General features: G+C 41.9%; 3 protein-coding genes, 2 long non-coding RNA genes and 1 pseudogene across 9 annotated transcripts in view; 5 read left to right on the forward strand and 1 right to left on the reverse strand.

The window, feature by feature from the left end:
- Nucleotides 1-6,528: 6,528 nt before the first annotated feature.
- rbms3 (RNA binding motif, single stranded interacting protein) lies at nt 6,529-480,287 on the forward strand. Of its 3 annotated transcripts, XM_054745076.2 has the most exons (16): nt 6,529-6,670; nt 11,826-12,011; nt 118,927-119,130; nt 225,680-225,837; nt 259,285-259,343; nt 289,509-289,600; nt 364,810-364,967; nt 379,481-379,560; nt 418,533-418,639; nt 434,146-434,189; nt 436,617-436,713; nt 441,346-441,396; nt 464,191-464,301; nt 478,027-478,116; nt 479,258-479,370; nt 480,005-480,287. In XM_054745076.2, the coding sequence occupies exons 2-16, from the start codon at nt 11,841-11,843 to the stop codon at nt 480,006-480,008; spliced, it is 1,539 nt and encodes a 512-aa protein (XP_054601051.2). In that variant the 5' UTR covers nt 6,529-6,670; nt 11,826-11,840; the 3' UTR covers nt 480,009-480,287. The 3 variants fall into 3 exon arrangements, with proteins under 3 accessions (XP_054601051.2, XP_015829012.3, XP_015829013.3); XM_015973526.3 differs by lacking the exons at nt 6,529-6,670; nt 11,826-12,011; nt 118,927-119,130 and adding an exon at nt 179,886-180,183; XM_015973527.3 differs by lacking the exons at nt 6,529-6,670; nt 11,826-12,011; nt 118,927-119,130 and adding an exon at nt 179,886-180,183 and having other exon boundaries at nt 225,683-225,837.
- On the forward strand, nt 111,837-114,291 carry LOC129164578 (uncharacterized). Its single transcript, XR_011517317.1, has 4 exons — nt 111,837-111,996; nt 112,738-112,838; nt 112,954-113,048; nt 113,134-114,291. It is a non-coding gene; the product is annotated as an uncharacterized lncRNA (long non-coding RNA).
- Nucleotides 144,028-149,350, forward strand: LOC139064288 (uncharacterized; annotated as a pseudogene).
- A 41,067-nt stretch (nt 480,288-521,354) lies between the features above and the next one.
- LOC107394548 (TGF-beta receptor type-2) lies at nt 521,355-548,031 on the forward strand. 2 transcript variants are annotated; one of them, XM_015973525.3, is made up of 8 exons: nt 521,355-521,485; nt 522,078-522,155; nt 527,235-527,376; nt 528,084-528,274; nt 532,470-533,236; nt 533,901-534,042; nt 544,050-544,174; nt 547,057-548,031. In XM_015973525.3, the coding sequence occupies exons 3-8, from the start codon at nt 527,246-527,248 to the stop codon at nt 547,234-547,236; spliced, it is 1,536 nt and encodes a 511-aa protein (XP_015829011.3). In that variant the 5' UTR covers nt 521,355-521,485; nt 522,078-522,155; nt 527,235-527,245; the 3' UTR covers nt 547,237-548,031. The 2 variants fall into 2 exon arrangements, with proteins under 2 accessions (XP_015829011.3, XP_015829010.3); XM_015973524.3 differs by lacking the exon at nt 521,355-521,485 and adding an exon at nt 521,504-521,719.
- A 25,056-nt stretch (nt 548,032-573,087) lies between these two features.
- Nucleotides 573,088-576,716, forward strand: part of LOC107394545 (dolichyl-diphosphooligosaccharide--protein glycosyltransferase subunit STT3B) — a 143,542-nt gene continuing 139,913 nt past the window's right edge. For both annotated transcript variants that reach the window (XM_070547595.1, XM_070547594.1), the window contains exon 1: nt 573,088-573,566. In XM_070547595.1, coding sequence (XP_070403696.1) covers nt 573,307-573,566 — 260 coding nt within the window. In that variant the 5' untranslated portion in view covers nt 573,088-573,306. The remainder of the gene's footprint in view (nt 573,567-576,716) is intronic.
- LOC139064289 (uncharacterized) lies at nt 574,756-575,911 on the reverse strand. The gene is made up of 2 exons (XR_011517366.1): nt 575,733-575,911; nt 574,756-575,002 (listed from the first exon to the last, which is right to left on the reverse strand). It is a non-coding gene; the product is annotated as an uncharacterized lncRNA (long non-coding RNA).

Below are 576,716 nucleotides of genomic sequence, written 5' to 3' on the forward strand. Positions count from 1 at the left end.
CCCTTTCAAATGTAATGATTACTCCCCTTCATTAAAACTGCTAGTAACCCTGTTAGGCTGGAATAGACTCACTACGGGTAATCGTGAAAACACTTTTAATCAACGCACAGCAACAGTAGAGACCTTGCTAGAATGCATTCACTCCAAATAAAGCAGCCTCTTTATAAACAGGCGCAGCAAAACAGCTAAGACCCTGATAAGACTCCTCACACTCTCCATGGCGAAACCTGCCTGTGAATGTCTCCTGACAGCTCCTTAGCCCTTGTTAGAGAGAATCACTTCCTAATGATTCAACCCAGCCTGGAAACATCAACAATCGCAAAGTAACACTTGGGCATGTAGTTTTACATGAAGTAACACACAGACGCTGTGATTAACTGGAGTCACTGATGTGCAGCAGCTAGGAAGATTTTCTCAGAAGCTGCAAGGAAAGACTCAAAACAAAGGTCAGTTTGATTCAGGAATTATTGTCCCGTTTGCAGATGATGGGATTCTGTATAAGCTAGATAGGCATGTGATAAAAACAATAGGAAGCTAGAAAATAGAATGATTTTAACACATTTTCTCTTTTGTTTATTATTTTTAAACTTCAAACAGTTAAAGTTTTTTTTCTATTTTTGATGCTTCTATTATGAAACGGACTTTCTTTTGCAGTTCACACCCGAGAGAAGGCAGAAATGCCACCTCTGTGCACGGCGCGGATGACACAAAAGCATGTGCGCGCAGGCTCACAGGCACCCACATGCATGCACAAACTTGTGCGCGCACACACACACACACACACACACACACACACACACACACACACACACACACACACACACACACACACACACACACACACACGCACACACAAGGCAGATGACACATGGTAAATCAGCAGGCGCAGTTCTTTTGTCCTCTTGTTAGTTTTAGTGAAAATGACTACTCTTGGAACACGTTTTGCTTTTGTCTAAGAAATGATATGATGCATTCATAAAAGTCAGTGTAGATGTGCTGTAATTTCATGCATTATTTGATATTATCACAATAATTCACATGGAAATATTTTTCAATGTGAATTGAAGTGTTTTGGTAGCTTTTTTCTGTTTGTGTTTTGCACCTATTTATTCATATTTTTAAATTACTGTTAATTCACAGCAGGTTTATTTACCAAAAAAATTACAAAAAAAAATGACAGTTGGATTAAGGATTCTGACGTCTCAATCCATGACTCAGACGCGTCTAATTTATTTTTTCCTTTTATACAGCAGCAACTGTATTTTGTTGAAGATCTGCTGGTTTTGAACTTTCTCTGAGCTTTCAATCATTTTGTCTGTGGGAGGGGTCTGAGTCATGGAATAATCATTTTAACAGGTATGATTCAGCGACGAAGAGCGAGCGTGAGCGCGCACCAGCAAGCAAACAAACCGTTAGAACGTGGATGCAAATAATAAAAGAAAACAAAAATGTGTTTTTGCATAATTACACTGTAAAAAATGTAGTTCTAGATAGAAAAAAAAACAAATCAAGTCAATTACTTCCTGTATGGATTTTAACCAACAATATAACTTCCTACAAATGCCGTGGCTTCTTTGTGAGAAGAATGCGGTCCAAAGGTGCTAATGTGTAGCAGATTAGACTGTTGTGCATCTTTCTGCTGCATGCTGGCAACTTTCACAACTTTATAAGTCTGACACCAAACCCATTAGCCTTATAATTTAATCACTAATAAGAAAAGGTGCAATTAAGCAGTCACAGAAATTATAAACAAGTTAAAATTTACATAGGAGGGAACTTCCTGCACAGTGCGTCAACTTTTTTATTTAGTTTTGTTTTTTCCTAAAATTGTACATATCTACAAATATATATATACGTTAAGAAAAATAAAGCTTGCTCTAAATTGCTTACATCTTACGTCAGTCTGAAAAACACTCTCGACATCAGCTTTCAGCGATGATTCAAGCTTCCCCTGAGTACGGCATGCGCTCAAAACGGGAAAATCTCTTAACATTTCTCACTTTGTGCTCCTTTTTTAAAGAAAACACACTAACATGCTTTTGTGTAAATCTAAAAATCAGATTTTAGATGAGTCAAAGCAAAATCTCAAAGATCAGATGAGAAACGCGTCTATGAACGTTTGGAACACCGAGGGTTTAAATGATTATCATTCAGAGTGAAAAAATGGTGGTGAAATGTGAATCTGTCATAAAAATGCATATAAAATATAACATGAATTAATTTCAAACTATTAAGCAGGCAGTAAAAGAGGCTTTTGCTTTATGTTACCTTTGGGAAGTCTCAAAGTGCCCCCTAGTGGAAGGTTTCTGCATCTGCTCTAAGTGGATTCTACACGACCTCATGAAAAGGTCAGAAAAAATACAATAATTAAGAATCAACCAAATAAATTGCAGCTCAAGTGAAGGTAAAGGACTGAAATGCTGAATGGGCCATTTTTTATTTGTGGTGCAATGATGCAAGCCACATGGAGCAGACAGAAAGAGCTGGACAGCCTGCGCGAAGCAGCCTCCGAAGCACTGTTGACTGACAAAACACTCTGTCGCTCCATCTCTTCATAACTCCTTCCCACAACACAACCTGGCACCTTGTCCCACTGGCCGGCCCTGAAGGAAAACAATTACCAGGGAGGCGGAGCAACAATGCCCAGAAAACATCTGCTGGTGCCGGCGCGGGCCATCAGTGTTCCTGACTGTGTCCCTGCTGGCGTCCGCCGAAGACACATGCCTGTCTGGATGCGTCTGAGGGGCCCGAGTGCGCAGGGCCCAGACTCGGCGAGTCTTACCCTCCGCCTGTTCCACCTGCCTCTCTCTGGCAGTGGCAGCTCTGCTTGAACAGACGAGGGTCCGCCTGTCAGAGCAGTTGTTGGTTTGGGTAAAACCCCTTCTGCTTGGACGAGATGGTGCAGCAGAACGATTCCTACTGTAAGGAAGACGGATACGAAGGCAGCAAAGAGAGCACATGAAGTAGGGTTAGGATTCTGGGGTGAACAAAAACTTGTCAGATTCTGAAAGATTATACACAGTAAAAAAATGTACTAAATGACAACATAAAAGTATTGGATAGCATCATTAGAATTATTCTTTTTCAGTATTTCCACATAGCTGTTAAACAGAAATCATCTTACTTTGTTCTGCCCTGTTTTCTAAGTTTGTATTGCCACCTTGTGGCCAACATGGCGTACTACTAATGAATGCCTTCCAGGAAATAACAGGAAGTAGGAGCCCATGACAAAAATACAGTTTAAATGTGTTTCATTAGCAGAAATTAGTTTGTTTTGTCAAGTGAGCCAAATGTAAATGTATACAATGTAAATATAAATTAAACCTATTTCTCTGTGAAACGACAAACCCAATATAAATCTTATAATAAAGGGGGATGAGTAGAGAAATGAATCACTGATTGCATGGTGGATTTGCAAATGTTTAATGTAAATACTGTTATATTTTATAGAATTTTGTTTGAGTTGATGCTCTGGTACTTACATTTCTTTTCAAAATAAATATTTAGTTCAGCTTTATGAAAGAAATGTTTTCTTCCTGCTATACTATACTATACTATACTATACTATACTATACTATACTAAACTAAACTATACAGTACTAAACTAAACTAAACTATACTATACTATACTATACTATACTGTACTGTACTATGCAATACTATACTATACTAATACAGTACTATATTATACTATACTGTACTAAACTAAACTAAACTGTACTATACTGTACTGTACTGCACGGCACTATACTATGCTATACTATACTATACTGTACTGTACTTTACTATACTGAACTTAACTATACTATACTATACAGTACTATACTATACTATACTATACTATACTATACTGTACTGTACTGTACTATGATAAACTACACTGTACTATACTATACTGTGCTAAACTAAACTATACTATACTATACTATACTAATACAGTACTATATTATACTATACTGTACTAAACTAAACTAAACTGTACTATACTGTACTGTACTGCACGGCACTATACTATGCTATACTATACTATACTGTACTGTACTTTACTATACTGAACTTAACTATACTATACTATACAGTACTATACTTTACTATACTACACTGTACTATACTATACTATACTATACTATACTATACAATGGACACTCTCAATCTATTGCACAGCTTTAGTCTTCGTTAAGGCAGCTAATTTCACTACTTAGAGGTATTTTGATGAGGGACTAAATTTAATTTAATAAAGAGGCATGCATACACACACACACACACACACACACACACACACACACACACACACACACACACACACACACACACACACCATGGGTACACAACTTATATTGTGATTATATTATGGTCCTTGATAATTTTCTGATCAACTCTGTTGGTTTTTATATTTTTCTCAGTAGAGTCACCGTTTAAACATCGTGGTAGAAAATTATTGGAATGCTGGTTCTCTTTTCAATTTAGTCCAGCAGGTTATTGCCACAACAAAAGCATTTATGAGATGTAAATGTCAGAGGTCAGTACCAGGGGTGAATCCAAGATCAGAGGTTCAGAGGTGCTGGACACCCAGAAAGCTGCCCAGCCAGGTAAGATACATCAAGCCGTTTGTATTTTTAAAACACAATTTAATTCCCATATCTGTGAAAGAAAAACCCAAATTTTTCACAAATCAAATTAAGGTTTCATAAATCAGAAATTATGTTCAACAGATGCTGCTATCAGAGTAATCTGGTCCAGGTTTGAAGAGTCCACGTCAGTGGACTTTTCCACAAAGACCCCCCCCTTGCCTGTGTTTAAGACAAGGTGTGTTTTATAAGTGTCATTTTTACAAATATAATCTTAGCAACTGCTCAACCTCAGCATTGAAGCTGAAATAAAAATCCTAAAGTTTGATACGGTCTTTTGAGAATATTAGCATTAAGGATGAGAAGCAGGAGAAGAAGCAAATTAGTGCTACACACTCCACTCTTAATGCTCTAAATGAGGGGGTTGATGATTGCCCTCTGCTGGGAAAAACAGCATTTATGACTCATTTTGTCTATGAAGCTGAAATAAAAATCCCGTATTATGTTTATGGTATTTTAAGATTATTATTATTAAGGAGAAGAAGATAGAGCTACAGTTACAAAGCTAGCTTTTATTGCCTTAACTTGAAAGAGAATGGCACTAGTTGCCCTCTGCTGGTGAAAAATTGTAACTACATACTTGATCAATTAACCAGTTAAACGAGAACATTTAGCCTAATTTTTTCAATGAAGCTGAAATTCCCAAACTTTGTCTATAATAAATTGGGAAATTTAATATTAAGGATGAGAAGTAGGAGAAGTATGAGGAGAAGCAAAAGAAGGAGATACACTAGCACTTCAAACTCACCCTTTAATTACTTTACAGGAACGAGGAGGCAAATGACTGCCCTCTGCTGGCAAAATTATGGAACTGCATCTGTGTAACCAGTTAGCTGAGTACATTTAAGCCTCATTTTGTCAATTAAACGCAAATAAAAATCCTGAACTTTGCTTTTATCCCATTGGGAAGGGAAACAGCAGGAGGAGGAGAAGCGGAAAATAGAGCTACATCAGCGTAAAAACATTTTATTGCATGAAGGAGGAGGACAATGGTCGCCCTCCAGTGGCCACATGCTGGAACTACGTACTTGATCTGTTTTAGAAGAGAACATTTTAGCTTCATTTAGTCAAATTAACAGTTGTCAAGTTGACAAAATGAGGCAAAAATGTTCTTGGGTACTGAGTCAGCACAGTACTCACTTTTAAACAGAAATATCTGTAGAATACTAAGACATTGTACATGGTTAAAAAAAGTCCTGCCTGATTACCAGTTTGGCAGACGTAGCTCAAAAACTTTTGCAAACACTGCCATTAATGTCCTTATAACCTAATTTCATAGTTCTGCAGTATATAATATAAAACAAAGTAACTTTCATCACTATTAGACCAGCGAGTTATTTAAAAAAAAACAATTTAAAAAATGTACAAATTCTAATTTATGATAAATATTAAACATGTTTCCACGTGTGTAACCCTGCCATGGTTTCCAACTCTGGTTTCACCTTTCACCGTTTACCTTACAGCTCTAACGGTAGGCCCCGCCCACCATGAAAAAAAAGCTGTCACTTTCATAACCGTGGGAAATCTTCCCTAAACTACAGTTTTTCACGGGTGCTTGTTTTGTTGAAGACAGATTTTAGGTTTTCAACTCTTTGTTGATAAGAAATAAGTGGGTCTGAGAACAAAAATGTTTAATTTATAGAAATAAATGTTCAACTTTCCATTCGATGGCATACTGTTTTTCTCAGAGCACATAAACGCACCACCGGCTCGGCGGAACCAGGGCAGCAGGAGGGGTTGTTTGGTGACAGCTAGCAAGGACACACCCGCCGCGAGAGCGGCAGCATCAACAACAGCAGCGGCTTGTGAGGTTTTCTACCTTCCTCCTCCTCTAAAGTACATTAAAGCCTCTCGGCTAGCAGCTTTCTGACGGAATAACTTCTCATACAACTTCTTGAGGCACCTGCCTGTTGTTCAGCCCCAGACTGCTGCCGCGGCTTTCCGCGTCAGAGCAACAACAACGAAGATGTAAAGCAAGTCGCACTGCCGCATCTTCCTCTTCATATGCCTCTGATATAACGAGGAGCCGAGAAGTGATAGAGGTATTTTGGCATTTTTGCACATGGTTGTCGCTTTTACAGCGTTAGCAACGCTGAAACACACACACACGCTGCGTTAGAAGCGACGAGTTCTGCAAAAAGTCGCATTTGAGTTGATTAAGTGGCGCGAAGCTGCATTTGTCTAAAATAATAAATAAAAATGATCAAAAGTTTGAATCCAATGTAGCAAATTTGTGTTTATAAATTGATGTTGTCGCTATCATGCTGCATTAATTAGCAAGTGCATCACTTTCAGCTACGTCACCTGGGCTAATTAACGGCCAACAGGTGCGCTCACCTGCCGCGAGGATTTCCCCAAGATGCAATGGTGAAACACTGAGTAAGAGGTCCTAAAGGACATGTATGCATGAGGCAGCCCATCTCAGCTGAGGGATACACTAACTCACCTTATTATTTATTAATGACCCCAGAATGCAGAATGAAGTGGTTTCAGTGTTAAACCTCAGATTTCAGGGTATGCCACCTCTTGTAGTTTGTTCCGTTTTTCGTCATTTAGTTTCATTACAGCTCCATAAAGTAGTTAAATTATCGCATTTATAGCAATTTTATTATTATGTTAAATATCCATACCGTTTTGAATGACCAGGGCTTAGAATTTAATCAAATTCCATCCCAGAGCAATTTATTAATCACTGTAATAAACGTAAAAATTACAAATTACATGTTCCAATATTATGCCATCCATGTGATGCTAACCTGTAGGCTAAACTCATGCATTTTTTGTTTTGAGAAGAAAAAAGAAAGCAGCCAACAAAGATGAAAGAACAGGGGCTGAACACAGTAAAAGAAGAAATACACCTGTTCCACCCCAGCCCCCCACCCCATGTGACTCATCCGTCATGAAGAAAAATTTGTTGGTCTTAACCAACATCTCGCCTCGTCTCGTCTCGTCTTCCTCCGCTTATCCGGGTCCGGGTCGCGGGGGCAGCATCCCAACTAGGGAGCTCCAGGCCGTCCTCTCCCCGGCCTTGTCCACCAGCTCCTCCGGCAGGACCCCAAGGCGTTCCCGGACCAGATTGGAGATGTAACCTCTCCAACGTGTCCTGGGTCGACCCGGGGGCCTTCTGCCGGCAGGACATGCCCGAAACACCTCCCCGGGGAGGCGTCCAGGAGGCATCCTGACCAGATGCCCAAACCACCTCAACTGGCTCCTTTCGATCCGGAGGAGCAGCGGTTCTACTCCGAGTCCCTCCCGAATGTCCGAGCTCCTCACCCTATCGCTAAGGCTGAGCCCGGCCACCCTACGGAGGAAACTCATTTCGGCCGCTTGTATCCGCGATCTCGTTCTTTCGGTCATTACCCAAAGCTCATGACCATAGGTGAGGATTGGGACGTAGATCGACCGGTAAATCGAGAGCCTGGCTTTCTGGCTCAGCTCCCTCTTCCCCACGACAGATCGGCTCAGCGTCCGCATCACTGCAGACGCCGAACCAATCCGCCTGTCGATCTCCAGATCCCTCCTACCCTCACTCGTGAACAAGACCCCGAGATACTTAAACTCCTCCACTTGCGGTAGGACCTCTCCCCCGACCCGGAGGTGGCAAGCCACCCTTTTCCGGTCGAGAACCATGGTCTCAGATTTGGAGGTGCTGATCCTCATCCCAGCCGCTTCACATTCGGCCGCGAACCTACCCAGCAAGAGCTGAAGGTCAGAGCTGGATGAAGCTAGGAGGACCACATCATCCGCAAAAAGCAGAGACGAGATTCTCCTGCCACCAAACTCGACACACTCCACACCACGGCTGCGTCTAGAAATTCTGTCCATAAAAGTGATGAACAGAACCGGTGACAAAGGGCAGCCCTGGCGGAGTCCAACCCTCACTGGGAACAGGTCCGACTTACTACCGGCTATGCGGACCAAACTCACGCTCCTCTGGTAAAGGGACTGAATGGCCCTTAACAGAAAGCCACCCACCCCATACTCCTGGAGTGTCCCCCACAGGGTGCCCCTGGGGACACGGTCATAAGCCTTCTCCAAATCCACAAAACACATGTGGATTGGTTGGGCAAACTCCCATGCCCCCTCCATCACCCTTGCAAGGGTATAGAGCTGGTCCACAGTTCCACGGCCAGGACGAAAACCACATTGCTCCTCCTCTATCTGAGATTCAACTATCGATCGGACCCTCCTCTCCAGTACCTTGGAGTAGACCTTTCCAGGGAGGCTGAGGAGTGTGATCCCCCTATAGTTGGAACACACCCTCAGGTCACCCTTCTTAAAGATGGGGACCACCACCCCGGTCTTCCACTCCCTAGGAACTGCCCCCGATGACCACGCAATGTTGTAGAGACGTGTCAACCATGACAGCCCTACAACATCCATAGCCTTGAGATACCCAGGACGAACCTCATCCAGGCCTCCCAGCTCTGGTTCCTCCTCGGAATGCGCATTGGTGGGATTGAGGAGCTCCTCAAAGTATTCCTTCCACCGTCCGACTATAGCCTCAGTTGACGTCAGCAGCTCCCCATCCCCACTGTAAACAGTGTGAGCGAGTTGCTGCCTTCCTCTCCTGAGGCGCCGGACAGTTTGCCAGAACCTCTTTGGAGCCGATCGATAGTCTTTCTCCATGGCCTCACCAAACTCCTCCCACGCCCGAGATTTTGCCTCGGCAACTGCCACTGCTGCACCCCGCTTGGCTATCCGGTACCTGTCTGCTGCCTCCGGAGACCCACAGACCAGCCACGCCCTGTAGGCCTCCTTCTTCAGCCTGACGGCTCCCCGAACCTCTGGTGTCCACCAGCGGGTACGGGGGTTGCCACCACGACTGGCACCGGCCACCTTACGGCCACAGCTAGCAACAGCCGCCTCGACAATCGCAGAGTGGAACAAGGCCCACTCGGACTCAATGTCCCCCACTGCTCTCGGGACGTGGTCAAAGCTCTGCCGGAGGTGGGAGTTGAAGACCGTCTTGACAGGTTCTTCTGCCAGGCGTTCCCAGCAGACCCTCACTATGCGTTTGGGTCTGCCAGGTCTACGCGGCATGTTCCCTTGCCATCTGATCCAACTCACCACCAGGTGGTGATCAGTTGACAGGTCCGCCCCTCTCTTCACTCGGGTGTCCAAAACATACGGCCGCAGGTCAGATGATACGACTACAAAAACTATCATCGACCTGTGACCTAGGCTGCCCTGGTACCAAGTGTACCGGTGGGCATCCTTATGTTCGAACATGGTGTTCGTTATGGCCAAACTGCGGCTTGCACAGAAGTCCAATAACAAAACACCGCTCGAGTTCAGATTAGGTGGGCCGTTCCTCCCAATCACACCCCTCCAGGTCAAGCTGTCATTGCCCACGTGAGCATTGAAGTCCCCCAGCAGGACAATGGAGTCCCCTGATGGAGCACTATCTAGCACTCGTCCCAGGGACTCCAAAAAGGGTGGGTACTCTGAACTGATATTTGGCCCATAAGCACAAACAACAGTCAGGACCCGTTCCCCGACCCGAAGGCGCAAGGAAGCTACCCTCTTGTCCCCCGGGGTAAACCCCAACACACAGGCAGAGAGTCTCGGAGCTAACAAAAAGCCAACCCCAGCCCTCCACCTCTCACCCGGAGCAACTCCAGCAAAGTAGAGTGTCCAACCCCTCTCCAGGTCTCGGGTTCCAGAGCCAATGCAATGTGTCGAGGTGAGTCCGACTATATCTAGCCGGTACCGCTCAACCTCTGCCACAAGCTCCGGCTCCTTCCCCGCCAGCGAGGTGACGTTCCATGTCCCAAAAACTAGTTTTCTTGTCCGGGGATTGGACCGCCAAGGCTCCCGCCTTGGTCTGCCACCCGATTCGCATTGCACCGGACCCTTCATGTTCCTCCTGCGGGTGGTGGGTCCACAGTTGGACGAGCCCATGTATCCGGTTCGGGCTGGGCCCGGCCGGGCCCCATGGGCGAAAGCCCGGCCACCAGGCGCTCGCTCACGGGCCCCAACCCCAGGCCTGGCTCCAGGGTGGGACCCCGGTAACCCTCCGGGCCGGGTACTCCGACTCTTCATTTTAACCGCCATGAAAGATCCTTCGAACCGTTCTTTGTCTCACCCTTCACCTAAGACCAATTTGTCATGGGAGACCCTACCAGGGGCACTAAGTGCCCCAGACAACATAGCTCCTAGGATCATTAGGGCACTCAAACTCCTCCACCACGATAAGGTGACGGTTCAAGGAGGAGCTTAACCAACATGTGGTTTTAAACTAGGGAAACGAGGTAGTTTTGGCTTGCTTTTAGAACCCCTTAGAGTAATGGCGCCCCCAAGGGGTGGCCAGGCGTGGCTATGGCCACAAAGATGACAGAACGAGGGCAAAACACATGTCCACCCATAGAAAAATTGCTGGCCCGCCCAGCAAAAGCCAGTGTTAATAAATCATATTAATTAATAATACATAAATCATATTAATGTTAACTCAAATCATAAATGTATCTTATTTATTCAAGACATAATTGCAAAACCAAATAAAAAGAATACAATTAATGAGAAAAGAACGAATCAGAATAAAAAATACATATATTTCTGCTGCTCACCGTTTTAAAGAAAAGTTTTTATCTCCATATGTGTTGGTGAACACAACAACAGGTGAATTTAACAAAAAAAAATCAAAATAAAATATGAAATATTTTATGAATAACTAAAATGTATTTTTCTGAAATGCTTGTGTTTGTAAAATTTAAGTAAAATGTTTTGGATACGTACTGTTTATATATAAAAAAAGAATAAAGGAGAAATGCAATACTTTGCTACAGGCTAAACTCTCCCAGAGTTACCACAAGGACCAATTTGGTGTGCCACCCCAAACCCATTACATTTTCAAGGTAACAGCATCGCAAAGATTTCTTACGGATCATTTTGAAGCCAAGACGTGTTTCTATTACTGAATTGAAATTAGAACTCGATACAGAGCAAACACTATTCACATAATTAATCTTTGCAGCAAATATTAGGTCTGCAGAGATTAGTACTATTTTGTAAACATGAAATGGAAATTATTTGCAGTTCCTTGGGTGACAACTTGGGGGCAGATTTGCAAAAATAAGTCAATCCCAGAAAAAAATCAAAATTTCTGCTACTTTGAGCTGAAGGAACATTTTGTTACCAGAACCTTTTCTGCTTTCTTTTTTCGACAATATTTTAATCTTCTTATTCATCGTTTAGGCTTCGCAGAGGAAGATGGAGATCCAAAGTGGTGTTCAGCAGCCTGAGCCCTGCCCTCTGGACCCTCCTGGGTCAGAGGTCGGTCAGCAGAACGAAATGAACGACAGACATATGGATGCCAGAGTCAGGCCCTCCACTGGCAACCACAGCAAAGACCCACACCCAACCCGGAAAGACAATAAGAAAGTAAGTAGCAGACTCCCCGTCGTGCACATCTGCAGGCATTGCTCTGTGTGTTTGGGTGTGTCCACATGTGTACGCTGAGGGATGAAATCCTGTCTTAGCTATTTTGGGAGATGCATCCTCCACATTCCAGCTCACTCGTTGCATTGATACTTGAAAGTTTTTGTTGCTGCCGTTAAAAGAGAAAGTGAAACCATTTGTCCCGTACCTCCGCGGTTTCAGAGGAAGTAAGCAATGTGTTTTTCTGTTGCTATAGGAACCAATCAGAGCAAAGTCTGAACCACAGCCCCTATGCACATTTAGAATTGGCTTACTTGTGAATGTAAGTGGCGTCTGCAGTCTTCGCGTGTGAGCGCCGTCTTGTTCTCAAACACATCAAGCCTCTGCCATCTCGGAGCCCTTGGCACATCCAAGAGTGACAGTAAAAAATCCTCACTGGCTGTGCTGCATCTCAAGGGCATCAATCATGCTCTTCTGGCAAGAGCCAGAACCGCTTTCCGTCAATCAGCCCGAGAGGTTCTGACTGCCTCTGAACAGAGAGGAGACCGAGGCAGAATAAACTCAACAGATATATGAAAACATTCACTAGATGGTCGGACTGAATGCTGCTGGCAGCTCCAAACGGAAGGCTTGTCATGGCTCGCTCTATCGATTCTTCAGTGATCAACATCATTTTTGTGCAGTAAAGGGGCCCCCCACTCAAAAACATTTGAAAATGTTATTTCATTTAGGTTGTTAGGCGTGGTGTCAGTTTTTGCTGCCAAAAATCAACATTTATGCAAAGTGTACGTTCCAGCTGAAGCTCATTTTCTTTGGATATCCTGCTGTGGAACATTAGCAAAAACTAATTCATGTTTAGACATGCCGTTGCATTTTAAAACAAAATTTTGCTTCGGCAAATTAACATTTAGTGCAGTGATGGGAGAAAATCTGTTATTTATTATTTTTTGCATAATTATTCTATAGCAAATTTGTAATTCTGGTCAAGCGGATACAAATTATCAGCCAAAAACTCTAGACAAACCCTAGCTGTAGCAACAGATTCTGCACTGAAGATCAGTGTAGCCATGTGCCATTGTAGCCTCAGCAGGTCTACTACTGGCTTGTCACAACATTTTATATTTGTTCTTTTGAAACAGCTTTGGCATCAACTTTGGACGATATCTCCTTTACATCGGATGTGTAAGTGGAGTGTAACATGATAGAGGCGATTTACCCTTGCGCTTCCTTCCAACTAGGAGCATTTCAGATGTGAAACACCACGTGTGATTTTGGAAGTTCACACACTAACAAGCAAGGGGAAAGATGGCTGCATGCATCGAAAATAACCTGTTATTTATTTTCTGTTCTGTGACCTCGGCTACAGAGGTTTCACAGAAAATGACATTCAAGTTTTACTAGCTAAGCAACTGGAAATCTGCACATGACTTTTATTTTGAAAGTTTCTGGATGTTTTACACTGCTTTCATCTTTGACTTCCTGTTTGGTAATATCTGAACTATGGAGTTTGAGGTGTTTTGGAAGCGTAGCCTGTAAACAAACGTGACGCTTATACGTCATTATGCCTCTGAGACGTGGCCAAAACGGGATGCTTTGCAGCACTACAAGGGCAACTAATTGCCACGAAGTAAGTTTTGCAACGTTTACACATCCGGTGGAAAGGTGTGGTCAAGCTTTTCTTCGAGACATGAGCTGATAGAGGTACTTCTTCAGAAGTGTATGGCAGACTGCCCTGTTCACTGACCTTTGTAGCTATGAATAAGCAACATTAGGGATGTAAGAAAATATTGATATGGCAATATATGACAAGATTTTTTCCTGCAATATTGCATCGATATTCAAAAGCAGCCGTGTATCGAAATTTTGGAAGAATTTACATGCAAACATTTGTGTATTTTCTTTTCTTTGGGTACAATTCAAATGCTGACCACTAGTTGGCAGCAGAGTGCAATGGTTTTTTTCCCCACCACTGAAATGTAAATCGCTCTATTATGGTTCAAAACTCAAGTTAAACATGTTATGTATCCACTTGGACTGTTTATTGAACTTTCCTACAATTATTTGAATTATAAAAAACGCAAATATCGTCTGTCTGAACGTATCGCAATATGTCATGATATATCGTATTGTATCGTATCGTCTCCCCTGTATGTATATGTATCGTATCGCCAGAATTTCACCAATACACATCCCTACGTCACATTATGCATTGCTCAGATTTCGGGTGAATGATTCTGGAAAGTTATCTTTTTATTTTTTATAGTTTATTTTTTCCTTGTGTCCTGTCTGCTATGAAGCAAACAGAATTCTGGAAAGTAATGTCATTGCGATTTATTTTTCTTTAATATTGCAATTGCGATTTAATTCACGATTATTTTCTCAAGGGGCTTTTCTCATATTTTTCAACTAACTGAAGCAAAAAAAATCTTTGTAACTTTTACTGAATATAAACAAATTTATATATCTACATATTTATCTACATATCATATCAGCAAGTTTATTTGTACATATACATAAACACTCACAACAAAATTTTGTATTTGAAGGTGCAATGCTTTGCAGCCAGGAGCACATCCCTTGAAGGAGCATAGGTGTTAGCATCAGCTGTGAAAATGTATTTGCAGGAAAGAAGTGTCTCCTGTTTATTGAAGTCTTGAGTTTAGAGTTTTTGACGTCTTGTCCATGCAGAGCTTCCGTAGTTAAGCTACATTCATAGCTGCTTGCCAAAACTGAGTGTAGTTAAAGTTTCTTACAGTTTTCTAGCTTCTGTACTTATTTGATTGATGGCAGTTTTTACATTATATTAGATTCCAAATGTAATCATTTGGCACGTTCCTAATTTGTAAGAATATAATCGCTGATATTAGCATTAGCATCCCTATGGGTTTTTCCATGTGTATTAGCATTGTGCTAACCACTCGCTGCCAGTCAAATTGCAGCCGTTGCGATTAGACAATCTCCTTTTGTCACATCACAATTTAACTGCATATGCAATTAATCATTCAGCCCTATTCTGATTGGTCCTAGCACAGTCCAATCATGTGCAAACAGTTTGAAAGACATCTTCCATTTGTACTGATCTCTGTCTATAGATCATGGCCAGACTATATATTTACATATAAAGGATGGCTTACCAGGCTAGCAAATTTTTTCACGCAAACTGGCCTGCCTGACAAAACTTAAAGAATAATAGACAAAGTCCTTTATTCTGAAAAGTTAAAGCAACAATTCAATATTCCTCCACATATTTAGTCTCTTTTATTTGATGAATTAAAAGCTACTTTTACAGAAATGTTATTAACAGATTTTAATGTATCATTTGAATTTAAAGGGACTTTATGGAGTTTTGAATTTTTATGCTCGCGATTGCCCCCTCAGGCCAAAAGCGTAACGGCAGCTTCAATAGTAGGCTCGTGCACGAGGCGCGCATGCTGTACGTGCACACTCCTTAACGAAAATAACAGCTGAGACAGTCCCTTGTGTGTGTGTGTGTGTGTGTTTGTGTGTGGCCCAGAGGACAGGAGAACGTGCAGCTAATTAATTAAATAATTAGGTTCTGTACCTTTCTCTTCAGCACAGCCGACAAAGGATTAAGATGGGCCAGTCCTCCTGCATGCTCAGATCATTCCCTTCCCTTGCTCGAAAAATTGTTCCAAAATGAAAGTTGAACCCACATCTTTTTTATCTGTGAATTCAATGCCGTTCGGCGAGTCTCAAATAAAAATTTAGGCATTTTACTGTAAAAAAACAATCATTAATGTAAAAAATAAACTCTAAACAAACTATGTTCACATCAAGAATCAAACCCAGGTCTCCCTGCACGAGAGTACATTGTCTTATTAGATGAGCTAAAGCACCAGTGATGTCTTTTGTATCTGTAATGTTTTTATCCTTGATGACAGCTCAAACAACGTTCGGAGAACGGTTCGGAGCAAAAATGGCTATTTTGTTGCTAATTTGCAGGAAATATCTAGAAGAAAGTAGCTAAGGGTCCTCAGAAATGTAGCTAGGTTCATCACTAGGCGTTAGGAACAGCGACAAAGTCGCTGAGTTGGCACTACCTCTCTCTCTGCTTCTAAAGCTATGGATAGCAAATGCTACGGGCTATGCCTGAGCGTGAACACGCATGAAGCAGCCAGCTCGACCCGAGCAGCTCTCTTTTTCTGTGATTTTACAGAAAAACTGGCAATCACAGTAAAAATGCCAGGGCTCATTCTACAGGACCAGGGCATTGCAGGAGAATGTATAAAGAAGACATTTATTATTTCTACACATGTTTTGGCTGTCAAACTTCCATAATGCCCCTTTAAAAACACTAAAGGTGACTCTAGGTTGCACTTTTTAAAGCACTCATTGTTCTCCTTTTGCACTGTGCACTAATGTATCAGAGGAAATCAGTGAGCAATCAAAGCTGCAGCACTGAAGGTTGCCTCTGCAAGAGGTAGAGCATACATTGTTTATGTTCAACTCTGCTATTTATCTGTCTTTTGCAGCGGGGACCATATTGTGAATTAATGAGGCACGATGGTGTTAGCTTCTTGAATTGAAGAGTTTCTAACAAGCACGCAGCGTCACTGCCCCGCCATTAAACCTATTTCTTTCTGTGTGTTGGGGAGGGAGGGGGTATTTTTATCCTTTATTTACTCCTTTCAGTTCTTTCTTCGATCTGTGTTGTTAATTAGCAGTGCAGCGTTTCCTCTAAAGGTTGCCCAGGGAGGGTGGGTCCCTCTGTCACTGCCTGGCCAACTGGTTGGCAAGCTGGCTGCATCTTAATTCATTGATTTCTCTGGAGTGTTAATTAATCAAGGCGTCATCAGTAGAGCTGGATCACTGCTCTTGTTCTACTGAGAGAATGCTACCATCTTGCCTGCTTTGTTGTTTCGTTGTCGTAGAAAAGGCAGGAGCACGCTCTGACCTGTGGCTCAGACTCAGAGCTGCGGTGGCATGTTAGGTCACAAGCGCTCACTCAGCTGTTGCGTAAAGGTTAAAGGAAATCAGCTGGTGAAAGTTAATTTGACAGTTGGAATCCCCAGACTGGCTCCAGTATCTGTTTAGCCTGGGGCAAAAAGAAGTTGAGGTTTAAAATTATTTTTACTCTGAGAAATGTGCTGATGAATTACTGTTCAGTGTGAGGTAATCACCTTAGCTTCTTGATGACATTATCTGCTTACTAAAGAAAGCTTTGAATCTTTAAAGGAAGCCAGTGGTGAGAGACGTATGGATAAGTAGTCTCTTAGCTGTTGATCTTATTCTAATGGGGAAGTTGAATTTCTGTCTAGACCCTGATCTCTGTTAGATGAAGAGACCCGTAGTTTGATTTGCAGCCATATTGTAGCATTTAACAGCAAATGAAAGCACATTAAACCTAGATCATATTTCTCGTCAGCGGGGGTGTGGAGACATTTTTCTTTCTTTCTTTTGCCTGAGGAGCCGGGAATCCCCCAACAGGTCAGTAGGGAGCATGGCGCTTTTCTGGGAGGGGCTTTGCCGCCATTACAGTCAAGCTAAGCCTGACATATACCTTTCATCTGCGTGGGTACGGAGACATGCAACGCCATTATTGGCAATACAAGGGCTCTCCGATGGGCTTGCAGAGGCTGACGGAGTCGTGCCCAATTGTTTAACTATTCGTTGAAATTGACAGAGACTGCACTGGTCAGGATGCCGCTTCTTTTTTTTAAATAATTTATTTATTAATTTTTTTCCCTGTGTCCTGTCTGGCTGTGAAGCAAACATAATTAATGTCTGAATGCTGGTGACAAACCTTACAGATTTACTCTCAGGTGGAGCATCAAAGCATCTGCTTTTAATGTCATGCCTGATACTCTAAAACCTTATTGTTATAGTTTTTTGAATGCTTTGTAATTTCGACCGGACACAGAGACAGAGGTGAAAGAGAAAGGAAGAGACAAAAGGTGGGGTGGGGGGGTTCCATAAAAATAAACAATAAATGATGAACAAGAGTCTGCTTCTAGACCTGCAGAAAAGGGACACACAACACTACAACAGGAGCAAACTATCACTGCGTCATCTTGATGAAGAAATGTAAAATCAACATTGTTTTACTGAACAATCGCACGATAATAAATCACAGTGCATTAAGTGCCAACCACAGCCTTACGACATGTGTTGAACGTGCCCAAGTCCATACTTATGAGAACACCATGTGAGCACCTGTGTGTGTACACGCGCTTGTATATGTGAGTTCAGCCAGGAGCAGATGCAGTAGCTCACTGCTGAGAACGCGTCTCTGCGGGAGTCCGTTTCTTCCCAGGACGCCACTTCCTTTAACTTCGTCAACATCAACACCATTGCTCCCCAAAAATAGAACGATATTTAGCGACTGACATAGAACAGATTGAACAAAGCCTTATGGAAAAAGTCAGAAAATATGAATGTTTATTCTCTTGTGACTGAAAGAGTATAAACAGCATGTGTTGTATTTTTGGATGTAAATGACAGTAAACCTGGGTTTAGAAGAGGTGGAGGAGAATGAAGGACAAATTCATCCATTTTAAAAAGTCTCTGAAATACATGAACAAAATTGTAATGTAGAGTTAGCATATGTGTGTATTTTGGGTGCTTTTTAAGCTCAATATACTACACTACATTTGACCAATAAGATGTGAATTCCTATATAAATATGGAAATTTAACCTGATTGATCTTTGAATGTTTAACCAGAAGAATTAGAATTCTTTGTTTATTCAGGGATCGTGACACACTTCGTATTAATTCAGACAGAGTCAAGTTTATAAAAAGTAGGGATGTAAGAAAATATCGATATGGCAATGTATCGTGATATTTTTCCCAGCAATATTATATCGATATGCAAAAGCCGTGTATCGGAAATATCGATATGGCAATATATCGTGATAATTTTTCCTGCGATTATTACATCAATATTCAAAAGCCGTGTATCTAATTCCTGAAATAATTTACATGCAAACTTTTGTGTATTTAATTTTTGGTTTGCGCAATTCAATCGCCACCCGCTAGTTGGCAGCAGTGTGCAGCGGGTTTTGTTTCCACCATTGAAATGTAAATCCCTCCATCATGGTTCAGATACCTCATGTTAAACATGTTACGTATCAGTTTGGACAGTTTATTGAACATTCTTACAATAAATTCAGTAAAAAAAATTGCTTGTAACGTCTGAATGAATGTATCGCAATATATCGTGATATATCGTATCATTTCCCCTGTATCGTGATATTTATCGTATCGCCAGAATTTCTAAAATACACATCCCTAATAAAAAGTAAGACATTTATTTTCTAAACAATTAAAAACATCGCAACTAGGAAACACTTTATGTAATGAATGAATCTTAGTGGATGGAATGTGAGGTGTGATGATGTGTGAATATGTTATCAGAACCCTCATATCTGAAGAAACTGAGTTCTGAGTAGGAGTGAATTTGGTCTGCTATAAACTATAAGTGATGGTTTATAAAACCACATCAGACACAATCTGTCATGTCTACGTACCCTCTCAAAGACCCTCGTGGTAGATCCGGAATGTGTAGAAGTCCGTGGACCCCAAAGGTATCGAAGTCTGTAGAAGAAACCGCAATGCAGGTCACAACAGATAGTTATTTGCGTCTATGGAAGGACTCTTAAGGAGTCGGAGCTGGTTAACTTTATTCTGAAGAAACCGTTTTCGGTCAGCTGTAGCGTGCAACAGGTTTTGACAGCTTGTCAAAAGATGCGATGGGAGAAGAGTTTTCCCCCGGTGACCAGTCCAGAGTTAGGCTCAACTGACTCACCAGGAAGTGAATTCTGTTAGTAATTGCCATGTTTTGACTTACTGACAAATCAGAATCTTACAAGTAAAGGGGTTTTGCCAACAAACCTCAGAAACCACACCTTGCATCAGATACAGGAGCTCTGATTAGTGGAACAGAAAGCAATGTGTCATGAGATTAGTTTAACCTTGTCATTGTCTTGTGTCTGAGTGCGTGTGCTGTCAGTAGATGGTGATTCACTTGTTAAATCAAACTTTAATGATCACAATATAATAATATTCATTTCAACTTCAGTAATTAAAGCACAGATGAATCAAAACATTGTTATTGTACTTCAGCCATTATTATTCATTCAACCATGTGATTATTTACGTATTCCATTGCATTATCCAGTATTCGTTTATTATAACGGTTCATTCTTATAAAAGTTCATTCTTCTTGTTCTGTGAAGCAAAGCAGATAAAGATAAGAGGAAACTTGAGAGGGACCTTGGTCATGCAACAGTATCTTTCTTGCAGATTAAAGGCTCCAGTTAAGACATATGTCTCCATACGACCGGATACTGAAGAGGTCAACTGTAGATGAAAAACTGACAATATCTGGACGCTACAGTAAATACACTATAGTTGACCAGATACATGACTGTAATGGTGGCGGAATACCCAGAAAACCGTCACGCTTGAGCTGACGTAGAAGTATAAATCTGCCTTCACTGCTTGACGATAGTGTATTTACTGTTGTGTATACAGTGATCCCTCGTTTATCGCGGTAGATGCGTTCCAGACCTGGCTGCGATAGGTGAAAATCCGCGAAGTAGGGACACCATATTTACAGTACAGTACTGTGTTGAATCATCGTATGATCACATTCTCTTTTTGTGGGTAAAACTCAAGAAAAAAACATTTTTACTTGTTTTTTTTATAGTTTTATTACAAAAATTGCACTTTATGATGAAATTGATGGAAAAAAAAACAGGAATTTCTTGATATTTCACATAGAAAAATGCCGCAAATCGGTGAAAAATACCGCAAATCGGCAAATTTCCCTTGAATAAGGCTCCAAAGAAAAAAATCCGCAAAGTCGTGAATCCGCGATAAACGAACCGCAAAGTAGCGAGGGATCACTGTACATATTACTGAGGCTTTGTAATCATGGACAAATTTGTTCCTCATTCTCCTAAATCTATATATAGTTTCATGCATGCATAGTTCTAGCTATTTGGTAGAATTTGGGAGGTTTTGACGTAGTTTTAGTACATCTCTGCAGAGGAACTCCTGGCCTGTTCGATCAAAGCTCTTAAATCTATGATGTCAGTTTCCAAGTCTCAACTCAGAAATTCACAGAAAGCTTTAGATTCAACAAGAACAAGTAGTGCAGGTGAAATGGTGCGTTGTTGGGATGCTAGGATGCAGTCGGTGTAGAGAAAAGGTGATTTTCTTAGAGGTGTGCTTCGAAGTCTGGATATTTAAAAGTTAAACAGAAAATCTGATTTTAGTTGCACACAAGCCAGTGTTTTGTGAAAAAACCACTTTAGAAAAATCAAGTGAAAATCTCCTTTTAAGGGTCGAGCATAATCACGTTGACCCTAACTCCAAAAACACTCTGAAATGCAACTCATGACCTCTAAACAACCCAGGGGATTGTTTCATATGCAGGTCTTAGAGTCAATGAAGGGGTTTTGTGCTTATTACATTGTAATTAGCTTTGTTAAAATCGCCAAACATCAGCCGACCAGCAATACTGATGAGCTGCAGAGCTGATCTGAAATATTGCAGTAATTGGTGTCATAGAAACCCACTGACCTTTAACTCATTAACTTCACTGGAAGCAGAAATAAGCAGCAAGCAAAAAATAAAAATAAAAAAACCCACACACAAAAGCCTGTGGTGGATCTCGGAGTTATCTTGCTGATCTTGCAGTTTTTATAATTGTTCTGTGAAAAAATGAGTGTGTTAACGTCTGTGCTTCTTTGCACTCTATTTCTACGGTTTATTTTAGCTCTCATATATATGTAAAAAGGAGCGATCTATCTCTTCCTGTTGTAAATTGTGTTTTCTTTCCATTAGAAATGAACCATTGGGGACTGAGCTTTTATGCAAGGAGTGAAGTAGTGCTACCAGTGATTATTGCTGCTGTATTTGATTACTCAAATGAAAAGCATTCATGAACAGAGGAAGCAAATTATATTAAATTGCTCTGAGTGAATCTATGTGGACGTTGAAAGTGATCAGCATATTAAAATCTGTAGACTTATTAGTCAGATTGTGGGTTAAATAGATTTTTTTCTGCAGTCGAGTCAACCTATATGAGCTTTCCTGACTTTGTGATGACTTGTAGTCCAGATGGTCTCGTTGCGTTTGCTTAATAGCTTCGTGCTCATCATGATTTTTAAGGTAAGTGTTAAAGCAGATGGCTTCTCACCTTGCTTGGTAATTTTGTGGCAGCTGCACTGTCAGGTTTGATTCAAGATCTGCTTTTTTTTTTCTTTTTTCAAGTAGAATATAAACCCTAAAACTTGTCTTGAACCTGACCTTTGCAATAGTTTTGTTCAAATTTATAGAAAAATGCAAAGCAAGTAAAGAAATGATGTAAATCAGCTCAAGGCTGGTTGGTTCACGAACGTTTTCTGGAGTGCAGTGAGTAGAAGAAAATAAGTGCAGACATTCTAAGAATCACTTCTGTACTCCCTCCTTTGTCCTCCACTCTACAGATTACCTCGGTGGTGGCTAGCGGGGCCCAGATAATTACCTTTTGTTATTTCTCCTCCCACACTTTGCTTTTGAAATTGTAGCTGTCGAGCTGCATCACCTCTAAGAGCACCCAGGCAGGCCATTGATCCCTCACGTCTCCTCCGGATATGAATGTCTGACTACAAGTTGGGAAGGGAAAAGTTCCAATTTGCATAGCAAGTTTTCTATAGGTGACTAAGCAGTGTCCCTGTTAGCTCAATGTTAAAAAACCACCTACTGTGGGGGAATTTTTATTTTCTCCAGTGATTACTGAACTCCACAAATAAGACAGTCAGGATGGTCATAGGGCTGGCCTAAAATCAATATCACAATATATTGAAGATTTCACCTTGATAACGATAAATGGATGACAACTACAGGTATGTGCGGAAACAAAAGTTGTCCACTAGATGGGGCTGTCACATGTATTACGTTGACTCACATTTTTACGTGACCCAAAGGTGGTACAGCTTCTTAAAGGGACATGAACGTTGCCAACCTACAGACCTTTACATTTTTGTATTATCAAATGTATTGACGTGGGAAAAATTATCTCGATAAGAGTCAGAAATTTTGATAACAATAAATTTTCCATTTATTGCCCAGCCCTAGATGGTCTTATAAAGACACCAGGACTGCAACTTCAAAGAGGATTAGACTGTAATTCCAGACATTTATATGCACCAAATGTATTTCTGTAGGACAATACTGATTTCAGGTTTCCATACAGACATGACCTGATTATGTCAGCATCAACTGACTGAGTTGTTTCAAAATCTATAACCGATAAAAACTGACCAAGCAACCAACCAATCATCATCAGCAGCTGTACTTGCATAGCTCTTTTAACAATCCAAGGATACCCAAAGTTCTGAACTCTACAAACATAGAAACAGTCGCAAAAAAGTGATAAAAAAAAATGCCAAGCAACCAACCAAGGAAGCAACAATGGCAGTCACGCTGCAGTATAGTTACGGAGGTTCAGTTTGGGTGGATTAGACATTAGGTAACTATTTTAGAAAACCATGCCGAACTTCTTGGGGTCAGAAACATTAGATTTTACCTTTAAAATGTGTCCTGATCATCACAAAAGTTGGTATTTAGTGAAGCAGCCAGTTTGGACTTTTAAACATTTATTATAATCCTTTAAATGTTGAATGTTCTCTGGATAAACCCAAATTCTTTCTTTCAGCCTCAGTGCTTCTTCCAAGAGAATTAAGTATTCATTTTTAATTGATTTCTGGTTATATTTGGTATGTATTGATAATAAAATGTTCAAAAGTCTCTATTTTCTAAGTTGCTGAACTTTCGCTCACAATTACAGGAAATTTACAATGTCCTCAAGGATTTAAGATAGTTATCTGTACAAATAAAACCAAACAAAGCTAGGTATATAAGAGAATTATCTATGGTGTGGTATGGTTTACTGATTAGGAAAAGAATAATCCTATTTTTAAGCGTTAGACTGGTTAGTCACTGGTCAAGCTGAAAACAAAGCTACTTCCTGTCACCAGCTGATGGATCGATGCATCCCTATTGTCTGACAGGAGATACTCTTTATTTCAATTTATTCCAATCATCTATCAGATGGAGTAAATGAAACCTCTCTGGGGTATCTAAAGGAGGATCTAATTGGGTTAGTTCCTTGTTTGGTGACTAAGGTCAAGTCTTAGTCTGTGATCTGATGTATTAGGGACAGATCATCATTAGTGGAGACTTCGAACAGTGTTTAACTTTCCCTTTCTAAAAATTGTTGCTCCATTTATTATCCCATGGGAATCGTGGAACTAAAAGGATGCTGACAAACATTTAAATTCAATCTGACATGCTGCTCACTAAGTAACAGTGACCCATTTGTTGCATAGGTCTTTGCAGAAAACCTTACTTATTCTGTGATAACCCCACATGCCTAATAGAGACCATAGCAAATGCATATTAGCATTTGTGAAGACTTCATTCGTATCCTTGCTTACTATTTTTGTCCATTTCCTCTTTAATCTGTGGTTCTAAAGCAGAAATGAAGATCAGGCTTGTCAAATTTGTATGATAGGCTTGTATAAAGACACAGCCTGTTAAGCTGCTCAATTCATCTCTCATCGGCTCATTTTACTCCTCTGTTCAAAGCCTAGTTTTAGTCTAAATACAGATGACACATGGACACACTCAGGTACACACTCTCTCTCACACACACACACACACTAACTCACACACACATGGTGTCACACTACCAGCAGATCACAGGCACCTTATTAGCTGCTGTCACAGGACATTTATCCCTCATCTTTTACTGGGAGCTGTCGAGAGCCAAAGGTTGCCCTCTTTTTCAAAGTGGCAAAGTGGGCTCCTCGCTGTGTTTTTTATTCTCACTAATGGACAGTGATGGCATGAGCTCTGGTCATTTCTATCTGTGGCTCTGTACAAAGCAGGGTGATTTCTGTCTTAAAATAGCCCCACTGTCAGCTCGCCTTAGTTGCCGTGACCGCTGAGAGTCAGTTAAGTGGATCAGAGCTCACTGGAGTGTCTGACTATGTGGGACGACAGTGTTGGTAACATGTATCTAAGATGGGATCACTGGCTGCCCCTAATACACGCCCCCACCTATTGAGGCGACACAGACAGTCCCGAAGTCATCATCACACACTGGTGAAATTACATCTCTGCATTTGACCCATCCCCGTGTGGAGCGGTGAGCTGCAGCAGTGGCTGCGCTCAGGAACTATTTGGTGGTTTACCCCCAATCCAGCCCATAAAGCTGAGTGTCAAGCAAGGAGGCATTGGGTCCCAAATTTCAAACCCTTTGGTAAGACCTGACCGGCATTTGAACCCCGATATCCCAGTCCCAGGACGAATGTTCTAACACTAGGCTACTGAGAAGGTTACTAGATGGTCCTGGTGTCACCAGTTTAGGGATTCTGGAATCACTTCACTTTCAGTCTTTAAACAAATGTCTTTTGTATGTTACATTATAATTCAGTAAGGAACTCAATAAATGGGAGCTAGGAGATTTTAACTGAGCATTCATAACTTCGGTCTGCATGATTCAATGTAGATATACTGGCTGGCTGATATTTACCAATTTTTTATATAAGTAGGTGATATACTTCTTTGATAGAGACAGTATAAAGTCAGGCCTATTCATAGGAAGTCCAGTGCTATACCAAGATGGATAAAAGAGGCGACTGAGATAAGGAGGCATGGACCCTGGACCATAAATAGGGATGAAGGTATTTACACACATGGGACATGGTGATCGACAAGGAAGGTGCGGGCAGCAGTGGGCAACATCGTCCTCTACTTCCCGCAGATAAACAGCAACTGAAATGACACCCCCGAAGCTCTGGAGAAGGTGACTAGAAGTAGCCGAAACTGTTAGCAAAACTTTGATACTCGGTGTGTTAGATAAGAACAGAAAACCAATGGAACTAGAAAACAAACACAGCATCGTTGAAAGTTTCTAAACTCTCAACGCTGAAAAATGGGGTAGGAGTTCCCCCACATCGCCGTAATGTACGCTGTTGTTGTGTTCTCCTACAGAGCAAAATATGGATTTTATTGTCTTTGAAAGCTGCATTTTACATCACACAACCGCTCCCCGTCCCCTGAATTTTGACAGAAAACATTTTTTTAATGTTATTTATGTCTGTGGATGCCTTTTGGTGCTGGCTTTTATTTTTTGACGTCAGCTTGTTTTACCTTCACCATATAGTTATTATTTACACTGAGCTTGACATTGGTTCAAATGGGGAGGCACAAATGTTTTAGTGAGAAATACTAAAAATAATTAAATGTTACACTACGTTTGTTTCTTGAGAATTGGCTGGAACAGTGACTAACAGGGCTGAAAGGCATAACTAATTCCCACATCCCCATGAGGCATTTTGTCTCAGGGTCCACAAAAAAGTGACCTTTAAAATCTTTGTGTGAAGACTGTCCTGTGGTGACAGAGAATAACTTATTTCTATATAGTGTTCAGGATTTAAATGGGATGACTTTGGGCATTTCTAAAAGCAAAATACTGCATAAATAACAATATTTAGAATTAATTTGGCTCATGATGAAATACTTGTTGGATGTGCATCTTGATTTGTAGGCCAGGATTTCAGCTTGGAAACATAAGCAAAAGAGTACCCCATTAGGGGGGCCATCTGGAAAATCCTTTGCTGTGATAAAAAAAAAAAGTCCCCTTCTTGCATTTTTTAATGAATTGTTCACCCCATGAATGTTTGCTGTGTGTCAGCTACACTGTAGCTGTGTGTTAGCGGTTGTCTGACTCTGTGTCAAGGCTGGAAAGTGCCCACTCTGCGTTTCTGATGACTTGGCAGCAAAGGAAAGGTTAAGGAAGACTTGTGCAGAATTGCCAAATGTGCTAGATTAGCAGTTGTCAGGCTTGGTTTTCATCGTGTGAAACTCTCAGGAGTTTTGTCTGTTGCTGGAAAAGGCTTTTAATGATGTTATTTCTGGATATGAGCCAGATTATCATGTGGCTCCAAGAGTCAGGAAATTGCTTTATGCAACTTATTAACCAGAAGTTTTTTAATGGTGGAGATATAGAACTTCTTTTACTACCCTATGTGGAATGCTGGTGAATTATTTCAACAAAATTATAAAATTTAATATATTTTACTGCAATGTTTTTTAAAGCTGGCTTTAATAGAAAATTACCAGCAATGCATATGAATTCTACAGTGAAGTAATCACAAAACAGTCCAAGGTCTCAATCATGGAAGAATGGCTAGGGGGCTGTCAGTGAGGGATGTGGTTTTTGTTTACAATCTGTGAGCCTGCAGGGTTGCAGAGTCTGTGCCAAGCTAATGCTGCAGCACCGGTATTTGTAATTAAACTTTGGTAGGCAAAAAACTGCAAGAGTTGTTTAAAACCGAAGCCAGTAAACAGGAGTTACCCAGAAGTCATGTCTTGTACCCCTAACCATTAAGCCACATTTGTAGTAAAGTGGGGACAGTTGTTGCATGTTCCAAAAGGTTTCAGTTTGCATACATACCAAATGTTGTAAAACATTTTAGTCCAAGTTTCTGCTGCACTGAAAATATAGTTAAATGTACTTTCATATATCAACATATTTCCTTTCTATGAACTACTCTGCAAGAAAGAGCATAGATTTAGCAGTAAAACACCGACAGATGAGGTTGCCAAAATTCTACCATAAAATGTTGTCTTAAACATTTTCTTCGTTTACGGTATACATAGTTAAAATTTAAAACATGGGCAGCAAAGGTTGCCGAACTACCAGCGTAGAATTAAGGGAACTACATTTTCTTCTTTCACAGTCTGTATGAAAAAACTCTGGCAACCGTAATTCAACTGTAAAATTACGAGTAATACATTTTCTTCTTTCACAGTGTATTGCATCGTTGGTCTGAAGGTAACCCAGGCTTTCCGTTGGACGCATAAGTGGCACGTAAAGTAACAGACACGTTTTCACAGCCACTTCATTTCTACTTCAAGTCCCGTGAGATTAAAAAATCAATGGAGAATTCTGAGATCACGTGATTTTGCCAGTTCCCTAAATCCACACGGGAGGCATCAGTGGTGCGGAACGGCAGCAAAACGTTGCTGGTTCAAATAAAATCCATTATAGTCTATTGGGTTAATCCAAACTGGCTGTGGCTCAGAACTTTTCAGGCATGTCCCAGAAGCAGCTCACCGCACCGTGCGGCACAAAATAGTATTGGGTTCTATTTTTTGCCACGAGCCTCTTATGTAATGCGTAAATTTATGCAATTAACATAGAGTAGAAGGGAAATCACACACGCTATCCGTTCAAAACATCTGGTAATTGTCAAAATAACAGTCTTTTGCAGAGGTGTGATTTCTTTTCTATGTAGATTACGCTTATATGTGTGACTTTACGGCATATTTATTACCATTATCTTTCTTTTTGGTTTAATGGCGGATGGCATAAACAAACCATGACCTTTGACGTCTTGAGAGATTTTGTGTACTTGCGAGTCCAGCGAGAAGGACGGCGGAGATGCTTTGCAGCCGAGACTCCCTCGATGTGGATTGACGCGCCACAAAGCACTCGAGTAAACTGTCCTGCCGCCGTCCCTCGCTGCGGATGCCTCCAGTGTGGAGCAGACGTAACAGGCAAGGACAAAGACAGCAGGTTGTATCAAAAAGGTCTGCAGTTAATTTTATGTTATTTTTACCCCTGCCTTGGAGATGGGGTAGGTAATGACCTTGTTTTCAGTTAAGCAATAAGAAATCTGAAAGTGTATTTTATTTTGAAATTTACCATCAAGATAATGCCAAGAGTGCGCAAAGCAGTAATCAGAGCAGAGGGTGGCTTTTTTGAATAAAATAGAATATAAAACATGTTTTCAGTTATTTCAACCTTTTTTGTTAAAGGGACTTTACGGAGTTTTGAATTTTTATGCTCGCGATTGCCCCCTCCGGCCAAAAGCGTAACGGCAGCTTCAATAGTAGGCTCATGCACGAGGCACGCATGCTGTACGTGCACACTCCTTAACGAAAATAACAGCTGAGACAGTCCCTTGTGTGTGTGTGTGTGTGTGTGTGTGTGTGTGTGTGTGTGTGTGTGTGTGTGTGTGTGTGTGTGTGTGTGTGTGTGTGTGTGTGTGTGTGTGTGTGTGTGTGGCCCGGAGGAAGAGGACAGGAGAACGTGTAGCTAATTAATTAAATCATTTGGTTCTGTACCTTTTTCTTCAGCACAGCCGACAAAGGTTTATGATGGGTCAGTCCTCCTGCATGCTCAGATCATTCCCTTCCCTTGCTCGAAAAATTGCTCCAAAATGAAAGTTGAACCCACATCTTTTCTATCTGTGAATTCAGTGCCGTTCGTCGAGTGTCAATTAAAAATGTGGGCATCTTACTGTAAAAAAATATACCATTAATGTAAAAAAGAAACTCTAAATAAATTATGTTCACATCAAGAATCAAACCCAGGACTTCTGCACGGGAGTCCGACATCTTACTAGGTGAGCTAAAGCGCCAGTGACATCCTTTGTATCTGTAATATTTATATCCTTGATGACAGCTGACACAATGGTCAAAGAACGGTTCAGAGCAAAAATGGCTATTTTGTTGCTAAGTTGCAGGAAATATCTAGAAGAAAGTAGCTAAGGGTCCTCAGAAATGTAGCTAGGTTCATCACTAGGCGTTAGGAACAGCGACAAAGTCGCTGAGTTGGCACACTCTCTCTCTGCTGCTAAAGCTACTGATAGCAAATGCTACGGGCGATGCCTGAGCTTGAACGCGCATGAAGCAGCCAGCTCGACCCGAGCAGCTCTCTTTTTCTGTGATCTTACAGAAAAAAAGGCAATCACAGTAAAAATGCCAGGGCTCATTCTACAGGACCAGGGCATTGCAGGAGAATGTATGAAGAAGAAATTTATTATTTCTATACATGTTTTGGCTGTCAAACTTCCATAATGCCCCTATAAGTACATAACACCACATGTGTTCATTCATAGTTTTGATGCCTTCAGTGAGACTCTACCGATGTAAATGATCATGAAAATAAAGATAACACATTGAATGAGAAGGTGTGTATGTTCCTGTGTAATTTGGTCCAGCAACTGGATCTAACCACGTTGCATACCTTTTACTGAGGTTTAACACAAAGACCTGCATATGATAAATACTGTTTATGTGTGGGATATCTGTATTTACATGGTTTTAAACCTTGACAAACACTGTTATCAGCTCCATTAGTTGCAGCAATTACTCTGCATTTGCCCACTCATTAAGACTACAGATTGAGATTTGAGACAATTAAAAGAGAGAATCAAATCATGACTGATTGTGGAGATGAAGAGGCTAATGCATCACGCTGTGCTGCAACTGTGTCATAAAGATAATCTTGCTTTTAAAGCAAGGCTTGGATCTGTTTGGGCACACGGGTCAGCGGACGGCTCTGTGATGGTGTGTAAATGAAATGGTAATAGAGGGTTTCATCACCACTACTAATTACTGAATGACAGTTTTCACACCAGCGATCTTTGAATGTGTGTGTGTGATCAGCCTAATTAGGTAAACTCCCATTACACTTAAAAGTGCGTTACTGCTGCTCTTTTGTAAAGGCCATAATTAGAGTGCTTTGGAGAGTGAGCAGTAATTAAGTTATTTCTCAAGTATTATTAGTCTGCTCGTTATTTGAGCCAGTTGTATTGATAAAGTGAAAATACATGTTTGGCCTTGTGAACTTCATTGATATTAAAGAAAAGCACTATTACACAATTAATAATTGAAGCATTTGGTAATATCGTGCTGCCTTCTCAAGGGATTTCTTGATTAATAAAATTAAAGGAACACACTGAACAACTTCCTCTTGTAATATTGCAGAAATGATGATGGGTTCATGAGAACTGGGAGCTCACGCACTTGTCCCTTTGCTCTGCGCGTGACGAGGCATTTTTCCTCTCATGTCATTGGAAGCTTGCGGTTGGATGATCGTGAGCCTCAGATCCTTTAGGTAATCCTGACTGTCTTTAATCCCAAACACACTGCCCTCTCCCAGTCTCTGCCTCCAGCTTTCCACAGCAAGTTTATTCATCTTAAAGTCCCCACAAGCACAATCACGTACAACCACCATGACTAGTTATTTAAATAGAATTTTGCACATAAATATGGGATTATGCTTATTTCCTTCATCCTGGTTTTGGTTTTGATGTTTGATCACATCCATGTTTTGTAATGCATGTTTATTTTCCTTTATTTCCAGCAGCAGATATAAGTAACACTGGTTAAAGTGTTAATCGCCGTCTTAGCAGACAGGTGTTAGGGGAGAAAGCTGGGAGACTTGGTCAGTTACACAATCATAAAGAGTGAGTTAAATCCCTTTGGAGGAGGCAGCAGAGTGAATTTGGAGCAAGGGCTCTTTTTCAAGAGAGCTGTAGCAGATCCTTTTTTCTGCGCCGTTCTGAATGGACTTATTTTTAGAGTAGAGTGCTTTAATTGGACTCAAAGATACCTCTTTGTTGCACAGTTGGGCTTCACACACTTGCACGCATGGCCTGTGTCCATTGTGTGCTGCAGTGGTCTAAATCTGATCAGCCAGGAGCTGAAATAAGAGAAATGTCTAATTATAACAGGGTGTCTGCCGGGTTTTAAAAAGTATTAAAAAGTGATAAATAAAAATTGTCAAATTTAAGGCCATTTAAAGTGTTAAAATTGGTCTCAGAGGTTTTTCCAAATTAGGTATTATTTTTTCAGACTATCAGGTGTCGTATTCTGAATGAAATTCTATTATATGCTTATGTTCGCGGGGCTTTCGCATATCCGGTCACATAATGATGACATCATATTCAGTGGTCGTTCGGCATCATTTCAGACTGCGCGGTCAACTGTCTGAACCGCTGAACAGAAGTGACTGGCTTACGTTTAATTTTAGACTTGCCTCAAGGCATATCTTCTACGAGTGGACAACCATCGTCGTCTTCATGGGCAAATGCAAGTTTTCTGCTAGCTGGGTGAACGGCCCAGCGTTTAAGGACTGGCTCAGAGCTGTAGTAGGTAATAACAGGCAGGCTTATTGTTCGGTGTGTAAAAAAAGCATGTCAACTGGATGGGAGCTAATGCACTTCGCTCACATATGCAGTCCACTAAACATAAAAATGGAATACGTGCTCGGAGAGACCAATTAATTCTACCACTCTCAGCTGTCTGTGCGGCTGCACCTCCACCACAAAGTAGTGCCACGGTAAGCCTACCGGCCAGCTCTACGGCTTCCGCAACGTCTGACCTTTGGGTGGTCATGGGCGCCACACCAACACTGCGCGCGGAGGCTCTGTGGTGTCTGAACACTGCTGTTAAACACCAGCCATTGAACTCCAATGAAGGGATTTCGGAGCCGTTTAAAGAAATGTTTCCCGACTCTGACATTGCAAAGTCATTCACGTGTGGTAAAGACAAAACCGGATACATCATCAGATTTGCATTAGCATCGTTCTTCAAAAAACAGCTTGTTGATGGCATCATCAAGGCTGGGCCATTCTGGGCCTTTCGTGTTGATGTTCGATGAGAGCCTCAATCAAGCATCAAAGAAGAAACAGCTTGACATCCGTGTTCGATATTGGGAGGACGGCTGTGTCCAATCCAGATACTTTGGATCTCGTTTTTGGGACATGGAAAGGCCAAAGATTTGTTGCATCATAAAAAGGTAAGTTATTTTATGTATAGCCCTACTTACGCAGTATTCAGTGATCACTAATTTGAAGAGCTATTTATTCATAAAGACTTTGTATATTATATATGAGGATGTTGGCTAATTTACTGTTGGTTACACAAAATAATGAAATTTGCCAAAGTCTAGCAGTTACTTGAATGAAATCTGTAGGCCCACCAGCATTTATTTACCTGTGGTGTATAGCTCCAAGGTACAAGACAATGATGTTTTAGTATTTAGTTGATTTCTAACAACCCATCACAGTCATAGAAATGTAATATTTGGCTCAAGATTTGTTTTTTTTTTTTGGGGGGGGGGGGGGGGGGGGGACTAAATAATTGAATTGCTGAATTGCCAATTATCAATTGAAATCAAATGTGTTTGCAGTATATCAGGGTTATAATAGCATTAAAAATCTAAATAAATAAAATAAAATAGGACTCTCACTCTCTTTTAGAAAATATTGCCCCCAAAACAACAGGATAGACCCTGTCTCTCCAAAACGATAAATACAATGGCCTATCCAGTGTCAACAACCAAAACTGCACTTCAATAATGATAATAAATATTAATAATATTAGAGTTGTACATTTCTTAATCTCTACATATTGGAGCAGAAAAAAATTTTGAGTTCATTTTCATCTATCGTACAATTAATTGATTTATTGCTTATCCTCCCAGCCCTAGTTTTAGTCTTTTCACTAAACAAGATGTACTGGGACAAGACTAAAAAAAGAAGAAATGTATAACAAAATCTTAGCAAATGATGCTTTTTAAAAAATGTATTGACATGGGCCAGATTAACAACCATACAAATCAGGCAAGTATAAAAGATATATGGCAGATTAATTATTATTAAAAAGCCCAACTATTAATACAGGTGCTACAGTTCTGTAAAAATACCAACACTGACACTGACTGGCAACATTGAGCCATGAGCCAAGTCGCCATGAGTATTATGCTTTTGATCATGTCGAACATATTCTAGTAGTAAGTAATCCCAAATTGGACTCTGTCACTTTCTCTCAACCTTTGCTTATGTGACGCACAAGATAATGCAGTGAATGTTGAGATCTATTTTACTGTGTCGGATAATTTCCTCCTGGTGTCGATTCACAGGAATGTGTCACACAGTTAAATATGAGGCAACTGCTATCAGTTGGAATGGATGGCCCCAATGTGAATTTCAAGTTGGTGGATCTACTCCAAAAAGAACATGCAGAGCTCTATGGAGTTGCCCAGGTTGTTACTGTTGGAAGCTGTGGACTTCACACCGTCCACAACGCTTTAAAGGCAGGCTTTACTATGTGGCAACTGGAAAAACTTCTGCGAGCCATGCACTTCCTCTTTCATAACGTTCTTGCCAGGAGAGAAGATTACACCAGCCTGACAGGGTCCTCCTGCTTTCCCTTACCATTTTGTGGCCATAGGTGGGTGGAAAACGTTCCAGTGGCGGACAGGGAAGTTGAAGTTTGGCCACTGCTGAAGACATTTGTGGATGCTGCAGAGAAAAAGAAGGTTCCAGTCCCCTACACAGCTTCAAATGACACCATAGTAGCTGCACAAAAGGATCCTTTCATTATTGCAAAACTCCAGTTCTTTCTGGCAATTTCAAGAACTTTCAACCCCTTCTTGACAAAATTCCAAACTGACGAGCCAGTGTTGCCCTTCTTGGCCGGAGATTTGACTGAGCTGCTGTTGGTAATGATCATTATTAAACATTTTATAAAATTGACTGCATTTGGTGAATTTGTGTAAATTGCTGGATTATTAACTGCTTGTTTTGTCATTTTAAGAGTTTACTGAGGCGGTTCGTTCAACGAGAACTCACGCAGGACCTCACACCCCTGCAGCTGATCAAAATTGAGCTAACAAATGAAAGGAACTTGGCCTCCCCAAAGAGTGTAGACATAGGCCTGGGAGCAGAATCTATCAAGGGAATTTTCTTTATTCCCCTGAGGTGCACGTGTTTTGGGATGCCCGCACAAAGAACCAGGATGTATGTTGTAAAATGAATTCCTGTCATTTAGTAGTACTACTACTGCTACTACTATGTTTAGGCTGCTACTACAACTACTATTCAAATTAATAATAATAATAGGAAGATGAAAAAAATAGGGATAAAGAAATATTATTTTGCAAAGCATTTGCTGTGAACATTCACTAATGTTCCTCTTTTCTTAGGAACTTCAGAGCAAACCAGGATTCAAGGTTGGTGAGCTTTCTGTGCTCGCCTTCAGACGAGAATGTTTGCTGGGCCTGGTTAAGGTTGTTGTGAAGCTACAGGAGAAAAGCCCCCGGAAGTTCCACGTGGTCAGGCAGAACGCATGTTTGGACCCTTCAAGAATGCACAGAGATCCTGATTGGTGCATCAGACAGATGATGGGAATAGTGCAAACATTTCTCCAGGGCAAACATTTGGCAGGTGGCAGGCATCCCAGCTGGTAAGAATATGTTGTATAGGGACAGTGAAAGTGCATAGGTTATTCAGATTGATTAGAGCGTTATAGGAGAAGTGTGCATTCTTTCTGCATTCTCCTCTCAACAGTCAGGAAGTGTCAATGCTTTATCAAATGAAAAAGTTCAGAAGAAGCCTTACACATCCCTAGCTCTTCTTAGATGTTATAACATGATGTTGTGATGTATGTATTGCCAAATGGTCTGATGGGCAACTGGGACTACTACATTTAAATGACCTATTAAGTAACTTAATTTCTTTATCTATGTTGTAGGTGATGTAGTCATTCAGCAGTTTACATCATTGTTGTCTCTTGAGGGCAGAGGTGAACAGTTCCGCTCTTTCCAGCCTTTCAAGCAACATGTGGATGTGTTTCTACTAGGGTTGTCACGATACTAAAATTTCAAACTCGATACTCGATTTTGATACTATTTAAAAACACCAATTTATTGAACAAGTTTATTCCAAAAATAACATTCCTCAATTTGTATTGCAAAAATTAAATGTTAAGAATTAAGTGTGTAAAGTGCTTAAACCTTTCAAGTATCAGCATTTTTTTAAAACGTGCATACAAAAACTGGCGAAAGTTAACTTTAAATCATGAATTGTCTCACTATATATACACTATTTGCAGAGTGATGTTTTGCTGCTTAAACTCTGTTTAAGGTGCATTTTTGTCATAAGATGTAATGCCATATGTTTTGTTCTGTACTTTTGAACAACTCTGTTGGTCAATAAAGGGAGAAAACGAATTTCTCCACAGTAGGACAAAGGTACATCTACCGGTAATCTTAATAAAAACAGATTGGCGCACGACAGTGACGTCATTAAAAGCGCCGGTTAGATTAGCCGCAGCTAGTCTTTTCACGCCTAGAAATCCCAGACCCACTCCAAACGAACAGGGGAATCACGTTAATAATTCCTAACAAAACCTTTCGACATGAAGATGTTTTGGTGCAGATAATGTCTTATTTCGAGGCTGCACCATGGGTGCCCGTCCGCACCCGTTATATGGATATACACTGACGGCGATTCGCTGATGGATCTACGGTAAATACCCCGGGGAATCCAAGTAGCACCAAAGTTGTCAGCGTGAGTAAACAAACGTACTGCATGCTAGAAATTAAGTCCGGGTTGCAATAAACAGGAGTTTCCTTTAAGCACATAAGCGTGAATATACAACTACGTGTCGGACTTGGTATGCTAATTAAGTTGGGCTGTGAAGCGCCTCCCAAATTCGCTGTTTATGTTTTTGTTTATTTATTTGGCAGACAAAACTTGGATCGGAGACAACTTGTGTGGGAAATTGCAATGTAGCCATGCGGCGTCTTCTTCTTCTGTTTGTCTGGGAGGCGGAGGCTGCTTTACGGCATCTGGCTGTCGTGCGTGTCGGTGTACTTGAAGAAGGCTGTGTATAATAGTCCATAATATCGATACCACAGGGATGGAATATCTAATTTAGATACCACTTTTAGCATCGATTTATATCTAGGTATCAATTTTTTTGACAACACTAGTTTCTACACTTGACCCTCAGCCCATCCTACATGGACCTATTGAGAGTCTGCCAGAGCGTTTATTTCTTTCACATGGACAGGCCACCGTGGAGAGAGGCTTCTCCATTAACAAGGAGGTGGAAAACTGTAACCTTCTAGGTGAATCCTTGGAGGCACTGAGGTTAATCTGTGGCAATGTTAGTAGCTGTGGTGGTGTCCTCAAGGTGCCTTTAACCAAGGACTTGCTGGCTTCTGTGCCCTCAGCAAGGTCCCAGTACAGCTCTACCTGAAGCAAGAGCATAAAAAGAGGGAGAGTGATGCTCAAACACAGAAAAGGAAGGCCGCAGAGGACGAACTACAGGAGCTCAAGCAGCAACGCAAAGTCCTGGACGAAGTCTGTGCCATCCTTGAAAATGATGCCAGCAAATTAGCTGAGGAGGCAGAGGGGAAAGCTGGGTCAAAAATGGCCCAGCTAATCACCAAATCAAACACACTTCGAAGGAGACACAAGGAGAAAAAAAGAGGAACTGGTCAAACTGGACAAAACTATTCAGGAAAAAGCCATAGAATTAAGGCACTTGCCATAGGATATTTGGCCCAAAAGTTCATATTAGGCCTAAAGCACAATTGCAAACAATAGTTCACCAGTTCATGTAGTGGTTGCCAGCTTGTGAAAATAAAACAGTTCATAGAAGATATCAGTTTGTAATGCATCAACTTGCAGTGAATACCAGTACAGTAAAAATTCTAAACAGAGTCGAGTTAAAATAATAAAAGTCGAAATACCTAAATGACAGTGAATAAAGACGTAAAAGTTTGCATAAATTCTTAAAGGGACTTTACGGACTTTTGAATTTTTATGCTCGCGATTGCCCCCTCCGGCAAAAAGCGTAACGGCAGCTTCAATAGTAGGCTCGTGCACGAGGCGCGCATGCTGTACGTGCACACTCCTTAACGAAAAGAACAGCTGAGACAGTCCCGTGTGTGTGTGTGTGTGTGTGTGTGTGTGTGTGTGTATGTGTATGTGTATGTGTGTGTGTGTGTGTGTGTGTGTGTGTGTGTGTGTGTGTGTGTGTGTGTGTGTGTGTGTGTGTGTGTGTGTGTGTGTGGCCCGGAGGACAGAGGACATGAGAACACGCAGCTAATCAATTGAATAATTTGGTTCTGTACCTTTTTCTTCAGCACAGCCGACAAACGTTTAAGATGGGTCAGTCCTCCTGCATGCTCAGATCATTCCCTTCCCTTGTTTGAAAAATTGTTCCAAAATGAAAGTTGAACCCACATCTTTTTTATCTGTGAATTCAATGCTGTTCGGCGAGTCTCAAAAATTTAGGCATCTTACTGTAAATAAATATACCATTAATGTAAAAAAGAAACTCCAAATAAACTATATTCACATCAAGAATCGAACCCAGGTCTTCTGCATGAGAGTCAGGCACCTTACAAGGTGAGCTACACTCTAGTAACATTCATAGCATCTGTAACTTTTATATCCTTGATGACAGCTGAAACAACGTCAAACCACAGAACAGTTCGGAGCGAAAATGGCTATTTTGTTGCTAATTTGCAGGAAATATCTAGAAGAAAGTAGCTAAGGGTCCTCAGAAATGTAGCTAGGTTCATCACTAGGCGTTAGGAACAGCGACAAAGTCGCTGAGTTGGCACTACCTCTCTCTCTGCTGCTAAAGCTACGGATAGCAAATGCTACGGGCTATGCCTGAGATTGAACGCGCATGAAGCAGCCTGCTGGACCCGAGCAGCTCTCTTTTTCTGTGATTTTACAGAAAAACAGGCAATCACAGTAAAAATGCCAGGGCTCATTCTACAGGACCAGGGCATTGCAGGAGAATGTATGAAGAAGAAATTTATCATTTCTACACATGTTTTGGCTGTCAAACTTCCTTATAGTCCCTTTAAATGTTTGAATTACAGGAAAAGAGTAGTAACTTTTAAAAGTAAAAACACAAATATAGGCATGTGAGAGAAAGGTTAAGATATAATAATGCAATTTTTTGTATTGCAATGACATAAATGACAAGAGATTCAAATCCTATTGAACACATTTCCCTACATTTATTTCCTTTGTTACTAGATCTGCAGGTGTGCAGCGTGGAACGCCTGCAGCTGTGCTGCAGGTTATTTTGTATGATGATAAATCAGGTTGTGTTTAAAATTAAATTAGAATTTTACTAACAGGGTGCATTTCAGCCTCTAGGTTTTTAGATTAAATGGGAAGAAAAAGATCCATCCATCCATTTTCTGAACCTTCTTGCTACAAGGCAACAGCTGTAACCACTGCGTCACTGCGCAGCCGGGAAGAAAAAGAGTCAAGAAAAACTCTAAGGCAACACCTATTAAGGCATTATAAATGGTAAATCACCTGTAGGTCCTAGAAGAGTGACAGGGCACCACGGAGACCACACCTCATTATCCACCTTATTTAAAGTGTAGATATCAGAATTATGGTGAAGGATAGAAACGTTTTTTTTTCCCAGAGAGATTTGTTCAGGAATGAATGTCATGCCTGAGGTTGGCAAATCTCATTTACAAATTTCTCTTAGGGAGATATTCCTCTTCTTCACGAGGATGCTTCCTATTTAGCAGAATTAATACCCAGAGACACTTTATTCAGTGGCAAAACCCTCAGAGGCTTTTCTTCCAATATCTGACTAAATCTCTGCAGATGAATCCAGTGACATTTGGCTTTCTCTGTAAATAAATATTTACTGTAAGGAATATTACCTAGTAAAAAATAAAGCTGAGGAAAAAAAATACCCTATTATTGCAAAGCTCAATTTTTTTTAAGCAGTGCATAAATTCAGAGGATGCAAAGATCACCCACTATGTTGATTCATGGTATTACTTTTTTATTACCAACACTAACACGAGTCAACTAATACTAAATGAGTCACAAAGTAAAAAGATCCACACTGTTTTACAAAAAGCACTTAATTACAAGTCCAGTAACAACAAATCCAGGTCATCATCATGATTTCATAGCAGGGGCGTGGCTAACTGTGTGCAAGTGCCCACCCACCCAAATGGCTTCCTTAAAACAACAATTTTTAAATGTATTTTCTTTTTGATGGGTGTCCTTTCAGGATATTATACAATGTTAAAAAATTAACAGTGTTTGTAATTATTTAACTTTCAATACCATCACTTTTCATTGTGCCCCAGCAACATATAAACAATGCTTAAAGTAGGAACATTTAAATATGTGGCCAGAGCTTACTGTCTCACCTTCTGTCTGCTCTGGCATAAACCTGAACTGGTCACCTGCTTGTACACAATCAAAGGTCTCTAGGGCGGACCCTAGCCTGGCCGAAAATGAGTTTCTGGCTACGCTACTGTTTCATAGCCTAGCCTCGCCGAACGAGTGTAGGCTGCACCAATGTTCACTCGGGTTGTAGCTCTTTGCTTTGCCTCCAAGAACAATACTCTCATACTTTTATTTCCATGCTCTGCCACGATACCAACAAATGAAATCCTTCAAACTCACCTGTTCAAGCTAGCTTTTGTGTAACCTTCATCACCACCCTTTCCTTATTCTGCTCTTATTCCGTCTTTCCCGGGATCCACTGGACTTTTCCTCTTTCCTATTTATTTCCTCTCCCTTTACATTTTTAATCACCATTTGAATATTTTTCTCCTTGTAAAAATTTGTAATCATTTAAATAATTTTTTTGGTTTATTTTTTGTGAAGCGCCTCATGATTTTTATCTTGAGAGGCACTATATAAAAGGTAGTTTTATTTATTTTTAAAGCAAATATCTTCATCTTCTTGCGCTTAGTTTGAAGGTTGGTGAACTGAAGTTTTGGAGCTACCAGCTCAGTAAACAGCTGTTGCCAAAAAGCAGGTCTAAAGACCCCCACACTGGTCCTGATCTGAGCCACAAAAGTTGTTAAGAGCAGTTTTTGGTCAGCAGAGGGCCACAAAGTGCTGTCCCATGGGAAATTGCTCAAGAACTACTGACACCAGTTCGAAAGTGTTAAAAACAATTAAGTGTTGCTTTAACAAATACACATTTGATTTATGTCAATGTCTACTTTCAACATCTGCTGGCAAAATGCATTAATATGTTTCCCAAAACCACTTAAAATCTTCTAATCAGTTTCCACATATTTGAAGTTAAGTCAACTTACTCCGGTTTACAGTGTGTGTCACAAAATTCTATCAAATGCATTAAGTTGGCATTTTAAAGTAATCTGAGCAAGGCTGAACAGAAGCATCCCGTGTGTATGTGTACATCGTTGCATAAACTGTTTATCTGCAGTTTATTGCTGCTGCGGCTTATTGTGGGATGTGTCAGTAACAAAATAAAGAGAAGTTTCTTTGAGAGATGATCACAGACCTTCTCCCCCGAGGAATCTTAGGGAGGAGAACAAGCCTATTTTCAGCACTGTAGCGGTGGCGAGTCGGACTCATTAGGGCTCACTCAAATCTGAAACGCTCTGGATGATGTCTGCGTCAGACGAAAGGGCCAGTGTCCGCTGCCATGGTGATGCACGGTCAAACCTCGCTGAAGTTGGTGCGTAGTTGAGATTGAAATGGAATGAGGGAAGCTCAAGAGGGCCCAAGGCTGCTTCACTATTGTAATAGCAAGATTTCCTGACTAGGATATATTTGCCTGGTATGTATTTAATTGTTTCAAGATCCAAGCTAAGCCAACTGATTCAAAAGGGATTCTTCTCACATCGCTCTACAAATTTTTAGTAATTCTACTTAGCAAACTATGAGAAATAAAAAGGACAATGTGTTTTCCATCCTGTCTACAGTTGCTTTTTTAACTTGTTTATTAGGAAACAACCTTTAAAACCAAGAATAAGGGATATTTTGTCTCTTTTTCCCCTAAATCTATGACTTTTTCCACTTGATTAAATATAATAAAATTGAAAAAGCACAGTAAGACGATGTAAATTTCCACTTAGAAAAAAATCCTACTTTATTAAAGTTAAGCATAACATCCTGAATAGTCTCCATCACTTCATTGTCTCATGGCTGAACTCCAGCATGTAGAGGAATAGAAATGTTCATTTGCCATACTTGTAATGAAAGTGTATTGGAAAGTAGCTCAATAACTTAAAAATGAGGATGATTCATGGAGAATTCATTCACTGATGAAAACCAGTGGGGACTGGATCATTAGACTGATCTATTGAGTTAATAAATGTAAAGGAAAAAGAGCAAAGAACTGAAACTTACCTTATTTATGTTTAGTCTTCTGTAGGATTTAACTGTGCAGCAGCAGAGGGCTTTGATGTGATGACAGTCATGTAAAAGGAGTCAGAAATAAAACCAATTTGACCATTTTGGTCGGGCAGATTAGTCTTAAGCAAAGGAAGTGCAGAAGGAGCTCAAATGAGTGTATCGCCGTGTTTCCACTATTGAAGTTTTGGGAAATTACTGGGCGGAAGGAACGTGACGAGTGACGGAGTCGTTGTGTCTCCATACAGAATTGGCCTTTTCAGAACTTTGCTCAGTGAGTGACACGACGTCCACGGACATTAATAACGTTAAAAGTTAAAAGTACACCGTCATTTCATGTATTCAGGGGAGGGGTAGGGGGCTGTGTCAAGTAAAAAGAGGCATTCAATGACCTCAAGGAATACTGTTTTTTATGATGCTTTGTAGGCGGATGAAAAAGTGGCTATATTTACAAAGTTGTGGGAGGAATTCTGCCGTATTTTTCAGAGTTGGACGTTTAGAAACATTCATTTTAAAATAGCGTAAATGCTGCAAATTGTTTCCCTCATATGAATGTGTGAATAAGAATTACATGCGAATTACGTTATAAACAATTTGTTACTAAATGCTAGCCTGGCTTACCAGACTCATCCTCTGTTTACTTCCACACAGAGAACTTGTCTGGTTACTCGCATGCAGAGAGACACATGAGGGGCGGGGCTAGCCAGCTCAAACATAACCAATCAGAAAAAAGGTGGAAATGCCCACTGTACCGAGCAACGCTGTAGCTTTTTTAGCTGTAACCAAAAATGGCATCTAGCGACGGCACAAACCTCTTTCTTTAGAAGAAATGCTTGTAGCACTTGTACTTGTGGTTTTGAAGACATGTCCAAGTCATTTAGAACTGAGGAAAGTGGGTTTGAATTGTCAAGGGGTGGCGCTATTTGAATTGGAGAGTTTCCAGACCAATTGCTTCCCATAATACTACTACTACTAATAATAATAATAATAATAATACATTTTATTTAAAAGTGCCTTTCAAGGGACACAAGGACACTTTACAGCAATAAAATAACAACAAAGAAACCAAGTTAAAAACAGCAAAAATCACACACTGAAGCCTAAAAATACAAACTAGATAATAAAATCAATGAAGATGGAAAAGGTGACACTAGCAGTATGCGGTCTGAAACAGGTGGGTTTTGAGTCTAGATTTAAAGGAGGAGAGGGAGTCAGAGTAACGGATGGCTTGAGGGAGAGAATTCCAGAGACGGGGAGCAGACCTGCTGAAAACTCTGCTCCCCATAGTGCTGAGACGGAAAGGTGGGACAGAGAGAGTGATAGAGGATGATGATCTGAGGGAACGGAAGGGAGAGATAATGTGAATGAGGTATGGGGAAGAAAGGTTATGGATAGTTTTAAATGTGAGAAGGAGAATTTTGAAATCTATGCGTTGTCTAACAGGAAGCCAGTGAAGCTGTTGCAGGACGGGGCTGATATGGTGACTCACAGGGGTTTTAGAAATGATGCGTGCAGCAGAGTTCTGGACCAGTTGGAGCTTATGGATGGACTTTTGTGGTAAACCAAAAAGGAGTGAATTGCAGTAGTCTATCCTTGAGGTGACAAGGCTGAATCAGCGTCAGCCTGAAGAAGCCGGCAGCCGTCGGCGAAACTGTAGCTACAAAACAGGTAAACAAAACAGTTTCTGTGTTTAAAAAGAACGAAAGCATGTAATTTTACTTACCGAAAAAAATGAAATGAAGACTCCTTGGACGCTGTAGTAGTGCAATTAATGCCACAGCAAGTCATTTTGTCCAACAATTGCACAAAAATATCCAAAAAAGAACGCACAAACACAGAGACCGGACACTGAGACAGAGGTGAAAGAGAAAGGAAGAGACAGAAGGTGGGGTGGGGGTTCCATAAAAATAAACAATCAATGATGAACAAGAGTCTGCTTCTAGACCTGCAGAAAAGGGACACACAACAATAAAACAGGAGCAAGCTATCACTGAGTAAACCTGATGAGGAAATATAAAATAAACATTGTTTTACTGAACAATCACGATAATAAATCACAGTGCATTTAGTGCCAACCACAGCCTTAAGACGTGTGTTGAAAAGGCCCAAGTCCCTACTTATTAGAGCACCATGTGAACACCTGTGTGTGTACACGTGCTTGTATAAGCAAGGTTTCTCTATAGGAGCGTCCAATAGAGAGTGTGAGGGGCCACAGATCTGCCCCCCAAAGATGCGTAGGAGATGGAAGGAGCTCCAAGTCCCAGAGATCCAGGAGCTGCCCCAGATCACAGAGACCCCAGGAAGACTGCAATCAGCAAAGCCCCTGCCCCCTTGAGAGGCACAGAGGATTGCCCCGAGGGGTCACAACCAGCAGCTGGCAGTGTCGCTGGGGATATCAGTGGCAAGCCCACAGGCCCGCCCTCAGCCTCCCACCCCCAAGCCGGCCGAGCCCGGAACCCAGCGATCCGGGACCCAGGGGCGACCAGCCCTGCCGGGGACCCAACAGAGCCCAGGGACTCAGACCTCAGCAGGCAGCCACCGGGATTAATCAGGCAGACGCCAAAAATCTTAAACCCCCTGACCCAAGAGCCGAGAACACTCAGGCAGACCATGGCACCACACTCCACACCACGTGAACCAAAATCTGGCCTTCTTAACATGAACAGGAGAAAACTGAAGCTAACATAGAAGGAAGTTCGACCCTACAATAGAACATTTATAAAAATGTGTCTTTATGATTCGTCATTATATTATGCAAGGAATAATTTAAGAGTGTAAAAGCCACAGTTTAAAATGAGGGAACCTTTCTCATCTTCTTGTTGCACAAAAGTATATTTTTCTCCCGCTGCACTGCATGCCAGAAACAGATTGTAAAACAGGCAATTTGAAAAGAAATGGCTTGTATCTCACCTCCCTTTGATGTGGTTTTCATCTCTGCTGGTGACATTGATATCATTATCTTGTTGGACAAGTGAAGCATCTCTCCTAAACAGAATTTTCACTCTGTGAGTTAAGCTGTTCATTCTGCATTTCATCCTGCAGGGTTTCACTCGTCACATTTCAAAATTAGCAGATCCCTCTTCCAAGATTAATTTTATTTTGAGTAAATCACGTGAGCCCACAGTGGTGTGTATGTATGTGTGTGTGTGTGTGTGTGTGTGTGTGTGTGTGTGTGTGTGTGTGTGTGTGTGTGTGTGTATCAACAAGCTTTGGTGGCCTGTTGAACCACTTAAAGAATTCTATTTAACGGGTCAGTCGAGCAATTAATCAAGGGTTTAATTGGAATCTCGAGTGGAATGACATGATTTATGCAAATGAGGTCATTAATATGCGGGCCTGCATTCGATGCCTAAATTAAAACGGCTCAGCCACCGGTGCTGGCTAGCACTTTCATTACGGTAAATTAGAGAGCGATAATAACTCCAAATGCACATATTTATTTTCTACAGACATTGTGAAGAGAAAATGCCCACAGCTTGAAAAATGTGAAAAGGCAAAAAGAAGAAAGTTGTCCTATGGAAGACAGCATGAGGCAATGCTAATGCTGTTAATTTTACCTCATTATAAACACACAGCTATCTGCAGGGCTTCAGTTTTAATTGGATCACCAAGCAATTTAAACCACATTTGGTTCCTAATTGCTTTTTTGTTTTTTACAAAAAAGAAAAAAAACTGTATTATAAATGGTATTGCAGTGGTAGATTTATTTTACCAAGTTCTTTACCTGATGAGCACAGAGATGACATACCAGTGTTGCCCTTGGTAACTGTACCCACAGGTACAGTTTGTGATGTCTGCTCTGAAGTATCCAGTTCACTCATTATCTGCTGATGCCAGGGCATTAGGACCAAGTCAGCAAATACTCAAACCTCAGCAGGAACTTGCTGTACAGACATGTGGACTCATTTAGAGTTTTCACAAAGTGTCACGGTTACTTTGAAGGGAGTTTATTTCTGCAGCAGATATTTTATAAGGTATAAGACCAATGACATGGTAACAAAATAAACTTCAATAAAATCTAATCAACCAAAGTTAAAACAAGTAAATTAATACAAGCCAAGATATTGTGCAGAAAATAGAAACCTAAACCAGTAAAATAAAGTTACAGACCCATTAGTTGTCTCACACACTGGTGTGTGCAAAATTTGTTCTCCACATTTGACCCAGTGCCTGGAGGAGCAGTGGCTGCGCTCGGTGACAGTATGGTGGTGTAGCCTCCCAATCCAACCCCTTAATGCTGAGTGTCAAGCTGCAAGGCATTGGGTCCATTTTTTAAATGGTCCCAACTGCAGGGGTGCATCCAGAAAATTTTGAGAGGGGTGGCCAGACGAGGCCAAAGAAATTTTTGGGGTGGCACACCAAATTATTCCTTGTGGTAACTCTGGGAGAATTTTGTCTGTGGCAATGTACTGCATTGCTCCTTCATTCGCTTTTATTAACTCCTTCGCTGTCAGCCATTTTCGGATCGGTAAAGCCCTTCGCTGCCAGCGTTTCTCACCGTTTTTACTTTTTTTTTTTTAAGAGTCACAGAACTTTGTGTGCCAAAACAACCAAAACAAAGGGGAGACTCATGTCTTACATCAGGAAGAATCCGCCCGTTTCGGTCTTTATCCATTCTTTCATAATCCGTTGTTGAATTGTGATCGGCAGCTTTTCAGGTTCGCGCCTCACTTTTTTTACAGCAGCGGCCCAAAACGATCTCCTAACACATGGATTTTCTGCTTCCTGATCACGTGACGTGTGACTTATGTGGATGAAGATCGGCTTTAGAGCTGAGATGTTTGTTCTCACGGTGTGGGGCTCGTTCCGATGCCCACACAGTAAAAAAAAATGCAAATGGCGACTTAAGTCGTCATTGGCAGTGAACGGTTGGATTTAAAATGACGACTTTAGTCATCAATGGCAGTTAATGAGTAAAAAGTAAAAAAAAAAAACAGTATGTATTCAAAACATTTAACTTAAATTTACAAACACAGACTTTTCAGACAAAAGCATTTCAGTTGTTTAAAATATTTCAAATTTAAATCTCAGGTATAAGCGGTCCACTAAGGTTCACATTTTTTAAATCAATTGGTTAAAAAAATTGCCTTTTGTCATACTTATTGTTATTGGCTCTTGTTCTCCGATTGAGTAGTATCACTTGATCAAGCCTTTCATCAGAGAATCAGAGAGAGCTTTATTGCCAGCGCTCCAGCGAACCAGAGCATAGGAACTTGACTTCACAGAACAGCCTGACCAAGGTTACACACACACATATAGACAGAACAGATACAGGCAGACCACGAGAGCAGCCACACTAAAAATTGGTTAAAGTATGTATGATTTGTGCTGATTTCGTATCAGATTGATATTGTATCGGTCAATACTGAAGGGTGCAATATCAGTATCGTATCAGAAGTGAAAAAGTTGTCGAGACATCCCTATTTGAAAGCAAATCTTATTTTTCATTTTCATCTTTCTATTCTAAGAGTAATAGCTTTTAAGTTTTTGGTTTTAATGTCATTTCCTGTCCTGTTTATAAATGTTACTGTACAGAGGTGTGGACTCGAGTCACATGACTTGGACTCCAGTCAGACTCGAGTCATTATTTTAACGACTTCTGACTTGACTTGATAAAATCTATAAAGACTTACGACTTGACTCGGACTTGAATGCCAATGACTTGCGACTTGAATCGACTTGCATCTGTTGACTTGATGATGACTTGAGCATATTTGATATTTTAGCACAAAAGTGGAACGACATGGACAAAAATCATAAATCGTTCTTCGTTCTGGGTTTGATCTTTTATTGCTAAATGCTGCAACACTTTGTAATCAGTTTCAGCAGCACGTTCTGCTTGTTTAAGCAAAAAAAAAAAAACCAAAGTTTTAAGAAGCTTTATTTCTGGAATATTTATTATTATTGTCATTTAATTGAAGTTGGACAGATGGCTTGATTATGACTTGAATATTCAAAGTGAAGGACTTTGACTTGACTTGACCTCCCAGATCATTAACTTTGGACTCGACTTGGACTTGTACATTGTGAATACTGTGCTGAAGATTGATTTGAAGTAAATCGTGAAATGAATTGAAATAACAATTTTCTGCATGTAAATGGTAACTCAGTCTTTTTCTAAAATTGTTCAGTCCTAGCAGAGGCTGCTATAAAATCAGAGAAGAGCTGCAAAGGGAACCTGGATGTCCAGCACAAGTCAGTGCCCATAAAAATATGCACTTTGAGTGAGACTGTCTGCACTACAGAGCAAGTGGGGTCATAATAAATAAACTAACTTTTACACTGCTGGTGTGTTCTGCCATCTTTACTGCCACTAAGTGTTTTACATACCAAAAGTGACGTGTGAGTTTAGCCTTCAGAAGGGTTGGAAATGTGCATCATGGGGAAGTGAAATATGAAATCAAATTCAAATACACTTTATTAATCCCAGAGGGAAATTAGAGTTTCAGTACACACAATTCAGAGATCAGACATACATGGGCAAGACACATGACAAGAATTGGTGACTGTGGTCATTCACAACCCTGAGTCGCGCTACCTTAATAGAGATCAGAGAGTTACATGAGGATTGGTTTGGGTGGAGGAAAAAAAAGGCACTTCAGAGTTACCCTCCACAGGGAGGGCAGCTTTGCTATGCAAAACAACACCTCAGACAGAGATGCAACAGACTTCAGACAACACACAACTTAAGTGTCCACTAGGTGGAGTGGTGGGTTTGAGACTTTCCACACGTCAGTGCCTGCAGCCACGATAAGCAGCGCACGTCACCTCAGTCTGGACAGGGGAAGGAGGTCATTGAGTTTTGGAAGGGACAGTTACTCCTGGAATGATTCGGCGGCCTTCACAGCCCGCAGTCCCACCCAGGCTGGGATAGGAGACAGAGTTGCCATAGCGACGGCAGCATTCCACATTTCTTCTGAGGGGGGAGTATTTGTTGCAGCCTCACAGGCTCAAGGGCACCAGATTCAGATTAGAAATTGTTTTGGGGCCAGACAGAGATAATTTCATCTCTGTCTTAAAGCTCCGTTGGTCCTCAACCTCTCAAAATCCCAATAATGGCGTAAATTAATGTATCCCAATCAGTGCTGATTCGTCCACATGCCCCTTGATGGCATCCATCTTTTGTGCCAATGCATGAATCTCAGCCAAAGTTCCAAGCTTACAATTCATCTCAACAATTATGTGAGTCTGTGAATTCACAGCGCGGTGTAATCCATCCCTGATCTTGGGGAGAGCTCCAAAATTCCTCGACAGCTCATTAATTTTCCGTTAAGCCAGGAAGCCTCCTAGGCCAAAGAGCAGGAAACCTGACACCAACACCACGAATATCGAGATGTCCAGAATCCTCTACAGACAGCTGAGAAAGGCAAATCAGGTTCCACTGTTTCCAGGAGTCCATGATATGACAAGCTGGGTCTGTCCCAGAGGGGCATCTGGGAGCCCCTTCTCCCATTCTCGTCGTTCAAAAAATTGTATCAATCGCATTGAGTGACCAGCTGACCAGGTCCATTTTTAATAATTTTCAGTTTCCAGAAAAAATGCAGAAGCAGCCATGCACCCGAAGACAGACAAAGAGCCTTGGGGTTAAGATAGGAAGGAGAGGAGGAAAATAGCTTCTGCACTCTCCAAGAGCCGGAAGAAGAAGTTCTAGTTATCTTTTTGTCATTGTCTGGTGACTAAACCTAAACGGATATAAAAAACTTGGAAACTTGTCTGATTACTTGGAATTGTAGACAAAGATCAGAGAATCAATCCTAGATCTACTGTTGTTTGCTGTGTTAGTTCTCTTTGAGATGAAGACATGAATAAAATCAAACTCTGCCCATGCACAGTGACCAATCAGGTGCTTGTTTGGATAAGAGCAGTGCATCATTATGTCATGGAAACACAAAGCCCCCTGTTTGCGAGCTTGGAAAAATGGAGGCAAGCTGCTTCCTTGGCGATCGCCGTGTGATCATCATGTTGCAGATGCAAGTTTGAACACAGACAGCCAATGAGTCATAAAACAGGACGAGGGGAAATCAAATATTGTAGAGATATTTGGATTTTATTGTCATTAAACAAATGGTTCCCTGCCAAATGTTTTTTTATATTCCTACAGCTGTCATCCCAAGGACACATCTACAATTTAAACCAACAATATTACATATATTGGTTTACAGTTTACTGATCCATCCTTATGTTCCCGCAAGGAACCTTCGGTCGGCACAACAAGGACTGTTGGTCGTTCCTAAACACAGACTACAATCTCGAGGGGGTCGTGCTTTCTCGGTGCTGGGGCCGAGGCTCTGGAATGAGCTACCTGCAGGTGTTAAACAGGGCACCACGCTCGGCAAGTTTGAGCCAGCTGAAAACTCACTTTTATTCTTTAGCTTTTATTCAGGAAGAGTCCCGTTAACTGATGGCTTTGCACTTTTTGCTGCCCCACCTAGATTTTATCTGCATGTTTTTGTTGGTTTTTAAATGGTTTTATACGTTTTTATGATTTTTTTTAATGTTTATTTCTGCTGTGCAGCGCTTTGTTTGGTCCTTGGGCCATGTGAAGGCGCTATATAAATAAAGTTTTAATTAGTTAGTTAGTTAGAGTCCGCACACTTCCTTGGGTCCTCCACTCATTACACGCTCACAGAACACTACTGGTGTGAGAGGTTCTTTGCTCAATAATATCAGAGAAGGAGAAACTTCCGGCTGCTACCACTTCAACTTTAGGACAAACTACCAGAGCCCCAAAAAGAAAAACACCATTTGAAGTCACGGACAACAAACAAAGTTTGGACCTAGAGAATGGCGACTAGTGTTTAGCGCTCTCTCGTTTCCTCTGGCAACGTAAGTAAGTAAGTAAGTAAGTAAGTACATTTTATTTATATAGCACTTATCACAGACAGAATCACAAAGTGCTTCACATAGATCAAAATAAAATAAAACAAAGTCATAAAATCCCAGAGTTGGGGTGCAACAGTTTGGAAGGAGCGATCACCTCGACTTTTGAATCTGGCCTTTGGAACTTCTATAAGGTTCTGGTGGGTGGACCTAAGGGCTTGGGTTGGAGCATAACGCCTGGGACACACCGTTTGGCAAAGCGCCGGGAGGCGAAGCGCTCACGAAATTCGGCCGCTGCTCCTCAGTTCAGACCAGACACTTGTTTCTCCGCTCCGGTCGAGGCGCGCCTCGGCTCAGCTGTAGTTTTTCTTTTAACCACTTGGTGTCCTCCATTTCCTCTCTGCCTTTTCTCTGCTCTTTTCCTCTCTCCCCCTTACTGTTTGTGTGTGTTTGTCCGCATGTGTGTGAACCTATGGTGTGAACCAGTTGTTAATAGCTGGCCTACGACTTTCTGCCTCTCTGTCCTGTTTGCTCCGGTTGAAAGACACCCCAAACCACACACCCCTTCACGTGGATACACACACACAAGTTCGCTGTGTGTGTGTGTGTGTGTGTGTGTGTGTATGTGTTTGTGTGTGCGTGTGGTTTTTATGCAGTGTCTGTTTACGAACACATTTGACTATCACGGAATTTTATTTTGAAATGCTTAATTTTGTTAAATTTACCAACCTGACTCTTATGTCTAGGTTTGACTTCCTGCCAGAATTGACGTGGTTCACCTGCGGCTCGTGAAAAAAATGGAGCAGACGCCGAAACGATCGCTGCACGGCGCGGGCTGGAGCGCCGTCGTGCAGCGCTTCGGCTGCCCATGTGGCCTACAGAATAGGATAACAAGGGCGGCGAATGAAGGCGGTCCCCGTTTTGCGGCGCTTCGGCGGCCGGTGTGTCCCAGGCATAAGGCTTTAACAGTTCAGTAATATAGGGAGGAGCCTGACCATGTAGAGCACTGAAAGTTATAGTCAGAATTCTAAAATGAACTCTAAAGTTAACGGGTAACCAGTGCAGAGACATCAGGATAGAAGTGATGTGTGCTCTTCTGCTTGCTCCAGTAAGAAGCCTCGCTGCAGAGTTCTGGACCAACTGAAGGCGGTCAAGGGCTTATTTGTCAAAACATGTGAAAGTGTGTTACAGTAATCTAGACGGGAGGAGATAAAGGCATGGATAACCATGGATAAAGTGGGTTTCTGGTTCTGGAAGAAGCATCTCAGGGAAGATACCCGAGGGGAGGAGTGAGTGTTCTGTGACCGTATTTGCGTTCAAAACCTAGCTTGTTCTGCAGATTTGCAAAAACAGCTGTAGGTCCTTTTTTATGGCGGACATGAACCATGACACCAATCAGCTGCCTTTTGCCTCCAGATAGAACCGATTACGGCAGACGTTGTGTTTTATTATCTTTCGTTCTAACTAAAGGAGGCATTATTGTTCTACACATTAAACAGTCTTCTCCTGTGTATCAACCATCGACATATAAATATTGGGCAATGGGTTTCCATAGGCTCCAATAATAAGTTTTTGGGCTAAAATGGGAGGTGGCCACCACCGCCATTTTGACCGTGTCACAGGTTTCGTCAAGCCCAGACAATTCCACAAAAAGGAAGAGAGGTGGAGCTGAGGGTGGGGCTGTAAGGCTGAGATCAACTGACGACACCCGGTCGAACTAGCTACAAGCTAACCTGAAGCTAACCCAAAGCTAACACGGAGGTGGGAGCTAAGCTAACGGAGGTAGCAAACTAGCTACAATCGGAGATAACTGTGCACAACACCAGAGCTTCTGAGTCAGAGATACGCCGGGCTGACCGCTGGGTAAAACCGGTTGGAACACAGCGGTCTCCCGAAAGCCGCTGAAAGCCGGCAGCCGCACAGCAGACAGAAGCCGCGATCAGACAGAGATGCGCCGAGCTGCGGGGAGAGGAGAAATGGGTGGAAAACATCGGTCTCCCGAGAGCTCCACAAGCCGATAGTCAGAACCCAGCTCCACCAACATGTTATATTTCAACCCATTTTCTAAAGTGCAGCATTATGTTAAATGCCCTGGATTTTACCCTATTACATTTAAATTTCATGGTTAAACAGTACATGTTAAAATCTAAGCTCAGCTCGGCAGTGACCTAAAATACATAAATATAATTTTACTTACCGAAAAAAATGAAGTGGAGACTCCTTGGACGCTCTATTAGTGCAATTAATGCCACAGCAAGTCATTTTGTTCAACAATTGCACAAGAAACATCCAAAAAAGAATACACAAACACAGAGACTCCAAATCCCGAACAGTTTCCAAGCCAGACCGAGGCTCTACTGAGGCCTTTCCACGGAGCTAGCTCTGTGGTCACGTGGATCTGAGGCTCATTAATTATACAGAATTTTAGGCTTTTAATACACTTAAACAGAAGAGTGAGAAAAAAAATTCACCCCCCTCAGAGTTGTCATGAGTGTAAACTAGATCATTTAAACAAAAAACATGTTTTGGAACCAGGCTGTAAACATGTTTATTTCTGCTGTGAAATTGTTATTTTTAACATGGGAGTCAATGAGGATTTGCTCGCTTCTGACACCAGCCCCCAGTGGATGAGGGTGGAACTGCAATTGTTGGTACTTCCGGGTTGGGCTCAGTTTTCGAGCCGCATTGTGGGGGCTTGGTAGCAGCGTTTGGTTGGCCTTGCCCCTGCACACTGGAATATCGCACAGAAGCTGCAGATTAGGAGATGTAATCATCTCATCACCCTCCTTCATTTCATGGTTGCTGGAATTCTTACTCTTTAGTGTTTAAATGTGGGCAAAATACTCAGTTTCTGTCAATTTGAACAGAGAAATAAATGCTCTAGTTCTGTGTTGGATGATGGGAAGCTTTTATTAATTGATCAATCACAGTAAAAAAAAGGGTCAATTGTGATGTTCTGCAACATTTCTTTTATATAGTCAGGAAACCTCGAGTCACATATCTTGATATTTTAACATGAAGGAGAAATAAATGATTTTGCGTGAATGAGTTGACCTCTGAGACATTGTTTTTATTATCCAGAAGTTGAATAATGCCAAAGTCAATTTCTGTTTAAAACATTTTTAAAGCTCAGGAGCTGCACTGATGTGCTGCATGACAAAAACAGCAAACCAAGCACTAAGAAGAAAACTAGAAATCCTAGAAATAAGAAAAGTTGAAAAAAGTAATAAAATCACACAATAAGATAAGAGAATAATGACAATCGATTAGAGTTACTAAGTTTCATATTAATTCCTGATCTTTTAGGTCAGATTCACACACAAAACCTCTGGTTTATCTTGTTTATACCTGCTACATCTAGCTGTTTATAAATTAGTTTGTGTCCTTCATCGTCTCTTCGCTCAGTTGTAGCTTCACTGGAGGCTAATGGGGGGTTAGCATCTGGTTTATTAGGAGCTCAGTAGGTAAACAACCAAGGAATGACTTTGGAACATGCTCCACATATAAAAGGCATGTAGCATGATCTAATATGAAGCCATTGTAAGTGATTTATCTTCTCTGCAGGACTTTTAAAGATAAATGTCATCATTATTTTTATGTTGTTAACACAGCTAATAGCTCTGTTTGTTAAATTTAAGCTTTTATTTAAACACACATGCACGTACACACACGCATGTACACACACACACACACACACACACACACACACACACACACACACACACACACACACACACACACACACACACACACACACACACACACACACACACACACACACACTGGCTGCTTAGGGTTTTCTGTAATTACAGCACTGAGTGGGGAGCTGTCTTATGCATGGCAGATGGTCCAGCACCATGCTGCATCAGGTATCCGTGACAACCGCCTCCCTCATCACAGTTAACAGCACCATCATGGCTCTTTACAGTGACCAAATGTCATTATAGTCTCAGCAGAGACAGACAGAGTGGGAGCAGAGGCTCGAGGAGGGAAAAGAGAAGTTGTAGCAGAGGTGGCAGCATGGATTAGTGAGTGTGATGGAGAGACTTTCTGTTATCAGGCAGAAACGCAGACGACTGATACCTTTGTAATCATCACTTTCAGCTAAATCTAAAAACTTATCTGCTTTGTAAATTAGATTTCCTTTCTCGTCACATCAACAAAATGTCTGCAGATGTCAGTGTGACTTTAACCCTTGTAGCGATTGTATTTGAATAACTTCCATCCCGTTGCAGATCCGATATTTAATTGACGTCATGCTTAGGTCATGTGATGTGTTTTGGATGAAGGACTGAGAAGGCAGGCCTCACAGATACAATCTTGAAATTTAAGCCAACCAACTCGAGTTTTTAACTCATCCTGAAGTCTGTGTGAGTCTGAGGGTTTAGCTGCTGCTTCAGCACCATCTTCATTCTCTGACCTCTGAGTTAGTGGAGCTGAATCTAAATAACGCTGTTAAAGTAATTAATATGTGCAGGTAAGTTGATGAAAGTGTATTAAGATGCAGGAAGGCGCCACTGGGCTTGTGACTGAGCTGTGTGCTTCTCTGCAGCACCAGAGGGAGGCAGTGACACACCTCTCTGAGGCAGGAGGAGTGGGAGGCATGTTTTCCTCAACTTTGATTTGTTCCTTCAATTAATCACATATTCACCTGTTCACCTGGTTAATGAACCAAACAAGTCAATCTTGTTCTATGCAAAATATCACTTGGTGTTTCTCATGTTGGAGCTTCAGCTGCTTGTGAGAATAAATTATTCGACTCGCAGTCATCATGGAAGCCCTTCATCATTATTGGCATATCCTAAAGGCTGCTGCAGCCCGGGTGTGATTAAATATTAAACGCATAATGAAACGACATTTTCAGGGTAAGTATTTATTATAGGTTTTATTCAGGATAAAGAATGTTGGAATGAGACGTAACATTAAAGAAAACAGTATAAAGTCAGATTTATCTGATCATAAAGGTTTTGTTCATTTACAACCTCAGAAAAACGGTTTCATGCATTTTTTTAATGTCAAACAAGATGTAGTGATTAATAAAACTGTTGAGTTTTAATAAGTAATGATGGTTGAGAGATATAATAGAATTACATCAGCAATGATAAATAATATCTTCCATGTATTAGTAGCCATTTTTAATTTTTTCTCATTGGATTTATCCTACTTTTCTTTTTAATTTGATACATTTGAGGTTTTTACTTTGCCACCAAATCCACAAAAGCAACCAGCACTTAGAAATAGGGCTGGACGATGTAGAAAAAAAAGCTCATCTTTTGTACGTTCTTGCTGTTTTTGGTTCTTTTTTAAACACAGATAAGATATTTCTTTACCTTGCTGACGTTTCGTTTGCGACTGCAAATATTTTCAGAGCTGACGCTGATGATGGCGTTACCTCCTACTCCGTTTATCTGCGTGCAGCAGAGGACGTTGCCGCCCTCTGCTGCATGCTCTCCCCTCTCCGATGATGCGTCCCCATGCACGATCCAATGAGTAAACTCCATCATCTCTGTTCATGGTCCCACATCCACGTCTCCTTTTCTCTATAGCTTCTTTTATCCATCTTTTGTATTTCTGTTGTTCGGTGTTCATGATCCTTGTGTTGTCCCAGTCCATTACATGGTTTTCTCTTGTGCAGTCATCTGTTACGGCTGACTTCTTCATTGTGCTCTCTGCTTCTTGTTTTGCTGCTGTTGTGTGTCTTCGACTTGTTTCTCCCTCATGGGACGGCATCATCGGAGAGGGGAGAGCGGGCAGCAGAGGGCGACAACGTCCTCTGCTGCCCGCGGATAAACGGAGTAGGAAGTGACGCCACCATCAGCGTCAGCTCTGAAGATATTTGCAGCCGCAAACGAAACTATCAGCAAGGTAAAGAGAAACCTTATCTGTGTTTTAAAAAAGAACCAAAAATGGAATTAAAAAAGCTTATCGGTAAAAAATAATCATATTGATCGATATCAATAATTATTGAAAACTATATGAAAATGTCAAATTTTAAGAGCAACCCTGGCCGTCTTAGGCCATTACTTTATGATGAAACAAGTTGGTTGCATGGCAAGACTCGTTTTTTAATGATTCTCTGTTGCGAAACACTGTTTGTTTTTAGTCACACTTGTACAAATTAAAACATAACCACAGTAGTGAACTACTGTAACTATTTTTCAGGACAATTTCTTCCACCTCTCCTTGCTACAACATCTTGCTGTGGGTTTAGGTTTGAGACGGGAGGGCTTGGTGACGGAGCGTGCTTGGGTCTGTTTTTGATTGGTTGGGTGTAAGTAATGACTCTAGTATGAAGCTACCCAATAGGCTGTAATGGAAAAAAAAACTTTTATTGAAGTTTTTATTGATCCATTTTTTTCTATTGAACCACAAGTCTGTTGATTGATATACATCGTTACTGAATTATTGTCCTGCTCTACTAATACAGCATTTGCACAAATAACATAAACAGTAGTTGAATTCTAGCAAAGATTTGAATAAAAAAAATGGTGGATAGTGATGCAATACCATTTTTTTGTTAACCCTTTAGCTTCCACCAGAAGAAAATGCAATGGAACATTTTTCTTTCTAATATTTATTAATTGTGGGCTAAAAATGGTAAATGTCCTGTATTTGTACAGCACCTGTTAGGGTTCTACAACCCCCCAAGGTGCTTGACAACACAATCAGTCATTCACACATTCACACGCTGGTGATTATGAGTTACGATGTAGCCACAGCTACCCTGGGGTGCACTGACAGAGGCGAGGCTGCCGAGTACAGGCGCCACCGATCCCTCCGACCACCACCAGCAGGCAAGGGGGGTTAAGTGTCTTGCCAAAGGACACAGCAGCAGCATTCTCAGTCCGGAGCCGCGAAAAACCTGCAACCTTCTGATTACTGGACAACCCGCTCAACCTCCTGAGCTACTGCTGTCCCCATATAAGAGATGAAAAAGAATGTGAGGTAATAAGTAAGTATTGTAGCATCGTTATTAGCGTTTTTTCCACTACTTTTCCACTATATAAATAAACCCTTTTAGTACTTTGTAACCACAAAAGCAAGTTGCATCTGCTTCGGTCGGTCAGTGCCAAATGTCATCCACATTAAAAACTTTTATTCTGTTAAAGCCATAGTTTAATCTGTTTTTTACAATGCTCTGTAGATGATCACAAAGTGGTGTGACTTTTTGCATTGTGAGGGGATTTTCACCACATTTTTTGGTGTTGGAAGTTTAGAAAAGTCAGTTGTTTGGTTGTTACAACCAATCAGCATGAGTTAACCACAAGTCCCACCCAGCGACTCTACTAGGCCATCCTGAGACCCCACTTCAGATACTCCGTTGGTTCCTGAAATGTCCTTGAACGTGGTCCAGTTTCAGGTTCGGGAAATTAAAATTTAAAGTGTGCACAAATGGTCCAATATGTTAACTATAATGTAATAATAATGTAACCCTAATGTTGGATATTAATGTTAAACGTCTTATTTAAACATCCCCATATTTTCGGGATTTTTTTTTGTTCTGTTCCTGCTTCAATGAGATGTAAACATTTAAATGTGTTTCTACCGAGCGATGAACCTGCAAGTAAAAAGGGTTCGTTTGGAAAATGTTAAAATTGTACCACAAAGACACGTTAGTAATTTTCCTTTGGAAATAAAAATAAAAGACAGTTTTTAGGATGTTCTGTGAATTTTTATTGTTTTTTCTACCTAATCAGTATACTACATATAGATGCTAATTCACTCAGTGAAGCAAGCAAGGATGGAGGTCTTCGGAATAAAATAAAAAATAAATAATAAAACAGTGTAGAAGAAGAATTAATACAATTTAGTGTGCATGCTTTTTAAAAAACACCCTAAAGCGGTTTTACCTTTCACCTTGTTTCCTGCTGCGTGTCCTTCCGTCTGTCTGTGTCTCTGTGATGTCCTAGTTAGCATGTTTAGCGCTGCATGCAGATGTGGTGTCAGTCTTTCAGCAGGACTTTAATGATGCCCTCAGGATTTTACCGAACTCTGCAGATTTTGTTATGCAAATGATGACCAGAAATTATTATGACAAAAAAGTAACAAGACATGTCAAGCTGGAAATGTAAAGACTCGGGAATAATTAGCTTTTAGTCTTTTTAATACAAAGTTTTCATCTTTCATCTAACCAACATAGCCAAACTGTGCTTAGCTTTTTTAAGTGTTCACACTGTGCTTTTCAATCAATTGCCGGTTTGTGCTTTGGTATAATTTCGCGCCCCCTGTCTGATCATAAATGTACCTCTTGATCTGTCACCGCTGAGCAAAATCAATAGTTGTCCAGATGGCCAGCTGTTAGGATTTTATTATTACTTAAATCAGTCAAGTTTGCAGCTGAAAGTCGCCATAGTGGAGGCTGAAGCAATAGTGTAGCATTTAGTTCATAAAACGAGTGTGTCTCTGAAACCTGTATGTGTTGATATTGATCCTGTGCTTTGAAAGCAAAAGGGTTTTTCACCCCGAGTTCCTCTGTCCACAGCAGTGGAGCTTTTGAGTAAAATGGTTAGCACAGTGTGACGGCCTGGTTTATACACCGGAGTGCAGGAGCAGGAGGTGCTGCTGGGTTATTTTTGATGTTCCCTTTAAAAGTTCAGAAATGTTATAAAATCAGCTAAAAAAATGTATTACTGAAATGTTATGAAGAACAAATAAAATAAGGCTGCACTTGTTAAAATTGTGACTATAGTTTACCGAGCATCCGTACGTGCTCTGAGGTGGATGAGTGGTCTTGGCTTGTGCCCTCCTCTCAAGGCCTCGTCTCCCGAGTTTTAGTCTCAGAAAGAGGTCTCTCAGTCTCCTGCGAGATCCCATATAATCCACCAGTCATCCGAGTCCAGACCCTCATCTCACCAAGGTCGGGATGAAAGAGCGTCTCACCGGAGCTGGGGTCCGTCCGTGCGTGGTAGCAGAAAAGGGAGAAGGCCTTAGCGCAAAATGTCAGTGCTTTTCTTGTGAAGCTTGACTCATCAAAGGAGGATTAGTGTCGTTCTGGTGGCCTCACTGGTCAGGCGGCCTGTGAGGGGGTAATCTGATGCATCAGAACAGATATGAGACTTGGATGATGATGTTCACGGACACCTAAAGACGTGCAAGAACACACACATATTCATGTTGTTCCTATGCAGCTGGAGCAACTCGTGTCGTTTCTTACGGGTATATTTGCTAACTGTACCAACTGTGCACTGCATTGGTTACCTGTATTCTTACTTGTTAACACAGATAGCTAATCAGTCAAACACATGGCAGCCACTCAAGACAATTAGGTATCTCTATGTGGTTAAGAGGTCAAACGGTGCATTGGGATAGAGAAGGAAGAGGGTTTTGGTGACTTTGGATGTTTATGTCTGACAGGTTGGTCTGAGGCTTTCAGAAGGTGCTGATCTACTGGGATTTTTACCCACAACCGTCTCTAAAACCCTTTTTAGAAGACATGCCATGTCGGCAAATTCAATTCAATTCGAAAATACTTTCAAAAATCAGTGTAATACTGCCACCATAGTGTGTCTTATGAATGTGCCGTGGCTGCATGACGACGCGGGATTTTTACACGCTTGGTAGTAATATTACCGCAACGCCATATTGGCGTCATGATCATGTGGGGAGTCACTGCCGAGCTCCGGCAGGAAACCGTGGAAAAAAGAAAGTAAGAACTGGCAATGAGTTACACTTTTTAAACAGACTCAGCTGAGATGATAAATAGGAGCGGAGCAGAGCTCTGGGAGCTTCTCTCCGTTGGAGCTAGAGTTCAGGTCACCTGACTGTTCACAGGAACTGTGGAGGACAGACACTTTTAGGAGCACTTTGTCAAAAAACTTCATGTCTGCGGCTTCGGTTGTAATAAAAGGCAAGTTATGTCCTATTCAAACGGAAGTCTGCTGCAGCCAGAGACTGCACCCATACCCCCTTTATACCGCCATTGCGTAATTTTTTGACGACTGCGCCCTAATGCCGCCACGGTGACACTTATAAAGGACCTAAGGCTCCCAGATGCCGGCTCAGCACTGCGGCAAAATTGACAGCAATGTTTTGTAAAAGAGGCTTAAGAGTTCTGCCCATTCAACACAAGCACCACAGCCTACCTGAGTATTGTTGCTGACCGTGTCCATCCATTTATGACCACAGTGGACCCATCTTCTGATGGCTACTTCCAACAGGATAATGCACCATGTCACATAGCTCAGATAATCTAAAACTGGTTTCTTTAGCATGGTCAATAATTTTGCAGGTCTCCAATAGCCTCAGTCTGCAGAGATCAAGCTGGTCCAGAACCTTTGGGATATGATGGAAGGGGAGATTGACATCATGGATGTAAATGTGGATTATACTCTCAGAAGAAGCTTTCCAACACCTTGTTGAATCAGTGTAACAAATTATTTAGGCAGTTCTTGTGGAACAAGTGGGTCCCAGTAACCCAGTACAAAGGTGTGTGTATGAATCATAAATGTATAACAGCTATACGTTTTGAATGTTGGAATGATCTAAAATGGGGAAAATATTCCCAGACTGTAGATTTTAAAGTTGTGAAAATATAGGTGCCCAAGTATACAGAATTCTTAATTTGTATGCGATTGAAGTGATTCACCAAGAAGAGATGGCTTTGCTTCTCCAGTTGTCATTCCATCCAGCGCTGTAGGGTCCTGGAAGGACTGGAATACCAAAATATGATCTTTGTTCTCATTATGATGCCATGTGTTCAGTCTGGAGAGGATCAGAGCTACTTTGTAGGAGACGGCTTCGAGTTTCATCATCGTTCCAGGAACACTAAAAACAGTTTATACAGTTCAGTTTCACATTCTCTATTGGCCAGCCAAAATAGTTTGTCTGGAGGATGACATAGGTTACACAATCATTTAGCACAAAGGGCGACTCGTAATCCAAAACCAACGCAGAAGATAATTTACACATTCCTCATTCTGAGCATTGGGCGTTCTGTCTGTTTAGTTCTTTAAAACATCTATTTCTGGGTTCTTTGTTAGAGTATGTGTCACACTTAGAAATACATATCAAGTGTTTTTCTTTTCCATCCACCTTCATTTTTCCTTTTTGTTTCAAAAGCAGCTCTCATTGTTGCCTTGGGAGTAGTGAGAGACGCTGCTGTGTTAGTTTGAGCCAAATCAACCATTTTGCAACAAATAAACTGCAAGACAAATAGGAACATCATTCTTAATTTGGAAAAGCGACAGGGCAAGAAATGAGAAGAATATGAAGGCCCAGTATCGCACTCTTCATTAAAGTGTCTGTCCTCTACACATGACAAAGTAGATTGTGATTGTGGCACTGATGGGCTGTGGACGATTACAAGTGATGTTTTTATGGATTTACAGCGTGATCCTGTGTGAAATATAGCTGCCGTCAGTGCTAACAATACCAGAGAGAAGAACTTAGAACTTAGTTCGTATTCTGATATGGAAACCACAATCAAAGCTCAGTATTAAACCTAAGAATTTGTTTATAGAGGAATGATTTATTTTTATTAGCCCTTCCTGGTTGGGTGTTCTGTTATTGTTCCTCCTGTAGATTTATTGACATAATCTCATGTTGTAATTGACATAAGATCATTGTAAAAAATAAAAATAAAAAAAATAAGGACAACGGTGGGCTCATTGGTTCAGAGACGGATATGAGACTGTTGGGTTTGAAAATGTGGTTTCTTTGATGATCATTGCCTTTTACTTGGTTATGAAAAAACAAAGAAACAAACTCCTAGGGCCCCTTCACACTAGCTTAGAATTGTTCTGTATACTCCTTCCCTTCACTTTATATATAGAGCAACTTCCGCAACCTCAACGGATGGCCAAGGTGGTGTACACAACAATTAAACAAACAATAAAACAGACCATACAAATAAGTAATAGAGAACAGTCTTAAAAACAGGACAAAATTCAAAATCCTCAATCTGATGGGGCAACAAAAGTCAGAACAATGGCGCCAAACTTTGTTATATAGAATTTAGTTCCGGAACGCCATATTGAACAGATGAGTTGTTCAGTTGGGTTGCAGGGATTAACCGGTTTGACTATTAACCAAGGTTAACCCACCGTAAAGATGCCTCCAACGCCACCTATAAAAAACAGAAAGAAAATAGCGCAATCGGCACGGACAAAGACGAAGTGAATCTGAATGTGCACATGCAGCAGAACAGAGCTAGTCACAACAACCACCGGGACTGCTTCATTTCCACCTAGGAAGTGGTTAAAGTCTCATGTGTGGAAATATTTTAGACATATTACATATATTCCCACACAGAAGACTTCAGCCCCATCCCATCCATCCCATCTATCCCTTCCATCCATCCATCCATCCATCCATCCATCCGGTCACGGGAACAACTGCCTGAGTCAAGAGGCCCAGTCTTCCATCTACCCAGCCACTTGGACCAGCTCCTCCAGCGGAATCCCAAGGCTTTCCCTGGCCAACCAAGAGCCATAGTCCCTCCAGCGTGTTCTGGATCTTCTTTTAGGTCGTCTCTCAGTTGGACGTGCCCTAAAACCTCACCAGGGAGGCGTCCAGAGGCATCCTAATCAGATGCCCGAGCCACTTCAACTGGCTCCTCTCGATGTGGAGGAGCAACAGCTCTATTCCGAGCCCATTCCAGATGGCCAAGCTTCTCACCCTATCTCCAAGGGAGAGCCCAGACACCCTGCGGAGAAAACTCATTTCGGCTGCTTGTATACGCGATCTTGTTATTTTGGTCACTACCCAAAGCTCGTGACCATAGGTGAGGGGAAGAACATAGATCGACCGATAAATCTAGAGTTTTGCCTTCCGGCTCGACTCTCTATTCACCACGACAGACCGATATAACACCTGAATCACTGCAGACGCAGCACCAATTGGCCTATTGATCTTGCGCTCCAGCTTTCTTTCACTCATGAACAAGACCCTTTGATACTTAAACTTCTCCACTTGGGGCAGGACCTTGTCCCTGACCTGGAGAAGGCATTCTGCCCTTTTCTGACTCAAGAACTGCTTCCTAGGTGGAAATGGAGCAGTCCCGATGGTTGTTGTCACTGGTTCTGCTTCTGCTGCATGTTCAGTTTCACTTTTGTCTTTGTCCGTGTGGGTCGCGCTATTGTCTTTTTGTTTTTTATTGGTGGTGTTGAAGATGTCTTTACAGTAGGTTAACATTTAACAGTCAAACCAGTTCATCCCTGCAACCCTAGTTGTCAGAAGCAATTTAAAAACCAACAGTGAAGGAGATTGGTGTACTCCCAAAGGCAGTATGTTCCAGAGTGTTGGAAACAGAACCAAAGATATACGGTTCCCCCTAGACTTACAACTCTATGACCTGTTAGAACATCAGCATTCAGTACTGGATCTTGCAAACTTGATCCAAAGATTGAATACCCCATGAGCATGTCCTGCAAGCTGTGGATCTATCTGGCATGCATTCCAAGTTTGGATATTCCCAGTGCTCCAACATTCTTCTTTGTGGTCTTCCTCTTGTCTAACAAAGTCATTAGCAGTAGCATCAGCTAGCATTAGCAGTAACTTGGACTACTTTAGCCATAGCTCGGGCCAGACCTGGACTGGGATGAAAATTCAGCACTTGCATTTCTCCATCACGCCGGGCCTCAGAGCGGTGGGGGATAGGGATATTTTTTGACTCTCCATGTTGCCGGCTGTCCAGGGGTGGGGAGAACCGGACCACCCTACTTTGGGCAACGGCCTACCAGGAAGTGCTCGGTACACCAGATGACCAATCCCCTGGCTCGGGCTAGCATTGTTCTGCAGTTAGCCTTACCCCAACCATCATTTACACATAGCCAAAATGTAAGTACTTGTGTGTGATTCAGGGTGTAAAGTAGGGCTGGGTTAGGGTTAATCGTTATCGAAAATTTTACCTCTTATCGAGTTTATTTTTCCCATGTCAATAAATTTGATTAAAAAAGAAAAGATGTGTGTAGGTTGGCAACGTTAATGTGTCTTTAAGAAGCTGTACCACCTTGAGTCATGTAAAAATGTGACTCAACGTAATACATGTGACAGCCCCATCTTTTATTTCTGCACATACCTGTAGTTATCATCTATTTATCATTATTGAGGTGAAATCCACAATTTATCCTGATATTGATTTTAGGCCATATCGCCCAGTCCTAGCGTAAGGCAAAGTGGAAGGGAAAATATCTTCTTTAGCCCTGTTCACTAGCATACATTTTTTTATCGGTTAGGGAACCCATCAGCCGACCAGAAGAGGAGGTGGCTTAGGTTCCCATAGAAAAGGCAGGTAGGAGACTTTATGGTATGCTCTATTAAACACCCTAAGCTGTCTCTGTTCAACAACAATGAGTACTGCAGTTTTAAATTCTAGTACACCTTTCAATATCCAGATAGTTGTATTTCACTTCACCAGTTTAACTGTTTCTGTTATCCATCTACATTAGAATAAATAGAGGGTTTTCCAAAATCTAAATGTTGGAGTTCTTCCTCAGTGGCAGCTCAAACCTTCTTTATGGTGGTATGGAGATATTTTCATTTCCAATCAGTTTCCAAGAGCTTTAACTTGAAATCTGAAAGAAATGTTCTCTAGTTTAATAGATGGTCCAATTTTTTTCCACCGAAGAGCTTTTATACTCCTGACTGAAAGCAGCATGTGCACAGTTTATAGTCAAACGTATATATTCCACTTCAAACACATGAAGTCTTTTCTGAAATGAGTGCACTCTCAGATGGTCTTGTAGAAGGTGCGGGCATGCTCAGAATCAGAAATGTTTACGGAGATCACTGAGGAAATGAGGTAAGTCTGGGGTGCTACTGATGGCAGAGTCTTGACAGAGGATATGTTTCATTTATCCCATCTGCATCAAGGTCGACCTAGAAATTACCATAGCGGGGCAAAGCTACAAAAGAAAATCCACTGGCCCAGTGGTGAATATACAACAAATCACCTGAGCTGCGGAGGGCAGAGCATTTCTAAAAAGGGTGATATAAATTGTATCTCAAAGGCAGACGATTTTAAAACTGGGGGAGAGGGTGACCGTTTTATTGGACAGCCCAACAGACGAGTTCTTTAATGTGGTTTACATTTACAGGGCTGGTTCAGGGACACGAAACCCATTTCATTCTTTTTCTTGAGGGACATGTCCAACAGTGGCAGTTTAGTCTTAGATTACACGGTTAACAAGCAACATGACGACACCCTTGTGCATTATTTTAAAATCACACTTACCACTCATTAGATGCTAGGTTTGGAATAAATAAATAGTAACTAGCAAGAATCCTTTTTTGTTTATTAATACGAAAACCACAGCAGGAATTGTTCCAGTTGTCCAGCAGGCACTTGTCACCCTGAGCCTCCTACTCCCCTTCTCTATACTCTCACCTGAATGGCTGCTCAATGTCTCAGCATTACCCCTCTTGATCTCTTCGCCACAGCTTTCCCACTTGCCATCATTCTTTCCTCATCCTCCATCCTCTCCTCCAGGCCTGTTATAGACTGTCAGGCTAGCAGCACACTTGCCGTGTTCATGCCACTCGGCCAGCACAGATTGGCATGCACATTGCGTCTCCAGGACTGACCCGCCTGCCTGCGCTGCTCTCCTATTAAAATTCCTGTGCCAGACCCCCGATGAGGGGAGTGTAGCAGGGTCAGCCGGGCTCGCCGGCCTCTCTCCTCCTGCCTGCCTAATGAAGAGGACGCCTGTAGGGTTCATTATTAAAGAACTGCAAATAGCAGATGGAGAAAAAAACGAAGTGATAGACTGGTCGAGGGTGGGTGAGTTAGCAAATAAGAGATGATGGAGGAGGATCCACAAGAAAATTAAATATTTTTCTCACAATTTAGTGTGTAGTTGATGTTCTGCTTCACGTCTTGCAGACTTATTGAATTATATAACTTTCAGGGTGAAGTTAAGAAATTACAGAAGGATATAGTTGTAAGTGCGAGGAAAACAATTAGGAGCAGTATCTTGTAAAAAGAAGTTTCTGGAAATAACGTTTAAAGTGACAGTGTGTATTTTCTCTGGTGGTAGGGGGCAGAACATACCTAAATCATTGCAAGCAAGCTGTATTTTTTTAGAGTAAGACCTTACCAACGGGTGGCCATTAGGGTCAAAAATCCCTGGAAGCGCAAGCTCCAGCCAAATGAAAATCACACCAGACTGCCTTTCATCACTGGCAACAAGTGAAGAGGTAAATGTGTAAAACATCTAGTGGTGGGCATAGATTTTTTTTTTTAATCTAGATTAATCTCACTGTAATCTTGGAATTAATCTAGATTAATCTAGATTAAAATGGCTCATTCAAATTCTGTCAAAGGCATATGTGTGTGCTACCTAGATAATGAATAAAAGCAAGTCTTTGAGAATGGAGGCGTATTTCTTGTTTCAATAATGCACCACAGACTGATAAAGCAGTTTTACTACGATAACTGATGATGAAAATAAATAATGATCAATAAGTATTTGTGTTTAATAGCTGTTTATTCAGTTCAACAAATTCTGCACTGTAGGTCTACAGAATAGGTCATGATTAACTATTTACAGTCAGTAGCATTTGGTCAATCAGTCCAAGCTCTATTTCTCCTTCTTCCACCAGTCACTCAAGCAGACCAGCTTGTTCACATTGTCTGGTGACAAACTAGATCTTCTCTTCTGCACAATATGGCCTGCTAAAGAAAAAAGTATATATATATATACACACACACACATACATACATACATACATACATACATACAGACATACATACATATACACACACACACAAACTATCTGGCCTGGGGAGGGGGTTAAATTTCTGGGGTGCCCTTCCAATGCCCCCCTTTAGTTTGCATGTAGGATCGCCTCTGATGAATAGGAGCGAGAGCTGGAAATGATGCCACAGCTCACCTGTATGAGCAGAAGCCAACTGTTGCTGTTGTTGTCTCTGAAAACGGCAAGGGGAGTTATCCTAGCTCAACTTTTCTAAACAAATATAAACATTTATGAGTAAAACGTTTATTATTACAGGTGAATTTGAGTCGAAGCCACACGAACAACGACCTGTAGAAACAATGTATCACTTTATCACAATAAACAGCTGCTAAAAGAGCTAAACTTAGTTGGAAACCGCACCTGTCTGAGAAAGTCTTGTCTCGGTTTTCTCACATCCGAGCGCTGCTTTGGCCGCGGACGGTGAAGTGTGGCCCGGGGAAAGCCCGGCTGGAAATGTCGGAGGCAAACAAAACAAAATAAAAAGAATGAAAGTCGGATTTATGGATTAAACTCTGGTGAAAGTACATAAATTATTTTCTTGTCCCGCTCGATGAGAAGGGAGAAGCGCTGCTGGTGGCGAATGTGTGACTGTTCGGCTGCATGGGGAACATTAAACTCCGCGAGCCTGGCGTCCATCCATACGTACGATGATCCATGCCGAGTATACATCCGCGCCAACCAGGTATCCATCTGCGCAATGTGAAAGTCATCATAGCTTACTTAGTATAGACCCAGATCCCAACCCAACTTTGAGAATAGATTAACGGCATCATTTTTTTTTATCGCGCGATAAGAGTCTGGCTTTGCTGCAGCGCGTTAACGCCGATGGCGGCCCACCCCTAAAAACAACGTTTATGAATGGAGAAAGTTTTGTAACTGTTTGTTATAAATCAGTAAATGCATTTTGTCTTTACAGGCTCCTATTTAAGGAAACATGGCGTCTAATATGGCGTTGCCCAGAGATTAGACCCGTTCCCATTTATTTTAGACCCGATTTTTATGGTTGTTACAAAACCGCCAATATTTTTCCAACCACTGGATATCATTTAATTCATTTTCAACAACAATATAATAGTAAGACACATCGTAAAGGTAAAATTGTGATTTTATTATAATTTAAAGAAGCAGTTATTACAATTCTGAATGTTTAACTTTTAGGAAGTACAGCAACAGTGGCAGACCAACAACGGTGCTTAAATCAACAAATTACACTCGTTAGCTCTCTTTTCTGCCGGCTCCGCCACGCACACGCCGTTGCCAAAGCAACAAACTGAGAGGTTCTGTTTAAGTGTAACCGGCACATAACACCAATAACACCCACAGATTTCCCATCCAAAGAGAAAATGTCTTATGTACTATCAGGACATACTTTAATGTAAAACAGTTTCAAAGTTTTTAAATGTGAAACTGCAAGAACAATAAGTCAACTTTTATTTTGAAAGCTGCACCTCAACTAGAAAAGGAAGTTCCCCAAATTTGTGTGGACAAGAAATTCAAGTGAGGGCGGATTTCTCTGTTTTTGCAGTTGTTTTCAAAGTGGAGGGCATCTTGACCAAAGCGTGGAGGAAAATGTTTCTCGGATTAAGTACTGCTTCTTTAAAAGACATAGGAAATCTCTCTATCTTCTCCTTTTACAAGATATTAAACACGCTATTTTCAGAAACGTTCTTGCTAAAAAAACTTTGATATACCGTTATTATGAAAAAGTTTCTCATCAAAATGAATTTTATATCTCATTATTTGTAGTTATTACAAAATGATGCTTCTATATTTTTCCACACACTGACATTAATAGGTTGCCATAGATGAGCTTTCAGTACCTAACTAGATAAAAGTTTGTGCCCCTTCCACTCTGTTTTGCTTTAGTTCAGCCTTCTTAGTTCCTCCTTGATAGTTATCTTTGCAGATGTAGCATGCATGTGCTTGACATTTAATTACTTTTTTGCAGTTTGATTATAAGATTTATGGTTAATTTCATTTTTGCCGGAAGATACGAGATTGTTCTAAACACCAGTCATGTTTTCTAGGTTCAAATGTCTTTTGTTTTTCATGACTTCAAGTGGTGTTTTTATTTATGGGACTCTGGTAGTTTGTCTTTAAGTTGAAGTGGTAGCAGCCGGCTGTTTCTCCTTCTCTGATATTATTGAGCGGAGGACGTTTCACACCATGAGAGACGTGAATGAGACGGTGAAAACTTCCAGGGCCACTTATTTTGCTCAGCTGACTGCTGTAAACAAAAATAACTCTAAAGTCCTGTTTGACACCATAAACCAGATTGTTTCTCCTCACGCCCCTCTAATGCCAGTTTACTCAAGGTCTGACTGTAACAACTTTCTAGCATTCTTTGGGAATAAAATCAGAAATATCAGGGCAAGTTTTCCACCCCATCTACTTCCTACCCCCCTCACCCAACCCCTCCCTCTCAATCATGGTCTATCTTTACTCCTGTAGATTTCCAGGACATTTGCCTCTTTCAGAAACACATGAAACCAACCTTATGCCTTGCTGATTTTATTCCTACTACCTTGTTAATCAGGATGTTTGACCAAATTGGCCCATGCATTGGCCCATGCATTGTAGATTTAATTAATTTATCCGTACAATCTGGCTCTGCACCATCTGTTTTCAAACATGCAGTTATTTAACCTATCTTTAAAAAAACAAGTTTGGACTCATCTCAGCCTAAAAATTACAGACCCATTTCTAAATTACCCTTTATCTCTAAAATATTGGAAAAGGTTGTGGCAGATCAACTGATTACTTTTCTGGAGCTACACAACAGTTTTGATTAATTCCAGTCTGGTATTTGTAAAAAGCATTTAACAGAAACAGCTTTGCTTAAAGTTTCCAGTGACATCATGATGGCTGCAGACAAGGGGGAATTCACAGTGTTAGTATTATTAGATCTCTCTGCAGCTTTTGACACTGTTGATCACAGCACCTTAATGAACAGACTTGGTGACTCGGTGGGGATTTCTAGAACTTTTCTAGACTGGTTTAGATCATGCCTTTCTAACAGAAATCACAGTGTCTGTATAAACCAAATCATGTCCGATTCTACTGATCTGTTCTGTAGGGTACCCCAAGGCTCTGTTTTGGGTCCACTGTTGTTTCTGCTATACATACACCCTCTTGGACAGATACTTGATTCTTTTCATAATGTCTCTTATCACCTATATGCAGATGATATTCAGCTGTACTGCTCCTTTAAGGATTCTGAGTTCTATAAACTGTCTGAATTACTAGAGTGTCTATCAGCTAGAAGATAACTTCCCTCAGTTAAACTCTGAAAAGACTGAATGTCTGATCATTGCCCCTGAGACCATGGTTCCCCTGATTAGTCTAAAACTTGGTCATTTGTCCTCTGCCGTCAAGACAAACTTAAGAAATTTGGGTGTTATTTTTGACCAATCAATGTCTCTTGAAGGTCACTCAAAAACGTTGGTCCGAAACAGTTTTTGTCATGAACTTCTTGCTTGGCTGCCTTTAAAAGCCAGACGTCAATTTCACTGGTTGATATTTATATTTAAATATATTTATTTTGAATTTCCATCTTATCTGAAAATTTTATTGGTTCCCATTGTCTCCTTGTATTCCACCCGTTTAACTGCTTTTCCATCATTTGTTGTTCCTCATTTTAAAAAGGAGGTTGGTAGACTTGCCTTTTGTGTTAAAGCTCCTTAGGACTGAAATAAGTTACCCACTGAATTAAGATCTATCTCAACATTTCGCCAGTTTTCTTTCACTGCTTATGCATATGTAAAGCCGATCTGTGGTTGCTTTGTTTCATCTATGCTTTAATGAATCTGTGCATATATTTGCTGCAATGCAGTTTTCTGTTGCCAGTTATTGTAATTCAACTTGGATGTGAGTTCACTTCAAGTTTAAATATGATGTAACGTAATGCCCTCTTTGAGTGACTCACAGCAGTTTTATTTTATTTTATTTTGTAAATGGGTATGTATGTACTTGTAGGTGTACATGTTTGTATAAACACTCAACAAAAATATAAATGCAACACCTTTGTTTCTGCACCGATTTTTCATGAGATGCACTTAAAGATCTAAAATTCATTCCAGATACACAATATTACCATTTCTCTCAAACATTTTTCACAAATCAGTCTAATGGGCCATTCCCATCTGTACCTGGTCGGCCCTGCCCTGATAGCTCCAGTCGGCCCCAGCCTGGCCCGGCTGATTCCACACATCCTTGCTTAGGTATGCAAGTAATCAGTAGTCAGAGACATTTGCAGCTTCTAGGTAATCAGCATTATAATGATTGATAATAAATTGAGCATGCCTTAAGCCCATGTGGGCTGATTCTACCCACCAATCAGAGGCTTACTCTAATGGAAGGTGTGAATTTGTTGACCGATAAGCTGGCATATCAGTCAGCAGTGGGTGTGTTGGCCCTGGTCAGCCTGAAGCAGACCACCTCAGAAAGAGGGCTGAAAAACAGTCTTGTTGCACCCTGAATAAAGGCAGACCACCAAGATATGTAAGCAAGCTATGCTGTCTGGGCTGGGCCGACCAGGTACAGATGGGAATGGCCCATAAATGTGTGATAGTGAGCACCTGTGCTCTGCTGAGATAATCTATCCCACCTCACAGGTGTGCCACATCAAGATGCTGATCTGACATCATGAGTAGTGCACAGGTGTACCTTATACTGCCCACTATAAAAGGCCACCCTGGAATGTGCAGTTTTTTTTTTTGCTTTATTGGGGGTCTGGGGACTCAGAACCGGTCAGTATCTGTTGTGACCACCATTTGCCTCATGCAGTGCAACACATCTTCTTCGCATGGAGTTTATCAGATTGTCAATTGTGGCCTTTGGAATTTTGGTCCACTCCTGTTCAATGGTTGTGCGAAGTTGTTGGATATTAGTGTGAACTGGTACACGCTGTCGTATATGCCGGTCAAGCATATCCCAAACATGCACAACGGGTAACATGTCCGGTGAGTATGCTGGCCATGCAAGAACTGGGACATTTTCAGCTTCCAAGAATTTATAACAGATCCTTGCAACATGGGGCCGCGCATTATCTTGCTGAAACATGAGGTGATTTTCATGGATGTATGGCACAACAATGGGCCTCAGGATCTTATCACGGTATCTCTGTGCATTCAAAATGTCATCAATAAAATGCACCTGTGTTCTTTGTCCATAACAGATGCCTGCCCATACCATAACCCCACCGCCACCATGGGCCACTCGATCCACAACATTGACATCAGCAAAGCACTCACCCACACGACGCCACACACTCTGTCTGCCATCTGCCCTAAACAATGTAAACCGAGATTCATCCGTGAAGAGAATACCTCTCCAACGTGCCAGACGCCATCGAATGTGAGCATTTGCCCACTCAAGTCTGTTACGGCGACGAGCTGGAGTCAGGTCAAGACCCCGATGAGGACGATGAGCATGCAGTTGAGCTTCCCTGAGACGGCTTTGACAGTTTGTGCAGAAATTGTTTGGTTATGCAAACCAATTGTTTCAGCAGCTGTCTGAGTGGCTGGTCTCAGATGATCTTGGAGGTGAACCTGCTGGATGTGGAGGACCTAGGCTGGTGTGGTTACACCCGTCGTCTGCGGTTGTGAGGCCGGTTGGATGTACAGCCATATTCTCTGAAACGCCTTTGGAGACAGCTTATGGTGGAGAAATGAACATTCAATGCACGAGCAACAGATCTGGTTGACATTCCTGCTGTCAGCATGCCAATTGCATGCTCCCTCAATGCTTGTGGCATCTGTGGCATTTTGCTGAGACAAAACTGCACATTCCAGGGTGGCCTTTTATTGTGGGCAGTATAAGGTACACCTGTGCACTACTCATGATGTTGGATCAGCATCTTGATGTGGCACACCTGTGAGGTGGGATGGATTATCTTAGCAAAGCAGAAGTGCTCACTATCACACATTTAGACTGATTTGTGAACAATGTTCGAGAGAAATGGCAATATTGTGTATCTGGAATGAATTTTAGATCTTTAAGTCCATCTAATGAAAAATCGGAGCAGAAACAAAGGTGTTGCGTTTATATTTTTGTTGAGTGTATATGCAGTCTGTTATAACTAACTAACTCTGCCAACTTATTCTATATTGGTTATGTTGTAGGAGGACCTGCTTGAAAACGAGATGTTACATCTCAAGCAGTTTATCCTCCTGAAAAACATAAGGTAAATAAATAAATCAATAATTTAAGACATATCTCCAAACTGCGAAGGTTGGTGTTAAAACATGAACTTGAAATGGTTATCCATACCTTTATCTCCTCCCGACTAGATTACTGTAACACACTTTTCACATGTTTTAACAAAAAAGCCCTTGACCGCCTTTAGTTGGCCCAGAACTCTGCAGCGAGGCTCCTAACTGCAGCAAATAGAAGAGCACACATCACTCCTATTCTAATGTCTCTGCATTAACTTTAGAGTTCATTTTAGAATCCTGATTATAACTTTCAATGCTCTACATGGTCAAGCTCCTCCCTGTATTACTGAACTGTTAAAGCCTTATGCTCCAACCCGTACCCTCAGGTCCACACACCAGAACCTTCTAGAAGTTCCAAAGACCAGATACAAAAGTCGAGGTGATCGCTCCTTACAGACTGTTGCACCCCGACTCTGGAATGATCTTCCTTTATCCTTACGCAGCATTGACAGTCCGGACACTTTTAAAAAACAGCTAAAGACCCTTTTATTCAAAGCTGCTTTTACCTAAACATTTTATTTTCTTATGTTTATGATTTTATGACTGTTTTATTTTGTTTTGATCTATGTGAAGCACTTTGTGATTCTATGTCTGTGATAAGTGATATATAAATAAAATGTACTTACTTACTTACACCAGTTGTGTTCTGTTGCTAAACACGTGAGTGTGTAGGAAATGGAACCATGGTTTGGTTAGATGGAGAACCAGATGGTCCAGTAGTCGCTTTTGGACTGAAACGTGTTATTGGCGGAGATTTTTGTACAAATGTGAAAGAACCACGTTATTAATAGAACCACTTTATTAATATTTTTCTTTTTATAACATCTCAATATATGTATAGCTAAACTATTTTACAACGTTGTTTGGAGGCTTAAAAATATTTTAAGCAAAGTTATTTTCCGTATTTTGCATTGCAGCTTTAAATCTACATCAAACAAATTCTTTTTTGAATGAATATTTCACTCTTTTGGATAATTTAAAAACTTTAAATTGGGTTCAATGAACTTTGTTTTTTGACATGATGGAATTGCTTTTGTTCTCAGTGGTTGCTGTGTAGACTTACTAATGTGGCAGGCAACACTTTTCAATTATTATTGTTGTATTAATTTTCATTTGGAAGATTCTACTTTTCACTCCAGGAAGACCCCATTTTCACTTGTGACCTTCCATCGTATGGTTGTGCTGTAGAAGGAGGATTGTTTATACTGTTTGCTACTTTTGTTGGTATTTGCCATGTGTTTATTCATGTAATATATGCTGTCATTTTTACTTTGCTTACTTTTATATTCTAAATAAAAAAACAACATTCCATTTAGAAAAATAAAAGCCTGAAAGCAGGGCAGTAATTGAGTGTACCTGCAGGATTCCTATCTCGCTCTAAAGGCTTTTAGAAGACAAAATAATTTATATTTACATTTTCTTAAATGTCCCTTGAAGACCAGATACGTTTACCCAGATGTCCGTTAGGTTAGCTCCAATTATTCATATGTGCTTAATGCATGCTTCTGCATTAATCTTCCCAATTCAAGTGACGCCATTAATTTTGTTGGAATTATCATGTAGCTATTCAGCAGACCCATGCATTAGGCAGAGAATCATTTCCATATAGATACTTGTTTTTTTTTCCCAGAGCAATATTAGAATTGCTTATAGCTGCCTGAAGCACATCCATTGTAAATGAGTCTGTCTGCTGCAAATGCACTCGGTAAATGATGGGGGGTATTATGCAGGGTAAAGAGTCTTCAGAGGCCTAACCCTGGTTCTAGATATTCTCTGTGCTGTTTTTCATTGATGTTCTGCTTTTTCTTTTCAATGATAATAAAGCCCAGCTATACGTCTTTCAGGTGTTCTGCTTCTCAACAGAAAACAGGCTTAGGTTTCATGCAAGATGCTAAACATAAACAGCCGAGTGTGGTAGCATAAATATGTATCACTGTCTCAGCTGTGCTGTCTTTGCTTTTGAAGGACAGAGAACCTCTTGTGCTTAGAGAAAGTTTATGGATATGAAGATAAAGTGAAGGAATGCAAATATATATATTTCATATAAACAGTGGGGCAAAAAAGTATTTAGTCAGCCACTGGTTGTGCAAGTTCTCCCACTTAAAATGATGACAGAGGTCAGTAATTTACATCATAGGTACACTTCAACTGTGAGAGACAGAATGTGAAAAAAATCCATGAATTCACATGGCAGGATTTTTAAAGAATTTATTTGTAAATCAGGGTGGAAAATAAGTATTTGGTCACTTCAAACAAGGAAAATCTCTGGCTCTCACAGACCTGTAACGTCTTCTTTAAGAAGCTTTTCTGTCCTCCACTCGTCACCTGTATTAATGGCACCTGTTTGAACACATTATCTGTATAAAAGACACCTGTCCACAGCCTCAAACAGTCAGACTCCAAACTCCACTATGGCCAAGACCAAAGAGCTTTCGAAGGACACCAGGAAAAGAATTGTAGACCTGCACCAGACTGGGAAGAGTGAATCTACAATAGGCAAGCAGCTTGGTATGAAAAAATCAACTGTGAGAGCAATTATCAGAAAATAGAAGACATACAAGACCACTGATAATCTCAAGATCTCATCCCGTGGGGTCAAAATGATCATGAGAATGGTGGCAAACCTGTTAAAGACCTATAGTAATCGTTTGACCTCTGTTATTGCCAACAAAGGTTATGTTACAAAGTATTGAGTTGAATTTTTGTTATTGACCAAATACTTATTTTCCACCCTGATTTACAAATAAATTGTTTAAAAATCCTGCCATGTGAATTCATGATTTTTTTTTTCACATTCTGTCTCTCACAGTTGAAGTGTACCTATGATGTAAATTACTGACCTCTGTCATAATTTTAAGTGGGAGGACTTGCACAATCGGTGGCTGACTAAATACTTTTTTGCCCCACTGTGTGTGTGTGTGTATGTATATATATATATATATATATATATATATATATATATATATATATATATATACACATATAACGGTATGCTAAAATCGGGTTCGGTTCAGTGTTTTGAAGAGCTTGATTCGATGATTTTTTGGTATATTATTATTATATTTGTTTATTTAATATCTGAAGCTGCTCCTATAGTGAGCAGAACCAGGTGTCATCACAGGCTGCTGATCTAGCATGATGTCTTTAATTATTTCACAGGTTATTTGTGCAGCTATGAGTGTCACGCTCATACAATAAACTTCAGCTTGTCCAGAATTCCGCCGCCCTTATAATCGCCAAGACCTCCATGTACGATCACATTTCTCCTGCTTTGCACCATCTTCACTGGCTCCCTGTTAAATACCGAATTGACTTTAAAATTCTTCTGTACACTTTCAAAGCCATCCACAATCTCGCTCCTCCATATATTTCTAATCTCATCCATGTCGTCACTCCCACTCACTCGCTTCGTTCATCACCCTCCGTTTCCTTATCCATTCCCCGTAATCGCCTCAGTAACACTGGAGCCAGAGCCTTCGGTTACTCAGCTCCTAAATCCTGGAACACTCTCCCGTCTGTCATTCGCAATATCAACTCATTCTCAACCTTTAAGTCCCAACTCAAAACTCATATGTTCCGCTTGGCTTATCCACCATAACTATACTCCTATCCTTCTTTAGCCTAGCAACCGAAATCCTCCATTCCTACATTTTTATCTAGTCTTAGCTCCTTTTTTAATCTTGATTATTTTATGTATTTATTTGTATTGGTTTTTTTTTTCTTGTATGTACCTGCACTTGTAAAGTGACCTTGAGAGTCTTGAAAGGTGCTTGTAACTAAAATATATTATTGTTATTATTATTATTATTATTACTATTATTATTATACAGACAAGTGTTGTGTTTGACTGTTGATGCTCCTGTTTTTATTTCTGCAGCGAGCCTTAAAAACTCACCTCACACCACCTAGAGTTTCCTTTTTAAAACTCGTATTAAATAACGAGCTTCCCCGCGCCACATTTTTTGTTGAACGATGAAAACTTTGCATCTATTGTCCAAGGTGAAACGTTCAGCAGACGTGTTTGTTTACACTTACCAAACTGAAAAGGCCGAACCGAAACGGTTCAACACTCGCTGTGAACCATTACACCCCTAATATATATATATTATTTTTCAGCGAAGAAGGTTAAAGGTCAACCTTACTCAAATTTTAGTACATTTGCCCTGTAAGTTGTTCTCTGAGGGAATAAATTGCTGGTGCGCCTGTTTGAGGATGTAGAAGTCAACTAGAGGAGAAAGTAGCTTCGACCTATACAATTTGGACTCTTACTTCCTGATATTTGGACATCTCTCCTCGGATTGGCTAACAGCAACGCAACTCTACCACTGACTCTGTTTGCGCTGCAATGTTGATGTTTAATCTCCACAAATAAAACAAACCTGGAGGAGTTCTGCTGTGTGGTAGAGTTGCTATTGCTAATAGTTAGCTTCTACCAGCACAGATGTTCTCTGCTGTTTCATGGACGCTAATCCAACAACAGCCTTGCCCGTCATGAGCCAAGATGGGTGAGTCTGTGAATTCAAAATGACAGTGTGACGTAGATGCATCCGTATTTTTAAATCCTAGCGTTTCACCATCTATTCTCTATTTGAAACTAATGCAGGAAATGTTCAGCCTGCATGTTAAACTCAGAGTGACCGATTATAATCAGAAATAATAATCAAAAACTGTTTTTTTTTTCAGTGAAGTTGACCTTTAAGGATGTTTATATGATTTTTATGGTGTGTGACCGCGGCTATTAACGTAAGGTGTTTTCTAAAAAGCCAACCATTAAAAGGAAGTTTGCTAATTAGTTAAAGATGATTAAATTATTCAACTTGTTTCAATGAGTAAAAGAGACTGCTTAGGTTTCCATGATTAAGATTCTGTTCATATTCTTTATCCCTCTAATGTGCACAGCCAGTCCATGCTGGAACAGCAAGCAGCAAGAACACCAGCATGCTGCTAAATTCGTCTTCACGACTATAAAATTACTGACATTTTAAATCAAATCTCCTCCGTTACAAGTGAAAATACCAGAAGTTTGTTCAGATAAATCTTCTGTAATCATTAGAGAGAGAGAGGACTTGTTTTCCCACTCTGCGCTTCTAATCTAGGTCACAATTGGATGGTTCATCCCAGCAAAGAAAGTAAATCCACTCAACGATCGTAGAAAGCCTTATCCTGCTGTTTACAACAGGGCCAGGTCGATATCCATGGGAGGCGTTCAAATAAACAAACCATAAATGCCTGCGCTCTTACTGGCCTCAAGATTATAGCTGTAAGAATGATTAATTTTAACAACCTGAGCTAATTGTCTTCGAAACTTTAGTTAACAGCAAAATGATTTAGCCCTGGGTGCTTTTCTCTCTTGCAATGAAGAATAATGAGCAATGGAATTCCATCTGGCTTCCTATTTTTTTTTCTTTCTTATTGGAGATTTGTGGAAAGCACAGGGGCCAGCAGGATGTAAGTCCAGGAATCAAGAGATAGACTATGTTTGCTTCTGTCTGCCTTGAAGAAAACGAGCGAGGAAGGAAGGAAGAAAGACTTATGTTTGGCTGCGAATCAAACCTGAACCTCTTGATAGATGTGAGGGAGTTAAGTCTTCAGTCTGTTTCCTATCAGCCTTGTATCCTTTTTTTTACAGTGCCCTGCTCTTTACATTTGCCTCGTCTTATCCCCTTAGGAGGCTTAAACACCAAGCACCATAATTTTGTCTTTGTTATGATGGATAAACACATTGTCCTCACATCCCTCTTTCTCCTTAAACTCCTACTCCTAGGCTCATCTGAGCCTACTACCTCTCATGTGCCAGTGCACACCAAAGTTCAGAACACCAACGCCGTTGCAGAAAGCAGCTCGGCCTCCAGCGATTTCCAAGATTCGCCTTCAATTTTAGCAACGCTGCATTTTAACTACCTGAGGCTGGAGATGATCCTCTCCACGAGTGGCTACGCTTTAACGTCCTCTGTTCTCTAAACTATCTCTTCCAGTGAAGTGAAGAGGACCAGGCAGAGAGGAAGGACTGTTCTCATCCCTGTAGATAAATATTCACATCAAGTGTGAGGTGTTTATGTGGAGGAGGAGACCTTCAACACATCCAGACAGCGTGCGGTATCCTCTGCTGTCATTTCGATTGCACACACTATGAAGAGAAATCCAATCAATCCGAAATGCCTTTGCGTCTTTTTCAGCCGTCTGTGTAACAAGCTTTATTCCTCCCACTCCATTTCTGCACTTTCTGCTCCTTTCCCATCACTTGTAGGAGTAATGCACACAATCGGTATGGCCAGTGGACTTGTAAGGCATTTGTATTGTTATCACATTCCTCCTTCACCAAGGTGCGGAAAGAACCTGACCTTAAATACAATCACGCTAACCCTCAGAGTTTCTGACACAGCACAAGGTTATGCGTTTCCTCTGCAGGCAGTATGTAGGCACCTTGGGAGAGGATGTCCTTAACTAGTTGGAGTCTTTGGGTTAAATATGCACGTTAAATATGAGATTCTGCTCAGGCAAATTCATCCCTAGAAGTTAAAGAGCCGGTTCATCGACCATTTTTTACGTTTGGCATGCAGGCAACGTGAAACTAGTCTTCTACCTCTATTTCCTGCATTAGCTTCTGATAGAAAACAGATGCTCAGTTCCGATACGCCTGACTATCGGCATTTAGCATTCCTAGAGTCACCCATCTTGGCTCGTGGTGAGTTTAGCGTCCAGGAAACCGCTTAGAATGTCTCGGCTAGTAGAAGCTAACCATTAGCATTAGCAACTCCATAACATGGCAGAACTCCTTCGGTCACGTTGCTGTTATCCAATGTTGAGGGTATGCCCTCGTGAGAAATTGCTCCAGTAATTTTCTCCAAAGACTGTGCTAAATTGCTTTCAAAAGCAGATATTAAACATCAGCGCCAAAAGACACTTCATTTCCCATGATGCTTTGCACACGGAAGCAATGTGAAGACGTCACCGCCTAATACCAGAAACACGTTCTGCACATGTGCAGGAGTTCATGGAGCTTTCCCGCGACTTCAAAGGCTATAAATCACAACGGAACAAAGAAACTTTGTTCTTTTGCCCAGTTCACTGGCTGTAAAGGACACGCTCGTCGTACGCTCCGACTCACTTGAGCACGCGGAAGCTCTAAGTGCTCAAGTGGAGCCCATGGAACCGCTGGAAAGCTAAGCTACAAGCCCATCAGGTCTGTCCAACCGCTCGCTGCCCTAGCTGCTGAAGGGAAGAACACAGAACCGGGCTGAAAAATCAGCAACTCCATCAAACTCACGGAGAACGCGGAAAACAGCGGGGAAAGCATCAAACTGACGGACGACGCCGAAAACTGCAGAGAAACACGGAGAACCGTCAAATCAAACAGTGGGGGACGCCTTGCTGTTCTGGTGATCAGAAACTCATCTTCTCTCCCCTTCTTCCTTCTCCCGTTTCCTCTATAGTCCAGAATAAGCAATTAAACCGCGCTATTGCTTAAAAGTAGCTTCGTGTTTTCCTCTTTCGTTCCCAAATACGTCCGTCGGGTCATTTTGAAAGAATAAACTGCTTATTGATCATTGTTTGGTATCTTAAAATGGTTTCTGCTATGGCCAAGCAGTTAAACTAAAAAGATATTAATTCTTGATTAATCTTTGGTGAAGCTTCATGATCCTTTGAAACGTTTTGAGTGATTTTAAGGTTAAGTTACTTCTGATTCTAAGTGCTTTGGAAGTTAAAGTGCAAGTTGCCACCCTCACTTTAGCCAGACAAAGGGGTCAGCCATCTTGTATTCAAGACTCCATTTTGAATCCATACACACGCACACACACACCACTCCTTTGTGAGAACAAAGGACCCCATTCATACATCCTCCATCACACGCAAACACATCCATCTTCAATTATATCACATGGTTATTATTCATTTATTCCACTGTTTATTCATTTGACAAATTGTTAATTAAATGTTATAAAATTCAGATTTTTGCCTCCAGTAGATTTGTTGTGTCGAAGCGAAGTCTCTGCTCCAAGGATTCTATGAACTTCAAGAAAGACTGATAAGAGTTTTGGATTCAATTTTTCCCCGGTTAAAGGGGATGGTGCCTCGGGATACCTAAAGAGTATCTTAATTAATTAATACATTGGTAAATATTCCCATATTTACAGAATTTATTGAAGAATCCAAAAGTAAGTTAAAGCTTACTAATTGTTCGCTACTTAATAACCCCAACACCAATCAGAGGAGAGATGTCCAAATATAAGGAAGTAATACTTTAAATCTTGTTTTCCGAAATAATTTTCTCCTCCGGCTGATTTCTACATCTTCAAACAAGGAATTTGAGCTTTTATTCACCAGAGAACGACGTACAAGGCATTCATTCCCACTAGAGACTGCTGCATATGTATAAACACATGAGTGAACTTGATCTTTAAAACCAATTCTCTGGCTTTAGCCAACATGGCAACTCCACTTCTGGAAGAGTTTACATCAAGGGAGGAAACAAGCTGCTTTATTTCCTCCCTCTGCTCACTCAAGTGTTGTCAGGTGGACCAGTTCAAATGCCAATTTGAATGGTAAACTTCAAATGAAACCAATATTTATGGAGACGAGGCCTTGAACAGGTTCAAGGATTCTGGGGTCACTTGAGAGCAGAGGAAACTTTTAAATCTATGCTCTTCTACAAGATTCACGACTGATCTGTAGAAGGAAGCGTTAATAGTCCTTAATGTAATTTCCATATGTCAGAAAGAGTGAAGAATGTAGGACAATGTTGGAAGAAGTTGGTGACCAAATTAATTAGGGCACTTTTTGACTTGCATGACAGACTCGTAAATGTTGCAGTTTAGTTGTAATTACCCCATCAATCTCATAGATTAACCTTCTCACAAAATTAGCATCCATATTTTACCAGTTCAGAGTACTTCTAAGATAAAATGAGCACATTCACAAAGGAATGTGTGTCTTCAGCCCACACTAGTTATACTGGAGTTACTGTTTAGGGATGGGTACCGAATTCGGTACTTTTTAAGGTACCGACCGAATTCCATAGTACCGACCTAGCACCGATTCACGTCATTTCAAACGGTGCCTCGTTTCGGTACAAGTCCTTCATAACGAGAACTTGCCAAGACAGCTGCACATACGCAACAGCGTTATGTCGTCGGTCGCTGCGAGCCAGTTGTAAACAGAGCAGCATGGTAGAAAGAACGCACGCTAACGCTTGGGTCCACTTCACTAAATGTGATGGGTAACTGGGTGATGATGAAACCAGCGACAACGATCTAAGTGAGACATCCTCATCTTAATCTGCTCCGGTAGGTAAATAAAATGTTTAAGATAACGTTACCTTGATATGTTAGCTTCCGTTTCGCTAATGGTGCATTCACTTTCTCCTCGGAACTCCGAATTTCCGACTAGAAAAACATGAACGCGCTCTAAAGTTTGGCTTCACTTTACTAAATGTGACGGGTGATTGGATGAAGATGAAACCAGCGACAAAGTTCTAAGTGTGAGGCATCATCGTTTAAATCTTCTCCAGCTGTTAAATAAACTGTTAAAGATAACGTAGCTTGATATGTTAGCTTCCATTGTCACCGTTGTTATCAGCTAATGGTGCGTTCGCTTTCTCCTCGGAAATTCTAACTTCCCAGTAGGAAAAATCAAATGAAAAAGGACGGTAAAAGGAATGAAGATACACAGTAAATTTAGTTCACAGTAAAGATGTTTGCTTCAGTTTAATTATCAGCTTATAAAACTACAAGGACGATGTTAAAATACAAACAGTTGAATGCTATTTATTGTGATATTTATCAAATATTGTTATATATTGAGAAAAATATATATTTAATTATAAAAGAGAATTAAGATAATAAACACTCAAAAGTATCGAAAATTGGTACCGTTAAGTACCGGTATCGATTCCCAGGTACCGGGAATTAGTACCGAATCGATTCAAATGTCAAAGGTACCCATCCCTGGTCATGGCACTTCCTTTTTAGTGCTTCCTGTGCATCAATATCCTTTATTTCCATCAAAATATGTGGATTTCTTTAAATTAGCAAGTATATTTAAATCAGTAAAATACCAGCAAAAGCAAAAAAATAAATAAAAAATAGATTTTTAAATTAATTCCCGTAATATAATTTTTTGTCACAGTTCATAAGGATGATTTCTCTTGACAAACTGGTTTATCTTTAGCTGGCATTGTCATCAACATGACATGTTGTCACATTGTGTTACCTAAAGAAAAAAAAAGTGACAACCTCAGTAACCCCAGTTTGTCTCTGGGGGCTGCAAACATGCAGGATAGAGAGAGTGGGCCGTTGGATTGTGCCAGCAGTCCTGTAGAGACCAATGGGAGGAAACAGGAGCACATTAAAAGTGCTGATGAATCCAATCAGGCTGCTCGCAGGCGTCCAACACAGATATGCCGGTGCACTAAGCAGTGCTACTCAAGGGCTTAATTAGAGGGATGCTTGCGTATTGTTTGTTTTCAGGCATTAGTAAAGCCTGTGTGTCCTGATAATGGAATTGGCTGGGAAATGGAATCGTTTGGGCCTGCTTTCATGCTGCTAGGCCTGATACTGCTTGTCAACACCATTGTTTCTTTACCCTCCTGTGAAGTCCCTATCGATGTCGGTGATGGAAGACCACTCTGGAGCAGCCAACCAACCCTTCAGCTGGAGCACTCAAGTTTGACTGTTAGCTAATAAGATCCTCCATGTTTGAGAGTCTTCTATGTTCTTGTCTCATTTTTTCCTCTAATTAGTAGTTGGAGCCAATCTGCTTTCTACTTGTAACAGTTTTAAAAGACTGTGTGCAGTGGTTGACCAGAACCAGAAACAATATGCGCATAGCTCTGATTTTAATTTGAGAGGGACAAACGTAAATATTCAAAGCTTATTTGATGTAAAGTTTCTGTATTTCACATGCTTTGGTGTAATCAGATGCTTTATTACCCACTTTTGGCCTTTACTTTGTTTTTCGGTGAAAGGTCTGCAAGGACGGTCCAACTTTTAAACCCACTTTTGTCATTCACACATAAACGAGTCAAACGTAAACCAGCTCACATTCACAATGCACCACCAAATCCTGGGCGGTGTAGTGTTTAACTCAAAGCTACTGATGCACAGACGTCGCCCTCATAACATTGTCTTCAAAACAATAATAATGAATAGACACCATTGTCTAAATCTTCCTCCCATCTTTCCTGATGCATTCGATGATTAAAGTACAAGCCAAGTTGACGCTACTGCTGTATGTTTACCTTTATAAATTTCATGGCTGGCTAGTTTTACACACCTTGACCATTTATTTGTGCAGTGCAGACGCATCCGGACCGAGTCAACGTCAACCCTTTATGTCAGACCTCGATCCTGAGTATAATTAATTTTTCTAGTGTTTTATTTTCACCTCTGTCTTTAGTCATTCAACTCTCACCTGCTTAAATGCCAGTTTCGTAGCTTTTATTAAGTTTCTGTCAGCCAATTAGACCTAGCTTTTCTTCAGAATATCTTAAATATCTTTATTTGAAATAATTTCCATCCATCTTAGATTTCCTGCACCATTTACCCATCCAATGGAGACACTCCTGTACAGATTAGTTAGACCCTCAACCTGCTAAACCTGCCCTCTTCATACCAGAATAAGTGATGCCTAGGAATTCTTTCTGTGGGCAAGGCAGGAATTCAATCAGTCAGACTATGGGACTAGGAAACTGGGCTTCCGACACAGATATGCTTCAGCACCTTTCAATTTGTGCTTGGCCTGCCTGAGCTCCTAGCCTGTAGCTCATCGTTAATGAAAGTCACATTAGGCACCCCTGTCATCTTTAGTCATCCTGCTCAACCAGTAGGAGGTTTCATAACTGAACAGAAGGCTAATGTTTCTAGCTGGATTCACTATAGTTGTCCCCACTCTGCTTCTGTCAGGTGTAATGTCCCCTAGCTTAAGTGAAAGTCCTGTGAATTTTTAGGTGACATAGGAATATTTGATCATATTGTATTTTTCTTGAAACATCCCACATTTCCACATTAGTTCTAGATTTGTTAATTTCACATACTTGAAGCTTCTAGAAAGAGCTTTGTATCTCTACCATCGTCTTATTGCATGAAAATACAAAAATACTTTGAAGATCATGTTTAATTTATGGTTCCTTATTAGTGCACCTTATTATTGCCATACAGGTTAAAGTTCCACCCATTTCTTTTTACCATGCCAACACTGTTGACCTGTTAAAGGGAGAATATTAAAATGGCCTCTGCTAGTTTTCACTGTGTGAAGGAATTTCTCTGGATTTCCATTGGATGTGTAACCCCCAAATTCCACTACCTCCGCTCCTGTCTGCCCCCGCCTTCCGCAGCCGCTCGCTTCCGAACTCAATTTTTACCGGTACCCGCTCTACAACGGCTCAGCTCCGGTGCGGAGACCTGAGGGGGGCAAACAAGCATGCACGGGATTTTCGAGATCTTGCGATACAGTCCGAGCAGTAAACGCGGAAGTTAGATCCAAACACCCGTTGTGTGGGAGAAGCATCGGCATGAACTGTTTAATCTGCCCATCATTTGTGTTGAGAGATCAGCAATGTTTGGATCAACAAAGTGTGTCTACTTTGATAGTAGAAACTGTATTTATGGCTTACTTTTGTGCATTTAAACTTCAGCCGCCATTGATAGTTGTTAAAAGTTGTTAAACCTGTGCATATGAAAAAAAAAACGCCTTTTGTTTATCGATTTATTGTGAAATAACGGAAGTTGTGCTTGCTCCTTTTCCTGTTGGGCCGTTGTGATTTCTGTCCATTTACTGCGGAGGTGCTCCGGCGTCCGGCAAAAATAGGATCGATTCTATTTTTGCCGGACGCTGGAACAGAGGGCGGCACACGGCGCCGCACTGCCGGAGCACGGCCGCAGTAGTGGAATTGCTCTGACTGACTACAACGGGACCGATTTTGCTCCGGCGTTCGTGTCGGAGCGGAGCGGAGCGGAGGTAGTGGAATTTGGGGGGTAAAGGGCACGTAACCTAACACCTAGGGCTGGGCGATATATCAATATCGATATTTTAAAAATATCGATATATCGCCCAGCCGTAGGTGTTAGGTTACGCGCCCCTTACTTTTAAAATGTCTTTTTAAAACCTCTGTGGCACATCCCTTCCTATTGGGAGAATGTTAGAAGCTTGGTGCATTCGAAAGCGTTGCACAAAGCTTGTTGTGAGATCACAAAATCTCAGGAGAATTGCAAGGGTTAAACGTTACCTTGAACGAGGTAATGTTACTTCCAAAAGTTGTATGTTCAGCCAGTGATCTGATGTGACATTTTTGCCAGGTGCAGGACCGCAAGCTGAAATATTAATAATGATTATAAATTATGTAATATAGGTGGAAACTGGATCTTTTTTTGGGCTCACTCTGGGTGTGTAAATTGAGGGCTTCTAGAGGAGCCCGTCATCCTGTTAGGAGAACTGGATTCCCCTTGGCTCTCTTGTTATTTGACCTCAGTATCCGAGTCCGGATCGGGAAGTAACGCCCATTCCCAATCGAGTCTGAAATAGGGGTCGACTGATTAATCGGGCTGATATTTAGCATTTTTTCATCATTGACATTTTATTTCATTTATTTATTTTGTGACATGAGCATCCTCCCTCTTAACAGCAAACAACATTTTAACACTTTTATATTCGTCAGTCCGGTCACTTCATACAGATATTATACATCAGCTGATAAGCCTCTTAGTAGAGCCAATTTTAAGTCAGGCACCTCCGCGGGCAGCCCGCTCCTGCTGGAAGACGGTGTCGGTACAAGATCTGCTCGGGTGCAAGATAGGCTCGGGGTCCGTCGACTGCCGATGACGTCAAAGTACGGCAAACCCACTCGGACAAAATACATTACACATCTATACTGTTGGAAATAATTTAGCTGTTTCGTTATTAAAATAATGTTTTTTAAGATGTAAGTTTGTGTTTATAATGGTATTTGTAAAATAAAACACTATACCGTATTCATAATGTTGAACTCCTCTTTGAGCACATCCCTTGAAGGATCATAGGTATTAGCAACACCTGTGAAACTGTATTTGCAGGAAAGTGTGTTCCGTTTATTGAAGTATTTTGTGTTTAGTTTTTGACGTCTTGTCCATGCGTAGTTCAGGTACGCTCATAGCTGCTAGCCAAAACTCTGGAGTTAAAAGTGTTCTGGCTTTACTAAAATACCTGTCTGTAGGGCTGCAACAAACGATTATTTGGATAATCGATTAATCGGATGGGGTCTCGACACGATTAATCGATTAATCGGATTACATGGGGACATTTTTAAAAACTGCTAGGGAAACGTTATTTCTCTCCTTCCTTCACTTTATTTAACACAACATTATTAGAAAACAGTTCAATAGCAGAAAAACAACATGCCATCACCTAAATTGTCTTATAAGGTATATAGACAGAGACCCTAAGCTACATCTATCTGTGACCTAAAATGCTTGGTCCAAGCTAAACAGCTTAAGGGCAATTCTCATGTGTTTTGTTTGATCTCATCTGTTGACATTTATTTTAAATGTAATTAAACATAGGCTGTGAATTAATCAAAATTGATCACTATTTCCAAAAATGACTGAAAAAATACCAAATAAAGCAAAAGTAAATGAATGCCATCCTCCTTGCGATGGTGCCCTGGGCAACTGCCATAAAGTCACATCAAGAAATGCTGCTGATCATTCCAATGATCCCAAATAGACTCACATTAGGCCACATGAAAGCAACTGAACCCAAAAATATATTAACCAGTATATAACTGCACTCTCACACAACATGCCTACAGCAACAGTTAGGACTCCTCCCTCCCTTTTAAAAGCGTTTTTGCTTCTGAGGACATTGTGGTTGTAAAACCACATGCTAGTAGTCTGGCCCCGGTGTGATCAACCAGTTTCTGCGGGAATGTGACGGCGGAACCAGGGCCAGATTAACACTTTGTTGTACCCTGGGCAACAATATTCAAGGGCTCCATCATCACGACCCAAGGATCACCATAATGTGGTCACATACAGAATATTTTACTGTAATATGCAGTAAATATACTCAATACTTGAATGCCTGACAACACGTAACCTGCCCAGAGTAACCTTTGACCCACCTCGTGTGGACTGACCAATGAGGAGAGGGTCTTAACTTGAGGCCCTCTCTTCATTGGTCAGTCTGCATGAGACTGACTCTCAACTGACGTTCAGTCGTAGGCAGCGAAGCGTCTCTGTGCAGCGCAAAAGCCCGGGTGGACAGTTTGTTTAATGTAGGGTGATCATATTTCCATTTCCAAACAAGAGGACAGGGGATCTGTGCCTATGACGTCACACTATGGCAACGCCACACAAACCATGTTGGGACCCATTTTTTGTAAGAACTAAATTAATATCAGATTCTGCCAATTAAAGGGCTCTAAAACAATTCATATGTAAATATTTTGCATATTTAATGCAAAATCTAATTTTTCTGCTTTAGTGCTGCAACAAGGTTTTATTAATAATAAATTATTATACCTTTTGCTTTGGCCCCCAAAATGTCTTGAAACGGCCCTGGGTGTGTGACTGAGTTTTGAAGGTGATCTGAATTGTATCAGATGTATAAATATGACATGTGTATAACTTATTGCTTTTTACTGGTAAAAACGTGTAGTGGAGATAAATCTACCTACATTTTACTTTGTTTTCTTGTTTTTATTTAACTATTTTCCTGTCCTGTCTGTCTCTCATCTTCCTGCATCTCCTCATAATTCTCCAGAAAATCTGTTGCCTGGATTCTTACCTTTTCACCTCATCAGTTACTTTTGAGCAGATCAAAGAGATCTCCTGACCACACAGCGGAGAGCGCGTTTTCGATGCTGCGTGAGGTGACATCACCACAGCACAGGTGATGAGCTCCGCAGTAGCGCGCTTCAGGCACAAATAAGACAAAATAGAGAACATGTGCGGACATGAACGATCGTGTGCTAATTATAGTTTTTTGGTTGAACCACTTTGAGAATGGACCGTGCGCTGGAAGCAGCTGCCTGGATCGCTGCACAACAATGCGGAACCGGTTCGCAGCAGCGCAAGTCTGCCGGCTCTCCCTCGCGCTGATCTGCCGGCTCTCCCTCGCGCTGATCTGCCGGCTCTCCCTCGCGCTGATCTGTGGGCTCTCCCTCGCCTGATCTGCGGCTCTCCCTCGCGTTGATCGGCTCTCCCTCGCGCTGATCTGCCGGCTCTCCCTCGCGCTGATCTGTGGGCTCTCCCTCGCCTGATCTGCGGCTCTCCCTCGCGTTGATCGGCTCTCCCTCGCGCTGATCTGACTTGCTCTGGTCTGCGCGCAATGGCGGGCGGGAAGGGGGGGCGCTTTTGGAAGAGTTGTGCGACACAACGAATCGATGACGCAATTCGTTGCCAACGCTTTTAGTAATCGATTTTCATCGAATTTATCGATTCGTTGTTGCAGCCCTACCTGTCTGTACTTATTTGATTGATGGTAGTTTTACTTTCTATTAGACTCCAAATGTAATCATTTGGCTCGTTTCTAATTCATAATTTGTAATAATGTAATCAGTGATATTAGCATTAGCATTCCTATGGGTTTTTCCACGTATATTAGCATTGCGCTAACCACTCGCTGCCAAATTGCAGCCTTTGTGATTAGAAAATCTCCTTTTGTCACATCGCAATTTAATTGCACATGCAGTTAATCGTTCAGCCCTAATATACATGCAGCTCTATGCTAAAAGTGTATTTTCAAAGAGGTAATGATGGATTTCTTTGTAAAAGTTGTCCATCTTTCCAACAGAAAGATTTGCTTGGACCAACATAACCTGATAACAACGTAACGTGATTACGTAATTCCGTAAGGTTCATGTTCAGCCGATCAACTACTTAGACGTCATCGGCATTCGACGGACCCCGAGCCGATCTTGCACCCGAGCAGATCTTGTACCAACACCGGTGAATGACCCCTATCAAAACACTGGGAGTATTTACCTCTGAGTAAAAGGTAAGGCTTCTTTGTGGTGTTTCAAATCCCTACAGCTGTGTATTTAGTGTGAATTAAACATAAAATATGAAATAAAACTTGGCTGAGTGAAAGAAAAAACGAGCCGTAAGAACCGCCGGTAACCGGCAGTATGATGCTAATGCTAGGCAAGCTTGTTGTCAACTTTAGAGACAGTCTTAAGCTCTCAGCTGATTTTTTGCTCAACGTGTTAGCTCCAGTTTTATAAATTAATTATTTTCTTTTTTGGGAGTCTAAGAATTTCAGTTGTGCGTTGGAGAGGAGAGTCCTGCAGCGTCTGCACCATCCCTCCAGTTCTCCAGTTTTTGTTTGGATGACACAGTGAACAGAAAACACAGAAAAAGATCGCTATATAATAGCAAGTTCTTGTTTTTTTTGTTTAGCGTGTAATCTGTGATCAGAAACAGCAGAGGCGTGTTCTGAATAAAGACTACTTTTAATTTGTACGCTTCGTTTCCACGTAAAATCTAACATCAAAAGTCAGGAACACTATTGAATAGTTAGGGTGCACTTTTATAGAAGAGTGTTGTTGTTTAAACGTTTCTCTAATATTTATCATATAGACTGCAATGTGCTGCTTTTTCTGCTACAAACTGAACTGACGATGGATGCTCTACACAAACACTAACAACTGTTCTCCTGTTTAGTTTCTGTCTGATGGCTCAACAGAGGTCAGATCAGCATGGCAGCAAGTCATGGAGCCAAACCAAAGAAAGCAAGGTGTGATATTAGTAGGAGGCTGCTGAGCTGGGAGCTGACAAAGGTAAAAACAAAACCTGAAGGTTCCCCATCTCCAGGCTAACACAGAAGCTGCTGCTGAGTCAAGAGCACCAAAGGGTTAGTTAGTACTGAAGGGTATTTTACATGAAGATGTTATGAAATAGTGAGTTAAAAAAAGACTGAATAACCTTTAGATGTTGCTGGTGTGTTTTAGCAGGTTTCTATTGTTTTTTTTTACATATATTATAATATCACTGTTATACCTTTTTCTGTAGAATTCATCTTTCCATTCAATAGGTGAATTTATTTTTACTTATATGTAAATGTGTACATTCCTATAAAACATCTGCTTAATAAATACTCTGAAACATTATCAACTGATGTCTTATTTTTTTGCCTGTTTGTAAATGTAATACTTGGTCAGTTTATTGGTATTTTTCATTAATCTTGTTTATAATGTTGGATTTTACTAATGAGCAGTGCACACAATGAAGATTCAACAGTTGGTTAAATTCAGTGTTAAAACCCTGATTAGTACCAAACATCGAGATATCGGCCATGAAATCGGCCCAAAAAATCGGCAGTACTTATCGACCATTGACTGACCACGACCACCTCATATTGGTATCGGTATCAGCAATGGAAAAATCAATATTGGTTGACCTCTAGTCTGAAACGTTGTGATTGGGACCGATTTCTGGGTCTGGGCCTCTCGACTTAGGCCACTGAGTCTCGACTCCAGATAAGCGAATGAAAATGGATGGATGGATATTTATTGCCTTGCTCCATCATTTTCAGATATGACTATTTTGTAACACATTTAGCAATAATTAATTATTTGATGCTCAAAAAACACCTTGATTGTGTGGAGTTTGAGTTTATGGGTGTTTCAGTGCCAGCATGGTGGTGCTCGTGACTGGGACATGCTAACTTTACTTTTAGACAAAGTAGATGAATTTACTTAGTCAGTCATTAAGATTAACACATAAATCCACATGTACTCCTGTAGTATCCATGTCAGATGTCATTATTAGTGTTTGTTTGATGTATTTTGATGCCTTGCTGTCATTTCAGTTTGATTTCATTCTGAAAGCTTATTGACGGACAGTCTTGTTTTTGGATCTTGCTTCAGGGCTGTCTTCTTCTTAGCATCATCTCATTGTATTCACTGCCCATAACTTGTCACCTCTCAAGCCTGCGCCTCTATATCCATAATCAAAGTGTCAGAAGAAATCACAATCATTTACTTGTCTTAGAGACGAGATGTGCCTCAGAAAAAAGTCCAAGCGTGTTCTAGTTTTAACCCGAGTAGTGTGTGTAGGATGAGGCAATAATTTGTGTCAAACTGAAGCCACAGTTTAACAGCTATATTAAACAGGGTGTGGAGCATGTGGAAACTGTGATCTCCTCCTGCAGCGTGGCCACTCTCCGTCCCAGAGGACACACGCTGCAGTAGGAGGATTTGTGTTGTGCAATGCAGTGAAATGCATCTCGCCACTGAAAAACCTTTCACCACCAAACATAAACCAAAACCTTAAATGATAGTTTCCTTACGTTCTCTGATCTGAAGGAAGATTTGTGGCATGGATTCTGAAGCTATTACTGTTTTTTTTTTCTCCCCTTTTTGACAGAACCACAAAGATTGATCTCCCAGACTGGCATAAATCATGAAGTTTCTTAAGCTGACTCAGTGGTCCTGAGCACAACCTCCCTGCTGTTTCCTGATTTATTGTTTGTTTGACAATTTGTTGAATGTTTGCGAACACTTTGGCATGCACCAAATCGTTTGGCTCATGAGAAATATGATGATAAAAACAGAAAGTGATATTTATTAGAGGACATATCCTTTCTCACACTCGGCGTGACATGATTTCTTCTTAAAAACATTACAGCTGGCTTAGATGGTAGCACACGGTGTACTTAGGTAGTTAGCATTTTACTTTAATGTTGAAATAGTGTTTGAATAAATTGCCAGGAATGTGGGTATGCAATATATCACAATACAGGGGAGGCGGTAGGGCTGGGTAATAAATTGAAAATTTATTTTTATCGAAATTTCTGACTCTTATTGAGAGTATTTCCCATGTCAATAAATTTGATGAAAAGTGAAAAAAAAATGTGTAAGTTGGCAGCGTTCATGTCCCTTTAAGAAGCTGTACCTTCTTGAGTCATGTAAAAATGGGACTCAACGTAATACATGTGACAACTCCATCTAGTGGAAAACATTTGTTTCTGCGCATACCTGTAGTTATCTTTCATTTATCGTTGCCGAGGTGAAATCCTCAATATATCATGATATTGATTTTAGGCCACATCGCCCAGCCATAAGAGATGGTATAATATACATCACAATGCAGGGTGGATGATACAGGTGAGACAGTACAATATATACCACAATACAGGTGAGACAGTACAATATATACCACAATACAGGTGAGACAGTACAATATATACCACAATACCGGTTAGACAGTACAATATGTATCACAATACAAGTGAGACAGTACAATATATACCACAATACAGGTGAGACAGTACAATATATATCACAATACGAGTGAGACAGTACAATATATATCACAATACAAGGGAGACAGTACAGCTGAGACGGAACAATATATACCACAATACAGGTGAGACAGTACAATATATATCACAATAAGAGTGAGACAGTACAATATATACCACAATACAAGTGAGACAGTACGATATATATCACAATAAGAGTGAGACAGTACAATATATACCACAATACAAGTGAGACAGTACAATATATATCACAAAACAGGTGAGACAGTACAATATATATCACAATACAAGGGAGACAATACAGCTGAGACGGAACAATATATAACACAATACAGGTGAGACAGTACAATATATACCACAATACAGGTGAGACAGTACAATATATACCACAATACAGGTGAGACAGTACGATATATATCACAATAAGAGTGAGACAGTACAATATATACCACAATACAAGGGAGACGATACAGAGGAGACGATGAAATATATAACACAATACAGATGAGACTGAACGATATATAACACAATACAGGTGAGACAGTACAATATATACCACAATACAGGAGAGACAGTACGATATATATCACAATAAAAGTGAGACAGTACAATATATACCACAATACAAGTGAGACAGTACAATATATACCACAATACAAGTGAGACAGTACAATATATATCACAAAACAGGTGAGACAGTACAATATGTATCACAATACAAGGGAGACGATACAGCTGAGACGATACAATATACATCACAATACAGATGAGACAGTATAATATATATCACAATACAAGGGGGACGATACAGCTGAGACGATACAATATATATCACAATACAGGTGAGACAGTATAATATATACCACAATACAGGTGAGACAGTACAATATATATCACAATAAAAGTGAGACAGTACAATATATACCACAATACAAGTGAGACAGTACAATATATATCACAAAACAGGTGAGACAGTACAATATATATCACAATACAAGGGAGACAATACAGCTGAGACGGAACAATGTATAACACAATACAGGTGAGACAGTACAATATATACCACAATACAGGTGAGACAGTACAATATATACCACAATACAGGTGAGACAGTACGATGTATATCACAATAAGAGTGAGACAGTACAATATACACCACAATACAAGGGAGACGATACAGCGGAGACGATAAAATATATAACACAATACAGATGAGACTGAACGATATATAACACAATACAGGTGAGACAGTACAATATATACCACCATACAGGAGAGACAGTACGATATATATCACAATAAAAGTGAGATAGTACAATATATACCACAATACAAGTGAGAAAGTACAATATATATCACAAAACAGGTGAGACAGTACAATATGTATCACAATACAAGGGAGACGATACAGCTGAGACGATACAATATACATTACAATACAGGTGAGACAGTACGATATATATCACAATACAGATGAGACAGTATAATATATATCACAATACAAGGGGGACGATACAGCTGAGACGATACAATATATATCACAATACAGGTGAGACCGTATAATATATACCACAATACAGGTGAGACAGTACAATATATATCACAATACAGGTGAGACAGTACAATATATACCACAATACAGGTGAGACAGTACAACATATATCACAATACAGATGAGACAGTACAATATATACCACAATACAGATGAGACAGTACAATATATACCACAATACAGGTGAGACAGTACAATATATATCACAATACGGATGAGACAGTACAATATGTATCACAATACAAGGGAGACGATACAGTTGAGACAAATACAATATATAACATAATACAGGTGAGACAGTACAATATATACCACAATACAGGTGAGACAGCACAACATATATCACGATACAGGTGAGACAGTACAATACATACCACAATACAGGGGAGACAGTATGATATATATCACAATACAGATGAGACGGTATGATAAATATAGCAATACAAGGGAGACGGCACGTTGTATAGCAATACTAATATCCAGACCATATTTGCTATTTTCAAAACTGAATTGGAAAACTCCAGGCAATTCCAGGCCAATTCCAAAACACATCCAGTGTTATTGGGAAAGTTCATTGTTTCATCAGACTTAAGGCAGTAAAAACTGCTGCCACCTAGCAGTTGGAGTGTGAATTGCACAACACAAACGAAATACATTAATGTTTGCATGTAAGTTCTCAATGTAAAAATAGATACACAGATTTGAAATATTGATTTAGGATCATAATACAAAATGTTGCGATATTTCACTGTATAAGTATTTTCTGCATACCTGGAATGAAACACAGAAAGTTGAAGCATTTTCTGAACAGAAATACACTTCAAAAGCTTGTCTTAACAACAAAAATATACATTTTTTTTCTTTGTAAAGTGATCTTTGCTTAACTGTGTACATGTTCTTTTAGTGAATTAACCTAATTAATTACAGAAAGTACCCAAGTTTTAGGGCCTCAGCTACATCCACACATTTTGTGTTTATTAGTGCCTTTAGCAGCACCTTTTGTATCTGAAATGATGGACCTTGGTATTATGAAGATAAAAGGTTATCAGGAAATGAATATCTGGAGTTAACCAACACATCAGTCAATTAGTTTGAATTGTCTTTGTTTAGAAATCAGCCAAAGAAAACTAAATAGTTTTAGTGACCACAAGTTGAGCTTTTCTTTTTGTTGTTGCAAAACACACCCAAAGAACAGGCAGCAGAAGAAAAGGACGCTTTCGCTGACAGGTGACAGGGGACTGATGTCACAGTGCAGCCCTTTTAAAACAGTGGCAGTTTAGCTGTCGTGTTCTCTCAAGAGCTGAGAACAAGAGTTCTGACATGTCCCTGTGTCAGCGATCTGGAGAGGAACTGGAATGTGGTCATGACTCGACATGTGTACTGTGTTATGCTCCACTAGGGTGCAGAGCGGCAGGATCAGTGTTTTTATTTTACTGCAGCCCCTTTTCCCAGTTATTTTCAATGTTAGATGAGGAGGACGGAGAGATAACAGAGGCAGAGATGGAGCACGAGGTGTGACATGTTGTGGAATCCTTCATTCATGGTCTTGCTTTCAATACGCAGATTTTTCATTTAACTAAAATTGCCCCTAAAGGACAAAACCTCTCAAATAAAGTGGTTTGCTCTTCAAATTGATAAGAAATAACATATATTACTGCATTATATTTAGGTTTAATGGTGTTTTGTAAACTTTGCCAAACATCATATAAAAAAACTGACCTTTTCATGTTCTCCACAAAGCCTCAGAGGTCGTCACCCAAGGCTGCAGAGATAAAACATTGGTGCATAATGGGACCCATCAATAGATGATTGGAAAAGCTCTTAAGAACATACATGTTCTCCTTTATTCAGCACATAATTCTATATCATGCTTCAATAAAAATGAAAACCAGGTCCAAGCTTTAATAATAATCTGTGTTCATAACATCTTCTCACATCAGCACATCCTCTGCATTTCAGCAATAGCATATTGCAGAGGACAGCCTAATATGGGAAAACTGCGCTCATCTCAAAAGTATACAGTCTTCTTCCAAGCAGAGAGGGAGAGAGACAGAGGGAGTGAGGGGACTTTATTGAATTTTAAGAAAAATGATAACATCTTGTGGAGACAGTGTGCTGAGAAAATAGACTTTTATCGAGACGTGTTGTTATTGGAGGACTGCAGTGTTCGCCGACTTGGTCGCAACTTGGTTTGTTTTCTTGTGTGTTCTTGTCTTTATTCTTCATTTCCAGACGCCACAGGGACCTGACAAAGACAACTACACAGAAAAATTAATTTCATTCATGTGAGGAAGAAAAAAGTAACTGCAGAGTGGACATTTTGACCATGAGCTTTTGAACATGTCTGCATTATTTAGATTAGGAGTTTATTTGTACACTTACCTAAAGGATTATTAGGAACTCCGTACTAATATGGTGTTTGACCCCTTTTTGCCTTCAGAACTGCCTTAATTCTACGTGGCATTGATTCAACAAGGTGCTGAAAGCATTCTTTAGAAATGTTGGCCCATATTGATAGGATAGCATCTTGCAGTTGATGCACATCCAGGGCACGAAGCTCCCGTTCCACCACATCCCAAAGATGCTCTATAGGGGTGAGATCTGGTGACTGTGGGGGTCATTGTAGTACAGTGAACTCATTGTCATGTTCAAGAAACCAATTTGAAATAATTGGAGCTTTATGACATGGTGCATTATCCTGCTGGAAGTAGTCATCAGAGGATGGGTACATGGTGGTCATGAAGGGATGGACATGGTCAGAAACAATGCTCAGGTAGCCCGTGGCATTTAAACGATGCCCAATTGGCACTACGGGGCCTAAAGTGTGCCAAGAAAACATCCCCCACACCTTTACACCTCCACCACTAGCCTACACAGTGGTAACGAGGCATGATGGATCCATGTTCTCATTCTGTTTACACCAATGTCTGACTCTACTATTTGAATGTCTCAACAGAAATCGAAACTCATCAGACCAGGCAACAATTTTCCAGTCTTCAACTGTCCAATTTTGGTGAGCTCGTGCAAATTGTAGCCTCTTTTTCCTATTTGTAGTGGAGATGGGTGGTACCCGGTGGGGTCTTCTGCTGTTGTAGCCCATCTGCCTCAAGGCTGTGCGTGTTGTGGCTTCACAAATGCTTTGCTGCATTCCTCAGGTGTACCGAGTGGTTATTCCAGTCAAAGTTGCACTTCTATCAGCTTGAATCAGTTGGCCCATTCTCCTCTGACCTCTAGCATCAACAAGGCATTGTCGCCCACAGGACTGCCATATATTGGATGTTTTTCTTGTAAACCCTAGAAATGGTCGTGTGTGAAAATCCCAGTAACTGAGCAGATTGTGAAATACTCAGACCGGCCCATCTGGCACCAACAACCATGCCACGCTCTAAATAGCTTAAATCACCTTTCTTCCCCATTCTGACATTCAGTTTGGAGTTCAGGAGATTGTCTTGACCAGGACCACATCCCTAGATGCATTGAAGCAACTGCCAGGTGATTGGTTGATTAGATAATTGTATTAAGAAGAAGTTGAACAGGTGTTCCTAATAATCCTTCAGGTGAGTGTATGTAAGGTTTGTGTGCTCAGAAGTCTCCCCTGTGTTGTAAAAGAATATCATAGTTGCCCTTCACATTATTTCCCTCAAAAAATATTACTTTCAAGAGCTGTTATGCAGCTTTTCATGTTTAATCCACATCGTAAACCAGATTTTCCTTTGTACTCGTGCTTTAAATTAACAGTATGGCTCGTGGTGTTTGATGGATGTGCGTGTTTGAAAGGTACAATCGGGTTTCTTCAGGGTGAAAGATGGAACAGGCCTTGAACTTGCAGCAACAACAGTAGACAGCTGAAGGCCATGTCATCTTGAGAAGTGTAACAGCATCTTGAAGCCCATAACAGACAAAATACAGAGCCAAGGATGCTGGTAAATATGGTGTTCACTCACCCTCATTGTCCTTTCTTTATAAGCCATTTAGCGATTTAAAGATTAGAGGAATCACTAGCAAAATGAAACCCAAGTGCCAGAAGTGGCCCTTGGACCAGCTCTTTATCTAACCAGCTTGAAATTTTCTTTTAAATGAAAACATCTTGTTAATTATAATGAAGCTGAAAACAAAGTCTGTATTGCCTTTTTAGTCGTTTACAACTGAGTGCACTATTTATGTTTTCACCAAAATACGACCTAGAAATGTCATTGCCAGATTTTCAAGGTTAAATATGGGAATGGATGTCTAAAATAGATAACAACTTTAGAAGTTGCATTTTAAATCTAGAATCAATGCTTAATACAGCTGCCAGACAACTGTTTCAGCTGTACCTTGTTTGAAACGCTGATGGAGTTTTACTTTTTAAAACTGTAAGACAATTTTCTAACAGTCAGCAGTCTCAACAGTATGCAACATAGTCACTTGTTATGGTGAAGAGTGTTTATTTGCAGATGATACGGTATTTTATATTGTACATGTGGCTATTTCTAATGGGTAGCTTCTACTAGCCGAGACGTGCCCTGATCTGTTCTGGCTGCAAGATCAACACAGCTTTCCGTCATTGCAAGCCAAACTGAGTCCATGAATAAAAATTTTCTTTGTGACGTAGAAGACACTGACTTTTCTGACCCAATCATTTGTGTTTACTTCCTTTCTGCTGCTTTTATCATCATATTATTGTAAAAAAAATTCTTCAGTATGAAAACCTTTAACAACAACTGTTTCTAAATGACACAAAAACAAACCGAGCTCCATGTACTCCTGTCCCTTTTCCACGCCCTCTGGAAAAGCTATGATGAGACAATGTATTATTAACTACAAATGAAAATAAAGCAAACTTCAATACCGTACAACAGTTTGTATTTTATGTTTATGTTTATGTATTTAGCAGACTCTTTTGTCCAAGCGACTTACAAGTGATAATCGGCATGTTGCCCTTGAGGCTAACAACAACAATAACAACAACATCTTGACATCAGTCATGGAGAGGAGAGAACAAGGAGTGGACGGTAGAGGGGGAACAGGTGCAGGGAAGGTGCTAGTTAAGAAGATGCTCTCTGAAAAGCAGGGTCTTCAGGAGTTTCTTGAAAATTGAAAAGGAAGCCCCTGTTCTGGTAGTGCTTGGAAGATCATTCCACATTTGTGGAATGGTGCATGAGAAGAGTCTGGATTGTCCTGAGCGTGGTGTAGGCACTGCTAGCCGACCATCCTGTGATGACCGGAGCGGCCGGGCCGAGCCTTTGCATGACAATTCAGGTAGATGGGAGCCCTACTATCTCAGACTTTGTATGCTAGTTTGAGCAATTTGAATTTGATGCGTGCTGCTAGCGGTAGCCAGCGGAGCTCAATGAACAGAGGGGTGACGTGTGCTCTTTTTGGCTGATTGAAGACCAGACGCGCCGCTGCATTCTGGACCATTTGAAGAGGCCTCACAGTACAGCCTGGAAGACCAGTTAGAAGGGCATTGCAGTAATCGAGGCGGGAGATGACAGTAGATTGCACCAGGAGCTGGGTGGCATGTTGTGTTAGGTATGATCTGATCTTTCGTATGTTATACAGCGCAAAGCGGCATGAACGAGCAACAGAGGCAACATGATATTTAAAGATCAGTTGTTCATCAACCACAACACCCAGATTTTGAACATCCTTTGAAGGAGCCAGAGATAGGAATTATTTTGGACTGAGATATTGTGCTGTATGGATGGTTTTGCTGGGATGACAAGTAGTTCAGTTTTAGAGAGGTTGTGTTGGAGATGGTGGGATTTCATCCATTTTGATATGTCAGAGAGACAGTTTGATATTCGTGCAGAGACAGTGTGGTCGTCCGGTGGAAATGACAGATAGAGCTGGGTTTCGTCTGCATAGCAGTGGTAGGAGAAGCCATGTGATCGAATGATCTCACCCAGTGAGGTGGTGTATATGGCAAAGAGAAGAAGTCCTTTTACAGAGCCCTGGGGGACTTCTGTGGCAAGATGGTGCACGATAGAGGATTGTCCAAGCCAAGATACACTGAACGATCGTCGTGTGAGGTACGATTCCAACCAGGCGTGTGCTTTCTCTGTGATGCCCATGCTAGAGAGTGTGGACAAAAGGAAGCCATGGTTGACAGTGTCAAATGCAGCCTGTAAGTCGAGCAGGATAGGCACTGAGGATTTGGCAGTCGCTCTAGCTTCTTTTAAAGATTCAGTCACTGCTAACAGAGCAGTTTCAGTGGAGTGGCCCTTTTTGAACCCAGATTGGTAAGGGTCAAGCAGACAGTTTTGTGAAAGGTATTCTGTGATCTGTTTGAAATTTTAACATTGTGGAGTTTCACAAACTAAACCCAGCTCCATGCACTTGTTGTCTCCTTTCCTCTCTGGACAACTGTGTGATGGTGGGTCCTTGTAGTTTAATAATCTGCAAATTACACTGAAGCAAACATCTTTGCTGTGAGCTAAATTTACTGTGCATCTTCATTCCTTTAGCTGTTCATTTTTAAACCATTTATTTTTCCTACTCGGAAGTTGGAATTTCCAAGAAAGCGAACACACTATTAGCTATGCAAACAAAAACTAAGCTATCAAGCTAACGTTATCTTAAACAGTTTATTTTGCTGCTGGAGCAGATTAAGATGCCTCATACTCAGATCGTTGCCACTGGTTTCATCATCACCCAACTGCCCATCGCATATACTGAAGTGAAGCCAAACGTTAACGCGCGTTTGCTTCATTCTAGTCGTAATTTCAGACTTCTGAGGAGAAAGCGAACACACCATTAGCTGAACGGAAGCTAAAATATCAAGCTAACATTATCTTAAATATTTTATTTGTTTATCGGAGCAGATTAAGATGACAATGCCTCACTCAGATCGTTGTCGCTGGTTTCATTATCACCCAGTTATCCATCCTACGTAGTAAACTGAGCCAAAACTTCAGAACGCTCTGCCATGCTGCTTTGTTTACAGCTCACCCACAGTGACTGACGACATTATGCTCTTGTGCCTGCACATGGCATGAGTATTGAAACAAGTCACCGTTTCATATGACGAGAATCGGTACTCAGTCAGTACTATGGAATTCAGTCGGTGCCTTAAAAAGTACCAAATTCGGCTCCCATCCCTACAAGTATTATGCAGTTTTATAATAATGTTTGGATGTTTTAGTCTATGAACTAATTGAAATTAGCCCTCTGAGAAAGATAAATAATCTACCTGGGCCAGGTACAGGCCGAAATGGTTTCATTAAGGGTAGACAGTCATCCACAAACTCACGTAGATTACTTAATTTGATAGATTTCTCTTACAGTAGAAACATAGAAACTAGTAAATTATCTCTAGATGCAGAAAAGGCTTTTGATAGAGTTAACTGGAAGTTCTTATTTGCAACTTTACATAAATTTGGCTTTGGGAACTTCTTCATAAACTGGCTACAAACATTATACAGTTCGCCAACTGCACGTGTCAGGACGAACGACCAAATATCAGCTCTCCCCCTCACTGTTCGCTATCTTTATCAAACCACTAGCGGCAGCAATTAGGCAAACAACATGTATTAAAGGGATAAAGTGTGAGAAAATAGAACATAAGATAAGTCTTTATGCAGATGATGTTTTATTCTTTCTCCGGAATTCTCAATAATCTCTCTCTCATTCAATAGAACTGATAAACTCTTTTTCACAAGTTTCTGATTACTCTATAAACTGGTTAAAATCCACAGTTCTACCAATTAATTTCTCTTTTGTCAATTTACTTAATACACAATTGGAGTCAGGGAATATCACATACCTGGGAATTAATGTCGCTCCCAAGTTAGCAGATCCAACCAAACTAAACTACATCCCACTTTTAAAGAAAGTGGAAGATGATCTTGCAAGATGGAAATCCTTACCGATATCACTCATGGGGAGAGTTGCTACAATTAAAATGATGGTCTTACCCAGAATAAACTACTTATTTTCAATGATCCCAAACAAACCACCAGCTGACTGGTTTAGATCTCTGGACTCCTCAATTACCAAATTCCTTTGGCAGGATAAACCTCCACGAATTAGCTTAAAAACGCTTCAGAAGACCAAAGACAGAGGAGGACTGGATTTACCCAACTTTTATTATTATTTCTTAGCCAACAGGCTGCAACATATACCAAGATGGTTGCAAGATAACCCACTAGATGAGTCCTGGTTAGATATAGAACAGACACTTTGCAATACGATTGAGCTTTCAGACTTACCATTTATTAGCTCAAGCATAAGAAAACATGAAGGCTTCAAAAGTATTAGTATCAGCACCTCTCTGACAGCATGGTGGGAGTATCTTAAAACGACAGAGTCTTCACTAGTACCATGCAGACGCACACCTATCTGGAATAATCCTGATATTTTACAAAATGAATAAAATGATGAACCTTCCGGACTGGAAAAACAAAGGAATCCTATACCTGGAACACATATATGAAGGATTGGACTTCATCCCATTTAATAGAATAGTCTCCCAATTTGGAATGGATAAGAATAGCTTTTTAGAATATCACCAAATTAAATCTGTAGTCAAACCAAAATTTAAGCTCAATAAAATAGAATTACAAACACCACCAAGGGTATTAGACTTCTATAATCTCAAACCCCTAAACTACTGTCTAAAGTACATAAGACACTGTCCAAAATAGACGATAGAATAGTAAGCTCTATTGAAAAATGGGAGGTGGATCTATCAATCAGCTTTGACCAGGACTTCTGGTCCCAAACTTGTTTAAAAACTTTTAAAATGATCAGACGCTCCAATTTACAATTAATTCAGTACAAAATTCTACACAGAGTACACTATACAGGTCATTGGATGTTCAAGATGGGGTTTGTGTCATCTGACACCTGTACACACTGCACAAACAACGTTCCTGACAATTACATTCATGCACTGTGGTCCTGTCCACCTGTCCAGGAATTTTGGGGTAGAGTGTGTGAAGACCTGTCAAAGTCTCTGAAATGTCATATCCCAACCACCCCCTCTCTTTGTTTACTGGGAAACCTGGACGATGTCCCGATTGAAACATCTGTGGTTCACGTGGTTCTGACTGCCATATGCATCGCTAAGAAAACTATCCTCTTGAATTGGAAAAATAGAGAAACTCTCTCCATTAACCAGTATAGAAATGTTTTATTAGATCATATTACACTTGATATAGCCTCTGCTTCCACTTCAGATCAATCTCTCTGGGCTCCTTTGATCGGTTCCATCACATAGCGAGGGTGGGGGGCCGTTGATGTTGTCCTGCGGGATGGTGTGGGTGGGGGTGTGTGTGGGCACGTTCAACACAGGTCTTAAGACTATGGTGGGCACTTAATGCACTGTGATTTATTATCGTGATTCTTCAGTTAAGCAATGTTGATTATATATTTCCTCATCAAGTTGACGCAGTGATAGCTTGATCTTGTTGTATTGTTGTTGTGTCCCTTTTTTTGCCCTTTTGCTTTTTTTCTTGTCTTTTTCTGCAGGTCTAGAAGCAGACTCTTATTCATTATTGTTTATTTATGTGGGAACACCCCCCCCCCCCCCACACACACACACACACACACACACCTTTTCTTTTCCTTTCTCTTTCACCTCTGTCTCCGTGTCTGGTCGGAATTACAAAGCATTCAAAAACAATAACAATAAAGTTTTAAGTATCAGGCGTGACATTAAAAGCAGACGCTTTAATGCTCCACCTGAGAGTAAATCTGTAAGGCTTGTTACCAGCATTCAGACATCCATTCTGCTTGCTTCACAGCCAGACAGGACCCTGTAAAAAAATAATAATAAAAAAAAGATTTGTTTTGTTAATGTAATTAAATCTGCCTAATAATTGTAACAGGACTGTAATTTTTCATCTGTTCATAGTTTGGTATTACTGAAACATTGATAAATGGCAATTTATCATTGTACATTTATGCATTTCAGATATTTGTGAACGTAGGCTACTATACAATCTGGGCAGACATGTACCTAAACTGACACGTTTTCTTATTTTTTATTCTTCATATGTATTGGTTTTCAGGTTGACCACATCTTCGGTAAACAAATTAACTGGGTAAATAATGGAATACATCAGAGACTTTTATACATAGTCTGCAACCTGACCTAGGCTTGCTTTCAGCATTGTGTAGGAGGTGTTGTAATGGCACAGAGCTCCATACAGCACTCAGGATTTAGTGTGCTAGACACAGAGGCCTCCGGCAATCAGAGGCATCCATCATAGCCATGGTTTATAGAGTCATGGAAGATAGTTGGGGACAGTCGTACAGAGACAAAAAGACAAACAGACAAAAGAAGACATTGACAGAGCGAGGCAACTAGACAAAGTGACAAATATAGAGAGTTGGGTGTGTAAAATGCATGCATATGAAGAAGACTAAAATGTTGGTGTAATAGCATTAGTCGAGGTGGGATTTACTCAGAAGAAGCTTGGCTGTCCCATTGGATGAATAGGTGTAATCATAGTTCAGCAGCAGTCATTAACAGCCCGCCTCTGCAATGCTGTTAACATGATGAAATTACGGTGCATTAAATCTTGAAGGAGTGTAATTTCTCCCTGGGCTGCCACCTTACCGTGGTGTAGGGGTATGAGTGTCTAGGAGCTAAGTTGTCTGAGGCTTTCTGCCTCTGGTAGGGTCACCCATGGCAAACAAGTCCTAGGTAAGGGATCAGACAAAGAGCAGCCCGAAGACCTCTTATGATGAATTATATAAATAGAAACGGTGTTCCCTCTCTCGGACTTGGGTCACCGTGGCCCCCCTCTGGAGCCAGGCCTGGAGGTGGGGCACGTTGGCGAGCGCCTGGTGGCCGGGCTTTCACCCATTGAGCCTGGCTGGGCACAGCCCGAATAGGAAACGTGGGTCCCCCTTCCCATAGGCTCACCACTCTTGAGAGGGGCCAAAGGGGTCGGGTGCAGTGTGTGACGGGTGCTAGTCGAGGGCGGGCCCTTGGCGGTCTGATCCTTGGCTACAGAAGCTGACTCTTGGCACATGGAATGTCACCTCTCTGGTGGAGAAGGAGCCTTAGTTGGTGTGTGAGGTTGAGAGGTTCCGACTAGATATAGTCAGACTCACCTCAACGCATGGCTCTGGCTTTGGAACCAGTTTCCTTGAGAGGGGTTGGACTTTCTACTACTCTGGAGTTGCTCCCACTGAGAGGCGCCGAGCAGGGGTGGGCATACTAGTTGCCCCCCATCTTGGTGCCTGCATGTTGGGGTTTACCCCAGTGAATGAGAGGGTAGCCTCCCTCTGCCTACGTGTGGGGGGGATGGGTTCCGACTGTGGTCTGAGCTTATGCACGAAAATACATTTCAGACCACCCACCGTTTTTGGAGACCTTGGAGGGGGTGCTGGAAAGCGCTCCTTCCGGTGACTCCCTCGTTCTGCTGAGGGACTTTTAACGCTCACATGGGCAATGACAGTGAGACCTGGAGAGGTGTGGTTGGGAGGAACGACCCCCCCCCGATCTGAATTTGAGTGGTGTTTTGTTATTGGACTTCTGTGCCAGCCATGGAATGTCCATAATGAACACCATGTTCAGACATAAAGGTGTCCATATGTGCTCTTGGCACCAGGATACCTCAGGCCGCAGCTCGATGATTGACTTTGTTGTTGTTTTGTCTGACCTGCGGCTGCATGTCTTGGACACTCGGGTGAAGAGAGGGGCGTAGCTGTCAACTGACCACTACCTGATGGTGAGTTGGCTCAGATGGTGGGGGAGGATGCCGGTCAGACCAGGCAGGCCCAAACGTATCACGAGAGTCTGCTGGGAACGTCTGGCAGAGTCTCCTGTCAGAAGGAGCTTCAATTCCCACCTCCAACAGAACTTCCAAAAGGCTCCGGTGGAGGCAGGGCACACTGAGTCTGAATGGACCCTGTTCTGTGCCTCCATTGTTGAGGCGCTCGACCGGAGCTGTGGTCGCAAGATCGTCGGTGCCTGTCGTGGTAGCAACCCCTGAACCCGCTGGTGGACACCAGCGGTTAGGGATGCTGTCAAGCTGAAGAAAGAGTCCTATCAGGTCTTTTTGGCCTGTGGGACTCCAGAGGCAGCTGACAGGTACCGGCAGTCCAAGCGGAACGCGGCTCGGGTGGTTGCCAAGGCATAAACCCAGGCAGTGGAGGAGTTCGGTGAGACCATGGAGCAAGACTTCCGAATTCGGTACTTTTTAAGGTACCGACCAAATTCCATATTACCGACCGAGCACCGACTCATGTCATTTCAAATGTTTCCTCGTTTCGGTACCCGTCCTTCATAACGAGAACTTGCCAAGACAGCTGCGCATGCGCAAGAGCGTTATGTCGTCGCTCGCTGCGAGCCAGTTGTAAACAGAGCAGCATAGTAGAAAGAACGCACGCTAAAGCTTGGGTCCACTTCACAAAATGTGATGGGTAACTGGGTGATAATGAAACCAGCAACAACGATCTAAGTGAGACATCCTCATCTGCTCCAGTAGGTAAATAAATTGTTTAAGATAACGTTAGCTTGATATGTTAGCTTCCGTTTCGCTAATGGTGCATTCGCTTTCTCCTCGGAACTCCGAATTTCCGACTAGAAGAACATAAAATTTGGCTTCACTTTACTAAATGCGACGGGTGATTGGGTGAAGATGAAACCAGTGACAACGATCTAAGTGTGAGGCATCATCGTTTTAATCTGCTCCAGCAGTTAAGTAAACTGTTTAAGATAACGTTAGCTTGATATGTTAGCTTCCATTGCCACCGTTGTTATCAGCTAATGGTGTGTTCGCTTTCTCCTCGGAAATTCTAACTTCCCAGTAGGAAAAATCTAATGAAAAAAGACGGCAAAAGGAATGAAGAAGTAAATTATTTCACAGTAAAGATGTCAGTTTAATTATCAGCTTATAAAACTACAAGGGCGATGTTAAAATACAAACAGTTGAATGTTATTTATCGTGATATTTATCAAATATTGTTATATATTGAGAAAAATATACATTTAATTATAAAAGAGAATTCAAATAATAAACACTCAAAAGTATCGTAAATTGGTACCGTTAAGTATCGGTATCGATTCCTAGGTACCGGGAATTAGTACCGAATCGATTCAAATGTCAAAGGTACCCATCCCTAGCCGTGAGCGGTTCTGGTGCTGTTTGGGCCGCAGCCGCTAGCAGCGCTACTTAAACAGTTATCCTCCTAGTTTTTGTCTGGCTTGCCAGGCTAGTTGATTCTCACACGAGGTGAAAATCGGCTCAGGTTGTATACTTATTTTTTGCACAGGCATTTGTTTACTGTGATGTAAAGTTGAAGTGCTGCAGTTTTGAAAACTAATTTTGAATAAAACTTGAGGAATAACTGGCAATTGTGTGCTCATTTTAAGAGGTATTTCATATTTTATAACATGCTATTTGATATAATGGTTTACAAACACAAAAGGGTAATTTATTAGAGTACTCGATTAATCGATAAAAGATTCGATAGAGTACTCGATTACAAAAATGTTCAATAGCTGCAGCCCTAATCATCAGACCCCAGAGTAGATAGACTTCCCAGAAATAAAAGCTGAATTTGCTGCTCTTTGTTCCGTATGTATTGATCCACAGAAGAGACGGACAAACCAGTTTAAAGCTATCACTGATTCTTGCTTCCTATCACTTTTTATTTATGAGGTTGCAACATCTATCACTTCTAAATATCATTTGTAAGGAGCATACATTTTGCCTCATGCATCTTGAACGATTTCAAGCCTTTATTGTTTTGTTTGTGCTGCAGAGGTTTATAAGAGTACTCGATTAATCGATAGAAGAATTGATATTACTCGATTACAACAATATTCAATAGCTGCAGCCCTAAAATAATGGGTTTAATAGTAAATGACCTGCATTTGTATAGCATCCTCTAGAGTTCTGCAACCCCGCAAGGCGCTTTTAGATACAAAAAGACAAAAGACTGGAATTCACCGATGAGCCTGAATGTTTCAAACTGTATTTTGACTTGTACATTTCCTTTGACCTCCATTCATCTCTTACGTGTCCTAGGTAAAGGATTATTTTTCACTTCTAATGCTTGATGCTTCAAGTTTGCCTGAGTATGTTATTAATCGATTTTTTTTGGTATAAACAAGGCACCTAAGTAAACACTAACAATAAGCTCTGTTAGTACCGTCACCCCGAAGTCTTTTTCATTTGCATCCTATGGGATATCGAGATGGACTTCCACAGCACTGGATCAGCTTTAGAGCACAGGGCAGCTCAAAGATGTTCAAAGCATAAAGATGTGTCAATCCACAGAAAATTATTTGCTGAGATGATTAACAGACAAGGAATATTGCGAGGTTTACTCAAAGCTTCATGAAGGGTTGTGCTATTACTCATTGAGGATTCTCAGAGGTCAAAGATGCATACAGTAAATAGCTTCAGTGCTTTTTATCCCTCTACCTCCTTCCATTCTGGTCTGCATTACCACTATTTGTCTCTTTCTGTCACCTAGCAGTCTGAATGGGGAATGAAAACGGTTTCCCAAAGAAGTACATACTTTAAGCTTTCAAATGTAAACACTACATTTTGTCTTTTTTATAATAGGCATTGTTATATGTCTTTTATTTGGTGATTTATCATGGGTCCTGGGAAAATGTAAGCTCTAACAAAGTTTCATATGCTTGACTGAGGCTCAAATATCAGTTTCCATTTGCATAGTGACTTACTATCCCGTAATATCCTAACAGTAGTATACAGTATTTTTCCTGCATATGTGCCATTGTGCACATACTGTCACCTCCTGACCCAGTTGCCTTGGTTACCACCTACTCATCGTCCCTTTAGACTGTCATGTTAGATCGCAGAAGTGTTTTCTCTGAACACCATTGAAAGAGACAGGGAGGAAGAGTGAGACAGGGTATCAAAGGTAATATGAGAAGGAATGTGGCCCAGTGCAAGTGGTCATAGAGGCCCAAGGGAAAATTTTACTCTTAGGTTTCTTCTTCTCTTTCTCAAATGGTTACCAGCCTTACATTCCTCTTTCCAAAATCCACACATGCCTTGTTCGTTGGGTACTGAGGATAGAATAAGTTCTACTACTAGTGGTAGTTATGTCCAGCATGTTTGGGAATATGAAGCTTACTTGGAAGGCGGGGTGAGGAGAGAGCCTCTAACAGAAGAGGTCATATTAAGCAACTCAGATTCCAGGAAGTTAGACATCTGACATGCTAAAGGATCGCAGTATCTCTTTGTTACAAGCCAAACAGAGCAAGATGATGTGAAACCAATACCCTCAAACATCTGTTGTGACTTTAATTCTCTCCGATTCTCTCATTCTGAAATCATAAATTTTACCAACAAGTCCAAAAGTGATTAAGTCAATTTATTCACAGGAGTGTCAGTTAAGCGCCAATGGTCATTCAATAATATTCCTTGGTGATGTGTAGAAAATAGAAAGTATCCAAGGAAGATGGGCCATTTTGGCAGCACTCCATTTATTGAAAATAAGCACAGAGCCAAGATAAAGCACAGTCATGCCAACGAGAAAGCAGGAGACTTTGATTTAGATCTGTGTTACTCGGAAATCACCATTTCTGTCTCACTGTATAGCTGGAGGGCACAGTGCCTGCTGGGTGATCAAATTATCACAGAGCTATGTTATTTAATGCTTGGGGAAAGAAGAAGAAGAGGCAAACTCAGAACATTATTTGTTATAATGTAGTTTTCTGATGGGAAGCGTACAAAACAAGAAAATTAACCAGAGTTTTTTAAAGTACATTAATATTTATCACAGCAATGAAATATGTGCTTGAATAAAGTTTTCTTAGGTAAATATTCACATCTTTGCAGAGTGTATTTGTGTATTTACACAAAGAGGCAACTCAAAAGCAATTCTGTTTAGACATATAGGATGCTTGCAAAATGCATACATTGTTGATATAATACAGTTTTAATGTTTACATGGTTATTTTAGCAACAATAATTATGTATTCCACAACTAGTTTAGCTGCATGAGGTCACAACTATGATGCATTCATTTACCACCAATATCTCAATGGTTAGTTGTCTCATTGACAATCCAGAGGCTGCTGATTTGCTGGAAGTGTGATGCATTGGAAAGGAACCCACTTTTTATGGAGCTAGGATTGGGACAATATTCAGCGTAACTTGTACCAAGTTTTGTAACTTCGAACATGTTTCATCGCATGTAACTTTGGATTTGTAACTTGTAACTTTAGTTTTCTAACTTGTAATTTTCAATTTGTACTTGTATTACTTGTTTTGTAACAGGACATTTTCATTTTGTACAAGTATTTTTTTATTTTGTAAAATCAAACTTTTATTTTGTACATTTACTACTCTTTTTGTAACATCAAACATTCATTCAGAAACATGAAACTTTCGTTTTGTAACTAGCAGACTTCCAAATTGAAAAAATCAAGGTACAAGTTTGAAATCGAAACTCTTAAAACACACATTTCATTCTACAGGTACAAACCTCTAATCTACAGTGTTACAGATCTTTTTGTCTCGATTCAAGCGTCAGTGGGAGGAACTTGGGTTGAACCAATTCGAGCACGAGTCTTAGCTACCAATCACGTTTCTCGAATTCCTGTCCAATCATTGGGAGAGGAGGTTAGGGTTCTGTCAGAGCTGTAGAGAGAGTTAGGACACGGAATGCGGGAGTCATGTGGTGCATGTAGCTTTGAATAGTTCCAAACAGCCCCCGCTGCTTCATTGACTGCAGTTCATTTTCGGTGTTTCGGAAGGATTCTCTCCGGTAAGTTAATGAAATGTCATCATTTTGTTGCATTGTGAAGCGTTAGCTAACCGCTTTGTACCAAAATAAGCCAACGATGATATTTTATGTTGCCAGTTTTAGCTAGATAACCTTTAAAGAGCTAACTGTGTGCAGCTTGTTGGTTGTGAGCAGGAGGAAGAGCTGTAGACAGGTTTCTTTCAGCTTGTTTGATTCTACGTTTTAAAAACATTCCCCACAGTTTGAAATAGGTCATTAATTTTTTACATTATTAGTTTTATTTGGGATTTTTTGTACAATACGTTGCTGGTTGCTGTATCAACACGAACATGCATCAGAAATGGAAGCACAAATGAGAGACCAATAATAAAGAAAATGTGATTGTGAAGACAAGTAATTAATATTTTTCAGTTAATAACACTGACTACAACAAACTGCTGAAGCATGAGACAAACAGGATTACGATCGTAAGATATGTTGTTTTGTTTTGTGAACTCAAGTAATAAGAATAAAATTACGATATTTCAAGAATATTAGTCGAACAATAACTTTTAAAAATTAGACATTTTCCATAAAACTGCTCATTTCCACTTGCTTTATAATATTAGCATTTGCAATTTTGTTATTAAGGAATGACAAGAAATAAGAATTAACAATAACACAATTATCAATACATAAATGTCAAAGAGTTAATAAAACAAAAATCTTATGTAACCATTAAAGGTTAAACTGTGTTGTGTGTCCATCTTCATGTTTTCATAGTGGCTGAGCGGAGAGCTGACCAGGAACAATGGTGGTGGCAAATCCCAGTTGGGTCTGTGATGGAGTGATGCACGCCTGGAGTGATTACCATCTTATCCACAGTAAACACACACTCTATTTCCATCTCTGTCAGATTTTTAACCTTCAACCTGAGCATGTCACACACCTCTCCTAACACACCTGGTTCCAGTTAATGGGCTGCATTTGTCTGTGCAGGGTTCTAACATCAGGCAGAGGGATACTCATGTCCTGAAGAAACCTGCAGCCTGTTGAACCCACTGAAAAACAGAGTTGTACTGAAAAACGGAGTTGTACGGCCTTTTTGATTGTCTGTTTACTCCATTTAATGCCTCTTTTGTTTTTCATGCCTTTTTGACTTTCTATTTCCTCCCTTAGGTTTTCCAGCTGGGTTCCCTGGTTGTATAGCCTGTTCCTTTCTCCTCCTGGCCCTGACGCCGGCTCCTCATGGCTTCCTGGGATGTCCCTCTCTCCTGATACCATCTCATGTCCCCCCTCACTTTCCCTCATTTGCCTCACTGCTGCTGCTGCTTTCCTCATTCTCTGAAATTAAAATGGCACTGTTAGAATAAAGAATAATTTTAAAATAAAATAAATAAAAATGTCTTAATATTTCTAAAGATTTGTACCACAGTTTACTTGAGTACAACATGTGTGGTCACTGCTCAGTGGATCAACATGCAGAGGTTCTGCTGTACTTCTCACTGCGGGGTCCTTCCTCCTCCTTGGTTCAGGGCGATGAACAAACACAGCATCAGCCCTGAGTCTCACCTTGCCTTGCCTAAGCTTAGTAAACTGTCCCTCCTCAAAATGTGCCTGTAGAGTGGTGTATTACTGTAGTTTATTTCCTGCCACATTTGACAGTTTAATTGCAGCCTTGTGCAGTTGAGAGCAGAACATGTAGAGCCTTGATAGAAAACATTTGAGAGTGCACATTAAACTCACTGCACACAGCTTTTTGTTATTGTGATCTCTGGTCATGGTGAGGTTGCTCCTGCTGACTTGAGCCAACCATTTTCTTCTTCTCTCTGCATCTTTGGGTAAGCCATAATTCTGATTCCTCCCTCAGACCGTTTGCTATATGCAGGGCAGCCAACCATGTAAGATATTCAACCTATAAAGGGATTATTAAAATACTATTTTTGTACACATAGAAATATTGAACTAAACCAAAAATATAGAGATGTAAAATTACATTTAAAATTTTTATCCAACCCTGAAATTAGTCATTTCAAATTTTAACCCACAGACACATTTTATTTTAATAATAAGCAAAATAAAGTTATTCAAAAGAGTTTCATTAGGTCTTTAGTACACCGCTCATAATTAATGATTCAGCTTATTTGTGCATATGTAATGACTAAACATAATGTTGGTAAAATGCTTTATTAAAAATGCTATTATACATGTTGTACAAGTTTGGTGTTCATTTTTTCACAAATAACACTTTTTTATCTACTGTGATGAACCACACAGTTTTATTGAAAATTTCTTTTTAATTAGTTGCTATAGAAGCCAGATAAACTGGGTTATAGATGCATGTACTGTCTTCACATAAAAATATAAAGTAATGATTGTAAAATGTATTCTACTGAACATAATAGGTCATCATTCAAAGCATAAACAGCTACATATTTTCTTCAAGGTAAGCTGGAGCAGAATTCTAGCTTTCAATAAACACTTTAAAATGGATATTACAACTCGAGTTTAGGGCTTCTTGTAGGACTTAAAGTTATTAAATATGCTTATATTAGAGCAGTGTGTTGCATTACTACATCAAATTTATTGCTATAGTATATTATAGTAATGTATGTGGTCTAAATGTGTTCTACAGTGTGTTAGGTCTGTCGTATTCCTGTAATGTAGAACAGTCATGGGTGTTTGTCTTCCTACAAATGCTCGGAAATAAATAAATAGGCTACTTTTTGAAGGAGTTAGGACATAAAATATATATAATATATAATATTATTCAATAATTACCACAAATCGCCAGGGGAAATGTGATTATATTAAATTTTTGTGATTTGTCCCACCATACGCCGTTCAAACTGACTTACGGCGCTGTGGGATGTTTGGAACTGAGAGCTCCATGAACCACGTGACCGCGAGTCGGCGAGTTCAAAGAGTGTCGAAACGCTCTCTTTCTACAGCTCTGACAGAACCCTGCCCTCCTCTCCCAATGATTGGACAGGAATTCGAGAAATGTGATTGGTAGCTAAGACTTGTGCTCTCATTGGTTCCACCCAAGTTCCTCCCACTGACGCTAGAATCGAGACAAAAAGATCCGTAACACTGTAGATTTGAGGTTTGTACCTGTAGAATGAAATGTGTGTTTTAAGAGTTTTGATTTCAAACTTGTACCTTGATTTTTTCAATTTGGAAGTCTGCTAGTTACAAAACGAAAGTTTCATGTTTCTGAATGAATGTTTGATGTTACAAAATGAGTAGTAAATGTACAAAATAAAAGTTTGATTCGACAAAATAAAAAATACATGTACAAAATACAATGTTCCTGTTACAAAACAAGAAATACAAGTACGAATTGAGAATTACAAGTTAGAAAACTAAAGTTACAAGTTACGAATCCAAAGTTACAAGTTACGAATCCAAAGTTACATGTGATGAAACATGTTCGAAGTTACAAAACTTGGTACAAGTTTCGCTGAAAATTGTCCCAATCCTAGCTCCATAACTTTCACATAAGTTCACGTTCAAACACATACACATCTGTTTCCCAAGTATCTGAGTCATTCCCCTTGAAGCAGGAATAGCAAATGTAACCAAATTGTTTAATAATACAGAGAAATATGAGCAGACTGCCGCTCTCTGATGAGCTGCTGAAAGTCTGTGACATGGATCTCAGTCTGGGGACCAATTGTGTATTCTGGTAAAAGAAGGCTCATAGACTTATGTTAAAGCACAGCCCTGCCCCATGATATAAAGGCTGAATGTCACCCATGCAGCCCTAAAACCTTTTCATCACTGACCATTTTTCTCTCCGTCCTGAGCATACGAAATGTGTTTTAAGATTTACTTCTCTCTTGGGAATATTCTTCAACAAAACGCCTCTGCATACAGTGTGTGTGTTAGAGTGAAATGCCTCTTCTTTGGCTGAACGATCCTCATTTATAAGGCCACTGGAGGTTGTCGTGTGACTCGAGGCAGCACTTAAACTCTATGAACTGGTGAATACGTGTGTTAAAATAGCGTCTGTGGCCGTGCTGCTAAATGTGCCGTACTTGAGGCAATCCTTCCCCTCTGGCTTTTACTCTGGCAATGTTATTGTGTGCAAATGTCTCTTATCGCTCTCAATAACTTGCATCAGTGAGAAACATCTTTAAATGATGATGTGTTCTTCCTTCCCACACAGATCTCAAATTTGACCCTGTGACTGAGCCTTAAAAGCATGAAAAATGTAAAAAGCAGGGTTTTTTTTTGTGTTTGAGCAATACTTTTCTGTTTTTTATATGCTGATTTATGATATGTACATCTTTTTTTGTTGTTTTTATTACTTCCGTGGGTCGCTTTGGTAACCATGTGGTCTATGAGCTATTGTAATATTTAGCTTTATAGGGTGTGGGCCCCTCCTGTTTCATTCCAACATCAACTTTGAACCTGCTATTATAAGTTTCATGCATTAGAGTATTTTTGTTTGTTTGTTGTCCTCCCTCTGGGTTTTAAGTGATGAAGAAATCCAGCCTGGCAAGCTTTCTGATCACAGCTGAGAGGCTGTATTGCTGCCCTCCCTTTCCCTCTGTAACTCCTGTGTGGGATGACCTTTGACATCCGTAAAAATTCAACAGAGGCTTAAGGCAACTGTTAATTCTCATTAGTGATCAGTGTTGGGAGTAACGCGGTACAAAAGTAATTAACTACTGTAATGCATTGCTTTTTGCTGTAATGTGGTAATGTAAGGCATTACAGGGAAAGAAAATGGTAATATTTACTCGGTACAATTGTCAGTAACGCGGTAATTACAACGCATTTTTAAACCCAGAATCAAGATGCGGGTTTCCTAAAAATTCAAATTGCGGGAAGCCTGAAAAAAGATCCAGTATCCACATATATGACGTCATTTATGGACTCAGCTTTGCAGGCATTCTATGAGCAGAAAGGACGCAGCGGTAATGGCTCAAATACTCCAGCTGGGTCCTGCACGTGGCCGCTGTTATATTCACAAAATCGCTCCACCAAAACAAAGTCATTCGTTTGCGATCGTTTATATCCGCCCATATTTTCTGGTACTTCATGTAATTTTCAGCTGAGTTCATAATCTGTGCGCCAGTGATTTCAACTCATTGCTGCTGGAGCGCAGCGCGAAGCTTTTTTATTTATTTATTTTTTTTTTTTGCGTTCGGTAGATCCCTTTGGCTGATTAGTTAGAAAGTAGGAAATCTAGTTTACAGTTTTTCTGGAAGACGGAGAAAGCATGCAGCATGCAGGAAGGTTAGAGAGAGAAAAGGGCAAGAAGTTATTCAAAATCAAGAAAACAAAACAAAGTGCTTGAAAAGAAAAAAGTAGGTAGATTTATCCCCAATACACGTTTTTTTACCAGTGAAAAGCAATAATATACATAAGCATTTAATATTTTTACATGTGATAGAGTCAGATCACCCCAGAAGTCAGTGCCACATGCAGGGCCGTATCAAGGCATTTGGGGACCAAGGCAAATAGGCTTGGAGCCCCCACCACCTCACTCCCTCAGTTAATCTAAGATGGCAGCGTGCTGAGAGTACAAAAGTAGTGTAATGCCTTACATTTTAAAATCAGTAATATTGTAATGTAATTAATTACTTTAAAATGAGGGTAACAAGTAATAAATAATGCATTACAGTTTTGAAGTAACTTGCCCAACACTGTTAGTGATGTACAGCTGGGCGTCATTCAAAGTTATTTGTTTTGCTGTAGACAAAATGTACAACTTTATGTGACCAGGGTGGTTTTGGAATTAGATGGAGTTTTTTAATTGGCTGCTGTTTGCAGATTGAGCCACTATGTGTCTCCAAATGTTTCACATCCAACTTTTATTGATCAGTTATTATAAGGTTGTGTTTTGTGTGTGCTTGCCCTCAGTACTAGAATGCAACAAAGTGAGAACAGAGCCTAAAAGGCTTTAAATAGGGGCTGCTATTACTTGGTCAGTTTTACAGATAATAAACTAAAATTCGATGCAATGATAGTTGAGAGTTATTCTCAACCCATACTGTAAGTGTTAAAATATTGCATTAGATTTTACAACATTATGTGAAATTATTAATTCATTCACTGCCAGCCGTTTCCTGATCAGAGAAGGCCTTCACTGCTATTGTTTTTCAGAGTTTTCACAGTATTTTTTTAAGAGTCACAGAAAGTTGCACACTAGGATGATGTCACGCCAAAACTACGAAAACAAGGAGTAGACTTACCTCTTACATCAGGCAGAAACCGCGCGTTTCGAGCATTATCCGTTCTTTCATAATCCGTTATTTGGTCTAAAACATGCTGGAAGCAGACTGCAGCACCAGGTATGTCAGCTCAATTGGTGGCACCACTCTGTAGCAAGTGTGGAGTCTGAGTATCTTTTCACTAACCCTATAAAGTATAATTTTAGCACATATTGGCTCAAGAAAATTATTCAAAAAATATGAAAAAGTTGCATAGTGTGGCTTTAAAATTCGACAGAGTTATGTTTGTGTACCTTGTGTGCCTCATATTCTTTGTATTTGCTCCAATGACCATAAGAGCCAAGGTGGCCTATCAGAAAACACCCAGAACATCAGCAGGTCCATCTCTGCATCTCTTGGACCTTGTTGATACTCCGTGCATAGTGGTACACTGGGAATTCTGTTGCCAGCCTGTAATCTGAGCATCTTATCAAATCAATCAGCGCCTTCCCAGTTAGAGCATGTCTCGACCGCGACAAAAGGGGGTTTCACAGCATCTGATGCTCCCAGAGAGAACGGAAAAGGGAGGGAGGAGGGGAGTTAGCGTGAAAAGATAGTGGGAGAACTGTCTTGTTGGTCTGGCATGGAGATTTCTGTTCAATTCAGTGCAACATCCTGCTTTCTTCTCTGATACAGGTCACCAAGAGGGCAGGTAACTGTCAGTGCTTGCCCACTGCAGAGCAGAACATTCATGCATCTATGATGGTAACTTTCTTTAATGCCTAGGTTGTTCCCTCCTTTCTTGCAGCCCAGTGCTTCAGTCCGAGGTTACCACAGCAGTAAGACAGCAGCCATAAGTCCAAGTCTTGTCTCCAACTGGGCCAGCGGTGGTCAGGGCACCTGGAGCAATCCCTCTTTCACTTGTTCAGGTCATCAGCATTATACATCTCTGCAACAGCACCACCCATTATCTGCTCACACAAGCTACACCTACTGCTCAGCCCATACAGCCGTGAGTAATGCTTTTAGCTCGTCTGACAACATCTGTCTTTCTCACTTTCTGATATTTGTTAGTGACTGTCTGTTAAGCTAGTATGCACTCATTAGATGTTCCCCCATCACCTCCTCCAATACCTGCACTTTTCATCTTTCATCAAAAGCCAAAGTGGAAATGGGCCTTTAGACAGGTACTTCCAAGGCTCTGCAGCATCGTGTCAACCCTTTTCTTTCAAATGTATCAGTAGCACATTTTGAAGACAGCTTTCAACACCTTTATTTAAATGTTTCCGCAATTTTCACATCCACACATCTTCCCACACTGTTTTGTTTAAGCTGTGCCTATTTTCAATTAGAAAAATTTAATCTCACCAATTCACCACTCAACTCCCATCTGCCTGTCTGCCAGCATGTTGAGACTTCCCTTAAGCACCTGTCTGCATGGAGTGACAAAATTGGATTGGATTTGATAATAATCTCTGAGCACTGGCTTCAGGTTGAACAACACGTTCATTTTTTTCCCCCTATATATTATTCCACTATACCAGAACACATTCATTCTTTCTAGCGAGCTGGAGGAAATTATCTTTGAGTGCTCGAGCTGTGTTGTGTGTTTTATTCCAGCCGTTCCAGACCTAATCACTGCTTACCCCGACTTTACACAGTTGCCACCAAGATGAGCAAGCACAGCCATTCCTACTGTCACCGTTTTAACCACCACAAAATGAAAAAAGAAGAGCTCTTGCTGTTTTTGATCTGCTTTGTGCACAAACAGGAAGCAAAAACAAAAATAATGAAAACCCAGAAAATTCCACATGACAGGCATAAATGGTGTGTCTGTGGTCGTAGTTGTTGTGGTTTTCTGTCACATGTCACAGTCTTATTTGATTTTATTTTGGGGGGGAATGTCACAATCTTTGCTGTTCTCACTGCCACTCCCTCCCCTGAGGGAGGCAGGCCATTGTCATCACATCACACAAACTGCTGCCTCAGTTTCATTTCCTTTCAAAACTGAATCTTACAGTTCTACAACTCAGTGGCATAAATGTGTTTTAAGTTATATATATATGAGTAGGGCTGCTCAATTAATCGAATTTTAATCTGAGTTTTGAACGATTATAAAAACAAAACAAGCCGATTATTTGCTCCTCCCACTTGCGCTGCCCCGAGTTGCAAATGAAGCGCTCCTCCCACAGTGTTGCCAACTTGGCGACTTTGACGCTATTTCTAACAGCTTTTCAGACCCCGTTCTTGACTTTTTAAATCTTAAAAGTACCTAGCGAACACCTCAGAAACATCTCTGGTAACCCTTAGCTACTTTCTGGATAACTGTCGTTGACATTTCCTGCAGGTTAGCTAAACACTCCGAACCGTTCTTCACAACATTAGGAAAGGGAATGATGCAGTGATGTGTCGGTCGCGAAAGAAACAGCTCTCGGAGCCGGCTCCCTGTTGGAGTAACCAGAGTGAGTGACACACTCACCGCATCTGCGGACTCCTGGGCCACTAAAAACGGCTAAATGTGCGCGTGCGGCGCGCTAAACACACGTGCAGCTTGCCCCAATTGCTGAGACCGGGTTGGGGGGTGGGGGGTTTAGCTGTGGTTGGGACAATTATTACATTAACTGATGGACTTGTAAATAAATAGTTTATAAATAAGGTAGAAATAAGTTCCTCATGCTGATAAATAATAGCTAATCTCTCTGAGGACACGGTGCTAGTGCACTGTCCTACAGCACCTTGACACGACTCAATAAATGTTATACAACATTTTGTGAACATCAATTTATTTGCATTTATTTGTTATAAATGCCACTGTATAATTCTTGCTGTCAGTATTTGCAAGATATTGGTATTTGGGTCTGTACTGGTTAGACTTAAATGAGTTAAACCAAGGTCTATAGCCCTTGGGTCATAAACTAGGAGCTGTAAGTATATTGGTCTTTTTATACTGGGAATCAGGAGTTCTTTTAGTGATCATCTTGTTTCTTATTTCTTTTTGTCCTGATTGTGCCCTGAGCAATTTTATGACTGAATAAAAACAAATAAAATCAACATAAATTGAAAAATCTTCCTAAATAATCGAGATCTCAATTTCAGTCACAATAATCGTGATTATTATTTTTGCCATAATCGAGCAGCCCTATATATGAGAAACCATCATTTTTAGAGCTTTCTCTGTGTTGGAGTTTGGTAAATTTTCTAAAAATGAGACACAAACCTTGACAAATTCACTTTAATTCCAGGCAAATATGGATCCACAAAAGAGCTTTGATGCTGAAAATTCTGAATGTGAAAGTGCAGAAAAATCTGTCTTGTAATTATAAGCCTCGTAAGGAGGGAATTTAATGAGTAGTTTTGGTCAGGGAGAGTGGGAGAACAGAGGCTGTTTGCTGGTGGGTTCCAAATTTAACTAACTGCTAACATTGTTTACACAGTGGTGATAGCTTCACTGCTAACATTCTGCCTGCAGCTGTTCTGGCGAGATCAGGGAATAAAGGTATCCAGGAACAACAGGTTGTCTAAATGTCTTGACAAATAAAATCTTTTGATTTTGTTTCTTTTTTAAATCTGATAGAAAATAAATTGAAATGTAGAAATACCGACCAGCCGATGTTCTGCCGGGTTATAGAAAATGTTCTAGTTGTTTGCTTTCCCTCCTGTAACTTTACCTAAACAGGAAATATTGACAGTATATTTTATGCTGCCTGAAGTCCTTAACTCGCTTCCACTTTCTTATGGAGACTTCAGGTTTAAAAATATCTGATTGTTGGAAAATAGACATAGAGGCTGTTCCTCGAACCAGACTAAAAACCAAAGGGGACAGGGCCTTTCAGTCTATTGCCCCCAGACTTTGGAACAGTCTGCCTTCAAATCTCCGTCTCTTGAAATCTGTAGAGGTCTTCAAAAAACATCTTAAAACTCACGTTTTCATCCAGGCTTTCCCCCGCTAAATATTCTAAAAGATGGCTTTGTTCTTGTTCACACCTTGACTTTGATTTTACCCCTGATTTTGGTTACTATTGTTGTCACTGCTATTGTTTTTATGATGTTTTTATTGGTTTCAGGTATTTGCCCAGATTTTACTCATGTTGTACAGCGCTTTGTGATTTATATCTGTGAAAGGCGCTCTATAAATAAACTTTACTTACTTACTTACTTACTATATTGTTTCTTCAATTCAGAGTGAAACTGAAAAGCCCTGCCTCTAGTTGTTTACCTTTAACTCCTGATGCACTCACTGTACGAGAACACCGTTGTTCCTTTAGAGCTACATTGTCATTGAGTTGGAGCCTTCACAGGAACTCTCAGCTGTAGGTAGTTTGGTGACCGTGGCAGAGGAGTTAAGTGCTCACCTTGTAACCGAAGCGTTGCAGGTTTGAGCCCCCGCTCAGTCGGTGGCAGGTGTTGTGTCCTTGAGCAAGGCACTTCACCCACATTACCTGCTGGTGAAGGTGAGAGGAACTGGTGGTGCCTGTGTACGGCAGCCTCGCCTTTGTCAGTGCGCCCCTGGGCAGCTGTGGTTACAATGTAACTCATCACCACCAGAGTGTGAATGTGTGTGTGTGAATGGCTTATTGTGTTGTAAAGTGCCTTGGGGGGTTGTAGAACATTAGAAGACACCAGAATGGACCTTTAAAAGGATACAAATGGTAAATGGCTTGTATTAGGGATGAGCGAGTACACCACTATCTGTATCTGTACTGTATCTGTTCAACCAACTAAATTATCTGTATCTGTACTCGGAATGGGCGTGGCATAACCCGGAAGTGGGCGTTGTTTAACCGGAAGTGGGTGTGGTTTACATCAATACATTATTTTAAGTCTGAAATTGATATGGACTGATCAGAAGTTGCTATGTGTATTGTTTATTTGAAAACTGTTTACAGAGCAGCCTCAGAATAGAGATTAAATATTTTTGATCACAACAGTAAAGGAACTATTACAGAACAAGTTTTTAAATAAAATCAGAACATTAATATTTAAGTGCATGGATTAATACATCTGAACTCATGCAGTAGGAACTAGGAAACATGAAATGCTAGAACCAGACACAACTTTATATATATTTTTTATTTTAATTTGATTAAACTGATTTTTTTTCTTAACGTTCTTGGCATTTTGCCACACAAAGTTAAACAAAGCAATGTTGATTAAGGTGTGTGTGTCTGAGAGAGATAGAGAGGGAGAGAGATGAGTTAAAAATATAAAAAAAACCCGACCGGAGCGGAGGTAGTGAGTTAATGCAGCACGTCAGCTCTGTCTTGTCAAATGCACCATGTATGTTACGAAAAAAGTTACTTTAAATATTCAACTGAAAAAGAGGCGAGCTGAAGAAAACCTAGGGAAAACTGAGGAAACGTGAGCAACAGTGAAGCAAGCACAGCAAGATCCGTTACTGTGTGTGTGCGTGGATGAACAGGACGGACTGCGCTCCCGGCCGACTAGAGAGTTTTGTGTGTAGGGAGGGGCGGGCGCTCTATGTGACTGGCCAATCACAGAGCGTGAAGACAGTCAGTTACCCAATGAGGATTTTCCTTCAGCACGATTACAGATATTTACGATGTTTACTCGTTTCATGCTCGTATTCGTCAAAAATGCTTTATCCGTACCGGATACTCGTCTGAAACGAGTATTCGGCTCATCCCTAGCTTGTATTTGTAGCGCCTTCTAGCGTGTGATACAAGTTATAGACTTGTAAGTTAAATAGAAGATGTTACTGCTTTGCCAACCAAACCATGCACATAGTTCCAGGCACTGCAGGGATGAGCGTCCCCCTTGAGCTTACTTTTTGTTGTGGAATGATGGTAAGCCACACATCTGACACAAAATCCTAACCGTTACGGATCACCGTGGGGTCATCAGACTCCTACCCCCATCATGACCTTCTGCTCCTGAACCAGCATAACGAGCGCTGGCTTCAACGGCCCCACGTTTTATGGTTTGGTTGTTTTCTTTTTGGACATTTCTTTCTCATCCCAGCAGACATCTATTTCTTTCCCACTGTTCTGCCTTTCTTCCAACTGGTTCCAATATTTGTGTCTGTACATTGGGTTTCAAATGTAATGTTTGGGTTTTTGTGGATTTTTAAGAGGAATCCTTCAGTTACAAACACACTCATGTAGATTTTCTCTCGTTTTACAAATCCTTTCTGCACAACTCCCTGTTTTTGTTGCCTTCTAAGTGATATTGTGATTTCAGGCATACTAAATGCAAAACGAAGTCATTCAGAAAGAGAATAAAAACAAAACCGATAGCTCAGCATGTGTCTGTCCTCTTGGCTGAGAGAGGTGAGTAAATACGTATAAAAAAAGGAAAACAAGTGAGGATCCAGCAGAGATCAAGAAGCCTGGCCTCCGGTGGGTTTGTAATTACAAAGAAAGCGGATACGTTTTCACTTTAATATGGTGGGGTGAAGATCAGGGTGACACTCCCTCGGGGGGTGGGGGGGTTGACGGGACGAGGACTGACAAAACAGAAGTAGAGAAAGTCGTGTAGAAGTCAGAAGATGTGATCAGAAAGAGTTGAGGTTATTGGTTCTGGTAAAAAAATAATTCATTTTTGTGAAGTATCCTTTCTGAATGAATTTTAATAGAAATATAATTGGTGCCGGTTCTGTTTACTGATTAAACAGAAACAATCTAACTCTCACAACAGAGTTATGATTAATGCCTGTTGACTGCAAAATGTTTTAAATAAAAACCCTGAAATTTAACAATGGGTCTATTTATCTCTTTGTTGTTTTCTTGGCTTGGATCCATATTGGATGCATTAACTTCTCAACACAGACACAGAGCTTGCATCAAAACTCAATTAGTAGGATAATTGTGTTCAACAAAGTGTCCCAGAAAACAAAGGTTCTAGTCCAATTTTTTATTTTAATGTTGTGTTGATGTTAGTTTCCTTTCTGTGTGTCAAATTTTCATATTTATTAGGAACGTCTTGTGTTTATTTAGTGATTAATGCCAGAAACGACTCATTTTGGCTTCGGGAAGATAATGATTTAGGTTAAATTAGACCATTTGACGCTACAAACGTAGGTTTTGTTCTACGTTAACGCAATTAAAATGGAAAATTTTCACAACATTATTACTTTACTCAATTGAACTTAATTACTGTCAGAGGTTCTTATGTAAAAATTAAAGCTTTATGCTATAAAAGCATCAAAAAGTCTTTGAATTGGTTAATATTAACATTTGAATAGTAGAAAAAACATCTAATAAAGAGATCCTTCTCTGAATAAAGTATTTTTTACGTATTTTTTGAAAATGATTGATTACTATGTGTTTTTCATGCAAGCTGAACATGAAAATGGTCTCCTACACCTATCTGCTGCATTAACTTCTGATAGAAAATAGACGGTGAATGTCACGTTGAGTGTAGGTGCAGAAATCCCCAGAACGACTCAAGGCAGGAGAGATTTAAAGAAAATAAATCCTTTATTGAAGGAGGATGTGCCAAAATCCAAAGCACAAAGAATAAGAATAACTCTCAAAACTCACTGAAAACTCAAAAAACAAACAAAAGCTCACACATGAACACAGACTTGGGAAAACTCGAGAGGGGAACGAGCAACGCAGACACATACGGCAATGACCTAACAAACACTGAAGGACAAGACAGGCTTTTAACACAGAGGGAAGCAATCAGGGGAACAGGTGACCGGTGTATTCAATTAACTAAATGGGAAGGGAAAACCAAGCAGAGGGGAAGATAACAACCTATAAAACACTAAATGACTAAACCTAGAAACTAAGGGTAAAGATAAACAACTAATGACAAGAAGAGTAAGGGAGACTAATTAACAAGTGGGGAAGGACACAAACACTAAAGAGAACTGATAAAATGAAAAGCTGAACCTATAGAAAATAAAACTACAGAGGGGTGACTAGGGGGACCTGAGAGGCTGGGAAACACCAGGAGACACATGAGAACGCAGAGGACAAACAGGAGGGGGCTGGGGACCAAGGGGACACAGAACATTACAGTCAAACTCTGCGATTTGAAAATCCTGACAGATCTACGTCACACTGTCACTTAAAGGGACTGTAAGGAAGTTTGAAGTGTTTATGCTCACCATAGCCACTCAGGCCTAACGCGTTACTACAGCTTCAAACGTAAGCTCGTGCATGAGGTGTGCACGCTGTACGTGCACATTCCTTAACGAAAATAACAGCTGAGACAGTCCCGTGTGTGTGTGTGTGTGTGTGTGTGTGTGTGTGTGTGTGGCCTGGAGGACAGAAGAACACAGCAAGTTAATAAAAATAATGTGCCTCTGTCTCTGCAGCTGCACTTTCTTGTCGGTCGGCCGAACGTGCAGTGTGTGTGTGTGTGTGTGTGTGTGTGTGTGTGTGTGTGTGTGTGTGTGTGTGTGTGTGACAGAGGACAGGAGAACACGCAGATAATTAATTAAATAATTTGGTTCTGTACCTTTCTCTTCAGCACAGCCGACAAAGGTTTAAGATGGGTCAGTCCTCCTGCATGCTCAGATCATTCCCTTCCCTTGCTTGAAAAATTGTTCCAAAATGAAAGTTGAACCCACATCTTTTTTATCTGTGAATTCAATGCTGTTCGGCGAGTCTCAAATAAAAATTTGGGCGTCTTACTGTAAAGAAATATATCATTAATGGAAAAAAGAAACTCAAAATGACAAATTATGTTCACAACTGGAGTCAAACCCAGGTCTTCTGCATGAGAGTCAGACATCTTACTAGGTGAGCTAAAACGCCAATGATGTTCAATCTATCTGTAACATTTATATCCTTGATGACAGCTGAAACAACATCAATCCAAAGAACGGTTCGGAGCGAATTTTGTTGCTAATTTGTAGGAAATATCTAGAAGAAAGTAGCTAAGGGTCCTCAGAAATGTAGCTAGGTTCATCACTAGGCGTTAGGAACAGCGACAAAGTCGCTGAGTTGGCACTGCCTCTCTCTCTGCTGCTAAAGCTACTGATAGCAAATGATACGGGCGATGCCTGAGCGTGAACGCGCATGCAGCAGCCTGCTCGACCCAAGCAGCTCTCTTTTTCTGTGATTTTACAGAAAAACAGGCGATCACAGTAAAAATGCCAGGGCTCATTCTACAGGACCAGGGCATTGCAGGAGAATGTATGAAGAAGAAATTTATTATTTCTATACATGTTTTGGCTGTCAAACTTCCATGATGCCCCTTTAACAGTCATGGACTCACCCATCTTGACACAACGGGGAAGGTTGTTGTTGTTTTAACCTCCAAGAAACCGCAGAGAACGTTTCAACTAGCAGAAACTAACAGTTAGCAACTCCACCACATGGCAGAACTCCTCCAGGAGTGTTGTTTGTGGAGACAAAACATCAGTGTTACAGAGCAAATGGAGTCAGTGGTACAGTCACGCTGCTGTTACCCAGTCTGAGGTGAGGTGTCCAAATATCAGAAAATAAGACTCCAAACCCTGTCATGTTCTGCTACTCAGTCCACCGGCTGACTTATCCATCCTCAAACAGGTGCACCGGAGCTTTTTTTCCTCAAGCTACAATTTTCAAGACATTCATTCCTACTAGAGAACACTGCAAATGTATTATAAATGTGAGTAAAGTTCACCTTTTAAATGTATAAAATAGAAAAACATGTGTTTTGTCATTCCTAATTCTTGGGTTGATAAAACATTTTTGATTAAATATTTTCATAAGTAGTTTTTAACAATAAATCATTTTTTGCAGCTACCTGAGGATAAAATGTTGCTTCTTCTTTTTAAATTCCTCCTCTGCCACGATAAGGTTAATAAAGTTTAGTTAAATGTTTTGACAACTTTTTTTTAAGTTTCTGGGAATCAAAATGTTGCAATAATTTCATAGTTTCCCCACATTGTCACATTTCAATTAAATGTATTCATAGCTACCTGCGATAGGTACGGCAATCATTATTTCAATTAGACTTGCTACACGTCGATCATTATGAATAAACAATCCTTTAAAAAACTTCACTTATTTCAATTTGCATTTTGCAGTCTTATAAAATGGACCCTGATGCCAGTCAAGCTAATTTATAGAAACCTAGCTAAAGGCATGAGCAGAGTGAGGATTAGGAAGGAGCGGGAGTTAAAATAAAACCGTTTAAATGTGGTCGGAGGAGTGGGAAGACACTTTCACCTTGCATCCAACCGTACTTCTGAACATGAACTATTAAGCAGAAAGCTTTACGGGTTAGGTGACGTTCACAGCGAGCGTTACAGCCCTCAGCTGCTTTAGTGTAATAAAACCTGACAAGCCACTGATTGCACATGGTGTTATTGGATTCTTTACTTAAAGCCACATGTGCTGCACAGACTCTGTAGCCTTGACTAAGCACCCGGTTATAGATTTTCTGGCCTATTGAGAATTGATCACAAGCACAAAAAGGGGAAAGGGAAACATTTTGTAGAAGTACTTTCCTCTAATTGGTATGACAGAGTCCATTAACTGGTGGTACTGGGAATGGTGGGCATGCTGCATGTTGTTAGTGTCACTCTTGTGACCAAACTGTGTCTACACTGTGCATCATTTACCTTTTAAATATTGTGTAAATCTATTTCTTACCACATTTATTCGCATGTATCTTATTATTTCTGCTACTGTAGTTTATTTTTCACACAATCAATATATTTTTTTCCAAAGTTTACTTTTAATGAGCTCACTCTTGTAAGGCTTTGAAGATACTTGCAGTTCAACTTTGCGTTGACGCAGGCTACGTCTTTGTTCGCACACTTGGCCATCAGTAACCTCTAAACCAGACAGTAACTATGGCGAGTGTGTTTTGTTTATTTAGTCAACTCTGCCTACTGGTTACTTGTAAAATGTAGCGTGTGAAAGCGTGTATGCATCATTAAAAAGCAAGTATATTCCAGGCCTAATAAATACAGAAGAGCAGACACTGATAAATATTATAAACTTGAAGGTATAACCCCCAATTTCAATGTTGGCGATGCCTTCAATACTATCCGGCCAGCCGCTGAAAGGGGCGTTTTGGTTTGTAAACGGGAACGCCCCCTCCACAATGGGATCGCCCCCTTTGTCTTACTCGCTCCTGAAATGTTACTTCACCTCCGATATTTCAAAATAAGATATTTTCTCCACTCATCTATCTTTTCTCCGTCCTTTTTATACAGTTATTGATCTGTGCTCACCCTGCCCTTTCATTTTGTGTTGCTGGATCGACGTGAGCGCGGTCCACGCTCTTTGAACCCGAACCTGCGTTTAAGTCTTGCTTCCTGCTTTATCTAGCCTAGTGAACTAGACCAAATTCTTGCTTTGCAAAAATTGGTCTAGGCATGCTCCATTGGAACCTCCGCAGCTCCTACCAGGACTCTGGCTAGCCAATCACAGCTCTCTAGAGGGGTTTCAAACACATAAAGAGCTGTGATTGGTCCATAATGGTGGGCCAATCATAGTGCTCTATCTGCTTAGTGAACAAATCACAGAGCTTTATCCGCTTTGTGGGCCAATCAGGGCACTCTATATGCCTGGTGGGTGGGATGATGCAACAGAGTGAAACAAGAGTATGTCACATTCTTTGTCCAGTGGAATGCGGAGATCATTTGAAAGACAACGGTAGAACCCGCCCCACAACCGAGAGCCGTCAATGGAGCGTTGCCAGACTAAATAATACATTTATTTAGTCTGGCTTGCCAGGCTATGCTTTATCCAAAGTTTATACAAATATCAAACTCAAAAAAGGGGACTGTTAATAAGGCGGGACACAGCTTTTTCTCCTCTACTTTGGACTGTCTCTCATGTTAAGCGCACCTGAAGCACCACCACTAGACAGGAAGGAGCCAGTGGTTTTTCAAAATACAGTAAAATGTAAACATTTTATGATATTTAAAATTATTTCAAACTACAATCATGTTTAATACGCAAATATAGGCTATATATTGCATGCTTTACATTGTTTTACAATAGTGTAACAGTTTACGATTTGTTGTGGTTGGACTTTCATGTTAAAGGGGGTGTTCTTGGCCGGTTGTTTGGAGAGTTCTGATTCGGTTATTTAGAAAAATAAAACAAGATAGTTTGAATGTAGATCATTAACATTGTTTTTTCTGGAGTTAAGGCGTGGGCTGCAGCCAACAGGAACCCGGAATAAAGATCAGAAACAAAAAGAAAAAGTTGGATTCAATACAAAATCAAAATATCAATAAAAAAATCTAAGTTATTTTGCTGTGGCGGTGCGACACAATCAATTAGTGTACTTTTATTTTGACAAATGTAGTAGAGAAGTATCACGTATTTTAATGCCCATTTTTATTGGTTAGTGAGAAGCTACAGTAACCCCCATTAAAGGCCTTTCTGTAGCCCAAGCAGAAACGCCCGGGCTGGCTGGACCTGGTCCTAGAGAGCCACAGTCCTGCATGTTTTAAAGCCATGCATGAACTTGCAGCTTCTACTTGGCTGAACACACCTGATCCAGGTAATCAACAGCAGGAACAACAAAGATAGTTGGAAAGCAAACAGGACTGTGGCTCTCTAGGACCAGGGTTGCCTACCCCTGCCTTAGGGAGCGGCGCGTCACGGAGTGGCATTTTAGGGGCGGTGCGTTGCGGAACAGCGCGTCGGGGGTGGCGTGTTACGGAGCGGCGCGTTAGGGGTTCTTATACCCTACTAGTGTACTAGCCTGGGAAGCCCTCCTATATATGTAAAATGTAGTCTGGCCACGATCCTTAGACGGCGCTCAGTCGTAGATTATGGTTGTACAGTTGTCTTTCAAACTGTCTCCACACACAATTAGACATTGCTAGGACCAATCAGAGCAACAAACAACGTGATGTATTCATAGTGACTGAACTCAGTCAACAAGGCATTCTGCTGTACATTCTTAAAGAACTAGAAGAAGAAGAAGAACTACTACTACTGGCTCACGTCTCAAAGAAAATTGCCCGAAGTTGATGCCAAAGCTGCTTTTAACATACACTGTTCTAGAGTTGCCACCATTTTAGTAGTTTTACTCTATCGCGGCTTTGGTACTAGCCGAGCCAATGGTAGACCTGTTGAGGCTACAGTGGAGCATGGCCAGACATACCTGCAGAGGTGAGTATTTTTTTACTGCTACGGTGTGTCTAGTGTTCTAGGCTAACATTGTACCGCACAATCACCTGTTGTAAACTAGGAGTGAGAGGAGATTTTCAAAATCAGACAGAAGACTATTAAGCCCTTTTCAGACTGACATTCTGGAACATTTGTGGACAATTCAATCCGGTTTTTAACCGGAACTGTGTTTTCAGACACACCACTTTTGTACTTGTCCTTTCGGCTGCGTTCACACAGCAGGGAAAAGTTCCAGATGTGTGACGGCGGCAGCGCGGGGGGGGGGGGATCGGACCTATGTTGAGAAGAAGAAAATATCATTTCCATAGCGCCTCTCAAGATAAAATTCACGAGGCGCTTAAGCATAATTCTGCTCACACGAAGGCGCATAAGAAACATGGATGATGAAGCTCAATGGTTAAAGGAATCACTGAAGCGGTGTGAAGCGCTCCGTCGCGCGTCTAGGTGATACCGTAAGAGGCGAGCTGCCGTGGTTCGCCGCATGCTACAGGAGCGAGCTATCTAGGTGCGCACTGCGTCCCCCGGTCCCCTTCTCCTCCTCCTCCCCCCCCTCCCCCTTGTCCGGAACTCTACCTCACCAGTCTGAAGCAGCCACCCTGTCCGTAACAAGTCCGGACCTGTTACTTGGGGCTTCGTCCGGTTAAATTCCGGAACATGTTATCCGGATGTTTGTATTCAGACACAAAGGTCTTACAGACAGAGTCGGAAACATTTCCGTTTTTCATGGCCTGTCTCAAGGGGGCTTTAGGGTCTGCTACTACCTGCTTGTATTATGTCCTTTCTTATCAAGCAGTGTTGTTATAGTGTCTTGCTATTTTACACGTTTACTATAATCCTGAATCTGACTTCGTTTTTTTCTGTAGCGGCACAGCTGTGTCAGTTTAAACTTTTTACCGTCCACCTTTTTCCATCCAAGTTCTCGGATAACCATGTTAGTATAAGGTCATGCAGATTAGAGTTTGCATGTGTTCCAGAGAAAACGGGAAACTCCTGTTTCTCGGTCCTCTGCTGTTGCTGTGACATGATAAATGTGGAACTGCTGGGGATGGATTCTGAAGGGCCAACCCGCATTGCGTCTATGCGCTGCTGCAGAGTTCATCTCTCCATGAGGTAGAGACACACACCTACACGTGCTGCACAGGACAAAGTAACACTCCTCTTCTTTGGAATAAAAGCAACTTTACTGACATTGTAGCAGTCATCGACAAACGTCTGCATATCAAATTTTACAGGAATTTTTTCCTTTTGTCCATTTAAAAACTCATCCTAAGGAAAATTCTTGTATAGAATAATTATGTTGTTTAGATGTCGGCTCCTGTATCCTTTTGAAGCCATGCCTAGTATTGTGATAGTTAAATAATCCATCAAATTTTATGATCGTTTTAGTTCACCTCAAATGAAGCCACCAGCAGAGTGAACTGGAAAATACTTCACACTACAGACTGACGGTGACCCAGAACACATTGTGAGAGCAAGCCAGGAATTTCTGTAGGCAGAGAAGCAGAATATTCTGCAAATGGCTGATTTATTCATCTCATCTCGACATGATGGAGCTGCATTTCGCTCACTAATGGCAGAACTGAAGTCAACTGCAGTTCATCCTTTGCAAAGTTTCACAAAAAAAAATAAAAAATCCCATTCGTCAGTGGTGACTATTGGTCCCAGCCTTCAGGCGGCCATAGCCTGCCCGAGATTCCTGAGTTCTAAAAATGAAAACTGCATTTATACTATTTGCATTTCACCCCATGAAAAAGAGGGTTATTTAAAAGAAAGAGCCTCACTTCTTCCCCACTTAAGCTTCACCTTATAAATATCATGTTGATGTAAACCTAGTAAATGGGTTGTGTACAAATGCAAATGAATGTATACATAAAATAACACTAACAGACTGCACAGTATTTGTACAAACTGTCCGTCCCTTTTATGTCAGTGTTTGGTTTTAGAAAATATTTACCTAAAATGAGCAGTCTCAAAAAGTACCTTATTGTGACATCACTACAAGGGAAACTAGAAAAATTGCATTTGTTGCACAAATGCTGTTTGAATGCTGGACAGCTGAAACTGTAAGCTGAAGTCGCCGAACAGCTGAGCTGAAGCTGAAACAAAGCAGAACTGTCAAAATGAGCTGAATGTATTTAAAGATTTAGAAGCAAAAATCACCAACAAGCGTAATGAAGCTCAGAATATAGGCGGAGAATGGAGAAAAATGCTAAACAGCAGACAATTTTAATCTTTGAACATTTATTAAAAACTCGAAATTTGAAACGTTAAACAGCTGGCATTTGAATGAGAATAGTTTAACGGGTACATTTTTATAATTGGCTGGACTGTGGATTTAGAAATATTTGCTGATATCTGAAACTGATAGATGAACATATGTTCAGATTTGATATGGGATGGATGAAGAGTAGGACGAATGAAATAACGGATGGATTTTTGGATGGATGTTAGATGGTTTATTGGATGGATGGATGGATGGATAGATAGAAGCATGTATGAATTTATATGTAGATGGATGGATTCCTTAGGCCAAGCCGATCAATTTGATGTCTCACATGCGTGGGTGTGTAGTTCCATCTAGCCAGAAGATGATTGACCTCTCTCAACCAATCAGGGAGCTGGGAGGGAGCGGGGCACTTTCCCACCTTCTGACGGTCAATCAAATTGAACTTATTTCTAGTTTTAAGTACAAACAGTTCAAAAACAGGAGTCTGTTAATGGCTCAATATTCTGCTTTTTATATTCATTCCTATGAGACTTGGTTAAAGTAATTTGTAGTTCCTATAATTTCTCAACAATTAAAAACACATTGTTTTGTATTTGCAGACTAACTTTTACGTTGTGGTTTTAGAAGACAATACAGGTTTACTGATAGCATTTATACATTTACAATAACTTTTGTGGGGGGGACAACTTTGTGTGAGGGGGGGGGGGGGACGCTTCCCCCCCGTCCCCCCTGGGATCTCCGCCTATGCTCCTGTTAATGAGAGAATCCTTGAAATCTGTCCTTCAGAAGTGAAATTGGACCTGTCAAACTTCTCATCACCATTCGAAAAGTATTGCACCGATTTGAAAATTTCAAAAAGCGTGAGTGGCAGAAGACCTTGATGATCATCTGTGCCGATTTGTATGTGCCTACCATGAATTATCTAGAAGCTATGATGATAAACTTTTAGCTGTCTGAAGCCGTTTTGAGGAGAAAATCTCTGATCCTTTAACATGGGTTTCAATGAGAGAAAAGCTGGGTCTCTCCTCCTTCTGAGGCTGGTAGCGAAAGAACGGTAATACTTACAGATAAAATGAAACCCATTCTGAAAAGCTGACAAAAGTTCCTACTTTTTGAGGTATAATTTGTTATGGTAGTCCAAACGGTCTGGGCGTAGTGAAGAGTTGTTCACAGAAGATGTGGAGTTCAAAACAGCACAGTGCGGAATTCTTAAGTGAGAGTGAGCAGAGACCTTTTTTTAAATTTGAATTTTCTCAAACAAATGAACCGTACGGCCATAATGTTTGGAGTACAGTCATGAATTATAGCTCAAAACGAAGCTATATTCGTTAGCTGCAAGCCAGTGTGTGTCTCATTTCAATCGGACCTACGGTTCTCAAGGGACAACGCCGGAAATGGAGCAAGGGAGGGTCACTGCTCCTATCTTTCTCCATTATAACTTTGGTGAATTTTTCTGAAAATTTCAAGTCGTACCTCAACGTCTACCTGCGATTTTAGAAAAAACGTAAAAGATATCAAAAAGCCTCTTTAATATGTTAAACAGGAAAGTCTTGTGAGTTTGTTAAACTTTGAATGAAGTCTCTAAGTTAAAAGGAACCCTAGAGAGTTCGAGATAAAAAAAAGTGATAGGAATTTGCTGAAAATTGACCAATCCCATTCATTTCAATGGGACATTTTTCGCAGAAAAAGCTTAATAACTCAAAGAATTTGAAAGATATCAATGCCAAAAGTAATAGCCGGAAAGAGCTTAACGAGCTGAACGTTTTGATATAAAATTGTTGAAATAGCTCAAAATTTGAAGGAGAAGAAGAGGTTCAAAAAGTGTACGGAAGCAGAATAAGAAGAAGCAGAAGAATAAAGAAAAACAGGAAAACAATAGTTTGAATGCTTTTCAGCTTAATAACTCGAAGAATTTGAAAGATATCAATGCCAAAAGTAATAGCCGGAAAGAGCTTAACAAGCTGAACGTTTTGATATAAAATTGTTGAAATAGCTCAAAATTTGAAGGAGAAGAAGAGGTTCAAAAAGTGTACGGAAGCAGAATAAGAAGAAGCAGAAGAATAAAGAAAAACAGGAAAACAATAGTTTGAATGCTTTTCAGCATTCAAACAAAAACAGGAAAACAATAGTTTGAATGCTTTTCAGCATTCAAACAATTAGCATAGAGCCACACCTCACCCACCCACTAAACTCATCCTGAATCTGACATTTTTGTTTTCTGAGATGTGGAGAAGAGCTATGGCTAGAAGCAACAAGTGTTGGATTGTTTACGGCATAGAACAAAAACCACTACACTTCTTTCGGTCGAAGTAAACCACTCGAGAACTGTCTGGCTCTACTTCATGTTCGATGGCCATGTCACAGCTACTTTGTCAGCAAGAGCCTTTTGGCTTGTGTGAACCTCTGGAGGCATTTTACTTTGATGACCTCGGACAATACACAGACGTATTAGCCAGCCAACTTCTACAGGCAAGGAAGCTGTATCTACTCTGTAAAGTCAGCAGATGTACCGTTAAATAAGGATTTGCTGTGTTGTTATCATTAGCAAGAGCATGCTTTGCTCAGGAGATAATAGTTTGACCTGTAACCAGTGTGTTAGAGATTTACCTGTTCTTAACTTATAGGATAACACCTACAGGGTGTAAAGAAAAATTGGTTGGTTTAACCATATTGTAAGGAGAAACTGTCTTTACTCAGTTTTATTGTTAAGAAGACTCAAAGGTTGTTTTCATCGATAAACTGACGATAATATCTGAGTGTCTATGTTTCAGTTCAATGAGAAAACCAGTTTGACAATTAAAAGTTTTAATTCTTCAAATTAAACTAATGATTTTGAAATTGACAAACAGGAAATAACAATCAACATTGGCAACTTTGTGGGACAATCTTTAACAATTGATATGCTGTTCTTGCTCAAATAGACCTTCTGGTGAATTTATGAAGGTTGAGAATGTTGTGATATGAATGCGTGTGTGAGTCTGATTTTGCTTCAGGAAGAAACAGGTGTCTGAGTGAAGTGATGGTTTGGATAAACTTAGGTCTTATCAGAGAACTGCATCAAACGCTAAAAACCGTGCTCTGTCTCACCGAACTCTTGTGGACCCTTTTTCGGATCCGGGCCGTGGAGGATGTTGTGGTTCATCCAGATGACACCGTGGCTGACAGGAGACGTAGGTGTCGAACGGAACCAGTCCAGAGTTGCCCTCGGTACACGTGGATGGTAGAGCGTTTTGTCGATGCGCTTTCTTAAGTTAATTCACTCAGAAATCAAAGACTCTGTATTGAGTCTGCGTTAGAAGTTGCGATTCAGCTATTCTGCCTGGCTTGGCAGGAACAGCGTGAGAAAGGGGGGGGGGGGGGGGGGGGAGAAACGAGCCAACAGGCTCTGTCCCCCCTTCAGGTCCTCTCTCTTTCGTTGTCAAGCACGAACCGGAATCATAAGACTGAAACTTACCAAAAACCTTTCTCTTCTCAAAGCAAACGTGTGCGTCATCAAATGTGTTTTGGACTTTACTGTGGGAAGATGTGTGTGGGTGTGTGTGAATGTTTGTGTGTGAAGGTCAGCAACAAACATCCTCAACACTATCTAATTATGGATTCATTAAGCCATTATAATTACCCCAAAGCATTAGAACCATTCATTTGATTAAACACATTTATAATGAGCAAAATGATAATGGTTACTTTAACATTAAAATCAAGAAACTGAAGTTTAAACTTTATGTTTTGACTTGGTCTGGGTACAACTCATGGAAACACATCTTCTGGTAGACTGCAGGTGGCTGATGTTATGGTTTCCTCCCAGACTTGCTGGCGTTCAGGTCTTAATCTGTGGGTGAAAGTTCTCAATGACCCAGCTTTGACCCAGCTGCGTCCAGCACCACCTTTGTGACAGAAAACCCATATTTCCTCACGTTACAAGGGTTTCCCCCAGAAAATGAGTTAAGCCTGGCAAATTCAGTCGTCGGGAGGGTGGGGTGTGTGTGTGTGTGTGTGTGTGTGTGTGTGTGTGTGTGTGTGTGTGTGTGTGTGTGTGTGTGTGTGTGTGTGTGTGTGTGTGTGTGTGTGTGTGTGTGTGTGGGTGGGTGGGTGGGTGGGTGGGCACCGTCCTGCAGCGCTCCTCAGTGAGAACGAGGGTGGTGGGTTTGCACACGTTCCGCTGCTCTTTCTCACCAGTATCAGTTGCTGGAGGGCTCTAGTTTCGTTGCACTGTTCATGTCAGCGGACACGGTGGTGCCGGGGAGGGGGGCGGGGCATGAAGCATAGCCTGGCGGGTGGCCAAGCAAAGCCTGGTGGGCCGCCAGGCTTATAAAGCGCCGGGGGAAATCCTGACCTATATGCTCTGCCATTTTCATGAGTGGTAAACACCCAGCCTATCAAGCGATTGCACAGTTTTGTGTTCCTTTAAGTGACAGAACCCTGAAACTGCTCATTATGAAAGGTACAGAAGTGGTCAATAAGACCCTATACAAATGTAGCTGAGTATCCTACAAAACAAAGATACATTTCAATGGTTTGGCCTGTCAACCACACGAAGGTGAAAAAGTACTGCACCAAAAACTATTCTTTAAAAAAATCCAACAAAAGCGGAGATTTGTAATTCTCTTTTATCAGTATTTGAGTTTTTGGTTTCGCAACATCGCTTCCCACAACAACAATGCTCTGACACGTGTTACCTGTTTTTACACGTGCATGTGTAACGTGATGAAGGTTCTCTAATTTGTGGCAAAGGTCACATTTACCCAGTCAAGCTGGGTCAAACAGTACTTTTAAATCCACAGATTAACCCAAGTAGCCGCGATGTCTGCAAGATCATATCCATATCTGCTCAAGATCATATGTCCTATCTGCTGCTGTTCCATCCCAGGAAGAGGACACTTCAAGTCACGATGATAATAATTAGATAATAATTAATAAAACTCAGTGATTTTATTACTGTTTAACACAATCTCATAAGTGATGACTTGGTTCTACAAAGGTATTTTAATTACATGAAATGAATTTATGCTTTGGGTATAATAATGATTATGATGACAGTACAAGATGTGTTCAGCATATCAGAAGGTCAAGTTCACCTTATCCAGCTAACACAGAGTCCAGATAAACATAACTTCACGCATGTTTATGACGCATGACCAAAGCTTTCTTCCCGAGAGAGTGGGAGTGTCCTGGAGCTTGGTAAAACTATCCATCCCCAGCTTCAGAATGAGTTCTTGAACCAATACCAAGGAGGGAAAGGCCACGGCCGACGTGAAACCTCCACCCTCTGTTCTAGTCACGCCGACTAGAATAGCCCAAGAATAAACGAACTGTAACCAGCTAACGAAGACTCTCCCAGAGTCATTGGTTTCTGAAGTTAAGTTAAGACGAGAACGTCCATCTGCCAAACGCTTGCCAAACCGTGTACCCGGGACAACTCTGGACCAGACGATCGGACACTTGGGTCTTCGTTACCAGACTGAGTGTCATCTTGGATGAACAACATCCTGCCGGTCTCCGGATCCACAAGAGGGTCCTGTTTGGGTAAGGTAGCACACGAGAATGCGTTTGATGTGGTTTTCTCTCTTAAATAACTCAGGTAGCCTCAAAACATCATTTCATCCAGACGGCTTCCACCTCTCTGGGAAAGAAACCTTCTCATAACTTCATCCACGCATCCAAACTCGTATTTTCCATTTAGCTTCCATTCAGGCACAGGTTTGCTTTTAAAACAAGTTTAATATCAAAGCTGTTGAAAATTGTCATTTAAATTGTCGTCCATGAATTGTCATTTTATGATTGTCGTTTCAAATCTTTAAGTTTAAAATTGTTAGTAATAAATTTCTTCATTTTTAAACTTGCCTCATTGTTGAAACGAAACACAGAAAAGGAATAAGGTTTCTGGTTATTTGAAAGCAAAGATCCCAACTTCTGATTCAAAATAACTTTTGCTATTAAATTTAATTATCTAAATTAAACATTCATCTTTGGATTTAAAATTAGATCAAACAGGTTGATGTATGAACTTAGAGCCATTTATATGTATCCGGGATATTTATATATGATCTAAATCTCATAAATTAATCTGATTGGTCATTTTCTGAATCTCCACTGAATAGCAACAGAGGTGATTTCAGTATGTAGATATAACTCTACACATGCTCGTTTTTGCAAGCTCAGTTACCACTCGACCTAGAAGACGACAGGTGAAGGCCGACTTATAGGACGTTGTTGTGCGCCACCTAGTGATTCCACGCCTAAGGAACGATTTTTGGCAGAGACGCTGACAATTTGGCAAACTACTGCCACCTACAGATTTGGCATGTCTATGAATGTGCTACACAATGCACAAGGCAGTGTGGACCCATGTTTTTTTTCTTCCATGTTTTACAAAACCCAGCTACATATGTATGTGGCACAAAACTGCGTAAATTACTTAATGCCGGGAATTTGTTTTAAAAGAACTTCATTAACATGTTTTATTATAGCTAAAAAAATCATAGTTTATCCCCTTTAAAACCCTGACATTCCAGTATTGACCTAAATGATAAAAATTTCTACTCAGTAATCGAACAGTCCTACGAAATACCAGTTAAGACTGAATACATTTTTTCTAGAGTTAGCTGTGTAACATTTTTGGGCATAACTAGCTGTAACAGCCCACCCCTACATCTGTCTCTTTGTGAGGTCTGATCTCTGGAGCAGCTCTCTGTGTTGTGATTAGTTTAATTAGCCATAACTCACAAACAGCCTTTTATACAGAATGACAGATGATACTGTCATGTAGCTGAATGGATGGTCTGATTGCTGGCAGTGAGTGAGGGTACATCTGCTGGCTGATGGCCTGCACAACACAACTGAGCTGAGATCAGTTAACTTCAGATCCCTGGGCTGAAGCTCAATATTCAGACCACTGAGTGGGAGAAAAAAAGATGAAAAATGAAAGTAATAAGTAACATGAGAGCAAGGATTGTATGGACAAAACTGATTAAGGTCTTCTTTTCTAAAATAAATCCCGGTTTTTATTTTCTCGACATGTTTTTCCGAACAGCGTTCCATCATAGGGAATCGTCAGGATTTCCGGATAGTGGAGATGGCAGATGCCAGTGTGTACTGTAGATGTGTGATGTGGCTCAGGGAGCTTCATGGAGGCTTTGTGATGGAGCACATTAGCTTATATTTTACAGTCTCTTTCATCAACCCTTGAGTGAAGAGCATTGCTCATTTCCCAAATACTGCAATGATTCATCTTTGCCATGGGCTAGAATGGGCTTTGTCTCAGTAATTAATTTAGCTCTCGGGACAGCAGTTGGAATGAGTCGAGTCTTCCAGGCCTAATTAAAAGAAGATCGTCAAACATATTCTAGGTCACACAGCTCAGAATCTCAAACAATTTAGGAGAGAGATTTTGAGGCACCGGCACCATGTCCTTGGTGGACCATTACAGCAACCGAATGAGTGGAGGTGGCAGAGTGAAAAAGAAAAAAAAACGTCACAAAATAAATGGTTTTATTTGCTTGGCTTATTTCTTCAGGCTACTTTTTTTTTAAATTAAGACACTAGATGCTTTATTATCAGCTGCTTGAGTCAATATCTCAATTCACTCATGGCTGTCTGTGCCCTGCATTCCTCTGTCTCCGGGTTTATTTGAAGGATATTTCAGGATTCGTTTGGAGGAAAATATCTGCACGGATTTGCTCCCCGTGCTCATATGACTGGGAATTTAACCGTGCATAAATATTACAGGGTTTAGGATCACGTTCCCAGCAATAACAGTCAAACAGTGGTTTGAAAAATTGGTGCCAGATTCGTGGCTGGACTTACTGTATTGAACCAGTCGGACCGACCAGCAGGATCTTATCTGTCGTCATAGGGAGAGTCATTGACTTTAGGTGTAGGCGCACATTAGCACTAACAGCGCACGCGCACACACACACACACACACACACACACACACACATGCACGTGAAGGTTCTAAACAATTAAGCGCGAGCTGTCGGGCTTAGTGCCTGGGCCCATTGTAAGCTCTCTAAACCTGTTAGACTGTGACAGACCATTAAAAGGCTGCCAAGGCTTCCTTAATTTGCTTCAACAGAACACACCGAGGCAGAGTGACTGAGTGCTACCCGTGTGTCTCGCTCTGTGTGCACATTCCCAACCCATCACAGCTACATCTAATTTCTCAACGTCATCAAATCTTTCCCCCTGTCTAAACTGTATTTCAGAATCTCTACATAATAATCACGTTCTGTTTATTTAGCCCTCCAACGATTACAACGGCTGCCAACAAGAATGTATTCCGAGTCTGCAAATTGTTACCGGCATAATGTAAACAACATTAATTATTTTTTACATTGGACTCATTACTATTATAAACCGCCGCTTGTGCTCATAATGCTTGTCAGTTTATGTAATAATTTAGATGCTTGTGTACCTGCTGTGCACATTGCACCAAATATAGTCTCGTTTGTCATGTTGATTTTCATTAGTTTTTTTTTTCTTCTGTGCTACACTTGACCCAGTCGGCGGCTAAATTGAATAAAAGCCATCAGAAAACTGAGGATTACAAATCTTACATCTTGTTTGTGTCCCTTTGTTTAAATTTAGCAGCACATTCAAAGTAAATAACATTTTCTCTAATTGGTTTATTGCTCAACATAAAGGGAACTTCAGCTTCTGCCTTGGAAATGAAGCAGAAGTAAATGAATCCTTCCTCTCAGGCTATTTCTGATGACTGTATTCTGATCACATGAACACGACCACGATGACAAAGCACTCTGTTTACCATTCTGTCAGTCCAAGTCCGAGGAAAACCCATGTGTATTTGACACTTCTAAATGAATGATTTTAGGGCGGATGCTTCACCTAGAAGGTATTTCCTGTCGTGACCAGAGCTTGGCTCTCTCCCTCATTAAGAATTAAAGGCCTGGCCCACAGGATCCTGAGCTCCAGACCACAGGAATATCCAGAATATGACAGCACATCCAGGCCTCTCAGCCTTTCATTTCTTATTTCACAACAGCAGGCGGTCGATGCAAATTCCTTCCTGTGGTACGCCACCAGTCTTCATTTAGCAACAGCTCATGTTTGATATTGGATGTTGGGCACAAAGGGGGATGTTGGTGAGTGGATTAGAGGCAGATCTTACAGGGACTTAAATGGGTGTCTCCTCTTGTTCAGATCACGTGCCTTGTCATATTTACATGTCATCTCAGGCTTTGTGCTTCTCCTCGCTTGTGTCAAATGGTAAATCTGGAGCGTCTCATGTGTGAAATCACTCTTCAGCAAACCAGTTTGCACCTGTTCCTTTATTTTTAGGTGATTAGTCAATGACAGGGCAGGGTGAGGGACCATAAATCACACATCCGGAGCTGTGATATTAATTTAAAATGTTTCACTCAGTTCTTGAATAGTTTTCACATAGACTCTCACGTGCACAGATGGGGTTTCATGCAGGGCCGCCGGAGGCGGGAGTGTTGGCTTTAAAAACCCATAGCATCTGTAAAGCATTATGGTTGATTATACTGGTCCTTCATTGCAATCATGCGATATGGGCATGAGTGATGGCTGAACATGAACCGCATGGGGTAGAAAGGAAACGACGAGGCCTCTTTAATTCTGCAGAAACTCTGAGGCTCTTGGTTCCACACAGATGGGAATAAACCCAAACACACATACCACCGTTCTGTATGATGCTTCTCATTCTTGAAACGGCATCACTGGGTGTATGCTATCAGTTCTTATGCAACAAGATGGTCAAAGGTTAATAAAACAAATTTAATAAGGTTCTACAATGTCAGAGCTCCCAGGTTTTGTAGGAGTGGTTGGCTGGTAAACGTACCCTATAAAAATGTAATTGAAGCTTTCATAGCATAACCACGCAACTGATTAACCTTTGGAGTCAGCCACATTCAAGATGGTTGTCAAAGCTAATCACCATTGGAAAACAAACATGGCTGAAACTTTGGTTTTTACAGATTTTGAGCTAGAATTGAATCTGTGTGTAGCTAAGAGGAATCTCTAATACACACAGGGAAAAAGTGCACACTTTCTGGGGGAAAAACTGGTTGATCGCAACCTAAAAGTTGGTGTAGATACACCACAATAAATATGCATGTCCCAGCCTGCTTCAAGCAATATAAAATGTTTGTCATTGTAATGCTAGCCACAGAACAACTCTAGTCCGAGCTACTTTTGACGCTAACCTGAGCTATTGAGATTGAAAATGTGTCATCATTTCCGGCTTCAAAACGCAAAGTAGGTATGAGGGACAGCCCTCCCCCAAACCACTCTGAGTGTGCTCATTCCATTCTGTTTTTTCCGGACAGTTGTCCCCAAACATAGTCAGAGCTTGTTGTCTTGTTGATAGCCATACTCGGTCGCATGACCACCAGGGAAGGCTAATAGCCAAAGGTACATGTTTTTTTTCGGATTCCTGCGTGAAAGAGAGGTTGTTCCAGCGATGTGTCTGAAGCTACAAAGAGGCATCGGATAGCGTGGATTCCTGCTATCAGAAGACCTAACTTAACGTCCGAGGACACCCCAGGTCACATGTTGGTCTGCTATAGACATTTCCATAAAGGTAAGTTTATGTATTGCAGTTAAGTGATTTATCATAGCGAATTTTTAGATACGGTCACAAATAAGGCCTCTGTTGGCCCATTTGTTTCGCTGGAATGCTTTGTTTACATTAGCTTTGCGGGCTGCTATTTGTGTCGTATGCAGGCAAACCGGACTACAGCATGCTGGAATGCGATCCGGACTGGGCTCCGTCCCTCCACATGGCTCATACCGAGGTGAAAGCGACAACCACCACCAGATTTGACCAGTTTAGACGGAGAGCCAGGTCAAAACAACAGCCCGTTGTTCCACATTCGCTGGAGCCAGTGATGGATGATCCAAGTGAAAACCATGGCGAAACCCTTGCAGGTAAGCACAATACATTATGCTGTACAGGGGGATTATGTGTTTTATGATTTGATTAATTTGTGCCATTGTAGGATGCAGTTCTATGTGCACTGCCTTCTGGACCGTATGGCACAGCACCCCGCCTGCGCGTATAATTCTTGGCCTGCTGTCTGCCAAATTTCACAAGTCAGGAAACATGTCTCCATTAAAATTTATCGGAGTTTGGCCCTTCGACTTGAAGGAATGTTTTCTGAATTATTAAACAGAAAGCCCTTATGTTGCATATGCCAGTTGTACTTTTCTTTAGAAATTTGTAAAGTAAATCTAAATAATCCCCAGTCCTTGATTTATGCTGTATCATATTTTCCATGCTTACATTATATCTGCATCTCTAGGCGATCAATGCCCCTCAAAGTGCTTCATAACATAAAAGAACAGAATAAATAGTATTATATATATATATATATATATATATATATATATATATATATATATATATATATATATATATATATATATATAGATAGATAGATAGATAGATGGATAGATGGATAGATGGATAGATAGATGGATAGATAGATATAATATTACAGTATGTGTGTTTTTATGTGTGTGTGTGTGTATATATATATATATATATATATATATATATATATATATATATATATATAATGCATTGTATTTACATATATAGTGTGTATATTATATATTATATGTAATGTATATATATTTATATGTAATATATATTTATTTATATATAATATATAAAAATATAAATATAGTACATTGTATTTACTTATATAGTATGTATATTATATATTATATGTAATATATATACATGTTATGTATGTGTGTTTGTGTGTGTGTGTGTGTGTGTGTATAAATATATATATATATATAACACATTGTATTTACATATATAGTGTGTATATTACATATTATATGTAATATATATATACGTTATATATATATATATATATATATATATATATATATATATATATATATATACATATATATATATATATATATATATATATATATATATATATATATATATATATATATATATATATAATACATTGTATTTACATATATATTATGTATATTACAGTAGGGCAAAAAAGTATTTAGTCAGCCACCGATTGTGCAAGTTCTCCCACTTAAAATGATGACAGAGGTCAGTAATTTTCATCATAGGTACACTTCAACTGTGAGAGACAGAATGTGAAAAAAATCCATGAATTCACATGGCAGGATTTTTAAAGAATTTATTTGTAAATCAGGGTGGAAAATAAGTATATGGTCAATAACAAAAATTCAACTCAATACTTTGTAACATAACCTTTGTTGGCAATAACAGAGATCAAATGATTACTATAGGTCTTTACCAGGTTTGCACACACAGTAGCTGGTATTTTGGCCCATTCCTCCATGCAGATCTTCTCCAGAGCAGTGATGTTTTGGAGCTGTCGCCGAGCAACACAGACTTTCAACTCCCTGCACAGATTTTCTATGGGGTTGAGGTCTGGAGGCCGCTCCAGGACTTTCAAATGCTTCTTACGGAGCCACTCCTTTGTTGCCCGGGCGGTGTGTTTGGGATCATTGTCGTGTTGGAAGACCCAGCCACGTTTCATCTTGAAAGCTCTCACTGATGGAAGGAGGTTTTGGCTCAAAATCTCACGATACATGGCCCCTTTCATTCTGTCCTTAACACGGATCTGTCGTCCTGTCCCCTTAGCAGAAAAACAGCCCCAAAGCATGATGTTCCCACCCCCATGCTTCACAGTAGGTATGGTGTTCTTGGGATGCAACTCAGTAGTCTTCTTCCTCCAAACACGACAAGTTGAGTTTATACCAAAAAGTTCTACTTTGGTTTCATCTGACCACATGACATTCTCCCAATCCTCTGCTGTATCATCCATGTGCTCTCTGGCAAACTTCAGACGGGCCTGGACATGCACTGGCTTCAGCAGCGGAACACATCTGGCACTGCAGGATTTGATTCCCTGCCGTTGTAGTGTGTTACTGATGGTGACCTTTGTTACTGTGGTCCCAGCTCTCTGCAGGTCATTTACCAGGTCCCCCCATGTAGTTCTGGGATTCTTGCTCACCGTTCTCATGATCATTTTGACCCCACGGGATGATATCTTGCTTGAAGCCCCATATCGAGGGAGATTATCAGTGGTCTTGTATGTCTTCCATTTTCTGATAATTGCTCCCACAGTTGATTTTTTCACACCAAGCTGCTTGCCTATTGTAGATTCACTCTTCCCAGTCTGGTGCAGGTCTACAATTCTTTTCCTGGTGTCCTTCGAAAGCTCTTTGGTCTTGGCCATAGTGGAGTTTGGAGTCTGATTGTTTGAGGCTGTGGACAGGTGTCTTTTATACAGATAATGAGTTCAAACAGGTGCCATTAATACATGTAACGAATGGAGGACAGAAAAGCTTCTTAAAGAAGACGTTACAGGTCTGTGAGAGCCAGAGATTTTTCTTGTTTGAAGTGACCAAATACTTATTTTCCACCCTGATTTACAAATGAATTCTTTAAAAATCCTGCCATGTGAATTCATGGATTTTTTTTTCACATTCTGTCTCTCACAGTTGAAGTGTACCTATGATGAAAATTACTGACCTCTGTCATCATTTTAAGTGGGAGAACTTGCACAATCGGTGGCTGACTAAATACTTTTTTGCCCCACTGTATATATAATATGTAATTTATACATTTATATGTAATATACATTTATTTATATATAATGTATATAAATATAGTACATTGTATTTACTTATATTGGATGTATATTATATGTAATATATATATATATATATATATATATATATTTACGTCGTTGTCATCGTCTTCCTCCGCTTTTCCGGGTCGCGGGGGCAGCATCCCAACTAGGGAGCTCCAGACCGTCCTCTCCCCGGCCTACTCCACCAGCTCCTCCGGCAGGACCCCAAGGCGTTCCCGGACCAGATTGGAGATGTAACCTCTCCAACGTGTCCTGGGTCGACCTGGGGGCCTCCTGTCAGCAGGACATGCCCGAAACACCTCCCCGGGGAGGCGTCCAGGAGGCATCCTGACCAGATGCCCAAACCACCTCAACTGGCTCCTTTCGATCCGGAGAAGCAGCGGTTCTACTCCGAGTCCCTCCCGAATGTCCAAGCTCCTAACCCTATCTCTAAGGCTGAGCCCGGCCACCCTACGGAGGAAACTCATTTTGGCCGCTTGTATCCGCGATCTCGTTCTTTTGGTCATTACCCAAAGCTCATGACCATAGGTGAGGATTGGGACATAGATCGACCGGTAAATCAAGAGCCTGGCTTTCTGGCTCAGCTCCCTACCAGGGGCACAAAGTGCCCCAGACAACATAGCTCCTAGGATCATTAGGGCACTCAAACTCCTTCACCACGATAAAGTGACGGTTCAAGGAGGAGATATATATTTACATGTTATATATGTATATATATATATATATATATATATATATATATATATATATATATATATATATATGTGTGTGTGTGTGTGTATATATATATATATATATATATATATATATATATATATATATATATACACACATATATATATATCAAAACACTCCAGTGTACAACTTATACACATTGCTTTACATTAATACTTCTACTGTCAAGAACGGCTAATAGCTTTATTTTTCACTATGTGTTGTTAACTCTGGGATACTACAGAGTTTTGTCTTATGTCAATTCACTTCTAATAGCCCTTTCCTGGCTTACTTTCTATGTATTTTCCAGAACTAGTCGTTGCCACCACTGCTGCAGAGCTCCAACCACACCAAACAACTCTTCAACATGAGGACACAGTGCCGCCTGTGTGTGATATGTGTGCCCTAAATTTAAAAGAAATAGGATGCCTACTGGAAGAAAACCTAAAGCTGAAAGAAGAGCTGGCCAAAAAAAAAATATATAGACCAGGACTTCCTGAAAGACAACAACCCTAAAGTGAAGTTCTACACAGGGCTACCGTCTTTCGCACTGCTACTGGGGGTGCTAGAGCCTCTTGGTCCCAGCTTGCCCCACACTGACAGAAAGATGTCACATTTTCAGATGCATCTGTTGACTCTCATGCATTTCAGACTCAACCTACCACATGGACATCTTGCACACCTCTTTGAGATTAGCCGGAAAAGCGCGCCAGCAGTTTTTACTATCACAATTAATGTCCTCTACGCCCACCTCAGCCCTTTGGTGTACCGGGCACCAAGGCACTGTATCCAGGCCAATATGCTGCACCAGTATGTCGAGATGTTTGGTGACGTGTCAGAGTTATTATAGACTGTTTTGAAGTTTTCATAGAGAAATCACAAAATTTATGTGCTAAAGCTGAAACATATTCAAACTACAAAAGTAGGCACACAATGAAATATCTCATTGGCATCACACCACAGGGGACCATCTCATTCATCTCCAAAGGATGGGGAGGGCGTACCAGTGACAAACGCGTAGCTGAGTCATCAGGCTTTCTTTAAATGTTGTCTCCGGGCGATATAGTGCTAGCTGACCGGGGATTTGATATTAAGGAAAGCGTTGCCCTGATGGGGGCCACATTGAAAATCCCAGCATTCACCAGAGGCTGTAGTCAGCTACAAGCACAAGATGTGGAGGAGACTCACAAAATTGCTCACGTCAGGATCCATGTAGAGCATGTAATCGGCTGTCTGCGCTCCAAGTACACCATACTGAATGACACTACGTCTAGGTTTAGTGGTGCCGTGTGAGGGAGAAGACATTACATTGCTTGACAAGATAGTCACTGTCGCATGTGCGCTTACAAATATGTGCCCAAGTGTGGTGTTGAAGCTACCAAGTGATGAGTAACTGTTCGCTATGCTGTTTAAAGAATGGAACGTGTACATTTTTAACGCCTTGTAATGCATCTAATAAAGGAAGTTCAAATACAACAATTGCCTCATTCCTACAAGGCTTAACTACTACACCATGAATAATTTCACTTGAAAAAGAAAAACATAAGTTGTATGAATTATAGGAGTTTTATTTGTAGGTTTTTCTAATGCTTTAACACTTTTGCCAGTAACACCTGAGCATATTACGTAAACAACATTTTTTGCAATAAAATGTGCAATAAACATAACTTTGTGCAATGACAAAACTTTGGGGAACAAAATGACATCAAAGTATTCAAAATGTACGCTGAAACAAAGTCATCCAAAGTTTCAGTTTGTGCAAAGGAAATAACACTACAGAAAAAAGTAGCCACAAAGAATAACACCTGTCAAAGTAATTAAACTATCTTAATGCAAAGAAATCAAAAGTAAATAAAGTACTCTACAGAGCTAATTTTAAAATATGCACTATCACAACTTACAGTCATACAATAAAAACGGTGTTTTAGTTGAAAAAAATTAAAGTAACAAAAACCTTCCTCAAACAAATAGCCTGTAACACTTGTAACTTGTACACCAAGTTTTGTGCAAAGAACATAAAATCACAGCAATAAAGAAAATGAATAACCGAGGATGTACGCAATAGTGCCTCAGTGTAATTTGTAAACAAAGGCTTGTGCAAAGGACACTCAGTAAAACTAATAAAGAAAAACAGTACTCAACACTTCAGAAAATAATGCACATTACGTATCCAAAGCTTACAGCTACATAATATATGTAGTGAATGACTTGCTTTTTTAGCGCTTTTTGGCTTTTCTCTTATTTTCCCTGATTGCTACTCTATCATTAATGGCAGGCTGTCCTTGGGACATGTTGGGTACAGGGTCAGTGTAGTGATGGGCCACAAGCTCAGGCATTACTACCTTGTAGAAGAATTCCTGAGCCTCTTGTAGTAGCTGACCCTACATGCGTGCGTCTGGCCTCACACGCATTATCACACAGGCTTTGGTCGTCCACACAACAAAGTCACAGAACTCAGACTTTGTGACAAATATCTGTGTTTGAACTTATATGTAGTACTTGTGGGTCTGTTTTAACTCCACTATCCCGTCTGTTAAGGTGAGACAGAAAGTGTCATCCTCACAGGCCTGCAGAAGTTTGTGTGTGATGGGCACTTGATTTCCACGCAGCCCTTTCCACAGCACTCACAGTAGACGAAGGCATCTGGGGTGGCACCTAGTTCAGGGAAGGAGGGGTTAATGATGAAACCACACTTCTCCACTTTCAGGCCTCTGTGCAGCATTGTCGTCTGTGAGGTGTAGTAGAGTCTTGCAGTTTGCTCATTCACTTTTCCCCATTTGATTGGCTCCGGCTCATTGTCTGACAGCGGACGTGACAATTTGTTTGGGTAGCACACCTTCTTCACTGTGGATAATGCAGGCGTGGCAGTGGAGGTGGGCATAACAGCATGAATGTTTGACACTGTGATTCTTCCCGCTTTTGCTGTGTGCCAAACAAAGTCAAAGGTTTTCTAGAAATTTCAACGCTTCAGACATTATATTACTCATTTATCTTACCTTACTTAACTTATTGTATTGAGGTTTGGGGCAATACGTATAAAACAAATACTAATCCTTTGTTTCTGTTACAGAAGAAAGTTTTGTGAATTCTATATAAAGCAAATCCAAGAGAACATACTAACAAATATTTTGTTCTATCTAAAATTATGAAATTCAAAGACTTAGTTAACTTGAAAATTTTACTAATTGTGTTTAAGGCTAGAAATAATTTGCTGCCAACTAATCTACAAAGGTTCTTTGTTTTAATCCCAAAAAATGATAAGAGTAGAAAGAAACCAGAGTTTAAAAGGATATTTGTTCGTACTACATTAAAGCAAATGTGTATTTCAATATATGGTGTGAAATTATGGAATAACCTGGATGATGAATTAAAAAAATGTACAACTACTGATCAATTAAAAAAAATGTATAAAGATAAAATGCTAAAATCATATGATTTGGTGAGTTGAGGATGGAGGATTAATGTTTTAGTAGTGATATTATTTGTGGAAGTAAGAGAGCGGTTAATTTTTTGTGTATAAGGCTATTTTGTACTTTTTGTTATTTATCTTGTCTTAGTTAAAGGGGGTAGGTCATATAAGATTTTTTCTTCTTCCTCCCCCTATTTCACTCGAATGCTTATATTCTGATTTGAAATTTGTATATTTAAACTTTGAGTGAGAAAAATTATTGAATTGAAAAAAAAATTTGAGTAGCATTAGCAGCATTAGCAACATAGGAGGCTACACACAAATACACGTGGGCCACAAATTCTTTAACATTTGGTTCAGAGTCTAATAGGTGTTAACGCTAGTGCTATTTTCTCTTTTCTCTTTTCATTGTTGATGTCTTCTATCTTTCGCCTTTAATGACTAGTATGCTCATAATGTTAGCGTGTCCTGCTAGTGCGAGATGTCCTAAAGTTTGACTCACTGTAAATTTTGGCCGTACAGTGTGCCACCTCTCAGTGTGACATAAAGTAGTGCACAGCGGAAAACGCACCATGTGGCTCGGGCTTTATACAGGTGCTGGCCAGTAAATTAGAATATCATCAAAAGGTTGAAAATATTTCAGTAATTCCATTCAAAACGTGAAACTTGTACATTATATTCATGCAATGCACACAGACCAATGTATTTCCAATGTTCATTACATTTAAATTTGATATTCATAAGTGACAACTAATGAAAACTCCAAATTTGGTATCTCAAAAAATTAGAATATTCTGAAAAGGCTGAATATAGAAGACACCTGCTGCCACTCTAATCAGCTGATTTACTCAAAACACCTGCAAAGGCCTTTAAAAGGTCCCTCAGTCTTGTTTTGAAGGCACCACAATCATGGGGAAGACTTCTGACTTAACAGCTGTCCAAAAGACAATCATTGACACCTTGCACAAGGAGGGCAAGACACAAAAGGTGATTGCTAAAGAAGCTGGCTGTTCGCAGAGCTCTGTGTCCAAGCACATTAACAGACAGGCGAAGGGACGGAAAAAATGTGGTAGAAAAAAGTGTACAAGCTCTAGGGATAACCGCACCCTGCAGAGAATTGTGACGACAAACCCATTCAAAAATGTGGGGGAGATCCACAAAGAGTGGACTGCAGCTGGAGTCAGCGCTTCAAGAACCACCACGAGGAGACTCATGAAAGACATGGGATTCAGGTGTCGCATTCCGTGTGTCAAGCCACTCTTGAACAAGAAACAGCGCAAGAAGCGTCTCGCCTGGGCCAAGGACAAAAAGGACTGGACTGATGCTGAGTGGTCCAAAGTTATGTTTTCTGATGAAAGCAAGTTCTGCATTTCCTTTGGAAATCAAGGACCCAGAGTCTGGAGGAAGAGCGGAGAAGCACAGAATCCACGTTGCATGACGTCCAGTGTAAAGTTTCCACCGTCAGTGATGGTGTGGGGTGCCATGTCATCTGCCGGTGTTGGCCCACTCTGTTTCCTGAGGTCCAGGGTCAATGCAGCCGTCTACCAGGAAGTTTTAGAGCACTTCATGCTTCCTGCTGCTGACCAACTTTATGGGGATGCAGACTTCACCTTTCAACAGGACTTGGCACCTGCACACAGTGCCAAAACCACCAGCACCTGGTTCAAGGACCATGGTATCCCTGTCCTTGATTGGCCAGCAAACTCGCCTGACCTTAACCCCATAGAAAATCTATGGGGTATTGTGAAGCGGAGGATGCAATACGCTAGACCCAACAATGCAGAGGAGCTGAAGACGACTATCAGAGCAACCTGGGCTCTCATAACACCTGAGCAGTGCCACAGACTGATCGAGTCCATGCCACGCCGCATTACTGCAGTTATTGAGGCAAAAGGAGCCCCAACTAAGTATTGAGTGCTATACATGCACATTCTTTTCATGTTCATTCTTTTCAGTTGGCCAACATTAGAGAAACAAACATTTTTTCATTGGCCTTTAGAATATTCTAATTTTCTGAGATACCAGATTTGATGTTTTCATTGGTTGTCACCTATAAATATCAAAATTAAACGTAATAAACATCGGAAATACATTGGTCTGTGTGCATTGCATGAATATAATGTACAAGTTTCACGTTTTGAATGGAATTACTGAAATATTTTCAACCTTTTGATGATATTCTAATTTACTGGCCAGCACCTGTACAAGATGAAACCAACAAAGGGGAATGTTGCAGCGCAGATGTAATTTTCCAGGCTGTACTGGGAACATCCATTCTTTGAGTTAATGCCAAAAAGATCCACAACTTGTGGTCCGGCCCGATGGACCATCATGACTGTTTTCCCATATTTCATGAAAATGTTTTTTCTTTTTCATTCACAGTGACCCAAAATAATTTTCTAATAACATTAAAGTTTTTTAAGATGCTGGATTTATAGCTACTATTTTCCCATATACTGATCACGTTTGTGACAGTTTCCATTAGATGTTCTTTTTATTTGCCTTTTGTTTGTTTGATTCAAACCAAGAAATGTAGATCAAAAAAGAGCCTTCTCACTGCATCATGAAGGGTTAAATAACCTGGTTCCAGGTGAAATTTGAATTATTAAGTGCTTTCGAAAAGCTTGTATTAATTATTCAGTTATTTCCAGGTGGCGACTCTTTTGGTCACCACTTTAAAAGATCAGTAGGGAATAATACTAGAGGTTTTTGTTGGTGAAATATTTATTTTCAGTCTTTTTGATGCAAACGTCAGGGAGAGTTCGATTTTTTGTGTGTGGATCTACTCTATTGATGTGAAAGCTAAAAGTGAGCCAATATAGCAAATACACTATTTATCTCTTTACCTGGCAGAAAATTTTCACAACCTTTTTCAAAGAGCTTTTTTTTTAGGTTGGACTTTCAAAAATGTCTGTGAAACAAACCATCTGCAATGACATGCTGTTGGATCAGCAGAGTGACTATAGAGTCAGACACACTGGGGGGAGAGGGCTTGTATAGACTAAAATTTGAATAATAACAAACCAGAATATTAAAAGGAAAAAGTGGCTGAATCCCTGTTTCCTTTGCTGTGTCAGGCTTTTACGCTGAGGTAGGCTGCTGGGCTAGTTTTGATTTATTTAACAGCAGTGTCGTTTCTGAAACTTCTTTTGTGTGTGTTGTTTTGGCAGCTGAACTGCAGCTCTTTAACGAGTCTTTTTGCCAGAAAGAGTTTGATGGTTCACTTCTCTGCTGGCTCTCTGAAACCACATTTAGAAACAAAAACAGGAAAATAAGTTGATCCCACACAGTGTTATCGCTACAGTTGGCGCAAGCCAACAAAAGTATAACGATTAAACCTGTGCAAGTTGTTTTTCCTTTCATTTCTTATCTTGTGATCACATTTATCAAAACATTGTTATGTGAAAGAGAGAACTCCTCTGACACCAGAGTGTGAAAAATGAAAGCTGGAGGCAAGCCCCTTTACACAGTTTAGTTGGTACAAGTTTATCACTTGATTTTAATGGTAATTATAGAGACGTTGCATGGATATAAATTAAACCAGAAGTCACACACTCAGTGTTATTTAAACATTCTCCATAAAACAGTGGTTATCATATACAAGCAGACACAAGGACAAAAGTTGTAAAACTAAACTATTATCAACCAAACTAACTAAGAAGAACCTGCTATCGTTAAATCCTCCTGGTTAGCTTGGACTAGTGTGCCATGAATTAGAGCCTCTGTGATGCATATGAAACTTTGTTGGGGCTCAAACTGTCCCCGGAGCCCAGATAAATGGCCAAGCACAACCCCTTAATAAAGCCCTACAATGAAAGAATGAAGCATGAGCTCAGATGAGCATTCGCAATAGCTCAAACTAGAATTAGCTGTAGCTCGGGAGAGCATTTGAAGTAGTTTAGGCTAGTGTTAGCAGTAGCTCAGGTTAGTGTTGGTAGTGGCTTGGGCTAGCATTAGCAGTAGCTCAAGCTAGCATTAGCAGTACCTCGGGTGAGCATTAGCAGTAGCTTGAGGTAGTGTTGAGAGAAGCTTGGGGCGCTTACACATTAGTGTTGGGTCGGTCCATTACCCTTCAGGACAGGAATTTGGTTTCACACACCGGTCAGATTAGCGTTTTTGGTTCCAAGGTAACTTATTTTTTCTTAGACCTTCTCCCCAGTGGTCAGACTGGGACCGAAGCGACACTGCGGACTGATTGGCTGGCTGAAACTACCCCTACCGCGGCCGATCTGCGAGAACGGGGGGGGACTGTTGAGTAAACCTTTGTCTTTGGCCGATCAGTGTGGGAATGGGAGAAGGGAAGTGAGCTGTGTGTGTGTGTGTGCACGCGCACGCACCGGTTCTTCCCATCAGAGCTCTTGCCCAGGTGAGCAGACAACTGCTGAGGGGAGAAATCAGTGTGTGACACAATATTGTGAGGACACGCACAGCAGATTAATAAAACAATGTGGTTCAGAGTCTCCAAAAACAACACAGCTCATGCCCGCCTTTGTTTACCTTATAGTGGAGGGCACCGCGGACTTTCCCACGCGTGTTAACTCATTCACTGCCCATGACGACTAAAGTCATAATTTTAGATCCAACCGTTCACTGCCAATGACGACTAAAGTCGTCATTAGCATTTTTTTTTACTGTTTGAGCATCGTAACGAGCCCCCGCGCTGAGAGAACAAACATCTCAGCCCTGAAGCTGATCTTCATCCGCATACGTCACACATCACATGATCAGGAAGCAACACATGATATAAATGATAATTGACCCGCACTTGTATAGCGCCTCTTAGAGGAAGGACTCCGAAGCGCTTTACACTACAGTGTATCATTCATCCATTCACACACACATTCACACACTGATGGTGATGAGCTACAATGTAGCCACAGCTGCCCTGGGGCACACCTACAGAGGCGACATCCATGTGTTAGGAGATCGTTTTGGGCCGTTCCTGTAAAACAAAAAAGTGAGGAGCGAACCGGAAAAGCATCTGCCGATCACAATTCGACAACGGATTATGAGTGAACGGTTAACACTCAAAACACGCAGATTCTTCCTGATGTAAGAGGTGAGTCTCCTCTTTGTTTTGGTTGTTTTGGCATCGACATCATGCTAGCGCGCAACGTTCTGTGACTCTTAAAAAAACAGTTAAAACGGTGAAAAACGCTGGCAGCGAAGGCCGTTAGTGATCAGGAAACGGCTGGCAGTGAATGAGTTAAATGCCGCCCACAAGCTTGGGGATTTCCGCATTCCTGAGAAGTCCCTCGGATTTTTGTTAACACTACACTGTCCGTTCGAGACCAAACTCACGCCATCCAGCCCGACCAAACCCCGACCGTGACCACGCTAATGTGTAAAAAGGTAAATGGCCTGTATTTGTATAGTGCCTTCTTAGGGTTCTACAACCCCCCAAGGTGCTTCACAACACAATCAGTCATTCACCCATTCACACACACATTCACACGCTGGTGGGGATGATTTACGATCTAGCTACAGCTGCCCTGGGGCACACTGACAGAGGCGAGGTGTCAATGTAGACGTAGATTGTGAGCAGTAGCTTGGGCTATCATTAGCAGTAGCTCAAGCTCACAGTAGCATGGGCTAACATTAGTCGTAGCTCATGCTAACATTGTGCGGTTAGCATTACCATGACAGGTGTTTATGTTTTGCTGATGTTGAAGTGGGTTAGGACGTTCAAATTTAGGGTGGTGTACTTGTGACGTGTAGCTTTTCTTACATGGCCATTACAACATTACTAGTTTACAAAGGAAATGGTATGGGACAACAAATACCCCAAGTTGACTTGATTGAATAGCAACAAGGTAAATGTGGTTTAGAATTGTAGGATCTCTATAAATAGAGTCAACTCTTTCTGGCTGTTTTGTTGTTTGTTCTGAAAGCTGAACCCCTGCCTTGCTGCCCCGCTGAAGAGTGCAATCACCAGCGCTACTTGACCCGCTGTTTTTGAAGCCAAAGAAAACAAACCTCCCAGACTCAGCAAGACTTAAAAAATAAATAACATTTACAAACACATGCATCACTGTGAAAAAATCCTGTGGCCAACAGTGGTCAAAGATGTGCTAGAAGATCTCCAGTTAGTTGTTCTTCAAAGTGCTGTCAAAACCTGGATGATGAAATGTAAGGATGCATAATCCATGTCAGCACTGAGGTGTGATGCAGCAGAAATTAAAAGTGCTCAATCCAGTCAAGATGAAATCAAACTTATTAGTATAAATACCTCAACACCAATTGGACACGAGGTTTAGAGTCAAAAAATATACTATCGATGTGTTCTAATCTGTCAGAGTTTTACATCAACAACAAAATAAATTAGATTTTCATAACATTTGGTGTTCAGCATAGAGTGATGCATGATTTCATGAAGTCAATAGATTTGACTTGGTTCATTTATCAGTAGTTATATTTATTCTAGTGATTGACCAGATTTGCTCTTTGCTATGCTGTCTTTATAAGGTCAGTGCTAGCTTTTGTCTTTTTTGTTAGGCAAAAGGTGAACTTCATCATAGTTTCAGTCTAGAAAAGAGCCGGCAGCAGTGAGGAGTGGTGAGAGTGAAGTGTCAGAGTAAAGTCAAGAACTAGAAAACTCAAAAGATGTCTGGAAATATGCTGCCAAGGTCTGCACAGGAAAAGCTAATTATAATCATATTACATTGGGAAGCAAGTTAGTTATTTTTATTATAAAACGTGCAAACTGATTCGTACACTAGCACAAGACTTAAATGATCTATCGTCTTGTGCCTATCTAAGGTTGGGTTACAGGGATTACAGGTCCTGCAGGGAGACCTGGACTTTCCTTTCTCCACGGCTCTGCCCAGCTCCTCCTGAGGGACCCTAATTGTGCCAGAGAGGAGATATAATCCCTCCAGTGAGTTCTGGGTCTGCCCTGGGGTCTCCTCCCAGCGAGCCAGGCCCAGAATCCCTCAGAGAAAGGTGACCAGGAGACATTCTTTTCTAGGCCTGAAATGATTTATTCGAATAATTTGATTAAAAAAAATTCTTGAGGGAAAATTAATGGAATTGAGACCATGTGACTGACTACACACTACTGAGGGATCGTGTGTTTTATGAGGAAAATTACACTGCATTTTGGTTTGCTCAAAATTAAAGTAACACTAAACCACTCCCAGCTTCTCGGTCCTGCTAGTTGAAAGTGGAATTACAACTGTCATAAACAACCCTGCAGCAGCCTGCTGTTGTTAGCACTAACACGCTAACACTAGCACGAGCTAAATGTTGTTAAATAAGCTACAAAGTAAAAAGATCCACACTGTTGGACCAAAAATATGAGTACTTATAAATCCAGTAGCAGCCCGTGATTTCATAGCTTTCTTTAGCTCCCGTAAATGAGTGTAGACCAATGCTCTTTACTTCATAAGACATTACTCTAACTTTTAATTTCAGACTTCACCATAATGCCAACAAAAATGCAAACTTTAGTTTTTTTTTGTTTACTATTCTTTTGTGGTTTTTATTGATGGTCGGCAACCAGGGAGGCGATATGAGTTGTCTGTGGCTCCAAGTGTGCCAAGCCAAGGTGAAAACTCCAGGTCACTGTTGGTCACTACAATGATGTGGTGTTCAGAACTGAATCAAATCTTTTGAATGGCTCTTTACTTTGTACGATGAGAACAGAGCTGCTTTCTGGAGTTTTCCTCTTTCAGAAATTATGTATGATTTGTCAGAAATCTGTAAAAGTGATTATTTTATCATGTACTGTGATATAATATAAGCAATACGTTTTTTTTTTTGTTTGTTTTTTTGCTAAGCATGCCCCCTGCCCGGAAGAGCTCCATGCAATAGGAAACTAAGCGCCGACCAGAACTAATCAGTAGCGTTAGACTGCCACTTAGACGCTTCAAATTTAAGGAATACCTCCGCTGATGCAGAGTTGATGAACTTTTCACGGACAAGAAAGTCTCTAAAATATAAATATATGAAAACACAACATGACATGAGAATAATACTCGTAAAACAACGTGTTTTAGCTCTGTTTGTCGGCTACAGAAGCACATTTATAAACAGAAACGTGAAGTCGCCATCTTAAAAAAAACAAAGGAACAGCGTTTTTGTGTGATACGCTTGTCAGCCACTAGATGGTGCCATTAGATAAGAGAAATACTCCGAAAAAAAGCTTTAACTTGACAGACATTTGGCTGTGTAGAGCCAAGAGCTGGTCTTTTGAACGGCTCTTGGCTTCTGATTGAACAGCTCCCTTCAAATAGCCACAAGTCCCATCACTAGCTGGAGAATAGAGTCAATAGCAAGTTTTACAAAACAATTCCCTCAATTTTCCACAATGCCGTGGCGGCATGAGGGAGCTTGTTTATAAGTGGTCAGACTGTGGCGGTAATGTGGCGCATTAGTTTGTTTTAATAAAAGATTATGTAATGGCGGTATAAAGGGGGTATGAGGGCTGTCTCTGCGCTGCTGTGGACATTTATCTTGAACATAACTTGCTTTTTGTTGCGATTGAAGCCACGATCATTACGTTTTTTTGACAAGCCGCTTCTAGAGGTGTCTGTCCCACAGTCTCTGGAGATCTGACCTCCAGCTCTAACAGAGAAAAGCTCTAGGAGCGCTGCAGTGCTCCAGTTTGCTGTCTCAGCTGATTTTTTTTCAAAAATCAAAAGTTACGGCCCGTGTTTACTTTCATTTTCAATATAGTTGACAGCCGGAGCTCAGCAGTAACTCCCCACATCATCATGACACCACCCTCTGTTGCACCAAGGCGTAATTGCCGTTTATAAGACAGACAATTACCGCAAAATTTCTACCAAGCGAGGTGTAACAAATGCCGCAAATTCACACAACGTCATGCTGGCATGGCACGTTTATAAGACACACAATTGTGGTAATATTACGCCGATTTGCTGGCATGGTGTGTCTTGTAAAAAGGGCTACTGACTCCGGAGTGTTTTGCCTGGCTGTCTTTCAGTCTGACAAAAAGCTAAAAACTGAGTAGAAAGTTCAACATCACAACAGTGTCCTCCACTGTTGTGTTTGTAATGTTTTGGACTCACTACTTTTTGAACTTCGAGGGTCACCCTGCTAAAGCCGTTTCTCTAATGTAGTGGACAAAAATGGGAACCATGTGCCTTGTTGAATACGTCCCCATCTAGGATGTCACTATTCTGAACATTATTCAGATCTCATGACCATAGCTGAGAGTTAGAGCAAATGAAGAGCTTTGCCTTTTGGGTCAGCTCCATCATCACCATGAAGAATTAGAGAAATGTACTCATTACTATAGAATAAGTCCTGATTGGTTGGTCTGTCTTGAATTCCATCCATCCAGCAAGGCAGAAAGTCTAAAACTCCTCCACTTGAAGAAGTAACTCACTCAACCTGGAAGGAATTCCGGCTCATTTCATTGTTGGGTATTTTTATTTAATCAATCCAGGCGTACCTCAAAGAAAGTCCAACACACGCAAAGGGGTTGGAGGTATTAGGTTATCAATACCATTTGTCAATAAACAACCAATAATCAACAACCAGATTTTGTAAAACCAGAGAGAAAATAAAGACATGCACCAATGGGATATCTGTATGGTCTCTCATCGAGCCGAAGCTCTCACAAAGGTTTTATTCACAAGTAACATAGCACACACACACATTAAAGATAAACATACCCACCCCCTTCACAGAAAGCCAACTTTCACAGGTTCCTGGTATAACAGAGAAACGCTCCGTCTGGACGTAACTAGGGAGTTTTTTGTGATAACAGGACTGCAGACTTACAAGGTCGAACTTCCCTGCCAGAGGTGCAGAATAATAACAAAATATGAACAAGGGATGAACCTTCGTTTGAATTAACAAACACCAGATGGTACCCAGACAAAATCATTTCCATACATCCATACATCCATACATCCAATACTGTTTTTATCCAACAATTTCCAGCCAAGAATGATGTTCTCAGACTCTCATCCTGACCATGTCACACTCGTAGATGACTGTGAAGCAATAATTTATCAACAGAATCCGTTACCACCCCTGAGTTTGTAAAAGGAGCATAAAAAGCTGGCACTCAGCTACAGTAGTAGTAGAATATACCAAATGGATGTGTCCCAGCAGTGCAGTATCTCACTGGGCTGTGACTGCTTTCAACACAATTCAAATTATATCCACAAGGGTGCTTCCTGAATGTTTGTGTGGGTTCTCATTTTTCTTGCGTGAGTTGCAGTGCCTGCCATATGGCTGGAGTTTACTACAATGTAGAAAAAGATAAGAAACACATTTTCAGTTATATATGTAATTAAAACCTCAGCCAAAAAGATGGCTTGGCCCAAAAACCAACAATCCGGTTGTCTGTCTCACCGAACCACCTCACTTTCGCATTTACCCTGACACCTCCATTCTTGCATTTTGCAAGAGAACACCACTGGTGTGAGGTTTGCCACTATATAATATCAGAGGCGGAGAAACAGTTGATGGCTACCACTTCAACTCTAGGACAAAACTACCCAAAAAGAAAAACACCATTTGAAGTCACGGACAACAAAATACATTTGGACCTAGAAAACCGCGACTGGTGTTTTGCAGTTTAAGGCATCTTACATTAATTAAGTAAAACTGTAAATGGCCTTCTTAGGGGTCTACAACCCCCCAAGGCGCTTCACAGCACAATAAGTGATCCACCAATTCACACACACATTCACACGCTGGTGGGGTTGAGCTATACTGCCAAACACTGGTGCCACCGGTCCCTTTGAATTAGTTATAGGTTCAGATTACTTTTCTAAAACATTATTCACTTAGTTACTCAGTTACCACATTGTAAAAGTAATTAGCTACATAGCAAAGTAGCCATGGATTGTTAATTTTTTTTGTTTTATAATATTTTTACATCAAAGATTTTTATAACGGAATCATTCTTACTATCTAGAATAAACCATCCATCCATCCATTTTCATCCGCTTATCTGGAGTCGGGTCGCCGGGGCAGTAGCTTAAGGCGAGAGGCCCAGACTTCCCTCTCCTGAGCCACTTGGGCCAGCTCCTCCGGGGGTGTCCCAAGGCGTTCCCTGGCCAAGTGAGAGACATAGTCCCTCCACCGTGTCCTGGGTCTACCTTTAGGTCTCCTCCCGGTTGGACCTGCCCAGAAAACCTCACCAGGGAGGCGTCCAGAAGGCATCCTGACCAGATGCTCGAGCCAACTCAACTGGCTTATGTCGATGTGGAGGAGCAGCGGGTCTACTCCGAGCCCCTCCCGGATGACCGAGCTTCTCACCCTATCTCTAAGGGAGAGCCCAGCCACTCTTCGGAGAAAACTAATTTCGGCTGTTTGTATCCGCGATCTTGTTCTTTCGGTCACTACCCAAAGCTCATCACCATAGGTGAGGGTAGGAATGCAGATCGACCGGTAAATCGAAAGCTTCGCCTTCTGACTCAGCTCTCTCTTCACCACGACAGACCGGTACAACGCCCACATCACTGCAGATGCAGCACCAATCCGCCTACCGATCTCCCGCTCCAGTTTTCCGTAAACTCCTCCACTTGGGGCAGGACCTCATCTAGAATAAACATTTCAGATATCTGAAAATATTCAGTAACTATGTTATTATGGATATTGGGAATGCTAATTTCTGCTAAGAACAATAGAATAATAGATATCTGGAAAACATGTTCAGTTTTCCTAATAAATGTTAAAAAGGCCACCTTGGGTTTTTGTGAACTTTGAGATATCTCTAACTTAATTCCTACTAGTGCAGTTGTTATTAAGGATATCCTTAATTTATACTAGTGTAGAGAAGATGTTCTTACATTTAATTAGAAAACATAGAATGTGAAATATGAAATATCACCTTAATGGATCTTTGAGTAAATTTAACCAGAAGATCAAATCTTTGTATTGCAGGGATTGAGCAACACTTCATATCAACTCCAAGAAAGAGAGAGAGACAGGTTTTAAAGTTTAAGATATAACAATTTAAACAAGGCCAACTTTAAACACTATGTGTATGATGAACTAAGGTGGAGTAGGACTGAGGTTGGTGTGTGTGTGAAATATGTTCAGAACCAGCAAATCCGGAGAGACGATTAGTTCTGATGGGAGTGAAAGGGTGTTTCGCTCTACGCTTTGGTTTGGAGATTATAACACACATTGAGACGCCATCTGTCGGTCTACGTACCCCAATGGAAGTCCCCGTTTAGATCCGGAATGCCGGGAGTCCAGATTGGACCCTCTTGGAACCGACGCCTGTAGATATGTAGCGGTTGCCGACCCTTCCAGTCTTGAGTTACTCCCAGATCATGGCAGTTTTATTGGCATCAGCGAGACCCTGAAGGGGGTCGTGATGGTTCAGCTTTTATTCTGAAGGAACCGTTGCAGCAGGTGGAACATGCAACAGATTTATTCCAGCCTGTCATTAGTTTCTTTCGGCTTTAAGAGGAAAGTTACGGATTGGCCACTCCGATAACTTCTCTAGAACGCTTTGAACTGAAGTTAAGATGACGTGGGGCATATTTTTATAACATGGATGTTTTGATTTATGGTCGAATCAGAACTTGACACAAAAAGGGATTATACAAGCACCAACAAAACCATGCCTCGTGTCAGATCTGGAAGGTTCTGATTGGATCAGAAAAAGGAAATGTGTCCTGTGACTTAGCATTACGTGTGATCAGTCTAGTGTAAATATTATAAGACATCCCACATCATGAAGGTCCTGGAGAGACTCCTGTTGGTCCACCTGAATAAGCAAACTCGAACATATCAGGACCCGCTGCAGTTTGCTTATCGCCATGGAGTTGGAGTTGAAGGTGCCATCATCCAGCTGCTTCAACCAATCCACTGTCATCTGGACAAAGCAGGCAGCACTGTGAGGGTCATGTTCTTTGATTTCTCCAGTGCATTTAACACAATTCAGCCTGATGTACTTTGCCAGAAACTCCAGAAGACACAGGTGGGGGCCTCATCTATCGCCTGGATTAAAGATTACCTCACAAACAGACCACAGTTTGTGAGGCTGAAGAACTGCACATCAAACCAGGCGATCAGTAACATTGGAGCACCACAGGGGACTGTACTCTCACCATTCCTTTTCACCCTGTACACCTCAGATGTCCAGTACAAATCAGACATCTGTCATCTACAGAAATACTCAGATGACTCTGCAGTCGTCGGTTGTATCAGAGATGGACAGGAAGCTGAGTACAGAGAGCTGGTGGAGCACTTTGCGGCATAGTGTGGAAACAATCATCTGACCTTGAACGTGAACAAAACAAAGGAGATGATTTTAGACTTCAGAAGAAACAGGGTGGAGTCAAACACTGTTTCCATCATGGGAGAAGAAGTGGAGGTGGTTGAGGAATACAAATAACTTGGAGTTCACCTGGACAACAGACTGGACTGGAGAAAGAACAGCGAAGCCGTTTACAAGAAGGGACACAGCAGACTGCACTTCTTGAGGACGCTTAGGTCCTTCAATGTCTGTAGCAAGATGCTGCAGATCTTCTACAAGTCTGTTGTTGAGAGTGTAATCTCTTCAGCCATCATCTGTTGGGGTAGCAGCATCAGAAGCAGGGACCTGAAAAGGCTCAACAGCCTGATAAAACAGGCTGGTTCTGTTCTGGGGACGACTGTGGAACCGCTGGAGGAGATAATGCAAAGAAGGATTCTCCAGAGAAGCAAGAAAATTATGGACAACCCTGAGCATTCTCTTCACAAGACTGTCCGACAATGGAAGAGTGTCTTCAGTCAGAGGCTTCTTCAGTTTCGCTGCAACACTGACCGCTACTGGAGATCCTTCCTGCCAACAGCCATTGTAATATACAATAACTCTTTGATGACTTGATTATTCTTTTTATTCTGAGCTACTACAGCAATCAATTTCCCTCTGGGATTAATAAAGTATTTTTGAATTGAATTGAACTGAATTAAAGTTATATTACTTATTATATACTATCATAGGATTATAATATCAAGTAATTAATATTCTCATTTCACAGATTGATTGAACATTAGCTTCACATGATTATTTGGACCAGCAGACGTTATCTAATTATTATTTAATAGAGTTCTTGGTCTTCTTTCTTCTTTCTTGTGCTGTCCGAGGAAGCAACAGTTTAGATAAGAGCACAGAGCATGAGTGGCCTTGGCCCAAATGTTGTAATTAGGCTTGTGTCAGAAACTTGTGTTTCTGCTTGGGCAGAGCAAATAGAGCATGGCTTTTTAGGTCAAAGATGGACAATTCATCACGCTACACCAGTAACAACATATCTGGTGATTTCTTCATTTGCAATTTTACTAATAAGAATACAGTTAGTACTAGGATAAATAAAGTTATTGCTATTTTTATATTTTTGCCGCTTGTTACCGCCTCGGGTTAGGGTTAGCACGTCAAGCATCCTCACTTAGCCAGTTGCCTTGTTTACATCAACAATAAACAACATTTCCCCTCCCTAGCCAATCCCATTTGACCTCCATATTCTTCCAATCATAATGACCAAACTACAGCATGGACTGTACCACTGTAACAAGTGCAAAAACAGAACGTGTATAGATCCAGTGCATAGTTCTGAAGCTTCCCTGCACTCTCCCTCTCTGTTTTCTTTGTCTCCTGGGCTTCATGCTTTGCATGCACAGGATGAGACACTGGAGGAGGTTAAGAGAAGAGCTGGAATAGAGTTCTGCTCCATTTACCACCCTGAAATATTCCTCTCTGTTTTCTCTCCCCGTGCTGTTTCTCACTCTGCCTGTCCCCCTCCCTCTCGCCTCTCATTTCTGTGACATGTGGTCATTTCGCTTCATTCCAGGATGGCTTAGCTGTGCTTTAAAAATTTGCTGCTGTCCTCCCATCTCATTTTGCTCAATTGCAGGAAGCGTTGAGCTTCAGAGGCCTATAAGATCTGTTCCTGATAGATGAAACTCTTTTCCCCAATCTCCAATCTTCCTCCGCTGTGGGCAAAGCCCTTATCAAGTGTACCGCTTCACAGTTTCACTCTTTCACTGGCGTGCATTTTGATACAGCTACTGTGTTAGTCTCATGTACAGGTTACCAAGCATCCTCTCGCTTTTATGTCTTATGTGGAGACTTGTTTTAGATGTATTTTGGTATAAAACTGTCAGATACGTAAAGAAGTGTAAGCACTCAAAGACACAAAAAGTTGCACAGCGATGACAGGAGGTATTGGCTTTTCCCTTTGATCTATTTATAAGCGTTAACGCAATGAATAAAACAAAAACGCACATCATGCTGAGTGCTCTGATGAAGCTTTAATAGGCAATGTGAGATCCAAGTAATTTTTTCCTCTTTTTATTCCCCTGTGACAGCTGCTGCCATCGTCTTTTTGTAAGCACCGTGGATTTTGAATGTTTTGGGCAGAGCACGCCCACGTGGAAAATGTCCATTGTGTTACTCGCACTCTGTCTATAAAGCACTTGCATCTTATTTTGCAGATTATCTCATCATAATCTCCTCTATGTTGTCATAGACTGAATTATACTCTCCTTTTCTGTAGCTGGTTATCACGATATGGCGGTTTGGTCTGGTGACCAAAGCGTGACCCGTGGGCAATCTTCAAGTTCTCTCACATAAATTTAGCCTCATATAGCTGATTTTCCTCGTGTTACCACAGCTGCAGACCACCTGATTTTGAATAAACATTCATAAAGACCAATTCATATGCAGCTACATGCAAAGTCACAACACCAACCTAACGAACGATTGGCCTCTTTTCAAAGTATACTGTAATCTGTAACAACAGTGATTTTTCCTAAGAACTATGTTAATCAGGAAATGAGCCACTTTTGTAACTGAGATCCAGTAAGTGACTGCAATTAACTGTTTCAGGTCTACTGCCTGTCTCTGACTGGGTGTGCTTTGCGTCATTTTTACTCATGCGTGTCTGGTTTCATATTTCCTCCCCATTAAGCCTGCATGGCTCTCCTTTGTGTTGTGATAGAAGCTAATGACTCACTGAAAATGGGCCTGGTGTTTATCAAGAGTCTCGGTGAAGAGCTGGTGGTCCGGAGACTGTCTGCCCCCCTTTACAGTATTAGATAAGCAGCCAAGACCATGTGATGACACCATCCTGTATAAAGAAATCATATTAAAGAGAAGTACACTGCACTGATATCTTGACTACATCACTGTGCTCTTTGTGCTTTGGAAAATTATACTCTCAAAGGGAGAATGTGTTGCATTACCTCAGGTAGTCATTTGTTGGTGCGCTGATAAGAAGGTTTTAGGACACAAGATGTATTGGATATACACCAGGCTTATAGGAGTTTGGACACTTTGGACACGGAGATGCCGTTGAAAGGATTGCTTGTATTTACATTATTTGCATGACATGAAACCCAGTTGAATGTGGCTCCATTTGCTCTTCTTTATTAAACAATGCAACGTTGTTTTTTCTCCACAAACAACCAAACAAAGCCTGAACCTGTTCTGAAGTGACGTCACCATCAGCATCAGCTCTGAGGATGTTTTGCAGTCGGCAAACGAAACGTTAGCAAGGTAAAGAGAAACCTTTCCAGTGTTTAAAAAAGAACCAAAAATGGAATCTGAACCTGTTCTGCCATGTTGTGGGGTTGCTAATGCTAATGGTTAGCTTCTACTAGCTAAGATGCTCTTGTCTTCACCATATAATGCGGTCACAAGGCAATAGGGGTAAGCCTATCAATGCTAATTTATAGTATAACCTAGATCAGTGTGGTTTGTACTGACCCGAGCATTGACACAGACAGTGTCTTTGTTCGCATACTTGCTGCTACACAACACTCCATGTAGTACTGGAGTGTTCCACTAGGGGGGCACACTAGAGTTCTCAGACCAGATAAAGAGCCTGGTTTGTGGGTGTAACCAAACAAACATGGCGTCAACAGAGGAGATCAGTAACAGGTTTGAGGTCACAACAGAAAAAAAGACGTGATCGTAGATGGAGTGAAAGACCTCTAAACCAGAGACGAAGTCACCATGGTGAGTGTGTCAATTCCACCTACTGGTTACACGTATGTTATCGTGTTCAGATGCGTCACATTAATTTTGGAGGATGCACACAAACAATGCTTCAAATCAACGCAAGTAATGCTTGGCAGCCATTTTAAACGTGTGCTTGCGTCGTTAAACAGCAAGTATATCACGGCCCTTAGAAGACTATTTTCACGTTGAACATGAAACTCACATGATCTCATTTCAAAAAGAGCAAGTATACATTTCTCAGTGATCGTCCTCTTTAACAGATTAAAACGGTATTTACAATAAAGCATTGGTGGTGTAGGTTTTGCAATGACTAATTCTTGCTCTGAACATGGGCTCTGGGCTTTTTGTGTCAACTTTTCATATTTTCTTAACTATTCATACTGATTATTCTTTAAGCAGCAATTGTTTTCCCCCCTTTCAGGTATTTTGAAAGCTGTTTTTAAGAAATCTGTATAAGTGTTGGTCTTACCCTGTACTGCGATATAATGTAGGTAATTTGTCTTTTTTTTTGCTAAGCCCACCTGCCCATCCCGTAGGCCCCCATGCAATTAGAATTAAGTGCTGCTTAGCATGAGCCAACAGTGTTCAACATCTGCTTACATACAGTTGTCAGTAACTGAGCAGATGTGTGCGTTTGCAGAAGTACCTAAATTAATGCAGAATTGGCGACATTTCTTATGGACAAGTAAGTCCTTAAAGCTAAAAATCACTGTGAAATCAATATTTTACTTGTTATTTTTGAAAAATGTTCAATCACAAAGAGTTTTACATGCAGGGTAAATGTAAAAATATTCTTCCAACCCTTTTTCCTACCTTAGGAGCTGATTAAATGTAGACCGTGAAAATCTACGTCACACTGTCACTTAACATTCATGGCCTCTCCCATCCTGACTTGTGATTGGGAATGGCTATTGTTAGTTTAGCATCCAGGAAACAGCAGAGAATGTCTCGACTACAAGCTAACCATTAGCATTAGCAACTCCACCACACAGCAGAACTCCTTCAGACTTGTGTTATTTAAAACATCAACATTGCACAGCAAATAGTTAGTGTCTGAGTCATGCTGGTGTAATCCAATCCAAGGCTAGATGTCCACATATCGAAGAATAAGACTCCAAATCCTGATGTCTGAAGCTCATCTCTGAAGTGGCTCACTTCTAGTTCCTGAAACCGGAATATGTTAGAATGTCCTGCTTTTCACAAACTGTGGCCTGATACATTTTGCACAGTATAGTAAATATGTGTGTGTGTGTGTGTCTATATATATATATATATATATATATATATATATATATATATATATATATATATATATATATATATATATATATATATATATATATATATACAGTAAATCCTCTAATACAGGCCTGGGCCTGTATTTGACCCAAGCTCATCAAGCTCCAGGCCTTTACTGGAAGGAGGGCCAGTATTAGAGGCAGGCCTCTATTTCTATTTGAGCAAAATGAACTAATGGTTCGTTGGAGTTTTTGACAATTAATATTGGGCCCACATTTTCAAAGTTAAACACATTTCTTTTAACAACGGTAGTTTCTGCTTCAGCCCTCTGCCCCCTCCCCCTGCTTCAGCCCTCTCCCCCCTCCCCCTGCTTCAGCCCTCTCCCCCCTCCCCCTGCGCAGCGGCCGCAAACTCACTGATGCGCCTGCAGCCTCTCAGAGTTCCTGCTGCTCTAAACATTAAAATAATTATTTCATTTTCTGTTTCTCACTTCTGATTACCTTCACTAGTGTCTGTTTGTTGCAACCAGCAGGTACAAAAACTAATTTGTTTATATTTGACTATTTTTCTGTCCTGTCTGTTTATTATCTTCCTGCATGTCCTCTCAATCCTAAAGAAAAACTGCTACCTGGGTTCATATATATTCACCTTATGAGTTACCTTTGAACTGCAGTTCTAAAAGATCTACCGACCGCAAAAACAGCGGAGTGCTCGCTGCTTGCCGGCCGCATCAGTGATCAGTGCGTCACCGGATGACAAGTTGATGCGCCCCGCTCCCCAGCAGCGAAACGCATCAGGCGCAAATAAAAGACAGAAAACATCAAAGGAAATGAACCGACATGAACGATTGCGTGTTAAATAATTTGGCAACACCTGATTGTTACTGTGGCCGTGCTCAGGAGGCAGATTACCGACCGCAAAAACAGCGGAGAGCTCCCTGCTTGGCGGCCGTATCAGTGATCAGTGCGTCGGAGGACAAGGTGATGTGCCCCGCTCCACAGCAGCGATACACATCAGGCGCAAATAAAAGACAGAAAACATTAAAGGAAATGAACCGACATGAACGATCGCGTGTCAGTACCGACGCTCTGGCAGAGCGCATTGCCCCCCCCCCCCCCCCGAGCGCAGGAGCTTGTCACCTGCTGATAGCAGGCTGCTGTCTTTTCCGAGGGCTGCATCTTGCCGGTAATTATCACGTGACAGCGACTAGTCGACGACAGGCATAAAAAGTCACTATAGTGAAGTCGGCTAGTTCATAAAACCCCTATTGCTCCCCAGTGTTCTGCAGCGCACGTTCTCTTTGAACTTGATATCAAATTTTCGCCTCCTCTTCGTCTCCGCACGGTTAAAGTTACCCTCGCGGTCTATCACTCGCAAATCAAAAGTGAGACGATGACACAACCGCCCCCGTACTTGCTTGTTACCACATTCCACCCGGCCACAATAAGAGACCGGCCATTATTCACCTCCGCCGACTCCGACACCGTCCAAAATTGGAGACCCGGCCTTTAATTGAATACCGGCCTGTATTAGAGGATTTACGATATATCTATCTATCTATCTATATATATATATATATATATATATATATATATATATATATATACATACATACATATACATATATATATATATATATATATATACATACATACATATACATATATATGAAGTAATGGACAAATTTGCAGTTTTAAAATCACTGTGGGTACCACTGACAATCGAAAGAGATTTATTTAGTTTATTTCAGCCGGTTTAATTGAAACAATTTGACAAATGTGTTTTTGTTGTCTTAAAAATCTGAATATTTGGCTTTGGAGCAAAGATTTATTATGGATAATTATTTGTGAGATTATGTTGAACAACAGATGTCAAGTTCTAAGTAGTGATCCACTGATATGAAATTTTTGGGCCGATACCGATATCCAATATTGAGATCACTGTTACGGCTGATAACCAATATGTGCCGATTCCGATATACTGACATTAATGCTTCTAAAATCAGCAGAATTTGTATAGAATGAAAATTATTAAAACTGAATGTACGTTATAATGTTTATGTATTTAGCAGACGCTTTTGTCCAAAGCGACTTACAAGTGATAATCGGCATGTTGCCCTTGAGGCTAACAACAACAATAACAACAACTTGACATCAATCATGGAGAGGAGGGAACAAAGGAGTGGACGGTAGATAGGGGGCACGGATGCAGGGAAGGTGCTAGTTAAGAAGATGCTCTCTGAAAAGCAGGGTCTTCAGGAGTTTCTTGAAAATTGAAAAGGAAGCCGCAGTTCTGGCAGTGCTTGGAAGGTCATTCCACATTTGTGGAACGATGCATGAGAAGAGTCTGGATTGTCCTGAGTGTGGTGTAGGCACTGCTAGCCGACGGTCCTGTGATGACCGGAGTGGCCGGGCCGAGACGTAAGCCTTTGCAAGAGGATTCAGGTAGATGGGAGACGTACCATCTCGGACTTTGTATGCTAGTGTTAGCAATTTGAGTTTGATGTGTACTGCTAGCGGTAGCCCGTGGAGCTCAATGAACAGAGGGGTGACATGTGCTCTTTTTGGCTGATTGAAGACCAGACGCGCCACTGCGTTCTGGACCATTTGAAGAGGTCTCACAGTACAGGCTGGAAGACCAGTTAGAAGGACATTGCAGTAATGGAGGCGGGAGATGACAGTAGATTGCACCAGGAGCTGGGTGGCATGTTGTGTTAGGTATGGTCTGATCTTCCGTATGTTATACAGCGCAAAACGGCATGAACGAGCAACAGAGGCAACATGATCTTTAAAGGTCAGGTGTTCATCAATCACAACACCCAGATTTCGAACTGCCTTTGAAGGAGCCAGAGATAGGAAGTCATTTTGCATTGAGATATTGTGTTGTATGGATGGTTATGCTGGGATGACAAGTAGATCAGTTTTAGAGAGGTTGAGTTGGAGATTGTGGGATTTCATCCATTTTGATATGTCAGAGAGACATTATGCACACACAATGCACACGTTTACTGTTCTGAGATGAATTCATTCACTGTTCACATGACTAAACAAGTACGCATCATTCTCTGAAACAGGCAAACAAACAGAGACGAGATAGAAAAAATATTGGTTGTTAATAATGGCCCGGTTTTATTTATCGAACCGTTACTGATATGTTAAAAAAAAGACTAACATCGGCCGATACCGATATTGATGCCGATATATTGTCCATCCCTAGTTCTAAGCAGCGTTGGATCTAAATGTTAATGAAATCATCATTTGGTAAAGTGTTTGATTTTTATGATGAACAAAGTCTTTGCGAGGTACTCCAAGGAGGTTCCGAATGAAGGAAACCGTTTCGCTCCAAGAAACCAAAGAATCGAAGAAGTCCAGTTGCCTTCATTCAAACCCCTTTGGACTACTGGGACCTGGAAGACTGAGAACGTTCACCAGTATATTGAGAGGTACTGTTTTGGAATTCAACAGCAGGTTTGTAAAATATTTGTTTGATAAATATGAAGATTGCCCAAAAATTCAAGATAAAAAAAAACTCTTCTTTTCCTGGAAAGTTGGGCCACAGTGTTCCCTAACCTCTTTCCTCCGCCCCCCCCTCCTGTTACCCACCCTCCTCCTGCCGTGGCGCCTGCCTTCCCTCGACTTTCACGCAACTGGTCATTTCTGGGAAACACCCACTGGAAGGACACTTCAGCCAGCCACAGGAAACAAAGCCTTTTTGGTTCTGAAGCAGCTTGATGAAGGACAGTAGTTTCTCTGATAGTTCACAGAAATGTTGTGGACATACCAGGAATTACTTTTTGAAAGCCACATCAAACAAGTCCTTTAGGGTTTTGGTACTTACAAGAAAGCTTGTAGATCTTCAGCTTTTTAATTGTTATAGTAGGACCTAGATAAATAACATCTCAAAGCTAATTTAAAACGCTATTAGGGCTTTTACACAACATTGTCCTTACCTGCTAATCAAAGCTTACACATAAAATATATCATTTAATTATAATTCAAGATACAATCTATAAAATTTTTGAGCCTAATAACACTTCTTTGGTGTTTCCTGATTCTTGAAAAGGAAGTTGTGACAAGAGCATGCTAGGCTCTTTTATTTATATTTTAACAACTTGTGAATGACTCACTCTTGCCCTCAATTTAGAAAGTGAATAAACAAGCATCAGAGGAAGGCCTCGCCATAGAAGAGCAGCAGATGGTTTCTGTTTTGTCTCAGACAATATTTGAAAGATCTGGCTGCAGAACAATCAACCAAAATACCAAAGAGCAGATTTTTGGCATTGAAAATACACAAAAATAAATCATCATTTTACATAAAATATATGGAGCTTTTATCTAATTTAAAAATTTTTCCTTTGTTAAATAGATTTATTAAGATTAGATTTTTGTAGTTTGATAAAACTCACATTGGTTCTGCCTTAATTTATTTATCCCTAGCGCTTAAAAGTTCCTGTCACATATTTCTCAGTATGGTCTCTTTTGTGCGATCGTCACAAGTCGGGTTCTTTGGTTTCAAGGATCAACTCCCAACTTTTAATTCTTAATGGCTGGATGAATATTAATGCTTTAGCTGACCATGTCTGTGTAACAGAACTCTACTGTTTCCATTTTGTGTCGACTAATTGGAATTATTTTTTTAAGTGGTTGGAAAAAGCAACAAATACCAGCATACAATCACCTATATTTCTATGTCCTAAAGGTTTAATTTGTGTGGCTATTTGTCCTACCATAAGAGTACTGACATTTTCAATTTCATTTAAACTTACACTTTTTACGGTTTCCTAATGTTGTAGATTAAAAAATATCCCCTTATCTTAGCTGAGTTTTGTTTAGAGTGCATTTAATCTGTATATCATAATTAGGAACATGCTTGAGTTTTTAAAAAAGTGTGTGAGATTAATTTAACACGTTCTGTGGATAAAACCTTCATGAAGGTAAATTTCTCTGCTGCTCTTTTCCACTTCATACGAAAAAAGGGAAAATACAGAAACAATGATCCTGGTATCTATAAAGATAGACCAGACTCCACCGGATTGCTCACTGGGCACACAGTGATATAAAGAAATATGAATCTTTCCTGCTTCAGTCTTATTTTTGCTCTCCACCTTTTCTCTCATTACTTTTTCCATCGTTTTTTTTTTTCTGTCTCAGACTTTTTGTCTTTCCACAAACACTCAGGCCCTGTCCACACGTAGCCGGGGATCTGCCAAAACGTAGATATTTTTCTACATTTTGGCCTGTCATCCACAAGAAAACAGAGTTTTTTTCACACGAAAACGGATCTTTTTAAAAACTCCGGCCAAAGTGAAGATCTGCGTTTTCTCCGTTTTGGGTGTCTGCGTGTGGACGGACAAAACCGGAGTTTTAAGGTCCGCAACGTCACTTTCCGCGACAAAAAAATGCTGACATCACGTGTGCGACCTGTGTTTACACTAGCCGGCATCATGGAAGCCCTCAGAGCTGCGCTCTGTCACTACCCGATCCATCAATTGTCCAAGCGCTTTCTGCTTGTTTGTTTTTGCAAGCGGAATTACTGCTCCTTGCGGAAGACCACAGACGAAGGACGAGGTTAAGAACGGGGGAAGTACTGCCGCCTACAGGCCTGGCATGTCCTTAACAACGTATTTATCCGGGTACGTGTGGACAGATTTTGTTTTTAAAACACGGTGGTGTGGATGAAAGTTTTTGGAGGGGCGGATATTCGTTTTCAAAAAACCCCGGACTACGTGTGGACTAGGCCTAAGAGTTTGTGTCTGTGAAGCAGAAGCTGTTAATCTGGTGATCCAGAATCTACATCACACTCGTCTCTCACCTGATAAAAGTGGCCTATCTGATAATTATATATATTTTTCCATGTCTGTTAAAATATGTACTATTCTTTCGGAACTTTGCAGTGATTCTCATGCTGGAGTCGATCCTGTCGATCCCTTAGCCAAATGTACAGGGGCAGCTCATAGGGGAGTCCAGGGTGGGCTAGTGCCACCCTGACAGCAAGCTTGGGGGCCCCCTGCGGTCCCCCTGCTGAGCCTAAGCAGTACTAAGTACCGTTTTTTGTGATGATTTAGCTTATTGTGAGATGTGTAGCAAAGCATGTATTAATCTTAAATGGAAAATAAATGCTTAGTCAAACAATTTCATGTTGTCACATTACTCAAATTACTATATGCCTTTTATGAACAACTTTCTTTAAAGATGTGGACCACTGAAACCATTAAACAATAACCAGTTTTTTTTGTCACTGAGTTTTTCTTGCAGGCTGAACATGAAAACAGTCTTCTACATCTATCTCCTGCGTTAGCTTCCGATAGAAAGTAGATGGTGAAACGCTAGGATATGAAAATCCTCACATATTTATGTCTCACTGTGAATTTGTATTCATGGCCTCGGCCATCTTGGCTCACGCCTGCCCTCAGGAAGGCTTTTTAAATTTTTTGCAGCGAGGAAAGAGACCGGAGAGTGTCTTGGTGATGGTGACATTGCAACATGGCAGAACGTGTTCTGTTAGCGAATCAGAAGCAAGGTGTGTGCATATTATTAATAATATTGACCAGTCCTGCTGTTTTTAGCCCACCTCTGCACCAACAAAGAACAGGAACATCATAGCTTTCTTTTTTTAACACTCATAAGTGAGAACACTTCAAATGTATTGAAGAAACGAGTAAACCGCACCTTTAACAAAGCATGCAACATTTCCACCACACCAGGTGACTAAAACTAGAAAACAGGTGCCCTAACACTGACATTAACATAATACTTTGAATTTTACATCAAGTAAATGTTTTCTGCATCAAATTGGACCTGGTTCCTCTTACCTCAGCCTTGACATGTTTGCTTTGTTTATCACAGGACCCTTGATGCTGCAAATCTTCCAAAATACTTTAACACTTTTGTCAGGGTTTAAATGTGCAAAGCCACGATTTCCGTAAGTGCTTCCAAACAAAACATTTAAACTCAACCCTTTTTCCTCCGGCTCTGACAGCGGCTGAGTTAACCTTTTAAAATCACATTGTGGTTTCAGCTCCATCGGATGGAGAAAAGGAAAACCTCATGTTCTGATTGATACGCAGCTCTTTAAACACATATCACTGGTATTTATCTTAAATAGTGTTTAGATTTCACTGTAAATCAAGTGTTTCCTCCACAGCTGTGAAATTAAAGCTTCTGAGCGGAAATTTCAAAGAAGTTGCATAAATGGAATGTTGGTGATTTGAGAAAGGTAAAGTTAAAATGTGAATCACAGGGGAAAACTGTTTTGTCAGTTCCTTCTAAGCATTTATTTTATTTAGAGTTCTGAAACCCCAACTTCAAACTGGAGGCATCTGCAGCACGGAACGGCGACGGGATAGTTTAATCGCTGCTCATCAGTCCACACCGGGAGAGTCTCAGCCGTGAAGCGGCTTCTCCGCAGTCCTCACCGGACTCGCAAGATCACCAAATCCTCCGTGACTTCAAAGGTCATGTTTTGTTTATACCATCCGCCGTTAAACCAAGAAGAAGAAGTGAATCACGTATGATGTCATATATAATCAGGGTATCTGTGGGTCCTTAAAAAGTCTTAAATTTGCTTTTCCAAATTTAAGGCCTTAAAAATCCTTAGAAATTACAAATAATCCTTAAATACAGTTTCCAAAGGTTTTAAATTACCAAAGACCCAATAAACAAGATTCTTTTATTTGTATAACATTTTCGTGAATTTCTAGTTAGTGTTCAGCATTTTTTATGTGTGATATTGGCGAAAGCGAAGCATTCAGTTGGTTGTGAAAGGGGGCTATTTTTAGATGAGCACATTAGCTGGTTAAGCTAGTGGGAGCTTGCGCCATGGGGAAGTGCAAGGTTAATGGTAACTGGATGGCTAATCCCACGTTCGCGACGTGGTTAGCACCGGTTCCAGGCAATAGCTGGAAATTATAGCTTAAATTAAATTTTAAACAATAGCTTAAATTTGGTCAAAGTAGCCTTAAAAAAGGTCTTAAAAACATTAAAATTTGGTTAAAACCTGCAGATTAATGCTGTTTTTCTCCACTGCCAGGACTGAAGCCATGAAAACACACCGCTGCATTTCTCAAAAGAGACTGATAGTAAAGAAAGCTGTGAGATCACATGTGTAGATGCAATCTACATAGATATAAAATCGCATTGCTGCAATAGTCATTTATTTTGAAAATTACTGGACGTTTTGCACTGAAACAAAGTGTCTATGTGCGTTTGCCCCAGAAACGGCTCGTGGCTAAAATAGAACCCATACCTAGCTTTAGCGGTGCAGCAGATAGTATGCGGCAAGCTTTCTCTGGAATGCAACTGGAAATATTCGTGCCATGGCCAGTTTGAATCAACCCCATTGACTAGTGGTTCGAAATGAAGCAGCCGCTGCCATTCTACGCCGCTGATGCCCCACTTGTGAAGTTGGAGTAAGTCAAATCTACTTGTTCTGCAGGTTGTTTTTCCTAAAATATGCTTAAATCATATTTTATAGGCAAAACACCCTTTAGGTGTCTGTTTTATTGTGATTCATTAACTAGTCTGTTTTTATGTAATAATCATTATGTATAATTTCATCATAAAGTTTTTTAATTAAAATTTTAGAGCTACAAGAAGAAATCAGTTTAAGTTCAATGTGTACTTGTTTTACTTGAAAAATATGTTTTTGTAACTTGTTAAAGTTTCATATTAATTTTCCTTGATTATAAAAATCTGTAAATATAAATTTTCTCCAAAGATTTTTTTTATCTATCTGAAAGATTTAGAGCTGCGTAGTATGATAAATGCATTATAATGCCACAATAATTAACTGTTATGTAATAATGTATCAATAATATATTACATTCACAACATCAGTGTGCACAATATTAATATTTACAAACAACTGTTTTATCTCCATAAATCAGATTGTTCTATGCATTTCCAAATTTAGTTTTAATTAATAATAATAATGTACAAAAATATTTTAGTTTTATTATGCTTGGATGGGACTAACAGTGTCTACTGGATCACACAAATGTGCAAAAGCAAAATAATGTTCATACTTTTTTAAATTTAAAGTTATTGTGTACACAGCCTGCAAATGCACTGAAACTTCCCTCTTAAAAATGTTAAGTAAAACCCAATTTTGCACTGGAAGATTAACGTGTTGCTTTTATGTGAGATGCCAGAAATAACCTAGTTCTGTGTTCATGTGTGCAAATTGTGACAAGTTTGAGTCGTTTTTACTCCAGTAATTTAATCTTCTAGTCTTTGGTGCCAGTTTTGTTCAATTCTCTCAGCAGACTTCTTGAAACACAGAAAAAAGAAGACATTGCCCTATAAATATACTTCCTGAGAAGCTGCTGAAGTAAAAGTTTATACTTTAACGAGCGAACACATTGACATGAAGACACTGTGTTCCAGGTGGCAACGCCGTATGCAGCCAGTAGGGGGAATCGACTGCTCACGCTGACACCAACCCCTCCAGTGTCCGCTCCTCTCCTCCTCTTCCTCTTTCCCTGCGTTCTCTCAGGTTGTGAAAACGCTGCAGCCCGCTGGTCTGTGTCTGGATCTCTCACTCGCACAGAGCCGCTCAAGATCCTCCCACCGGCTGGGCTGGGGAAGGAGGAGGCAGTCTGCTCTGCTTGTAGCGTCGGACGAGCCCCCTTTACCACCCTGTCAGTGTGGAGGAGAGGGGGAGAGAGAGAGAGAGAGAGAGAGAGAGAGACTGAGTGACAGAGAAGGAGCACGCGAGAGAGGCAGGCTGCTTAGAGGAAGAATAAGGAACACATTTTACAACAGCAAAAAGAAGGAGCATCGCAGACGAGGGACTCCGTCTCCCCTGGGCACCCGGGACACAGTGACAGCTTCTTTTTTCACTTGTCTACTACCAGGAACTCAGAGGATTGGCTATCCAACCAGTGGATTTTTGTTGACACATTATTTAGAAACTGGGATAATTTCTCTATCATCGGTGCTCCCGCTGGCCCCCGCTGCTCCAGACTGTGATTGCTTTCTGTGTCTGCGCTAAGCTCTCCTGTTGTGATCCCGCGCCTCAAAGTGCATCTGCTGGCAACTGGCACCAGGGATACCTTCCTCTGTCAAGCAGGACAGCCGTCGTCAAATCAGACAAGAGAGAAAGTGTGCATGTGCGTGCATGAATGTGTGTGAGTGAGTGAGAGTGTGTTATTTGCGTGGATGTAAAAAGGGGAAGACAGTGAGGGGGCAGTGAGAGAGTCGGATTAAAGCCCAGGCAAAAAGACTGGAGTGAAACAGCTCAAACAGACAACCGATACACCCTTTACCGTTTTCCTTACTGTTCCTTTCTTTCTCCTCTCCTCCTCCTCTTCTTCCTCTCCCATTTTCAACATTTTTAGGATTACAAGAGCTACTTCCACCTGCGCCTCCTTGCTTCTCCTCTCTCCTCTTTCTCTTCTACCTCACCCCTCACTATCCGACAGCAGTCACTGTCGAACGCGCCGCTCTCAGATCTCGCACTTGTGGAGATATTTTCATTGATCCAGCAGCAAGTGAGTGAACACCTGCCTCATACCAAGTCTCTGAACAAGTGAAGCACAGCCGGCAAGAGCTTCCCGATCAGACCGAGGCTAGACCTTCTCCGGATCCAAACCGCTGTCCGGAAAGCAGATCTTTCCTTCTCCCCGGAAGACGGACTTGCGGTGCAGACAGCAAGGACTGGGATTGCACAGCCTCTCTGTTGCCTCTATCACATTGCTAGCTACTTGGCAGCTCCCGCCCCCGTGTCACCGTTCCCTGCCTCAGTGCTAAGGATTCCAGCTACATGGGCAAGCGATTGGAGCAGCAGCCAATGTACCCTCAGTACACCTACTACTACCCCCACTATCTTCAAACCAAGGTATGCTGCTCTTTAATTCCACTCTTCCACACTCCTACACTCCTGTCCTGTCCCCCAACCACCAACCCACCCTGCCCCATCCTGCCAAGGTGCAGGCTGCCCATGTTTGTTCTAGCTGTAGTACGCATCAGTGCCTCTGGGATGGGAGCCCAGGTCTGGGTTCTGATGGCTGCCAGGACACTGGCTGGGCGCACTACCCAGACATCATCAAGGGATTAAAAATGGACGCCTTTTGGGGATTACTCTGTGTTTCAACCACAATGCGTTAAAACCAACTTCTGTCCATTTCTGCAGAACAAATAGCTGCAGGTGTGTAAATACATTTATTCTAAAGTGGTCGTTGACGTTTAAACTAAAGATGTTCCTTCGTTCAGATATAGAGAACTACAACACGTCTCTTAAAGGCACATGCACCCAACATTGTGCTGACCTTTGCAACAAACAAAAGTAAGCAAGAAAAAAAGTTTAAATGTGTCAACTTTGCATTTTGCGTTTTTAAAAAGCAGAAATTCTTGTTCTTTTCCAACTTGAACCTCTGCACCTCCAGCTGGGAGGACCTGCCTGTAGCCCCACCTGGCAGTCCACTCGCTCTTCCACTGATTTATTGTTTAATACATTTGTATTGCTACCATATGGCTCCCCCCTCCATTTCTACTCCGTCCATCATCCCCCTCTCCCTCCCTTCCTCTGCTCATATCTTTAAATTGCTCATCTTTGGGGCCTCTCAATCAAGTCACATGCCCTTCCACCTTCTTTTCTCTTTACCGCCCATCTTTTATTCCCAGCGTCCCTGTTCTGTTGCAACAGCCCTCCTCCGCTCCTTCTCCTTCCCTCTTTCTTTGCTTATGCTGCAGTTCAATCCCAAGGTCAGTGCAGATCCGATCATGCCACCGTCAGCAATTGATGTATCCTTGAACAAGCCACTAAGGTCCCATGTCATGTAAACCGGACGCAAAGTGGGATGCACGAAAAGCATGCGTTCATCTCCGTGGTTGTACCTCGTGGCCTTGTGGGTTAATGTGACAGAGGCACAGACGGGGTCATTGGGAGAAAAGGGAGGCTGGGAGGGAGGCCAGAGTGTTGGGAAATGTGGCCAAAAGGTCTTGGGAGTGTTATGTCACGCTCTCATTAATGATCATTGATAGCTCGATTACAGAGTGCGGAAAGTGGCCTTGGCTGCCAGGTTAAACCACTTGACGAAATCACATGGTGGTCACTTCACACTTGCTGTTCCACCAAAAACTAAAAAGCAGGCAGTGAGTGAAGATGAAATTGTTATACTTTTCCTTATTTCACCTTTCCTTGCCAGCTTTCCTTCAGATCTAATCACATCGAAGGCATCTCTGTAAAAAAAAAAAGGGGGCAGATTTTGACAGAATAATCCAAGGCACGTTTATAATTTGGGTTCCCGTTGTGTGGCGTATTTTAACACGAAATGTGTCCAACATGTGCTCGTCAACCCAAATTAAAATGTGAAAGTCAGAGAATGAGATGAAACAATAACATTTGGCTTTGTATTGATTAGTGCAGTGGGGCGTAGCATGTGCTTCTCTTTAGCTGAATTATTGATTACTGGATGTGGGATTTGTGTGTCTGTGTGTACGAGGCTTTTATATGAGGTTATGTAGCTGCAGGGAGATGGCAGGATATTGCTTTGATGAACGGATCCTTTAAAGACGATCATTTGCCCAAAAATGGAGGTGTGTGTTATTCAATGACAAAGCTTTAATACATGGACATCCTAAAATAAGAAAAGTCTTTCGTAACAAAAACAGCCCATAAATCAATTATGTTTGCTTAATAATAGTATTAAGGCAGAGTAAGGTTTTCAGCTCACATTGTTTTATTTTTACTAAATGATGGAGAGTTCTAGTTCAGATTTCATTATTAAACACACAAGTTTCAGAGGAATCCCTCAAATTACGCCTTGAAAACCTGTTGTAGTTCCCCACTCTTCTTTTCATTTGCTTCACTGTGGCAGAACCGTATACCTGATGCTGCTGTGCCCTTGTGCTGTTACACCTCTGATAAGCTAGGTCATTACATGCTTAATGTCAGCAATCGCAGACAAGCAGTGCACAAACACACACAAGGACACACACTTGCACTGTAGCTGTGATGTGGTAGCGGGCAGAGCAGAATCTAAAAATCCAGGAGGGTCAGATGGAAGCGAATTTAGCAGAACGTAATGTCCCTGTTCTTAAGTAAACACCGGTCAGTGAAGCCTTTTCAGAGGATCTGCGTTCTCCTGCTCCACCATGGACTCCATTTGTGTGTCTGATTCTTTATAAATGAAGGAAGCATTAGAGTGAAGGGTTGTATATGTGTGCGTGAAAGAGAACCAGAGCGGAGTGTGGATGTTATGGTAGGGAAGGGCGAGTTAAAAGCAAGGAAAAGGGTTTGGTTACATTACATGGACCCATCCATTGTGCTACAGAAATAACAACCGAGCCATTTAAATCTTCCTTTAATACCTCGACGGAGGAAAAGAGAACCAGACAACAAGAAGCATGCACATTTACAAGGAGATGCACAGCAAGCAAAATGAAACAAAAGAAAGAGTCCAGATTCCAAAGGATTTCTTTTAATTGCTCATCTGTGACATGAATGTAGCTTATAGCTTAATTTCTTATCTGCTTTGAAGAGTTCATCAAGCTATTTCAGGAATTTAAGGGTCAAACTGCATCCACGAAAGCCCATCCCAGTTTTGAGCCTCGGACAAAGTGTTTTTATTATTTCTAAGACTGAGTAATGCAGCTTATTTCCCGTCTTGTAATTCCTGATATATTCTTCACAACTGACTGTTCAAAATGACCGCCACACCGTACATGAACCCATCAGAGCTCATGCAAATTAGCCCCTTCCTTTTGTTTTTTTCAATCCTTCACGAGAAAGGGCCTGGCTAGTGTTTTGATAAAAAATAATTATCTTTTTATTTTATTATTTATTTTTTGCTTTAAACTGACTGGTGTAGGTTTTACCCAGCTGTAAAATGTCAGGATGTCAGTTAGTGGAGAAGATAACTTAATTTATTTGGTGTGGCCTTTTCCCCCTACACCCACAAAGTCATGGTACAGCGGGGAGCACTCTTAACCCTTCTCATCTGTCATCTGACAGCCTGGCCCAATCTCCACACCCATACATTAAGGTTGCGTTTGAATTACTGCCTCGCATGGCCTGTCATAGAGTGCACCACCAAGCTCGGTGCAAAGACCTGGCCCTTCACACACTGACACACACATCTCATTAGAGCTTTTACCAGAGTGCTTTCTCGAGATTGCTGTCCATTTTGTTCGAAGAGTCGAAGGAAAAACCTTTTTATGTCTATGGAATTTGTTTCTGATGATGTGAGGTAGGTTTTAAACATCGGATACCTTACCTCACCATACAGTACCGTACTGTACTGTACCATACTGTACTATACTATACTATACTATACCATACCATACTATACTCTACCATACCGTACTGTACTGTACTATACTATACTATACCATACCATGCCATACTATACTATACTATACTATACCATACTGTACTGTACTGTACTATACTATACAAAACCATACTATAATATACTATACTATACTATACTATACCGTACCATACCGTACCATACTGTACTGTACTATACTAAAAAAAACATACTATACTATACTATACCATACCATACCATACCATACCATACCATACCATACCATACTATACTATACCAGTTTTTTTATGGAGCACTTTCAACACAGCATTCCAACTGGCCAAAGTGCTGAACAGTAACAAAGACATAGATAAAAGCTAAGAAAGCAAACACGGGTTAAAAACAATTAGTTAAAATAAAACCACCATTGAAATAAGGCATTGAAAATAGACAAGAACAAAATTAGATAAATGAAGACATTTTACTACAATATAAAAAGCAAGGAAGAAATAAAACATGGGTGCTTAAAGGTGATATTAAGGATTAAAAGCCATTTTTAGGCAGGATTTAAACAGAGTAGAAGGAGTCACCACTCGTCTGGGAAAGGTGCTGGATCAAAAAGTGGAATAAACAAAATAGGAATCCGCATTGTCCTGACAATTTCTGATGAAGGTCTCTGACCGAAAGCTTGACCAATAAACTCCTACATCGCAGGCAGGATTTAAACGCCATCAAAGGATGCCTTCCTAACCTGGAAGGGAAGTGAATTCCAGAGCTTCGGACGACTGCCCAAGAACTAAAATTTTAGGCTTGGGGTAATATATTGGTGTCTATTGGTTCTAGTCAAGAACCGTGCCACTACGTTGTGGACAAGTTGAAGGGATGAGAGTTTCCTTACTGAACCCGTAGAGACATGAATATGAGTAGTACAGCTGTAATGCAATAAATGCATGATCTACTGATCCAAGGTGACGATTAACCAGCACAGACTTAATTTTAGAAATCCACTTAAGTTGGAGAAAGCTGAATTTCACTAACAAGTTGACCTGAGAATCCATCCTTAGCGTTGAGTCCATTCTCACTCCCAGCTTTGCAACGATAGACGTGACTTAAGGAGGTGAGAGAATGTAGCTTGTGTTTGGTATCCAGTAAGACTTGAACGTCTAAAGATTATAACTGTTTTTTGAGTCATTAAGATTGAGATAGTTTGCCTCCAGCCAGTCCTTGATTTCCTGTAGACAATCAGAGGTTTGAGGGAATCACAGGGTTTTAAGGATAGATACATTTAACAATCATCCATACAAAGTAGTAGTGGACAGTGGGCTTTCTGAAGATACCACATGTAGAGGTGAGTGATAGTTCTGCGTTTTAGCGTAACGCCACCACAAAATGTGAATGAAGTTTTGACCGATTGGTTTTAAATGGCGAACCCCTTCCAAAGTCAACGATTGTATGGTGGTGTCCTTGAGCGAGTCTCAGAACAAAGTAGCCGCTCTTGGACCGGAGGTTACTGGAAAAAGAGCATCCGTGATAAATGTCTAAAGTATAAAATGATATGCTTGGTGGTGGAGTTGTTGCCCTGGGGAATCTTGCCTCTGAACTCACCTTCCCTGACCATCTGGAGAGAGCTGGCCACTCTAATCTGTTCAGGAAGATGAAGGAAGTCCTGCCTGTGGGGAGAAATGTTGCACATGGGGTGAAGGATTGAGCTGTGAAAAGGATGAACACTTTTTAACCACAAATCTGAAGTTAAAAACAATTCAAAACCCTCTTTCTTTCAAGCCTTTCAAAAGTGTCTGCTCAATTAAACATTAACTGGAGGTGGCGAGAAGCAGAATATATTAATGCACTTCGTTTTTTTAAAGTATCTTTAAGTCCATCAGGCAGTGGCGGAGCTTGATATGTGCAACATGTGCGGCCGAACAGGGCGGCAGTCTGCAGGGGGCGGCATTTAATTTCCTTTTTTTTTTTTCCTAAAAAATTTTTTTTTAGCATCAACCAATACATAAACAAAACATAGAAATCGCATGTTCTTAATAATAATAGTGATGATAATATTTCTGTAATAAAAGCACAACAAAGTGTAACCCATATCAACTACTCCCTGTCACATGACCCACGTCAGCTGATGTGAGGTCCCTCTCCTGATTGGCTCCTTCCAAGTTGCGGCAACCATGAAAGCTGCTCCTGCCGTAAGCTTGTTGCTTGTAGAACGGTGTTGGAAAACAAAGCGTTTTTTCCCCCTCAATTCATTTATACTCTCATTTTACCTCAGCGGTAAGTGTTCTTAACATCTACCAATAACACCCTTTTACTTGTCAGTGACCAGTCGATCGTTTTCGCTATAAAAAAATGACCTTGTTCGGCGGAGTTCCCACCGCGAGCAGAACTCCGGTTCGAAAACGCTGTTTTTGAAACACTTTTATTTACTTAAGCACTTTAATGGGCTTAACTTGAAACCAAGAGCAATCGAATGATTATTGTTATGTGTTGCCTTGAATTCGGCTATGCTGTCTGTCAGACAGTTGTTTTCCTTTATTGTTGTTTTTGTATTTGTTTGTAGCAAACGCTACTGGAATGCACAGATTGAGCTACGTAGCCAAGATGATTAATAATTGACCTGTTGTACATTCGTGATATGTTTACCGGTAAACTGAATCAAATCTCGCACAGGGCGCCATTTAGGCCAGCTCCGCCTCTGCCATCAGGTCTATTTGACTCAGAGTATTGAGCGCTTCTCTGCATGAAGCTAAAATGAAACACGTTGGAATCCTGTGTTTTTAGAGTAAGAGTCCTGCAGAGAACAACATAAAAGGAAACGGAGACAGAAAGGAAAGATGTTGCCTCAGATTTAGAGCCAGATGAAACAAGACACATGATGTGCCCCTCAAACCCACTAGTTCAGCAGGACTCTACAAATACACCTGCTTTTTCTCCCCTCTGTTGTTTTTACTAGCCTTTCTTTCTGGAACATAGAATCTGCCTGGAGCTGTCTAGTCTGGCCCTCTGCTTCACTCCCCTGCCTCACTGGCAAGGGACCTGCCTTGTGTTTTCATGCTCTACTTTATGTCTCCCCCTTTGCCTCTCAAAATATCAGGATGCAGTCTCGAAATTTTTGTCTCTTTTAATCTTTTGACTGTTTACTTTTGCTCAAATCACTCTTTCATGTGTTTTTTTCTTCTTTCTTCTCTGAGTCTGCCTTCATCTCTGAGTTCCCTTTCATGTCGTCCCCCTTTATAATTACCCTTTCCCATCCTCCATCTTCTTTGCATGCCTCTTGCTCCACTTCCGGGAGTCCCTGCTGTCTGTCGGGCCTGGTGTCCTGCCATCTGTGCAATATTCCAAAGTGATGGGAGAAGCACCTCCAATGTGAACTCCTTTAAAACAAACGGCTCTCGTCAAAAATACTTGGAATATAAAGAATGTGAAAAAAGCCTTGTTACTTTCAGTCCATGTCTGGTGTTGAAAGGTGAAAGGAAGGCAATAATTTCTGTGTGCATCTATATGTTTGTTTATTGTTTTTTGTAGTTTTTGTGCAACACTTAAATGAATAACCAGATTTTAATTAAACTGTCAGATATATATTACATGCACATTTACAAACGATTAAATTCAAGATTTTCTCCATAGCTAATTATATCCAATATTATCGACCGTTATTGGTATCAATGTATAACATTGGAAATGATTGCTTTTTACTTGTTTCAATGACAAAACGTTTACATACCATAAAGATAGCTTCAGCTATTTGTCTTTTCACTGAAAATGTCAAAATACAACTGATCTGATGCATAGTTTGAGACATTTGTGCCTGTTTGGACAACTGTCCAAACTTAAATGTAAGGAGTTTTCATGTTTTGCATGGATAAAGTTTAAAATCTAAGTATGCATAATAGGAAATATGTAATGTTAGTTATCTAAAATTATTCAGTTTTCTTTTTTATGTGAGGTGAACATTACAAATATTGGTTTCAGTTCATAATGGTATCAATATATTGTGTATTGACATATCATACAATGGTGGATCATATATCGGTATTGGAAATTAAGAGTTATACTTTATCGGTAGATCGATTAATTGGGTATTGGTAAATCGTATAGGAAATTAATAGTTAGGCTATATTGGTAAACCTTATATTATATATCAGTTTTGTAAATTAGGAGTTGGACTATATCTGTGAATCTTTTTTCATACATTAAATATTGGAAATTAAGAGTTAGACCATCAGTGTATCATTTATTAGTATATGTTATTAGAAATTAAGAGTTAGATTATATCCGTATATTCTATATTGGTATATCATAAATTAGTGTGTTGTATATCATATTGGAAATTAAAAGTTAAGCATCAGTAGATGTATTGGTATAGGATATTGTTCATTGCATATTGATTATTTTAGGATATCTGTTAAAAAGGTCATCTCAAACATTCTTAGATGCTTTCATAGAGATACTTCGACAAATCACAGAAGGTTTTATTTCATTTAAGGGGAGCTTTTATATAATTTTTGAGAAATCTTAGATTTCTCCACATACGATCATGTTAATCTGAGGAAAAATGCATTTGTTCTTGAAATGCTAGTAGGCCTTTAATTAAAGAATTGGAAATAATTTAGGTACAATGAAAAGTATGTCAAAGTACTAAAGGATATCTTCAGAACCTGACAATTAAGTCTGTTGGTTTCTGTTTTCTACTTGTTGGTTATGTAAGCATCTGAGCATGGATCACAATGATCAGACTGAAATGAAATCATGTGAGTAGAACAAAGAGAGCTGCAGATGTAATGTAATTTAGGAGAAGATGGTAAAAAAAAAATCCAAAGGAAGAACCAGGTCAGGACAGCAGAACGAGCTGAGGATGAGGGAAGTAAGCCAAGTGTTTTAGATGGGTAAGGGAGGGGAAGGTAAACGCACCCCGTGAGAGACAGTCAAGGAGTGCAGCCGGGAAGGGCTCTTGTGTAACCGTAGTTTTGGATTTCTGCTGTGTCTGCTGCCCTACCTTCGGCGAGTTCAACTCACATGGAGATTACTCGGGTTGCTGGTGTAGGCAGTGGAAGGGGTGAACAGAGGTGAAGAGGTTGGGGTGGTAGCATTTACTGAGTCAGACTAGGCCAGGGTAATTGCTCCTGCATTTTTAATGAGTGGCTGCTGCGTACACTTTGAGGAGCAGTGCACCAGAGGATCCCTGTGTAGTTCATAGTGCAGCAGAACTGCCTGCCCACCCTCCTAACCCAGTTTTAGACACAAAAAACTAGACCTAAATATGACTTTTAAGAACAGGAAACCTTATGGGCTATTCCCATCTGTACCGGGTCGGCCCGGGCCGGGTAGCCCCAGTCGGACCCAGCCTGGCCCGGTTGATTCCACACATCCTTGTCTTAAGCCCATGTGGGCTGATTCTACCCACCAATCAGAGGCTTGCTCTAATGGAAGGTGTGAATTTGCTGTCAGCAGTGGGTGTGTTGGCCCTGGTCAGCCTGAAGCAGACCCCCTCGAGAAGAGGGCTGAGAATGAGCCTTGGTTGGCCCGGAAAAATACCAGGCCACCCAGATATGTAAACAACCTACGCTACCCAGCCCGGGCCGACCCGGTACAGATGGGAATGGCCCATTAGTTCATCATTTTCTGGTCAAATAAGTGGAACCGTTGTGAATTTGTTACAGCAATCACATGAAACCCTTGTGTGCGTGCGTGCTGTAGTGCTTCTGATGTCCCACGCTGATCCAAATGACACAGACAGTTCTGTCATATGGTTTCAGCTAAGTACTGGGCTTAATTCCTAGTCTGCGGTCTGCCCCAACACCAGACACATGTTATGGTAAACTTTGCGCGCCCTATGGTGAAGGATCCATGATCAGAACCGTCTACTCTCGTCTGTAGGCAATAATATGGATTTCATTAAAGTGTTTTTTCCTGGAAAGTCTTGGAAAAAGGAGTGATGTTTTTTGTCTTCCAAATCAAGAATGAGAGACCACGAGCGCCACCTGCAGAGAGAAAACCCCGCGGGTGGAAATATTGGTGGTATCATTTTTCACTCTGATCCTTCATTCACTTAATGATGTCGCAGTCCGATCAAGGTTGATTCCCTCGTAGAGGCACAAACTCGTGAGTGGGTGTCTTTGCTGAAACATTCAAACATGGACGCTAACAGACTGGCTACAGACATGCAAATGGTAGTGTAGTGTTTCCTCTGTGATTACCGTAGGAGGCCCCGGTCGCCCCTCTTCCAGGCACATGTAAAGGCCGCCTGCAACATTTACTCCACACAGCTGCATTAGTAGTGGCAGGCTCAATGAAAATACCGTGTCACGCATTGCTTGAAAAATGGCTCCGGAAAAAGCCAATTCTGCCATGAATGAGGATAAGCAAATAGGCATGAGGGCTTGAATGGCTGCCAGTCCTGTCAGATCTCCCCACCCCTCACCCAGCCACAATGAGCTCCTAAACAAATAAGAATATGTGCACCAATTTAGCGCAGCAGATGAACCTTGTGGAGCCTTGTCGAGCAAGTGGGGGGGATTACCAAGAGCAAACATTCCTTTCTCCCGGCTTTATTTGTGTTAAATGACTCAAGCCACCCTCTCAGATGCTGCTTGAATGGCTTCTTTGGCAGGTTCGTCCACTGCTCCAGCTGCTTCCGAGGCTACAGCACGCACATATTAGTCAGTGTATGGAAAAACACCGAGTGGGACAGGTAGGCGGCATGAATTAGACTGCAAGGACACTGATGTAGAGAGCGAGCCAAGCCAGCAGAGTCACCGACCAGAATAAGCAAATGGAGAGAGAAAAGGCCCGGGGCATGGCTACGACTGAAGGAGAGATTATTATTTTTCACCAGTAATTAGTAGCACATAAACAGCCACTGCCAACAGAATTAAAAAGTGCCATTATGATGTGTGATCTCCTCTCAAGAGGTCTTTTTCCCCTCTTTTTCGGTATTTAATCATGCCGCCTCACCAGTACACACTTTAAACAGATTGAGAGGGTTAGTCATAGCAGGTGAGTTCCTGGAAATACCAAACTTTTAGAACAAGTTTGTTAAAAACTCTTGTTTTATTGTTTTACGGCCAACCAGATGTTACTGTTGTCTGAGACCGTAACAGCTGAACAGTGTTTGTGTTTTTCAGACGATCAAACACTTTTAGGACAGATTTTCTTTCTGTTTATATTGAAATATGGAAAGCGTTGCCAGTGCAGTTTTCAAAAATAATGCTAATCTTAGCATTTGTTATCTTCTGTTGATGAAAATGTTTTTATCTTAATGTATTTTTTTTGTCCTTGGGCTCTTATGAAAACGTTGGAATACAGAGGCTTTGAAAAACAGTTAGTTACTAATTCCCTGTCTGCTTTTCTCTCTCATTAGCCGTTTTGAGTGCCCTGTGGAAGACTTGTATCCATTATTTATCTCTAGCCCCAGAAACAACAGCTGTATGCTTGTGTAACTGCCATATGTTGTGTTTTTCTTTTCTTTCCCCTCCAAACATATTGGGAAAAGTCGTGTATAGGGGCCTTCATATCTACCCACAGAGGTCTGTTTCCAGCTCTGCACAGACACGCAACATTTGGAACCGTTTCCCTAAAAGCTTTATTTTTTCCAAGCCATTAATGCAAGATACAACAAGACTTCACCAACAGTAGAATACCGAACCTAGGGTGCTTAATTACAATACCACCTTGCCTAGTATTTCAGGATGCTCCAGCATCACTGGAACCATCACGCGGTGAGAAGGGGTGCGCATTAAGATTCAGCCAATAAAACAATAAACCCTTGTAGGAGCTGCAGTTGGAGCCATGCAGAGCAGATTCTGTCTCTTCAGCAGTTTGAACGTGCAATTAATCACTAAGCTGGCGTTACCCTGCCGTCCTGAGAATGTTGGATAAACACTTCTGCTATGGGAAGCCGGCGTTCCCTTTCAAAGACCCACGGTGATTGTGAGGACAACTGTTGGCACCTGCCTCTCACTAAAGTGTTTAGAGGCTTTAGCCCAGTTATGTTTAGTGATGTGGTGTTGTGCAAAAAACTCAACGCACACCACAGTTCAGTAGTTTTACTTCAGTTCGTAAAGTCTAGTCTTAACCACTTTTTTGCCAAGCTCTTTAATTTTATTTTTAAAGGAGATGAGCCATTTCTGTATCTGATCTAATGACAAACGACACGTTGCTCGGAAATTAAAGATGCACATATTTGTATGTATGTATATATATATATATATATATATATATATATATATATATGCTGACATTTATACTTCTGAATTCAGCAAATTTTGTATAGACTGACAATTATGCAAGCTGAATTTTTGAGCGTCTTGCTTTATTTCCATAATGTGCACGACTTCACATGACTACATTACACATCGCCACCCCCACCATCGAAAAGGATACATAAACGGCCACGAGATGAAAAAAATATCAATTGTTAATATTGCTCCAGATTTACACACCGATACCGATATGTTGAAAAGAACTAACATCAGCCAATACCGATACTGATGCTGATATATTGTGCATCCTTATTTATTCTAATGGGGGGGGTGGGGGGGGTGGGTGGGGGGGGGGGCTGCAGAAGCTGCTCTTCTTGTGAATGTTGCTGATATGTTTACTACCATCCAGAGGTCTTACATCTCTTGTTATTTTCTGGTTTTCTATAGAAATATGCAAGAAATGATTCTCAATAGAAATTATAGTAAATCACCAGAACATGAACACTTTGTCTGGAAAAGGTGAATTTAGTGTTTTCATAGAAAAAAGCAAAAAAATAAAATTAAATAAAATAAAATTTGACAGGAATTCTAGCCTAGCAGACTTTAGGTATTCAAGTTAATCAGATGAGATTCCATGCTCTCCTTCATTCAGCATCTTAACTGAAGGACCGGTTTGCTGGAGTTGTCCTCTGTCCCCTTGGGTTTCCTACAACAGCTCAGCATTGGTCATACCTAGGGACGATGCTTGCCACTCCAACAACGCTCAGAATTCAGACTTACCAAGTATTACTTCACTATTACTGGCTTATTTTAGAGGATTTGGGTCAAGTTACTGTTGCAGGATGAAAGTAGCTACAGTCAAGAGCTGTCTATTGGATATGGCATGGATTGGGAATATCTTGGGAATGTGTTGCACCGTTGCAAAAAAGGTTTTCTGATGATCAATTGGCCCTTTATGAACTGATTTAATTGGAGCCATATGCAGAGATTGGTGCAAACGATTGAGAGTAGACATCTTTGCAAATTTGAAAGCTTTCCTTAAAAAGCATCAGTCATTTTAAGTGTTTAAATGGATAAAATGACGTGTGAACTACATGAAATGTAGAACATATATGCATTTTTAAATGATGCCTTTATTTTGGGGTTCCAAACCCTTAGTTGGTGATCACTGACTAGCAGCCCCATGCCATTAATGTTTACTTTTTATTTCTTTTACATTTAGATTTCCATAAATATGCAATGCCACAAGGTAGTATGGCACATTTTCATAACATCCACGTAAATATTCTCCCTATTTCAATGTTTTCTTACACTTAACAAATTTGTCTTAATTACTGAAACATTTGAATTGAAACAGGCCCTACTCACATGTTGCCATTTCTAAATAATAACAGCATTGCTGCTGTTATCACAGCCAGGATTTAACCCTCTAAACGTAATATAAATGTACAGTTAAATATACATTTATTTAAAACTTAATTGACTGGATGAAGCATTTCTAAGAATGCTAATTTAATCATCCCAAGACTAAAATGCATGCTGACACGTATTATTAGGTCCATATATAAAAGCCTGAGAGAAAACATGAGAGGAGGAGATGAGGAGGGGGGAGTTCAGTGTGAGGAAGGGTGGGAGTCCTGTTGAGTTCAATGAGTTCACTAGAGGGAACTGACACAGCTCACCCTCCCACAGTCTCTCTCCCTCAACCGTCCAATATCTGAATAATTTATATCATATAATTTATCTCCCTACCGCTTCATCTCATTCACGTTAACACACAGGGCACACTCGCTCACACATTCGTGCAATTATGTCTTCCCCACACACACAAACACACACACACACACATGCCTCTGGGGGTGTTGGGTTCTGGATCTAGTGTGGACCGAAGGAGCTGGAATACTGAACACAGGGAAACCTGATAGGTCTTAACAGAGCCAAACACATGAGGTCACCCTGACTGAGTGATCTCGCCCGCCAGCCAGCAGGGTATCTGCAGGCCCTTAAAAAGTCTTAAAGTCTTAAATTTGCTTTTTCAAATTTAAGGCCTTAAAAATGACAAATAATCTTTAAATAGTTTCCAAAGGTCTTAAATTATCAAAGACCCAATAAACAAGATTATTTTATTTCCATGAAATTTTCGTGAATTTCTAGTTAGTTCAGCATTTTTTGTGTATGATATTGGCGTAAGCGGAACTGTACACATTGGGTTGGTTGTGAAAGGGGGCTATTTTTAGATGAGCACGCCAGTGGGAGTTTGCGCCATGGGGAAGTGCAACATTAATGGTAACTGAATGGCTAATCCCACATTCACGACGTGGTTAGCACTGGTTCCAGGCAATAGCTGGAAATTGTAGCTTAAATTTAATTAAAAAAATAGCTTAAATGTGGTCAAAGTGGCCTTAAAAAGGGTCTTAAAATGTCTTAAATTTGGCTCCCTTAAACCTGCAGATACCCTGAGTCAGTGACACCCCCTCTGGAAAATCAGGAAGTGTTGTACGTACCCTGAGGGCTTTTAACGTTTTTATAAATGGCAACCCAATCTTTATAGAATAATGTGACTTATTACAACTCAGGTTTTTTTTATTAAATATATACACATCTGTCTATCGATAGATGCACCATCAGTAAATATTCTTTGCAGCAGATTTGAGAACATAACAGCGCCCATTTGTGCTTTGCTTTATTCTTCTGAATTAAGAAGCAACAAGGTCAGTATAGTTGGATGCATTGTCCGGAGTGAGAAACAACACAGTGGCACTAAACTGGAAAACTGTGCTGCGACTGTAAGCTCCATAGACTCGCCTTTTGTCCTAAGCAGCCCTTTGAAACGCTCTCCCAAACCCAAACAATGCTGTCGCCTCAAAGTGGCGGTCACAAAAGAACCCTAAACATGTGTTCTTTAGATCTTGGCTCCTGTTCTCTGGTCACACAAGCGCTCAAGATGAACACCCACACTCATTCACATACTTGCGCACATTTAAGCACACATTAGCACAAACCCTCCACCCCCGCGCCACAGCAGCCACCACTGGCTCCCACGCATCTCATATTCGCCCAATGTTATGTTAGAACGAACATGCATGATTGTGTTGGTGGTTATCAACAGCCTCATTGGTGGCTGTGATGGAGGCACTACAAATCTAAATCACAGCATGCTTTACTATTCTGTTTTCATCAGGTCCTGTGGAGGTTTTGATGAATTGTAATGCAACTGTACTCCAACTCTTTGAAACAGCTGATTTTAGGTTAAGCCGGGCGTACACTGTGCGACTTTTTCACTCGTAGCACTCAGCTTCAGCTCAAACTGTACGACTTCCTCGCAGGGCAGATCTCACGAGTCATGCGCTCACACTGTACGTCTGGTAGCAACACGTCAGACTTTTTTGTCTTGTTTTCCTGTTGTCCTTCGGGAGTGCTGCAGGGGGACACACAGGGCTTTATGGGGGTTGGATGAGGAAAACAAAATAAAGAAAGTAAATCTGTGTTTTGTGATCAGTTTAATTTGACATGAACACGACAAACATGCTTTCTTGACAATCTTTGTGAGTAAAAAAATGTGTAGAACAAAAACGAACAACGTGTGTTATTAGGGAAATAGCGGGTGAGCGGTGTTGATGCAGGATTTCGCATGCGCCGTGAGAGGTTCTGATACTTTTTGGGTCGCAGCTGCTCGCAGCGCCGCTTCAACAGTGTGATACCCTCATGAGGGACGAGCAAAATATTAAACACACCAGAAGTTTGTGCGAGCTCACGATTGCTGATCGGTAGCTGGTCACGTGGTGTTAATTGCCTCTCGTAACCCCCTGTACACTACACGACGCTCGGCGTAAAACTCGCCCCGATCTCGTGGATTCTCGCACGAGTGGAAAATCGGCTCAAAAAAGTGAAAAAGTCGCACAGTGTACGCCCGGCTTTAGAGGAGATTAAGGTTAAGGTTAGGGTAACTGTAGGTATTTGTTTCCTCTATGCTAACATTTCAGTTAAACAAGCTGAAAGGCTTAATTAACATGTTGCAGCCAGGGGTTGGTTTCTGGTTTTACCAAGGTGTTATAAGGTGCTGTACCTGTGGGAAATTCACAAAAATACAGTTTCCGTAGTTTAGATTTGTGACATGCCAAAGGCGATGCTGGGTTTTCTGCTCCCTGTGTTGCTGCAGCCGTGCCAAAAGACAGACGTTTTCAGGGCTTTTTCACAAAAAAGTGACACCCATTTTTGTCCTTTCTAAGGTACAATGTTTAAGTCTGTACCTTCTGGGCTTCCAATGTTGGTCACAAGTCAGAAACACACAATTGTTAGAGAAAATGTAGGTTTTCAGCTGTGGTCTTACAAAATTGGTGTGTACGGAAAGGTTGGGTGATATATAACATTTTATGCATATATAACAAAATATGTAAACTGATGATGATGGATTTGTTCAAGCAGGTGATGTGTAGATGTTTTGTTTCATCAAAGAAGGGAAATCCACTAATCACTATCATTCTTAATCAGTTTCTGGCCATGCAGGTGCCCTGTGCTTGACATTGTTGTTTGGGTTAGGGCCCCCCGAGAAAGGCGGAGTTGTTGGAAAGTGCAGAATAGTGAGAGGATAGTGGTGAAGCCAGCTTGAACAGGTGAGTTTTCAGTAGGGCTGCTCAATTAATCGAATTGTAATCACTATTACGATCTGAATTTTGAACGATTATAAAAACAAAACAAGCCGATTATTTGCTCCTCCCACTTGCGCTGCCCCGAGTTGCAAATGAAGAGCTCCTCCCACAGTGTTGCCAACTTAGCGACTTTGACGCTATTTCTAACAGCTTTTCAGATCCCCTTCTTGACTTTTGAAATCTTAAAAGAACCTAGCGAACACCTCAGAAACATCTCTGGTAACCCTTAGCTACTTTCTGGATAACTGTCGTCGACATTTCCTGCAGGTTAGCTAAACACTCCGCCTGCGCTCCGGACCGTTCTTCACAACATTAGGAAAGGGAATGATGCAGTGATGTGTCAGTCGCTAAAGAAACGGCTCTCGGAGCCGGCTCCCTGTTGGAGTAACCAGAGTGAGTGACACACACACCGCACCTGCGGACTCCTGAGCCACTAAAAACGGCTAAATGTGCGCGTGCGGCGCGCTAAACACACGTGCAGCTTGCCCCGATTGCTGCGACCGATTTGGGTGGTGGGGTTGTGCAGCTGTGGTTGGGACAATTATTACATTAACAGATGGACTTGTAAATAAATAGTTTATAAATAAGGTAGAAATAAGTTCCTCACGCTGATAACTAATAACTAATCTCTCTGAGGACACGGTGCTAGTGCACTCTCCTACAGCACCTTGACACGACTAAATAAATGTTATACAACATTTTGTGAACATCAATTTATTTGCTTTTATTTGTTATAAATGCCACTGTATAATTCTTGCTGTCAGTATTTGCAAGATATTGGTATTTGGGTCTGTACTGGTTAGACTTAAATGAGTTAAACCAAGGTCTATAGCCCTTGGGTCATAGACTATAAGTATACTGGTCTTTTTATACTGGGAATCAGGAGTTCTTTTAGTGATCATCTTGTTTCTTATTTGTTTTGTCCTGATTGTGCCCTGAGCAGTTTTATGACTGAATAAAAACAAATAAAATCAACATAAATTAAAAAATCGTCCTAAATAATCGAGATCTCAATTTCAGTCACAATAATCGTGATTATTATTTTTGCCATAATCGAGCAGCCCTAGTTTTCAGCTGCTTTTTAAAGGAGACACCTGAGTCCAGTGAGCCTGAGATCAGTGGACTCCAGACTCTTCTAATCAATTTCATTTCATTTGAGGATGATTGCTTAAATTTGTTCTTAGATTGCACTTTTGTTAATTTTACTTCTTTAGATGTTTTGAGGATCTAATCTTGAGTCGCCTTTCAGCTGCAAACTATTTCGAGGTCGACTTGAAATTTGAAACGAGGCTGTGGTTTGTGGCAGTAAAATGATTCTATACGCTAGGGTTAGACGGCTTGTGCCAAATTTCTGATCATATTTCCCAACTCCCCTGTGGCACCAAGATGTTTCAGCTGGATGGTTAGAAATGCAGCTGCCATCGAATACAGTTTGATTGGTAAAAACAGAAATAAAAATGTTTTATTCACATTTTGTGTTTTTGTTGAAACATTTCAGGTGGAATTTGTTGTGCATCTTTTTCATTGTACGTGATTTATTAAGCAGGATTTTACCGCGCTTTCTGCTTTTATGTGTTTCTTTCTATTTTCCTTCCTTTGCATCTTTTTCTGCTCTCTTTTTAGCAGCTCAGGTTTGTTTTGTGGGTTAGCGAGGGTGAGTTAATGGAGAGCGTCAAACCGGCTTGTAGCGCTGCCTTGGCTCTGACCCGTGCAGATTGTGGAGTGACCTCAGCGGTGCTGCCCTGCGCCTGCGTTTGGAATCCAATCTCCTCACAGGGATATGGTACATGTTTTAGCAGTCTGGTTTGATAACTTTACTCCCCCCCTCCTCTCTGCCTCCCCCTCAAAGTGTCTATCACACCAATAATACGTCCCTGCTTTGTTTTTACCTGTGATGACCCGGGTTTGATGGGTTTTATGGCTCGCAGGTGGCAATAAAACATTTGCTTAATCACATCAGACGCTTCCTGTTCTCCGCTTTTGTCGCCGAGTAGAAACCGAAAATTGAATATCAACTACTTCTTTGGGCTTTTAAATGAAATGCATTTAAGCTGTGCAAGGTTTCCCGTGTGCAACATCGGATAAAATCTATACACACAGGCGGGTTTGCTTTTTATATTAGATCAATTTAAAGTGTTAATGAAGTGACTGTGGTGGCTAACATAAAGTCACCACTAATCAGATTGAATATGTGCTGCGCTGAATCTGTGAAAAACAGCCAAATCAATGCGACTGCGTTACACCGAGCATTTCAGATCCGGTTCTATTAAAACGGGAAAATTTAATCTCCAGGAAAAAAATTCTGTGGTTTCGGATTACTCTTCCTCTCCCCTGTGGGGGAAGAAATCAATTACAAGTAATAATAATAATAATAATGCATTGAACTTATATAGCGCTTTTCAAGACCCCCAAAGATGCTTTCACACACTCTCACATTCACACACTGCTAGTGATGGTAAGCTACTTGTAGCCACAGCCGCCCTGGGGAGGTCTGACAGAGGCGAGGCTGCCATTTGGCGCCGTCGGCCCCTCTGACCACCACTAACACAGGCGAGTTGGGTGAAGTGTCTTGCCCAAGGATACCCCTGGCGGGAGCTGGAATCGAGCCCATGACCCTCTGATCATGAGGCAACCCGCTCTACCACCTGAGCTACTGCTGACATTGTAAAGGTATTTTGGGGGGGGGGGGGGGGGGGGGCTTGATGCTGAAGTTTAATGACTCATCTACAGAAGTGCTTCACTGTGCCTATTTGTTTCTCCCTCCCAGTTTGGTAAGTTTGGTTATGAGAGAGAAATAAATAGTATATTGGTAAATGTCTGCAGCGCCTCACACTGCGATGCATTAGCGCCATTTAAAACGTGACACAGGGGGAGACTGCTTCCCTGTAATTCAATAAAAGTGACGCTCGCAGATTGAGGGGGGCTGAAAAGGCAGGAGCTTGACGGTGGATCATCAACAGCCTTTCAGAGGCCAAAGTGTCGGCCGGAGGTGTGTCTCTTACTTTCACTCTTGTGTTTACTCGCATTGCATTCGTGCTCCCGCAGTTTGGCAGATCAGGGTCAGTTTAAACAAGCCGAATGTTCTTTTTAAGTAAAAATGTGTTAATAAAAGAACTCTGTTGAACTGAGTCTACAGGATTGGGGTCCAATCAGTGAAAATGGGCCCTGTGAAGATGGTTCACAAATGAAAAACCCACAGCGGTGTCTTGGAAAACGGTTGTTAAAAGGAAAATGTTCATCTGAGAGCTGGAAGTAAAGGTTTTCAAGCAGAGATGAGGGAGCACTTTCAGCGGTGTTACAATGCAGTTAAAGGCAAGCTGGAGAAGTTCTTTTGGAGAGGCATGATGATTACAATCAGACAACAGCAACCTACTGAGTGTGTTCTGTCTACTTCTGCTGAGTTCACTCCGTTACATCTTCTACCAGGAGAGTAAAGGTAAATGGACAATCTTCTAATGCATGCAGGGTTATTCAGCCGAGGAGGTTCGGATTTATGGTCAACACAGAAAGAAACTGGTGATTTTTTTCACGCACAAAATCATTTGTCTAGAAGAATTCAGCAAATTTTAGAGGATCCAATCAGGTTGGGTTGCAACTGCGAAATGAAAAACTACCTTTCCTTCATCTTTTAGAAGAGCTTATAAAACTAATAATGCTAATAGTTTTAGTCATTAAATTTATTTGACGTTGCAGTCGTTTTAGAGCGTATATTACCAGCTCAGTGGTCTAGCGGTCGAGTGTCCACTCTGGAACTGGGAGGTTAGGGTTCAAATCCCAGTCGGGTCATACCAAAGACTCTAAAAATGGGACCCAATGCCTCCCTGCTTGACACTCGGCTTTAAGTGTTTGGATTGGGGGTTCAACCAGCAAACGTCTCCCGAGCGCAGCCACTGCTGCTGCTCACCGCTCCCCACAAGAATGGGTGAAACGCAGAGATGAGTTTCACCAGTGTGTGATGACTAATGGGACTTTATTTAAGTGTTAAAAGTTATTAAAAAAGTTATAAACTTATAGAATAAATCATATCAGTTGTAGATAGCTTCCTGAACTAAATAATCTAATTTTTTTTATTCTGGTGCACATTTCACACTCTAGTCTAGTTCAATAAAACTCTATAGTTATAAATGTTTTAATATAAATAAATACTGGAAAATACCAAAACTGACACTGACAGTTTGAAATTGTGCCTCTCAATATTAGTACATGAAACTAATCTAACTTTACATACGTAAATTCGTCCAAAATCATTTGGACGAACTTACGAGTAGGAACAGGGAAACCAAATTAAACGAAGCAAAGTAATGCTGCAAACTTTGCTATCTGAAATTTTTAACCATTTTGATCACTCTAGTGGTTATTTTTGCCATCATCGGAACAGCTGCCTCCCCAAAAATATTTGTAAGGAGCCACCATAGTCCAAATCTAAAATGACGAAGCTGCCATTGGCTATTTCACACTCCAATCAAAAACTTTCCAGGCCGTCACATTGAATCCTTTTTCTGCTGGCCGTGGATATTTTTCTTCTTTTCACGCAAATTGTTCAGCGGTTGTCTTCACAGGAACTTGATCAACCAGCAGCTAACTCCGGACTCTGATTGGTTCCTTGCTCATATACGTCGGCCTGTTCCATTTGTTGGGTTCTTCTTTTGTCTGTTCCTCACATCTTTCCCATCCTATGATTGGATTCTCGTCATTGTCAATTTTTTGTTTTAGTCGTAGACAAAAAAAAATTTCAAAATTCAAAATTTAAAAAAAAAATGTGTTTTTGTTCGCAAAAATTTTTTGTGATGGGAAAAAAATTGACATATTTTGTGATCAAAATAATGCCATTTTACACAGAAACACACTTCAAATGGACAGAGTAGCTATAAGTCAACTCAATGGCTTTCTTTTAACTTTCTTCACCATTTTTGTGACCTCTGTGATGTAATCCCAGCAGATGTCCGTTCTAAATGTTGCTTTCCAAAGCTCTTTTTTTCCTTTTAGAGTATGCTCTGCTGCAAACTGCTCCATCATGTACTAATAAATAAATGTATAAAACATTTACATAATGCATACAATGCAAAGTGTATTCCCCCAAGCCTGATCCAGTGATTGCTGACTGCTGAACAGACGTTACTGAATTATGCAGCTGCATCATCGTCGTTGTGACTGTGCTTTTAAGGTGCCCTTTTTACCTCGACAAGCAGCCGCGCTACTTCCTGCTGCAGACAGAGAGCTCGTCTGGTTTAAAGCATGGATTTGTCCTGTCTAAAAGCATGTAAAAGGGTAGTCCTGAGTTCTTGTACTGTTTGCTCCCACATGCATGAGGCCGTGTGTGCGAAGGTGTGCTTATTGAATTTCAGGAGAAGCCTTTAATCTTGAAACCACGAGAAGCATGTTTTCTGCTTTTTCTTGGTTTGCTTGGGAACAAAAAAAAGCTTTCAGCTTTTGTTTTTGGTCCCAGCAGTGATGTGAGAGAAAGCCTGCCCACCAATTAGGGTGCTTTGACTCTTACAGCCCATGAATTATTAAGAGCACCCCATCGACTAGGAGCAGTGACGAAGGGCAAGGAAGAGGGCTGAGCCACCTGAGCAATGCAGCTGCATTTATTAAAGCGCACGCTTCCTTCCCCTGCACCAAACGCTGTTATAATTAATGTGCAAAATAACCTCTATGGAACACAGCTCTGTTGTGTCTCGCTTCCATTGTTTTCAGTCTTCAAATTGGATAAGTGCAGCATTTATTGCACCACATGAGATGGAAAAAAAAAAGGAAAGACACCGAGACAGGGTAGGATAATGTACGATATTAGATTGTAACTTGCAACACCGGCTACCCTGGAGGTCAACCAATTCATTCCTGCTGTAGAATTTATTGCCTGGTAGTAGCTAAGGCAATGAGGTGCTGTGAACCTTGAGCCAACGTCGACATAGAAGGTCTTCACAGCCATATACCAGGGCCAGAGGTGGGGCCCTGCTTGTTAACTCTCTATTTGAGGATCCAGCTAGCACCTGAAACACGACCCTGTGGTAGCAAGAGTTAGAGCCCGCTAGTATGCCGTGTTTTCTTTTTTTTTTTTTTCTTAAGGGGAAACCAGGTTAAAGGGAGATTCCACCCCTAAGTGAAATTTAGTCTGTTGCCATATTCCTCGTAGTTAGATGAATGGGGAAACCAGCCCAGTCATTCTCCTAATCTGGGAGTATTCTGTTAGCTTTATCTTAGCATAAACAAAATAAGTGATTGGTAACAGCTAGCATTTCGTGTGGAAAAAGTCATGGAAATTACTCAATAATGATCCTAACCATCCTTGTTGACTTTAATAATCACACCGTCATGAGAGAGTTACAGAAGCCAATTTAGACGCGGGACTACGTTACGACAAAGCTCCGCTACAAGCCTGCCCTGCAAGGCAAAAAGACACAACGCAGCAGTCCCAAAACTTGCCGTTTACTGTTATTAAAGTGAAATGATGTAAATGTTACACAGTAAGCCTGGAAATGACCATGTCTACAAGACATCATACCGCTGTGTCGTGTCCTTGCAGCAGTGATTTGTCGTAACGTAGTCCCAATCAGCTCCTGTAATTCCTTTGTGTTACTTATTCTATTCATTTGCAGTCAATATAATTTTTGAAGTCACCGAGAAAAATTAGGATCATTATTGAGTAATTTTCATGACTTTCTCCATATGCGCTAGCTGTTACTATTCACTTACATTGTTTATGCTAAGCTAAAGCTAACAGAATACTGCCAGATTAGGAGAATGACTGGGCTGGTTGCAAAATTATTTCCCCCTCTTGTCTAACTCTGGGTAATATGGCAACAGAATTTCAATTAGGAGTGGAATATCCCCTTAATGTTCCCAGAACCATCAGTGTTGGTGCCAAATGACCATAACTTGTTGGTCAAATGAGAAACGGGGCTCCTGATTGTCACAGCGTAAGATGTATTGGATTGGGAAGACGTGTGGGAGATCCTGGCTTGCAGGATAATATAGCTATCATTATTCATGAATAATTGGATGTGTTCATTTTATTTTTTTCCTGTCTTTTTACCAGTGGGCTGTTAAACGTAGCAGAGTTGTCAAATAAGGCTGTCAGATAAAGAAAGAGCGAGTCAAGACGGATTTCTCTTTTGTGAACGACTTATTTTCCCTCACTGAATTGAAATTGGGAGCAGAACCGAATACGTCTACGGATCTTGTGACACAGCAGTGCTTTTAAGTGTTTCCCTATTTGCTTATTTACAGTTACTTACGCTGCAGGGAACAAAGCAAGAAGAAAAGGCTGGTCTCTCAGAAATCTTTAAATAGAGATCCTGACAGCTTATTTGCCTGCTCACTTGTACTCAGAAATGCCCGGTTCAATCTTTTCACTGTAATATACATTAACCAGAGCCCTGTTTGTCACTGAAATGGCTTAAGTGCCCTTTAGGTGCCTTTACTTGTAGGTTTCTTTGCTCTCCTGCTCTGTTGTTGCTGAAAAAGCACCATACCAAAGGTTTTTAATGCTCACACAAAGGCTCGGTTAGCTCATTTATCATCACACCTCCCTGTCTGATAAACGTACAATGAACCAACAGTCTTGAAGTTTTGCTGCTGACTTTGTGCTTCTTTCTCTTTTTTATTCTTGTCCCCATTTTCTCCTTTTGAAAGTTCAGTTTTTTGTTTTTTTACAGTTTGACAAGCCAGAAATTTCCACAGCTGTCTCAAACTGGTAACTGAAGACTTTTATTTCAATCTCTTTGTAAAGCACTTTAATAAATATGATTGACAATGTTATGAGAACTCCCTAAAGTGATTACGACGCACCAGTGTGAGCAAACCATGTGCCCTGATACGAGAAGCCATTCAAATGCAAGGAGTTTAATGGAGCAGAACAAACGAATCACACTTTCTCTAGAAAGAAGAAAAACTGTCGATAATAAAAAAAATATGAAAGATGATGTTTGCAGTAAGAATAGAAGGTCAACTGAATAGGTATTTCTTGTCATTTCTGCAAGTTCTTTGTTCTAACTTTAGCTTTAGAAAGCAAAAACACGCCATCATAGGAATCTTGGGAGTGGTAGATGTGTTCTCTTTCACAGTTTCCCCCCCTTGCATCCCAGCAGGGAGTTTAATGGTGGCTGTCAGGCGCTATTCGGATTTTCAAGGCCTGTTGGACAGTCGGCCTGTACAAACGGGTGTTTTCATGTCAGTCATGAGTTGTTTACTTTACAAACCGAGGCTCTGCTTTGAACTCCTCAGTCCCTTCTCCAGCTGCCATCCAGCTGTTACCCTTGCTGTGCACTCGACATCAAACTGTTTATGGGCATCTCTTTGTTTTAATTCTTTTTTCTTTTATTTGTCTTAATAAGCTCATTTTGTTCTTCTTTGTAGCAACTGTGTCATCACAAGGCATTGTGTTCCATGAAAGAACGCACATCACCAACCACCTTTCATGTCAGATTGAAATGAGGATCATCCCTATGTACGAACGTGGCCAACATACTGTAATGTAGGCTTCCGTGGGCGCACGGGCAGAATATCTTGCCCTCCAGACAGAACCCGAAAACACCACCAGTAGGCAACGACTTATAAAACGATACACTTTATTACACGATCAACAATAAGACACAATCATAAAACACTATGGCCCAAGCCCTAATCATAAAACCAGCTGTCCAGTAACACAAGCAGCGGTACTTAGCTGTCTCAGATGCTGTGACCTCCCCTCCCCGGGGTCTGAGCTTCCAACGCCGTCCAACGCCCCGGGGTGCAGCTTGCGAGGACGGCGGGTAAGTCCACAGCATAAGTCCAACTGCCAGAGTCCGTGGCAGCAGATATCGGCGTGGTCTCGGCATCTACTATGCCCAGCCCTCGCTGCCTAAAGAAGGCGACAAGCCTTCCCTCCTAACACTGGAACGCTGCATGCCTGTTTAACTGTCTTCGTCGCCGGCAGCCCTAACCGACTGCGAACGACCCCACCCCTTAAAGTCCGACGCCACAACGACAGATCGACCACGCACACCTCTCGGTAGCCCTGTCACCCTTTTATCCTCCCTGGCCTCGTTATCCGTAACGAGGACCAGCCGGTGTCCAATCACCACACCCTCAGAGCCCGGCAGCTTCCGTCTTCTGTCCATCACAGTACACACATCTTTTCCTTTTTTTATTATTGAATTTATTGACATGGGAAAATCTACAGAGTCAGAAATGTCGATAACGATGCATTTTTTTATACATTGTCCAGCCCTACCAACCTTGCATAGTACCCTTTGTGGGGGTTATGTAAGAAGTCCACATCCAGTGTAAAGTTATGTGTTTGCTCAAGTTGTGGCAGCCATCTTGAATCTGAAAGAGTTAATCAGTTGTTCTTTTTAATGCATTCATTTTTTTAAGCTCAGTTTTACTGAATGTGAGTCATCAAATATGGTGTAGCTGATGGAATCATAGCAGAAGTTTGGACGTAAAGGCGCCATTACAGAGAACCACTCAGGCCACAGCAAGAACTCTGTGTGTGGCATCACCACGCCCTTCTTCTGGGCAAGAATAAGGAAAAAATAAAAAAATAAAAACAACATGAGTCCTATTGTGATGGTAATTACCCATCCACAGTTTTTGGCAGGCCCCTTCATATTCAATCTCACAATGATTCTTCTGTCTTGGATATTTAAGGGGCTGCCTGCTGCTGGCAGGCGACTGAGCGGAGGAGCTTCCTGTTCATGTGGTAATCTGCGCCTCCATACAATGGAGGAAGCAATGTTCTGTCAGGACCCAGCCCCTTCGTTCAAGCAAATAAAAAAAGGAAAGCAAAGCCACACACCACAACAATAACAGTCTGCCGCTATGTTCTCATGAAAAGTCTCCTGAAACCTTTTAGTAAGTACGATAAACCAAACTGGAACCGACTTTCATCTTCGGCATCTCCTGATTAAAGAAAACACAATTTGAGATGAAAAGTCGGAGCCGGGATAAATTCACTCACAGCTTTTTAAAGACTTGAATAAAAGATGATTTGGGATGAAAATTTCAACGTAGTCGAGTTGTTTGGAGTGAGAGCATCTCGGCGAGGGATCTCCCTATTAGTGCTCGTCAGACTTTTATTCATGAAGTTGCCTCCCAACAGCAGTGCTGGTATGGGACAATTTCACACATTTTTCTAAAATTTACCACCATTCAGCCGGTATTGTGATAGTAAATGAGATTCCCAGGATGCTTCATGAATAGATGTGACATGAAATAATGTTTATTTCTGTTTTTGCCGCTGAATCTGACAGATAAATATGCAAATAAAAGACAAACCGTGACTTTTCTCCTCGTCGACCAGCCATCGAGTGGAAAGAAGTAATAACTGATGTTACCTTTGAAGCTAAAGGGTTGATCACGTCACTGTTGAGTTTGTTTTAACCCAGATGGCCCGTGTTTATGTATACTGGCTGGGATCCCTCACCCTGTCCAAGTGCTGCATGCATTAAACTCTTCCCAGAGCCTGGCAAGGACACAGAGAGCCGAAGCCACTGAGGCAGGCAAGCAGGAAACGTGGAAACATTACACCATTACACTCACCTGGACCCAGACATGGTGACTTATCTCATGAATAAATCACACCACCAAGGTCCGACTTGCTCAAATGCTGCAGCTCGTCTTCTTTGGCAGACGTCTGCTTCCCAATTCATCTCTTTTACCTCTCTCACTCTTTCTCCCTACCATCTTTTTTTTCCTTCTCCTATCTTGAGCTCTAGCTGGCCGCCTCACAACACACTTTATTCATCACGCAATTGTGACATTTTTGGATAAAGCTGCACACCCACACTGATTGAACTCTTCTCGTGAGAGCTGAGAAGCACTTCGGTTTCCAGTAAGTCACGGGATTGACAGGCTGGGATGGTTTGCCCAGAAGAGGCTGTCTCTCGTCCTTTAAATCACTCAAAGAGGCATTTCGAAAAGGTCTCTATAACTCAACCATCACGCTGATATGCCAAAGCAACTGAAGTACAGAAAGCACCTGGTTGGAAATGTTCAACAAGCAGCTGACCGTAGTTTAAATCATTAAATTAATGCTTGATTTGTTATCATTGGTTGTGTTTTGACTTTGGTTTGGCTTTGATATGCAAATCTTACATTTCGGGACAAACCTTGAATTGTGCAAAGAAAGATCTCAGCCGTTTGTAATTGCAAAGATTTTACAAGGCAGCATTGTTCTAAGACTGAACCTGAGTAAAACAATACCTTCAGTCTCTGCCTTCTGCAGACAACAGCTTTGCAGTAGCTGAGCGTAGGCCCAAGGAGGCGGGCGGATACAGGCTATTTTGTGTTGAGTAATACCAATATTCCTTGAAGGGGGATAGTTGCTTAACACACACTGTAGAATCTAGTGCAGCTTATTCTTTGCCCTACTAAACTCTGCTCAACACTATGTAAAACTCCCCAATGGCTCCCAGACAGGGGAGGAGGAAGAGGGTTAAGAGAGATTCGGAGAAGAAAGCACAAAGGAGAAATGGAGGACATGCAGCTGGGTGAGGATTGGGATGGTTTTAAAGGTAGAGCTCAATAAAAGGATTGAAGAAGGTTAAACTAGGATGTATGCAAGACTAGGAAGGGATGGATTCTGTTATGGGAGGTTGGAGAGGAAAAGGAGGGGGGGAAATCATGGTTCACAGAGTTTAGTGGTGGAGATGGTTTGATGTATGGTTCATCTGTAAGACAAGACTTTCAGGAGTCCTTTTGCATGTGCTTGTCTCCATATTTCCGGGTTTTCCTCTAAGGACCATTTCAGGGCAGTTTCAGGGACTAACCAACTACCTGAACTGGGGCACGTACGCTGGCCACATAGAGTCGCAGGACTCATGCTGACTGGTAGTAGCTCAGTGGGAAAGGATTTGGCAGACGCCCTCAAACGACAAACATTTGTTGAACTGCAACAGTTGCTGGTGAAGCGGAATGGAAGGAAAAGAAAATGAGCAGCGTTGGCACTCCTTTTAAATCCAGTGACTTCTGTCGTTTTGTGGTCTGCAGAAGGCCGTAAAAAAGCCTGTCTTCTGGTCACTGAGCACCGCTTTTTGCATCACTGACATTCTCCCCATCCCCCGAATGGATGAAATGATGGCATACTTGGACAGAATAAAACTAACGTCGTTAATGTCCGTGGACACCTTTTGGTGCAGATCAGTGACGTCACGTACTGATGGTTGCAATATGCTAAAGTCTTAGCAAAGCGACAATTTGTATGGAGACACAACAACTGAGAGGACCGAACTGTTAAGGTTTTTTTTTTCCTGTCACCTTCCCCCTGCAAGAAATTTCATGGAACTCCTATCGTAGAAACATGGCTTTAGATAAAAAATAGGATCTGACATGTGCATGAAGACCAAATACATTTCTGTAAAGTTGCCTCGTGAGGATGAATAAATGCCTTCCCACGCCACAAACACAACAAAGCGAGTGCCAAAAACTGGTGCTTCAGGAGAGTCGACCAAGACGAATGGATGCGTACATGTACCTATCAAGCTTTAAAAGTATTTTCAATCATACATTGTTTAGCCAAGTTTCAGTGATTGAAATATTGTCTTAGTCCAGACTCCTTTCCCTTTCAGTTTCGTGGTGTTGGAATGTATGTATAAGAGCAGGATCACTCCCCTTCATGACGTTAACGTCGTCTGGAATAAGTTTTCATCAACATCATAGGCAACAATTTTACATCATTAAAGAAACATAAAAAAACCGTTGATTATGAACTTGAATTGGCGGATTGCGATAGTTCAGTGTTGGCTCTTTTATGATCAGAGACTATCTATAGCAGATCTGCTAACATTATCATGCAGTGACCTGCTTCTGTGGTCTCCTTTTCCAAGTTCAGAGTCTGTGAAGTTTATACATCACTAACATTAGTTTATAAGATCAAGCTGATACCCTTTTCATCAGCCTTTAACCCTTTGATGCATGAATTATGAAATCTTCAACCATGATTTTTTTAACAATTTTTTTCATTCGTCTTTAGGTGTGAATGAAACAAATTTCAACAAATATTTCTTGTAAAATGTTATAATTTACAAAAAATTTATTACATGTCCACCTCAGTGGACAACATGCTTTCTGAGCATGAAATATGTTGGCTTGGCTTACTGAAGTACAAATGGAGGGGCTCAAATGCAATAAAGTCTTCAACAGCTGTGCTTAATAGCAAAAACAAATAAATAACAATTTTGAGTACCTGTCCACTGTAGTGACCATTATGCATCAAAGGGTTAAAGACTTGGGGTTTTATACAATTCACATGTCGACATCCCTTACTTATTGCTTTGGTTAGTTATTGTCCTTTAATAGAAAGATTCTTGTAGAAGCTAATTTCAAATTTCTGTCTTAGTGTCTATTGTGGAATTCACCAGCTAAATAAAATACAAACGGTAAAGTAGGAGGAATCCATTTTTACCAATGTTGTCATGAGTAAAAACAAATGCTACAGCACCAGATTTTTGGCAGCAGCTTCTTTAGGTCTTGCGGGTTGCTGAGTGAAGTATTTTGGGATTGGGTTTGTTTTTCCCACGGATACTGCGTCGTATTGGGATCTGAGGAATTTGGACAAAACCAAGGTCAAAGTCTCGGGCTTTTTGTCATGTTCATCAAGCCGTTCCTAAATGGTTTTAGCGGTGTGGCGTGGTGCATTGACCTGCTGGCAGGGACACGTTTGTTCTATGGTGCTGTTGCCATGGCAGCAGAGTTTGGTCTATAACTATGTGTTGGTGGGTGCCACAAGTTAAATTAACATTCACACGGGTGCCAGGACCCAAAGTTTCTCAATAAAGGATGATAAAAGGATGACTGACGTTACTCACTTCACCTGCCCGTGGTTTTGTGTGTCTGATCAATGCCTCATCATTAGAAGGGATTCATTGTTCGAATGTTTCATTAAAAACAAATATTTTCAACCCGCTTGAACTTTCATTGACATAAATAGATTTTTGTTGTATTTAAAGAAAACAAAAACAAACACACAAAAACGTTCTTGTTCGTTTGCCTGCTGCCTTTTCTGGAACTCATCTGGACATTCACATCCATCAAAATCTCATTTACAGCTCGTCTTGTAATTAGACGAGGGCACCATTTCCAAGCCATTTTGTTTTCCACACAATAACGCATTTTTCAGTTGTCATATTGGCAAATGATTGGAAACTAAAGTTCTTTGTGCCTCGTTTGAATTATGGCAACACAGCTGAAGGTTTAATATGAAAATAGAAGCAAGAATATGAACCACATTTTTTGATCTTTTGTAAATTAGCATTACTGCTTTCTTCACTCTTTTCCTTGTACACCAGATTTTTCTGGCTGGAATAAAGAAGAAAAGCAGTTGGGTTTCGTAGGATCCCTGTGTGAAATCTCCAGATGGGTTTTTCAGATGTACGTCATAAAATGACCCTATAAACTCCCACAAACCGACCTTTCTCCACTCCCTAGCTGATTTGTTATGGCTGTCTTAAGCCTTCCTGCCACAGGAGCGGCCGGTGTTTAGTGCCACTATTTAGTCTGGCAATTGTCAAAGACGCTTTGGTGATTTTGTTCCTTGGGGGTCCAAAAGCGACATTCCAGACGGAGCACAAGTGCTTCAGATTTAAAAGAAAATGAATATTCAAAAGGAAGGAGGAGGCTCAGTCTTCCTTGTCATACCAATCCGCATTTGTGTGAATCAATTTTTGTTGCATTGGTATGATTGTATTTGTACAGATGGTGTAAATATCATTTTATGATGTTACAGTAACTGGTGTCTCATTACCGCATTAATGATGAAAAAAAAAACACTGAACTCATTAAACGGGGGTCGCCAACCTAGTACCCGAAGCCACCAAGGTGCCCCCAGGAATCACATGTGGTGCCCACCGTCATCTTCTAAAAATAGCAGTACTCTGTGACCAGGGTCAATAATACTGTGCATTTTCTGTAATTTTTATCAATTTGCATTGATAAAGATTGATAAAACTTTGAAAAAATACAAATAAAATGTTTGCTTTTATAAAGTTTACTAAACTTATTAATTCTGGTTCAAAGGTCAGTATTGTGGGTACTTCATATACCCATAAAGTAGTTCTCAGCTTCTAAAAGGTAACAATAGAATACAAAACCAACAGTTGTTTACTGCAGGCCTGTTATTCAGGTGAGAGTATAACTTTATTTCTTGTTCTTCCTACGTTAAATATGTGGAACACTTAAAAAAACATTCTTTGGTTATTTTTTATTGTAATCGGTCACTCTGAGTTTTTCATGCAGGCTGAACAAGAAAATAGTCTCCTACACCTATCTCCTGCATTAGCTTCTGATAGAAAATCGATGGTCAAACGCTAGGTAACCGTGAGCATTAGCTACTCCACCACACAACAGAACTCCTTCAAGCTTGTCTTTGTGGAGTTAAAACATCAACGTTGCAGAAGCAACAGCATTGCTGTTAGCCAATCAGAGAAGAGATAACCAAATATCAGGAAAAAGACTCCAAATCTTGCCTTCTGATGCTCAACTCTGATGTGGCTCGTTTCTAGTTCCTGAAACAGGCGCACCTGAGCTTTTTTTTCCCCATTGTATGAGTTACAAGGCATTCATTCCTACTAGAGACCACTACAAAGGTATTTGAGTAAACAAACAGTAGCCACCCAGTAAGTAGATGTCTTAAGGCAACACATCAGCTTGGTTTCAGTCACGAGTTTTTGTCCCGCTGTGCAATTGTTCAAACATTCAGTAATAAAACCACTACATTGAATTATTGATTTCCATTTAATAGATCTTAGAAAAGAGTAAGGCGGCACAATACAGTTTTAAAAATTGGAATTTCAACATGAGTTCAAAATATTGCAAGAGTCATCGGTTCCAAATTCTGACACTTTCCTCAGTCCTCTCTCCCAGTGTGGGAGAAAGTTAGGGGGGGGGGGGGGGGGGGTTGTAACCTTTGACTTATTGGGTTCCTTTGTGATTCCCATATTGGCCGCATAAACACTGCAGTGGCAGTACACTTTACTTGTGGCAGTCATTTCTATCTTGTAGTAGAAATAGGATAATGTTATGTTTTGATTAAATGTCTAGCACTTTAAAGAAGTGATGTAGAGGAGAAATGAAACTAAAGCCTTTTGGTCAAAACTTGAATAAACTTACGTGCACACTCATAACTCAACTCAAAATATTGTGTGTGATCTGTTAGAACTCCAAGGATGAGATGACTTTTCTACCACACCAATGTCTAGATCCATAAAAGTTTTTTTCATATATCCTAGAATAGGTTATTGGCTGTAGCAGCCAATAACCTATTCTAGCAGACTAAGCTGCAGCTGTTACACACCTGCTTAGACTCTATCAAAACCTGGATGGCTGGGAGCTTTCTACAGCTGAATGAAGATAAGACTGAGATCCTCATCTGTGCCCCAGACAAGCTGGTTCCCAAAGTCAGAGACTCTCTTGGTCAGCTTGCTTCTCACACCAAACCTTCCGTCAGGAATCTTGGCGTGACCTTTAACCCAGCTCTCACCCTGGATTCTCATGTCAGTTCTCTTGTTCGCTCTTCCTTCTTCCATCTCAGGAACATTGCTAAGCTGAGTCCCATTCTGTCCCGCTCTGAACTTGAGACAGTTCTCCACACCTTCATCTCCTCACGCTTAGACTGTAACTCTCTTTTCACGTGTCTGAGCAGAACCTCCCTGAACCGTCTACAGGTGGTTCAGAACGCCTGTGCTCGGCTTCTGACCAAGTCCTCCAAACACACCCACATCACCCCGCTTCTCCTCCAGCTTCACTGGCTGCCACTCAACTTCAGGGTTCGTTTTAAGATCCTGGTTCTGGTCTTTACGGTCTTACAAGCACCATTATACATTCGTGATCTTCTTAGTACCTACACCCCAGCAGGTCCCTGAGGTCCAGTGATCAAAGCCTACTGGTTGTGCAGCACCAGGCTAAAGGTCAAAGGTGACAGATCATTTTGCTGCTGTGGCCCCCAGACTCTGGAACTCTCTCCCCCTGAGCCTGAGATCAGTGGACTCAGTGGTCTCCTTTAAAAACAGCTGAAGACTCACTTGTTCAAGCTGGCTTTTGTATGACCTTCTTCACCACTCTCTCTTTATTCTGCTCTCCCCACCTATTCCACCTTCCTCGTGATCCACTGATTTCCCTCTTTCCTATTCACTCTCTCTCTCTCTTAACATTTTTTAATCACAATTGTGTATTTTTGCTCATTTTAAATATATTTTTAAACATTTTCTAAATGCTTTTTTATATTTTTACTTTTTTTTTGTTTTTGTGAAGCGCCTCGTGACTTTTATCTCGAGAGGCGCTATAGAAATGATATTTTCTTCTTCTTCTTCTTGAATCTGGTCGACTCTAGAAGTTCATCTGTTGTATTTGTGCATCAACTGGTTTGTTTCTGACAGTTTTGAGCCATTTATAATCCATCTAATGGTTCTTTGTGTCAATGATACAAAGAAACAAAACCTATCTTTACCCAATTATCAGTTGATCAATCACTAGACGGGGTTGAACCTCAGCTTCAGTAATTTAGACAAAACCAAATATTAAACCGATTTATTGACCAGCGATTTGTCCCCTTTGAGACGAGGCAACAGCTTCTCTACAATCACTAGATGTGCTTGCTTTTGTGTATTTTGATGAAAAAAGATGCTGTTTTCTATCCAAGCCTGCATGTACAAAAACTTTGCTACATAAATGTGTGATAGAACATTCCTAAATCCTTATTCCTGAAGTTCCTTATCCTGTAAGTGGTATGCACAGATTCATAACAGGGGATATGTGCTGCCCGTGAGTCCGCTTTCACACGTCTGTGTCTAAAACCAGGTTGTTTGTCAAAGCCGTGTTAGTGCCGCTCAGTTATGCAAACATAGTTCCTGTAACTTATGGTTGTTGGCACACAGTCCTGGGGTCAGTGTTGGGCAGTAACTCATGCTCCGAGCTGTTAGGGATGTTTGAGCCGCTTTGCAGCTTCTCTGTCAATTACGGGCTTATTTATGAATTTGAGCACGGTTGACCTTCTGGGAGAGGGGGAGCTAAATTTGTTTGTCCGGAGTACGGCATAACAAATGGTCAGGATTCTTCTCTATCAATCTGTCCTGTCTCGCTCACCCTCCATCCTCGCTATCTCTAGTCATTCATTCCAAAAGCAGGGAATGGCAAGTTGTCAACAAACAGGTCTTCGACGGTCAGACATAAAGGACACACACCTAGAAGTGCCGTAACCTGCTGGACTAATAATACGCATTTAGAGCCGAAGTACTTTTAAAGACGATGGATACGGAGATTCTTCTTCTCTGTTTTGTGGATTGTAGTGCAGCCTAAACGTTGGAGGGCAGGGTGCCAGGCCTTGTGGATGACTGGACTGCTAGACGTTCGTTTCAGTGTGAGACAACAACAAGGCTTCCTCCTCCTCCTCCTCCTCCTCCTTCCACATCTTCCACACAGTCCTGTGTTTGTACTAACACTTCCTGTGAAAAACATAATTGACTCCTAAAGAATGTGCCTAATTAGAGGCAGAGTGAGGCGGGCGGAGGGGGTGTTTCTTTTGCTGCTGCGCTTTTTTATTTATCTCTTTTTGAATGCAGGGCTCGAATTACGCACAGGCTTCCGGCGGAGCCCAGTGGGAATGCCGTTAGAGCAGTGGGGACTGTTACCAGTCCGTCCGATCACCTCTGTTAAAACACCATGATTGGGGGGGGTAATGTTATCTCCTCAAGAGTAGAACGGATCAGGCTCCCCCTGGGTCTGTCAGTTGAGGACATTCGGGGGAGCCCATTACCCTTTCGGGGGAGCCGGACACCCATAGCGCTGCTATTATTAGAACCCTGCTTGTACATAAAAAGTTATGGGCCATTCCCATCTGTACCGGGTCGGCCCGGGCCGGGTAGCGTAGGTTGTACATATCTGGGTGGCCTGGTATTTTTCCGGGCCAACCAAGGCTCATTCTCAGCCCTCTTCTCGAGGGGGTCTGCTTCAGGCCGACCAGGGCCAACACACCCACTGCTGACAGCAAATTCACACCTTCCATTAGAGCAAGCCTCTGATTGGTGGGTAGAATCAGCCCACATGGGCTTAAGACAAGGATGTGTGGAATCAACCGGGCTAGGCTGGGGCCGACTGGGGCCACCCGGCCCGGGCCGACCCGGTTAGATGGGAATAGCCCATAAAGCTCCTTGTGGACAAGATCTAAGGTGGTGAAAAATCTTTGACCGTATTTGTTGAAGCAGAGCTGCAGAATATTTTCTGGTTCAACTTTACAGATTTTATTTATTTCCTGTATTTAAACATTTAGCAATTTCAGGATTGTTGGACGGCATCGTGACCAATTTCTGTGATTCTACTAAATCTGTCCTTTGACGGTGGACACCAGTGTAGACGGATGTCAGTAGAGTTTAGAGCTCTCCGTTACCTAATTTGTCCTTTTTTTTTTTTCAACTGTCTTCTTTAAATGAGCATCTCTATCTTCCTACTCCTTCATTGCAGTCATCCTGCAGTCTCTACTCCCACACAGGAAGGCCTGCAAACAGACCCAGCTGGCTATAATGATGACAAATCAGCCCAAATATTTATGTCCATGGAGTTTCACTTTGTCTCTGCCCACGGCTGGTTTCGCTGCTTTATTTCGTGGATTCCTCTGTGGCGCTCTCCGCACTTTGCAGCCAAACCATCATAATTGTGCTGCACAAACACACTTAAGCTCCAGTTATGTCACCTAAACACCAGCTGTTTGTTAACGTCCACAGAAAGCTGAGTTAAGGGTTGCAGGACTCATGTAAACACACCAAATCTAAATTTAGATTCTTGTTTGGGTTTGCTGACCAACCAACTAGATACTTTATAGATACTAACCCAAGATTATATCAATTGAACAAGTCATTTAAATATAAAATTTAACCCATTTATTAGCAAATGAATTTATCTCAATTGGTGCAGCGTCTAGAATAAAACTGTCTAGTCAAAACCAAGACACTATTCAGGGTTTATATAAACAAGGTCATGTAGAAATGTCAGGGAGGTGTTTTCTGTGTAGGGGATTAACTCTGTTGGTGGACATTTTTAATTATGTGCAAACTGAAAACTAAAAACTGAAAATATTAAGTGGCCTCTAATTAAGGTCAGATGAGTAAGATCGGGAGGATTTGTATGTAATAGCATGTTTAATGAATCTGACTTTCTGAGTCATGCACTTAATATCTTGTAGTTTCGAGAGGATTTTAAAAAGTGTGGTAAATAAAAACAGACTGTCACCAGTTCTTTGGGGAGAGTTTTGTTCACTTGTAACATGGAAGGCTGTTGTTGGTTTAGAGTCCAGGAAACACCAGAGATTATCTGGGCTACTAAAAGCTAACCGTTAGCATTAGCAACACATAGCTGAACGCCTCCAGGCTTGTGTTATTTGTTGTGGATAAAACATCAACTTTGCAAAGCAAACTAAGTCAGTGGTAGAGTAGCGTTGCTGTTAGCTAATCAGAGGTGACATGTCAGAAAATAAGACTCCAAATCCTCTTGTTTTGCCACTCTCTCCTCCAGCTGACGTCTGTGCCCTCAAACAGCTGCAACCGAACTTTTTTCATCAGAGTATGACTTACAAGGCATTATTTCCTACTAGAGACTACCGCAAATGTATTAAAGGGTGAGTAAGGTTGACCATTTGATTAATAATTTTGCATACGTGCTCTGTTTTTTCTTGTAGTCATTAAAGTGGAAGTACTTCTTTTAGTATTTCTATTTTAATTGCACATATTTTGTCCTTGCTGTAAAAAACACATTCAGCTGATTTTTGGAAGAAATAGATTTTTATCATGATACACAACCTCTTGATCCACATAGCTTACCCTCGTTTTCCAAGAAAAAGAAGAAAAAGCTGACAAAAGACAGGAAAAAAAAGAAAAGATGGAGAGAATAAAAGTTGAGTCAGTGAAAAATACAAGCAGAGAAAACAGGACGTGGCTCCATCTCATGTTTTAAAACGGGTCCGTATGGACCTATCAGCATGCTTTAAATCAGCCTGTTTGTGTCCGTAGTGGTGTTGGCTCACCGGTGTCTCCAGGCTTTCAGTTTTCGGAGAAAGGAAACAGTTTAGTAGACCCCAGGCAGGATGAAGAGTCACAGTGACCTGTGAATAGTTGGTCTTTATATTTTAGTATTCCCTCTCTTTCTCTTTCTAACCTCTTAGCCCTTTGTTTTTCAACTCATTCATACCTATAAGCATATCACTGCCCCTCTTTTCCTCATCTGCTTTCATTCTGCCGCTGCTCTCTACATGCCCTCACATACAGCGTGCTCCCAGTCTCTCCTATTAAGATGCATTTGGCTATAGAATCAGCAGTGCTGCATCCCCAGGTGAATTGGGGATGGTTTGTTATTCTCTCCTCTGGCTATGGATTTACCAAGACAGGCACAAAGACACACACACACACACACACAGGTGGAGTGGAAAAAAAAAAAGAGGACATGCGGTTTCCCAGTGTCCCCCGCTCTTCTTTCAACATTGAGATGCAGTCGCAGCTCTCAGAACACATGTTTAAGGGCTAAAGGTTTGGAAGCAGCTATCCAGGATGGATAAGGGATTTGTGTTCCTTCCGTGCTCAGGGGCTGCTGCGAATGCAGCCGACCGCCGAGCTAGCTGTTAGTTCTGGCAGTTTGGAAGGGATGCCTTTGGGACTATGCTTGTCTCTAAGAGTCTTTGCAGAGAATTTGGCAGCATGAATTAATGAAGAATGAGCCGAGAGTTTTCTTTCCCTCCAAATTAAGGCTGCTTGTCATTTTTTGTGGCAGGGTTTGTGTGTTTATGACTGGAGCGTTTGAAGTCAAACACGAAAATGCAAATATGCACAGAAAAATACGCATTAACGCAAAAACATCTGCCTCTGCCTGCATGGTGACAGCAGCTCTGGAGAGGTGGTGTCATGACCACGGGGAGGTTCGGGTGGGATGGGCTGCTTTACTGGTATTGACAGGATGGCCTTGTCTGGCCTGGTGCCAGTGTTGTGCTGGCTCTCACTGGGTCCTCTGGGTGGCTATAAATCAGGACCAGTTACCACGACGATGTGCAAACGCCTCATTCCGCCCTGCCCTACAGAGAGCAGAGGACAGCAGAGGAAGGCATGGATTAAAACAAGAGCAGCTTCCATCATTGCCCTACTTTCTATTGTTTATACAAGTAACCACATGGTGCATCCCAATGATTTATTGCCAGAACGTCTTCAGTCGATGTGAAACAGCCATATTTCTAACGCTATGAAAGGAAACCAAAAAGTGAAGCAGCTTTAATTACTTGAATTTGTATTGTTTTTTGTAAAAGTATTTTCTCCTTTTATTTCACCCTACTCCTCCAACTAACCACTTCTTCCTGAAACGGGAACTTCCGATCTTTTTTCCTCACTGAAAAAGACTCCCAAAGCATTAGTTTATTTTAGCGACAACCGTTAATTATCAAAATAACGGGTGTATGCTCACTTTAAGGGACAAAGTGGTCCTAGTACATAAAAAATAAAAGAAGATGGAAAAACCCTCAGCACCATCACTCATAGGTTTCTGAAGAGCTGAACAGCATATTCTACAGTAGCTAAAAATAGATTGTGACGTAATGTCGCATTGCATTGTGGAATGTAGCCTTAGCCAAACAACCGTGTATTTTACATGGGACCTTATGGGTCTGAGTCACTCCACTCATCTCAAAGTTTTTGTTTCGTCTCCTAAAGATGTTCAAACTAGAAGGAACTAAGCACCACTGGGGTTGTGGGTCAAGACGGACTCTAGATACCTGTCCGATGTCAGAAGGGACATTTTTATCCATTTTCTAAAGCAGAGTAAGGTCTGGGACAATATGAAACAGCTGGAAAGGGAAACGGGTCGAGCTAAAGGTAGACAAAGCAATGTGGTGGTAGTATTTATGTGGAAGAGCGGATTTTCACAGTGAGGAACAGATCAAGAGAAGTGTGTGTATTTGTTGCACACATTTTTTGGTGGGAAAGGGCCAACATCCGGGAATGACGGGTAAATGCTAGCAACGCTCTCAGATGTGGAGTTATCCCAGAAACAGTGGTGTAAATGAAGGTGTCAGGCTGAATGACTCGGCCAAAAAGCATCCAAACATGGATGAAAAAGACTTTTGACCAGAGGTGGGGGTATGTAAAAAGTAGTAACACAACAATAACCTAAGAGTAACAAAAGTACTGTACTTATAGAAAATGTTACTTGAGCACCGTGAGTCATTGCATAAAAGTTAGAATTTGATTTCCATAAATTTGTTTATCAACATCTAAGTGATCTTTCCACGTTTTTCCAATTGGCAAAAGCAGTTTGTTTGGTTTGGATGGGCGCATCAGGATAACCCCCAAATTCCACTACCTCCGCTCCGCTCCGACACGAACATCGGAGCAAAATTGGTCCCATTGTAGTCAATCAGAGCAATTCCACTACTGCGGCCGTGCTCCGGCATTGCGGCGCAGTGCGCCGCCCTCTGTTCCGGCGTCCGGCAAAAATAAAATCGATCCTATTTTTGCCGGATGCCGGAGCACCTACGCAGTCAATGGACAGAAATCATAACCGCCCAACAGGAAAAGGAGCAAGCACAACTTCCGTTTTTCACAATAAATCGATAAACAAAAGGCGTCTTTTGTTTCATATGCACAGGTTTAACAACTTTTAACAACTATCAATGGCGGCTGAAGTTTAAATGCACAAAAGTAAGCCATAAATACAGTTTCCACTATCAAAGTAGTCACACTTTGTTGATCCAAACACTGCTGATCTCTCAACACAAATGATGGGCAGATTAAACAGTTCGTTTCGATGCTTCTCCCACACAACGGGTGTTTGGATCTAACTTCCGCGTTTATTGCTCGGACTGTATCGCAAGATCTCGAAAATCCCGCGCATGCTTGTTTGCCCCCCTCAGGTCTCCGCACCGGAGCGGAGCCGTTGTAGATCGGGTACCAGTAAAAATTGAGTTCGGAAGCGAGCGGCTGCGGAAGGCGGGGGCAGACCGGAGCGGAGCGGAGGTAGTGGAATTTGGGGGTAAGAAGAGAGGCAGATGAAGTGATGCACCCATCATGCCTAGTGCCCACTGTACAAGCCTGTGGGGGCAGTGCCATGATCTGGGGTTGCTGCAGTTGGTCAGGTCTAGGTTCAGCAACAGGATGTGCTCCAAGAATGAGGTCAGCTGACCACCTGAATATACTGAAGGACCAGGTTATTCCATCTTCCCTGATGGCACGGGCATATTCCAAGATGACTATGCCAGGATTAATCGGGCTCACATAGTGAAAGAGTGGTTCAGCAACCCTGGATGGAAATAAACCTTGTGACATTGCAGAAGCTTATTGAAACAATGACACAGCGACTGTGTGCTGTAATCAAAGCTAAAGGTGGTCCAACGAAATATTAGAGTGTGTGACCTTTTTCTTTGGTGGAGACTTTTTCTTTGGCCAGGCTGTCTTGATTGAGTCAAGAAAAAGACCTCTCTCCTGGTATGAAGCGATTTCATGCACTACAAAAAAAGCCCGTGAAGTCTTGCAAGAACCATTTAAGTTGCCGTCGAAAGACAAAACCTTTCAGCACTCATCTTTATGCTCATTGCCTTATTAGCTGTGTTTCCACTTTAGGAGTTCTGGGAAATTTCTGGTGGTGGGGAACATCTTTTCCCACTGAGATCCAACCAATCAGCACGAGTTAACCAAGTACCTCCCAATGACTTTACCAGGCTATTTCTGAGTACATGTCCCACTTCAGGTACTCAGTTGGTCCCTGAAATGGTCTGGACAATGGTCCTTTTGAGCCGGCCCGGTGAAATGGAGGAACGCGCATACTAAAGGTCTGGTAAAATTACCCGGTAGTTCCGATAGTGTTGCCAAGCCTAATTCTGTCCAACAGTGGTTACATGTCCAGTTCTAATTCTTAAACATCTAGAAATAAAGCACATTTTGTGAGGTTTCTGAAAATTCTAACAGTGTGCAGCCATTCTGTTTGGTATAAGAAGCTGCATTTCACAAATGGTAAACAAAGAACATTTTTATTGTGCGTGACAAAGTGCTCTGTTTATAAAAATGAAATAAATAAAAGGTGTTGTCCTTGTGTGGATGTTTGAATATACAGCGTAACGCTATGTGCCCTCAGCCACGTTTGCTAGATTTTTCATCCTCACTTAATACACTCATAAACATTCCCTGGCGTGTCACGGAGGCTGCGACCCCCCCCCCCCCCGCACGGCTGGTTCAGTAAATTGGGCCTGTGTAAACCATTTTGCCTGTCTAAAATACAGTGAAGCAAATTGAAATCCCCAGTAAGTCTGTGTAGCGGGCGGTGTGTCACAGCTGGGTGGGGAGGAGGGAGAATGGAGCTTTTCTCATTTGCCACCTGGAGTTTTTTTTTCAAGTGTCATAACCAGCGATTCTCCCACACTTCTCGATTTCTCTCTTCAAGTTGTCTAATCGTGCTTTTTCTCCCAACCTTTGTCTCCTTGTCTTCTTTACTAAAACATACTTTGCCACCTGCTGTTTCCCTTAGATCCTTAAGGCTGTGGATAAACAGGGACAGAAAGAAACTTGGTTAATAACCCAATCAGTGAGATTTCAAGTCTGCATTTTAAACTTTCAAATTTCCTTTTTTTTTGCACAAAACAAAAGACCACCATCAGAAAGTCTCCACTAAATACACACATCTTCTCACCATCATACCCAACCATTCTTTAGGGACCTTTAGCACCCAGTCCATTCTTCATCCCAGAGGACTTTTCCAGCTTTTTCCCCTTCCTTTCCCCTTGGATAACCTCACTCTGTTCCTCTTCGCCCAGCTCTGTAAGTAATGGTCTCGTTGTGACCCTCCATGCCTCATTGTGTAAGATTTCAGCTTCTGACCTTAAAAAATGAAAGTAAATCGATAGGGCAGGACATGTGAATTCCAAATACCCAGAATGCAAGCCAAGCCTGGAGTCCCAAAGACGAGAAGGAGGAGAACTAGAGCTCTGTACATCACTGAAACTTAAGCCTATACAAGGAGGGAAACTTTGTGTTAACATTCAGCACCTACAGTAACTCTGTCGTGTCTCAGATTTTGGGAGTGTGTGTGTAACATGCAAACCCTGAACCAAGGTGTGACCAAGTCACTGCTTTGCGAGTTACAACTAATGCCTGATTTATGCTTCTCCGTCTGCGTCAGTGCGGAGACACGCAACGCCATTATCCGTCCGTGCGTAGGGCTCCGGCAGGCACGCAAGTACGTACGGAATCGAGCCCACTTTTTTAAACATCCGTTGAACGAGACGGATTACGCAAGCTTGTGATTGGTCAGAACGCCGCTGTTGTTTACAGCTCCGCCATTGAAAAGAGAGCCGAGGAAAACTAGCGGCAGACACGGAGAAGCTTGAAGAATGCCTCCCGAAAAAAAACTAAAAATATGAACGTTTCATCCTCCCGTGACTGGAGGAGTGAAATGATGCGCAGCAAGCGTTTTATTTGTGGACGGAAATGACAGGAAACGTGGGTTTAGAGGTGAGGAGCGCATGAAGAGGTGGGAGAATGAGAGACAAATATGTCCGTGTTAAAAGTCTCTTATATACACAAAAAACACAATATAAACACACTATCTTGGACCGATACATGACAGGATACAACTGAACAGCGCTACGCCCTCTGTGGTCCTGCCGGGCAATTGCTTTGCAACACTCTCCAGGAGACGGAGAAGTATGAAAGCAAAACGCTTCCGTCAATCCGTGCGTGTCTGTCCCTTGCGGAGCTGACGGAGAAGCATAAACTAGGCTTAAGTCTCGAGTCTTTCCAGTCAAGTCCAAGTCAAAGACAATACAAAGTCAATGATGTGGAAGTCCAACTCAAGTCCAAGTCCTTAACTTTAAATTTTAAAGTCATAATCAAGTCATCTGTCCAACTTCAATTTAATGACAATGATAATAAATAAATTCCAGAAATAAATCTTCTTAAAGCTTCTTTTATTTGCTCAAACAAGCAGAAAGTGCAACCGAAACTGATTATAAACAAAGTGCTGCTGCATTTAGCAGTAAATCAAACCCAGAACGAAGAATGATTCATGATTTTTGTCCATGTCGTGCCACTTTTGTGCTAAAATATCAAATATGCTCAAGTCATTACCAAGTCAGCAGATGCAAGTCAATTCAAGTCGCAAGTCATTGGCGTTCAAGTCCGAGTCATGTCGTAAGTATTTATAGATTTTATCAAGTCAAGTCAGAAGTCATTAAAATAATGACTCGAGTCTGACTCGATTCCAGGTTATGTGACTCGAGTCCACACCTCTGCAAAATAACACACAAAGGTGACCCATAAATGTAGGCTATTACTGCTGCTGTGCAGCTTCAGGTGACTGAGAGGAAGAAAATGCTCAGGAAAGGTGGTAAAGTCGAGACTAATTCAGATTTGTAAGCTGTTCCATGCATGGGAATCACATAGGGAGCACAATTTAGCAACGATATTCATTTAAATTTAAAAGAAAATCAACTGAAAATATGCCTCAAATTTATCTCCGTAATAAAAAACTACAACAATGAGTCATAAGAGTTATTTAATACAATTATTTTATTCATTTAAAAACATTATTCAATTAAAATGTAGGCTTACTTAGACTACTGTCCCCACGACCTGACCCTGGATAAGTGGCCGTAAACGGATGGATGGATTTACTAAACATAGACAGGAGTCATTGATATTCCACCTGATTCCTACAGTGTAGAAACACCCAATTACAGCAGAAATCAGACACATACATGATTTGCATTTTTAAATGCTACTTTTTATTTTTCAGTTTTCTGTTTCAAGGAATGGATTTGGGCAGCGACTGATTATTTCTTCAGTTTTGGATGTGGAAGGTTTTCCACCGTCCTTAGATGGCTGATTCTGCTTATGTGTGAAGGTGTTTCTGTGTTATCACACCACGTTGGTTCATGTGTGTGTGTGTGTGTGTGTGTGTGTGTGTGTGTTAGCACAGCACAGTGAGTGGCTGCCCATCAGTTCCCTTTAGCTCAGTGTGGTAATTGGCCATCCATTGATGGACATGGCTCCCTTTTCACGCTCCAGGGACCCCGGTTCTTTGTCTGAGAGGTGGGAGGCGACACGCTGGCATGGCGCACGTGCACACACACACACACACACTTAAAAAAGCACATCAAATCAACCGTGCTCCAACTGTTGCTGCAGATTGGAGTGCTAATAGTGCGTGCGTGCGTGCGTGTGTGTGTGTGTGTGTGTGTGTGTGTGTGTGTGTGTGTGTGTTTTAACGGCATACGTTGAGGTTTTGAGGTTCTCCCCAGGGAGGTTAATGGTTAACCTGGTTAACCGAAGCTGCTGGTGGTATTTTGTCATGTCTCACTTCCTCCCTGAACATTTTTTCTCTCGTTTTCTTCATCCGTCGCTCAGTTAGCTTTTTTATTTTTTTTACATTGTGCATTCTTTTTTCCTCTCCTTCTTTTCCACCTGAGTCCTCCCACTCCTTCGACCAGTTTCCTCCTCGTTGTGGTCCTTTTCTTTTCCTGCCTGCAGGGCTCCAGCTCTCCCTCTCTGTCATTATGTGCAGCGTCCCTGCAATAGAGATATAAATGGTCTGTGAGCAGGGGGCCCTGACTCCTATACCATAAATCTACACTTAACAGCACAACAAGCAAACAAAGCGAGTAGAGGTGGCAAAGGAAGTGAGGAAAACAAAGGAGAATGAGATGGAGAGAATGTTAAAACCATTCCTATGTAGATGGTTATAAAATACACCGGAGTGGATTATTGCATGGGGATCTCATACCCTTGAAGGTGTAAATTGTTTTCACAGAGTAATGAAATTGGTTCTGGCATTATTAGTAGAGAGCAGGAGGTTGCCATCATTTAAAAGTGTTTATAAGCCGCTGGAAGCCATACGAAGCTTAATTTCAGTCTCCTTGTTGAAAATGTTTACTGAAAATACAAAATGAAGCAAATTGAAGAAGGAAACTGGATGTGAAGGTGTCTCCTGTGATTTCACCTGAAGAACCTTTTATTATGTAGATGGTCAATCTTGTTTCCACTGCAGCTTATTCTAGTTCAGATTATAGTCGTGTGATTGGAATTTTACTCATTTTTATCAGCTGTTGGGGTTTCATCTCTTAGCAACAGGCAATTTATGTCCCTTGTTGTCCCAAAGATACTGTTAAACATCTTTTCTCTTCTTTTACATCATCTCATCTCACTTCTTGGTGCCTGAATGACTCCTCATGTCTAAACTGAAAACTACTTTTATGAATTTCTATTAAATCGGACATCTTTATCTTATTTTCCCAGCAGCCCTATGCTCCACCCCCTCATCCCATGGCTCCTCCCAGTCCCAGCACCAACAGCTGCAACCAGGGAGGGGCGGAGCAGCTGAGTAAGACCAACCTGTACATTCGCGGCCTGCCTCCTGGAACCACTGACCAAGACCTCATCAAACTTTGCCAACCGTGAGTACTTGAACGCATCTCACTATGCTAATTACATTAATCTCTTGAGGACATTGATTGTTCTTTACACGCCATGACCTAAGAAAGAAGTCATCCTTAAAGCGATAGCTTATATCTTTTCTGTTGAAACATTACAAACAAATAGTATCTTACCTGAAGAAGATAGTAGCAGTTTCAGTCACCTTAGCCTTGAGATGATCTCTGACTAGGATGACTAGCTGTTACCTAGTCCAAGTAGGACTCCTCAAGGTCAGCGATCCAGCATGTTTTAGTTGTTTCCCTGATTCAACACACCTGGTTTTAACCAGCAGGTGGTTAGCAGGCTGAACTGGTGATTCAGCCTTTGGGGTGTTGGAGCAGGGAAACTACTAAAACATGCGGGATAGCGGACCTCGAGGCCCGGATTTGGAGACCCCTGACTTATGGGCTCAACACATGGGAGGCGACAAACGACCGCGATCAGCGAAATTTGTCGCTGTCGCTTTTATTACCTGACACACGGGAGGCGACCCGCGGCCAGCGGCAAAGCCGTCTACGCGTTCTGTTCCATGGCGAAATCGAAACTTCCGTTGTTTTGCTTGGCTGTGTCAGGTTGGAGGGAATTAAGGTTATTAAAGCGGTTCAGAGTTAAAAAAGCGGTAGATATGATTTTTCACAAGGTGCTGCTAGAGTTATGTGAAATCTTACTTCTGATTTTACTATATAAAACATAATAATAATCAACTTCTCCTTCATGTTTGCTCGGAGATGTGCGGAGCAACCTGTCCGCTCATTGGTCAGTGAATGAAACCTCCGTTGATTGGTCCTCGTCCGAGCGACAGCGATGAAAAGTTGAAAATTTTTCAACTTTCTGAGATCTTGTCGCTGGGTCGCCTGTGCACGACACGTGCACGAGCGCAAAATTTCACACGCACGTTTTTCGCGTTTCTCTTGGTAGGAGGGAGACCCGCGATTATCGCTTTGTCGCACATGTCTCATTGAAAATGAATGGAGGAGAGGCGATGTCGCCTCCCGTGTGTCGAGCCCATTAGATCAAAGTGGATTACAATTAAACAATAAAAGAATTCATACCTTTTCAAAGCACACAGACATTATGTTTTTGTGTCTTTTTAATGACTGCTTACCATTATGCTCAATATATTTTAATTATTTTTCCTAAAAATGACTTTGCAACCCCGTTGTCAGGGAAATGCTGTTTGCATCTCAAAATGATGGTGAATTATCTCATATTGGGTAACACTTGCTGATATATTTCTATGTTTTTGTTTTAAAGAACTCCAGTTTAAGAAATAATCTTTCGTTTTCATAATGGAATCATCAGTAATAAATCACACGCTTGCTTACTTGATTGTTTTGGGCTGTTTGCAAAAACTAAAAATGGCACCTAGCTGTAGTTTTTTGGTGCAGACTGGAACACTTTCTGTAGGAATAATATTCAGTAAGGCTGAAACGATTCCTCGAGTACCTCGAATAATTCGAGTACAAAAAAGCCTCGAGTCAAATTCTCTGCCTCGAGGCTTTGTTTAATTCATGTTTAATTAATTCATCGCCCGGGGTCATTTTTCACCCGGACCGAAATAAGTGATGCACATACACACTGCACTGAATGCACACGCGAGTAGCGAATGTCTTAACTTTCTCTTAAGCTATGGCGGACAACGTGGACCCTGGTGGAGTGCAAAAAAGACATTAAATGTCAAAGGTGTGGGACCATTTTTCACGTCGTAAGGTGGAAAACGTATTCCAGTGTAAATACTGTAAAATGGATTTAGCCTACCACAACACCACATCCTTCATGCTGCAGCACCTGACCAGGAAACATCCACATGTAATTGTCACTTCTGCAAGCGGACTCGGAGGTCCGCTATATATTCTGCGGACGCTGTGCGACTTTTTCGTCTGGTAGCAACTCGTCGGACCTAAAAAAGTGCTAAAAATAGCAGTTTTTACACAACATGTCAGACTTTTTATTGTGTTGTTATTGCCGTCTGTTGTCCCTCGGGATTGCTGCTGGAGGACGCAGGTGTTTATGGAGGAAAACAAAAGAAAGTAAATAAATGTTTTGTGATCAGTATAATTTGACATAACCACGGCAAACATGCTTTCTCGACAATCCTTGTTATTGTGTGAGAACAAAGTGTAGAAATGAAAACGGACGTGCATTAATAGGGAAATAGCTGGCAAGCCATGTTTGCGCATGCTCCTTGAGCGGTTCTGGTGCTGTTTGGGCCGCAGCCGCTAGCAGCGCTACTTCAACAGTTATCCTCCTAGTTTTTGTCTGGCTTGCCAGGCTAGTTGATTCTCACACGAGGGGAAAATCGGCTCAGGTTGTATACTTATGTTTTGCGCAGGCATTTGTTTACTGTAAAGTAAAGTTGAAGTGCTGAAGTTTTGAAAACTAATTTTGAATAAACCTTTAAAAATAACTGGCAATTGCTTGCTCATTTTAAGAGGTCTTTCATATTTCATAACATGCTATTTGATATAATGGGTTACAAGCACAAAGGGGTCATTTATTAGAGTTCTCGATTAATCGATAAAATATTCGATAGAGTACTCGATTACAAAAATATTCGATAGCTGGAGCCCTAATCATCAGACTCCAGAGTAGGTGAATGTTGCATTGCTGAAATAAGCAAGACCTCCCAGAAATAAAAGCTGAATTTGCTGCTCTTTATTCCGTATGTATTGATCCACAGTAGAGATGGACAAACAGGTTTAAAGCTATCACTGATTCTTGCTTTCTATCACTTTTTATTTATGAGGTTGCAACATCTAAAACTTCTAAATATCATTTGTAAGGAGCATACATTTTGCCTCATGCATCTTGAACGATTTCAAGCCTTTATTGTTTTGTTTGTGCTGCAGAGGTTTATTTTATGTTTTTGTCCCTATTTCAGGTTTTGTCTAAAGCTTGGCTTCCATTAAACTCAAAATTAGCAAAACCTTTTTATATACATTTGTAAATGCTAGCATTATCATGTATAAATCTAATGTCTAACCCCTTCTTCCCACCAAACATGAAGGCATCACGAAACGGCCACAAAATGTACTACGCAGTAATTATCCGCCGTTATAGTGGACGGCATCCTTTCCACCAGCAACAAAGTGAAGTGTTTTGAGAAGTGGTAAATAGCCTGTATTTGTATAGCACCTTCTTAGGGTTCTACAGCCCCCCAAGGCGCTTCACAAGACAGTCATTCACCCATTCAAATGCTGGTGATGACGCTCTGCAATGTAGCCACAGCTGCCCTGAGCCACTGTTGTTACATTTCGTGCCTATTTCTTACGCGCTACATTTCCAAAACACGCCAATTTCCGCTGCTAAGCTCAGGCCAGACAGGAAGTCGAACACAAAACCAATGTAAAACATTTGGAGACTTTCAAAATAAAAGATGAATGTAAGTAATTTCCTGTTGAAACCCCATAGCCAAGGTAAACAGAACAGGAAATAAGTCACAGACCTTTTTGGATGCGTGCTGCTATCTTTCTTCTTGGCTGCAACGTCTGAAATCCCGCGTCGTGTTGCAGATCTTCTGTGATTTTTGTGACCTCACAGGATCGACTGTGTGGAATGCTTTTGCTCCCGTTTTGTGGCAGAATTGCTCCCGTTTGGAAGGGAGCTCGCAGGTAAAATGCCTCTATTTTGTTACGCTTTCGCATCCTGTAGAAAGAAGGGGCTTGAGGGAAAGGGTCCATCAAACTGCTACGAGCTGAGTGCATTTTTGACTCTCACTCAGAAGCACTCATTAAGCTCTGGAAAATGTTCCTGATAGAGGAAAGACACGCACAAACATTCCTGCTCACAGCTCAGTCAGGCCTAATAAAGCCTAGATTGCACCGCATCCCCCAGGAATCGCAGACCAAGACCTCATCAAGCCGTAACAAACAGTCACATGGGCCGTCTTTTCCTCGCTATCTCCGTCTCTCAAACACGTTTGCACACAAGCAGCTTTGTTCAGCTTCATTAAGTCCTTTTCACTTCCAACATGATGAAAAAGAGGGTCAAGATCATTAACGGAGACAAGGCCAACAGATTGTGAAATACAGGCTATGAGCGGCGCTGTCTGGTTGCATAACCTTTTCTTGGCTGTGTTTCCAGAAATGTCCCGGTCAAATGTGGCCAATTATTCAATGATGCTTTGGAGACGGGAACATGCTGTCCAGGATACTGGCTAATGCTCGCAGCAGTCATGTCATAAGTCATGCGTTTATTCTTGAAACCGACCCATCAAGATTCCATTAGGGCTGAGAGGCGGCCCAATAAGATTTGGAAAAGCACTCAGCATTTTGACATTGGATAGCTTTCGCTCAGCTCTTGCATCCTTCCAGCTGTACGCAGCTGGATGCTTTCTGTTCGATTTTTAATTCAAAATGAACTCGATTCTTTCAGTTTAAAAGGTCAAACAAGATTGGAGCTTACCCAAAAAACCAAATCTGCATCCTAATATTGTACTTTTCTCTTGGTCCTATGGGAAGCTGCTGCTTAGATTTGACACACTGTCCTCTAGTGGCTGTCCGCCTGTTCAGCTCTTTTCATCCACCACACCCCGCCTCTTGTCTTATAGTGCCAATCTTTCCCTCTTTGAGCCCCCAAGGTTGCCCGAGGTGTGCTATGCTAGTGAAAATTCAATGCCACTGAAACTTTAATTAGCCCGACTGTGTTACAGTGGCAGGCGGGTGGCAGCATTTTAGAAAAGGTCATGCAACTGTTCTGCAGAAGCAGCAGCTCCCTGGGTTCCCATCAACTTTTTCCTTTTTTTCCACCAGATGCCCTTTTTTTTTTCCTCCAGCACAAACACCACCTCTCTCAGGGACACTAAACGTTAAACACATACACTACGTCACCTAGTGTTTTGAGATGAATAAACTACGAATTAAGTCTTGTCACTTGGCTTTGCGAAACTTCCAGATCAAGTTAAGAGGCCTGAAAATCTGTTTAGAGCTGCCTGATTTTTGTTTTTCTTGTCACAAAAACAGCTTCTGCATTTCTTTTTCAAGTTGCCTCCAAACAGATGCAATCTTAATAAAAATTCAGAGTTTGACTTGATGTTTTCAAATATCATTGAGAAGATAATAACCAATTTTCCTGTTATAACCTTATTCTTGAGAGTTTCGTTGCCAAGTTCCTTTCAGTTGTTTCCATATCAACCTCATGAAGGCCCCACAGCATTTCAAAACTCTCCATTTCCTCCTTACATACCAAAAACGTATTGAGTTTTCAGGTTTGCAAATTGTTTTTTGCATTATTACCACTTAAACTGCATTTAGCTGTGAAAATATTTTACACAGCATCCAAAAGTCGTAGACCTAAGCTGTCTGAAGGTCCAAAATAGGGCTGGATAGTTTAATATATCTATGGATAGGCATGCGGTGCGATAAAAAGAAGAAAGGGGTCGATAAAACTTCGATAGAAAAGTTTCCTTTTTTCATTATATCAGGTAGCAGCATACTAGACTCACTACTTACTCCTAACCAATCAAAATTACAGACTCGGGCACGCTACGTCACCAGGCCCTTCCTTTCTCAAGCCAAAACAGAGCATGAGGCAGTAAGATGTCGCAGCGAGAAGAGGCAGAGAAAAAATAAAAATACCCAAAATAAAATGGCCAGAGCTGCACGAAAATATATTTTCTAAATTTTTTAAAATATCTTTCAATAATTATCAACATCGATCATTCCAAGAAAATTGTCATTGATAAACTTTTTTCTATATTGTCCAATAGCTTTTGAACCAAATGTTTTTAAGATGAGTTATTATTTTGTTGAGTGTTTAACGCTTACCCGTAACTAATTCAAAGCTTAAATTAGGGGTTGATGATATGAAAATATCAGATTGTTAAGGGTTTAAACTAGAGATGCTCGATATTAGCTTTTTTACAGACATCCAAAATAATCGACATTATCCAACTATTGAAAACTTATTTTTCGATACCGATATAAGCCGATACCAATATATGCAGTCCCCCCATTAAAAATATGAATAACTACATAATTTTAGGATGCCAACATCACATAACTCTTAAATTGTAAACATTGTCTGGGCAGAATGACAACAAGACTGAAAACCAATACTGATCTTTTCCAATAATACATTTTAATGCCGTTATCGGCTGATATTAATGGTAGAGCGTGGTGAAGGGAAGGACTATTGAATCATCGGTATTACACACAACAGAGCATATCCAAGGACTGCTCCCATTTTCACTTAAATGATAAATGACCTAAATCTCAGAGTAAGGACTCCAAAGCACTTTACACTACAGTGTATCATTCATCCATTCACACACACATTCACACACTGATGGTGATGAGCTACGATGTAGCCACAGCTGCCCTGGGGCACACTGACAGAGGCGAGGCTGCCGAGCACAGGCGCCACCGGTCCCTCTGACCAGCAGGCAAGGTGGGCTAAGGGTCTTGCCCAAAGACACAACAGCAGAATTCTCTGTCCGGAGCCGGGATCGAACCTGCAACCTTCCGATTACTGGACAACCCGCTCAACCTGTTGAGCTACTGCTCTTTAATTGGCTGTCGCTGTGAATAACTGCATTGTTTACACATTATGTTGACGCAGTGTGAATGATTAACTGTGATTTCTGTCGTGTCGAAGCTGTTTGTACATTAGTTTATCTCACATGTTACATTCTCATCATTTTCAGTGTTAAGTTGTTAATGTAGGATGCACATGACATGCTAGTATGCACAACTGATTAAATTGTGTTCAGAAATGTTATTTTTTAATCAATTCTGTTACTAGAGAGGGATTTTCTTGTAGAAGGATTAGCCTAACTATAGTTAGAAAATTGTGTTGCCATAATACCCAAGCTCTAAAAAACGTGTTGACCGTTGAAATCGTTGAGCTGTTCGTCACAAAAACCTTTTGGTTGTTAACATTTTCTTTCTGTGACATTAAACTGTCCTTTCACCTGCTTCAAATTATTCCTAGATAATGAAAAAGTATGCCACTCAAGTTATAGCATCAAAAGCACCATATTTAGCTCTAATACTGCTTTCTAGAGACAGGTTGTTGTGTTAGGAGCGTTTTTTAGGTGTTTGAATAATTTAAATATCAATTATTCTGAATATTTAATGAAAAATTACTAACGATTACTAAAGAAAGATCTTTAAAACTACATATGATGCTAGAAAGTCCTCCTTTGAAGCAACAGTGATTCCATAAATGTATTTTAGCTTGTACTTTTTTCTCCCCGAAAGACATCTGTGCAGGAAAACCCAACGATTAAATGTGGTAACTTGATTTGTGTTTGTTCCTCTGCTTGGTGATTATGACACTTGAATGCTCGCTACACTCGTCAAAAGACTGTAAAACGTAAGACGCCAGTTGCAGACGTTATGGCTGCATACTTTATACACAGTTTCAGCTGTTCTTCATCCCTGTTGCTCTCTGTGGGGGGCGTCGCTGAGACTTAAATCAAACAGACAAATATACAGTTGGGAACACTTGCAATTATTTATATCCATAAGGCTAAAAACGTCTTTCCGATTAGCCAACTCCTTCAACTTTTCTTTAATCTGAGGGAGCAAAATTAAAAACTGAATACCAAATTTCTCAACAGCTGCTGAAGTTACCCGCCACGAGCTGTTGAATGAGTAATTAAATGTCTTTAATCTCTCCTTTATTCATCTGGCTGGATGAAGGGTTCTCCACCAGCCGTCAGCCTGATATATGGAGTGGAGAGGAAGCCAAAGGAAGGACGGGGGTGTGGGGGGTTTGTTGGCTGATCACCCAGATAGTGAGGAGTCTTCCTACTGGTGAACGTGGAGAGATGGAGCTGAGACTGGAACACAAAGAGTCTTTGGCCCAACCAGCTATGTTGGGGGAACAACGCCAGCACCCAGCCATCAAACCCAACACCCCCTTTAACCATTTTGGTGCAAGACAGACTTTATAAGCCCCCTTTTCTGGAGCCAGATCCATGCAACACCCACATTTTTCTTGTTAGCAGCCACACCTCAGAAAATCAATACCAAGAGTGAAGTCATGTAGTTCAGTTAAAGGCTAAATGTAACTTTCTGCAATGGAACCTGAAGTAACACCAACAAAGAGCAAAGTACCCCGAGAAAGAGATGAAGACCGTTCCTCCATTCTTCTTAATTTTCCATCCCTTCTGTTTTCTTTTCTCCCTTCCCCTCCATCTCAGATGCTCTACATCCATTTTCAGCTATGGTCAAGCCACAGCTGTGCCCTCACTGGGATTCTTGTTTTTGTTATCCGTCCACTGACATGATCGCGCAAACAGTGAGCCAAATCAAGAGCTAATCACCACCAATTGTGCAAATAACCTTTCCCATGTGTTTATGGGAGCGGTGGAAGGGCAGCTGTAGACGAGTGGGAGAGATGGGAGGTTTGTGGGGTAGGTGAACGAGGGATGGCCCTGTTACCACCTGTTTTTATACAGCTGAGGCTCACGCACTCTTAAATGCCACATTAACCCTAATGATGGTGGGCTCTCAGAGCTGGCCTGTCCCACTCCCCGTTTTAGAAACATGGTGAGATTAGGTGTGAGCAAAGGCTCTTTATCCAGTTTCAAAGTCACAAATTCCCCCTTTAGGTTTTTCAAAGATTTTTACAATGTGTTTATTATTCTCAAACTAATGGTTTTCAATACCGCTCTGTAATGGGGTACAACTTAAGCACCGAAAGATGTTTTATAGTGGGAATATTCAATGGCAGCAAATTATTTTAATCTGTTTTAGCTTGTTAGTGTGTTATCAGACATTTTAAGTCAAATGTTCTTCAAACTGACCATGATTTAACAAAGAGCTCAGCAAATTTAGTTTACATCAAGCAACGACAGCGAAACTAAATTATCTAGAGGTTCAGCCACTCATACAGGTTCTGACCCACCAATAATGATTTTGGGCAATTTATCTCAAAGTAATAGAATCAACAAAATGCCCCCCCCCCTTTTTTTTTTTTTTTGTTTTTTTTTTTTGTTTATTTAATCCTGGAAGTTAAAGATGAATTTGAAAGATTTTTACAGTGAAATGGTCGCAAAATAGTCTTAATGTCTCATTAGAGGTTGGCCAATAATGTTTTTTCTATTTCCGATGATGATGTGTAGGAGACATGGTTAGCCAATGACCGATACGTACCGCCGATTTTCATGGCCAATATCTTGACATTTTCTACCTTATTTTCAGGCTAAAATGTTATTATTAGCATCAGTTGATCCACAATGTTTCTGAAGCTGAATCAGTTTTTGAACTCTGAATTGAACTAAACAGTCTTAACTTTGTGCACTGCTCAGTGTGAAAGTGAGACATCTAAATAAAGTTAATTTAGAGTATTTATTATGCAGATATTTGTAGTGAATGTAAAAGTACATTTAAATAAAATTCTTCAACAGCACCTGGCTGCCCGAGGATAGCCTGACCAGCCAGCCCCATGCTTCCTTATGGGAAGCATTGGGTCTGGGAACTCTCCAATTCAAATAACCCCACCCCCTGAGAATTCTAACCGAGCCAATCAGCGCTGAGCAACATACGTCACACACCGCATCGCTAAGTTTCTCATAAACAACAAAGATTGCGCCTGAAGCGGAGTTCACCACGGCTCTTTCCTCTGTTCTAAATGATTTGGACCTGTCATTAAAACCACAACAATCCAGTCAATGCCATGACTGGATGTGTCACTGTCTATATAAACTTCTGTGTGGACAACATCATACCCACCAGAACAGTGAGATGCTTCGCTAATAACAAACCCTGGATCACCAATGAACTGAAGAATCTGCTAAATGAGAAAGAAAGAGCCTTCAAGGAGGCATACAGGAAGAAGCTGGAGAACAAACTACAGAGGAACAATATCGGAGATGTCTGAGGGATGAAGAAGATCACAGGCTTCAAGCAGAGGAAGGATTGCACAGATGGCAGCCTGGACACTGCCAATGAACTGAACAAGTTCTTCAATAGGTTCAGTTCAGGAACAAACCCAGCATCCTCCTCGCCTGTCCCCAGCCAATCAGACATCCCATCCTCCTCTGATCCAACATTGACCTGTCACACGCCAGCTTTTTTTGTCCTCTAATGCAGTCATGGACTCTTCTGGTTCTATAAATCTATCTTCAAACAAGTCAGGAGATGCTGCTGCCCCATTTACCTCCCCCTCCCACCTATCTGTCTCTAGAAGTCAGGTGAAGAGGCAGCTGGAGAGAAACAAGAACAAGGCTGCAGGTCCAGATGGTGTCAGCCCTCGGGTATTGAAGGCCTGTGCAGAGCAGCTCTGTGGGATTCTGCAGCACCTCTTCAACCTCAGCCTGGCCCAGGAGAAGGTTCCAGTCCTGTGGAAGACATCCTGTCTTGTTCCAGTTGCCAAGAGAACTCGCCCATCAGTCAATGACGACTGCAGACCGGTTGCCCTGACATCCCACATCATGAAGGCCCTGGAGAGACTCCTGTTGGTCCACCTGAATAAGCAAACTAGGACATATTAGGACCTGCTGCAGTTTGCTTATTGCCATGGAGTTGGAGTTGAAGATGCCATCATCCAGCTGCTTCAACCAATCCACTGTCATCTGGACAAAGCAGGCAGCACTGTGAGGGTCATGTTCTTTGATTTCTCCAGTGCATTCTCCAGTGGGAGAAGAAGTGGAGGTGGTTGAGGAATACAAATAACTTGGAGTTCACCTGGACAACAGACTGGACTGGAGAAAGAACAGCAAAGCAGTTTACAAGAAGGGACACAGCAGACTGCACTTCTTGAGGATGCTTACGTCCTTCAATGTCTGTAGCAAGATGCTGCAGATCTTCTACAAGTCTGTTGTTGAGAGTGTAATCTCTTCAGCCATCGTCTGTTGGGGTAGCAGCATCAGAAGCAGGGACCTGAAAAGGCTCAACAGCCTAATAAAAAAGGCTGGTTCTGTTCTGGGGACAACTGTGGAACCACTGGAGGAGATAATGCAAAGAAGGATTCTCCAGAGAATCAAGAAAATTATGGACAACCCTGGGCATTCTCTTCATAAGTCTGTCCGACAACGGAAGAGTGTCTTCAGTCAGAGGCTTCTTCAGTTTCGCTGCAACACTGACCGCTACTGGAGATCCTTCCTGCCAACAGCCATTGTAATATACAATAACTCTTTGACGACTTGATTATTATTATTATTCTGAGCTATTACAGCAATCAATTTCCCTCTGGGATTAATAAAGTATTTCTGAATTTGAATTTGAACAAGAAGGACCGCTAAAAGCATTACTTCTAAAAAAGATGTTTGTGCAGTCGCCAGAAGCCATTTTTGACTACAGCCAAAAAACAACAGCGTCGAGGTGTACAGTCTGCATTTCCGCATTTTTTCTGATTGGTAATTTTTGAGTTGGCTTGTCCCACCCACCATGAGCCTCTCTGCCTGTGAGTAACCAGACTAGTTCTCTGTGTTGAATTAAACAGAGGATGAGTCTGGCAGGCCAGGTTAGCCCGAGGATGCGCCTGACTTAATTGGCTTTACTAAGGACAAATACTGGCCAATGCCGATGTACAAAAAAATTATAAATATCGGTCTGGTATATCAGCCGACCGATAAATTGGTCTCAATCATGTTAGAAGGAACCATGTTTGAAACAGCTGCTTGTTTTTCTTCTTTCAAAAAGCAAAACAGGGATGTAGATACTGTTTACAATCTGTGAGATCACGGAGTTCCCGAGTGCGCCGTGGCACCAGCATTTGATTCAACACCAGCTGGCAAAACGCAGCAGCAAAGCTAGACTGAGCTACTGCTAATGATAGCCTGAGCTACTGTTAATGCTAGCCAGAGCTACTGCTAATGCAAGCCAGAGCTACTGCTAATGCGAGCCTGAGCTACTGTTAATGCGAGCCTGAGCTACTGCTAACGCTAGGCTGAGCTACTGCTAATGCTAGACTGAGCTACTAATGCTAGCCTAAGCTACTGCTAATGCTGTTCTGAGCTACTGTTAATGCTAGCCTGAGCTACAGCTAGCGCCCTTAGTGAGAAGAAAACAACAAACAAGAATGTTGACATTCCAGGATGTTCAGAGATTATCCAGTAAAAAAAAAAAAGCCCAGAAGAAAAAAATTCTGGATTTTAAACCTCAGAGCGGCCAATCACTGATTACACAGAATATTTAGCTTATTGTCTTTGTGATTTGGTTTTGGCTTTGTAAATCCTGAAACATTTCTTTGATTAGGATGAGAAATGTAAACCAAGACAATTGACCAATGTAATTAGAATTTACCGTTTCTGTTGGTAGACTACCTTGTCATGTGTTCGGTGTACAGGAACTGGTGTCAGATCAAGTTCAAGGTGTTTTAATGGAAACCAAACAGTCATTTAAAGACCACAAAGCTGCTGCTTGTCGAAACTCGTCAACAGTGGAATGCAAATATCACTAAACTGTTCTGCGAGCGTGGTGTTTTAGATGTTCTATGATTGCTAACTTTTCAATGATCTTTACAATCTACACTTTTTATCTTTTTCTTTATGTTTTTTTTTTTTCATTTTGTATAAGCATTTAGTTGTGATTCTATGTCCCTGCCCATACTACTGATATGGTAGCTTTTCTCTGGTTGCTTTGTCCAAATAGTGGCACTTTCTCCCTGAACATATTTACTTTTGATCCAAGTCGACCTGTAGTCACATGGCAGGACCGTGGGGAACAATCCCTCAATCTTCCTGCTCAAAGACAATCCATCTTTCACCGAGCCTCGGCCATTCTGCGATCATGTGTAACTCGTGTTGTTTCGAGTTTATGGTGCTTAACCTTCTAACAGTATATCACAAGAGTATTTGCAGCTACAAACAGCTACATCCCTAAACATCAGCTTCAGAGCACAGATAAGAGCAGCAGCTAGCCTGAGGCTCCTTTTAAATAATTTATCCTCACTTACTGTATACACGATATGGACCATTTGCCTATTTAGAGGCCAATAGGAGTTACTGTTCCACCTTTAGATGGTAGTTACCTCTGCTGACACTTAATATAACAATTATTCTTTTCAACAGGGATTTTTTCTATTCTTGGTTTGATATTTTTTGTGTTTCTTTGCTTTCTATATTCTCAACCCAACCATTTAGCAGAGTGCAACCAAGCAGAAGGCAGATTTTAAGCCACCAGCAGAGCCTGTGTTACATAAAAATACTGTAGGACATGAGGGACAAAAGCTGGGATCTCTGGACATTCTGGTTTGTTCTCCTATCCTTCATCCTCTCTGCCTCTGCTCATTTTTTTCTCCATTTCCCTCCACTGACTTCCCCTTTGAAGCAGCATCTAGAAAGCACAAGCAGCCCCATCGCAGATGAGATGTGTTCATTTGTGCGTATCAGACAGCCGTACATGGCATGTGGGTTTGACAGGTTGGACACTTCCAAACAAACACAGATGATGCTGTTCTGTAAGGCTGGCTCTGAAGAAGACCAGTTTGTGTGTGTTTATGAGGAAGAGACAGAATAGTGGAGGGATAGTTGCTACATCTAATGCTTACTGCGGCTCCTGTCTTGATGCAGACTCTCTGTTTACACATCGTACCAGTCTGTTCACAGGCAGAAACTTTGGGTACCTCTGTGGCTGTTGTGTCCACATTTTACGTGTGAGTGTGTTGGGAAAAATATTCCATATTTGCTTCAGGAAATCCTTTGGATATGGTTGTTTTAAAGGAGTGGTATGTAAGAATTATACAGTGAAATAATCACAAAACAGTCTAATTTCTCTATCATGTTGCAATGGAGGATACAATCAAACATGTCATTCTCAGTCAGCCTTGGGTTGTTTTCTCCTTTTAAAATGACAAAAGAGTTAGTAGGTACTGAATACAATTAGTAAGTTTGTGAGGTTGCTATGTTTCCTGCAAGCTAATGCTGCAGCGCAGGCATTTCTAATTCGACACTGGCTGACAAAAACCTCCAGAGTTACATAAAAAACCAAAGCCAGTAAACAGGAGCAACCCAGAAGTTATTTCTTGTACCCTGAAGAAGCCCTGGTGTCTTTTATTTGTTTATTTTTTGCTCTAAAGAAAGCTAGAGGCTAACATTGAGCTAACCATGTCAAAGGTGAATTAGTAGCAAATAGCCTGCTTTAAAAATATCTAAAGTTACTTTATCACTTACTAACAACTGAATACTACAGTTAAATATGTGTGTGAAGTCAATGAGTCATTCCTGGTGTTTTACTTCCTTTAATAAGTTGTGCAGACTGATAACAGCAAGACAACAAACAACCACACTTCCGCTAATGCTGAAGACATATTACCATAATAAGTGTAGTAAGTGCTCCTTACTGTACAACAAGAGTGCTAACACAAGATATGGTGATGTATTCATCTACTTATCAACTTGTCTTTGCTTGTCATCTAGAACCTTCTGGTTCTGATCCATAACCGGCAACAACCATGCAACTCACGGAATGGCAGTGAGAAAGGGATTCTTTGGGCTGCAGTTACCTAATTTGACCACAGGACGTCATTATTACATATTGCATCTATAAAATAATCAAATGATCAAAAATGAAAACAAGTTTCACATATGGCCAGATAAAATGGAACATATGACTTAATATTTAACAAATGTGCAAATTGTCTTATTGCTACTTTGTTCCAAATTTTCCCAGTTACATCTTCATTTGTTTGCAATCTACTATTTGTTAACATGTCCTACATTTATTTCCCGAGGTGATAAAACCAAAGTAAGAAGAATTTTAGACATGTTGTTTTGTTTCTGAGAGCATTTGTTTTTCAAAATGTTTTTAACAAGTTCCAAATCTGAACATGAGGAAATTGAGAATCTTTGAAAACGTTTAGAGACATTTTGGAAACATCCTTGTGAATACTGTTTGTAGTTTACCTCCAACAATCATTATAGACTGTAGGCCTGTTTCCACTATCCAAACTTGCCGTTAATTTTACCAAACAGTCAGTTTTTTTTACAAATAGGTTAGCTAAAGTTAAAGTGTTGAATAAGAATGGCCTTCCCCAAATTATAAAATTAATTTAAAGCTGATTAGTTATAAAATGTCAACCAAACACTTAATTGGATATATTTGTAAAATTAGTTTTGGTATATATATGGTAAGAATTTAATAAAATACTGAGAATGGTGGTAAAACTAGATAATGTGTAAAAAATATAAAAATAATTGCGAAACTGAAAGATAAGTCAGTTATTATTGGAGATATGTATCAAACTAATGGTGGCAGAGTTTAAAGGAATTTTGTGGGCAATGTGATTATTTCAATGCTTAGAATCTTCTAAACATTTTAAATATTTAAAAATTGCTCTGGACATATTCAAAAGTCACATTCTCAATCATTGAATTTCTTTATTTGCTTCTTAAATTACCTGCTGAAGCTGTGGGGCTGAGCTAGTGTTTGCAGTCTGGAGACGTTTGAATGGTTTTAATTAGCTTGTCATCTAACTCTAAATCTCCAGGTAGAAAAAATACAAAACTACTCAACTTTATTAAAAACAATGAACGGCATTAGTGAGGAAATGAGGAAAAATTGAAGGCAGGACAGTTGATGACAGTGAATAACCACAGTGTGTGTGTGTGTGTGTGTGTGTGTGTGTGTGTGTGTGTGTGTGTGTGTGTGTGTGTGTGTGTGTGTGTGTGTGTGTGTGTGTGTGTGTGTGTGTGTGTGTGTGTAGGTGTGTGTGTGTGTGTATGTGTGTGTCTTCAGCCAACTGTGACAGATGGGTCCAATGACACACGCCAGCCAAGATGCTAGTCGCTCAGTTCTGTAGGAGATGAATGGACTTTGGACTGAAATTCGACTATTTATTGATTATTTATTTATTAATCATTTTTGTTTACCACAGTATTACAACTACATCTCTGAATGATTCATCTGTTTGTTTTATTTTCTGTAGTTTTGCCACAAAAACGTAGCAACAGCAGAGAAACCGCTGAGGGCTGTTTCTACCTTTCCATCCCACGTTTAGAGCCGTTAAAGCCATGGAAGTAAAAACTCAGCCACCTTTATTTATTTATTCCATTACTGCACAGAATATTAATAGAGCTCAAATTCTGGATGCTCGTGTAACAAAAGACTCTAGATTTTGATAAATGTTTAATAAAAGTTGAGATTTGGTCAATTATTTCATTGTTTTGATTTTAACCTGAATGTTTTTGTTTGTCTGTGGCAGGAACCATTCTGATTGTTTATTTATTTAAGTGAATTCTAGACAATTCTGTTATTATTTTTGTTTTTGTTTTTCTATAGATCCCCATTCGCCTTATTAAAGAAGAAACCTTTTTTTTTTTACATTTTTGACAAAATATTGACCAAAAGTAACATAAATATAACAAAGTGATATTAAGTACAGTTAATCATCTGAAATGATGTCCGTTTTTATTATAAACAGCTTGGACACCCTCAGCTGCAGCAGCTCGGGCCGCTGCCACACACACTTTCCTGCTTCTGACTGTCACTGATGAGGCCTGTGTGTACCACGACAGGCATTTTTGATTTATTTTCCTCTCACATCTGTCGTTGTTTGTCTATTTGGTGCCGAGTTACATCCATTTTTTCTTGCTAATCTTTTGATATGAAAGGTAAGAGTATCTGTTTTCTGTTCTCTGCTTCTGCTTTGTTCTCTCTCTCCGTTTCCTGCAGTGACACCTGTCTTTTGTTCTGCCATCAAACATGGTTAAAAAATGGTATTTTATAAAACTACACTAGGTGGGATTTGGTGTTTGAAATGAGCAGGATTGAGTGTTTTACTGTAGCATCAAAAAGTTTTTATTAGATTCTTTAAACATGTCTCTGAAATCATGTTGTTAAGCAGCTGGAAGCAGATTCTCGGCCTAAAACCAATCCTCCATCCATCCATCCATTTTCATCCGCTTATCCGGAGTCGGGTCGCGGGGGCAGTAGCCTAAAGCAAGAGACCCAGACGTCCCTCTCCCCAGCCACTTGGGCCAGCATCTCCGGGGGAATCCCAAGACGTGCCCTGGCGAGGTGAGAGACATAGTCCCTCCACCATGTCCTGGGTCTACCTTTAGGTCTCCTCCCGGTTGGACGTGCCCGGAAAACCTCACCAGAAGGCATCCTGACCAGATGCCTGAGCCACCTCAACTGGTTCCTCTCGATGTGGAGGAGCAGCGGGTCTACTCCGAACCCCTCCTGAATGACTGAGCTTCTCACCCTATCTCTAAGGTGAGAGCCAAGCCACTCTTCGGAGAAAACTCATTTCAGCCGCTTGTATCCGCGATCTCGTTCTTTCGGTCACTACCCAAAGCTCATGACCATAGGTGAGGGTGGGAACGTAGATCGACCGGTAAATTGAGAGCTTTGCCTTCTGACTCAGCTCTCTCTTCACCACGACAGACCGGTACAACGCCCACATCACTGCAGATGCAGCACCAATCCGCCTATCGATCTCACGCTCCAGTTTTCCCTCACTCGTGAACAAGACCCCCAGATACTTAAACTCCTCCACTTGGGGCAGGACGTCATCCCTGACCTGGAGAAGGCATTCTACCCTTTTCCGAATCAAGACCATGGTCTCAGATGTAGAGGAGCTGATTCTCATCCCAGCTTCTTCACACTCAGTTGTGAACCGCTCCAGCGAAAGCTGAAAATCCCGTTTTGATGAAGACAACAGGACCACATCATCTGCAAAAAGCAGAGACCTGATCCTCAGGCCACCAAAACGGATGCTCTCCACACCTTGGCTGCACCTAGAAATCCTGTCCATAAAGGTTATGAACAGAATCGGTGACAAAGGGCAGCCTTGGCAGAGTCCAACTCTCACTGGGAAAAAGCCCGACTTACTGCCGGCAATGCGGACCAAGCTCTGACACCGGTCATACAGGGACCTAAAAGCCCGTATCAGAGGGCCTGGTGCCCCATACTCCCGGAGTACCCCCCACAGGGCCCCCCAAGGGACGTGGTCAAACGCCTTCTCCAAATCCACAAAACACATGTAGACTGGTTGGGCAAATTCCCACACACCTTCCAGGATCCCCCTAAGGGTATAGAGCTGGCTCAGTGTTCCACGGCCAGGACAAAAACCACATTGCTCCTCCTGAATCTGAGGTTCAACAATCCGACGGGCCCTCCTCTCCAGAACCCCTGAATAGACCTTAATAGGAAGGCTCAGGAGTGTGATCCCCCTGTAGTTGGAACACACCCTACGGTCCCCCTTTTTAAATAAGGGGACCACCACCCCGGTCTGCCAGTCCAGTGGGACTGCCCCCGATGTCCATGTGATATTGCAGAGCCGTGTCAGCCAACACAACCCCACAACATCCAGAGCCTTAAGGAACTCTGAGTGGATCTCATCCACCCCTGGAGCCTTGCCACAGAGGAGCTTTTTAACCACCTCAGAGACCTCAGCACCAGAGATTTGAGAGGCCAACCCAAAGTCCCCAGACTCTGCTTCCTCACTGGAAGACGTGTCGGTGGGATTGAGGAGGTCTTCGACGTATTCTGCCCACCGATCCACAGCATCCTAAGTAGAGGTCACCAGCACACCGTCCCCACTATAGATAGTGTTGGTAGCGCACTGCTTTCACTCTTGAGGCGCCGGATGGTGAACCAGAATCTCCTCAAAGCTGTACGGAAGTCTTGCTCCATGGTCTCACCAAACTCCTCCCATGCCCGGGTTTTTGCCTTGGTGACCACCCGAGCTGCGTTCCGCTTGGACCGCCGGTATCCGTCAGCTGCCTCTGGAGTCCCACAGGCCAAAAAGACCTGATAGAACTCTTTCTTCAGCTTGACAGCATCCCTGTCCACCAGCGGGTTCGGGGATTGCCACTACGACAGGCACCGACGATCCTGCGACCACAGCTCCGGTCGGCCGCCTCAACAATGGAGGCACGGAACAGGGGCCATTCAGACTCAATGTCCCCCACCTCTCCCGGAACATTTTGGAAGTTCTGTCATAGGTGGGAATTGAAGCTCCTTCTGACAGGAGACTCTGCCAGATGTTCCCAGCAGACCCTCGCGATACGTTTGGGCCTGCCTGGTCTGACTGGCGTCCTCCCCCACCATCTGAGCCAACTCACCACCAGGTAGTGGTCAGTTGACAGCTCCGCCCCTCCCTTCACCCGAGTGTCCAAGACATGCGGCCGCAGGTCAGACGAAACAACAACAAAGTCGATCATTGAGCTGCGGCCTAAGGCATCCTGATGCCAAGAGCACATATGGACACCTTTATGTCTGAACATGGTGTTCATTATGGGCAATCCATGACTGACACAGAAGTCCAATAACAAAACACCACTCGAATTCAGATCATGAGGGCCGTTCCTCCCAACCACATCTCTCCAGGTCTCACTGTCGTTGTCCACTTGAGGGTTAAAGTCCCCCAGCAGAATGAGGGAGTCACCGGAAGGAGCGCTTTCCAGCACCCCCTCCAAGGTCTCCAAAAGGGTGGGTAGTCTGAACTGTAGTTTGGTGCATAAGCACAGACCACAGTCAGAACCCCACATGTAGGCTGAGAGAGGCTACCCTCTCATTCACTGGGGTGAACCCCAACATACAGGCACCAAGATGGGGGGCAACTAGTATGCCCACCCCTGCTCGGCGCCTCTCAGTAGGAGCAACTCCAGAGTGGTAGAAAGTCCAACCCCTCTCATGGAAACTGGTTCCAGAGCCAGAGCCATGCGTTGAACAGGCCGGGAGCAGAGTTTTCTGCATGTATGCGTTAGTTTTACAGTTGAAGTCAGTGCGGTTAATTATAATCCCTGTGTCAGAGTCCTAGTTTTCTATTTTTGTTGGAATTGAAACGTGAGGTTTTATCTGCAGAAACAAAGGCACCGTATTGTGAAAATACAGTTTATTTGGGCTCAGAATAAAGGAAACACACACACACACACACACACACACACACGCACACACACACACACACACACACACACACGTTTTTCTTGCTATACTTGTGAGCACCCTTTATTGTGCCTAACCCTAACCAATGCTGTTCTATTCCAAACCTCAACAAACACACACACACCTCACCAGCTTCGACTTAAGACCTGTTTCCACTATCAAAACCCCAGAATTTCACGATATACACATGTCTCCGTTTCAACGGAGCGCCATGAAAGGACAATTTTCCGCACCATTTCAGACAAACCAGATGCCCCAGACTATATGTACTCCCAAATGGGTGGGACTTATGGTTAACTCATGGTGATCGGTTGTAACGCAGTGGGAAATCATTTTGGTAGATGTCACCAAACAACCTTCTTTGTAAAATGTGAAGAGTTGTTGAAGCAGAACGACGCTGTTTTATGAATCGCTGTTTCGAAACTCCATCACCGAAAAATGTGGCTGAAATTGTCCAACAGCTGCGTATTTCTCTCTGCTTTGTGGTCTCCTACAGTAATAAATGGCACCTTTTTTTTTGGTCATTGATTGCCGCTTCTTACATCACAGATCCGCTCTTCCCATGACGTACTTTGACTGAATTAAACTTGTTTTAACCCAAATTCAGAGGCTGCATCCTTCTTGGCCAGATTCAAAGGCCGATTACATCACTGTGCCGGGATGAAGACTTTCCAAATTCAAAAATTTCTTCAAATGTGTCCCACGAATTTGGCCCTTTTTGAACAAAGGTGTATCCATCCATTATAAATGTCAACATACGATTAAAATGGTTAGATTTCAATTGTAAGTGGTCTGTATTTGTATAATGCCTTCTTAGGCACAACACAATCAGTCTTCCACCTATTGACATGTTGGTGGGGATGAGCTACCATGTAGCCACAGCTGCCATGACAAAGGCGAGACCAGGCAGGGTGGGTTAAGTGTCTTGCCCAAGGATGCAACAGCAGCATGCTCTGGCACAAGCCGGGATTGAACCTGCGTTCTTCTGATTACTGGACAACCCGCTTCACCTCTTGAGCTACCGCTGCCCATTTAGAGCAGACAATGGCGTGAGCGCTGACCAAAGAGGTGTACAATAAAAGCAGACTTAAAAGTACAGCTGCTGTAACTCCTCCAGGATTAAAAAAGTAATGAAAAGTCTGAGCTCCAAGCTTCTGTTCCGGGTCATTACGGTTGCTAGGTGACAGGACCGAGGTAAAGGTCCACCCGGCCTACGTCGACCAGGTGGGACGTATACAGCTCCTGAATTTGGACACACCCAGTCTTAATAATGTCATGGACACCTTTTGGGGCTGATCAGTGACATCACTCACCGCCGAATCGGTGACGATATGCTGACGCCTCTGCAAAGTCCTGAAAGGGGTGGTGTTGTCTGGAGACTCCTATAGTAAAGAAAGACAGCACAGAAGATCATCGGCTGTCCTCTCCCCTCCATGATGGACATTTATTCCTCCCGCTGCCTCAGTAGGGCAGCAAACATCATCAAGGACAGCTCCCACCCTGGCTTCAACATGTTCAGACTGCTTCCCTCAGGGAAGTGCTACAGGTGCATTGATACAAAAACCCGCAGACTCAAAAACAGTTTCTTCCCCAAAGCAATAACCACCCTGAACTCACACATGCACCGATAACACAGCCCCCCACTTCCCACTTCCTCCATTGACCACCACTATCTATTGATACCAAATTCCATGTGCAATAATTGTATATACATAACATTACTGTCCATATGAACATAGCGCTGCAGAACTGTACCTCCCCTAGTATGTTTGTTTTACACTGAGTAGGAGATGCTCTGTATCTCACTTTACACCTGTATAGTGACAATAAAGGCATTCTATTCTATTCTATTCTAAACACGATGAGGTCCGTCTCAGACTTAACCTGCCTGCTGTTGACGGCTCTGCTGTGTGGCGTATTCATGCACGGACATGATTGCCGCACTTTAGAGAGAGGATGTCCAGAAGTCTTGGGTGGTCCATCCATCTTTCCCAGCGCTGTGCTTTCCTGCGTACCAACACCACCACAATGAAGTGTTGCTGCTCTGGCCACATGCAGCAAAGTCTCACTTCACATTCCGTGGATGGAAATGGAACACGCCTCAGCCTTTTTTTTAATCCTGCAAGAGAGCGAAGTAAAAGATAACAGTGCTGGGACTGTCACTCGCTCACATGCAGCTGCTCGCTCAAGAGTCGAGCTGTTTCTGTGCCCAGACAGCTGTCAGACGAATGACATGTTTTACATCCGACACAATTTGTTCATTTTCATCAGCCTAAAATAGCTCATAAAGCTTTTATTTTTTTATAAGAGGTTTCGTTTTTGGCATTTCCTTGGTGTTGATCCGATGTTGCATCAGAATGATTGCCACGGGAATCCTATTAGGAGGGAAGAAGGGGAAACAAAAGGGAAAGAAGTGAAGGAAACAGTGCAGGAAAGAGAAATGGAACGGCAGAGAGGCAGGAAGAACAAGAGAGGAGATTTGTGAGGGGAGGGGGTGGCAGGAGGCCAGCGGAGTCAGAGATAAGAGGCTGCAGGAGTGATTGAAATAGGATTAGTGGAGACAGGCTCTGTATCCCGGCCGCAGCATCAGTGTTAAACCTGCGCTTCACAGGGACTCCCTCTGTCACATCAAAGCCTCCCCAGGCCTGGCTGGCAGAGAGGGGAAGGAGCCTCCAGCAGGGTCATTCACCGCTACACACACACACACACACACACACATTACCGCTCACAACGCTGGTTCTTTCCTCCTCGCCTTTCCAGTTCCCCCTGCAGTGTTTTTGTGTGTTTGGACTCAAGATAGGATGCACTGATGAGCCATCTTTAACATTTAATGAGGCAAGCGGTGATGAGCTGGCGTTGGGATGCCACCGTCTCCTGCTTTCATGGAGTCTAAACAAAGTTTTAATGAGAACTTTACCACCGCTTGTGCCAAAAGCACAGAGCTTTTTCGCCGTTTCCCAGACCGAAGTCGACATTTACAGAGAGAAAAACGATACCTGGATGATTAAAAAAAGATGCGGGTTAAGACTTTCGTTTTCTAATCGTTTTGAAAGGAGTTTCCTGCCGCTGCGCATTGAGATTTTATGTGCTAACCCCTCATCTTGTAATTTTGTGGTTAACATCTAAAGCAGCCCAAAATTCTCCTCTAAATTGGAGCTTTTATTGTGTTATAAAATTACCAACACTCTGATGGTTATCTCCGGATCCCCGCTTCCTCTAATAAATTCTGAATTGCTGCAGTTTCTACTCGAGCTCTGATTGTTCTCTAATCAAATGAGCCCTCCTTGTTCTTTCTGTGTACTTACGCTGGAGAGTATCTCAGTGTGATCAAACACCACACCTCAGGTCTGTTCTGTTGAAGTAGATTATGGATCCCTATAGCTAAAATGGCCTATTTTGTCTACCGAGGGGAGACGATCGACTGATTGGTGAGTGCTTTCACTGCGTATGCTTATTTGTGTGTGTGCTGTGTTATCTGTAGAAGCGTGTGTGTGTGTGTGTGTGTGTGAGCTGGTAGTTTTCCTCTTGGAGCTCATCAGTTCATATCCACCACCCATCCCACCGCAGCATGCAGTAAATAGAGTCTCTGGCACTCGTTGAGAAATGGCACAATTATCCCCTGCTGCTGAAATATGGTCCGGGATGCAGCACTGCTTCTTCCCTACAGAATGTGTGTGTTTGTGTGTGTGTGTGTGTGTGTGTGTGTGTGTGTGTGTGTGTGTGTATGTGCGTGCGTGCGTGCGTGCGTGCGTGTGTGTGAAGCGGCAGCTTCTTTTTTTCTTCGTTCACTCATTGTGATGCACATTTTACACACAGGGAGGTGTTCTTTGTGGATCTCACATGTGCGTATCACATACAAAAGTCTCATTGTATAAACAGCTGCACACGCACGTTTTCACACACTCATGCTAGAGCGCTTCTCGCTCTGCAAACAATGTAGCGTGTTACACTTTTAGCTGAGACTAGCAAATGGGATAGCTGTGGCTTTTAAAAGTAGCTCAAAGGCATGCTAATGACTTGCTAATAGCTTGAATTGATAGTTTTGATTATTTTAGGTGGGGCTCTGTACAAAAATGATTACCTGATCTGATAAACAAATCTAGGGGTAGCATTCTTGTAGAGCGGGACCTACCTGGTCCACGCAGACCCAGGTCGGCTCCTCCATCCCTTAGACCAGATGGGAGCAGCTGTGAATTTGGACTTTCTAGCCTACAGATTTATTACCGCCACTACCTCGGCCTATGTCCCATCACCTAGCAAACAGGAATGCGCTAAAACTGAACTTACAGGAAATACTGGACCCGGAATCCTTTTTTGTGTGTGTGTTTTTTTTAACAAAACATATATTTAAAAGACAAAAAAGTGAAAAAAAAGCCAAGCAAGACAACTGCTTTAAGCTTTGAAATTTTTTCCTGCCAGTTTCTGTTATAGTTAAATCTAATGGCGTTCTTCACTGAGAAGCCATTTTTAAGTTATTATTTCTGAATATAGTCAGTCACTCTGAGTTTTTCACCCAGGCTGAACATGAAAATAGTCTTCTACACCTGTCTCCTGCATTGGTAGAATCGTGTTGCTGTTAGACAATCCGAGGCAAGATTTCCAAATATCAGGAAATACGACCCTAAAATCCTGTTGTAAGCCAAACTCGGATGTGGCTCACTCCCCCAGAGTACAACTTTCAACGCATTCATTCGTACTAGAGACCACTGCAAATGTATTGAAAAACAATGTTCCACGCCTTCATAACTCTATCCCTTTCCACCTGCCGAAGGGGGGCTGACAGCATCACTGACCCTGCTCCACTACAGCTGGCGCTGGTGACCGCTATCCCTGAGGTTGGTGACTCACCTACCAAAGGGGGGTTTACTGTCACCCTGTACCACTACTGGCTGACCCTGATCTCTCTGACTGCACCTGCGCGTCGACCGAGGGCCCTCCAGAGTAGAGCCCTGCACTGAAGCCCTAGGCCCCCGGGTCGGCCCGGCCCGACGGCCCTCGGGCCGGGCTTCGGGCCAACGACTGTGTAATTACCTCGGACACGGGCCGGGCCGGGCGCCTTTATTTTTAATCGAATTCATTAAAAAAATTGAAAAACAAACGCAGCAGTAGAGCCCTGCGCGGGACTGTTTTCTTCATCCCGCTCCCGCTGAATTTCTGACCATTACCGCCTGCAACTGCAACGTGTGTGTTACACTCCCGCCCGCACCCGTAGCGTGCATGTCTACTCCCGCCCGCAACCGCAAAACTCGGAGAAATTATTACCTCACAATAAAGAGATGTATTGAGTTTGCGTCCTCTCTGGTCCTGGAGAAAACATGTCACAACCATCTGATGCGGCTCTCTGTGCTTGTAAAATAATGAATGGATATTTAAATGAAATGCTTTATATTTTACTGAATTAATTTTATATCTGTAAGTCAATTCTATGTAAAGATTGTCTGCGTAAGCCTGAACAGGCCCAACCCCGTCTTACTGTGAGACCGTGTTGGGTCACGCTTGTGCGTAATCATGGGCGCTTTCTGAGCTGAAGAGGATGTGAGATTCTGGGCTTCTCCTCAGACGGCTCCTGGATGCGTCGCCACATTGGTGACAGGAACAAGCACTATTCAGCCAAAGTTTCATAATCAGGGAACATTTTATAAGTGACAAGTCTCTCTGAGAGACAGGGTTTGGAAAACACTCGCTTCAGTGGGAGGAATCTTCCCACATGCGCTCTGGTTCTGCAACGCGCTCCAAGCCCCTCTCCACAACTTCAGCTCCCTGTGCACATATGCGCTGACAGCGAGCTGCGCTGAGCAGCTCAGATGTTCAGATGGGAATCTTTTCTTGGGTGATTTAGCTACATCTGCGATGTGTGTAACGAATAAAATGTCAGTTCGTCTGCATGCGTCGGGGTAATTCTTTCTATTCTTTCTCCGTCAAAATAAACGGTCAAATACGGGAACTATCCGGTCAACACAACACAAGCCCTGCTTTTGACTGTTTTGTTTTCTTGTGAAAGTTGTTGGAAAGAGATAAAATTTAACTTGAGCCAGTGTGCCGTCATCTCCGTGGCAGTAAACGAGGGAAAAACAAATTGATCGGATCCTGCACATCTTTTAACACATTGGTCAGGATTGACACACTTTGTTTTCATTTAGTTGGTTAAAAAAAAGTCGGGCTCGGGTCGGGCCAGAGAATCCTGAAAACCTTTTCGGGCCGGGTCGGGCTGGGGCTCCACCCCCTCGGGCCGGGCCAGGCACGGGCTAAGATTTTAGGCCTGTGCAGGACTCTACTCCAGAGCACTCACCTGCGCCGAACCCTCGCAAGGCCGCGCCTGCGCCAGTCTACAGTCTTAAATGTTCTTTGTTCCAGTTTTCAGGACTGACAAAGTATCCTTTGCTAGTTGCGTGTGTCTGTCTGATGTCAAACGCAGCTAAACTTCCTCCACAGCCTCCTCTAACGTGATCGTATGAACCTGGGCCCTCTTCGGGTATCACGCTCTGAGTGCCCAGATCTTTTGATGACTAACTACCGCCTGTCCACACTAAAGATTTGTGTTAAAATTGACCCCGCAATAGTGTGTACTAATGAAATGATGATGACCCTGCCACTTCACCTGCTGTATCAGTCAGTTCAGCTCAGTGCTGCTCCGGCTTACACTAGCGACCAGTATTTGCAGGACCTGAAAAACCATCTTCCTGCAGCGTTTTATTTTGCACAGACAAATCTGCAGAAATCAGCTGAGGGCAGGAAGGCTTATTATGATCAGAAGGCCTCACATTCTGAACTCAACATAGGTGATGAGGCCTGGTTCTACATCTTTGCTCCTAATTCCGGTCACACAAAAGCAACCTCTGGTAAACTGGCTAAGAAACTTTTGCCGAAGTGGTCAGGTCCACACGTGATAACTTAAAAGCTCTCTCCGGTCATGTATCAGATCAAGATCACCGAAGGAAACAAATATCCCATCTATAAGTGGGTCCACAGGAACCAAATCAAACCGCACAAGGGTTCCACTACTCTGTTTGATATTACAACCCACGACTCTGATAACCCAACTCGCATCGAACCAAAACGGGGGACATTACAACTTCTCACACCAGTGGTGTTCTGTTGCTGAATACGCGAGTGTGTAATGAATGAAGGACCCAGAGACATGTGGGAGAGCGGCAGTTTGGTTAGAAAACCAGATGGCCCAGTCGCTGGTTTTGATCCGAGCCGTGTTATTGGCGGAGGTTTTGAACAAATGGAAAGAGATCTACTTCATTATTTTTTTATCTCCTCAAAATATTCATAGCTATACTATGTTAAAACGTTAAGAGGCATGAAAAATAAATTTTAAGCATGCTTGTTTTGCAGATTTGCCGCACCAGTGTTAATACGCACAGTGAGCATAATTCGGACCTGATAGATATCGGACTTGTTGCTTTTTGTGTAGCTCCTTAGTAGCTCAAACTGAATTTTAAGACTCCACATCTGTTTGCAATAGCTGGTGTTGCATTGACTCCTTCAAATAGTGCCCCCTTCCTTATGTCTACTACAGCCTCGTAGAGGCACCAGCGTTGGGTCAGAATAACTTGGGGTAGATTATTGTCCTCCGTAATCACGATAGTGTTATGCTGTGTGGTGATGCAAAAGCCTCCAGCAAGAAGGATGCCGGTTCAAAACCCAGCTTTAGCTTTTCTGTGTGGAGTTGGCATGTTGGTTTCTGAGGGTGTCTCTGTTATAAACAGGTGATTCATACAGGTTGTCCCTCTCTTCTAACCCGATGACTGCAGGAGTTAGGCACCAGCTATCCACCACCCTGATGATGAATAAGTGATGATGACGACCACAAGCTAAATCCATTCCCGCCCTCTACGACTGTCAAAAACCATGTGGACATTAAAATAGAGCTTTTTGGCGACATTGAACACACTGTGGTTCCAGCCATGTTGATTAGTTCATTAGTTGTGATTTAGGGTTGCGTTGCTGCCAGTGGCATGAGGAGAAATAGACTCAGTAAAAGTAACACCCGACTCGAATGCTTGTGCTTTTCTGACATAAACAGGAGAGCAAAACTGAGGAGTTAAAGGATTTTTGTGTAAAACGTGAAAGAAATTTACTCTTTACTTCATTTCACTCAACATTTTGATTGGTTTAGCAAAATCTCCTCGTTGTATACTAAATCAGTGTTTTTCTTTGTTTAGTCAGGCTTTAAGTGTATTTTATTGTGTTCACATTTGAAATAAACTCATCAGCATTTACTATGTCGTACACAGCACTGGCATAAAAAGGCCCTTTTGTGCATTTGTAAGCTGTCAGACCTTTAGAAATTGTCCAATGACTCTCCAAAATGTCAAAGGCTTGCTCAGTCATTTGAAGTCAGCCATACACATAATGTTATTAACCTCAAGTGATTCCTCTTTCCAATGGGTTGTGACATTTGTGCAACTCTGAAAAGTCCTCGTTGCAAGTAAATTGCATCGAATGTGGAAAATGGGGCATCTGCTTTAACTACCGGATGGAGATCTGAGTGGGCGACGGTGGCAGAGGAGTTAAGTGTCCGCCCCGCATTTGGAAGGTTGTAGGTTCGAGTCCCACTCAGTCAGTCTCTGTGGTTGTGTCCTAGTGCAAGACACTTAACTTGCCTTTCCTGCTGCTGGTGGTCAGCGGGATCGTTGGCACCAGTGTAAGGTTGCCTTGTTTCTGTCCCAGGGCAGCTGTGGCTACATTGTAGCTCATCACCACCAGTGTGTGAATGTGTGTGTGTGCATGAGTGAATGACTGATTGTTTGTAAAGCACCTAGAACTCCAGAAGGCTCTATGTCCAAAACTGGCCATTTACCATGCTGAGTAAATGTAGTTCTGCTTCATGTAGGCTTCACCCACAGACATATATGTAGCCGCAACGTGGCTGGCGCCATAGATATGTATATAAACACTAGATGACTCATCCCCGCTGTTCACCAATGGGATGCAATGCAGTAACATGGCGACCATCTTACCTCAGACAGATGCCCCCTCTCTTGACATTGGGGTGTATGGTGCATGTACTTTTTAAATAACTCTAACTTGCTCAATTTTCAACCGGTTTTAAAAAGGTTTGATTTGTTATAAACCCCAGAGATGTGTCTATGAAATAGGATGGGTATGGCCCCAAAATTCATGTTATTTCACTCCACAAAGCATTTAATCTTTCATAGATAACACATTTAATTGTAAGCTACAGTAACTTAAAGTACACAGCCTATTATTATATTGTATAGATCTATCTATATCTATCTATCTATCTATCTATCTATCTATCTATCTATCTATAAATATATATATATATATATATACATATCTATATATATATAGATATATATATATATATAGATATGTATATCTATATATATATATATATATATATATATATATATATATATTCCTGGTTTGTGAAATAAGATTTGTTTAGAGATGAGATTTCAAGGTTCTTTTGAGGTAAAGCCCACATTAACAGAACACAGATACAAAATGTGCACCCCAACAAATATACAAACAACACCCAAATCACATCTGTCAGCCAGAACGTCCCGCCAGCAATAAAATTTCACCCAGCAAATTATTTTGTATTTTCACAATTTCTTAACTTTTGTTTTCTTATTTATTGACTTTCATTTATTAATTATAAGCTCTTTGGAAATGCTTTCTGAAAAAGTTAGGAAATAATCAAAAGATAGATTAGGTTAATAAATAAGATGGATTACAGTAATAAATCAGATAGATGGATAATGGATTGATCTTGTGAAGGAGATTTTCAACATTCGTAAAACCAGATAAACAATGTATAGAAGGAGGTAGCAGCAGCAATGGAACAACAGTTTCAAATTATTTTATTCACATAAAAACAATTAACAGACTGAAAAATGTACAAGTAAAGGTTTTCTTTGCAACAGTTACAGATGAAAGGTGATCCCACGTTGTCTCAGTTTGTCACAGCGGAGATTCGAGCATCTGTAGGCTGCACGTCAGTCAGCCATGTTGACCCTCAAGCTTCACAATTAATAAAAAGTGTATTTCTGCTAACATAAATCCAGAAATGTCCTGTTTTAATATGTCCCAATATATGTTTTGTGTAACAAACCAAGATGCTTAAAAATCACGGGCAATTTAGTATTAATTTATTCAAAATAAAATGAGCGACTCCCACTGAGGTAAACACTCAACTTTGTTTAGCTAAGCAGTGCACCCACTGTATCCCTCGTCATCTCTAAGCCAAGTTAGACAGCTAATAAATACAAAAACATTCACAAACACAGCCATTTACACAACTATTGAGCTGTTGTAAAGTTGTTATTGGTTTTGTAGAACCACATAAAATATAGATGGTGGTCTCAACCTGAAAAACATGCAGACAGCCTAGGTGGGACACATGGTTCACAATTAAGCCACTTTCAAAAGCAAAAGCGTTACTTTCAACATGTGCAAGTATGTCGTCTCAAGCCCATGTGTTCTAAGGTTTGTACCAAGGCAAACCGCTTGTAAATCCATTAATATTTCATCGAGTCAAGGTTGTTTTTGTTTAAGATGATCACTCACCTTTCAGCTGCTACCATTGAGAGTGGAGGGATCTGTTGTCTGAGGTAAGATGGCCGCCGTTTAGTTACGCCATCGACTCCCACTTTCGCCATCTAATGTTATATATATATATATATATATATATATATATATATATATATATATATATATATATATATATTATATATAGCTGGCGCTGCCTATTGGAGCTGGAATAGTAGTGACCCGCTATTTTGGATGGGTCATTATTCAGCCCCAATGCATTAATTTCTACTGAGGAAGGTGTTTACCCAACTAAAAACATATATTATTATGCGTTTTCACAAAATCAGACACATGGTATGGTATTATAATTAAAATATAAATATAATAAAATACAATAAATAAAAATATAAAATCCCAACAGGTAGGCCAAAAGTCAACAGTAATCCCACGTGATCTATTTTCAATAATGCACTGGTTGTTGCAACTGTAGGCTGTACAAAAATGGGATGAGTTGCTCTTTTTGCGTTGGGTTTGGAGAGTGAGGCACCCAGAAGAAGAAGAAGAAAATATCATTTCTATAGCACCTCTCAAGATAAAAATCACGAGGCGCTTCACAAAAACAGCAAATGTAAAAATATAAAAAAGAATTTAGAAAATGGTTAAAAATATATTTAAAATGAGCAAAAAATAGACAATTGTGATTTTAAAAAGTGTTGAGAAAGAGAGAGAGTGAATAGGAAAGAGGGAAATCAGTGGATCCTGAGGAAGGTGGAATAGGTGGGGAGAGCAGAATAAAGACTGTACAGGACAAATGTGTTTCACACATTTGTCCTGTACCAGAATGTTTCATCTATCTTGTCATTTCTATTTTGTAATTTGTATTTTGTAATTTGAATTGCTTTTATTGTTGATTTATTCAATATATTTACCTACAACTGTACCATGTTCAGCGCTTTGGGCTTCCTGACAGGGTTGCGGAAGGCGCTTTATAAAGCTTTGATTGATTGATTGATTGATTGATTGATTGATTGATTGATTGATTAAAGAGAGAGTGGTGAAGAAGGTCATACAAAAGCCAGCTTGAACAAGTGAGTCTTCAGCTGCTTTTTGAAGGAGACCACGGAGTCCACTGATCTCGGACTCAGGGGGAGAGAGCTCCAGAGTCTGGGGGCCACAGCAGCAAAATGATCTGTCACCTTTGACCTTTAGCCTGGTGCTGCACAACCAGTAGGCTTTGATCACTGGACCTCAGGGACCTATTGGGGGTGTAGGGACTAAGAGGACCAATATAAGATGGTGCTTGACAATGTAAGGCCCTATAGACCAGAACCAGGATCTTGAAATGAACCCTGAAGTTGACTGGCAGCCAATGAAGCTGAAGGAGAAGCGGGGTGATGTGGGTGTGTTTGGAGGACTTGGTCAGATGCAGAGCACAGGCATTCTGAACCACCTGTAGACGGTTCAGGGAGGTTCTGCTCAGACACGTGAAAAGAGAGTTACAGTAGTCTAAGCATGAGAAGATGAAGGTGTGGATAACTGTCTCAAGTTCAGAGCGGGACAGAATGGGACTCAGCTTAGCAATGTTCCTGAGATGGAAGAAGGAAGAGCGAACAAGAGAACTGACATGAGAATCCAGGGTGAGAGCTGGGTCAAAGGTCACGCCAAGATTCCTGACAGAAGGTTTGGTGTGAGAAGCAAGCTGACCAAGAGTCTCTGACTTTGGGAACCAGCTTGTCTGGGGCACAGATGAGGATCTCAGTCTTACCTTCATTCAGCTGTAGAAAGCTCCCTGCCATCCAGGTTTTGACAGAGTCTAAGCAGGTGTGTAACAGCTGCAGCTTAGACATCTCATGGGGCTTAAAGGAGATGTACAGTTGGATGTCATCTGCATAACGATGGTAGGAGATTCCTTTAAAGGAGCTCAGGATGTGCTGAAGAGGAAGCAGATAGAGGAGGAAGAGCAGAGGCCCCAGCACAGAACCTTGTGGGACACCATGGGTCAGGGAGGTGGTGGAGGACCTAAAGTTGGAGACGGCCGCAGAAAAGGAGCGCTCAGAAAGATAAGAGGAGAACCACTCCAGAGCAGTTACTGCTAGGCCTACCCAGTCTCTCAGCCTCTCCAGTAGCAGGTGATGTTCAACAGTGTCAACGGCTGCAGTCAGGTCCAGCAGGAACAGAACATAACAGTCCCCTGCATCACTGTGAGTCAGAAGGTCATTAGAGAATTAAATCATTGAGCAGGAAGGACTTATTGTTAACAGAGCGGGTATTTAATAGAGCCATGCTGAGTGAGGTGGAAGAATCAGAAACTACAGAAACAGCTGGAGTTAGTGGAGTAAATTAGCGGGGTTAGATCCACGGTGTTTATAAAAACCACGTAGGGAGGGAACAGGAGGAGAAACCACTGAGGAATGAGGATAAACTGACCTTAAAACACTTGGACGGAGAAACCGCGCCGCAACGCGGCCTGGCGGGAATGCGGAAGTGGTGCTCAAGTCGCCAAACAAAGGACAAGAAGCTAGAAGATCGCGCCGATGTTTACTAGATAAACCACGCTTTAAGAGAAGTCTTATTCTCACCTGGATTCCTGCTCATTTACCTCTTTTCTTCCGACCTTTTCCCGGGATCGGATAAACATCGCTGGAGGCGCCCTGGTTGGAATCATGGTTTGGCTCCAGGCCAGTGCGCCACTCAGATAAACATACAGGGAGGTATGTCCTTGGTGCATCTTGGGCGATCGTGAACAAACGGAAGGACAAAAGAGTCTAGCAATCATAGGAGATGGTAGCAGGGACACTACTGAAGAGGATCGCAGACAGGAGCAAGGTGGAAAGAGGAGGTTAGTGGAGAAAGGTTTGAAAAAGTGGCCGGTGACTGCGGCTAAGCTAAGCACAGGCGCCATCTTGTTACCGACCGGAAGCGGAAGATGAGGTGTGTCGCGGCGACGCTGCTATGTACTCCAGTGCCCAATGGGTCGTCTACATATTCATGTCTTTGGGCTTCAGTCTTTAATGGCCACAATTGGGTAATTCCTCCCTGAATGAGCCGATCACTGAAGAGGAATTACCCAAAGGGTGAAACATATACTCATAGAATTTGGGGTTATGATATGTAACCATTGTTTCTTTGTCTTTACAGGTATGGAAAAATAGTGTCAACCAAGGCCATTCTGGATAAGAACACCAATCAATGCAAAGGTAAGTTGTTTTGGTTGTAGCCTTTGGCTGTCTGCTCACAGGAACAGGAGTCAAAGCCTCTGTGTACATTTCAAATTCAGCCCAGCAGGCTGTGAGCTGCAAGTCAGTCATTTAAGAAGTCAGTGGCCTAACGCCACACGAAAGAGTCATGAAAACAACCTTATCTGGGATGGTGCTGTTTTGCTTCACAGGCAGCTTGGCCTATGTCCTCCACTGTGTCCTTTTTAATCTCATGGACGACCGTTTCTGGTTTGTCTGAGACCATTCCTGAGAACACACCATGCACTCCATAACACACCTGAAAACATTTTTGACTAATTAGAGACCTAACAAGCTGAATAGGATTAGATAAACTTCACTTCCTGTCAGAATGGGATTTATCCTCTTAGTGTCGGGGCCACATTCACACACTTTGTGAAGCAATCAGTTGGTAATGATAAAGATCAGCAAAGTCTTTACTGTGAATGATGAAGAATTAGTCAATGGAATAAAGAAAAACAGCTCACTGCTTGCCCTGAGGTGTCTGGCAGCACTGTATACCGTCTATAGAAGTCCCATCATTAGTTTTAATTGCTTTTTGTAGTTTCCCTGTCTGAAGCATGGACTTAATTTTTTTTTGGGGGGGGGGGGACAGGGGGCCATGTCCCCCCACTTTTTCCAAAGTCAAGTTTTGACCCCTGCACTTTTTACCATCCAAAAACAATATTACGCTGTATTAAAATGACACTGTATTCTGCTTGGTCCTAGAGTTCAACCAACCGTTTGTGTTGAAGTCTGTTTCCCATTAGAGCATACTGTAAAGATACCCCCCCCCCCCCCCCGTGTCCCCCCCCCCCCCATTTCTAAAGTGAAAATTACGTCCATGGTCTGAAGTGTGGACGTTCAAGGTGAAGCCGTCCTCTTAACCATACTGCAAACTAGCGTCAACTTTGCCAAGCATTCTCAGGGTCAAAATGATGAACTAAACTTTGACAAATCTCCATTTTGAGTCGATAATAACAGATGGAGATGCTCGTTGTTGGGGTGTTGATGTGAAAGGAGATGCCAAACCTCTTTGAAACTCTGCATTTAACGAAATGAAGAAATTGCATTTTTATGGCTCCTCATGTCCAGCTGATTTTAGTTATGCACTTCAAAACACAAGTTTAGTGCTTTGTGGTGTAGGACACAAGATTTCCCATGACTCATTACTTTGGTATGCAGCTCTGCTGAGATGCCAAGAAGCAAATATAAGCAAATGCTGCTTTATGAGTGGAAAGATGGAGGTGGATGGAGGCAAGATGTGTTCAAAACCAAAAAGAGAATTTAAGGTGAAGGGATTTACAACCTCAAAGGAAAATCACAGTTCTTTTGTGTTTGGAAGACGGGATGACGTCAGGAATTACACAAAAATATTAATCATGCAGATTTTTTTTACTTTTTTGTTTTTCTCTCAAATATAAAAGTGAACAGGTGTCACAGCTTATTAAAAATGTTGTAAATAATTCATGTCATTGTTCCTGAACCAAAACAAAATCCAGCCAACACCTGTTTAAATATGACAGGCTGGTGGCTCATCACTATCAGCCCACCATCAAAGAACCATCCCTGTCCTGCAGGTTACCTCTGTCTCCATCCTCTTGTGTTATTTCTTTGATGTTCAACTCTGCCAGAACAGAGACAAAGAGGTCAGGACCATGCACAGGAGTTAAGTGATCGCCCCATAGGTTGCAGGTTCGAGCCCCGCTTAGTCTGTCGCTGCCGTTGTGTCCTTGGGCAAGACAACCCACGTTGCCTGCTGGTGGTGGTCGGAGGGACCGGTGGCGCCAGTGCTCCGCAGCCTCGCCTCTGTCAGTGCGCTCCAGGGCAGCTGTGGCTACATCGTAGCTCATCCCCACCAGTGTGTGAATGTGTGTGTGAATGGATGAGTGACTGATTGTGTTGTAAAGCGCCTTGAGGGGTTCCAGGACTCTAGAAGGCGCTATATCAAATACAGGCTATTTACCATTTATCTGAGTACATGTTCTTCTCATCCGTTCTCCTTGATTTTGTTATTTTAGAAGCGTTTTACATGTCTTGACCATGTCAAACAATAAATACTGTATTTATCTCTATTACTAAAAGAGAAAAACATTTTTATACACAATAACATTTGACTGTAGAATATTTCCGGATACAAACCCAATTATGTTTGACCCTATGAGTGTAGGAAGCTCAGGTTCTGTGTCAGCAAAAATTAACTCAAACCATTACCCATCCACCACCGTGCATGGCAGTTACAGGTGCAGAGACGATGTTCTGAAACATAAGATTGCGTGTTTTGGGTGTTTATTGTTGTATGCGGTGCTTTGGGTGCCAACTGTTCGCCGTCGGGGGGTGGTTTACAAGGATTCACATCATCTGTCTATCAGCAGTTAAGAGTTACAGCTACATGTCACAAGTGTCTCCCAGAAACCATTAGTTATAATTAATGTAAAATTATTTAAGTTCCATCTAGGGTCTGTCAGTTATTAATACTAATATTACCAGTTATTGTATTTTGCTAAGCAAAAGTAAACTATCATGTTAAGCTTACTTCATGATCTAGTTGCATCCACTAAACAGAGGATTATGTTCATGTGGGTCATCAGCATGAAGATATTAAAGTTATGAAAGCAAACATGGCTAGAATCAGTTTTACCTGTAATCTTGTTATTATTCGTTATGTGCTGCTGTAATGAGTGAATGTCCCCACTGTGGGATTAATAATCTATTCTGTTCTATTCAATACATTTTTATCAGCCAGTAGGAAAAAATACGTTTCAGGTATTTTGACATTTCCGGGCTTCCGTACGTCTAACCTGGTTATGGAGGAAGGATTTGTCTCCTAAATGGAAAAAAAACACACCCTAATCTTTTAATTCACCGCCTAGCCAACTAATGTAGGAGAGGGGACGTGTGAGTGAGTCACCACGGTAGAAAGCACAGCTTGCTGTGAGCGAGTGTAGCGAGCGGTCTGTGGCTGATGAGTGAAAACAAAAGACAAAACGCATTCTGGACTGAAGCTCCGTCTAAACCGGCTGGCGATGTGGCTGCATTTCTAAATAAAAGCACGTCATTTTGGCAGCTCACGGTCCTGGGAGAGACAACCGGGCCTGCCCGTCCCATCCACCGTAGGTGAAGCTCACGGCTCCGGTCACCTCACAGCTAGAGTGGAGAGAAGCACATGGGCTTGGATTATACAGATGGGATTGTATGTGAAATAACGCCAGTTAGATGATTACCTCAGTTTTGTTTGTGTGCATGTTGTCCAACAGCTGACACTATAATTAATATAATCTGTTTTTTTTTCTTCATAAACCTGACTGCTTGGTGCCCCTCTGGCCACACGGTGCCCTGTGCACTGTGCGTGATGCGCGCTTGGCTCTTTGGCACACTGGGAAAAACCGGCAGTACTGGTTTTTCAAAGTTAAATAAAGTTTCGTTATATTTTACACTTTGATTATGGTTAGTATACATGCACAAATATAGACATATATGTCTCATATTTACGTTGTTTTAATGTATATCCCAAAAATTAATTCTTAAGGAACGTTGTTTGAACTTTTATTTATTTATTTATTTATTTTTATCCTTCTGAAGGTGTGGCGGCTTTTAGCCACGGTAAAATACATGTAGCGTAAACCCTGATTATAGTTTTCAACTTATGAAAACCCCAAACTCAAAATCTCAGACAATTACACAATTGTTAAAAGGTTCAATATTCAAGACTTAAAATGTCACACTCCAATCAGCTAAGCCAAGCAACTGCAAAGGGTTCCTAAGCCTTTAAATGGTATCTCGGTCTAAGTTGAATTTCTCAGTGCGTTTACATGTGCAACTAAGTTGGTCTAGGTTGATCCGAAGTAATGAACGAGGAGTCTTTATCCTAGTTTACATGTACGTTAGAAATCCAAACTCTCAAATGAAGTTCTTTCCGCGCCGGTGCAGTAGGTGGCAGCATGCGCCCTTTTGTGTCGGCATTCTTTTGGTTAGTTCATAGCAACACAGATAGTAAACAAACACTGGCAGGAGTGAAACTGACGCTTTTGGGCACAGCTTATTTGGTATGGGCTGTACTGTTTGATGGTTTACACGTGTTACTTTGTAGAGATGATATTATCCGAAACCTGCTTCCACGGTCTCGTCACTCCCGGATGTTACCGGTATCAGCTCGACTGATCCGTTTACATGCAGAGGAAGTCGGGTTCCTACCACATTATCTAGGTGCTTCAGCTGGATTAGAACCAGTTCATCTTCAGCAGGAATAACGCGTTTACACGCATGTAAAATAACCGACGTTAGTTTATTTAGGGCACAAGTGTCGAACTCCGGTTCTCGAGGGCCGCTATCCCACATGTTTTAACGTTTTCCATGTTAACACACCTGATTTCAACCAGCAGGTGATTAACAGGCTTCTGGAGAGCTTGATGAGCTGCTGGACAGCTGAATCAACTGTGTTGGAACAGGGAAAAAAACAAAATGATGCAGGATACCGGCCCTCGAGGACTGGAGTTTGACACCCCTGTGGGCAACAGTTCGATTTTCTAATTCTCATGTAAACACACTGACTGACATAAATGAACATTGGTGATTAGTTGAGATTTAACGTGCTATTTGAAGAATCTGGATTATTCAATTAGCAAGCGAACTATTTCGATTTTTTTGCAATTTTCCTGAACATTGCGTATTCTGACCTTCTACTTGCTCTCTGTGCAATAGTCGACTCAAAATTGTTTGCAGATATCCTTAGAAGTCTTAAAATGTTGCTTTTGTTTTAACAGTGTGGCAACGAAACCTAAATTCTTCAGACCATTTCTGCTTTTCCAAAGGTGCTCATACTCTCCAACTGTAAAACAAACAATCCAACGTATTGCCATTGCATCAGCCTTTAAAGGTGTGGTTGACTGAAAAACCTTTATTTAACTTATTATTTCTTATTATTATCGGTTTTTCATGCAGGCCGAACTTGAAAATAGTCTCCTACGTGTATCTACTGCATTAGCTTGTGATAGAAAATAGATGGTAAAACTAAAGCCTGACAGATCTATGTCACACTGAATTTGCATTCATGACTCCACCCATCTTGGCTCGCGCCTGCCCACAGGGAGGCTTTTAAAATTTATATTGACAATAACTTTGCAACATGGCTGAATGTTAGCCAATCAGAAGTGACGACTCATAAGGCATTGATTTACACTAGAGAACACTGCTAATGTATTGAATAAACAAGTAAATCTCACTTTTAACTCATTCGCTGCCAACCGTTTCCTGATCGCTAAAGGCCTTCGCTGTCAGCGTTTCTCGCTTTTGAACGTTGCGCGCTAGGATTATGTTGACGCCAAAACTAACAAAACAAAGCGGAGACTCACCTCTTATTTAAGGAAGAATCCGCGCATTTCGAGCGTTATCCGTTCTTTCATAATCTGTTGTTGAATTGTGATCGGCAGGCGCTTTTCTGGTTCGCACCTCATTTTTTTTACAGCAGCGGCCCAAAACGATCTCCTAACACATGGATTTTCTGCTTCCTGATCATGTGACATGTGATGTATGCGGATGAAGATCGGCTTTAGGGCTGAGATGTTTGATCTCACTGTGCGGGGGCTCGTTCCGACGCTCACACAGTAAAAAAAATGCAAATGACGACTTTAGTCGTCATTTGCAGTGAATGAGTTAAACTATATGTTCATATAGAGACGAGCTGATTACATGTTTGCAAAATATGCAGCTTTCACCTCGTCCTTGCATTTAACTTAGTAGAAAATATGTTGCTACGGCTGAAAATGTTCAGTTGACTAATAAAAAAGCAGGTTCATATCCTCTTTACAAAAGTAGGACGGTGTGTGGGTAAATGTGACAAGAGACTTAAGAAAAGAGGAAAAAGTTTGACGATAATGTGTAACACACAAAAAACTTTGTTTGCTTACAGTTCCGACAAAGAAAAGGCATGTAACAGTTGTTTATAGGCACAAACACCTTAAGCATATGTTCCCAGGCTGGTAATTGGTTGACCTATACTTGTCATGCATCTGTGCGCATGAACATTTATATCTAATATTGACTTGTTAGGCTTTTTGGAACAGATGTTGGATTCTGATTCATTCCTTCTTTGTGAAGATAATAGAAAAGAGGTTTCTGGTGAGATGTCAGATGGAGTGAGAAGTGTGGGAGTGGAGGCTGAAAAACAATTGCTGATGCTTTCTGCACTTACAGGTCAGGTGTTTTCTTCTGTGCAAGCAAACGTAAACCCTCACAAAGACCTACGCACAAACACAAACACGCACGTTTCTTCACCAACGTGCACCCGTCTGCTCATTTGCCCTCAGTAGCTGTAAAACACCATAAAGCCCCCGTTCTGAAGTAGCACATCTCAAAACTGCACTCCAAGACCATGTAATACAACTCTCCCACACATTCAAACACAAAGGGCACACTCACACACTCGGAGATTAATCGTACCCCCGCACACACTCCCCATCCATCTGCCCGAGGTGTGTTCTGCTTCTGCAGCAACAGTGGCCGTGCAACAGATCTATCATTCGTCTTCCGAACATCACAGCATGCCTGCCCGTTCTGGCCGCTCTCCTCCGCCACCGCATGAGCCCCTCTGTCTTCCCCAACACTGACTCACTCCCTCACCACTCGCATGTAACACACACACAACATCAGCTGCATGTGCTTTCCGGCTACACACATGTGCTTTGGATGCATCCCAGTTCAGAGAGAAACAGGAAGTTATGAAAGGGCTTTAGGGCTGAGGATAAGAGGAAGCATTCAGCTCTTCATCTCACACTGCCGCTCTCATGCTCCTCTGCACTCCGGCTCGTCTTCTCTATCTGTATATCTGGCTCTGCACTTTCACGTATACTTAAAATAAAAATACAGCAGCAATTTGGGGTTTATATCAAAGATGGAGTGGGGGATTGGAAATGGCTGAGGGAGTGAGAAAAGGGATGGATTGCGACAACTCAAAACCGCTCCTTTGCTATCCGTACCCACGAGCGACTCTTAAAAGGCAGCGTCGGCATTTGAAATAAAGCAGGGCTGACCAAATGAAGACCCCCTCCTCCTCCCGCCTGAGCCTGGAGGCAGAGGAAATGACCTCAGCCCTTTAAAGGACCTCCGTTTCCTCCTCCGCCGCTGGGAGATAAAGCCGTGCCGAGATTCAACGGCCCGACTGGCGCTCTGCCGCGCCGCCCCACCGCCGTGAATTGTGGGGGGCGGATGAGATGAGAAGATAGTCTCTTGTGACAGAGTGTTCGACAATTTGTTGTTGTTGTTCATTCCTCTGCCCTGCAACTTGCCATCCATTTTGCATGAGGATGCTAAAAACTCTCAAGGGCATTATGTAAACCTACATCTTGAAAGAATTACTGTCGCATTTACTCTGCTGCGTGGGCGGCTCGGTCCAGAACACACTAACTTCCCGTTTTGTCCCTACAAACTTAAATTGTCTTCTAGGAATCTAAACTTTTTCATCTTAAAACATTAATTTATATGCGTTTTTCAACCTTTCCTCTGTTTGATCTCAGTAAAAAATGTAATTCCTGATGGGAACTGTTTCTTTTAGGAATATAGAATTCCTTTGGCCTCTGTAAGGTCCATCTTCAGAGGCTATCAGGAACTTGACCATTCCAGCCTGAAAAATCTGTTGTCCTTACCACAGGATTGGTCTAATGGAGAAATACAGGCCGTGTCACGTAGTGTAAAAGCAGATTTATTGTTGCATCAGTGAGTAAGTAGAGTATTGCATGACTCTAAGCATAAGGGCTATTGATGAATGAGGTGATGTTCCCCAAACGGCCTGTTTTTCATTGTCATGTGTTTTTCGAGTAGGTAGAGTGGGGGGGCATGGGGGGCTTTTTGCATCCGTTATTGGTTTCTCATTAGAGGGCCAAGATATAAACATTTGTCTATGCTGGACACTGTGCCGGCGCAATTAAGGATTCTCTTTGCCGCCCTCTCTGCCCTTTGAAAGTGAATTATGTGCAGATGAGAATCTCGACTGAAGCATGGCCAACAGCAGACCTTTTCCAAGTCATCTCCCTCGAAGCCATTCCAGAGGGGAGAAAAAAGGCAAGATCAGCTGAAGGAGAAACGGGGAAGAAAGTGTGTGGCATTTCCTGCTTGCATTGCGTATTAATGACTCTAATTAGCAATAGCCGAGAGATAATCACATTGATCTGGATAGATTTGCCATGCAAACCTTCCTGGATGACACACACAGGCTTTGTTAACACCTCCTAATCACACACGTACATAAAAATCTCCCTCACCCCATCCGGGGCTTCATTCTTGTAGTTGTCCATTCACAAAGTAGGCGCCTGATTGCCGAGGCCTGTCATAAATAGAAGAAGGCTGTCCATGAGTGCCGCATTCCTTGAGCTCTGACCTTTTGTACCCTTTCCACTTCCTGTTCTGCTTTCGCATGCAGAGCGTCCATCTCCTGTTTACACACTTGGATCTCTAAAAAGGTCATGTGGAGGTGAGATCTTGGAGCAGAATCGTTTTTCACACAGATCCAAAGCCGTCGCAGATTAAAAGAGTTCTTAGTTTAGTTGAAACACCGATGGATATAAATATCCATCTCATATTTGTCTGTTGCAGACTTTGACGCCACTTCTCATTAATCTTTTCCTCTAACATGTTTTTGACGCCTGCCTTGGTGGTCACCGGCGGAAGGTGAGGAGGTATACCTGGAGTCATCCGTCATTCTGAGCCTAAAGCATGGATGGCACAGGAACCACGACGTAGGATCCAGCCTTCCACTGACCTGCCAAGGCCCTCGCCCCTTCCTAACTAATGATCATACCCTTGATTAGTTAAGGATAGCATAAATCATAACTACAATGAATAGGAAGGCTAGCTGGGGGCGGTAGAGCAGTTCGTCATGAATGACTAACAGATGCAAGACCTAAAAAATGAGCTGCATATTTGTTTGGAGCCAGGAGACGATCCGTCTTTGTCCAGATTCGAATGTTTGTCTCTACTTGGAGATTTTCACCGTGATCTGGGAGCGCTTGCTTTTCATTGATCCGGCTTTGTTCAAATATTTAGCCTGTCCCCTCGTCTTGCAGCTGGAGCTTTTGTGCCTGGCACTGGACGTGATTACATTGCTTATTACAAACCAAGGGGATAAAAAGGTGCTGCGGAAGACGACCAGCCTGAATACTAAAGTTGGCAATCTCAAGGTACAGGTGAAATAACGGAGGCGTAGTTATTTTAAGACACTCGAAGGGGTGAACGAAGGGCTGCACCTGCTCTTTGTGTAAGAAAGAAAAACGTGCATACTGCTTTTGAAACTTTCACGTCGGTGAGTAGCTTTTTAGTCTGTTTCCAGAGTGTGTGCTTAGGTCTATACATGGCATTTCCTTATTTTGTCCACTTACACGCAAGCATGCTGCAGAAATCCGTGCTTTGAGTGTGTCGACTCTATAGATAGCGGTTTTTCACCCTGGGTCTCAGTTTAACAAGCTCTTGACAAATAATTAACACCCTACAGGGTCTGAAACCTTTCTCAAGGGCTCTTCACAGGTCGCTCTGAACACATCAGGGTCTTGTTGTCATGTTAGCAAGCTAATGAGGCAGTCAGGGAGCTGAACAAAGTTAACATGCTTTATTGATCTGGTTTTAGTTTGTTTTTAAACATTAACAGATCTTTTTGCACCTTTTGAAAAGTCTGAAACATGAAAATCTAGATTTTGATTATTTTGTCAGGTAAAAGACTGGTGATAATACTTATTGCCAAACTGTCTTCTAATCCACTTGATAGATTTTACTGAAACTACATGAAAGTGATATTTCGGGAGGAAAATTAAGGAGCAGGCAAGAAACCAGAATAAGAAAAAAAAACTGAAACAAATCTAGGAGACAACTTTTCTTCTATTTACGTCGTTATCTACAACCGCTGTCAGAAAAGTTTAAAATATTACTAGAAGAAATCACCCCTGTCAGTTGATATCTGATTAATACCAAAAGTTAAGTAAGAAAATGTTCCTGGGACAAATCTGTAATCCTTCAGGCAGGATGCATTGTGACAGAGATTATCAATTGTAAAAGAAAATGAAACTATAAAACGTGAATAATTAACAGTTATTCTGAATTTCAATTGAATTCAATTCAAGTTTATTTATATAGTGCCAAATCACGGCAAGAGACGTCTCAAGGCACTTCACATAGTAAACATTCCAATACAGGTCAGTCCATTAAGCCAATTACAAAAAAAAAAGTTTCCTATATAAGGAACCCAGCAAATTGCATCAAGTCACTGACTAGTGTCAGAGTCTTTACAGCAATCCTCATACTAAGCAAGCATTTAGCAACAGTGGAGAGGAAAACTCCCTTTTAACAGGAAGAAACCTCCAGAGGATCCTGGCTCAGTATAAGCAGCCATCCACCACAACTCACTGGGGATGGAGAAGACAGAGCAGACAGACAGACAGACAGACAGACACACACACACACACATACACACACACACACATACACACACACACACACACACACACACACACACACACACACACACACACACACACACGCACGCACACACACACACACACATATACACACACAAACACACACATGCATACACCAACCCACCCACACACACAACATATATACCAAGTAATGTTTCTATGGTTACATTTATGATTTCTGAGTAAATATCCTATTTGGTGAGAGATAGATTTTATTGTATTTATCCTAGTGAATCTATAATCAAACGGGTAAACTATTAGTAGGACATTCAATGTCAAAGAAAGTAAAATGTTATTATCAGGAGAGGGAGAATGTTTAAATGATTAGCAACAGTGTTCAAGACGATAGCCCCCTCCATGAGGCCACCACAGCTCAGCAGAACATCATTGTGGCTTCTTCTGGGGAGAAAAACACTTAAGAGAAAAAATAAAGTTAACAGCTGAAATAGCAGGAAATAATACAGTTAAAGAACAAATTGTAGAAGAAAGTAGTCGAGTGTGGAAAGTGGTCAGTATGTCCTCCCGCAGTCTAAGCCTATGGCAGCATAATTACAGAGATAACTCTGGATAACCTAGCCTTTTAGATGGAGGTATGTTGGAGGCAGGGCAAGGGGAGCCGCCTTTACCAACTGTACACTCCACCTCCCTCTACTTCCCCACTTGTCCAGATCTAGGCTAACATCGGATTTTAACCATAGGCCCTATCAAATAAAAATGTTTTAAGCCTAGTCTTAAAAGTAGACAAGGTGTCTGCCTCATGGACTAAAGCTGGGAGTTGGTTCCACAAGAGAGGAGCCTGATGACTAAAAGCTCTGCCTCCCATCCTTGTTTAGATATTCTGGGAACCACCAGTAAACCTGCAGTCTGAGAGCGAAGTGTTAGGTTAGGAACATATGGAACAATCAGGTCACTGATGTATGATGGAGCTTGATTATTAAGAGCTTTATATGTGAGAAGGAGGATCTTAACATCTATTCTGAATTTAACAGGCAGCCAATGTAGGGAAGCTAAGACAAGAGAGATATTATCTCTCTTTTTAAATCTCATCAGAACTCTAGCTGCAGCATTTTGGACAAGCTGAAGACTTTTAACTACTTTCTGTGGACTTCCTGAGAGTAATGAATTACAGTAATCCAGTTTTGATGTAAAAAATGCATGAACTAGTTTTTCAGCATCACTCCTGGAAAGGATGCATCTAATCTTAGCAATATTCCGAAGGTGGAAAAAGGAAATCCTACAAACCTGTTTAATGTGGGATTTGAATGACATGTCCTTGTCAAAGATAACACCAAGATTCCTTACTTTGTTCTCGAAGACTAATGTAATGCCATTCAGGTCAGGTGATTGACTAAGCAGTTTCCTTTTCTGAATTTCAGGTACCAAGATGAGAACTTCAGTCTTGTCTTGATTTAAAAGCAGAACGTTTTAAGTCATCCAATTTTTGATGTCTTCTAGACAAGCCTGTAATCTAACTAACCGATTAGGTTCATCAGGGTTAATGGAGAGATATAACTGAGTATCGTCAGCATAACAGTGGAAGTTTATCCCATGCTGTCTAATGATTTTACCAATTGGAAGCATATAAATGATAAATGACCCGCACTTGTATAGCGCCTCTCAGAGTAAGGACTCCAAAGCGCTTTACACTACAGTGTATCATTCATCCATTCACACACACATTCACACACTGATGGTGATGAGCTACGATGTAACCACAGCTGCCCTGGGGCGCACTGACAGAGTAAAAAGAATTGGTCCAATCACTGAACCCTGTGGTACTCCACAAGTAACCCTGGAGTATGAAGAAGATTTGTCATGTACATTTACAAAATTATATCTATCAGACAGGTAGGATGTAAACCAGCCTAGCGCCGTTCCTTTGATCCCTACAGCATGTTCAAGCCTTTCCAAAGGAACATTGTGATCAATTGTGTCAAAGGCAGCACTGAGATCTAACAAGACTAGAACAAACACAAGATTATTATCTGAGGCCATGAGAATATCATTTGTATCTTTCACTAATGCAGTTTCAATGCTGTGATACTCTCTAAAACCAGACTGAAATTCCTCAAACAGACCATTAGTATTTAAATGCTCACAAACTTGGATGGCCACTATTTTCTCAAGGACTTTGGATAAAAATGGAAGGTTAGATATTGGTCTATAATTCATTGGATCATCTGTATCTAGGGAAGGCTTCTTAAGTGAAGGTTTGATTACAGCAACCTTAAAATCCTGTGGTACGTATCCATTTACTAAGGATAGATTGATTATATCTAGAATGGGGGCAGTAATCAAAGGAAATGCATCTTTAAATAATTTGGTTGGGATTGGATCTAAAATGCAAGTTGAAGGTTTAGATGAAGCTAATATTTTTGATAACTCTGAAAGCTCAACTGGATCAAAATGGTTCAAACACAGATGAGGTTCTACAGTTACCTCAGATGCTGCCTCACTTACTGAGGAAGAAGAAATCACATTAGGGAGGATGCTAATGATTTTGTTTCTAATATAATTAATTTTACTCATGAAAAATCCCATAATGTCGTTATGTGAGGGCTAAGGGAATAGATCATTCGGAGCTATGATTCTATGTAAGTTTGGCAACTGTACCGAAAAGAAATTTTGTATTATTCTTATTCTCCTCAATTAGCGTTGAAAAATAAGTGGTTCTAGCTTGTTGAAGCTTATTTTTATAAAGCACAAGACTATTTTTTCCAGGATAAGTAGGATTCCTCCTGGTGTGTAGAGTGCCATGTTCTCTCCAATTTTCTAGAGTCCTCTTGCTGCAGCCAGGATTCTGTGAGAGAGCAAAGAAATTTGATTATCACAAATCAAGTCAAGTCTAACAAAATATTAGAAAAAACAGACCTAATGTTCAATAATCCACATTTAATTTTTCTAGTTTTCTGCTCAGTTTAATTTGTTCTAATATTTATGAGATTTTCATGATTGGCTTTATTAAGCCTGATATTTAATCTGTGTGACTCTGGCCATGGGCAGGACAGTGTCTCAATGGGGTAGTGGGCTGCAGCTTCAGTACTGTTAATCTATGACTCCGCTTCCTGGTCTGGACCCTGGGTTGTCATGGAGGACTAATACAATTGGCCATGTTCCTAGAAAGAAGAGCTGCTCCATCCTAAGAGGGATGGATGCTGTCTCTTCAGACCAGGTTTTCCCCAAAAAGTTTTCCAATTATAAATGTAGCCCACGTTGTTTTCAGGACACCACCTAGACAACCAGTGGTTGAAGGACAGCATGCAGCTAAACATGTCGGCACTGGGCCGATCAGGCAGGGGGCCAGAGAAAATTATGGAGTCCGACATTGTTTTGGCAAACTCACACACCGAAGCAACATTAATTTTAGTGAATCTCTTTCCCAGCTGTTCAGATGGATTATTAGTTTAGTGGGATGTGGTCGGTAGTGGCTTAAGAAATAGAGCAGGGTCATCAGCTAATTAGGAACCCCTGATATTTTCGTGTGTGTGTGTGTGTGTGTGTGTGTGTGTGTGTGTGTGTGTGTGTGTGTGTGTGTGTGTGTGTGTGTGTTTAAAACACGATTTGTTCAGCATATACATGATAAAGCAGTACATTGATGCAGGTGGATGTGGTTTGTATCATCCATGTTTGACTCTTTTAGGGGTCAGGAACATTGCAAACCTTAAAGAGCAAGTCACCCCCAAATCAAATATTTTTTTCTGATAAACTTTATAAATGTGTGTCTAATCGTGCTGCAGACACGTGTAGTCAATAGTTTTGCACTTTAGTGCATTTTAGTTGAAATTTAAATTTTCTGCCTGAAACTGTCAGTGTTGTGCCGTTGTCAGGTAAAAACTCTTCACTGCATTTGAATTTAAATATGCCACCGCTATTGGCTAAGAGGTATGCTATGATGTAAACTGGTACATTATGATGTCACAATGTCGTGAGTGTATGTATTTTTTAGTGGCTCCACCCTCTCGGTCTGCTAGGCAACAGCATTTGTTGCATTTTTCAAACATGAAGTGGGAGTGAAGTACGCTTCTTGTAAGGGATGACTTGCTCTTTAAAGGTGCAATATGTAAAAAAGAAGTAAGACTGACATCCTGTGTTCAAATGCGGGTACTGCAGTCCATTCTTTTAAATATTATTATTAAAGCTTACGGTTATAGTTCACACATGCATTTCATTGTAATATTGATTTGTTGATAATTGAAAAGTAGCTTGATATTTTTAGAACCGACTTTTTTTTAATCCACTATTAGCTATGTTAGCTCAGCGTTAGCCTGACCTATTTCACCTGATTGAGAAAACAACAAAGATGCCGTGGTTTCTTACAAGTAAAAGAAATAACTTATAGGTCGCTCCTGTTTACTGTTTTTGGTTCTTTAAACAACTCTGGAGCTTTTACCTGCCTGTGTCCAATTACAAATGCCAACACTGCAGTACAGACTTGGCAACCATGTGGGCTCACAGGTGGTAAACAATGATTACATCCCTCTTTAGTTTTTTGAAAGAAGAAAAGCTGCCCCCCCCCCCCCCCCCCATACTCACACACACACACATCACCAGCTCAGAATTTAATCTGTTTCCGTGTAACCTTCCCTCCAACATGATTGAGACATTAGACTGTTTTGGTGTCATTTCACTGTAAAATTCTTAAACATTGCTCCTTTAAAGGTAAACTAAAATCATTTAGGATTCTTGTAATTGTTTCAACTTTCAGATTTGTTCTGTTTTCTATTTGACAAATCCTTGTTTGTGCTTAAAATGTCTTTATAGGTGTACTGAAAAATACACATGAAAATATGCATGTAGCATCAATTTTACTTTAAACTGTTTAAATCCAACGAGTCTTTTATAATATCGGTGCTTCACAGTTATACAGATCTCATTTATAATGCTTGCACAGATATTGGATGAGGAATGGCGGTTTTTTTTTTCCCAACCTCGTGTTCCGTTTGTCATCACCACAATGAGCTGCCAGTGGCTCCGTTGGCCCTGAGCCCTGGCTCCCTGCCCTCTGCAGATCCTGACTGCAGCTCTCTGACAAGGACACTCCTACACCTGCAGAGAAGATGACAAGAAATACAATACAGCCAATAAGCTAGCTGCTTCAGGCTGAGATCTATACCTCAGCTATAAATCCATTGGAAGGGCGATAAGTTAATTGCCTCTACTGCTATCTTGTCAGCAGTATCTTGTATAGAATAGTCTTCTGTGAGAGTTATTTTACAGCCAGTGTGTTTTCTCAACAAGAATGAGGGAGACATGAAAATAACGGAGATCAATTTTGAGAAGCTACAATAAATACATATGAAATTCAAGATTTTTGTAAATTGTTTGCTTTAACACATCCTTTCTCTGCTCTCTAATGGCTGCCAAAGTAGCTGAATTTCAACATACATCTATTTGCTTCTATAAATCCCCAAATTACATACAGTTTATTTATATAGCATCAATTCACAACACAGCAATACCTCATACTGAGCAAGCATGTAGCGACAGTGGAGAGGAAAGCTTCTCTGGCTCAGTATGAGCAGCCATCTGCCACGACCGACTGGGGTTTAAGATAACAGATACACAAAAATGAACAGATGAATGTGTGTTTTGTTGAACTCACCTTTCTGACTCTCCATAAGGTGGCTTTAACTTTGAAATGGCGTAGCTTTGAAGAATTAGTTCATCTGAAAACCCAGTCTAGCACTAGCAGAGGTTTAACAAGCAGTCTGTGAAATCACTGTCGCTTTCCGGCTCAGACTTTAAGAGCTCTTGAAGATTAAATCTAAAAATTTCTGTAGATTATTTAAGAAGACTGAGCAGGGATCCTTCTCATTTCGCAGAAAAAAAAAAACAATTTTGGTTTCTTGGCATTATTTAAAGTGCAAACTAGATAGAAACTTCTGAACTGTGGAGATTAAACTCCCTGTTAGCTACATGGAGAGAACTGGATGTTAGTGTTTACAGTCCAGGGAAGGAGGCACCAGCTGAGACAGGAAAATGCATGCAAGAAACCAAAATCCACTTTAATGTGTTTTTTCCGTGAGGAAATAACAAAATAAAAGGTTTAAAAGCTCCAAAAAAGTAGATTTTGCATAATTTAGGACCTTTAAAGCTCTGGAACTAGCTCATCGGACTCCTCTCCTGTCTTATCTCTCGCTCACCTGAATCTTCTGTTGTCGAACATGCATGCTTGGTGAAGTGTGGCAGGTAGAAATTTTTCAGGTTGGAAAAGTGGAGCAGTGATGCATTTGCAGCATGTGGGAGAAACAAGAGACATTTTAACTTGCTGTGACAGTTTATACTTGATGGTTGCAATGGAGACGTTCTAACCGCCGCATGTGGAAATGCTCGAGATACGAGTATATTTTTTTTAACATTATGAGTGTTTGAAGAGGCAGTAGAGACCCACATGGCAGCACAAAAACATGCAAAAAGTCAGATTTGCATAATGAGTCCCCTTTAATCATTTGTGATCCAGGTGTTTCTCTACAGCACTGCAACAAGAAACTAATTTATGCCTTTTCTTTCTTCGCTCGTGCACCAGTAGATTCCCATGTAACGTCAATGTGAAGGTTGCATGCAAACATGTGTACTCATCCTAGAAAAACACACCATTCAGTAGCCACTAAATGTCTCATCAGTCAGCTGTTGGTGGTGCAGGATAAATAGAGGACAGAGGAATGCAGTCCCAGTTAGGATGCTCTCCCCTCTGGGTTTGGACTGGGACCAAGGCAGTCTTGGCTTGGCTGCAGTTGGTAGTAGATGTCTTCTCGCTTTTTATAAAACCACCTTTCCCTCCCTCAGTGTTTGGACAGCTTACCACAGCCTTCCAAAAGCAACTCCCACGCAGCTCTGAAAATCAAAAAGGGCTTGTCTCTACTCCGTATGGTCCAGCGACACTTACAAAGCAACACAATGTTCCTATTTACTAGTATTCATTAGAACGTCCACTGGTCACCAACATGAATAATCATTACAATGCATTGGAAAGTAAAGTATTATTAGTGTTTTTTTTCTCTGAATAATCATTATGCAGTCAGAGTATCAAATCAAATCGCTTTTATTGTCACGTCACATGTGCAGGTACACTGGTACGGTACATGCGAGTGAAATTCTTGTGTGCGAGCTTCACAGCAACAGAGTTGTGCAAAAATACAGTAACGTAAAAACAAGCTAAATATAAAAATGGCTAATCTAAGTAATAATATGTATAGTATGTAAGGTATATACATTACTAAATGTGTGTGCTAGTATTTTATTTTTTTATTTTTCTACGTGTGTGCGTGTGAGTGTGTGTATAGTGCGTATATACATGTTTTACAAATGAATAAAGTAAACAATAAGATAAGAGATATAAAATATACAGAGGTTGGTATGTGCAAAACAGTGGCATTAATGTACAGTAAGGAGTGTGTAATGTTGGAGTTTCAGTAGTGAGGGTGAGGTGTCTGTGAAGTAATGTGTGTATCACAAAATGTGATTAAACAGGTTTTTTTTAAATATCTGTCGAGAACAGAAGAAGTACACAATTATACATTTTGTGCAGTGAGACTTAAGGATTGCACTCAGCTGTAGACCGTGATGCAGTATGCATCTAAACATGCATTAATCAGTTAAAAACAATCACATTACAGCATTTTATGCACACTTCTCTGTTGTGTAGCTCATCAATCTTCTCTATTAACTATAAATATGATGCTGCATGCAGTAAAGTTTGAGTTGTAAACATACGTGTAACCTCTTATTAATCGTCCACGTGCAACGGCTGCTTCAGAGCTCGTTTTCATGTCTCACAAGGACGTAAACAATTACTCCGCCCTGTCCGGCGAGCCTTCGTAACGCGCCACAGCTCGATGTTGATTCATTATTCACACTTAGGCCATTATTATTCTATTGTTTGGGTGCAAAATGGGATCATTAGTGCTGAATATGAGAATGTGAAAATTTGACATACTGGGGGAGAAAATAATGGTGGATATTGTAGCCAGGAAACCCCAAACAATCCTGACTATTAGCAGATAAAGAATAGCAATTTCCCCCAGAAGTAATTAGGATTAGCATAATTTGATGGTGAATGCATGAATGATGCAAAGTTGATTGATACGTCGATACACGCTGTAATGAGTCCCTTATCTCCTCTCCCCACTGAAGACTTTTGTGTGAGCGTAGCCCGAGGTGACATCTACTACACCGCTGCACCTCCTGAAGGCGGCTGTGTTAAGGAGCACCCTACCTCGTATACACACACGAGTGGAGCAGAGGCGATGGTGGCACAGTACTGTCATGCAGTAACTGATTGAAGATGGTCCTTTTATCTTGACAGGCTCCCAGTTAGAGCCAGACCAGGAAATATGATGCAGCAGCTCATGTTCTCTTTATTCCTCTCAGTGTGTGTGTGTGTGTGTGTGTGTGTGTGTGTGTGTGTGTGTGTGTGTGTGTGTGTGTGTGTGTGTGTGTGTGTGTGTGTGTGTGTGCACAAACCGTGCATATTTGTGTGAGAGTGTAGGTTTCATCCCTCCCGAGTGCACATGTCCTTCGCCATCCCTCTGTGCAATATTAGCGTGCAGCTACACAATATTATCAGCAGCCACGCATGTAGTCAGTCACTTTGAGTTGCTTTTAAGTGACAGCTATCGATTGGGTGTTTGTGTTTGTGCAGTGGCTTCAAAGCAACACCTTGCCCTCTGTATCCCACTTGAGATCGCAGCTCTGCAGCACCCTCACTGAATACCGAGTGAGTGTTTAACTTCAGAAAGACTTTTTTTTAGCAACATCTGCAAGCATCTTCATGGAGATGTGTGCGTGTTCGTCAAGCATGTGTCTTTAATTGAGCGTAGCGTTGTTTCTCGACCCTCCTTGGGCTTTTTTTTTTTTTTACGACTAAATCGACTTCCTTCAGCTCAGTGACTCATCGAGTATCGGTGTAGAAGTGGCAGGTCATGTGGCAGCAAACGTTCTTACACAAGACACTGTTCTTAATTAAAGTCGTTGTCTGAGAATCTTGTGATTTGTGTTTGTCCCTTAAGTTGCATAACAAGCTTTCTTTGTTAGGTTATGTAGGCGGTGATGTAAATGTACTCCCAAACGTCAGAGAAGGTGCTTTCTTGTGCTTGGCTATAAGTTGCCACCCACACTTTAAAAAGGCTTGCTGCGCCCCCGTTAGTAGGACTTACCTCTGAACTCAGTCTGGCTGGTGTGACAGCTTTACCTTGACCTTTGTCTGATTACATCTACATGACCACTGGATGCTTATTTACCACAACCATCTTATCACTTCTACATGGGCCTCTGGGCTTCCTTATCCTCTTTTTATAATATATTTTATATTTTTCAGTTTCAGGTCATTTGAAACCTACTTATTTACATTTTCATGACCAGGAGACCTTCAGCCAAATAAGTTCCTAATTGCTTTCTGATGTCACATTTTCTTGAAAAAAAAACAGCTAATAAAGCACTTTGAACCAGATGGAAACTGCATGAAGCGGTTCGCCATACACATCAGTCGTTTGCTGGTCGTCATGGAGGTTCAAACGCTTGAGAATACTAAAGGTTAATTCTCTGATATATTATATAAATCTTTGTATCCATCTCTATTTAGTTGTGATAATTTGTGAAATTTTACTGTAGGATTTAAGGCCCTGTCCACACGTAGCTGGGGATCTGCCAAAACGTAGATATTTTTCTACGTTTTGGCCTGTCATCCACACGAAAACAGATCTTTTTAAAAACTCCGGCCAAAGTGAAGATCTGCGTTTTCTCCGTTTTGGGTGTCTGCATGTAGACAGACAAAACCGGAGTTTTAAGGTCCGCAACGTCACTTTCCGCGACAAAAAATGCTGACATCATGTGTGTGACCTGTGTTTACACTAGCCGACAGCATGGATGCCCTCAGAGCTGCGCTCGCTTTATCAATTGTCCAAGCGCTTTTTGCTTGTTTGTTTTTTCAAGCAGAATTACTGCTCCTTGCGGAAGACCACAGACGAAGGACGAGGTTAAGAACGGGGGAAGTACTGCCGCCTACAGGTCTGGCATGTCCTTAACAACGTATTTATCCGGGTACGTGTGGACAGAGTTTTTTTTAAAACGAGGTGGTGTGGGTGCAAGTTTTTGGAGGGGCGAATATTCGTTTTTAAAAAAAAACCCGACTATGTGTGGACTAGGCCTAAGGCACTTCCCTCAAAAAGGTCCTTATTGGGAGTAGGGCTGCACGATATTAGGAAAACATGCGATATTCGATAACTGTGCTTAATATTGCAATATCGATATTACTTGCGATAAATTAACAAATGCTAAGATATGCAGTGTTGATGTCGTCTGGCGTGTGACGTCTGCTCTGGGCTCAAAGCAAACAAAAAGTAATGCATGAATTCCATTACAACATAACATTTTTATTGCAAAAATATGCAGCTGGACCTGTTACTGTATTAGCAGCAGAACAACAAACTGCATGCATGCAGTTTCTCAGTGACTTTAAAACATCACCTCCACCATAAAACTTTTTCTGATGCTCCAAATACAGAAACACATCCCTAACCAGGGTTTTCTGAATAAATAAAAAAAAAAAATCAGAAAATAAGTTGAAATGTTAAATAATAGTTAACATCACTTAAATGCAACAGCAAATTCTCTCATTGCTACTGAACATTTTCTCCACTTATGTGGTTATGATATAAGGCTGTTGCTGCAATTAGGAAGTGAACTGTGCTGGGCCAAACTAGGAGAATATTAAGATTTTCTGAGGGAAAGATAAACACAATTGTCTACCTTTCAGAAGAGGAACTGGCAAAAAACTACATGGAAAATATGTGAAAACGTTGGTTTTTAACCGCAAATTGAACAAGTTTACTAGATCTTAAAAAGCAGCTCAGATGATGAAACTGCAACTATGATTCTGATAACAAGCTAACAAATTGAACTAAGATAACCGGCTAGCAGAGCTTCTGACTGACAGTTTATGTGCAGCAGCAAATCAACTATCCTGAATAACAAGGTTATAAAAGCTCATAAATGAAAAATCACTTTGATGTGTGGGGGAACTTTTCCAGGCCCTCTTCAGCAGGGTGGGACTGGGAGGAGAGTGCTGTAGCCTTTTAGCTGGAAGCTAACCGGAGCCTGGGGCTAACATCACCACCCGGTGGAACACTAGCGACATGAAGGTGGGTTGGTTCACCGGCACGTGTCGGAGTCAGCCCGGTAAAAATGATTAACGACACCAAGCGGACTCACGTTCACGTTTGAAATCAGCGCTGATTCCAGAAACATCAGCACAAAGTGCGTTCGTTGCTCTGAGCCAGCATGACGAACAAGGGAATGGTGCCACTAACTCAGTTCGGGTGTTGCTTTCCATCCTAAAGGTCTACGTAGGGGGCGGGTGTATTACGTGAACGGACCCACCTGATTGGCCGCATATCAGAAGGGCTACATTTGATTGGTCAAATAATGCTTCCGCATAAAAAAAACAGAGCTGGTTTACAAAAAGTTGATGTATGACACGGATGGAAATGTTTGAACCAAACATTTATCGCCATTTTTGACGTGCTTTGCGATGGGCCTATCGCACGTCCTGATATCGCGATGACGATAATTTTTCGATATGTCGTGCAGCCCTAATTGGGAGTGTCTTTGTGTTTTGATCCCTGATTCTGTGTCCGTGGATAATTCAACCAGCTCGGTTACCAAGGTCTGCACAATTATAATAAAACCAGTCACAACTTGCAGTGTTGATTTAGATCCATGCAGGCTGCAAGGGTTGCAGCTGTTGCCGATGAATTGACATCTCAGAGTGCCTGAAAACAAACAGCATGCACACATTTCTACACCACTTGCAAAAAGGACAGAGCTATCTAAAAACTCGTGATTCTTTGCATTTTCACAGAGAGAAATCTGCTAAACATCAAAAACATTTATTTTTGTCTTTCGAACCTCCTGGGAGGAAGGGATATTTTACTACTCTGACAGTTTTGTGTCTCTTTTCACACATTTTTTATGAAGTTTGATTAAATATTTACTAAAATAAAAACTTGCTGTTCAGGCACAACAAAATACAGAGATGGAACGTTGATCCTGACCCGTTGGGAACGTTTTTTTTAGTGTATTGTCGGGTTTTATTGAATTTGTGCTTTACAGATTAATGTAGAAACGAAGTACGGCCACTCTAATCGATAATCGCTTTTATATCAAAGCAGGTTTTTTTTTATTGTGTGTGTGTGCGTGTGTGTGTGTGTGTGTGCGTGTGTGCGTGCGTGTGTGTGTGTGTGTGTGTGTGTGTGTGTGTGTGTGTGTGTGTGTGTGTGTGTGTGTGTGTGCAGCTAATTTTAAGTGTGTACAATACATAGATCACTGTTACAAGGAATGCATTTCTCAGTTTTTGGTGTAAATTAGAGGTAAAACACATCAAATTTGAGCTTTAAAAGATAAATAAAAGGAGCAGTGGGGCTGGATCAGTTCTTTTTCGCCTTAGTTAACATTCTTCCTGATGGAGTCACTTTGTAGATACAACTGGATTTGTTTTTGCTTCAGTCTTCCTCAGACGACCCCCCCCCCCCAACACCCCACCGCCTTTACATCTTTTCTTGCTCACCTTTTCCCTCGCTCTTGTTCTTTCTGCCTTCATCTCTCCTTCCTGCAGTCAGAATATGGGTCAGCGTTTCTAAAATACTCATCCTGTTTAAAGTTTGATAAGTGCACTCCAGGTGGTAATGGGGGCGAATATTAAATTTGTAATCAGTGGTTTCGAGTATCCGCTGTTGGAATATTCTGATTATTAAAGTGAATAATTTCCCAGAATGCCACGGTTGCATTCCACGGATCCCTAAACGTGCTGTCAGTGAACATGACAGATGAGTAAATAATGTTCGAGATGCTGTAATCTTCAACAATTAGTGGAAGAATCTGAGCCAGCAGAACAACTGAGATGATCTGATTTGTTAGGAAATGACTTTAATTAGAAGTTAATGTAGCCTTTGCATGTAAAAAATCATCACATCTGGAGGAACTGTTGAAATATTCCAACAAATCCTCACAATGTAGATAATAAAAGGACAGAAACATTCTGAGAGTAGAGATTTCCATCAATGCGAAACCCTTCTATGTATAGTCTTATATGGAGAATATTTGTGGGAGAGACAAAGGTCCTCCCAGCTGTCATGTCTCCATCAGCCCTTCAGGACTTTGCCGAGATGTCAGCATAATGTGACCGGTCCATCCCTGATCAGTACCTTAAGGTGTCCACGGACATGAACTCATTCACTGCCAGCCTAACGGCCTTCGCTGCCAGCGTTTCTCACCGTTTTTACTGTTTTTTTAAGAGTCACAGAACTTTGCACGCTAGCATGATGTCGATGCCAAAACAACCTAAACAAAGAGGAGACTCACCTCTTACATCAGGGAGAAGCCGTGTGTTTCGAGCGTTATCCGTTCTTTCATAATCCGTTGTCGAATTGTGATCGGCAGACGCTTTTCCGGTTCGCGCCTCACTTTTTTTTACAGGAATGGTCCAAAACGATCTCCTAACACATGGATGGTCTGCTTCCTGATCATGTGATCTGTTATGTATGCGGATGAAGATCGGCTTCAGGGCTGAGATGTTTGTTCTCTCAGCGCGGGGGCTCGTTCCAATGCTCAAACAGTAAAAAAATGCAAATGACGACTTTAGTCGTCATTGGCAGTGAATGAGTTAATAAGAGAGCAAAAAGTTCTATTATATTCAAGTACAGAGGGCGGGGAGAAAGGCTGTGTGATGTAAAAAGTGGCGTTCGGTGAGAAGAATCGCAGTTTTTGATGACGCTCTGTAGGAGACCACAGTGGTGTGACTTACGCCGTTGAGTGGGTGCCTTTGACTTCCATGCTGCTTCAGCGGCAACTCCAGTAGAATGACCTGGAAGTTCTGATAGTCGAGATGGGCCTGATCACAAAACTGTTAAAGTTACTGCATGTAGGAGCCACATCATAGATGCATAGTTATGAGTTAAGCCTGGCGGATTCGGGCGTCGGGGCGTGGGGTGGGGTGGGGGTGGGGGGTCCGCACTTCTCCGTGAGAGCAGGGGTGGGGATGAAGGGGTTGCACACGTTCCTCTGCTGTTTCTCACCAGTATCAGCTGATGGAGGGCCCTAGTTTCGTTGCGCCGTTCGTGTCAGCGGACACGGTAGGGTCGGGGAGGAGGGCGGGGCATAATGCTTAGCCTGGCGGGTGACCAAGCAAAGTCCGGGGGGGCGCCAGGCTTATAAGGCGCTGGGGGAAACCCTGGAATATGTATAAGTCAGTCATGAAAGTATAATAATACACGCTATTATTATACCCCTACTGCCCCCTATTGCCAAGGCAAATATACACCATTACTGATGGGTTTGCTGCACAATAGTGAGCCAAACCAGTTTACTTATTTATTTAAAAGTTGCAATTTGCTAAATGTATTGGAAACATTTTTAGATTCAGATTTCAGATTCAGATTTCAGATTTATTGGCCAAGTAAAATTACATTTACGAAGACAAATTCCTTGTAAATGTAATTTTACTTGACCAATAAATCTGAAATCTGAATCTGAAATCTGAATCTAAAAATGTTTCTAATACATTTAGCAAATTGCAACTTTTAAATAAGTAAGTAAACCGGTTTGGCTCACTATTGTACAGCAAACCCATCAGTAATGGTGTATATGTGCCTTGGCAATAGGGGACGGTACATATCTAAATCCTTACAAGCAAGCATTTTTCTGTTTGAGTAAAACCTTGTTTACGGAAGGCCATTAGGGTCAAAAGTCCTTGGAAGCGCACCAGACTTCCTTTCATCTCTGACAACCAGAGAAGAGGCAAACGTGTAAAACAATGTTTATGAACGACGAAAGCTTTGCAACCGCTTGTTACAAATCAGTAAATGCATTTTGTCCTCATGGGCTCCTGTAGTAGAAGACTTACACCCGATCCCATATATTGGGAACTGAAGTCTCCTCCCTTTCCGGCCGGCTCATGGGTCCCCAGAAGAACGCAAAAATAAAAGTCATCGGGGCTTAAAGTAGCTACTTTCTAATCCGCTTTGCCTTAGACCCTGGATGTTGAACTGCAATTTAAATGAAAAGTAATGATGGGTGTTTTGACCACGCCAGTCACGTACATTGAGATTTATGAGCTTGTAAAAACTCATAATTAGCACGACAACATCGTCACCGCATAATCCCCTCTCCCCTAGCGTAGCTGCTACTTACCAAATGGCCAGATTTATGGTGGTTCTTTCTAGCCTAGTGAACAGTAGCGGTTTTAGGCACGGGCAGACAGGGCAGTTGCCCGGGGCGGCATTTTTTCATGACACAAAAGGGGCGCACAAGCGCGGAGTAAAAAAAAAAAAGGAAATCTGCGCCGCACCGAGGTTTTCTATTATCTGTCATATGACAGTGTCTGGATTGGAAACAGCAAGTTGGCGCCCCCTGCAGCTGCAGGCGCTCCTGCTGACTGAGAACGTTCACGTGCTCCGTGTGTCTATGAAGAACAGGAAGGGGAGGGGTGTGGTGGGGGAATTCACCTCTGCGTCTTTCCCAAATGAATGAGCGTGCAGGGGCTGAATCAACTGTATTAACATGGCTAAAGTCAATCACATCTTAACGTTCTTCCATATTTCATTGATAATATCATAAACACAGGCCTATCATTCTTTCAGGTTTCTCTGAATTGTGTGAAATGGCCGAATAAAAAAAGGAAAAACAAAACGATTTTGTGGTCACCCCCCATCAAGGTCAAATTGTTTAGTCCTGACTAAAGGAAACTTACTGAGTCAGGAGCCAAACAGAAGAGATGAACATAAAAAGGCTAAAACCACCAGGTGCCCCATTCAGGGGAAAAAAAGAAAAAAGAGCAGAAAGATAAAGGTATGTAGCTCTCATGATGCATGTTTTCAATTTTTTGAACCAGTTAACTGGGATTTTAACGGTTAAATGCGGTCAACTAATTGCTAACAGAGCTAATAGGGCTGAAATATTTAAACGAATATTCAAATGGTTTGAAAAAAGTCCTTGAATCGTTTTTTACTGATTCAAACTAGGATTTGTTAAATGCTCGCTGCAGCCTGTGGCCTGCCTGAACAACAACACACACATGTTGATCATGTTCACATAATAATAAATAAAACAACTGTACAAGCAGAAGAAAACTCCCCAGTCACCACTAACTATCCTGTTTATTTATTGCAGATGGCTGCACTGATTATTTTACATGATTTGTTCTGTAAAAGTTGGCATTTTTGGTAGTCTACAGTTTTTTATGTCAGTTTAAATTACAATTTCAGAGGCAATTGTAAAATATTATGGATCATGATAAAGATCTATTGGAGATCTACCCCAACCTTTGGACTGCTCTGCCAGTCACTGTGGCTCAAGCTGAGAGGAGCTTTTCAAAACTTGATCAAGTCATACCTGAGGTCACCTGTGTTTCAGGGGCGGCTCACTAACCTGGCTCTGATTAGTATCAATCACTCAGTAGGGGAGCAGATTTCATGTGATGACATTATTGATGACTTTGCATCAAGGTTAGGTTTTAATTTTAGTTTGTGTTTTCTATTCTAAGTGCAATGCTGTAGTGATTATCTTTAGTTTGTTACGTGTGAAATATTTTTGCTATTTAGAATATTTATTATCTATTATGTTCATATGTTCTTAATATTTAGTTATTGTTTGTTTTTGTATATTTGATTCTATATATTTTGATACAGTATATAATGTATATTGCTTTACATTCTGACAACTTCATAGTAATTAATGTAAATATGTGCAACTTAGAAAAATGAATGTTCAATAGTCGTTCTAATAAAACATGCCTGTTTGTAGAAAACATGCGTGTGTTCATGCAGGTGGGGTGGTGTGGTGGTGGTGGTGGTGGTGGTGGTGGTGGTGGGGGGGGGGGGGTTGGGGGGGGGGCGCTCAAAGGGGGCCTCGCCCGGGGAGTAATTCGATGTAGAACCGCCACTGCTAGTGAACTAGACCAAATTCTTGCTTTGCAAAGAATGGTCTAGGCATGCTCCATTGGAACCTCAGCAGCTCCTACCAGGACTCTGGCTAGCCAATCACAGCTCTCTAGAGGGGTTTCAAACACATAAAGAGCTGTGATTGGTCCATAATGGTGGGCCAATCATGCTCTATCTGCTTAGTGAATAAATCACAGAGCTTTATCCGCTTTGTGGGCCAATCAGGGCACTCTATATGCCTGGTGGGTGGGATGATGCAACAGAGTGAAACAAGAGTATGTCACATTCATTGTCCAGTGAAATGCGGAGATCATTTGAAAGACAACGGTAGAACCCGCCCCACAACCGAGAGCTGTCAATGGAGCATGGCCAGACTAAATAATACATTTATTTAGTCTGGCTTGCCAGGCTAGGTTCTTTCCTGCTGAAGGAAGGATTTTAAGTTTGCTGAACTTACTGCCATTTTCCCTCTGTTTTCTCCGTGTCTGGTTCAATGACATCACTTTCGTGAAGTGCGTTTGTAGTCCTGGACTTATTTCACACAAAACCTAAAATAGTGTTTCCCCCGTTCGAAAATAAGCGCTTTCTTCGTATCGAAATGCTTCTTTAAAATTCACAGACATCATATGTGAAATCCATGGCACATAACAAGCGGAATTATAAAATAGCGTTTTTAGCCCTATTGACTTGCTTTCATTTTTCGTTCTTCCGGGGACCCATGGTGCGTAAGTGGATGGGCGTGACTTAGGCTACCTATTGTAGTCTGGATTTTTGTGGTTATATGCTACAAAGCTGCCAATATTTTTCAAAAACTTTGTATTGTTTCATTCATTTTCAACATTTCATTGGGTATTTCCAGATATTAACAGTAAAAATTACTCATAGTCTCTTTAAGTCTTTTCCTCACCTTTAATTAATGCAATTAATAATTATTTATGAATTGTTTATGACTCATTGATAATATGTCTATAAACAGTTTGGTATCCTTTCATAAGGGGAGCCTTATTTGCATTTTTGTACATTATTTCTTTTTTGATTACATCACAGTTGATTAGATTTATTATTTTATGCATGAAACTGTCAGTTCTGTCTTTGTGGCTTCAACAGAAACGAGTCTCTTAAGTGAGAGCGTATAAATATAAATATCACATGATTTAATGGGACCAGAGCTTTTGCTTTATTACCACTGGTGACGCCTCATTATTTTTGAATCATAATAACTGTTAGAACTGAATGATTGTTTAACATCTTTATCTTGGTCAAATTAAAGCCATCGGCTGATTTGTTCAGATTTAAAGGTGAACAAAGAAGAAAAGTACTAAAATGTCTGGGTTTTAATAAAATTAATTCATAAAGCAGATGTTTTTGTGTGTGTTTGGTTAAATGAAACCACATTGAATTTTAAGCGCTTGAACTAAGATCTTTAATAAAGGGAACTGGACTCTTTCATCTGACAATTTCTTCCGGTTTTTGAACGAATTTCTGCTTAAATCTGCACATATTTACTCCGATTCTGCATATTTTCACAGTTAGAGCCACGCCCACCTCCGCTCTAACAGCTGGACATTAATCAGTCCTCACGCTTGATTTCTCCTCCGCCACAGGTTATGATTTTCACATTAACCCCCCTGGCTCCATCCAACAGGAAAATGACCACTCACGTCCAATACCAGAGAAAGACACGTCTCCGCTGTTTGTCTAAACTCTGCACATGTTTAATGAGAAAGTGAGGTGTTGTAGATTCCCCCCACTCCACAAATCTCACAGCTATTATCCTTTTCTAATTACACTTTCCTTCTGAAACAGTGGATCAGAGGGCACCATTGACTGCTTTTAATCCGCCACCAAATTTTAATTAACACAGACGTGACCCCCCCGTCTCCGATACGTCCCGCAGAACGTCGGGATCACAATAACTCATAAATCACAGCCGCAGATTTCATTCCCTGTTTGATGAATTTCCAGATGGGGCCGGCGACTGTTAATGTCACGAAAAATGTGAGAGTCACACAGACAGAGAGAGAGAGGGGGGTGTTTTAGAGAAAGAGACAGTGGAAGATGAACGGAGAGGTTCAATTCTGAGAAATTTATAAAGTGTGTCTTTATGAGTGCGCGAGACAGACGGAACTGAAGGAGGAGGCAGCGAGAGGAACGGCAGCGGCTCTGGTATGCTGTCGACCTTTGAGAGATTTGTTACCGGGGAGAGGATTAGGGAGGCTGTGAAATGGGGTTGCGGTAATATGTCGGCCATTGAGGAACACGCCGTGGGTCTGCCAGTTTCACAGGCTCTGAGAAATCAAAAGGCGGAACAAGTGAAAATGAATGTTTAGAAGATTTAACCGACGTCTCTCCCTCTTTTCTGTTTTATTTATTTATTTATTTATTTTGTTTGTTCTCTGGTTACTGATTTGAAATCATGGACTTCCCATAAAGGGTCATTACTTTAATGGCAACATTCTTAGTGTGTGTGTGTGTGTGTGTGTGTAGAGGTAGAGGTGGGCAGGGTGCTGGGGGTTTGTTATTACTAAATCGCTCATCCATGCTACTAATTAAGATGCATAGCATCCCCCCATGAACGTCAGTGTCGCTAATTATCAAACAATGTAGTGCTCACCAGATATGAGAACTGGCAGCCTCTGTAGTCGTGTTACCAACCCATTACTGCTACAATTACCAAGTGCCTGTCACTCGTCTTGTTAGTCATCTGCCTTCATTTCTTCCGAACGAATGTCTGATTATTTTTTCTGTCTTCTGTAAAGGTTATGGCTTTGTGGATTTCGACAGTCCAGCTGCAGCACAGAAGGCCGTGTCGTCTCTCAAAGCCACCGGGGTGCAGGCCCAAATGGCCAAGGTAAGGAGCGCGTCAACACATCTTCACTTCCTTATCGCCTCGGCGGTGTTTTGGCTGTAGGAGTTTCTGGAAGGGAGGAAGGTGATGGGGAAAATACGTTGTGCCCTTTCAGGACTTTGCTAAGACGTTAGCACGTCGCAACTTCTTCAGCTGTGAGTGACGTTGCTGGTTAGAGCCTTAAGGCGTCCACGGACACTAATAACATTAAAAAGTTTGATTCTGTCAAAGTTTGCTGGAATTTAATTTCACAAGAGGACTAGGAGAGCGGTTGTGTGATGTAAAAAGCAGCGATCGATGACCAGAAGAAACATCGCTCTGTAGGAGACCACACAGCAGCATAAATTATGGCGTTGAGTTCATTTCAGCCGCTTTTTCCAGCGTTTGAAGTTTAGAAATGGGGATTTTGAATGCTACTTCTTTTCTTTTCCTTTCTGTGTGCTGTGCCGGCAACTCCGGTGCGACTAAAGAAAAACGCAAAGATCGTCATTCAGTGATCAGAAGAGAAATGGGCTGCATTTAATATAGCGCCTTCTAGAGTCCTGGAACCCCCCCAAGGTGCTTTACAACACAATCAGACAGACACATTCACACCCTGGTGGGGATGAGCTACGATGTAGCCACAGCTGCCCACAGAGACGGCGTTTTTTACGGTGCTCTGCAGGAGACCAAAAGGGGGAGTAAATCATGGCTTTGTTACACTGATTCAATTCAATTCAAGTTTATTTATACAGCGCCAAATCACGACAAGAGTCGTCTCAAGGCACATCACATAATAAACATTCCAATCCAGGTCAGTTCATTAAGCCAAACAGAAACAATGTTTCCTATATAAGGAACCCAGCAAATTGCATCAAGTCACTGACTAGTGTCAGTGACTTTACAGCAATCCTCATACTAAGCAAGCATGTAGCGACAGTGGAGAGGAAAACTCCCTTTTAACAGGAAGAAACCTCCAGAGGATCCCAGCTCAGTATAAGCAGCCATCCTCCACGACTCACTGGGGATGGAGAAGACAGAGCAGACACACACACATGATTGTGCTGTAAAGCGCCTTGGGGGGTGCCAGGACTCTTGTGGGGGAATTTTCACCTCGTTTTTCTGCATTGGAAGTGTAGAAACCACATTTCTAAAGCACCATCAGTCCTGCTGTTTTTCCTTTTCTTCCATTCCGCTTCACAAGCCACGTTTCCCATTTTAGGGACGTCTGCTGATATAATTTCTTACTGATTTACAACCAATCAGCTCGATTTATCCACAAGCCCCGCCCTTCGACTTTTACGTGGTCGTGTCTGGTTTCGAACTCTGACGCAGGAACTCGGTTGGTTCCTGAAATGGCCCAAACAGGACTCTCTTTTGACCTGCCTTGTGAAACGGAGATGCGTGCACACCGTGTAGTTCCGGTAAAATTACCCGGAAGTGTAAACGGGTCCTTTGTGGCACATTTATCTCCCTCTGAGGGCTCAACGTTGTGCATTTACCAAACCTAACAGCCTAAATACAAACTAGTTTGGACCATAAAGACGTTTTATAGGAAATCTTTTTCCACAACATGTTGCAGTTTAATCCCAAACTGGTTGGCTTTAATATGGGACAGCTCTTTAATGTAGGCTGTTAACTTCATATGACGCGCTTGGAGGTGACTTTGGTGCGTGTTTTATCTCACCGACACTCTGTGAATGAGCAAGTGTCTCAGATGTGGGCTGATGGTGGAGTGTGTGTGAGAGTCTGAGTGTGTTGGGAGCTGCAGGACTCGCCCGTCTGCCTGTGGGTGAGCCGACGTTCCTCTCGCTGAGCTTTTGGCTGGCTGCTTGTGTTGTGCAGCGTTGTTAAAGTGGAAGCAGATGAGATGTTAGAGCCTCACAAAAAGAGCCCTAGTGCGAGACGCAGATATGTATTTGGAGGAAGTAGTCTGTCCCGTCTTTTAAATATAGATGCTCTTTTATTACCACAGTTAGTTGATGGTTGCTTATCTGGCAGCTTGACAAAGAAAAGACAGTATTGTTTTGTTTCTGTCAGTCCTCGAGGCTTGCTGTGATCATATGTCTTTATTTCATTTTTAACATTAGCTTTCTTCATTTTCCAGTTAACTGTACACAGCAGGGCCTCTTTCTCTGTGCTACCAATCAAATATGTGTCAAAAAAACCTAAATAGCTGGAAAAAAATGTCAGCCGCAATGAAGCAATAAATGTGGTGAGGATTCTGAGGGGGTACACCATGAGTGATTTTCACAGATGAGAGGTAGGCATTTGATCTGATCTGACAAAAAAAAAACTCCCTCCTCAATCCAAAAACGGCGTGATGAGATGGAGAATGGCGCCAGTGAGGATGACAGAACTGATGACAACGATGAAGGCGGCAATTATTTTGATCAAATGGGATGGGATCTGACAGGAGGAGATGATATCCCGCGTGGTGCTCAGGTGTGCCATTTCTCAAACGCACCATTTGGCCGTTTCCTTTCCCCCCACCAGTGTCCTTCCAATATTTATAAGAGCCGGAGCTCTCGGAATACTGATGGGATCGCCGTCCATCTGATTTTTAAGAGCGCTCTTTGCATCGCTCAGTCAACATTTTCACCAGAGGGGTCTCGTGTCCCAAAACAGAAGGAGCCGACCTTTTAGAGAAGCTTCGTTTGCATACGTGTGTGTGTGTGTGTGTGCGTGCGTGCGTATGTGTGTGTGTGTGTGTGTGTGTGTGGGCTCTTTCACAGAATCATTTTCTATTAACATGTATCCAGAGAAGTTGAGCTGTGAATGCTCCCTCTCTCTGCTCGCTCGGATGGAACAGTCCAGCGTTCTGTGCTGCAGCTCTGTGCTTTTATCACACTTGTGAGAGGCATTAAGCAGTAGTTGGCTTTTATAGACTCCCTCTGCATCTCTCTAATGTCTCTTTACCAGGTATCACAACCATCACTCTACCAGCTCCCCCTCCTAGGGCCTCCACAACACGCTCTCGCTTCTTTTATGTCATTCACTAAATTTCCAATCATATTTATCCTCAAATGCGTCCTCCTTTCAGCATCCAGTGAGTTCCATTTATTCCCATCAGTAACTGACAGGATGTGGCAAGGTGTGTGTGTGTGAATGTGTGTGACACCTGCCCATTTGAGTCACGGCAGACCTACGTTCCGTTTTGGGACCGAGGCGGATGCAAATAGCCAAAAAGATTGCTAATGCCACAGTCGATTTCCACTAAAAGAACATTCAACCTCATTCCCTCGCTCCCCGTGCTCACTTTTGTCACGTATATCTCTTTCCACAACAAAGTCATAAACAAATAGCAAGTTAAAGCCAGAGGCGTTGAGCTCATTAAATAAAACTGTCGCAGTAATCAAGTTGTGCCTCTTTTCCCTGCCTTGACGCCATTAAAATGCCTTTATTAAGATGCCTTATTTTAAACACAGCTGCAAAGGAGGCAGGAAACGAGGGAAAAGAGAGGCGTCATTTGATTTTGTCTTCTTTCTTTCCTTTTCCAAAGAAACAGCCTGCTGTCTCTCTCCTCTCACTCCCCCTGGAATTTTAAAATACCAAGGCAGCAGAGATGAAACATTGCCTTCCTTTTGTCTTGCCCTCCCCTGGGGATGGTGACAGTGAGAGGGAGGAGAGGAGCCATAATTAAGATACCTAAAGGACACTTCCCCTGCACCACCCTCCCTGTCACTCACCTTTACACAAGTCACAGATAAGAGCACTTAGCGAAGGTTAGCACAGTGTGTGTGTGTGTGTGTGTGTGTGTGTGTGTGTGTGTGTGTGTGTGTGTGTGTGTGTGTGTGTGTGTCTTCGCTTACAGAGTAGTGCATGATCGTGTATTCCACTGTGTGTGTGTGTGTGTGTGTGTGTGTGTGTGTGTGTGTGTAGTCTGTGATTTTGGTACAATGATTACAATTATTTTTTGACGACCTGCATAAAATTCAGATAATCCTGGCCCTAATCAGATAAAGTAGATACAGAAAATTAACAACCTACGTTGGTTGGAGGAGTGGTGTTGCTGATGCTAATGGTTAGCTTCTGCTAGCTAAATCACACTTTGCAGGCATGAGCCAAGGTGGGTGGGGCCATGAATGCCAGTTTTACCAGTGATGTAGAAGATCCCGGCATTTTCACGACCTGACCGTTTCCCCGTCTGTTTCCACCCTGTGGCTAATGATGGCCGTAGAGCATGAAAAAACTGTTCACCTTCAGCGTGTACGTGAAACTCCGGATGACTCATCATTTTCTACCTAGAACAACTGTAACACTGTTCCTCAGTGAATAAGACGTTTAAAATGAATCAGAATTTTTACATTTGAAAATGCTGCTTGATCTCACCTTTGAGCATTTATTTTATAATCCTTAGAGCACATTTTCTCTCTGACAAAACAATCACAATTAAAGGTGCGGTTGACTGAAAAGCCATTTATTATTTATTTGTGATTATAATTAGTCACTTAGATTTTTTCATGCAGGCTGAACATGAAAACAGTCTTCTACACCTGTCTCATGTGTTAGCTTCTGATAGAAAATGGACTGTGAAATGCTAGGATTTGAAAATCCTCACACTGTGAATTTGCGTTCCCGTGTATGCATATGATTAATAATAATGAGCAATCCCGCTGTTTTCAGCTCACCTCTGCACCAGCTAAATTCTGCGTCTCGGAACAGGAGCATTATAGCTTTTTAAATAACTCATAAGCCATTGATTTACACTAGAGAATGCCTCAAATGTATTGAAAAAATTAGTAAAAAGTTTATTCATTCCATAGATAATATGAGAGGATGCTTCCGTTATAATTCAAGGCAATCCAAAGCTGCCATTTTTCCTTTTTATACTAAAACTATTAACTATTTAGTAATTTTTCAAAACAGTTTTCAGTTTTGATCCAAAAAACTTTGTGTGTGTGTGTGTGTGTGTGTGTGTGTGTGTGTGTGTGTGTGTGTGTGTGTGGTGGTGGTGGGGCGAGGGGGGTGGGGGGTTGTGTAAACAGAATTCAGGCATCTACCTGCCCTCCTCGCTCCGTGAACTCCTCTCTCCGTGCCACTTTGCTCAGGTAGATTTTCCGACGTGAGAAAACTGACACGCCGCGTAGACAGAATGATAACAGGCAAGCGGTGCGTCGGGCTTCGTGAGATGCAAAGCTGTCAACCAGCCGCTCGCCTGACTCTCCACAGGCTGCCATTTTCCCCTTGAGCCAATCAGACTGAATTATGGGAAGGGCGCCCTCGATTGTGGTGTCTGTGTCGGAGAGGTAATTCCGCCTGACAGCTGCTTGCTTTCAGACAACAGCCAGTCTTTATGGAAATCATCCCTCCCTATTCTCACCGCAGTCGTCTTGGGCTGATAACAGCCCAGGTGAAAACAAAGCTGTCTTCTTTTGTACTTTCTTTTTTTGTCTGCAATTTGGACAACCCAGAAATAGAGAAACAACTGTAGCATCCCAGAGAGTTTAACAATACACTCTGGACTGTGGTTTACTGTAGTTGTAGCCAAAATGAACTTTAAATTTCAGTCCCTATGACACAAGTGAAGAGTAGTGTTCATCTCTGATGCTGAAGTTACGTTCATCCTTTGAAATATCCATTTATTTCTGGAAACGTTTATTTATTTATTTTTTTTAATTTTAGGAGGTTCGCTGTCTATTTTTTCTTTCAGACAACAATAGAAATGTCTGAAATGAATGCTGCACCAGGCTGTGCACTCAAAATATACAGTGTCAAAGCAGCAGTTGAGAATCAAGCCTTTTGTCCTTCATTGCCAATTTTTCAATTCAATTCAATTCAATTCAAAAATACTTTATTAATCCCAGACGGAAATTGATTTATAGTTTCTACAAACTACAAGCAGACATTAAGGTGCTCCTCGCCTCCCACTTTCCCTACAGTAGGGGTATTATACTAAAAGCACCATTAAACGGCCTCCTTGAAGTGAAATGTTTATGATCAAAGTGAGTTTGCGCTGGTCCATCAACCAGTAGTTAACTGTAGGAAGGCATCAGACAAGCCCGAGCGTCAGTTCATCCTGCTGATTTCTCACTTTCACTTCCCTCTGCTCACTCTGTCTCCTCTGCCATCTCTCCCTCCCTCCCTCATGGGGGACATTTCCTGTCAATATCGCATTTATATTCATGTGAAAAGCGCGGATCCCCCCTGGGTGGTCTGCAGTCAGTCAGCAGTCCTCTTATTATCCTCTAAAGGTGACTTCTCTGACGTCTTGGCTCCGCTGACACGCAGGACCCTGCGGTTTGGCTCAGCGCAGGGTGACCTCTGGGCTGTAATCAAAGGGACGCCTGACAGTGCTGCTGCTGCAGTCTGCTGCTGACAACAGCTAGCCTAGCGAGGCCTGCTTTTCCCACTGCATGGGTTAAATCTGGGGAGATTGTGGCGGGAATACAGCGACCTCCTTCTACGGTGGGATAATTGGACAGACTTCTGGGACACAGGTGCTCACTCAGCAGCATCGTGCACCTCTCTCAGCGATGTGTGCCACTTTGAATGTAACGCCATTTCCCCTCTGACATCTGTCTCAATGTTTGTTGGCAGAGCATATGGTGTCAGGGTGGTGATCAGCACTTTTCCTCTGAAGCCGCCATCAACATGGTCACTCACAGCAGCTCATTTCTGACATATTTTGTGCTTTCCATACTCTCCCCTCACACACAGCCACTAGGACCTGAATGCTGCTTGGCCCCACCGATAGATAGCATGTGAATAATTCACTTTAAGCTTTAGCCTTTTAGAAGCAGCTATAGCTACAGTTCATTTAACCAAGGTGATGGTGCAGACATTTAAAATTTACCAACATAGAAATACTCATCTCATACTCGCTTCCTTGTGTTTTCTGTTCTCCGTCAAGATGATTCTAAGTGGCGCGGAGAGGCCATCCGGCAGCAATTATCCATCAGACCGGGATGGGGTGGGACAAGACTCTCCATCAAACTGGGATGGGGTGGGACATGATTCTCGATTCTCCATCGGACCGGGAAGGAGTGGGACTAGACTCTCCGTCGGACCGGGATGGGGTGGGACTAGACCCTCCATCGGACCGGGATGGGGTGGGACAAGACTCTCCATCGGACCGGGATGGGGTGGGACAAGACCCTCCATCGGACCGGGATGGGGTGGGACTAGACTCTCCATCGGACCGGGATGGGGTGGGACTAGACCCTCCATCGGACCGGGATGGGGTGGGACTAGACTCTCCATCGGACCAACGCGGAGTGTTGTTGCAATGAAACAAGGGAAAGGGGACTCAACTATTCACTGTCTAACTTCTGTTGCGGTTTAGCCTGACGAGCCATCCTGCATATGTAAATATATGGTATACATTGAAGCAGCTCACTCATAGGGGTTGAAATCTACGCTTGTCTTTCAAACTGTCTCTGCACGCAACTGAATAGCGCTAGAACCAACCAGAGCAACAAACAACATAGCCACCATACACCATCAAAGAAGAAGCAATACATCTTTTTTAATATATAACTTAAGTACCTCTCTCTGCTCCTGTCTCAAAGCAAAACAATAATCGAAATTGTTCAAGTTGATCCCAAAGCTGTTTCAAATGGCCTCCGCTTCTGAGCCGACGCTATCTTTGTTGTTTTCCTTTGTCGCAGCTCTCGTGCTAAACTTGTCTAACAAATGTAGAGCGCTGTGATAGGCCAGCCACAAAATTGGTCTGGCCAATGGAAGAGCTGCTACAGTGGAGCGAGGCTAGACCAACCTGCAGACCAAAATCCTTTGCTACTGCTACGGTTTCTTTAGATTTCTAGTCGAGCTGCAGTGCTGACCTCTTGTATAGGTTTGTACATTTCTAATTTAATTAAATAGTGTTGCATAGCTTCAGGAAGCTAAGGTCATTGGTTTAAATCCAACAATTACTCGTAATTCAGACCACAGCTACTTTAGTGACGTGTATTTTCAGGGGCATGCTTGTAGCGTGTTGCTGTTAGAGTTTAGCATTTGTGTTAAACTGTTTATCATTTACGTTATAAGTATGTTTTATAAAGTTGTAGTAATTTACAGGAAACATGTTGGTAGAGGATTTGGATAAAAACAGAACAAGTTCTCATAGAGTACGTCTTTCTTCACCAGCTAAAGTAAGGCTCACCATTCCCTCCCTGTTCCTGTTGCAAAAGTGATAGTTTTGAAGGGCAAAGCCAGTGAGAGTGAAACGGACCATCTGACAAGCTCTGGCTCCCAGGCACCTCTGTTGGCTTCCCTTGCCTCTGCTGTCTAATTATGCTTCAATCATATGCGAGAGCTCTGCGTGTGGTAAATTATTTTGCAGGGCAACGTGGAGACGTGCCGAGCTGCGAGCGTGAGAGAAAGTGAGAAACACAGAAACAGAGCTGGAGTGGAGAAATAAAAAGATGAAGCAAAATTACAAAAATAAGTAGGAAAGACTGCAAGGAAATAGAGTTGTGGAGGGGGTGGGAGGGGGTGACACACTGCAGAAAGAATGAGTGCTGGAAGGGAAGCGCGAGAGTCCTGCCACCCATAATTTCACCTCAGACAGGCTGCAGCAGGAGACAGGCCAGCGCTAATGAACAAAGTTACAAACTTATCACTTATCAAGCAGAGAGAGGCGAGTGAGAACGTGGTTTGGGAAGAGATGGGAAGCGACAACTGGCAACACACACCATCATAACACTCAAAACCTAATAACCAAATTATTTATCGCTTTTATTTTCAACTCTACATTATGGATTATGTTTACCGATTCCAGGAAGTAGCCATGTGCTTACACTTGAAAGAAAAACATTTACCCTTTCTCACGCCTACTCAGCTTTTACTTGTTACCAAATGATTCGCCAGCTGTGGAAGAATAAATACGGTTAAAGTCCTGTAAGGATGTAGCATTTAGCAGTGCAGGTGCAACTGATGCATGCTTTACCAGAACTCTGTACGCCCACTGTTTGGACCACACAGTTCTGCAGAAGTCAGATACACAAATGGGCTCAGCTTGTAAACTCCTGCACCTGCCAAAGGAAAGCTGATTTCCTGAGAAGACCAGACACAAACCAGTTTTAAGTGGTAATGTGTATTTAACCATTAATCTCTTGAAATATCAATCAAAATGAATAAAATATTCAGTCGTTAAAAAATGTTGGCGCCTTATTGGGTCTATAGTCTCTGGGGGACGCCATGTTCCCTTCTCCGTGAGCCGGCTCGGGGTCCTGCGCCTGTCGATGACATCCCACCAGATGATTGGCTGGATGTACGACTTACGGAAATTACCACGTTCAAAAACATTCAGCCAGTAAGAAACAGGAATTTAATAACAAAACTGCTTAAGTCTTTCTAAAATCTTTGTGAAAGAACAAAATCGAAAAAGAGATGCACTATATTTTGGCCGAGTGGTATTGCCGTAGTAGGACTTCATCGGCAGGCGCAGGACCCCAAGCAGATCCGGGACCTTGGAGTCTGAGGAGTCACGCCGAGGTTGCATGCTTTCTTCTCCACAGGTAACATTTACCATAATGTTTTTTTTTTTACTACCGACAGTCACGGCTGCACAATTACCATGAAGTGTACGTACTGCTACTCCTGCCGGGAAACTACACACTGTCACTTTAAAGTCCAGTTTAACGCCTTGTTAGCCCCAAAATATACAAATTTGATCAGATTTTCCAATGGAACCTTTTCAGCTCTCTTCCTTTAAATCTGGAACGTATCTAGTAAACGAAGTCTATTCCAGGTGCAGGCCTGTTGTGTGACGCCCAAAGAAGTAATGCAGAGCTATATTTGACCGTCATAATGGAAACATTAAAGATGAAGAGGGACCATTTGAGAATTATTGCAGTTTCTTTTAAAGAAAATTAGTCAGTCATCAGGGTCTTTTCCCCACTCTCGTTGTAAAACTGGGTCTAATTAAAGCCCAATTTGAACGGTTCTATTTATGCACGATTATTGGTGTCTATTCTGTTCCCAAATTGCTTCAAATCGGTCTTGTGTCTAAATCGTCAGCACGAAAAAGAACACTCAAGGCCTGAGCTCTCAATATGTTCGTCTTGCTTTGAAGCAAACACAAATATGGCTTTTTCAGGCTCGGTAATGGTCACAGTGTGCCGTTATTAGAATCCCTTTGATGTGGCAACTGTGCCAACCTGCTCGCTGTCTCTGCGAATTGATCTGGCTCAATTAGTGGGCCCACAGAGACGGCGTTCAAAGGACCAGGCTTCCACACTCAACGCCGACACACACACAGACCAGGTGAAGCGCTTTGCATTCATTTACTCAGCTGGCCCTGAGAAGGCAGCCTGCGAATAGACGCGAGGATTGGAAAATCAATGGTGCAGCTTTAGTGTTGAGGAAAGCTTTCACCAAGAATGTTTGGCACATTTTTTAAGCGGTTCTTTTTAAAAGTTCCTCCCAACTGAAGGCTTTAAAAGAATTTAAAACCTGATTTTCTTCCAAATATCGCACCGCAGTCTGTGTTTGACCCTTTTTCTGCTCGTGGTGGTTCTTCTGAAAGCACATCAAGCTTTCTCCTTCCTGATTCAGATAACCCGTTTCAATTTGTCCTCATCAGTCATGCTAATTAACTCATTGATTCGATTCCTCAATGGCAGCCACCTCCAGTCCTCTCTCCATACCCACATCTCTGCATACCCTCCATCCATCTCTACTGTATATTGGTTGAATGTTCTTAATCCGCGTTTGTGACTTTAACCCCCTAAAACCATTCTGGTTTGCACCACATCTGGATTCATAAGCAGATATTCCCCTGCTAGCCATATTTGCTGGTACAGGCTTGGTTCTGACAGATTTCTTCACACTCTTATTGATAAATAAAAAGTATGTCTATTTTCACACGCCTGCAGTGAAGAAACGAATGCATTGCACTCCGCTCACACTGATCAAGTGAGAAGTGAATGCATGAATATTTTCACTCATCTCCTTGGTTTACCTAGTAGCAGCATTCTTCTGCATATTTTATGTAAATTTCAAACTCCATGAATTCAAGGAGATGCACTTTTATTATATATATATATATATATTGTTTGCTCATTCATGTATTCATGTTACTGGTTGTAAAACTGCACAAGCAGCAGTCTGGTTTCCACGTAGCAAAGCTTGTGATCGGATAAGTTGGGTTTAATGGTTCAGGATCCCCATCCTGCTGTGAAAAGAAATGAGCCTTTCCAGGATGAATTCATTTTTATTTTAAATATGACAGGAGAGGAGCTGGTGCATGTTCGCTTTCATGTTACTGATCAGCAACAACAGTATGACCACTGATTGGTAAAAACTATCATGTGTGTATGCTCAGAAACATGTGAAACGACGTGATGTGTGCAACATTTGGTTAGTTTGGTGTTCTTGCTCCAACCAGCTTAACCCTTAGATATGCAAGTGGGTCCAAAATGACCTGGTGAAGTTGTCACCCTTTCATATTCCAGATATTCCTCCAAAAATGGTTAACCTATATTGTGGCATTTAGATTTTGATCTCACTCCTAACACATTTTACAAAAGTTCACTTTTTATATAACTACCCTGAGGCTCGTGAATTCCTCCCAGAGCTCTAAAAGGAGCTTGTTAGACCACACAGGAGAAGTTAACTGGAAACATGTAGTCTGCTAGAACTGCAGGGTTAAGACGTTTACTGAAATACTCACTTACTCCTGCACACACACAGAAATACAAAGGAGATATTAATATTCTACTGTTGTGATGTTTTCTTTCCAGTTTTCAAAAAGTTTAAAAGTGTTTTAAAAACCTTAAAATGTTCCAAAAATGTGTTTTAAACTTCAAATCATTCTTCTGGGAACGTAAATACAAAAGAAAAGACATCGAAACAGATGATTTGTGAGAAAAAGGACAAAAATAGCAACAAAACACATTGATTTCAATAAGGGTCATTTTTGACCCTGTCATGGAAGAGTGTAGGTCCTGGCACTCGTGCATCTAAGGGTTAACTAATTTCTCATGCTTCTCTCTTAAGAGCTCATGCTCTCTTAAACCTCTACTAACCAACATGTTGCAGCATCATCTAGAAGCTTTATGCTAGCTAGTTTGGAGCCATGGCAAACGGCATTTGCAATGGAGTTTCCAAAGTGTATCAAATTGTGCACAAGTTGTCTGTTGTCTCGTGTTTGCAGCAGGGCCTTGCACCCATACTCAGTAGATTTACATGTAGTAAGAGGAAACCAAATTAGTGCCTTAGTCTGATTCAAGTCAGACTTTTGAAACATATACAATAGGGATGTAAGAAAATATCGATATGGCAATATATCGTGATATTTTTCCAGCAATATTATATCGATATTCAAAAGCTGTGTATCAGAAATATCGATATGGCAATATATCGTGATTTTTTTCCTGCGATTATTACATTGATATTCAAAAGCCGTGTATCTAATCTTTGAAAGAATTTATATACAAACATTTGTGTATTTTCTTTTCGTTTTGTGCAATTCAATCGCCACCCGCTAGTTGGCAGCAGTGTGCAACGGGTTTTGTTTCCACCATTTAAAATGTAAATCCCTCCATCATGGGTCAGATACCTCATGTTAAACATGTTACGCATCAGTTTGGACAGTTTATTGAACATTCTTTCAATAAATTCAGTAAAAAAAATTGCTTGTAACGTCTGACTGAATGTATTGCAATATATCGTGACATGTATCGTATCGCCAGAATTTCAACAGTACACATCCCTGGTATACAACTTAGTCTGGGTGAAGTTAAACCAAACTTTATTACTCCTAAATGAACCAAGGCACCCAGAAACTTCATTCAACTTCTCTGCATGTAAACGACATCCCTGCTTAGCCGAGCTGTGACCGGCGACTGGTTAAGTTATTAGCTCCATTAGATTATCATATTGGATTCTTACATCCTCTCGGCACAGTTCCTTTCAGAAAACTTGCATCCTGTCCTATATTTAGACATATTCAGCTTTGACATTTCCCACCCTCCTCCACACATAACCGGCTGGTAAGATCATACTTCATGACAGCAGCACTCCTGTAGATTAGCAGGCCTAAAACAGTGCGTCTAAAGAACGTCTGAGAGCATCCACCTGGGCACCCGTCTTCTATGAATAAACCTAATGCACCCAACGTTCCACCGGTCCTGAATCGGTTCTAAAGTCCTGGTCCAACTTTTCCGGGGATCTTTTAAAAGTCACTTTTGGGTATTTTGGTATTTTACATGGTGAGGATGTCTGACATAAATAACTATTATTAAATATCTATATTTAGAGTTGTTCCTTTTCCTAATAAATCAGAGCTGCTTAGGTTAAAAAAAAGGAACCGTATGTTAATTTTAGCCGTTTGATGTGTGAAATGTTTGTTTATGAAGTGTTATGAATATGAAGGAATAAATCTCTTTTACATCGTGGAAATGTGTCGCTGAAAAGTAACCGTGCCTTTATTTAAATGTGGGTCCTTAAATTCATATTTAATTTAGTGGAAAATTAAATTTGATGAATGAAAGCCACCACAGCAACATTAGTGCATGTGCCAACTGTAAGCTATCGCTTATGCCGAGTTACACGTTTGTGTGAATTAATATTCCCTTTGCCTCTGAGTCACTCTTTATAAGTCAAACGTAGCTTAGCCGCATGTGTAAATTAGGGCTTATATTACCGATAACCTTGGAATATCTTCAGCTGACGTCTCTGTTTCGTAGGCACCGATGACACTTGTTTTGTTTTACTGGCTTACATTTCTAGTCTGTCGGTTTTAAAGCAATAATTAAGTTATTGTTGCAGTTTAGAGGTTGTGTTTAAAGACTTCTTTATCAGAAGATTCTCCTTTTTTTTGGCTAGCTTTCTTCACAAGTCTCATTATTCAGACTCCTAACTCGTCCCCATCACCCTTACTCTCCTCTCTCCGTACCACCTCATGTGGCTCTCTCCATCCCTCACTATCTTCATTTTTAATGAATTCCACGGCTGTGCCATGTTAAATTATCCTGACCGTTTCCATTTCCACTGGCTTCAATCATATGTGAGAGGTCTGTACTAAGGAGAGAGCCGAGAGCCCCGGCAGAGCCGATCAGGGCTGGGGTTGATGGTCGACGCTCCGACACAAAGTCAGTCGCTCATTCTGGCTAATGAGGAAGAGGAAAGCCAGAGCTAACGTGTCCCTTTTCATCTCGCTGGTTCTGTTCCTTAGAGGCTTTGTGTGCGGACACGGCCATGAAAGAGGAAATGATAATACGAGCCATTATGTTTCACATATGATTAACCCAGCTTTTTGAACTTTGAAAGGAAATTCAGTATTTTTATGCATTTTCACCTGAAACCTGCCATCTTTAATTGTCCCTGCTAATATCCGTGTTCGTGAAGGACAGAGGATTTTTAGATGAAAGAAAGAGGGGTCAGTGTAGTTTATTTGAGATCTGAACGGAGTGCTCAACACTTATTGTGTAAGTCACACTGCTGCCATGACTGCTTCTTTCCAGGAGAGGATAAAAGATCAAGAATGGAGCTTAAAGCGGGGCATAATGGAGGATCTGTTACCTGCATGGTTTTCTCCAGAGTCTAGATGTGCTAGGAGACAGTCAGCTGTTCCAAATCAAAGAAGGGACAGGTAGATGTATAGCACGAGTGTCTCAGACCCCCTAAGAGGTGATTTCAGATCATTGCCTTTCCATCAAAGTGTATTACAAACAAAACAAAACATCAGCACTTTCCTAACCACACTCAAGGGACCCAAATGGATTCTTCGCAGTGAAAAAAATCCAAACTTTAAACTCTTTAATGGCTAAGACCCTTGTATCATTCTCACAGCGGTATTTTTATGCCCGATTAATTCCAAGACCTTGTCAATCCAATGCTGCAATCTCAGAGCATGTTTATCTAAAAGTTAGGGAATTGTCCGCTGCCCCTTTTGTCCATGTCGATATTTTGCATGCATGGAGATGTCAGTCTTGGGTTGTTTCCACCCGTCTCGATATCTTTCCTGTTACCTCCGCGTCTTTGTACTTTCTGCCTTTGCCTCTTTTCTCCTCTCAATTTAGCCCAAGGTCAAGGTCAAGGTTAAGGTAACTTTATTAATACCCGCAGGTAAATTTGATTTGCCACGTGACACGAAAATTAGCGCCCAGTTACACACACAGTCACAAAATAGGGCACATAGTACAGTTGAGAGTTTGGATCAACATTTGGTTTTAACACCAAAACAACCACAGCAGGCACAGTCTCCTAACACTGCTACATTGCCAGTATCATCATCTGTACCAATAGTTTCTGCAACTGAAACTGTTGCACAGCCACATCCTCTACCTCGGATAAATATGGCGGCAATTAGTGATATACCTCGTAAAATCATTATTGTGAAAAAACCTTTGTCAAAGGCATCCAAATTTTCAGGAATGTTACAAACCTCGCCTTCCAAAGCTGGCCTGACAGATCTTCTGGAAATGAATCCATCTCTATCACCTTGTGGAAAACTTGTAATCCCGGCTCCTCAACAATCCACCAAGGTTACCGTTTGGGAACTAGACCCCATTCTCCCTTTACAGTCCACTACCACTGCAGCACGTAAAGTTTCTCCATGTCCCAACATAACTGTTAATCCGTTACAGGTGCCAATAGCTGAATCCAGCAAGCCAGTTCTTGCAGAAAAGCCCAAGCTTTGGTTTGAGATGCCTGAAATGTCTCAAATTTAATGCCATCATTAATGGTAGACCGATATTATCGGACACCCCTAGCTTGACATGCTCATGTTAACGTCCCGTGTCACATTCAGACTCGTTATGTTGTATTTGTTGCTTGCTGTGTTGAACTCCATCTTCTTGTTTTATCTTTGGGTTCATCTCAATGTTGTTCTACTCTCGTTATCACATGACACGATCGAGGAGGCGGCCTTTCTCGTAGTCCACTTCTTAACATGCACTTAGAGCTCTGTTAGCGGCCTCTTTGGGGCTTATCTGGTGGCAATAAATGATTACTGCAATTTTCCAGCTTTGCGTTTTCCCTTCAGATGCTTTTTAATCTTCGTCTTTGTTCCGTAGCCTTCTCCTGGATTTGTGCTTTCTCGTTTGTTTCAGACTTTTAGGGATATCTTTGTTTCTCCAGGCAACCGTGATTTGTCTGCTGCCATCATTTGCCTGTGTTTACATGCCTGCAAGTGTGTGCTGTTACATTCGATTCGGAGCATGATGTGATTCGTAGCAGATGGCTGCCTTCTTCCAAAGGAGTCTGACAGCTGAAGAACGTTAAATTTGAGAATGGTAGACAAGCTGGAAAAGGGAGGCAAAACCAGAGATGTGATTACCATCAAGCCACCGGCTCAGTAGAGGAGGCATCCATCTGCATCCCCTTCTCTCTGCTTGGGATGTGACATAGATACAGTGCGTCTCCCAGGCTAATTTGAGTACACACTTCTCACAAATTCATTTTGAAGTAAGCAGTCAAACAGAATCAACTCTTTAGCGTTCATATACTGAAAGAAGACGGGAAAGCCTTAATCTCTGCGCTGTTTGTGCCTCACTTGATGCTTAATGTATGCTCTTCTTTAAGCACAGTATCGCCTTAACTGCTTTATTGGAAATTTTCACAGAAAACCGCTCTTATATCCTTTTCGTCCTCGTGAGAAGTCAGAGTTTTTAGCACGATATGTTTTCACAGTGGGTTTACAGTCCGTGCTTTAGCAATAAAGAAACCACATACCCTTATTAACTGAGAATGAACTCCTCATAACTGACAGAAATAGGAAGAGGCAGCCCTGACAAGCGAGCTGGTGGGGAGCTACTGCCATGTCCAATAATAATCAGTCTCCTAGAGGCGCCACTGTGAGATTAAGCGAACATATAGCCATGTTTTTCCTCACTACATCCCATCACTCCCTAACTGGACGGGTGCTGAGCCAAGTGTGTTAAGAAAGATCCTCACAAAACCTCCTAATCAGTGCTTTTGATGTAATTCAGTCATTTCGAGTAACAGCTTTTTCAAGAAGAGACATTTGCCAAGCCGTGGTAGTTTAACGCTTATTTAGAAATGATTTGGCATCAGTTCTTCCTGTTGGAGCTGGTCTACTGCTGCATACATGTAGAAGGAAGGGGAGATGTTCCAGGGATGCTCTGCCAGCAGGAGCCTGCTGGGTCGACCCAGATGGATGGATTATGTCTTCACGTTGGTCGGGGAATGCCCGGGGATCCTGCCGGTGGTTTGCTGAATGACAGTCAGTCATTCACTCATTCACACATGCTGGTGGGGATGAGCTATGATGCCACAGATGTGCCTGCCAAACACGGTCCCCACCAATCCTTCCGACCACCACCTGCAGGCAAGGTGGGTTAAGTGTCTTGCCCAAGGACACAACAGCAGCATTCTCTAGTCGTGGCCGGGATCGAACCTGCAACGTTCTGGTTACTGGACAACCCGCTCAAGCTTCTGAGCTACTGCTGCAGTTATAAGGGAGGGAAAATGGATGGACGTTGTGGATAGTGGACAATACATTTTTATGTTTCATTGATTATTATATATGCATATGTTTCAATTCAAAATTTCATGATGAAATCAACACAACACGATTTCCACAAATAAAACAACGTACAACACAACTTTCACACATCAAGATTACATCTACCAGTTCAAACACCTCGTACACACTCAGCACACACCCTACTATATGGACAAGGGAGTTCAAACTGAAAACACTAAGAAAAACAAGTCGGCTAAAAACAAAAATATAGTATAGATTAATTAAAAGCCAGTCTAGAAAGGTAGGTCTTGAGACTGTTTTCAAAAACAGCATTTTCAGAAGCCCTACGAGGTTCAACGAGACACTGTTCCACAGACGAGGGCCATTGTAGAAAAACGAGGCCTTCCTGTTTGTTTTCGTTCTAACCTTTGAGAAAACTAAAAGGTCCGGACCAGAGGACCTCAGGGGATGAAAATTGAAAACAAGGTTGAATAAATAAGAAGGTCCAAGACCATGAAGACATTTATAAGTCAACAAAATAACCTTAAACTCAGTCTTGAAACATACAGGAAGCCAATGCTGCGATGTTAAAAGTGGTGTGATTTTATACATTTTCAGCTCTCTGTAGAAGCCTTGACCCCAATATCAAAACATGGATTGCATATTTATCCTGGAATCATATTTTGCAGATTGATATTTCTTAAAACTTGTTGCAAATGGGACATTTTCATCTTTTTTGGCTCAGACAACCAAACAGCATCTCTCTGCACATTTAACCCATTTAGAAGCTTTATTCACATTTTTAAAGACGTTTTATTAGAAACCGCATCTGATTCTTTAGGGCCAACAAAGTGTTCAGCAGCGCGTGAGAGCTGGCAGTATTTGAGGTAAGGAAGAAACCATCTGGAATTTTGTTTAAAAAAAAATAGGGCAGGCATGCCAGGAAAATGTTACAGAGATGGGAGTTGGACAATATGACATCTAAGAATTATTCATCAAAACTTTGCAAGTTGTTACCATCGGCTCATGGTGTCATGATTATTATTATTTTTTTACTTGAAATGTCCAGAAAGTCGTTTTTAAAAACTGTGACATAACCCACGATTGTCTGCAGAGCGTGCTATCACTCACATGGTTGACTTTGGTTATATTTTAAGTCTTTTCAGAGATTAATTCTTTGTCTCGTCTTTAATTTTAATTTAATTCCAACACCCAGTGTTGTTTTCTCATCCATCTCTCTTTTTAAAGTTGATTTGAGTCGAAGTATTCATAGGGCATGTCGTGATATAATAACACAAAGCTCATTCAACCCTCTGCTGACACAAGACAATAAGACGTTTTTTTTTTTTTTGCCTAATGCTGTGTAGAAGAGCTTCCCCCCTTTAATGAATCAATTTGGCAATCACCATGGAAATGGTCACGCCCCACTTCTAAAGCTGACAGCAAGACTTCTTGTTGCCTTAAGTCAGAAGAGACAGCGAGGAGATGTAAAAGAGGAAAAGATGGAAGATGGGATCTGAAGAACCAGGGGGAAGTGGAGATGTGACTTCAATCAAATTATTGGCCAATCAAGTCATAACGTGAGTAATTCTAGGCTCACATCGACGGCCCTAATCTCGTTGCCCGTGCATTAGGGGCTCAAAGGCGGGCTCTTAGCGAGCATGCTCAGTGGGAGGTCGTGTAGATAAAGGTGCTTTGATGAGAGACTAGAGAGATTTACTTTCGTTGGAGTGTTTACATCTGCAGGACAGGCCGTCTGTGTCGCTCACATCATGCCCGTCTCTACTTTTTAGAGTAGTACTGTAAAACCGAAATGCTACGGGATCTCAGAGATTTACATCACCCTCTTGTTCCCATCTGCTTCCATGCTTATTGACCAAGGGCTAAATCTTTCATATATCCAATTACAGAGAGGGATTATGATGTTTTTTCTTCCATCGCCCGTGGGATTCTTGGCCACATTTGAGCCATGTTTTAGGTAGAAGTATCATCTATCCTCTAATGAGTCCTGCCAAGAACTCATTAGCATTTTCCAGTATGTGTGTATAGAATATAATAAAAATGGCTGACCTCTGCGTGTCTGCAGATCTAGACTGTGTGGAACTGGCTGGAGATTATTCGGTGTACCTCTGAGGTTGGGGAAACAGCCAGGAGAGCTCACACCTGGAAAAACAGAACAAAAAAGAGCCAGCCATTGAATGGAAGGGGCTCCAATAATAGGGCCAAACCCTTGGAAAAGAAACGGTTTTCCGGCATCTGACACTGGTGCTGAGTGCTAATTGTGCTCAGTTTCAGTATCCCGGGGCTTCAGTGAGATAAACCCTGGCCTGTTTCCATACTCATTTGCATGAGGAGAGTTCCTGATTTAGTGACCTCCCTCCCTCCGTACGTGGACACATATAATCTCCGAGCCTCCGCCCGTGAATGGGGGGATCTGCATTGTCGAAACAGCTGCCAGGGAACAGCTTGTCTCTGAGAGAAAGTAAGAGAGCGAGCATGGGGGGGAATGAAGGTAATCAGTTTTTGGAAAAATACTGCCTCTCCATCTCCTGCCAGGAGTTAGTTTGTGTTGTGGCCACGGCACAGTGGCTCGAGCCATCCACCCATCTCCATGGCTAATTCAACAATGGGGGGGTTAGGTCATAAACTAAATAACAACAGCCTCTGCGTGCCATCGTGTGACTGTGCTTTTGTGTTGTTTCTTTCAAATTTCAACCATATGCTGATTCGTCGATGACAGTCAGGCTTATTGTTGTGACTCCATAACAAGTCTCCATAAGTGAGCAGTCACCTTTTTTTTATGTTGGCCGCTGGCAATCTGCCGTTTTGTAGCACTGTGGCATGTGTCCCTGTTCTCCCACGCGCTCATTCTCAGGGACAAATTTGATTCCCTCACAAACGACTGACTAAAGCCATTGTATTAATGCAGTACGAGTTGAACAAATGTAACAAGCTTATGCATGGTGGATCTAGTTGGACACGTGCTACGGGCCGAGCGTGAATAAACAGGAGGGTCCCTTCTTTCTTTATTAGCACTCGTCAGCTCCAGAGGAAGTGACAGGTTCCATAGTGTTCCTGGTTAACACAACAACCTATAAATAACCTCGTCTTGTAAAACATATGGCCCTTTTATTCAGGCCCCATATAAACACGGCAGCATAAGTGAATTAGAGTGTCAATCATAAAGGAGGTGGAAGTAGTAAATAGTAAAATCTATTAAATACAGTATAATATCATAACAACATAAAATTTGGCTCTCCAGAAAAGTATATTTAAGTATCTTTGCAAACTGGTCGTACTATCATTTTATTAGGCTTCCATTAGAATGGATTTGATCATGGCTGGTTTGCGTCTAGTTTGCAAAACCTCATTTAAAATAAGGAAATTGTGATGCTGCTCACTTTTAATTCCACCCAATGAGGTTTTTTCCTATTTTCTGCATCTGCACTCTTTGCAAATTTGAACACATTTTCTAAAGCTACTGCACATGTTCACAATCGCTCACCGCCATAGGGAGCCTAAGTCACTTCCGCACCCCAGAAGAACAAAAAAATGAATGCAAGTCAATGGGGCTAAAAGCGATATTTTCTAATTCCGCTTCTTTTGTACCATGGATTTCACATATGATGTCCGTGAATTTTAAAGACGCATTTTGTTACTAAGAGTACGCTTATTTTCGAACGGAGGGAATGATATTTTAGGTTTTGTGTGAAAATAAGTCCAGGACTACAAATGCGCTTCATGAAAGTGATGTCATCGAACCAGACACGGAGAAAACTGAAGGAAAAGGGCTGTAAGTTCAACAAACTTCCCACAGGAGGAAAGAACAACCATGAATCTGGTCATTTGGTAAGTAGCAGCTACGCTAGGGGAGAGGAGATTATGTGGTGACGTGACGTCACATATGCGACGTGCTGATTTCTAGTTTGTAGTCATGCTAATTACGAACTTTTACAAGCTAATAAATCTCAAAGTACATGACTGGCATGGTCGAAACACTTGTCATTGCTTTTCATTTAAATTGCTGTACAACATAGGTGTGATCCAGGGCGTGAGGCAAAGCAGATTAGAAAATAGTGTTTTTAGCCCCGTTAACTTGCATTCATTTTTTCGTTCTTCCGGGGACCCATGATGCGGGAGTGACTTAGGCTCCCTGTAGGGTCTGTTATAGTACAACTCTCCTAAACAACATCAGGAAGCAGTCACATGCTACAACATTGGTTTCCAATTGAACCCTACAGTACAGTAGGTATTTTTATACATGTTGGTTTAACGTCTTTTAGGGTTAGAGATAAGCCTAGTTTATGCTTTTTTTTGCTTTTCCATAACAATTCAGCCCATGATGGTTAATTACCTGTTCAGAGTCCTCTGACTCAGAAGGCTGCTATACAAGGTCACTGATCATTTGATGACTTGAAGGAACCCAGCTCTACTTCAAATACTCAACAATTTGTGTGTGTGCACACCTAGCGTCATGAATATACTGCCACCATATTCCACCACTGGCCCCAGAATGTTGCTAGCATACAGGTAAAATTCCCAAAATTTGAATATCATGCAAAATTCCACACAAAGCCAGATAATTCAAACCTTTATGAATGTGATGATTATGGCTTACAACTTATGAGAGCCCCAAAATTAGAACATTGTGTACCGATTCAATGTTCTAGACTCAGTGTCACACTCTAATCAGCTAATGAATCCAGAACACCTGCAAGGGTTCCTGAGCCTTTAGATGGTCTCTCAGTCTAAGCTGAATTACTCACATAAATGGACTTTTGCACTATATTCTAATTTTTTGAGTTTCACCTGTAAGAAATTACCACAATACTACTCTAGACCGCTTGTGCACACTCTGAACCATCATGGACTAATCTGCTCTACCCTGAGTCATGGAAGCCCGCTGAATTCATAATGTGTGTAGAACTTTTCCAGGATGTTTAATTGTGTTTTGTTGTGTTGTTCTGTTTTAAATGTTTGAATGTGTGTTTCTACATTGATTCTGTGAGTTGCACTTATTTAGGACAGTGGTTCCCAAGCATTTTTAGGCCCTGTCCACACATAGCCGGGGATCTGCCAAAACGTAGATATTTTTCTACGTTTTGGCCTGTCATCCACATGAAAACTGAGTTTTTTCACACGAAAACGGATTTTTTTAAAAACTCCGGCCAAAGTGAAGATCTGCGTTTTCTCCGTTTTGGGTGTCTGCGTGTGGACGGACAAAACCGGACTTTTAAGATCCGCAACGTCACTTTCCGCTACAAAACAATGCTGACATCACGTGTGCGACCTGTGTTTACACTAGCCGACAGCATGGATGCCCTCAGAGCTGCGCTCGCTTTATCAATTGTCCAAACGCTTTTTGCTTGTTTGTTTTTGCAAGCGGAATTACTGCTCCTTGCGGAAGACCACAGACGAAGGACGAGGTTAAGAACGAGGGAAGTACTGCCGCCTACAGGTCTGGCATGTCCTTAACAACGTATTTATCCGGGTACGTGTGGACAGAGTTTTTTTTTAAATGAGGTGGTGTGGATGCAAGTTTTTGGAGGGGCGGATATTCGTTTTTAAAAAAACCTGGCTACATGTGGACTAGGCCTTACTTGAGGACCCTCTTGCCCAAGTCCAAGACAAGCCAGGACCCCGACCTCTACACACATTCACACAGTAAATTCAGTACTCTATACAGCCACACAGAAAAAAAAACCTTTTATACAAAGTTTTGATGCTAATGTGGGGATTTTATTGGGATTTTATAAATGTAGTTTTTACAAATAAAATCTTGCTAACCTCACATTCTCAGCACAGACATAATTGTGGGGACCCCGGTTTGGGAGCCACTGATTTAGGAGAAAGTACTTCTTTTAAGACCTTTATCTGCAGAATATTTAAATGCATTTGTCCTGTTTTATTACAATTTTAAACAAGCCATTTCGCCATACTGGCATTTCTCGCAGATTTACGCTCGCTGTAACTATCACACAAAACACTACAACATCAAAGATAAGTAACTGAAAACATAGAAATAAAACACAATTTAGCATGCCAGCAGAGGTATTTTCTCAAAGTTTTTAACATCAAACTGAAGTTTTTACTTGCTGTTTTTGCTTTGAGGCAGCTGATTCACAAACAGGAGCTTAGTTTTCCATTAAAACTTGATGCTGTTGTTAAACTTATGTTTTAACTTGTTTATTGTAGTCTCTTGTAGATGTTTTCCCAGCCTGCAGTCTGGGAACCAATTCAGCTCGTTTGACTCAATAATCCAAGAACCAGAGCTCACCGATGCAATATCAATTAAAACCAAGGGAAGGGTCGATCAGCCCTCCAAAAGTGCATTTCTTCCAGGTATCGGCATGAGGAGATGCACAAAGAGCAAACACAAGAGAGAGTTGGTTGTTTACATGCGATGCAGACATATACAAGTGTGTGCTGTGACACTTTTAATCACAGGAAGCTTCTGAGACACACTACGGCAGCTTGGGGAATAGGATTCACTGTTTTGTTGTTTAGAGAGCCAAAGAGGAAGAAAGAGAGGAAGTACGCGTCTGCCGGTCCTCTGGCTACTCTCTCACCATTTCATTCTCTTTCTCCCTCTTAACTTTCTACTCGGGTATGTTTAATACATAAAAGTCTAATAACTATCACAGCTGCAGCTCCATCACTTGTCCATCTCAGTCCTTCATATCTGTCTATGCACCACTTCAAAAAGTCATTTTTAATAGTGGGTCTGAACCAATGCCATCAGGCCTAGCAGAACTTTTTTTTTTTTTTACTTCCTGGCCTTTTCTTTTAAAATATATAACAATTAATTCTATTCTCCTATAAATCTTACCTACGGTAGTCAATGAATGAGATTATATCAGTGAAATTTACCAGAATGTACAGAAATAATTCATGAGATGGTGCAAATTACAAAGCTTTACAATTTGTTTGATCTTTTTGTTTCAGAGGTTTGCTCATTGGTATAAAGTTTAGAGTACTGAAAACTTTCATTTCTCCATTTGTTCAAAGTCTGAATTAGTTATGCTAACTATGAATTAGTTATTAATATTAACGTGCTTTGGTTGCACACATGTAAAGTTGTAAATGAACAAGTGAATATAGGCTCATCCAGTAAGCTAAGGTCATAACCAGGGGCAGTTCTAGGGTGGGCCAGTGCCACCCTGAGAGCAGGCGTGGGCCCCCCTGTGGCCTCCCTGCTTAAGGCGGAGCCTAAGCATTAATAGGTACTGATCTTTTTGTGATAATGTAAGCATGAGAAAAAGTAAATCTGACATTGAAAAGAGATATATGGCGGACTTGAACCTACTTGACCAGTATTTGCTGCTTAACTCATTTTTTCTTCAGCTTTCCGCCCCTCTGCCTCCACTCACCTCCTCCAGATGAAACACTAAGCAACATTTCTCTCTCTCTCTCCATCTTTTTTCCACCAGCTCTCACGCTCTTTCTCCCCCTGCATTAATGGATGCAAATGGAGGCGTGCGCGAGGGAATGGAGCTAACATTTATGCCTCTGATTAGAACATGCAGCTCTAACGCTTCGTAATTGATTGCAACCACAGACAGCACACACTCACACCCAAACCTGCTTTTAAAGGCCTGCACCACTTTCTGCATCCTGTTAGAGAGTGTGTTTGTGCGCGCGTGCGCACACACACACACACACACACACACACACACACACACACACACACACACACACACACACACACACACACACACACACACACACACACACACAGTTGTTCAAACATCTACACTGTAAATTCATATGGGCCTCACTGCATCCATTTGAATAAGAAGCTTTTATAGTTGCTGGCTTGAAATGTTAAGTCTTTCCAGAGCCCAGCTATGATAAGTGAAGATGTTGATCCGCTTCCTGTGGATTGATGTGCTGCTACAACCTGTGAACTTGGATTATATTGAGAACCGCGTCAAATTTCAGGGTGATGAGCTGATGTTTACCTGACAGGTCAGATTTAGGCTCAGGAGGTGTACATGAAATTTGAAGTGTTTACAATTTTCAAGACAGGCAGGAAAACATGACAGAGTAAGGAAATTGGTCTTTGGGATGACGAAAAACGAATACTTCAATGTATTTATGGTTGGGTATGATTTGTGGTACGCTGATGAGTCCAAGTGAGTCACAGAGTTCATACGATCTCACCTTTTGCATCCTTAAATGCTTCCATATGGGTATCTGCTGACTCTATAAAAACTCCAGAAGTGAAAAAAAATCCATACATCTGTTTCTTGTCAGTGTTTGGTTTTGGGAATTATTGAATTAAATTAATTGACCTTGTTTTATCTTTTAGGAATTACGTGCCTAAAACGAGAAGTTTCTAATATTCCCTGTTTGTGATGTCACAAATTGGGACTTTAGAATAGAACCACATCTCGTGTTCAAGAGAGAGCTGCTGCTGGAGGAGCAGTGTCTCTACTGCTAGCTCCTCCTGGAAATTGGAGCTTCTCAGCTTATAGCAGCCTGAACAAGGGATGGGCGTGGCCTACAAAAGCTTGTTTTATTAAAGGGACAGAGCCCTTAAACAGTCCATTCTGGAATATACTGAAACTTTCCAGAATAAAATAGCTGAAGTCACTATGTGAGATGGATTTAGCACAAAAACTTAATGAGCATGTTTTTATCATAACCCTAACCCAAAGAGTCATAATATGCCCCTTTAATGGAGTTGTTCCTTATTAGTTTCTATCCATTTCTGTCAGTGTGCCCCAGGGCAGCTGTGGCTACATCGTAGCTCATCCCCACCAGAGTGTGAATACGTGTGTGAATGGGTGAATGACTGATTATGTTTTAAAGCACCTTGGGGGGTTTCAGGATCCTAGAAGGTGCTATATCAAATACAGGCCGTTTTTCATTTAAAGCATATAAGTTAAATGACTCATCTACTGTCACGTCAAATATTAGCTCAGTATCTGCACATGCAAAAGAAGTGAAAGCTATTTCTGTATTTGCTAAAGTCGATTCTTAAATGTCTTGAATGATTCTAAACAACAATCAGGTGCAGATATCAATCTAATAAATACTTTCGGAGAGTTTTATGATGATCTGCCAAGTGGTTTAAGGAGTTTAATAAGAAACACACACACACGTTATTGCGTGCCCACCGTTTTCCCTCAAGACTGAAATATAAGAACACGTTTAGGTTTACACGTTCCTGTTTCTGTGATGCCATGGCGACTTGACCAAGGCTTTGTTTCATCACTTCTGTGTGTTTAAGGTCAGGTCAGTGTGAAACCAAAAAAGATGGTTTTATTGCTCTAGAATAAACCGAAACATTATCATGAATGTGCTTTTCCACATTAAGATCTTTTTGCATACATCAAACAGTAAAGAAAATTCAAGAACTGACTTATCTGGTTAATTTGCTTTTATCAGCACAGCATTACAATTCGTCAGTGATGGCTCTTGTCTACGTGGAAATATTTTACCAACTGAGAAGAATAAATAAGTCAATATGTACAGCATTAAAGTCAAGTTAAAGTCCCGATCATCATCACCACACACCGGTGAAATACATCTCTGCATGTGACCCATTCCCGTGAGGAGCTGTGGCTGCACCCTGGAACTGTTTGCTAGTTTAACCACATAGACAACCCTTAAAGCTGAGTGTCAAGCAAGAAAGTATTGGGTCCCATTTTTAAAGTCTTTGGGATGACCCGACCGGTTTTTAACCCCAGTCTCCCAGTCCCAGCGGGGACACTCTACCCCTAGGCCACTGAGAAGGATGTTATGTTTTCCAGTTTGAGTAGATAAAATGCTCCCGTACTGTTCATAAAACTCCAAAGTTTCAGTTATATTGAGTTATTTTTCAATCTAAAAACACATTAAGGTAACGAGGGAAAGCACGTTAATTAAGAATTAAAAAGATAAAGCATTCCAAGGGCAGAAACGTGCTGTTTTGTGTCCTTGTTTAGTCCTTTTGTGTGTTTTGTGAAGCCATGTGTGCTAATGAACGCACGCCCATGCAGCTGAATGAGCTCATGTGTGATTTCTGTGCATGTTGCCTGTCTAGTGGATGGATATTTGCAGTTAAAAGGTGTTTCTGTGTGTGAGCTTGGACATATATGTGCATGTTTGTGCTCGTCTGGTCTGTGTGTGTGTGTGTGTGTGAGTGTGTGAGTGAGTGAGAGAGAGAGAGAGAGAAGCAGCAGGAAAGAGCTGCAAGGTGCTGTACAGTAATTAACATCACTCTCACCAGGGAGGCGCTGTGTGTGCAGCGCCCATTAAACACATTGCAGGGACAAACACTGAGGCACAACCCTGTTCTGCTGACTGGAGCACGCTTCTGCTCTTCTAACACACACACTCACACACACACACACACACTAAATCACCTTGGCCTAAATCAGCAAAGCAAGTATGATGGAAACAGTTGCCGTGCACCAACTTACTAACGCTACATGAGTCATACTCACACATGTCACGCAGAATAAATTGTTCACTACATCAACTCAAACTAGTTTTTGAACAAGATGTAAGCATAAATAAATTACACTCTTCATGATGATCTAGAGAACTTATTCTTGCTGAAAAATCCAGATGTTTGTTGCTCGAGTCTCCCAAAGATGCACATTTGTTCTAAATATAAAAGCTCTTCTTGTTTGCACATATTAGTATGTGAGATTAAACCCATCTATAATATCCTTGCATATCCGCATCCAAGGATGTAGCATGACTACACACACACACACACACACACACACACACACACGGACGAGGCAAGTGGGGGTGTAAAATTATGCAGTGTTAGCTGCCAAACAGTGTTTGTGCTAATGAAGCTCTCTGTCCATATAGGCTGATAACTTGCTGATGACTCGATATGTCTTCCACAGAGATCCCTCTTGCTGCTGAATGCTGAAGCAGGTGTCGCATGTGCTTTATTAGCTCAGGGTGATTTTTTTTATTCCTTGAATAAACCGAATAAATCAGCATCAACATGCTTTTAATTTGAAAATTAACCAGAATTGTTCCATACATGTTATACCTCGAAGTCCATTTCCAGCCATTGAAATAAAGAAAGTCGTATTGAAGTCCTGCTCACGAGGATAATATAAATAAAAGGACTGAATTTGTTACAGAAATCATTATTTAAATGCTTATATAGCTTTACTTGAACTTAATGTTTGTTAGAGGGAGAAAATAAAAAATGAGTTGTTTTCTTTGAAAACTGTATCTCAACGGAAGTGTAGGGCTGCTAGGGTCTGTAGCCTTTTTTGACGTTTTTACAGACTTTTGACGTTCAGCTAAACATCTGCTAACTGCTAACTAAATGTGTATCATTAGCCAGGATCACCGGTCACTCTGCAGAGGGGGGTTGGCAGGTTTGGAGCAGTCGGGGTGGATTATTATTACAAATGTTTCTGTCTGGCACTTTAGTGAACTGGTTGTCAACACCTCATAAATGTGTTCTTGGTAACAGTCGGATTGCTAAAAATTGCCACAATTTACAGTTTTTCTCAACAGTTTATTGGGTAAAAAATGGCCAACAGCTTGTTAAAAGCCCTTTGATACAGTTTGATGATTTCAGCTTGCAGATGTTCTAAATTTGTCCTAAAAATGTCAGTTGTACATCTTCAATCATCAGGTGAAAACGGTGGCCCACTTGATCAAATTAGGACTGGACAAAAAACTGAACATATTTTTAGGATCTGATGCAAATTTTATTCCATGCAAAAATAGAACATCAAATAATTAAATATTTAGAACATTCGTCCACTGAGGTATTTGTAAAATGACATCAAATGGTTTTTGAACTACCTCTTTAAAAACACAAATGCAAACCTCTTCGGGTTTATAGCGACACTACTTAAAGGTCCAATATGTAAGAATTTTACAGAGAAATAATCACAAATCATATTAATGACATTGAGCAATAACCTCCATCCTTTCCTTGTTTCCAAAGACAGGATCTTCAGTCTTGTCTTTGTTTAACTAAAGGAAGTATGACTGCATCCAAGCACTGACAGAGTGAGTCTAGGGGACCACTGCACTATTCCCTTCACCTATTGGTCACCGAAAAGTTAGAATCTAACATTTGGATTGTAATGGGGATTATGAGATATGCATCTGAGGGAAATTTTTGATTTTTTTCTGCGGTCTGTTACGTTGGAGTGTGATCACAAGACATGGGCGGCACCAGAATTTTTTTTACCAGCAGTTACTTTATGGTAGCTTGGTGAGTGGTTGGGGTTGTTGCTGTCCGTCGGCGCAGACTGAAAAGCAGGGGGTTGAGTTCTTCCAGCGGGGTGACCAGATCCAAACTCTTATTCAAGATTTGGAGTTGCTAAGCTGTTGCTTAGCTACTGCCTGGCACCACCCATGATGCAAGACTTGTAGTGGACCAACTATTTTATTGGAATACTGTTTCAGAATCAGATTCAGAATCAGAAGGATTTTATTGCCATGTGTGCGCGAATCACACCATTAGGAAATAGCTATTTTTTGAGAGTGCCAGCATTAATAGACTGCTGGATGTAAAAAGGCCATTCTTGTTGGAGATGGCTCTATTCTGTCAATGATATGAGGCTTTAAACGATGAGTTAGACACTATTTAGAAATTCTGGGTGGTTTGGCAAAAGAGTTTACTGTCTACAGTCATCATTGAATCCTTGATTTCCATATATCGTTGGAATCTCATGAATCTTAGCTTTCAAATGGTGTGTAATATGTATATGTACATAGAATAAGTGTTGCAAAGAGGCCGATTTGACGTGGAAGTTTGCAGTGTCCCATGTGCGAGACTAATCATCGGCATAAAAAATATGGCTCATAAAGAATTCTCCGCAAAGGGCTTGACCAATCATTGATGGTCGAATAATTCGTCCAATCACCCAACCTTATATTACAGTAAAAGGTATTTATCTACTCATCAACTTATTGTGTATGAATCATCTATGCTTATCTAGAATCTTCTGGCGCTGAGCCATAACTGGTTACAGCCATGAGCTCATGAACGTGTGTGTGTGTGTGGGGGGGGGGTGTCATTCAGAGCGAATACGTTTGTTTGAAACATTGTTTGCGTGACCCAAATTTGACTAGCATTACAGTGGTGCACCTTTAACCTCTTTTGCAAACACCAAGGTCTTTCAAATGAACGTATTATAGAGACATGAGAATACTGAAGAAGCTAAAGTCAGCTAATATTGTTTCATCAATCTATAAATCAACTCAAATGGTACTGTGACTGAATTTGAGATATTGGAAAATGTTGACTACCAATGCACATTACTAATGTAATATTGTATTGTGATTAAACTGGTGATTTACACCCCTAGTAGATAGTTTTATCTTTCAGCTCCTTGTCCTTCATCCTTGTAGCTTAGCTTGTTTGTTGCACGTCTCCTCATCACATGATAAAGATCCTATTTACAACTTAAATTTGACCCCACAGTGGTAATGATTAATTAGACAAATACAGATTAAAACTTTAGAGAATAAAATTGCGTCTCACACCCTTACAGTAAAAGCCTAGCACACACACACACACACACACACACACACACACACACACACACACACACACACACACCAGCAGAACAGTAATTAGTTGGTGCCCTCAGGACTCTGACGAGCTCTCTCTGACAAGAGGAAGGGGCAGGGTGGCATTTCTGGTCAGCACACTACAGTCATTGTGCTGCATACTTCACAAATTACCAAAGGGGTTGAGAGTTCAATTCCTTGGGCTTGCTCTGTGCTGATAGAGCCTTCAAACTTTTTAGACGACACTGCACACAGTTGGCATGCTGGCATAAAAGGACCCAATGTTGTGTGTCCTTTGGGATGCCAGCACCCAATCTTCTATGTTTAGACACTTAACAGCCTTGAGGGATCTGAAGACCTCTTCAGATGCATCAATAAAAGACACTTTCTGCAGCCGAATGCTCAGAAACTGAGGAAGTGTCTTCAGTGGCCTTACTCAGTTGTGTTTTATAGTGATAATATCTCGGAGTGCTGTACTCGTCATTTTGAAAACCGAACAGTCATATTGGTTTTGTTGATGTGAGATTAGAAACAAACACTCATTCTCAGAACAACATACAGCGAGATAAATAATGGGAGCTGCATCCTCTCAATTGTCATTTGCTTTTTTCTGTTTATAAACAACATTTTATTTCTTGCCTTTAGCCAGAATTACTCTGTATAAATTTTAAAAACTGTCTTTTTGGCCAGAAATGCATTTTGTCATTGCTCAGAAGGCTTTAAAAGCATGAGACCTTGCACTTATTATTGCCTGGACTGCTCTGGACAGTCTTTTGCTAGTCTGTGTTGGCTGTCAGTTTAGATTTATTATCCTAACATTTTTGACGGATGGACCACAATCATAAGTGTCTACGTGCTCACTGGCTCCTCAATCCTGTGACCTCATCATTGGCAGGCTGGCTGAGTCTTGACTTTCGATCACGTCCAACCACTTATTAGACCTTTGTGGCCAGAGCCATGGTGCAAGGTCTTCTCCTACCTCTCTTCTACCTAAATCCTTTTCAAGTTGTATTCAAATGCCTCTCATTTTTCTTAGGGTGACAAAATTTGTCAGTGGCGCTTTTAGCTTCAGTCAGAAAGTTAAAGGGCTGTCTAAAAGCTGCTTTTCTCTGCCAATTAGCTGTAATTAACCAGGAATACAGTCCAAACAAGGCAGGCTTTGTCTTTTGTAGGAAGCACAAAGATTTGCTGTTCTCACCAAAAACACTAGACAGAAAACGCTTAACAACCCGTATCTACAAAGCAGTACTTTGAAATATTTCACTAGATATAATAGTCTCCATTCTATTCCTTAGACTGTTTATAAGCAATGCACACCTTCAGGAATGTGATCAAAGCATCGTGCATGGGACATTAAAGGCCGTTTGGACCCTCTGGTGGGATTCTGGGGTTTGGTTTGCAAACCAGCGGACTTATAAACATTTGTTTTGTTTGAACTGGAAATGGAAAAAGTTCATTGTCTCTTTTAACTTACTAGTATCATATGGTTAGACCTCACCGTCTGTTTGTAAACGGTAGCTAGGCCTTGGCATGTTTCCTGTTACCTGTTAGAACATAGCTGGACTGTAGCAGAACACCTCCATACTGAAAACAATGAGTGCTCTCTCTTGGTTCGTGCTTTTGTTACTGCATTCATGTGATGCTCTCCAGTATCCTCACTACTCCGTAGAACAGCATCACATGCCAAATGTCCACCTTTTCATGCTCAGGTCCTACTCCTGGTGCAACTCTTCAATTGTTACACAACACAGGAGCTAGAATGGTAGATGGTTTGTATTTATCTAGCACCTTCTAGAGTCCTACACCCACCCAAAGTGCTTTACAACACAACAGCCATTCACCCATACATTGACATGCTGGTGGTGATGAGCTACAACTTAGCCACAGCTGCTCTGGGGTTCGCTGACAGGTACACAGGTACCTTCGTCCACCACCAGCGGGCAAAGAGGGTGAAGTGTCTTAAAAAAGGACACAACGATTGCAACAGACTGAGTAGGACGCAAACCTGCAACTCTTCAGTTACGGGGCAGGCACCTAACTCCTCTGCCACTGTTGCCCCCAGAAGCTCATGCCACGCTAGCACAAAGCTAGGCACGAGACACGTTGCTACCATGACGAAAGCCACCAGGACCTTCCTGCTGCCTGCAGTCACAGCTTATACCACAAACCCCCCACAGGCCGTCCACTTTCTCACTGACTAGATAATACGAAGATGTGAAAGGGTCTCATGAGTCATATACTTTAAGAATAAATGTTTGCATTTTACCTGTGCTTTACGCTAAATCATCTATCCAATTAAATTCAAAAATACTTTATTAATCCCAGAGGGAAATTAGAGTTTCATTACACACAATTCTGAGATCAGACATACATACATAGACACATGACAAGAATTGGTGACTGTGGTCATTCGCAACCCGAGTCGCGCTACCTTAATAGATCAAGAGAGTTTATATGAGGATAGAGTCAGGGGGAAGGGAAAAAGGCACTTCAGAGTTGAGCCTGGTTCATGCTTCTCCGTCAGCTCCGCAAGGGACAGACACGCACGGATTGACGGAAGCGTCTTGCTCTCATACTTCTCCGTCTCCTGGAGAGTGTTGCAAAGCCATTGCCTGGCAGGACAACAGAGGGCGTAGGGCTGTTCTGTGGTATCCTGTCATGTATCGGTCCAAGATCGTGTGTTTATATTGTGTTTTTTGTGTATATAAGAGACTTTTAACACGGACATATTTGTCTCTCATTCTCCCACCTCTTCATGCGCTCCCCCACCTCTAAACCCACATTTCCTGTCATTTCCGTCCACAAATAAAACGCTTGCTGCGCATCTTTTCACTCCTCCAGTCACGGGGAATTAAACATTCACGTTTTTAGTTTTTTCGCAAGGTATTCTTTAAACTTCTCCGTGTTTGATGCTAGTTATCCTTGGCTCTTTGCGTTTTTGAGGGCGCAATGGCGGCGCTATAAACAACAGCGGCGTCCTGACCAATCACAAGCTTGCGTTGTCCGTCTCGACTAACGGATGTTTAGAAAAGTGAGCTCGACTCCGTCCATCCTTGCGGAGCTCTCCGGCAGCTCCGCAAGGATGGATAATGGCGTTGCGTGTCTCCGCACTGACGCAGACGGAGAAGCATGAATCAGGCTTTACCCTCAACAGAGAGGGCAGCTTTGCTATGCAAAAAAACACCTCAGATATGCACACAGACTTCAGACACTACACAACATAAGTGTCCACTAGGTGGGGAGGTAGAGTTGGGGACTCTCCTCACTTCAGTGCGTGCAGCCGCATGGGGCAGCGCTCATCACCTCTGTTTGGACAGGGGAGGGAGATAATGGGTTAGAGAGCACATTGACTCCTAGATACAGTTCCATGGCCTTCACCGGACACAGTCCCGCCCAGGCTCGGATGGGGAGAAAGAGTTTCCATAGCGACTGCAGCATTCCACATTTCTTCTGGGGGGGGGGGGGGGGGGGTATTCACTTCAGCCTCACAGGCTCCAAGGGCACCAGATTCAGATAAGAATTGTTTTGGGGACAGACAGAGATGATTTCCTCTCTGCCTTAGAGTTCTGTTGGTCTTCAACCCCTCTAGATCCAATAATGGCGTAATTAATCTATCCCAATCCGTGCTGATCCATCAACTCGCTCCTTGATGGAATCCACCTTCTGTGCCAGAGCCTGAATCTCAGCCAAAGTTCCAAGCTTATGACTCATCTCGACAATTATATGAGTTTGTGCGTTCACAGCACAATGCATCTCATCCCTGAGCTCCGGGATTGAGCCAATATTCCTCGAAAGCTCGTACATTTTCCGGTAAGCCAGATAACCGCTCAGGCCAAACAGCAGGAATCCCGACACCAAGATGACGAATATGCAGACATCTTCAGAATCCTCTACAGACAGTTGAGAGAGGCATGTCAGGTTCCACTGTTTCCAGGAGTCCATGATGTACCCAGCTGGCTCTGTCCCAGAGGGGAATCCGGGAGCCCCTTCTCCCATTCTCATCGCTGAAAATATTTTGTCAATCGCACTGAGAGACCAACTGACCAGATCCATTTTTAAAAATTTCCAGTTTCCAGAAATAATGCAGAAAGTGCCGTGCACACAAAGACAGGACAAAGACCCTTGGGATGAGGAGGGAGGGAGAGGAGAAAAAAGCGTCTGTACTCTCCAAGAGACAGAAGAAAAATCCGAATTATAATCAACTTTAATGTCAATGCCCCAGAGTCCAAGAGGGTTTATATCAATATTCCTGCCATCATTAAACAAAATTGCTGCACCTGTGCTGCTTACTAAGTAATGCTTTTTCCTAATACCAGTTCAGTGATGATTCCATTCCTACGTCTCTATTTTGCAAATTCCCTGTTCGCTCAACTCCATATTTGCGGGCCTCCTCCCCTCCCTCCCTCGTTGCTGTCTTCTGATCATTCATCATCTGCCCCCCCACCCACCACCCCCACCCCCCAATCTGGCTTAATACTGTCTACCATCTAATTCTTTATCCTCCTTTTGACCCATCCTCTATCCCCCTCCACCTCCCCACTGCTTGCCTCACCCTAACAGCTCAGTGAGAGTATCAGCTGCCACCGCACGGCAGGTTGGCAGGCTGACCTTGTCCTGCACTTCCTGGGATCCACGCTGCAGCCCGGCTAATCCAGCTAGCATGCCTGGCCAAGCAAACATCTGCTATTTTAATTACCAAATGATGTATTTTAATCCCACTAACTCAATGTGGCTGGCCATGCCACTAAAGTATCAGTAATTATTTTTTGCACTTAACTGGGAATTCTCAATTCTTATAGAGACAAGAAATGTCCCTACATCTAAACACCGTGTTTGTGATTAAATAACATACAGATGACAACAGCAATCACAGACAAGCATCAAATTTAGATGTACAGATTTAAGTCAACTTGTCTCTGCCTGTGGTGCTTAAAGTGAAACCAGATAGACGTAAACACAAGGAAACCAGATGGTTCCTGCTCATAGCAGATGACTGGCGTTAGTGTATCTGTCTGTCTGAGATGTTATTTCTGAACACGTGTATCAGGGGATTGGAATGTTTTACACTTGATCAGTGCAGTTCAAAGGTTAATCCAATTCCATTTATGTTTATTTTACAGCCTTTTGACAGCACTGAGAATGGATTTGATATCAATGAATCCATATTTTGTGCTTGTAGTCTTATGAAGTGTTCTAGCAGCTGTCTGTTGCTGTTCTACAGTTGCACTTGACTGTGCTTTTTCATTAAACCTGTGATCCCAACAAGATTCTTTAAACATCGACAGTCCCGCTCCTCAGCAATACTATCATTATTATTAAAGCACCTAAAGGATTCTATACTTAGCAATAATTAAGTGTGAATCAAAACTAGAATGTAATTCAAGCTCTTTTGGTGCTCTGAGGACAGCCATCTTTGAATCTTTCTACATCTTATTATCCGATTTAAGATGGGGTGTGCTAAAGCTGCTTTAACTCTGAGGTGGACAGCATTTTGTGTCCGTCTTTGCGCGTTAAAATCAAATGATGGATCACACGCTGAATTAGGGAATTCAGTCCACTTTTATTCAAGCAGCTTTGTATCAGAGTCTATGGTCATGTTTGAAAACGTTGTCATAAACACAACATATTTATTAGGTAGGTTGGCTTCACTTTTGGCAGCGGGAGATTGCCCCTTCATCTAAACCAGGCGTGGGGAACCCTGGTCCTCGAGGGCCGGTATCCTGCACGTCTTTGCTCCAACACTTCTGATTCAGTGGTTGATTCACCTGTTCAGCAGCTCGTCAGGCTCAGCAGAAGCCTGTTAATCACCTACTGATTGAAATCAGGTGTGATGATGCAGGGTTGAAACAAAAATATGCTGGAGAGTGGCCCTCGATGGACCAGGGTTCCCCACCCCTGATCTAAACAGATTTAGGCCTAGTCCACACGTAGCCGGGGTTTTTTTTAAAAACGAATATCCGCCCCTCCAAAAACTTGCATCCACACCACCTCGTTTTAAAAACAGACTCTGTCCACACGTACCCGGATAAATACGTTGTTAAGGACATGCCAGACCTGTAGGCGGCAGTACTTCCCCCGTTCTTAACCTCGTCCTTCGTCTGTGGTCTTCCGCAAGGAGCAGTAATTCCTCTTGCAAAAACAAACAAGCAGAAAGCGCTTGGACAAGTGATAAAGCGAGCGCAGCTCTGAGGGCATCCATGCTGTCGGCTAGTGTAAACACAGGTCGCACACGTGATGTCAGCATTTATTTGTCGCGGAAAGTGACGTTGCGGACCTTAAATCTCCGGTTTTGTCCGTCCACACGCAGACACCCAAAACGGAGAAAACGCAGATCTTCACTTTGGCCGGAGTTTTTAAAAAGATCCGTTTTCGTGTGAAAAAACTCCGTTTTCGTGTGGATGACAGGCCAAAACGTAGAAAAATATCTACGTTTTGGCAGATCCCCGGCTACGTGTGGACAGGGCCTTATTCCTCAGCTTTAAATTGTGCATGCAAAGAAAGTCTTTTAATGCAATTAAACAGAAAAAGTATTATTGTATTAACATCCAGACTAACATGTGTATTACCTTTTTAAAGCAATACATTTTTTCTCACTCATGACTGTCAACTATTTTCTGCAATGCCATTTCATTTCTACAGCCAACTTTGACCTCTGCTAAAGGTCCGTCCTCCTGCCTGTGAAGATGTGGGCAGTATTTGTTGTGTTTGGCATTTTGTTTCACTTTGTGGCATCTCTGAAACACCCATGTTCCTTTGGTCTTTCCATTAATCACAGTATGAGGCCTGTTCCCTTAGCTGAGACGCCATCTTGGCTCTGGCAGAGGTTTGTGTTTTTCATCCAAACACTCTGTGACAGAGTGTAATCAAATCCTGGTCTCCTCCTACACGAGATGCCAGACATCTCCCTCTGTCAGCCGCAGGAGATTTGTAGGCTCATCGTGTTTTGGTCGAGGCAAGTTCTATATACCCACTGCCAGAGGGGAGAAGAATTGGATGTGGAAGGAAGGAGATTCTATAGATGGTAGAGACGAGGAAAAAGTATTGAATGCAACCCCCAGCAGTTTTCTTATACCCCTTGTTTACTTTGGATAGATTCCAGAGAGGTTGAAACCTGTCACAGTGATAAATCAGCTGTATTTTTCCATCAGGAGAATGATCTGGCAGTTTTCATGGGTATTTCCTGATTGCTGCTTAAAGTTTAATCACAGATTAGTAATATGGTGACATGTATTTAAATGGAATCAGTAGTGAAACAATGTGCATGCCAGATATAAAGAGCTGGGTAGGCCCCCACCTGAGCAACTCCTTCAATATGGACACAAAATCTTGATGTTGGATTTTTTTCAAGTATAATACACAACTCTGTAAAAATAGTGATAATTTACCTCATAAAAATGTTTTACTGAGATTTTAGGACTTTCTTAATGACTGAAGTTTATTTTTCTTGATTTAGGCTGGCATGAGTAACACGATTCATTTTCATGTCTCTTACATGCTATTGAAAGACAAAATGGGTTGATGAGCAAATGGTAAATGGTAAATGGCCTGTATTTGATATAGCGCCTTCTAGAGTCATGGAACCCCTCAAGGCGCTTTACAACACAATCAGTCATTCACCCATTCACACACACATTCACACACTGGTGGGGATGAACTACAGTGTAGCCACAGCTGCATGGGGCGACTGACAGAGGCGAGGCTGCCGAGCACTGGCGCCACCGGTCCCTCCGACCACCACCAGCAGGCAATGTGGGTTAAGTGTCTTGCCCAAGGACACAATGACAGTGACAGACTGAGCGGGGCTCGAACCTGCAACCTTCCGATTACGGGGCGAGCACTTAACTCCTGTGCCACCGTCGCCCCAACGTTCATTAACCAGACCACCTGATTTTGACATGTGGTTATGTTTTTCCACATGTGAACAAATATGTGAAATGGTCTAAAGCCGAGGTCACCGACCGTTGCTGAGAACCACTTTGTGGCCTTTGAGCTGTATGAAGGGCTACCAGGTTGATTCACCAAGTATTGGAATGTGCACAATATTGACCTTTGACCTAGAATAGATTTGAGCTTAACTAAACTTCATGTATAATAAAGATATTTTAAAGCTTTTAAATATTTTATCAACGCAAGTGCAATAAGAAAAAATGTTCTCTTTACTCTTTGGGCTTGTCCTCTTAGAAGTCTCCACAGCCAATGATCTGTCTCCATTTAGTCTTGTCTTCTGGGTCCTCTAACCTCACCTCAACTAACCTCGTGTCCCTTTTCACTACACCCGGTCTTCCTCTCAGCCTCCTGCCTTGTGGCTTCAACCTCACCATCCATCTACCTATGCAGTCGTTGTCTCTCCCATGGACATGTCCAACCCAATTTAGTCCTCTCTGGCTTCATCCCCAAACATCTAACAAGAGCTGTCCCTCTGATGGACTCATTTCTGATCCTATCCATCCTCCTCATTCCCAAAGAGAACCTCAACATCTTGAGCTCTACAACCTCCAGTTCTGTCTCCTGTCTAAACTAATATTTGAGATTCTGCTGAGCCATGAATTGTGCTATTTTTAGAAACAAGTCTGAGGGCACCAAGTTGGTGACCTCTGGTCTAAAGACTTCCCATTACATACATTCATGCAAATTTCACTTGCATTTTAAAATTGCACATGTGATCCAAAAATCATGTAAGCATATAAATCACAGTATCATCTGCAAAATGGAGACATCTAGCATTTATTTAGGTTGTTGTGTAAAGCAAATAAAAGGAATTCATGTCTAGGACAAAATGTTCCATCATGATATAACGTTTCTAGATATCATCTCTCCAGTGTAGTTTATTTCTGCAAATGTCTGTGTTTTCTAAAGGTGGTTGTCAGTGTGTTGAATTGCAATGCATGAAACTAGATATAAAGATAATTTTGTTCAAGAAATTTATTTTTAGCTGTGGCAAAAACATATTTGAGTTTTTAGGCATTGCACCATATATGTTTCAGTTTGTGTTCTCCCTTATAAACTCTCCATTTCTTGGAGCAAGAAAACCTTCACTTTACACCAAAAGAGAAAAGAGTCACTCTTTCTTTCAGCGTGAACACAAAATGTAGTCGTTGGGCTGAAAGTGTGGATTAAAACAGGATTCAGCCTAAGAATAGTGTTGACTAATTGGTCTGCAGGGGAGGTTACCACCATAGTGAACAATATTTATGCTTGACAGGATTGTGTGTTTTAATTTGTGTTTTATAAACCATCAGCAGCATGATTGCAACTGTATTTGATAGGTTTGTTCATGACATTTGAACATGTTAACTGTTTTTGTGCATCACTGGCTGTTTGAGCGTCAAAGCAGCTTGTGTTTGATGCTGGAACAGCTTTACTCGGGGCGCTGCTCGCTAACCAAACCTTTCCAGCATTTTAGCTTGTTTACAGTGGCACATACCAAGCCTCTCCTCCATCTAAAAAGCCTTCAGCATGTCGTTAACTCTCTCCCAAACGGAAGTCCCCACCAACACCACACACACGCACACACACGCGCACACACACACACACACACCCCACCGGTGGTTCAGCCTGTCAGAAACACAGAAAGTTGCCGTTGCATTGCTTCAGGAGGTTCTGAGTTTGATTCTGGTCCTCAGTTGTTTGTATTATTTTCAGAAAATTGTCAAACTTGTTTGTGATTTCAGCTACCTGCCTGCTGATTTTGTTTGTGTGCAGGTTGGACCAAAGGTGCCGGGTAGAAAAACGAATCCAAGCTTAAAATCAGATGTCAAGTCCACAAGTATTAAATAAAGTTCCACCTGGTTCAAATAACAGAGAAAGCTCCGAAAAGAAAGGTAAACAAAAAAAAAATCAAATGAAAACATTAAAGAGCTGCAGCTGGTGTTATTCAGCATCACATAGGTGAAGATTATGTCTCACTGTTTGTCATGGGAGGGGGTACGCTGACCTTAGAGCCCTCCAGATCTGCTGGTCTTCCTGAGCGTTCCACTAATAGTATCCAGGAAGCTAAAAAACATATTAGGGTCAACGTCCCTCTGCTGGCACTTAACTGTTTGAACAGAGACCTGAAAGAAGAGGAGAAGCAGGAGAAGTCATTATCTGTGTGGAGGACCTTACACGGTATCTCTAGAGGACGAGTGGATGGTTGGAAAAGAGCTGGGCTTCAATTTTTGACTTGGGAAACTAAAACTAACAAACTGCTGACTACGAGGTATCTGTTTTCTGTTTATTATTTTCTCTTTTTTTAATTAGCTTTTGCATTTAGAGTATTTTTCTTCTTGTATATTTAGTTTTTAAGTGGAGAAAGGAAGAAAATCTGCATTGTAAGGAGTTGAAGCGAGGCCCAAAACAAAAGAAAACTAACTTACTGAAAGTCATGACGTTTAAAAAAGAAAAGAGAAAAGAAAAGTCCCTAGTTTCACAATTCATATTTCCCCTAGGTCCCTCCCCTGGCCCCTACACCAAAACAAATCATTTATGTGAGCCTAGAGCGTTGGCCAATAGAGTCGCGTATCCACAAGAGAGAACTGTCAATCAATAAGAATGTGCTCCAGTTCCCTGCATCAACTACAGGGTAAAACACATCAGTTAGCTCAGCGCACAACCTAGCTTGAATGCTAACTCGACCTGCACTGAAATAATGTCAGTCTATAAACTCGAATCTAGCTGTGAACGAGGAGGGAGGGGAGCGGAAAAGGGCTTTTATCTTTTGTTATTAGCAAACCATGCAACCGTACGCTACGCCATACTATTGTTTTAGCTTGATGTAGCATTAGCAGGGCTACGAATGCTGGATTCCTGCTGGTTTTAGACGTTTCCCTGCTTAAACACTGCAGATTTGATCAAAATAAGTGATTAGCCGCTCCTGCAGAACCTAATGAAGGCTGAGGAGGTAAGTTTCTGAGCAGGAACATATCGAGAACATTAGTTGTCTGTTAGCACTACAAGGCTACTTGTGTGTGCACATGCGGTTTAAGGTTGCGGTTTAAGGTGTGGGATTGATGTTCTTCTGAAGTAATGGGGAGCTGGGATGGGAGCTGTAGATGTTAACAATTTCAAAATGTCCTCATCTCATTGATGACATCACGCTACGCATCACAGCATTGAGTTATCATCCACCATCAGCTGTTTGGGATTCATATTGTTGGTGCTAAATGTTGGTCTTGAACAGTATTTTACAAATGTAGCAAAAGAGACGGGAACAGATTGTGTTGTTGTGTTGTAGGCTGCTGTACCCAATGATCCAGTTTGAAACCAGTTTGGTAATTTGTGTAATTTATGTGTCCACGCAACTCTGGATCATCTTTGCACTTGAGGAGCTTTTTTAAAACCTCAATTATTCACAGGTTAGAGTTTAAAATATTGACATCCTCTAAAATGAGTGAAAATTAACCAAGATTTAAAGAAAAACTTTAAAAAAACCTTTAGAAATCCTAAAGGTTCAACTCGTAAATGTAGGATAACTCAAAGCTTTTCAGAGCACTGTACATCACTTTAGTTTTCATTCCTTTTCTATTACAGTCACATGTTTAGTCAGGAGTCTGCAGCTTCCTTAGCTTGGTTGGGTTCCCCCCATCAGTGTCACAACCTGGAGGCTGATGTTTACGACTCAGGAGTGAGCGATCATGAGAGGAATGGAGAGAGACAGCGGGTGAAGGCACATTTCCTCCACTGAGCTCCCTGATGCCTAGAATAAGACAGAGGTCACATGACAACAAAGGCACACAAACAGCTGTGTTTGCACGCTAGATGAGTGGGACTAGTTGTCCTAAAAGCTAAAATATCTTAGGTAAATGTACAGCAAGGGAAATACGGTTCTTTTTTATCATATCAAACCTTGCGGTCTTGTTTAGGTTAGGATTAGGGTTACCCACAGATCCTATTTGATCAAATGAAAATTCCGAATGCAATCTTAGAAGTAAAAGATGTGAAACAAATGTGTATAAAATGCAATTTTGCACAGTTGGACATTTTTGTTTGGATTTAGAGTTGAGATTAGTTGAGGGAAAACACAGGAAAAAGTACAAAAATATGTATTATTTGGTACTGAAAACCTAGTTTTACAGCCGGGTCGACAATGGAGGAGTCAGTGGTGTGGATTGACAGTGGAATGTCGCTGCTTCAAATAGAATCCATAGAGTCTATGGGGTTGATCCAAACCGACCACGGCGCAGAACGTTTCAGGCAGCGGCTCGCCGCCAAAGATAGGACTGGGTTCTATTTTTGCCACAATCTGCTTCCGGGACGTGCCAATTTCTGCAGTTAACATAGGGCTGGACAGGAAGTCATACATGGTGTCATTGTAAAACGTCAAAATAAAAGTCTATTGCAGCGATGTCTTATCTATGTAGATAATGTCTGTTCGTATGAACTGACGGCAGCTACCAGTATCTTTCAAGAAGTCCAACGGTGGGTTTTCTGTCTTCTTTTTGCTTTGATGGCGGATTAATTCTTGAGGGATTTGGTGATCTCACGAGTCCAGCAGAGATACCGCGCCGCAGAAAACCATCCCGCTGCTGTTCTGCGCCGCTGCGCCCCCCAGTGTGGACCCGGCGTAAAACCCTGTTTTACAACAGCGTACGAGAGTTTAAAAACATTATATTTAGATGATGATTTACACATAATAACTAAGCTATCTTAAACTTCTACTCACACACCTATCAACAAAGCCCTGAGCAAAAGTCACTGTCTCTGGATGTGCAGCTAATTGCCTGTTTTGTGACAATTATGATTTAGATTTGGATTTTTCTCCATCCAGAGGTCATTTTTTTTACAATCTATAATTACGTATTGTTTATCTGAGATTGTGTTTTTGTTTTCTACACAATTTCCTCGTTTTGTAGTAACTCTGCCCGTATAAATGAAGTTGTGCAGGCCACACACGCTTACACACAAATGCCTACATGTGTAGTCAGATTGGCATGCATGCTGCTCCGTCTCAAATAATCCCTAACAGCCTGAGTTTATCTCCAAACAGCTTCCAGGTGCAGTCCGCTCACACACATTCCTGAAAGGCAAAGAACACAAACATGCACGCTTGTGTTCACACCGTGCCCACACTAGACCAAACGTACACGTGACGCTTCGTTATCGTGCTGTTGTGTGTAATCCTCAACACGTCTGACAGAAGGACTCTTTCATGGACGCCTAATGATGTTTTATCACACTGACACCAGCGTTCACGTTTCCGCGCATGTTTAACAAAAAAGATGAAAAAAGCACCTCACTTCAGAATACTTGTCAGTTAAAAGAGCGATTGAAATGCCATCTTCTCAGTGCCCCCCCCCCCCCCCCACTCCACGTCTGTTTCTCTTCCTCTCATTTCTCCCTCTTTTCAAGATCTTACGTTTTTACTAAAGTCCCCTCTCTGTGTTATCATTCCACCAGAGGCTCTCAAAAGGAGCTTTGATATTGAAAGTAGGCCTAGAATGAAAATGGTGTAGAAGGGAGGGGGTTGTGGAAATGTTTGGGGTCTTTTTTTTGGGGGTGTGTGTGTGTGGGGGGGGGGGGGGGGGTCGCCAGTTAACGAACACCTCATTTTCCAGCATTTTTCTGCACCGCTGACCTTTTTTTTTCCCTTGAAGTGACGAAATGAGAATGCGGATTGATCCATGGACGTCTTTTGAGTGTTTTGTTTTGATTTCACTCAATTGCGGCCAATGAAAAATTGTGGCACACACCAGGATAAACAAGGTGAACATTTTATTTTTAAGAATTTTAGTTGCATGCTTAGCAAACGCAGCGAGCAGAGCCGTTTATCTGCTACCATAAAACTTTATTTTAGCTCTTTGTGCATGGCACTTTAGGGGGATTGGCATTCCTGTGAGAGATACGGCTACACAATAAAACAAAAATGTTATATTCATTGTAATACCAGTGTGTGCAATATCAATATCACAAGGGATGCAATAATTAATGGAAACAAACTGCTTGTTGGGAATATATCTGGCTTTCTAATGGACTCTAAGAACGTACATAAGAATCTGGTCAGAGATGCAGAATGTATTGATAAATAATAACATTTCCAATATGATAATGTGCAATGTAAACATTGCCAAGATTTTCTATAAATGATAAACTGTGATCCAAAAATATCTATCAGCTACATCCTTACTTCTACTATCCACCTGAACAGAAATGCTAACATCGTTTTTGACAGATTAGCTGTTTTCACTTTAGGAGCCTCAAGAAGTTTCTTGGAGGGGAGAAGGTGATATGAAAAATATGATGGGTATTGGATGTGTCCCCATACAAAATCGGCCCTTTGAGGATATTACCGGGATATAGCAACCATTTCAGCAGTGAGAGACGCCACTGATCAGCTGGATTTCTACAGCATTCCTCAGTGTCAACTTTCATGGTTAAATCTGCAAAACAGGCTAGCTTTTAAATACAAACGCAATCTTGGAACTCTCGCCCCTCACATCAGCTACCATGCTTGGGTCACATCCGCCTGATACCGGGTAGCACATTGCCAGATTCAACGAGAAAGTGCTAAACACCGGTCTCTATTTTCTGAGTCCAAACATCTTTTGTTGTCCGTGACTTCAACTGGTGTTTTTCTTTTTGGGACTCTGGTAGTTTGTCATAAAGCTGAAGTGGTAGCAGCCGGCTGTTTCTCCTTCTCAGATATTACTGGGCTCTTACGCCAGTGGTGTTCTGTGGCAAAATGTGTACGCGTATAATGAATGAACCCAAGTAAATGAGGAAGTGGGTGGGTTCGATGACACAGACAACCAGATGGTCCAATCATTTGTTTAGGACCGAGCCGTCTTATTTACTCAAGGTTTTTAGTCAAGTGCACAAGAGCCACTTATTTTTTTTCAATCTCCACAATATATCTATTGCTATATTATGTTAGAACATTTATAAAATGCATGTAAACAATGTTTTGAAGATACATTTGCAGTGATCTCTAATAGGAATGAATGTCTTATAAGTCGTACTCTGGGGAGAAAAGTTCTGGTTCACCTGATTCAGGAAGTAGGAGTGAGCCGCATCAGAGATGAGCTTTAGACAACAGGATTTGGAGTCTTATGTCCTGATATTTGGACATCTCGCCTCTGATTGGCTGACAGCAGCACAACTCCACCGCTGACTCTGCAACGTTGATGTTTTATCTCCACAAATAACACAAGCCTGAAGGAGTTCTGCTGTTTTATGGAGTTGCTAATGCTAATGGTTAGCTTCTACTAATCTAGACGTTCTCTGATGTTTCCTGGACGCTAAAACAACAACAGCCTTCCCTGTTGCGAGCCAAGATGGGTGAGTCCACGAATGCTAGGTGACGGAGTGACGTAGATCGTTCAGGGCTTTCAAAACCTAGAGTTTCACTATCTATTTTCTATCAGGAGATAGGTGTAGGAGACCATTTTCATGTTCAGCCTGCATGAAAGACTCAAAGTGGCCAAATATAATCAGAATTATTAAAAAAAATGATCAGTGAACCACAGCTTTAAACTAGCTAGTTTTGCAGATTGGCCATTATAGTTTTAACTTTTGGTCATATAATAAAGTTTTCACAGTTTCCCTTGTTTATATTTTCAGATCACTAATTTTGGTGCTGATTTTCAGTTTATTTATTTATTTATTTATTTATTTATTTATTTATTCCAGTTCTGCATAGCTGAAGCTTTAAATCACAACTATTGTGTCACTGTGACTGGGTTGAACAAAAGTCTAGTGTTCTTTCAGTGTGTCTAGTGCCAGTACATTTGTGATGACACCCTGATGAGAACCGTGCTGCGAACTTGTGTTGAAGCTAAGAGATGTCATTTCGTTGTGTTCCCGCTCTGTGTGTGTGTGTGTGTGTGTGTGTGTGTGTGTGTGTGTGTGTGTGTGTGTGTGTGTGAGGGCTCTTTACACTTTGTGAAAACTGTGTCTTTATTCTATCCTTTATTGTGGCTTATGACGGCACTTCAGCTCTCAAGCCGTTCTGCCAACTGCCACTGCCCACAGCGACAGGCCACCGGCTTGTCCTGGTGTGTGCATGTTCAGTCTACACAGCTCTCTTCAAATAGCTCCACTCCTCGCTAATGAGTCCCTGGAGGGTTGTACCCTGCAATTGCATTCTTCAGACGCCATTACAGCCTAGCATGTCTTCAAAGAGTTGGGTGAAACCATTACCATAAGCGGCGACTGCTACCTGGGTAGCTTTAAATATTGGCAAAACCTGCTGTTTGCTAATGGACCCGTGAACTGGAGCGCTGGGAGCTGTGGAAGTCCATATCCGGAACTCTGGTCTTCTTTCTTCTCAAATATTTGCTTTGATGTCTCGGTTGATGGAGACTTAGATACTGATTGGCTGTGCTTTGAGTACAATGTTAAGCACCGTCTACTTTCTTCCTCTCTTCTCTTCTGTTTAACTCCATTTTTTGTTATCAGCCTTTGCCCTGTTAAGGTCACTCATTATGATGGTGCTAATTCATTGGCTAATTAAAAACCCATCTTGATGATGAATACATAAAATCATCAAAAATGATAACATATAGACTAAAACCTCACAGAAAAACTTTGTGACACCGTAGCAGTGCTGCTAATTTGCTGGTATCCTCTGCCAGCTGACGTGATATGAAGAAGCAAATGTCAAGTGAACGCAGCCAGTCACCCATCAAGTAGGTTAAATTAAATGCTCGGCAGCGTAGTGGAAGTCCCAGAGGTAGCTGTCTCCCCACCAGCGCCGGTGAGGTTTCTCTTTGGCTGATTGAGGGTACAGGGTTCTGATATCCCACTGTCACCCCTGAAACAACCCACTGAATCTGGCAGGTGCTGAACCCACGGGGGCTTTGGCTCTCCTCATTTTGCCCCAGAATCACACAGGCGCTGTCAGTCTGCTCAGCTGTATCACTGCTCTTTTATTTTTTCTTTGTCTGGGACTTCAAAAGTCACAGCACACACTGCTGGACTGGGCTCCACTTAACAGAATCTTGGGACACTTGAACTTTTTGGGGAAACGCTAAAAATCAGTGGTCCCCGAGAATCACTCTGCTGCAGATCTGCTCAGACACACCTGACTCAGGTGGTTAAATAACCTCCTCAGGATATCTTCAGGAACCATCAGGAGCTAGATTGACTCCTCGAGTCGAGCAGTTATATTAGATTCCTGAAAATTCATGCTGAATTTAATGAGATATTTTGCTCACACAATAGCTAAAGATGGAGGTAGAAGTATTATCAGACCCGTTTTAGAAATAAACAGTAATAAAAAATAATGTGACTCAACGTGATACATGTGGCAGCCCCATCTAGTGGACAACTTATGTTTCTGCACATATGTGTAGTTATTGTCCATTTGTCGTTATCGAGGTGAAATCCTCAATATATTGTGATATTGACTATAGGCCATAATCGCCCAACCCAAAATTTTAGGTAACGAACATCACATATTGTGATGTCTAATATTGTGCATGAATACACTTTAAACACTTTCTGTGCTAAATATGACTTCTTCAATTCAAGTTGTACCAAACAAACAAAAAATTATCAAAAATTAGACCTCAAATCTGTCATATTTGACATTGTGAGCGAGAGAAGAGTCTGATGTATGTGTGTTACAGGCCCCAAGTTGAGGCTAATAGTCAAAATTTGTGATTGTTATAGGAATGAAATACAGGTCCTTCTCAAAAAAATTTGCATATTGTGATGAAATTCATTATTTTCTGTAATGTACTGATAAACATTAGACTTTCATATATATTAGATTCATTACACACAACTGAAGTAGTTCAAGCCTTTTATTGTTTCTAATATTGATGATTTTGGCATACGGCTCATGAAAACCCAAAATTCCTATCTCAAAAAGTTAGCTTATCATGAAAAGGTTCTCTAAACGAGCTATTAACCTAATCATCTGAATCAACTATTTAACTCTAAACACCTGCAAAAGATTCCTGAGGCTTTTAAAAACTAGCAGCCTGGTTCATTACTCAAAACCGCAATCACGGGTAAGACTGCCGACCTGACTGCTGTCCAGAAGGCCATCATTGACACCCTCAAGCAAGAGGGTAAGACACAGAAAGAAATGTCTGAACGAATAGGCTGTTCCCAGAGTGCTGTATCAAGGCACCTCAGTGGGAAGTCTGTGGGAAGGAAAGTGTGTGGCAGAAAATGCTGCACAACGAGAAGAGGTGACCTGACCCTGAGGAAGATTTTGGAGAAGCACCGATTCCAGACCTTGGGGGGACCTGCGGAAGCAGTGGACTGAGTCTGGAATAAATGATAAATGACCCGCACTTGTATAGTGCCTCTCAGAGTAAGGACTCCAAAGCGCTTTACACTACAGTGTATCATTCATCCATTCACACACACATTCACACACTGATGCTACTGAAGCTACGATGTAGCCACAGCTGCCCTGGGGCGCACTGACAGAGGCGACCACCACCAGCAGGCAAGGTGGGTTGTGTCTTGCCCAAAGACACAACAGCAGAATTCTCTGTCCGGAGCAGGGATCGAACATGCAACCTTCCGATTACTGGACGACCCGATCAACCTGTTGAGCTACTGCTGCCCCTAGTAGAAACATGGAGTAGAAACATTCAGAGCCACCGTGTACAGGCGTGTGCAGGAAATGGGATACAGGTGCCACATTCCCCAGGTCAAGCCACTTTTGTACCAGAAACAGCGGCAGAAGCGCCTAACCTGGGCTACAGAGAAGCAGCACTGAACCAGTGGCTCAGTGGTCCAAAGTACTTTTTTTCAGATGAAAACAAATTTTGCATGTCATTCAGAGATCAAGGTGCCAGAGTCTGGAGGAAGACTGGGCAGAGGGAAATGCCAAAATGCCTGAAGTCCAGTGTCAAGTACCCACAGTCAGTTATGGTCTGGAGTGCCATGTCAGCTGCTGGTGTTGGTCCACTGTGTTTTATCAAGGGCAGGGTCAATGCAGCTAGCTATCAGGAGATTTTGGAGCACTTCATGCTTCCATCTGCTGAAAAGCTTTATGGAGATGAAGATTTCATTTTTCAGCACGACCTGGCACCTGCTCACAGTGCCAAAACCACTGGTAAATGGTTTACTGACCATGCTATTACTGTGCTCAATGGGCCTGCCAACTCTCCTGACCTGAACCCCATAGAGATTCTGTGGGATGAGCTTAAGGCTGCTATCGAAGCATCCTGGGCCTCCATAACACCTCAGCAGTGCCACAGGCTGATTGCCTCCATGCCACGCCGCACTGAAGCAGTCCTTTCTGCAAAAGGATTCCCGACCAAGTATTGAGTGCATAACTGAACATAATTATTTGAAGGTTGACTTTTTTTGTATTAAAAACACTTTTTATTGGTCGGATGAAATATGCTAATTTTTTGAGATGGGAATTTTGGGTTTTCATTAGCTGGATGCCAAAATCATCAATATTAGAAACAATAAAAGGCTTGAACTACTTCAGTTGTGTGCAATGAATCTAATACATGTGAAAGTCTAATGTTTATCAGTACATTACAGAAAATAATGAACTTCATCACAATATGCTAATTTTTTGAGAAGGACCTGTATATAGCAAGTGTTTATCCCTCTAGACCAGAGTAAAAATTACAACTACAGAGTCACCGAACTATCGTGTTATTTCAGCTGCTCAAGCCCGTGAAACTTCCCAACACGGCGCATATTCTTTCAGCTTACACTCCGACTGACAGTTTTCCTGCTGGAAAATACACAACAATATAGCAAGATAACATGCTCATGAACAGAGAAGCATAACATCTTATAGATTCACTGTAGTGACCTGCAAACCAGTATAAAAGGGAGAGCAATTAACGAGCGAAGCGCTGCTTTCCACATCCAGATCTTGTCCAAGGGGAAGTAGGGAGTCCTGGTGCAACACCCCCCACCGGACCAAAGGTTCCGCCTGAACCCTCTTTAATTCCTCTTTACACTCAGATCGACCCGGAATAATAAGAATCATGCTTTTTAAACACAATAACATGGCATGCTGGTAAATTAAATAGTTCAAACCTGTTCCTAATTACATTTTAACTAAAAACATTGTGGTAGCATATTTTTGGTTGTCAGTAAAAGAGTAAAATTTCCAATACTACATTTTAATTCCAGTATCGGCGGCTTATCTCAGACATTCAAAGCAACGTTAAAGGTAAACTGTGAATTACTCACGGACTCGAACTCAGCCACTGACATAAAACCTGATGCTTTTGTACCAAATAGGTTTTTTATGGGGAGTAATCTGGAGATGTTTATTGGTCTTTGCACCAGTGGTCAGATAGGTCATCAAAGAGGCCAATCTCCAATTTACTCAATCTGTCTTCAGGCCCCTTAAGCCAGGCTTTTGAGCAAATATAGCAATTTTTCAACAATAGTTTGGGCATTTTCTACCCTACTGAAGAGGCAATTTCCTTTGCAGCTCAAGTGGCAGTTGTCTTCTGCCTCTTTGTTCAATTAGAGGAGAGGGCTGCAGCGATACTTCTGGACAAAATAAAAGCTTCTTCTTCTTTTTTTTTTTTTTGCGAGGACATCATGTCATCCATTTCCCAGTAAATGATACATCTTCCTCTTAAATCCGCCCGAATGACCTTGTTTGTGTGGCCCTGTTAGCAGCGAGGCAGTCTCGGAGAGGGAGTCTGGAAATGAATCTGGTCATTGTCTGGAGATGCAGGCAAGCACAGAGAGAGGGAGAGATGGATGGAGACAAAGGCAGTGAGAGCTTTTTCCTGCTCTCGCGTTCAACCTGCTGCATCAGTCAGGGAGGCACAGCGGCACCTTGCATCTGATTAACCAGATGCTTAGTGCTGACCTTGGATTGCAGCATTTAAAAAAAGCTGAAAACCCACGCAGTAAATAGGTGTGCTGTAATTGCATGTGAGGGCGGAAGCTGTGATTCCTCCTATAACAATTTTCTCAGAGAGTTAAAGTTTGGGTTGGAAGGGAGATTAATATGGGGCGAGGAGAGCGTGCCAGCGAAAAGCAGGCTAGTGAAATTTAATGAGTTTTGTGTGTTGGCTGGGGAGCCTGCTCCCGCCACGCTAATTACGCTCTGTAACGAACTGAGATCTGGGGAGCATCGCAGGAAGACAAAGGCTCCGAGTGGTCCGAGCGGCAAGCACAACAAAAGCGCTGCACACAGGCATTCTGATGCCCACGCCGACGAGCTGAATTAGAGTGTGGGAGAAGAAGTGATGGAGATACGCTTACAGAGTTCACCGAGCCCTCCCCAGTTACCACCCCCATGTTAAGTATAATGAGATGTAGCGTCAGTTAGAGAGCTTGAATCCGACACGCGAGCTGATCCATCAGTATCTCCAGACATGGGCGCAAACTCTGCTGGTAGAAAATTACCCGTGTGGAGACGGTGGGATTGCCAGGATAATGAAATCAACCTCCTTTGACATCCTTTAGTTGCAGCTCTTTAACTAGATTAACAAAGAACACAGAGAGATGCACAGTGAATGCCACAGTGCCACCTTTTGATAAGGAGGCCAACTGCAGAGTTAGACACCCCCCCCCCCCCCCCCCCCAGGGTTCGGCTGTAAACGAGGAAGTTCCAGCTCTTGAAACAAGAGAGTGTCTCATTCCTTCATTAAGCTCCCGGTGCCTCCAGGGAATCTAAAACTCTTCCTACGCACCAGTGGACTCTGCCTACAAACACCAAACCATCAGGCCGACTTTCAGCTGTGACTTTCAGCAAAATGAAAACACCCTTTCCTCTTGCTCTCTTCCACCATTTCCTTGAACTGAGAGGAAGGATTTGCTTCCGGCACGGTTTAAATGAAATTTGCCCCCTCACCGATGAAGTCTAACCTTTAATATTCTGGCCTTTTGTTGGCAAGTGTATACCCAACTTTCATCACGCGGTGCGTGTTGATATCGCCCCGTGGCCTTCTCACCCTTACTATGAAATGTTTGTGCATTACTCTGCTGAAAGTCTGACTTCTGTCACATCGGGAGATTGAATTTCAGCTTTGACTCATTCCTCTACATAAATCACGTTCCGGTAATTTGAATGCTTCTTCAAACAGTTCCCATCTATTACTTATACCTGACATCATCATTTAGTAATGCCAACCGGATAATGTTCAGCAATTTGTTTTTGCATCTACAACAGAATCCTCCTACTTCTATTAAATCCAGAGATACCGAATGTGTGACTGTAGAGCCCGTCCTCCGCCATGCCCCCCCCCCCCCCCCCCCCCCCCTACTGCCTCGTGCTCGCTCTGCCAGCTGATTTTCCCGTGCGGAAAAGCCCCACAGCCCCGTCTGCATTCCTTTCCAATTAAGCCAGCATCATCTGATTCCAATTACTCTAATTATAGCGGCTCGGGTTGTGAACGAGAGGGGAGCCAGAGAGAGAGAGAGAGACAGAAAAAGTAGAGTGAGAACGAAAATGAGAAGAATGGGACGATCCTTCATACTTAAGAGAGAAGGAATGCAAGTGTAGCCAGGGAGCCTTAAGGCTACACCAGCGGCAACAACAACAACAGTAACTAACAACAAGAAGTGCTTGCAACATCACAGCAACAGCTGTGAAGATTTCTACTCACACTTGGTGTGACTGGTAATTGTGGAAGCACATGATAGTGACAGACGATGTCATCGCACTTTTTTTTACAAGGTCAGGCCAATCCAAAGACAAGGGTGTTGTTAAGCACACTGTGGTGTGAAGAACAGTGAGAACATTGATGAAACCAATCCAACTTCCATTCTTCGAGGTCACGTTTTACTCCTGCAAGTCCCCTTTGCCATCTCTGACAACCTTGTGAGTTTCTACGTGGAAGGGCTTTAGACCTTACACAACGGTTTCCACGGCTGACCGTCCAAGTGGAGATATCTGTCACTGTCTGGCCCTGATTTTAAAGACCAACTCAGAGATGATAAACACACTTCTCCTTCTTCTCATTTTGTGGTTCTACCTAACACTAGCGGTACTAGCTAGTAAAACCAAACTTCTTTTCATCTTGGAAGGGACGTAAAAATTCAAAACCAGGTGATCAAGTCTTGAGCCGAATTGGAGCTCACGTTTCGACACAGATGGTGGTTCAGATGTTGATTAGCCAAAATGATTCAATGAAAGCTTAATGAGAAAGGCTAGCATTTCTTTCCCTTGATGTTGCTCTTCATTGTTCACTGGAGCTTACTATTGCTTCCTGGCTGCTTATTGATTAGCCTTCAGTGTCTATTTGATACTTAAGCCAAAAGATCTGGATGTCTGCAGCGATGCTGTCACATGCCGAATGGTCGTGTTAAATGATGGTGTGATTATATAAAACACATGTAGCTATTAATTATAAGTAGACATGCATTAGATGATTGAAGTTTAATAAGTGTTTGTGTGAGTTTCTTCTTCTTGGCTCATTGGAGGAGGCGATTGACTTCCATCGTGCATGTTTGTCACGTCCTTCCACTTCCTGTTGACGACTGATGACTAACTCTGACATGCTGTCACGTGGACATCCGTCTCTGTCTGTACTGCCGTGATCCATGATATCTGCCTGGTGCTTTGCAGCAGTTTGCTCACCAACCAGGACTGTCATCTCCTTCTACTCTCTATTTCTATTTTCTAAATGCAATTTTAGATAATAACATTTTTGCCCATTCCTACATTAATAATTGGGATATCTGATATTATCGTTCGGTACTGGCATCAAAATGTAATGTTGGAAATAATCTGTGTCAGTTTTCTTACTCCTTTAATGACAGTTTTTTTCCAGCATACACATATTAGGGATGTAAATCAAAAGGCTGATCACGATACGACATTATATCGATACAGTGTGCCGATTTCTTAATTTCAGTCATAATACCATTCTATTTAGAATCCATCGATTGTTGTGAAATAACAGTGAATGATACAAACATTTGAGCTGAGAAATGATTTCATCTCTGACTGTTTCTCACTGCTCACCATGACGACTCTTGCTTTTTCATTTGCAGGCATATTATGGAAAATGTTCATATATTTAAATAATTTTCTTGAGCCAATATGTGTTAAAATGACCCTTTTCAGAGTAATGGGGGGGGGGGGGGGTTAAAGCAAGTCAAAACTGCTTAGTATCCCTGTAACACGTTTGTTTGTGAACAGGTGAAAAACTATTTTTATCTATTTTTGATTGGAGGTATCGATGAGGATCGATGTATTGTTGCACTCCTTTATATTATACATCAAAGTCTTCATCTAATTCTCCTCTAACTCAAAAAAATCTAAGTATGGGTATCAGATTATATCAGTATCGGTAAATCTGATGGTAAAAAAGCAGATGTTGAATTTAGACCCATTTACAATTTACAACTCTGGCCCATTTTCTCCTCCGAACCTACCTACCTACCTACCTACGCAAGACCATCTGCATTTTATTTATTTTATTTCATGTTTCAACTATGGTTTGAGGGGCTGAGTAAGTTAAGCTAATTAACTCCACTGACAGATGTCGTTTCACCTCAGAACTGAGCTGCTGAAGTGTTGCAGCTGGTCAGATGACAGCTTCTAGACTGCAACTGGAAAACAAACGAATGGTGCAAGAAGTTCCTGTGATTAAATTTCAAAACTTGTGGAAATGTGTGACGGTTATAGATTTTAAATTGGATAAAATGACACACTTCAGGATTCAGTGAGTTTTAAAGTGACAGAAGAAGAAGAAGGAGTACCGGTGGGGGCAGAAGTATGTTTTACAGCAGTTACAACTTCCACTCAAGGAAAAATCAAGGAAATGTGCAACATGAAAAGACTTTGTTTTAAATAAAAAATGCTGCAACACAATCCAAATCTCACAGTTTTAATGTCCTGATTAAAATTAGGATGCCGCGTGGATGTCTTTGGGGTGCTGTTAATATGTTTTTTTGATGTAGTTTCTGCATAACTAAAGTGCCGTTTTCTGGGGTGAATCTTCATCTGGTCCATCTAGTTCTCATACTAAAAACAAAGGTATTCCAAAAGATTAGCCTTTTGCTTTAGTATATTTAGAGTAACTAGGGACAAGTACTGCACATTTATTAATGTTCTTAAATTCTTAGGTGCAAAAATAATTTTAAAAGATGTACTGTTTAAAGTTTTGTGTCATACAGTAAAACTTCTAGCTACCTTCTTTTTTACTACATTATCTTAAATGTACAATATGTAAGAATGAAGACTGACATCCTGTGGTCAAATTTGGGTACTGCACTTTTTGTTTCAAAACACACAAGGGAATCTGTTGCTCCCGCTCGTGAGTTTCACGGCTGTTGCCAGATACGGATCAACACTAGAAGATTCTAGATGGTGAGCAAAGATGAGTCACACAAAGTAAGTTGATACGTAGATACATACATGGAGTTGTTGGTAACTGGAAAAAGTAGCATGAGATATTTTTAATGCTCAACTTTAGCCTCTAGCTTTCTTTATCTGATATTAGAGTAAAACAAAAAGATGCAGTGGCTTTTTAGGGGCGCAGGAAATAACTTCTGGTCTGCTCCATTTACTGGCAAACACACTGACCACAAATCTGGAGCTTTTGGCCAGCTGGTGTTGAATTACAAATGGCAGTGCTGCTGCGTTAGCTTGGCAAAGACCGGTAGCCCTGTGGGCTAACAGACAGTGATGTGTCCAGGTCTTTTCAAATGGGGTAGCCCAGGTGGGTCACCTTTTTATGGGCGGCTCCTATAGTTATGCTTTACTTTATTTTTTTTAATGGGGTGTGTTTGTTACAAATCAAAGGTTTTCTTATTCTAGTGAATTTGTGTCATGCCCTAATTTTTCTCTCTCCTTCTTCTTCTTCAAGCAGCTTTGTGGTGGCTAGCAAGACACCTCTTGGTGCATTACTACCACCAACTGGTGTGGGGTGGGACTGGGATTTTAAATGCACTTTGTCAATATGAAAAACTAATGATGAAAATAAAAGATGCAGAAAGGTTCTCTGGGCCTGGGACTGGAAATAATGTTAAATGTACATGCAGCCATCTACTGTTTTAGTGTTTGTAACTCCACGCCTTTGTGGACAATGTAAGGTAAATTAAAATGGAACTCAGTGGGGTGGCCAATCAGATTTCAAGGGTGGCTTGTGCTACCCCAGGCCACTCCCCAGACACGCCCCTGCTAACAGATTGTAAACGATGGCTACGTTCCTCTTCGACTATTTTAAAAGGAGAAAATTTCACAACCTCTTTTCTTCCAACATGATTGAGATATTAGACTGTCTCAGTAAAATTCTGACATATAAGCATGTAAGTTAAATGTCAAACGTTAATTACTCTTTACAGTCTAGTTAACACACACTTGCCATGGAAACAGCAGTGTGGTGACACTTATTTGTCGTCACAATAGAAATGTAATGCATCTCCACACAAACTATTACAACTGTATTGGAGCACCTCTTCACTACTCATCATGGGGAGTATTTTCTTCCATTTTTACTCCGTGTGATGATCAATATATACTTACGTGGTCAAGATTATCGCTAAACTTTTCATTATAACCTCACCACTCCTCCTTATGGTGTCCACATTTCCCCTTCCTGTTGTTCAAGAATGAAAACACTTTTCAGTCGTTATAGAGAGGAAGTGATGTAGTCGGTGAACTCCACGGGACACCCGGGTGAGTCGTTAGCTTGCTTCCACCGTATCATTAGTGTCCATAACAAACACATTATCTCCCGCTGTACCACCACTCTTTCAGTCCGTTTAGGGTGATAATTAGACTGTAACAAGCAGTCGCCCCTTTTATTTAGGCCGTCTGCTGCTAATGACCATCTCTCTCTTGTACCAACTGGAATTTTTGTGAGTTCAGAAAAAAATGGATCAACAGGGACAATCTCCGGTATTATTTTTGCTTCTCTTTATGATGAGTTTACTTAATATTAAGCCTGAGATAACTCATTTTTATGACAGCCTCTACTTTTTTAAAGAAACAGGAAAAGGTGTCAGAATTCAAACAAATTTAGTACCATCATTTTAAACATAGGAAACCGACAAGACATTGAATTTTGTGTGAAAAATTGCTGAGTTTTAATTTAAATGTTCATGTTGAAGCACGGGTTTTAATGCATGCATTTCAGAGTAGAACAGCCGCTAACATAAGAAAAATAAAAGAGGATACGAAACAGAGGAATAGTCTAATTTATTGTGATTAATGGGGCTTTCTCTCCTTCATCTTGAATTAGAAAGGGCATGATTTTCCCCCTCCACTACGTATTTTTGTAGTAAATGTGTTTTGTATTTGGATTTAACCTGAGACTGTATATATATCATCGTCTAGCCATAAATAGTAGTTGTAAACTTGTAAATAGGCGCATAAGGTGCATTGTTTAATGTTTGTCTTGATTAGAAACTTTAAAATGTGGGTAAATAATGCATTCATCTACATATAAATTGCGTCTCTCAGGAAGCTGTGCTTTCTGATTGAAAGGTAACTAATACTCCACAACACTGTTGTGTAATTGAAAATCATTGCATCAGCTCCGCTACTGAAACCTGACTGATTTCACATAAATGTTGATTTGCTCTGAGTGGCTTTCCCCGGCACAACACTTTCATTATTGCTTTTTTATTACTTTTGTTGTTGCTGTTTTCCATTGAGAAATAATTCTGTAATAAATATTTCAATATTTCCACGGTTCTCGCCTACGCTGTGCGTTCATTTCTCTGCACAGATGTTACAGGAGCAACAGCAAAGCATTCCTGGTGCCGTTAGACATATGATGTTGGCGCTGCCGCGTAGTTTCGCGTGGCAGTCGTAGCGTTCCCCGGTGAGTAGTGTCACATTAAGGAGTAACAAATGAGTCCACGACCCAAGGTAGTTATTCAGGGTGTGTTTGTGAAGCAGGAAAACAGCATATGCTATTTGCTTTGCAGTAGATTCATAAGTGAAAATTGCATTGTGCCTCCATTCGGAGAGCAGGTGTTTGGAGTGAGGAGGGAAACAAAGCCATTGTCACTCTCCGGGTTTTTTGATGCACTGCTCTGCTGAAAGGCTCACACATCCTAGCTGTCATCTTCACACCAAATCGGACTTGTCATCATATTCTTCTCACTGCCTTTAAACGAGACCTGAAAGAAGGTGCAGAAGAACAAGTACCCGTATTTTTATTTATTTTTTTCTTGCGAAACAAAGTCCGTTCTGTCCGTAAACTTTGATCCGTAACCCGTTTTTCGGTGGAACACGTTCCTCCTGCAAACATCGTCAGCCTTCTGAAATCACTTAGCATCCGCTGCCACGGCTCATTTGACCCGTGCACCGTGGCGTTAACATGTATGACAATTTTATGATGCAGTTAAAACCCATGGAGGGCACTTCTGAGGAAGGCATGTGGGACTCAAACCAGCATGTGGAAATGGGAGTTTTAAATGTTGGGGAGCACATGGGACTTGTGGGAGTTTTTAAGTAAAATGTGAAGAATTCCTGTGATCCTGGGAGTCTTAACAGTGGTTTTCACCCTTTTTTCATGCTTGTGCTCCTTCACAAATCAAAACATGCCAGGGTGGTTCAAGTACTTTTCCATCATGTCCCCCTTTCGTGAATACGAAGCACTTAAACGTGTTCAGCTGTTTTTAGTGGCTGTGGTTGTTGCCTTTGCAAAAATAGCTGCTTTCCAATTTTTAGGCTCACATATTTTCAAAGATCTTTGATTCTTTTTGTGTTAAACCAATTGGAAATGTGGAGAAAAAAGTAAATGCATGCGATTACTGTTTCCACCTCTATGACCATAGCTGTGTTTCCACTATAGGAGATCTGGGAAATGTCTGGAAGACGGGGGAAGGTGACATGAAAAATGCGAAGGCTCGGTCATCTCAGCCGTGTCTCCATACAAAATCATCCCTTTCAGGTCTTTGCCAAAACGTCAGCATATAGCGACCATTTCTGCACTGAGCGATGTCACTGACCAGCACCAAATGGCGCTCACGAACATCAATACCAGTTGTGTCAAAGTACAACATAATTTCATCCATACAGTGGACATAGAGAGTGGTTGTGTGACATAATAAGTGGCATTCAATGACGAGAAGAACAGCCCTTTTTTTGCGCTGCTTTGCAAGAGACCACAAAGTGCTGTGTATTCCGGAATTTTGGAGAGAATCTTTTGGCATTTGGAAAAGGCAATTTTACAACAGCATGAACACCTTTCCTTCTGTTCTGCTTCAGCTCTTCAAATTTTATTAGGGCTAAAATAAATCATCGAATGATTTGAATGATTAAATTACTCGATTCATGTTTTACTGATTCGAAGATTCATTAAAATTGCGCACCACAGTCTGAACACATTTTATCGGCGCACTACGTCGTAATCTAGGTGCAGTGGAGGAAAGTAGAGAAACCAGCAGACAGAAACCATTGTAAAAGGCAGAAATGGTCCAACGTTTGGGATCAAGAGTTAAACTACGGGAAGATTAGCTAATGCTACACTAGCGCGTAGCAGGCTCACGATCAAGTGGTGTTCAGAAAAACGTGATGTTTTGAATAACTAAACTCTACAAGTAGGAGAAAAATCCCCACCACCCCGTTTATGTGTGGGTGTGTGCAGCTGCAGCAGTATGGAGCAGAACCGCTGCCGCTGCTTCATGGAGTCAGGTTGTTGCTGCTGAGAGTCAGCGACTCGAGTCCGCTCCACACACCCCAGCAGGGCTCCGGCAAACATGTAATTCACAAATGCTTCGATATTTGAATATAGTTTAGATTGGATTATATCACCAACCTGTACATAATAAAATACATATGCCACCATTACATTGTTACTAGTAGAAATTAAATGATATTAGCATTTCCAGTAGCTTACACCTGAACGTTAATGAAATAAATCAGTTCTACTGATCATATGTGAATTTATTTAGATATGTTTAGACAAGGATGAGTGATATTAAACCAAATATTGTAATCAAATGTAAGTCAGAATTTGTTCAATAAATTATTCATTACCTAGAAATATCAGTTGCGAAAGAAACAACTAGACAACATCAATTTAATACATATTGTTGATCCTTTTGTCATTTTGTTGTTTTATTTTTATATTTTTAGCAGCAAACCATGATCCTATTTCACAAGAAACGTTGTCAAATAGAATATTCGATTAATCGATGAAGGATTCGATAGATTATTTGAATACTAAAACATTCTATAGCTGCAGCCCTAAATTTTATAAATGAAGTTTGTTTGACAACGTCTGCCCTAATCATTTCCTGCTGAGTCATCGTCAGTGAGCCAGAAATCCTCTCAGAGACACTGTCGGACCATTTTTGACCATGTACTGCAGTTTTGGTACTTTGCAATAAAGAGAACGTGCTATTTGATTTTTACTCCTGGCCCTGAAGCAAGTTACTACCCAGAATATTTATTATTCTTCCCTACTAATAGGAAAGCCATGCTTCTCTTCTAATACCATGTACAATTTAGTAGACCTTAGCAAAATCATTTTATTTTTAAAGAACTTTTGGAAGGCTATTACAAAGCAAAACCTGCAGAAAGCTACTATATTAGAGACCTGCTAAGCCCTGCGGGCGCTTAAATTATGTTTCCAAGATGACTGGACAAATTCTGTTCTGCCAAATACTTCTCCTCCATTTGCATTTGCCTTACTCACCAGTTATAGGATGTCATTTATTTGGTTTAGTGTTCTGTTTCCTCTCAGCAAAGACTAAACCAACTATTATCAAACGTGAGATCTGAGGTGGAAGGATAAACGAGTCTCGTGTTTACTGAGCTTTCAGCGACTGTTGACTGATTTTTTTTCTATATCGTTACCTGAGAGCTTTGTCATTGGTCAATCGTGGAAATCAGCACCCCTCCCACACACACAAATACACAGTATCCCTCTCCAAAACCTTCCCCATCCACATGATGTTAGCCAGGAGGAATTCAATCTCAGAAACGATATCATGAATGATGCATAAGTCGGAAAAATGCATTTACCCCAGCGACAACACAATAAGCTGTTGCTGCAAACACCGTAATGTAAAAATACAAAAGTTATGGTGATGAAAATGAATTATGAAACCAAGAAGACATTTGTGAATACTGTCTACTTCAGAGCCGAGGGTGCAACGAGCAAGGGCACAACAGCTTAAGAGGAAAATCCTCAATATTTCCACAAAAGAAGGATGAATTTGTCCCGAAGTCGCAGGGAGCATAGCAAATAGTGTCTTTGCATGCAAGTATTACCGCCCACTTATGCGTGCATGAGTTTTGTCTCCTTTTTGGAGGCGCGCAGTGGTGAGACTGGCATGCCCGTCTTCCATGTTAATAATGGATTTTTGATATAAGCTCCACATGAAATTTTAATCTCTGGAATATTAGCTCACCGAGGGAGATACAAAATCAAATCACAGGGTTGTGATTAAGCGGGTGAAGCCCATATCGACCCATTTAAATTCATATTAACCCAGCATCAAAATGTATGAGCCGTGACATTGATGGCAGACACAATTTAGTGATGTTATGTCTGTTTTGCAAAATAAAGGTGTGATCAATTCTGCTTCCAGTGTGGGATTTACCAGGATGCTAGGAAAAGTGAAAGGATGTGGCTTGGGACGTTCAGATCTTTTAATCCTGTCAGCAAATCAGATGGGTGAATAATCTATACTATATAACCTCGTTTAGGTTCTCCTTTGAGGCCATAAAACCACCAATAACACGTGTGAGTCATGGCATTACCTGGAAAGTGGAGACGTGTTCATTTTAAATCCATCCTTGAGGAAAAAGCGAGTGACTAGCCAGCTGTTAATTAGTATATTGTACAATTTATATTTTCTGCGAGAGAGAAGTCTTTGTGAAACATTTTTTAGAGAAAAAAGAAATTACAACATCTCTTAAAGATGTCAGATGAAAGGCATTAGGTCCGTTTTCTAGTCCAGCTGCAACGTAGGCATGGACTGGTGTGATATTAGGACTGTTTTAAAACCTTGAGCAAAAAATAATAACAGATTAGATTTATATAGCACTGTTGTAGGCCCCCAAAGCACTTCCCATTATTCACACATTCACACACTGCTGATAGTGGTAAGCTACGTCGAAGCCGCAGCCGCCCTGGGGCGGTCAAGGCTGCCATTTGTGCCACTGTCCCCTCTGACCACCACCAACCTAGAGAGGAGAGATGGGTGAAATGTCTTGCCCAAGGACACAACGGCGGAACACCCTGCTGGGAGCTGGTACCAATCCTCCCGATTTCTAGGCAACCCGCTGAGCTACTGCTGCCCCATATCATGCGTATCATAAGACCCGCCAAAATGCTTCACAATACAGTCATTCACCCGTTCACACACTGGTGGTGGTGAGCTACAGTGTTGCTGGGGTGCACCGAAGGACGCAGGGCTGCTGAACACTGGCACCGCCGTTTCCTCCAACCACCACCAGCGGGAAAGCCAGGGTAAGTGTCTTGCTCAAGGACAAAATGGCAGCAGCAGATTAAGCGGTGCTCAAAACCTGCAACCTTCCATTTAAAGTTAAAGTTAAAGTCCAATTAGTTGTCACACACACTGATGTGTGTGCGAAATTCGTTCTCCGCATTTGACCCATCCCCTGGGAGAGCGGTGAGCTGCAGACACAGCCGCGCTCGGGAACCATTTGGTGGTTTAACCCCCCAATCCAACCCCTTAATGCTGAGTGTCAAGCAGGGAGGCATTGGGTCCCATTTTTTCAAAGTCTTTGGTATGACCCAACCAGGAATCGAACCCCTGATCTCCCAGTCTCAGGGCGGACACTCTACCACTAGGTGCCCTAAACTCCTTTGCCACCGTTGCCCACTGGAATGCTTTAAAACATGTCACAGATTTTTTTCAACAGATGTGCACACCTGTAGAAGACCTAAACTAACATTTATTACAATTTTACTACGTTCTGTCAAAGTACTACATGTCAGAACATTAGTTCTTCCCAGTTCCTCTCTTTAAAGCTGATGTTTGTTAATTGATGAGCCAAACGTGTTTTAAACAGCTTAACGTTGAAAAAAAGATGGATGGTGTGTCTGAGACATCTAAGCTGTGGCAGAAGAGGCAGACCGAGAGGCAATCTACAATTCACACGATGATGAAACCCAGCTTTTTGTCTGATTATTGTGTTTTTAGTATTTGAAGACGGTGACTTTATAAAACAGGTGTACCTTTAAATGTGCTTGTACCGTCTAGGTACTGTAGTACCCTGTCCTGGAACAAATACTCTCATTACTTCTTAGGTGTGTTCTTGCTGTGCGTCATTTCTAATTCCATGTTGTCGTTCTTTTTTAAAACACAGAAACGGTTTTGTTACCTGTTATTGACGCTACAGTTTTGCCGACGGCTGCCGGCTTCTTCAGGCTGACGCTGATGGTGGCGCGTCACTTCCTTCTCCGTTTATCTGCGGGCCGTAACAGATCATTGCTTAAGAGAAAACCATATAATGGACTGGGACAACACACGGATCATAACCACTGAACAACAAAAATACAAAAGATGGATCAAGGAAGCAATTGAGATAAGGAGACGTGGATGTGGGACCATGAACAGGGACGGCGGAGTTTACACGCTGGACCACGCATGGGACTGCATCGTCGGAGAGGGGAGAGCGGGCAGTAGAGGGCGACAACGTCCTCTGCTGCCCACAGATAAACAGAGAAGGAAGTGACGCGCCACCATCAGCGTCAGCCTGAAGAAGCTGGCAGCCGTCGGCGAAACATGTAGTGTCAATAACAGGTAACAAAACCGTTTCTGTATTTTAAAAAAGAACGACAACATGGTACTCTCATTACTATTTGTGATTGCGGTAATACTTGCAATTTCATGGCTATACTATACTTTCACGCATGTTTTGCGGGGCTTTCGGAGTTAACTTGAAGTGTTTATTTTTTTCTTTGAGTTGTATCAGAATATTCTGTAGACGTTAAAATAAGTTTATTTATCTTTTAGCTAGCATTTAGAGGCTACGTGTCACAGGCAGGAATCTCTTAGGATCTGAGCTGATTTATCATGAGTACTTCTGTCTAGATTTCTCTCTAACGTTATCGTACATGCATGAACACACCAAAGCCAGTACAGCGTGATAGTTCTCATTGTGGCTTCTGTTTGATGCATATTTTACCCCAGCTGAGAGAAGAACTGAAGCCAAGCTCCGCCACTGTGTTAGCATACTGCAAGGCTCAATAATACATCACCCACTTTTGTTCCTTACACAGCATCTATCATCTCAACGTAACACAGAGAAGCAGGGAAAGCCATTTTCCATAGCCGTTAATAGGACAGAGATTGACAATGTGTGCATGTTTGTGTGTACAAACCCATGTACCCCTGTGTTTGTTTGTGGGACTTTGACAACACACAGGGCTGTGCAGAGACATTGTGTAAAAATGTGTGAATGGGTCCTAAAAATATATAATAAAAAAACTAAATACCTCAGTGCCTTGGGGGTGCTAGGACACACAAAGTTGTCATTGGCTTGGATTGCACTCGTGGGAAGAATCCGGTGGCTGAATGATGTGATAAATTAAGGTGTGCTCTGCGGCAACGTATGGTAATTTGCAGGGCTTTTATTTAATCAGGTAACATTGAATTCCAGCCAAATGGAACAGTGCATGTGCAAGGTGAACCTCTAATCTTTTACCCGTTAGCCTCATATTCGCCTCACTTTTATCTTTTTGCATCATTGAAAAATATAAACACATTTCAACAACTTTGTGTCCTACGACAAACTTTAGATAAAGGTTAATTAATGGGCCTCTCGTTTCTCACCAGCTGTTGGTGCGGGTAATCATGCCGAAGCATCCTGAGGAACACAATTACATAGCTAAATATTTATTATTATTATTTTCTATAAATCTGCAGTGGTCTCTAGTATGGATCAATGCCTATGTGAAATGTTGACTGAGCTGGATGAGTGGGGGTTGGACAGTGTCAGGATTTGGAGTCCTACTTGTTATTATTTGTGTTATTCACACACCTCGCCTCTGATTGGCTAAAAAAAAAAGGTGACACTACCGCTGACTGTTGGTGTTTATCTCCACAAATAACACAAGCCTGGAGGTGTTCAGTCGCATTGTGGAGTTGCTAATGCTAACCGTTAGCTTCCACTGGCCAATGCCTGCTCTGCTCTCTCCTGGCTGCTAAATTCCACAGCCTTCTGAGCCAAGATGGGTGAGTCCATTAATGCTAGTTTACAGTGTGACATAGATCCTTGTGGCATTTTCTGACTTTCTGCGTCCATTTTCTACCAGAAGCTAATGCAGGAAATAGGGGTAGAAGACTATTTCTACATTCAGCCTGCATGTGAAACTCAAGAGTGACTGATCATATTTCTAAAATGACAAGTTTCACAGTGAACTTGTTCTTTAAAGGGATGCTATGCAACTTATTCATATTTTTAAAAGAATTTTCTTGAGCCAGCATGTGCTGAAATGACTCGTCACGGGGTTAATGAAAGGCCACCCAGCCCCTTTCACCCTCTGTGGCCAGAATACCGCACCTGCAACTTCCGAGTGCCCGTCTGATCCTTGTTGGACTTGGTAAAGTGGAGCTTAGATCGTGAATACAGAAGATTTCTTTGATTTAGTGATGAACCGCTACTATGGACGCTAATGAAAGCTGAGGAGATTGTAGCTATTAGATAAAAAAGACAAACCCACGTCAAGTTGAAGAGTTTCATTTTTGCTTTTACTAACAAACACTAGGGGGTGCTAAAAGCAAGCCAAAACGTTATACTATCCCTTTAAAAGTATGACGTGAAAGGATTTTTTATGCATAAACGTACAATGGTATGTACAAACCGCTTATAGGACCATAGAACGGTATGTATTGCTGAACTGCAAGGATTTAAACCATTTAAAAAAGAAAATCAGGTTTAATCTGAAACTGTTCAGATCCCACGCAAACATCAGAATAAAAGCAACAAGAGTAAGTTGTAGCTGAGCCTTACCCAGACACCATGTACCCGTTTTTGGATAAATAAAACAGAACATAAACAGATCTAATCAAAAGTCGTCCCATTTACTGCCTGGTTAGAAAAATTCAACCTGTTAAGCAAATTGTGCTCTTGAACTCTTGTAAGGTGTATGTCTAAAGGTCAAAGCTGTACTGTACATTTTAATTTAAATCAACCTTTAATACAAATATATGAACAGCATTTTCACAGCTAGATTGAGTCAGAGATTATTCCAACATAATAAACCTTCCAAACCTTCATAATAAATATTATGTTGTGTAGTAACGGATGCTAGAAACAGTTTTTTCTAACAAACATCTGAATCAAAGTGAATTTGAACATCATGCATTGCATCTGCTTGTTTTACCCTCTGAAATATTCTCAGTTCTATCTTAAATTGGCTCTAATTCACAAACTAATGTGCCAAAAATAAATCCAGAAAGCACATTAACATTTTACCAGAAACAACACTTCTGTCTGCATAATTGCTTTCGTGCCTACAGGTGCACTAAAATGATTATACAGTGGAAATGCTGCCCATTGGCAGCCTTTAAATTATGGATCAGAAGGAAGATGTTATCTAGAGAAAAATAATAAACGAGGTATTGTAGAGTTTCTTAAGCACTGACAAGTTAATCCCTTCAAGCTACGTTTTCTGTTTTTGGATTCAAACTCTTCCGGTGTCCACTCAGTGCATTAAAGCCTCCTTTTAGCTTCTTTATTTGTACATAATATGGTCATTGCTGCCAAGGGATTGCACACGTAGCTTGTACTTTTCTGTACAAATCTAAAACGATGATTTCATCAGCCTCCTGGTGAACAAGACAATGATGTTGCTGGTCACAAGCTCCTCCTTTTGTTTATTTTCCATCCCAGTTTTGTGCTTTTGGATCATGATGTCACACGTTTGTCTCACTTTGATGAATGCACAACACGAAATCCACACTTTGTGTCTCATATCCATATTTTAGTTGCAGAAAACAAAAGAACAGATAAACGAGCTGCACGGCTGCAATAGGGTAACACTTCCATGTAAAGTCTTCAGCTTTTATGGTGTTTGAGTGTCGTTTAGATGGGATATGGATGCGTTTGGCAGCAGCAGCTTCAGATAGCTAGTATAGAGTCTGTTGGGAGGCTCTCATCACCTGACTTCGCCTGCTGCTCTCTGACCAGCTGATTAGCCAGCTGACAGAAGGAAAGGTCCTTTGTAGATCTACCTTTTTGTCTCTGCGTTCTTTACCTGCTCACAAATGAAATCCAGGCTTTTGGAGTTGGTGCGTGTGCTTCACAACCCCGTCACTCTTTCCTTCCTTCCACTTGGTCGGCCTGTTTTCTCTTTGAAGAGCATTCTGCAGAGTCAGACTCCCACAGCAAGATCTGAAATCCTGAAACTCCCTCTGGCATCTGCAGACTTGTCAGCAACACATCCTCTCAGCAACTAACAGCTTTCTCCCAGTCTTCTCCAACACCAGTCTTCTCCAACAAGCCTACACATAACCCATTGTCTTTGGCTTTTATTGTTCTCCTCCGGGCTGCTGGTTAGTTACACAACAGGCCAAAGTGGCATACCTGAGGGTAGTGACTAGCATGTTGTTATCCCAAGGATTGACAGCCATAAGCACAAACACACACATTCTGGTAGAGTGTGTATTTACACTCAGGGAAGCATCCAAGACCCCCCGTGGTGCCAATTACACATACAGCTTTAATCTCTTGAGTGAGATGGATGGACGGAGGAAGCGGAAGGATGGATAAAAGGCTGAGGAGGTGAGAAACAGCGAAGGTACAGCAAGCAGAAGCCATTGTGATACAAAAGGTGAAGAAACTGGAAGTTTTGAGAAAAAGAAAAACTTATCCTGTCAGACTATTGGCTGAGAAAATATGAGGGGAAAGATATTGGAAGCAAAAGGAGAGCTGGAGGTGTAATGTTACGCCTGTAATCTCGGTTTGGCGCGTCGCTTGTTTTCATGTCACGCTTCGGTTCATTTCCGATACAGTGACGAAAACAAGGCTTTCTTTCGTGTAAACGGGTACAGTTTTAGTGAAACTTCAAATCCAACTGTATTTGCACAAAATATTCTCAGAAAACAGAAAAACATATGGAATAAGATAAAATGAAATTATATTAAATAGTTTTAGTTTCAGAAAATGCCAACATCAATAGAACGTTGTGTATTTCCTGATGTGCAGCTTGAAGCGTTCCAGTTTGTCGCCTTGTTTAGGTCGATCCAGCCTCCGTGTTTTGGTTTTTGTCCACGTTGTCTGCTGGAAGGACACTTCTGCTGGCAGTAACAGGCTCGACACACGGGAGGCAACATCACCTCTCCTCCATTGATTTTCAGTGAGACATGCGCGACAAAGCGATAATCGCGGGTCTCCCTCCTACCAAGCGAAACGCAAAAAAAGTGGGTGTGAAATTTTGCGCTCGTGCACGTGTCATGCACAGGCGACCCAGCGACGCGATCCCAGAAAGTTGAAACATTTTCAACATTTCATCGCTGTCGTTCAGACGAGGACCAGTCAACGGAGGTTTCATTCACTGACCAATGAGCGGACAGGATGCTCCGTACACCTCCGAGCAAACATGGAGGAGAAGTTGATTATTATTATGTTTTATAGTAAAATCACAAGTAAGATTTCACATAACTCTAGCAGCACCTTGTGAAACATCATATCTACCGCTTTATTAACTCTGAACCGCTTAAATAACCTTAATTCCCTCCAACCTGACACAGCCAAACAAAACAACGGAAGTTTCAATTTCGCCATGGAACAGAACGCGTAGACGGCTTTGCCGCTGGCCGCTGCCGCGGGTCGCCTCCCGTGTGTCAGGTAATAAAAACAACAGCGACGAATTTCGCTGATCGCGGTCGTTTGTCGCCTCCCGTGTGTCGAGCCCCTAACAATGTAGAAAATGTCTTTTTGCTACAAACGGAGGCAGGTCTTCTGGCAAATGCTGTTAACTTCTGTTTAGCATCATACCGGTTGCTAGGTGACAGGACATACACTTTTAAGCCCGGACCACGCGGTGTGTTTTGGGGCTGTTGCAGGACTGCTTATAGTGAGAACTCCAGAAAGGTGGCACACTGTATGGTCCAAGATGGTAATGAGCCAGCCTGCACGACGTCTCGTCTAGCAGGACCTCCTCATACGTCACGACTGCACCCCCGAAAAGCAGACGTCACTAAAAGCTAGCATGTGCTACACCTCTGGGTGGGAGCTACACGTTTAGCGAAGAATCTTAATCTGAATCCATGTACAGTAACAAACCTGAGCAAAAAGATTGTAGTTTTAGGCTTTAATGCTTAAAATATCTGTTTGAAGTCAATCGCTTCGCTCTGGTTGCCCACAAAGATGTTGGACGGATCCCTAAAACTGGGAGATATAGTGAGAGAGAAATGTTTGCAGGAGAGCGAAGGCAGTTTCCAGCCTCTGGAGCGTTGCGTACAGCGCTCCGGGTCAAGACACATATCTGTCTCTCAAACTTTTATCACTCAGAGCGCTATAGCCCTGAGAGCCCCGTAGGGGCAATGAGCTGCTACTAAAGCCTGACGTCTTTCTCCTCGAGCATTATCAAAAGGCAACAAGGGCTTCCTTTGATGTGTTGTATCTGCCTGTCACGTCAGCCGCCTCCATCCCTCAATCTGTTTAGCTCTCCTCGTTCCAACCTGTTTCGTTCCTAACTTTATCCACAATCAGCGTCTGAAAAGCCTCACCTTCTTTCTTTTTCTTTATTCAATATAATTCTTTCCCTAATGCTCCCCCACCCCCACCCCCACCCCCCACCCCCCCCCGTAGCATGGTAATGTTCTCTGAAATTACAGTGGGGGTAAACAGAGCAGGGAGTCGAAATGAAATAACTGCTACAGGGCTGTCAGGTCTAGCGAGGGAGCCATCCGTCAGCAGGAAATGACACGTCGTCCACCCCCACCCCTTCTGACACACACAGTTTGATTCCTCTTCTCCTCCTGGTGGCAAGGTGAAGGAATTATGCTCATCAAAGCCCCGGCATCGCCTGGAGCCTTTCCATTAACCTTATACAGCTCTGGTCAATGGTGACGGGACCAATCAGCTATCACACACACACACACACACTCACACACAGTTTCTTAGAGCCATATATGCATAAAGCAGGAAATATATCTACACACAAGTATACAGTTTACGCTGTTTCTCTGATGGAACAAAGCCCATACATAATTACATTGAGAGAGGATCCACACACACACACACACACCTGAATTACCGTTTCATTCATAGCCTGACAGTAAGTGCAACGGCTGACATTAAAGGAAATTAAATCTCCTTGTGGAATGGGCCAGCCCATCTCACCTCCCGTCAAAATACTCCTATTTCTACTCCTCTCCCCCAACCTTCTCATCTGGGTATTTAAGGCTTTGCGGCGCGGAAAGTCATCAAAGGAAAAAGTTAGCGAGGCGGCCGTGCTCGGAGGAGGCCTCCCTGTGATAATACCCGCTGCTAACGGAGCCCTCTACAATTAGCCCACGCACCCAAATTACTGCTTCCCGTTCGGCACAAACCGGCTCACGTTTAGAAGGGAAAGTGCTTTCATAGCAGCACACACACACACAAATACACCAACTTATCCTTGGCTTAGCCCAATGAGTGAGTAAGTCGGTTAACTCTTTGATCCAGACCTCCTTTCTGCTTTCAGATATGAAGCCTATCTGACATAATCCTGAAAAACATCAGCTCACAGAGCCGCTGAAACTCAAAGGAAAGCGCAGCTGCGAGGCTACGCTCTCTCTAGGGACTTAGCAGGAGAGTGACACATGTACAGTAGATTCTTAAAGGCAGATTTAATTAAACCTCATTCACCGCCTCCTGCGTTTATACAAACTCTCGCTCGCTTCACACACTCTAAAGCGCTCAACCTGCAGAGGAAGGAGGAGCTTAGTTAGATAATTGAGTTCACGGTTAAGGAAGGAAAACGCTGCGGTCTCAGGCACCGGCTTCCTCCCGAAGGTTTTAATCAGATCAAACATGTCCTGTCAGATAAGGCAGCTAATTAATCAGGGGAGAGACCAGTCCTTTCCTCTCACGGATGGAAATGATGGAGGAAAGACACTGGTGGAGACGCTTCCTGTCCTCCACCTCCTCCACTTCTTCCTTTAACATCAGTGGGAAGCTGAAGAAAAGAGAGTAAGACGGCGTTGCCTGTGGTGAATCACAGAGTCTTTAAGGACTCTGTCTTTAAAAAATATACATCGTCCCTTCAGCCTGAAGTTTCTTTTCAACTTCCAGCTGAGAGGATGACAGGCCTCTCAATTTAAGACTTACTGAAGCAGCTGTTTACACAGCTAAATGTGTGCAGGACGCACTAAAACTGTCTGTGTGTTTGAAAATAAGTAGAGTCGAGTATAACATTCATGATGTATTGGAATATGCAGTATCGTTTTACTATTTATGAGGTATTAAAGTATCTTTCCGGAGTTTCCCCCTTTCAGAAATTATGTGTGATTTTTCAGAAATCCGTAAAAGCGATTGGCTCATCGTGTGCTGTGATATAACGTAAGCAATACGCCTTTTTATTTTATTTTTTTGCTAAACACGCTCCCTGAGCGCCGACCAGAACTAACCAATAGCGTTAGACTACTGCTTAGATGCTTCAACTTTCAGGAATACCTCAGCTGATGCAGAGCATATACATATATGAAAACACAACATGACATGACAATAGTACTTGTAAAACAATGTGTTGTAGCTCTGTTTGTCGGCTACAGGAGCACGTTTACAAACGAGAAATGTGAAGTCGCCGTCTTAAAAGAACAGAGCGACTGACTTTTTGTGTGATATGCCTCTCGGCCACTAGATGGTGCCATCGGATAAGAGAAATACTCAGGAAAGAGGCCTTAACGATTCTAGTAGGAAAGCATCGATTTGATGAAATATCACGATATGTCAACTTATGATACTTTAATTCAAAATTTACAAGCAAACATTTACTGTATTTCTTTTGTGTGGTGCAGTTCAAACTCCGACCACTAGGTGGCAGCAGTTGTTCTCGTTTCCAGTTAGATGGAACAATGAGGTTTTGCGATCACACTGGATTTGTCTCGAAAGCATCTGGCCTGATTTTTCCGATGAAATTCAGTCTTCTGTATTATATAATGTTAGGCGTTTTGTATCGTAATACATCGTTTGTTGGATTGGATTGTGATACATATGAAATCACCAGATCCAACACACACCTCAATGTTCTGGCTTTGAGGACTTACTGATTTCTTATTCTGAGATGTTTCATGTCTACCAACAAAGATTTTGGACAATAAAACTTCCACATGGAACAATAATTAATGCTAAGCCCATTTTTGGTTCTTTTTTAAACACAAATAAGGTTTTTCTTTACCTTGCTGATGTTTCGTTTGCGGCTGCAAACATCTTCAGGGCTGACGCTGATGGTGGCGTCACTTCCTGCTCTGTTTCTCCGCGGGCAGCAGAGGACGGAGTAGGAAGTGACGCCACCATCAGCGTCAGCTCTCAAGATGTTTGCAGCCGCAAACAAAACGTCAGCATGGTAAAGAAAAACCTTATTTGTGTTTAAAAAAGAACCAAAGATGGAATTAGAAGACAAACACAGCAAGAACGTACAAAAGAAATCATTAATGCTAGCGCAAATGAACGTTTAGCCATGGTGAGTTCACACACACGTCAATCTTTTTTTAATTGCTGGACACATTTTTTTTTACTTCGTTTGAATTTCAGATTAATCGATCACCATGTTAGACAGTCATGCTAAATATTGGCTAATCCCGTTACCAGATGGTCCTTTGGTGGATCTTCATAAGGCCTAGCTTAAAAGTCCACGCCTATAGACTTTTAATTTCCCAACTTTAGGAACAGATACCCTGTAGAATGATTATTCCTGACAAATGCACAAACATTCAAACACAAGCTGTACGGATGCATCAAAAGAAAAAGAACATTTTACGTACTTCGTATGGAAATCTAAATCTCTCTCTCAGATTTTTGGAACTAGAACTGGGCTGCTGCTTATCATGTGTGAACATGCTTGTGCATGGGTGAATGGTCAGTGTAAAGCGCTTTGGAGTAATGAATTATGAATGTATGCATGGATGCCGTTCTCATTAAAAAGTTCCAGTGTTCATTCATTCATTGTGTTCCCCTTGCTGGCTGACTGCAGTGTTGGGTTTTCTCTGGAAAGATTTAACTTGTGATGGTCCTGGCTGGTGCTCGATGAAAGGTTGACCCCCAAATTCCACTACCTCCGCTCCGCTCCGGTCCGCCCCCGCCTTCTGCAGCCGCTCGCTTCCGAACTCAAATTATACTGGTACCCGCTCTACAACGGCTCCGCTCCGGTGCGGAGACCTGAGGTGGGCAAACAAGCATGCGCGGGATTTTCGAGATCTTGCGATACAGTCCGAGCAATAAACGCGGAAGTTAGATCCAAACACCCGTTGTGTGGGAGAAGCATCGAAATGAACTGTTTAATCTGCCCATCATTTGTGTTGAGAGATCAGCAGTGTTTGGATCAACAAAGTGTGACTACTTTGATAGTAGAAACTGTATTTATGGCTTACTTTTGTGCATTTAAAGTTCAGCCGCCATTGATAGTTGTTAAAAGTTGTTAAACCTGTGCATATGAAACAAAAAACGCCTTTTGTTTATCGATTTATTGTGAAAAACGGAAGTTGTGCTTGCTCCTTTTCCTGTTGGGCGGTTGTGATTCCTGTCCATTGACTGCGGAGGTGCTCCGGCATCCGGCAAAAATAGGATCGATTCTATTTTTGCCGGACGCCGGAGCAGAGGGCGGCGCACTGCGCCGCACTGCCGGAGCACGGCCGCAATAGTGGAATTGCTCTGATTGACTACAACGGGACCGATTTTGCTCCGGAGTTCGTGCCGGAGCGGAGCGGCGGTAGTGGAATTTGGGGGTTAGAGATCCACAAAGAGAGAGAGAGAGAGAAACTCTGGCTGGCTGCCTGATTGGATGAGCCACTCTCTACCTGGAGGAAGGATGGACTGAATGTGATTTGGAAAGTTGGAGAAGTTTATGCCGATGCGCCCACAGGCTACAACATCATAGTTTCATAATTACCAACAAGGGTGGCGTTTCATGTTTCATTTAAATATCAAGAGGCTTAAAGCTTAAACGGTATGGGTCTGTGAGTGATTGACTGGTGAAGCTGTCTCAGGCTGCTCTACCGCGGGCGAAACTTGCCACCAGTTGTGCCACCAGTTGTGGCAGCCTCTGGACGAACACGACTGCCTCATGATCTTTAAAACGGGTCATCCTACCAGCAGACAGCCGCATTAAGCAACTGTAATGAAGATAATGCAAGATGTTAATACAGACCTGCACCTGCAACTCACACAATCTACAAAATGACCAACGCACTTGTTTGATCGGGAAGCCCGAAGCACGCTTAATTATTGATACATCCTAAAGTGTTTGAGTAGATAAATATGTTTGTCTCAAAGGCCAAATGTCATGTGAGTTCATCTAGTTTGACAAAAAGTTGCTGCATATTTTACTGTTCCTTTAAAGCTGCGATTTCCTAGCATTTCATTTTCTCTCTGCTATCCATCTTGTCCCTTCAGCAACAAGAACAGGACCCCACCAACCTGTACATCTCCAACCTGCCAGTGTCTATGGATGAGCAGGAGCTGGAGAACATGCTGAAGCCCCTGGGTCACGTCATCTCCACACGGATACTGAGGGATGCTAATGGGGTTAGCAGAGGCGTTGGCTTTGCCAGGTAAATGTAAAAACCATGAAACCAATTTTCTATTTCTATTTTGTGTCAAAATATGTGTGACACAAATCTTTTATATTCTTTTTATTTCATATTGAGCATCAAAATACCAAAGCTTATATTTCATTAGGCTGTGATGGTTTCAAACTACATTAGCGAGATTCTTCCCAAAACGTCTTGAAACAGTCTTAAAAGAGACATGTCAATCAAAACTTACCTTTTACGTGTTTTTGTACATACTCCAAACACGAAAAAACCCGGAGTCAGGTGCCTAAAACAAGCTGTTTCAAATCTGTTTCCAAGCTGTTACCTCTCCAATCTGGAGGAGCAGCGACTCTACTTCAAGCCCATCCCAGATATTGGAACTTCTCAGCCTATAGCAGCTTGGGTGGAAGATGAGTGGGCATGGCCAGCAAAAGCTTGTTTCCTTAAAGGGACTTTTCGGACTTTTGAATTTTTATGCTCGCGATTGCCCCCTCAGGCCAAAAGTGTAATGGCAGCTTCAATAGTAGGCACGTGCACGAGGCGCGCATGCTGTACGTGCACACTCCTTAACGAAAATAACAGCTGAGACAGTCCTGTGTGTGTGTGTGGGGGGGGGGGGGGGGGGAGGACATGAGAACACGCAGCTAATTAATTAAATAATTTGGTTCTGTACCTTTCTCTTCAGCATAGCCGACAAAGGTTTAAGATGGGTCAGTCCTCCTGCATGCTCAGACCATTTTTTATCTGTGAATTCAATGCCGTTCGGCGAGTCTCAAAAATTTGGGCATCTTACTGTAAAAAAAATATACCATTAATGTAAAAAAGGAACTCCAAATAAACTATGTTCACACCCAGAATCAAACCTAGGTCTTCAGCATGAGAGTCCGACGTCTTACTAGGTGAACTAAAGTGCCAGGAATATTTGCTGTATCTGTAACATTTGCATCCTTGATGACAGCTGAAACAACGTCAATCCAAAGAACGGTTCGTAGCGAAAATGGCTATTTTGTTGTTAATTTGCTGGAAATATCTAGAAGAAAATGCTACAGAAAGTAGTTAAGGGTCCTCAGAAATGTAGCTAGGTTCATCACTAGGCGTTAGGAACAGCGACAAAGTCGCTGAGTTGGCGCTACCTCTCTCTCTGCTGCTAACGCTATGGATAGCAAATGCTGCGGGCTATGCCTGAGCGTGAACGCGCATGAAGCAGCCTGTTCGACCCGAGCATCTCTCTTTTTTTGTGATTTTACAGAAAAACAGGCAATCACAGTAAAAATGCCAGGGCTCATTCTACAGGACCAGGGCATTGCAGGAGAATGTATGAAGACGAAGTTTTCTATATTTCTATACATGTGTTGGCTGTCAAACTTCCTTATAGTCCCTTTAAAATGACAGAGCCCTGAAATGGCTCATTATGGAAGGAACTGAAAATGGTGAGAATCAAACATAGTTTTCTGTGAGTAGGATTTAGTGTAAAGAACTTCAAAAAATGTTTAAACATTTTAAAATAAGCAATAATAGTTCTCCTTTAAGGATTTTAATTCTCTCTCTTCAGGTTTTAGGGCCTTGCCACTGGAATTTTTAACAATTTGGAAAAAGGTTTCTCCCAAAATGTCTCTCCCATTAGTCATTTGTCACAGGATTTTGGAACCCTTCTCAATTTAGTTTTCATGAGTCAGAAAGTTGGAAAATGTGAGACAAATTCGGGAGGGGATGTCAACTTAGAAAAAAAAATTGAACTGCCTGCAGACAAAAAAATAAAAAAAAATGTAATAATATTCCATGCTGGCAGAAAATGCCACGGGAATTCCTGAGAGCAGAACAGAACTGCAAAATAAATTGGGATGAATTAAATTGCAAAATAATATATTTGCAGGACATTTGCACTTTATTAGTAGTTTTAACATTTACAAAAGCGAAAAATCACATGAGACACTGGCTAAAGTCTTAAGTGGGCCAAAATAACCCCAGTGGCGCACACTTTTCAGGGGAATGTGTCTTTAAACTTTAGACAGCTCCCTCTGGAGCCGCAGCCAACGCTGCACAACTGTTGCAGTATTCCTTCTGATGAGTTAATTGAAACTGGGGTTTTTAACCCATGTTGAATTGCACAGGAACAGATGCACATGCATATGCATGCTTATATGTGCACTGGTGTCCTGCGTGCAGAGGTTTAATCACTATTTCAGTTGATTTGTTTCCTTCCCTGTGCATTATCATTCACAAACATTCTGCATATACCGGCAGTTACTCCCCACGTTCCAGTCGCTGCAGCCATTTATCCGAGACTAAGTCCATCATTGAACAGTTCATTTCTTTTTCTAGTCAGAAAAGTTTCCACTTCACTTTATTAATCCCCCGAAGTCATAAAGCGTTCTGTCCTTGTCCTCGACAGCAGCCACCAGACTCTCATTCCTCTCTGCACATTTCCTCCCCGTTTACCCAGAGGAGGCTGCTGATGGCCATACATCCGCCATCTTGCAGGGATTTTACTTAATCACCTGCTCCGGCTGAACTCCTCTCCTATTCCCTGCTCTATCACCAGAGGTTACAACGGGGCAGATAAACACACAAAAATAAGTTCATGCAAGGTCTTGTGCACCACACATTTAATAAGCTGGCTCCCAGTAGTCCCCCTGAACCAGTACGCAGCCTCCTGCAGACCAGCAAACCGAGCACAGCAACAACCTGCCCCTGGCCACCTGTTCTTGCAGCCCTCGGAGGAAGCAGGAGGAGAGGGAAGGAAACACGAGCCGGGAAGAAAGAAGGAACTGTAAGTTAACGCAAGAGAAAAATATTAAGGAAAAGAAAGTGAAAGGGGTTAGGTAAGGTAAAGAATGATGAAACTGGCCCATAAAAGAAGGCAGAAAGTGAACCGTCCTAAGGAGACCAAATGAATCGATATATTTTATGAAGCGCGGGACTCCCATTAGCTGTGTCAACAGACAGACAGACAGGCAGCTGCTGAGGGCTGGACTATGAGGGGCATTAGAGAGAGTAAACTGAGCTAAGTGTTTGTGGGCTGATCCATTACTGTTATCAGAGCCCATTACTCCAGTCCTGGCACTAATCACAGCAGACAGCAGCACCTGATGCCATTAACCAGCAGCATACATGGAAACATGCCTCCATGGACGTAATTTTGGGGGGGAACAGGGGGGACATGTCCCCCCCACTTTTTCCGAAGTCAAGTTTTGACCCCTGCACTTTTTACCATCCGAAAACAATATTACGCTATATTAAATTGACACTGGTTGAGCTCTAGGACCAAGCAGAAAACAACAGTTTATGTTGAAGCCTGTTTCCCATTAGAGCATACTGTAAAGATCCCCCCCCCCCCCCCCCCCCCCCACACACACACACACTTCTAAAGTGAAAATTACGTCCATGCCTGCCTCCATGTTCACCTGGCTAGTTCACTTACCGACTGTTTCTCCTCCATCCCGACTGGCTGACTGGTTTGTTTCATTCTGTCTGACTTGTTTGGCAGCTTGTTTGCAGCCTGCTGTAGAATAAAAACGCAATTTAGTTTGCAATAGTTTAATGTCCGGGTGGGGCTTAAAAGCTGCAATGGCAAACTTGGAAAACAAATTGGCTAAAAATTTTTGTTTCATGCCTCTTAACAACATTCTAACATAGTGTAGCTTTAAATATATGGTGAGATTAAAAAGAAAAAAAGTTAGTGAGGGACTCTGGTGTGAGAGGTTCTTTATCACAGAAGGAGAAACAGCCGGCTGCTACCACTATAACTTTAGGACAAACTGCCAGAGTCCCAAACAGAGAAACACGTTTGGACCGTAAAAATGGTGACAGGTGTTTAGCGCTCTCTCGCTTCTTCTGACAATGTGTGTTTCCGGGTCTGGTGGATGCAAATCCAGGGAAGATACCCTAGGGGAGGGGTGAGTGTTCTAGCTTGTTCGCAGATACGCTATAGCAGCTTTAGTGTAAAGCACAAAAGGAAAACTGATCTGATCAACTTTAATTCGTATTAAATAATCTAATTAGTGGTCCCTCATATATCGCAGGAGTTATGTTTTAAAAATACCCTGCAATAGTCAGCTTCATTTATTACAATTATTATAGATGTTTACAGCATCCGCAGCTACTGATGGGGTCACACACACGCGAAAACACTGCAGAATGTCCGTTTCTCAACTGTTTTATTGCCAGCATGCGAGAACAGTTTTATTTGCACACGCTCTCTTCAGCGTTTCAGTCTCCTGTCATCACGTTGTAGAGCATAGAGCTCTCCTCTCCTCCGCAGACGTGCACATCCCAGCGCACCACCACAATGTTTTAAAGGGACAATGTGTATTTTTTATTGTTAACCTCTGGAACTATCCATAAAAATGTTGTTGAAAATTAATTAAATGATGCCCAGTTGTTGAAAAATATTGGTGTCTTCTCAACATATAACCATAAAAATCTGGTCTAAAATACATGGGAGCGGTTCTAAGTCTCTGGGCGACGCCATATTAGATGCCATGTTTCCATCTACAGGAGCCGATGAGGACAAAATGCCTTTACGGATTTGTAAGAAATGATTACAAAACTTTCACTATTCATGAACGTTGTTGTTTTACACATTTACCTCTTCACCAGTTGCCAGTGATGAAAGGAAGCCTGATGTGCTCGTTATTTTGTTGAAGTTTGCACTCCCCAGGGCTTTTTGACCCTAATGGGCATCCATTGCAAGGTCTTACAGGTCACACAGATTGTGTGTGTGTGTGTGTGTGTGTGTGTGCGTGCGTGCGTGCGTGTGTGTGCGCGTGTGTGTGTGTGCGTGCGTGCGTGCGTGCGTGCGTGCGTGTGTGTGTGTGTGTGTGTGTGTGTGTGTGTGTGTGTGTGTGTGTGTGTGTGTGTGTGTCTGCTCTGTCTTATCGATCCCCAGTGAGTCGTGGAGGATGACTGCTTATACTGAGCCGGGATTCTCTGGAGGTTTCTTCCTGTTAAAAGGGAGTTTTCCTCTCCACTTTCGCTGCATGCTTGCTTAGTATGAGGATTGCTGTAAAGCCACTGACACTAGTCAGTGACTTGATGCAATTTGCTGGGTTCCTTATATAGGAAACATTATTTCTGATTGGCTTAATGAACTGACCTGAACTGGATTGCTTATTATGTGAAGTGCCTTGAGATGACTCTTGTCGTGATTTGGCGCTTCATAAATAAAATTGAATTGAATTGAATCTTACTCCAACACAAAAACACTGCTTGCTTGCAACAATTTAGATACCTACTGCCCCCTATCGCCAGGAAAAATACACACTGTCACTTTAAGGCCGTAAAACCTCTCACTACACACTTTATACACTTTTCTCAGACAGACATTAACATTTTCACACTTTTCTCTCTCATTTAAACACTCTCAAAGGTCAAGTCTTTGTACCTTTGAACACAAAGCATTGTAAAAAAAATGCATGCATAACTGCACCATAAAAAATTGGTGTAACTGCAAGGCTACGAACAGTGAAACGCATTATAGTGATGGACCACTGCAAATAGTTACCAGTTAAAATAATGCTACTTTTTCCAAACTGTCAAATACAATATTTTATTTATATTTTTAATACAATGTAATTTTTATTTTTATTTAATACCAAGGACCAGGAGTGCATGAGAGATATTTTTGAGCTAAATTGTTATGTTTTACTTAAGTAAAGTGAACAAAACCTTTGTTTTAATTATTGTTTGCACTCACTTTGACGTAACTGTTTGAAACTTGTTCACCCAGGTCAAATGCAAAACCAAAAACTATTAAATGTTGTTACTGCGACTGAAGCATGCTAATTAAACAACATGGCTAACTATGATTTCATGCAAAAGGAATTTTTAATGTCTTTTAGAACATTTTATTCCATTTTTTTAGCAGGATATCCAAGCAAGTTTCACTAATTGTATTAGCTTGATGCTGCCTGTAGTGACTATCAAGTCCCACTTTTAGTCACCCTTGGGTGCGGGTGGAGGCGATGACTCGCTTCAACAATATTGTCCAGGCAGAAAGCGGGTTTGGGTTTATTGTCCCATTTGTTGAATATGTTGACGATCACAGTTATGCAGGGTCCAGAATGGATATTTCTTGTCAAGGTTTATGTAAATGATGAAAATTACAACGGCAAATTAGATGTGGCATATGAAACCAAACGAGGCGGTAAAAACCGTGTGACCTCCCCGTCACCCACAAAACGTCAGTGCACTGCCACCTCAACACCTTTATAGGCTCTGCAGTGCCACCAGTGGTTAAAGGAAATACGAACCATAGTGCAATAAACTGAAATGTACATAAAACATTATCAAAAGAAACTTAGACCATAATCTAATCTAAACCAAAACAATATTGGCTCCTACATTAGTTTGATGCTGCCAATGCACCAAACCTGTGTTTTAATTCATATTTATTGCATCCATTTAGTGGGTTTTTACATGTTTCTCTCTATATATTTTTTAAAAGTTTAATTTAAGACTTTTTTTAATTTAGAAACAATTTAGTTCTTTTTACACGTTAGTTTCTCCTGATATCTGCTCATTATATTCAAATTTGAACTAAAAATGCACTTTTTAAATAAAAGTTTCATGTTTCATTTGCTACTTGTTCTCTTGGTGTTTTTACTAACCTCTTTTTCGGAGTACCAGTCACATGTTAGAGTTCAGATCCTGTAATTATTGATCAGTTGACCCAGATTAACCCCTCAGTGCCGTCCTAAACACTAACTGGAAAGGGACAGAAGTAAAAAGGAGGAGAAGAGGTGGAAACGGGGTCAGCATGAGATAAATGAAGCCAGGAAGTGTGAAAGATTAGATATTTTAGAAGCATAAGAGGAGAGAGGAAAGAGAGACTGATGTTGATGTGGATTGGGAATATTATAGAAAGAAAAGAATGGGCAGAGTGAAGGGAAAGAGGCCATGGAACGACAGAGGACCTGGGCAGGAGAGAGTGAGTATAATAGTGAAAGATGGAGAAAATAACCAAGGCTGAAAGATGGGGAGGAATGAGAGAGACGTCAGAAAGAAAGGCTGTAGATGGGCTGGGAGTAAGATGGATGGGACAGAGAGAGCGATAAAGAAGCTATGGTTTAAAAAAAGGAGAAGAAGAATGAGGGTAGAGATAGGAGCGGGATGAGAGACAAAGGACAGAGAAGTGAGAGGCTGACAGGATGATATGAGTATTTCAGGAGGTGTGGAGTAAAAAAAGAGAATGGAAATCTAGAATGCAATGTATTCTGCACATTCCTGGAGCACATTATCATAAAGGCTTTTGCAATCACTCAAGTCTGCATTGGAAAACATTCTCATTGTGATATCAGTCCTCTGTGTGTATGAGGATAACTGAAATGTGTTTACTGCACGGATGTGCAAATTCATGCATATAAACATTTGTTTTTAATATATTACTTTCACTTCACACAGTTTAGTTTCTTGATGGGAGAACCCTGTGCAGGAAGGAGCAAATGTTCCAATGAGGATGATTTTTTTTCACCCCATTTTTTTATATTCTTGCAGTTCAATAAAGCTGCAACAATTGAAAGATAATAAAGGCATTGTGAGGATACTTTTTCAGCTCAGGTTCATCTCTATCTGAGCTGAAAGGATGATGGTAACACTGTGAGCTTACAGGCTGCTTCCTGATTCAATAAACTGCAGTGGACAAGATAGAGGACAAGTGTGTAGCAGTACTCTGATGGACAGGAGTGCAAACTATGCTTCTTCTATCCGACATTCATTCCTGATATTCCCTGTACATCCAGGAACGTTTGTGTTCCAACATTCTTCTGTGTTGTTTTCCCTTTCGTCCAACAGGCATGTTAGCAGAAGCTTGGGCTAGCATTAGTAGCTCATGCTTGCATCAGTAGCTCGGGTCAGTAGCTTGGGTTGACGTTAGCAATAGCTTGGGCTTGCATCTTTAGCTCTGGCTAGTGTTAGCAGTAGCTCGGGTTTTCGTTAGTAGCTCCGGCTAACGTTAGCAAGAGCTATAGCTTACATCTTTAGCTCTGGTTAGCTTTAGCAGTAGCTTGGGCTGGTGTTGTTCTGTGGTTAGCATTAATGTAACCACAGTTTATTTTTTGCCAATGTTAAAGTGGGTTGTGAAATGCAAACACATGGGTGTGTGGTTATGCTTATGATGTGTTATACCAGCCTTTCTCAGAGCGAATGGCTTCTTTGTGGCCATTAAAACTTCAATAATTTACATAGGAAATCAGGTCAGAGGCGGTACAGGCTTTTTTGGTATGCTACATTAGACACCCCAAGGTGCCTATATTTAACAGCAACAAGGTAAATGTAGCTTTGGATTCTACTACACCTTTAAAGTCAACCAGTCAGGAAGCAGTTTGAATTTTTAGTCTTGGGACGGTCTGACAGCAGGTTCAGTTTCTGACTGGGTTGGTTTGTGCTGGTCAGCATTTCAGCTACCACTCTCGCTTCTTCCTAACAGTAACCTGCTAAGTGGAGGTCAACAAGAGGACAAATGTTTGTCCTTTTGCATTTTTGGCATCATGTTGATGAGATTCTTTCTTATTTTGCAAAGTAACCAGTGCCTTCCAGTACCGTTGCCATTTTCAAACGCTTTTATTTTAAAAGATAAGTCTTAGCTTAGTTTTGTACCAGTAAAAACCAGATAAAACATTAGCTTTAAATGCTTTGTTTGAAAATCTCAGATTTTATTCAAGTTATTTGCCGAACTATTTCTGAGCCCACTGGGCGGGGATTTCCTCCAGTCTTGTTATTACTGAAGGAGATCAGCCATGCTGGACTGCAGGAAGTCGCTGCTCCCAGACAATAAATAATAAACACATTGACCCACATACACAGGGCAAGAAAGCAAACAAAGCTTCCACTACAAACTTGTTTGTGTTACAAGCTCTCTGAAGAAAAAGTTTAAGGAATGCTAGTCAAACGTTCTAATAAAATACATTCATCTGCAAAATATACGAAGTAGAGAATGAAGAATTATTTCTAAGGTTAGTTGTTGTGGGTTGTTTATTTATTTTTTCATCATCCAAAAGCATTTGTTCTCTCAGGCATCTAATTTTCTCTCAGATCTTATTTCATCTGTCGAAATTACATCCCTTTGGAAAAATGAATGCCAATGCAAGTACTGCATATTATATCAACGCCAGAGTTTTAAACAAGGATTATCTTTTACAGAGAAATAAACGGTAGCTGTTTCAATCAAACAGTAAATGAAAGCTACAAGAATATTGCAAAATTTCTCACAGTCTGTTCGGAAGGACTGTTAGCTGGTACCGCGTGAACTTGTTGCTCAATGCCTGTAAAACAAACCGACATACAGCCGTTTCTGTGTTTGCTAAGACGGATTAGCTGTGGTAGCCATCTTTGGTTGGGCTTACTCCAAAAATGATTCAATTCAGTTTAACTCATTAACTGCCCATGACGACTAAAGTCTTCATTTTCATTTTTTTTACTGTGTGGGCATCGGAACGGGCCCCCGCACCGTGAGAATAAACATCTCAGCTCTAAAGCCGATCTTCATCAGCGTACATAACACGTCACGTGATCAGGAAGTAGAAAATCATTGTATTAGGAAATAGTTTCGGGCCGCTGCTGTAAAGAAAAGTGAGGCGCGAACCGGAAAAGCCTCTGCCGATCACGATTCGACCACGGATTATGAAAGAATGGAAAACGCTCGAAACGCACGGATTCTTCCTGATGTAAGAGGTGAGTCTATTCTTTCTTTTGGTAGTTTTGCCGTTGACATCATCATAGAGTGCAACGTTCTGTGACTCTTAAAAAAACTGTGAAAATGCTGGAGCGAAGGGCTTTTCTGATCAGGAAATGGCTGGCAGTGAATGAGTTAAGAGTTGTCTAGAGGCACTTCACAAAGTAAACATTCCAGTTGAGTTTGGTTCATTATGTCAATCAGTTAAAAGTTTACTATGTAAGAAAACCCTACAGGCTGCAATGTGTCACTGACTTTACACCAATCCTCATACTAAACAAGCATGTAGCGACAGTGGAGAGAAAAACTCCCTTTTACCAGGAAGAAACTTCCAACAGAACCTGGATTAGAATGAGCAGCTGTCTGCCATGACTCAGTGGGGGTTTGAGTTGTAGATGGTCGTCTGATGATGACTTTCTTTGAGTTTTATTCAAATTTCTGCAGTGGTTCATGGGGTATTTATCCACGGCAGGAAGATTGTGCCAATTTGTGACCAAATTTTTCCATTCCAGCAATCTTAAACATGTGATCGCATACAGCAATGGCTCTAAAGATAATCTTATCAGATGTTCCTGCCATGTGTGATGTGTTAAGAGTGCCAGGATCTCTTGCATTGTAAATCCAGGCTTTTAAATTAGTTGGATTGTTTTGTTCTTGGTTTCAATGACAAATGGACGTGTACCCAATCAAAAAGCGACGAATCATGCTTCTCCTCCGCCATGTTTGTTTACTCTGAAGTCACTTTTGATCTTGCAAGATGTCCAGTCTGGCTTGGGATGTTCGTGTGTGAAATTGGTCTATTTGGTGTGTGGTGGTGTGTCTGGTAAAACTGGTATATCTGGGATATTTTTCACTACCACATGTGGGGTCCTCTCGAGCTTGGAAACTGTTCGGATAACTTAAAAATCTTGCAGTGTGAACCAGACTTAAGACTACAGACAAATGTACAGGCGGAGGCAAAACCAGTTCACCTTTTTTCTTTGAATATCACAATCTAGTGATATCCACCAACATCACTGAAAACAAAGAGTCCACTAGGTGTTTACATTGTTTATAATATAAGCTGCTAAAAATATGGCAAGGTCACGAGGACATCTGAAAATGTAAGAAATCTTTTGAAGAAAAGAAATGATTACATTTCTTGAAAGGTAAGTGAAAAGTCCATTACTCAAAAGAAACTCTTGCAGACTTAAATAAGAGTCATCAACTGAAGGCGTTTCCTGCGTCTACACCACAAAACTCTTAAGTTTAAAAGCTGAAAATGAGCACGTATGGAATGCACGTCTTGTGAACTAATGAAGGGAAAAAATAAATTTTATGGCTGCAATAAGCCAAGGTAAGCTAGGAGAAGAAAACGCTGCAGCCCTTCATGGAAAAAACTTTCTGTTAGGCAGCGAGGTGAGTTGGCCATGCACTGGCACGGGGAATGTTTCCCTAGAGCAGGGGTTGGGAACCTTTTTGGCTGAGACAGCCATGAAAGCCAAATATGTTGAAATATATTTCCCTGATATATATATATATATATATATATATATATATATATATATATATATATATATATATATAATTATTATTATTTATTTATTTATTTATTTATTTATTGTTAAAGGGACTTTATGGAGTTTTGAATTTTTATTCTCGCGATTGTCCCCTCAGGCCAAAAGCTTAACGGCAGCTTCAATAGTAGGCTCGTGCACGAGGCGCGCATGCTATACGTGCACACTCCTTAACGAAAATAACAGCTGAGACAGTCCCGTGTGTGTGTGTGGCCCGGAGGACAGAGGACAGGAGAACGTGCAGCTAATTAATTAAATAATTTGGTTCTGTACCTTTCTCTTCAGCACAGCCGACAAAGGTTTAAGATGGGTCAGTCCTCCTGCATGCTCAGATCATTCCCTTCCCGTGCTTGAAAAATTGTTCCAAAATGAAATTTGAACCCACATCTTTTTTATCTGTGAATTCAATGCCGTTCGGCGAGTCTCAAATAAAAATTTGGGCATCTTACTGTAAAAAGGTATACCATTAATGTAAAAGAGAAACTCTAAGTAAACTAGGTTCACATCCGGAATCAGTCCCAGGTCTTCCGTACGAAAGTCCGACGTCTAACCAGGTGAGCTAAAGCACCAGTGATATCTTTTGTATCTGTAATATTTATATCCTTAATGACAGCTGAAACAACGTTCAAAGAACGGGTCGGAGCGAAAATGGCTATTTTGTTGCTAATTTGCAGGAAATATCTAGAAGAAAGTAGCTAAGGGTCCTCAGAAATGTAGCTAGGTTCATCACTAGGCGTTAGGAACAGAGACAAAGTCGCTGAGTTGGCACTACCTCTCTCTCTGCTGCTAAAGCTACTGATAGCAAATGCTATGGGCGATGCCTGAGCGTGAACGCGCATGAAGCAGCCTGCTCGACCCGAGCAGCTCTCTTTTTCTGTGATTTTACTGAAAAACAGGCAATCACAGTAAAAATGCCAGGGCTCATTCTACAGGACCAGGGCATTGCAGGAGAATGTATGAAGAAGAAATTTATTATTTCTATACATGTTTTGGCTGTCAAACTTCCATAATGCCCTTTTTTAACACCGAATACAACTAAATGTGGGCAATTTTAAATAAGACCAACATTTTCTCATCACCTCTAGCTCATTGACGCCAAAAGTGCCCTTTTTCATCACTTAGTACGAAAAGGGGGTTTTTCCCTTTTCTGACTGCAGATCCCAATGCAGCATAACACTGACGCGATGGGATATCCGCAGCCCGGGCATCAAACGAGTTCATTGTGCCGCACCCGAACCTTATCCTCTTGTTATTTAACCTTCCCCTCACCCCATCCTAACCTTTAACATCTTGCTAGCTAACACTTTACCCTTACAGTGACCAAGCGTTTGTTTCCCACATAAAATTAGTTGGGTTTGGACCTCGGCAACGCGAGGTGGAGGTTAGAAGTAGAGGGTATTTGTAACCTCCCCCTCGCCAGATGGTATGTTCTAACGTTCCCCTAGCCTGGGCGGCAAATCGGAAAATTCACAGTCAGAATGCATGGGAAACAAACCCTTGGTTACTGTATGAGTAACGTTTTAGGTAGCAAGAGGGTTAAGGTTAGGATGAGGGTGAGGGGAAGGTCATAAATAGCAAAACGTTAAGGTTTAGTTGTGGTTAAATGAGCTGGTTCGGTGCAGCAGCAGCAGACATCCCATCGCGTCAGTTTTACGCTGCTTTGGGATCTGCAGTCAGAAAGGAGAAAACCCCGTTTTCGTACATAAGTGACGAAAAAGGGCACTTTTGGCGTCAGGGGTTTGACGCGGAGGGTGGCTGACCAAGCGTTTGTTTTTGACGCGCTGGGAGTGAGAATGTGTTGCTGAAACAGGTGCGGTAGAAAATGGATGGATGTTAAAATGCACGAGAATGTTTTTTATGTTTAACACGGCGGTTTCTGTGACTTATCTGAGAGCAATATGCAGTCATCACAAGAGCCACACACGGCTCACGAGCCATAGGTTCCCTACCCCTGCCCTAGAGGGTAGCCAACGCCACACCGTTTCAGATTTCGGTGAACAAATAGACGCGCCATCATGGATCAACTGCCTTTTTAGTGAAAAGGACTAGAAGTGTTGGAGAAACGATCCATAATGAACAGAATAGAAATGAAAGTTTGGAGTTAAATTGTGTCGCAGCGGAGCACGCAGACGGGATATTTGTTTACGCCAACAGAGTGTTCATGTGTGCTTGATGCACGAGTGTTTGATGTAACTTCTCTCTGACATGAGTGTCTGCAGGCGTGTGATGTAAGAGATCACAGCCCCCTGCCGGCCAGCTGTTTGGCCCGCTCATGCCCGTTGATCCGATGCCTAGGAGAGCGGAGACGAGCTCGTCGGCCTCTTGTATTTTTAACTCATTCACTGCCATTGACGACTAAAGTCATCATTTGCATTTTTTTACTGTTTGAGCGTCGGAACGAGCCCCCGCGCTGAGAGAACAAGCATCTCAGCCCTGAAGCTGATCTTCATCCGCATACATCACAGATCACATGATCAGGAAGCAACACATCCATGTGTTAGGAGATCGTTTTGGGCCGTTCCTGTAAAAAAAAAAGTGAGGCACGAACTGGAAAAGCGTCTGCCGATCACAATTCAACAACAGATTATGAAAGAACGGATAACGCTCGAAACACGCGGACTCTTCCTGATGTAAGAGGTGAGTCTCCTCTTTGTTTTGGTTGTTTTGGCATCGACATCATGCTAGCGCGCAACGTTCTGTGACTCTTAAAAAAACAGTAAAAACTGTGAGAAACGCTGGCAGTGAAGGCCGTTAGTGATCAGGAAACGGCTGGCAGCGAATGAGTTAATCTCCCTCACACTCAGAACGGGAGATTTCACTCAGGTGTACATGTGATTTAGAGGTTTCCACACTTCCTCATCTTTATCTCCTTCCACCTTTTCTTCCTGCAGATTTTCCTATGCCCTTTCTGTCGTTCTATCCGTCATCTATATCATGCACAAAGGTTGCATAACAACCTTTTCCATTAAAACCCTGAATTTCATTATGAAGTCTTAAGAATGCAGACGATGCTCCGTGGCAGGTAGAAAAGACTCCCCGTGGTCTCGCTGGGCTTTCTTGTTAAGACGGGGCTCCATCTTTGGGATTTTCTTCATTGTTGTGTCGGTGGCTGTATTTAACCTCACGGTGAAAACCTTTTTCTGTGAGGATGATGAAAAAAAAACCTTCGTTTTTCTCACAAGTGCTTTGGAATAATTTATCGTAGCGCATAAAGCCAGGCCTTCACCGCCGTGGAATTTTCGTTCCGCTCCAAATGGGTGGTGAATATTTTAAAACTGAACCCCGTTTAACGTTTTTTATTGCAGGATGGAGTCGACGGAGAAGTGTGAAGTGGTGATACAGCATTTCAACGGGAAGTACCTGAAAACCCCGCCAGGCATTCCAGGTGAGTCCTGCCGCCTCTGCTCTCCTCTTCGTCGTCCGTTTCACAGAAAGCCACCATCTTTGTCCGAAAGAAGCCTCTTTTCAAATTCAATTACAGTAATTTCTCATCTCAGATCAGCGGGACAGCCTGATAGATTGTGTACGCTGTGATGTATGACACCTGAAGCTAATCCTCTTTGTCTCTTTTGAGTATCTGATTATTCTGTAGGACCCTTCTTCCTCTCTCTGTCACCGTCGTCTCCCCTCCCCCTCCGCCGCCCCGGCGGTGCACTCGCTGCAGGCTGGAACTTCTCGGTCAGGAGAAAGCTCTCTTAATATTCACACTCATGCCTCGGCGCTGTTCTTTGCAATCCACTTAAGAGCTCGCACTCTCGCCTCTTTCCTCTTCTGCTCCTGCACTCTGTCGCGGTGTCCTCTCTCCTTCCTGTTCCACGTCTCTGAAGTCACCCTGTAGAGAGAAGAAGAAGAAGTGGGTTAAAGAAAAAAATGAAAGAAAAGTCATGAAGCATGCGTGTCATCAGAGAAACGTGCGGCGAAGTAGCAGTGGAGAGTAAATCTGGGCATGTTGGAGGGTCGAGATGGAGAGGGAGATATGAGATCTGAGAAAGATGAGAGGAAAAATGCTGCTTAAGCACTTAAGGTGAAATTCCCTCGTGTCCCGGCAGGACGTGCGGGCCAGGCAGGGCCAGATCCCCCGAAACTCCTTCGCGTCTGTGGCCATTTTAATATCAGCCCTCACGTCTCCAACCAGCAGCACACAGACACACAACTTGCTCCTCACTAGCCGTTAATATTGCAGGAGGAGTGGATTTAGACGGTCTGTAGATGCGCCAGCAGTGCATAGCCAGCAGCCATTTAAGGCAAGGTGAGCGGCTCCATTGAAGTTTAGCCATAATAGGAAACCTTTAAAGCTGTAATATCAGGCTGACCTTTGCCTCTGAGGGTTGATCTCCCCGCTGCTCAGCCTTTATTATTGTTAATGGATTGTTCAGGCTTTTGCCAAGCGTGGAGATTTACCGCCCTCATGGAGGAAATCCTCCCGTTGAATTAAGAATGCTCTGGTTTACAAGCTCCGCTTTGGTCCATTGTCACTGAGAAGTGGTGCTTTCCTTGTTGGCTCTTGTTTTCTTCTCTTGTTTCCATTCCTGGTTTAACCTAAAAAGGGCCGTAAACAATCCCGGCAGATGACTCCTCCTTTCTTTTGTGCAGTTTTGCAAGTAATTTCAGCAATCTGGGATGGCGATGAAACATTTCTGTACAACGCAGCCGGAGGCAAAGGAGCACGATCAGTCGGATGATCAGACAAGTTAGAAACAGCCTGGAAGCTCAGTCATCAGAAAAACGGCAACACTTAACATAAAAACCAAATGAAAGTGTGTTTCCGTAACAACGTCTCTATTTTCTGCTTCCATTAATGAGTTGGTTTGTCTCTATGGTGTTGCTAAGTGTTGCCACAAATCTGGCATAGACAGTATGAATGGTAGGTGTTTGACTTCCTAAGAACACAGGAGCTTTCTGAGGTTTTTGGTACATTTCTCAGAGTTTAAGTTAAAGAAAACGTTGAAATGAGCTTTTTTTTTCCTTTGCGTCTTTTAAACGGAGGTTCCTGAACATGTTTTACTCATCGGACTCAGATGCTTCTCTGTGCAGAGCCCTAAGGGTTGTTTCAGTTTAGACACACACAGAAAATACGGCTTTTGCTTGTTTACGTGTGTGCGACATGTATGATTCCACTGCATTTACATGTGTGTCTACATTCTGAATCATGTGTGCAAATTCTCGAATCTGCAATTTGAGACAGTCACATCTCCTTCCTGTCCACTGGCAGAGTCTCTGCCTCTGTGTGTGTGTGTGCGTGCATGTGTGTGTGTGTGTGTGTGTGTGTGTTATGTTGGTGGGATTTCCCCAGAGCCCTTTGCTACGCGGGCCAGCTTCTCCATCCATCCTGCTCTGACAGCTCGGCGGCCCCCCTCGGGGTCCTCTCACCACGCACGAAACAGCAGGACTGTCTGTACATGCATGTATGCACGTGCACGGGTTTGCTCGTGCGACAACCGTGACTTCTGCTCTGTGTGAAGCCCTGACACAAACACGCACCACATAAGCAAAAATGTTGGTCATGCATTGCTGACTTTGACCTGAATGGAATGTCAGCCTCTATAAAACGGTAATAACTGTTTAGTGTTAAAGCATAGCACGGATTCTGGCCGCGGCTGTGGGAGCACAAAGTTGGCTCGCATGTTCTCAGACCTCCGAATCACCGGGCTGTCGGATGCAGACGGCACTAGCAACGGAGTTTCCAAATTGTTTCATAACATTCCTAACGGGGTCAGTCTCTGGAAATTCTGCATATGTTCCAAAAAAATTTGACAAGGCATTTTTTCTTCAGCTAGTTACAAAGTTGTGGCAGATTTCTAGAACTGTTCTTGGTTTTGTTTCTTCCCATTAGAAAATACAATAAATATGAGACATGGATGATTTTATGTCTGAATATGATGCATCAACATAAATAACGATATCTTTCATTTCCATGTTACGCTCCTGTGTAGCTTTATGAATATGGACGAGACATAATTAAAATGTATGAACTAAATTTAAACAAGAAAACCCGGACGAATGTCACAATTTGTTCACTATTGTAGTTTTTCCACACATGACCTGATTATAAATCAAACTGCTTACTTCCAACTGAAAATTATAATGTTTGTCTTTAATTCATCACCCATAGTTCCAGCCCAGTGAGATTTGGTAATCTTCTTCAGCTAGGGCTGCTCAATTAATCGAATTTTAATCACGATTACGATCCGAGTTTTGAACGATTATAAAAACAAAACAAGCCGATTATTTGCTCCTCCCACTTGCGCTGCCCCGAGTTGCAAATGAAGCGCTCCTCCCACAGTGTTGCCAACTTAGCGACTTTGTCGCTATTTCCAACAGCTTTTCAGATCCCCTTCTTGACTTTTTAAATCTTAAAAGTACCTAACAAACACCTCAGAAACATCTCTGGTAACCCTTAGCTACTTTCTGGATAACTGTCGTCGACATTTCCTGCAGGTTAGCTAAACACTCCGCCTGCGCTCCGGACCGTTCTTCACAACATTAGGAAAGGGAATGATGCAGTGATGTGTCAGTCGCTAAAGAAACAGCTCTCGGAGCCGGCTTCTTGTTGGAGTAACCAGAGTGAGTGACACACACACCGCACCTGTGGACTCCTGAGCTGCTAAAAACAGCTAAATGTGCGCGTGCGGCGTGCTAAACATACGTGCAGCTTGCCCCAATTGCTGAGACCGGGTTGGGGGGTGGGGGGTGCAGCAGTGGTTGGGACAATTATTACATTAACAGATGGACTTGTAAATAAATAGTTTATAAATAAGGTAGAAATAAGTTCCTCATGCTGATAACTAATAACTAATCTCTCTGAGGACTCGGTGCTAGTGCACTCTCCTACAGCACCTTGACACAACTCAATAAATGTTATGCAACATTTTGTGAACATCAATTTATTTGCATTCATTTGTTATAAATGCCACTGTATAATTCTTGCTGTCAGTATTTGCAAGATATTGGTATTTGGGTATGTACTGGTTAGACTTACATGAGTTAAACCAAGGTCTATAGCCCTTGGGTCATAAACTAGGAGCTATAAGTATATTGGTCTTTATATACTGGGAATCAGGATTTCTTTTAGTGATCATCTTGTTTCTTATTTATTTTTGTCCTGATTGTGCCCTGAGCAATTTTATGACTCAATAAAAACAAATAAAATCAACATAAATAGAAAAATCGTCCTAAATAATCGAGATCTCAATTTCAGTCACCATAATCGTGATTATTGTTTTTGCCATAATCGAGCAGCCCTATCTTCAGCGCATACCTGACACACTTACGATCACTCAGCCACATTGTGTCAAAAGGGTGTGTGTGTGTGTGTGTGTGTGTGTGTGTGTGTGTGTGTGTGTGTGTGTGTGTGTGTGTGTGTGTGTGTGTGTGTGTGTGTGTGTGCGTGCAAGCGTTGGTGTGTGTGAGCTTCTCCGATGAGAATCAGTCTCACTGTCAAACTATTCAGGTGTGTCCGATAGCAGCACAAAAGGGCATTGAGTTGAGTTGTGTCCTGCACGAGGAAGCCAAATGTCAGGTGATGTTTTATATTCAAGTGACCATGAGAAAACAAATGAGAAGGACGTAGGCAGGAAGTTAAATCTGCGCTACAGATAACACATTGGCACAGGGAGCAGGAACATACGGAGCTGTGCTTTGAGATAATGCTAACAGATGGCGGCTAATAGAAAACTTCCATACATTTCCTGTTTTAATTTCAATGCAACATCTAACTTCTATGTGATTACATGAGATGCTGAGCTGATAAACAGCATGGAGACACGATAGCAGATGGCAGCTAACGATACTTAACTACTTCCCTTCTCTCATTGTTAAGATTTTAATAAAGTTATATGGAAATGTCTGTTTTCATATTGTCCCTTAAGGTGACCAAGCATCTTATTATTTGTCTCATCTTGGGTTTTTATTTGAAGTGGTCCTTTAGTAGAGGTTTACTGTTCTAATTCCTTCTGTTTGATGAGCAAATTGGGAAATACTACAGTCATTTAGCTCTACTGGAACTGGAACGCTGCTGAATGTTACAAACCCAACTCTAGTAAAGTCAAACGTAGGCTGGTACACAACGAGCAACAACAGCCACATGGAACAAAGGATAAAAACCATCCATGCCCCATTCTCAACCCAGGAAAGCATAAAAATGCACATAAACTGGTGCTGCATTATAGGACACTTAACACAGTGGTTCCCAACCTTTTTCCCAAGGGATCCCGTTTTTTTCCAGTCAAATTTTTGATGACCCCCTCCCATTCTCTCTTCCAGTACAAACATTATTAAGAAATGATGAAATTGTTCAAGCACATTTTAATATGCTTTGATTCAATAGATAACAGTAATATGAGGCTCCAGTACAGAACAAACTCATTAACAAACCCAAACAGAGCATAATGTGCTTGACAGTTTGTATTACTTTTCTGAACACAGTTTCTTGTAAACACTGATAAATCAATCATTCCTTTCAATAAACGTTTGACACATAAAAAATGCACTGAGCAAAATGTACTTAAATGTGTATATTACTGTTTATACTAGATTATTTACCATAAACGCTGTGATTAATCAACCAGTCCTATCTTTAATGAACTTTTGACACTTGAAAATAAAACATGCATCACATTCCATCCACCTAGATCCACCCATCACAGTAAATATTAGTTAACTTGTCATGTTTTTAATCGTTTGGAAAATAAATTCTTACTTTTTATAAACCTGACTCTCTTCTTGAATCAACACAAAGTGTTCTAAAATCCCTGAATAAACAAAGAATCCTAGAATCTTCTGATTAAACATCCAAAGACCAAGCAGGTTGATATTCTATATTTATATAGCGTATCACAGCTTATTGGTCATAAGTAAAGGTCATATATTAAGCTTTTAAAGCACAACAATTTACCTCTCTACAATGTATACTTTAATAATTTCATATCTTAAGTTTATTTCTCAGCATCTTTGTCGCTCAGATTCAGCAAAGACAAGAAAAAGGTATAAGCTTAAAGTAAGGTAGGTGACATTATTGAAAAGCGGTAAAAAAAAACTGGTGTGAAGCCAAAAGAAACACACTTGCAGCTAGAACATTATGTCAACGTGTGGTATGGTTACCATAAAGGGATAATTTCATGGTTATGTGGTGTAATAATTGCTGATGTGTTTAAAATCACCTAAATGTAGAGCATGTAAGGATTCTGCATCCATTGAATGAACAATAAAGCTAGAGTTGTTGGTAGAGTCTCGAAACCAATGGTGCCAAAATACCCTGCAATATTCTCCTGACGGTATGCACTTGGATATTGAGCCGTCAGGTGTGTCTCAGTCACAGGTGGGTGTGGTCCCTGGTTCAACAGCTCCTGGTTAAAGGGATAATTGCTGAAATGACCCTTTACAGGGTAAATGAAATTTGAGTGGCGGGCCATCTCCTGTTGGACTCAAAGTGGAGCTGACATGCCAGCGCTTCAGTCTGCTTCCAGCACATCTCCTGACTGTTTTAGATTGTGAACACAGCTGACTTGTTTGACTTAGAGATGAACCGCTCCTGCAGAAACTAACAAAGACACATTTCAGCTGTTAGAGCAAGTCGTTAAAAAGAAAAGCACACAGTGAGGAGATAAGTTTCACTTTTGGTTTGACCAACTGGACACTAGGGGGTGCTGAAAGCAGGCCCAAACTGCCTCCTTTAAGTGACCGTGTGGCGTAGATCTGTCAGGCTTTTCTATTTTCTATCAGAAGCTAATGCAGGAAATGGGGGTAGAAGACTATTTTCATGTTGAGCCTGCATGCTAAACTCAGAGAGACCTATCATTTATAAAATATCAAGTAAAAACTGGTTTCTCAGTGATCTTGTAGGAAGAGTATACCAATAATAGTGAACTTCATTCCTTTTTATCCTCTTAAAGCAACCTCCTGACATTAATTGTCCTTATCTTTTAGAGTTTTGTGACTCATGTATTAAACATGAGGAGTGTGTCCTTTGAACTCTCTAACAACAGGGTTGCATCCTAACTTTAACCCAATTCTTGTTTTGGAATATTTGCCTCTAAAGAAATCTGCACCAATGTAGAGATGCATCCAATCAGCTTCCCAGGTCAGGTTTGTTTGGAGAAGCCTGGTTGATATGAAAGGTGCGTAGCGGTTGTCCAACAAGCCCGTCACATAGGCCCGCTCCAGCCGCTCCGCTCTGCCCACGTCTGATTGGGATTCAGAGAGAGGGACATGATCGATAGCCCTGATGGAGCTCCAAAGCTGCTTAGCTATTCTGTGCAATGCGGCAGCGACTCTCCCTGCCGCTGTCGAGCATGCATCCACGCATATACAAATATATATAAACCCATCACGCATGTAGCACGGTTTACCGTTTAAAAACACATCAATATTTAGATGCACGTCAGCAGCAGCTGTAGAGATTCCAGGAAGTGAGTCAGGTGGGATAAAAGATCCATCCTTGTTTTGTCTACTGAACGTGAATTTACTCAAAACACAAAATAAATGGATTTTATGAAACGTGACTGCAGCAGTAAACTATAGTGAAGTGAGGCCAACGGGGATGCGTTATGATTTACGCAGCAACCCTGAGCTCAGGGCAAGTCAAAGGAAGCGCAGATAAAAAGTGATTTAATCCGCCGGCTCCACCGAGCCTCGCTGATTAAAGCCCTTCGTCCCACAATGCTTTAAACAGCTTAGAGATGACACCCTATGGTCAATGAGATTTGAACTGGGGATACATTAGCCTTTGTTTGGTTATGTCAGTTGAGCAACTTTCTGTTTACGCTAACGGGAAAACGTTCTCGCTCTTCTGGTGTGATTTCATTTCATGTGAAGCTGTGACGACTAAATAAACAGAGAGGTTTGTTCCTGGAATAATCTTTTTTTTTTTTTCATTCCACAACAGAGCTTTCGAGCCCAACAAGACCAGATTATTATCAACTTAATAGTTCTCTTAAAGTCTTAACTATGCAAACAAAGATTCAGTCCAGACTGAAAGCGCTGCAACGCTGCGTTCGTCTCACTTCTGTCGTCGGTGCTCGATCCAAATTCCTGTTGCCAAAATGGCGTCCGAGCTGGGAGAGGGGTCCATTATCGTCCAATAGATGCTGGATAAATAATGAAAACTACATTAGGAAGGAGCCACGGTAGCTGTGAGAGTCGGAGCCGAGCAGAAACGTGATATGCTCAAGCTTCAATGCATTTTCTTTCCTTTGCAAGTTCAGACCGAAACATCTTTGTTTTTCACTCGTTCTCTATTTGTGCTTTTAAAATGTTGCATCAGATTTCTCGTTTGCTGGTTCCTGATCTGGAACCCCTGCACCTGTCTGGTTTCTGAGGCAAAGACAAAAGGACCTAAAGTGTTGGCCACCAGCACTTCCCATCATTAGCTGAAGAACATTGAGCCTAAGCCACCGAGGATGGGGGTTGTTGTTGCCTGGGGGGGGGCTGTTGTAGGGAGAGCGAGAGAAAAAGATTCCCTCACTGCTGGCATCCTCACCGAGTCAACGCTGCCAAGATAGCAGACACAGCCCACGGTATTAAATCGTCCCTCACTGAATTAAAGCTAGTCCCAAATCGCTTGGTAAGTCACAAAAAGCCCTTCTGAAACTGTCAGTCATACTTGAGTAATCTATGTTAATGTCTGCCATCCCTCCCACAATCCCCTGGCTAATAACGGACCTGTCGGCGGGCCCATTTCCTTCCCCTATGGTGTGTAGATCCAACATGGAGCCAAGTAGGTTGATAATTTGGCTGTCAGTGATTTTTGTTTTTTCCAGACATGGCTGCCTTTGCATGAGCACAAAGAGATGGCGTTCCCAGCTGCATCCCTCCTCACTTATAGCTGCTGACTGGAAAAATAAGGTTCAGAATGTTAATAACTTACAGAAGAGGATTAGGGCCACTGAAAAGAAAAGAAATAATAATTATTACTTTGATCTCAGAATTCTGATTTTTTTGGGATTCATATTTTTCTTATTTATTTTGTAGGTTTGCTTTTCTGTTTGATTTGATGTTGTTTTGAAACCTATGTTGTGTACGTCATTAAGTTTTATACAGTATAGCAGTTAGGGATGCAACAATACCACTTTTTTCCAAACCGGTACGATACCGATACTTGGATCTGAGTACTCGCCGATGCCGATTACCAATACCGATACTTCCACCAAACAAAAAAATGCAATGCTTTGGAATACAGATTTTATTTTCTTCTCTGTTTTCAACAGGAAAAGACTGGGAGGTAGATAAAAAGTAAAATATATGAACGAAAATCATCACAAAACTAAAATATTAGGTGAACAGAAATGACAAGTTACAGTGAAGCCATTGTCAAGCAAATGCACTGGTATCGGCTCCTGGTATTGGTCAACTTTTACCGATACCGATACTGGTATTGGTATGGGTATCGTACCGATACCAGTATCGTATCGGTGCATCCCTAATAGCAGTGTGTGTGGGGGGGGGGAGGGGGGGGGGGGGGGGGCTGTAAGGATTAATAAAAAAACTTTGTTTAAAAATAATTGTGAATTTAATCTCAGAATTCTGACATTTTTAGGAGTCATTTATCAGAAATATGTGGTGAAAAAACAATTTGCTCGGATTAAAGTCAGAACTCTGAGAAAGAAGTCGCAATTCTGAGATAAAGTCAGAATTATGAGTAAAAAATATCAGATTTCTTTTTCTTTCTTGTCCGTGGCCCTAATTCTCTTACGTTTTAACTCATAAAACTGCATATTTATGTTTGTTTGTGGCTGCCAATGCAACAATTTTCAATAAACCCAGCAACAGATGATAATTATGCACAGATTTCACGTGTGTATCAGAATTTAGCATCGTAATGAAATCTGCAGTTTTAGCGCAAACCTTCCTCCCAACAATTCCCTGGTTTCACCCACCTCCCATTAGAGACAGGACACACAGGAAGTTATTATTGGCATCCTGAGTAAATCAGACAGCTTCCTGCAAAAGGATCAATTTCCGCCGATGCACTTTCTCATTATAACCTTATCTTGCCTACAGACAATAATCTGGATTTGTTACGCTTTGTTTGCTTTGCCGCTGAGCTGTATCATTCATGAGCAAAGCCGGCGGTTTGCCGAAACGAGGAGGAGCAGCGGATCCGTCTCTGAAATTGAAAGTATTCGCATACAGTCTTCCTTCCGTGGAAAATAATATAAGCCCTTTGATTGGCTTCAAAGTTTGTTTAGGCAGCGAAGAGGAGCTCAGGCTCCTGGAGGGGTTCAGGCATGAACAATTGACTTTGCTCTCCTCTCAACCACGTCTAATATAAAGACACACAAACTGAAGGACAGTTACGGTGAGAGAGGAGATACTTAATAAAGGAGAGTAACGGGGGAAGTCTAGTATCCATGCAAGAGGAAGAATAAGGGAGAGACATGAAAGCAGGCAGACGGAAAAGCGGACAAAGACTGGGAGAAAGTGGAGGCATGAAAGTTGGATCAGCGTGAGCTTTTGGAAGGTTAAATTCTAGCCAAATTCCAGCAGCTGCTTCTCTAACAGGTGAGGTAAAAGGTTGACAATGACTCTTCAGCAGCCTCCTGAGCTTGACCCCGTGACCTCAGCCCAGCTGTTCACCACATTGATCCCCCTCTTTCCTACCTCCTGTCTCACACTTCCCCTTGGACTTTGCTGTCCTTGCTTTTATTCTCCATCCCCAACTCTCGTCTGCACTTTTCTTTCATCCCTCACTTTTTTCTGCACACAAAAGCAACGCACACATTCCTGCATCTTCATTAACACACGTAGATTTATCAAACTTGATGTTCCTGTGAGCAAACGCAGGCACACATGGCTGTTTTTCTTCATCTCAAACGTCTTCCTCCTTCTTGTTGACGAGCTGGGCCTGATGTGCTTCTCCTGCTTTTATGTTGAGAGTTTAGCTGACGGCTAAGACGCATGTTTTTGTTCTCCAGGCTTTCACGGTTGACACGTCAGAGTAGAGCAGCAACTAGATCACAATGCAACTATGGATTGTTGAAATCAGTTCTCAGTTGATCCAGTTTTTACAGTGCTGGGTTTCATGTGTTAAAGGTGTGGAACACTGTAAAACCATCATTAAATGTTTGTGTCTGATTATAATGGGTCACTCTGAGTTTTTCATGCAGGCTGGACATAAAAATAGTCTTCTACACCCATCTCCTGCATTAGCTTCCGATGGAAAATAGAGGATGAAATGCTAGGATTAGCCAAAAAGCCCGACAGATCTACGTCACTCTGTCACCTAACATTCGTGGACTCACCCGCAATGCTGTTGTTTCAGCGTCCAAGAAACAGCAGAGTATTTTGCGGCTAGTAGAAGCTAACCATTAGCGTTAGCAACTGTATCGCTCAGCAAAACTCCTTCAGGCCGGTGTTGTTTGTGGAGATGAAACCGTTAGTGGTAGAGTCGTGTTGCTGTTTCCCAAAATCAGGAAATAAGTTTGAAGCGTCTTTCTCCTCTAGCTAAAATCTACGTCCTCAAACAGGTGCACCGGAGCTTTTTTTCCCCAGAGAATGACATGCATTTCAATTCAATTCAAAAATACTTTATTAATCCCAGAGGGAAATTAGAGTTTCAATACACACAGTTCTTAGATCAGACATACATACATAGACACATGACAACAGTTGGTGACTTTGGTCATTCACAACCTGAGTCGCGCTACCGTAATAGATCAAGAGGGTTTATATGAGGCTAGAGTCAGGGGGAGGGGAAAAAAAGGCACTTCAGAGTTACCCTCCACAGAGAGGATAGCTTTGCTATGCAAAAGAACACCTCAGACAGATAGGCACACGGACTTCAATAATAATAATAATAATAATACATTTTATTTAAAAGCGCCTTTCAGGACACCCAAGGTCACTTTACACAAAACACGTAATAAAATACAATAAAACAATAATAAAACCCAAAGAAGAAAAAACAGAGAGAAACATTTCAATAAAATCAGAGGTTGTAGGCAGATTTAAACATGTGTGTTTTGAGTTTTGTTTTGAAAAGGGTAAAACTGTTGACGTTCCTGATGTCTGGGGGAAGTGAGTTCCAGAGTCGAGGAGCAGAGCGGCTGAAAGCTCTGCTCCCCATGGTAGCGAGACGGGCAGAAGGAACCGCAAGATGGATGGAAGAAGTAGATCTGAGTGAACGGGATGGGGTGTGAATACTTATAAGGTCTGAGATATATGGAGGAGAGAGGTTGTGGATTGCTTTGAAGGTATGGAGGAGAATTTTGAAGATGGACCTGAATTTAACTGGGAGCCAGTGAAGCTGCTGGAGAACCGGGGTGATGTGGTGAAAGGAAGGGGTTCTGGTGATAATACGGGCTGCTGAATTCTGGACCAGTTGCAGTTTATGAAGGAGTTTGTTGGGAAGACCATAAAGAAGTGAATTGCAATTGTCGATACGGGAGGTGACGAGGCTGTGGACGAGAATGGCGGCAGTGTGAGGGGTGAGTGAGGGACGGAGACGGTTTATGGAACGTAGATGGAAGTATGCTGACCGAATTAAGTTATTAATGTGAGCCTGAAAAGAAAGTGAGCTGTCGAGAATGACACCCAGACTTTTGACGTGAGGTGAGGGGGAGACTATGGCGCTGTCAATAGTTAAAGAAAAGCTGTCAGATGTTGAGAGGGTGGAGTTAGTGCCAACAAGAAGAAGTTCAGTTTTATTGCCGTTGAGTTTGAGGAAATTAGAGGTGAACCATGATTTGATTTCAGAGAGGCAGAGTGTAAGGGAGGATGGTGGGAGAGTTGAGTTGGGCTTACTGGAAATGTAGAGCTGGGTGTCATCTGCAAAGCAGTGAAACTGGATATTGAATTTGCGGAAGATTTTGCCGATAGGGAGGAGATATACTATGAAGAGGAGGGGCCCCAGGACAGAGCCCTGGGCACACCTGACTTGACTGGGGAGGGTTCTGAGGTAAAGGATTTTAACTGGATGAACTGAGTGCGGCCAGTAAGGTAAGATTGAAACCAGCTGAGGGGGGTGTGAGTGATGCCTAAGGAAGAGAGTCTATTGAGGAGGATGGGATGAGAAATGGTGTCAAAGGCCGCACTCAGATCGAGGAGAATAAGAATAGAGATTAAGGTTGACATCAGACACTACACAACATAAGTGTCCACTAGGTGGGGAGGTAGAGTTGGGGACTCTCTTCACTTCAGTGCGTGTAGCCGCATGGGGCAGCGCTCATCACCTCCGTTTGGACAGGGGAGGGAGATAATGGGTTAGAGAGCACATTGACTCCTAGATCAACACATTCTCACACCCTAAGCGTCGGAAACAAACGCTTGGTCAGCCCCCCTCCACGTCAGACCCCAGACGCCAAAAGTGCCCTTTTTCGTTACTTATGTGCGAAAAGGGGTTTTTCCCTTTTGTAACTGCAGATCCTAATGCAGCGTAAAACTGACGTGATTAGATATCCGCTGATGCGGCACCGAACCACCTCGTTTAACCGCACCTAAACCTTAACGTCTCACTATTTATAACCTTCCCCTCTCCCTCATCCTAACCTTAACCCTCTTGCTACCTAAAACGTTACTCTCACTGCAATCAAACGTTTGTTTCCCATGCATTCTGACTCTGACAGTCAGAGTCTGACTGTGAATTTTCGTATTTGCCGCCCAAGGGGATCGTTAGAACATACCATCTGGCGGGGGGGAGGTTACACATACCCTCTACTTTTAACCTTCACCGTGGTAGTTGAAACCTCCCCCTGGCGTTGGCTCGGTCCAAACTCGACCAATGACGAGGCGGCTCCCGCCGTTCACTTCGTAGAGCCGGCTTTTAGAGCGATCGACACATCACTAACCTGTTCGCTGGCAAGATTGTTAAGGTTAGGATAGGGGTGAGGGGAAGGTTAAATAAGAGGATACGGTTAAATAAGAGGATAAGGTTAAGGTGAGGTACAATGAGCTTGTTTGGTGCCCTGGCTGCGGACATCCCATCGCTTCAGTTTTACGCTGCATTGGGATCTGCAGTCAAATAAGGGAAAAACCCCTTTTCGCACACAAGTAACGAAAAAGGGCACTTTTGGCGTCAGGGGTCTGACGTGGAGGGTGGCTGACCAAGCGTTTGTTTTTGACGTGCTGGGAGTGAGAACGTGTTGCCTAGATACAGTTCCACGGCCTTCACCGGTCACAGTTCCGCCCAGGCTGGGATAGGGAGAAAGAGTTTCCATAGCGACTGCAGCATTCCACATTTCTTCTGGGGGGGAGTATTCACTTCAGCCTCACAGGCTCCAAGGGCACCAGATTCAGATAAGAATTGTTTTGGGGACAGACAAAGATTATTTCCTCTCTGCCTTTGAGTTCTGTTGGTCTTCAACCTCTCTAGATCCAATAATGGCGTAATTAATCTATCCCAATCTGTGCTAATCCGTCAACTCGCTCCTTGATGGAATCCACCTTCTGTGCCAGAGCCTGAATCTCAGCCAAAGTTCCAAGCTTACGACTCATCTCGACAATTATATGAGTTTGTGCGTTCACAGCGCGATGCATTCCATCCCTGAGCTCCGGGATTGAGCCAATATTCCTCAAAAGCTCGTTAATTTTCTAGTAAGCCAGATAACCGCTCAGGCCAAACAGCAGGAATCCCAACACCAAAACGACAAATATGCAGACATCTTCAGAATCCTCAACAGACAGTTGAGAGAGGCATATCAGGTTCCAATGTTTCCAGAGGTCCATGATATACCCAGCTGGCTCTGTCCCAGAGGGGCATCTGGGAGCCCCTTCTCCCATTCTCATCGTTGAAAAAATGTTGTCAATCGCGTTGAGAGACCAACTGACCAGATCCATTTTTAATAATTTCCAGTTTCCAGAAAAAATGCAAAAAGCCTCGTGCACACAAAGACAGGACAAAGAGCCTTGGGATGAGGAGGGAGGGAGAGGAGAAAAAAAGCGTCTGTACTCTCCAAGAGCCGGAAGAAGAAGCCACTGCAAATGTATTAAAACTATGAGTTAATTTGACCTTTAGTCTTTATTTTAACACATTGTGATATAAGACAGAGTAAATTAAATCCTTAAATAACTTAATATAATAATTCTTTCTTAAGATCTATTTCCGTGCGGGGTTGCCGTGTCGCCTGAGAGCTAATACTGCAGCGCAGACAATTGTAATTTGTCGACGGCCGGCAAAAGCTCCAGAGTAGTTTAAAGTTGTTGCAGTAACCAAATTGCAGTAACCACAGGATGTCATTTTTACGTAATTTCTACATAGTGCACCTTTAATGGAATGCTGAACCCGGGGCAATGCTTTTTTTATGTTTTGGATTCAGCCTCTGAGCTGATACAGTGGGTCACTGAGCTCATAGCCTTTCGGCCAGCCTGCCCGTCCTCCTGAATGAAGATTAAGTTTGCTGAGGAGGATAATCGCGCTCCAAGGTCTCTGCGGTATGCAAGACAGTTAGCCGTCCCACTTTCTTTGATCCACTGGTCAACTGTTCTTACCTCCTGCACTCTTTGTTATCACACTACCAGGTTGGATTTTGAGTGAGTCTGAAGAATCAGCAAGGGGGAGTCGGGTTGTCTGACTGACAAGAATTGACTTATTGTATCCTATGTGTGCTTGCGTCAGGGAAGCGGGGAGGAAAAAAAACCTCCCCAGCATCAGTTACACCCTGCCACGTCACTGTCATCACTCAGGACACAGAGGGCAGAGAGATAAATCGAGCTGATGCCCCAAAATAGAGCCCGAGCCTCCATTAGAACAGGACGCAGGCTATGCGAGAACAAGCAGAGGTCACCGTGGTCAGCGGAGTTATTTCTGTCGTGCCACCGGACCTCCAGGAGTGCACGCCCATTCATTCATCTGATAGCCTGCCAGCAGGTTGGGACACACAGGGACACAGAGAAATCTGCTAGTGGAGTGTCAGCGGCAGCAGGGCGGGATGCATTTTGGTGAAATTTATTGTGATTTTGCGCTTAAAACTAGAAGCTATTGTTTCGTATGTGAGTGTGTTTCTGAGAGATGGATGATGGAACTACACCTGGCTTTTAGTGACTTCATGTCTGCCTCTTCTGTTTGTTGGCAGAAGAGAACAGCGAGTTGTTTCTATTGGATCCCACTTTTTTCAGCTCATATAGATGATTTACGGCAGCTAACAAACACGGACGCTCACTTTTGCTTCAGCAAAAGCAGAAATAGAAAAGAATACAGCAGCAGAAAGATTTCTTAGAGCCGCTTTTTTCCCTGTGTTTGTTCCTCTCCAACTTACACACACACACATACACACATGCGTGCACATCAATAGTCCATTAGGAGTGTGTTGCTTTCATTACCTCCAGCTTGGCCCTGAGACAGCCTAGAGTGGAGCACAGCAGAGCGGAGCTGGCCACGATCGCAGCATATAGAGAGAAGTCTGGTAATTGCCAGCTCTCTGTTCACTCCATCCTGTGCGTCAGGTGGAGAGTATGAATCCGTGGTGTCTGGGGACCACCCCTGCTGCGCTACACCGCATCTTACTACAACTCTCTGTCCCCCACCGGGCCCAAGTAATAGGAGGAAAACAGCGAGCTTAAAGGCCTCAGAGAGTCCAACAACTGCCACTCTAACAATACACACAGCCACGGGGGGAAAAAGCCCACGCTAACAGCAGCGAAGCACCAACAGATATACCCTTCCTATAAAACTCACCCTCTGTGCCTTGTTTGCTACGCTGCAGTGAGAGCTATAGCTGAAGTGCAACTCTTCCCTAGTAGAAGAAACATTCAGGAGGTTCTGATTCTGCATGAAACACTTAAAGCTGCAGCATAAGTCAGCTGCGGGGTAAGGTAAGGGTCACCTATGGTCTGGAGGTTTGGATCAGGACCGATGAAACGAGATCCCAAATGCAAGTGGCTGAAATGAGCCACTCAAGTGGTTCAGACAGTGTATTTATATAACTCAGAATAGAATAAAATAGATAGAATAGAAAATCTCTTTACTGTCCCTCAGTGGGGATATTTGTGTCACAGCAGCAGCTAGTTTTTATAGCAGCAAAACAGAGAGTAAAAAAAATAAAATAAAAGTACGAAACAAGGAAATAAAACATTGAAATAAACTCTAAATAGTCAAAGATTAAGAATCCTTGTAGGAGCATGAAAGCTGAGCTATTAGCGACTCACCTTAGGAGGTGATGTGTGACTCACGTTGGGTAATGATGACAGGAACGTCCTTTTGCTTTCTTTTAAAGTTGCACAAGCTGCAGGAATAAAGTAAGCCCCAGAAACTAAACTTTAATTTTCTATAGCTAAACTGTCAGAGTGTCAAATCGTCCATTTTTATTGGCTACATGACTCATGCGGGAAAGAACTTCAGATTTTTGGTACAGTTTTTGTGTGATTCATAGTTTTGTCTGTCTATTCCTTTTTTTTTTTCTTTAGCTAAATATTTGTAAGGACAAGGCTGAAATCAGGAGAAACTATTTACCTGAACTGACAGAAACTCATTACACCAAGTTTATGGAGCGGAAAAGGTAGTGTTTGGCCTACTCAATCAAACCAGTGTGTGTGTGTGAGAGAGAGTTAGAGAGATTTGGAAGAGGAAGTGTGGTTCTGCACTGTTACAGACCGCACGCTATCTATCTGGCATTCATTCATAGTCTGGATTTTCTCAGTACATGCTGGAACGTGATTGGTGCTCCAAAATTCTTCTTTGTGGTTTTCCTCTCATCCATAAAGGACATTAGCTCAGGCTACAGTTAGCAGTAGCTCACACTAGACTTGGCAGTAGCTCAGGTTGGCTTTAGCAGTAACTCAAGCTAGTGTTAGCAGTAGCTCAAACTAGTTTTAGCAGTAACTCACGTTGACATTAGCAGTAGCTCACACTAGTCTTAGCAGTAGCTCCGGTTGGCATTACTACTGGCTCAAGCTAGCATTAGCAGTATCTCAGGCTAGGATTAGCAGTAGCTCAAACTAGTTTTAGTAGTAGCTCAGGTTGGCATTAGCCATAGCTCAAGCTAGTGTTAGCAGTAACGCAGGCTAGCATTAGCAGTAGATCAAACTAGCCTTAGCAGTAGCTCAGGTTGGCATTAGCAGTAGCTCAAGCAAGCATCAGCAGTAGCTCAATCTAGCGTTAGCAGCAACTCTGTCTAGCGATAGCAGTAGTTCAAACTAGCTCAGGTTAGCATTAGCAGCAGCTCAAGCTAGTGTTAGCAGTAACTCAGGCCAGTGTTAGCAGTAGCTCAGGTTGGCATTAGCAGTAACTCATGCTAGTGTTAGTTGCTAAAACTAGCCTTAGCAGTCGCTCAGGTTGGCTTTTGCAGTAACTCAAGCTAGTGTTAGCAGTAGCTCAAACTAGCTTTAGCAACACCTCAGGTTGGCATTAGCAGTAGCCCGGGCTAGTGTTGTTTTGCAATTATCATTACTGCATCTAAAGTTTATATAATGCCAATGTGAAAGTGTGTTGGGAGATGCAGATTCAAGGGGGCGTGTCTAAGCTTATGATGTGTTAAACCAGCTTATCTAATAACAAACCATTTCTCTGTGGCCATTACAACATCACTAATTAATAGCCGGTCTGAGAGGGCACTGACTGTTTGGTATGCTACACTAGACATATTAAGCTGCCTATATTCAACTACAACAACAAGGTAAATGTGGCTTAATTCTAGTACACCTTTAAATGTACTTAAAATAATTGCAAATATTTTAAATGCGGATGTGGGAAGAACCAGCTCAGAAATTCTGTGTTTGTAAACTGTGGTGAGAATGCAAGGCAGTTAAGTTCCCTGTTATAAGTTAATTCTGCCCGGAAACAATAAACAAAACTTGCCATCATTGAGTGTGTGATTTTGAGTCAGGTATCATCACCAAGTAATGGTAGATTATCAAATAAACGACAAGTAATGGCTGCTTTTTCAGTCTGTTGTCAGTAACCAGTGTGATGTTGGAAATGTATCAGCAGATTTTTCCCGTTTCCCAATTATTCGTCTCTGTTCCTCTGACCTCTGTGCGCTGATCTCCAGCTGTGGTCCTCTCTTTTAGCACAGATGCATCATCTGAGAATAATCGGGTGGATCTACTTCCGGTAAATTAGAAAAGACAGTCATGAATAACTCCACACCAGTCTGATGAGACACAGAGGATTCTGAGCTTTAAGAAAAAATAGATTTAGAGAACTCTGAATGACTACTAGTGAATAAAAGACCCACAGACCTTTAAAATTGACAAAGTATGCATAAGAAAATAAAAAATGCCACTCCATTCTGTTCTACTGGAGTCATTTGTCAATGAAAATGTCTCACGCCATGAAAAGCTTTGTTGCTCACAGGAAAAATGAGCAAAGATGATTTATTTTCTTTATGTCATTGTAAATCAAACCCACTCCGTAGAGCCCATAATCGTGTTTTTCAACACATGACCTTTTCCAGCCTCTCTCATTTGTAAAGGTTTTGACATAATGACCTATTTCCTGCTACGTTCTCCCAGATACACCGTGATATCACCACCACTAAGCTATCCCGCTCAGCGGCACCGATGTAGAAATTAGCTTCAACTACTAGCAGCTCCCCCTTTTTTTTTTCTTTAGACCTCGGCACAGCCTCGCCACTGATGCATCCAGATCACTTTTCCAGGATGTCTTATTTAAATTGCCAGCAGTGAGAAGTGCACATTGAGGGGTGTGTGTGTGTGTGTGTGTTGGGGGGAGGGGGGGATGCAGGCGGCCTCAGAGATCAAGGATTATTCAGCTGATTTGTGAGTTGAGCTAACATCGATTTGCCGTGCCCCTGGTGAACTGAAGGTTGTTCCTTCTCTGTGTAAGCGCTTAAATCTTTCAGTCTGAACCCCCCCCCCCCCCCCACACACACACACACACACACTAACACTTTTACATACAACCTTTGCTTACTAGTTTCAATTCTAAAACTTTTTTTTCTTTTCATTTTGGATCCAAACTGCTTTTTTTTGCGGAAGATTACAATTAAAATTCAAATAGTGTGCGGCGTGATGCAGAGGAGGCTTTAATCCGTGTTTGATGTCCTGTCTCACACTGAGAAGGACTCCTGGCATCCCTCTGTGACTTCCCTGTCTCTGTCTCCGAAGTTTGTCATCCTGCCACTTAGCCATCTGTTCTGCAGCTTCCTGTTTCGGTCTACGGCTCTTTCTCTCTATTCTTCGTCTCTTTTTAATTCCACGTGTTGTTGTGGCCTCTTATTTGAGGTTTCGATAATTGCTTTAGGAAAATCAGGGGAAAAAAAGAAACGCGTCTTTCTTGGAATAAAAGAAAGGCTGGAAAAGAAGTGCGGCTTGTCCATTACGAGGTCAAATCAAAAGTGTTGGGATTGTTCTAGTGAGGGAGGAAACCAAGCCCAAATCCGCTCGGTTTGCACGGCCTTTTATAAACAGGAGCAGATTAGCCAGCGGCCCCCTGCTGGGACAGTGAATGGATGAGAATGGGAACGACGAGGGGAGGCCGCTCCTCTCCAGCATTATCTAAATAACAGGCCGGGGAATTCAATAAGTACTTGCCTCATCAGACCTCATCAGCTCCTCCAATTAAGCTGCACATCATGGTGGCTGGTGGGCTCATTGCTGCTGGTGACAGATGAAACCCTGCACAGTGATGTGCTTTCCTCTGCAGCGGCACACTGCCCCACATTCCTGACATCACTTAGATTAATGCATTTCTGCAGGCCTGGAGCAGGTAGGGTGTTCTGAGGGGGAGAGTCGCAGCTATGTTACATATAACTGCTTCTTTTTATTGCACTTCTGTCCTTAATGCTGCATTAGTCGACCTCGACTTCAATTAAGGACTTCCTTTTGCCACGCTGCTGTTTTTGAACCCTCCTGATATCGATGTTCTCCTACGTTACCGCCCCATAACTCCCCGAGGTTCAGGGCATGTGAGGAGAAAAACACAGCCTCCCACATTGATTTCAGCCCATTTAAGCATGCCGGGAAAAACAAAGACTTTCATCATGTCTGAGATGTTTAAGCACGGTTTTACTCCAAGTCGTTCCTCACAGGTGAACTTTGTCTGAGGTTGCTGTTCGTTTATTGCCATCCCAGACGGGGATGAGGCTCATCTTATAAAAACAGATATAATGTGTGAGGATTTTAAATGATCAATTTCTGAAAATAACAAATGTGCTCGAAAAGATCAAAACAAGCACACTGCATGAGTGCAACCGTCAGTGCTGGAGTTTTCAAGGTGCAGTATGTAAGAAGATTCAAGACAATTTATCGTCGTTGCACAGGTGTTCAACGAAGTTGCGCTCACTAAAGACGGCTCACGTAAGAAGTAGTAAAATATGAGTGAAATAAAATAAGGCTAAAATAAAAGTCACACACACACACACACACACACACACACACACACACACACACACACACACACACACACACACACACAGTTTAAGGTGCAAAAATGTAAAAGTACAATGTAAACATGGTAATAAGACCAGTCTAAGCTGCAAAATGAAATATAAGGTGAACATTAGGGATGTCCCGATCAGGTTTTTTGTCTCCGAGTCATTTGATTTTGAGAATCTGCCGATACCGAGTCCAGATCCGATACTTTCAATACATAAAAAGAAAGAAACGGAAGAAACAGTTCCAGAATGTTCCTTATTTTTTATTTTTTTTACCTTTTTATTTTTATTTTTAACAACAGATCACTTCTGTGAGGTAGCTTGAACAATCAAGTAATAAATAACATAAATTCTTCACTTTTGGACTTTATTGCAAATATAAAAAGTTTAACATAAAAACAGAACTTCAACTTAAAATACCTGGCAGGGGTCTACTTTGCCTCGGCCCCCAAAATGCTTAGATACGTCCCTGGGCATGGGACGGAGTTTTGAAGATGATCTTAATTGTATCAACTATATAAATACTACATATACAGGTACAAACGTGTAGTGGGATAAATCTACCTACATTTAATAGTTTTAAGAACTTTGTTTTGTTTTCCTGGTTTTTATTTTCCTGTCTTCCTGTCCTGTCTGTCTCTGATCTTCCTGCATCTCCCAGTCCTCCAGAAAAACTCCTGCCTGCTCCCTTCTTTTTCACCTCACAAGTAACTTTTTAACTAGCAGATCAAATTGATCTATTGACCGCAAAAAAAGCGGAGTGTGCGCCGCACTGCCCGGCTGCGCCAGCGGGGGCAGCGCGAACGCGTCCACACGCAATGCTCAAATACAGACAGAACTTACCAGAGAGAAAATGAACAGAAACGAATAACTGTGTGTTAATTATATATTTTTTGGTGACGCCACTTAGAAACTTAGAAAATGTTACTGTGGCCATGTGCAGAACACAGCTGGAGTTCATGAATGATCAGCGGTCTGCCTGCCGCTCTCTGCATCTCTGCTCAAAAGAATCCCCGCTACTCAGTCCATGTAAACAATATAATTTAGGTAGAAACTGGATCTCTTTTGTGCTCCTTCTGGGTGTGTAAGTTAAGGGCATCAGGGGAGCCTGACAACCTTTTAGGAGAACCAAGTTGCTCTCCTGTAATTTGAACCCAGTATCCAACTCCGGATCGGGTCTTGGATCGGGAAGTAAAGCCCGAGTCCCGATCAGTCTGAAACCACGTGATCGGGCCCATTTCCGATCATGTGATCAGATCGGGACATCTCTAGTGAACATAATATAAATGTAAATGGTCACATGTTGCGGTATCAAGATAAAGGTAGTGCACTGGTTGTCCAGCAGAATCACTGTTAGTGTGACCTCCAAGCAGCAACATTCAGTTCAGTGATGGCTCTTGCATGAACGCTGTTCAACAGCCTGGTGGTGCACGTTTTTACTGCCCTAACCCCAAACAGAAGAAGGTTGAAGAGGTGGTTAGCAGGGTGGGTTGAGTCCTTTAGGGTGTCTGTGGTTTTTCGAAGGCAGCGAATGGTGAAGATGTCATCCAGGGCAGGCAGGTGTGTGTCTGTTATTTTCTCTGCAGTTTTGATTACACTCTGCAGAGCTGCTGCTGTACCACACCAGGATGCTGTTGGTCAGGATGCTCTCTATGGAGCAGTGATAAAACCACATCAGCAGAGCCACTGTTGTTGTGCCTTTTTCATCACACGTGGTGGTGTGTGTCCACGTGAGGTCCTCTGACATGTTTGTGCCCAGGAACTTGAACTGTGACACCCTCTCCTCCTGCTCCCCATTTATTGTGAGTGGCTGGTGCTCTGCCTTTTTCCTTCTTGGGTCGATGATGATTTCTTTGGTTTTGTTACTGTCTGGCTCGGGTTGTTCCACCAGCTGCTGCAATTCCTACCTGTACGCTGACTCGTTTCCCTGGCTGATTAGGCCCACCGCGGTTGCATCCTCGGCAAATTTAATGATAACGTTGGTGTTGCGTGTGGGCTTACAGTCGTGTGTACAGGCAGTACAGGAAAGGACTCAGCACGCAGCCTTGTGGGGCTCCTGCTGAGGGACAGAGAGGAGGAATGCTGGAATTTCACGCCTGAGCCCACGTGGGGGAAACACTGAAGTGGGCTGTCGGAGAGCCGTTGCAACGAAGGATAATGGCGTTGCGTGTATCCGTACCAACACAGGTGGAGAAGTATAAACTGGCCTTAACTGCTTGTCTCCTGGAATGTCCTCCATGCTCTTGAGACTGTGTTGGGAGACAGAGCAAACCTGAGAAAAATCACGAGGCGCTTCACAAAAACAAAAAAATGTAAAAATATAAAAAAAAGAATTTAGAAAATGGTTAAAAATGTATTTAAAATGAGCAAAAAAAAGACAAAGGGGAAGATATTGGTGCACTGGAACTGCCTGTGAAAACACTAAAGGGTCCAGGTATCGCCTCAGTAGTGACACACACCCTTGTCAAAAATAAATAAAAGAAACGACAGAAAAGCAGCCAGAAAGATGAGTTGTTAAACTCAGTTGCCTCTACCTGCACCTTTCCAGTGTTTATGGTCGGCTTGTTGCTGCTCCTCCTCCTTGTTACGAAACTCCGGTTAAGAACTGTTGCTTAATATTTTCATAGCAGTGTTAAATAAATTTCAGTGTACTTTTCAACTCTATTTTAGAAATATTATCTTGATATTTTAACTTCAAACTCAAAACTGGGAAACGACAGAAAAAAAATCCTCCTTATTTCTTCTGAGTGGCCCTAATGCACCACCTACTTCCAGTCCATTTTTTAAATAAAACATTTAAAAAATGTTGCTTTAGAGCAAAGAGAATACCCAAGAAATGAACGAGTTACAAGTTTTCTGATGCACCGAGTAAAGTTCAGACATGTGCAGATGTGTCTATCAGCAGAAATGGTTAGAAAAGGCCTCTAACTTTGGACTTTTGGCTTTTTAGTTCACAAAACTGGTCGTTCATCTTTCTGGAAGTATCATTCCTTTATCAGCGCCAGTCTGAAGCGCTTTGCGGAAGTACTGCATCGTCAGGGTATCCGCGGGTCCTTAAAAAGTCTTAAAAAGTCTTAAAAAGTCTTAAATTTGCTTTTCCAAATTTAAGGCCTTGAAAATCCTTAAAAATGACAAATAATCCTTAAATACAGTTTCCAAAGGTCTTAAATTACCAAAGACCCAATAAACAAGATTATTTTAATTCTATAAAATTTTCGTGAATTTCGAGTGTTCAGCATTTTTTGTGTATGATGGTTGGCGTAAGCGGAACCATACACATTCAGTTGGTTGTGAAAGGGGGGCTATTTTTAGATGAGCACATTAGCTGGTTAAGCTAGTGGGAGCTTGCGCCATGGGGAAGTGCAAGTTTAATCGTAACTGGATGGTTAATCCCACGTTCACGACGTGGTTAGCACCGGTTCCAGGCAATAGCTGGAAATTAAAGCTTAATTTTAATTAAAAAAAATGCTTAAATGTGGTCAAAGTGGCCTTAAAAAAGGTCTTAAAAAGTCTTAAATTTGGCTCCCTTAAACCTGCAGATACCCTGATAGTACACCAATTTGTAATGAATCAGGGAAACAAACGGGTGGTCTTGTCTTGTCTTGCTTTATTGTTCATATTTTAAATAGCAAGGTCACTAAAAAAACATTCTTTACTTATTATTTTTGAAAATGATCGGTCACCCTGAGTTCGGCATGCAGGCTGAACATGAAAATAGTCTTCTACTCCTGTTTCCTGCATCTTGAAAATAAAAACGTATTTAATTTTCTGGTGCTGAGGACATTTGGAGATTTCCAACCCAACAGATGAACTAAATATGAGATAACCTTATATTAGCTTTAAGGGCTGTAATGCAACTGCAGCACAAGGTAGTGGTGATGTTCTGGTAAGACATGATGACCTTTCTGTTTTGTTTAAAAACATCTTATTTTAGAAATGACACGGTTTGGTGGCAAGAACCTAAAGTTTTTTCTGAAAAACCAAGATAAAGCTAAATTAGAGGATTCGACTTTTGCAGCAAAATCCTGCAGACTCTCAGTTCTGTCTTTCATTACGTCTGAGTTGATATTACTGTGTGTACGTGTGTGTTTGCAAAAGAGCAAAGAGATCTGCACCTGCAGCTTCTATCAAAGCTCTGAAAGCTTCTTTCAGCACATCTTTAATTGCGGACTCTGCAGCTCTGCTCGGCTCAGACGAGCTGCTCTGCTCTCACACGACCAAATCGCCTCTCTTTGCCTCGGACTTCCCTGATCTCTAATCAGCCCCGGTGCCGATCTTCATCGATCCCCAATCAGTCACAGTAAAGGGGACAATATGGAACCCCTCCCCTGCCACCCACCTCCACACCTTCCCCCCTTATTAGTCCCGTGCTCCACTTGCATTGATCATAAATCAACGTCACCGACAAAATTGATCGTCAATCACGCTCAGTGACATCATCGATCTGGCTGCTCCCTCTGCTGCAGGTCTGCCCTCAGCCACGGCCCACACTGCAGCACTGCCGTGGCTTATTGATCCTTTACCAGATACAGTATGGAGGGCTCCTCATTGATAATTCATTTATTGTGTTGTAATTTCATTTTCTTTCCTGTCCGTTACATAGTTACTGGAAGCTCCGATAGAGGGAATCTTGTTTACCGGCATATCACTTTATGCTTTTCTAACCAATCCAAACAAACATTTAGGCTTCATTCACTCTGCAGGCTAAATGCAAGAAATTCTACTTTGAGCCAATTGTGACCCATATAGGACGCAACAGTCTGAACAGTACAAATCCAACCCAGGTCCCTTTTAAATGTGGTCCTAAATCTGATACGTATCTGATGTTTTGGAGCCAACTTTCGTGCGAATGTTCACGTCACATGAAATCCGTCTAGTCTGCACCAGAGGACAGAAATACTCGAACAAGCATGGCAGATACTGGAGACGGGTCCAGTAAATGGACAGACACTAGGGTGTTGGACCAGATTAAAAGGGTAAAAGTACTTTTGAAATATTTGCCGGTACTATTACCAAAATCTTAATCCCTCTCTCACATCATGCATTTCTAAAATAAATGGCCTGTATTTGATATAGCGTCTTCTAGAGCCCCCCAAGGCACTTTGCAACACAATCAGTCATTCACCCATTCACACACATATTCACACCCTGGTGGGGATGAGCTACGATGTAGCCACAGCTGCCCTGGGGCGCAATGACTGAGGCGAGGCTGCTGAGCACTGGCGCCACCGGTCCCTCTGACCACCACCAACAGGCAAGGGGGTCAAGTGTCTTGCCCAAGGACACAACAACAGCAGCAAACTGAGCGAGGATCAAGCCTGCAACCTTCTGATTACGGGTCGAGCACTTAACTCCTGTTCCACCGTCGCCCCTAATAGCAAATATAAAACCTAAACAAATAATAAGAGCATGTGGGATTTTGTTGGTGGGATTTATTGTCTGTCCGGTTCCAGGGGACCAGCTGTCGTGAAACATCACAGTGAAATAAATCAAACGCACCTATCTCATACTAAACACTGTTTCAGTAAAAGATGCCCACCGTGTAAAAAAATGGTAAATTGCTTGTATTTATGTGGCAGCTTCTAGGCTTTTACTGCCCCCCAAGTCGCTTTACAACACAGCCAAATGAATGCTGAGTGAAGTCTTTGGTTTATAAGCAGTTTCTTATTCAGAGCTGGGCTGTATCATTAGAACTGAACAAACTGCTAACTCTGACAACCCCCTGCTGGCTGAGAATGAAATGAGTTTCAGTGTAACCTTCCTTTCAATGTGATTGTTTTGTTATTATTTCACTGTAGAATTCTTACGTATTCCTCCATCCATCCATCCATCCATCCATCTTCCTCCACTTATCCGGAGACGAGTCGCAGGGGCAGTAGCCTAAGCAGAGATGCCCAGACTTCCCTGTCCCCAGCTACTGTACTTGGGCCAGCTCTTCCGGGGAAATCCTAAGGCGTTCCCTGCCAGATGTGAGACATAGTCCCTCCAGCGTGTCCTGGGTCTACCTTTGGGTCTCCTCCTGGTTGGACGTGCCCACAAATCCTCACCAGGGAGGCGTCCAGGACCATCTCAACTGGCACCTCTCAATTTGGAGGAACAGCGGGTCTACTCCAAGCCCCTCCCAGATGACAAAGCTTCTCCTCCTATCTCTAAAGAAGAGCCCAGACACCCTGCAGAGAAAACTCTTTTAGGCTGCTTGTATCAGCAGTTTTGTTCTTTCGGACACTACCCAAAGCTCATGACCACAGATGATGGTAGGAACATAAATCGACGGGTAAATAGAGCCTTCTGGCTCAGCTCTCTTCACCCCGACAGACCGACAGTACTGTAGAGGGGGACCAGCCTAACGGATTGCTTCAACAGAGTTGAGCGTTATGACCTGCATGTGTGAACATAGCGTACGTTTTGAAGCCTAAACAGCACTTAGGAGTAGGAGTGGTTACGCAAAACTTTTCTTTCTTTTTTCTTTAAGTTGTTAAATGCCATCTAAGCTGTTCTATAAAACCAGTGCTCAGCAGAACATGGCCCAGATAAATAAACCTGCTTTATTCTGCTGGATTGGGTGGAGGCAGAGTAAAGCTGATTAGGGGGATAAAATGCACTTGATAAGAAATTAAACCTCTGTTTGGAAAATAGCACATGATGGAGATGTTATTTATCAAAGTGACTTAGAGTCGTTGCTTCAGGGCGGGTAGATCTGCCGAAGTACAAAGCATCAACCTGTAGGGTTGTAGATGGGAGGTTTCACCAGTCACCGGAGGCGTTGGCAGCCTCATAATGCTGCGTTAGCAAGGACGGCGTACGTTTTCCCGTCTGCCCACACGGGCGGTGACGCAGACACCAGGAGCTCAAGTCAACCCCACCCCACCCCCCCGGCCTCGCCCCTCTGACAGCCCAAAATGGTTTCACCGTGAAAGCACAGCACCGCAGGCAAGAGCCAGTTTTACTCCACAAGGTCGAATCAATGAATGGCTTTCTTGTTATTAATCAGCTCTGAGTATTCTTCGGGCTTGTTAAACTCATCTCAAATCCAGCTTTAATCCAAAATTCACAACATGCTGGAATGCCTGAGATCTTGTTACACAGCCAGTTTAACAAGCCGGGTGAAGGAGGACAGGTTTAATGTGTCTTTTTTTCTATAATAATCTCTGATTAGATACCAGAGCGGAACAAATGAGTGTAGAACACACGGGTACAGTTGGGCAGCGGTTGCCTGTCACACACACTTAGCCAGTGGCTCCTGCAGCTCCAGATGCGGCTCTTGTACTTTCTAGAGCGTTCTGTCCTCAAACACAAGAGCTGAAAGTAGCAATAAGCAACGGTGGTTAACTGGTGAGATCCTTCTATCTGCTCTTCCAAACAACATCTTCACACACGCATCAAGGACTTAGTTATGGGTTGCCAGATGGATGCATTTAAATTACATGAATCATCTGTGCTGTGTGTTTCGATAGCATTTTCAGCCTGACTTTCCTGTCTCTTGTAAAAGGATGATAATTATTTCTTCTTTAGGCTTTTAAAACTGCAGCACTTGTTGTGCTTCTCCAAGTTTTTTGAGTTGTGTTCCTTTTCTTTGCAGTTCTTGTACGGCACCGCCTTTTCAGAAGTTTGTGTTTGAAAAATGAGGCAAGTGGGGGACCATAGGGTCAGAAAATAATCACATATACAGCGATTGGTGGTATTTATGTTCTCTTTGGTATGTTTTTGTAGTGTCTGCTAAGAAAATGGGAACAATGACGTAGGAATTCTGGGACGTTTCTAGAACAGGTAAAATGTGACAACTCGGTCCTCCCGGCTGTTAAGTCTCCGTACAAAGTCGGCCCTTTCAGGGTGTGGTGGCAGTGAGTGACGTCACTAATTTACGATGAAAGTTGTCCACCGGCACTAATAATATTGAAGATTTTTTTCTGTCAAAATTGTGCTCAATTTCCTTTAGAGGACAGGAAGTGGTGTAAAAAGTGTTGTTTTGTGACCAGAAGAAAAGCTCTTTTTTTAAGCTGTTCTAAAGGAAAACACCAAGTGTTGTAAATTACGACGTTGTCTGGGAATTTCCGCTACGTTTTTCAGCAGTGGAAGCTTATTTCAAAGCTGCTTATTTTCTTTCTCTGCTGCATCACCAGCATCTTTTCTAGTTTCACGAACAGTGATTGTTTGGCAATGTCTGCCGGTATAGTTTTTAGTTATATAGGTAGCTTAAGCCCTATAGACATTCTGGAACATTTGTGGACAATTCAATCCGGTTTTTAACAGGAACTGTGTTTTCAGACACCCCACTTTTGTACCGGAACTTGTCCTTTCGGCTGCGTTCACACAGCAGGGAAAAGTTCCAGATGTCTGACGGCGGCGGGGGGTGGGGTGGGGAGAATCGGACTTATGTTAAGAAGAAGAAGAAAATATCATTTCTATAGTGCCTCTCAAGATAAAAATCACGAGGCGCTTAAGCATAATTCTGCGCACACGAAGACGCATAAGAGACCTGGGATCACTGAAGCGGTGTGAAGCGCTCCGTCGCGCGTCTAGACGGTACCGTAGGAGGCGAGCTGCCGTGGTTCGCCGCATGCTACAGCAGCGAGCTATCTAGGTGCGCACAGCGTCCCCCGGTCCCCTCCTCCTCCCCCTCCCCCTTGTCCGGAACTCTCCCTCACCAGTCTGAAGCAGCCACCATGTCCGTAACAAGTCCGGACCTGTTACTAGGGGCTTCGTCCGGTTAAATTCCAGAACACGTTATCCGGATGTTTGTAGTCAGACACAAAGGTCTTACGGACAGAGTCCGGAGCATTTCCGTTTTTCATGGCCTGTCTGAAGGGGGCTTTTGAAATGGGCCTGATTCAGTGGTTCGAGTTACGGGGGAGCTTAGGGGAGCATGGCTCCCCTAAAGGGGTGATGGGCTCCCCTGAAAGCCATCCACTGACACAACAAGGGGGAGCACCCCACTCTTTTGGATATTAGGTGGAAGGAAATTCCCCTTTTCTGAGATCGAGCGCCCCCCACTCTCACCGACATCGGACTGGGAGCTCCCCCAGAAGCTTGTGTGGATCTCAGACCCTGGCCTAATTTGTGCCAAACTATCGGTATCAAGGTTTGACAAGTAATGCTGACTCTTGTGTCGGTACAACACTGGTTCACCCCTTGAGTTTCAGAGCTTTTTTATGCCTGAATGATTCATAGGTCGTTGGCTCAATGGAAGAAGAAATGAGATTCTGTTCCCATTTTTTCTTTGCATTTAAAAGAGCTGAGTGGAGAAATCTGAATAGAAGCAATAAAAACAAACACACCTTTGTTTAGTCGCGTAAAACGAGCTGGGGGTGTTTTTACCATCTTTACCTTTTACCTTGTCGCTCATTGGGGCGTGGAAATAAAGTTTACTAATTGCGTTTGACCTGACTGTTTGACCGGAGTCTTCCCAGAGATGTTATCCCAGATTTGGGGCAGCAGTAGCTCAGGTGGTAGAGCGGGTTGCCTCATGATCAGAGGGTCATGGGCTCGATTCCAGCTCCCGCCAGGGGTATCCTGCTGTTGTGTCCTTGGGCAAGACAGTTCACCCAACTTGCCTGTGTTAGTGGTGGTCAGAGGGGCCGACGGCGCCAAATGGCAGCCTCGCCTCTGACAGACCTCCCCAGGGCGGCTGTGGCTACAAGTAGCTTACCATCACTAGCAGTGTGTGAATGTGAGAGTGTGTGAAAGCGTCTTTGGGGGTCTTGAAAAGCGCTATATAAGTTCAATGCATTATTATTATTATTATTATTATTTCTCTCATGGTAAAAGTGATTCCTGAAGCACTTCCTCTGTTTTTCCTCCTCATTATACATCAACATATGACATGTTGGCTTGCATCGTCTAGTGCTCATTATGTTTGGTTTTAAGGCTTGGATCTGTCAGTCCAGCACTCGGTTACACCAACCACACTGCTGCCGCTCATGCTGTAATTGCCACCTTGGACATCTGTGTGAAGCAGCCAGTGATACTGAGATCTACTGCAGCAACAAAGAAGTTGGCAGTGGGGAACTGCATCTGTGGCTTTAGCGTTAGAAACATCTGCCGCCGCCACTTGAGCAACGCCGCTGACTTTCGGGGGCCAGCGACACTCAACTGAGCCATTTAAAATGAATGCGGTAAAGATTGTCCACTTGCATAAATGTTCTTTTACTATATGGATGCAGGGTTGTGAGCCGTTTATTAGAGCTGGCAAACTTACTGTACACGAAATTCCACTCGCCGGCTCTGTTGCTTTTAGTTATTTGTCTAATCCCCATGGCAATGTCTGTGTCTGGAACAGCGAGTGGAATTAGCTGATTAAGCTAAAACGAGGATCTCATTTAACTGCTACCTCAGAGCTCATATCCCAGGAGTCGGCCAGCAGTTGGAAACTTGCAGCCTGTTTGACACTGTGGTGCTCTTACAGCTTTTAAAATTTGTAAAGAGAACATATTAACCCAGAGTCAGTGGTGGAATGTGCAATTACATTCCTGCAAAAATAATTAGGCACATTTCTTCATCTGCCTCTTAGATCACTTTGCATTGATTTTTTTTTTCATACACTCTTTCATCAGAAAATGTTGAACTCGTCCAATTCCCATCAGATGATTGTCTTTTTTAATTGTTGGTAGATGGAGAGCAAAACACATCATGTGATGGATGGATGAATGAATAGATTAATGGATAACTGGATGAATGGATGAGAAGGTGAATGGATGAATTAATTAATGTTCAGATGGTCATATGGACTCAAAGGAACAGATGAGTGATGGGATTAGAAAACATATGGATAAATGGGTGGATGGATTAATGGATGGGTTGGTGAGTGGATGGATGGATAGATGGATGGATGGATGGATGGATGGATGGATGGATGGACGGACGGATGATGGATGGACGGATGATGGATGGATGGATGGATGGATGGATGGATGGATGGACGGACGGATGATGGATGGATGGATGGATGGATGGATGGACGGACGGACGGATGGATGGACGGACGGATGATGGATGGATGGATGGATGGATGGATGGATGGACGGATGATGGATAAATTTATGGATGGATGGACGGATGGATGGATGGATGGATGGATGGATGGATGGATCCATCCATGGACAGATGGATGGTGGATAAATGGATGGATGGACGGATGATGGATAAATTTATGGATGGATGGATCCATCCATGGACATATGGATGGTGGATAAATGGATGGATGGACGGATGATGGATACATTTATGGATGGATGGATGGATGGATGGATGGATGGATGGATGGATCCATCCATGGACAGATGGATGGTGGATAAATGGATGGATGGACGGATGATGGATAAATTTATGGATGGATGGATGCATGGATGGATGGATGGATGGATGGATGGATCCATCCATGGACAGATGGATGGTGGATAAATGGATGGATGGATGGATGATGGATAAATTTATGGATGGATGGACGGATGGATGGATGGATGGATCCATCCATGGACAGATGGATGGTGGATAAATGGATGGATGGATACATTTATGGATGGATGGATGGATGGACGGATGATGGATGGATGGATGGATGGATGGACGGACAGACGGATGATGGATGGATGGATGGATGGATGGATGGATGGACGGATGATGGATGGACGGATGATGGATGGATGGATGGATGGATGGATGGATGGATGGATGGATGGACAGACGGATGATGGATGGATGGATGGATGGATGGATGGATGGACGGACGGACGGATGATGGATGGATGGATGGATGGATGGATGGATGGATGGATGGACGGATGGATGGATGGACGGATGATGGATAAATTTATGGATGGATGGATGGACGGACGGATGGATGGATGGATGGATGGATGGATGGATGGATCCATCCATCCATGGACAGATGGGTGGTGGATAAATGGACGGATGGACGGATGATGGATACATTTATGGATGGATGGATGGATGGATGGATGGATCCATCCATGGACAGATGGATGGTGGATAAATGGATGGATGGACGAATGATGGATAAATTTATGGATGGATGGATGCATGGATGGATGGATGGATGGATGGATGGATCCATCCATGGACAGATGGATGGTGGATAAATGGATGGATGGACGGATGATGGATAAATTTATGGATGGATGGACGGATGGATGGATGGATGGATGGATGGATCCATCCATGGACAGATGGATGATGGATAAATTTATGGATGGATGGATGGATGGACAGATGGATGGATGGGTGGGTGGATAAATGGATGGATGGATGGATGGATGGTAGGTAGATAGACAGCCAGACGTACAGCAGAAGACGCAGACAGAGAGAATGTGATAAAGTGAGAGTGAAAGATGGATTAGCATGTCAGAGACTCCCTACATAACATTAGTCTTGTTAAGTGTGCAGCAGCTCATCGATCAGGCCGCTGCCTCCTGCGTCCACAGCTCTCCTCTGCACTTCCCCTCCTGTAATCCATAATCTGATCCCAGGCCTGCACCGTCCAGCCTTCCGCAGCAGCAGTCGTCTAGGAAAGAGCCTGGACCGGAGCTGATCAATAGCCGTGGAGCACGTGTAACAAATGCAACCAAAAGGTTTTTGACATCCTTCTCCCTGTGCTCGTCACTCTCGTCCAGATGAGCTCTACAGTATGGATTGAACAGAGCAAGACTGCACCGCACCGTCACGTCTACCCTCCGTGAGGCTCTGGCCCCCCCTTGTATCTTTCTGTCAGTCTCCACCATTCTTTGTCTGACTATGACACTGAATCCCTCGTTCCATCCATCACCCTCTCCTTTTTTGTGCCGCTCTCCACCGCGCTCCCCTCTCAGCGCCCGCTCCATTTATTTGGCCGTGTCATTGAGCCGTGTGTGCCGTCCCTGTCAGCAAAACGGCTGGCAGACCGTCTTCATTTCCATCCTGAAGGATGTGAGGCCAGCGTGGCAGTTGTGAGAGCTATCGACTGGGATCCGTCAAAGCCCTCCCTTTAGGAAAGCTGCTGCCGCCTGCTTTCCTAGTTGGCAGCCATTCTGAGCTCGCTTGTTTGATGCCGAAAATGTCGACACATGTGCAACACCGTGGGCCCATTAGCTCTCACCTGTCATGGCCCTTTTATTCCTAAACCTTATTTAGTTATAGAACGGTTCTCCCTGCACTTTCTCCCACTTTGTGTCCATTATATTCCCCCTAAGAGGTATCTTCCTGGGTCTGAGCAAACGGGTCAGACTGGGTGATGGGAATCGGACAGTTGTTGATCCAATTAGTGATCCCCTCAAGCGGAGTCGGAGCGCAGCAGAATCTCAATAAAACATTGTCTCTTTCTTACTCTTTCATGATCTCACCCAAACATGTCCTTGCCGTCAAAGACAGCGAGACTTCCAAGGACTTTTCAGAGAGGCTTAGCTCATGAAGCTGAAAGCTAGGCACCAGAAATAACCAGAGTTGTCAACGAAGTCCAGTGCCTCTTTTCACTGACATATTTTGCCGCAAGCGGCTGAACAGTCCCCTCTGTTTGCCCTTTTTTTTTTAGCTCTGGACGCACCGAGAGCAGAGCAAAGCCAGCTCGGTTTGACTCCAAACCCTTGTGAGAGGCCTCTTTTGTAACTGTCAGGACGGTGAAAAGCTGGCTGTTTCACCCTTTCACCCCCGCTCCTCGGCAAATCCGGAACATTCCTGCATTGTTTTCCCCATCCAGGCCAATCAGACGCACACGGGCGTGAGTGAAAGTGTGACGGTGAACGTGATGCGTTGTAAAACACGTCGTTTTGCATTCAGGATGTTTTTCCGCTGCTTTTATGGGACCACCCTGGTCTTTGCTTAGCACGGAGAGATGATGTGGACCAGATGCGGGCCCGTCCCAAACTACCGCACCAGCAATGCTTATTACTGTTGCACACTGTGCTAATAAGTGAAACTAGCAACAAGGTACTGTTTAATGACTGGCGCTGAAAGAAGACACCACATCTCACCTATTCTTAAAACGCTTCACTGGTTGCCCGTTAAATTCAGGATCAATTATAAAATTTTACTTCTCACGTTCAAATCCTTGAACGGTCAAGCGCCTCCCTATCTGTGTGATCTCCTTCATTACTACCACCCTCCTCGTGCTCTTAGGTCTGAAGATGAACTCCTCTTAACTGTCCCTAAGGCACGTTTGAAGACTCGTGGGGAAAGGGCTTCTTCAGTCTGTGCCCCAAAGTTATGGAACTCATTACCACTGCAGGTTAGGCAAGCTTCCTCTATCGCCGTTTTTAAATCTCGTCTGAAGACCCTCTACTTCACTTACGCATTCGATCCCTAATTCCATAACTCCTTAGCTCATCCATTGTCCCACCTAGTCAATTCAATTTTAATTTTGTGTTTTTATGTTTTGGTTTTATTTGCTTTTACTGTTAATAGTCTGTTGTTTTTATTTCTTTTGCTCCTTTTTACATTTTCCATCTGCCTGACTATTTTAACTTGTGTTTTCTTGCTTGTTTTTTGTGCAGCGCTTTGTATGGTTGTAATGCCGTGTTGAAAGCGCTATATAAATAAAGTGGTATGGTATGGTAATTAGCTATTGTAATTGCACTGTCGCGTACAGAAGTACATCTGCATGCACGTAGTGGCTCATTTTACTTTGTGTTAATGTTTCCACTGATGAGCAGAAAGCCTGGGACCAGTGTGGAGTACGGGTGTCTCATTCCCACTAAATCTTCGTCTGCTGCTCCCCTTTTGTGTGCATACCTGGGAGGTGGTTACCCTCGGTGTGTGTGACGGTGCTCGCTGCTCATTAGCGTATTTACCAGCTCCTACAGCAACTTGCGTTCAAATAAAACAGGCACCTTGTTAGCAGCAGTTGGTGACCTCCAAACTGGAGGTCCTTCTCGTCTTTCTCCAGCGATTTAGGATCATTAAATGGGATTTAAACAGGTCCATGATTGTAGTTTTTGTGCAGCACGGTTTCCGTAGCCGAGGTGAAATGTGTTACACTTAAAGGCCGTGTCCTAAAGGAGCAGCATCAGCAAGCTGGTGGCCTAGTTTATTCTGAGCCATGCCAGCGATGGTTGTGGCTGGTGTGTGTTTCTGTGTTTTTAATGGTTACAGCAAGAGGTTTAGGGTAGAGTGTGTGTGTTAGGGCTACAGAAGGGTGAGTGTGTTCACAGGGTGGGTGGAGTGGTGTGAAGCTGTTGATCTTGGGCTTGAGTCTTAAACAAATTGGCCCGTCCGCTGTGGGAACTGGGAATGTAGTCACAAAGGGAAGGTCAACGTGCTCTGTGTCAGATTCTCTAAATTTCTCCACTGGCTAATTATCTCCCAGAGTGCCAGAGGAGAGGTTTGGAAGAGCCTTTGTTGTTTTTCTTTTGTAGCGGCTCTCCCGTTCCTGGTTGCATTCTCCTGAGCTGACTCTAAAAAGTTTAATCCCACTGCAAACCCCGAAGGCACATAAACACACACTTTTCTCTGTTGTTGCTCTTCGATGAGTTTTTCTGTATTTTTTGGCTTAAGCAGCATTATTATATATGCCTCATTTGCCTTGGATTCTGAATCATTTCTATCGTCCAATCAGCTGCTTAGCTTTTTTCAACCCACCTCAGATTGTTATTATCAGATAGTTTTTAATCCAGATTTATCATTTTAAACTCGGCTTCCTGCCGTCTGGTGAAGCTGCGTTGTGATCGCCCAGACCCGGCCTCTTGTAGCCTCTGTGAACTGAGATTAAACTGTCAACAATTCTCTGCGACTGTCGTCTGTGGCGTTGAACGATGAAAGGTCCGGCTGCGTTACCGCCCTCGGACGCCGTGGTCTCCAACCGGTGTCGTCACAAGCTGCCAGGCCTGTAATGTGGATGCGATGAAAGGAAAGCCGTCAAGGTTCCTGCAAAAACACCAGGTGCATTTAGACAACCGAACTGTCATTTTCTCTGCAATGGTGAAGTCACGCGTTCATTTGAGCAACGCTTTCAGAGTGCCCTGACTTGGCTTTCCCTTTAACACTTTAAACGTTCACAGTTCTCTTCTAATGCTCAAAGTATGGGAAGTAATAACTTAACTTACTGATGACAACCCAAGAAAAAAAACCACCAGAGTATGATTTAGATTCGAGGTCCCCAAACGTTTCAGCTTCAGACCCACAAAATAGCCACATTCAGAACACCCGACCCCTAATATCTCTGATTTCACTAAACAAACCTGCTTAAATGCTGCACAATTCAGGGCATAAAAATGCATTCATGTTCTTTTATATCCATTTATGATTAATTATTTTGGTTTTTATGTTTCCCATTTTTAAAGCAACACTAAACCATTTCCAGCTTCTCCACCCTACTGGTTAAAAGCAGAATTACAACTGCTGTATATAACCCTGCAGCAACCCGCTGTAGCTGGTTAACGAGTTAACTCTAACATGAGCCAACTCATACCGAATTAGGTCACAAAGTAAAAATATCCACTCTGTTAGACAAAACAAATATTTTACAACAAAGCCAGGTCACCATCAGTCCATATTTTTGTAGCCTCCATAGGCTGCTCCAATGTTCACTCTACTTTTAGCTTTTTGCTTCACCTCCAAAAAAAGTACTCTTACTTTGAAGTGTTAAATGGCCTGTATTTGATATAGAGTCTGAGAACCCCCAAGGTGCATTACTGCACAATCAGTCATTCACCCATTCACACACACATTCACATCCGTATACTTCCAGGCTCCACCACGATGTCAACAAAAGAGCAAAACTTATTTTTCTACTTCTTGTGCTTTTTATTATCAGTCAGCAAACTGAAAAAGCTAACTGCTAGCCTTTATGTTAGCCACCAACTAAGTAAACAGCTAGAGAACTCCCCCTAGGGCACCTACCTGTTGCACGAAATATTTAAATGCAGTAACTGGTCAGCAGCGTTCTGTCCAAGGTAAAGTTGGTAAAGTTTCTACGTCAAGATCCACTGAAACCCACTTTTAACGGGATAGCTTAAAGTGTTAATAACTGTTTAGCATTACTTTAAGAATACCCGTTTATTTTAGTCTTAGAAAATATCCAGTTTTATTGTTACTTCAGTTAATTTTCTCTCATATAGTTTTCCGTACACACTTTTAGACTCATTTCTATTGAACCTTTTTTAAACTTTTGTACATTTTCTCCTGGTTTCTACAACATTCCTCCTCCACTCCTCTCATCTGTGTCTCTTAGGAGATTTTGATCTCGCTGACAGACTGAAAAGGGGGACGAGCGCTGTCAGAAGCCAAGAGAGCCAACATTTTGTCATGCTTCACTTTATTCTTTCTAGGGGACTTCCATGGGTTTTTTTTTTCTATCTCATCAGCAGAGCTCTGTGCCTGAACTCATTTTTCTCTGCTCACCTGCAGCTCAAGCGTGAGAAAGTGCCCTTTGAGAAGTTATCTTTATTGCTACATAGGTCATCGCAACACTTTCATCGACCTTTGATTGGTAATTATGCACGCAAAAGGTTGTTGGTACAGAGACGGCTTAGATTAGGCTGCTCTAAGGACATTTTTAATAACTGGATTAATTACAGCAACATCGTGTCTCGCTTTATTGATGATGGACGCCATCATTGCAAAAAGGGCTCCTTTTTTCCACCTCTACTGTTTGAAGCAGGCAACACGATATTTTTACGTTGGCGTTTAGTCTAACAGAGCGTCGAGGCTTTCACTCGTGTAGTTTCTGAGTGGAAAAAGATATAAAAGTCCAAACAAACAGGGAGACGTCCGTTACTGTAAAACATGCAGAGATTTTGCGTCAGGAGCGGGGAACGCCTCCTGGAAATAAGCTTTGGCTGACAGAGCCGTCTTGCGTTACCATCTAAGAGGTATTTACAAGAGCGATTACTGTGATTATTATTTCAACAATACCCTGTAATGCTCTTTCATGAGCTGCCAGCCGAGGCGAGGACGAGGAGGACCTGCCAACATCGCCGGACTGGGAATTTGTCTAGCAGCTCTGTAGGAAGGCAGAGAGCAGGAAGGGAGGGGGGCCATGGAGGTGCATCCAGTGGTAGGGGAAAGAAAGAGATGCAGTTCAAAAGGCTACGTCTTTTTTGCTGGGTCACGTGATGCACTCCTAACATGGCCGTGACCTTCTCTCTCTCTCTCTCTCTCTCTCTCTCTGCAGCCCCAACGGAGCCTTTGCTGTGCAAATTTGCTGACGGAGGGCAGAAGAAACGCCAAAGCCAGAGCAAGTATCCTCAGAACGGGAGGCCGTGGCACAGAGAAGGCGAGGTAAGATGTCAAGGGTTTGCGTGCGGTTTATTTAACGACACATAGGTGCTCACCGCTCAAATTGGTGTTGTATTGTGAATCTGAGCCAAGTCCAAACGTGTGGATTTTAATATTTGATGTGGCGTGAAATGGAAATGGTGTCTTCTGCAGGTTTGCTGGTTAGGATAGCACACATGGAACTGAACTTAATCACACGGCGTGTGAGTAATTAAATGTCGTCAAAGACGAATCATGTGACGCAGCGTCACAAATGAGGTTAAAAAGGTGAATCTAATATTTTCTCTTCGGGAACAACCTCTTTGGTTTTTCTAGTTAAACTCAAACAGAGCGACAGATTAAAAGGACAGCCAGGATTTAGGCCTAGTCCACACGTAGCCGGGTTTTTTTTTTTTAAACGAATATCCGCCCCTCCAAAAACTTGCATCCACACCACCTCGTTTAAAAAAAAACTCTGTCCACACGTACCCAGATAAATACGTTGTTAAGGACATGCCAGACCTGTAGGCGGCAGTACTTCCCCCGTTCTTAACCTCATCCTTCATCTGTGGTCTTCCACAAGGAGCAGTAATTCCGCTTGCAAAAACAAACAAGCAAAAAGCGCTTGGACAATTGATGGATCGGGTAGTGACAGAGCGCAGCTCTGAGGGCTTCCATGCTGTCGGCTAGTGTAAACACAGGTCGCACACGTGATGTCAGCATTTTTTTGTTGCGGAAAGTGACGTTGCGGACCTTAAAACTCGGGTTTTGTCCGTCCACACGCAGACACCCAAAACGGAGAAATCGCAGGTCTTCACTTTGGCCGGAGTTTTTAAAAAGATCCGTTTTCGTGTGAAAAAACTCCGTTTTCGTGTGGATGACAGGCCAAAACGTAGAAAAATATCTATGTTTTGGCAGATCCCCGGCTACGTGTGGACAGGGCCTGAGACTGCCCCAGTCCAAATATACAAACAGGTGGTCTAAACGTTTGTCGTGTGAAACAATCTGTGCACAAGTCAATGTTAGGAGTGTTTCAATTAAAGTTTCACAATGAAACTTCTGTGAAAATCCTTCGTGTTAAATTATCTTGTGTTTGTGAGAGTTTACCTCAACTTCTATTAGAAATGTTCTACAAAAATCTAATAAAACACATTAACACACTTTAACGAGTCCAAATCTATCACACTGATCCAGGTTTGGTTTACTGTGTCTTCCTGTGTAAAGGGGAGTTTTCCTCTCCACTGTCGCTACATGCTTGCTTGTGAGGACCCCATACAATCTGCTGGGTTTTCTTGTACAGGGAGCGTTTAACTAAATGGCATAATGAGCATAATGATCAGTAGAATCAGTTGGAATGTTTACTTTGTGAAATGCCTTAAGAAGACTTTTGTGATTTGGTGCTACATAAATAAACTGAATTGAATATATCGTATCCATTATCTAACTGGGCTGGACTAATTGCAAGTGGCATTGCTGAAGGAGTCTCTAAAGAGTCTTTTTCTTCTCTTCCATAAGTTGCAGGGTCTGTCTCTCCTTTTCAAAAGCGTTCAGGCAACAGATTTCTTCTGAAAATAGCCTCCGAGTCCTTTTGGGCTTCTGGGACTCAAGTGGACACCTTCTGAATTTAGCTTATGGGGGTCAAAGTGTAAGAAATTGGTTTAGAAACCAAAATGCAAATAAAGTGAGATGTAATTAGGACACTTTGGGAAAAGTAAGTTCTTCCAACTGATGCTATTTGCGATTGTCATCTGTCACATGACTCAAGTGTAAATAAATATTTTGTGTTTTAGGTATAAAATTAATATGATTCAAACTGAAAATATTTTTTCAAACCAGTCACAGCCCGGTGTTGCCTCAGAGTAAGCTGGTCCTAGGTTTGATTCCCTCTTGGGAACTTTCTACCTGGACGTTTCCACGTACTAGTCACGCATGAGTGAGTTTTCTCCTGTTACTCCCATCTCCACCCACAGTCTAGTAACATGCATGTTGGGCAGGGTGACCATGTTTCCATTTCCAAAAAAGAGGACATTGGATCTGTGCCTATGGCGTCACGCTTTGGCAATGTTGGGACTCATTTTGTTCCAGGTGTAAGAGCTCAAATTAATATCAGATTCTGCCAATAAAAGGGCTCTGAAACTATTTATATGTAAATGTTTTGCATATTTATTACAAAATGTCATTTTTTTTGCTGCTTTAGTGCTGCAACAACAGTAAATTAATAAGAATTATTATACCTTTTGTTTTACTACAGCAGGGGTCCTCAATTATAATGGTCCAAGGGCCACACACAAAAAAGACCCAGAAGCAAGAGGGCCGAGGTGTGTGTGTGTGTGTGTGGGGGGTTAACTTGACTGCTGCTGTTTGGATCGCTGGCTGTAATGCACATAACACACAAGCTTTCATTATAAAGCAGGACAACACCTGTCCCCCTCCAGCTCGGCTGTGTGACTGCACTGGCCTGTCCTGTGGGACCCTCATCATGTGGGACCCTCCTATCCGTGCTGTCTCTGGAGGAGCAGATAGGAAACAAGATCTCCTGTAACTTAAAATGAACCAAAGCTTCCTCCCAGTTTCTCATTAAATTGAATTTAACATCAGTTTATTATCATGAAACAAAAGAATAAAGTGGAACAAGAACTTCTATCTTCTATTTCTCTCTACTTTTAACTTCTCCGTGTCCCTAAATAAGAGACGGGTTACGCTGTAGCCGCCGTCACTCACCCCGCTTCCTCCCCTAGACCGGACCTCCCAACATCACAGCACTCGTCTGCCTGAGCGCTTCGAGGAGAAACAATAATGAAATTATGAAAATAATAACGTGCGTTTGGAGGAGTGTCCTCCGATCCTCTCTCTTGTGTGAGCAGACAATCTCCCTCTCTCTCTCTCTGTCTCAATCGCTGATCGAGCGAGCGGAGCACGCCATGTGACAACCCGCTCAATTAACATAATTTACCGCCCAAATCCAACAGAACCGGTCGGGCTGATTCTGTTCGGGTACGGTCTCAGGTTACAACTCAATAACCCACGTACTTGCCAACCGCCTCGAGCTGCGTTAGCAAACTCAACATAAACATAACTGGAAACCAGCGTTTTTCACTTTTTTGATTTACTGAAGGATTTAGCACGTGGTTAGCATGCTTAAACAGCCGCTCACTAACCACGGTTCTTATGATAATGGGGTTATTTGTTTATTTTATCCTGAACAGACCCATGTGCTTCACCAGCCCTGCTGTGTATTATTATTGTGCTCCTTTTCCAACAGTTCACCTGAATGCTTATGCTGGACTGGCTATTAGCATACTAGCCCCAGCTGCTGCCGGAGTTTTCTCCTAATTTCCTAAAGTATTCACAGGTACAAAAGTATTCAGAGGGCGATGTAGGGTTCATCGTGTTTTCTTGTCTTTTTCTGCGGGCTTTCATCCCTTGCTCCAACCTCTTAACCTCGGTGCACCGGTGTGTCCATAGGCTGCTTCTTCTGCTGGGATAAACAGGCAGAGCTCTGCTGCCTCCTTCTGACTGGAGGCTAGTTTGGCATTCCAGCATGAAATGATTCAACATCATACCAAAACTCCTTCCCTTCCTGTAAGAAATGTTATTTTTAAAGGATTAGTACAGGCCCAACCGTCTCCCAACACCCAAGAGAGCTGTCGTTTACGTAAACCGTTACAGCCAGTCAGAATATGCAGCTTGCATAAAAAAACAGGAAAAAAAGCATGAAAAGATACCCCGCATATCGATCAAACCGACCCTGGTTGCACGGGAGCTGTCATGTAAATTGCATCTCAAGCCAAAATGCCTCACTGAACACACGTATTCCCACCAATACATCAGAATGGCAGAAAACCGGATGCAGCACGTGTGCAGACAAGGTGAAAGTCGCTACATCTATACTGAGAAGGACAAACAGAGGAGACGAGCAGAGGAGGCTTCAACTGGACTCTGTAGATGAGAGAAAACACGCAGGCTGACAAACATGCTGAAACGGCAAGGTGGGGAGACCAGGAGAGATGAAATGTGTGTCCTTCAGAAAACACGGCCCCTGTGTGTTTGTAGGATGAGCTTTGTGTGTCTGTGTGTTTCTGTCCATCACACCCTCGCACCAATGCGGCACGTTTAACCTAAATCACTTTGGAACATCCCCACAGACTGATGGGAGGCGGCTCGATTGACTAAATGTAAAATTAGATCACTGTGAATGGATGTGTGTGTGTCTGCTAGCTTCTGAAGGGTGCAGCAAGGACGCTGCATCCAAACAGAGAAGAAAACACACCAATTCAATCGTTTTGCATTGCATACGCAGGACATTTAGACTCAAATAAGTTTGTCTTTTCTAAAAGGTTTTGAATCAAATGGAATTTTCTCCTGACACAAATGTGCAAGTTGAGAGGAAAATGTGTGTAGTCCATGATTTTATAAACACCAAAGAGACTAGAGGGAAAACAAGGAAAAACTGGGCAGAAATAAGACAGCGCCAAAGTTTCTGGAGAGTTCTGAGTTCAACCAAAGGCTGAGCTGAACAAAAGCACACAGACACAGTCACTGCATCCGTTTCTCAGCCCTGTTCAGCTGCTACTGTACTCTAAAGATGCATTTACACATGAAGTAGAGTCTCTGTGCGGCTCTTGGAGGGTGCAGACGCTTTTCTTCTCTCCTCCATATCTTATCCTCAAGGCCTTTGTCTGTCTGTGTGTGCTGGGTGCACGGCTGCTTCTGCATTTTTTCTGGAAACTGGAAACTGAAATTCACTAAAATGGATCACGTCAGTTGGTCACTCAACGCGGTTGATAACATTTTTCAACGATGAGAACGGGACAAGGGGCTCCCGGATGCCCCTCCGGGACAGACCAGCTGTCTGTGGAGGACTCTGAAGACGTGTGGATATTCGTGGTGTTGGTGTCGGGTTTCCTGCTGATCGGCATTGGAGGCTACCTGGCTTACCGGAAAATTAACGAGCTGTCGAGGAATATTGGCCTGATCCCCGAGCTCAGAGATGGATTGCACCGCGCTGTGAATTCACAGACTCACATAATTGTCGAGATGAATCGTAAGCTTGGGACTTTGTCCGAGTTTCATTCATTGGCACAGAAGATGGATGCCATCAAGGAGAAAGTGGACGAATCAGCACAGATTGGGATAGATTAATGTCCATTATTGGGATTTTGAGAGGTTGAGGACCAACAAACTGTAAGACAGAGAGGAAATTATCTGTCTGGCCCCAAAACAATTTCTAATTGGAATCTGGAGGCCTTGAGCCTGCAAGGCTCCAACGAAAACTCCCCCCTCAGAAGATATGTGGAATGTGCCGTCGCTATGGCAACTCAACTCTGTCTCCTATCCCAGCCTGGGCAGGACTGCGGGAAAGCCGCTGAAACGTTCCAGGGTCACTGCAACCCTCCAACCCTCAATGCTCCTCCCCCTATCCACACTGAGGTGACATGCGCCGCTTATCGTGGCTGCAGGAACTGAAGTGGGGAAGGTCCCAACCCACCACCCCACCTAGTGGACACTTATGATGTGTAATGTCCGAAGTCTGTTGCATATCTGTCTGAGGTGGGGTTTTTTTTTTGCAGAGCAAAGCTGCCCTCCTGGTTGAGGGTAACTCTGAAGTGCCTTTTTTTCCCTCCACCTGAACCAATCCTCATGTAACCCTCTTATCTCCATTAAGGTAGCGCGACTCAGGGTTGCGAATGACCACAGTCACCAATTCTTGTCATGTGTCTTGCCCATGTATGTCTGATCTCTGAATTGTGTGTACTGAAACTCTAATTTCCCTCTGGGATTAATAAAGTATCTTTGATTTGACTGATTGATTTGATGTGTGGCCTGTTCAGAAACACAGGTTCTGATGGGTTCCCTCCACACTGTTGCAGAAACGCTCCGTTAAAGTGTGACCTTTTCTTTTATTTGTCAAAACTCAATTTCACTCAACATGCAACAGGAGGCTTGATGGGTTTGTTTTTCTTCTTTGTCACCAAAACTGAAGAAACCAATTAAATCGTCTAGTTGATATGCAGACGCCTCAATCATCCATCGATCCTTTACATTTTGCTTCATAGCAAGCTTGTGATCTTTTGAATGGATCGCCATTAACAGTTTTTCAAAGTGTTTCTTTGAACTTTTGCAGCTTTTTCACTTTTTTTCTTTCCAGAACTCGATCATTTTACCCATAAAAGACAGCTTATGAAAAAGTGTTATTTTCAGGTTCTTTGTTAGGAGCCACCTTACCACAAATATGCGTTCTGTTTCCATTTCTATGAAAAGTACCGATCGCAGCACAGTTGTTGTGGTCAGTGAGTGAGTTTTATGAATTAGGCTAATTAAAACCAGGTTTGTTGAACCTCTATTATGCAGGAAGGAGGCCCTCAAGAACCAAACTTGGACACAACTGGTTTAAAATACTTACACAGTACTGTCAGACAAATATTTGAGGTTTTTAAGCTAATGGTCCATTAGCCAGATCCAGTGCTCCTCGCTAATAATATCCATGTCCATCCAACATGGTGCTAATGTGTTATGAATCTCAGAAAGGAGTCTGATTGCATGACTTGCATGTGATTGACTTGTGACTTACTGGTTTTTGTACTTGACTTAAGAAATATAGGTCTTGGGATTTAACTTGACTGAGGACTTGCATGTCTGAAGACTTGACTCAGGACTCGTGAGTCTTTAGATTTGACTTGTGACCGACATGCAGGGGTGGACTGGCCTATCTGGCATTCTGGCACTGTCCCGGTGGGCCGCTTAGCCAAGTGGGCTGCTTTCCCAACTTGGGCCGACACGACTCCACAGTTGGTGATCTGTAGAGCATTAGCTACATGGTAACCCGAACAGGGGTGGCGTTAGGCCCGGCTACTTGGGCTGAAGCCCCGGATGTTTCATGAAAAGCCCCGGATCTAAATCGCGGAAGTAACATGCAGTACCAAAGTCCAACAGAGAGGGAGCAGCTGGCAGTAGTTTGTATACAGCCTGCCTGAGCCTCCACCACTGAAGAAGAAGCCCTTCAGCAGCCGGCTTCTTCTGCAGTCTCTGCCTGAAACGCATGAGTGAAGATGGACATAAGGACGTTTTTTAGACCAAAAGTACCGCAACAGAACCCCAGCTTTGATGAGACTGGTGTTGACTCAGGTTTGTGAGTCTTATTTGAAAATATTTGTTGTGCTGCTGGTTTGCCTAAAGTTAGCTTACTGTCAGGTAAAGTTCTTGGAGAAAGAAAGGGAATATTTACTATCATCTCACACTAAACACTGACAGGAACAATACTCTGCCCTGAAAATGCTTAATATGTAGCTTCAGATTAATAATTATGTGGTACAAGACATATATGATGTTGACTAGTGCATGTCACGTGTGTGTGTGTGCGCACGCGTGTGCGCGCGTGTGTGTGTGTGTGCGTGTGTTAAGCCCCGGATGTTCTTCAGTCCTTAATCCGCCCCTGAACCCGAAGCTAACAAAGTTTTTCCAGGCATTTTTAGCAAGAAAAACGCTGTAAAGCGATGACGTAGGAGTTGTTTTACTGCGTTAGCATGTAGCTAATGTCCCGCTGATCTCCGCCCGTGGAGAATGAGTTGATCTGGAAGGCCAGGGCTCCCGGTCGCAGCAGTTTGGCTCTGCTTGTAATTAACAGTCCCAGTCCATATTGGATCTCACATTTGGCCTGGAGATGAGTCAGCGGGCGGCAACACCCCCCACCCCCACCGCTCTCCCAATGGGGAGGGCCGACTGAGGGCCGACGATTCGTAAAAAAGCCAGGGCCGAATTTTGGTCCCAGTCCACCCCTGCTGACATGTCTTGGGTTCTGACTTTACTTAGACTTGTATGTCTCGTTACTTGTCTTGACTCATTAGACTTGACATGTGACTCACATCTCTTGAGAGTAGACTTGACCTGGGAGTGACATGTTTTGAAGGGGACTTGCTTGTCTTGTGATTTGACTTGACTCAGGACTTGCATGTGATTGACTTGTGACTTACAGATCTTTGTACTTGACGTGGGACATACAGGTCTTGGGATTTAACTTGACTGAGGACTTGAACGTCTGAAGACTTGAGTCAGGATTCATATATCTTTAGATTTGACTCCTGACTGACATGTCTTGGGTTCTGACTTTACTTTAGACTTGTATGTTTTGGTACTTGACTTGACTCAGGACTTGTCATTAGATATATAATTAAATTTGACTCGTTACTCACATCTCCTGGGTCTTGACTTGACCTGGGAGTGACGTGGTCTATGGATTTGACAAGAGACTTGCTTATGTGACTTAAATGTTTGGAGATTGACTGGAAAGACTTGTGACAAACAGAACAGTAACTTGGTCAAACTTCTGTCTAATCTTAAAGTTTCAGAATAAAATGTTGAATAATCGGCTCGGACTTTACGGTTTCTCTTTGTTTTAGTGTCAAATACATTTAAATCAAACTTGTTGACGAGGATTTCGTGACACAATTCCTGATAATTCCCTATAAATGGTTAGAGTCACCTATAAGATATTTCTATAGATTGATTATGTCATCATCAAAAAACTCTTTTACACTCAGCATTAGCACTTCTAATACACGATGCAGACTGAACTGAAACCATCTGTCAGTGCAGGTGAGATCAGATTTGTTCTATCTGATCTGATAAAGTTCAAGTCACAATCCATTGTGCAGAAATTCACCGGAGTCGATGCAAAAAAAATCAATAAGTGAATGATGGTGCGTCCATCTTGCTGCAGAGACAGGAATCAGCCATCGCGTGATCATCAGATCTGAAGTCACTCCTCACCTCACATGCCTGTCTCTCTTTTTCTGCCTCCCTTTACTCGTCCTCTCACTCTGCCTTAAATCCTCTCCTCGCCTTTTTCCCCCTGACATTGTCTCCTCGTTTCTTCCTCTGCGTTTGAAGTCTTCCCAGAGCCCACAGTGACATACGGAGAGAGAAAGAGCAAGTGACTCACTGAGACGCAGAAACGGAGAGGGAACACGTTGCGTGATCAGTCAGAAGTTGCGAGGGGTTGAGTGCTGCGGGGCGGCTGGTGGCAAGGATCGAGAAAATATGATCCAACACGGGAGACAGAAAAGAGTCGCCTTATGTCTTATGCTGACAAACATGTTAGTCACTGCATTTATTTCATTTTTTTTGTTCCACCATACATGCCTCGTCTTCCTCCGCTTATCCGGGTCCGGGTCGCGGGGCAGCATCCCAACTAGGGAGCTCCAGGCCGTCCTCTCCCCGGCCTTGTCCACCAGCTCCTCCGGCAGGACCCCAAGGCGTTCCCGGACCAGATTGGAGATGTAACCTCTCCAACGTGTCCTGGGTCGACCCGGGGGCCTTCTGCCTGCAGGACATGCCCGAAACACCTCCCCGGGGAGGCGTCCAGGAGGCATCCTGACCAGATGCCCAAACCACCTCAACTGGCTCCTTTCGATCCGGAGGAGCAGCGGTTCTACTCCGAGTCCCTCCCGAATGTCCGAGCTCCTCACCCTATCTCTAAGGCTGAGCCCGGCCACCCTACGGAGGAAACTCATTTCGGCCGCTTGTATCCGCGATCTCGTTCTTTCGGTCATTACCCAAAGCTCATGACCATAGGTGAGGATTGGGACATAGATGGACCGGTAAATCGAGAGCCTGGCTTTCTGGCTCAGCTCCCTCTTCACCACGACAGATCGGCTCAGCGTCCGCATCACTGCAGACGCCGAACCAATCCGCCTGTCGATCTCCCGATCCCTCCTACCCTCACTCGTGAACAAGACCCCGAGATACTTAAACTCCTCCACTTGAGGTAGGACCTCTCCCCCGACCCGGAGGTGGCAAGCCACCCTTTTCCGGTCGAGAACCATGGTCTCAGATTTGGAGGTGCTGATCCTCATCCCAGCAGCTTCACATTCGGCCGCGAACCTACCCAGCAAGAGCTGAAGGTCAGAGCTGGATGAAGCTAGGAGGACCACATCATCCGCAAAAAGCAGAGACGAGATTCTCCTGCCACCAAACTCGACACACTCCACACCACGGCTGCGTCTAGAAATTCTGTCCATAAAAGTGATGAACAGAACCGGTGACAAACGGCAGCCCTGGCGGAGTCCAACCCTCACTGGGAACAGGTCCGACTTACTACCGGCTATGCGGACCAAACTCACGCTCCTCTGGTAAAGGGACTGAATGGCCCTTAACAGAAAGCCACCCACCCCATACTCCTGGAGCGTCCCCCACAGGGTGCCCCTGGGGACACGGTCATAAGCCTTCTCCAAATCCACAAAGCACATGTGGATTGGTTGGGCAAACTCCCATGCCCCCTCCATCACCCTTGCAAGGGTATAGAGCTGGTCCACAGTTCCACGGCCAGGACGAAAACCACATTGCTCCTCCTCTATCTGAGATTCAACTATCGATCGGACCCTCCTCTCCAGTACCTTGGAGTAGACCTTTCCAGGGAGGCTGAGGAGTGTGATCCCCCTATAGTTGGAACACACCCTCAGGTCACCCTTCTTAAAGATGGGGACCACCACCCCGGTCTGCCACTCCACAGGAACTGCCCCCGATGACCACGCAATGTTGTAGAGACGTGTCAACCATGACAGCCCTACAACATCCATAGCCTTGAGATACCCAGGACGAACCTCATCCGCCCCCGGGGCTCCGCCGCTGTGTAGTTGTTTGACTACCTCAGCAACTTCTGCCCCCGAGATCGGACAGTCCATCCCCAGGCCTCCCAGCTCTGGTTCCTCCTCGGAACCACCATACATGCATTCATGTAATCCTCCACAGGTTCATCCCCACCACTCTTTTTCACTCCTTCACTCTCGTTCACCAACACGTTTAATAAAAAAACTTCTCAAAGTCACACTCCTCAAGCACCTACTCTTGGGGAATGCATGAAGTTGGGGGAAAAAAAAACAACCAAACAAAAAACATCCGGCTTTCCACTGTGTGTGAAAGCCTGACAGATGTCCGTGTGTGTGTGTGTGTGTATGTGTGTGTGTGTGTGTGTGTGTGTGTGTGTGTGTGTGTGTGTGTGTGTGTGTGTGTGTGTGAGTGACCACCGAGCAGAAGAGAAAGCGAAAGCAAATCTGTTTGGGGGGGGGGGGGGGGGGGGGTACAGGAAGGGATGGTGCCAGAGTGTGTTAGCGTGCAGAGATATGGGAACGTGCCAAATGAATCTTCCATACGAATAACAACCAAGTCTCACCACACAGTCCTGCTTCTTTAATAATCCTACTTTAAAACTCTCCTGGAGGAAAATTAGAACTCAAATATGGTGTGATGAGTTGTATTTTCAGCTGCAAAAAGGGGAGAATGTTGCAAAAAGTTGAGTTCAGCCAATTTAAATGTGAACTGAGTCATAGCTCGTTTCTACTATCAGATTTTTTTATGCGTTGTAATCCTTGTTTCTAAACTCCCAACGCCAGAAATGATCATTGAACGCCTCATTATGGAAGACATAGCCTTGCTAGAACATGGCTTTTTTTAGAGATTCAATTTGACATTGAGTTTTATTCATTGAAATGATGTATTTGATTTTTGTTTTTTCCTCAAAATACAAATTTTACGGTGAAAATTCAGCAACAAATGAGGTGGCCTCGTGGTGACATAAGCCAAAGTAATCGTCATCCGATCGAGTTGGTGCCTCACCGGTGCCATGTGATCAAAGAAGTGTAATTTGATTGGCTAAAAGTCACTCGAATCGATCAGTTACTTTGGCTCGGGTCCCCAGGAGATCACCTCATTTGTTGACTTTTTGCTGTTTTCTTTTCACCCGTTCCTCTTTTTACATCATACAACCTCTCTTCCTGTGTCCTGAATGAATGAAGCTACATTATACTTCTACAGAATAAAAACCATTTATTGATTAATAAATTGTTAATTAGTTTTTCTTGTAGTTTTTATTCATTCAGAGCAACAAGAGCTATCTAACTAATAATGTAAACTAAATAATACATTGCCTTTTATTTTCATCCATCCATTTTAACCCCCTTATCCGGAGTCGGGTCGCGGGGGCAGTAGCCTAAGGCGAGAGGCCCAGACTTCCCTCTCCCCAGCCACTTGGGCCAGCTCCTCCGGGGGAATCCCAAGGTGTTCCCTGGCCAGGTGAGAGACATAGTCCCTCCACCGTGTCCTGGTTGGACGTGCCCAGAAAACCTCAGCAGGGAGGCGTCCAGGAGGCATCCTGACCAGATGCCCGAGCCACCTCAACTGGCTCCTCTTGATTTGGAGGAGCAGCGGGTCTACTCTGAGCCCCTCCCGGATGACCGAGCTTCTCACCCTTTCTCTAAGGGAGAGCCCAGCCACTCTTCGGAGAAAACTCATTTCGGCCGCTTGTATCTGCGATCTCGTTCTTTCGGTCACTACCCAAAGCTCATGACAATAGGTGAGGGTTGGAACGTAGATCGACCGGTGAATCGAGAGCTTCGCCTTCTGACTCAGCTCTCTCTTCACCACGACAGACCGGTACAACGCCCGCATCACTGCAGATGCAGCACCAATCCACCTATCGATCTCACGCTCCAGTTTTCCCTCACTCGTAAACAAGACCCGCCTGCCGGCAATGCTGACCAAGCTCTGACACCGGTCATACAGGGACCTAACAGCCCGTATCAGAGGGCCTGGTACCCCATACTCCCTGAGTACCCCCACAGGGCCCAAAGAGGGATGCGGTCAAACGCCTCCTCCAAATCCACAAAACACATGTAGACTGGTTGGGCAAATTCCCACGCACCCTCCATGATCGCCCTAAGGGTATAGAGTTGGTCCAGTGTTCCACGGCCAGGATGAAGACCACACTACTCCTCCTGAATCTGAGGTTCAACAATCCGACCGACCCTCCTCTCCAGAACCCTGTAGTTGGAACACACCCTGCGGTTCCTCTTTTTAAATAAGGGGACCACCACCCCTGGTTTGCCAGTCCAGTGGGACTGCCCCCGATGTCCACTCGATAATGCAGAGTCGCGTCAGCCAACACAGCCCCACAACATCTAGAGCCTTAAGGAACTCCGGCCAGATCTCATCCATCCCTGGAGCCTTGCCACAGAGGAGCTTTTTAACCACCTCAGTGACCTCAGCACCAGAGATTTGAGAGGCCAACCCAAAGTCCCCAGACTCTGCTTCCTCACTGGGAGACATGTCAGTGGGATTGAGGAGGTCTTCGAAGTATTCTACCCACCGATCCACAACGTCCCGAGTAGAGGTCAGCAGCACACCGTCCAGTGTTGGTAGCTCACTCAGGCTCCTTCCCCACCAGAGAGGTGACATTCCGTGTGCCAAGAGCCAGCTTCTGTAGCCGAGGATCAGATCGCCAAGTTCCCCGCCCTCGACTACCACCTTTTTATTTTCAAGTATCTTCTATTCAGCGCCATCGGCTTGGAAAGAGTTGCAGACAAAATGGAAAATGACAGAGTTCATTTCGCTGAGTGTTTTTAAATCCAAATTAAGAAATCTTGAGAGCACCTCACTGACTTGTAACTGTTTCAGCTATAAAGTTACTTAGATTGTTTTAAATTTACAAGAAAATATGAAGTCTAGACATGTTACAATTTAAGAGCTCCAGCATGAATTTCACGTGGAAGATGACCTTCAACAACCTTCTAACACAGTCGGGCTATAAACATTTTGTGGAGATAAAAAAAAATTAGGAGGTGCTTTTTTTGCATCAGCCAATAAGACGGCTCTGTCCAAAACCAAATATTGGACCATCCGGTTGTCTGTCTCACCGAACCGCCATACTTCTACATTTACCTGGCTCATTTGAAACCACAGACAACAAAATGTGTTTGGTGTTTGGGGCTCTCTCGTTTCCTCTGGCGATGTGGACATGGCCCAGCGACGGTATGCAACTGGAGGGGTGTGTTTTCCATGACCACGTTTGTGTTTAAAAGCTAGCTTTTCTCTAGATTTACCGGCTGCAACTTTGAGACATTTTCCCTGAAAGGTCAAAGTTTTAGAATCTGTGCTAGATTATATCCTCAAGTAGTAAAACTGTTGTGGTTTAGGGTCCATGTGCCAATATCAGAGTCTGCTGCTGCTCACACACACACACACACACACACACTCACACACATACACACCCACCCACCCACACACACACACACACTCACACACATACACACACACACACACACACACACACACACACACACACACACACACACACACACACACACATACACACCCACACCCACACACACACACACACACACATACACACCCACCCACCCACCCACACACACACACACTCACACACATACACACCCACACACACTCATGCTGAAGGCTGGAAGTGAGGCTCAAACTCATCTAAGCAAAGAGGAATTATTCACTAAGACTTGCACACGCAGATCCACAGGAAGCTCAAACGCAATAAAAGAAGCTTTTCAGCTAAAGTAGAAAATAAAAGAACCGTCTTTAATCTGCTTTTAGAGCAACACCAAAAAAAGTTTTTAAGTTGAGTACGTGTTTAAGTAAAAAGAAAGCCCTAACTCCACACACACCTGCCTCCTTCTACTGTAGAGTCGCCAGTTGTTGTGTTCTCAGAGGGCTCGACCCGCCCCGCTGAACCTCCTGCTCCTCAGAGTCACTTTTCCCTTAACTGCATGCCGGTAGCCCTCGGAAGGAGCAAGGGCAAAAAGAGATGGAGGAAGGGAGGAGGGGATAGATTAAGAGATGAGGAGAGAAAAGGGACGCTGAAGAAGGAAAGGAAGGGTGGGGAAAGTGTGTACCTGCCTGTGTGTGTGTGTGTGTGTGTGTGTGTGTGTGTGTGTGTGTGTGTGTGTGTGTGTGTGTGTGTGTGTGTGTGTGTGTGTGTGTGTGTGTGTGTGTGTGCGCGCGTGTGCGTGTGCGTGTGCGTGTGTGTGTGTGTGTGTGTGTGTGTGTGTGTGTGTGTGTGTGTGTGTGTGTGTTCTGATGAAATCTGCCATCCTCAGCAGCCTCCTCTTAAAAAATTGGATTAGCTCTCCTCCGGGAGGGAACCTTCAGGAATGCAGATGGATTGCAGCACACGTTCCTCGTGGACTCTAGGAGGCCCTCACACACACACACACACACACACACACCCTATCACTGGAGGACAATCTGTGTGTCTGAAACAAAAAACAGCACCTTCTATACTAATTCGCTTTGTCCTATTGACCCACATCAGCTTTGCCACTTGTCAGCTTTTCCACTTTGAATCAAGTCGATTTGAAGTTTGATTTGATAAACCTGAAAGAAAACAAAGAAGCCGGAGCCAAACCGTGTTATTCTTCAGTTTTAATAAATGTACAGCCAATTATCTTTGTGATATTAGAGCCTATCCTCTCACAAACGTACACCTCTTCCCGTTTTAATCCAACGCCGAGCTCAATGTCTGGAAAGCAGCTCTCCTGGGGCTCTCCGCTTATCGGTTTAAAGTTCACATTTAATCTCAACCCAAATAAACTGAAGAAAAACAACAAGACGTCAATGGAGAAGAAAAAACCAGATGTTTTTACGGTGAAAGACCTTCCTCAGCTGTCAGATCATTACATTTGTGTTTAATTCCACGTGAATCTGAGATTTATTTGACATTTCTTCTCTTTCAGACTGGCATGGCACTAACATATGATCCTGCTGCAATGCAGAATGGGTAAGAGTTTCTCTCTCTGTCCTTGGCTCCGTCTAATAAACTCACCTCCTTTGGTTCTTAGAAACCGGGTCAATGATGCTGTCATACCTAAAGATTAATGTAGTGTCTGCACTTTGTTACTGTTTGATTAAAGAAATCTGTACGAACTCTCGGTTTTCACTGGGAAGACTGGAGGAGGAATGTTGAGAGGAAGCTGTGTGTGTGTGTGTGCGTATGCGTGCGTGCGTGTGTGTGTGTGTTCTGTGTGTCTTCGTGTCGTGACTTAATGGTGCTTTGGAAATAAATGACCCATCGATGTGCTTTATTTCCCCCAATCGTCTGAGGCAGGAAGAAGAGTTTTAACACCCCCTCCTCCCCCCTACATCCTTCCCCCTCTATCTCCCTCTGGCTTCGGTCATTCACAGGAAACTCCTGAATCCCACTTCCTAAACCACTTATCCGCCCAGCGACTGCAAGTCAGTCCCAGCCAACAAGCATCCCTCACTTTATACAGCCTGCCATGTAAAGGACTCGCTTGCTACAAATCTGCCAAACTTTAATCCCGCAGATATTTTTTTACAGTCCAAAAGCCGACTCTGACATCAATGTTTTACCATTAGGACTTCCTGCTTGACTTTTGGTTCCACTCTTGAGAATAAATGAGTCAAAAAGCAGAAGGAAGTTTAGCCTAAATAAACAGATCTGTGTAAAAAACACAAGCAGGACCAAGTTCAGTGTCATTTAAATGATGTTTATTTAAGGATGTATGAAGATAATGGATAGGCCCGTTTCCACTATCGCGTCATTTTATTGGACCTTCATTGGGCCGGTCCAACAGGACCACTTTATAGGCCATTTCAGCACCCGAGCATCTGCCTTGGGACATGTATTCAGAAACATCCCGTTAGAGTGAGTGGGCGGGACTTCGCTCATGCTGATTGTTGGTTGTAACTCGGTACGAACTGATGTGGGCAGATGTCGCCAAACAAACAGTAACATTTACTGAGTTGCTGGTAAGACGGGGGAAAAAATAATTTTTTTCAAAACTCCCAAAGCCAAAAAATGCCCTCCCCCACACCATAATTCATGCCGCTTTGTGGTCTCCTACAGAGCGCCGTTAAAAACTGTGTTTCTTTAGATCATGAACGCCACTTTTTGCATAACACAATCGCTCTCTCTGTCCACTGAATGGGTTAAATTACTACATACGTTGATACGATAAAGCCTTTTTCAAGAGCAAGTCACCCCCAAATCAACTTTATTTTGCTGATAAACTATATGCATGAGTGCTTATTCGTGCTGTAGACCCATGTTGTCAGTAATGTAGCACTTTAGTGGATCTTAGTTAAAATTTAAATATTCTGCCTAAAACTGTCAGTGTTGTCCCATCTTCAGGTAAAAACTCTGCGCTGCGTTTTTATTTAAATCTGCCATCGTTATTGGCTAAGGCCTAGTCCACACGTAGCCGGGTTTTTTTTAAAAACGAATGTCCGCCCCTCCAAAAACTTGCATCCACACCACCTCGTTTAAAAAAATAAACTCTGTCCACACGTACCCGGATAAATATGTTGTTAAGGACATGCCAGACCTGTAGGCGGCAGTACTTCCCCTGTTCTTAACCTCGTCCTTCGTCTGTGGTTTTCCGCAAGGAGCAGTAATTCCGCTTGCAACAACAAACAAGCAAAAAGCGCTTGGAAAATTGATAAAGCGAGCGCAGCTCTGAGGGCATCCATGATGTCGGCTAGTGTAAACACGTGATGTCAGCATTTTTTTTTTGTCACAGGAAGTGACGTTGCGGACCTTAAAACTCCGGTTTTGTCCGTCCACACGCAGACACCCAAAACGGAGAAAACGCAGATCTTCACTTTGGCCGGAGTTTTTAAAAAGATCCGTTTTCGTGTGGAAAAACTCCGTTTTCGTGTGGATGACAGGCCAAAACGTAGAAAAACATCTACGTTTTGGCAGATCCCCGGCTACGTGTGGACAGGGCCTAAGACGTACACTATGACATTATGTGGTACATTATGATGTCACAATGTCATTTTGAGCCTGTGTTTGTGTATTTGTTTGAGGCTCCGCCCTCTCGGGCTGTCAGGCAACAGCACTTGTACTTTTCAAACAGTAGGTGAAAGTGGAGTAAGACTCTGGTAGGGGGTGACTTGCTCTTTAATGTTATTGATGTCCGTAGATGCCTTTTGTTGCTGATCAATCGCAACATGCTGACGTCTCGGCAAAGTCCTGAAAGGGACGATTTTGTAAGGACACATAATGGCGAGTATATAGGACCGAGCCTTTCCCCTGTAACCTCAGATAATTCTAGCTTAACCTAATTTGTGAACCTTAGGGGAAAATATTAATGTAAAACGCCTGTGAAAATGCTTATTGTGGTTGTTTGTGTGTTCCTTATCATCTCTTTGTACAAGTTCTAAACCCTTTCTTCCTCCTCAGGTTTTACTCCTCGCCTTACAGCATCGCCGCCAATCGCATGATCGCACAGACCTCCATCACGCCCTTCATCGCTGCTTCCCCCGTTTCCACATATCAGGTGAGCCATACAGCTCCGCTTCATATGTGGATTGTAGTGAAGTTGTCGTCGTGTCGGGGGGGTGTTGGATCAGAAATGGGCAGGAAAAACCAGCATGCGGTCCTCTTCTGTTTTCTCGTTGTTTCCTCGTAACTCCAGCTGTTCCCGGAGATAAACACAACAGGCGTAAGAAAACGAGCGTCATAAAAATGAAAATTATCCAGAGGCAGACTGAGAAGAAAGGATCAGCTCACTCATCAACAGTCTCCTCTCTTTTCAGTGCCCTGACCTTTTTCATCTATTATTTTATTTTCTCCACCTTCAACTCGCCGTTTTCCTCTTCCAGGGTTCATTTTCCACATTCTTCACGCCTCTGATCTGTGGAGTAACGCAACAGAACAGAACAGCCGTGTAAAAATTGGCTCTGTGATATGTCAGGAGCGTCAACCGCTTTCCGTCACCGCGCATTTCACACAACACCCCTCGCCAAATCTAACATCAAGAGGCGCCGCCGCTGTGCCCTCCAGTTCCGACACCATCGCTTAACATCGCTTCTGTTCGGTATGCAGAGACGCAGAGAGGAGGAGGGTGAGCAGGAGGAAGGAGATGAAGGAAAGGTGGGTCATTTTTAAAGACAGGTGGAGAGAAAGAGGGAAGGATCGCTCAGGTGGCAGTGGCGACGGCGGAGGTAGCTCAGGTGGGTGGGTGGGTGGAGGATGCTGAAGGTTGCCGTTTCCATCTTTGAGGCGCGCCTGATTAAAACTCCGGTCCAGTACCTGCAGTGTCTGGGAAGGAAGAGGAGAGGGGGGAAGTGGGCCAGAGCACGTCTCTAATCCGCTCTCCGAAGGCTTCCCAAATTGATTTATCAAAAACAATGGCCAGGCTTTAGAGGAATATTAATCCTCACAGTTTCAATATCGGGCAGCTCCTCTGCCGCTCCTCTTGTTATTGCCCTTCAGCCAGTCACGGCAGGAAGGTGAGTCCTTCATCTTCTTCAGAAGTACAAAGAGACACCGAGAGAAGAAAAGAGAAAAGACAAGACTCGTAGTTATATACAGCACGCTGGACAAAAGGAAATAACGTCCTTTTATGATGAAATTATAGCTTTTTACAAAGAAAATCAATGGGTGAACAGACATCATGGCTTTTTATGTTTTTGTTTGAGGTGATATTTTTTGAACGGCTTTCATCAAATCAGTAAATGGCCCATGTAGGACCTGCAGCATTCCTCCGGTGTTTCTATTAAACTGCCTTCTGCCAGCATGAACGGTGACCGGCTTCTTTTCCTTGAAAAGCTGGTTTGATGACACACCTGACGGCAGCCAGACCAGACCAGATCACCAAGATTTCAGCTGTGGAGTCGCCAGCCAGCCGTGGCCTGCTTTACATCACTGGCTCTGCAGACCGCCTCGTTGGCTGGCTGGCTAACTGGCAGGCTGTTTGGCCTCATGTGTGAATGGCTGGATGGAGCGCCAACTGGCGGACCGTGCGGCCGAGCAAGCGACTGACCAGCTTTTTAGCTTATTGACTGTTTTTTAAATTGTAATACAAGCAGTGAAGTTCAGCCAGAGGTAGGGAGCGTCTTGGGTTGAGCACATTTTGTTTTTCACTCAACACGAGCAGCTGTGATATTGTGCTTTATTCATCTGAAGCTATTTCCTGTTTTCGTTTAGGATTGCCTCGTCATCCTGGAGATTGTTGGTTTGATTTTACCTGCTTCAGAATGACGAAAAGGGAACGTAATGGTTGTACACCTGTCTATGTGTGTTTGCAGTTTGCAGGGGTGAGGTGGCGCTCACTTCTCACCCCTGCCACGTGGACCTCAAGTGATAAACCACAAACTCTGCTCAGTGGTCAACTTTCCTGGCGGGGTCACCCAATAGGACAGTGGGAGGGTTAAAGAAATAGAGTTGAAATAATTTGATGGATTTTAATGAAAATATCATTAAGTCAGCCCAATCCAAAGGCCCGTTTCCACCATCCAATTGATTTTACCAGACCTTCATGTCACGAGTCTTCAGCTCACTGGGCTGGCCCGAAAGGACTGATTTTTTGGGTCATTTCAGGTATCAAAAGAGTATCTGATCCAGGAGTTGTGCTCAGAAAAAGCCCAGTAGAGTGGCAGGGTGGAACTTGGGGTTAACACTTGCTGATTGGTTGTAATTCATTGGGAAATGACATTGCCAAACCAGTGTTTGTCAAATTAAAAGAGTTGCTGGTAAAGCAAAGGGGAACAAAAAAGAAAACAGGAAATCAGTTTTAAAATCCAAAAGCTCCAACAGAGGCAAACAACCAGACCACCGATGGTGGAAATGCAGTTCAATATGGCCTCCTAAACCAGCAACCTTCAGAAAACCCCTACATTTATACAACTCGGTCAATTTTACAGTTTCGGAGCTCAATGCCGTCAATTTTCCACAACACTGAAGCGTCATCAGGGAACCCTAGGTCTTTTATAAGTGGTCGGACCGCGGCCCCTGCACTGCCGCTGACTTACGTTTATCTTGGACATCACTTGCTTTTTATTGCAATTGAAGCCTCGATCGTTCAATTTTTTTGACAAGCCGCCCCTAAAGGTGTCTGTCCTCAACAGTCCCCGTGCAGTCTGTCCTCCAGCTCTAACGGAGAAAACTTCAGGAGCTCTGCATTGCTCCAGATTATCATCTCAGCTGATTCTGTTCACAAAGTAAAACTTATGGCCCGTTTTTACTTTCATTTTCAATATTGTCGCCGGGCGTAACTCCCCACACGATCATAACACCTCCATCTTGCGCCAAGTCACAATCACCATTTATAAGACAATTACCGCAATGCTACTACCAAGCGAGGCGGAACAAATGCCGCAAAATTTGCGCAACGCCATGCTGACATGAAGTGTTTATAAGACACACCGTTGCGATAATTCTTCGCTGAACGGTGTGTCTTGTAGAAAGGGCCTCAGATATTTTAAGCTAAGTTAGCATCTGAGAGGCGTCTTTATCACGTTACGTGAGATTTTGCAACACTTGATGAGATTGAATTATTTTTCTGGATTTGACCTAAACAACCAAAACTTCTGAAAATAAGATGTTAGTTGGAATAATTCTTTTTTTTTTGGGGGGGGGGGGGGGGGGGTGGTTATGTTTGTATTTAAATTGTGAGTTTGGAATACCTGAAGTCTTCATTTATGTTTTTTCAATAGAATTCATCTTGACAACATTAGAAGGTTTAGAGATGGAGGATGTCCCAATGGTTACATTATCTTTTGAATAATGAAACTAGACCAAACCAAAGGCTTCATCCAACTTTTCTCAGCATGTTTTTAAATGGCAGAAAAACACGATTCTCATGTTTCCATGCACAGAAAACATGAGGAAGGAGGAGAATCTGAAACCTGTGAGGACCTGAGAAAATAGGGCAACACGAAATGCTGATTTAGCTAAAACACGTCTACAGGAGCATCATACTAGTTCAGCAGTCTTCCACGTGACCTAATGGATTAATTTCAATAAAGAAGTCTCATTTTTATTCGCTGAACATCCCTCAGTTTGTAAGATTACAATTTAATTAACAAGCATCACGATTTTCTTGTCTACTTTGATCTAAGACGCTAAGAAAGGCTTTTTATCCCCTAAACTAACGAATCAGTGTTCCTTCTTTACAAAGCTTTAAGTACAATGATCCAGATCTCTTCCAAAACTTGATTAGTACTTGTTTTATAAAACTGGGGCTTGTAGTTTTTGTGTAATCCTGCTAACAGACAAACAAATGGCGCTGAAAACGCGCCACTTTAGTTCCACCTTGGCAGAAGAGATAAATGGCTTGATGGTGATGCGGTTTCTTAGTCAGAAGAAAAAGAACGCTTATTATAAGTGATTAAAGATAAGCTTTCTATGTGTCAATCGGCTGTCCCGTTAAGCTGCAGAGAACAAATATTGTCGTGCATAAACAAGCGGACTTGGCTGCATGTTGTAGAATAGCAGCCTTGTTTAGGTGTGGATCCAAATCACGCGCTTGTGTTGGCTCAGAGGATTGATTGCTCTTATAGCAGATTATTCCGTGTTTGTTTTTGTTTAATCTAATTGTTTTACCAGGATCTGTGGCCAGTCGGTGTTTGTCTGTGACAAGCTGTCTAATTCCTCTCTCCAGCATATCAGAAAGTTCTGTTTGTTCATCCATCCCTTTGTCTTCTCGTCTCTGTTTCAGCTCTTTAACTTCCTTGTCCAGGTTTTTAAATTACGTCTGCCCAAGATTTCCTCTTAAATTTTTTTTTTGTCCTCAAAATGATCTGGCTCTGTCCTCAGAAAACCTTTCAACTTTCCAGCAGCAGCAGCAGCGCTGGGTCGTGTAGCGATATTAAACTCCAAGAGAGGGAAACTAGCTCATGGCTCTGTGCACAAGTCATATTTTTGGCAGTAATAAGGAAGCAGGAGGGAGATTTGCAGCCTCCAGACTTTCAAATTCTTTTAGTAATTGGCATAACGTGATCCGTGTAAAGTTGAGCCATTTTGGTGCCGTAAAAAACCAGCACAATGACTTAGAAACCTCCAGACTGAAGAGTGCTCTAACATATTTGAACAGCCTGTTTTAATTTATGTTGGACAGAATTTAGATCCAGGACTTGTAGAAGTTTACATTGTCACCATCGTAACACTTTTATCTGTTTCTGTTCAGGTCCAGAGTACGTCATGGATGCCTCATCAACAATATGTTATGCAACCAACAGTAAGTGCTCCACCATTCACTGAGCATACGCTGCTCCTGTTTTAGCCCTTCTGCCGTGAGTTTAAATCTCTTTTATTCATCACAGACCTCATAAAGATGGCTTACAACGAAACGCATACAAGCTAAAATTGTTTAAGATACGTAAAAACAGTTAAAACCTACACGTCACATTCCTTAGTTGGGGAGGACTTTGGAAAAGTTTTGGACTCTCCAAGTATTGAGCCTCATTATGAGATTATTTCATGTCCAAGGTGTAAAGTAGAGAACATTTTTTAATTTGAAGACTTTCCGAACAGAACTGGCTTCAAGTCTAGGCTAGAGTCCCATCAGGCCTTCAGCATAGGGTTGGTGTGACTTCCTGCTAACACAGTCCAAGTAGGACAATGACGGCAAAAATTCAATTTTGCGTGTATGTGGTACAATTGTCATGGGAACTTGGTCGTGACATACAGCTGAAATATATGTTAGCAGTCTCCCTGGACTGCTGTTGTTGGTAAATATTTGGATAAAATTATGAGGAAATGTGCTGAATACGGCACAGAAGCGTTATTCAAGGAACATCACGTAATCACATTTTTGAAAGAGTTGTGCAAGCTCCCACAAGAGATCCATGGGAATCCTCATCAGACTTAAGTCCAGGTTTACCAGCTCAGACAGAAGAAAGTCAACAGTGCAGCGTCCACGAATGAAGTAAGAACGCCATCCTGTAGTCAAATTTGGTTACTGCTGCCCAACAAAATGTTATGTTCTCTAGCCTGGCAGCCCATCCTGTATATGAGAATGTATAATGTGGCCATGGTCCATTGACAGATCTAAGTCATGGGCGGGATCTACTGTGGTCTTCCAAAATGTCTTTGCATGCTACCGGATAACAAACAATGTGATGTACTCACCGCTACAGATGTCGGTCAGTGAGGCAGACCGCCACACTCCCTCAAAAAAAGATGCAAAGACATATTTTTTTAAAGTAAATTTCTATATGCTCTCGAGTCAAAGAGAAGCCCAAGTCACAATAGTCCAAAGTTGATGGAAAAGCCGTTTCAAACTAGCCATCGCCATCTTTGTTTTTTCAGTAACAAAGTGCTGTGATTGGTCCACCAAAACAATAGAGCGCTGTAATTGGACCACTATGGATGTCAGTCAGTGAGGCAGCCCACCATTACATTGAGGAAGAACTACATAAAACATTTTTATAAAGCATGCCAGTCACAATACTGGCCGCGAGGTTTCAAAGGAGCATTGCTAGATCGACATGCAGAGTGAAATCATTTTGCTTTGGCAAATGACGGTCTAGATTCTAGTCTATACTTTCTCACTCCCACTCCATGAGTTTTGTGGCTGTTGCCAGTTACGGATCAGCCCAAGAAGATTCTAGATGACAGGTGAAGATGACGCTCTTGGTTGTTTTACAGTAAGGGGCACTTACTATATTTGTTAGGGCAGTAGGCCTCCTGGATTGGAGGAAGTATGGTTGTTGGCCGTCTTTCTGTTAGCTTGCTGTGTCACTAAAGGCCAACCTACTCCTGATAAATGGCCCACAGTTGTATAGCACCTTTCAGAATCAGAGGACTCCAAAGCACTTTACACTACAGGGTATCATCCATGCACACGTGAGCCCTTTTTCACAAGACACACCATGCCGGCAAATCGGCGTAATATTACCGTAACGGTGAGTCTTATAAACGCGCTGTGCTGGAATGGCGTTGCGAGAATTTTGCGGTATTCGTTCTGCCTCGCTTGGTAGTAATATTGCGGTAATTGTCTGTCTTATAAACGGCTATTGCACCATGGCGCAACAGAGGGACGTGTCATGATGACGTGGGGAGTTATGTCTAACCGGCCAATATGTTGAAAATGAAAGTAAACGCGGGCCGCAAGTTTTGCTTTTTGAACAACGTCAGCTGAGACAGCAAACTGCAGTGCTCCATCAGCTTCTCTCCGTTAGAGCTGAAGCTCAGATCAACAGAAACCGCACAGGGGCTGATGGGGGCACCTTTAGAAGCGGCTTATTAAAAAAACGTAACGATCGCAGCTTCAATCGTAAAAAACAACAGGTTATGAAGTCTGCGGCATCAAAAAGACCACCCCATACCTCCTTTATGCCGCCATCGCCTAATCTTTAGTAAAAATGTCACGATTGCGCCACATTACCGCCACGGTCTGACCACTTATGAATGACATAAGGATCCCTGATGCCGGCATGGCGTTGCGGCAAATTGATAACATTGTTTTGTAAAATGGCCACACATTCACACACTGATGGTGATAAACTACAATGTAACCACAGCTGCCCTGGGACGGTCTGAGAGGCAAGACTGCCGAGCACGGGCGCCACCGCCGTCTCTGACCACCACTAGGCAGGGGGGGTTAAGTGTGTTGCTGGGATTGAACCTACAACCTTCCGATTCCTGGAAAACCCGCTCCACCTCCTGATCTACTGCTGCCCCATTTAGCAGCTCATCAGTCTGTTTACCACCAGCTCCTCATCAACATGATCTCTACTTGAAATAATTAAAATGGTTGTTTTTTGTTGAGGTGCTAGTGTGGATTCTAGAGTATTTCATAAATTACACAGCTGTATGCAACAAGCACACCTTCACCAGCTTTTACAACGGTGTGTGTTCATTTAAAAAGTGTTTTCTCCCCTGGATGATGATAAATCAGCTCTTTTGTAGAAACGTTGAAACAAAGCCTGATATTCAGACTACATAGAAACCTGTTTTTTATGTTTTCATTAAAGGAGGAACTTTGAGTTTTCCTCTCGTATGAAGGCTTTAATTCATTTCTAATGTTATTAGAATAAAACAAATGAACAGTTATGTAAATGACTTCAGAGTTGAGGTTTTTAATAAATGTTTCTGTTTAGCTGTTCAGAGAAACATTTATAAAAGGCTTGATTTAGGCTTTGTGTGGCCTGAGAAGCACATTTATTGTGCTATTCGCCTTATTTATTTATTTATTTTTATGAAATGCTGACAGAATAAGAATGAGAGCTATTATATTTAATTCTTTATAGCTATCAGGAAGGGTCACTTCACCACCGTTACCATGAACCCATCGTAGTTAGATTTTAATGGAGTGTAATTAAATGTGAGTAAAACATAACTATTGGTCTGTGGGTGTGATTTTGTTCATACAGTTAATAATTCTCACTTATGGAAATAAATGAGTGTCCTTTTATGCAACTGCATGAAGCAGAATGTGGATAACACTAAACATCAACCTGAAAAGTGGGTATTTAACCAAAACATGTATTATTTAAGCTCGAGTTACCCAAAGAGGCAGAATTCTCCGTATCTCTTTGTTGTTGCTGCTAAAGCTTTAAATGATAAACTATTCTTGCCTCCAGTGATCTGTTAGCCCGTTTTTGAGTTTCTGCAGCAAAACAAACCGGTTAACGCTGGATTCCACACCCGATGGTGCGGTATCGCCCCGCCGGGTGATAGCCCAACCAGCCGTACGACTCCCCACTAGGGCCATTTACCACTCTGTCCTACCGATCTCACTTCCCCTCCCACTGAGGAACAGTGAACATGTAATCTGGTCACAGCAGGCCACCACACCCACACACACACACACACACACACACACACACACACACACACACACACACTGCAGCTCCTCTAGGAGGATCTGAGTTTGTCATTCAGCCATTCGACTTCCTGCGTTTTCTTTCAGTAAATGACTTCCCCTTGAGTGAAGTTAGCCTGATAACATGACATGTAATATTTTCCATCTTCTGGGCCTTTCCTCCATATGTATACTTGTCTGAACTTATGTACTCGTGAAACGTGAACACTGGCCCAAGTACCGTTCCAATCCTAAGTACGTATCGTTTCAAGTAGGTGGAAAGTTCAGAGATGTGTTCTTGCCCATTGTATCGAGGATGCGTTAATGCATCCATCTGCGGACTTGGGCCAGTGAGGCATCCCATAATGCATTTTGTCACAAACCATTATACCCCAACGGAAAAAAGAAATCACGAGCTTTGGGTAGTGACAGAAAGAACGAGAATGCGGATACAAGCGGCTGAAATTAGTTTTCTTCGCAGGGTGGCTGGGCCCTCCCTTAGAGATAGGGTGAGCAGCTCGGTCATCTGGGAGGGGCTCGGAGTAGATCCGCTGCTCCTCCACATCGAGAGGAGCCAGTTGAGATCGCTCGGGCATCTGGTCAGGATGCCTGCTGGATGCCTCCCTGGTGAGGTTTTCCGGGCACGTCCAACCGGGAGGACACCTAAAGAAAGACCCAAGACATGCTGGAGAGACTATGGCTCATGGCTGGCCAGGGAATGCCTTGGGATTCCCCCAGAGAAGCTGGCCAAAGTGGTTGGTGAGAGGGAAGTCTGGGCCTCTCAGCTTAGGCTGCTGCCCCCACGACCCGACTCCAGATAAGAGGCCGAAAATGGATGAATGGATGGATGGAAAAAATAAATATAAAATTCTCCTTTACTGTAGATAATTGTGTTTAACCTGTAAAATTAACTATGTATTTGAGGTGTTTTTTTTTCCAAATACTTACCAAAATAAAACCATCATTGCCTTAAATAGCTCTGTTTTGGTTCTAAATAAACATTTTTCTCTTCATTAAAGAGAAGGTAATGTTGGTATTTTTTCAGTTTCTGAGATGAATTGATAAAGAAACACATTAAAAAGTGGAACAAATACCAACAAATGAAATGCATTAATTTTTTTTTCTAAGGGATAAACTAGAATTTTTTTTCTGGTCATTTTTTGTACCGTAGCATTAAATGGCACTTATTGCCATGACGTAACGGAATACGGTTCTGCTCCAAACACCGTCTTCGTCCTCCCATGCACAATAGAACGGACTTTCCACTGTACTTGCCAAGAACGTATTTGCGTACTTGGTTTTTGACAAAAGACGTTTTTATCGCTTTTATCTGTTTCTGTTCACTTTTTTCAGAGGACACCATCTAGAGGTGGAAAAATGTATTGCACCTTAAAGGCCCAATGTGTGATATTTCATCTTATAAGTTATCAAATTTCTTGTATCACATTCTCAAATTTGTTTTTTTTTTTATGATAATTCAAACAAGCATTTATTCTAAGCATTATTATTAGCTTTATATTTTAATATTTTAGACAAAAGAAGCAGACCGGTGCTCCATATGGCATGCGCCATCTTAAAATACAGTGACCTTTTAGGGACATACAACATATTAAGCTTCGCATTTGATGTTTGCGTTTTTAAATGATGTAACCTCAAAGAAACAGCAGGGGGCAGAAGTGCGCCTTGTAAGCATGCAGTCTGACAAAGTAACTAAGAAGAAGAAGAAACTAGCCACACCGTACTTCTAGCGATGGAGGATCACACATATTCTACAAGCAAACTTGAGAAACGGGATAGTTTGAAAGCGCTTGAAAGCGCCGATCTTCTAGACTTTATTGCAGCTCTGCCTCTTCCTCTTGTGCGTGGGACGTTGCGGCTGGTTTGAGCAAATTCGGCTCCTTCATCTTGGGATGCTTGCCCTGCTTCTGTCGCATGTCTAACACCTCTGCCTCTCTGTGCGCTGGCACACGTCTGTCCTCTCCCTCTTCCTCTCCCTCTTCCTCGCCCTCTTCCTCTCCCTCGTCCTCTGTCTGTCTCCACTGATGAACCATCGGATGATATCTGACTTTGTTTACGGAGAGAAAACAATTACAGACTACACTACCTTGTATATTTCCAAAATGGCAAATAGAAATATAACATTTCTCAAATAAAATGAACAAAATATTGTCATTTTTTGTAGTCAGAAGTCATCACTAACTAGCTGCCGTTTGCTATTAGCAAACATAACTGACATAAAAAAGTTTTTCTTATTCAAAACCTATTTAGATTAAATTAATAAAATAAGTTAGATGAAAACAACTAACCTGTTCGCTGACTTGAAAGCTGGAATTAGATGATGACATGCTGCCGTTTACAGCAACACGATTTTGTATTGTATTTGTTATATTTGTTAATAAAGTTTTAAATAATGATTAAAAAAAAACCTTTTTGATCCTCGGGGGCTCCAATAGCTGCAATACCGACTCTAAACTGCGTGGTGCTAAAGAGTCGGATCTTTTTACTATGATTTCTGTGAATTTCACACACGGGGCCTTTAAGCCCCTAACCCTAACCCTATGTTAAAGCTGGAAGCAATGCTCGTCATTTGTGAATGCCCACCTATGTGGCCAACAAAGCAAAAACACATTGTTTTACCATTATTATTCTTATGTTTTGCTACTTTTTGTCGCCAACTCCGCATCTCTTCGACATCCAAGTTAAACACAGACATCTGTCCGCCATTGTTAAGCAGGCCCAAGTAAAATTCATTGCTGGTCTTTGAGGCACTTTTTGGCAGTTGTGATTTTCTGTATTTTGTCTGTCTTTGAGTAAAAGCAGGCAGTCATGCAATCTGTATTTTTTGTTCCCGTGAAGTGAATTGTAGCTGCTCCATGATTCGCAGTGTCTTTGCAGCTTTGTAAACAGCTGGAACACGCCTTTCAGTCCAGGTACTTCCGCAAACGGGCATGCATTTGTGATGTCATCTGTATGTAAGCGGATGTCTAACACATTTGGCTAATGATTAACGGTGATCAAGTTGCATGGGGCACTACGGGAAGGGGGGAGAACTTAGCAAAAAATCAATAAATAAATAAAAAATAAGACTTATTGCCTGCATTATATCAGACAATCAATTCTATGGATTAAAAAAATCATGCATAATTCGTGAAAAGCTTGAGACTGATCATTTAGTGTGTTTGTTTGCCTTCACGCATTTGCATGTTCTGTTTGGGTCTTGTATCACCATATGTATGCTCCATATTGGTTTTTCCCATTAAGACTGTGCAGCATCTGATGGTCATCCATCTTCCATCCCTCTGTCACGGGGTTCTCTCGGAGTGCTTGGCACCAACACTTAACTAGCAGCCACATTGTACTGTGGTCTACATCCCATAAATTGCTCATGCCAACAGTAGCCATGTGGTCATATCTTTCCCCGTGGTCCTGTCCCCGTTGTCTTGTGGTGGCTCTTGTCTTAGCAAACGGCTGCTCGGCACTAACCCCAGCTGTCACAGCCATCAGTGGATCATAGCTTCCGATCTGTCCTCCTTTATGACCCGCGATCATATCGACTACCACTACACACAACAGACCACCATTTACACACACAGTGCCAGCAGCTCAGTGAATCACAGCAAATTAGCCAAGCATCCTAGCTTTAAATGCTTTGGGGGGGGCACTCAGAACATTAAAAACCAATTGATTGCACCACAATTTGGCAGCTCCAGCCTCGTGTTGCGTGTTAAACCAATGGAGCGTTGTGTGATGGTGCTCCTTGTGTGCCGGCAATATGTAGGCAACAGAGCATGGAAGGGGAGGGGGTCACCGTTAGCCACTTAGGCTGGATAAACAATAATTATTATTCAATAAATAAAAATTTAATTAAAAGTATCAATTACAAATACATTTAAATTAAATTAAATAAAAAGGAATAAATTAAGAAATCAAATGTAAACTAAATACTAAATAAAATTATTTTAAAACACACAATTTAAAATAAAAAAATAGTTTTTTAAAATTGTTGTTAAATTGAATTGAATTCTCAACCCAAGCTTTTTTTTTTTTTTTTGGTGTTAATTTTTATTTTAACCAACACATGCATGGGGTGAACATGCAGCTGGGATTTGAACCTGCAACCTTTTCCCTGTGAGGCAGCAGTGTTGCCGATGCTCCACCATGGAGCCTAGAAATAAGAGTAAAAGATAAAAATTACAATAATAAAACATTATAGGTGTGCAATAGATTTTAACCAATCAAACAACGTCCGGCTTGAATTTAAACCTAAACAATTCAGATTTCCAGAGAAAATCAGAATGTTTGATTTAAAAACCACAAAGAAAAACAAAAGACATGCATTATACATTCCTACAAACAACCTGCTGATTCAAACCCATTTGCTGGGTTATTTTGCTAATTATTTATAATTAATGATGATCAATTAAATCATCTTTTTATCCAGAATAATAGTCTTTAAGATCGACCTTCGTCCATGCTGAGCTGTTCTGAGCTGAGAATAAAACGAAAAAAGAACTAAAACAAACCAACAGCATTCAAACAGCATCTCCGTCCTAAACCACTTTTTTTCCAGCTCTCCAACAAACCCTGCTCTTTCTGAATCAAACGCTGCTTTTTGCTCCCAGCAGCAAAGATCTGAAAGGAAACCAAACGTTTGCAGAAACAATCCAAAGATCATTTTCTTCCAGCTGTGATAAATGTGTGGGTCCGAACGTATTCTGGCATCCATTCAAGCCCATCTGTATTACAACTTTACATCATTCCAAATGGACAGGTAGGCCATAAATAAGGCACATCTTCTCTTACTTATATCAGATTTAACAAACACAGCAGGCTTAGCTGGAAACATCTGTACAGACCAGATTTTATTGTAACTGTCACACATTTAATATACATTTGTTTTATAACCATGGGGCGTTTTAGGTTACTAGTGTTTCTAGTTGAATCGAAAAGCATTCATCTGTGTTGAGCGTAATTTGTTGAATCGTTTATGGACTGCAGATGTAAGTAACTTGATTGAGAGTCATCTTATTACCCGGTGAACATTGCAGCTCGTTTTACTTCTACAAATGCATTTTTTTGTATCTAACTGATTAAGTTTAGCAAGCTTATTCACATGAAACTGGACTTCATGCACTGATCAGCAAGTACCTAATTGGCAGTGAGAAGCAGACAGCAGAGAGCAGTTTTAATAATTTATCTTCGGTTAGATTCACTCGAAGTGTAACTCGTTTTCCTGCGTCACTTGTCTCTTTATTCCTCTCTACATGGTCAGCAGACCTCGGAGGAAACTGGAGATCTAAAAGCCCCAAATGGCAAGTAGATATTTGCAACTCACACACAGAGTTGCCTAAACACACTCATATTGTCTGAGTGCAGAAACTCATTCCACATAATGGTAAAATCTCACTGGCGAACAGCTCATCAATCACACGCAGAGTCCCAAATTCACTTCACACGGCCTCTGAGAGCAGGAGAAAGTGCAGCTCCAGTCATGCGCAGCATTTCTGTCTTTCCCCATGACTTACCCGTCTCCCCTTTCAGCTGTGTCAAGTGTGCATTAGCCGGCATGCAGCGGTACTTACATACTGGAGGTGAATTATCGGATTCTTCTCCGTTTCAGCCCAGCCAGTTCTTTCAGAGTAGGTATTTACTGGGCCATCATCGGAAAGGGGTAAATCAGGGAGCGGAGCGATACCCATCTCCCCGCTTGACATTAAAAACGGATTCAGAAGGGGAACAAAACGTTGGTCTCATGCATTTATCTGCTGAGGCAGAATTTGAAACGGGTCTGCATTCGACCTTGTGTTGCTCTCAGTGTCTTATCTCACTTGTCTCTCCATCTTTTCATCCCAGTTGCACATCCTTTACTTTTTTCCTCAAAGATCTCCATTTCACTTTTGTCTCCCCCACATCCCCTGTTCTGTTTTTCCTTTCTCTTGCTCCTATTGATGATGACTGCTTCTACTGTGTTGGTGCCATCAGACATGTTCAGGGTTAAAGTTTCTTACGTATAAGGAAGATGTTGTCGCAGACCCACGGCGTGACCACGGGGAATTGAGCAACTGGATTTTTATCCATGACGCTTTTAGCTTGTAAGTCAACAATCTGACGTATTATTTTTTTTAATCCAAAGCAGTTATCTATAGTTGGTTAGTTGCTTAGTAGTTGCAGCTTCTGCGGCTAGCAGGTACTGACTAGATTGCATATTTAATTTAACCAATAAATATACAATTTAAAAGGTAAAAGTCTTGTTATACATCCATATTTAAACGTATTAAATATAACTTTGCGTGACACGTGGCAGTAACGTGAGGTAAGTCTGATCCATTCAACCATTTTCTTTGACCAAGGAAGGACAGTGTCCTCATAAGCAAGGCGCCTGGCAGGCCTTGACATTGAGAAACACCCCAGGTGTTTCCAGGATATTGTACAATCTAACAGATCACTGACCTTTGCCCTGAACACCCAAATATCAACTCTGTAGATGTTGCTGGTAATCCACCACCTGTAGCTCTCCATCGCTGCACCATAGCATTACAACTGACAGGTGAGCATTATGCTGAAATGAAGTAGTGCCGGTACTGTGGTCCTTTTGTGAATTCATGAAACAGAGATTCAATGCTGGTATTAATTTGAGGATATCCAAAGTCAAATTTTTTTAGAAACCACTCATTTCTGTCCCGCCTCTAGTAAAAATCTGCTAGCATATGTTTTATGACCTAATTTCTACTTTACTTTAACAATAGTCGATCTTGTTTCCATACACGCCTTCCTCCTGTTTGTGTAATAAGCCTCTAAAAAGATGTTCACATTTCAATGCAATCGCAAATAACATAAATAAATGCACTAACAACTAGTGAGGCCTCATCAGCGCTCACTTTCATTTCTCTGCTGCCTCCGTTGGATAAAATGAGCAGCTCCGCGGCAAGTTCAGTCTTGTATGCAGGCTGCTGTTATTAACAGGGCAACCCTGGAAATCTGTTCGCCCCAAGGCTGGATTCATGCTGCAGATTAGAGTGAAAGGCTTGGGCAGCTGGCTTCCTTTTCTGGGCTAACCTGAACAAAAAGATGCCTTAAGGCGTTTTGGAAAAGATGGTGCTAGACGAGGGAGACTTCTGAGTCCTGCTGTGAACTTTAATTCAACAAAACAAGCTAAATAAGGCCACTAGATGGAAGAGCAGATATTTATCTACACTCCTATTACACCATCTTATAATAAATAACCAGAGTAGGATTTCTTTTAGGTTTTTCTGTCTCTGTGGACTCACTTTCATTACTGACTGCGTGTAGCCTTCAGGTGGGCTAAGTTACCACTCAATCATCCACAGATGTTTCTTTACACCAGGCTTTCCACACCGGGAATGATTGACTGACCAGGATTAGTCTTGCTACAAAAACTAGCTATGTTGTCTTAGATTTAGGCGGATTTACTTATACCCTGCAGTGTTCATGTCATGTTCTCACTCACCCAAAAATAAAAAATAACACCCCCCTGTACACACCAGCATCAATAGCCCGGCCACAGAACCTCACACAGAGAACCCAACTGTCAGCCGCTGTGTGGAAAGTGTTGAGTCGGTCTTCTTTCATGTGAGTCCCTCACAAGTGATGCTTTGTTTTAGTGAAAGACTCGAGAATACAGCCTTGGTCATTGTTTGATGTTCTTGAGGTTTTTAATGTGCATCTGTTCTAGATTTTTTTCCCTGTTTTTTCTTCATCTGATAGAGCTCACATTGAGAATTAAAGCTTCCCAGGGCTTCTCGCCAGGGTTTGGACTGGTGGCTGATTTCTTTCCTTAATGTTAGCATGGGTTGGCATTTTTTCGAGAAGGAATACATTTCTGTATAACATCCATAAGGTAGACTGTGGTCCTCGTGAACTGGTTTAGTTTTTAAATTCCCAGCTCACACTAACCACCAAGCTCTCTACAATGTCCAGAAAATTCTAAAATGGTCTGTATCTAAACAGAGATATTAGAGGATTCAGAAAACAAAAAAAGTAATTAAATTAATGAAAATAGTCTTCTACCCATTTCCTGCTTTAGCAACCAACAGAAAATAGATGGGAAAGCGCTTGAGTTAGAAAAGTCGCACAGATCTGTCACACTGTAAATTCGACTCACCCATCTTGGCTTGTGAGGGGGAAGGCTGTTGTTGATTTAGATTCAGGAGAGAGCAGAGAACGTCTTAGCTAGTAGAAGCTAATCGTTAGCATTAGCAACTCCACAACACGGCAGAACTCCTTCAGGATTGTGTTATTTTGGAGATAAAACATCAGTGTTGCAGAGTGAATGAAGGCAGTGGAAGATTTGCATTGCTGTTAGCCAATCAGAGATTAGATATTTAAATATCACGATTACTGGTGCACCAGAGCTTTTTTTCCACAGAGAACTACTCACGAGGCATTCATTTATGGTATCCAGACCCAGCAGGTTTATTGAAATAACAAGTGAATGAGAGCTTTAGGCAATTATCTGCTTATTATGTAAAATCATTTATACTTAATAATTAAAGTTTTTCAAATCAACCCCAAAGTCTAGACGGCTGCCGGTGCTTATCATCACCAGTTTGAATTGAAACCATGGCAACCCTTTTTTGTTATTTTTTCAGTGTTGCATCAAAGTTTTCATTTGCCAACATCCACCAGTTTTCCGTACTAGAGATGCATTATTAAATTCTTCAAGCTTGAACCTGAGCCAGTTCTTTCTTGGAGGGACTTTAAATCTGAACCATAACTTTCTGCCCTCATCAAACATTACTTAATCACAATCATTTGTTAGTCAACACAACCCAGTTGTACATTGAAAAATGTTCCACAGATCCAGAGGATAATAAAAACGGGGCCTTGTGATTTTGTTGACCGAGGCAGAAATACTGAGATAATCAAAACAGCTTCAGACTTCAATATTAAATTTGAGTTGTTTTGGAAGGAATTTGGGAATTTGCTGTCAACAAGGTTTTCTTGGTTGAGGTGGTGGTAAAGTCATGTTGCTATTAGCCAATCAGAGGCGAGATGTCAAATAATCAGGAAATAAGATCCTGCTGTCTTCTGACCATCAACATAAATATACTGGACATCTCCTTTCCATAGGCTCCAATATCACGTTTTTGAGGCCAAATGGGAGGTGGCCACCACGGCCATTTTGACCGTGTCACCGGTTTCGTCAAGCCCAGACAATTCCAAAAATGGGAAGAGAGGAGGAGCTGAGGGTGGGGCTGTAAGGCTGGGATCAACTGACGACACCCGGTCGAACTAGCTACAAGCTAACCCTGGCTAACCCAAAGCTAACACGGAGGTGGGAGCTAAGCTAACGGAGGTAGCCACCTAGCTACAACCGGAGTTAACTGTGCACAACACCAGAGCTTCTGAGTCAGAGATAAGCCGGGCTGACCGCTGGGTAAAACCGGGTGCAACACAGAGGTCTCCGAGACCTCCACAAGCTGGCAGCCGCACAGCAGACAAGCGGCGCTGCAATCTGAGATGCGCAGAGCTGCCGCTGGGGAGAACCGGGTGGAAAGGTTTTCATCCCAGAGCTCCACAAGCAGTCAGCCCGCCGCAGCACATAGAAGCCGCGATCAGACAGAGATGCACCGAGCTGCGGGGAGAGGAGAACCGGGTGGAAAACATCGGTCTCCCGAGAGCTCCACAAGCCAATAGTCGGAATCCAGCTCCACCAACATGTTATATTTCAACCCATTTTCTAAAGTGCAGCATTATGTTAAATGCACTGGGCTTTACCCTATTACATTTAAATTTCATGGTTAAACAGTACATGTTAAAATCTAAGCTCAGCTCGGCAGTGACCTAAAATACATAAATATAATTTTACTTACCGAAAAAAATGAAGTGGAGACTCCTTGGACGCTCTATTAGTGCAATTAATGCCACAGCAAGTCATTTTGTCTAACAGTTGCACAAATAATATCCAAAACAGAATACACAAACACGGAGACTCAAAATCCCGAAACAGTTTCCAAGCCAGACCGAGGCTCTACTGAGGCCTTTCCACGGAGCTAGCTCTGTGGTCACGTGGGTCTGATGCTCATTAATTATACAGAACTTTAGGCTTTTAATACGCTTAAACAGAAGAGTGAGAACAAAATTCACCCCCCTCAGAGTTGTCATGAGTGTAAACTAGATCATTTAAACAAAAAACATGTTTTGGTACCAGGCTGTAAACATGTTTATTTCTGCTGTGAAATTGTTATTTTTAACATGGGAGTCAATGAGGATTTGCTCGCTTCTGACACCAGCCCCCAGCGGATGAGGGTGGAACTGCAATTTATGGTACTTCCGGGTTTGATTCAATTTAGGAGCCGCATTGTGGGAGCTTGCTTCTGACCCCACTCCTCTGTCTATCTTGTACTTCCTGAAAAAGGAGCGTGAGAGCTTTTTTCCTACAGAGATCAACTCACAAGGCATTCATTTATACTAGAGACCACTAGAGAAATGTATTGAAAAACGAGTGAATTTGGTTTTATACTTTAAAGGTGTGGTTGACTGAAACATTATTATTTTAGGATTATTTGTGATTATAATCGGTCACTCTGAGTCTCCTACACCTATTGCCTGCATTAGCTTCTGATAGAAGATAAACAGTGAAATGCTACGATTTGAAAATCCTCACATATCTATGTCACAGAGAATTTGCATTCACTGCCTCGCTCATCTTGTCTGGCACCCGTCCACGGGAATGCTTTTTTTGGTTGTTATTTTTAATTAATTTATTTATTTTTGTTTATTTAAAAAAAATTTCAGAGAGAAAAGAGCAGAGTGTGTCTTGGTGATAGTGACTTTGCAACATGACTGAACGTGTTGTGTTAGCCAATTAGAAGCGAGGTGTGTGCACATCATTAATAATAATGAGCTATCCTACTGTTTTCAGCCCACCTCTGCACCAGCAAACTTCTGTATCTTAGAACAGGAACGTCATAGCTTTTATTTTATGACTCATAAGTTGTTGATTTACACTAGAGAACACCGCAAATGTGTTGAAAAATCGAGTAAATCACACCTTTAGGTATACATGTGATGTTAGATGCCTAAAACTATATATCTGTATAGGAAATTAAGAGTTAGGCTATAATCAGATGTTTGTGACTGCATGGAACAGTCTCATTATTGAAGTAGTGCCACTCAGATCACTATTTGATGTTTTAAAAATGGAGGCAAACATGTCCAAAATGCTAAAGTGAAGTTTTTAAAATATCCACAAACCATCAGGCGATGCTACAATCTAGAAAGTTGGCCCAAACCCTACATCGGTTTGATTCCAGCAGCTTGATCGTACTCCCATCTCTCTTTACCGGAGTCTCCGTCAGCTCGGACCAGAATGTAAATCACTTTAATGACCCGCAGAAAGTGCTGGACATCCTTCAGCTGTAATGGATCAGGCAGTAAAAGCAGCCACTATTTGTGTGGCATTTATGTATGTGCCCCACCTGCTCTATAGTTTTTATTTCTGATCAACAAATTCAAAGGCCAGGTAATGAATATCAGCTCATACCAATCAGTGTTTCATCAGTCCGAGCATTCCTTTTAATTTGAAACGAATACTAGTTAAAGCAAGAAAAAAAAAGGTTGTATGAATGTGTACTGTACCCATTCTCGGGATTTAGAGTGTATATCACTGTATTTTATAACCAGGGAGGTGATAGCATCTCATCTCCTGTCTGGAGCGGGATCAATACCTCCACCAAATCACGTGCACACATCGAGGAGCTCTGTAAACATCAACTCATACATTTGTAACGGATACATCTGCAGCATCCATTACCTCCCTCCCCCTCTCTCGCATAGACACACGGGACAGATCAAAAACATATATTGTCTATTTGTGTCAGGCTCTTTCTCATTTTCTTCCCTCCATCCTGTCAATGGCAGACGCAAACACACACACACACACACGCTCTGAAACTCACGTTCTGCCTGACACGCAGTTGCACAAACACAGAAAATCGAAATCACAAATCGGCTTAACTCTCCCTGACACGTCTGTGAATTAAGCCTTTCCGTTGCTCTCCCTTTCCCATTATAAAGGCATTGTCAGAGGCTGAATCAGTAACAGGTAGCCCAGAGCTCCTGCTGCTTCCTACATACTCCGCTCCTTCCGTCTGTTTCTGCTTTTTCACTTTCTCTCTAAGTCTTTCTCCTTCCTTCACCCTGCCGTCCGCACGACCTCCATCAGCTCTTTCCCTATTCATCTTTCTCCAGTCCTCCCTCTCTTAGTTCCTCACTTTCCTTTTCTCCATTCTTCTATCAGAGCCACTGATGGAATTCTGCTAAGTGCCACAAACCTCACTATGTTTCCTAAAATAAGCCTCATTTGAAAGATTTGCCACTTCTTACTAATGAAAGAGCTGCGTCATTACAGGGGCCATATCATGGAAAATCCACTTTTTGAGCTTTTTATCATGTGATATTGTTTCCTCGTGAAAAATACCCCCAAACCCGTTTTTGGTTACTTTCATGCATTTTCCTGTTTCAAATTTGGATTTTTATTTTGAAATTCCTGAAAAGCCAGAATGGAAAAGTTGTGCATTATTCTGCCTTTCTCCTCCCGATATAAGCCCTTGCTCCTCACCTTAATCTGTTCTGAAACCTGTCTCCCTTGGCCAGCACATGATCTGTTGCTTAGGCGACTATCACGTCGTAGACTTGGTAGTCCAGAGGTTACCCCTGTTTCACACTGCAAGCATCAGCGGAACAGAACAGCAGCGGAATGGCTCACTCGCGAACTTCAAAGTAGTCTTTTTCACACTGGGAGAGTCTTGGCTGCGGCACGGCTTCCTCACTGCGCCTCACTGTACTCGCGAGATTCTAAAATCCCTCGAGACTTCCGACACCTTCCTCGTGAGACAACAAATTCCCTAGAGATTTCTACGGAGCCCCTCTGATGACATGGTCCAAAAAATAAATAAATTGTGGCCACGAAATACTATTTTGAGGCCACAAAATAGCTATAACATGGCCTCAAAATGGTATTTCGTGGCCACAATTTATTTATTTTTTGGACCATGTCATCAGAGGGGCTCCGTAGATTTCCGCCATCCTTCCTGATCGAGAGATCGCAACCCCCGCGAGGAATCACACCATTGCACTTCTCGAAAGAAACTGGTGGTAAATGAAGCTGTTCAGTCACACGTACTAACGTAAGTTATATATAACATCGTAACGTTGCGTTTAATTTAGAAAATAACCGGGGATTTTACACTGAAACTGTGTGTGGTTTCCTGTCTCGCACTATGTGAACTGCAGAAGTTGACATGTCCCTGAAGCGGCTCGCAGAAAAAAATAGAACTCGATCCTATCTTTTGCGACGTGGCATACTGCTTCTGGGACGCGCCTGAAAATTGCCGCGTTGCGGCTGGTTTAAAACACTCCATAGACTATAACTGGATTCTATTTGAAGCGGTGCTGCTTCGCTGCCATTCCGCTGATGCTTGCAGTGTGAAACCGGGGTTAGAGTGCTGGTCACGGCAGTAACTTTTTTCTTCTTTTTTTAGCTACACTTGCCATTAACATTATTTCCAGCCTTTTATTGATAAACTCTTTAAAATATAAGGACTAACATGTTTTTTTTTTTTTTTTTTTACTTTCTTTGTTTATTTAGCTAGCGTGAGTCCATGTGAGGTGAGCAGATTAAATCAACTAAAATGCTGCTTGGACATGACCAAATTCAAAGATGTTTAGAGACACCAAATATTTTGCAGAAAATAGTCAATAAAACTGAAATTTTAAAACTTGAAATCTGCCTCAGCTGGCTAAATAAATTACTGCCGACACTACTGGCAGTCTAACCCACATCAGCGCATGGCAAAACTGAGATGTCATGCGGACGCCTTAACCAATGGACTGCCATAGTCATTAAAGCAATTGACACGCCTAAGATGCTGTTGTAGGCATGTTTTGTTTGAGTGGGCGGAGTTTCACCGAAACAAACTATTTTATTTCAAGGTAGAAATTCAGGCTGAAGAAAATAATTCGTAGTTAAGATAAATGACATGCCAAAGGTAACTCTATCATATTCTTTGCGTACTTTTCCTCTCAAAGGTTTAAAATAGCATGATGTGGAACATTTACACACACAGTTGCAATGTGAATGTTAAATATAGTGACAACAATTTATCATCTAATATACATGAAAGTCCATTGGATTGGCCAAATCCATTGTTGATTTGCAGAACCTGTCAATTATTTCAGTGTTTTGCAACAAAGAAATTACACACATTGAATGATTTATATTTATATATCATCTTTATCCTAATTAATACTAACTAACACCCAGAAATATGTAAATTATACCTCACACACAGTTAAAACATCACAATCATGAAGCAGATGACTTAAATATGTCATTTATTTTTGTATATAACCAATTTATCAGCCGCGCACACCATCTCCTCCAATGTTTTCCTCTTTTCTATTCAACTCTGAGCCATTGGACGTATATTAGCTTCTGCATCCTCAAAGAAGTCTCCTACATCCTGTAGCTTTTGTTTGAAGTCAGCCAGCCTTCCTGTGGGTTTTCCTTCACATGAGTTAGGCCCTTCACATTAGTGTGGGATAATGAGCTTCATTACTGTCTATGTAAACTTGCCCTTGTCATCCTAATGCTAGTAACGTCCTGTTGCGATCAGTTTGAGATGAAAATTGAATCGATTGTGCTGATTTTCAGTCAGAATCACACTGAATTGGTCATTTATGACACTTTTCAGACAAGTTTTATAAATGGCTGGGTCACAAGAGGTATATGACATAGAATGAAACACTTGCATGACTATAATGCAGGTTTTGAATCATTAAGAGAATTATATCTTGAATAATGTGCATTTTACCCTCATTTTCACATTTCTCAAACTGAAACTAAATTGAAACTGCTTAAAGTGAGTTATATGCAAGGATATTATGCATCTATGTTGCAAATCCTTGTGAAAGCCTGCTGCAGCCCCGTGAGATTTGGCTTTAGAAATACAGCAGTAATGATTTATTGCAAACAAATTACTAGTGCATTAATGATTGTTTCTCTTCTGAAGGAGGATTTTTTTTAAACAGGATGAATTTCTTGATGGCAAAATTTTGGGTAAAGGTTTTAATTCCTACTACAGTAATTTCCAGACTATTGACCGGACCTGAATATAAGCCGGAGGCATTGTAGTGCATGCTGTAAATCTACATGAGATATTTATACAGAAAAAATGTTTTACCTTTTTTTTAATCAAATACGTACAGGTAACATGCATAAATACATACAGTAAAAACATTTTTCTAAACAGTGCCTGTAAAACGGCTGTTAAAAAAATACCGTAAAAATGCCGGAACAGCGTCGGTATGCCTGCGCCCTAAAACCACTGAAGTTGTCTTCTCTTCTTCGGTGTCGGAATTGAACAGAATAATTTTGTCAGACTCTTAGTCTTTTTTATTGTCACTGTCAGTATCATTTTGGCCCGGAGTCTCGTAACAGTCATCAACATATTGGTTAAAACAGGTAAACATCCATAAATTAGCTGCATCACTGTTGAAGCTGCAGCGTTCAAAGTGTGTAAAAAAGTCGTGACTTATTGTCCGGGAATTACGGTATATTCTTGAATGCAGACAAAATACCAAATCATAATTGTTATAAATAATGATCCTACTATTATTAGCAGGGCTGCCAACTTTTGAACTTTTCAAAGAGTGAGACGGGGTCATGGGGTTGGGTGTGGACATTTCGCCGACCGTTTAGACTGGGGGGTTATTAATATTGAGACCTTGTGTGCTCTACATTTTTTTTTTTTTATTTCTACTCTGTACGGAAGAGGATTAGAGCCACTGACAAGAAAAGAAAAGAAAAGACAAGAAAATTGTTACTTTTTTCTCAGAATTCTAACTTTTAATCTCAGAATTCTGACAGGGAATTCTGGGAAATAAGTCAGAATTCTGTTTCTTTTATTTTTTTATGTATTTATTTATTTTCAGTGGCCCTAATCCTCTTCCACACCCTCTGACTTTGACCTTTGTTTAATACAAATTTTTGATCCATCTATCCATCCATCCATCCATCCATCCATCCATCTGCAGTAACGAGTTACAGCTACATGTCACAAATGTCACACAGGAACTTTTAATTATAACTAATGTAAATGTTTTAAAATTCCATCTAGGGGTGGGCAATATCATTTCATTCATAATATTACCAGTTATTATTTTCTGCCAAGGAAAATAATCTATCATGTTAAGCTAATTTCATGATGTAGTTGACTCCACTAAACAGAGGATTATGTTCATGTAAGTCATTAGCATGAAGTTATTGAAGTTATGAAAACAAACATGGCTGGAATCTCAGTTTTACTGTAATCTGTTTTTCTAAGTGTGTGTGCTGCTGTAATGAGTGGATGTCCCCAGTGTGGGACTAATAAAATTTTCTTTATTCTATTATATTAATTCATATCAGTCAGTAGGGGGAAAATAAACGTTTGAGGAATTTTGGCCTTTTCAGGCTTCCGTACAAGTATGGAGGAGGGGTTCGTCTCACAAACAGGTAGGAGAGGGAACATGTGAGTGAGTCACCATGGTAGACAGCCCAGCTTGCTGTGAGAAAGGATCTGTTGCTGATGAGTGAAAACAAAAGAAAAACATTCGGGACTGAAGCTCTGTCAACACCGACTGGCGATGCGGCTGCATTTCTAAATAGAGCATGTCATTTTGGCGGGGCGCGCAGCCGCAGCTCACGGTTTTGGGAGAACCGGTGTCGGTACAGGATCTGCTCTGGTGTAAGAACGGCTCGGGGTCCTTCGACTGCCGATGACGTCAAAGTAGTTGATTGGCTGAACATGAACCTTACGGAAGTTACGTTATCACATTATGTTATCACGTTACGTTGGTCCAGGCAAATTTTTCTGTTGGAAAGATGGACAACTTTTACAAAGAAATCCATCATTACCTCTTTGAAAATACACTTTTAGCATAGAGCTGCATGTATATTAGGGCTGAACAATTAACTGCATGTGCAATTAAATTGCGATGTGACAAAAGGAGATTGTCTAATCACAAAGGCTGCAATTTGGCAGCGAGTGCTTAGCACAATGCTAATATACATGGAAAACCCCATAGGAATGCTAACGCTAATATCACTGATTACATTCTTACAAATTATGAATTAGAAACGTGGCAAATGATTACATTTGGAGTCTAATAGAAAGTAAAACTACCATCAATCAAATAAGTACAGACACGTATTTTAGTAAAGCCAGAAAACTTTTAACTCCAGAGTTTTGGCTAGCAGCTATGAGCGTAACTGAAGTACGCATGGACAAGACGTCAAAAACTAAACACAAAATACTTCAGTAAACGGGACACACTTCTTTCCTGCAAATACAATTTCACAGGCGTTGCTAATACCTATGATCCTTCAAGGGATGTGCTCAAAGAGGAGTTCAACATTATGAATACGGTATAGTGTTTTATTTTACAAATACCATTATAAACACAAACTTACATTGTAAGAAATATTATTTTAATAAACTGCTAAATTCTTTCCAACAGTATAGATGTGTAGTGTATTTTGTCCGAATGGGTTTGCCGTACTTTGACGTCATCGGCAGTCGAAGGACCCCGAGCCGATCTTGCACCCGAGCAGATCCTGTACCGACACCGGGCATGCCTGTTCCATCAACAGCAGGTGGCGCTCACCGCTCCGCCCATCTCACAACCAGAGCGGGAAAAAGCGCATAGGCTTTATACAGATGGGATTCTGTGTGTGAAATAACGCCAGTTAAATTATTACTTAAGTGTTGTTTGTGTGCTTGTTGTTCAGTAGCTAATGCTATAATTAATATAATCTGTTTTTTTTTCTTTCATAAACCCTACGCACTGTGCGTGATGCGCATTTGGGGAGTGCAGGCTCTGGTTTAGCGTGTGAAGAGGGTGAAATGTGTGTGTCTCACGCTCAGTGCGTGAGAGGTGGCAGCCCTGTATTAGTAGTAAAAGTAGTAGTAGTAGTATAATCAACAATAATATGTCAGTACCATATTAATACTAGCTGGCATTTTGAAGGTCCAAATGTCTGATTTAAAAAAACTGTTTTATTTTTTAAACGCTTTCTGTAGTCAGAGTTGTTTTATATAAGATTTATGTTCCATATTTGCAACAATTGGAGTAGGCTTCAGTTCCCAGTACTGCTTTTGGTTGGTCCTTGTTAGAAACTTGAAGAGTAAAAATATTTCACCGCTCTAAGCAACCTTTAACTCTCTCTGATCACCAAAGAAAATGGATATTTAGTCTTTAAATTTTCAGAAAATTGACCTTAAAGTGTTTTCACAGAGTCACTTTCATTTTGCTACCTGTTGCATTTCAGAAATAACGATTTGAACATCCTAAGTGTTTGTGCAGTAAGAGTATTTTCTACCCAGTTCCTTTGATTCTGTCCGTAACTCCAGTAGGAATCGTGCTGAGTTAGGAAGACAGGAAGACGGAAGAAGAGGAGGAAAAGGGAGAAAAGAAAGAGTTAGCTGACTGTTGTGTGTGCAGGATGTAGACGAGCAGAGCGCCTCTGACAGGCTGTGTCTGCACAGTTTGTTCTCCAACAGGCCCACACAGAGCCACCAGTGGTGTGCGCACACACACACACACACACACACACACACACACACGCGCGCGCGCACACAGAAAAGAGGGGAGTGGAGCAGAGGAAAAGGACCGGTTTGAATGTGCTCCTCCCAAAGCTTCAGTACTCAGGAAATTGAGCTATCATGACAGGATGAAAGAGCAACAGTGGTTTCATCACTTTCCCTCGTGTTTCACTGCACTGTGAAAAAAGTTTTATCCCATCCGCCCATTAGAGAAAACATGCTGTGCATCATATCGTGTGTGTGTGTGTGTGGGTGTGTGTGAGAGAGAGAGAGAGAGTGAGTGAGTGAGAGAGCCTCCCTAGTGGCTCTGTGTGTTTACTAATAACTTAATGTTCCCCAGGACAGATTGAATGAGTTTGAGGAACGTAAATGTCCCAGGAGCCACCAGTTGATTATCACTGTTTTACAGTATTAAATGTTTCTTTTTATATCTTAAATGATTTAAAATGCATGAACATCATCAGGTGTTGAAACCACTTTGTGGAACTTCAAAATACTCAAACTCACGTTGGAACTCCATCAGGATCGCATGAAGCTCACGCATTTGGAGGAACTCGAGCAGTCTTGACTTCATCATTGTCTTCTTTCTTCTACTCCTGTCATCGTCTTCATCCAGGGTGCAGTGATCACGCCAGCCATGGACCACACTATGTCCATGCAGCCTGCCAGCATGATGGGCCCTCTCACCCAGCAGATGAACCATCTGTCTCTGGGCACTACAGGAAGTGTGAGTATTCCTCGTCGTGTCACAGTGAATCACACAAAAAAGATCCACATGAGCTCATGTAGCTGCCACAGTCGTCACCGAGGAACTTAGAAACAGACAAAAAAGAAATGATGACCGTCTCTGATCCACAGGGCAGCTTCAATTATTAAAGTGTGGTCACAGCAGCAAGATTTATGAGCAGAAACAGGTTTTGTTGGACTTTTCTTCTGGAGTTCTGCCTTTAACTCTCTCTGAAAGATGAACGAACTACCTCTAGATCAATAAAAAAATAATGTCTCCCACTTCACCCTCACCTGCATAATTATTAAAATCAGTCAGTTTGTTTACATTTTAATCAGTTCCACTTGTCACAGATGCATGTGTACACCAGTTGTTTACAGCACAAAGATCTGAATACAGATGCACTCCAGAAATCTGATTTAACCATTTTAACTATCTAAATCCCGTCAATAAAGTCCCAAAACTTTTGGTTGTAAAATAAATATTGATTTATAAAAGGCATTTAATGGTGTCCTAGAGTTCTAAACCACATGTACCTTGTTTTGTAAAGATAGACAGCTTGGAGTGTCTAATGTAGCATACCAAAAGGTTTGTGCCATTGTTCAGAGAAAAGCTGCAGTGACACGTCATAAGCAGAGACAAACACCTTTAAATGATTATGTCCCAACCCACTTCAGTGTCAGCAACACATGAATAAACTAGTCAAAACTACTGCTAGCACTAGCCTGACCCACTGCTAATGCTTCCCCGAGCTACTGCTAACAGTAGCTTAAGCTGGCTTAAGCCACTGCTAACGCTAGTACAAGCTACTGCTACCATTAGCTTAAATTTCAGCTAATGCTCCTGAGCCACTGCTAATGCTTGTCCAAGCTACTGCTAATGTCTCCATGAGCTACTGCTAACACAATCTGAAGCTACTGATATGCTAGCCTGAGATTCTGCTAACACTAGCTCAAGCGATTCTTACGCTAAACCCAGCTGTGGCTAATGCTAGCTTCAGTTACTGCAAACGTCCTTGTTGAATGAGAGGAAAACAACAAGAAGAATTTTAGAGCACCGTTCACATCCCAGAAACATCCAGATCAAATAGATCCATAGCTTCTGGTCTATGTCCTCTTACTCGTTTCACAAATCCTTTGCCAAACATACAAACGGACACACTCAAATACACACACACACACACAAACACACAAACACACACACACACACACACACCATCGACATATATATATGGACAGTGGGTTTCCATAGGCTCCAATAATAAGTTTTTGAGGTAAAATGGGAGGTGGCCATCACCGCCATTTTGACCATGTCACAGGTTCCGTTAAGCCCTGAAAATTCCACAAAAGGGAAGAGAGGAGGAGCTGAGGGTGGGGCTGTAAGGCTGGGATCAAATGATGACACCCGTCGAACTGAAGCTAATGTAGCTACAAGCTGACCTGAAGCTAACCCGAAGCTAATGCGGAGGTGGGAGCTAAGCTAACGGAGGTAGCAACCTAGCTACAACCGGAGTTAACTGTGCACAACACCAGAGCTTCTGAGTCAGAGATACGCCGGGCTGACCGCTGGGTAAAGCCAGGTGGAAGACAGAGGTCTCCCGAGAGCTCCACAAGCCGGCAGCCCGCAGACAAGCGCCGCTGCGATCAGAGATGCACAGAGCTGCCGCTGGGGAGAACCAGGTGGAAAACATCGGTTTCCATCCGAGAGCTCCACAAGCCGGCAGCCCACGCAGCAGACAGGCGCCGCGGCGATCAGAGGTGCGCCGAGCTGCCGGAAGGGGACCACACCGATAGTTGGAACCCAGCTCCACTAACATGTTATATTTCAACCCATTTTCTAAAATGCAGTGATATGTTAAATGCCCTGGGTTTTACCTTTTTACATTTAAATTTCATGGTTAAACGGTGCATGTTAAAATCTAAGCTTAGCTAGTGCAAGAGCGGCAGTGACCTAAAATACATAAATATAATTTTACTTACAGAAAAAAATTATATGGAGACTCCTTGGACGCTCTAATAGTGCAATTAATGCCACAGCAATTCATTTTGTCCAACAATTGCACAAATAATATCCAAAAAAAGAATACACAAACGGCACAACTAATGGTCTAAGTTGAGAGACTAAAAATCGCGGAACAGTTTTCAGGCGAGGCCGAGGCTCAGGCTGAGGCCTTTCCACGGAGCTAGCTCTGCGGTCACATGGGTCTGATACTCTTTAATTATTCAGAATTTTAGGCTTTTAATACACTTAAACAGAAGAATGACAAAAAAAATTCACCCCCCTCAGAGTTGTCATGAGTGTAAACTAGATCTATTAAACCTATAACGTGTTTTGGAACCAGGCTGTAAACATGTTTATTTCTGCTGTGAAATTGGTATTTTTAACATGGGAGTCAATGAGGATTTGCTCACTTCTGACACCAGCCCCTAGTGGATGAGGGTGGAACTGCAATTTATTTAAATTCCGCATTGGCCTCACCTTCAGAGCCGAATTGTGGGGGCTTGACACACACACACACACACACACACGCACGCACACACACACACACAAAGCAGTTTCCAGCTTTAGGTCGTGTCATAGAGCCATCGGGGTTAACTGGCCAATCACCATGCAGATCATTTATCATTCATGTCGTTGACGAGTGGGCGGGGTAAATCTGTCTTTCTATGTAAGGCTTAATTATGGGATTGTATTTGGCCATTTCTGAGGGCTCCTGGGTCATTGTGAGCCCCAAAAAAGATTTGTATGCTATACAGAGGCTCAAAGAACATTTTCCATTTGTAAAACAAAAATCTTTTGTGTAGGAAATCTTTTCAGTTTCGAATAACTACTTTTTATTTTCTTCTAAGTTTTGAACCAGTCAGTGCAAAAAATGTTTTAAATATCTAGTAAATACTAATTAAAATAAACAACACATGACTTATTAACACCTCGTCAGTGTTTACTTAGTAGAAGTGAAGTCACACAAAGAAGCAGCGTGTGAAAAAGTAAGTGCAACCTTTTTGATTTCCTGAAATTTAAGAGTGTAAGTAGCCAAAAACTGCTAATTAAATGCACTTTATTACTTGATTATCAGCAAGCGTGACCACTTCTGTAAAATTGCACTGTTAGAATTAGGTCAAGATTAAAAAGTTGGAGGCTTTTTTTATCTCGGAGTATTTTTTAATTTGGTTCAGACACAAAAATGCTAGAAGATTGTTTTAAAATCCACAGTGTTTCAGACCGACGCCACATGTGCTCAGCCGCTGTTGTAAACCGTGCGTTCACCGGCAGACGCTGAAGGAGCGTACTTCCTCCCTAATCTTCTGCATTAAACAGATTTCCTGTGAGGCTCAGTGGTTGAACAGGCTCCTCCGTTTCCTCACTTTCACCCTCTAGTTTCTGTTTCTTTCTCACCCCCCCCCCCACACACACTCTCTAAATCACACATCAAATGCATCCCTCCATCAGCTTTCCCCATCATACCCCCTCTCTGGCTGTCCCCAAACCCTGAACCCCCTTTCCCTACTGTTTGAGGATCACGGGGACTTAGAGGTGTCCCGGCGGTCTGGAGCTTGACCCTTTGCCCTAACCCCGCTGCCTTGGGGCAGACAGCTTTGCTCCGGCGTGATGTTTGATCTGTGATTGAAACAGTGCTGTATTGTACAGTTACCCATGTGTTTCCAGGTGAGCTGTCAGCGACTGCGACGCCATGTTTGCTCTGTCAAAAACGTCCCCCCTCCCCTTCCTTCCTAATCTGTCCCAGCTGTGCCAACAGCTAGGATTAGAGACAAGCTAATCTACGATGATGGCTTCTGATGTTTGATGGGTCGTATTATAGTAGAAAGTGGGTTGAGGCGGGTTTTTTCCCCCTTTCTTCATGTCTGGTTCACCCTTCTTCGCCTCTCCTGTTTCTGCCTGCTTAGCTTTCCTGAGGCGGTGTGCTGTGTAGCATAACTTCTCTATGGCTGAGCGGCTCGCAGCACGCCGCTCTCAATCATCAGCGGGGATTGAGACGTGTTTCCCGTAAAGCTGGTTCTTAGCCAGATGTAAAAGCCCTTTCTTTCATCTAATTGGAAAAGCCTGTTGAAAACAGATCCCAGGAACCAGGACCTGCAGCTATCCGTGTGGTAAACTGGACGTGACACCGCTCACTCTTCCAGCGCTTTCCTCCAGCTTTCACACATGTGGCCAGGTTGTTTTGATGGTCACGTGACCTTGTCCTCGCCACAGAGGAGCACCTGCAGTAAAGCAGCATCTCCAGAGTCAACAACTCCTCCTGGCAGAAGAAGCCACACCTCAGGATAATCTCGGCGGTTCAGAGGATCGCTGCGGCTGTTATTCTATGGCTGTGGCTTTCTTCCCTCCAAAAGAGAGAAGCCGAATGTTCTCTGTCCGCCCAAGCTGTGACACTGGTGTGGTGACTGTAGATTTCCAAGAACGCCGTGTTTTTCTGCAGCGAGGATCAGTCAGGCCTCTAAGCGGAGTAGCAGGGAAACCCATGTTTCATAACTGATCTGGTGCCGGATGGTCGCTGCTTTGGACTTTAGCTGCTTCTCTAAAAATGTTGTCTTGGTGTCTTTTTTGGCTCAAACTGCTTGATTACAGAATGCTAAAGTACCTCGGGCCAACAGTTTATGGATGGCACACATAAACATGCCGTCTTTCTTGATTTACAACTCCACGTTTGGTGCATCTTACACCGTCTCTGATTAATTTACCGTCTCTGAAGCCCCAGCACTTATCAGGAGTCTGTCTGTCACGCCGTGTGCGCCGGTCAGACGCCGTGTTGAAGTGCAGATGTTATGGTTACGTCGTCGGTGTCTGCGTGTGTTCGCACGCCTGTCGGAGTCTTTGTGTGTGAACGACTCAATGTTTGACATGACAGGAGGTGACCTTCCCTCTGTGCTCCTCTTCCTATTCCCGTCAAAGCAAGTAGAACCCAGGACTATGTTGTCATGGTGACGGCTGTGATTGACAGGTGCGGTATCCCTGGAAGACAGTTTTTTGTGAAGCTCTTTCTTCTATTGTCTGAGCTGCTTTCGTTGGTCTTCCGAGACTTTAAGGACAGTATATTACTTGTTGATTTTTTATGGAAGTTCATCCCGCCCCTGAGACTGGGGGGTTGTTCCTAATAACGCTTTGGAAGGTACCTGAGTCCATTTTCAAACAAAGAACTGCTTTTTTTAATAGCATTTTAATTTTTTTCTAGGCAATTTGTGTTTCAGGGGTCAAAGATTAATCCGCTTGTAAAATATGGATAACAAAAAAGAAAAAAAATTCTAAAAATAATTTTTTGTTTGTAAATGTCACTGGGGCGGTTCTAGGGGGTCTAGGGTGGGCCAGTGCCACCCTGACAACAAGTTCATCTCCAAAATCTTGGAAAAGGTTGTGGCTAAACAACTCACAGCTGCTCTTGATGAACATAACATCTATGATAGCTTCCAGTCAGGTTTTCGTAGAGCTCATTCTACTGAAACCGCTCTTCTTGGGGTCTCTAATGACCTTCTGACTCACAGTGATGCAGGGGACTGTTCTGTTCTGGTTCTGATGGACCTGACTGCAGCCTTTGACACTGTTGAACATCACCTGCTACTGGAGAGGCTGAGAGACTGGGTAGGCCTATCAGGAACTGCTTTGGAGTGGTTCTCCTCTTATATGTCTGAGCGTTCCTTCTCTGTGGCCGTCTCCCAAGTTTCAGTCCTCCACTACCTGCCCCACCCACGGTGTCCCACAAGGTTCTGTGCTGGGGCCTCTACTGTTCCTCATTTATCTGCTCCCTCTGCAGCACATCCTGAGCTCCTTTAAAGGAAACGCCTACCATCTTTATGCAGATGACATCCAACTGTACATCTCCTTTAAGCCCCACAAGATGTCTAAACTGCAGCTGTTACACACCTGCTTAGACTCTATTAAAACCCGGATGGTTGGAAACTTTCTACAGCTGAATGAAGATAAGACTGTGATCCTCATCTGTGCCCCAGACAAGCTGGCTCCCAATGTCAAAGACTCACTTGGTCAGCTTGCTTCTCACACCACATTTTATTTTTTTAAAGCTGAAAAAAATAAACAAAATTTTAAACGTCAAAGTAAAGTTTTGCTAAGCAGGTGTGCACCAGTGAGTCTGAGCTCATATAGAAATACACCAGTCCACTCGCAGTTACAGACTGAAAATAGACCCGTTAAGCAGTTAGCGGGCTTCTATTTGCATCCACAGATGTACACGTTTCCTGTAAAACCAGCAGCTAGAGAGGGACCTTACTGGCAGGAATCGCTGTGAGCACTTAACCAAAGCCCAGAGGCAAGGGTGTTTGGAGCTTTTCCTAGTAAAGTGGAGAAGCACTGTAATTCCCTCCAACAGTTCCCACAGCGTTAGACACCCACAGCACAGATCAATAGTCATCAGAGCCCACCCCCTGTGATGTTATGAGATAGTTCAGAAAGAACTCAATTACCCAGAAGGCGAGGGAGTAGATTAGGAGGGAAACTGCATGGATGATACAGTAGTGGTGGCTAGTGCTAAATAAAGATCTGGAAAAGGAGTTTTCACACCTCGTTTGCTTATTATGAGATTAAGCAAGACAACACATGGTGTCAGAAGTGGCCGTGAGCAAGACGAAGGACAGATTTGCCACGGGGGAGCCGCGAAAGACGGATGTAGAGGGAGAGTCTATGGAGAGCGTGAGTAATGGCGCGCTACAGAGCTACATGCTAAAGACCGGTGCTGCATCGTGTGACGCCCGGGAGCGAGGGTAAAAGTGAAGCTGATCGTGTGTGGTCACTTAGAGCAAACAGAAGAGGAATCGGTGCCTGTGAGAGCAGATAGACAACAGTAAAGAGCTGCAGTGATTGAGATACCCCGACGTGCTGCCATGGATAAGCTAAGCCCGCCCTCATCCATGCAAGTGACTGGTAACCTTGCTGAAAACTGGAAGCGCTTTAAGCAGAGGTTTAATATATATTTGACTGCAAGCGGAGCAGGGGGAGATGATGAAAAACTGAAAGCTCACATCCTTTTGCATGTTATAGGGGAAGATGCATTGGATATATATAATAGCTTTCAGCTGGATGAAGCTGATTTGACTTTGGCTGACGTGATGAATAAATTTGAAGAGTACTTCGTACCTAAACAAAATGTGACCTATGAGAGGTACAAATTTTTTACCCATGATCAGAAGCAGGGAATACCTTTTGATCAATATTTAGCAGAGCTTCACACATTAAGCAAATCGTGTGAATTTGGGACTTTGAGAGACTCGCTAGTAAGAGACAGGATTGTCTGTGGAACTGTGGATAATGCACTGAGAGAGAGGCTGCTCAGAGAGACTGGACTTACACTGGATAAGTGTGTCAGCATGTGCAGAGCAGCGGAAACCACACGAGCACAAGCAAAGGAGCTCCGGAGAGGTGAGACGTCAGTGCATGCTCTAAGCAAAGATGGAGTAATAAAGAAAACATTTACCAAACAAAAGTACCAAAAAGGGAAAGCTACAGAGTTCAGATGTGGTAAATGCGGAAGCAGTCACAGACCAAAATCGTGCCCAGCATTTGGGAAATCCTGTAACAATTGTGGGAAAATGAATCACTATGCCAAATGTTGTAAAGCAGCTCCAAAACAGAAAGTTCACACAGTCGATGAAGAAGCAGAGGATGAGGAGGAGTTCATTGTAGATGAAGTACACACCTCTACATCAGAGAAAGAGGAATGGGTGGTGCCAGTTGAAGTTAATGAGACAATAATTCCATTCAAGTTGGACACAGGGGCCCAGGTTAATTTGGTATCATGGGAACATTACAAAGCTATGACAAAAAAGAGCAAAATGCATCCGGTGAAAATAAAAGTCACTGGATACACAGGAGAGAGAGTTCCTGTTAAAGGTGGATGTGTTGCGACATTCAGATACAAAAAACACCAGATAAGAGCACAGCTGCTGATCGTGGATAAGAGTGTACAACCAGTCCTAGGACTCAGTGCATGCGTAAAGCTCAACCTGGTTAAAAGGGTGTACATAGTCTCCACACCAGAAGCCCCGAATGATCAGGATTCCCTCATGGAAGAATATAAAGACTGTTTCGAAGGACTTGGATGTCTCCCAGGACAACATAAAATATGTGTGGATAAAAATGTGCCACCTGTTGTGCATCCCTGTAGGAAAATCCCATTTGCACTGCGGGAAAAACTAAAAGACGAACTGGCACGCATGGAAAAACTAGAGGTCATCAAGAAAATAGATGAGCCAACTGAATGGGTCAGCTCACTGGTGGTTCTACAAAAGAAAACAGGTGCTCTCAGAACATGCTTGGATCCACGGGATTTAAATAAAGCAATTAAAAGAGAACATTTCAAGCTGCCAACCAGAGAAGAAATCATGGCACAGTTTGCCGGAGCTAAGTGGTTCAGTAAACTAGATGCCTCATCAGGTTTCTGGCAGCTGAGGCTGGACGAGGAGAGCTCTAGACTTTGTACGTTCAACACACCTGAGGGCAGATACAGGTTTCTTCGTCTGCCATACGGCATCTTGTCAGCTCCTGAAGTCTACCACAAGACCATTCATATGATTTTTGAGCACATTCCAGGAGTGGAGACCATGATGGATGACATCATAGTTTGGGGAACCACTAGAGAAGAACATGACCAAAGACTGAGACAAGTACTAGACAAGACAAGAGAAGTCAATCTGAAACTAAACAAAGATAAATGTGAGTTTGGAGTGAAAAAACTTACATTTGTGGGAGATGTTGTCAGTGAGAATGGGGTGAAGCCAGACCCAAAGAAAACGTCAGCAATATGTAACATGGAAAGACCAAACAACAAAGACGACGTCAGAAGGTTTCTAGGAATGGTCACCTATCTGGCAAAGTTTGTCCCACAACTGTCAACATTGTCAGCACCTCTCAGAAGTTTGCTTGAACAAAAGAATGAATGGATCTGGTCCCATGAGCAAGAGCAATGTTTTCTAAAGTTGAAAGAGATTCTCACACAAGAGCCAGTGCTAAAGTTTTATGACCCAGAGAGAAGCACCAGGATCTCAGCAGATGCATCACAACACGGACTGGGTGCAGTGCTGTTGCAGCAACATGAGGAACAGTGGTTGCCGGTAGCCTACGCATCCAGAGCTTTGACGAGTGCAGAGACACGATATGCTCAAATTGAAAAGGAGCTGTTAGCGAGCATGTATGCATGTGAACGTTTCCATCAGTATGTCTATGGCCAAACTTTTGAAGTGGAAACTGACCACAAACCACTGGTGTCCATCATGTCCAAACCACTGAATGACTGTCCAGTACGGATACAGCGCATGCTAATCAGGCTACAGAAATACGACGTTCACATGATCTACACCAAAGGAAAGTATATGTACACAGCTGATACATTGTCAAGAGCAGTGGATAAGGAAGAGCATGAAGACCTTGAGAAAAGTCTGGACATACAAGCGTATGTTGACATGGTGATGACATCTCTGCCAGTATCTGCTGACAGATCAGAACAGATAAAAATAGAGACAAATGCAGATGAAGTCATGAATGAACTTAAGAGTACAATAATGAAAGGATGGCCAGAAAACAAGAAAGAGTGCTCAGCGAAAATCCAGGACTACTGGAACTGCAGAGGAGAACTAACTGTGGTGGATGACATAGTGATGAAAGGGAGCAAATATGTCATACCATCCTCGTTACGCAAACAGATGCTCCAAAAGATCCACGAAGGTCACCTCGGAGAGGTCAAGTGTAAACGCAGGGCAAGAGAAGTAATGTACTGGCCAAGAATCAACCAAGACATCAGCCAGACCACAGCTTCATGTGAACAGTGCCGCATCTACAGGCCCAAACAGCAGGCGGAGCCACTGCTGGCTCACCCAGCACCACACAGACCTTACTATAAGGTAGGAACAGACCTGTTTGATTTTGATGGGAAAAGTTACATAGTGGTGACAGATTACTTTTCAAACTATCCAGAAGTTGGGCAACTGCAGACAACTTCAAGTAAAGCAGTAATTGCTTATCTAAAGACTGTCTTTGCCAGGCATGGTGTCCCATGTGAACTTTTCTCCGATAATGGGCCCCAGTTTTCCAGCTGTGAGTTTGCCACCTTTGCTAAGGAATGGGGGTTTCAACACTCAACATCAAGCCCCATATATCCAAAGTCCAACGGCTTAGCGGAAAGCTCTGTCAAGATAATAAAAACATTAATGAAAAAAGCTCAGGACAGAGAGGATTTTCAGAAGAGCCTACTGATCTATAGAAGCACACCGTTGCAGAATGGAATGTCACCAGCTCAGATGCTGATGGGGAGACGTATTCGTTCCAACCTGCCAGTCAATGAGGACCTGCTGACGCCAAAAACTGCACATAAAGTTAAGGAAGCAAAGGATGGACAAAAGGTGAAACAAAAACAGCTGCATGATCGCAAGGCGAGACACCTGCCTTCCTTGAAGCCAGGAGACAAGGTGCGTCTCAGAGACATTACTACAGGGACCTGGAGACATCAAGGTCAGGTGAAGGAGGAGGTGGCGCCACGTTCATACAAGATCCAGATGGAGGGTGGAGTGTCCCTGAGGAGAAATCGAGTAGACCTTCAGCTACATCCAGAAGGAAAAGACACAGAATCTCAGGAGACAGTGCAGCAGGACAAGGAGAAATCTACAGAGTCAGCAAACAGAGGGTCAGAAGACGCTAGAAGTGGCCCGTCACAGGATTCTGCGTCACCTGCTGCTGAGAGACTTTTGAAAACTATGACATCACCACAGGGTGAAAGACTGGTGAGACCAAAGAGACATGTTCAGCCACCTAAGAGACTAATTGAGAGTTGTTAGAGTAAATGTGGCAAGGTGTTCTAAAAAAAAAAAAAAAAAAAAAAAAAAAAAAAATGTAGAGAGAAGCTGAATGCTTATTTGTTCCAGGTGGAGGAGTCATTTTGTCAGTAAGGTTATGATGTTCGTCAGGAAGGTTGCATCCTAACAGATAATTATTATTGTTCCATAGGGAGAAAGATGTGATGTTATGAGAGAGTTAATTATTATTGTTCTATAGGGAGAAAGATGTGATGTTATGAGATAGTTCAGAAAGAACTCAATTACCCAGAAGGCGAGGGAGTAGATTAGGAGGGAAACTGCATGGATGATACAGTAGTGGTGGCTAGTGCTAAATAAAGATCTGGAAAAGGAGTTTTCACGCCTCGTTTGCTTATTATGAGATTAAGCAAGACAACACACCCCCCACGCTGCGCCGCCATTAATAACCCCACACGGAGAAAGTGGACACTCTTGTCTCGGTCAACTGTTATCTTTAACCTCCTAGATGGTGCAACTCTGGAGGAGAAGAAGACAGATAAATGTGGAAGACTGAAAAAAAAAAGCAGATTTTCTAAGAAATTCTCATTTTGGCGGAAATCTCAAAGCCCAAACCGGCCCTTCCGCCTCGCAGCCACCGTACATAAATTGTCTTATTGTGGTGCTGAGTCCCAAACCACCGTGGTACTGGGGTATTTCTGTGGACGCAGTGGATTTTCATCCTGGCATTGCTGCGCTGCGGTGCGAATTTCCTCGGAAAGCCATGAGTGTGTGTCACGGAGAGCGATTGTAAAGAGGAGGCTTAAAGAGTCGACTCACACCAGCCTGGTTAAGGAGCTATTCAAGCCTCCCGTTCATCAAATATATGCACCCACCATCTGCTGCAGGTGTGTGTGTGTGTGTGTGTGTGTGTGTGTGTGTGTGTGTGTGTGTGTGTGTGTGTGTGTGTGAGAGAGAGAGAGAGAGAGAGAGAGAGAGAGAGAGAGAGAGAGAGAGAGAGAGCTGAAACGCCATTTATCACTAGTTAGAGATGCTTTATAATACCCAAACTTGTCCCTGACTGTGGACAAGGAAGTATTAAAGGAGCTGAAATTAGACTAAGAATCATCTTCATCACCATAGCAACCCAATTCACACCCCTGACTTTGCCGCCCAGGCTATGGCAGAATTATGCCTTGCTCAACCTTCCATATTAAATAGGTTAACTAACAGTCGTGAAAGAAGGGGAACTCTTATTAAATTTCCTCGTTAAAAGCGATTTAAATTCCTTTTTTCCGTCCAGTAGAGAAATCTAACATTTCAAACCCGACATTCTCCCCGCGACAGGGAGATTGTGATAATAGCCAATTATCTCTTACTTTCCTTCATTTGCTTCCGCGCGGCCCTCACAGGTGAGTTGACTCAATAAGTTAATGGGGGAGGAGAGGTGAAAACCTCCAGTTCCAGGGAAAATTGGTATGCATGGTTTTGATTCGCCGGGGAGAAGGTCACTTCTGCAATCTGATAGGCCCCTTTGAGAAGGTTGAAAGAGGAGTAAAAAGGAGAGGGAGGAGGGGGTGACACACGTGGGGAGGGTAATGTGTCAGGAGGTCTGGATTCGCTGCCTCACCCCGGCCCTGAAGGCGTGATAACCTTAAATTCAAAGACCCGCGTATGAAGACACACCAACATCCATCCCGGGGCATCCTCCCGGCTCCGTGTAGCCACGGCGGGGGAGTTAATCACCCGTGTCCGTGGCCTTTAGCTGCTCTCATTAGTGGTGAGCGGTGGAGCCGTACCCGATCCATTAGCAACGCTGCCGGTAATGACACTTCACCAGCGTCGCCGGGCCCGTAGCCAAGAAAGCCTTGCCATAATCCCGTCCATTACTCCCTCCTGCTGCCATCTTCGACCGGATCACGAGAGGCAAAGGAGGAAATAAAACAAAGGAAAAGGATTCTTGGTTCTTTTTTTATTTTTGTTCATTCTGGAAGGCTTCAATCTGGGATCACATCCGCCTGCACTAAACATCATCAGTCTCTTTGTCCCTGTCTGTTTTCACACACACACACACACACACACACACACACACACACACACACACACACACACACGCACACGCACGCACACACACACACACACACACACGCACACGCACACGCACACACACACACACACAAGCATGTGATGTATGTATCACACACACGCGCACACACACACACACACACACAAGCATGTGATGTATGTATCTCACACACAGCTGCACTGGCTTGTGATAGGTCACCTTTTTATGCATAGGCATGCGCTAATTAAGCTTGCACAGTGGTAAATCCTGGTCAACACACACACACAGCTCAGAGTGTGTGCTCATATTGCATGTGAAAGTCTGCTGGCTGTCATGTGACCAAACCTGTCAGGTCTGTGAAATACCCGCTACAGAGGCAGAGTAGGCATGACTAAAGGAGCATTAGCCACGGGCTTCACACACCTTTACCCCCTTTTTACTGCTAATATTAATATTTTTCATCTGTTGGCCGGTGGGACGGCGTCTCCGCTTGCCTTTTGAAGTTTTGGAGGGACAGCAAGACATTTCCCTCTCCTGATATTTTTTTCCTTTTTTTTCTTTCTGCACATTTATCTGATTTATCATTTATCTGCTTCGCTCCTCTGAGCGTTCACACGTGCTCTTTTAGCGCCCTCTACAGGACACGCAAGGAACAACAAGCAGCCTTTTTCCTATTGGTTATGGGAATAATTACACTGAATGAGCGTCCCAGGGATTTATGATCCACGTCTGATGTCTGAGAAGCATTTCTTTTCTAATATGATGTTGGGATTTGTAACTCTAATGAGTGTCTCAGGAATTACCATGCAGAAGGATTGTGTCTGAGCATGTGTGTGTGTGTGTGTGTGTGTGTGTGTGTGTGTGTGTGTGTGTGTGTGTGTGTGTGTGTGTGTGTGTGTGTGTGTGTTTCAGTACATGACTGCTGCAGCTGCCGCGGCGCCTATGCAAGGGACCTACATTCCCCAGTACACTCCTGTGCCTCCAACAGCCGTCCCCGTCGAAGTAAGACCCACGACCACACACAGCACTCGCAGAGATCACCTACAGAGGACAACATCGGCGTTCAAAAACACCTCACCTGTGGAATAAATCAGTTGTCAGGTGGCCGATTGCAGGGACGCTTTCTTGTTCCCTCTAAATAAATCGCCTTTTTGCACCGCTGGCAAAAACCTGCAAGCGAAGCAAGATGAGTCAGAAGTTTTATAGGATTTGAGAAAGACATTTGAAGTGCAGCACAGACTTCCTCACTTCCTCAGCGGCTCTCTGAGCTCCTGGCAGGTTCAGGCGGTCCACACTGAGAATTGATGAACACAGGGGGGGGGTTGCTGGTAGGCAGGCGGGCGGTACGGACAGCCGGGAGAGAGGGAGAGTGGGCGAGCTATCTGCCGGCTGACAGTGCGGTCATATTCAGATGGACTATCAGTCGTGTATCAGCTGAAGTGAGACACAGCGCTGGAGGAGCTGCCGCCCCCTTCCCCCCTCCCCTCACAGCCAGCCCGGGCTGGTTGGTGCTTCCACATCCGTCAGCAGCGGAGGCCTGGTTAGTCCCCCAGCCTCTGGACAGTGACAGTTCCCGCTGACACAGCCATCAGTCGCCCCTCTCCTCAGAAAGTCGCCATGTTCGCGATGAGCAAGTAGGCCGGATAAAAGGGATGTAGTTGTAGAGTAGCCCACGGCGCCTTCTACCTCATCCCCACCGTTGTCCTGCTAGCGTCGGTGTTGGGGCGTATATCACCCTATCAGCCCTTGTCTGGAGGGCTGATAGATGGACAGCTCGACTTATCCTTGAGAGCTTGTTAAGGTGATTGAGATGACTCTGTGATGGGAGCAATCCGTAATTCTAGGCACGTCAAAGGAGGCTTAAAGGCTTGTTTTGATGGATTCAGAGCTCAGGGCCATCTGTAAGGATGTTTTCACCCCAGCAGACTGATTTCATACGCAAATATCTGAGTTATGCCACAGATCTGAACACCTTTGTAAACTTTGAGTGAAGTTAAGGACTCTGTTATCATCTAAAATGTTAAAACTTTTGCCAAGATGAAAAGGTCAGTGGTACGCCTGAGGGATCAGGCAGACAGGTTTACGTCCTCTTCAGTCGCACAACCTTTTCCCTACAAGCTGAGACTGTGTTTGTCCCCATTAGGGAGTGGTGACAGATGCCTCGCCCCAGACAGTGGCTCCTTCATCACAGGAGGTGGCTGGACAGCAGGTGGACAGCGCTGCCGACCACGTTCCTGCTTACTCGTACCAGTCCAAGTGAGTCCTAGACCGAGTCTCAGTCTCCCAGATTTATTGTCTTATTGCTTTGAAAACTTTATTGAAAAAAAACTTGAAATAAACAGTTGAAAAATGCTAAAACAGTAAATGTTGAAATAAAAATAACTAAAGATTTTAGTGTTACCAATTTCATGTGCCCCCCTAAAAAGTATCATCAGCCCCCCCAATGAAAATATTCTGTCTACGCCACTGCATTGTGCTGATATCAAACACATGCATGAATGTTTTGGTACATTTCAGTAAATAAGAGACTAAAAGATGATCTGAAGGAATCTTAATGGTTATGAAGCCTTGAGTTCAGATTTGAACTAAAGTTTATTTTTAGCAGCTGCTGAATTTAGTTATTGAATATTCAAACCCTTTGTGGTGCAATGCTTTTGCTTTGAAATGCTTTTGGGTTTCTCTGAATAAAAGGGTGAAAATCTTGCATATGATGTTGAAAAGAAAATCTATTTGGATTTGTTTTGGAGGTATAGGTACGTCTTCTTCTGAGTTTATGGGTAAATATAAAGACCTGCAGCATTTTAGCTCTTTATTGTGTCATCAGGCCTGTCGCTGAACGTGTGTTTGATTCCAGCTCCACCATCCTCTCTGTTTTGTCCTCTTTCACCAGATAGCAGACGGCCTGAGCGAATGTTCCTGTGACAGCGTTGCCTTGAGACAGAAGGTGGCTGCACTGTGAATGTGAGGAAAAAGAGAAAAGAAAGAGATTACTTCCAGATTGCCCAGGCACCAAAAAAAGAAAAAAGAAAAAAGAAAGAAAAGAGACACTTTTTTCATTTCCTACCTGGCCTACAAGAGAAAAAAAAACAAGACTGAGGCGAAGAGCGCTGAGGAAGGGGATGAGGGGAAATGACTGGGCACAGTGCAAAGACGTGGAATTGTTTTAGTCTGGGAACCTGCCTAAGGACTGGGCTGAAGCTTGAAAAGTTTCTCAAAGAAAATTCTCAACTAATAAAAAAAAATACGTAAAAAAAACTAATAAAATGAGAAAAAAAATCTAAAAAAACGGCTGAATGTGCTGGTAGGCAATGAAGTTTATTTTGTAATTAGAAAAGAGGAGTCCAGTTTGAGATACACAGAGATTGTCTTCCTCAGATATTAAGCTACACTTTCTTTTCAGTCTTTTTTATGTTCTAGTGTTAAATCCTAGTTTTCTAGATATATTCAGTGTGTTTTTTTATTTTACTTTTTTTTTGTCTTTCCTGAATCTTCATGGCCTTAATTTTAAGGGCGCCAGAAACTTTCTACAGAGTTATAGTCTGACGTCTAGTTGAGGGGAAAAGCAAAATGTCTCTTGGACCACTTGGGTGGGGGGGTGGGTTCAAGGTGCTGAGTGGAGGAAAAAAAGAGAAAATCTATCACATAAGCTGTACAGATTTAATAGAGAAAATTGTTTTCTTTTCTTCATTAGAAGAAAACTTTGATATGTCAGAGGTAACTAAGTGACGTGAACAAAATGTTTGTTTTGGGAGGGAAACGAAGTGACTGTGTGTGTGTGTGTGTGTGTGTGTGTGTGTGTGTGTGTGTGTGTGTGTGTGTGTGTGTGTGTGCGTGTGTGTGTGCGTGTGTGTGTTTGTCGGGGGGGGGGGGTTAAAAGCATTGAAGAGATTTTACACAATGAGGAAAACACAAGAGGACATGCAGCACTGTTGTTGCAGTCTATTGCAATTGCAGAACTTGTTTTTTTTTATGGTTATCACCATTTTACATGGAGAAGTTAAATCATTAGTGCTTTTTATCTGCCACGTTTTACCTTTTTTATGAGCTTTAAGATGTTTTTAGCCCGCTTTGCTTGTCACACTGCATAAAGAAGAAAAAAATAAAGAGAAAAAAAGTATAAAATGCAAAATAAAATGAGAAAAAATATCTGGCAGTCAAATAAAAAGCAGTAGATTCAATAGGAGCTTCTGGTTAAAACCAATCAGTGCAAAAGCAATAGAAGAAATTGTTGACAATTTCTGTAGTCTTTCCTAGTCGTGGATCAAATGCAGCCCATGGACGGCCATTTTTATACCAAAGATGAAGGGACACTCTGAACCAGAGTTGTTTGTTTTCTTTTGTCATTTTTCAGTTTGATGTTGATGTTGTTGATGATGTTGATGTTGTTCTTGCTGTTGTTGTTGTTGCAGTTGTCCTCATCCTTCCTTTGGGTCGTTCTTTTTCTTTTGGTTGTTTTATCGTGGCGGCCGGACCAGTCCTACTATCTTTCTTCATCAGGTTTCAGACAGTTTACATTTTCCTTTTTCATGCATGAACACACACACATGCTCAGATGCTGTAGAGGCACACACACAGAACACACACGTGAACTCATATCAGACAGTATTTAAAGGTGTGGCTCACTGTTGTTGTTTTATCTTCATCCTCTGTGATGGTTTAACAGGTCGTTCCATGTCTCGGTTCCTCTTTTCTCCCCGTTTCTCTGATCCTGCAGGGAACAAGTTTAGGAAAATTTGTTGATCCGATCATCCAAAAAGTTGCAAATCAAGCTAAATTTGCTATAAATTGTGCAGCAGGTGACTACATAATTACACTAAACTAAACTAACTCATTAGATAAATGATTGCATAAACTTTATCTGCACTTATCAAATGGAAAAAAAAACATGGTTTAATGAAATGGTCAAATCAGAGTGATCAACCCAGTAGCTGGTGCAAAATGTCATTTTATGATTCTTTTAACCATTTTCATGCATGAAATATAAACATTAGGACTTAAAGCTGGGGTTCGAAGTATGATGTCATCAAGACGAGGTGGAGATTTTGGAATTTGAAGGGCTACAGCTCCTGTCCTTGCTCCCCCTCCCCTTCTGAAAGGAGCTAAAGCCACGACTTTGACCTCGCCTGTGCACGAAAATCATCTTGTCGCTAACGGAAAAGTCATGTTTTCTGTACGTTCCTGCTCAGACACGAGCTCATCGCTTATTTTAGTCAAATCTACAGCGTTAAAGCAGGGAAACGCCCAAAACTAGCAAGAATCCGACACTCGCAATTGTCGCTAATGCTACAACAGGTTCAAACAAAAGGCTGATGTAGCGTAAGGTTGAGCGCTATGCTAATCACTTAGTTCCAATACATAACAGATGATCCCTTTCGTTCCCCGCCTTCCTCTTCCACGGTTAGCTTGAAGAGTACAGACGTGAATTTAATGCAGGTCGAGTTAGCATTCAAGCTAGCTTGGTGTGCTAAGCTAATTGTGTCACCTCATAGTGCATGAAGTGGAGAATATTCTCATTGACTGACAGTTCCTTCTTGGGGATTCACGACTCGTTTGGTCAACGCTCCAGGCTCGCCTAAATGATTCATTTAGCTGTAGAGGCCAGGGGAGGGTCTCAGGTGAAATAGAAGTGATGGCAGATGACCAGCTTTAAATCACATAACTGGGTCAGATAGGCAAATTTTTTAACACACTTTAAATTGTTTATACTACGTACCCCAGCTTTAATGTGGAGGCTTAAGTCAAAGGTAAACGATTTACTACCTCGCATCTTCAAATGTTCTTTTTTCTGATACATTATTTTATAATTAGTTTTCACTTCTTCTAACTTTAGAAAATGTTTCTAAGACTTTCATTCAGAAGCAAACTAAACCATTGATTTTGTTGGCATGAAACCAGTAAACACGAAACTCCAAACGTTTGCCAACCTTCACATGAAGTTCATGAGGTAATGGGAAGCAAATGAGCTCCTGTTCTGCCACAAGATGCCAGTGGCTTCATCCGCGGCCCCGGCACCAAGTGTCGTTAAACCCCTCATTATCCCAACAGGTTGCTCAAACAGCCCCGTCTCCTCTGAACTGATCTTTCCGTCACTGAGCTGCATGAGGTATTCGGTGACTTCAACTCCCTGAGGAAATTTCCTGTAGTACCACAGCCATTTCTGGCCCATTACAGAAGCCTGTTTGTGTCTTTTCTGCTCACCCGTGCCCTCCTGCTCTTCCCCAGCTGTGGTTGTAGCTCTAAAAAAACAGACTTCTGGCACCATTTATGGCCAGGCTCCCTCCTTATCCCCGCCTCTCCCCTCTCTCTCTCTCTCTCTCTGAGGTTTCTCATCTTTATTGGATGGTGCAAAAGCAAAACCACAAACCAATTTCAGTCACTCTTGCAATGAGGCTTGACGGGCCTAATTTGTCTCCCTCTGGGACAATAGGATCCACTCCAGTGGCCCTCAAAAGTCCCCCTTCCTTTTGAGAAAGAGGACCTTTCTGTTCGGAGACAGTTGCCTATAAAGTGCTGTTTGTTCTACCGATGGCGTGCAGCTAAAGCGTGTCATCGTGCATGTTTAAGCAACAATCAAACTACATCGAGTGCCTTTTAACAAACCTTCCAGATGATTCCATGTTTTCTGTGTAATCACTCAATCAAAGCACATGGAGGAGCTTTCAGAAGAATAGACAGAATCGGTTCAAATGGTGCTAAAGATGAAGCTGTCCTGTTTTCAGTGACCTCTTTAAGGTCCATGTTGATCATTATGGCTCTGAAATAACTTGAGATTGCACAAAAGAAGCTGACGCAGGTTCCTGAAGGGAGAAACGTAATTAAAGCCATACTTTCATTAGATCTGTTTTTATTTACGGTTTCGTCTTCCATTTGTAAAGGGAGGTGGGTGAATTCATTATCCAGGTCAAATCAGCTAAAGAGTGTGTCTCACGGGGCTGGGAGTGTTGGTGACTAGTTGGAGAGGCAAAATTGTGGAAAAATATGCTGATTTTCACTTAATAGTATCTGCAGCGCTTGTGGGAGGAGTTTCTACGTCGCCAGGTCACATGAGGTGTGTGACATAAATTGCAATAGTTACCCAACTAGGGGTGTGTATTGGCAAGAATCTGGCAATGCGTTTGCATGCATACTCATCTAAGATCATGTAAAGTTATTATCCAGTTTTTCTTGATTCAACAAAATTTAACAAAACTCTTAGAAATGCGTTATTAAACGTGTGTCTACAACTGGAGTCAGCCTCAGTCAAGATGGCTAACGGGATGGCTTGAAAGAAAGTGGGTGTGTACTAGCAAGAATCCGGTGATACGATAATATTTCACAATACGAGGAATCGATATGATATACTGCAGTACTAAAAGCCTGGTGATATCTGTAATTTTAAGACTCACTTTAATTAGAAAACTCCGAGGCACATCAGCGTTATCGTGAGATCTTGTCCCGTCAGAATGAAGGTGGTAAAAACTGCTGCCACCTAGCAGTCGGAGTTTGAATTGCACCAAACAAAAGAAATACAGTAAACGTTTGTAATTTAAGTCCCAATAAAAAAACAATCCACTGCTTTTAAATTTTTTTTAAAAATTCAGTATCATAACACAATATATCACGATATTTCCGTATATCGATACTTTCTTACATCCTAATGTCCGATGTTGCAAGAAAGACCTCCAACTCTCCAAATTCTCGAGTTTGTCACACTTTCTGATGTACAGAAACTAACCTGAGAAGGTGTTAAGACAAGACTTGGTAAAAAGCTTGTTTTGCAAATATTTTTAAAATTCCAAAATGTAGGCCGACTTCCAGGAAGGAAATTAGAATGTATTTTTCCCGTGGGATCGATCAGGGCCTTGTCTTCAGTAATGAGAGTCCCGCATGAGAAAGAGCCAAATGGCAAAGATCTTGTATTACTGGTCCGTTTTTGTTACATTGCTCACCTTTGGTAATGGGATCCTGGACACAAACCGCTATAGCGAGCTTCCCCTGGTGCTCAGCTTTAGAGAGAAAGTGAGACGTTTCATCGTTCCAGAGAGCTGAGAGTAGAGCCACTGCTTCTCCTCATCCAAAGATGTCAATTGAGGTGTTTGAGACAGCAAATATGCCTCCTGGATTCCTTCTCTGTGGAGCTTTCCTAGCTGTGTCCCTCTGGTAGGACATCCTGGGTCAGTCCTAGAACTTTCTTAAGTGATTCCATCCGCTCTGTCCTAGAGTCACTTTGGTATCCCCAAGGAGGAGCTGTAGAGAGGGACCTCTGGGCTACTTTTCTGGACTTGGGATTACTGCAACCTTGGATAATTGGTAGGAAATGGATTAAAAACTCCAACAATGTAATAGTGAGACCCTATGACCCATACAAGGAAATTAAGAACTGTTGCAAACATTTTAAGACTATTTGGAAACAACTTCTGTTCAGTTGGTCTCCAGCAGCACCCGCCCTGTGAGAAGCTGCTTCTGCCATCTCCCAGACAACATCTGCATTTACCTACCTGGGAGTTGTAATCTCTTCTTCCCAACATCGTCGTCTTTAACAGCTTCAGGTTCATGTACAAACTCTGCTCTCTGCATCCCATTTTAGGTGTGACCATGAAACAACAGAGCTGCTACAGTTTACCAGTTTTTACGCTAGTTTGTGTCTATGTACAACTATGAAGAGATTTCCTGATATATTTAAACATTTTTGCAGGGTTCCAGTTGCAGCAAAGCTAAAGCCAAGTTCTCCAGAGTTTTTCAGCTGCTGTTTTATGGTACAGAGGATGTTTTGAAGCCTAATAGGACTCAAAACCTATGAGTTACACATCAGAGAGCAGAGTGTCCTATAAATGGCCCTGAATTCAGCAGTAATGGAATTATGGGCAACAGCATTACAAATAACCAGGATTATGGAATGAATGCACAACTAAGAACATCAGCTTTATATTGCAAACGGAGGTTAGAGAGAAAAAGATGTTAAGGCAGGTATTTGCTACTGATATTTCACACAGATTTGAAAGATTACCCAACAAACAGAAATGGCTTTTTTCTTAATAGCACAATGGCATGACGTACCTTTTCAGAATACAAATGCCTTTTTTGGGTAGTCTGCAGAGGGCATGCCTGCAATTTTAAGAAGGCTGTTGCAGAAATATGCCCTCAGTCAGCTCATGTGTCAGCACAAACTCAGAGCCAGGAGAGTAAGGGTACGGGTAAGAGGAGAGGATGGTCATTAGCGCTTGTTGCCGGGCAGATCTACAGTTCTCGGTAACCGACTCAAGGGGGCGACCAGCATGACCTCTCGTTAATTAGGAATGCACTCTTTCTCACTCCATCACTCCAAACGGTCTCGTCCCTTAGTTCTAAGATTCTCGTCACGCTGTTCCTCACTCTGTCCTGAGTTTCCCTGCTGGCACGCTGCCAGGCGTCCGCTTACCTCAGTCATGTCTTTAAGGGATCTTCAAGTGTCCTTGTTGGCTTTTCGGAGAATTAAACCGATTTTTCACTCTTCAAAGCAGGAAACATGCATTCAAACTTCCGATTTCTTTGCATTTATCAACTAACAATCATTTAATACATTCATTAAAGTTATGATCCAGTTTTTCTAGAAAGAATGTTGTAAAATAAACCTCTGGGTCTTTCTGATGAGCACTAACATCATCATCTCAAAAACCAGTGAAGCATTTCAGTAAGACTCTTAGAAAGTCGTAACTGATTGTGCGTCTATAACGTGTGTCAGTGGAATCGGCCTCATTCAAGATGGCTAAAGGATCTTGGTTTAAAATTCTGGCTTCAAAGATGAGGGGTGGTATTGGCAAAAATCTGGCGATACAATATATATCACAATACGGGAGAAGAAGAAGAAGAAAATATCATTTCTATAGCGCCTCTCAAGATAAAAATCACGAGGCGCTTCACAAAAACAAAAAATGTAAAAATAAAAAAATTTAGAAAATGGTTAAGGATATATTTAAAATGAGCAAAAAATAGACAATTGTGATTAAAAAATGTTAAGAAAGAGAGAGAGTGAACAGGAAAGAGGGAAATCAGTGGATCCTGAGGAAGGTGGAATAGGTGGGGAGAGCAGAATAAAGAGAGAGTGGTGAAGAAGGTCATACAAAAGCCAGCTTGAACAAGTGAGTCTTCAGCTGCTTTTTAAAGGAGACCACTGAGTCCACTGATCTCAGGCTCAGGGGAGAGAGTTCCAGAGTCTGGGGGCCACAGCAGCAAAATAATCTGTCCCTCATGGGAGGGGGCGATACGATATATTGCAATGTTAAAAGCTAGTCGATGTTTTTAAGGATTAATTTAGTTGGAAAACTTAGTCCAGATGCCTCCAAGACACATCCAGTGTCATCGTCGTCGTTCCGTCAGAAAGAAGGTGGTAAAGCCTGCCGCCGCCTAGCAGTTGGCGTTGCACCACACAAAAGAAATACATTAAATCAATATGCTGCTTTTAAACATGGATTCAGTATTATATCACTGTTGTGATATTTCAGTACATCAGTACTCCCTTACATCCCTACTAGGCTCAATTTAGGTGAGAAGTATGGTTTATGCAATCATTTGTGGCAAAAATGACATTTCATCATGAAAATGAAGTAAATCTGGCCGGTACCGGTGTCAGAAATCTCAACTCGTCTGAGTTTTTCCCCACTAGTTTCAGGGAGAAAACTTTTAAATTTGGAGGAAATACTGCCATGGTGAGGATCTTCCTTGTGTCCGTGTCATTTAGGGCGAGGTGCTTTTTTCACTGCCTCGAAAATCTGTCCTTCCCTCCTCATTTCTCAGAATCACTGCCACCACAGCAGCACTCATCCTCTCGTACGGCTCCTGGACTCACAGGGTCTGATCGGAGCTGAAGCCATTCCTCGTCGACTGTCACGTGTTTGCGAAACGGGAGTTCAGAGTTCCTCTCGCAGAGTGTCGAGGAGAACTGCGGCTCAATAACTCATTGCAGACCAGCACTTTTTCCACACAGTCACACTCACACGTCATGCAGTGGGGAAATTGCTCAAACCAACCCCTCCATAAGGCCTTGGGCTTTTAATTGATGCTTCGGTCCACCTTAGATGAGAGCTGTCGATTGGCTTCTCAACCCCGGGAGCTCAGACATCTCCACAACATTTACAACAATCCAGCTAGGAAATTATCCACCAAATTCTTCAGAGGTTATCATGGACGTAATTTTCACTTTAGAAGTGGGGGTGGACACGGGGGGGGGGGGGGGGGGGGGGGGGGGATCTTCACAGTACGCTCTAATGGGAAACAGGCTTCAACATAAACGGTTGTTTTCTGCTTGGTCCTAGAGCTCAACCAGTGTCAATTTAATATAGTGTAATATTGTTTTCGGATGGTAAAAAGTGCAGGGGTGAAAACTTGACTTCGGAAAAAGTGGGGGGGACATGTCCCCCCTGTCCCCCCCCCCAAAATTACGTCCATGGAGGTTATCAAGATAGAAAACACATCAAGGCAGCAGAGTGATTTCCTCTCATTTATCTGGTTTTTACTTTGTGTTTGTTTCAGTGCTGAGAAGGACATGGCCACGCCTCGCGCACGCCGCTCTGCGTGTGCGATCTTTGAGAAATTATCTGTACATCGGTAGATGTTATAAGATATGACTTGGGTTTTATGAGTTTTTCTTTTTTTCTCTCTCTGATGAAGCTTTCAATAAAAAATGTGGGGGAAAAAGCAGCAAGGAGTAATGTTATCCTTCCGTCCGTCTGTGGAGTGATTATTAGACGAACGCTTCTTCTTATGCAGCGAGAAAAATCCACACGGAGCGAAATCGCCCTGAGAGTCTGTTATCGTGACTGAACTGCTGTGGGAAGAAGGGTAGCCCTGTTATTATCACCCAGGCTTGCAGGTACCTGCTGCGTGTTGACCTTAGGCTCATATCCGCTCACAATTACAGCCCTCACAAATGGAGCTAATACCTCCATGGGATTTCCCCCCTTTTCCAGCCCACACAGCCTTGATTGGGAGTAAAGTGCTCATAATCAAAGAGCGAGGAGTCTCCTGGAGGAGGAGAAAGAAAAGGGAATCGATGGCAATCGATCCTCCTCTCCACTCTCATTTAAACCCTATCAATCGCTGTCCTTGTCACCTCCTCGGATGCCTGGACGGTCAATATTACAGCTGCACAGTGGAGATGTCGCTACAAGATCAGAGCAACAAGTCGAGCGCTTCGACGCGTCCTAATGGAGGACCATTGACCTGAAAGTTTGGGCTGCTCCTTTCCGTCTGGATAAGCATCTCAGCTGAGCTAATGTGCTGCATTTCCACGTTCGTGCGTCTGTTGGGGGACACCTCACTGCTTGCTGTGAGCTTTCGTTTTCCCAGGATTGCACGTTGCTGCCGTGAAAACGTAGTGGGATCCTTTTATCGAGTGAAATGCCACAGATGGAATCGCTCTCCTTTAGAGCCAAGCTGCCTCCTTATCAGGACATATAGAGATGTAGCAGCTGAGCACCACAAGGGTGCAGCATACCAACACACATGTTATCTTGTGTGCATTTCACAGACCAGTCAGCAGCCGCCGCCGCCTCCTCCTCCTCCTCCTGCAGCACACATCTGCACTCTGGATACAGATCAAGGACATTTCCATTAGGGTGGAATCAACAACACAACCAAGTCGTAGAGATTTTTTAGCCTGGATGCACAAAACGTCTCATCACGTCTCATCGTTTGAGTACAAATTGATTAATGTGGATAAAAATTCTCTTTTAGTGGACATTTATTTTGAAGGAGCTTGTTGGTGATTTTTTTTTACAGCTTTTTATGTTTGTTTACAGAACAAATAACGCCTTGAACGGCGAACGAGCGAAGGTTCAAAACAACCACACACTAACTGGCTCATAAACTTTAATTCTGTACGTCTTCATCAAAGACTAATTGCAAGCAGAGCTCTCTTAATTGTCCTGCTTTAGTAAACATGACTTGTGTGGTACAAAGCAAGACGCAGTAATTAGCCACAACCGTTGCTTTGGATCTAAAGCTAATCAAGTTACCTGCAACAAATGATCTGGGCGGACTTCTGGGAAGCAGAGGTGAGCTGAACTCAGCTGATTTCATTACCAACAAACATAAACTGGTTAGCTTTGGTTTCATTGGGACTTCACTCCAAATATTAAGTACACAGGAACGGCTATTTATAGACAAAGTAAAATACATTTAACTCATTCACTGCCAGCCGTTTCCTGATCGCTAACGGCCTTCGCTGCCAGCGTTTCTCACCGTTTTTACAGTTTTTTTTAAGAGTCACAGAACGTTGTGCGCTAGCATGATGTCGATGCCAAAACAACTAAAACAAAGCGGAGACTCACCTCTTACATCAGGAAGAAGCCGCGTGTTTTGAGCGTTATCCGTTCTTTCATAATCCATTGTTGAATTGTGATCGGCAGACGCTTTTCCGGTTCGCGCCTCACTTTTTTTTTACAGGAACGGCCCAAAACGATCTCCTAATACATGGATGGTCTGCTTCCTGATCATGTGACGTGTGACGTATGCGGATGAAGATCGGCTTCAGGGCTGAGATGTTTGTTCTCTCAGCGCGGGGGCTCGTTCCGATGCTCAAACAGTAAAAAAATGCAAATGACGACTTTAGTCGTCAATGGCAGTGAACGAGTTAAATGCAATTTACCAGACAAACCAGTACAATGTACATAGAAATGTGCATACTGTTTACTACTTAAGTATATACAACAAAAAATTTCAGTAAGTAAATTTTCAAGTACTAAGTACTAGTTTAGCTTAGTTATAGTAACTAACATGAAGTGAGTTTGACTTTGTAAGTATTAGGAGCTCCAGCACATAATTAACCTTCGCCCGTGCATTTATTATTATTTAAAATGCAATTGGTTTGCATGCTTTTTCAAGTAAAATGAACTGATCCGATTTTACAGTGAAGAACTGCCAATAACCTGGAGAACAATGACCTCAGTGATCAATGGGAGATTAGCTCTGACTGGAGAAACAATCTAGCAGCATGTCAGCAAGGTTGTTGCGACAGTTAAATGTCACAGCCGTTTACTCAAACACCATTTTATGAACCTCGACTCTTCTGGCACTTATTTTATTCCAAGATTCTTCCAGCAGAAATATGAAAATCCGACCAAATTTAAGTGTTAAACACCAAACGAGGCTGGCTGTGCTGCTCCTGCTTCTGTTACGTCGTCTGATCTGTCACACGAGCTGACGGATCCAGCTGTGCCACCCTGGAGTCTGAGGGGTTGCTGTAAAGCCACAACCTGCTGGGTTTCCTCAGATAGAAAACTTTTCACTAACTGGTACAACGAACAGAAGTGCACCGATGAGGAGATTCGATTGGAATGTTTACTTTGTGAAGTGCCTTGGGGGGACAAAAATGGAAGGATGGTTTTTAGACTCCACTTCTGGAAGTGTTATTGTCCGTTGAAAAGGAAAAACAGGTTTTCTTGTAACAAACCATTTAAAAATAGAGGTTAATAAAATATTACTCACATAATCTGAAGTAATTATGTTAGGGCAAAGTTTAAAGACGAAAGAATCCACTTTGGCATTCGCTCTGGCTAGCTGCTACCTCAAATCCACACCGGAGGCATCAGCGGCACGGAGCAGCAGAGGAATGTCGCTCTACAGTCTATGGGCTTGATGCAAACCAGCCGCGGTGCGGAGCATTTCAGGCGCATCCCAGAAGCAGCACGCCACGCCGCTAAAGATGGGATTGGGTTCTATTTTTGCTGCGAGCAGCGACACATCACTTTCCGCTGTTAACATAGAGCTAGACAGGAAATAACATTATATATGACATCAGACAGTGATGTCAAATTTGACTTCCTTCTTTTTTGTTTAATGGCAGATGGCATCAACAAACCGTGACCTTTGAAGTCTCGAGAGATTTTGTGATCTTGCGAGTCCGGCGAGGAGGACGGCTGAGAAGCCGCTCCGCGACTGAGATCCCCCGGGGAGGATTGATGCGCAGCGAAGCTCGCGAGTAAACCGTCTCACAGCCGTTCCGCACCGCTGATGCCCCCAGTGTGGATTTAGGGTTAGCTTGTCAATCTGGTCAGAAACTATTTCTTCAAACGAAGGCCATTCAAAGATCCACATACTTCATCATTTTTTACACAGAAACTGATGCTAGTATAGTTAAATAAAAAAAGTCAACAGTTAGCTAGTCAGCTCTGAGTTTTGTGGATTTATGTTCGTTGCTCTGCCTCCTTCATGGTTTTAATCTGATTTTCCTCCTAATTCCACCTGCAAGACGCAAAAAGACGTGAGCGCGTTTGCCAGATGTGCTCCTGCAGCCAGCGGAGGAACAAATGAACAACATGGACCTCTCACCCTTCGTCCACAATAACAATCCCAGGTGATGACAAGCTCGCTCAGACAGCTGCTCCATTTCAATATTCACAAGACGAATTACTGTCATTGTGTTGCCGGAAATGGGAGCTCAGCCAAGGCTTATTGAAGTTCTCAACGACATTAGGAGAATAATTGTATCCAGGAGAAGCAGCCGGCATTGTTCCCCAGGTGGCACAACAGCGGGTCCGTGACAGCTCCACTCTCAATTCATCGATGCCTGTAGGGGCTCACTGAGGCGGGAAACAAAAAGCCCCCCAGCTTTAAATAAATGAAACCTTAATATAATCATTAGGCTGAAAAGTTCTGATCTGAATTTAAGAAGAACTAAGTGTAATAGTGATTAAAGTAACGACTGGATTGTGGATTTAGTTCCTGACTCTTCCTCTTCATGCTGATTCATTTCTGTGGATTATTAATTGTTTTGATAGCATCTTTTTTTTTGTTTGATTTTGAGTCAAAATCTTCTGTAGAGTTGGTGTTTACCCAAGCGGCAAAGGACTTGAGAACAGCTGGTTTAACACTGCTCAGGCTTACCCCTCGTTCACGGCTACCGCGCAGTTTCTGTAATAAAATTTTTGTTGAATAGGGAATTTGTGCCCTTGAGTGGAAAATGGCAAAGAAGACTGTTGGAGTTCCAGCATGTAGTCCCCCTAACAACCGCTAGACACGTCCTTGGCTAGCCAGCGAGCAGAGTTCAAGATCCCGCCCCAGCTTCTGGCTAGCGGGCAGGAAGACGGCGGTTGTTATCTCTCAGTTGTGAACAAACTGAGCCAAATAGTGGCAAAATCAAATGTATTAGCATGGTTAACCCATGCAACGCTGTAGGCTGCACAAGTAGACGAAAAAAGGACAGTAACGTTAACTTTTACGGGGTTCCAGATGATAGATTAAGTCAAAGGCAATGATTAACATCCGTTAAGGGAGTTTGTTGGAGCCAAAGTGTCATGACAGAATAAAAGAAGTAAAAAATCTGCCCTTCGTGAACAAGTTATAGCCTTGTAGATACACATATGCTTCAGTGGATCAGTTTGTTTACGTGAGTACACAAACTGCGTTCTGTAACTGAAACAGACAGCCTTTAAAAGGAGGCTAAAACATTCTCTTCTAGATGGTTAAAAAGAGCAAAAGTGTAGTAACAGCTTTCAGACACTGGAGGACAGTAACTCCCCATCTTCCCTTAATTTCTAAAGGCTGTAAGAAACCAAAGTGTTCTGTTTCTTGCCAGCAGAGGGCGGAAGTTCCCCGTTTTTTTTCTTCAAGGCAACAAAAGGTGTTTGGAAGAATTTAGAGGAAGTGTTTTTACTAATGAAGTATTTTAACTTTATAAATCCTGTTCATTCTTCTCTTCCTCGTTAATATTAATTTCAAAAGAAAGATTACGATTTTTTAAGCGTTACTGGTATGAGGCTAAAATATGTTCTATAAAAATGACTAAAATCAAACAAAGTTGTAATAAAAGATTTCATGTCACTGGAGGGCAGCAACGCCCCATCTTCCCTTCATTTCTAAAGGCTGTTGGAAACCAGAGTGTTGTTCTGCTTTTTGCCAGCAGAGGGCGAAAATTCTCCCTTCTTTCCAGTTAGCAAAACCTAGCGTAGAAACATTTAGAACAAGTGTTTCTGCTAAAGAAGCCTTTTGTTTTTATAAATCCAGTTCATTCAATGACTTCATCTCCACATTAATATTAATATTCCCAAAATAATGAAAAGAAAGATTAGGATTTTCAACAATACATAGTGATTGAAAAAATAATCTGAGGAAGTTTTTCCTGCATAGGAACTCTTGGTAAAGATTGTTTCATGAACCTCCACCGGTACCAGATGGATATTCTGACGAATAGCTTCTTCGTTGGGGACAAAACACTGCTGTAAAAAACATGAGTCCTGTCTACAAAGATGCATGTACTGGCACGTTGAGAGCAGGAGGGGGTTAGGACCCAAGATGCAGAACACCAGCTGACACGAAGCAGGAGCGATTGAAAAAGTAAAATCCTTTTATTTAGGATGTAGCTAATTAAATATCAGTGCTGGAAACAAGACTGAGAACTAAACGTAGAGAAGTAAAAACAAGACAGAAGCTCATTTAAGAGCACAGACCTACTGTCAACCAGGGAGGGTACAAAACAACGCTGACACAAGACAATGGACCGACAACACTGAGAGACACAGACAGGGTTATATACACAGGGGCTGGGTGACAGGAGACGAGGGGCAGGTGCGTGGGGAATTAGGCACAGGTGAAACTGATGAACTGAGGGGAGAAGCAGAAATAAGCAGGGGAGAAAACAAATCTAATCCTGCAAACCAAAGCTACTAAAATGACTCTAACTTCACTTAAACATGGTAGAAAAAAGACACAGGGAGATCTAAAAATAACTTCACGTATGATCTAAGTGGGGAAGGGAACACACACACTAAAGGAGACTAAAGAACTGAAATTCTAAACCCAAGGTGGAGAGACTGGAGAACAGGAGGAAAACCAGGAGGGAGCTGGGGACAAAAAGGACTTGGGACTACAAGGACACAGAACACTAGGGGATACCTGAGGGGAACCTGGAGGGGGCTGGGGACCGCAGGGACACGGAACATGACAGTAACGGCCAGCATAGGACACGTGTCTAAGGTAAGGATTACTTTGTCACAGACTTGGTAGCCTAGTGGATAGCAGTCAATCCCAGTCTCAACAGTAATTTATTTTCTTCATTTTTAGCTACATTAGCCAGTAGCACCCTTTATTAATAAAATGTTTACAATATAAGGACCGGTGGCGGTTTTACTATTAGGCATAGGTCGGCAGCCGCCTGGGGCCCCCTTTTGTTGGGGGGGGGGGGGGGGGGGGGGGGGCTAGCCCTGACTGCTGGCACCCCTCTGTCAATGCCACAATGGACTATTCCTATTGCACAAACAGGAGGTGATTGGTAGTCATTCCACTCCAATCCAGTTGGTGGCAGTAGTGCACCAAATTGTTGTTTACTAAGTGCCATAAGACCGCAAATAAGAAGAAGAGAAAGCAGAAAAAGAAGAAGAGAGGCGGGAGCTTTCGTAACAAATTTGAAGCGATAGTCAAAGCGGTAAGCATGAAATGGAGTTATGCTAGTGGCTCCAATAAGAGAAAGAAGCAGCTTGCTTCATAAAAACTTTTATCTTCACTTCCGAAAGTGACATCGTTTTTCAATATAAACATCAAAAGGAAGACGATGGAAAATGTTTCAAGGGAGGAAAACATAGATCAAAATGGAAAAGGGGAAAAAAAAAGAAAGGCAAAAGCACAGGAGCACTGACAGGAAGCAGAAAGAAGAGCAAACATTGAAGGCATTCAAAGGGAGAGAAAGACAGGAAAAAAGAGGACTAATACAAAGGGAAAATGACTCATGTCAGAAGAGGGTAGAGTTTTGCAAATCCAGTTAAAGATAAGATTGTCAAAGATTTAGTGTAAGGGGGGGCCCATGTCTGTGTTCGCCTTGGGCCCCCAAATTGCTAAATCCGCCACTGATAAGGACTAACCCTTTGTTTCCATTTAACTCCATGTGAGTCCATGTGAGGTGAGCGGAGTAGATCACTGGGACTTCTGTGTTCCATCCAGAGAATTGTAACTAAAATGCTGCTTGGATATGACCACATTCAAAGATCTTTAGAGACACAAAATCATTTGGAGAAAATAATCAATAAAATATAAATTATATAGGGGCTCAAAGAAATTGCAAAAACACCACCTTGCTCTAGAACCCTTTAAAAGTGTGGTTTACATTTAATACCTGGAATGTTTCCATTTTCTGCTCACTTCTTAAGCACAAAGAAAACTTGTTGTTTTAACCCCTTTTCATTCAGCTTTAATCAGTACCACCTGCTTTTCCTCTCTACTTAAATATCACCAAAACAAATGAGGGTTTGTTCATCAAAACACACGGACATAACACTCTGGAAATGGATTTTTCATGCACGTATTTATTTGCTCATTTATTCAACAGAATCTTGCAAAGTTGGCCACAGGCTAAGATGCATTTACCTTACATCCCAAAGCTGGAGATCTCCTACACAACAAGCAAAAATCTGGATTCACTAGGTTGCACTTACTGAGGACTATTCTATTTATTACAGCAGAAACGTAGAGTTATTGTCTCAAAGCAAATGTAATCAGTTACAAAGCTAACCAAGTGGTGAAAACAAATGAAGTCCAGGATGAAGTAATCTGCAGCAGCTTGCAGGTAGAAAAGCACCTCTTTAGTAACACGGACCACGCATGCTCCAGGAGCCGACTCCTGCACCTCATCTCTGCAGATTTGTGGGACTGTAATGGAAGTAAGTGTAAGCTACCAACACGGGAGACCATAAAACACACCGATTTCTCCAGATGTGTTTGAAAGATGAAATGCTTCCTCCGCTGGGCCTCTGCAAAAAAGTTTCATGTGTGAGTGCAGAAATAAAGGCTGTTCAGGAAGCATGAGGAAGGTTTTTACTGTTTTCTATTCTTCCCAAACTTCTCTTTTCTAGCTCCAGATGCAGCTGCATGATGGAATATCTGAGTTTGTACTTTAGAGCAAAAGCTGCACAACCTCATTGTTTGATTGTTTGTCGTCTTCCTTTTCCCATCACTTGGCATTCCCTTCATCTGTCAGCAGGATGACCTTTTGCCCTTATTATCAACATGTGGTAAAAGAACTAGTGCACAAACAGCAGAACCCCCCCCCCCCACCCCCCCACCCCCCCACCCCCCCTCTGAGGTTAACAATGGAAGGTGGACTTAGTTAAGGAAATACCATGCTACAAATACACCGGGAGAGCTGGTTCTGGGTTTATGACTACTGTTTTCTCTGGGTCCAAACACAGTTTAGAACCCAGAAGTGTACGCAGAACCAGAAATGTCTGTGTAAATGTGTGTGTGTGTGTTTTTTTATTCTGACCCAGGAATGTATTTCCTGATTTTGGTACACTGTGTTCAAATCTCTGCGGGGTTACGCCACATTACACATGAAACCTGCTGCTGAACTACAGAGAGCCAACGTGCAGGCGAGGCTGGATTCAGAAACTGAAATGCACACACATGTCCAAGTGTGTGTGTGTGTTTTGCATGCAGTTTATTTCCAGATTGTAAGCAACTCATGTGAATTGATGCAAGTATGACTCTGTTTGTGTATTTCAGTGCATCTGTGTGAAGATGATGCGTTTGGGTTACTTGAGTCGCTGAAACGCCACCTAACTAAAACAAGTTCATATTTCTTCTACGAATATGCAAATTATGGTCAGATACTGAATCTTCACATGTAGATTAGGAATTAAGGAAAAATGTTTTGGGACGTTTTCGAATGTGTTTTCTCTTCATTCTGCCAATTTTAAAGTTAAAGGTGCATGAAGTATGAATGACATCCAGTGGTCAGACGTGGGTACTGCAGCCATGAATCAAAACGAACAAGTCTGTTCTGAGTAACTGCGGCCGTTTTTGGATTAGCAGAAGAAGAGTCTGGATGACGAGTGAAGATGGGTAATACGCAGTGTGTTGATCTGTTGATAAATGCATTTCACTCTTGGGGTGTTTTATGGTAGGGAGCGTTTACGATAATAATGCTCCATCACTAGAGGAAGTGTGGTTGTTTACCATCTTGGGAAATGGTGGCAAAAGTGCTCGCCCCGTAATTGGAAGGTTGCAGGTTTGAGACCACACGCACCACCCTTGGAATTTTCCCACAAGGGGAACACAAAACATAAAATGCGTTCTGGAGGGCTTCACAAAAAATGACTGAGAAACACTGCATTAAAGGAAATAAAACGTCACAATATGGTGACCGTATTTCCTCTTTCCGCCAGACATGTCCACTTTTCATTCTCTGTCTGGGGGGGGGGGGGGGTTCCTACATGGATCAAAATGTCCGGTTTTTCATCCAGGAGCAGGGATCGAGTTATGGAGGGCTAGTCAGGGAAAAATCCAGTTTCTGCCTATATTACAATATTTATGGACTCTCAGCGTAACGGGATTCTGTTGAGCGGAGAGGACGCAGAGCGCTGATCGCTGGTGCGCCCGCTGTGTCCGGCGCACGATACATTCTCAAGGTGGTGCAACAAAACTATTATTAACACATGATCGTTCATATCTGTTTATATCCTCTGGTACTCTCTTTTAATTGTTCCTGACGCGCTCCGCTCATCGTGTGCTGTGGTGATTTCACTTCACTGACGCAGCATCGAAACGCGCTCTCCGCTTTGCGGTCAGGAGATCCCTTTGATCTGCTAAAAAGTAGCTGATGAGGTGAAAAGGTAAGAATCCAGGCAGCAGTTTTTCTGGAGAGTTTAGAGGAGATGCAGGAAGATGAGAGACGGACAGGACAGGAAAATAGTTATATAAAAACCAGCAAACAAAGTAAAATGTAGGTAGATTTATCTCCATTACTCGTTTTTACCTGTATAAAGAAATAAGTTATACACATGTAATTGGAGCGTCATGCAGGTCCTCTAATTTGTGACAAAGGTCACATTTTCCCAGCTGGGTCAAGCTGGGTCAGACAGTAACTTTTAGTTCCACAGATTAACCCAGGAGCCCTGAAGTTTAAAGAATATCATCCTTTATCTGTTGCTGTTCCGTCCCAGAAGAAGGACACTTCAAGTTCACGATAATAATTTAAATAATAATTTAAATAAACTCTTTGACTTTATTGAGGTTTATTACAATTATCATTAGGGATGGGTACCGAATTCGGTACTTTTTAAGGTACCGACCGAATTCCACAGTACTGACCGAGCACCGATTCACTTCATTTGAAACGGTGCCTCGTTTCGGTACCCGTCCTTCACAACGAGAACTTGCCTAGACAGCTGCGCATGCGCAAGAGTGTCATGTCGTCGGTCGCTGCGAGAGAGTTGTAAACAGAGCAGCATGGTAGAAAGAACGCACGCTAAAGCTTGGGTCCACTTCACTAAATGTGATGGGTAACCTTTCTCAGTGGCCTAGTGGTAGAGTGTCCACCCTGGGACTGGGAGATCAGGGGTTCGATTCCTGGTCGGGTCATACCAAAGACTTTGAAAAAATCGGCCCCAATGCCTCCCTGCTTGACACTCAGCATTAAGGGGTTGGATTGGGGGGTTAAACCACCAAATAGTTCCTGAGCGCGGCTGTGTCTGCAGCTCACCGCTCCCCCAGGGGATGGGTCAAATGCGGAGAACAAATTTCGCACACACACCTGTGTGTGTGACAACTGATGGGACTTTAACTGGGTGATGAGGAAACCAGCGACAACGATCTAAGTGAGACATCCTCATCTTAATCTGCTCCGGTAGGTAAATAAAATGTAAGATAACGTTAGCTTGATTTGTTAGCTTCCGTTTCACTAATGGTGCGTTCGCTTTCTCCTCGGAACTCAGAAATTCCGACTAGAAGAACATGAACGCGCTCTAAAGTTTGGCTTCACTTTACTAAATGCGATGGGTGATTGGGTGAAGATGAAACCAGTGACAACGATCTAAGTGTGAGGCATCATCGTTTTAATCTGCTCCAGCAGTTAAATAAACTGTTTAAGATAACGTTAGCTTGATATGTTAGCTTCCTATGCCACCATTGTTATCATCTAATGGTGCGTTCGCTTTCTCCTCGGAAATTCTAACTTCCCAGTAGGAAAAATCAAATGAAAAAGGACGGCAAAAGGAATGAAGATACACAGTAAATTTAGTTCACAGTAAAGATGTTTGCTTCAGTTTAATTATCAGCTTATAAAACTACAAGGACGATGTTAAAATACAAACAGTTGAATGTTATTTATCGTGATATTTATCAAATATGGTTATAAATTGAGAAAAATATATATCTAAATATAAAAGAGAATTAAAATATTAAACACTCAAAAGTATCGAAATTTGGTACCGTTAAGTACCGGTATCGATTCCTAGGTACCGGGAATTAGTACCGAATCGATTCAAATGTCAAAGGTACCCATCCCTAATCATCATAAATAATCTCTTGGTTTAGTATAAATGTATTTTTAATTACTGAAATGAATTATTATGCTTTGGGTATAATTATGATTATGGTTGATGATCAGTAATGTGTGTTCAGCAAATCAGAAGGTCAACTTCCACCTTATCCATCTAACACAGAATTTATCCAGAGTAAAGGGTAACTGACATCACATGTTTTTTTGACTCATGACCAAAGCTTTCTTGCTCTGAGAGTGGGCGTGTTCTGAGGACTTTGTTAAAACTAACTTCCAGCTACTTTAAGTCGGTTTTCTGTGCATGTTTTTTCTCAAAAGGTCATTTCTTGTTTTTTTTTTTTACTATAGATATACAAACTTTTTCCATTTCTGAGCCATTTGTGCTTTAATTTGCAAAGGAAAATTTGGTCTTCTGTTTACCACACAATAATCTGTTGGGTCAAAACTTCAGCTTTATATGGGGTTTTTAATAGGCCCAGTGTGTTATGTAGTTGTGTTTTCCATCTGTAAAAATATCCTGTTTAAAGCCAAAAATATTTAGGTTGGTTTTTAAATTTGAAGTCATGACTCAGATTTTTGGGCTTGTTTTCTGACGTGTTTTATCCTCGGGTTAAGCCTGTAAACGACTAATGATGAGAACTAAAAGACTAGATCAGAATCTATTCACTTTGCCATCTGCTCTGAAATAAATGATTCACTTCAGCACACTCCGTCCTGGTTCTGCTAAACTCCAGATATCGTAGCAGAAATGAGCCGCCAGAGTGCAGCCTTGTTGCCATGGCAGCAGCTGGACAACAAAGTGTACACAGTGGTGGAAGATGAAGACGTGCAGGCTGGAGCTGGCAGTGAGCAGGCGAAAGGCCGCGGTTAATGATGCTGCTCTCGGGTGCCAGGGCATTCCTCCTCGCTGCTTTTCCATGAAAAAAGGTTTCAGGACGGATGTAAAAGAGACCGACGAGATGAGACGGACAGGGGATGATGTACGATTTAACTCTGCAGCTGACAGAACATCTGGATTTCTGAGAAAGGTAGATAGGTACATGGAGACAAACTTGAGGGATTTTCTAAAATGTTGAGATCATTCTGAAAATCAAAATAGTTTTTCAAAGTGAAGTTTGTCGCTATTCATCTGAATGAAGAAACGTCTTTCAGCGATTTGGATTTAACGCTCTGGAGGCAGGCGTTGCAGATTTGCATCATTAAAACCTACCTACCTGGTTACTCCACATGCGTATTTCATGATTTTTTAACTCAGAAGTATCCCTGAAGGACTTAGTTGTTCGTCCTTTTATCAAAACTTATTTTGAGCCTGAGAGGGTTAAAAGTTGTTATGTTGTGACAGGGATTAACCCTTTAAAGTCTGAAATGGGAAAATTTCATAAATAAAAAATCTAGTGATAAGGAAATAAAATTGGCCCTCACCACCTAATAATCGTCCACTGGAGGGCAGTAAACCTGTTCATGGACTGGATATGGTAGGTTTGTGATGAAGGTACTAATACTTAAAGCTAGAAATGGTCTCATGTTAATCTTCTGTATATTTACAGTTTATTAGTATAAAAGTAAACACAAATTTTTCTGTTGTTGTAGATGGACTGATGACCTAACGGCAGAAATCCAGATGTTCTGACATCAAAGTGTCATTCGATTCTGAGTTTTTAACTCATTCACTGCCAGCCGTTTACTGATCGGTAAAGCCCTTCGCTGCCAGTGTTTCGCGCCGTTTTTACTGATTTTTTAAGAGTCACAGAACGTTGCGCGCTAGCATGATGTCGACACCAAAACAACCAAAACAAAGCGGACTCACCTCTTACATCAGGAAGAATCCATGTGTTTCGAGCGTTATCCTTTCTTTCATAATCCGTTGTCGAATTGCGATCGGCAGATGGTTTTCCGGTTCGCGCCTCACTTTTTTTTTACAGGAACGGCCCAAAACGATCTCCAAACACATGGCTTTTCTGCTTCCATAATTTATTCTGCCAGCCTGCAGTATAGAAACCGTCTACAAAGCACCGTCAAGGTGTGCTCTCGGATCATTGGACTACCACTGCGAAACGTAACTTCTCAGTGTGACCAGCGTGCAGGAAGTTTAGCACAGAAAATCATTAAAGACCCATCACACCCTCTTCCTACTGTTTTCGAGTGGCTGCCCTCCAAACGCCGACTTCGATGCCCATGCTGTAAAACACAGAGGAGGAGAAGTTCCTTTGTTCCCAGAGCTGTGCTTCTTCTTAATTCTCAGTGCCGATAGGGGGCGTGTGCATTACTTGTATGTGTGCGTGCATGTAGTTACATTATGCATGTGTATTTGTGTGTGCGTGTGTGTGTGTGTGTGTGAGCCAAAGGTTTACTCATTGTTGGTTATTCACATGTGAGGTTATGACATGAATGCGTATATAGGTTTTATGGGTTTTACGAATGTGTAAATTGGTTGGATTTTTAGAATTTAGAGATTTTAGTGCCGGCTGCTTCACAATGTTGTCTCGAATCGCCCCTCGGGGACTAATAAAGTTGTCTTGAGTCTTGCGTCTTGAGTCTTGATCACGTGACATGTGACGTATGCGGATGAATAATAATAATAATAATACATTTTATTTAAAAGTGCCTTTCTGGTCACACTGTACAGAATAAAAACACAAATCATTCAGTAAGTAAACGTAAATCGGCTTCAGAGCTGAGATGCTTGTTCTCTCGGCGCGGGGGCTCGTTCCGATGCCCAAACAGTAAAAAAAAATGCAAATGATGACTTTAGTCGTCATTGGCAGTAAATTAATTAAAGTTTCAGTTACGGATTCACTTCCTGTTTTATTGAATTTTGGGTCCACGCCTCCACTTTGTGACACCAGATGAGTGTTTTGCTGCCATCTTGAAGCAGCTCCAGTGTAACAGGTGTGTTAAAATAATTTACTCCACCCACGTCTATTTTACGTTCTGTTATTATTATATTATGTAGTTTTCTGTCTCCTCCTGCTCAGTTCTCTCTCAGGCCGACAAGTGAGCATGGGGAATTGCATCTCCCACAAAAATACCACAACGGTTCTAAACTTCTTTGTCTCTTCTTTCTGTTTTATGAACTCATTCCTAATTTGTCCCTTTTGATTCATGTTGATCACGGGTCACTTTGCCTTATGGAGTATCCTCATTGTTTATCATGTGGTTCGTTTTTCATTAAAGGTGTGCATGAATGTCAAATCTTGGTCCTCCTGGGCCACCATCTTGTACATTTATATGCTCCTGTGCTTCAACACACCTGATGTTAATGACCTGCTGAACAGGGGATTCAACCATTAAATCAGGTGTGTTGGAGCAGGAAAACTACTAAAACATGCTAGTATGGGATCTTGGACATGCCTATGGAAATCAGTTTTACGTTGCAGGATTATTTAGATGGAAGTCCGTGATGTATTCAAAGGCCTAAATTGTCACAGCAGAACCTTTGATGCATCCAGGAAACACGTTAGGTAGGAACTTTTCGTATTTCTGCAGAAATAACCATAAAGTGAAGGTAACAATATAAAAGTATAATTGGTGTGAAGCCACCTATTCATTCATCTTGACCTGATATCTCCATCTAGCTACTGTTTTAGCCTCTGTGTTAGCAAACCCATTCACCAAATCTAAATTTCCTCACCCAAACCCTTTTCTGGGAATAAATTGCACCATTTGCTACTTTTTTAAAACTCTCCCAGACACAATAAACCCACTTAAAGGTCCCCGGTCTGGGCAGTGACCTGTAATTTTGCAGCTGATCTCTTTCCTCAGATCAGCAGCAGCAGCAGCAGCAGCAGTTCCTGCTCGCGCACAACCACCACTGTTGTGGCTCTTGTTTTGTGTCCAGCAGTCCGATAATTCGGAAAAGGGTCGGGTCGTTTGTGAAACCTCCCTACGATAAGACCAGATGGGCCGACACAATCTCAGGCTCTTTCTGTCACATGTATCAGATTGGAAAAGCTTTTCATCTTTTGTCCCTCGAACAATGTCTCCGAGGTCGAGGTCAAGTTCGGGAAAACTCAGTTCCAGCTGCGTTGGAACAAAATGCTTAGGCAGCAGCTTGAGGTAGAGCCGTAATGTGTTTTAACGAGTCTGGACCACAAAGGAGGTTCTGGAAATAAACCCACTGTGCTCCATTTCCGTCACAGGTTTTTTTTTAGGACAGCCAGACTGAAAGAAAGGGGCTGCAAGCAGAGAAAATTGGCTTTTTGTTAAAAGCATTATAACAGGATATATAGTCCAGAATGGATCGCTGAGGACTGCTTTGCCTCTTCCCACTCAGAGTTTAATCTTAGCACATTGAAAACCGAGATCCTTCTCCACTAATCCACAAGCACTGGGACCTCATCTGTTCTTCTGCCTGAAGGAGACCTCAAAATGCCGCACATGCTTCATAATTTGGTGCATTTTAATCCTCACACTGATTTATGCATTATAGAAAAAAGAAAACCACCTGACCCATTTAACCCTCTGGGTTGTGATCTCCACTAGTGGCAACAGAAAACCGCTGGAGAGAGCAGCTTTTCCACAGAGAAGACTCGCTCTGTTATCCTCGTCAACAAAGGCCGACACATCCCTGACTGTGTTGGGATTGTTCACACAGCAGCTGATTGTGCTTTAACACATGTTTTCTTCTTTCCTGCACTCACTGGGACGACCAGTTCCAGAAGCAGACTAGAGAGATGGGAAATCAAAGTTTACTGGACACATTAAACCAGCTGCCTTGTAAGATAAGGCTGGGGTGAGTTCTGGGTGCCAATGTAGGAACTTGTTGCTCTGGGTTTTTGTTAGAATTTGGATTTCAAGACTTTTTGGGGGGGGAAAGGTGCAGCTAAAATGAGGACTGTGTCTTATGTTTTTAGATAGCAGTACTTTGAATTGCATGGACAAATTTAACAAAGAAAAAACTACTAAATGTGTTTTTGTAGCTCTGTTGTTCAAAAGGGTCTCTATGGGGCTAAACTAGTTTTTTTTATCTTTTTTTATGGTTTTTACTCAGTCTAAAAAGGAGATATAGCATGACTGTTTTAGTTTTATATAATCATGTTTATGAAGATCTTTGCATGAAATCTCTCTCACATACAGGTAAAACAATCAGCACTTTTATTCTTGACATTTTCAGCACCTTCCAGAATGAGCCGTTTCAGGGCTCTGCCACTTTAAGGGAGACAAGCGGTTGCTGGCCACGCCCACATATGCCCCATTTAGGTTGCTATAAGCTGAGAAGCTCAGTTAGCCAGTAGGAGCTTGGAGTAGAGCTACTGCTCCTCCAGTCAGGAGAGGCAGCTTTTATGCTAGTTCTAAAATTTGTGACATCACAAACAGGGACTTTTTGAAACCTCTTGTTTGAGGCACATAATTATTAAAACCAAACACTAACAGAAAACAGATGGATGGCTTTATTTCATGTTTGAGGTAATATAGAGACAGCAGTGACCCACAATGCAGCAAAAAGAATGCAAATGTGAGTTTTGCATAAACGTCTCCTTGAATGTTTAGTTGTTTACATTTTTCGAATTTTTTAACAAATAAACATTTCTGACTCCCACATTTGCAATGATTCATATATAAAACAATCTTGAGTTTGACTTTTCCAAAAGTGTAACGCCAGTTTCACACTGGAAGCATCAGCTGTGCGATACGGCAGCGGAGAGTTTCACTCGCAAACTTCAAAGCGGCCCTTTTCACACCGACAGCGGCACGGCTTCCTCGCTGTGTTCTTCGCTGGACTCGCGAGATCACATGATCCCTCGAGACTTCAGGTCACGGTTTGTTTATGCAATCCGCCATTAAACCAAAAAGAAGGAAATCACGTTTGATGTCGCTGTTTGATGTCAAATATGATGTTGTTCCTCGCCACTGCCAGGATTAAAGCCATGAAAAACACACCGCTGCACTTCTGGAACGATGCTGTGAGTAAACAAGCCGTTGGGTCACACATAAGCGACATACATATGAAATTGCATCACTGCAGTACTTTTATTTTGGAATTTACCAGGGATTTTACACTGAAGGTCTGTGCGTTAATCAGCAACAAACCCTTTACTTTCAGTTAACAAACCATTGTGAATGGCTTATTTTGATTAAACTCTTAATTTATGACCGGTTATTGTTAGAATTACGGCATTAGTAATAAGCTGTTTATAAGTGCTTAATAATGTCTAGTTTAGACTTAGTAGTCCACTAATATGCATATTAATTGGCAGCTAATTAATGATTAATTTGTGTTCCCCAAACTTTTTTAACCTAAGGAAAAAGTAACGTGTCTCCATTAATGAGCATGAACACACCTTCCCGGAATCTTATTTTATTTTTTCAACAGATGTAAGAATTCAAGCATTTCCAGGATTGCTCATTTCCTCTTGTCAGTATTTCTCTTCCTCCCTCTTCCTCCCTCTTGCTCCCCCATAAATATACATTTCTCCTATTGTCTGGCTGTGTTTACCACGTGGCCGTGGTTCAGCTCGCCGTTCTTATCAGTGTTGGGTCATGTTGGTATTTCCTGTCTGCAACAAGAGCAGAAGGTGGCACAGGATGAGTGCTGCTTCCTGTGCTGGCACACCCAGCATGCATCCACCAGCACGATGCACTCGGCCGAGCAGTTCCAGGAAGTGCTGCAGAGAAACTCGGGGCAGAGGGCACGTTTTCACCCACCGTGCACCTGTTCACCTCAGATCTGAGATGGCTGATGGTTAACTGAGAAAATGTTGTATTAATTGGATCAACGGTTTATTGGTTACATGCTTGTTCTGACTTGGGAAAATCTGGGTCAAAAGTTTCTGCTCTAGCAGATATTTGAAATTATCTTATTGTTGGAAAAGAAAACTGTCCCTGAGTTGCTGAAATGCAAGAGAATTAAGCTAATTTAGGAGTTAATTTGTCACTTGAATAATAAGATCAAAAGTGGACATTGTCATTTATTCAACTTCATGTGAATTGAATACACTAATTCTGCATCTGCACTTTTCAGTCACTTGTTATATTTATTCCAATATTCAAATGCGCAGTAAAGTTTAGTGGAGAAAATACTGAACTCAAAAAATTCTATAAAAAAAACTATGGAAAAATTATCAAAAATTTTCAACGTCATCTTAAACACATTGTTATCTTAGAAAAATCCGGCATCATTCTAACACAATAAAAATGTGACCAAAAGAAATAAATTTGGTGGAAAAAATTTGAGACGTTAAGAGTTTGTCCAGATCAACTTTTTGTTGTTTATTATTCTAAATAATGTCTGTTTAATATTCCTCTGTGAAAGAAATAGTCTCGTCAGAAAGATATTTTTCTATAGAATTTATGACGCTGAATTGAATTATTCTGTGAAATTATGTATTTTAATTTTTTTTTACCTAAAATAAACTGGTGAAATTTTCATCATTATTCATTCAGATGCAGAATTTTTACGTTAAAAATTCAACAGAAAAAATGCATCTTTACTTCTATGGCACCTTCCTCTATCCTCCTTGTAGTAGCCCAAGGTGCTGTACACTATCACAAATTAATAAAAAAAAAGGCAAGAGTATAGAAAAGAAAAAAAAAACAACCCCAACAATAAAAAGATCAAATAAGTTAAGATAAAAGTGATTTTAAAAACACTGCAAGACACTAAAAGATTCTAATCACAATAAAACTAAGATTGACTTGTGACTCAACAGGAAAATGAAGTGACCCAAGCCAAAGTAAAGCCCCATTTCCACCTGTACCAGGTCGGCCCGGGCCGGGCAGCGTCAACACAGTTGAATCCATAGACATTAATACATAAACGTGCCATTGGGTGCTGGAGAGTGTAACATTGTGACCACCATATTGGATGGGTTCCTCACTCTTGAAACCCAACTAGTTAATGCAGGGTGGGCAACTATGTCCGTTTTTTGTGCAGCCTGAGGTTGCAACAACTGGCACACTATTGAAAATAGATCATGTGGGATTACTATTGACTTTCTAGCCCTTTGGGATTTTACATTTTATTTTATAAATGTATTATTTTTAATTGTGTCTATATTTTAAATATCACGCCATACCACATGTCTGATTTTGTGAAAAAGAATGATAAATGTGGTTTTCAGTTCAGTAAACACCTTCCTCAGTAAAAATAAATGCACTGGGGGGCGAATGGAGACCTATCCAAGATGGCGGCCAGCTCCTACGGTAGCTTCAATAGGCAACACCAGTCCACGTTACGTCTACATATGTCTGTGGTCAAATCAACGCCTCATCGGTGTCACATGACCAGAGAAGCGTAATTTGCAGAGGTGTGGACTCGAGTCACATGACTAAGACTCACATCATTATTTTAATGACTTCTGACTTGACTTGATAAAATCTATAAAGACTTACGACTTGACTCGGACTTGAACGCCAATGACTTGCGACTTGAATCGACTTGTATCTGTTGACTTGATGATGACTTGAGCGTATTTGATATTTTAGCACAAAAGTGGCACGACATGTACAAAAATCATAAATCGTTCTTCGTTCTGGGTTTGATTTACTGCTAAATGCAGCAACACTTTGTTTATAATCAGTTTCAGTTGCACTTTCTGCTTTTTAAGCTTTAAGATTTATTTCTGGAATTTATTTATTATCATTGTCAATACATTGAAGTTGGACAGATGACTTGATTATGACTTGAAAATTCCAAGTTAAGTTCTTGGACTTCCAGATCACTGACTTTGGACTTGACTTGGACTTGGTTGTCTTTGACTCGAGACTAGACTGGAAAGACTTGTGACTTATTTGTGACTTGCAAAGCAGTGACTTGGTCACACCTCTGGTAATTTGATGGGAGTAGAAGTAAAAAGTTGGCTAAAAGTCAAGCCGCACTTGGCTGATCGAGTGACTACTTTAACTTGGGTCACCAGGTCAACTCATTTGTTGCTGAATTTTTGTTGAATTGTTGCAGATAAAATTTCTGCTGTTGTATTTCAGTAAAATAAAATAATAATAAATCACATGATTTCACAGAATAAAAATTCTAAGTCAGAAATGTCATGTTTATAAAACGTCATATTTTGGTGAGACTATTTCTTCCATATTCATCATTTCATAAGCGGTATCTAACGGGCGCTCCCCTGGGTTGGTTGGACTCTGTATGACATTAAAACTCTAATATGGGATCCTTATTTAGCTGGAATGTTGTTTCATCTCCATCTCGGCACGGCCTTTTCCCACGGGAAATACCCAGCAGCAACTTTGGTCTCATCGAGGGGATCTGCAGATGTTTGTAAACACACAACGCCTCTGGAACTGGGGAGGACGTGCCCTTCAAACACTCTGATGTCGAGGGTTTACTGAAGTGGGTTTTTTGGGAAGCCCTGATCTCTGGGCTCGCTCTGCGGATGCGGCCGTAGGCGTGTGGTTAAACTTGAGTTCTCCTCATTCATCCACATTTTCAGGCTTCAGCCCACGCTGAGGTCACTGCTAGTCACTACTATTCTAGCATGCAGCGAGACACAACCAGACTTTGTGTTTTGGGATCTGACGTCTAATTTAATAGATGACGTAAAACCAAAAATAAAAATCCCTTTAGGTTAAATGTTAATCCATGATGTTTTGGATGAGAGGAGGAAGTGGAAGGTGTGACGCATTAGCTTTGTGGTGGCCATTTCAGTAAAATAGCATAAATCTGTTAGTTATAAATTTCTTTTAGAATTTGTAATCATTCCTTTTATAATAAGTTAAGTTTGCAATTTAAATGAGTTAATTTTTAATTTTTTGGTAAATTGATGTAGTTGTGAACTTTTTGAACAGGCCTTAGTCATTAAGCTGATTAGTAGCACATGGGGAGGCGTGTGGAAAAGGTTTGTTTGCCAAGTGTCAGGGGAGATGGGAGGATTTGGTTAAATGATTTTGTGACTTAAGTGTCACGGCCTTTAAACGTCCAAAAAACGATTTCCAACTAAAGGCCGTTGGTGAGAACGGGTGATTTCCTTTAAGCACGCATTTTTTAGACCTGATAATTTAATTTAAGGTTAATTTTCGTTGGATGAAAAGTAAAACATTTTGAATGAATTTTGAACTTCTTTTTTTTTTTTTTTTTTTGGAAGAATAAACCATTTATAAAATTTGCAAGAAATCAAGTCTAAAAGTGCGTGCTTAAAGGAAATCACCCGTTCTCACCAACGGCCTTTAGTTGGAAATCGTTTTTTGGACGTTTAAAGGCCGTCACGCTTCTTTAGTTACTTATTGACTCGTATAAATGAGTCAGTAACACTGACTTGTTAATAAGTGAAAGAAAAAAACTGAAACGGTTTAAGAACAAAGGCACCCATGTGAAACACACAGGACTGGAAAATGTTGTTTTTCCCCCCTATATACTCGCATAACCTTGATTTAAAAATGAAACATTTATATTGAAAATAGACGTGTTAATTCTTGCAGCCAACAGCAACTTGCACTCAAGAAGCCAGACTATAACACTTCTTTCTGCATTACAGTACAAATCTGTCACTTGATCTGCCCGTTTGCAGCAATCGCTCATCGCCAGAGGAATTGTCAATGATTTCCAGCTGTTTGAGCCACGCTCAGTTCAAGTTCAAATCCCGAAACAGTCCTCATGAAAGGGTGCATTTATGCAAAACGTGTGGGTCGCTACTGCTTCTGTAAACACCCTAAATGTGAAAAAAATAAAACATCCATCCATTTTCTGTCCATGTTTGATTTTAGGAATTATGTGCTGTTTCAAAACGGACCATCTTTAACCTGCAGGAATGCTGCTGCTAGAGGAGCAGCAGCTCTACTCTGAGCCCCTCCCAGATATCAGAGTTTCTCAGCTTGCAGCAGCCTGAGTGGGGGATGGGTGGGCATGGCAAGCTCCAGTTTGTATTCTTAAAGTGACAGAACCCTGAAACAGCTCATTCTGGAAGGTACCGAAAATGTTCAGAATCAAACTGCTGAAATTGCTTTATGCGAGAGGGATTTAGTGTGAAGACCTTCATGAACATGTTTTGTATCAACCATCAAACTGTTATAATTTAAGAAAAAAGTCCCCTATAAAGTTCAGAGTTCACAGTTAGTCATTCTGCACGTCTACACCCACACAAGGCTCTATTTCACACTGATTTCATTACTGTAGCGATCACTGCAATGCTTTCCGTTCCCTATTTAGTATTCATGAAGTTCTTTGATTTACCGTGTTTATTCCAACAACATCAGAGTCCCTGATCGCCCTGAATCCTCTGCCACATTAGGAGAGGCACGTTGGAACATTTTATCGGGGACAGACCAACTAAATCATCCCACCTCCTTGCTTGAATTGTCCGCTCCATGTAATCTGGGTTTGACGAACGACATGACCATCTTCTTCCTTCACACACTTCCAAACCACTGGAGTTGTTCACAGAAAAGCTCTAAGATGGCTGAAGTGGTGATGTTTTATTCAGCAAAAAGAGATTATTTATAAATATATTTTCAGGATTACATTTCCTGTTCTATTTGTCGTATGACAACAAGAGTTTATTGAGGTATGTGTATTGTCTTATAAACACAGCAGAAACAGGATGCTGCCAGCCACACGGAGGCTGGAGTCACATGCTGCAGCAGTAGTTCTCATGATTGCTGCTGACACGTGTTCTCTTTCCAAAACGGGTCTTGGCACAGTTCTGGACACCTATTTCTTCTTTGTATGGGAACAATAGCTTCTAAACCAGTTGTGATGCCAAAGGTTGTAACCTTTGGAGCATGAAGCGTCACCCTCCCTCGCTTCAGTGTGTCTGGTTAAGGGAGGGGAGAAGACAGCTGTGCTCCTGCAGCCAAAACTCTGCAGATTTCTTGTGTGGGAGTGTGACAATGTTTCTGTGTGTCTGCATGAAAATTCTGACCAAAGCCGCATGCATGGCATGCTAAAGTCACACTTTGGAAATCTACGGAATTGTGTGTGCAATCGGCTTAAAATTAAGCCACTATTTACGGTCTTCAGCATGTTTGGCCCGACTCCCTGCACATCTGTGGGTTTGTGGTTGTCAGAATGTGCCTGTATGCACGCTAACTGGGTAGTTGTGTGTGTTTGAAAACAGAAAAACATTTTAGGTTAGTTGTTTTTAATCTTTTTGACCATCATTTTATAGCATTGAATCAAAAGACTGGCACTTCACATGCATGTGTTAGCATGTTGAATGCTAATGATCATTACTCGCAAACAGGCTGAGCTAGTAGAGAAAAGTATTATTTAAAATGGTTTTAAAGCTTAGAAGTAGTCTCCTTTTTATCTCTGAACTGAGAAAACTTTTTGAACAAGATGCAAAACATCTAAAAAGAAATCTAGCTGCCTTTGATTCAACTGCTAGGGCTGCAGCACCGAATCCATAAAGTAATGTTTAACTAGAAGAACATAAAGATGTTGCAACAGCTTTAGGTTTTTCCGTCTTGTTAAGTTCAAAGTAAATAAAGATGCTATTTGTCAATGTTTATCTGAATCTATACTCAACATCTGGATAGAGATCAAATTGAAATAAAACTTTAAAGAGCAAGTTGACTGAAAAATAAGATCGGACTTTCCGAGTTTAACATGCAGGCTGAATGTGAAAATAATCTTCTATCCCTACTTCCTGCTTTGGTAGAAAATAAGTGAGGAAACGCTGGGATCACAAAAAGCCAGACAGATCTACATCACACTGTAGATTTGCATTCATGGAGTTGCCCATCTTGGCTAGCGACCGCTGAAGGCTGTGTTGATTCTTGAAGCGGAAAAAAAAAGTGCGACACGTCTCGGCAAGTAGAAGCTAACTGTTAGCACTAGCGACTCGACAACATGGTGGAACAATTTCAGGCTTGTTGTTTGAGATAAAATCAAAACTTTGCCAAGCTAACGGAAGCAGTGGAAGAGTCGTACCAATCAGAGGCAAGATACACGAATATTATTAATAATGAGTAAGACTACAAAACCTGCCCCCCCCCCCCCCCCACACACACACACACACACACACACACTTAAGCCTTTTTCAGATAGACATTCTGGAACATTTGTGGACAATTCAATCCGGTTGTTAACCGGAACTGTGTTTTCAGACACACCACTTTTGTACCGGAACTTGTCCTTTCGGCTGCGTTCACACAGCAAGGAAAAGTTCCAGATGTCTGATGGTGGTGGTGGGGGGGGGGGGGGGGGGGGGAATGAATCGGACTTACGTTAAGCAGAAGAAGAAAATATCATTTCTATAGCGCCTCTCAAGATAAAAATCACGAGGTGTTTAAGCATAATTCTGCACACACGAAGACGCATAAGAGACCTGGATGATGAAGCCCAATGGTTAAAGGAATCACTGAAGCGGTGTGAAGCGCTCCGTCGCGCGTCTAGGCGGTACCGTAGGAGGCGAGTTGCCGTGGTTCGCCGCATGCTACAGGAGCGAGCTATCTAGGTGCGCACAGCGTCCCCCGGTCCCCTCCTCCTCCCCCTTGTCCAGAACTCTACCTCACCAGTCTGAAGCAGCCACCCTGTCCGTAACAAGTCCGGACCTGTTACTAGGGGCTTCGTCCGGTTAAATTCCGGAACACGTTATCCGGATTTTTTGTATTCAGACACAAAGGTCTTACAGACAGAGTCCGGAACATTTCCGTTTTTCATGGCCTGTCTGAAGGGGGCTTGACATTCCTCCAGCTAAACTGTACTTCCTGAAACAGCAGCGCCAGAGCTTTTTTTCCATAAAGAATGACTGAGGAGGCATTGATTCATACCAGAGACCACAGCAAATGCATTGGAAATATTTGTGAATGAGAGCTTTGACCTCTATAGATCTTTTTAAAAAGACCACATCTCCAAGCCCTGACACAGCTTATTATCTCAGCAGCAGCTTTTAGGATGAGATGAAGTTCCTGGAGCACCGTTTTCCTCTAATCTGAACTTTCTGACTCAGTTTCACCTTTTGGTTTCTAAAAAACTCTTCCTTTGTACTGTCCTGACTTATCTTTGGTTCTTAGAAGACCTTAAAAAGCTGAACTGTTGTGTCTTCAGCAGTTTGACTCTGAGTTTAGCTCTCTGGGGCAACAGTGAGTTCTGAAAGACTGTTGAAGCACATCCTGAGGCTCACTCAACCGTCAGGCTGAGATCTTAAATGAACACTGACAGTGAGGGAGAAAAAAAACCTCCAACAGACCGAAAAAGTCTCTATGTTCAAGTTATACAAGCAGACGTATTAATCATGAAGGAGTTTTATTTCTCTCTGTTGTGCAGATATGCTTCTGCTGTTGTGGGGGTCCTTTGGCATTTGCTCTATTCGTGCATTTTGTCCCGTTGCTCGATTCTAATCTGCAGACACATAAAATACCAAAATGAGATCATTAAATACCTGGATTTAGTCAAAAGTGAGATCTGAGGATGTCAGGTTTTATAAGAGGATTTCCTTCTGAGTCCTGTCAAACAGGAACCTGAGTTTTGAGACTGCAGCTTACAGTGTGGTGGAGTGGAATCATATTTAAAGGTTTGGGATTTCTTGAAGGAACACACATCGTCCACAGCCTTTTATGCTTGTTTTAAAATAAGATAATTTTATGTTGAGAAAGGACTAAGTTATGGTTGTTTTGGTCAAGTCTTTAAAGGATTATTAAGGTCCTACATGATATATCTCTCACAACACCAAAGTTAAGTTTCATTTCTCTATAACAGAGTTAGCACCATGTTTACTAAATCTGATTAGCTTGGTCTGCCATCTTGAACGGAGTTGAGGCTAAAAGCTAACCAGTTGCAAATGAATGTCCAATAACTACTTTGATTAAAACCCATCCAGTTATTTAGCTATTTTGCTAAAGCTACACGCTAGGGCCACCACAAACAAATACTTTGATTATCAACTATTCATGAGTTATTTTGGCGATTAGTCGACTAGATAGATCATGAATAAACAGTTGCTAATTGAACCAGAATGAAGCTCCAGATGTTTGCTTGCTAAGGTGTGCATGTGGCTAGCTTGGTAAAAGCGCCACCCATTAAAGAATGCTTTTTTAAAAAACTTTTTAATGTAGCTTTATAAAATAAAACGTTAGCAAATCTTACATTACATCAAACATGGCATTTGTGTGCTAAGAGTAACAAAATCACCACCACTATACTGTATGTGTCACTGCTACACGAGTAATTAGCTGACTGTTGACATTAAAGAGCAAGTCGACCCCTACCGGAGTCTAACTCCACTCCCACTTCATGTTTGAAAAATGCAACAAACGCTGTTGCCTGGCAGACCGAGAGGGCGGAGCTGCTAACAAATACACACACACAGGCTCACGACAGCATTGTGACATCATAATGTACCAGTTTACATCATAGCATACCTCTTAGCCAATAGCGGTGGCAGATTTAAATTAAAATACAGTGCAGAGTTTTTACCTGACAACGGCACAACACTGCCAGTTTTAGGCAGAATATTTAAATTTTAACTAAGATGCACTGAAGTGCCAAATTATTGACTACACGTGTCTGCAGCACTATTAGACACTCGTTTATTTAGTTTATCAGCAAAAAAAAGTTTATTTGGGGGTGACTTGCTCTTTAATGTTAGCCGCTAACTAGCAAAGTAGCTTACAGAAGCGACTGTCCGACTTCATCAGCGTCAGTGTGCTTCCTTTCAAGATGCTCATGCATCACCATCGTACGGCCATGGAAGATGTTTTATTTCACATCTGGCTCGTCCTGTTTGGGCTTTTCTGGTGACACCATGGTTGACTGTGCATGTAGTAATAGTGATGTTTATTTGACATGGACACAGCAATTACATTGGACGAACCAGATGCATTGTTTAGTGTGTTAGCACACGTGCTAATTTGCAACACTTGTCCATAGAACCTTTCTAAAAAGTAGAGTACATTTAAATAAAATACAAAGAGATCAACAGTAAATCAAACAGAAAACAGATTAAAATTGCAATCAATTTTCAATAAAAAAGAATAAAACAAGGCAATTTGAGCAGCAATGTAAGACTTTAAAACTATTCATGTAGACATTGTTGTTTAGACTTAAACCATTTTTTGAGTTCTTTGTTAAAAACTTTACGGTCCGTTTCTAGTTTTAGGTCAGCAGGTAGAGAGTTCCAAAGTTTGGCCCCCTTTACAGAAAGAGCAGACTGACCAAAAGAAGTCTTGCATCGTGGGACGAGACAATCGCTGCAGGTGGAGGCTCGAGTGATTGTTCTATGAGAGCTCTGACGTCTGATGGCCACAGTAGAGAACAGTTTAGATAAGTTATCATTTAGACAATTGAAAAAGAATCTTAGAGTGCTAAAATTAATAAAATTTTCAAAAGTGAGAAGATTATGTTTCCTTAAAATGCGACAATGATGCCATTTCAATGGTTTCTGGTCCATAATTTTTATTGCTTGCTTGTATATTAAGACTATAGGTTTTAGAGTGGTGGATGAAGCCTGTGACCATGATTAATGCAATATAAGTGGGGAAAGATCAGTGCATGCATGTACAGTTTAGCAGTTTGGTGTGACAGGTTCCTTCTGATAAAACGGAAGCAGTTTAAATTTGTTTTAACCTTATTACAGACGTGCTTAACCTGACTGTCAAATTTTAGGTGTTTGTCTAGGATGATCCCAAGGTACTTCACATCACTCCTTACTTCAATGATTTCCTCTTTAATCCTAACCTGAAATAGTTCCTGATCAGGCCTGTTCCTCATGGAGAAGCATATGGACACAGTTTTTTTAACATTAAGAGTTAGGTGGGATGACTCTAGCCATTCTGAGATGTCTGATAAAGCCTGCGTCAGGTGCTCTCCTGCCAGGCCAGGTGTTTTTGTGGACACATAAATGACGGTGTCATCAGCATACATCTGGCAGTTGATGCCTGAGCAGCTCATCGGAAGGTCATTAATGTACATTGTAAACAGCAATGGACCAAGCACGGATCCTTGTGGTACACCCATGTTGTTTGCAAGCAAACATCAAGGGAATGTACAGTGCAGCTTTGAGAGGAAGACAAAGCTTAAAAAAATAAATGACGCTTATCATTTGCCGTCGACAATTTGGGTAGCCTAAATAATTAAGACTTCTCAATGAATCTTTGATGATTGATTAATTGCTTTCTCTTGGTGACATATTACATGTTAAACCTGTTGTAGAGACACGCCACACATGCTGCATCAATGCTTTACCCCTAAAGATGTTTAGAAAGGTGCCAAAAGGATGACGTCTCAACATCTTTGTACTTGCAAGCAGCTCCTTTTTTTCCACCGGTGTCGTCTCAAAGCACACGTTCAGAGATGTGTTACTTGGTCTGTTTGACCAAAGCAGTTTACAGAAACACGAGGCACCTGCTATTGAGCATACTACCCCTCAGGATGTTTGTCTGGTCCTTGTTTATCTGTGTTTGTGCAATAAGGTTAAAAAAAGTACTTCAAAGGCAAAGAATCCCTAAGAAACAAGAGCAGAAGTGGAAGCTGAAAGTTACAGAAAAAGGCACCAAAAAGGGTTCATGTTTAAATAAGCTTATCCGGGCGCGCCCGAGTTCTGTGTCCCTTCCGTTGAACTGAGCCAGATAAAGCTATAAAGTTAGACATATTTATAAAAGACCTTTGTTTGGATGTTGTGGTCAGTGAGCAGGATGTTGTGAGCCTCACATGTGCTGAGGTCAGTGGGGGATTGAATGTGTTTGGACTCACAGTGCTGTCAGATCTCCACCTTGTGGTTTGGATCACATCTTGCAGTGCTGCTCGGTTTTATGATTTAAACAAACACAATGATCCACACCCTCTGACTGTAAGCTGAGAGGAAAAAATAAGATGGGATCAGTGAATTTAGGAAAAGAAGCCCCCCCAACCCGCCCCCCCCCCCGCCCCCCCCCCCCAGCAGAATGTTGTTAAGTCAAAATGCTGATAGGAGAGCACAGACGAATGCTGAACTGGCTGCTTTCAGTTCGTTTTAAGATGTGACCTAAACTGAAACGGGCTTATCAAATGTAACACAAAGCTGCTGCAAAAGCTCAGTGAGTAAGGAGTTAACGAAAATAGTCATCTGTAAAGAATTATTAACTCTGGGGTCATAAGGCCAGAGCTAAAAGCTGACTCCATGGCTCAAGAATGCAGAGAAAAGAAAACAAAACATGTCTGCAAAGGCCTAGGCAATAGATGTGTAATCTATGGGTATTACAGTGGACTTAAACTCTGTGTGTCATCGATTAAAGAACAAAAGAATGCTACTTATGTCATCATCTAACAAAACTGTGAACCAGAGATGTGTCCCAGAGGCTATGCAGAACAGGATGCCATTTAAACAGCGTGACAGTGGTCACCATCAATGTCTCATTACATGATTATTGACATAGAACCACATTGATATTTGCTATCACAAACAGCTAGCAGTAGTAACATTTTTTGCTGGAATAACTAATGCAAAAATGATGAAAATCAAAAAGTTTATTAAATAGTGTTTGCATGAAACACTGAAATGTTTGATTCAGGAGTTGTTTTTAAGGAAAAAAAGGACTTCTGTAGCTGATTGTAGTGGTTATACAGTAGTTTGCAGCTTAAAGATAAACCAACTTTTCTTCTTTGATGTTGAACAGTGAAGCCACAAGATCTAGTTTAAAGAAGCTGCCATGTTTTATTTTTGGAATGACATACGTTGCCCTCATGATATTGGTCGTAATTTAATGCATCGAAGAAGAAGAAGAAGAAGAAGAAGAAGAAGAAGAAGAAGAAGAAGAAGAAGAAGAAGAAGAAGAAGAAGAAGAAGAAGAAGAAGAAGAAGAAGAAGAAGAAGAAGAAGAAGAAGAAGAAGAAGAAGAAGAAGAAGAAGAAGAAGAAGAAGAAGAAGAAGAAGAAGAAGAAGAAGAAGAAGAAGAAGAAGAAGAAGAAGAAGAAGAAGAAGAAGAAGAAGAAGAAGAAGAAGAAGAAGAAGAAGAAGAAGAAGAAGAAGAAGAAGAAGAAGAAGAAGAAGAAGAAGAAGAAGAAGAAGAAGAAGAAGAAGAAGAAGAAGAAGAAGAAGAAGAAGAAGAAGAAGAAGAAGAAGAAGAAGAAGAAGAAGAAGAAGAAGAAGAAGAAGAAGAAGAAGAAGATATCATTTCTATAGCGCCTCTCAAGATAAAAATCACGAGGTGCTTCACAAAAACAAAAAAAATATAAAAAAGCATTTAGAAAACGTTTAAAAATATATTTAAAATGAGCAAAAATAGGCAATTGGGATTTAAAAAGAAAAATGTTAAGAAAGAGAGAGAGAGAGAGTGAATAGGAAAGAGGGAAATCAGTGGATCCTGAGGAAGGTGGAATAGGTGGGGAGAGCAGAATAAAGAGAGAGAGGTGAAGAAGGTCATACAAAAGCCAGCTTGAACAAGTGAGTCTTCAGCTGCTTTTTAAAGGAGACCACTGAGCCCACTGATCTCAGGCTCAGGGGGAGAGAGTTCCAGAGTCTGGGGGCCACAGCAGCAAATGATCTGTCACCGTTGGTCTTTAGCCTGGTGCGCTGCACAACCAGTAGGCTTTGATCACTGGACCTCAGGGACCTGCTGGGGGTGTAGGGACTAAGAAGATCACCCATGTGGTGCTTGTCCATGTAAGGCCCCATAGACCAGAACCAGGATCTCGAAATGAACCCTGAAGTTGACTGGCAGCCAGTGAAGCTGGAGGAGAAGCGGGGTGATGTGGGTGTATTTGGAGGACTTGGTCAGAAGCCGAGCACAGGCATTCTGAACCACCTGTAGACGGTTCAGGGAGGTTCTGCTCAGACACGTGAAAAGAGAGTTACAGTAGTCTAAGCGTGAGGAGATGAAGGTGTGGAGAACTGTCTCAAGTTCAGAGCGGGACAGAATGGGACTCAGCTTAGCAATGTTCCTGAGATGGAAGAAGGAAGAGCGAACAAGAGAACTGACATGAGAATCCAGGGTGAGAGCTGGGTCAAAGGTCACGCCAAGATTCCTGACAGAAGGTTTGGTGTGAGAAGCAAGCTGACCAAGAGAGTCTCTGACTTTGGGAGCCAGCTTGTCTGGGGCACAGATGAGGATCTCAGTCTTATCTTCATTCAGCTGAAGAAAGCTCCCAGCCATCCAGGTTTTGATAGAGTCTAAGCAGGTGTGTAACAGCTGCAGCTTAGACATCTCATGGGGCTTAAAGGAGGTACTTACAGGGCTCATTCACAATTTTTTTTAAACTACGTAATGCTTGTTCATTCTGAAATGCAATCAGAGATCTGATGCAGATGCATGCTAAATGTGAACATTTTCTGCATTAGCTGCAGAAAGGAAATAGTTGGAAAAACACTGTGGTCTGAGAAAGCCACACATCTCTAAATCAAATTGGCAGGCATGGCCTTGCCACTATGAATAGCTGTGTTCATTTTGCGCCTAGAAGAGAGCAGATTGTGTTTCAGATAGTAGATGCTAACTATTAGCATTAGCAATTCCACAACATGGCGTAACACATTTTTGGCTTGTGTTGTTTGTGGAGATAAAACATCAGAGTTGCATTTGTTACACAACAAAACAGAGTGAATGAAGGCAGTGGAAGAGACCCATTGCTGTTAACCAATCAGAGGCGATGCATTGCATTTACATATCGTGAATATTAATGAATAAGACTTATAATCCTGTTATTTTTCTGCCCCACAATGGACGTCTGTCCATGACACAAACAGCCACTGGGTGGCGTTGTTTGTCCAAGTTGGTCAACTTAAGGCTAAGTACCCGGATGTTTACTCCACTATCATAAGCACAAATTTCGCTAGCTTGTATTTGGGGCTTAACAAGCACGTTTAATCACTTCTTAGAATAATTTTAATGTGAATTTTGTTGTGTTTTAAGTCATTTAAAAATAATGTTAGTGTAAAGTGTTATCATATGTTGATATTGGACGTGTTTTAGGATAGTAAACGAAATTGTTTAGCATTAGCCTCGCTCTGGCTAGCTTGTTTGGATTTCTCCACTTGTAAAACGGTTTTTCTACAACAGGTAAGCAGTTCATGGCAGGGGTTTTCAATAGAAAAAATATGTACTCGTGTGATTCTGGAATCTTTAAGATATGTTAACCGTGTTTTCTCCTTAGTGAAACGTGTAGGTACACGCAGCATCTGCTTAACTTTAGAACATGTCATTTCTCGCCTTGCTTCTCTGGGTCTGAGCCGCCTAATGACACGGTTCAGGAACCCGCATGACCGAGAAGCAGCAGAAGAAGCAGAAGAAAATTTGTCCAGCCCCTCTTGAAGATTTCCTGCCTCGTGAAAAAGCTGCACACATACAGTGAGTCATTCAGGGCAAGTCCTGCCTGCTGTTTATCTTCTACCCGGAGCTGTGGGGCGTTCAGAGGAGCAACAGGCGGACCGGTCTCACTTCGGATATTTTTTAATCAGCTCAAGCTAAATTCATGAGAAAGAGGGGATGTTTTAGTCCGGTTCTGAAAAATGGAGCTACTTCGGTTTTCCGTATTTTGGTGTGGAACGACACTCTTTGGTAGTATCGTGTTCGGAGCGGCGGGTGAGTTGAACTTTAAAACTTGAGAGCTGCGGTGACCGAGTGTGAAGCGGCTTCTAAATATACATCAAAGCGGTTAAAGTGGTGGAAAGTTTAGTTTCTTTTTAGGAAAACGTGACAAACCTGTACAGTTGTAAGTTCAGCACAGATGACTTAAGGCGTGTTAAACTACTTTATTACAGTAAAAAGTACAAAAACTCTCCAAGATCGCCTTTTATTGAGATCTATTCCAAATGAAATGAACAGTCATATTAGTTTAAAGTGTAAAAGCTGTATTGCCTTTTCAGGCATCACTTGTATTAAGTTACAGCCTTCATATTCCTCCTTATCTTAATCTTATCTCCTTATTTTTGATGCACAGCCTCGCTGCTTCCAGGTCCAGTGGTGCTCCCCGAGGATATCTCTGTTTTACCCACATCTTTCTCAAACTCAGTCCCAAGTAAGTGGTTCTGGCTGCTCCTAATCCCCTTCTCCCCCCTGCATCTGCAATTATATGAAGCCCTGGGTGACAATTACTACCATTCATCCCTTCCACAGCCCGCCTCCTGGGTTTAAATGGCATGCTCTTACAGAGGAGCTGCTCTAATGATATAATTACTCCAGCTCAGCCACCTTCCTACCACTCAGGCACTCCTCTGTGTTGATCTTCAAAACATCTATCTGGCCTTCTGGGCACAGCTTTAAATTGCTCTGTTCTTTAGTCTGGAGTTTTGAGTGCTGCGTTTTAATGTTTTATTATTTAAGAGGGAGTTTGTCAGCCGAGGCAGGCTCAGAAAGCATTTTTTTTTCCTGAGAGGTTCTTGTGAAATGCTCTCTGGGGAGACTGGGCGGCTGCAGAAATGGCACGTATCTGTGTAAGGCATGGTGCTGGGAACGTTCTGCTCTTCCATGCTGCATGTTGGCATAGAGTAGGTCTGCTCTTACAAGCCGCAGGGCTAACTCCACCCTGAGGCCTGGCTAAAATGGCACAGTGGGATTTTTGTATCAAAGCACAGGTTTCTCAAATTGGTCACTGCCAAGAAGCATGCTGCTTTCACTTACACTTCCTGTCTGAGAATGTCTGATTTGCTGATCACGTTTGTTTTCCATTTTGACATAAATATCCTTTTTTTATTAGGCATTATATGTTAGTAAAATATAGTCTTCAAACAGCTTTATGGTAAAATGCAGAAATCTACTTTTGTTTGTACAGTTTGGAGTTTGTTTGAAGCAAAGAACTGGATGAGTTTCCTGTTAATAGAATCGACACACAGCTGAAGTGTGTTTATGTGGTTTCACTGTCACACTCTGCACGCGTTGCTGCTTTAACTTCTGACATTTCCCGTACAAATCGGGAAGTTGTTGAGTATTCTCAGCGCTGGTTATCTTTTTTTCTCAATACTCTCTGATCATCCAGACTAAACAGAATTCTCCATAAATCATTTATTTGGAACATTTCTCCAAGTTTGTTCTCTACTAAAATATTTTCAGTAAAACCTGATATACTCTTAATTTATTAAATTATAAGTGGACAGTTTGGCTCATTTCCCTTTCTTAAAGAGACAATGTGTAGTTTTTACCATTAATCTCTGGAAACATCCATCAAAATGTTGAAAATGAATTAAATGATTCCCAGTTGTTGAATAATGGCGGCTACGTAAAAAACCCTTAAAAATCAGGTCTAAAATACATGGGAGCAGGTGTAAAAGTCTCTGGGCGATGCTGTGTTTCCCTCTACGGGAGCCCGTGAGGACAAAAATTCAATTACAGATTTGTAACAAAAGGTTACAAAACTGTCGTCATTCTCAAATGTTTTTTTTTACACATTTACCTCTTTACTTGTTGCACTGATGTGCTCGCTATATTGCTAAAGTTAGCACTCCCCAGGGCTTTTTGACCCTAATGGACATCCGTTGGTAAGGTCTTACTCCAACACAAAAATACTGTCTGCTTGCAACAATTTAGGTATCTACTGCCCCCTATTGCCAGGAAAAATACACACTGTCACTTTAAAGGCACAATCAAGTTTCAACTTCATGTGGTGTTGAGTTGTCCTCTCTAGAATTGGCTAAATCAAAGCAGGGAAGTTTTTTTTAGTACAACACTGAAACAACTTCAAAAGAAATTGACAAGAATTTACCCTAAAAATTGTACGTTTAATTTATTTTAATGTAATTTATACTTTTAGATATGCATTTGCAAGAATCTGCCGATGATGTGTTTCACAATACCTAGAAGATATGATATATCACAATACTTAAGTGAGAGGAATTACAACTTTAAAAACTGAAATTATTTAAAAACTGAGGCCAGACACTTCCAAAACACATCCAGAGTTCCCGTGAGATAATTTTGTTGCATCAGCATGAAGACCTGAAAACTGCTGCCACCTAGCAGTCAGAGTTTCAATTACACCACAAAAAGGTCTGCGTGTAAATTCTCTATTAAAAACACTGCTTTTAAATATCGATTTGGTATAACATAATGTGTTCAATACACAGCTGCACAAGGAAAAATGACTTCTAATTCACATTGAGTCCTAAGGATAGGCCCAATCCCAGTACACCCTGTTGTCCTCAGCAAAGTACACTTGGAGGAAGTGCGCAGTAAGGCTTCGAGTGTGCAGTACACAAGTGTGCAAAAAATAGCCGAATTGGGACAGTGACCGTTGCGTCATCGACCATGACGCATGCCGGTCGCAGTTTGTGCTACTTTATAAAAAATCTTTTAACAGTTTTCAATCATACAATTAACTATTATTTAATTAATTGCTGTTCACATTAAACATTAGTCTAAAACATTCAGAGCACGGTTAAATATTAATATTTTTAAAATTAACTTCTATTGTTTGAAAATACATATTTTCAGAAAAGGCAATAAAGCCATTGTTCTGCCTCCTTCTCAAAATTCCCACTCAGCATTGGATTATGGGTAATACCCTTCGCCCAAGTCTGCATTGGTGCAGATTTTAGGAAAGTGCGGATTGAGGGTGAAAAAGGGGACGTGGTCAACTTTTACAATTAAGGAACAGGACACTCTACGCATTCGCACCCCTGGACTGGAAGGCGCAAGGGTGGAAGTGCGAGTATTGGGATTGGGTCTTAGATCGCTAAATCATAGCAGTGGCATGTTTTGTTTGTTTTTATTAGATTTTAATGTATGTGCATACAAGACTAAGATGGCAGATTAGAGCTATTTTAGTGAATTTACAAGAAAAATGTAAAATTTGTCAAATTCTAACTTGTGCTAGATAAAAAAAAAGTTTCCTGAATTTGGATCCTAAGTTTACAGGAAAAGAGATAAAAAGTCTCTGAAACAAATTAATAATAATAAATGTCAGAAATTTAAAACACAATCTTTCTATCTAAAATGTAGGTAGAGCTTTTTAAGGATAAAGCAAAACTTTAACATGTACACTTTTAGAGTAAGACTTAGACTTACGTAAGCTAGACAGGAACTAAAACAAAAAGCAAATGTATTTTACAGTGATGACACTTATGGCTCTTTGACAGGAGTCGTTCGCCTCAAAGAGGCATTTAAAGGACAGGCTCTTTTGAAATACACACACACACACACACACACACACACACACACACACACACACACACACACACACACACACACACACACACACACACAATCTTGTATTTCTATCCATACACACACACACACATACACACACACACACACACACACACACACACACACACACACACACACACACACACAATCTTGTATTTCTATCCATACACACACACACACACACACACACACACACACACAATCTTGTATTTCTATCCATACACACACACACACACACACACACACACACACAATCTTGTATTTCTATCCATACACACACACACACACAATCTTGCATTTCTATCCATATTAAGACTTTGTATTGACTTCCATTTATTTTAGTAACTACATTTATGCCTAATCCAAACCATAACCAGTGTATTCCTCAACTTTACTGTAACAAAAACTCAATTCACCTCTTATGTGTAAACCTCACCCCTAAGCCTAAAACAGGGTGTCCGCCATATGAGGACCTGGTTTTGGTCTTCTGTCTTCAGAAGATTAGTGAATATGCCATTTCTGGTCCTAAGTAGGATAGCGGTACATGTACACACACACACACACACACACACACACACACACACACACACACACACACACACACACACACACACACACACACACACACACACACACTCATTAAATTGTCTTTAAATGAAACTAGTTGTTGTAAAGCAGAAATGGATAGTTCGCACTACTCGAATGCCTGCATCCTTGATGATTACACTCCTCTAGTTAATTAAAAAAAGGTTCTCTGCAAGGACTCAGTTCTCATTCTTCACAGTGACAAGCCATTCAAAAGATTCAATTATTTCATATATGCCATATCACTAGTAGTTAGGTTTAGGCCTTTAAATCTCTAAATTTAATATTTCCATGTTTCAAATAGGGATGCTAAATATACCACCATCGGTATCGGCCAATGTTAGTCGTTTTTTAACATTGTATCAGTCTGATGATTAAAGCTGGTCCGATATGAACAACCGATATTTATTAGCATTTAGTTGCTGTTTGCGTATCTGTTTTGGGGGGAAGGGGGTGGCCACACAGTAAATCTTTGGTCATGTGACAGTGATGGTAATCATCTCATAAGCATAAAAGTGTATGTGTATGTGTACATATGTAATTATAAATGTAGGTGTAATTTGAATTGTATTATTGATTATCAGCCATAACTAATATTAATGCTGGGAACTTTTTATAAATTTGTGTTTTTTCCCTAACTTCATAATTTTCCATTATCAGTGAATGTAGTCAGTTGCGTGTAGTCCCTCCCTTCCTTAGCTTATCTCAGGATATTTTCTTACTGATTTGATTCCATTAAAAGCGATTTAACACTAAAACAAATACAAGTTTTGCAGCAATAAAAGCAGATAAACACATTTCCTCCACCTGCACCCACCCCACCCTCTTTTATTAGTGCCATGACACGTTTCTAGTTTCATCGGGGGGGAAATTAAAGACCTCTTAGCAGATGCGTTTCTGCTTCCTTTGTTCTTCCTGCCTGCCTGCCTGTCTGTTGTCTCAGGTGATCATCAAACTCAGTCACTCATCCACACATCCTAGTCTGGCTGGCTAATCTGAGCGTGCCTGCTGGTAGCATCAAGTCCAAACAAGACCAAATGAAGACTTCACTGGGAAAAAATGCATCCAACCCCCTCTGAGAGGGAATACTTTTGGTCTTCTGTCAAATATTTGCTTCTACTGACACACACATTCCAAAATACCTCCGTCCTCCAGTGAATTATTGTCTTTCTTCCCTGCAATTCCAGTTCATACAATGTAAACCATTATAGTCCATCACAATGAAGCTCTTTGAGTTTTTTTCTTTGGGTTGGGGACAATATTGGGGTTTACAAACCAAAGAACAGTATGGAAGTAAGTGACTTTGAGCCTGTTGTGTGTTCTAGAGTTAGTTTTGTGTTTGCTTACTTGTCTCCATTTCTTCCTGTTCCAGGGGACTCTATAATGAAGGTGAAAGGTCTGTGCAAATTTTGTGATGAGCAGCAAACCACCTGCACAGGTACAGGGAGCTGCCACGTAGAGTGTGACCGAACGTCCATCTGCCCCGATGAGGACGACGTGTGTGTTACTATTTGGTAAAAGCAGCTTTATGTACCGTGTTCTTGTCTCAGATGTGGTGTTATGGTTTTGAACATCAATAAAAGATTATGATGTAGCCAGGTGCTAATAAAATATTTTTACAGACTAAAGGAAGATATATATGTCCTTATTAATCCAATCAGGTTAGTTTCCTGAACCCTTTGATGGTCTTCTTTCCGCTGAAGACAGTTGGAATGTACAACAGCATCACATCCGACTTTAAACGAACAAAGCAGCAGGAAGCAGATTTGTGTTGGTGTTAAAAGCTTAAGGCCACTCTGCTGTTTCTCATTAAATTCCCAGTGTGTCGGGTACGTTATGAGCTGAGGTTAGCAGAAAGCTAATGACACATGGACAGTATCGCTTCTTTAAATCATCTTTCAGCACTGCAAAGCCAGTACTCCCTACTGGGCATTCCAATATGCGGATTTGTGCAGAATCAGTTTTTATCTCGTTTATATTGTACCTTCGTGCTGCTATTATTTGCATAATACTTATGATGTAATGCAGCTGAAAGAGACAAACGGGCTATGGCATTTAGAGCTTCGGCTCTGTCACTTCCTTGCTGGAAAAACCCCATTATTTGCACAGTGTTGAACCTTTTCAGCTGATATTTATACGATTCATCATTTGATTTAGAATCAAACCCAATCAATGACCATTGGTGTTTTCAGTGCTTTTTGGTTTTTTTGTTTCTGTGAAGGAGGAAGAAGGATGACAACGCCACCTTTGATACGGTGTGCCACAATCCAGCTCATAAACTCTACGGCCTGATGCTGGAGGATTACAACAGCAGCAAATGTGAAATGAAAGAGAAAAAGGGCATGGGCTCGCAGTTCTTCATCTGCTCCTGCTCCGATGAAGAGTGTAACGCCCTCGTCATTTTTAACCAAAGTGAGTTTTTTGTTCTGGTGTCCAGTGATGGTCGAGCATCCTGCTAATGTCAGGTTGCTTGTGAATTTCTCTATGTTTTTGTAAAATAGAGAGTAGCTTAAATGTTTTTAAAAATAATTATGTGAAATTTTGGAGAGTGGTGTTATTTTAAAACAGCAGCAAAAAGCTTTGTGCTTGGCTGGGTTCAGACTAGCTTATGAGTTGGATCCATTGAATGGATCCAATCTCCAAATAAAATCTGAATGATTCAGATTGTATTGATGAGCTAAAAAGAGGCTCGTTGGAATCGAACCAATTCCAAAGCAGACACCTGCTGTCTTAAAATGACTCCAATCTCTTTAGATTTCACAGCATTTTATGATCGTTATACCATCTTCTAGGGATGGAAAAAAATATATCAAGATACTGAAATATTGCAATATTTTGTGCTGCGATACTGACTCGATATTTAAAAGCCATCTATCAATCGTTTTAGACTTAACATGCAAACATTTACTAGCCTGGCACATGGAATTACTCCCCGGGCGAGGGGTAAATGCAAACGTCTATATCTGAGTTAGACCACTTCTTTTCCTTCCATTGTAGATCACCTCAGCTTTAGATCAGAACCTTTGCTTAGTGTCGTTACTCTAACGTCATTTTCACGGGTGACCTGATGTTATGCCAGTTCTCATGCATGAACACCAACACCTACTCTGTTTAGACCATAAAAAACAGGTTTATGAGACTCTGGAATCAGAAGTGTTTCAGCTGCAGCTTCTCAATAATAATAATAACACGAGGTACATTTCCAAGACCTGGCTCTGAACAGAAATTAAAAGCATCTGTGCAGCGAAACTACGTCATGGAAATGCCTTTGCACACTGCTGAGAATGTCTGTGCTGTGTCTAACTTTGTGAGGACATGGTGATAAAATCAACTCCAGATGAAATGCACACTAAACCTCGAAAATACCAGCGAACTGAAGTGAATCGATCTATTGAATCAGTGGTGGTTTAGAGTTTCGAAGATTCCGTATTGGGCTAAAATGTTTAAACCATACAAAACATTTTTTAAACCTATTATAAAACAATGTGCCTTTTTTATTCTGTATCATTGCTGACGTCTAGAAAAGGTTTTGGGTTTTGTGTTTTTTATTTTTCAAGTACAAAGCTGTCTGGAGGGCTTTTAGCATAATAAGCAGAAAAGCTGTGGGTGGCTGGGCTTGTTTTCGTTGAACGTGTGACCAAACATGCTTCAGCACATCCGCGTTACACATGAAATATTGTAGACAGGGTTTTGTAGATACTTTTCACCAGAATCAGACAGCTGGTGATATATATATATATATATATATATGTTCCAGTGATGAGTGTTTGCTAACAGTTGCATAGAAAATGTCGTATTTTAAGTGTAAATTCGTCTGCTTTGAAGAAAACTGATGTGGAAACGTGTTGAAAGTTAGCAAGTTTTTTTTTTTGATGCATAGAAAGCAGCAAAGAAAGAGGGCAAAGGTCGTGGTGTGAAAGGTTGATAAAAACTGACTACTACAAACGCTAGACAGTCACAAATGCTGCCCTTGATCCTTTTCTTTAGCATTTAAATATCTGAATATATTATTGGCACGTTTTTATAGATTAAACCCTTATTTGGCATGGTGTTGTTAATTTAATCAGCCTTTTTAACCCTAATCCAACCATCTGTCTTGCCACTTATCTACTGTAAATCTCTGAAACTCATCTCTAGAGAAAGATTACTTTTATTGTAAATAAAAATTGTAAATGATAAAAGTAACAACTCGGTGGGTTTGCTTTGAGCAGTTAGGCTAGCATTCAGGAGGCACAGCAACAGGTTTGTTACAGAAAGATTTCCACTCTAACAAAATCAAAACAAACTGTCTGGCTGGGGCCCCATGGAGGCTTTCAGACATGTGGTTTCCTGTTTAGAAAAAAAATTATAGAGACGTAGAGGGCTTGGTGGGGCAGCTGGCTAGATGACTTTTACATTTATCATCCTTCCTCTTTTCCACCTGACTCTGCCACTTTGTCTGCACTGACCCCTTAAACTTTATCTGTCAGTTCTTAAATGAAATTGAACTCGTGGTTTGACATGAGGTACCCACTAGCAAGAATCTCTCTGAGCTTCAGCTTGTTCTTGTTTACCGAGCTGGATTTAGTGCTGTAGTTTCTATATAGGTCCTATAAACACGACACAATCAGCAACCATCTGCTGCAACTTAAATACACCGCCTCTTAAAATATAAAAATACAGCACACACTCTATCCAGAGACACAATATGTGGCTGACTGGGCCAGAGTTGGGAGGAGTTTCTAGATTTGTGGTCCAGACGGCAACCTTAATGGACATTCCACAGAAAAGGGCCTGTTCTTCTTCTGCTGTTTTATGGATATTACTGTAGACTTTTAAACCCATCTGTCAGAAACTAATCTGAATTAGCATCAACACAGTTTCATAAACATCTCAAAAATCAACATGTTTAAGACTTTAGAGCCACATCAGTCAACCTCTCAAGAATCACCAAAAGTATATTGCATCTTTCACTTTGGTCTATAATTTTCTTGTTCATCAGAAACTGAATTTTTATAAACATAAAGCCACACACACACACACACACGCACGCACGCACACACACACACACACACGCACGCACGCACGCACGCACGCACGCACACACACACACACACACACACACAGCCTCTGACAGGTTAAATTAATGGGAGCCACCCGTAATACCTGTAATTGGGGTTTTGACAGAAAGGTCTTCAGAAGTTGATGTTTTGTTTTCTACAGTTTGTAGCATTTTAATAACCATCTGCGTCAGGTTTCTTTTAAGTGAAGCGCTTTCATGTCCTTTGCACATGAAAGCCAACAGCAGTAACTTTTATAATTAAAGGTTTAGAATATCTTGAAGAATGCTCTCGTACATTTATGTTGATAAACGACAGTTTGTCTAAGCTTGAAAATCATTTTAAAGAGCTCGTTTACTGAGAAACACTCTGAGTTGCATATGAATGTTGAATCTTAAAAATTTCTCCAACCTCCATCACTTGCATTAGCCATAAAAAGGAATTAGATGGGAAAACAGTCGAATCAGAAAAAGCTCTTCTACGTCTCAGGGATTATTAGCATTCATGGCCTTGGCTTGTGATCATAGAAGACTGGATTGGTTTTGGAGCTGGGAGAAAGTAGCGTGTCTCAGCTAGTAGAAGCTAACCATTAGCTTCTACTTGCGCTATTTGTGGAGATAAAACATCAAAATTGAAATTTTTACGCAAGAAAAAGCAAACAAAGGCAGATTAGTGTTGTTGTAGCTTATCAGTGCCGAAATGTTTCATATCAGATTATGTGTTACAGATTATATACTATAATAATAATACTGAATTTTAGCTCTGTATTAGTAAAATCAACTGAGTTGAAGCTATTTTTGGATTTTTTTTTTTGCAAGTCAGCCTCACTGTGACGGCAGTCTTGAATTAGGTTGACTCTTTCAGTTATAGATAATTTAAAATAGTTTGTTTAGTTAAAATCACTCCAGTGGCTCATTTAATGTTTTACTAACAGAGAAATTAGTACAGCCAAACAAGAAAAAATATAATTTCCTGCCTGTCAGAGGTTGATGATTATTCAATAGGTGGGCATCCAATAAAATGCATTTATGTGCTTCAGTATTGTTGTTTTCATATTCTTAGGCCAGGATTTTTAAACTGTCGGACGATTTGAACATGAGACTGCCTGCATGGCGATAATAATTAAATAAATACAGCAGAGAAAAAAGACGAGAAGTCTCACAAGATCAAATGTTACTTTGGAGTAAACAAATATGGCGGAGAAGGAGCAAGCAGCATGGCTCCATTACTTTACTTTCTGATTGGCTACACGTCACATTAAATAGGCAGCACACATTTGAAAGCCTGGATTTATTATTTGAGTTGTCCCACCTTTTAGCAGGCCACAGCGCTCTTAACACTTCACATACGGCAGGAATATCTGATAAGATTATCTTTAGAACCATTATGATAAGCTAGCATGTCCTTAAGATTGTCGTAAGGGGAAATTGGGTCAATATACGGTGTGACTGTGTGTACCGGGCCTTACTAAACCTCTGTTGCACAGGAACCTGGCCTTCGTCAGAGCTGGATGGTTGTATTTCTAAACAATAAATCTGAAAACCATCAAATCTTGTTTTCCTTCATAGGTTCCCAGGTGGGGGCTGTCATCATAGTCAGCTTGGTCCCTCTCCTAGTGATGGCCGTTGTTGTCATCACCTTCTTCTACTGTTACCGGGTTTACCGCCAGCGCCAAGCCCACTCCAGGCACAAGAAAGTACCGCCGCTGGACTTCAGCGACGCTCGCCCCATAATAGACATCGAGGGCTCTGATAGCAGCTCCACACACGCCAACAACCTGAACCATAACACAGAGCTGCTGCCCATTGAGCTGGACGTTCTGGTAGGTAAAGGACGCTTTGCTGAGGTCTACAAAGCCAAACTGAAGCAGGGTTCCTCAGTCAGCGAAGAGCAGGGCTTTGAGACGGTAGCAGTGAAGATTTTCTCCTATGAGGAGTACGCTTCCTGGAAGAACGAGAAGGACATTTTCTCAGACGCGGACCTGAGACAAGAGAACGTGCTTCACTTCCTGACAGCAGAGGAAAGGAAAGTGCAGAGACAGTACTGGCTGATCACAGCCTACCAGCCTCTAGGAAACCTCCAAGAGTACCTGACCCATCACGTTATCGGCTTAAACGACATGATTCTGCTCGGAAGTTCACTCTCATGCGGTGTGGCACACCTTCATAGTGACCAGACTTCCTGCGGCCGCTGTAAGGTGCCAATCGCCCACAGGGACATTAAGAGCTCCAATATCCTCGTGAAAAAGGACTTGACATGCTGTCTTTGTGATTTTGGCCTGGCTCTGCGGCTGGACAGCACGCTGTCTGTGGATGAGCTGGCCAATAGCGGGCAGGTAAGGCCTCAAACGTTGGATTTAGAGTCTACTTCAATCTCAGCAGGCATCCAATATATTCTTATTACATTTTTGAAAGGCTTTCTTTATGACAGAGTCACACTGTGGGTTACACTTTATTATTTTTTTGACTGAATGTTTGGCATCAGATAAAAAAAGGCTGATATATGTGGTGGAGACTGTGCCCTCAGGTTGTTGCTTCTTTATAGTCACAAGATAAATATGCTGGATTGAGGCTTAATGGACTTAATATACTGAAGTAATCGTCCAGAGCCACTTTACGCTCCGTTTTGAAAATGACTCATCACACAAAGGGCTCACCCTTTGCAGCACAGCACAACTAATGCATTATAATGCCCCTAATGCATTTAAAGGAAGCTCCATTTTCATTCACTAATAACCTGCAAAGGCAAGCATTGCACTGATAAACTCGAGGCCACCTTTGCTTTCCAATTACCCCCTACATCAGCTTTGTTTTGATTCAGATAAGTGTGTTGTGACACCTTAATGCATATGCAGGAAGATGACCAACTCCCATTAAATCACTGCAGGTAAAAACACAACAAATAAGCTCTGCTTGAGGCTTTTTTATGAAAGTAACCGCAGCTGAGACTTCCTGTGCGCTTCAGGAATGTAAATCTCATTCCCCTCCATTTTGTTTCAGGTGGGCACAGCAAGATACATGGCCCCCGAGTTGCTGGAGTCCAGAATCAATCTGGAAAACATTGAGTCTTTCAAACAGGCTGATGTTTATTCCATGGCTCTTGTTCTGTGGGAGATCATCTCCAGGTGCAGTGCAATCGGAGGTAAGATGATAAATTTCTCAAGAGGGATGACTGTGCACAGCCTGTTGGGTGGCATCAGTGGAAAATATTTTATTATATACTAATCCTAAGGTGCAGAGATATTAAAGGGGCATTATGGAAGTTTGACAGCCAAAACATGTATAGAAATAATACATTTCTTCTTCATACATTCTCCTGCAATGCCCTGGTTCTGTAGAATGAGCCCTGGCATTTTTACTGTGATTGCCTGTTTTTCTGTAAAATCACAGAAAAAAGAGAGATGCTCGGGTCGAGCAGGCTGCTTCCACGCTCAGGCATCGCCCGTACCATTTGCTATCCGTAGCTTTAGCAGCAGAGAGAGAGGTAGTGCTGTTCCTAACGCCTAGTGATGAACCTAGCTACATTTCTGAGGACCCTTAGCTACTTTCTTCTAGATGTTTCCTGCAAATTAGCAACAAAATAGCCATTTTCGCTACAAACCGATCTTTGAACGTTGTTTCAGCTGTCATCAAGGATATAAACATTACAGATACAAAAGACATCACTGGTGCTATAGCTCATCTAATAAGACGGCGGACTCCCGTGCAGAAGACCCTGGTTCGATTCTGGATGTGAACATAGTTTATTTAGAGTTTATTTTTTACGTTAATGGTATATTTTTTACAGTAAGATGCCCACATTTTTATTTGAGACTCGCCGAACGGCATTGAATTCACAGATAAAAAAGATGTGGGTTCAACTTTCATTTTGGAACAATTTTTCAAGCAAGGGAAGGGAATGATCTGAGCATGCAGGAGGACTGACCCATCCTAAACCTTTGTCGGCTGTGCTGAAGAGAAAGGTACAGAACCAAATTATTTAATTAATTAGCTGCACGTTCTCCTGTCCTCCGGGCCACACACACACGCACACACACGCACACACACAAGGGACTGTCTCAGCTGTTATTTTCGTTAAGGAGTGTGCACGTACAGCATGCGCGCCTCGTGCACGAGCCTACTATTGAAGCTGCTGTTACGCTTTTGGGCTGAGGGGGCAATCGTGTGCATAAAAATTCAAAACTCCGTAAAGTCCCTTTAAGTTTATTATTGTTTGGTCTAAAAGTATTTCGTTTACATTTATCCTGTGTATTGTGTTAAATCCCTTCTTTAATGCAGTTCATACTGAACATGAAACTAAAGTAAAAGAAAGAAGAAATTCTATTACTTTTGCTGTATGTTGAAAACAGCGTGAATAGATCTCTAAAGCTAGGATTAAAAGAATCTCAGGGGAAAAAATCTTTGGTTTTGAAGTCTTATCCAGCAGCCTTTAGCCGCTGCCAGACAGTTTTATATCACAGCTCTCCACCACGGGTTATCCAAACATCCTCTGATGTCCCTCCCAAATATTTGTACTTTTAATCTGAGCAGCTTTACCAGAACTGATCAGTTGAACTGTACACACATTGTGAATTGACTTAAATGCCAGTTCATAATTAAGTAAGTCAATATTTTTACGTGCTTCAGCTGCAGGAGAGGCGGACAGGCTCGCCAAAGTCAGTTACAGGAAATTTGGAGTTAATTTATGCTGCACGTTTCATTTAGAGCAGGAGAGGTAAATATGCTGGGATAAATCTCCATTAACACCAAGATTTTGTAGATTAATAACGTGGTTTGCAAATATGTTCATGTATATTATGGAGTCAGTAATAATTTTCAGCTTTTTTTCTAGTTTGCTTTGTTTTTTGTTTTTTTTTATTAGAAGGCGTTGAGGTTTTTATTGCCACATATGTCTTAAAAATGTAAAGAATAATACTATTAATTTTTTATTGGTGTGACTGTTAAAGCCTTTTCCTGCACACATACATGTATTTTATAAAATGTGATCCTTTTTCCTTAAACTGGTACTTCACGGGAAAACTATTTAAAAAAAAATTCTGATTATAATCAGTCACTCTGAGTTTATCATGCTGGCCGAATATAACAAATAGTCTCCTACACCTGTCTCTTTAATTAGCTTCTGATAGAAAATGGATGGTGAAACTCTAGGATTTGAAAAGCCTGACAGATCTACGTCACACTGTCGCCTACCATTCATCTTGACCCGCGATGGGGAAGATATTGTTACTGTAATCAACCAATAAAAATACACTGAGGGTGTGACACACCATTTTCTAGAGCTCACACAGTGGGACATGAAGCAGCCCGGCTGAAAAATGCACCGTGACGTTCCCTAGTGTGAAGATCTCTATTTGAGTTTTAGAGTTACTCTGGTGTTTTAGGTGAAAATTCGCTTTATCAAGTTAAGATGTCTGATTTCATTGATAATTCAAATCACTTCTGCTAGATTTTGAAGATTTATGTTCTTTAATTTAGTTTCAACGTATTATTTTTATGTAAAATGCTTTATTCTGTGGTGAATTTGTGTTTGGTAGAGATGGTTAGATTATTATTAAGTTAGAGATGAACTGGGGTCACCTGTTCTCTCTATAGAAAAAGTAATCGTTGATTCTCTCTGGAATCTTTAAAAATTTCCAGACATAATGTTTTGGGGAAACCGCTAAATGGCTTCTTTGACCTGTAGGAATTAGAGGTGTATTAATCTTTCCCAACGAGGAGCGCAGCGCTCAGATCCACTCTGTGTTCGTTTACTAGACATGTGACACTGTGTGTCAGAACTTCATCAGTGACCCATTAGTCATGATTAGAACAAAATCTAAAACTGTTGGACACACCATCCGTCTCGTAGAAGTCTCAGGGATCGGCTCTTTGTCGTTCTCTTATAAAACCAAGGTCAGGGGGTGTGCAAATAATAGAAATGAGTGATTATCTACAGGCAAGGCCCTGTGCAGGATTTCATATCACTGCTTGGTCATTTGTTTTCACTTCCCGTTAATGCCTCCTTGGTCCCGTTTCGTTTTGGTTACTGCTCCTGTCTCCATTGTGTCAGAGCTATGATTGAAAGCCGGGTTTGGGCTTGAACACTTCGACTTTGGTGCTTTCCTGTTTTGCACCCCTCCACAACCCCTCGAGAGGAAGGGGGGGCTCGTCTCCTCTAAGTGCATGGCACAGTTACTCTGCCCAAGAGTCTGTGACCCAAGCTACCAGAAATCCTTCTTCCTTCCCAGCGGTAGGAATATACGTGTGCCCTCGGGGTGCACGTTTGAAAACAAAAAAGACCATTTCCTGTTTTGCAGAGAGCACCGTCCCGAGACACTGGTTTGAGTGTGAACTTAGAAAGTATTTGGAAGGAATGATGACTCCTTTATGTTGGGAAATTGTGTGGTTATTTTCTCCTGACGGCGAGCCAGGTATTCATAAACAAATCAGATCATGTGGTTTCATCTGGTTTTCGTTTATTCTGCATCGTCAGACTATTTCATTCAGTTTTCACACAGTCCTTTCTACCACTTTAAACCAAATTTACGTCTTTCTGTGTTGAGATAGGTAGACTTTTCCAGCCACTTCTCCTCTTCATTCAGAGAGAGACTAGGGAGGACATGCTATTGTGGATTTCCTTGAGAGAGGAAGCTCCGGGGTTCCCGTCCCACCTATGAACTAAAGATAGAAGCTGTTGGGGCAGTTTGAGTTTTTCCTGCCTTCTGTAGATTTTTGCTTCCATCTGTCAAACGCTCCAGCTCTTCTAGATGGACAAAAGCGTAAAAGCTGGAGATTATACAAACTATGAGTTAGTTCATTTTTATTTCAAACAAAGGAAACATACATAATTTACAAAAAAAGCAGAAAAAATATATAAAATCATCATCCTTTTTTTTCTTCTTCTCTGTCTGAAAAGTGATGTTTTCTTGATAAAAAGGTCAAATTGGTCACACAGACTCTACCTTAGAGAAGCTTGCTGCTAGCCTTGTAAGCCATCCTATAAATATAAATATAGAGTCGGGCTACGACCCATGAAACCACCCAGTCTTGGGGCAGAATCTACAGTTGTCTTTCAGATTGTCAAGGAGCAATCAGGGCAGCAAACATGATGCTTCATCGCCACAGAAATCAGTCAGTGGGGTAGTCCGCCACACACCTTAGAAGAAAAAATATGCTCACTTCTCAAAGAAAAGGTCAAGTCCAAATCGTCCAAAGTTGACGCCAAAGCCGTTTCAAAGGAGCGTCATTCCTGAAGCGACGGCATCTTTCTAGATCTTCTCTGTTGCAACTCTGGTGCCAAGCCCACCCAAAAAACTTGGAGCGTGTGATGAGCTGAACTCAGAAGACCCGTAATGACGCCAAACACAGTAAAAATATATTAAAAAGTATTTTATTTATTGTGGAGTTACCAGGTGGGCGAGGCTGGAGACAGAGTAGGAGAGGAGGCGAGGGTCAAAACCAGATAGATCCGTGTATGCTACAATGAGCAGGCAGGAGGCAGAATCCAGAGAATGGGCTGAGGTAGAGAATCCAGATAGTCAGAGGCAGAGTAAACAATCCAGGCAGGGAGCAGGCACTTGGGTTGGTCAAGGAACAGAAATGAGGTCAGGATCTACGGTACAGGCAGAGGTTGGAGTGCTGGAGAATTTACTGGCAAATATTTTCAATAATCTGGCAGAGACTGGATAGCAGGATAGTTCTTTTATAGCAGGGGAAGCAGGTGTGTGAAATGAGCTGAGGAGTCAGGAGCAGGTGAAGTGGATGAAGCTGATAACAGGAACAGGTGAGAAGAATGGAGTTGATTGTGGTTTCCAGGGAAACAGGGCTTGTCAGGAGCTTGGTGAAGGGACCAGGTGAGCTGAATGAAGGTGAAATGAGGCAGAGGAGGGTGAAGGATGGGAGTCATGACAGAGCGCTGTGATTGACAAGATACAATAGTATTTTGTCCAATAGTAGACCTGCCGAGGCTACAATGGAGCATCACTAGAGGGACCTGCAGAGCTAAATCTTTAGCCACTGCTACGATTTGTTTAGATTTCTAAGCTAGCAGGTTGCCTGTGTATGATTATAACTCTTAGAAATGCACGAGGATAAAACCAGTGTATTCACGAAGAGCAGCCATAAGAGTTTAATGCTTTCAGCCTGACCTATTGTTTTCTGTTCGTCCCGTGTGAGTCACTCCGTGAAAGCTCACCTCACTTGAGTCAAAATGTGAGTAAGCCCACACACGCCCACGCTCAGGAAAACACATCCCAGGGTGTTATTATGACGACTCGGGTGAAACCCCATTTCTCTTCTGTCTCTGATGCCACCTCCCCCAGAGTGTTTTTGTGCACAACAGATGTCTGATCAGTACACACAGACACACACCCGCAGCGATCTGATCTGCGATCTGCCTGCCAAGAAGAACCCCAGCATCTGTCAAAAGAGCCGTGATCTTCCAAGACTACAAAGATGGGAAAGATCAACTCGGCTCCAAGAAAAGAAAAAAGCTGGATTTGAGGCTCCGCTCCGTTTTATCTCTGCCTCTGTGTTTCCTAAATGTTCCCTCCTGTATAATTTAGCCGTTGCAGATTTGGGGCTTTTGGTTAAACTGTGATGGCGTTCCTCGGCTGGGCGGGGTGAAGAAGGGGGATAGTAGTGATGTGGAGCTGAATTTGGAGCTGCAGAAAAAGAAATGCTTTCATTCCCTGGAGGGAGAGGCTGGGTTAGACTGGCGAGGTTAGGACAGCTGTTCTCCAGATGTCAGAACATCTAATTCTTTAAAACTCTTAAGTCCCTGTGGTGTAGCATGTAACTGTGTATGGGCATGGAGAGGTGGGGAGTAACTCAACTTCTACCTATTTGAGGTTAGGAATGTTTTTCCTTGAAGTAGCGTGTTCTTCATCGAGGTTAGGGCCTGTATTAGCTGTAGTTAATGGCAGGGTACGTCAGTGCCATGTGTCCTAAAGTAAGCTCTGCTAATGTGCAATAAACGTGCATACATCTGTATTGCATGACTTTCACAACACAAAACAAGTGTCAAAGCCACCGCAGAGTAATGAAAACCAGCCGGGAACAGATTAGTCAAACATCCAGACCCAAGACTTTGGGAAGCAGACATTTTTCTCCCAAGTACATGGTGAAAATCAGTTTTTCTCCCTCTTTCTGAAATATTTACGTGTTATGGTCATAGCGTTTTATTAAAGAGATCCTAGAACTACTTTTTCTTACAAACTGTTTTTTGAGTCATGACAATTTGTTGGAGCTCAAAAAGGCCCAGGAGCCCTGATAAAAGGCCAAATAAACTCTTATAATAATATCCAACAATGGAAAGACATGTTTACCCTGCCCATTTGGCCAGGACATGAATATTAAATGAGCTGAGTGCTGATTGGCTGATTTACTCCAACGGATCTATAACAGAACAGTGCCGTTGGAAAAGGCCTATTAGTGAGGAACCTTGACTTTACTTCCAGTTTCCACTTTCTTCTCTTCAAACCCTTCCCTCGGCTGACTTGACGCTCAAATTAGCTCATCCCCATTCTACTGGACCTTTAAAGGTGTGTTTATAAACATATGTTATCGTAACTTTTCCCAGAACAAACCGTTTCTCCGAGGCCATTACAACATTATTAATGTACATAGAAAAGCTGCTCAGAGACGGACAGAATTTTTGGTACTTCTTGACGTGCAAGCTGCTTTTAATCAACCACTACAGGTTAACTGTGGTTTTGAATTTGCCTCTCAGACGTCATGAAGCACAGTTAGTAAAATCAATAAGCAATAAAAAAGGTACCGCCCACTAGTATCAAGTTGGCATACATGACCCCAGGAATTACATTACTTACAACTTTAAATGAAGTCTTCATGTTACAGAAGAGCTCTAACCTCTAAGAACTTAGTACATATATATTAGGGATGAGCCGGATACTCGTTTCAGACGAGTATCCGGTACGGATAAAGCATTTTTGACGAATACGAGCATGAAACGAGTAAACCTCGTAAATATCTGTAATCGTGCTGAAGGAAAATCCTCATTGGGTAACTGACTCTCTTCACGCTCTGTGATTGGCCAGTCACATAGAGCCCGCCCCTCCCTACACACAAAACTCTAGCCGGCCGGGAGCGCAGTCCGTCCGGCTCATCCACGCACACACACAGACAGATCTCGCTGTGATTGCTTCACTGTTGCTCACGTTTCTTCAGTTTTCCCTGGGTTTTCTTCAGCTCGCCTCTTTTTCAGTTGAATATTTAAAGTTACTTTTTTCGTAACTTACATGGTGCATTTGACAAGACAGAGCTGACGTGCTGCGTTACTACCTCCGCTCCGGTCGGGTTTTTTAATTTTTTTAACTCCATCTCTCTCCCTCTCACCCTCTCTATCTCTCAGACACACACACACACACACACACACACACACACACACACACACACACACACACACACACACACACACACCTTAATCAACATTGTTTTGTTTAACTTTGTGTGGGAAAATGCCAAGAACGTTAAGAAAAAAATCAGTTTAATCAAATTAAAATAAAAAATATATATAAAGTTGTGTCTGGTTCTAGCATTTCATGTTTTCTAGTTCCTACTGCATGAGTTCAGATGTATTAATCCATGCACTTAAATATTAATGTTCTGATTTTATTGAAACACTTGTTCTGTAATAGTTTCTTTACTATTGTGATCAAAATATTTAATCTCTATTCTGAGGCTGCTCTGTAAATAGTTATCAAATAAACAATACACATAGCAACTTCTGATCAGTCCATATCAATTTCAGACTTAAAATAATATATTGATGTAAACCACGCCCACTTCCGGGTTATGCCACGCCCATTCCGAGTACAGATACAGATAGTGGTGTACTCGCTCACCCCTAATATATATTATTCAATGAGTTCCTGCCATGGTTTTATATTTTAGTACAACAGGCTTCTGCACAGCCTGTATTTAGGAATATTCTACTTCTAGCAGAAACATTTATTGGTTTTAACTCATTGTCCTCATTATCTCAGTAGATTCTATGATATTCTACTCAGATTTACTCCAGCTATGATTTTTATCAGCTCTAAATTGGCCAGCTTTCGTAGATGTGTGAAGATTAATTTGTCCTTCTTGGCTTCCTGCAGAGACATTCAACATAAACCAAATTCTAGAAAAGTGTCGTGAAAAATACTGCAACTGGCAAAAATGTGGGAGATCGTTTAATTTTGTCGCATGAAGGGATAAAAATGAGCAAACTTTACACCGAAGGGAAGATGTTGGTCCATGTCTGCTTGTCACTCGTGATGAATCTGGATTTGCTGATGGCAGCACCAGCGTTTGTGTGAAAGACCGAGGGCTGAGTGAGAACAACATATGACAGGTTACAGCAGATACATGCAGCTAATTTCAGGACAGTTTTTACAGCCATGCCTGACAACTGGCTCAGCGGAGAAAAGTGCTTCTATCACAAATTCCCCAGACAACATGTCAGCTGTTATAAGACAGGGTGCCGCTTCCTTCTTGTGGCTGCGTTCTGGTGGTCACTTATTTCTGCAGAATTCCTGTGAATGACAATATCTGATTCTGCAAACAAAAGTGCTTATTTTACAAAAATTTAAACAATCTTTTTTTTACAGCTTAAAGTTAAATTCTTACAAGTGGCTCATTTTTTTCCTCATATTGGGATGTAGTAAAACCTGAATATTGCTATACGCTTTGCTGCTGTTTTACGATTTAAGAATCGTTTTTAGATTGGAAAAAATTAGTTTCATTTTGTGAAACGCTTTGTAGGCAATCCTAGAAGCATCAAGTTCCTGTCTGCAGACTTCTTGAGCCTTTTTAACCCATTTTGAAGTAAACAACCAACAGAACAGATGGTTTCTGAGGATAAACTGTTTGCTTTAAACTGAGACAGATTCAGTAAAGGTCTCATTCCCTGACAAACTTATATTTATTCTTGAAACTTGGTTGGTTATTCAACCAAGCTTATACATGAACATTTTACTTCACTGCCTATTTCCTGCTTTAGCTGCAGAAAGAAAAGTAGACGGGAAAACTATCCAGTCAGAAAAGCCCACATGGACACTTGTTATTCATGGCCTCTCCCACTTTGGCTTTAGACGGTGGAAAGCTGTTGTTGATCCAGAAGCAAGGAGAGAGCACAACGCATCTTTGCTAATACAAGCTAACCATTAGCATTAGCACCTCTACAACATGGCAGAACTCTGTCAGGCTTGTGTCATTTGTGGAGATAAAACATCAAAATTGCATTTTTTACACAAGAGCGAACAGAGGCAGCAGAAGATTTGCGTGGTCATTTTGCAGTTTTCTGCTTTCCTTACCCCCCCCCCCCCACACACACACACACACACAGTAAATGACTCAAAAGTCTTACAAGGTTCTAATCATTTATCTTGAGGGGGCGGGGCATAAACCTTGCACAGAATCTAGGGGGATCTTTTTGCTTCAGCGACATTGTGAACTCAAGTGATTTAAAATGGTGTTTGTAGAATATGTTGTCATCTGGTTTTAAGAATAAGACTAAAAAGTTCTGGTCAGAGTTCAGTTTTTCTTCTAATGAGCTCCGTGGCATTTCCTATGGCTGTATGTTGGTAAGTCCGAGTTTCCCCAAACTACTTACTTGGAATTTGTGATCTGGTCACCAACAGAGGCCTCAGCCTTGGTGTGTCGACACATTTTGGGACTTCCCGCTTCAGTGAAACAGTCTCAGTTGTACTTATTTAAAACAATTGTATTTTATTTTAAGAGTTTAGCTCATCCATTTGTTCCTGTCTCACTATGTTTGATTTAGGGAACATTTCCATGATACTTGAAGAAAAACAGGAATCTGATTTGTTTGATTTAGATCCTGGAAACATTTATTTGTACAAGGATCCGCTTTTGACTCGCAGCCTGTTTCCTCCACAGCAGGGTGTTGAAATCTCACTCTGAGTAAACTGACTCGGTACATTTCCATTTGACAACACGTGGATCTTGTTGTGTGAGAGAACGAAATCAGACCACTGATGTGTTGGTGTGAAACTTGACAAGGATATTTCTCTTTAATGAATCCTGGTTTGTTTATCTACACATCGTAATGTTTTGTTTTTTGTTCTTTTTCAAGATTGAAACTTTTGTTCATATTTGTTAAACAAATCTGTACCCGTCCTTCTGTTTCTGTTTTCTCCCATGCAGAGGTAAAGGAGTACGAGCCTCCATTTGGGAACCTGAGGGAACACCCGTGTGTGGAGAGCATGAAGGACAGTGTCCTTAGGGACAGAGGAAGACCTGAGATCCCCAACAGCTGGACCAGCCACACGGTAAGATGCCTCTTCACACACACAATGTGTTGTAATCTAGCTACAGTAAACAAAAAGGACTAAATATAATCTACAAACCTAATCTCAAATCAGTAGCCCTTTTTACAAGACACACCATGCTGGCAAATCAGCGTAGTATTACCGCAAAGATGTGTCGTATAAACGAGCCATGCCGGGATGGCGATGCGTGAATTTTGCTGGAGGTCCGATCACCTTAACGTAATGAGCACGGCTTCAATCGGAATAAAAACCAAGTTATGTCCAAGCTAAACGGAAGTCGGCGTCAGTGCAGAGACCACTCCCATACCTCCTTTATGGCTCCGTCGCGTAAACTTTTGTGACACGATTGCACAACATTACTGCCACAGTTTGACCACTTACAAACAACCTACAGCTCGCTGACTAGGGATGGGTACTGAATTCGGTACTTTTTAAGGTACCGACCGAATTCCACAGTACCGACCAAGCACCGATTCACTTCATTTGAAACGGTGCCTCGTTTCGGTACCCGTCCTTCACAACGAGAACTTGCCAAGACAGCTGCGCATGCGCAAGAGCGTTATGTCATCGGTCGCAGCGAGCCAGTTGTAAACAGAGTAGCATGGTAGAAATAGCGCATGCTAACGCTTGGGTCCACTTCACTAAATGTGATGGGTAACTGGGTGATGATGAAACCAGCGACAATGATCTAAGTGAGACATCCTCATCTTAATCTGCTCCGGTAGGTAAATAAAATGTAAGATAACGTTAGCTTGATTTGTTAGCTTCCGTTTGGCTAATGGTGCGTTCGCTTTCTCCTCGGAACTCTGAAATTCCGACTAGAAGAACATGAACGCGCTCTAAAGTTTGGCGACGGTGGCACAGGAGTTAAGTGCTCGCCCCGTAATCGGAAGGTTGCTGGTTCGAGTCCCGCTCAGTCTGTCGCTGTCGTTGTGTCCTTGGGCAAGACACTTAACCCACGTTGCCTGCTGGTGGTGGTCGGAGGGACTGGTGGCGCCAGTGCTCGGCAGCCTCGCCTCTGTCAGTGCGCCCCAGGGCAGCTGTGGCTACATTGTAGCTCATCCCCACCAGTGTGTGAATGTGTGTGTGAATGGGTGAATGACTGATTGTGTTGTAAAGCGCCTTGGGGGGTTCTAGGACTCTAGAAAGCGCTATATCAAATACAGGCCATTTACCATTTACTAAATGCGACGGGCGATTGGGTGAAGATGAAACCAGTGACAACGATCTAAGTGTGAGGCATCATCGTTTAAATCTGCTCTAGCAGTTAAATAAACTGTTCAAGATAACGTTAGCTTGTTATGTTAGCTTCCTATGCCACCATTGTTATCAGCTAATGGTGCGTTCGCTTTCTCCTCGGAAATTCTAACTTCCCAGTAGGAAAAATCAAATGAAAAAGGACGGCAAAAGGAATGAAGATACACAGTAAATTTAGTTCACAGTAAAGATGTTTGCTTCAGTTTAATTATCAGCTTATAAAACTACAAGGACGATGTTAAAATACAAACAGTTGTATGTTATTTATCGTGATATTTATCAAATATGGTTATATATTGAGAAAAATATATATTTAATTATAAAAGAGAATTAAAAATATTAAACACTCAAAAGTATCAAAAATTGGTACCGTTAAGTACCGGTATCGATTCGTAGGTACCGGGAATTAGTACCGGATCGATTCAAATGTCAAAGGTACCCATCCCTATCGCTGACGCTGCTTTAGCGTTGCAGCAAATTGACAGCTTTGTTTTTGACAGCATCGGGTCAACCATTGTCCCAGAATAAAATAAATCGGACATTAGGGCCCAGTGGCACCAGTGCATGGCAGGCCTCACCTCTGTCAGTGCGCCCCAGGGAAGCTGTGGCTACATTGTAGATCATAATTGCCAACGTGTGAATGGGTGGATGACTGAAGTGTCCTGAAGCACCTTGGATGGGGGGGAAGAACCACAAGAAGGCGCTATACAAATACAGGCCATTTACCATCATTTTCTAATGTTATTTAGGGTCAAAAGACTCAAAGTAAATGTTGGGGTTTAAATCTGTCCTGGCCCAGGACAAGTTCTTAAAGCTGATCTGGCAAATCTACAGAACAACCTAGGTTTACGGAACACTCGCGCCTCACCTCGGGCGTCTTCCCTGAGACACTTCTGCCAGACGAAACAAGAGCGCTAAACACTTGGTTGCTCTGGTCCAAAAAGTGTTTGCGGGGAATTTTTAGACAAATGCGTTTTTTAAATCTCCACAATATATTTACAGCTATACTATGTTAGAATGTTAAGAGGCATGAAAGAAACGTTTCAAGCGAATTTTTCTATAACAGCTTTAATGAGCACAAAAGTTGACTTCGTCTATAAATGTTGCTAAAAGAAAATCCACAATTCTAAACACCGAAGTCAAAGTAAAAGTTCTTCATCTGATTCTGAAATAATAATAATTATGTGTTTTAAAAGTCCCATTTAGATGTTTCCATCAAACTAGTTTTGATGTAAATATTACATTTGTCACCCCAGATATGTTTATTCTAGTTGTGACCATTACTTTGTTGCATAATCTGCAGTTGAAATAGAAAAATGCCCATTACTAAGAATGGTATTCATCTCTTAAAATGTTATTTTCATTGAAAGTTTATGAATTATACAAAGACACTTTGGTATTTTTACATGAGAAGTGAAAATTGAAATGGCATTCCTCAGGTCAAAGTGCATGTTGTACAAAAGGAATAAAGAATCAGAGAAAATAAGGCAGAAAATAGAAGAAATGAGTAAAGGAAAACGGCAGGAGTCCTGAACTATTACCAAGTCTTAACCAAACCAATAATAAAACAAACCAGAAGGTCAGATTAGAGTGTTTGTCTGACCCGTCGCTGTGTTCCTCTGCAGGGCGTCCAGATGGTGTGTGCCACCATACAGGAGTGCTGGGAACATGACCCAGAGGCCCGCCTAACGGCGCAGTGTGTGGTCGAGCGCTTCAACGACATAGACTACCTGGACAAGCTGTCGGATTGCTCCGATTCAGAGCAGAAGATCCCAGAGGAAATCATTATTGTAGATGAAAAGTAGACACTCTGAAGAAACGCCGCCCCCAGCAGGGTAACTGAGGAATTACAACCAAAGAGATGGGGAAAGGAAGGACTCTTGAGTGGATGGCTTGTTTAAATCATCACACAGCAAACTGGAAATTTATGAACATGATGCGTTTCCTGGAAAAGTTAGGAACTAACTCGGGAGATGAAATTGTAAAGTTGTTGTTTTTTTTTTTAAACCAAGTACTATTTGCACTTTAACATATCTATGCACACCAAATTATATGTAACCAGTGTGTTGTTTCAGTTAAACACTTCAGGTATTAAAATAAGCAGACGGCACACATTTTCCAAAAGGAGACATAAAGGGAGTGACACATTCAATACATGAAAATCCTGTTTTGGATGAGTGACAAAAGGGAATAAATGGCATATAAAGTGTGCAAGATGGATTAATGTTAACGAAAAGGAAATGACAACAAAAGATCTGCTCAAGGCAGGAGTATTGTGTAGGAAATGTAATATATTTCAAGGATTATGAACAAAGACACTCACTAGAAAGCTAAGGAAATGCTTAAAACCTCTTAAATATTTTATAAATAAGAATTAAAATGTTTTTAAAAGAGGGTGGTTTAGGAGTTTTGTGTATATCTGTATAAACAGTATTGTGTGTGTTCCTCAGATGATTTTGATGTTTTATGTCTGCTTGTTCAGACCAAAGGAATAAAGGGAACAGACGACGTGTTAATCAAGCTAAACTGGACTCTAGGCCTGTTTCCTGTTATTAAAGCTGAAGTGACTTCTTTTTTGTTTTTCACCTTTTGTGTTTTGTGTTTTACAAAAATCCAAAGCATCCAACAGTGTTTATAAATAATTTTGTATACATGTACATCTATTAAATGTTTTTATCATATTTTTAATTTTATTCTTCATTCTGACTTTGCTTGTTGAGTTTTCTTCATCAAACCTGCTTATAGGCTTTAACCTATATCTCCTTGTTCAAGTTAACATTTTAACTTACTAAACTGAGCGATGGAAATAAAACTCATGCTTTTAGATTAATGTTCATAAAGTTGTGTGGAAAGTACATTTACCAAAGTGCCACAGGTAGATTAAATTTTTGCATGTGAAAGGTTTGGTCTGATCTCCATCTATTCAGTTGATGGTAATTTTTTAAAAATAAAAAATCAAAGATACTAAAAAGTTCATTAATGTGCAAAAAAAATTTTTCTAATAACCATAAAAATTAAGGAAAATGAGCTCAAGATTATTTTAGCACATTAGCTAGTTTGCCTAAACCTTAGCCGAATGTAAACAAAAACGTGCAATCGAGCTCAATTATATTCCTTCGTTTGTTTTGTTTCTTTCATTCAATCAAGCAAATAAAAGTTACATTAAAACAATTCATGTTCACAAATAATCATAAATGAAAAGCACTGAGAAAAAAAATGCATTTGTACTGATTTACTGTTGGATGTAAAACCATGTTTTTGCATTAGCTAGTTAGCTAAGTTCATTAGCCAGTCACTGGGTGATTATTAATTACTGGCTAATCACTGATTAGCTCATTTATGTACCAGTAACCTATTTAGCATGATTCCACTAAGATATATTTATTGTATGTATCTTATATGTTATAATTCTATATGGGACATTACAAGTTTGAATGACTTAGCTAGCAGATGGTAGAGAGCATAATGTGTTAGCAACTAGATTTTATGTATTTTTTATGTGATATTTTATACATAGTGTACTAAAACATTTCTTCGCTAATTTCTCATAAGATGAAATGTTTTCTGCTTTAGCTCCTTAGCCAGTTAGCTGATAAGCTAAACATTAGCCGATTTGCAAAATTCTAAAGTGAAATTTATTTGCACAATCACACCTTTACATATTTAGAGGCTTACCTTAGCACAAATATGTTTTTGCTATTCACAGCTCTGAAGTTTAATGTCAGGTACAGAGTAAATTTCTGCAAAAAACAACAAAAAATAAATACCCAGAAGTTTCTAGATTTATTTCATTTATTTACAAGGAGAAACTTTGCTGTTCTCAGAAGAAGTTGTACATTTACAAAAAAGATGACAGTTTTCCATCATTTAAAGGCAAACGTTATGTTAAAATTGGGATATTCTATCAAAAGTGTAAAGTGCTTTTGAGTCCTCTGACTCTGAAAGGCGCTATACAAGTGCGGGTCATTTATTGTTCATCATTTAAAATTGTAAAGTCAGGAATTTGCAACAAAAACTAGGAAGTTTGCTGACATTGTTTTGTTTTTTCCCCATTGTGAGGAATGTTTGTGTGTGTGTGTGTGCGCGTGTGTGTGTGTGTGTGTGTGTGTGAATTCAGGAAAAAGCATGTGTCTCACGCTCATTGTGTGAGGCTTGAAAGCTCGGTTGACTAAGCGTTTGTTCCTAATTGCACAAAAATAAACACAAGTTAGGTGTGGACTTGCACATCTGCTGACTGAAACATCTCAATGCTTTAACGCTCTTCAGTAATGGATATGTTAAAGGAAAAAGGTTCAGTGGGTTCACTTTGACTTTGTTATAATGTGTTTGAAAGATATTTTATTCTGAATTCATAGCTGCCCTTATCTGTGACTTCCTATCCACATGTCTGGTCCACCGACGTCCTGACTCGTTGGTTGTCCGTGTGCATCTAGAATGTGTTTGTCAGAGATGTCAAACGTATTTACATTCATTACTTGGGTAGAAATATAAATACTAGAGTTTAAAAAGACTTCTGTGGTAGTTGAAGAATCAAAACTTTATACTGGTTTCAAAACTATTTAAAGTATATAACTAAAAGTAATGTAAGTAAAAATAAAGCCATAAGCTGTGTCACAGCACCACATCTAATCAAAAAACGTTTATAAAAGGCAATAACAGTAATATTGAATAAAAATATTAATGTTTACAAATTTGGGAAACACTAGGCTAATGGATTCAGTCGGAAATATGTGCGCCTGTAGTGGAATGCAAATATTTTAAAGAGTAAGTTCACTGTTTTTAACTTTTTTATATGATCAGTCACTCTGAGTTTCACATGTAGACTTTGTGAAAATAGTATATCACCATTGTTTTCTGCATTAGCCGCCGATAGTAAAAGATGGGAAACTCTCGGGTTTGAAAAGCTACACAGATTTAGCGGCAAAGAAAGAGAAGAGTGCATCTCGGCTAGTAGAAGCTAAACGTTAGCATTAGCAACTCCACCACACAGCAAAACTCGTCCGCAGCTAAACGTTAGCATTAGCAACTCCACCACACAGCAACACTCGTCCATGCTTGTTTTATTTGTGGAGATAAAACATCAGCGTTGCATAGCAAACAGAGTTAGTGATAGAGGTGCATTCCTGTTAGCCAGTCAGAGGAGAGATGTCAGAATATCAGGAAGTAAAACTCCAAATTTTGCTATCATTTGTTCACCTCTCCTCTGGCTAACTTCTATTTCCTGAAACAGGAAGTGGAAGTTATCCAATCGATTTCACCGTCCATGTAGTACAATTTATCTGGATAAGTTTAACAATGACAAGCCGAAATAAAAACAGGATAATGAAGCTATTTATAAAATGTAAGAAATAGAAGTAAAAAGTCAGCCATCAGATAATTACTCCAGTAAAGTACAGATACTCCAAATTTAGACTTAAATTATTTGTGTTTGTCTGGTTCAGGTCACCTCAGCCAGGGCAGGAGTGGTGAATCACTCCACCTGAAAAGCCACCAATGCAACAGCAGCTGAAATTATTTGTTTGAACTTTCAGGGCAATAATTTTTTTTATCAAACAGAGAGCTTTTTAATACATACCTACATACATACATATACAGTCAGGTCCATAAATATTGGGACATCGACACAATGCTAACATTTTTGTCTCTATACACCACCACAATGGATATCAAATGAAACAAACAAGATATGCTTTAAGTGCAGACTGTCAGCTTTTATTTGAGGTATTTACATCCAAATCAGGTGAACGGTGTAGGAATTACAACAGTTTGCATATGTACCTCCCACTTGTTAAGGGACCAAAAGTAATGGGACAATTGGCTTCTCAGCTGTTCCATGGCCAGGTGTGTGTTATTCCCTCATTATCCCAATTACAATGAGCAGATTAAAGGTCCAGAGTTCATTTCAAGTGTGTTTTTTGCATTTGGAATCTGTTGCTGTCAACTGCCAAGATGAGATCCAAAGAGCTGTCACTATCAGTGAAGCAAGCCATCATTAGGCTGAAAAAAACAAAAGAAACGATCAGAAAGATAGTAAAAACATTAGGCGTGGCCAAAACAACAGTTTGGAGCATTCTCAAAAAGAAGGAACGCGCCAGTTAGTTCAGAAACACCAAAACACCCAGAAGACCACGGAAAACAACTGTGGTGGATGACCGAAGAATCCTTTCTGGTGAAGAAAACACCCTTCACAACAGTTAGCCAGATCTAGAACACTCTCCAGGAGGTAGGTGTATCTGTGTCAAAGTCAACAATCAAGAGAAGACTCCACCAGTGTGAATACAGAGAGTTCACCACAAGATGTAAACCGTTGGTGAGCCCCAAAAACAGGAAGGCCAGATTAGAGTTTGCCAAACAACATCTAAAAAAGCCTTCACCGTTCTGGAACAACATCCTACGGACAGATGAGACCAAGATCCACTTGTACCAGAGTGATGGGAAGAGAAGAGTATGGAGACGGAAAGGAACTGCTCATGATCCTAAGCATAATACCTCATCAGTGAAGCATGGTGCTGGAAGTGTCATGGTGTGGGCATGTATGGCTGTCAGTGGAACTGGTTCTCTTGTATGTATTGATGATGTGACTGCTGACAAAAGCAGCACGATGAATTCTGAAGTGTTTGGGCAATATTATCTGCTCATATTCAGCCAAATGCCTCAGAACTCATTGGACGGCGCTTCACAGTGCAAATGGACATTGACCCAAAGCATACTGCAAAAGCAACCAAAGAGTTTTTGAAGGGAAAGAAGTGGACTGTTTTGCAATGGCCAAGTCAATCACCTGACCTGAATCTGATTGAGCATGCATTTCACTTGCTGAAGACAAAACTGAAGGGAAAATGCCCCAGGAACAAGCAGGAACTGAAGACTGTTGCAGTAGAGGCCTGGCAGAGCATCACCAGGGATGAAACCCAACGTCTGGTGATGTCTATATGTTCCAGACTTCAGGCTGTAATTGACTGCAAAGGATTTGCAACCAAGTATTGAAATGTATAAGTTTGATTTATGGTTCTTATTCTGTACCATTACATCTATCCATCTGTTTTCATCCGCTTATCCGGAGTCAGGTCGCGGGGGCAGTATCCTAAGGCGAGAGGCCCAGACTTCCCTCTCCCCAGCCACTTGGGCTAGCTCCTCCGGGGGAATCCCAAGGCGTTCCCTGGCCAGGTGAGAGATATAGTCCCTCCACCGTGTCCTGGGTCTACCTTTGTCTTCTTCTGGTTGGACTTGCCCAGAAAACCTCACCAGGGAGGCATCCAGGAGACATCCTGACCAGATGCCTGAGCCACCTCAACTGGCTCCTCTCGATGTGGAGGAGCAGTGGGTCTACTCTGAGCCCCGAGCTTCTCATCCTATCTCTAAGGGAGAGCCCAGCCACTCTTCAGAGAAAACTCATTTCAGCTGCTTGTATGAGCTGCCTGACACAGAGAAGTAGACCAAAAGCACCTCAAAAGCTAGACATCTTGCCAAGATCCAAAGAAATTCAAGATCAAATGAGAACAAAAGTAATTGAGATCCATCAGTCTGGTAAAGGTTATAAAGCCATTTCTAAAGCTTTGGGCCTCTAGCAAACCACAGTGAGAGCCATTATCCACAAATGGCAACAACATGGAACAGTGGTGAACCTAACCAGGAGCGGGCGGCCGACCAAAATTACCCCAAGAGTGCAGAGACAACTCATCCGAGAGGTCACAAAAGACCCGAGGACAACTTCTAATGAACTGCAGGCCTCACTTGCCTCAGTTAAGGTCAGTGTTCACGACTCCACCATAAGAAAGAGACTGGGCAAAAATGGCCTGCATGGCAGATTTCCAAGACGCAAACCACTGTTAAGCAAAAAGAACATTAGGGCTCGTCTCAATTTTGCTAAGAAACATCTCAATGATTTCCAAGACTTTTGGGAAAATACCTCGTGGACTGATGAGACAAAAGCTGAACTTTTTGGAAGGGAAATGTCCCGTTACATCTGGCGTAGAAGTAACACAGCATTTCAGACAAAGAACATCATACCAACAGTAAAATATGGCGGTGGTAGTGTGATGGTCTGGGATTGTTTTGCTGCTTCAGGAACTGGAAGGCTTGCTGTGATAAATGGAACCATGAATTCTACTGTCTACCAAAACGTCCTGAAGGAGAACGTCCGGCCATCTGTTCGTCAACTAAAGCTGAAGCGATCTTGGGTGCTGCAGCAGGACAATGACCCAAAACACACCAGCAAATCCACCTCTGAATGGCTGAAGAACAACAAAATGAAGACTTTGGAGTGGCCTAGTCAAAGTCCTGACCTGAATCCTATTGAGATGCTATGGCATGACCTTAAAAAGGTGGTTCATGCTAGAAAACCCTCAAATAAAGCTGAATTACAACAATTCTGCAAAGATGAGTGGGCCAAAATTCCTCCAGAACGCTGTAAAAGACTCGTAGCAAGTTATCGCAAACGCCTGATTGCTATTGTTATTGCTGCTAAGGGAGGCCCAACCAGTTATTAGGTTCAGGGGGCAATTACTTTTTCACACAGGGCAATGTAGGTTTGGATTTTGTTCTCTCCCTTAATAATAAAAACCATCATTTCAAAACTGCATTTTGTGTTTACTTGTGTTATCTTTGACTAACGGTTAAATGTGTTTGATGATCAGAAACATTTTGTGTGACAAACACGCAAAAGAATAAGAAATCAGGAAGGGGGCAAATAGTTTTTCACACCACTGTATATATATATATATATATATATATATATATATATATGTATATATATATATATATATATTATTGTCAGTCCTACAGTTTAAAATGCTCTATTTACATAAACAATGCCACGGGCACTCACAGCGTGGGTTGGACCAGATTCTCCGTGCTGCTCTGGCATAAATGCGCAAACTGGTGATAGATGATTTATAATATTTTTGCATTATACATAGATCACCAGAATAGTGTCAAAGGTAATAATTATTCTAGCTTTTCACCATCAAACACGATTGACTTTCAAATGGCAAAGAATTTCTAAAAAGGGAGAGACAGCAAAAGCCTCTGGTAAACTACAATACTGATGCAAAAAGAAATGTACATTTTGGAAAGAACTTGGATCAAGTGCAAAGTAATTACAGGGTGACTCATGCATTGTAACCCATGCATGATTCACTCAAGTTCAAACAATAAAACCAGTGTCGTGTGAGACGCGTGACGCCAGCCTGGGGTTGATGTGTTAATTACAGCAGCAATTCAGAGGCATCCTAATCTGCCTAAAAGCTGCACTTTGTCTTTCCTCCAGGAGAGGGAGTGGTGGCTCTGCTGGAAGCTGCACACAAAGACACCGTTTGTGCATTCTGCAGCCAACTGGGTTTGAAGTTGTGAAGTTCAGCATGCAGAGCCAATATTTATGCAGCACTGCGCTGTGACAAGGTCTGACAGGCTTCTGCATTAATAAGATTTGATAGAACCTAACCAAACATCCAATTCTTGCAATATTTTGTATCTTGGTGGAACAGAACAGTGTTGAAATAGCAAATATTGCATACCCAAAAACAGTTTTTGACAGATTGAGTTACTCTTTTAGCTTTTAGTGTCACTCACATGTCAAATCGTGTCAGTGCGAATGAGTTTCAGCCTCTAAAGGTGTGGAGCACACCGTTCCAGTGGGTAAATCCCAAACCTGAGGCACAGCATGGAGCCCTTGTCAGCAGTCTATCAGCCTAATCTGATTAACCCTTTGAGTGGGCGGCAGCAGCCAAGAGCAACTCGTAACCGCAGCCATGTGTGCACAAAGAGGCTAGCCCTCACACAAACCATCAGGTGGTCCTAATAATCCAGAAGGAGATACTCTCCTGCCAAAGTCACTTATCATACTCACATGCCGGTTGCCATGGTGATGTCTCCTGCATCAATCAAAACTACTGGGGTGTGCGTTGGCTGGTGAAACCTATAAACAATATTTTTGAGCTCCAGTAAGGAGATGACAAGGAAGACAAATTACTCCTCGCTCCAGTATTACCTCTCCTCTCAGCTCTGTGGGTCCAGTTAATGTCAGACTACACCCCCCCACCCCCACCCCACCCCCATCCTTTCTCTTTTCCACTTCACCACGTATCCATACGATCTGGATGTTCCATTGACATATCACAAAACCATTTTCGGGGCGTGCAGCTCTGAAATTGGCAGCAATAGAGGCGGCAGCAGGAGTCGCATTCTCAGAGAAAATTTCAGGCTTTGAGCTGCAATTGTCCAGGGGGATGATGCTGCTGCCAAGATAAGAGCAGCTGAGCGATGGAGAGATGAGGCTGCTGGAGTATCAGGAACCATTACCCCCGCTGTCCTCTCAGATAGTTTGGTCTGACGGCGGTGGACTTGATAGTTCTGGCATTACTTTAATTCCTTTATGCCTGGATGAACTATTGAGTCATTATATACCTAGCTTTAAGCCTCAGAGTGCTTAACTGAAAAGAGCGGCATATCAAGGGCAAACACTGCTGTGTCACAAATGGCAGCATGTTCAATATGCAGCCATTTCTCGTGCAGACATATATTGTGTTGTTTCCCTACTTTCTACGACACTTAACTGTAATTTTGCTATTTCCTCCCTCGAAAAACGCCCCGGTATTATATTTCCACGCCAGTCCACTTGGCTGATCTTGTTAAATATTTGGTGTGATATTTGTTTGGTACTAATTTGGCTCCTTCTACTTGTCACTAACCTCATTTTCAGTAACCACCTGCAGTTTTATGTGGGAATGAATTACCAGGAAAAACAAGAGGAAAGTAAACAAATCATCTACAATCTTTAAACCTTCCTTTATTTTTCATTTCCGTTTGTTTAAAGTTAAAAACATGGACATGAAGGAAATGTCAGGCCTCCTTAACTTTCAGAGTTTTACACATTTGGACTTTAAATCAATAGTCTGATCTTCAAGAGGAACTAAAATTGATCTAATCTAACCTCAGTTGCACCAAAAAAAAAAAAAAAAAAACAAGACAATTTTTTTTATTTTCTGGAGCACACAGGTGTGTGTTCAGGACATGGCAAGAAGAAATGACATCCAATTTAGGCCCATTTCCATTTTAGGAACTTCCAGGTAATTTTACCGGACCTTCGTGATTTGTTCATGTCTCCATTTCACCGATCCGACAGGACCTTGCTCTGGGACCATCCAAGTACCTGAACTCGGATATGCCCTGTTAAAGATGCTGGGAGGAACCTGCACACTGTAAAATCTGATTAGTTCCGCTTACTTGAAAAAAGCATGCAAACCGACTGCACTTACAATTATAAGTACATGCGACTAGGTAACTATGTGTTGAAGCTACTAATGCATACTAAATGAAATTATTTTAAATACAAACTAGTACAAATCTGTTTACTTCACTAGTTTTTCTGAGTTGTATAATTATACTTCAGCAGAAGTAAACTATAAGCAGATTTTTAAGTATGTGGCACTATAGTTATTTACATTTAGGTATATTTTACTTTGTATGAATTAATAGCTCCAACACATGAATACCTAGGCTACAGTATTTGCTATTTTAAGTGTGGTTAACTCAAGCTGATTGGATGTTATTCTGTAGGAAGTTATATCGTTGGATGTCGCCAAACAACCAGCATTTGTAAAATTGGATGAGTTGCTTGTGAAAACAGAATGGAAGTAAAAGAAGATCAGCAGCGTTCACGCAGCTTTCAAATTGCTCCCAACTCCCAACACCGCTAAATGAGGCGGAAGTCCTTTCACAATGCCATCATTTTGGATGTTCTATGGTCTTCAACCGAACTGCCTTAAAAAGTGACGCTTCTTCTGGTCATGAAATTTTACGTCCACTCTCCCAATCCCCCGAATGGTTACATTTCTGCATACTTTGATAGAACAAAACTTTTAATGAAAATAATGTCCAATGATGCCTTTTGGTGCTGATCAGTGACACTACCACTGAAGGAGTCGCAATATGCTGACGTCTTTGCAATGTCCTGAAAGGGCCGACTTTGTATGGAGACACATCGCCTGAGAGGAGAGAGCCATCATATTTGTCCCATCACCTTCCCCCCTTCCAGAAACTTCTACAACCCCATAGAAGAAAGTTCTGCTTCTGGCTTATTAGCAAAAGTATTAACCCTTTTCCTGGGAGACATTTCGACTCAGAGAACACATTCCTGCATGCTGGATCTTCTGCAAAACCGAACTGGACTTTCTCTAAATGGAATGCAGCCCCTGTTGTTGCACATGCGGGTCAGGTCAAAGCGTCTTCAGTGAAACAGACATACAGAAGAAAAACACGGAAGGCAGTTGCTGATCTGCCCAAGTGTGGATGTTCCCGGAAATTCACTCGATGTCTAAATGAGCTGTACTCGGAGAAAGTAGAAAAGCTCTGATTTAGACAGAAGATGGTTCGAGATGGTCACAGGAGCATTTAAAGGAACGTGGCAGCACAACTTCAGTTCACTGTAATGAGTTTAATTTACATGTTATTTAATAAGCCATAAGACATAAGATTCCATAGCAAATATGAAATCACCCTTATGGATCTGTGGGTATTGTAGGAGATTCATAAACACATTCGACGCCATCCCATCGGCCTACATACCCTTTTGGAAGTCCCCGTTAGATCAGGAATGTCGAGGTCCAGCTGGACCCTCTCTGGAACGGAAGCCGGTAGGAAAAGCAGCTGTTGCCAACCAGACCAGTCTTTGAGATACTTCCGGGTCACGACAGTTTTGTTGGCATCTAGTTAGACCCAAACCTGGGTCGTGATGGTTCAGCTTTTATTCTGAAAGGAACCGTTGCAGCAGGTGGAACAGCAACAGATTTTATCCAGCTTATCGTTGGTCTTTTGGCTGAAGAGGAAAGTTACGGATTGGCCACTCTGACAACTTCTCTAGAACGCTTTGAACTGGCGTTAAAGATGACGTGGGCATAGTTTTATACTTCGGATGTTTTGGTTTATGGTCGAATGAAAAGGTGACAGATTTACCAAGCACCACCAAAACCACGCCTCCGTCAGATCTGGCAGATTCTGATTGGATCAGTAAAAGCAATGTGTCATGTCTTAATGCTACGTGAGATCAGTCCTGGTGGAACATTTAAAGTCATATTACTTATTATATTCTATAGGATTATAATAATGTCATTAATATTTTGATTTCACAGATTGGTCACATCTTATTATTGACTAACACTTTGTTTGATTAGCTTTATTAAAAATAGTTATTTGATTTATTAAAAGAGAGTCCATTCTTCATTCTTCTCTTGAGCTGGAAAGAAAGCAGTTTATAGCAAATGCATGAGACCTTGAGGCCATATCTCATGCAGACTAGTTCTGTGTCAGAGGAGAGGGGAAAATGACTTTTGGTGAAAAACAGTCATTTCATTCTGTTACATCACAATCACAATCAACACAAATACCTCATACCAGCAGTCAGCACGGCGGTGGAGGAAGAAGGGTTTCAATTCAATTCAGTTCAAAAATACTTTATTAATCCCAGAGGGAAATTGATTCGGGGGATTTGGGGACTCTTGCAGTCTCTGAGTTGACCACCAGCTCCTCTGTAGACCAACTGTGTGTCCATTTGTCTGACAGCTGACGATTGGACCAAACTGGGCCATAAAACAGCAAATCTACAACAAAATAGCTAAAAAAAAAACAAAAAAATCAAGTTGCTGCAAGGATCTATTCAAACCACATTCAAGTAAAAAATTACACGCTGGACTCCCTTGAGTGTTTCTGTCCACTTTAACTTAGATTTGTATCATTTTAAAGACCACATTGTTTATTATGTTCTCCAAACAGAGAGAGGGTGGACATTCCCTTTACTGAGACTGTAAGTTATAGTAAGAGAGGCTAATACAGGGTCGTATATTTAAACTTTAAATGTTGGGCTAAGCCTTTCCTGGCCCCGGCCCTGCATTGATGTCATTACACCGACAACAAATAAGAGAGTAGAAAGTCACCAGAGTGCTTCATGACTTCTTTTCCTTTGTTCCTCCTACAGCCATCCCTTCCCTCCCATATTCACCAGAAAGGCCAGCTAAGTTTAACTTTATATGAAAGGTGTGAATTGTGCTCTGTCAGATGACCGATCGAGGGCAACCAGGGGAAAAATCGATTGGTCACAGGCTCTGCACCGAGATGCTTATTTCTGAACGAGGAGCCACTTGGTATTGAACTACATTTAAAGAGAGAGAAAGCTCTTTGGTTTAAAGGTAGACTGGAGCTGGAGGGTCCTTTTTTAAGTATTTGCACAATACACATGAGGTGCCTTAAAACAAAAGAGCAAAATACAGAAAATTACTTGACGAGAAAACCTATTAAAAATGGGCTAAATTAAAAGGGAATGATTAAAACAATTGTGTAAATTAAAGAGACTGTGTGTAGTTTTTACCCTTCATCTCTGGAAATATCCATTGAACCATAAAAATCAGTCAAAAGTACATAAGGCACGGGTCCGTCATCTTTGGGGGACGCCATATTAGACACCACCTTTCCTTCTGGCCGGCTCGGGGTCCTGCGCCTGTCGATGATGTCACACCAAATGATTGGCTGGACGTATGACTTATGGAAGTTTGTTACGACATTCAAACACATTTAGGCAGTAAAAAAGACAAATTTAACAACAAAACTGCTAAACTCTTTCCAAAACCGAGGTGAAAGAACAGAATTGAAGAAGAAATGCTATATGTTTTGGCCAAGCGGTATTGCCGTATTATGATGATGTCATCGGCAGGCCCAGCACCAGAAAACCACAATCAGCTTTGCAGTCTCTTGATGGAATTAACTGAAGGGCCATCAAAGTCTGAGGAGCAGTGATGGGAATAACGCCGTTTAAAATAACGGCGTTACTATAAAAAAAAAATTTCAGTAACGAGTAATCTAATTAATTACCGTCTGTTTTTATCATAAGACGTGAATCTGCATCCGTGCCCTTCTTGGTGTGAAGTTGGACGTCCCAATGGTCCGCTCACCTTTTCACCGCTCAGACGTCACGATCTTCTACCTTCCTAGATCATCCAACTATAACCTGTTTTTGATCATTTCTTTAGTCTGGTTGCATCAGTCTTCGTTGTCATGGCGCTCAGGTGTTATTAGAACTACCTGTGTGTCTTTACCACCCAGCTTCAGCTCTTCTGTGTTTGGTTCTGACCCAAGTTAGTACATTTAAGTCCTCCATCAGATTTGCGCCATTTTTAATTTATTTATTAGATTACATCAACAGTTACTACTAAAAACACAATTATGTGAAGCTGGAAATATTAGAATACTGTGCAAAATTACATTTATTTCAGTAATTTAACTACACTGAGAGGCCATATAAAGGCTTTAGGAACCTTTACAGCTGAGCTGATTTGGGTCTTGTTAAATATCACACAGTGACATTTATAGTCTTGATTAGTGTGTTGTTCCTGTTTTTAGTTCCTCCTGTTAAGTGCCCGTTTATTTCAATTATTCAGTTTTATATAAAACATTTGGACATACATTTTATCATGTTCCAGTCATTTATATTTCAGTATTATAGTAATTTATAATACATTAAGTACATTTAAGAGGGGAACCCATTTTTCTTGCATTCTTTAATGAAATAAAGTAATGAAATATTTATTTTTCTTTGTAATTAGTTACTTTTATAATCTTGTAACTCGGTAAGTAGCTGAGTTACTTTTTTGACAAAGTAATCAGTAACTATAACTAATTACTTTTTAAAAGTAACATCCCTAACACTGCTGAGGACTGACGCCAAGGTGGCATGCTTTCTGCTCCACAGGTAACATGTACTGTAATGTTTTTTAAACTAGCGACAGTCATAACAATATGGTGTAAAACTACCCAGTACTGCCCCTGTCATCAGGAAACTACACACTGCCACGTTAACTATACGTACATTGAAAAAAAAGAGCTGAAAAAGACCGTAATAACAAGCACCCAAGGAAACATCGTACAGCAGATTAAGTTATTTAGCAGGTCGGTGGGTTTAACCCGAAGGGGCTGACACTCTCAGCCAATCACAGAATTTCATGTGGAAAAAACACACGTGCAAAAACATGTTCGGTTTCATTTCCCATATTCCAAAAGATTAGAGGGATTGCATCATCTGTTGTGCATGAAATCATTTGAAGATTTGCAGAATCCATTGGAAAGCCTTCAGAGGAAACACTGAATGTGTGTTGTTTTCAAGCCTTCAGGAAGCGTGGCATTAAACGTGTTTCTGTTGTTTAAGTGAAAGCGTTTTTCTCCAACCAATTGCCTCACCCAAAAGTCTTAAACATATACACGTAAAAGGAAAGATCAATTTTGATGTGCCGCAATCTTCTGCAGGGCCATTTCATTTAACGTAGACGGAGGCAAACTGGTAAACACGCTTGGCTGAATCAAAATCTGAAATTGCTTCCTTCAGGCTGAGGAGGAAAGGGAACGGTTCGCCTGGTGTTTGCATAGAGTGTAAAACGCAACTGAACTGACAACATTTCAGGGTGATAGTCGACATTCATAATTTGTGCCTCAGCCAAACAACACGTTTGACATTGAATGATTTTTATGGAGAACTTTACCATCATCCAGATGACGACTTTTTCTGCGAAAGCCTTGTTTCCTTTAGGAAACTGATGGCAAATCACAACAACATGCATTCAAAGGAAACCAATATATTTTGTGGCATTATGATCAAAATTAAGATAAATTCAGAGGCTGACATGAAAATATATTTTTATAAACATTACATTGAAAATAATTGAGAAAGACAAAAGCAAAGACATGTCTTGGCTGCAATATTTCAGTGTTGGCACTGGATAAATAGGTACATCATTGTATTTTACATATGGGGCAAGGAAACGAGATAAAAAAATAATTGTAGGTTTCCAGCATAACAACCAACTAAAATTTCAACACACATATCAACTTATCAATACATTTCAAAATGTCTATGTTTTCATGTATAAACCGTATAAAAAGTGGAGTTAAAAATGGTTAAACTGCTGCCGGTGCCTCATTGGGGTTACCATGGTAACTGCTTGTGAGATGGCCCCAGCTTTCCGCTGGATGTGTAAGGTAAAATAGCATCACAGAGGTGTTTTACATGGGAACTACCACCGAGAGGGTTTAAGATGTGCATTAGCAGCAAAAGTGTTCCACGCAGCTGGTCCTGAGAGGTCACGACAATCCCGGATTATTGCAAGCTATTGTGTGATTTTGCAAATTCTGAAGATAAGCAAGAAGAAAGTTGGCAGCATGTATCTAAAAAGGTCTGTGGGTTTTTTTTTTCTATCCTGTGCACCTCAGCCATGGAGGCGGCACAGGAAATTATGTATTTTATTTATTTTTTTACTAATTCAGTAAATTGAAATCTGCATGTGTCTTTTATTTTGAAAGATGCCAGATGTTTTACACTGCTTTGGTGTTTGACTTCCTGTTTGGCTTGATCTGAACTGCTGAGCTTGACACGTTTCTGTGTAAGAAATAGACCCGAGACATAAATTTAGCTCGGACATTAGGTGATGCTCACGCATCTGGTGGAAAGCCGGAGTTAGGTGTAAGACCTTGTAGAAAAAAAACTGATGTGACTTTGTAGAAGTTTTTGGAAACAAAGCTGCAGCAAATGCAGAAGGCGCAGCTAAAGACGGTCCAATGAAACATTATTGACCTTTTTTCCTTTTTGGTGGCACCTTTTTTTGGGCCGGGCAATGCATCGCCTGCCTTTGCTTTGATTCCTGCAGTTCTAATTCTACCTCAGAGGCGCTGTTGCTGTCACTGAAGTAAATATCACATATGTCTTCTGAAATGAGAAAGCTCATGTTGGCCACTCAGGGAAGTGACACAAAGGTCATTCCTCAAGCAGAGTGAGCTGGGAAAACGGCCTGCTCCCGTCTTCGGGAATTGTACTTTTTCTCTCCAGCAGAAATATGTTGAACAGCCTTCAACTGTTACATTTCTCACTTCTGAATCCCAGTCGCCTCGAAAGACGCGGTTTTATGTATGGGGCGCTCCAACCAAACGGGCATCAGAGAAATATTGATAAAGCTCTTGTTATTCTGAAGAGGTAGAAATTCTAGACAGCTTCTCAGACTCTGACATTCTGCCTACAGGAGATAAAGGCTTCTCCTGCTTTCCTTATCCATTTCCATCTCTTTCCCTGGCTGTGGTTGAAATGATCATATATATATGTGTTTACACGCAGCATGTCAACAGGATTTGAGGCATCACCGTTGGAGTTTTCAGTCATGTCAGCAGGTCAGAATCAATCACGATGAACGAGATGGACTGGTTTTAGACGTTCCTGTGCAGTTGGAGATGTCCTGAGGGGGAAAATAGGATAAAATTATGGGGCGACGGTGGCAAAGGAGTTAAGTGCTCGCCCCGTAATCGGAAGGTTGCAGGTTCGAGCCCCGCTCAGTCTGTCGCTGTCGTTGTGTCCTTGGGCAAGACACTTAACCCACGTTGCCTGCTGGTGGTGGTCGGAGGGACCGGTGGCGCCAGTGCTCGGCAGCCTCGCCTCTGTCAGTGCGCCCCAGGGCAGCTGTGGCTACATTGTAGCTCATCCCCACCAGTGTGTGAATGTGTGTGTGAATGGGTGAATGACTGATTGTGTTGTAAAGCGCCTTGGGGGGTTCCAGAACTCTAGAAGGCGCTATATCAAATACAGGCCATTTACCATTTTTGTACAGTTTCTGCCCTCATAAGAAATCACTGTTTAATCACTGTCCTATTTCAAGCTTCATTAAAACTTAAAATGATTGCTTTCCAAGAAAAATAAACATCGATGTTTCACTTTCTGTGAAAGATCGACAACTTTCTTTGGACAATTATTGCATTGATTCCTTTGCTGCATTTCTAGAGATCTGGTAGATAAAGGCATTCTTGTGCTCAGATAAAAAAAGTGAAACGATTATATCTGTCAAAGTCTGCCTCTGCCTTGACAGCTCACACCCTGTTAGAGAGAAATAACCTTCTTTATGCTTTGAAAAACCACCGAAGAATCCAATAAATGCCAGAGCATCTTGAATCTGATTCAGCTTTATAAAATGAGCAAAAGCTCTCTGATCTTCGGTGTGATAGATCACACCTTATTCTGTTGCACAATACAAAATCTTATTGCCCAATTTCATACTTTATCGCAACAAACAATTATGTTTTTTAACAACGCAGTGATGGCGGCGCATGGGAATCCCAGGGTAATGCGGTGCTTCAGAGCCAGATGAACTGTTCTGTCACACGACGTGAACCACGCTGTCTGAACCCGTGTCAGCACCTCCTCCATCAAAGTTAAGATTTAGATGATGTGCGTCATCGCGGGGAATCATGCAAATGTGTTATCGGGTACCGAGCGGGGCCCATCTCTTGTAGATTTAACAGTCTTCTCTTCGACCCACAGGCTTGCGGAGAAATGAGTGCTGCTCGGTGTGAAATGTTGTTTCACTGATGAGGAAGCAGGTTAAAGAGGGACTAAGTAATCTGATAAAAGTGAACTCGGGTCTTCATGCTTTTTTTTGTGTTCTAAACATCAAACACTTTGAATAATCCTCAGGATGCTTGAGATTCATCCTAAAAGTGTTTGATGACAACTCAAGAACCCTTTCAACAGCTCTTTACCCAGAGCAAATTACACTCAACATGCTTTAGGAGAACATTCAAACCAACTGCATTTATTGCTGCGACAAGGGAACAAATAGTTTGGAACAGTTGGATGCTTTGGGACGCTTACTGTAAGTGCTCCCATTTCTGTTGATGACCGAGTTGGAGATCAGTGTGTGTGGTGGCAGTCCCCCGGCTAGTCATCCTCTTAAATGGGATCACGCAACAGAACGAGAGGAATGTTGGGGAGCTTTTTCACACCTGAAAAGAGAAAACAGTTATATTGTGCTTTTTGTGGTCATGTGCATGTGTACAATAGATTATAGTGATGCCAGGAGACTTGAAAATGGACAATAACTCTTCTGAAGTCAAGCTAAACCTTTAATTTCCACATAAAGAAAACAATTTTATTTAATATTTAGTCATTTGAGATAATAAGAGCTCTAATGTTGTGTAATAATAATAATTTTTGATATATATTAATATTGTAAGAAATGAATTTTTTTGACGATAGCTCTTCGAATAGCCATAGTTTAGAGAAACATGGTGTTTCTCAATGTCAAGGCGTCTAGCCTTGCAAAGCGATGTCTTGCGAGGCCAGGCTGCATCTACTAGCTGCATCTATAAAGCATCTAACCAACCATAGATAACTTCTTTGGATCTAAAAAACCATTTCAGATATCAGCCCAATAGCTACAATTAGTTGACTTACATTTAAACTTGAAATTTGTCCCCTGAAGTAGCTGCCGGCTTCTGATCCGCCATGCTTTTGAAAATACTGCGGTGTATTATGGGCAATTTTTGACCAAGGCTAGGCTACAAGACACCTTTTGTGTGTCCTTGCTCAGCTAGCTAAACGGCTAACAAACGGAGAACAGACGCCTCTTTAGAACATGAACACTGGAACACGCCGTTCCTGATGACGTATCTCGTAGGCAACCGGGGTGGGACCAAGACATCAAGGCAAGGTTCCTTGGCATTGAGAAACACCCTGACATTAGGTTTGTCACAATGAACTTCAAAGAAATCCCAGGCTCCTCAGCCTCCCTGGAAAGGTCTACTACAACGTTCTGAAGATGAAGTTTCGGTTGATGGTTGAATCCTGATTGAGGAGAAGCAATATGGTTTCCATTCTGGCTGTGGAACCATGCAGCAGTTCTTCACCTTTGCTATGGTGCTGGAAGAGGCATGGGGTTGTATACCCAACCAGATTATGTGTGTTGTTGGTCTGGAGAAGGTTTATCATGACCGTGTCCCCAGGGGCACCCAATGGGAGGCACTCAGTCCCACCCTGTACAGAGAGAGCGTGAGTTGGACCTGATCACTGGTGAGTGTTTGACTCCTTGAGGGCTGCCCTTTGTCACCAGTTCTGTTCTTTGTCTTTATGGACAGAAGTTCTACGAGAAGGCATAAGGTGGAGGGTGTCAAGTTTGGTGGCAGGAGGTTTTTGTCTCAGCATTTGCGGATGATGTGGCCCTCATAGCTCCATCAAGCCCTGAGCTTCAACAGTTGTTGAGGAGGTTCACAGCTGGGATAAAGAGCAGAACCTCTTAATCTGTGGCCATGGTTCTTGACTGGCAAAGGATTACCAAATTCAGATTGGGGCAGAGGTCCCACTACAAGAGGGTGAGTTTAAGTATCTCAAGGTCTTGTTCAGGAGCAAGGGAAGGAGGGAGTGAGAGATTGACACGGGCAGCATCTGCAGTGATTCTGACGCTAAACCAGTCTGTGGTGGTGAAGCCAGAAAGTAAAGCTCTAAATTTACCAGGGCGATTGTCATCCCAATCCCCACCATTGGTCATGAGCAGTGGGTATTATTGAAAATACTAGAGACCAAAATGAGTTCAGACATTTGGGAGAGCCGCTGCTCCTCCACATAGAGAGGAGCCGGCAGAGGTGGTTTTTGGCATTAGGTTAGGTTACCTCCTGCACACTTTCCAAGGGAGATAATTCAGGCATTTGCTGCCATCAGGAGACCCCAGGGTTGACCCAGGCCACGTTGGAGGGATTATATCTCCAAGTTGGCCGGGGAACAGCAAGATTTTCCTGCTAGTGGAGCTAGTACAAGTTGCTGTTGGGCCTCTCTGCTGGAGATGATATCCCCTGACCCAGACTTGTCTTGCGTGATGAAATAATTAATAAACGATGTTAATAGTTGCAGAGGCACTTCTGTAAAGCAGATCATTTATTTGCACATCAAAATAATACAATGACAAACATTTTTGCTTAAATTGATCAATCATCAATTCTATGTGAGAAGAAGAGATAATAAAAAAAATGTCTTGACCTGTAGCAGTTGCTGTTTGGCCATTTGTGATTGGCTGGAGCGAACTTCCAACAAGTCTGAGCAGTCATAAAAGTCTCGACATGGAGAAGTAGAAACATGGATGTTTACTGCCAAAGCCGAGAACAAAGGTCAGAAGAAAATTTCAATAATCCAGAAATATCTGCTGCGTTCAGTAGCCATCCACTAGGTGGTGCTTCACTGCCTTTTGGCTTCAAATTCCCCCTACATCCAGTTTTTCTACATGCTGATGGACTTCATTGATGACACAAGCTTAGAAAAGCAAACACTGATACAAAAAATACAATAAAAAAGTAAGACAACCTCTACAGGCCGTGTCACACCCAAAAAATCATGGCTCTAGATTTACTTTCAGTCCTTCAAAGACGGGAAGTAAGAGAAGCGAAGGAGTGTTTGTGTGTGAACTCTGGCTTTAGAATCAATCAGCCTGTTCTGCCTTTGCGGTGATTGCTGAGAAAGGCGGCCTGGATGGCGAGAGGTGTGCATTCAGAAATAATACATGAAGGAATTGTTCCTTTTAATTTTTTAGCTGTTACTTGCAGTGTGGAAATGTGTTGTCAAGGAACATGACTCGCAGGCACCTCTCAACCTGCAGCGTGGAAAACGGCTGCAGCATCAGAGTGTCTCTTATAAGCACCTCATGAAAGCATTAGATGAGGAGCTTGCTTTAAAAGGTGTGCAGGTAGTTAGCGCTCATCAGAGACAGCTATTCACTGAGGTGTTCCATCCGCTTGGTTACATAACGCTTCTTTTAATTAGGAGATTTCAGATTTTAGAGAAAGACAAAAACACCGCCTCTCAGACGAGATCACAAATGGTGCTGCTGGTAACATCTAATAAATCAGTCAAGGTGTTAAAAGTGGTGTATCGATTTAGATCTCCTTGATTAGCTGTGATATTTCCATCTCCCTGCTTTGTAAGCTGTTCATGCAGTCAAAACAAACAGAATGACAGGTAGAGTGCTTCATGTCTGGCATCTTAAGCTTTTCTTTTTGCACTGTTTGCTTTCGGCATAATAAGAATGCAGATGTCTAAAAGCGCAAAGCAAATGCTCAGAAAGTCAGCTCTGTTCTCAGTAGAAAGAAGCAAAAAAATAAAATAATAAGGAAAGGTAGTAAAGTCAAAGCTAACAGAAACAAACACGTCTGACTTTGGAGATGAAGGAAAGCGGCGCCGTCTTGCCTGGCAACAGCACACTTTTGGGCTGGCTTTCATCAGGGCCTGGCCTTTTGACAATAGACGCGTCTGAAGCAATCTTCTCCGCCTGCATTTCTATTTACTTCAAAGGTCATCAATTCAGAATTTGCAGGTAGAGTGGAAAGCATGAAAGGCTTCAAGAGCTGCTCATTGTGACACGAGCTGGTCCCAAAGAATGATGAGATGCTTGGTGTGTACGTGTGTGAACACACCGTCGTGTGCCCAAAGAGGGACGAGCTCATTATCTTGCATCTGTTTGTGTGTGTGAGGGGATTACAAGTGTTTGTAAAACACATGTTTAACATTCCCTTGTCTGTCTTCACTGAGCTTCGATCTCTGTAATCACTTCACAAACTCAAAATGCATATCTGCTCTCCACAATGACCTCCATCAATTTTCATGATTATCCCTTTGTTCTTTTTTACTATCCATCCATCTTTCATCTCTCCAAGTCTGGATTATTTATTTTTTCTTACTCTGATCTTTTTGTTATCTCTCCAGACGACATTTGAATCCAGATTAAACTTTTATCCAATCACTTTATGAGAAAAAATGGTCATTTTATATTTTGGACGCACCTGTTTAGAGTTTGTAGAGATTCTCAGTAATCAAGGGCATGGTAACATGTTTAAAGGTGGGGTGACTGATCTTTTTCTGATGTATTTTTGCCATATTGCTTGAAATGCTCTTCAAACATAGATGGCAACCAATAAGTTCAATGTTTTGTCATAAAATGAATTATTTTAATCGCCTCTACAATTTACAATCCTGGAAAACCCTTATCCAGTCATTGTGAACATGCAGTTCTCAAAGAAAGGTTCATGATCCAGCCATCAAACCTCCAGAATTCTCCATATTCTGCTTAAACTTTTGAATACTGTGCTTTTCTTGCCAAGAGTAATTTCTAACATGTTCATTAAAAAAACGAGTGAGATGTATTTTGTCGACAGACGGGCGGATTTAGGACTGAAGAAGATCCGGGGCTTAACACACACGCGCGCGCGCACACACACGCGACACGCACTAGTCAACATCATATATATTTGTCTTCTACCACATAATTTTTAATCTGAAGCTACATACTGCTACATACCGTAAATCCTCTAATATTAGCCTGTATTTAATTAACTGCCGGGTATCATATTCTGGACGGTGTCGGAGTCGGCGGAGGTGAATAATGGCCGTTTTTTTTATTGTGGCCAGGTGGAATGTGGTAACAAGCAAGTACGGGGGTCGTTTGTGTCATCCGTCTCACTTTTGATTTGCCAGTGATAGACCGCAAGGGTAACTTTAACCGTGCGGAGACAAAGAGGAGGCGAAAATTTGATATCAAGTTCAAAGAGAATGTGCTGATTATGCTGCAGAACACTCTGGGGAGCAGTAGCAGGGGTTGTATGAACTAGTCACTAGTCGACTTCACCGCTCTATAGTGACTTTTTATGCCTGTCATCGACTAGTCGCTGTCACGTGATAATATCCGGCAAAATGCAGTCCACGGAAAAGACAGCAGCCTGCTGTCAGGAGGTGACAAGCTCCTGCGCGTCGGGAGGCAACGCGCTGTGTCAGAGCGTCGGTACTGACACCCGCCGTAAAACGGACATTTAACCAAATTGTGACGTTTACCCTCTTGCAACTTAACCTTCCCCTCACCCCCATCCTAACCTTAACCAGCTTGCACATGCAAAACTCTGATTGTTGACGCGCTCCAGACATCTGCGTCCTGAGCACGGCCACAGTAACATTATCAAATCGGGTGTCACCACCTCAAAAACTAATTTTACACGCGATCGTTCATGTCGGCTCATTTCCTTTTATGTTTTTTGTTTTTTTATTCTTTTATTTGTGCCTGATGCGTTTCGCTGCTGTGGATCGGGGCGCATCACCTGTTTTGTCCTCGGTGACTCACCTAACTGATGTGGCCGGCAAGCAGCGCACACTCTGCTGTTTTTGCGGTCGGTAGATCTTTTAGAACTGCAGTTCAAAGGTAACTCATAAGGTGAATATATATGAACCCAGGTAGCAGTTTTTCTTTAGGATTGAGAGGAGATGCAGGAAGATAATAAACAGACAGGACAGAAAAATAGTGAAATAAAAACAAGTTAGTTTTTGTACCTGGTGGTTGCAACAAACAGACACCATTGAAGGTAATCAGAAGTGAGGAACAGAAAATGAAATAATTATTTTAATGTTTAGAGCAGCAGGAACTCCGAGAGGCTGCAGGCGCATCAGTGAGTTTGCGGCCGCTGCGCAGGGGGAGGGGGGAGAGGGCTGAAGCAGGGGAGGGGGAGAGGGCTGAAGCAGAAACTACCGTTGTTAAAAGAAATGTGTTTAACTTTGAAAATGTGGGCGCAATGTTATTTGTCAAACTCCAGCGAACCATTAGTTCATTTTGCTCAAATAGAAATTGAGGCCTGCCTCTAATTCTGGTCCTCCTTCCAATAAAGGCCTGGAGCTTGATGAGCTTGAGTCAAATACAGGCCTGGGCCTGTATTAGAGGATTTACGGTATTAAGCATTTTCAGGGCAGAGTATTGTTCCTGTCAGTGTTTAGTGTGAGATGATAGTAAATATTCCCTTTCTTTCTCCAAGAACTTTACCTGATAGTAAGCTAACTTTAGGCAAACCAGCAGCACAACAAATATTTTCAAATAAGACTCACAAACCTGAGTCAACACCAGTCTCATCAAAGCTGGGGTTCTGTCGCTGTACTTTTTGTCTAAAAAACGTCCTTATGTCCATCTTCACTCATGCGTTTCAGGCAGAGAGTTTAGAAGAAGCCGGCTGCTGAAGGGCTTCTTCAGTGGTGGAGGCTCAGGCAGGCTGTATACAAACTACTGCCAGCTCTCTGTTGGACTTTGGTACTGCATGTTACTTCCGCGATTTAGATCCAGGGCTTTTCATAAAACATCCGGGGCTTCAACCCAAGTAGCCGGGCCTAACGCTGTTGCCGGTACAAGATCTGCTCGGGTGCAAGATCGTCTTGGGGTCCTTCGACTGCCGATGACATCAAAGTAGTTGATTGGCTGAACGTGAACCTTACGGAATTACATAATCACGTTACTTTGTTATCACGTTACTTTAGTCCAGGCAAATTTTTCTGTTGGAAAGATGGACAACTTTTACAAAGAAATCCATCATTACCTCTTTGAAAATACACTTTTAGCATAGAGCTGCATGTATATTAGGGCTGAACGATTAACTGCATGTGCAATTAAATTGCGATGTGACAAAAGGAGATTTTCTAATCGCAAAGGCTGCAATTTGGCAGCGAGTGGTTAGCGCAATGCTAATATATGTGGAAAAACCCATAGGAATACTAATGCTAATTTCACTGATTACATTCTTACAAATTCTGAATTAGAAACGTGCCAAATGATTACATTTGGAGTCTAATAGAAAGTAAAATTACCATCAATCACATAAGTACAGACAGGTATTTTAGTAAAGCCAGAAAACTTTTAACTCCAGAGTTTTGGCTAGCAGCTATGAGCGTAACTGAACTACACATGGACAAGACGTCAAAAACTAAACACAAAATACTTCAATAAACGGGAAACACTTCTTTCCTGCAAATACAATTTCACAGGCGTTGCTAATACCTATGATCCTTCAAGGGATGTGCTCAAAGAGGAGTTCAACATTATGAATACGGTATAGTGTTTTATTTTACAAATACCATTATAAACACAATTTTACGTCGTAAGAAACATTATTTTAATAACAAAATTGCCAAATTCTTTCCAACAGTAAAGATGTGTAGTGTATTTTGTTTGAGTGGGTTTGCCGTACTTTGACGTCATCGGCAGTCGAAGGACCCCGAGCCGATCTTGCACCCGAGCAGATCTTGTACCGACACCGCCCCTGTCGACAGAACGTTTCTTTTACCTGAGATATCACAGTCCTTGGAGACGGCTGTTGGACTATTGTTCTTTTTCCCTCTTAGGACTGGATCACATCTCAGATAAATAACTAACATTTTTATTTCATGGTTTATAAACCAGAACACGAACAAACTAAATGTATAAATTGGATCAAAATCTCGAAGATTTATTTGGAATGCTGATAAAAAAGTGTTTTATTTCAATAAAAACTTTCCAGCCTTGATGAATGGCTGATTCTTGTCTTTGCTGGAGGACAGAGGATTATGAAACACATCTGTCTTTCTTACATCTCTACCAGTCAGTCCACAACATCCGAGAGAAACTGAAATATTGCTCTCATGAAAAACATTTATCTTCACTCACCTACCCATCGCTGGAATCATTTAAACCTCCAAGAGCTTTTTGCACTTTGTCTTTCTGTTGCAGAGCTGTTGAAGAACAAATGAACAATTCTAAATTAAACTTAATTAGGTAATTGTTTATTCGAAGCACACAACAGTATGATTAATTTCTATGTAGCTGAAGCTAATCCATATTTTAATCAGAGGCGGCCACATTCAGGTCTTCACTCATTGGTGAACCCTTTTGTCATTTTAAAAATATCATGCTCTCCTATTGGTGAAAAGATTGCAAGTCCCGCCCTTTCGTACTTGTCGATCTGTGAAAGGCCAAAGGGATTGTTAAAGGCTCCGCCCATCGCGTAAGTCCCGCCCCTTTTCACCGGCGTTCAATCGTGAAGCGGATTGCCCGTGCAGCCTTGCTATGTGGCGCATGAGTATGCACGCAGGGACCGAACGGCTGCGGTTGTGATTTTTCACACCTACAAACGTACACCCGGAAGGCTCCGAGGACAGGATTTTCCACTGAGGGGACTTTTACAACCGCGAGGAGCGGAGAGGGAGACGGGAGCTCCGGCTGGAGGAAGGCGGCAGCGAAATCCAACCGACGCCGCACGCAGAAATGGCGGAGCACCACGCAGCCAGCGACGGCAAGCACAAAGCGTCCAGCAATTCCGGGAGCTCGGTGCACGGGAGCAGCCGCCTGGGCGCCGGAGGTGGAGGAGGGGGCAAAGGAGGCCTGTCTGGCGGGCTGACACAGCCAGCTGGGTGGCAGTCTTTACTCTCGTTTAGCATTCTCTTTCTGGCCTGCCTGGCAGGATTCAGCTCCAGACTTTTTGCGGTGATCCGGTTCGAGAGCATCATCCACGAGTTTGATCCATGGTAAGCTAGCTGAACGATTCCCACAGATTAGTTGATGGTTATGTCAGTGAAAGAGGTTAACAGCGCCTCGTGATTTTTTATATATTATGTTTATTTTTTTTTGAATTATATATTTAAAAGTTGGTGCCTCAACTGCATTAAGTTAACTTACTGTTATTTAAATGGTATTTAGCATCTCCTACTGAGGATAAAGTGTTGCTTTTGCTCATACTGACTAATAAAAAGGGTTTTGTTTGCTGTCCTTGGCACGGACTCCGAACAGAGAGGTCAAAGGTAAGGTGTACGGTCTGCTTTCTGGGACTTGACGTTTATTATGTTGATCCGGGTCTTTCAGCCAGCTAACTAGTCTGGTGTGACTGCTTCTGTCCAGTTGCTGCTGGTGGTCCACTTCAGTTTCATCTGCAGACAACTTTGCAGATGTTGGGAGGAAAAAGAAAGAAACCCGAGTGAACCAGCCTCCTGCTCTTAATACTTGTAATTCATTGAAAACTCTAGTGAAAGTGAGTGAATTAAAGTGGTTAATCAAGGATTTTATGAGGCGAGCTAATCGATATGATTGACTTGGACTGTTTATCCTGCAGGAATAGATTCACTAACACATTTTTGGTGCTGAGGACATTTCCTGGTAGTTTTAACACGAGGAACTCGACTGATCCTGTCTGGTGAGCCTGCCACCACAATGTGGGATAATTCTGCTTTGTAACAAAGTCACATGGGTTCTCAAGAGGCAGACTGGTTGCACTGTCATCCCACCCTCCTGCTTCCTCTACTCAGTGGCTTTCAGCCAGGTGACATGAGTGATGCATTCATTTATTAATTTTCAAGGACAGGTGCTCCATCCCGTTCAGGGTGACTCTTATTGTCAATTATGTTGATAACCTGATTGCGTTTTAGGTTTCGTGTGGTTCAGGTGAGCTCGATCCTAATTTGAGGCGAGTTCAGTGTTGCAAATCTGCTTACATATTTTCTCTTTTTTTTAAGGTGGATAAGGTTGTGTAATCTGTATACATGGTAAATGTATTATCAATGGTATTTTACTTTAGGGCTGCAACTAACGATTATTTTCATAATCGATTAATCTGTCGATTATTTTTTCGATTAATCGATTAATCGGTTTGTTATTGTTTAGCTATTTAACCTATACAAGTGATGGATGCATTTCAGTTAAGAACAAAAAAACATAAGAGAATTGTGCAGTTGACTGCAATCTATTTTATTGCACATGAACACAGTCAGCAGTATAAAATGAGCTAAACAGTGCAAAATATCAGTCCAGAATAATTTTTAGCATTAGCTGGAAGCCTGCTCCTTCCACCATGGATAGTGGCCTCATGTCTTTTACCAGCATGTTTAGAATAGAGTTTGTAAGTGGTATGAATTGCTGGGGGGTGAGTGTCTTCTTCCCCATGTAGTTGTCCATCGTTGCTTGTTTTTTTCTGCATAAGAAACACAAATAGACTGAAATAAGTACACATATAAAATAAAGCAGCACACACACTACAACACTAAATCAATATTATATTATTTGAATTAATTAACAATATACAGTGATCATTTATTTTGAGGGTTACGTTCTACAAAATAGCCCGCAACAGGAGATATTCAGAAAAAAAGTAAAACATTTTTACTATTAAAAAGCTCTAAGTAAGAAGCTCATGAGGTTTTTACTTTGAGTCGGGAGTGTTTAAATTAGCCAGAAAAATGTGAAAAATGTTTATTTTGTGTAATACTGTTTAAGAAACATGATAAAAATGTGTTGTGAGGCGTTTTACAGCGTTAGATAGTAAAACAGCCTTTTAATAGTAAAAAAAATGACTTTTTCTGAATTTCTCCTGTATTTAAAAATTGAAAGTGTACAACTATGCCGCGTTATATTCACCTGGACACAGCTTGTCTGTATATTTTTCTCCGCGGAGTTGTCCTTTTTTGAATGAGGAACATAGTTATGGGTTTGTGCCGTTTTTCTCTTAACGAGAACATTCTTATAAACAGACGTGCTGAATTTGGCAAGCGCATGATACACAACACGGAGGAGATTCACGATTGCATCTAGTCAATCAGAAGTAGAACACCGCAGACTGACGCGGCAAAAAAACATGTTTAACATCCACTATAACGAACTCAGCTAAAACACTAAGTCCAGCTTGTTTATTTTCTGTTACTTACCGGGCTGGCTCTTCCAAATGACGGCTCACTTGACCGCGGTGCTCTTCCTCTGCTGCATCAGCCCCCACATGCTTTCGTCTCAAATGTGCTCCCATACTCGTGAGGTTTTTGTCCGGGGTTTCTCTTCAGTTTTGTCGCTTCTATTTTTCTTCCGTATTTCCTCTTGTTCCGCCATTTTCTCACAGCAAGATGAGCGTCAGTAACGTGATACGTCATGAAAACCGAGGGCACCCATTGGCTCATTTCTTCTTCTACGGCTCCACTGGTAGATCAGTGGCTCATTACTGCCACACACTGGCGGCAAATTTAACAGCTTGTAACCGATGTCAGATTGTGGTAAAAAATAGACTTTATGCGGTAAAATATGATTATTAAACAACTAATCGATGACTAAAAAAGTTGTTAACTATTTTAATAATCGATTATAATCGATTAAATCGATTAGTTGTTTCAGCTCTATTTTACTTGAATGTATCATAGAACTCGGAGCTGTCTCGGTTCAGCATAAGGCTGCAAAGTGGCACCGGTTTCCACAGCTACACAGCTGTGCGGCTCTTTGGCAACATGTCACAGAAAAAGAGTGCAAAGACATCCTTTGATATTCAGAACTTGATAAGGCCGTGCAGCTATAAGAAGTCTTCATGTGTTCTGAAAGTAGTCTCTTTTTGGCCCTCCCACAAAAGCAATGCTTCCCCGAACCAGTCCGCCGAGGACCAAAATGTACAAACCTATACATTTTTCTGCCAAGTAGATTTTTCTAATTGGACTGAATCAAAAGATATGCAGCAGAAACATACAGTGTTGTAAATACGTACTTATCCAATAAAAGCATTTTTTTGTTTAAATGTAGCTTTACTAAAAGTGAATAAAGGGTGGCCTGTTCGTATAATCTTTAAAAAGTTTCCTACAAGATTGTGTCATTTTGGGCATATGCCACGATTTTGAACAAATTGCAAATGTGCTTGTTGCAATTAAAGTGATTTG

This window comes from Nothobranchius furzeri, chromosome 19 (genome assembly GCF_043380555.1).
Source record: "Nothobranchius furzeri strain GRZ-AD chromosome 19, NfurGRZ-RIMD1, whole genome shotgun sequence".
Taxonomy (NCBI): Eukaryota; Metazoa; Chordata; class Actinopteri; order Cyprinodontiformes; family Nothobranchiidae; genus Nothobranchius; species Nothobranchius furzeri.

Excerpts from the sequence above, each read along its gene's own strand:
- rbms3 (XM_054745076.2), top strand. The coding sequence starts at position 11,841 with ATGGAGATCCAAAGTGGTGTTCAGCAGCCTGAGCCCTGCCCTCTGGAC. Across the intron at positions 379,561-418,532 it reads AACCCCGCCAGGCATTCCAG|CCCCAACGGAGCCTTTGCTG; the intron begins GTGAGTCCTGCC and ends CTCTCTCTGCAG. Across the intron at positions 436,714-441,345 it reads CCCCCGTTTCCACATATCAG|GTCCAGAGTACGTCATGGAT; the intron begins GTGAGCCATACA and ends GTTTCTGTTCAG.
- LOC107394548 (XM_015973524.3), top strand. The coding sequence starts at position 521,647 with ATGGAGCTACTTCGGTTTTCCGTATTTTGGTGTGGAACGACACTCTTT. Across the intron at positions 527,377-528,083 it reads GACGTGTGTGTTACTATTTG|GAGGAAGAAGGATGACAACG; the intron begins GTAAAAGCAGCT and ends GTTTCTGTGAAG. Across the intron at positions 534,043-544,049 it reads CAGGTGCAGTGCAATCGGAG|AGGTAAAGGAGTACGAGCCT; the intron begins GTAAGATGATAA and ends TCTCCCATGCAG.